Genomic DNA, 576,716 nt, shown 5'->3' with positions numbered 1-576,716 from the left:
TCTGTGCGACACAGAGTGAGACTGGCCCTTCAACAGTTCCTGTCGTGATGATTCCAGGTGTTCACACGAATATGAGCCGCTCTTAGCCGCCGCCTGTGCGTCCGCGGTTGCGTGTTTGTGATTGAATAAAGTGTCTCTTTCCTTTACAATAGACTGTCTTGTTGCAAAGTGCAGATATTTCTATCGGTGGCTAAGGTCGGTGTACTGAACAACACTAGATCGGTATGAATATCATTTGCAGACTAATAATTATAGATATTGCAAGTCATATGTTTCTAGGTTGGGTGATACCTCCAAGTACATGTAGCTAGAGCAAGCCATTAATAATTACTCTCTTCTGGTCAGCATTGTTAGGTGTTGCAGTGAAGATGGATAGACAGAACGGTTAGTCGATACCGACAAGCGCAGTCCGCTTAGTGGTTCGGTTACAAGAGTACAGAAAATATCAGGTCATAAAATTTATGACGTGTTTGAGGGAAGACTGTTCGATGCACAGAAAATAAAACAACCAACACACTGTTGCGTGTACACATTAAGGTAGACGCAAAAAAAAAATCTGCAATTACGCCTGTTACACCCTGTAGGCTGTATCTACAAAATGTGACTGCGGCAGACAGACCATGATGTGCCCTAATAATAAGAACTAGTAGTCTAAGGAATGATAGATTTCAGTCACATCACTCTGAACACCACTTACCAATATAAGTTCGCTTAAATTACAAAAACCAAACAAAGGGGCATCCATGATGATGATCAAAAACATCGTGCGATGCGTTGCTGGCACTCTAAAGTGTCCGCAAAATTTTATTATTGTGAAGTTTTGATTATATGTTCACACTTTCTGATATTATTGGGTGTTTTTGAATTTTATGTAAATCATCCTGCACTACTTTACCGTTCATCAACTTACTTAGCTTTTACGATTGAAACCTAAGACACTGTTTGTTCTCCTTTCGCACATCGAAAACAAAAATTTGCACATTAGGGGAGAAATTTCTAATAATATCAACAACGGTGCATATCACGATGACTTCATGCTTTTAAACTATAAGAAGCCCCTACAGTTGACGAATACGCAGTTTTCGTCAGACGAAGAAGAAGAAATACTCGAATGGAATTGCCAGGTTTCTTTCTGAAACAAATTGTCTCTGAGGCGAGATTCACTGCACGTCTATTAATTACAGCTGCAAATTTTCCTGGACCTCATTAGTAGAACCAACAGACAGCTCCCAAAGGAATCCTAAAGCTGGAGCCAGGCTATCTGTATTCTCAGACTTTTAAGACATTCATCAATTTATTTCAGTAATTAGAGAAAATGGTTATTTTTCTGCGCTGGAGCAGCTGTTGAAACATAGGCCGGCTCACGTACCAAAGTTGGCGTCCACCCAAATATTTTTGTTTTTGCCGCCCAAGCTACTCTTCTTTGCAAAGGCAAATAAACTTTCTACAAAAGTCTTTACGGCGCGAGACGTACTGTACTGGAGCTCTAAAAACAGATGGGACATATGAATACACTACTAAAAGTTATGGTACTTTCCGTAACTAAAAGTACGTTAAATTAGTGTCTATGGAAAATGTAATTCATAGCGAAAGAAAAATCAGTGCTTGCTGGAAATGTGTTGAAGGAGTACCTTATTTACCTCAAGTTGTTCAGAACCATGGCATAGGAAATCACTGTGCCACATAAGTTAGTGCACGACGTTAACGGCAATCAGTAATGGGCCATTTGAAACTAAACAACACTATGGTCTGTTCTCTGTTATTGTTTAAAGAAGTTGCAGGCGAACACTTTACATTGCAAGCATATAAGCCACAGCTTTCGAAAATAGAGAGTGTTACGCCATGAAGGAAACATCCAATATTTATCATAAATGGCTACTGATGGGTAATGATGTTCATCAACATCAGCATCGGATGCCCATTGCGGCTAGGAAGCAAACAGACTATTTTATAGCTCATATAGCACTTGTGTTTGCCGGTGGCACTAAAATTTGGCCGGAGACTGCAGATGACTTGAAATATCAAGACTTGGCTAAAGTAAACAGATTCTGGTAGATGTACAATGCAGTACTATTGCAGAGATGAAGACACCTGCACAGGATGAAGTGACTTGCACCACTTCTAGCGTGATGACCGGCATCAAATGTCTTGCGACTAAAAGATCATGACAACAATCTATGGGTAACAGGTCAACAACCCGACAGACCCTTTTGTATGTGCTGATTCCATTGATACGCTCTTGGACTCTTACTAGGGCGGCAGTCGGAAAGAAAACTGAACCCAGTAACTTAAGGTGTCCTAAGGAAACTGTTTCCAGTAGATAAAGGATGATCTAACTTCATTCGCCTATTGTAATTTCTCTCTCTGATAGTGATTAGTACAGTCTACTTGCATTTAAGACGGAGGTTGACTGGGCGTTTAAGACGAAGATAGACTGGACGATATTATATAACGAGGACATCGGCTTCAAAGGAATTTCATGCTGGGCTACTCAACAGCGTTCCTTAGTTCTGTTCTAAAGTTGAGGGAAGTTAACACCGGACTACATAGCTACCAATAAAACGAATAAGTCAATGTTCAATTCGAACTGGGATTACTATTTCATGGAGAAGGACATTTTGCATTTTATGTAGACATATTACATAGAACAAACAAAGAGTAGAAACACCCCATAAAGCACTAATTGTATTTAATTATTTTCTGCTGTGGCTATTTGTAGATCGTTGAACAGTTAATGTTTGTGATATAATTGTCCTGAACCCACCGCCCTAAACATTGAGAGAGCGACAACTTGCACAGTCGTAGCTCGAGAACGAATAAAGTTATGTTCAAATCAAAGGTTCAATTATTCTTTGCGTTTAATTCTCTGTCCGGTATGTCACACTACACCCTTTCTATTTCAATTAAGAGTTGGATCAAAGTTACCGACTACTTTCTTTTTGTTTCTGACGCGCTCGGTCGCAACAGATACTAACGCAAGTGATCAAGTGCTTTGTAAAAGCATCTGATTACCGTGTTTGTCCCACATTTGACGCTTAACTTCACTAGTAATATTTTAAATTCGGAATCTTTAAGAATCTCATTATATATTACAGAGTTCGTTGCGACAGAAAATACACCGCTACCACTGTTGTTCAGCCTGCCCCTGCGATATACACTGTTAGCTATGAAAATAGCAAATGAAGAAATTTTACTTATTACATATATATAGTATAGCAGGAAGAATACAAAATTATTACATGTATAAATTATTTAATATACGAGGGTTGGAACTTTAATAATGGCAACTATTTATTTACAGCTCTTACAAAATAGATACGTGTTTCAAAGTTTTACTGACCTTCAAAGTAGTCACCAGCATTGTGTATAATCCGTTGTCAGCGATGTTGAAGTCGTAGGATACTCTTAGCAGTGCCAGGTGTTGACAGTTTTCTTTTTTAGTCTCATTTTGTTCGTTTTATTTCGCTGCATCTGCTCGGGTGGGGGGGAGGGGGGGAGGGGGAGGAAGGAGGGGGGGTGGAGGGGGGGGGGGACGTCGCAAGACACCCGTGTCATTTCGTCGTTGATCCATTAACTCAGGTTTTTTTTTTATTACAGAGGCAGCTAACCCTCTGACCGAACACGCTAAGCTACCGTGCCGTCAACGGTTCGAGCGGCGCGGTCTATTGCCCGACGAATTTGTAGCAGTTCTGAAGCGAATGCCTTGAAATATTTCCTTCAGTTTAGAAATCGAGTTGAACTTACGAGGGCTTAAGCCAGGGGAGTGCAGTCAAACAAATCAGTAACAGCTTGCACTGTACGTGCTTGAGCATTGTCCTGCAAAATGATGGTCAGGTCCTGCAGAAAATGTCATCACTTCTATCTCTAATCTGGTGCAGGCTGTGTCCCAAAAATGAACAGTTAAGTTGATTTGAAAATGGATCTCGACCGAAACTAGTCATCGAATGAAAAATAAAATATTTTAACTTGGATTGGTTTTCCGTTCTATAAATTTTTAGGTATTTTGTGCGTATGCAAGGCGTGTAATTCACTACACAGAGCTGCCATCTCTGGTAGCAACAACGGCTATAAACCGGTAGCAGCTGTCGAGTGGAGGCGTATCAGTCTCTTAGCAACCCACGAACAGATGTTTGCAATGGGTGAGAGATGCGGAGAATGTTCTGGCCAGAGCAACAGTAGAACGCAGTCACTTTCCAGGCAAGTCTGAACAGTACGCGCAACATGCTACCTTACGGTATTTTGCTGCATGGTAACGTCCCGGATACTCTAAAGACAGGACACAGCCATAGGCCTTAACACCTCAGACTGCAACACCTGCTATCCAAATTGCGTGCTGTGCGAGCCACAGCTGATCAAGTTGTGAGCGCAGTAGCACCACTTATTACCATACCTTTGATGATATTATGGGTAGGAATGATTTACAGAGCAGCAGGCACGAATAACCAGTTCTTCGTCTGTCGTAGAATCATTAATTCGGTGGTAACTGCAATATATTTATTCAGCAGAAATCATATAGCCGAAGCAGACAGTTGCGTACGATAACTATGGGTGGCAGTAGTTGCCCAGCTCAGGATGTAGCAGGAAGGACGCAAAAAGGCGGCATCAGCAGTGTAAACGCCTCACTGTGTAAGCGATTACGTCAGGTCTGCAGATTTCAGGCGCACAGCGGCAGCTGATTCGCGGAGGGACAGTTCACACCTTTAGGAGCTCGCAGTGGTTTATTTGCACGGGGCGCCCCATAGCAGGTTAAGAAACAGAGACTTCTTCGAGGAGCACGTGATCGGTTGATGTAAACCTGCAGCAGGTCCCAGCTAGACGGTGCCAGTTGAGGCCCATTCTACGCTCGGCCCTTACACCAGCGGCTAGTGGAGTGACAGCTTGTTGTAGGTTAGACAGAATGTTCTCATTTGGTCGACAGCTGATGTGGAGGCGTTTCCAGTGTAAGCAGCAGTCGACGACAGATACTGCATGGCTAGAACGGAAATTATTTAAATGAGCTTAGATAGCAAGCATCAGGGCGCAGCGTAAGAATGCTCATTGCCACGCAAAAAAAAAACAAAAAATAAATAAATAAATAAATAAATAAATAAAAAAAGAATGAAGATATGAATTGGAAATTTGTGGTAAGGACTTATGGGACCAAACTGCTGTGGCCATCGGTCCCTAAGCTTACGCACTACTTAATCCAACTTAAACTAACTTATGCTAAGGACGACACACACACCCATGCCCGAGGGTGAACTGGAACCTCCGACGGAGGAAGCCGCACGGACCGAGACAAGACGTCTGACACCGCGCGGCTACCCGTCGCGGCTCATTGCAGTGGATGCTTTCGCCATGGCGGCTCAGAGCATTTCTGCCCCATTCATCAGAATTATGCAGGCAGCAAGCCAGCCCATCTGCCCACGGATTGTGAAGTCCGCTAGGAAAGTGTTTATCTACCAAAAGGAAAGTGTTGGTCAACCAACGATTACGAATGCAATCTGCCAACATTCGTCCTTTATTGGTACATGTAGAACCGGGACTCGTTTGAAAAGACGACGTGGTGCCACTCTTGTGTCCAGTGTACTCGCTGGGCTCACCACCACTATCGGTATCCCGCTCTCTTCTGCCGCACCAAAAGAAGGCACCACAATGATCATCGTGCTGACAGTCCATTGGTGCTGAAGACTTCTCCACACTGACCGTGTGGATACTTGTTACAAACAAGACCATTTCCTAATATAATTGCGAGTCGGTCGACATAAAGGTTGTCTGGGTTTGGTACCGCGTCATAATGTAAAACTACTGCTGCTATAGAAAAGCCAACGTTTCGTCCACGATTGCAGCGGCCTTCTTCTGGGTCTGTCATCCGCTCTTTGGCAATCCGTGCGCAGCGCCTTAGTGATGCTCAAAACATCACACCTGAGCTTAAAAGGTTACGCACAGCCTCAAGTCGATAAACACAGCCTTATCGACGAACACAAGCAAGAAAGATAAGCAGGAAATGGAAAAACAGCAGCCAACAGTACGCTTACCCTATGTGAAAAACGTTACTGACCGAATAGGCAAACACCTTCGCCGCGTTGGGGTGCGGCCTGTCTTCTATAGTGGTCGTAGGATCCAGGACGTGCTAGGCTCCACCAAGGACAAGGTGGATGCATTACACACTGCAGGCGTTTACAAGGTGGAATGCGAATGTGGAGAGGCCATACATCGGCGAGACTGGTAGGCCAATAGCAACGCGCATTCGGGAGCACGAGCGTTGTATTCGTCTAGGGCAACACAAAAAAATCCGCTGTGGCAGAACACCACCATGACTGCGGAAAAGAAATAAAATTCAGCGGAGCCTGTGTGTTGGCCAAGCAGCCAATAATGACGAAACGCAAAATCAGAATGGCAATCGAAATACTCAAACACCCTAACAACATGAACAGGGAGGATGGACTCAGGCTTGCCCCATCCTGGCTGCCAGCAATCAGAGCCCAACAGACCGCACTGTCAACACGAGGCACGGGCACTACCGGCGAGTAACTGCCGCCGCGCGGCCGACGTCCACCAGTTGGTAAACAGCAGCAAACTTCTCATTCGACGGTGGCCACCAATCATGGTACATAACACAAGAGGCAATGGACAACAGAGATCACGTTCTCCCTCCATCGCAATAACCTGTTAAAATAAAGTTCCTTCTCCTTCTTCCTTAATTGACCAATAAACTAACTACCTTTTTAAAATTATGACGTAATGGCATGCGCAGTGAACACCCACAACAAAATATAAAGGACACTGCATAGCTAGAACGCACCATTAAACCTAGAAGAAGTCCGCTGCAATTGTGGCCGAAACGTTGGCTTTTCTATAGCAGCAGTAGTTTTACATTATGACGTGGTGCCAAACCCAGAAAACTTTTATGTCGAAGACCATTTCCTCGTTCACAGTACATAGCGTGGCTGCACAATCCCGCATCGCTGACAGAACCATGTGTCCGTTCTCTATCGTGCTAAACATGCGGGGCCATTGAAATCCTGCACGGCGTTGAGTACGCCCATCCTGAACCCTATCAGAATGAAAGTCGAGGGACCCTCACTAGCGCTGGTTGCAATATCTCAGAACGGTACACTGCACTCTCAGTAAGACACCATCGGGCAACTTTAAAATTCTGGTACGGGCTTCTTACATGTCTTCCTAGGCGAGACAAACACAAAAAAAAAAAACGATAAAAATCCCAATGTCAGTTCAGAACGATAAACTTGCTGTGTTACCTTTATTATACACATAATGTAGATAGCATTACCTACTTACTGCTGCTCACTTGCATATTAAGGCAAGTAGGATACACCTAGCCAGTTTGATATGCGTTGCAAGCCGCCTTCTTGTTGATAAATTTATTAGGTTGGTGCGTAAGTTCATAGCGTTCCTCCATAACTTTAATAAACATAACGCGCTCCGAACATGGCTCGACAAGTTCTACGCCTCAAAACCGCGTGATTTCTACAGTCATGGAATCGAAAAGTACCCGCAGCGTTGGCAGACTGTTGTCAATAATGAAGGAGAATACTTTATTGATGACTAAAGTCTCTGTTACGTGTACATGTTGTATTTATTATACACATAACAGAGACTTTACTCATCAATAACGTATTCTCCCTAATTATTTACAACAGTCTGCCAACGCTGGGGTAACTTTCCGATTCCATGACTGTAGAAATCACTCGGTTTTGAGGCGTAGAACTCGTCGAGCCTTGTTTGGAGAGCATTCCCATCCGAAAAGGAAGTTCCTTTAAGGTCGTTCGATAGAGAGCGGAGAAGGTGAAATCTGAGGGTTCCAGGTCAGCTGAACAAGGTGGGTACGGAATTACTTCCCAACTCAACTCCTGTATAGTATTTTTTGTCAGCCCACCAGAACGCGAGGGGGGGGGGGGGGGGCGTTAGCGTGGAGTAGCATCACTTGACGCAGTTTCCTGGTCGTTATTCTAGGACTAAGTCTGCAAGACATCTCAGTTGTTGACAGTAGATGTCAGCAGCGATCGTTACACTCGGTGAAACAGTTGGTTGTACAGCACACCGTCACTTTTCCATCAGATGTAAAAAAATATTTTTTGTGGATGCGCGCATGTCTTTGTATGGAAAGTTGCTGCTGTGTTTGGACTCAACGATTGTTTTGTTTTCGTTACGTTAGCATAAAGACTCTACATCTCGCCACCAGTAACGATATAGGATACGAATGATCGGTGCTGTTCACGCACCAATTGATGACGAGCAAGCAGTGATGTCTTATGGCTACCGGCTAATTATTGTGATTTTAGAGCATCCGGTCTCCACACACCCGGTTGTTGAACTCTTCCCGTTGCATGCAGATTTCGCATGATCCTGGAATGATTACAATTCATGACATTTGCCAGTTCTCGAGTACACTGACTTGGCTGCTTCTGGATTAATACTTTTAAACGATCTTCATCAAACCCCAATGTCTTTCTGTTACCAATGTCAAAACGACGGTCCTTAAAATGAGAAACTCATTTTCTTTCCTTGCTCTATCCAAAGGCCCCCATACAACGCGCAAATGTTTCTGGCTGCGTCCGCTGCTGTCACTCCCCCATTGAACTCAAACAACACGGTATGTCGGACAAGTTCCGATTTCTCCACTTGGCACTCCATCTTCTGGAGTCCACAGCTTAACTTACCATCTCCAAATGACAATATGTAAACTTACATAGCAACAGTCAACTACAAATAAAAAAACTACAATCGATAAATAAACACATAGCAAACGAAATACCAACATAAAAAACAAAAACTTACGAACCTATGCATCAACCTAGTTTATTACCATCTGAATTTAGTACGTCATTGCTATTTAATTCAGGTTTCAGGTAATTTCCAGTTGCTAATATTACCCTGTCTCTAAGCTGTAGAGATGATGGCTTTTCACCTATGTACCTCTTAGCAAAACGGTACATAAAGACTCACACTGGTACGTAGCCGCCTCCATAAAGCTTCTCCGGCGGATTTAAAAGTAAACGCGTGGCACCTGCGGCATTCCCAGCAGGTGGTGGCAGCCCTGCCGGCCGTGCCGAACAGCGAGGCAGCGGCCCGCGGATCGGCAGCAGGACAGCCGTCGCATCCGAATTGTAAATGGGCGCCCAGCGCTGCTGAATTATTCCGCCCCCTCACTCTTCCAGTCCACAGCGTGCAGCCGCATTGTCTGCCGATGCCGCGCCACTTCTCTACCTGCTGGTCCGTCTGGACTGCTGTGAGGGATGCAGGAGGCTTTTATTCATATTGACACTCGAAACAGTCCTTTAAACTCATATGGTTCTTATATTTACAAAACACCCTTCCGCTTGAGATGAGTAAAACATACACCAGTGATTCTCCCTATCATGTACTCGAATCTGCATTTCCCATGTTGGCAGTCATGTGAAACGTCGTTTATCTGCCCTTCATTAATCCGGGTCGCTGCTCCATCCGCACATTTTTTCCTGTATTCTACCTGTACAGTATTCGATATTCTACAAGTAATAATGAGAACGACCGCCAGCAACAACCACTAATTTAAAATTCAGTCAACCCCCATACACCAATTCTGGCAAGGCGTCAGTTAACTGGTCGACAGTCAACAAACAATACTGTGTTTTCCTCGGATGCTGCGAATGTAAAATACGATCAAGGAGAAGGAAGGTGTATTGTCCGTGGCAAAAAACTAGATGCAAAAATGGTTCAAATGCCTCTGAGCACTATGGGACTTAACTTCTGAGGTCATCAGTCCCCTAGAACTTACAACTACTTAAACCTAACTAACCTAAGGACATCACACGCATCCATGCCCGAGGCAGGATTCGAACCTGTGACCGTAGCAGTCGCGCGGTTCCAGGCTGTAGCGCCTAGAACCGCTCGGCCACCCTGGCCGGCCTAGATGCACTGCATAGGATGGATAAAGGAACTTTATTGAACAATATTGCTGCTGAATTTGGTGCTTGAACTTCAACGGCGCCAGAACAGAGGAGTAATCTATCCAGTTCGCACACTGAGTAAAGAGTTCGCTGAAGCATTTTCACAAATTTATGGATGCTTATGTATAGCTGTTAATGACTTAAATGACTGGTGGAGAAATGGTAACGACAACGGCAACGGTTAGATTTATGATGAAATTATCGTCGTTTGTCAATAGTCGCATTGGTGACAATGGCTTAGCCGACGAAGTCAGCGCTCTATCTGAAGACATTGTGACACACAAATATGCAACATTACTACTGTGCATTATAATGGTTAATTGGGAGTTCCAGGCAGAAACAACTACGCTCGAAGTATTGTTGGTGACACGCTTGGCTCATCGTACTGTACATAAACGACATACGAATTCAGCTGAAAACAAATTTACTGATTAATTCAGTGTATAAAAATGGCTGTGTTTTTTGATTACACTGAGGTGACAAAAGTGACTGATGAACTGAAACAAGCTAAGGATAAAGAAGGTGACACCTCGTCCATACGTCGTGGGGTTGGGCTGTCATCCATGATTACAGATGTCGGACGTCATAGACTGGGCCGAGCGGGACACAGGACAGCCAACTGTGGCGGAACTAACATCAGACTTTGATGCTGAGCGAAGAACAAATGTGCCTGAACACACAGTGCACCAACCACTCACTTATAACGATGGTCCTCTGCAGCCGACGGCTATCCATGTGCCAATGTTAAAACCATGACATCGGCAGCTTCGACTGAAATGGGCACGTGATCATGGGCACTGGACGTTGGCGCAGTGGCGGAGCATTGTATGTTCTGATGAATTCAGCTACCATCTTCAGCATGGCGATGGGAGGGTGCAGATCCCTCGTCTGCCAGGGAACAGCTCCTTGACACCTGTACTGCGAGACGGAGACAAGTTGGCTCCATTATGTTCTGGGGACATTTGCGTAGGCATCCACGGGCCCAGTGGAGCCCGTGCAAGGCACCACGGCGGCCAAGGAGTATCGTACACCCCTTCGTGACAGTGATGTTTCCCGATGACAGTGGCATGTCACAAGGCCAGGAGAGTGATGGAGTGGTTCCAGGAAAGTTTCGAGTTCAAAATGTCCACATGTGTGTGGAATCTTATGGGACTTAACTGCTAAGGTCATCAGTCCCTAAGCTTACACACTACTTAGCCTAAATTATCCTAAGGACAAACACACACACCCATGCCCGAGGGAGGACTCGAACCTCCGCCGGGACCAGCCGCACAGGTGTCGAGTTCCATTTGACATGTTGGCCCCCAGCTCAGCAGATGTGAACCCGATCAAACACCACATCTGGGATGTGATTGAACGTGGCATCAGAGCTCATCTCCCCGCCCCCCTCCCCCTCCCCGGAATTTACGGGAATTATATGTGCAGATGTGGTACCAATTCCCTCCAGCAACCTACCAAGGCCTCATTGCTTGCATGCCACGACGCGTCGTCGCTGTTATACGTGCCAAAGGCTGGCACACGGACTGTTAGGTAGGTGGTCATAATGTTTGGATGATCTGTGGGAAGCAAGTAAAATGACGGAAAATCATTTTTATAATTAGAGTAAAGTAAGTTTGTTATGAGAAAAAAGGCATAACATATTCCACATCCATTTCGCTCGGCTGCTTGGCCACGACTGACCGTTAGTTGGCTGACTAAACTGGCTCCACAACATTGCAGGTGCGTTATAGTCCAAATGGCTCTGGGCGTCGGCCTGTAAGCATTTTTGTGTTTCATTTGTTACGCTGTAATCAAGTAAAGCTGACCTCAACTTGAAGGATGGTTTCAGCACTGCCGTGCTCTACTATGCATGGTGTTGCGGCACTCCTGCGTGCTCGTTGGAGCCCTCCACGATATTAGGCAGGTGTACCAGTTTCTTTAGCTCTGCAGTATATGTTATTCGTTATTTGATTTACAGATAATTTATTGGCGAGTAAATTTGTTTGAATGATTACTTATTCGTATGATTATCCAGATATAAATCTATTCGAATAATATCCATGTCTTTTCACCACTACGTCTTATGCTTCCTTTCTCTTTCTGCTCGATTTACCCGCAAAAGCCTACGATGTAGTTGGATCGAAGTTTTTCATTAACTACAAACAAAGATGACAATTATAGTCTGTTGTCACACTTCTCAATGATCTTTTTGATCAGTTGTGTTCAAAATATGTCCAAATGTCAGCGCGATTTTAGCAGCTGACTGAATGTGAGCATGAATTCTTCAGTCATTATTTCACAGAAATATGTAGTTCCACGACTAAAACAATTACCTTCAATAACATTCAATATTCGGTTATTACTTTAATTTCCGTTATAATGTGATAACACTTGGTGAATCTCAGATCTACAGTACACACCTTCTCCGCAGAAAACGGGGAAAGTCGAGAGCTAGAAAGAAATTCTAGTTCTAAATGCATTTGAACGCATTCCAGGTACATTAGTATCAGGTAGAGTCTATTTTTCTTACCCACGTGGGAAGAGCATGTGGCTGTTTCGTATCACTCCGTGAGTGAGCGCCGAGTGATACCGAGTGAGTGAACTGCCAGCCACGTGCTTCCGCGTGCGAAGCAAGTGACGTAGACGAACGCAGCTCAAGCGGATTCGCCACGCGGATGCACTGCTGTAGTCCACTGCTATCCCTTCCTTGGCCGTGGCGGCACACCTGTCAGTCATATGGCCGCTCTTCCGCCTACTGGAGGCATGAGCGTGACATATGACATGCACGTTTGGAGGTGGGGAAAATCAACCGTGTCATTCGACACGTCGCAGCTGGGAGAACCCGAAGTGCAAGTTCAGCAGCCTATTGATAAGGTTTTTCTCATCCTTAGTGAAATATCTGACCCTCCCTTCGCGAAGTGTGGGAGTTGTGTTTTTTTAAGTGTACGTGGTAATGTAGGTGATTGTAATATGTTTGTTTATGTTGGTGTGTGTGTGTGTGTGTGTGTGTGTGTGTGTGTAGTGTGGTGTGGTGTGGTGTGGTGTCATGTTTGTGCTGGATGGTGATGATGATGATGATGATGATGATGATGATGACGACGGAAGAGGCAGAGTGAAACTCAGTGCCAAGAAACAGGCTACTTCTTTAGAATAGCACCAAGGTGGGCTGCCGAGTTTAACGGTCCCCTGGAATTGATGGATCATCATCAATAGCACAAGAGTGCAGCAGGGAAGTGTGACAGGACCGCTACTATTTTCCATATACATAAATGATCTGGTGGACAGTGTGGGCAACAATCTGCGAGTGGTGATGCCTTGGTGTGTGGGAAGGTGTCGAAATTGAGTCACTGTAGGAGGATACAAGATGACAAACAAAATTTCTACTTGGTCTGATAAATAGCATCTGACTGTAAATATAGAAAAAATGTATGTTAATGCGGGTTGATTAAGTAAAACAACCCCATAATGTTCCGACAATCACATCGTTTAAATATTTGGGCATAACTTTACAAAGTGACATGTAATGGAACGAGCATGCGAGGATTGTGGTTGGGAAGGCGAATGATCGACTTCGGTTTATTGGAAGAATTTGGGGAAAGTGTGGTTCATCTGTAAAGCGGACCGCATGTAGGACGCTATTGAGACCTATTCTTGAATACTACTAGAGTGTTGGGAATGCGCACAAGGTCACATGAAAGGAAGACGTCGAAGCAACTCATTGCCAGTTGATAGATTTGTTAGCGGTAGGTTCGAACAACATGCAAGTGTTACAGAGATGCTTCGGGAACTCAAAGGGGAATCCCTGGAATGAAGGCGACATTTTTTACGAGGAACACTACTGAGAAAATTTAGAGAACTGGCACTGAAGCTGATTGCAGAACGATTCTGCTGCCTCCAACATACATTGCGCATAAGGGCCACGAAGATAAGATACGAAAAATTATGGCTCATATGGAGGCATATACAGGGTGATTTTTTCCGCCATGTACAAACTCTAAGGATCGATCGATGAAAGAATACGGAACAAAAAAGTCTAATGTCCGGAAATGCTTGGTTTCCGTGATAGAGACCATTTAGTAAATCGTAATTTGTTACAGAGACTGTGGTCTAGTAAGCGCTGTTCCATGCAGCCACCGTTAAGTATGCATGGTTACGTATTCGAATCGAGAGCTTGCTGACTTTTGTTTACTTACGGAAAGGCAAACTGCAATGGGTGGCGGGAACCAAGGTTGTATCAGGAGTCCTATCCCCCCCCCCCCCCAAAAAAAAACAACCACAGCATTCAATGTTTGCAACAGTGTTTCGCCATTTGTCTGAGATAGTATCGTTTCAGGAAGCAGGAAATCACGAAGGACGTACCAGAAATGCTCGGACAGCAGTCTTGGAGAGGAAAATGTGAATAACAGTGTGGAAGGCGTCCGTTGTGTCAGTAGCAGGCAGTTGGCCCGTCATTACAGGATAAGCCAGACGACCATGTGGAATATTCTCCATGACAATTGTTACTAACCGTATCACTTACAGCGTGTGCAGGGCTTACTAGCGACAGACTTTCCACTTCTGGAGCAATTTTGTCCGTTGTTTCTTCACCAGGCAACTACGATTATGGGATTTGTGTCATTCATCCTATTCACAGATGAGGCCACCTTTACGTGGAGTGGTATCTTCAACTTTCATAACAGTCGCCTGTGGGACAGTATGTAGAACATCCACATCCATGGTATGGTGACAGCGAATCATCAGCTTCTGTGCAAGGGGGGTCCCCGCAGCTGTCGAAGCACGCTCACTTGGTTGTCACAGCACTCGCCGATTCAGCTGCTAGTGTTAAAACAGGACGCACGCAGACGGCCACACCCGTTATTGTTTTTCCTAGCCATTTCCGGCAGGTACCGTCTCACCATACACACCGATTTAGGCAAATTACAGCCTGGCTTCCCATCTCCACCTTAGAAATAGTAAACACGAACAACTAAAACATGAAAACAGACTGAATACATTCTGACAAACACATGAAGCAAGTGACTTACTGTTGCGGGTGTCACAAGACCCTCCTTTTATAACAATTAAATGCTAAAAATAAGATGGATTCCAAATCACTTAAAGACGAACGCTTTGACAGAAAGTCAAAGTAAGTAAGCCACAATCTTTAATTTCGAATTTAGAAAATCTATTACAGTTAACGCTTCAGTCTTAGGGTGGCTGAGAAGGTGCATCTAACATAGTCTTAGGGTGGCTGAGAAGATGCGTCTAACAGTACTGCTTTCGGATTCTGTGGAGATCGGTGATTAGTGTTGTAGAGAACTGCAATGAGGCTGTCTTCGAAGACTGTAGATACCTAGCTAAGCTAATAAAGGCATGTGCCTTGGAGGTTTAGAAGTTCTGACCGCGTCTCTTACGAAGATACTTTACTTTCTTAGTCCTGTTATTATATTCTGTATATTTGTAGATGTATGATTCGAGAGTAATAATAATTTATACTCTCGCTGTTAACATCAGAAGTGTTGCGGTTTGTATTCCCGGTCTTTTAAGTCTCAACCGCATTGATGAGTCGCCGTCCACATTCTGTATTCTGCTATGAGAAAAACTATATATACCAAATATCCTTTCTATTCGAGGTAATTATTTAATCTTTAAGTTTTAAAAGTTCTGTATTGTTGCTACATTTTGTGTATGAAAGATAAAACAAGGCCATAGAGGTAGGCATAACACGAGGCCATAGAGGTAAGAAGGAGTTCAGATGTGAAATGGCAAAATTTCACAGCTAGAAACGAGCACTCCAGGAGCACTAATCTTACAGCAAATATTTTCCTTCGGAATACATTATGACCTGGAAATTTTGTTCGGTGGTCAGTTCCGGACGATTCGATAATGCACAAAGAAGTATCACTTTTTCGAAACCTTGTTATTGTCTCCCATTGCGACACTTAAGCTTGAAACTCGCTTAAAGCCATTCTCCGTAAAGGCGCAAAAGCGTGGCGCTCTTCTTGTCATCCTCGGGCTCGTCAACTCTTCAGACAATCTCAACACAGGCGTAGAAAAGGTCGCAGCTCAGACGTTCATATAAAGTGTAAAGTTAGTGATGTCACATTGGCAACAAATTTCACCACCATTCTGCCCAACGCCATCGCGGACGTGTCATACGATGGGAACGTGGTCACGCACCCACTTACCCATATTTCACCTCTTCTTCCCCTAAAGCCTCTGTGATGGAGGTCAGAACCACGACACCTGGAGTTTAAATCACAAAGTTTTCGTATGGGTGGCTGAGGAAAAAATTTCAGACATCGCTGTCAGGTTCTGCACGAAAAGCCCCACAGAAGGTGGCGTAAAGGGCGTCAATGAAATCACTACCCCTTTCCTTGGGACGTTGATTCCCACCTTTTGCGGCCGAAAATGACAGTTCCCAATGCGATAAACAATAGGACGATGTTCTCGACAGCATAAGGCACTGATAACACCCTCAAACGATGCAGCCCTTCTCTAAGGACATCGTGGGTCTGCAAATCCATGGAATACAGAGTAAGAACACTAGGGACCGTTCGAAACCATTCGCCGAAATTTTAACGTAATCTGAAGCAGCAAAATGTGTTTACGGTTTTCCAGCGCTCTTGCTTCGCGCCCTCCTGTGGCGTGATCATGGAAAGGTGAAACATTGAAATGGGCCTGAATAAAACGGCAAAGGGCAAAGATCCCACAGTTCTGCAACACTCTCAGTGCCACCCATGCACATTTTCTGATCAAAAATGTACTCGTCAGAGACTTCAACACCCATTCAGTTCAATGGTGCCTCAAGGCTACTCTAGTGCCCGAGGGCAGGAAACCCGTTCGACGCCAGTGGGGTTGCCTCCCCCAGACGCTAGAGCAGCAGTGAAGCCAGTATGACAGACCCATTTTTAACATGCCTGACGAAGGTGCATGGGTGGCACAGAAGGGTTACTGAACTGAGGGTGGGGTTGTTTTCCGTCTTTCCCTGAACGTTTTAGTACTTCCTACTTCTGATGATCAGTTTAATTATTTCTTCTGTTGCCTATGGCTTCTTCGCAGCTACCTTCCTTAAACCTATATTTGGCCCTACAACTCCTATGAATGCCCTTTGCAGAGATGGCTACTCCTCTTCAACCGGACTGCGTGCTATGGAATTCATTATCACAGCGCTTACGTCCATAGATAAACAAAGCAGGTTCCTGCTTGATATGCTGCTCTTTCCCTGGTCTAACAACAGAGGAACAAAATGAAACCATCTTGAACCGCAATTCGCTATCGATAATTTCTCATCTCACTCATCTTCGGTTTTGTGGTGGCGCTAGTCCTTACAGTGTGTGTGTGTGTGTATGTGTGTGTGTGTGTGTGTGTGTGTGTGTGGATGCACATGTTTTGCCTTTGAGCATACGCCCCACGCACCAAGTTTTTCAGTTTCCTTACATAGCGCTCTCTCGTCAAATAGGTGACTTGAACGTGTCATGGTGAGCACCTATCGAAATGTCGGAGATTCTCGAAGACATCCGCCGTCTGCATTCATAGAAGTTGTTTCAACAGGAGGATTATATGTCTGATTCCTGCTTATTACGGAAGATAAGTTGAATTACTAAGCTGCAAAACTGTATTGTGAATTGCATTACACATAATGCATTGTCTAAATTCATTTGCAAAAATGTAATTTTTTCTGAATTTTCGACCCTCTACTTCATGTTACTTATCTCTTTTTTATTTCTTTTTATTAAGAAGATCTTTTACAAGTTACCTGTTCACAAGATTTAATTTCTCACATTAAGTTACAGTCTATTTGTTCAGGTTTGGTATTTAAATCGTTCCTGTAGTAAAGTAAGCCCAAAGTGTAAAGGGTTTTCCATAATAGGCTATCCGAATAATAGGCTATCCGAATATCATATACAGTATTTCCAGGACGACCAATGATGATGCTTCGTGAATAAACGCGTACCACTTCCGGTGAAAAAAAAAAATTCAGTGTGCGTTACGCCGTTACGCTTGAGAAGAAAAAAAAGCAAATAATAATAATTGATTTTATATATGGTGCGTTGCACGTAGTTTCCGACGGAATCCATGCTTCACAGCCACTGCATATTGTATTTCTTGAAGGTAACCATGACTGATGGGTTACCATGCTAAGGGGTTTTAGTAACAAAATTTACATTCTAAGTTATTCAGGAAAAAAATTTTCGAATAATATGAACAAAAATATGCACTAGCTAGACGGGGTTCATATCCGGAATAACTGCAGGCCAGAACTAGACATCGATGTGCTTACCTTCAAACCACTTTCCGGTTGTAGCAGAAACATGCGTAGTTGCGGTATCTGGTTGAAACAGTAGAAATTTGTTGCCTAGGTCCTCATACATTCTAATCTGTTCTGGCTCCAGCATCTCAGCGTATATGTTACAGTTCATTGTAGTTTTCACCCATGTAATGTGTGATTTATCTTTAGCGCAGAAGGCTGCCCAGTTCGTAACACTTCCACCACTACATTTTGTGCTTATTGTCATCTGCTGCCAAAAATATTAAAATCTATCCAGCCAGCCGCGCTGGGGCGACTTGCCACGGTTCGCGCGACTGCCGACGCCGGAGGTTCGAGTCGTCCCTCGGGCATCAGTGTGTGTGTTGTGCTCATCGTACGTTAGTTTAAGTTAGATTAAGTGTGTGTAAGCTTAGGGACTGATGACCTCAGCAGTTTGGTCCCATAGGAACTTACCAAAAATTTCCAAAATTTATCCATCCCGCCCATTTAAACTGAACTACTTCTCATTAATGAAGATTACTTTATCCCATTCTGAAGTCCACGATATATGTCTCTTAGCAAACTAAAATCTATTGGGCTTATATTTGTGTATTAGGGCATGTTTCTGCAGTCGTTTCTTGAATTCAACATGTCTGTCATTTGACAAAATTTGTCGTATACGTCTGGCAGTTACTAACAATTGTAAATCAACAATGAGTTGAGAAGAATAACAGTTTTTGGCCCTTTCATTGCGCAAAAGGAACAATTTCGGTGCCTCAAATAATTTTCTACGTAGCCCATATTTAACGTTCAGCCACATCGTGCGCCCCCTCTAAAGAAATTATCAATCACTGTACCTGAGCGGTTCAACTTCTTCGCGATTTGACCACTAGAGAATCCCGTTTCCTTATATGCTCAGATTTTTGCTTTTTCATCTCATAATAACTGTTGTCCACATGCCGTTGTCAAAGTCGCGGTTGATGTACACAACACGTAGTGTCACAAATGGTGTCTGTTTCCTGTCTGCAATTAAAGGTACAGTCGTGCTCAAAAGTATCCGAACAACCTGAATTGCATTTCGCATGATTCGCATGCAACCCACATAACGCAGCTGTCTAGCAGGTCCTCTAATCGCTCCTCGGTACAGTCGTTTGACTATTGAAAATGGTTCCAACATTCGCCACTAGAAAACACTGTTCTATATCGCAATAACTCAAGATGTAGAGTAATACCAAGGTACTACAAATACCAGGGAACCCGGTATCACAGATAAGACTGTCCTTAAGGCTTGTAAGCTCACATTTATTACAATAAATGACATACCTGAAATGTTACCACTCTCATTATTACGTCAGATAGGTAATGCACGTAATAAGTTCGTCGTATTCATGATTTTCTCTTCAAAGTAACATGCCGTACTTATTGTTTAACACAAAATGACATTAAAAATTTAAGTTATTCACGAGCAGCTAGTTGAGAATATGTATGAATTTCAAATGACACGGCGAACCGTCTCGTTCTGCATATGGATTCAAACCCAGGACATGCAGACTAAACAAAGACTTCATGACTGACGGAAACTAACAGTCATTCCTGACTAGGCATACAGAGAGTGATATACTACGATTTTAGACAGAATCAGTTAGCAAATATCAACTTTAAATTACATAACGTAAACATTTTAACGGACGCGAATTCCTACCCAGCATCTATTGTCCTTCTTAACGAACTACAAGAGATGCTAAATATTGCTTCTTCACAAGTAACATACTTGAAATGCCGTGAGGTACAGCTTTGTGTTTGGCAGGGATTCGAACCTAGAACCTAATCGGATTGTTATCGAAGCACAATAAACTGTGACATATCGGATTTTCTCGGCAGTAGCTAGATGTTTTAACTGAAATGACGAGACGAAACATTAATTTTTTCCTTCCCAAAACTCCAACCTGGCACCTACCGCTGTTATATTCTAGAGAAAACGAACGTTAAATATAGGTTTGTTACACCAGCAGAGACATGTGAGCATGTTTGAACTAGAAATAATATGATGAAGAGTTTAGTGCTGACTGGGAATCGAACCCCTCACGTATCGTTGTCAGCTGCACATAAAGAGACGTCAGCTACCGAATTTTTCTCCACCAGCAGCTCGCAATAACATCCTTGAACTTACAGTGATCTCGCAAATAGTTCTGTGTCTCACTGGGCATCAAAAACGTCATATATCGTTAGTGTTGACGACGAATGAAATACATTAAAAATCAAAATTATTATCCACCAGCAGATAGGTGTTCTCATGCTAGAGCTCGATAATACATAATGAAAAATTTAGTGCCGGACCAGATCACGCGCAGTATGTGAAGATGTTGCGGAATCTGCAGTTTTGAACAAACAACAAATTGTAATCGAGCTGTATTATCACGAAGGGATCGAATTCCGCGTTAAGGGCGGTCTGAGTTGCATTCCCAGTTCAGAACAAATTTTATCGACGTACAGAAGCTCAAATAAAAGATGGAATAAGTGTCCTGTGACCCTACATAGCATTTGTTTCGTCTCTCGAAATAAGTAACTAGTATAAGAAAGATTACTGCTGATAGAGTTTCTACGTGACGCGATTCCTGACTTTATTGTGGTTCAGCCAAACAACTACTTGCTAGAGAAGGAATATCATGTTTAACGTGAATTTCAGACCACAATGCCATTATACCATCTTCACTTGGCGTAGCCAGAAGAGAGTAGAATGTGTCTCTCCTTATGAAAAATCATCAGCAGAAGTTGGAATCGAACCCAGACCATAAGTATATGAACCTATCTTCAATCCAATAGCCCACCAAATCCTCTTCTCTGTGACTCATCTTTCTATCATAATAACGTTGCGCCAGACTGGATGAGAATTCTGACACACAGACTCCCTGTAGTGGTTTGCAGCATGTTCAGTACATTCATTTACTTGGTTGACCGAATCGCCAAGAACAAGCTGCTTCGGCTACCCAGCGCATACATTTGACTCTATTTTGTAATCACCGAAATAACTGCCACCTACACAGAACTGCCAACAGTGTAGGATGCAGAAATTTAAATAGGAAGTGTTCCTTTCTATTTGAGCTACGCTATTGTGCTATCTGTTTGTTGAAAACGTCGTGCTGTGCAAAAGAAAAGCTGTAACTGTCTGTCTCTCAGAAGTTATCAGTCTAATGGAACTTTGAACGTAATTCCCTTCAGTTCTCGCCCCAAAATATTCTCATGTGGAAAAAGGGCTAACTTCTGCGACATTTTGCTCTTTTCAGGTTTAATAGACGGCCAGGCAGTAGATGCATCTCGAAACTTTTGTTTTATGTATGGGGAGGGCGCATCGTGCCGAAATATGTCAGAAAGGTATTTTCTACACTAACTGTCGTGTGGTAGTGGCACTTTATTCTTTATCAAACCTTGTTTGACAGCTTTAATTCAGAACAAGTTTTCGACATGCACGTAATCAATAAACTGCATGTGCATTGTCAAACTGTTATAGATATCATCATAAAACTCGCATATATCGTTGATGATTAATTTCTCTCTCATGTTTACTATTTTTTTAACAATACAAAAAGAAACCTTACGAAAATTATGCACTGTATTATGAGAAATGAAATAAAACTGCCCACGATAACCTTACGACGAAACTCTGCTTCAATAAAACTGAGAATCTGTACACAAGCGTGCCTCTATCGGCACGAATTAGTAAAATACTATTCACTTGGATTTCGATTGGGTCTGTGTTCGATTGGTATGCTGTGTCATTCTCAAGTGGTATGCAAATGAGGCGTTTCAAAGATAAAGTTATGTATTCCTAGAAACCCAAAATTTGCTTGTTAGCAGCGGAAAGTGGCGTTACCTGTTGGGCAGCATTGTAAGTTTTTGACCATTGCACTATGAGTCGAAAGTATTTTCTTGCGATTTCCTTATCGATGTTTGATCTGACTGCTTGTATCTCTTTCACAGAAGGGATAAGAACGTTACAGTCAGCAAGACTGGAACAGCAAACCATAACAGACGCTTTTTCACAGGTCAGCTCGTTACCACAGATCTAGGGAAGATGCATGTCTCTTCACATCCTTTTACGAGGCCAATAAAAGCTAGAACTCGTAAACCGCTATTTAAAGGACGAGATTAGTTGCGATTTTCACGTGCAACGACTTTCCTGGGCTGAAAACCGTAAATTTACAATCTTTTGTTACACCTCAAGCGATAATAACTCAGATTATTCAATGGAAATGACAGGAAAAATCAAGTGAACTTTGGGGCTTAATTCCGTGCACACCAGGAAGTAACTCGTCGATCACAGAGTTGCCAAACATACCTTGCCTTGTTACCAAATCTCAGTTACATTACCAGCAGGAAGAAGACGAACCGATGTGATCCTACAGTGGGCTGGGAAGTGACCATAGCTGGATTCTCAAAGACACGGCTGCTACGGCCTGGAAAACGTAATCCGTCTGATTCACATTTCTGTAACTAGTTTTAAGGACTGGAACGTAGTTACTAATAATACTCAGAACTGACTGAAAATTAAGCTTCATAAATCAGTAACTCTCATAGTTGTTTTCATATTTCGTAAGTGTACTCAAAACTAAGAAACTCATTGTTGGACGTTTTCGTGCCTCGCCGATAGTCGAGCACAACAAACGTATAAAAATACAAAAAGAATGTATGTGTGTGTGTGTGTGTGTGTGTGTTGTGTGTGTGTGTGTGTGTGTGTGTGTAAAGAGAGAGAGAGAGAGAGTAAAATATTGTTGTAAAGAAATTGAATCATGGTATGTAAAGAAATCTTTCTTTAAAATGACACTTTCCACATCATTACGAAATGTCGCATTCATAATATATGGAACAAGTACTAATCCAATCAAATCTAATCATATCATATTGCTGACTAGCCACGGAGAGACATGAACTACTGAAATTTTCGCCAATATCAGTAACGAAATCTGAACTTGAAAATAAAAGACGACAGTTTTTGTAATAAACCGGGACTCCTATCAAGACCCTTTCGTCCATGTTAACTAACCACGAAAGATGTCTGATATACCTCCGTTCACAAATAACAAAGTGTGCATGCATTTAAAGATGAGGTGCATGATGTGAAGTTCTGTGACGGAGATACGAACGCAACACATAATCGGATTGTTAACTAAGTAAAATCAAATGTTACGTATCAGTTTTTCTTACCATCTGCTAGGTGTTTCAGTCTAAAATAAGGATACAAATTTTTGTGCCTGAGCGACAATCGAACTGCACACATACTGTCCTTCTTTATCATCCTCGAATACAGCTTAAGTATCAATTGCTTACTCACCAACCGTAAGATGTGTGTGTGTATTACCAGAAATAACGACACCTATTGCGATTGTTGACACACCTGAACAGACATTAAAAATGAATGTTAATTTTCACTAGTAGGCCAGTGTTCACATGATAGGGCTTGAAATGATATTATGAATATTTTTGCACTGGATCAGGATTCGGATCCACATACTTACTTTTGGAGAAAACCTGGAGAACACTGCAGTCTTGGGAAAAGGAACGAAATGACTGAACTATACTGTTCCGAGGTATTCAGATCGTCGAAGGAGGAGATACGAATTCGAATCACAGTCCAGCACCAAATTTTTCAGCGTCTCTAGTTCAATCAAGTACAAGTAATATAAGAGTCCTGTTCCTTTAAATGGCTATCGGTTCATCAAGTAAAATAAAATTTTCTAATGTAATTAAGTTTACTGGCGACAGTAGTTTTGTTTACCGTGACTTTCGCCTATGTCATTTCCCTACGTAAACTGGCTCTGCCTACTTGGTAATGAAGGAACGTGATGTTTAATGCGGATTCTGGATTATAACGTCATTCTTTTGAGGTAACCAGAGGTAAAGGAAATCTGTTTGTGCCTCTTAAAAGTAAATGTCTGAGCCCATGCGTTGCACCTGTGATAGTTTGTTCCACCAGACCATTGTGGTCACATTTCCCAGCCCCAGGAGTGTGCTGTAACGGATGATGTGATTAGCTTACAAAATTAGTCACTGTGGAAAAAATGCGAGGCTATTAAATGGTTAAGTAGAAGCAAGCTTCTGATGCGAAGATTATGCTACTCTCATGTCAGCAGGATCTAAAGACTCTTTTAGGCATCATAGCCTCGATGTGAAGCAATTTTGAAACTTTCGCTAATTCAGCAAATTTCATAGTTCGAGAAAGTCCACTGTGAAGTGTGAAGTTACCAGATAATTCAGTTATTACCGTTATAATTAATATCATTTTCTTCATACCGCTGCTGGAACACATGTGCTTGAAGATTATTTATGAAACATCAGCAATTACTCGTAGATTACATTAAAACTAAAGTAACTGATGAAGACGTCACTTTTTTTTAACAAAAACGCGCTGACTTTCTTAATTTACTTGCGCCTATAAATGGCTGGCGAATACTGACAAACCAAAAGCCAACTGATCTTACTGCCTTTCGATATACGTCGCTGTCAGTTCTTCCATATGATTTGGTCGACGAGACCTGTTTCAAGTTGTGTATGTAATGTAGCGAAGACTGTTTCTCACCGAAAAATATGCAATTCACTCATTGGGCTCCATTAGTACACTGTAACAGTAATTTCTGTGTGTATGCAATGCATACGGAGTGTAGAATTTAGTGGTGCTCTCTCTTCTCTTCTGTATACAATATGCCTGACATAACGGGCCCTTTATCATGACAGACCCTGGGCAGAGCAACAGCATACTGACAACAGTATGATGTTGCATGCTGACAACCTCACTGTTCGTTTTAGCTGATATTGTAATCATTTAAATAAAACAACATGACCTTCCAGTGGGAGACATTTCGTCCCCCTCTTCCTTCTGTGAAACTTGTCAGTAAGCTTTTTGCCTTACAATAAGCGAAATGCGGCAGAGTACGGCCAGTGAACGATTCACAAACCACGATTTAGTGCCGTTAAGACGATTTCTTTAAACATTATCGTAGCTGAAGGAATTTAGTTTCTTCGTAAATCGTCTTATACAGCAACGTTCACAGATATCTAAAACAGGAAAAGCTTTTTATCCAGATACAAAGGTTATTAATCAAACTTCCCACATTTTGTGTCAGATTGATCTTTTCTTCTGATAGCACTGCGTAAGTATTTTGTGTAAGAGGTATCACAGGTAGTGTTGCTGTAGCTGTGGCAGTCATTGGTCGAAAACGAGTTTAACACCAATGGGTACAGTGCTGCTAAATATTGAAAATGATTATCAACCTAAGTCTGAGTTCATCCACAAACTGAGGCGTATTTGTAATACTGAAGCTAGACTGTGTATCATTGTCTTCCTTGAGTGGGCATTGGAAGACATTTACATACATGTATACAATACTATGAATACTTCGAATTATATTGTTAACGTTGCTCTCATCAACTAATTTTGTTTTGTTAATTCCTCTGGGACTTCAGTGTGCAATATGTGTTGTAGATACAGTCTTAGACAAAAAAAATTGACCGACGAGTCGTTCTCATAAGGTGGACAATACAGTCGTGCTCCCATAAGAATTCCGTGTCCAGCAACATGCTCGATCTGGCAACATTGTAGACTGTGGCACTTCTACCATTCCACTCCCTAACACCGCGCGGGAAAAACGAACACCTAAATCTTTCTGTTCGAGCTTGTTTTCTCTTATTTTATTTTGATGATCATTCCTACTTATGTAGGTTGGGCTCTTCGTGGCTAATCAGCAATATGATATGATTAGATTAGTACTTGTTCCATATACACTCCTGGAAATGGAAAAAAGAACACATTGACACCGGTGTGTCAGACCCACCATACTTGCTCCGGACACTGCGAGAGGGCTGTACAAGCAATGATCACACGCACGGCACAGCGGACACACCAGGAACCGCGGTGTTGGCCGTCGAATGGCGCTAGCTGCGCAGCATTTGTGCACCGCCGCCGTCAGTGTCAGCCAGTTTGCCGTGGCATACGGAGCTCCATCGCAGTCTTTAACACTGGTAGCATGCCGCGACAGCGTGGACGTGAACCGTATGTGCAGTTGACGGACTTTGAGCGAGGGCGTATAGTGGGCATGCGGGAGGCCGGGTGGACGTACCGCCGAATTGCTCAACACGTGGGGCGTGAGGTCTCCACAGTACATAGATGTTGTCGCCAGTGGTCGGCGGAAGGTGCACGTGCCCGTCGACCTGGGACCGGACCGCAGCGACGCACGGATGCACGCCAAGACCGTAGGATCCTACGCAGTGCCGTAGGGGACCGCACCGCCACTTCCCAGCAAATTAGGGACACTGTTACTCCTGGGGTATCGGCGAGGACCATTCACAACCGTCTCCATGAAGCTGGGCTACGGTCCCGCTCACCGTTAGGCCGTCTTCCGCTCACGCCCCAACATCGTGCAGCCCGCCTCCAGTGGTGTCGCGACAGGCGTGAATGGAGGGACGAATGGAGACGTGTCGTCTTCAGCGATGAGAGTCGCTTCTGCCTTGGTGCCAATGATGGTCGTATGCGTGTTTGGCGCCGTGCAGGTGAGCGCCACAATCAGGACTGCATACGACCGAGGCACACAGGGCCAACACCCGGCATCATGGTGTGGGGAGCGATCTCCTACACTGGCCGTACACCACTGGTGATCGTCGAGGGGACACTGAATAGTGCACGGTACATCAAAACCGTCATCGAACCCATCGTTCTACCATTCCTAGACCAGCAAGGGAACTTGCTGTTCCAACAGGACAATGCACGTCCGCATGTATCCCGTGCCACCCAACGTGCTCTAGAAGGTGTAAGTCAACTACCCTGGCCAGCAAGATCTCCGGATCTGTCCCCCATTGAGCATGTTTGGGACTGGATGAAGCGTCGTCTCACGCGGTCTGCACGTCCAGCACGAACGCTGGTCCAACTGAGGCGCCAGGTGGAAATGGCATGGCAAGCCGTTCCACAGGACTACATCCAGCATCTCTACGATCGTCTCCATGGGAGAATAGCAGCCTGCATTGCTGCGAAAGGTGGATATACACTGTACTAGTGCCGACATTGTGCATGCTCTGTTGCCTGTGTCTATGTGCCTGTGGTTCTGTCAGTGTGATCATGTGATGTATCTGACCCCAGGAATGTGTCAATAAAGTTTCCCCTTCCTGGGACAATGAATTCACGGTGTTCTTATTTCAATTTCCAGGAGTGTATTATGAATGCGACATTTCGTAATGATGTGGAAAGTGTCATTTTAAAGAAAGATTTCTTTACATACCATGATTCAATTTCTTTACAACAATATTTTACTCTCTCTCTCTCTCTCTCTCTCTCTTTCTTTTTTATTTCTCTCTCTCTCTCTCTCTCTCTCCCACACCCACACACACACACACACACACACACACACACACACATTCTTTTTGTATTTTTATATGTTTGTTGTGCTCGACTATCGGTGGGGCACGAAAACGTCCAACAATGAATTTCTTAGTTTTGAGTACACTTACGAAATATGAAAACAACTATGAGAGTTACTGATTTATGAAGGTTAATTTTCAGTCAGTTCTGAGTATTATTAGTAACTACGCTCCAGTCCCTAAAACTAGTTACAGAAATGTGAATCAGACGGATTGCGTTTTCCAGGCCGTAGCAGCCGCGTCTTTGAGAATCCAGCTATGGTCACTTCCCAGCCCACTGTAGGATCACATCGGTTCGTCTTCTTCCTGCTGGTAATGTAACTGAGATTTGGCAACAAGGCAAGGTATTTTTGGCAACTCTGTGATCGACGAGTTACGTCCTGGTGTGCACGGAATTAAGCCTCAAAGTTCACTTGATTTTTCCTGTCATTTCCATTGAATAATCTGAGTTATTATCGCTTGAGGTGTAACAAAAGATTGTAAATTTACGGTTTTCAGCCCAGAAAAGTCGTTGCACGTGAAAATCGCTACTAATCTCGTCCTTTAAATAGCGGTTTACGAGTTCCAGCTTTTATTGGCCTCGTAAAAGGATGTGAAGAGACATGCATCTTTCGTAGCTCTGTGGTAACGTGCTGACCTGTGAAAAAGCGTCTGTTATTTTTCGCTGTTCAAGTCTTGCTGACTGTAACGTTTTTATCCCTTCTGTGAAAGAGATACAAGCCAGTCAGATCAAACATCGATAAGGAAATCGCAAGAAAATACTTTCGGCTCATAGTGCAATGGTGAAAAACTTACAATGCTGCCCAACAGGTAACGCCACTTTCCGCTGCTAACAAGCAAATTTTGGGTTTCTAGGAATACATAACTTTATCTTTGAAATGCCACATTTGCATACCACTTGAGAATGACACAGCATAAATCTCGCGTCCGTCGGCCGTCGTAATTTAATATATTATTATTATTGTTATTATTATTTTTTGGTTGTTGCCGACTTACGTGGTGGGCCTTAATAAAAATGATATTTAAGTTGAACAATGTAATAAACTTTTCATATTACTTTCCTCGGCTAGTCAGTTCACTTTAAAGCAAGAAATCTTTAGTTATTAATTAAAATTGCGGCCCACACACGCGCGAGAGTATTTTTCTTACCTCCGTTAACCATTGTATTGTAGTCGGAGTCCTGGCTCTGGCTCTCAGCTATGGTACTGAAAATAAGAATCTTAAAGCTAAGTATTTCTGCAACTTCGTGCGGCTGTGGAGAAAAATTAATATTATGTTAATAGCTGGCGAGTTTTCCGCTTCCGCTAATTTTTCGTAAGTTAATATCGCCACGTAATGGCGTCGTTGGCTGCATCGGCCGCTGCGATTGTTGAGCTGTGAATTACTTGAATACAGGTTAATTCAAGGAAGGCGGACATGAAATCGGGATCACCTCTTACAAATTAAAAGTGCACAATAATATTAAATCAGTATATTATATGCTTAACTCATACAAATATGCTTACATTTGCCAGCACTCGCAAGATGTCCATCTGTCACCATGAAGACAAGTGAAGAAGTCAGGTCGACTAAAAAATTAACAAAAAAGCGTATCTTGTCGTCTCTTTAGATCATTCTGTCATAAATTATTTCTTTGCAATCTAAACCTACACAGAGAAATTATTATTTTACGACTACATGATAAAAATTTGGCACTGGGGACGCTATATTGCCCCCCGAAATGTTTGTGTCATAAAAAATGTTCGTGTTTTTTGACACAAATATTTCCACTTTCATGTCCACAGTGTCCACATGCAGATTTTTCTTTCACAGTTTACATATGTCACATTGTATGTTGTAATTACTGAGGTGCGTTGCACACAAAGTGTAATACAGATGAAGTTCACGGTATACAACCACGAGTTAGTCCGGAATATTTGAAGTCCCAGGGGTGTCAACTGTTCGCTCCCCATTTGGCGCAGCCGTAGGGAAACCTGGGGAAAACCTCGGCGGAGCGACAGACTAACTGCTTTGGTCACTTTCACTTAATTGTTTCTGGAATGTCATTGGAGTACAGGATGTGCATACAAATATTTTTGTTGCACTATGCAAAAAATGAGGTCATTAAAACAATTGATTGTGGTGTCGTTGATGATCTACGCCGCAACGTTTGGCTCGCGACGGCGTCGGTTGGTGTGTTCGCTGCTCGGTGGTCGCGGCGGCTGCGGAGAGGTCAACGCCAGTTTGACGCCAGCGTGTCTCTCGCCGTCGCAGAACGTCAGAATCAGCTGATCGGCTGCACCGTTGGCGATGCGCTTCTGTCTCGCCCGAGCGTGGCGGAGTGGGATGATATTCGCTCCCCGCTCTTGTTGGCAGGAGTTAGCTCTGCTACGCATCTCCGACGTAGTACATGAAACATACACACAACCAACGTAATATTTGTTTCCCGCTGCAGATGGTTACGCTAGTGGGAAAGAAGCATTTATTAGTGCGGCAGAAGTTGTTAAGTTTTCGCCAGTTTCCGAGTGTCAAGCTAGCACTGTCTTGCAGGATACATGACATGGATCTTCTCCCGTGAATGAAGTTTTCATGCGCCACTGTTTCCATTACACGTCGGTTTTTGTCTTGATAAAATTATTTATGTTTCCGCCGCACTCGCAGGCACTGGTGAGTGTCCCAATACGAGCTTAGCACAAACATTCGCCGTTTCTGCGGTCGCTGTTTTGCAACAGTCCACGCATCGCATTCCAATCTCGCATTATTGTGCTCACTGAAACTACAGTCTGTCCCAAAAATACTGACTGTGGGTTCACTTCACGTTAACAGTTCACATTTATAAGCAAATTCACAGTTTTTCGTGCGTAATATTGGCGTTTGGCGTCCTCACCGCTGTTGAACGTTCAATACTAGCACTTCACTGTCCATATCACAGTTTCACCTTCACAGTATTTCACACTGTTTAAAGTAACTGTTTCGATTAGTTCACAAACACTAATGTATTTCATTCAGTCTGAACTGGATTTTGGCTTGTGCTGGATTTTACCAGTCTCTCGCACTACTTGACTCTTTTCCTTTTCCATTTAGAGTCGTACTTGCCTTCAGATTTTTTGACTATACAATTGTATTTCCGTCTCATCTGAGGTCAGTCCCCATGTCATGTCTGCCCACTCATTGCGTACTTGCCCTCCAGAGCCAGGCTCGACTTTACAAAACCTTGCCTCTCGCATTATTGTACACATTTTATAATCTAGGCCTAGCGTGCAAGTTCCTAGATTAATGTTAGATTTGTGACTTTTGTTTGCACTACAAATTCGTGCAAATCTCTGCCTTAGCAGATGGCAATATATTTTAACACTGCTAAGCGGTAGTCGCGTTTACTGATTTGCTTTGTACCTTGTCCACAACACATGAGGTACCTTGGTTGATATACACCCTGCACTCACATTGTTAAGTAAATTATGATTGAGCATATTTCAAGATCGGTATAGACATAAATACATGGAACAACATATACATTATAATATTAAATTTTCATAAGTTTCATTACTACTACAGTTCAAAAATATTCATGACACTCTAATGAAAAATTCTGTCATCATTACATGCTATTGAAATTTTTTTTAATATTTTTTTTTAGCATTTTTCAACATGAAATTTTTAAAATATTCTTAAATCTACGTTCATTTTTATTTTCAAAATGCAATTGTTTAAAAATACTATTATTCCTTAACATCTACAAAATTGAATCGCACTAATCTTGTGTGCCTCATTGTCTTTAAATGTTACACTAAAATCTGAACATTTACTCACAAAAAAAAAAACACTATAAACTTAACCTATTATTCACATATGTAACAGTTGCTCTACTAAGCTAACTTCTTTAAGTCTTTGTAAGTATTTTTTTCTTATTTCCTTGGTAACTGCCTCCTTATTTGACCACGGAATGGTGTAGTTTGCGTGACAGAAAGTATCGTGAGGTACCACTTCGATGTTATAGGTGTAGCCCTCGATAACACATTCTCATAATCTGTAAGTAGCTCAGTCAATTCGTTTTGTTGTGCTTCAGTCAAATGTTCTGACTCCCTAACTTTCATGGCTATCAGTTTCCTTTTTTCCCTCTTTATCTTCAGTAATAAATTCTTTATAATATGCTTGTCTTGTACTTAAGTCCGAATATAAATTCATTACCTGTATTCCTTCGAATCTCGACTGAAAGTTCCGGCAATATTTACCGTGCACTTCCCGTGTCCTCAACAATGGCAAAATTACACGTCTATCCTCATTCATAAGGCTTACTTCCCCGCACAAGAGGTCGCTTTTTGCGTCCCTCTGGCGTAAAAATTCCATCCCCAGGATGCAAGCAACCCCTAATCCCTTAACTACTAGGAACGAGCTTTTCATTGCTTCATTTCCTACCGTAAACTCGACTTGCACCTGGTGCTTTATGATATGAGACTGTGCACCTATTGCACCTGTTACACGACAATTCTTCACTGGCAATACTGGTATTCTATTATTTTGACTCAAGTACTTGTAAAGATTTGCACTTATGACATTGGCTGACGCACCGGTATCGACTGTTATCTGTATTGGTGCTCCGTACATATCTGCTTGCAATATAGTCTGCACAACAGTTTTGTCGGTTCGGTTACACTTCTGCGGTATGTCTACAAGTTCCTTTTCTATTTTTGTTCCTTCATTGTATCTCAGCATACAAAGTTTATGGCTGTCATCCGTGGATGTGCCCTCACTACACCAACCTGCAGCCAACAACGGAGAGCGTATTGTGGCTGTCTTTAGTTTAACGGATGAGCATTAGTGGGTTGACAGTTGTCTGTCACTTCCACTAACCTCACATTGTGGTTCTGGTTGTTGTTGTTGCTACTGTTGGGTTGGCCGCCCTGCCTCCCCGCTGGTGTATTTTGATATTGTGGATGGCTCTGGTTTTGTGGTGGTCGGTTGTAACTCCCTGACATATTCTGTGACGGACCTGGGTTGGCGTTCCATTGTGCCGCTGTGTTTTGTTGCCACTGTGGTGTCGGTTCGTTACGACCACGCCACTGGTTTCGGTTGTTGCGCCATTGCGGATTGCCGTTACCATTATATCCATTGCTCCTGCGTCCATCATGATGTCTCTTTCGATTTTTACGATTATAACCGTTGCCGTTATAACCATTGCCATTGTTTGTGCCTTGATTCTGTTGCCGGTGCTCTTGCCTATTCCCGTTACCATTTGGTACTAAGTTACTACCGTTACTGTGGCTGCTATTGTAATCGGCTTTGTGTTGATTATAGCCTGCATGGTTCCACTTGTTTTCGGTTTTCATATCTTCGATCAATAGGTCAACAGAATCCACTATTTCCATGAATTGTTCTATATCGTATTCCGGCACATTGATGAAATATCTTTTAATTTCACTGGGCAACTTCATTTTTATTAATCTGATTATGTCACGATCGGACATTGGCTCGTCCCAGTACCTGGTTTTGTTTATATACTTTTCGAAATATTTGCGTAACGTTCCCATCTTAGGATTGTACATTTCTGGACTGTACAACTCCTTTCGTAGTCTTTCTTGGACGCTATCGGACCAGAATTTTTGCAAGAATGCACCTTCAAACTGTTGCATCGTTAGACATTTTTCGGACACGTCGGTGGCCCACAGTGCCGCGTCACCTTGAATAAAGGAGACCACGAACTGTATTCTTTGTCTTTCCGTCCATGTCCTGGGAAACACATTCCTGAAGCTCTTAATAAATACAACAGGGTGGACATTTCGTTTTTCGCTATTGAAGGGTTGGAATGTCCTGTGTTTTATTACATTGTCCTCTTTTTTGCACATCTGATTGCTACATTCTGGGACATTCATCACTTCGTGATGTGCGCTGCACGGTATCGCGTGTCGTTCGTGCTCATAATTCGCATTAGGTTGCGGTTGCGCACTCGCACCCTGCCTACCGTCAGCGTTATTATAGTAATCAGTACGCGGAGTCGGATTCATGATCTGTCCGCCACTGTTTAGTCGTGTGAAGTTAGCACCCCTTTTTCGAGAAATATACATTTTTTTCAGAGTTCTTGATAGATATGGCATAGTTCTAGAGTTCTTTGTACAAAATTTCAATAGTTCTGCAGAATTTAGCGAAGAAAACAACAATATTCGAAAAAATTTTCGTATCGAAAACGTTCTTTGGCAATTTCCGCAAAATGTAAATAAGTACAAGAGTTCTGAGCACAGTTCTGAACAGAGCTCCAAGAGTTCTTTCGAAAATCCCAGTAACGTTTTTTTGTGCAGCTAATAGTTTACGAGATAATTGCATTTTAATGAGAAAATCTTTTCACTTACTGTGAAGTTGGCACCTTTTTTTCAGAAAGATATATTTTTTTCAGAGTTCTTGATAGATATGGCATAGTTCTAGAGTTTTTTGTACAAAATTTCAATAGTTCTGCAGAATTTAGCGACGAAAACAACAATACTCGAAAAAATTTTCGCATCGAAAACGTTCTTTGGCAATTTCTGCAAAATGTAAATAAGTACAAGAGTTCAGAACACAGTTCTGAACAGAGCTCCAAGAGTTCTTTCGAAAATCCAAGTAACATTTTTTTGTGCAGCTAATAGTTTACGAGATAATTGCATTTTAATGAGAAAATCTTTTCGCTTACTGTGAAGTTGGCACTCTTTTTTTCACAAATGTATACTTTTTTCAGATTTCTTGATAGATATGCCATAGTTCTAGAGTTCTTTGTACAAAATTTCAATAGTTCTGCAAAATTTAGCGACGAAAACAATATTCGAAAAAATTTTCGTATCGAAGACATTCTTCGTCAATTTTCGCAAATTGTAAATAAGTACAACAGTTCTGAGCACAGTTCTGAACAGAACTCCAAGAGTTCTATCGAAAACCCTATTAACATTTTTTTGTGCAGCTAATAGTTTACGAGATAATTGCAATTTAAGGAGAAAATCTTTTCACTTACTGTGAAGTTGGTACCCTTTTTTTCAGAAATGTATACTTTTTTCAGATTTCTTGATAGATATGCCATAGTTCTAGAGTTCTTTGTACAAAATTTCAATAGTTCTGCAAAATTTAGCGACGTAAACAATATTCGAAAAAAATTTTCGTATCGAAAACATTCTTCGTCTATTTTCGCAAATTGTAAATAAGTACAACAGTTCTGAGCACAGTTCTGAACAGAACTCCAAGAGTTCTACCGAAAACCCAATTAACATTTTTTTGTGCAGCTAATAGTTTACGAAATAATTGCAATTTAAGGAGAAAATCTTTTCATTTACTGTGAAGTTGGCACCCTTTTCTTAAGAAATGTATATTTCTTTCACAGTTCTTGACAGGTATGCCATAGTTCTAGAGTTCTTTGTACAAAATTTCAATAGTTCTGCAGAATTTAGGGAAGAAAACAACAATACTCGAAAAAATTTTGCTATCGAAATCATTTTTTGTCAATTTTCGCAAAAATTAAACTGGTACAACAGTTCTGAGGACAGTTCTGAACAGAACCTCAAGAGCTCTATCGAAAATCCTAATAACATTTTTCTATGGCGATAATACACTCCTGGAAATTGAAATAAGAACACCGTGAATTCATTGTCCCAGGAAGGGGAAACTTTATTGACACATTCCTGGGGTCAGATACATCATATGATCACACTGACAGAACCACAGGCACATAGACACAGGCAACAGAGCATGCACAATGTCGGCACTAGTACAGTGTATATCCACCTTTCGCAGCAATGCAGGCTGCTATTCTCCCATGGAGACGATCGTAGAGATGCTGGATGTAGTCCTGTGGAACGGCTTGCCATGCCATTTCCACCTGGCGCCTCAGTTGGACCAGCGTTCGTGCTGGACGTGCAGACCGCGTGAGACGACGCTTCATCCAGTCCCAAACATGCTCAATGGGGGACAGATCCGGAGATCTTGCTGGCCAGGGTAGTTGACTTACACCTTCTAGAGCACGTTGGGTGGCACGGGATACATGCGGACGTGCATTGTCCTGTTGGAACAGCAAGTTCCCTTGCCGGTCTAGGAATGGTAGAACGATGGGTTCGATGACGGTTTGGATGTACCGTGCACTATTCAGTGTCCCCTCGACGATCACCAGTGGTGTACGGCCAGTGTAGGAGATCGCTCCCCACACCATGATGCCGGGTGTTGGCCCTGTGTGCCTCGGTCGTATGCAGTCCTGATTGTGGCGCTCACCTGCACGGCGCCAAACACGCATACGACCATCATTGGCACCAAGGCAGAAGCGACTCTCATCGCTGAAGACGACACGTCTCCATTCGTCCCTCCATTCACGCCTGTCGCGACACCACTGGAGGCGGGCTCCACGATGTTGGGGCGTGAGCGGAAGACGGCCTAACGGTGAGCGGGACCGTAGCCCAGCTTCATGGAGACGGTTGCGAATGGTCCTCGCCGATACCCCAGGAGCAACAGTGTCCCTAATTTGCTGGGAAGTGGCGGTGCGGTCCCCTACGGCACTGCGTAGGATCCTACGGTCTTGGCGTGCATCCGGGCGGCCCTGCGGTCCGGTCCCAGGTCGACGGGCACGTGCACCTTCCGCCGACCACTGGCGACAACATCGATGTACTGTGGAGACCTCACGCCCCACGTGTTGAGCAATTCGGCGGTACGTCCACCCGGCCTCCCGCATGCCCACTATACGCCCTCGCTCAAAGTCCGTCAACTGCACATACGGCTCACGTCCACGCTGTCGCGGCTTGCTACCAGTGTTAAAGACTGCGATGGAGCTCCGTATGCCACGGCAAACTGGCTGACACTGACGGCGGCGGTGCACAAATGCTGCGCAGCTAGCGCCATTCGACGGCCAACACCGCGGTTCCTGGTGTGTCCGCTGTGCCGTGCGTGTGATCATTGCTTGTACAGCCCTCTCGCAGTGTCCGGAGCAAGTATGGTGGGTCTGACACACCGGTGTCAATGTGTTCTTTTTTCCATTTCCAGGAGTGTAGTTTGTGATAAATTGATTTAATGTGGGACACACTTTCTCTACAGAAAATATAAATATATTCGTACAACAGTTCTGATGACAGTTCTGGACACCACGTGAAGAGTTCTATCGAAATTCCTAGTAGAATTTTTTAGTGCAGGTAATAGTTTAAGAGGTAATCGCAACTTAATTAAGAACCCCATAAGAGCTCCTACTGTGAAGCTGGCACCCTTTTTTTCAGAAATATACATTTTTTTCAGAGTTCTTGATAGATAAGTCATAGTTATAGAGTTCTCGGTACAAAATTTCAATAGTTACGCAGAATTTAGCGAAGAAAACAACATTGTATAACAAAGCTGATTCAGGAACCCTTTCCTTTTGATACAATTCTTCCTGTTGCCACAATAAATCACTTGTGCATAGATTCCAACTGTACTGATCATTACAAAAATACAACCATTGACCAGCGGCGCACATTTCTTGCAGAGTTGTACAAAGCATTCGGCTTATCCGCTGTGAAAATACTACACTTCACGCTATTTTAAAATTTACGGTGGATGGCTTCCGTTTATCTACAATGTCAGCATCTATCGAATTATCTTCATGCAAACGTGATGCCTGGATCACTCACTTCCCCTTTTAGGTACGGAGGAAACTAGAGTTCAGTCTTGTGGAAGTCAAAAAAGGAAATGTGGGCAGCCCTTCTTTTACTGATAGCAAACTCTAGAGAAATCTCCACACTTGTTTTTCTTCATCATGCCAACAAAAGAAAAACTCTCCCTTCATAGCTCTATTATCATTCCAGTACTAGTAAACCAGTTGTCCGCTTTCACATTTCGACCTGACTGATATATAGGTTTACACAGTCACAGAACAACATCAAATTGTTTATTGCTCAGTTGGTAAATCCTTCTGGTTGCAACACAGCGTATATTTCCAAATTGTACAGGTAAAATACTTAAGAATCCACACTTAAGAATCCATACTCGTTTGTTTTGATTGATACATATTGGCGAAAACTGTACCTTCCACAGAATCCTTCCAGCTTCTTGCCTACTGTAACATTTTCTCCAAGGGTGTAAGATTTGTGGTAGTTGCGTACAAACACAGTAAATATTTCCCGAATAGCTGTTAGCTTGTCTAATTGTCTCCTTTCATCACGAATAGCGCGACTGTAAAATCTAAGGCTCTCCAGAATAAATTTGAAACGTTTCATGTTCGTTTGCGAGGTGAAATTTTTCAATGCCATCACCATCAGTTCCACACAGATCTTCCAGGCTTTATCTGTTACTTTTGTTAACAACAATTAAAAACAAGAGACTGATGAAGGCTTTCAATTCAATATCATCTATTGATTTTACCCCTCTCTCACGCTGAAATGAGGCTTTGATGCTCTCAAAATTCTGATTGGAATACAAAACTACAATAGACAAATATCGTTATCTATGAGGTAATTACAGCATCACAAATGCTGCTTTGGCTGCACCTATTGGTACAGGTAAATTTCGAATAATATTATGCTCTTCGAACAATATGCTTCGAATTTCTTCAACATTATCTAGTACTTCCCACTTAAAATAATAAAATTCCTATAAAATAACGCAACCAGGCGCAGTGTATTAATCTGATATTTGACGTTCAGACAGCGGACACTGACTATTAAACAGTTCAAACAGAATTTAAGTGCAGTTTACATTTTGGATTAGCTTTGTACTACTTACTACGTTGATAAACAAATAAACTAATCGCTGAAATGAAATACGAAAGGGCACAGTGGATAAAAACGAGCAATCGGCTCATATCTCATCAAGAGAGCATTAGCGTCGATACTGAATCATACATACAACAATGAAAGGCACACATGAAGTGTATATTTTTAGAATCAGGAAGAACCAGATGAATTTTATCACGTAAAACAGTAATTGTTTTGAACTCTCATGACATCCAGGACCCACTAACAGCTAAAAATATGCCCAGGACCCTCATGGATGAAAGTTATATTGCAACATCACCAGCCGCTAGGATACATAAAAACATGTGCTGTGTGTAACGAATAAATTTGAAATTGATGTCGTTAATATTGTTGCAAACATTTGTTCTAGTTAGAAAGGAAGTGTGGAAGTTTGATGAGTTACACTACAGCGAGAGTTAAAAGTCTTTACAATGTATAGAAATGTAAGTATATTTACTGAATATATCGTACAAACGAACTAAGTAGTATGCTTAAATCCTAATTCAATACATGACTGATAGAGGTGTTATAATGTTGAGGGGATACAGTATTAAAGTTAATAAGAAGTTCGAAATTTGTAAATAAGAACCTCGTTTATTTGGTCCTCAATAATCCGGATTTCCGGTTTATCCGGATTCATATTTTGTGTCCCTTGGTATTTTTCTCTTTTTTTCTTATAACACGAAGATGTGTAGTCGGTGAGGTACATAGGCTGCTTATCACCAGGCCGGTAATTTAGTCTAGTACTGAGTGATAAGGAACTCGGAGTGTGTGAATGACATTGTTTCTCAAGTATTGTACATTAATATAACGGTGTATTGATGCCCATCAAGTAAGGTGCATAGTAACCACGCCAACAGCACTCCACCACAGCTCATTGTACCTCTGGTGCGATTCTCGACAGGTGTGACACCATCTGGTTAGTGGCGCGTGTGAATGTATCTGCTCTCTCAGCCATCTGTTTGTTTTGCACTGACGAGCCTTCTCTCCTTGAATCATCTAAGCGTGCACATCCCACGCTTCCACCTACAGTTACTACAGTCAGTCTTAAGAAGGTGTACTGGCATTTGTATAGTGCTGAACATTTAGACTTTTTGAATTTAGTAGAATATACATCCGGTTTTCGATTTTCGGTTTTCCAAAATAAAAGTGAGAATTTACGATCGTACTCATAGCTGTACTTCCAGCAGTACTTCATCTCCTGCGTTCCCAATTTCGTAGAAGTTGTCCTACGAAAATTGCAGAAGAAGCACTCCTGGACGAAAGGATATTGTGACGATATTCTTTGGTCACAGCCTGGGGTTAGAGACCCGGTCCGGCACACAGTTTTTATCTGCCAGTAAGTTTCACATCGGCGCACACCCACTGCAGAGTGAACACACAATCAATTTCATAATCTACTGGCACCATAAAAATGTTATGAGGGTTTTTAAAAGAACTCTTTCGGTGCTATCCAGAACTGGCAGCAAAAGGGTTGTGCCAATTTATTATAATGTAGACCAAGTGGGTCTCTCGAAAATGCTATTATCTCATTAACTGTTATCCCCACAAAAAATGTTATTACAGTTGTCGGTAGAACTCTTAGGGTCGTATTAAGAAATGCCGTCAGATCTTTTGTACGAATTTATTACTTTTACATGACAAAAGTGAGTCCCACATTAATTATCTCATATAATGTCATCGTCACAAATAATGTTATTATAGTTTTTGGTAGAACTCTATGGGTGATATTCAGAACTGTCATCAGAACTATTCTACGAATTTTGCTGTATTAGATAAAGTGAGTATCAGATTAAAACAATTATTGTATAAACTATTATCGCCACAAAAATGTTCTTATCATTTTCAATGCAACTCTTCCGGTGCTATCCAGAACTGCCAACAGAACTGTTATACAAATTTATTTTTTCCAAACTGACAAATAATTTTTTACCATACCAAAATTTTGCCGTGTTATTGTTTTCTTCCCGAAATTCTGTCGAACTATTCGTGTTTTGAGCAGGGAAATCTAGAACTATTGCATATATATCAAGAACTGTGAAAAAAATTTATATTTATCGTAAAAGGGGTTCAAACTTCACGGGAAATGCTCATAAGCATTCCTTAATAATGGCAGTTACTACGTAAACAATTACCTGCACAGAATATGTTACTAGTTTTTTCGATAGAACTCTTACAATGCTATCCAGAGCTGGCATCAGAGCATACGAACAGACATAATTTTTTTTTTTTGAGTAAGAGTGCCCCACAATTAATCAATTACCATACAAACTATTACAACCACAAAAAATGTTATTATGATTATAGATAGAAGTCTTGACGTGTTAACCAGAACTGTTCATCAAAACTGTTGAACGAATTTACTTTTTCTGTGGAGAAAGTGGGTCTAACATCAAAGCAGTTACCGTATAAACTATCATCGCCACAAAAAGATGTTATTAGGATTTTCGATAGAGCTCTTGGTGTTCTGTTCAGAACTGTTGTACGAATTTACTTTTTGCGAAAATTGACAAAGAATGTATTCGATACGAAAAATTTTTCGAGTATTGTTGTTTTTTTCACTAAATTATGCAGGACTATTCAAATTTTGTACAAATAACTCTAGAACTATTACATTTCTATCAAGAACTCTAAAAATATATATATATTTCTGAAGAAAAGGATTCCAACTTCACAGTAAGTGAAGAGGTTCCCTAATTAAATTGCAATTATATCGTAACGTGTTAGCTGCACAAAAAATTGTAATTAGGATATTCTATAGAACTATTGGGGTTCTGTTCAGAACTGCCCTCAGAACTGTTGTCCGAATTTACTTTTTGCGAAAATTAATAACGAATGTTTGCTATACGAAATTTTTTTCGAGTATTGTTGTTTTCTTCGTTAAATTCTGCAGAACTATTGAAATTTTGCACAAAGAACTCTATAACTATGCCATATCTATCAACAACTCTGAAAATAATATACATTTCTGAAAAAAAGGGTGCCAACTTCACAGTAAGTGAAAAGATTTTCTCCTTAAATTGCAATTATCTCGTAAACTATTAGCTGCAGAAAAAAATGTTACTTGGGTTTTCGATAGAACTCTTGGAGTTCTGTTCAGAACTGTGCTCAGAACTGTTGTACTTATTTACAATTTGCGAAAATTGACGAAGAATGTTTTCGATACGAAAATTTTTTCGAATATTGTTTTCGTCGCTAAATTCTGCAGAACTATTGAAATTTTGTACAAAGAACTCTAGAACTATGGCATATCTATCAAGAAATCTGAAAAAAGTATACATTTCTGAAAAAAAGGGTGCCAGCTTCACAGTAGGAGCTCTTATGGAATTCTTAATTAAGTTGCAATTACCTCTTAAACTATTACCTGCACAAAAAAATTTCACTAGGATTTTCGATAGAACTCTTCACGTGGTGTCCAGAACTGTCATCAGAACGAATATATTTATATTTTCCGTAAAGAAAGTGTGTCCCATATTAAATCAATTTATCTCAAACCATTATCGCCATAGAAAAATGTTGTTGGGATTTTCGATAGAGCTCTTGGGGTTCAGAACTGTGCTCAGAACTGTTGTACAAGTTTAATTTTTACGAAAATTGACAAAAAATGTTTCGATACGAAAATTTTTTCGAATTTTGTTGTTTTCTTCGCTAAATTCTGCAGAACTATTGAAATTTTGTACAAAGAACTCCAGAACTATGCCATATCTATCAAGAACTCTGAAAAAAATATATATTTCTAAAAAAAAGGTTGCCAACTTCACAGTAAGTGAAAAGATTTTCTCATTAAAATGCAATTATCTCGTAAACTATTAGCTGCACAAAAAAAAATGTTACTTGGATTTTCGAAAGAACTCTTGGAGCTCTGTTCAGAACTGTGCTCAGAACTCTTGTACTTATTTACATTTTGCGGAAATTGCCAAAGAACGTTTCGATACGAAAATTTTTTCGAATTTTGTTGTTTTCTTCGCTAAATTCTGCAGAACTATTGAAATTTTGTACAAAGAACTCTAGAACTATGCCATATCTATCAAGAACTCTGAAAAAAATGTATATTTCTCGAAAAAGGGGTGCTAACTTCACACGACTCCACTGTTTACATTGCTTTCCAACGCAGACAGTCTCCGCGCGACCTCCTGTTGCCAATTTGGCAACTCCGCTCTCACACGGGACTTAATCTGTGTTAATTCGACATGTAGTGCGGCAGCGCTAGCGTCAATATTTATATTCGCGTCCGCAGTCGCTTGTTTTACAGCTGTTTTTACGTCGCTTGCAATCTTTGCAGATATCTCGTGATCCTTTACTTCTAGCCATTCATTTAATTCTTTTTCTACTTTTTGAGCTTGCACTTCCAAATATGCGTCAATACTTTTCCGTGCATCTATCTCCACATTATCTACGCGGTTGGTTAAAGTCTGGACATTATCTTCAAGCCTAGCCTGCGATATCTGTAATTTTTGCATCTTGCCGGCTAAGCTTTGCACAAGATCGGGGATTTCTTTGCAAGCGTCCCGCATCTCGGCAAGTTCGCTTTGGATACTATCTAGTTTCGCTTCATTGCGCTGCTCTTGCTCACGTAGCATCTGAGCCAGTTTCTCGTCTCTTTTTCCCTCTGTTCTAACATCCTTTCTTTTTCCCTTTCTTTCTGTTCTCTTTGTTGCTCATGCTCATGGAGCATCTGAGCCAGTTTCTGATCTCTTTCCCTATCTCTTTCTTCTAACCTGCGCAAAAATTCTGCAAATGGGTCTGCAATCGGTGAGCATACTGGTGCCCCGCTTAATCTAGCACTCGATTGGCCCCCCTGCCCAGGCAGTGGAGTTGTTACTCTATTCCCATTCTGCTGTGGAGCGTCATTCACCGATCACAGATCCTCGCCCCCCACTCCGGAAATTATGTTATCCGAGGCGGTGGCTTGGGATTCGTTTACGTATTGCAAATGATCCTCACTTTCCATATTAACAGAATTTTGTTCTTCTGGTACGGATGCTTTAGGTTGTCCTATCTTACCCATACTAAATTCACTTTAAGCCACTGACGAATCTTTAACACTGATACACACACGATTAATTATCCCCTCCAAAAATAAACACATAAATACACAAAACACCGAAGGTATCTCATGTGCACATGGGTTCGATATTCCGCACAGAGCTACGCAGGATGCTTGCACAATAGGCCTTACCTTACTTATTTTTCTTTCTCGCAATCCTCTTTCTTTTCTACACTTTTTCCTCTCCAGATCTCCTCAGGGTGTGGTTTTGTTGTTGTACATGTAAAACAATTCATACAAGCATTAATATTTTACAACAATTGAAATGAAATGAAATGAAGTCCCATGCTTCTTTACAGAGCGTAGGGGGACGATGCGGGAGACCCGCACCGCCTTACTAGGCAAGGTCCTAATGGAGGTGGTTTGCCATTGCCTTCCTCCGACCGTAATGGGGATGAATGATGATGATGAAGACGACACAACAACACCCAGTCATCTCGAGGCAGGAAAAATCTCTGACCCCGCCGGGAATCGAACCCGAGACCCCTTGCACGGGAAGCGAGAACGCTACCGCGAGACCACGAGGGGCGGACAACAATTAGACACATACATAATTACATTCATTACAATAGAATCATATTAATCGGGCCCCAAAGTTGCGGCGCCAATCTCGCGTCCGTCGGCCGTCGTAATTTAATATATTATTATTATTGTTATTATTATTTTTTGATTGTTGCCGACTTACGTGGTGGGCCTTAATAAAAATTATATTTAAGTTGAACAATGTAATAAACTTTTCATATTACTTTCCTCGGCTAGTCAGTTCACTTTAAAGCAAGAAATCTTTAGTTATTAATTAAAATTGCGGCCCACACACGCGCAGGAGTATTTTTCTTACCTCCGTTGACCATTGTATTGTAGTCGGAGTCCTGGCTCTGGCTCTCAGCTATGGTACTGAAAATAAGAATCTTAAAGCTAAGTATTTCTGCAACTTCGTGCGGCTGTGGAGAAAAATTAATATTATGTTAATAGCTGGCGAGTTTTCCGCTTCCGCTAATTTTTCGTAAGTTAATATCGCCACGTAATGGCGTCGTTGGCTGCATCGGCCGCTGCGATTGTTGAGCTGTGAATTACTTGAATGCAGTTTAATTCAAGGAAGGCGGACATGAAATCGGGATCACCTCTTACAAATTAAAAGTGCACAATAATATTAAATCAGTATATTATATGCTTAACTCATACAAATATGCTTACATTTGCCAGCACTCGCAAGATGTCCATCTGTCACCATGAAGACAAGTGAAGAATTCAGGTCGACTAAAAAATTAACAAAAAAGCGTATCTTGTCGTCTCTTTAGATCATTCTGTCATAAATTATTTCTTTGCAATCTAAACCTACACAGAGAAATTATTATTTTACGACTACATGATAAAAATTTGGCACTGGGGACGCTATAGAATACATAACTTTATCTTTGAAATGCCACATTTGCATACCACTTGAGAATGACACAGCATACCAATCAATCACAGACCCAATCGAAATCCAACTGAATAGTATTTTACTAATTCTTGCCGATAGAGGCACGCTTGCGTACAGATTCTGTTTTATTGAAGCAGAGTTTCGTCGTAAGGTTATCGTGGGCAGTTTTATTTCATTTCTCATAATACAGTGCATAATTTTTATAAGGTTTCTTTTAGTGTTGTTAAAACAATAATAAATATGAGAGAGAAATTAATCATCAACGATTTATGTGAATTCTCTGATGTTATCTATAAAAGTGTGACAATGCACATGCAGTTTATTGATTACGTGCATGTCGAAAACTTGTTCTCAATTAAAGCTGTCAAACAAGGTTTGATGAAGAATAAAGTGCCACTACCACACGACAGTTAGTGTAGAAAATACCTTTCTGACATATTTTGGCATGATGCGCCCTCCCCATACATAAAACAAAAGTTTCGAGATGCATCTACTGCCTGGCCGTCTATTAAACCTGAAAAGAACAAAATGTCGCAGAAGTTAGCCCTTTTTCCACATGAGAATATTTTGGGTTGAGAAGTGAAGGGAATTATGTTCGAAGTTCCATTAGACTGACAACTTCTGAGAGACAGACAGTTACAGCTTTTCTTTCGCACTGCACTACGTTTTCAACAAACAGATAACACAATAGAGTAGCTCAAATGGAAAGGAACACTTCCTATTTAAATTTCTGCATCCTACACTGTTGGCAGTTCTGTGTAGGTGGCAGTTACGTGATTTTATTTCGGTGGTTACAAAATAGAGTCGAATGTATGCTATGGGTAGCCGAGGCATCTACTTCATGCCGATTTTTTTTTCTTTTTTCTTTTTTTTCTATTTTTAAGGGCCTCCTTCCTCCCCTACAGCCCGTCCTTCCGCTCGCCATTTGTGCTTTCTTTGGCTAGCTTCTGTGCTATGTTTGGTCCATAGGAGATAGTTGACCGACGAAGTAAATGTATACAAGTAAACAAAATCCCTTCTTTTGGGGTTGTGGAAAGAAAATAGGTCCGCTACATTCTTTCATCATTGTGCGGGAGCGAGTTTTTATAGGAGAGTCAGGCGTACTTCAGTCTGCTGGCGTCTCATGTTTGCGTCAGCAACCAATTAGTGCTGCTACACGAGGGCAAAAGGTAAAAGAAATAGCCACATTGTTGGCGTAAAATGAATGAGAAACTTGATAGATAATTTCATAAAGAAAAAAAAGGAATCTCGAGATTGAACAAAATATCGTTTGATCGTTCTTCAGCTCTGTCGGTAAGACAATGTTCGGTTCAAGAAATTTGCATAATTTTCTTTGTATTTCTTTTGTCGTTCGAGCTTTTGATGTTCTGTCATCAGGTACATTCAATAATCTGCTTCAGTCCTCGTCATTGCCGTTGCGATGTAATGGACTGTCAGTCCTTTGAGCCAATTGGCTGACTTTCTTTTAGTGTTAGGATATGGCACGTCATCAGGCAGAAGGACGTGTGTTGGTGTAATCGTGTTAGGTGACGCGCGGAGAGCACATGTGCTAGTTTTTGACTGAAGAGATTCCACACGTATTTCACATCGTCACAAACGAAGCGATGTTCTTCAGTGTCGACGACATTGCAGCTGGAACAGTTTGGTGTGTGTGCCAGACGTATCGCGTGCAATTTAGAGTTGTTGGGGATTTTTCTATTGACTGCGAGGTACCACGTCGATCGCACATTGGATGGTAGATGGGGGTCAGATATGTTTTCCCATATGTTTTTCCAGTTACAATGTCGAAACTTGTTTTCTATTCGATAGCGCAATTTTCCTTCCAGCAAGGTGTTGTAAACCTCCTTAACCTGATATATGTCTTTCTCCGGTATTCTATGGCATAAATAGCTGTATTCCACAAGAAAATGTTTATAGTGGTACAGCTCGTGGGAGATGTGATGCACATCGATTGGTGGATCTCTGCTGACTGGGATGATTTCATGTAAGAGATGAGCCACTAAGGTCCGCGGTGATCGTTGCCACTGTTTATAAGTTTTGCTAACGTATAGCGTTTGCGCTTTAAGGTAGATGTCTGTCAGATGTAGCCCTCCATTGCGTGTCGGTAGCGTCAAGGTATCATATGAAACCTTAAATATCTGACCTCTGCTGACAAAATAACGAAGCGCTGCTTGCATTTGGTGTGCTATGGTTCGTGGCAGAGGCAGCACTTGAGCAACATAGTTGACTTTGGAAGTTATATAGGTATTGGCTAGTTGCACTTTTTGTATTGCATTTAAATTACGCAAGCTGTGTTGTTTTATTCTTGCCCATAATGTGGCAAGTAATTTTCTATAATTGAGAGCGGCTGTGCGGCGAATATTACTCGTATATTCTATTCCAAGGCATTTTATTTTTTCCACAGTGTTGACACGTCCAGCGGCTCTGATCTCTATATCCCGACCAAGATTCATAATACCAGATTTATTGCGGTTGAGTTTAGCTCCTGACGCCAGTTCGTAGGTCGCCACAACTTCAAGTACTGTTTCCACCTCGCTTTCGTCAGTCACAAGTACCCCTACATTGTCCGCGTAGGCTTGACATATGATCTTCTGTCCGTGTATATGTAGTCCACGGAGTTGCCGAGTCAGGGATACTAAGAGAGGTTCAAGCGCAATCGCGAAAAGCGTCATGGACATGGGGCAACATTGTCTTACTGAACTCTGAATATTGATCGGGTGACTGAGTTGTCCGTTGACACTGATTCTTGACGTGCTATTCGTCAGTATGTTTTTCACGGAGACTATAATTTTCTGTGGGAAGTGCATGGATGTCATACACCGGAACAGGTACGAATGATTAACTTTATAAAAAGCTTTTTCAAAGTCAAGCGACATTAGAGTACAGCGAATGTTGCAGGCTTCCGATATCGCTATAATGTCTCTGTAGCCGCATAAGGTCTGAAATATCGTTCTATCCTTTCCCACACTTGTCTGGTAAGCTCCTGTCACTGTGTGAATAACTGAATTGAACCTTTGCATCATGATACGGGCGAAGATTTTATAATCACTATTGAGAAGTGTTATGGGTCGAAGATTCTCCACGGTTTTGCCTCCTGGTGTTTTGGGGACTAAGACCACTGTAACTTCACAGAATTCCTTCGGAAGGTCAGTGTCGGCATTTAGTATTTCATTGGAGATGAGTGTCAATTTAGCAATTATCTGTTCGCGAAAAGTGTGATAAAATTCAGCGGGTAGCCCATCTGGTCCAGGTGATTTATTCTTTGGACTCATCGAGATTGCATCTTCGATGTCTTCGTCCATTATTCTTGCTGCGAGCACATCAGCTTCTTCTGGAGTGAGTCGCTCTGTTGTCCTAGCAGTGAGAGCTTGCTGCGCTGTTTCATCTGTCTGTGTATTGGCCAGCAATTCACTAAAGTGTCGATGGATCTCGCCTCGAATTGCAGCTTGATCTGTCAAGAGTCTCCCGTCTGAAGTTTTGAGTTCCGTCAGAATTTTCCGTTTTTGTCTTTTGTTCTCTTGGAGGATGTGGTACATCGATGTTGTTTCTTCTCGTCTACCGTTCTGCAAACGCGTTCGTATTTTACAGCCTTCGAGATGGTGTCTCTGCAGGGTGAGCAATTTTGCTTTTATTCTGTTGATTTGCCCATAATTTGTTATGACCGTAGCATCCCGAACGCACAAGTCTCTCAGACAGCTGAAGTAAAAGTCTTATGTCCGCTTCCGCCAGGCGACTTTTTCACGGGAGTAAGTTTTCATTGTCTTTATTATTGCGGGCTTCACGCAGTTTAGTCACCAATTCAGCGCCGTACCGTACAAGTGGAACTTCCTTCCACATTCTGCCCAAGTGGTGTGGAAGGCGGCGTGACATCCGGGATCCGAAAGATGAGCACCCTTTAGCTTCCACTGACCTCTCGCCCTGTAAGTTCCTTATTTCTCTAAATTTATCGTACATATGTACGCGATATGATCAGAGAAAATAGTGGGCCATTGCTCGAACTGTAAAACGTGTCTCCTTAAATTGGATGTTGCGTAAATCCTGTCGATACGACTGGCAGAATGGCTGGTGATATTGGTGAAACCTAGCTTATCACCGTGTTTTAGTTCCCAAGTATCAAACAGATGGAAATCTCTGACGATGTTCTCCAGCTCCAGAGATTTGTTAAAATTTGGCATCTGATCTTTCGGACTCAGCACACAATTAAAGTCACCCGCAAATATTATTTGTTCAAATCGCACCGCGAAAAGGGGGGCGAAGTCCTCCTTGAAAAATTCGGCCCTGCGGCGCTTGTTTCCTGTTCCTGACGGGGCATATATGTTGATAAACCTGGTGTTGTTTATCGTGACAGCGAGACCTCTACTGTTCGGCAGTTTCGCCACGTCTGTAAGTGAGATCCCCTCTTTAGTCATAATCGCTGTGCCGAGGCTATTGTCATTGCCAGGATTGATGACGGCCTTGTAGCCAGTGATGTCGTCCAAACGGATAGCCGTTACTTCTTGCAGCATTAAGATGTCAACATCAGCGGCGTACAGAAAATCTTTGAGATTTCTCAGATTGAGGGTGCTGCTAATTTTATTTATATTCAAGGTCGCAATTCTGTACGCCTGCAAGGACGTCATGTCGACTATACCGTGTCAGGTGGGATACTGTTTGCCAGGTGAAGTGGATGTTTGCTCTACTTAGAAGAAGTCGGCATCATCATCTGCTGCACGAGCGTCTTTGATGAAGGTTTGTTGCCGGGTGGACACATCTTGTCGACGGTCGGGTGCTGTCCGTCCTGAATGTTGTGGTATGTCAGCCATCTCTGCATCATGGCTTTGCTCCTCCATGTCATCCGCCCAGTCTCGCGTGCACGTAACTTCCCGCGTGTCCGTTTTTGGTACAGGTGGAGGGTTCTTCGGACTAGCTGTACCGTCTGGAATGAGGATTCCACGGTCGGGTTCAGTGTCCTCATTTAGGGTCTTCTTCTTTGTTGTTCGATCTTCCAGAGGAGTTGCCTGTGTCGCCTCCGCCAGTTCTTGGCCTATCTGTTTCGCCTTTTCATGCAGGATTGGCGCGATTTCTGCTGCTCCTTGACGGGCTATTCTACGTTTCTTCTGTTTCTTTGGTGAAACAGTTGGAGACTGCTGGTCATTATCCTCCGACGTTGCAACCGTGTCCTCTTTGTGCAGCCCGACTTCTTCAAGTGGTTTGCACATACCTTCTTCTGCCGTCTTAGCCTGGTCTGGTTCTGCACGCCTGTCAGTTTCCTCGTCTTGTGAGTGTGCTGGACCTGTAGCTGCTGTGCGGCTTGCATCCATGGCTACGTTACCATCGGGAACGTCTGCATAAGCAACTACCGCCTTGTCGAAACACATGTCTGGGGCGACGTCACTGCGAATTGCGGCGGCGTACGTCACGGGTAGCGTGGCCGTCTGACTAGGCGGGTCTCGCTCCCCAGTCGGCAGTTGCGTCACACGACGTTGAACACACAGCGCGCGGACGTGTTTGGTCGAACCACAACCCGAGCAGGTTCTCGGCTGGCCATCGTAAATGATGATCGCTCGATATCCACCAATCCAGAGATACGATGGGATATGTTTCAGCATGTCAATCTTAACTTGCCTGATTCCATTTAATACTGTATACTTGTGCAAGCTAGACCATTTTTCGGCGACATTGCTGATAATGGCGCCATAGTCTCTCAGTTTGTTGTTAATCTCCTCGGGCGTTATTTCAAAGCGGAGCTCAAAGATTAGAACCGTTCTTATTCCCATTCCGGCACGCGAAACCGTGACCTGCCCTATTTGTCCGTCTGAATGTTTGAACTTTGCCACCCCACCACATGCTTCTACAATTTGGTCGCACTTGTCAGAACTGGATAACTTAAGGAACACAGTCGGACTGACAATCGACAGGTGAATTCCAATCAATTCATCCACTTTGATCTGAAAATTTTCTTCGATAATTGCCTCAACTTCGTAAGATTTCGGTCGGGCGTAGTTCGGATCGAAAATCAACTTCAGTATCGCGTCGCGTTGTCTGTCCCATTATGTCATAGTAGAAAAGTGATAGTGGACTATGACTAACGCAGAAAGCGCGCACTCACCACACAGCGCCGGCCGCTCGCAGCGACGATGTAAACACCGCAACAGCCACTCCGCACGTCCGCACAGCACGGACGCCGGCGGCGGCATATTCGGCGATTCGGTCAACCAAGTAAATGAATGTACTGAACATGATGCAAAACCACTACAGGGAGCCTGTGTGTCAGAATTCTCATCCAGTCTGGCGCAACGTTGTTATGATAGAAAGATGAGTCACAGAGAAGAGGATTTGGTGGTCTATTGGATAGATAGATGCCAGCACGGTAGCTCAGCGTGTTCGGTCGGAGGGTTCAACCGCCCTCTGTAGCAAAAAACTGAGTTATCGATTAACAACGAACTTCAAATGGATGTCTTACGACGTCCGCCCCGAGCAGATGCAACGAACAAAAGCCAACAAAATGAGATTAAAAAGAAATTGGATTGAAGATAGGTTCATATACTTATGGTCTGGGTTCGATTAATGTTTCGTCTCGTCATTTCAGTTAAAGCATCTAGCTACTGCCGAGAAAATCCGATATGTCACAGTTTATTGTGCTTCGATAACAATCCGATTAAGTTCTAGGTTCGAATCCCCGCCGAACACAAAGCTGTACCTCACGGCATTTCAAGTACGTTACTTGTGAAGAAGCAATATTTAGCATCTCTCGTAGTTCGTTAAGAAGGGAAAGCTGGGTAGGAATTCGCGTACGTTAAAAATGTCTACGTTATGTAATTTAAAGTTTTTATTTGCTAACTGATACTGACTAAAATCGAGATATATCACTCTCTGTATGCCTAGTCAGGAATGACTGTTAGTTTCCGTCAGTCACGAAGTCTTCGCTTAGTCTGCATGTCCTGGGTTTGAATCCATATGTGTGTGCTGTCCTTAGGTTAGTTAGGTTTAAGTAGTTCTAAGTTCTAGGGGACTGATGACCATAGATGTTAAGTCCCATAGTGCTCAGAGCCATTTGAACCATTTGAACCATTTTGAATCCATATGCAGAACGAGACGGTTCGCCGTGTCATTTGATGTTCATACATATTCTCAACTAGCTGCTCGTGAATAACTTAAATTTTTAATGTCATTTTGTGTTAAATAATAAGTACGGTATGTTACTTTGAAGAGGAAATCATGAATATGACGAACTTATTACGTGCGTTACCTATCTGATATAATAATGAGAGTGGCAATATTTCAGGTATGTAATTTATTGTAATAAATGGGAGCTTACAAGCTTTAAGGACAATCTTATCTGTGATAAGGGGTTCTCTGATATTTGTAGTACCTTGGTATTACTTTACATCTTGAGTTATTACGATACAGATCAGTGTTTTCTAGTGGTAACTTGTTGGAACCATTTTCAATAGTCAAACGACTGTACCGAGGAGCGATTAGAGGACCTGCTAGACAGCTGCGTTATGTGCGTTGCATGCTAATCGGGCGAAATGCAATTCAAGTCGTTCGGATACTTTTGAGCACGACTGTACATAATTAGATGACAATTCTGCTGGAACTGGCAGCGCTTGTGGCAAACTACAGTGGCTATCAAATTGTTGGTATCGCAACCATGGGTCTTGATGTTAGCCAGGACGTGATGTAGCTCTTCTTGGCATCGTAAATTTAACCAAAAGTGGTAAACAATGAAACCATGGTCGATAGACCACTTTACGTTCCATCCGAGGCTAATTTACATGGTCGCAAGCTCTTCGTACCTCAATTTATGTCACAATAGCTGACCAAGACTGTCTCTGACCACTCAGTAACACGGTCAGAACTCGACTAACTCGCCACAAAGGTATCAAAGCCTTGCTCGTCAAGTCCACCTTTTCCAGTCTCGTCGAACTACTTCCGTAGTGGCGGGGCTTTGCTACAGGTTTTATATTTAGCTTCCCTACTTATGGACCAGTAAAATATACAGAGTTTTTACAAATTATTACACTCACAGACTATTACACATAAAACCAGAGGTGCAGTTGCAACATAATTTCTTAAAACGCCAAAATAATTAACATGATTATTACATACATTGAAGCGCCAAAGAAACTGGTATAGACATGCATATTCAAATACAGAGATATGAAACAGGCAGAATACTGCGCTGCGGTCGGCAACGCCTATATAAGACAGCAAGTGTCTGGCGCAGTTATTGGATCGGTTCCTGGTGTTACAGTGGCGGGTTATGAAGATGTAAATGAGTTTGAACGTAGTGCTATAGTCGGTGCACGAGCAATGGAACACAGCATCAACGAGGCAGTGATGAAGTGGGGATTTTTCCGGACGACCATTTCACGAGTGTATCTTGAAAATTAGAAATCCGGTAAAACATCAAATCTCCGACATCGCTCCGGTAGGAAAAAGATCCTGCAAGTACGGGACCAACGACGACTGCAAAGAAGCGTTCAACGTGACAGAAGTGTAAGCCTTCCGCAAATCGCTGCAGAGTTCAATGCTGGGCCATCAACAGGGGTCAGCGCGCGGACCTTTCAACGAAACATCATCGATATGGGCTTCCGGAGCCGAATGCCCAGTCGTGCGCCCTTGATGACTTCACAACACAAATCTTTACACCTCGCCTGGCCCGTGAACACCGACATTTGACTGTTTGTGACTGGAAACATGTTGCCTGGTCGGACGAGTCTCGTTTCAAATTGTATCAAGCGGATGGACGTGTATGGGTATGGAGACAACTTCATGAATCTATGGACCCCGCATGTCATCAGGGGCTGTTCAAGCTGGTGGAGGCTCTGTAATGATATGGGGCGTGTGCAGTTGGAGTGATATTGGACCGCTGGTACGTCTAGATACGACTCTGACAGGTGACACGTACGTAAGCATCCTGTCTGATCACCTGCATCCATTCATGTCCGTTGTGCATTCCGATGGACTTGGGCAACTCCAGCAGGACACTGTGACACCCCACACATCCAGAATTGCTACAGAGTGGCTCCAGGAGCACTCTTCTGACTTTAAACACTTCCGCTGGCCACCAAACTCGCCAGACACGAACGTTATTGAGGATATCTGGGATGCCTTGCAACGTGCTGTTCTGGAGAGATCTCCACCCCTTCGTACCCTTACGGATTTATGGACAGCTCTGCAGGATTCATGGTGTCAATTCCCTCCAGCGCTACTTTAAACTTTAGTCGAGTCCTTGCCACTTCGTGTTTCGGCTTTTTTGAGTGCTCTCGGTGTCCTTACACAATATTAGGCAGGTGTACCAGTTTCTTTGGCTCTTCAGTGTATTTACACAGCCAATGATCTTGACTATGCCGATACACTAGAGTACAATGTCAGCAGAGACCTTGCACGGATTATGCATTAACCTATCGATTATTGGTGTTACACCATCACCTGTACTGATCTCGGCCTCAGCGTGAAACCGTGTTCCTTGGACGGTATACGCCGGTGGAGTTTTGATTTTGTGATAGTGGTTCTTCAGTGATAGACTTCCGACCAAACAATAATTTCAGAGTTACTGCTTAGCGTTAGCGAACGACAACCTCAGATATTTACAATTTCTTTTGTATCAAAAAAATCAGGGAGATTACAAATTGTGCGTTCACACCGTATGGAGTTGCGTCTCTGAAGACATTGTTTGCGAATGAGTTAATTTTCTACTTTTTGTAGTAAAGTACTATTTATAAGTACTACATAGGAATCTTTCTTGCGTCTGGATTCACTCTTGTCGTTACAATACTGGCGGTGTGAGAAGAGAACCAGGGAAGTGTTATTCGACTGGTAGGGTTTTTACCGAAATACTCGTTATTTCGCCGTAGCTTGTAAAACGAATTAATGCCTTACGGTGAAGCCGTGTCACTAGATAAGTGATCCTCACATTCAGCTCTTATCCCTGCTCTTTTGAACGACCGTACACGAACTTGAAGTGACTTTCAGACTAATTTGCAGCACTCGCGTGACGAATCATTCCGCGTCTTACAGGAGGAGGTGCAATACCGGTCAAGGGGTACATCTTTGGGACGGGAGTTGGTGATAGGCATTCCGTAACCAAGCGGTCTGACTCGATTAAGACCAAATCCACATGCCTGGTGTGAACTGATGCCCTTTAAACTGGCGACCCCTACACGACACAAAAAAACAGAATCTCAATGCAGTTGACCGGAGAAGACGGGGATTTGGTCCCCTTGTAAATGAGAGAACCGCCGAAATTGATGTAAACTGGTAATGTCTGAGCCGTAGATAAATCCAGAAGAAAGTATCTTACGGTAATACGATGTATCAAAGTTTTTTTAAATTATTATTACAATAGATACTTAACGGGCAAACTGAAACTGACCGGGATGTTGCGCTACAAACACTAATCTCAACAATATGCAGCGGTTTATCAAAGTCTTCACGAGGATTTGCATGGAGGAATGTATTCGGTGAGTTCACATACCCGAACGCACTGAACCGACCCTTATCTAAAGAAATGAAAACATGGGGGGTCGAGATGCCTCGATAGCTTTCCATTCAGAAACCACGGTGAGAACTAAACACGCACTGTTGGTCTGGAACATTTAACTCATGTGCAGCAGGAAACATGTCGGAATAAATGCCCAGATCCTATTTGATAACGTTCTGACATGACGATCCTTCAATTCCCACTTGCTCTGTAAACCGGGGTTGCGATTTTGCTGGAATTTTTTGCAAAACTGTCTCACACCTGAGCAATATTTTCTGGTGTTCATAGTCGTATCGGAAAGATATATAATAGCGTCTTTTACAATAATGTCTTTTATGGTAACATCATTGTCATGAACTGTCTAAAACCTTTTCGGAGAAATATTATTTGGTAAAGCTGTAGAACCAAGTTGAGTACTGAAACCAGAAATAATCATGAAATGAAAACTATTTATTGCTTTTTTTACATGATTTTGTGATAAGGAAAATACGGATAGATAACTCTGAGGACAATTACACTGCCGCAGGTTTAAAGACACTGACCAGTCCATGCCCAGTGCAAGCTGGTGCTTCTTCAACAAAGCCGTTAAATCCTAATCATGGTTACTGTCAATGAATTGTCGTGACAGTAAAAATAAAAAGTTAATAAGAAAGTAAAGGAAACTACCTTACCTGCCATCGGAATAGATAACTTTCCTAAGAGATGTGACTATCTATAAATGTTTGTCAAGCCTGTTCTTGTTAAAATTAGAACTTTTGTCGAGACGTATGAGCCGTAAAGTCAGTGAGGTGAAAACGGTAATTTACCTTCCCTTGTAAGCCGTTAATTACAGTGCCACCTGTCTCGCAACCTTAGGAAATATGCCTACATTTCAGAGCACTGTTACGAAACTTGCTTACGGATTGAAACTATGTGCTGGTCCAGATCTCCAAACGGAACCTTCCCTTTCGTGGCCAGTTTTCTTCCTAAATTAGCTATCCTGGTACGTTTCACAACAAGCACCAGAGCTTCATTTCTGCCAGTACTTCTCGACTACTTTTCAGACTTATTCAGAATACGGTTACGGTTATTCTGTCCTTGTGGGTGACTATCGGAAGGCAGGCCTAACTTCAAGTACTTGCTGTAAATAGACAAACTCTTTATGGTGTTTTGCCACTATGTTATCAGGTACCCAGTGTATGTTGCCCTACCTCGGGTGTTCAAAACAACTGCAAGACGTTTGGCATAGCCTTTAGAATCTTGTAGCGTCCTAGACGTATTGGATTCTGTAGACGCTCCTCAAATCCGGAAGAAAAAATAATCACAGTAGTTTCTGGAAAATGCAGCGCCCTGGGGGAACGACATAATTCATTAATGGATTCAAAAGCTTAGAGATAGTATTACTTCTATGAAACTTCCTGGCAGATTAAAACTGTGTGCCCGACCGAGACTCGAACTCGGGACCTTTGCCTTTCGCGGGCAAGTTCTCTACCATCTGAGCTACCGAAGCACGACTCACGGCCGGTACTCACAGCTTTACTTCTGCCAGTATCTCGTCTCCTACCTTCCAAACTTTACAGAAGCTCCCCTGCGAATCTTGGACAACTAGCACTCCTGAAAGAAAGGATATTGCGGAGACATGGCTTAGCCACAGCCTGAGGGATGTTTGCAGAATGTTCTCATTCTGGAAACATCCACCAGAATATTACTTCTGTCTATGTCTTCTATGCTGCATTCTGATAGTATCACATTTCAATGTTTCCCATAGCGTAACACCGCAGCCATCGGAGTTTGCCCCAAGATACATTTCTCGAATAGGCAACGTCGTAGAAGCCGTGGTATTCCGACACGGCCAGTTACTGGTGTAACAGATTCCATGATTCACTATCCAAAACCGAATTTTCTGCCTCTAGAATTGTAACTCTCTATCAGTTCAGCCTCAAATTGCTACGTGTTCTGTATCACACAACGGTAACAACTACGACCCCATTTTCATCGATGTGTTGCGGACATGTAACACCTTTTCGACATTAGTTATTTCACAGATATTCCGCCACTTTCGTAAGGCGCTACAGGAAACAGCTGACAATATCAGAACTCCCTCGCGGTTTCTATGGCACTCCTAAGAGCCATCACAACATGAAGTCCTAAGACAAAAGTTACGAAGAACAACATCTTCTGCCACTCTCTGCTCATGTAATCTGTCCAATAATTGGTCTGTAGCTTCGCCGTTGTTGTGTTCTTGTTGTACCCCGTCACATTCCCTGTACATTGTCTACAGGAATTCGTTTTTGTGATAGAGCGTTGGACTCCATGTTCTGACGTGTTACACAGTCATCATCTCACACACCGAAATATCTATAAAGGTTCCCGAAGATTAGACAGAAATACGTGTTTATATTGGCTTTGTGTTCGCCATGTAACTATTGATGAATTTCTAAGTGTCTAAAAAAGTATTCATTTTTTCGTGTGTAACGAAATGAAAGCAAGTGCAAACATTCTTAATTAAGATGGGGTATTTCACTTTAAAAAGAGTGCAGATCGAATGATGTATTTCTTTTTCATTCAAAACATCCAAAAAATAAAGATTTTTTAGAGACAGAGAAAGTACACTCCTGGAAATTGAAATAAGAACACCGTGAATTCATTGTCCCAGGAAGGGGAAACTTTATTAACACATTCCTGGGGTCAGATACATCACATGATCACACTGACAGAACCACAGGCACATAGACACAAGCAACAGAGCATGCACAATGTCGGCACTAGTACAGTGTATATCCACCTTTCGCAGCAATGCAGGCTGCTATTCTCCCATGGAGGCGATCGTAGAGATGCTGGATGTAGTCCTGTGGAACGGCTTGCCATGCCATTTCCACCTGGCGCCTCAGTTGGACCAGCGTTCGTGCTGGACGTGCAGACCGCGTGAGACGACGCTTCATCCAGTCCCAAACATGCTCAATGGGGGACAGATCCGGAGATCTTGCTGGACAGGGTAGTTGACTTACACCTTCTAGAGCACGTTGGGTGGCACGGGATACATGCGGACGTGCATTGTCCTGTTGGAACAGCAAGTTCCCTTGCCGGTCTAGGAATGATAGAACGATGGGTTCGATGACGGTTTGGATGTACCGTGCACTATTCAGTGTCCCCTCGACGATCACCAGTGGTGTACGGCCAGTGTAGGAGATCGCTCCCCACACCATGATGCCGGGTGTTGGCCCTGTGTGCCTCGGTCGTATGCAGTCCTGATTGTGGCGCTCACCTGCACGGCGCCAAACACGCATACGACCATCATTGGCACCAAGGCAGAAGCGACTCTCATCGCTGAAGACGACACGTCTCCATTCGTCCCTCCATTCACGCCTGTCGCGACACCACTGGAGGCGGGCTGCACGATGTTGGGGCGTGAGCGGAAGACGGCCTAACTGTGTGCGGGACCGTAGCCCAGCTTCATGGAGACGGTTGTGAATGGTCCTCGCCGATACCCCAGGATCAACAGTGTCCCTAATTTGCTGGAAAGTGGCGGTGCGGTCCCCTACGGCACTGCGTAGGATCCTACGGTCTTGGCGTGCATCCGTGCGACGCTGCGGTCCGGTCCCAGGTCGACGGGCACGTGCACCTTCCGCCGACCACTGGCGACAACATCGATGTACTGTGGAGACCTCACGCCCCACGTGTTGAGCAATTCGGCGGTACGTCCACCCGGCCTCCCGCATGCCCACTATACGCCCTCGCTCAAAGTCCGTCAACTGCACATACGGTTCACGTCCACGCTGTTGCGGCATGCTACCAGTGTTAAAGACTGCGATGGAGCTCCGTATGCCACGGCAAACTGGCTGACACTGACGGCAGCGGTGCACAAATGCTGCGCAGCTAGCGCCATTCGACGGCCAACACCGCGGTTCCTGGTGTGTCCGCTGTGCCGTGCGTGTGATCATTGCTTGTACAGCCCTCTCGCAGTGTCCGGAGCAAGTATGGTGGGTCTGACACACCGGTGTCAATGTGTTCTTTTTTCCATTTCCAGGAGTGTATATGAGGACATTGAAAGGATAATACAGGACGGAAAGGGAGATGAAAATCTAATAGTCATGGGGGACTAGAATGTAGTTGTAAGGAAAGGACTGTAAGAAAAGGTTACAGGAGAATGTGGAACTGGGACAAGGAATGAGAGAGGAGAAAGACTGATTGAGTTCTGTAATAAATTTCAGCTAGTAATAGCGAATAATCTGTTCAAAAATCACAAGAGGAGGAGGTATACTTGGAAAAGACCAGGTGATTCTGGAAGATTTCAGTTAGATTACATCAGGTCAAACAGAGATTCCGAAATCAGATACTGGATTGTAAGGCGTACCCAGGAGCGCACACTGACTCAGATCACAACGTAGCAGTGATGAAGAGTGGGCTGAAGTTTAAGACATTAGTCAGGAAGAATCAATACGCAAAGAAGTGGGATGGAGAAGTACTAAGGGATGACGAGACACTCTTGAAGTTCGCTAATGCCATAGAAGAGTGATAAGGAATAGCTCGGTAGGCAGTACATTTGAAGAGGAATGGACGTCTCTAAAAAGAGCAATCACAGAAATTGGAAAGAAAAACATAGGTACAAAGAAGGTAACTGTGAAGAAACCATGGGTAACAGAAGAAAAACGTTTGCTGATAGATGAGAGAAGGAAGTACAAAAATTTTCAGGGAAATTCAGTACTACAGAAATATAAGTCGCTGAGCAATGAAATAAACAGGGAGTGTAGAGAAGCTAAGACGAAGTGGCTGCATGAAAAATGTGAAAAAATCTAAATAGAAATGATTGTCGGAAGGACTGACTCAGCATATAGTAGAGTCAAAACAACCTTCGGTTACATTAAAAGCAAGGGAGGTAGCATTAAAGACTGCAACGGGAGTTTCACTGTTAAATACAGAGGAGAGAGCGGATAGGTGGAAAGAGTACATCGAAGCAGCAACAAAACGATTATTCACGTTGTTGTGTAGAATGTATGAGTTTGGTGACATACTTTCTGACTTTCGGAAAAAAATATCATCCACACAAATTGAAGGCTGCAAGAGCTGATAAGTGCGAAAATTACATCGAGAATTAACAAGCTCTTGCATTCAAGTTGCTGTCAATAATAATATACAGGATAACGGAAAAGAAAATTGAGGATGTGTTAGATGACGATTAGTTTGAATTTAGAAAAGGTAAGGGCACTAGAGACGGAATTCTGACGTTGTGGTTGATAATGGAAGAACGACTAAAGAAAAGTCAAGACACGTCCATAGGACTTGTCGACCTGGAAAAAGCATTTTGAAATGTGAAATGGTGCAAGATGTTTGAAATTCTGAGAAAAATAGGGGTAAGCTACAGGGAGAGAGGGGTAACATACAATACGTACAAGAGCCAAGATGGAATAATAAGAGTGGACGACCAAGAGGAGGAGGAGATCAGTGTTTAACGTCCCGTCGACATCGTGGTTATTACATACGGAGTACAAGCTCGAGTTAGGGAAGGAACCATCCCGGTATTTGCCTGAAGCGGTTTATGGAAATCACGGAAAACCTAAATCTGGATGGTCGGAAGCCGGTCTCAACCATCGTCCTCCCGAATGCGAGTACAGTGTGCTAACCACTGTCCCACCTCGCTCTGTGACGACCAAGAGCTAGGTGTTCGCATTAAAAAGTGTGTAAGACACCAACACTGTTCAACCTGTACATCGAAGAAGCAATGATGGAAATAAAAGAAAGTTTCAGGAATGGAATTAAAACTCAAGGGGAAAGATATCAGTGATACAGTTCGTTGATGAACTGGTATCCTGAATGAAAGTATAGAAGAATCACTTGATATGCTGAATGGAATGAACAATCTAATGAGTACAGAATATGGACTGAGAGTAAATCGAAGAAAGACAAAAGTAATGAGTAGTAGCAGAAATGAGAACAGAAAGAAACTTAACATTAGGATTGATGGCCAAGAAATAGATGGAGTTAAGGAATTCTACTACCTATGCAGCAAAGTAACCAATGACGGACGGAGCAAGAAGGGCATAAAAAACAGACTAGCACTGGCAAAAAGTGCATTCCTGGCCAAGAGAAGTCTACTATTATCAAAAATAGGTCTTAATTTAAGGAAGAAATTTCTGAGAATATACGTGTGGACTGTGTGAAAATCGGAACAGAAGAGAATCGAAGCGTTGGAGATGTGGTGCTACTGTCGAATATTGAAAATTAGGTGGAGTGATAAGGTGAGGTATGAGGAGGTTCTGCGCAGAATCGCACAGGGTAGGAATATGTGGGAAACACTGACAAGGAGAAGGGGCAAATGATAAGATCATCTGTTAAGACATCATAGAATAACTTCCATGGGACTAGCGGGAGTTGTAGAGAGCTAAAACTGTAGAAGTAGACAGAGACTGGTATATGTCCAGCAAATAATTGAGGACGTATGTTGCAAGTGCTACTCTGAGATGAAGAGGTTGGCACAGGAGAGGAATTCGTGGGAGGTCGCATCAAACCACTCAGAAAAAAAAGTGCTGCGTGGCCGTCCGGAGGCCGGTCATCCTACGACCATACGTTCCCGTGACTACCGCTGCTAGCAGTCATGTACAGTGGCTAAGCCTTTCTGCAGTATCGCAGAAGGAACATCCAGCTTCTCGTACCTTATTATACGACTTCGTCCAAACCCACTGAGGTGCAGACAATGGCGTCTTTATCGGAGAAGAAAGGAATATGTGGAAGGCACTGAGAAGGAGAAGGGGCTGTACGCAGCTGTAGAAGACAAAAACTGTAGAGGAAGACAGAGATTGGAATACATTCAACAAATAAATGAGGACGTAGGTTACAAGTGCTACTCTGAGATGAAGAATTTCGCACAGGATAGGAATTCGTAGCAGGCCGCGTCAAACCAGTGAGAAGACCGATGAGCTAAAAAAAGAAGCTCGGACAGAAGTCTGCTGTTTTGGCAGTGAAAATCCTAACGGATGACGCAAAATGTTGGTGGAGATCGAGATTAGAAATCACGTTTCTTCAATTGCTTATAGGTTCCAAATCGGAACCAGTAACAATATACGCCAGAACTGCTAAAAGTGACATTCTCGGAAAGATCTCGATCACTGTGTCTTAATAGGTATTATAAGTAGTATACACGTGAAATATGCTACCGATTGTTGTAACATTAGAACCAGGGCGGCGAGGCAACAATATCGCTACGGGTTTCCTCGGAAACAGCAGCTCAACAGAGCCACGGTGGCTATATAAGGAGGCTCTCTGTGCATGAAATTCAGTCTAGTTCAGCAGCGGGTGAGGGCAACACGGGGTGACGGCAGCTGCGAGTTTTCACCTGAGTGTAGCCAAGTCTGTGACTACAGGTTGTTCGGCGACTACGCGACTACAGGTCTTGGCGTCTGCGACTCTTCACATCTGCGAGTTCCACGCCTGCACGATACGCGCTGGCGATTGTACGCCTCTGTGGTTCACTATATCTGTGCGGGACTACTCTTCTGTGACACCTACATGTGTGTGAAAGTAGGTCTGGGACTCTTCACCACTTGTGCGTACAGGACTGTGATTCGGACGAATTTGGGACTCCACATCTAAGACTGCAGCGTTTTTGTACGCTACTCGTCTGTGAACGAAGCCGTCGACGACTCCACGCTGCGCGTCTGAGAATCTTTCCAACAGTACGCGGTCTGCGAGTCTGTGCTGTGCCTCCACAAGTCTACGCATCTGCTACTCTTAAGTAGTTACGCGTCCGTGAATCTACGTTATGCATCTACACTAAACGTCCACGAGCCTGCACTGTGTGTCCTCGAGCTTACGCGATGCTTCGGTCAGGAGAAGAACACTGCAAGGGCAATGGCAAACGCCTTATAGCCGCGATGCCAGCCCTGTTGCTACCACGTGTAATACCCAGAAGACCTTGCGCTGGACCTTCTAGGCCATGCGTTGCCTTGCTGGACCGCTCGTCGGTCTTTCGCAGGAGGGTCTTTACGGTTAGTGCTTCAGACTGTCGGGGCTGAGCGTTGGCGAGTGAGCACAAAGTGTAGTCTCGTGTACGTGTACGTGTAGCGTATGCTGCTTAGCGTAGATTCTTGGCCGTGCAATGTAGAGTCGCTGACGCTTAGACTCTTGGATGCCTACTATAGACTCGCAGAGCGCGGACTCATTGCGAAGATTCTCAGATGCGCAGGTTAGTGTCTCCGACAACTCGAGTCGCAGATGTAACAAACAGTACAGACACGTAGGAGGGTCAGGTATGTAGTCCTAAATACGTGAGTCACAACCCTGCGTGCAAAAAATTGTGTGTCCCAGATGTACTGCCCCCATACATGTAGGAATCACAGAAGAGTAGTTCCAGACGTGCTGAACCACAGAAGCGTATAGCTGCCAATGTGTAGTCGAGCACGCGTGTGATTCGCAGATGTAAGAGCCGCAGACGTGAGTGGCAGAGGCATATTCGTCGGCAGGTCTGTAGTGTCACGAACTTATCTGCACTCACGTGAAAAACTCTTGCTGTGTAAAGCTGCCGTGCTGCCCTCTCATGCTGGAACGAACCGGACTGTTTTCCATGGACAGTGTGACACTACGCTGCGGGCCGGTGATGGTCTGCTACGTGTCGGCCACTCTACGCAGAGAGGGACTCTACCGACTCTTCGCGCCTGTGTCACGCATGACGCCTCTACATGACAGATGCTTAGCGTCGCCGCCCCATCCAGTGCGTCCAGCTGACTACGGACCCTCAGTTCCGACCAGGGTTTTCGGGAGGTTTTCCTTGGTTGTAAGGCAAATGCCGGAACTGCTTACCCCCCTCCCATCGATACAGAGATAAATCATGTACAGAAGAAATTGCAAAATAAATACTATAACCTTACTTTGCCTTGTTTTTTACTGAATTTTGACATGACAGTCCCATTACTGCGCCTGTGATTACGTTGAGTGGCTATCCGACAGCATTGCATGAAGCTGTGGTACACGAAGTGAGATCCGTCGACGCCACAATAGGGGAGCAAACAGCTTTCGAAAGACACACATACAAATCGCACGAGAGCTAGAGAGAGAGAGAGAGAGAGAGAGAAATGCAGCAAAACTACTATGTCTTAGTTTTCTTTTATGTAATCATAAAATTGATTGCCACTTACTATCTTCCTCGCCAACGTAACGTCAGCGTAGCATTGAGAGACGTACGACTCTGCTTTCTTAACGATCAGTGATAACTGTTTCGTAATACTCCACTGTTCAGAGCGTATAGAAGATTCAAGTGTAACGTATCGATGACAATCTCTGACAGTCCGGTTTTTACTGGTGACGAGACTCCGCACCAGAAAAAACTTTGCGTTGTGTCTTAATGTACAGACGATAGCAAGCGTTTTCAGTATCAAAACGTGTTATGCTGACGGTACGTGCAGATTCCCACTGGAGCTAAGCAAACGTGTGTCTCCATTGTGAACATAGTAAACTATGTTCCCGGTGGAGCCGGTAAGCCCTATTCAGTCTTCGTAAACCAATTAATTTGGAAACGTGTGTCTCCAGTGTGAACATAGTAAACTATGTTCCCGGTGGAGCCGGTAAGCCTTATTCAGACTTCGTAAACCAATTAATTTGGATGCTTCGAAAAATCGCAATCTGTCCATTTAGCTTAGTGTTCACCGTAACAGAGATCGCTAACGCATGCTTCTGTGATGGCGCTCGACTCGGGCCAAGCTGTTATGTTAGAATCCTGTTAGAATATTTTCACAGCTAATATTTGGCCGGCGGAGAGGAGAGGTGGCGGCGTAAAGTTCCCGAATCACCAACTTTTGCGCCAGTGTCCTGGATTAAATTCCAAAACTCTCCGCAGTTTCTGATGAAGTGAGGGCATGTGGCACTGTTGTGATCAGTCCGTCGTAAGGGACATAAAGAGTCGGAGGCCCCCTTAATGCTCTTCGGGAGGAGTAGGCTCCGTGACGGCGTGGAGTTTGACACTCTCTCCCTTCCCTTCGTCGTTAACAACACAAACCCAACACCGCATTGTATAAGTACCCATCACAGTCATGCGTGGAGTTTGACCCTCTCTCCCTTCCCTTCGTCGTTAACAACACAAACCCAACATCGCACTGTATAAGTACCCATCACAGTCATCAACGCTGTAGAGATGCACACCTGGCACTTCATAACAGGTCAGAGGAAGGCATTGGCAAACCTCCACCATTAGAAGCTTGTCCACGACGGCGATGCTACATCTACTCCCCTACATTCATTGTCTCAGTACAATACTCTATATTATGTATTATGTACGCATCTTACATTTACTCATAACAACTAAAAGAAAAAAAAACACTTACTGCGACATGTGTAACATAGTCAGAGGCCAGCTACAGTGTGCAGTACCAAGACGACAAAATGAGCTCACTATCGTGAGCCACTGCTGTTCAGTTACAGAATCCGTTGCTCTTATAGAGTAAAAAATTTACCATGCGAAACAAGAAAATGACACTATCTTGAATCGAATAAGAGCGTAGTATTATTGACCGTTGCATTTCAACTAAGCCGCGTACCGAACCTGGAAGTTTCTCAACCAGTTTAGAAGAATATTATGCTGGTTCTCGATCAGCACGATATAAAACTAATACGAAAGCTTGTTCAACAGTTTACATATCTACCCACGTCGACATACCACAATACGTCTTGCGGTACGTGGTGGAGGGTACTTTTTGCACCACTGCCACTGCCTCTCCCCTCTCCATTTCTCTGTTCCATTGACAAAACGTACGTGAAAGAAATGATCGTCGGTAAAGCTCCGCACTGCAGCGCGGTATGGGATCTGTATCAGTTAAGAAGTTTGAACGGTTTTGACAAGGGCGAGTTTGGAATCGTTTTGAATATATCGAAGTGCGTGTTCGGTAGGGCAGAAATTACATTCTTGGGATACTTTATTTCCTCTGAGAGCTCACGCTCGCTGCCAGAAAAGATAGAGGCTATCCCCAGCATAGCTCGATCAGAAATGGCCATGGAATTGCGCCGGTTCTTAGGGGTCCTCAACTTTTATCGTTGCCACTTGCCCCATGCAGCAGGGATCTAAAAACTCTAACGGCGAAGCGAAGCATCTACATCTACATCATATTCCGCAAGCCACCTAATGGTCTGTAGCAGAGGGTACTTTTTGTACCACTAACTGAGCCCTCCAACCCTGTTCCACTCGCGAATAGCGTTTGGGAAGAATGACAGTCGGTAAGCCTCTGTATTGGCTCTAATTTCTCGAATTTTCTCCTTTTGCGAGACGTATATAGGGGAAAGTAATACGTTGTCTGACCCTTCCCGGAAAGTGCTCTCTCGAAATTTCAATAGTAAGTCCCTCTGTGAAGTACAACGCCTCTCTCGTAACGTCTGCCAATGGAGTTCGTTAAGCATCTGCGTAACGCTCTCGTGCCGACTAAACGATCCTGTGACGAAACCTGCCGCTCTTCGCTGGATATTCTCTATCACTTCTATCAGTCCTATCTGACAGGTAACACAGATACATAAACAATACTCAAGAATGTGTCGAATAAGCGCCTTATAAGCCACTTCTTTCGTGGATGAGTTACATTTCCTTAAGATTCTTCCTATGAATCTGAGTATGGCATCTGCTTGTCCCACTATTTGTTTTATGTGGTCATAGTTGAGGCGGTACTACTAGCACTTCCTGCTTTGGTCGCTCCTCTCGCGCTTGTTGTTGACGCGAGCCACTGTCGTTGACGCGAGCCAATCAGTAAACTGCGCCCTGCTACAATAACATGTTAACGATGCTTGGCAGCCTCTCGCCCTTTTCTCCTTGAAGCTGATGCCAAGGCAGCAACAATACAGGCGTTTGGTAGAGAATTGTTAGCCTTCCACGCCTCTATAAAATACGGGTGTACCACTCAAACCTCCTTGATTTCCAAAACCCAGCAAAAAAATCACAGTAGATACGACAATGAAAAATGTACCACATTGTAGAGCATCGCAAAGAATTTATTTATTCATCATCAATACACCTCTACATGTAAACCATCTGTAGCACAAAGAATATCGAGTCTATATTCAATTTCTTGCCAAGTTCTTTGTAACATTATTTCCTCTGTTATTGTTGCAATACCATTAGTGGTACGATTTCGCAACGTAGGAATATCGTCCACTTTGGTCGCATACAGTCGGTTCTTCACGAAGTGGTGGCCAGGCAATGGGTCCACCGCGTCAGATCCAACTACAGGGAAATTTCCTATCCAGGAACTTGGGAAAGCTATTGACCAATGTGGCGGAGCTCCATCTTGTTGAAAAATAATGTTGTGTTGGAAGTCTTGTATCTGAGGGCACACAAACTGCTCCAACATGTACAGATACACTGACCCATTCAATGTTTGTTCCGCAAAGAAGAACGGTCCAAAACTCCTGTCATGCATTAGCCCACACCACACATTTAGTTTAGGGCTATCACGAATATGTTCAATGACAATGTGGGGATTTTGCGACGCCCAAATCCGAACATTATGCCTATTAACCCTTCCTGATAGATGAAAGGTTGCCTCATCTGAGAATAAACATCTTTCCAGGAAGCTGGCATCCTCATCAATACGCTGCAGCTTATCCGCAGCAAATTGTTGTCGGCGTGGTTTGTCGTTCAGCGTCAGATGTTGCAGAATTTGCACTTTGTAAGCACACATACGAAGACGCTGGTGAACTACACGATGCAGTGTTGATCGACGTGCGATCGTGCTCAAAAGTATCCGAACGCCCCGATTTGCATTTCGCCTGATTCGCATGCAACCCTCATAACGGAGCTGTCTAGCAGGTTCTCTAATCGCTCCTCGGTACAGTCGTTTGACTATTGAAAATGGTTCCAACAAATAACCACTAGAAAACACTACTCTGTATCGCAATAACTCAAGATGTAAAGTAGTAACACGATACTACAAATATTATGGAACACCTTATCACAGATAAGACTGTCCTTAAGGCTTGTAAGCTCACATTTATTACAATAAATGGCGTACCTGAAATGTTACCACTGTCATTATTATATCAGATAGGTAACGCACGTAATAAGTTCGTCATATTCATGATTTCCTCTTCAAAGTAGCGTACAGTACTTATTATTTAACACAAAACGACATAAAAAAATGGTTCAAATGGCTCTGAGCACTATGGGACTTAACATCTGTGCTCATCAGTCCCCTAGAACTTAGAACTACTTAAACCTAACTAACCTAAGGACATCACACACATCCATGCCCGAAGCGGGATTCGAACCTGCGACCGTAGCAGTCGCGCGGCTCCGGACTGAGCGCCTAGAACCAAAACGACATCAAGAATTTAAGTTTTTCACGAGCTGCTAGTTGAGAATATGTATGAACTTCAAATGACACGACGAACAGTCTCGTTCTGCATATGGACTCAAACCCAGGTCATGCAGACTAAGCAAAGATTACGTGACTGACAGGAAACTAACAGTCATTCCTGACTACGCATACAGAGAGAGATATACCTCGATTTTAGACATTATCAGTTAGGAAATATCAACTTTAAATTACATCACGTAAGCATTATTAACGGACTCGAATTCCTACCCAGCATCAGTTGTCCCCGTTAACGAACTACGAAAGATGTTAAATATTGCTTCTTCACCAGTATGTTACATGAAACGCCGTGAGGTAAAGCTTTGTGTTGGACATGGATTCGAACCCACAACATAATCGGATTGTTATCGAAGCACAATCAACTGTGACATATAGGATTTTCCCGACAATAGCAAGATGTTTTAACTGAAATGACGAGATGAAACATTAATTTTTTCCTGCCCAGGACTCCAACCCAGTACCTATCGCTGTCATATTCTAGAGAAAACGAACGTTAAATATGGGTTTGTTACACCAGCAACAACATGTCAACATGTTTGAACTAGAAATAATATGACGAAGAGTTCAGTGCTGACTGGTAACCGAACCCCACACATATCGTTGTTGACTACACACAAAGAGACGTCAGCTACCGAATTTTTCTCCACCAGCAGCACGGAATAACATCCTTGAACATACAGTGACCTCGCAAATAGTTCTGTGTCTCACTGGGAGTCAAAAACATCAGATACCCTTAGTGTAGACAACGAATGAAAAGACACTAAAAATCAAAATTATTATCCACCAGCAGATAGGTGTTATCATACCAGAGCTTGATAATACATAATGAAAACTTTATTACTGGGCCAGGATTCGAACCCATTCAGGCGCAATATGTGGATATGTTGAGGAATCTGCAGTGTTTAACAAACAACAAATTGTAGTCGAGCTGTATTGTCACGAAGGGATCAAATTCCGTGTTAAGGGCGGTCTGAGTTGCATTCCCAGTTCAGAGCCAATTTTATCGACATACAGAAGCTCAAATAAAAGATGGAATAAGTGTCCTGTGACCCTACAAAGCGTTTGTTTCGTCACTAGAAATATATAAGTAGTATAAAAAGGTTACTGGTGATAGAATTTCTACATGTCGCCACTCCAGACTTTATTTTGGTTCAACCTAACGTCTACTTGGTAGAGAAGGCATATCTTGTTTAATGTGAATTTCAGACCACAATGCCGTTATAACTTCTTCACTTGGCGTAGCCAGAAGAGGATAGAATCTGTCTCTCCCCATCAAAAATCATCAACAGAAGTTCGAATCGAACCCAGACCATGAGTATTTCAACCTTCCAGCAACCCAACAGTCCACCAGACACGCATCTCTGTGGCTCATTTTTCTATGGTAACGCCGTTGCGTCACACTGGATGACAATTCTGACACACAGGCTCCTTGTAGTGGTTTGCAGTATGTTCAGTACATTCATTAACTTGCTTGACCGAATCGCCATGAACTAGCTGCCTCGGCTACCCAGTGCATACATTCGACTCTATTTTTTAATCACCGAATTAAAATGTCGTAACTGCCACCTACACAGAACTGCCAACAGTGTAGGATGCAAGAATGTAAATAGGAAGCGTTCCTTTCCACTTGAGCTACTCTATTGCGCTATCTGTTTGTTGAAAACGTCGTGCAGTGCAAAAGAAAAGCTGTAACTCTCTATCTCTCACAAGACTACATCCCTCCATATGCTTTATCTCACAACACTGTGGAATGAGGAAGATCTGTAGGATTTGTTGTTGACTTCTTGACCAAGCGTAGCTACTGTTCAGCTAGTAGTGTATCGGTAAGTATAATGCACTGTAGACAACACATCGCGAGTTCAAATACATCCACTGCTACAATTTTTAAAAGGCAATTCTGCTGTCTGCTGAAGTTGTCAGTCTAATGGAACTTTGAACATAATTCCCTTCACTTCTCAACTCAAAATATTCGCATGTGGAAAAAGGGCTAAATACTGCGACATTTTGTTCTTTTCAGGTTTAATAGACAGCCAGGCAGCAGATGCATCTCGTAACTATCGTATTATGTTTGGGGAGAGCGCATCGTGCCAAAATACGTCAGAAAAGTATTTTTTACATTAGCTGTCGTGTGGTAGTGGCATTTTATTCTTCTTCAAACCTTGAGAATTCGCATATATCGTTTACGATTAATTTCTCTCTCATATTTACTATTGTTTAAACAACACTAAAAGAAACCCTACGAAAATTTTGCACTGTAATATGAGAAAGGAAATAAAACTACCCACAATAACCTTACGATGAAAGTCTGTTTTAATAAAGCTGAGTGTCTGTACACAAGCGTGCCTCTATCGAACCGAATTAGTAAAATACTACTCACTTTGATTTCGATTGGGTCTGTGTTTAATTGGTATGCTGTGTCATACTCAAGAGGTATTTCCAAGTGAGACGACTTTCTAGGGCTGAAAACCGTAAATGTACAGACTTTCGTTACAGCTCAAGCGATAATAACTCAGATTATTCAATGGAAGTGACAGGAAAAATCAAGTGAACTTTGAGGCTAATTCCGTGCACACCAGGAAGTAACTCGTCGATCACAGAGTTGCCAAACGTACCTTGCCTTGTTGCCAAATCTCAGTTACAGTCCCAGCAGGAAAAGACGAACCGATGTGTTCCTACAGAGGGCTGGGAAGTAACCATAGCTGCCATCTCAAAGACGCGGCTGCACGGCCCGGAATGCGTTTGATTTGCATTTTCGTAACTAGGTTTAGCGACTGGAGCGTAGTTACTAATAATAATCAGAACTGACTGTAAACTAAGAATCATAAATCAGTAACTCTCATAGTTGTTTATATATTCCATTCGTAAGTGTACTCAAAACTAAGATATTCATTCATGGACGTTTTCGTGCCTGAGCGATAGCCGAGCACAACAAGCAAGAAAAAGAGAGAGAGAGAGAGGAAAGAAAGAGAGAGAGAAGGAGACAAATATAAAAAAGAATGTGTGAGAGAGAGAGAGTAAATATTGTTGTAAAGAAATTGCATCATGGTATGTAAAGAAGTCTTTCATTAAGATGACATGTTCCAAATTATTACGATATTTCGTAATTCATGATCTATGGAAAAAATATTAATGGAATCAAATCAAATCTAATCTTATCATATTACCGACTAGCCATGAAGAGTCATGAAGTACCGAAATATTCGCCAATATCGGTAACCAAATCTAAACTTGAAAATAAAAGACCACGGTTTTTGTAGTGAACAGGGACTCCTTCCGTCTCTGTTAACTAACCACGAAAGATGTCCGATATACCTCCATTCAGAAGTAACAAAGTGCGCATGCATTTAAAGACGGAGCGCATGATGTGAAGTTCTGTGACGGAGATACGTTACCAACACGTAATCGGATTGTTAACTAAGTAAAATCAAATGTTATGTATCGGTTTTTCTTACCAGCTGCTAGGTGTTTGAATCTGAAATAAGGATACAAATTTTAGTGCCTGAGCGACAATCGAACTGCACACCTACCGTCCTTCTTTATCATCCACGAATATGGCTTAAGTATCAATTGGTTACTCACCAACAGTAAGATGTGTGCGTGTCTGACCAGAAATAACGACACCTATTGCGAATGTTGGCAACACTTGAACAGACATTAAAAATGCATATTAATTTTCACTAGCAGGCCGGTATGCACGTGATAGGGCTTGAAATGAAATTATGAATATTTTTGTACTAAATCAGTATTCGGACCCACATACTTACCTTTGGAGTAGACCTAGAGGAGACTGCAGTCTTGAGGAAAGGAACGAAATGACTGAACTATACTGTTCCGAGAGATTCAGATCCTCGAGAGAGGAGATACGAATTCAAATCACAGTCCAGCACCAAATTTTTCTATGTATGCAGTTCAATCAAGTACAAGTAATATAAGAGTCCTGTTCCTTTGAATGGCTATCGGTTCCTAAAATAAAATAAAATTTCCTAACGTAAGTAAGTTTACTGGCGACAGTATTACTGTTTACCATTTCTTCCGCCTATGTCGTTTCCCAACGTAAACTGGCTCTGCCCAGTTGGTAATGAAGGAACGTGATGTTTAATGTGGATTATGTATTATAACGTCTTCCTCTTGAGGTTACCAGAAGTAAAGTAAATCTGTTTGTGCCTCTTAACAGTAAATGCCTGAACCCACGCATTGCACCTGAGATAGTTCGTTCCACCAGACCATTGTGGCCACATTTCCCAGCCCCAGGAGTGTGCTGTAACGGATGATATGCTTAGCTTACAAAATTAGTCACGGTGGAAAACATGCGAGTCTATTAAATGGTTAAGTAGAAGCAATCTTCTGACGCAGAGATTATGCTATTCTCATGTCAGCAGGATGTAAAGACTCTTCTAGGCATCATATCCTCGATGTGAAGCCATTTTGAAATTTTCACTAATTCAGCAAATTACTTAGTTCGTGAAAATCCACTGTGATGTGCGAAGTTACAGGATAATGCGAATATTACCGTCATTATTACTATCATTTTCTTCATACCGCTCCTGGAACACATGTACTTGAACATCATTTAATGCCTTTTGGTCATTATAGAAGTAGTTACCAGGAACAGGTTCTTTTCCTGTCTACGGAATTCTATTCATAGCTCTGTGCACTTTGGGATTTAACTTCTGAAGTCATCAGTCCCATAGAACTTAGACCAACGCAAACATAACTAACATAAGGACGTCAGACACATCCATGCCCAAGGCAGGATTCAAACCTTCGACCATATCGGTCGCGTGGTTCCAGTCTGAAGCGCCTAAAACCGCTCGGCCTCTTCGACTGGCTATTCTTTTCATGTTAATATCAAATATCAGCAATTACTCGTAGATTACATAAAAACTGAAGTAATTGCTAAAGACGTCACTTGATAACACAAACGCACTGTCTTTCTTCATTTATTTGCGCCTAGAAATGGCTGTCGAATACTGCCAAACCAAAAGGCAAGGGATCTTACTGCCTTCCGATATACGTCGCTGTCAGTCCTTCCATATGATTTGGTAGACGTGACCTGTTTCAAGTTGTGTATGACAGAGAATGTTGTAGAAAATCTATTATTTTCCTTTGTAATAAACAGAAAGATTTTCATTCTAAACTACCGAAGTTCAAAATTTTCGCAATATCAGGTCAAATTTAATATTCGCTTCTATAATGTGGGAAAGTATTTCACAGTTGCAAAACCCGCATCCTTTCCACTGACCTTACTCTTAGTCGCTGACCATAAATTCTAGCTCAGAATGACACCAGTTTAAGTAACCTAATGTACCGAAGACTGTTTGCCTGTGCTTTTTCTCACCGGAAAATACGCAATTGACCCATTGGGCTCCATAAGTACACTGTAACAGTAATTTCTGTGTGTATGCAATGCATACGGATTGTAAAATTTAGTGGTGCTCTCTCTTCCGCTTCTACATACAATATGCCTGATCCAGACGGGCCTTTTATCATCACAGGCCCTGGGCAGTGCAACATTATACTGACAACTGTAATGTGAAACTTCCTGGCAGATTGAAACTGTGTGCCGGACCGAGACTCGAACTCGGGACCTTTGCCTTTCGCGGGCAAGTGCTCTGCCAACCTTTTTTTTTTTTTTTTAATCTCATTCTGTTCGCTTTTGTTCGTTGCGTCTGCTCGGGGCGGACGCTGTAAGACATCCTTTTAAGTTCGTTGATGACCGATTAACTCAGTTTTTTTGTTACAGAGGTCACATAAACCTCTGACCGAACACGCCGAGCTACCGTGCCGGCTACCAACTGAGCTACCCAAGCACGACTCACGCACCGTCCTCACAGCTTTACTCTGCCAGTATCTCGTCTCCTACCTTCCAAAACTTTACAGAAGATCTCCTGCGAACCCTGCAGAACTAGCACTCCTGAAAGAAAGGCTATTGCGGAGACATGGCTTAGCCACAGCCTGGGGGATGTTTCCAGAATGAGATTTTCACTCTGCAGCGGAGTGTGCGCTGATATGATACTTCCTGGCACATTAAAACTGAGTGCCGGACCGGACTCGAACTCGGGACCTTTGCCTTTCAAGGGCAAGTGCTCTACCAGCTGAGCTACCCAAGCACGACAGTAATGTCCTTTTACTGACAACCTCACTGTTCGTTTTACGTGATTTTGTTATCATCTAAATAAAACAAAATGACCATCCTGTGGGAGACATTTCGTCCCCCTTTTCCTTCTGTGAAATTTGTCAGTAAGCTTTTTGCCTTCCAACCAGCGAAATGCGGCAGAGTACGGTTGGTAAACGATTCACAAACCACGTTTTAGTCCCGTTAAGACGATTTCTTTAAACATTGGCTTAGCCGAAGGAATTTAGTTTCTTCTTAAATCGTCCTATGCAGCTACGTTCACAGATATCTCAAATAGGAAAAGCTCTTTATCCAGATACGAAGGTTGTAAAACAAACTTCCCACAGATTGTGTCAGGTTGATCTTTTCGTCTGATAGCACTGCGTAAGTATTTTGTCTAAGAGGTATCACAAGCAGTGTTCATGTATCTGTGGGAACCGTTGGTTGAAAACGAGTTTAACACCAATGGGTGAAAAATGCCGAGTTGCACTGTGGTCCGAAAGCCACGTTAAAATGTAGGTTCCTCTATTAAGTGTCTAGGCAAGTCAACTCAAAGGTCGGAGGAAAGCTACGGCATACCACCTCCAACAGGTCTGTGCCTATTAAAGCTCTGTGGTGTTCAAACCAATCTTCTAACTGATGACTACTTTACTTTACTATGGGTTCCAAAGTTAATGATCTTCAGGTTATTAACATTTTTGTGTTTTCATGCTGTAGCTTTGATACCAGTAAACGTGAGTAACTGACCGAGCTCTGTCACTGTTCGAGTTGTCAAGGTGGAAGTCGTCGATGCTGTCGACCCCTGTTACAATCTTGTTCATGGCTATGTTTCAGTCGAATACCACTTTGTGTCTTTCTGTGTATTTCAAAATATACTTTTATACGCTTGGTACACATCCACATTGATATATGATAGAGCTGTATTTAGCAACATGAATCAGATATGTTTTCCAAGCAGTATATCAGACAACACGTCAGAACAGCGAGATTTCGTTTGTGTGTTGCGCATGGCGCAAGAAATATTTGTGTTTTGCTTGCTTTTGTCACCTTAAATCCAAATGAATATTTTAAATATCACTTTTGAACAGCGTTCACTTCTCTATTAATTAATGTATGGGCCTCAAAACAAGTAATTTGCCTGAGTAGTTATAGAGCATGTTCTGAAAGGTATTGACACAATGTTTTGCGTCCATTTACCTTAGGGAATCAAAGAAACTAACCAAACGCATTACACTGCGTTTACTCTCTGTGCCTTTACTAACACATATGAATCCATGACAAAAATAAATTATCTGAAGAATCTTCTGTGAGAGGAAAAATAACAGGATATGACGCGTTAATTATAGCACACTAGATCAGGAACAATGAAATTAATTCTGTGCCACATTGATGAATTGCATACTAGTGAAACAAAATATTCATCAAATAAAAACGGTTTTTTACCTCCGTTGCTATCGAGTTTGAGACACAAATCGTAGACAGATTTTATGGATCACCACTAAACAACATTAAAGCATTTTACACTGTCAAAAGTGAGGAGTGGAGCAGACATTGTCAGCAGAAGGGGAGGCAGCGCAGTGCATCAGCCCCCGCCAGTAGGCAGCAAACGAGTCCCAGAGAATTAAGACGCATATGGTGTTCAGAGGCAGCTGGTCGGCCAAGAAATCTCTCCCTCAAATATTGTTTAACCAAACTGTTATTACCAATGTGACAGAAAGCGAAATATATTATAGATTCGCTTGAATTAAACTCATAGCTTCAGCACCGAGAGGAAAGGGCCAGTGACAGTTTTGTTGACGTGTGCTCTCTGTTGCCAGATGTCGTATTACCTAGTCCCGTGTTTTACCTCAAGACTACGGTTGTAGTCAAGACTGATGTACTCAGACTGCAGTCAAGACTTCCTCTGGGAAGTGCAGCAGTCTTCAATGGTGCCAGACCGAGCACATTCCCGGACATGGGTCCCCTTCTGTTCTTGATATATGTGAATGACCTCCCATCTTGTCTGAAACAAGAAGCTAAACTGACACTGTTCGAGTCTCGGTCCAGCCCACAATTTTAATCTGCCAGGAAGTTTCACATTACTGTTGTCAGTATAATGTTGCACTGCCCAGGGCCTGTGATGATAAAAGGCCCGTCTGGATCAGGCATATTGTATATAGAAGTGGGAGAGAGAGCACCACTAAATTTTACAATCCGTATGCATTGCATATACACAGAAATTACTGTTACAGTGTACTTATGGAGCCCAATGGGTTAATTGCGTATTTTCCGGTGAGAAAAAGCACCGGCAAACAGTCTTCGCTACATTAGGTTACTTAAACTGGTGTCACTCTGAGCTAGAATTTATGGTCAGCGACTAAGTGTAAGGTCAATGGGTCGGATGCGGGTTTTGCAACTGTGAAATACTTTCCCACATTAAATAAGCGAATATTAAATTTGAACTGATATTGCGACAATTTTGAACTTCAGTAGTTTTGAATGACAATCTTTATGTTTATTGCAAAGGAAAATAATTGATTTTCTACAACATTCTCTGTCATACACAACTTGAAACATGTCACGTCGACCAAATCGGATGGACGAACTGACAGCCTTTTGGTTTGGCAGTATTCGACAGTCATTTCTAGGCGCAAGTAAATGAAGACAGACAGTGCGTTTGTGTTAATAAGTGACGTCTTTAGCAATTACTTCAGTTTTTATGTAATCTACGAGTAATTGCTGATATTTGATATTAACATGAAAAGAATAGCCGGCCAAAGTGGCCGAGCGGTTTTAGGCGCTTCAGACTGGAACCACGCGAGCGCTACTGTCGAATCCTGCCTCGGGCATGGATGTGTGTGACGTCCTTAGGTTAGTTAGGTTTAAGTTCTATGGGACTGATGACTTCAGAAGTTAAGTTCCAAAGTGCTCAGAGCCATAAATAGAATTCCGTAGACAGGAAAAGAACCTGTTCCTGGTAACTACTTCTATAATGACCAAAAGGCATTAAATGATGTTCAAGCACATGTGTTCCAGGAGCGGTATGAAGAAAATGATAGTAATAATGACGGTAATATTCGCATTATCCTGTAACTTCGCACATCACAGTGAATTTTCACGAACTAAGTAATTTGCTGAATTAGTGAAAATTTCAAAATGGCTTCACATCGAGGATATGATGCCTAGAAGAGTCTTTACATCCTGCTGACATGAGAATAGCATAATCTCTGCGTCAGAAGATTGCTTCTACTTAACCATTTAATAGACTCGCATGTTTTCCACCGTGACTAATTTTGTAAGCTAAGCATATCATCCGTTACAGCACACTCCTGGGGCTGGGAAATGTGGCCACAATGGTCTGGTGGAACGAACTATCTCAGGTGCAATGCGTGGGTTCAGGCATTTACTTTTAAGAGGCACAAACAGATTTACTTTACCTCTGGTAACCACAAGAGAAAGACGTTATAATTCATAATCCACATTAAACATCACGTTCCTTCATTACCAACTGGGCAGAGCCAGTTTACGTTGGGAAACGACATAGGCGGAAGAAATGGTAAACAGTAATACTGTCTCCAGTAAACTTACTTACGTTAGGAAATTTTATTTTATTTTAGGAACCAATAGCCAGTCAAAGGAACAGGACTCTTATATTACTTGTACTTGATTGAACTGCATACATAGAAAAATTTGGTGCTGGACTGTGATTTGAATTCGTATCTCCTCTCTCGAGGATCTGAATCTCTCGGAACAGTATAGTTCAGTCATTTCGTTCCTTTCCTCAAGACTGCAGTCTCCTCTAGGTCTACTCCAAAGGTAAGTATGTGGGTCGGAATACTGATTTAGTATAAAAATATTCATAATTTCATTTCAAGCCCTATCACGTGCATACCGGCCTGCTAGTGAAAATTAATATGTATTTTTAATGTCTGTTCAAGTGTTGGCAACATTCGCAATAGGTGTCGTTATTTCTAGTCAGACACGCACACATCTTACTGTTGGTGAGTAACCAATTGATACTTAAGCCATATTCGTGGATGATAAAGAAGGACGGTAGGTGTGCAGTTCGATTGTCGCTCAGGCACTAAAATTTGTATCCTTATTTCAGATTCAAACACCTAGCAGCTGGTAAGAAAAACCGATACATAACATTTGATTTTACTTAGTTAACAATCCGATTACGTGTTGGTAACGTATCTCCGTCACAGAACTTCACATCATGCGCTCCGTCTTTAAATGCATGCGCACTTTGTTACTTCTGAATGGAGGTATATCGGACATCTTTCGTGGTTAGTTAATAGAGACGAAAGGAGTCCCTGTTCATTACAAAAACCGTGGTCTTTTATTTTCAAGTTTAGATTTGGTTACCGATATTGGCGAATATTTCGGTACTTCATGACTCTTCATGGCTAGTCGGTAATATGATAAGATTAGATTTGATTTGATTCCATTAATATTTGTTCCATAGATCATTAATTAGGAAATATCGTAATAATGTGGAACATGTCATTTTAATGAAAGACTTCTTTACATACCATGATGCAATTTCTTTACAATTATATTTACTCTCTCTCTCTCACACATTCTTTTTTATATTTGTCTCCTTCTCTCTCTCTTTCTTTCCTCTCTCTCTCTCTGTCTTTCTCTCTGACACACACACACACATTGTTTTTTATTTTTCTTGCTTGTTGTGCTCGGCTATCGCTCAGGCACGAAAACGTCCATGAATGAATATCTTAGTTTTGAGTACTCTTACGAAAGGAATATATAAACAACTATGAGAGTTACTGATTTATAATGCTTAGTTTACAGTCAGTTCTGACAATTATTAGTAACTGCACTCCAGTCGCTAAACCTAGTTACAGAAATGCAAATCAGACGCATTCCAGGCCATGCCAGCCGCGTCTTTGAGATGGCAGCTATCGTCACTTCCCAGCCCTCTGTAGGAACACATCGGTTCGTCTTTTCCTACTGGTACTGTAACTGAGATTTGGCAACAAGGCAAGGTATGTTTGGCAACTCTGTGATCGACGAGTTACTTCCTGGTGTGCACGGAATTAAGCCTCAAAGTTCACTTGATTTTTCCTGTCATTTCCATTGAATAATCTGAGTTATTATCGCTTGAGGTGTAACAAAAGTCTGTACATTTACGGTTTGCAGCCCAGGAAAGTCGTTGCGTGTGGAAATCACAACTAATCTTGTCCTTTAAATAGCGAATTACGATTTCTAGTCACTATAGGCCTCGTAATAGGAATCTCAAATGTATATCTCTTCGCAAGCTCTGTGGTAACATGCTGCTCTCTAAAAAAGCGTCTGTCCTGGGTCACGGTTCCAGTGTCGCTGACTGTTACGTTTTTATACCTTCTGTGAAAGAGGTACAAGCAGTCAGATCAAACATCGATAAGGAAAACGCAAGAAAATACTTTCGGCTCGTAGAGCAATGGTGAAAAACAATGCTGCACAACAGGTAATGCCTCTTTCCGTTACTGACAAGCAAATTTTGGGTTTCTAGGAATACATAACTTTATTCATGAAATGCTATATTTGCATGCCTCTTGAGTATGACACAGAATACCAATTACACAGACTCACTCGAAATCAAAGTGAGTAGTATTTTACTAATTCGGTTCGATAGAGGCACGCTTGTGTACAATTGGCTCTGAGCACTATGGGATTTAACAACTATGGTCATCAGTCCCCTAGAACTTAGAACTACTTAAACCTAACTAACCTAAGGACATCACACAACACCCAGTCATCACGAGGCAGAGAAAGTCCCTGACCCCGCCTGGAATCGAACCCGGGAACCCGGGCGTGGGAAGCAAGAACGCTACAGCACGACCGGGAGCTGCGGACACGCTTGTGTACAGACACTCAGCTTTATTAAAACAGACTTTCGTCGTAAGGTTATTGTGGGTAGTTTTATTTTACTTCTTATAATACAGTGCACAATTTTCGTAGGGTTTCTTTTAGTGTTTTTTAAACAATAGTAAATATGAGAGAGAAATTAATCGTCAACGATATATGCGAATTCTCTGACGTTAGGTATAACAGTCTGACAATGCACATGCAGTTTATTGATTACATGCATGTAGAAAACTTGTTCTGAATTAAATCTGTCAAACAAGGTTTGAAGAAGAATAAAATGCCGCAACTACACGACAGCTGATGTACAACATACTTATCTGACCTATTTTGGCACGATGTGCTCTCCCCAAACATAATACAAGAGTTACGAGATGCATCTGCTGCCTGGCTGTCTATTAAACTTGAAAAGAACAAAATGTCGCAGTATTTACCTCTTTTTCCACATGCGAATATTTTGAGTTAAGAAGTGAAGGGAATTATGTTCAAAGTTCCATTAGATGATAACTTCAGCAGACAGCAGAATTGCCTTTTAAAAAATGTAGCAGTGAATGTATTTGAACTCTCGACGTGTTGCCTACAGTGCATCATAGACAGTACAGCTTTTCTTTTACACTGCATGACGCTTTCAAGAAACAGATTGCGCAATAGAGTTGCTCAAATGGAAAGAAACACTTCCTATTTAAATTTTTGCATCCTACACTGTTGGCAGTTCTGTGTAAGTGGCAGTTACGTGATTTAGTTTCGGTGATTAAAAAATAGAGTCGAATGTATGCACTGGGTAGCCGAGGTAGCTAGTTCATGACGATTCGGTCAAGCAAGTTAATGAATGTACTGAACATGCTGCAAACCTCCACAGGGAGCCTGTGTGTCAGAATTGTCATCCAGTGTGACGCAACGGCGTTACCATAGAAAAATGAGCCACAGAGATGCGTGTCTGGTGGACTGTTGGGTTGCTGGGAGGTTGAAATAGTCATGGTCTGGATTAGATTCGAACTTCTGTCGATGATTTTTGATGGGGAGAGACAGATTCTATTCTCTTCTGGCTACGCCAGGTGAAGAAGGTATAATGGCATTGTGGTCTGAAATTCACCTTAAACGTGATATTCCTTCCCTACCAAGTAGACGTTAGGTTGAACCACAATAAAGTCTGGAGTGGCGACATGTAGAAACTCTATCACCAGTAACCTTTTTATACTACTTATATATTTCTAGTGACGAAACAAACGCTTTGTAGGGTCACAGGACACTTATTCCATCTTTTATTTGAGCTTCTGTATGTCGATAAAATTGGCTCTGAACTGGGAATGCAACTCAGACCGCCCTTAACACGGAATTTGATCCCTTCGTGTCAATACAACTCGACTACAATTTGTTGTTTGTTGAAAATTGCAGATTTCTCAACATATCCACATATTGCGCCTGAATGGGTTCGAATCCTGGCCCGGCACTAAATTTTTCATTATGTATTATCTAGCTCTGGCATGAGAACACCTATCTGCTGGTGGATAATAATTTTGATTTTTAGTGTATTTTCATTCGTTGTCAACACTTACGGTATCTGACGTTTTTGACTCCCAACGAGACACAGAACTATTTGCGAGGTCACTGTATGTTCAAGGATGTTATTCCGTGCTGCTGGTGGAGAAAAATTCGGTAGCTGACGTCTCTTTATGTGTAGTCAACAACGATATGTGTGGGGTTCGGTTACCAGTCAGCATTGAACTCTTCGTCATATTATTTCTAGTTCAAACATGCTCGCATGCCGCTGCTGGTGTAACAAAAACATATTTAACGTTCGTTTTCTGTAGAATGTAACAGCGATAGGTACCGGGTTGGAGTCCTGGGCAGGAAAAAATTAATGTTTCGTCTCGTCATTTCAGTTAAAACATCTTGCTATTGCCGAGAAAATCCTATATGTCACAGTTGATTGTGCTTCGATAACAATCCGATTATGTTCTGGGTTCGAATCCATGTCCAACACAAAGCTTTACCTCACGGCATTTCAAGTAAGTTACTTGTGAAGAAGCTATATTTAACATCTCTCGTAGTTCGTTAACTGGGATAATTGATGCTGGGTAGGAATTCGCGTCCATTAAAAATGTTTACGTCACGTAATTTAAAGTTGATATTTCCTAACTGATACTGTCTAAAATCGAGGTATATAGCTCTCTGTATGCGTAGTCAGGAATGGCTGTTAGTTTCCGTCAGTCACGAAATCTTTGCTTAGTCTGTATAACCTGGGTTTGAGTCCATATGCAGAACGTGCGGTTCGTCGTGTCATTTGAAGTTCATACATATTCTCAACTAGCAGCTCGTGAAAATCTTAAATTTATGCTGTCATTTTGTGTTAAATAATAAGTACGGTATGTTACTTTGAAGAGAAAATCATGAAAATGACGAACTTATTACGTGCCTTACCTATTAAATATAATAATGACAGTGGTAACATTTCAGGTACATCATTTATTGTAATAAATGTGAGCTTACAAGGATTAAGGACTACAAGCATTAAGGACAGTCTTATCTGTGATAATGTGTTCCATAACATTTGTAGTAACGTGTTACTACTTTACATCTTGAGTTACTGCGATACAGAGTAGTGTTTTCTAGTGGCGATTTGTTGGAACCATTTTCAATAGTCAAACGACTGTACCGAGGAGCGATTAGAGAACCTGCTAGACAGCTGCGTCATGAGGGTTGTATGCGAATCAGGCGAAATGCAATTTAGGTCGTTCGTGTACTTTTGAGTACGACTGTACATACGCACACACTAACACCGGACAGAATCGACTGCCTTTATCCTGATTTCCATCCTTTACCACCTGAATCGTTGGTATATGTCTATGTACTAGACTACTGACATTAAACGCGATGCTGTTTGAGTGCGTTTGTTAGTGTACTGGCTCTCAAAGTATTGCATAAACACTGTGCACACTTATTCCGCCGACAAAGTAAATTTTCCCACCAATATACATGCCTTATACTGATGTCCACTACTGTAGTGTGTAAAAGTTCTGTTCACATACCATCTAACGAATTAGAAATCACAATTTATGTAAAAATGGCGCTTAGTCACTTTAGCATGGAAACCCTTCAATTATTTACGGAGAGAAGGAGATTTCAGTCGTGTGAGAAAAGTGCGCCAGAGTGATGAAGCTTTCATAAAACAGGAACTTCGTAAGCTTCCCTGACAACCATTCCCGTATAGGAGGAACAATAATTTAGCACGCTGAACAGCTAATGTGAACGGCAACATAACTTTCTTCGGACAGGCTGCGGAAATGCAGCGCGCGGTGGATGTGACGTGCAGGCCCCACCGCTGCGGGTAAATGAAAGCTGTCAGAGCGGCGTGTCGCTGTAAATCAAACACGTGCGGCGCTGGCTGCTGTTCGGAGAGACCGTACGGACGTGTGGCCACCACGGAGGGAAGTTTGGCTGTTATGAAAGTTGCGAACAATTTGCGCCGCACAAGACCACTATACCTCGCAGAAAACTATACACAAGCGGAGCCGATAAACTAAAACGAATTGCTGTAAGGAACACTGCACCCGCCATGGGCTAAACATACTACTACATCTATAGGCCACAAACTACCTTTCGGTGCGTGGTGAAGGGTACGTTACGTACTTCTCCCCTATCCTTAACTGCTGGCCGCTGTGGCCGAGCGGTTCTAGGGGCTTCAGTCCGGAACAACGCTGCTGCTACGGTCGCAGCATGGATGCCTCGGGCATGGATGTGTGTGATGTCCTTAGGTTAGTTAGGTTTAAGTAGTTCTAAATCTAGGGGACTGATGACCTCAGATGTTAAGTCCCATAGTACTTAGAGCCATTTGAACCTATCCTTAACCATATCTGCATCTACATCTACATCTACTGAAATTAAGTGCCTGGGCCGGCCGGTGTGGCCTAGTGGTTCTAGGCGCTACAGTCTGGAACTGGGCGACCGCTACGGTCGCAGGTTCGAATCCTGCCTCGGGCATGGATGTGTGTGATGGTTCAAATGGCTCTGAGCACTATGGGACTTAACATCTATGGTCATCAGTCCCCTAGAACTTAGAACTACTTAAACCTAACTAACCTAAGGACATCACACAACACCCGGTCATTACGAGGCAGAGAAAATCCCTGACCCCGCCGGGAATCGAACCCGGGAACCCGGGCGCGGGAAGCGAGAACGCTACCGCACGACCAAGAGCTGCGGACGATGTGTGTGATGTCCTTAGGTTAGTTATGTTTAAGTAGTTCTAAGTTCTAGGGGACTGATGACCTCCGATGTTAAGTCCCATAGTTCTCAGAGCCATTTGAAAAAAGTGCCTGGCAGAGGGTTCATTAAACCAACTTTCAGCTATTTGTATACCGTTCCAGTCTTGAACTGGGTGAGGGGAAAAAGAGCTGTTAAATCTGTCAGTGCATGCTCTTATTTGTCTTATTTTATTATGATGGTCATTCTGCTCTTTGTAGGTAGGCACCAACAAAATATTATCATGCTGTGGGGTGGAAATTCGTGACTGCAGTTTCATGAGCAGATGCTGCCGCAAGGAAAAACGCTTTTGTTTTAATGATTAATAACACAGTTCACTCCACATATCGGTGGCGCTCACTCCCCTATTTCGCTATCGTACTAAACTACCTGCCTCTTTGAAGTTTTTCGATGTCCTTCGTAGATCCTATCTCATGCCCATTCCACACCGCACAGCAGTATTCTAGAAGAGGGCGGACAACATGCTGTGAGTATTCTCTTTAGTAGACCTGTTGCATTTTCCAGATGTTCTGCCAATAAAGCGTATTCTTTGATTTGCTTTCCCAACAGTGTTATCTATGTGATCCTTCCAATATAAGTTATTCGTAATTATGTCCATTATAATTATCCGGGCTGTTATGCCGTGGTCGGTTGATGAATTTTGTCTCAATTCCCAAAGTTTCGTCTCCGACTGCTGGAGACATCTACAAAGGGGTCCGTAGCTCAATGGAAGGTCCAACACACCCACTGGCTCGCTACTGAATGCCACTAAATTCCGCGTCCGCGCGCTCCCGCCCCGCGGCGTGACGTCACGTGTTTTGAAAACGTCAGTGCAATTGGGCGCTGTCCGTCGCCGTCGATCGCCGTTGCCATCACCCCGTAGTGGACGGGTGGTACACATCTTCTTTAACACCGGCACCCATATACCGTTTAATTTCACGCCCTCCCACTTCCGGTTGAAATTATATTGGTGTTTAGAGATTTCGATTGCCTCCCTGTAAAGCCTTTCGTAATATCCGCTTGTGGCCGCTAGTACTTGCGTCTCCTCGAAACGAATACTGTGGTTCCCTGGCTGGAAAGCATGCTCCTCAACAGCTGATTGTTCCGTTTCTCCTCTTCTACAATTTCCCTTGTGCTCTTCCATGCGCTTAGAAACAGTTCCTTTAGTGGTACCCACATAAACATCACCACAGCTGCATGGGATCCTATACACTACAGCTTTTTCCAGTGGTTTGCGAGCGTCCTTGGCAGGCTTAAGGTATTCCTGTATCTTCCTGGTGGGCTTGTAAATTACGGTAATATTCCGCTTCGTCAAGATCCTCCCTATTCTTTCCGTTACATTTTTAACAAACGGCAGGAAAACCTGTACGTCAGTATGATTTCTGCGTGGCTACCTCAACGCACGTTTTATTTCGGCGGACGAATATTCGTCCTTCATTAGGCATTGTGGAGATTTTCCATCTAAGCGTCGAGCAACTCAGGTTCACAAATATTTCTAGCTCTGTCCGCTAACGTCTTGATAACACCCCGCTTCTGTTGTGGGTGGTGATTCGAATCCCGGTGCAAATAACGGTCCGTGTGCGTGGGTTTGCGGTATACTGAGTGGCCCAAACTACCATTTTCGTTTCTAAAAACAAGCACATCGAGGAAATGTAACTTGCCATCTACCTCCTCCTCCATTGTAAACTGAATTCTCGAGTTTATACTGTTCAGATGTTCGTGGAACCGACTTAGTTCCTCCCTACCATGTCTCGACAGCACAAACGTGTCATCCACGTATCGGAACCATACATTTGGTTTTTTGCTGGCAGTACCTAAGGCCTGTTCTTATGAGCAAACGGATGGCGTGGCTATGGGAAGCCCCGTAAGTCCCGTAATTGCAAACTTCTTTATGGAGAAATTCGAAGAACAGGTATGCAGATATTGATAGTGTGTGCGAAAGAACTTTACTTTCAAAAATTCATACAAACGAATAGGTGCAACTTATTCGCTTCAAACCTTAACCTGTCAATAAAGTATCGCTGGAAGCTTCTTTTACCTATAGACTCAATACTTTTGTTACAGGCGGCCGTCGCCAGAGAGCACCAACGTAGTGAATGGAAACAACACTGCAACAGAGAAGTCAGTGTGCCCTTCAGTTACAAAAAAGGAGTCAGTAACAGATAATCAAGGAGCATTTCACATACATAGTCACTAGGAGCATCACCAACAGTGTCTACAATTATGTCTGCAAAGAACAGTTTGTAGAAAAGGGCTACATTTGCAAAGCTAAACTCTTGGTTGTTCTCCCGTGTCGAAACAAAACGGTCGCGTGGGAGCGGAATTCTAGCGAAGATCACAGAAACCAACACGTCGAGAGCTTCAGATTCCGCAAATAACCGTTTCCGAAAATGTTGCGTAATCGCTTGCGCACGAAGCCGTGCAAACTGCAGTCGTCCAGGCACTCATTCCAGAAGATCATGCCCCACAATCTAACTTCCGCATTGAGATGTTGGCAAGAACGGTCAGTGACAAAGACTTATCAAGAAGGTTAATTTTTAGTGACGACGTAACGTTTCACACTGATTCTAAAGTTAGGCAGCAAAATGTGTTGTTGGTGCAGAAAAAAGCGCCCATTTCTCAATCGAACATAAATGAGATTCGCATCGTCGAAGAAGAAAATATACGGCCCCTTCTTTTTCGTGGTGAAAACTGTCACTTACGTTTGCTACCTCGACATCCGTTCCTTGTGGCTTCTGCCGCACCTTTAAGAAGATTTAGTCATGGTGCACCAACTCACTTCCACTTGGCTGTACAGGAACACATAAACGCACATCTGCCTGGACGATGGCTCGGCCATACAGGTGCAGGTGGTGTGTGATGCAAATCGCCTCCACAGTCACCAGACGTAGCTCACTGAGATTTTTTTAAGATGTGTTTGTCCCTGCCCTGCTACAATACTGGCCACTACTACGGAAGCTAACCGCAGCGGCGGTAGAGTGTATGACCACCGACATGTCCTCGAGGTTTGGGAAGAGTATGAATATCGTCTCGGCGTTTGCCGTATGGATCGAGGAGAATATAACGAGTCCCTGGAAATTAAAAAAAAAAAAATTCAGAGATACTCTGTTAACAAGGTTGAAACGAATAAGTTGTACCGTTTAATTGGTATGAAGTTTTGAAAATGTAGTATTCTTTCATGCTCACCCTGCATATATTTCGGACAGTAATTATCCTATAACAGCAACTTGCGTGCACCCGAAGTTGGTTTTATATCTGATGATTTCTCTACGTTGAAAATGGAGTGCTGTGTACTATTTGTTTGGAAGACGACAATCCGATCACCAAGCTTATGTGATATTCTGTGCCTGCACTGCGAAACTGTCTTATACGTCTTCCGAAGTTAAGGGCATTGCATCAACCTGGCAACCGATATATACTGTCTTCTGTGACTCTGAACCGTTCACCTACCTACTCGTATTTACGTTTCTTTATGAAACTTATTTTGTAAACGAACCTATGAAGGAGCAATACAATTCATAATTCGAGACGAAATTACAATATGAGACAGTCGAAAGAGGACAGAGTCGCAAACCTTTCCGGTCAAACTTATAAGATTTAAACTGGCTACTTTCAAATAAGAACTATTGATCGGAAATAATATTTAATTTTTTATAGACGTGAACAACTCACATTTTACAACAAAAACTGATAACCACTGGTAAAAATCACTGTCGAATTTCAATGCATGTATGAGAACCGCAGATAAAATTTTATCGAAGTCTCGCAAATATCACAGATGCTAGCTGCACAGTTAAGCAGGCGGGTAGGGTAGTTTATTTTCAGTTTCTGCTGGAATTTTATACACGAAAGACTTTGTGTAAGCCTGTAAGAAAGTAATCCATTTGGGTCAGATCAGGCGATCCTTCGAATAAAATGATGAGGCTGTGTATGACCTAGGTGTTTACAGAAACTGGGATCATAGTGGATTGAATATGTGCTTTGGAAACCACATCCTCTCCCTGACAGCAAACGATATCTTCCCTAACAACTGTGACGGCGTATTTGTAATGATCACCTGGTAATAATGCGCATGTTTCAATCGAGGTGGCAACAGTAAGTTGGTAGGAAGCTTGAAGAGAAGGATGGATTACAGCAATAAAGTCACTTGGAGCTGATGTCAACAGAGAAGGCGAAAGGCCTGCAGGAAACATAACATGAAATAAAAAGCTAAATGGACGGGATGACAGATTAATACACTCCTGGAAATTGAAATAAGAACACCGTGAATTCATTGTCCCAGGAAGGGGAAACTTTATTGACACATTCCTGGGGTCAGATACATCACATGATCACACTGACAGAACCACAGGCACATAGACACAGGCAACAGAGCATGCAGAATGTCGGCACTAGTACAGTGTATATCCACCTTTCGCAGCAATGTGGGCTGCTATTCTCCCATGGAGACGATCGTAGAGATGCTGGATGTAGTCCTGTGGAACGGCTTGCCATGCCATTTCCACCTGGCGCCTCAGTTGGACCAGCGTTCGTGCTGGACGTGCAGACCGCATGAGACGACGCTTCATCCAGTCCCAAACATGCTCAATGGGGGACAGATCCGGAGATCTTGCTGGCCAGGGTAGTTGACTTACACCTTCTAGAGCACGTTGGGTGGCACGGGATACATGCGGACGTGCATTGTCCTGTTGGAACAGCAAGTTCCCTTGCCGGTCTAGGAATGGTAGAACGATGGGTTCGATGACGGTTTGGATGTACCGTGCACTATTCAGTGTCCCCTCGACGATCACCAGTGGTGTACGGCCAGTGTAGGAGATCGCTCCCCACACCATGATGCCGGGTGTTGGCCCTGTGTGCCTCGGTCGTATGCAGTCCTGATTGTGGCGCTCACCTGCACGGCGCCAAACACGCATACGACCATCATTGGCACCAAGGCAGAAGCGACTCTCATCGCTGAAGACGACACGTCTCCATTCGTCCCTCCATTCACGCCTGTCGCGACACCACTGGAGGCGGGCTGCACGATGTTGGGGCGTGAGCGGAAGACGGCCTAACGGTGTGCGGGACCGTAGCCCAGCTTCATGGAGACGGTTGCGAATGGTCCTCGCCGATACCCCAGGAGCAACAGTGTCCCTAATTTGCTGGGAAGTGGCGGTGCGGTCCCCTACGGCACTGCGTAGGATCCTACGGTCTTGGCGTGCATCCGTGCGTCGCTGCGGTCAGGTCCCAGGTCGACGGGCACGTGCACCTTCCGCCGACCACTGGCGACAACATCGATGTACTGTGGAGACCTCACGCCCCACGTGTTGAGCAATTCGGTGGTACGTCCACCCGGCCTCCCGCATGCCCACTATACGCCCTCGCTCAAAGTCCGTCAACTGCACATACGGTTCACGTCCACGCTGTCGCGGCATGCTACCAGTGTTAAAGACTGCGATGGAGCTCCGTATGCCACGGCAAACTGGCTGACACTGACGGCGGCGGTGCACAAATGCTGCGCAGCTAGCGCCATTCGACGGCCAACACCGCGGTTCCTGGTGTGTCCGCTGTGCCGTGAGTGTGATCATTGCTTGTATAGCCCTCTCGCAGTGTCCGGAGGAAGTATGGTGGGTCTGACACACCGGTGTCAATGTGTTCTTTTTTCCATTTCCAGGAGTGTATATAACTCTAAGATGTTGTTGGGGTGATCTCTGTTTGTATGTTCGAAAGCCAGAACCGCTTGATTGTAAGACGTTCATTCTAATTACTAGTTTAGATAGAATAGTGCTGTCATCTTCAAACTGAACGTATACGCGAAGTGTAATGCCAATCTGAAGATGAAAGCACGATTCTGTCGAAACTAGTAATAGGAATAGACGTCTTAAAATGAAGCGGTATTGACTTTCACAGAAAATACACACATAGAAATGTCAAAATACGCTTCGGAGAGAAAAGCCGTTAACATTGTTGTTGTCGTTGTGGTCTTCAGTTCGAAGACTGATTTTATGCAGCTCTCCATGCTAGTCTATCTTGTGCAAGTCTCTTCATCTCCGAATAACTACTTGGACTTACGTCCTTCTGAATCTGCTTACTGTATTCGTATCTTGATCTGCCTCTACGATTTTTACCCAAACACTTCTCTCCAATACTAAACCGGTGATATCTTGAGGTCTGAGAATGTGTCTTGTCACCCGATTCCTACTTCTAGTCAGGTTGTGCCACAAAATATTTTCTGCCCATTTCTTTTTACTACCTCCTCAGTAGTTACGTGATGTACCCATCTAATCTTCGGCAGTCTACTGTAGCACCACATTTCAAAAACTACTATTCTTGTCTCAACTGTACATTGTCCATATTTCACTACCATATACGGCTACCCACCATATAAATACTTTCCGGAAGGGTTTCCTAGCACTTAAATTTATGTTCGATATTAACAAATTTCTCTTCTTCAGAAACGCTATTCATGTCATTATCAGTCTACCGTTTATATTCTCTCTCCTTCGGCCATCATCAGTAATTTTACAGCCCAAATAGCAAAACTATCTACTATTTCAAGTTTCTTGTTTCATTATCTAATTTCCTCAACACCAGAAGATTTAATTCGAGTATATTCCATTATCCTTTTTTTTGTTTTTATTGATGTTCATCTTGTATGAACCTTTCAAGACACCGTCTATTCCATCCAGCTGCTCTTCCACGTCCTTTGCTGTCTCTGACAGAATTACAATATCATCGGCAAACCTCAAATTTTTATTCCTTTTCCAACTTTAATTCCTTCTCCAAACGTTTCTTTGGTTTACTTTACTGTTTACTCAATACACAGTCTGATTAACTCACTCACTTCTCAATCGCTGCTTCCTTCTTTGCTTAGGACTGGTTTTCCATCTGACTGATATTCATATAGCTGCTTCTCTTTCCTCCATAGGTCTCTTTAATTTTCCTATAGGCAGCATCTATCTTTCCCATAGTGATATAAGCTTCTAAATCCTTACATTGAGAGTGTAAAAGAAAGTATGATACTCAATGTAGAGGAGTGAGCGGATAGGTGGAATGAGTGCACTGAGAAAGTCTGGAATGTGTATCAACTGTCTGTTGATATGACAGACGAACATAAGGGTGTCAGCCTGCAGGATACAGGGGACCTGGTATAAGAGTGAGACTTTGATATTTGGAAGACAGAAGGTGTACATAATATTCCTTCAGAATTTCAATACTCACTTTGTGAGGAAGAAAATAAACTAGCCAATTTAATTCGTGTAATCTAGGAGACTAGAGATAAATTCTTCTAATAACCATGTCGTCATGGTGCCCCAACACTAATTGCCTCCTCATTACCTAACGATTATATCTGATTTGAGCTGACATTTACATTTTCTTCCCTAGATACCTCTCCTGTGACATAATAATTTAAATTATGTGATTCACTCAGTGGAAGCCAAGTACCACAGTCGGTAATAACTAAATCATTAATATTGTCTTCAAAAATTGCATCAACTTCCTCAAAGGGTACGTCATCATCCCTGGTTTCATTATTGATATTCGATTTGCGTTGTGTTATATAGTATATCGATTAACGAAAATACATACTAAGCACGAAACTTAAACAGTTAAATAAATTTAACAGCGTTAGACATAGAAACCTTTTTAACTGATAGTGTAAATGGTTACTTATATTGTTCTATGTGAAGCTACATGCAAAAAACTGCACCTCCAGATTCTGTGTCATACTGCATATAATGCTGGGCTATGAGACAGATGCATTAGATTTCAGGTTGCTCAGTCGACTACAGCCTCACTGATACCCGGTCATGCTTCTGTGCGTAACATCACTACTGCTTATGTGCCATCAAAGCATGAGCCATACACCACTGACAAGTTCCACGCATATACTTAAGCCAAATCTGTTGCTTGCTAATATAAAACCGTGGACAATTTATAATATCTCTTGAGATTCCATGGTCACTCTTCATATCACACGATCACATCTGAAGAATGTATGTGCTGTTCAGTCAACACATTCATATCACGCAATGTCTGGGCCCAGTTCACAATATCTTCTAGTACTTCAAAGTCACTTCTCATACCTCACTGGTAAAGTCCATAAAAATATTTGGCATTCTGTTTAATGTTCATAGAACACCATACTTCGACTGTAAATAATCCCACTTATTAACGAGTATTGTGCCACATTCAAAAAATATTCTCTCTTCAAAGTCACAGCTCATAAGAACTTTTACAGTCACAATAACTTTCTGTCTTGAGGCATTTAACAACCACACGTAATAATAACTACTCACGAAAGCAGTTTCCCACGAGACTTAGTAGTCACAGTTCAAGAGCACCTTTTGTCACACTTGAGGATCTCTATTCAAAAGCAAGTTTCCCCATAAGGTATGACATGTGCAGCAGTCCTTGAACTTCTGAAACATGAAATTTTCTTACCGCGATACTTTACGACATCTGAATATGCAAACTCCGGAAGTTGTTCCTTTCGTGAACTCGCATGTGGAAGGCTCATTGGAAAAATTGTCAAAGTAAATCCTGTCAGTCTGCACTCTGTGCCTGGCTGATTGTTGGAAGAAAGGGCTGCTTAATAAGTATGGTCACTATAATTGCTACTACTCTCATAACAATAGCAATGAAGTTTTTGAGTTAAGAAAATCGATGTCACCTAATATATATTCTGAGTTATATGTAATAAAGAAATACTTACATCTACCGACATAGTAAAATCAATGCCAGTAAAATTCTATAAGTCAACGTCTGTCCACACTACTGAACGCCGTAAGTATTATACTTAAAATCACTATCTGTAATTATCTATTAAAAATTGCATCAAACGTTGCCAAAGCTACCAGACAGTTATAATTAAATTGACGATGTTCGAAGAGCTGCAGTGCTGGTTGCAGGTGTCATTGTACTTCTAACAGGCTATTCAGGAGTCACGTCCTCGAAGAAAAACGGACTGAAAATGAAGGAGCATTCGAAACCACACAACACAGTTACGTGGGCTGAGTGCAGTGGATGTCCTTGCACAACATGTGGCGGAGCAGAGCCCGATATGCGACAGATCTGTGCATTTATGGCACTATTCAGAGTAAAATATGCCTCGTCCATCCAAAGTATGTTCCACAGCCACATGTCATCCATTTTCAGTCATGCCAAAAAATGTAGGACGAAGTCACTGCATTGTAGCACATTCTGAATCGTGTAAGGATATCAGTGAAAAATACGCCACAAAATCTTTTCAACTTTTGACTAGGGGAGAGACAATTCATGTGACACAGCTCGAGCACTGTCTTCAGATTTTGAGGCATGTGCTTCAGGATCCTCTATAGCTACAGAAACTTCATCATCAACTGCCAAGGGAAAGAGCTGGCTCCCACCCCCTCCCACCTAATTCACCTTTTTCTCCAAACTAGTTGATAATAATTTTTAACCCATTTTATCGATAGCTATTCCTGTCGGCGATATTCTTACAATGTAACTCTGTTACTGTTATCGTTCTGATAAAACAACTTTACCAGCAATGCATGATCACTCTCTTCTATAGGCATTGTGTTTGATAAAGAAAGCTTCAGCTTCTTAACCATTGACACCAACAGTTACTTCGTAGATAATAGTCAAGAAAAATTAAATGAAAAAAGCTTCATGTACAGTAAATACTGTTAAAGCTAAGGTTAACATCAATCTGATTCATCAAAATATTAGGGGAATAAAAAACAAAGTACATGAGCTGGTAGTGTGTTTAGACTCAAAAATAAGAATAAGGTTGATGTACTTTGTCTGTCTGAACACCATGTAACTGTGGGGATGGAAAGTGTCAGTATAAATGGGTACAATTTAGCATCTTACACTTGCAGATCTAGCATGGATAAAGGAGGTATTGCCATTTACACAAAACAATGGTATCAGTACAAAACTGCAGAAGTAAGCAAATTTTGTGTCAATCAGCACTTTGAAGTTTGTGCATGTGAACTACAGGTAGATAATGTAACATTGATATTAGCGGCAGTGAATACGTCCCCATTAGGACGTTTGACTCCCTATTACGCTGTCTGTCAGACAAAAAGAAGTTATTAGCCTGTGGTGATTTCAATGTAAACTTTCTAAGCTCTTTTGATAGGAAAAGTGAACTAGACGTGTTATTGATGATATATAACTTAGAATCAGTGATCAATTTCCCTACATGTATAGCCCAAGACTGTAGCACTCTAATAGATAACGTATTTGCGCAACAAGAGGATGTAAAACTAACACATGGATTATCAGACCATGATGTACGACTGATTAACTTCCGAAGCTTATCAGGGTGTACAGTTCAGAAAACATTAAGTAAAAGTGTAAGGCTGGTCGACCTGGTATCTATAGAGCACTTCAGAGGAAGTTTAATAAATGGTAATGGGCAGATGTATGTAATGAGCCAAATGCCAACGCTAAATGCAACATATTTTTTGATAAATTTATATCCCTTTTTGAACATGTTGCCGTAAAAAAATTGCAAAATGTAACACCAAACAGTCTTCAAAGAAACCTTGGATCACTACAGGTATTAAAGTGTGATGTGTTGGCAGAAGAGCCAACACCGTGTTGCTAGAGGAGGCCGAAATGCACGCGTTTAAGCTCACGCAGACTGGCGTGAGTTCTGGAACAATTAAAGGAGTTGAGTCTAATAAGAAGAGAACGTAGCTCTTGGAATACTTAACTTTAATCCACATTTGGAGAACATCGCTCTTGATGATACAAAATTACAATCTCAATATAAACTGGTAATGGCGCCTTGCTAGGTCGTAGCAAATGACGTAGCTGAAGGCTATGCTAACTATCGTCTCGGCAAATGAGAGCGTATTTGTCATTGATCCATCTCTGGCAAAGTCTGCTGTACAACTGGGGCGAGTGCTAGGACGTCTCTCTAGACCTGCCGTGTGGCGGCGCTCGGTCTGCAATCACTGACAGTGGCGACACGCGGGTCCGACGTATACTAACGGACCGCGCCCGATTTAAAGGCTACCACCTAGCAAGTGTGGTGTCTGGCGGTGACACCACAAAGTGTCTTCAGAAAGGAAAAGAAAGTTGTATGAGGCAACAGAATTAGTGAACATCCAGAAGTAATTTTACACTATAAAAACTATTGTGTAATACTGAGAAAAGTTGTGAGAAAATAAAAAAAGTGTATATTAGATAGGAAATTAACAAATCAGGCAATAAAATCAAATCAGTATGGACTGTTGTTAGAAGAGGCACAGGAAAAGTAACCACTGAGATAGAGAGTATTACTATTAAAGGGCATGAGACCATCTTAACCAACGGTACAAAAGTAGCTAATGTATTTAACAACCATTTCTTAAGTGTAGGTGAAAAATTGGTGAAAACAGTTCAAAAGAAAAAGCCATGCAATACATGGTAGAGTCTGTTTTGAGAAATCTTAGTCAGATTAATTACCATCTGACAACCTCTTGTGAAATAAGTAAAATCATTAAATCTTAGAAAAATAATTTTCTGTTGGAGTTGATGACATCTCCAAAAAGATATTAAAACATTGTGGAGTAGTTACAGCGGATGTTCTGAGTCACATATGTAATGCATCACTAACTCAAGGTATTTTCCCAGACAGGTTAAAACATGCCATTATCAAGTCTCTCTACAAAAAAGGGGACACCACAGACATCATAATTACTGGCCAGTATTTTTGCTCGCAGCATTTTTCTTTGTAAATTACAATTTTGATTTAAAATATACTGTTCCACTGAGACAGCAATATACAATTTCACTGCCCGCATAATAGAGTCTTTAAATAGTAAAATGTCATCAAAAGGAATTTTCTGTGACTTATCTAAGGTGTTTGATTGTGTGAACCATGACATTATGTTACAGAAATTACAATTCAATGGTATAAATGGAACAGCATTGAGTGGTTTAAGTCATATCTACAGAACAGGAAGCAAAACGTTTCTTTATATGGTTTAAGTGATTTAAGGAAGTTTTCCACTTCATTTGCCTGGGGTGAAAGTGCATTAGATGTCCCACAGGGGTCGATCATGGGTCCCCTTCTGTTCTTGATATATGTGAATGACCTCCCACCTTGTCTGAAACAAGAAGCTAAACTGACACTGTTTGCTGATGATAGAAGCATCATTATAGTTTCACAGACATGATACGTGAATTGGAGTGGCAATCATTAAAACAAAGGCGTTTTTCGTTGCGATGGGATTTTCTCATGAAATTTCAATCACCAGTTTTCTCCCCCGATTGCGAAAACATTTTGTTGGCACCCACATACATAGGGAGAAATGATCATCATGATAAAATAAAAGAAATCTGGGCTCGCACAGAAAAATTCAAGTGCTCGTATTTTCCGTGTGCAGTTCGAGAGTGGAACAGTAGAGAGACAGCTTGATGGTGGTTCATTGAACCCTCTGCCAGGCACTTTATTGTGAATAGCAGAGTAATCACGTAGATGTAGATGTAGATGTGTTAATCCAGTGAATGAAACTCCAATAGAAAATGATGCAGATAATGTTTTTGGAAAAGTTATTGATTGGCTTTCTACGGATGGGCTAGCACTGGACTTTGAAAAAACACAGTTCATCCAATTTTCTAAAGCAAGCAGTAGAGTTCCCTCAATAAATATGACGTGTCAAAAGATGTAAGTAGCCAGGGTAGAGCAACTTTTTGGGTGTACATATAAATGAGATACTTAACTGGAAAATTCATATTTTGGATCTCTTAAAGTGACAAGGTTCAGCAACTTTTCAATCAGAATAATTGCTAATTTTGAGGATACATAAATTAGCTAGCTAACATACTTTGCATACTTTCATTCTGTGATGTCATATGGAATAATATTTTGGGGTAACTGAACAATTAGGAAAAAAGAACTCACTGCTCAAACGAAAGTGGTTAGAATAATGAGTTGGGCTCATAGTCACACGTCTTGTAGGTATCTCTTTAAAAGGTTAGGAATTCTTACAACAGCCTCACAGTACATTTACTCAGTAATGAAATTCGTTCTCAACAACAGGGACCAGCTTAAAAACAACAGTGTCATTCATGATTATAATAACAGAAGAAAGGAAGACTTACACTATCTTCTACTTAACCTATCTTTGGCACAGAAAGGGGTCACATATGCTGTGTAAAACTCTTTGACTAATTACCAGATGAAATAAAATGTCTGACAGTTTTAAATGTCTAACAGTTTTAAAAAGAAATCGAAATCATACCTCCTTGACAACTCCTTCTATAACATAGATGTATTTTTGAACAGGAATAAATAAATCTATAGGCATAATGTATGTATTTTGTGCCACTTAAGTGCATGGGGTAGGTAACAAAAATTTTAGTTTTTTTTTAAAGAAACCTTCATTCATGTGTGCATTTCTTATGCATTTGACACGTTTCCACATCATAGCGGTTACCATGAGACTGATCTATGGAACATGTAAGTAACTAACTAACAGAAGAAATCAACCCGTGTCGTCAAGTGATAAACAGCACACTGGCGTCAAAACAGGAAATATTTCATAAGTGACTACCTACAGCGCCATATTTCCCCTTGGTGGTAGAAAGTGGAACCTTCATTTTTTTCAGCGTGCTCTGTGAGTGCACTGTTAATGAACATACTTACGGTGTGTCAATGTCCTGCAACGCATGCAACCCACACTGCAGCACTCAGTACATGCGCAGGTATTTTTGACGATTATTTCTTATTTCACTACTAAACTACAAACATATAAGAAGTTACATGGCAACACCACAGAATACTAAACTAGACTACTTAATTAACACATCGTTTTATTTCTCACTTGTCCACATGAGGTTCAATTCTATCAATTCATCTCCACCAACATTTGTCAAGTTAATTTCGTTAATTCGCTTATCTTCCAAAAGTTCTTCACAGTGAGTAATATCACAAATATGAGAAGTCAGGATGACTAAGTCAACTTGTTTTTTAAGAAGAGAAAATTGTGGCACGACTTGACTAGAAGAAGGGATCGGTTGGTAGGACATGTTCTGAGGCATCAAGGGATCATCACTTTAGTATTGGAGGGCAGCGTGGAAGGTAAACATCGTAGAGGGAGGCCAAGAGATGAATACACTAAGCAGACTCAAAAGGATGTAGGTTGCAATAGGTACTGGCAGATGAAGAAGCTTGCACAGAATGGAGTAGCATGGAGAACTGCATCAAACCAGTCTCTGGACTGAAGACCACAACAACAACATGTATTATTTATCATTTCCATAGCGACTAGTTTTGTGGATAAAATGGCACAGTGTGATACATTTTTGAATACCTCATGGAGAGGGTGATTGTATTCTTGAATACAATGCGCATGGCTACATTTAAAAAACTTAACTTCTACCCCGTATCTCGTACACCTATGAGGATACATAAAACGTATACCCTCAGCAAGAACTGCTCAAGGGTGTTAAAAATCATTGGTTGAAACATTGTAAGGAAAGTGTAGCTCATCTATCAGCAAGACGCCGCAAGGGCCACTAGTGCGATCCATTGTTGAGTGCTGCTCGGGTGTTTAGGATTAAAGGAAGATATCAGAACACTTCAGAGGCATGCTGCTAGATTGGTTACCGGCAAGTTTGATCGATGCACAAATGTTAGGGAGTTACTACATGAACTCCAATGGAAATCCCAGAAAGGAAGGTAATGTTATTTTCAAGAAACACTACTTAGAAAATTTAAAGGACCGGCATTTGATACTAACTGCAGAACGATTCTTCTGCCGGCAACGTACACTTAGTGAAAAGACCGCGAAGACAAAATAAGACTTTGGTTTTATACGAAGGCAAACAGGCAGACATTTTCTCTCGCTCCATTTTCCAGTGGTGCAGGAAAGGAAGTTACTAGTCATACACTGTGTGCATGTAGTTGTAGATCAATGCTAAGATTCATCAAACACAAAGGTACACACTTTGAAAGTGACGACGGATTGCATTACCTGTTGAATGGATGGACAGTTTATTGAGAAACGACTGTAAAAATAGAGCGAACCAGACAAAAAACTAAAGTGATGAGAAGCTACTTAAATAATTTTGGCGACAATACAAAAATGGGGGACACTAGGCAAAATGACGGGCTTCTGTTACTCTGGAAGCAAAATAAAACAACAAAGATGTAAGAAGCAGCTTGAACATGTGAAGAGGATATTTTTTGTAAAAGAAGTCTTACATTAGCCTTATCGTGAAAATTAAATTTCTCAAAACATGTATGATTAACTTCCATAGAAGATTGCTGGACGTTTAAGTGGACAGATAAAAGAAAAAATGGTAAGTTTCTCTGCGGCGTGGATAAGAAAAAAAAATGTGTAAAACAGTTGTATGCGAATCCTCAATACAGTTCGAGAGAATAGTGAATCTATCAATACCCAGTCCCGCCCGTAGGTTTAAAAGAAATACGATTTATACGATTTCAAAAACGAGGCTCGGCAACGCTGTAACTGCGTGATGCGTGGCCAAGAATAGGTAGCATTAACTCTACACTGTGCTGCAGCTGTCCCATTAACTCAGTGAGACGGGGTATCGCCGTGGGGGAACAGACTCGGCATATTGATGTCTCGTTCGCACTAAACATTTTCTTTTTTCGTTTGAAGTACCAAATTGTATCCAATGTACACCTCCACAATGCATCTTGTGTATTTCTTTCTGTTACTGTTACCGTATTTTAAATATTAAGACATAACATGAGCTTCTTATAGACGTAAACGACCACTACGTTTTGCCTATGGGACAAACAAATCCAAAAGAAAATAATAGCGGATACAGTAACATCGTCTGTATCCAAGGAGGTACCAAACACAACAGGTAAGGTATACTAGATTGCACATTATGCTACGCACAGTAACTCCATTCTGTATGTTTGATGTCCACGTTTATTTTCACAAAATCGGTACGTACACGCACGAGCACCAGTATCTTTAGAGAAGATGTTCAAAGCGACCACCTTGGATTTGCAAATACTTCACCATACGCTGCATAATAATCAACTGCATCCAAGGGTTGAGCACTGTAAACGTGTACCTTTAAGTGACGTCACAAATAAAAATATAATTGATTATGGTCCGAGGAGCGTGTGGGCCAGAACATTGGACGTTGACGACCGATCAATGTCCCTGGAAACGCTTCATTTAAATAGCAACAAACATTTATTCCAAAGTTTGACGGTGCATCGTTGTGCCGCACACCAAGTGGAACGTTTTCTAATGCGTCAGGGAAAGTAAGGAAATGTACGATACCGGGACTCATTTGGCTTGTCTGGCAACAGGTTAGAGCCCAAAAGCATTTCTCCCATCATTCAAGTCCACAGGTTTATGCCAAATCGTGCTTGAAAGTCACTTTGGGGGGAGGGGGTGGATTGTGTTTCGACCAAAAATGGTTGTTGTGGAGGTTGAAAATACATTCACGAGTGAAGCTAGATTTGTCAGTGCATATGACGTTATTTATAAAATGTTCTTTATCTTCCACTTGGCACAAAAGCCATTCACAGAACTGTACTCGTCGAATGCGATCTTCTGGGTGCTGGTGTTGAGTTAACGTGTAATGATATGGATGCAGTTATTCATCGTTCCATACTTCAACAACCAGTCTTTGATATATCCGGAAATATATTGAAATATCACGGGTACTTCGCAGTGGTGTAACGATTTCAAGAATAGCGTCTTCCGTTTGTGGAGTACATCTAGTCCTTGGACGACCTCCGTCCATTACTTGTTGTTGTTGTGGTCTTCAGTCCTGAGACTCGTTTGATGCAGCTCTCCATGCTACTCTATCCTGTGCAAGCTTTTTCATCTCCCAGTACCTACTGCAACCTACATCCTTCTGAATCTGCTTAGTGTATTCATCTCTTGGTCTCCCTCTACGATTTTTACCCTCCACGCTGCCCTCCAATACTAAATTGGTGATCCCTTGATGCCTCAGAACATGTCCTACCAACCGATCCCTTCTTCTGGTCAAGTTGTGCCACAAACTTCTCTTCTCCCCAATCCTATTCAATACTTCCTCATTAGTTATGTGATCTACCCATCTAATCTTTAGCATTCTTCTGTAGCAAGCTTATGGACGAAGATTACCTCATTAGTTATGTGATCTACCCATCTAATCTTTAGCATTCTTCTGTAGCAAGCTTATGGACGAAGATTACCGGTCTCACGAAGGCGTTGCTCTCGGCGACGAAAAACATTGTTATCAGGATGGAGCCCTTGAAGGTACTGTGCGGTATATGCACGGCAAGCAGCAGCAGTTGTTAGGTTTCGGATGCACACAGAACCTAATGTATATACCGACATATTCACACTACATGAACTTGACAGGACCAGTTATGGTCGTACACTGCGCGTTTAGTAGACACACGCGTGCAGTTTAATGGATTCCACTGTCATGTGATAGGCTATTGTCACGTGACAAAGTGATGTCCTGCTTATAAACGACGAGAACTATGGAACGGACGTCTAAAAAATAAAAAATAAAACTGACGATGATTCGAACAACAGCTCCGTGGCTGATGTGGGTTTGATGTTCCAGTTGTATGCACAGTAACCTACGACGACTGGTACTTGTGGGGTGACATGCGTTCCTCTGTACATTCCGAGGCGCTGAGCGTTGTGACAGTGTTGCCAACATTTTCATACATGTGTTTTCAAGATGCACCGGATCTGATTATGGCAAATAAGCAATTGTCTTGAATCTGGATCAGTAATCGCACGCCGGCTTTCAATTGCAGAATTTTTCTTCGCCCTATTAGCAGTTGTCTTAAAATATTATTTTTATTTTAGAAAATATTATTTTTAACAATAAAACATTTTGAAGATTAAGCACAGCTTTATTCACATGCGGTAGCTGTGAGACCGGAAGTATGAGACTGCATGAACTTGTGATGGCTAGGCTCGGTAACAGTCTTTGTGAGACGGGGAGCAAAGTCTGATTTGTTGTGGGATCAGGCGGACAGCTGCACGCAATAAAGATCCGCCTAGTCGTCCAAACGGCCACTAAATCTGCCCTTATCTCAGGCAGTGCAGCTTCCGCTCTGCTGTGGTCATAAAAGACTCAGTGGAGTGCTTTCACCACCAAACAGGTTAAGTGATTTTCTTCCTACTGCTTCTGTAGATTCAGTCTTAATGGCGATGTACACTGGGACGGGCATATTACAGGCGTGAACAATATTTCCTTTTCATCCAAATCATCTGTGTGTTTATAGTCTAATTCTACTGATTTCCGCTTCCGGATGTAGGCCGCCTCGTGACCTCGCCACGAATTACGGTCCTCAGCAGTATGCATCCGCACTGGTCATGCATGCTTTCTAGTCATCTATCCATCTCACATTCAGAGCTTTATATATTGAAATACACAAAGAAACGTCCTTGTCTGCTACACGTTCAGACTACCATATCATTGTCATTAAGGCCACAAAGCCGTCTTTCCCTCAAGCCTGTTCCCTAATGTTTTCCTTCGTATTCCTTTGTCTCATACCAGTTCCCAATGTGCATCTCTCCATTACCGAGTAATTCACACTAACAAAAGGTTTTTGCATTTAAAACCCATGTCTCATTGCCCTAAGTCAAGAGGAATTCCACACGCTTGTCATATGTTTTATATACAGCGTCTTTCATGGGGAACAACGAATACCTTAGGAGGCTACATTCATTGAAATGAGTAGCAAAGGCGTCGACATAAATGGCACAAGAAAAATTACACTATTAAATGAAGAGGAGAGCGCGGACGGATGGAAATAGTACACTGAAAGCCTTTACTAAGGGGAGCAACTGCCTGATTACGTGATAGAAGAACAAATGGGAGTCGAAACGGTAAAAACACAAGATCCAGTATTAGAAACAGAATTTGACAAAGCTTTGGAAGATATGAGATCAGATATAGCGGAAGACACGGATAACACTCCTTCAGAATTTCTAAAATCGTTACGGTAAGTGACAACCAAACTAACATTCAAGTCGGTTTGTATAATATGTGAATCTGGAGACACACCATCAAACATCCGCACAATTTCGAAGATAAAAACGGCAAAATATGACCCGCACAATTCGGAAGACAGCTAGAGCATACAAGGGCGAGATCTATCGGGAAATCAGCTTACCTGCTCTTGCATCCAAGATGATACTAATGTACACAAGAATTGAAAAATTTGGGGACTATTGGATGAAAGTTAATTTAGGTTTAGGGAAGGGAAATGCAGCAGAGAGCCAGTTTGTTAATGGAAGGAATATTTACGAAAATGAAAAAACCTTCACAGGACCTGTCGACGTAAAAAGAAAAGCGTTCGACAATGTGAGACGGTGCAAGATATTTGAAATTTAGGACAAGAGGTGAAACCTATACGGAAAGACTTTTATGATATACTTTGTACAAGAACAGAAGGGAGATCAAAGACCAATAACGAAGTATTCGGATTGAAATTAGTGGAAGTCAGGGATATAGTCTTTCACACCTACTATTCAATTTATACATCGTTGAAGCAACGACTAAAATAAAGGAACGGCTCAATATTGGGATTGAAATTCATGGTGAAAAAATATGAGTAATGGGATTGGCTGATGGCTGTCTTCAGTGAATCTGAAAAATTATTGCAACATTTATTGGACGGAATGGACAGTTTGGAAAGCGCGCACTATGGATTGAGACTGAGGCGAAGAAAGACAAAAGTAACGAGGGGTAGCAGGGATGAGATTAGTGATGAATTTATCATCGAAATTGAGAACCTCGAAGTAAATGAAGCAAAGGTATAAGTTACCTTTGAAGCAAAACAACACTTATACACGAACCAAATATTACATAAAAAGCAGACAAGCACAGGCGAAGAAGGCATTCCTGACCGTGAGAAGCCTACTAACATCAAACATAGGCCTTAATTTGAGGAAGAAAGTTATGAGATTCTACGTTTTGAGCACAGCACTGTATAGTAGTGAAACATGGACTGTGGGAAAACCAGACAAGAAGAGAACTGACTGAAGCGTTTGTGATGAGTTGCTTCAAAAGGATGTTGAAAATTAGGTGGACATACGACAAGGAATTAGGAGGTTATCCACAGAATAGGGAGAGAATGTGGAAAACATTGACAAAAAGAAGCGGCAGTGTGATAGGAGACGTGTTAACACATCAAGAAATAACTTCCGGTAGTATAGGACGAAAATGTAGAGGGCAAAAATTGTAGGAGAAGACCGAGAAGAATTAATACCCTACTCCGATCTCCGGGAGGGGTCAGCCACCAACGAAAGATTAACGTTCTGTGAGGCGGACAGTGGAATGTCAGAAGTTTGAAAGTGATAGGGGAGCTACAAAATATGAAAAGGGAAATGCGAAGGCTCATTCTAGATATAGTGGGGATCAGTGGAGTGAAATGGGACGAAGATAAGGTTGTGTGATAAAACGAATATAGAGTAATATCAACAGCAGCGGAAAATGGTATAACAGGGGAAGGATTCGGTATGATTAGGAAAGTAGGGCAGAAAATGAGTTATTGTTACAAGTTCAGTGACAAGGTTGTTTTCATCAGAATCGACAGAAAAAACCGTCACCAATATGAACAGGTCTACATGCAAACGTCACAAGCAGAAAATGAAGAAATAGAGAAAGTATTTGACGATACTGGAAGGATAACTCATTACGTAAAAGGCGAAAAAAATTTTAATAATCTTGGGAGACTGGTATGAGGTTGTAAGGGAAGAAGTAGAAGGAACACTTACGGTAAAATATGGCCTTGGTAATAAAAATAAGAAAAAAGAGAAAGTCCATGTGGAGTTTGCTGGTCTCCCATCTGGCGCCTCCCCAGGTGGCGAGTAGGGGAATGCTCACCATATATGGTGGGCACCGGGGAAATAAAATACCCGGGTTGGACGAAAACTAGCAACTGCTGCCTTGTAGTATGATATTGGCTTATCAAAGGCTAAAGGAAGAAAACCTTGAGTAAAAATTACCTGGTCCTCCGGTTGGGGGTTGTGCAGTGGGCCAGCTCCTCACTCATATAAAAACAAACATGCTAAAAATCTAATAATATGCCTCGGAAAAATTGGAACTTTGGACGACGAACTGGCGATGAGAAACGGAAAATGATGTTTGGATGCTGGAATGTGCAAGGTACTTCCATGAAAATAAATTTACTACCTGCAGAACTTGACATGTTCAACATGGATGTTGTCGTACTCTCTGAAACAAAGAAGAAAGGTCAAGGAGAAGAAGAACTGGATAATTATGTACATATCGGGAGTGGGGTATCAAAAGCAGTAAGAGCCAAAGCAGGAGTCTCCATTATGATAAAGAAATCATGGAAAAAAAGAATCACAAATTGGACATTCATCAATGAACGTATTATAACTGTTGAAATGACATTATTTGCTAGGGAAGTTGTGATTATTGGCGTATATGCACCCACGAACGACACAAAATATAAGGAGAAACGTACATTCTGGGCAACCCTCAGGGAGACTATTGAAAAAATCCCAAGAAGAAAGAAACTGATTATCATGGGAGATATGAATGGAAGGGTAGGAATTAGAGAATCCTGTAGAATAGTAGGAAAACATGGAGAGGACGAATATAATGACAATGGGGAACGATTGATTGCAATTTGTGAACAATTTGATCTAAAAATTACCAACACATTTTTCAAAACTAAGGGTATTCATAAATATACTTGGCAACAGAACACTAATGAACTTCGTTCTATAATAGATTATATTACCACTAGGCAAACAAGTAGTTTCAAGGCAGTAGACATCAGGTCTTATAAGGGAGCCCAGAGTAGATCAGACCACTATTTAGTAAAAATGAAGTCTTTTTGGCCATGGAAAAATGCAAGGAATGACACAAGTGACATAAACAAAACGAACCAGACTGAGAAAGATGAAAATTTACCTTTTAATATTGACAGCCTACAAGACGAAAGTATCAGAATACATTTTTGCTGCCAGGATGGAAAGGAAGTACAGAGGAAATATATGACTATATAAAAACTAATGTCAAAATCATAGCAACAGAGGTGTTGGGTAAACAAAATAGCAGCCACAACCGTGCTGCAGAGTGGTGGTGAGAGGAAATAGAGTTCCTCGTTAGAGAAAAACGAAACGCGTTCCTTCAGTGGTTGACTGATATATCAGAAGAAACAAGATCAATATACAAGGAAGAGAAGAATGAAGTGATAAAGAAAATAAGGATGGCAAAAAATGAAGCATGGGAAAGAACATGTGCCAAGGTGAATAGCAAATTAGGATTTGGGAGAACAAAAGAAGCATGGTCAGTATTAAAAGGGCTTCGACAGGATACAAAAACCAAAACCAATCTCCAACTGATAACACAAAAGAAATGGAAGAGTATTTCCAAAAATTATTAAATGAGGACAGAGAAGAATATCTAGAAGAAGGAACAGTGGAAGAAAAAGGACATGAAGATGATGAGAAACAGATTTTAGAAAGTGAAGTACTTCGGGCGTTGAGAACAGGTAAGAACTAGTAAAACACCGGGACCAGGCAATATCAATCTGGAGTGTCTGAAATATGGTGGTGACAAAATTATGAAACTGATGACACAGCTCTTCAACAAAATGATACACGGAGATTCAATACCCAACGAGATGAAGCTAGGTTACATTAATAACATATTTAAGAAAGGGGATCGCAAAATTTGTTCAAACTATCGAGAAATTTATGTTACAAACACATTAATGAGAGTTTTTGCGAAAGTAATTAAATACAAACTGGAAAACAAATTTTAGAACCCAAGAGGAACAATGTGGATTCACGGCTGGGAGATCATTTGTAGCCCATATTTTCACATTACGACAGATTTTGGAGAAACATAGTGAAAAATCAAAAAATATAGGATTAATTTTCATAGATCTAGAAAAAGCGTATGATACTGTTTCAAGAAAATTACTTTGGAGAGCACTACATATGACAAATATGAACCCTTCCTTGATTAAAATAATACAACAGATGTATAAAAATAACATTTGCCAAATGAAGGTTGGTAATAAACTTTCACAGAAATTTAGAACAAGCAAAGGCCTTTTAAGGGCTGTCTCATATCACCATCATTATTTAAAACCTATATAGATATTAGCCTTAGAACTTGGTCTCGTAAATGTAATAGTATGGGATTGGAAATACAAGATGGAGTATATCTACATCATTTATTGTTTGCTGACGATCAAGTAGTCGTAGCACAAGATGGCGAGGATGCTAACTACAGGGTGGTCCATTGATCGTGACCGGGCCAAATATCTCACTAAATAAGCGTCAAATGAAAAAACTACAAAGGACGAAACTTGTCTAGCTTGAAGGGAGAAACCAGATAGCGCTATGGTTGGCCCGCTAGATAGCGCTGCCATAGGTCAAACGGATATGAACTGCGTTTTTTTAAAAGTAGGAACCCCCAATTTTTATTACGTATTCGTGTAGTACGTAAAGAAATATGAATGTTTTAGTTGGACCACTTTTTTCGTTTTGTGATAGATGGCGCTGTAATAGTCACAAACGTATAAGTACGTGATATCACGTAACATTCCGCCAGTGCGGACTGTGTTTGCTTCGTGATACATTACATGTGTTAAAATGGACCGTTTACCAATTGCAGAAAAGGTCGATATCGTGTTGATGTATGGCTATTGTGATCAAAATCCCCAACGGGCGTGTGCTATGTATGCTGTCGGTATCCTGAACGATATCATCCAAGTTTCCGGACCGTTCGCCGGATAGTTACGTTATTTAAGGAAATAGGAAGTGTTCAGTCACATGTGAAACGTCAACCACGACCTGCAACATATGATGATGCCCAAGTAGGTGTTTTAGCTGCAGTCGCGGCTAATACGCACATCAGTAGCAGACAAATTGCTCGAGAATCGGGAATCTCAAAAACGTCAGTGTTAAGAATGCTACATCAACATCGATTGCACCCGTACTATATTTCTATGCACCAGGAATTGTTGCATGGCAACGATTATGAACGTCGTGTACAGTTCTGCCACTGGGCACAAGAGAAATTACAGGACGATGACAGATTTTTTGCACGCGCTCTATTTAGCGACGAAGCGTCATTCACCAACAGCGGTAACGTAAACCGGCATAATACGCACTATTGGGCAACGGAAAATCCACGATGGCAACGACAAGTGGAACATCAGCGACCTTGGCGGGTTAATGTATGGTGCGGCATTATGAGAGGAAGGATAATTGACCCCCATTTTATCGATGTCAATCTAAATGGTGCAATGTATGCTGATTTCCTACGTAATGTTCTACCGATGTTACTACAAGATGTTTCACTGCATGACAGAATGGCGATGTACATCCAACATGATGGATGTCCGGCACATAGCTCGCGTGCGGTTGAAGCGGTATTGAATAGCATATTTCATGACAGGTGGATGGGTCGTCGAAGCACCATACCTTGGCCCGCACGTTCAGTGGATCTGACATCCCCGGATTTCTTTCTGTGGGGAAAGTTGAAGGATATTTACTATCGTAATCCACCGACAACGCCTGACATCATGCGTCAAGGCATTGTCAATGCATGTGCGAACATTACGGAAGGCGAACTACTCGCTGTTGAGAGGAATGTCGTTACACGTATTGCCAAATGCACTGAGTTTGACGGGCGTCATTTTGAGCATTTATTGCATTAATGTGGTATTTACAGGTAATTATGCTGTAACAGCATAGGTTCTCAGAAATGATAAGTTCACAAAGGTACATGTATCACATTGGAACTATCGGAATAAAATGTTCAAACGTGCCTACGTTCTGTATTTTAATTTAAAAAACCTATCTGTTACCAACCGTTCGTCTGAAATTGTGTGCAATATGTTTGTGACTATTACAGCGCCACCTGTCACAAAGCTAAAAAAGTAGTCTACCTAAAACATTCATATTTCTTTACGTACTACACGAATATGTAATAAAAAATGGGGTTCGTATTTTAAAAAACGCAGTTGATAACCGTTTGACCAATGGCAGCGCCATCTAGCGGGCCAACCATAGCGCCATCTGGTTTCCCCCTTCAAGCTAGACAAGCTTCGTTATTTGTAGTTTTTTAGTTTGGCGCTTATTTCGTGAGATATTTGACCTGGTCACGATCAATGGACCACCCTGCATATGTGCAATCAACTAGCAGTAGCATACAAAACTTGTGGTTTGAAGATTAATTACCAAAAACCAGAACACTTGGCTAATGGTTCAGATGACCTATACATTGAAGGAAAGAAAATCAAAAAGATAAACGCTTTCTGCTATTTGGGATCCACTTTAGAAATCGAGGGAAAATCAGAGTCCGAAATCAATAAAAGAATTAGTAGCGGACGGAAGGTCATTGGGATGCTTAACTCAGTCTTATGGAGCAGGAATATAATGAGCAGAACTAAAAAATTAATATACAAATCCATATTAGAAGTGTGCTTCTGTAAGGAACGGAGACCTGGACAATTAATCTGAAGCACATTAAAAAATTACAAGCTCTAGAGATGGACTTCTGGAGACGATCGGCAAGAATTTCCAGGAAAGAAAAGATAAGGAACACAGAAATAATAAGAAGAATGGAAATAAAAGAAAGAATATATGGCGCAATTGATAGGAAGAAATTACAGTGGTACGGGCATGTACCACGAATGGAGAAATCCAGAATACCAAAATTGATACTGGATTGGGAACGGGAGGGGAGAAGAAGAAGAGGACGACCTATGACCACCTGGCTCCAAATCGTACAGCACACGATGAGTGGAATGGGCGCAAAGGAAGAGGACACACAAGATCGAAACACCTAGAGGAATGTTTTGAAAATATATTTTAAGAACGTTTATTCTTTGTATTGTAATTTACGAGTAAATGTATTATGTTGGAGATAAGCCTCTGTAATGACGAAACGCTCAAAATAAAAAAAATAAAAGAAATTCAGTACTGACAGCGAATAACCTATTCAAGAAACACAAGGGGAGGAGATACACGTGGAAGAGGCCCGAATACACGGGAAAATTCCAGCTCTCACCCCCAGGGGGCTCAAACGTTTTTTGTGAGTACGTGCTTGGGTACCATGGGGCCCCAGGTTTTGCGACATTACTTCCTTTCCGTGCTGCAAGACTATACTTCTAGTACCCCTTCCCCCTCTGCCTCTCCATCGGATGGTTTTCTTGGTGGAGACCCTAAGTGCACCAGTTTTATTATCTGGGACTCGACTTTCCACTTTCAGCGTTTTATACAACTTTTCATTAAATAAACATATCGTCCCCATTCTTGGGATTGACCTGCCACCAATTTGCAAAATTCTCCAAAAGTGTGGATCGTGAGGGAAGTCGCCCAGTGACGTGTCTGCTTCACCTTTGGCTTTTACATTTTTGTACCTTTCCCTTTAATAAGGTAATACACCCAAAACTCAGCACCGTAGCCATCCCATTGTGAGGGGGTGTCGTCAAGTACCTACATGTTGGTGCCCCATGTCCACGCACGGACCGCACCGTTTGTGCTTGAGCTGAAAACTCCGAATGTATGCCAAGAACTATGTGCCCATCATGACTGAAGCATGGGGCTCGGAGCAATGGATTTATGACCAGGCAGAGGTTGCCTGTAGAGGACAAAAACTGTAGAGGAAGACAGAGATAGGAGTACATCCAGCAAATAATTGAGGATTTAGGTTGTAAGTGCTACTCTGAGATGAAGAGGTTGGCACACGAGAGGATGTCGTGTCGGGTCGGATCAAGCAAGTCAGAAGACTGATGACTCAAAAAGAAAGCCGTTGCTGAAGGTGAGTGGCGCCCTTCGGCGGAGCCCCCATTCCGAGTGGGTGGCATTTTGCTGGATCAGCTGCAAATGAAGTGGATGAAGGTATCTCCTGCTGGTGGCCATATGGCCCCAGCATACTCTACAGAAGGAAATTCTCATGTAATGAAGAGAGCAACGACCTTGAAATGTTCCCTTCCCTGAATACACCATGGGAGGAACATAGGGATAAGTGCCAAGGAAGGAGATACTCTCTCAATAGAGTGTTTGCGCAGTCACAGGCGATGTTCACTTGTAACAAGCTAGAAGACATGCTGGTGACTATCACTCCCCATAATAGTCTAAGAACAGTGCAGAATATCATTTTCCTCCACAGCCTGCTCTTGCAATTTGATGATCGGCTAATGCCATCTTGCAGCTTTGCGATGTACACTTCGTCTGTCGTGTACATAGGAAGCCAAAGGACAATAGCGTCGCTATCAGAGTCTTCATCTTGGCCTTTGAGGGCGATTCATTGCATGAAAAGTTAAAGGTGACGTTAGACCGATGTGTTGTGAAATCATATCTCCGCCCCTCCCCCCCCCCCCCCCCCCCATCCCAATATGGTGCTTAAAGTGTGCTTGAAATTTGGGCATATGTCTTTGCTTTGCATTGCTAGCCCCATCTGCAAACGAGTACTGCATGTGAACGCTCCTTCTGCCTCTCCCCATATGTGTCACCTGTGGAAAGCACCATTCTCCCTGCTCACTAGGATGCATTGTTTTCCAGAGAGAAGAAAAAAAATACAAGAGTGTAAGACTCTGGACGAACTAACTCATCAAGAAACCAAGAAGAAGTATGAGCAGTTGCACCTAGCATGTACAACAGTATCATAAGCTACAGATACGACATCGCATCTTTGGTGATGCTACTGGCTCCTGTTACGTACACTTCCTACAGTGGGCCCTACGGGCTACGCAATCAAGCCTGCTCCCTGATGGTTGGGGGCTCTCCTCTTGCTGCTTCTCCCACACCTACTTTGGCTTCTCTCCACTAGGAAAATTGCCTCCCCCGCTCCCAGCCAGAGACAAATCACCTCCCACCAGGAAGTGGTCCCTTGGGACACTTCCTTACAAGGTTTCAGCTGGTCTACAACTGGACACTAGCCAGTGGCTGAATGAGGCAGAGGCTGCTGGTCGCAGGGATTCATCATTTTTTTCCTGAAACTGGTCCAGAGAAGCTCTCGCTATCATTCAAATACTCTTAGGAGAGGAAAGATACAAAGAAGTCCTCCAAGAAGAAGGAGATTCCGGTTGCCCCCACGCCTCCCTGTTCCACTCTTGTGGCTGAGGCAGAGATTTCAGAGGCCCCTGAAGCGCAGTTCGCATCACACAATGGAATCTGGAACCTGTGTATATTGGTGCCATAAACCGTTACAGGCCATAAACCAGTGGCAGCAGGTGACCCTAGGGCAAAGCCTGCCGCCATTCATAGCCTCACAGAACATCGATAATATTAGCCTTCATTGGAAGTGTAACGGTTTTTTCCACCACCTTTCTGAGCTCCGACACCTTTTTAGAACTTCTCCTGCTTTCTGCATTGTCCTTTAGGAGACTTGGTTTACTGTGGATAGTATAATAATCGTGCTACCTATGACAGGATGTTGGGTGGAGTTTGCATATTTGTTCTAGACACTCTGTATAGCGAACGTGTGCCTATTAAATACCTGTGGAGGCTGTGGCTGTTAAGGTAAGGGCATTTCAGGATATTAGCATCTGCAGTGTTTGCCTCCTGCTCGATGATGAAGTGTCTCAGAACCAGATTGCGGCTGCGGAAGCGACTGATGTAGGAGCCCAAACAGCCGCAAAACAGTGGGAAAAGGAGGTTGACTGGTCCGTCATCTTATGTAAGCGTGGTTCACAAGATCGACACAAACTAGAACTACAGATTAAGAATATTAAAATACCATACAATCGGGGAATCGGCAAAAATGCCTGAAAGACAACGTGACAGAGTGCATGAGATTAAAGAGATATAAGACAAAAATGAAACTAAAACAGTGTGTACTGATGGTGTATAAAATACATCAAAAAACTGAGCAGCATGACAACGAGAGGTGAGATGTGGTAGGAGAATGCAGTAAACTTTTAGGATCGCTACCCTGGTATAAACTCGTCCTTACGGAGCAAAAACATTTTAGTATAAAAAGCTTAGTTAGGCTTAAAATGACATGCGCAAAAGGGATAACAATGTACACATATAAGGCAGCACTTCGCATCCACACAATATCGAGGGTAATAAAAATAAGCGAGGAGTAAAGGAGCTACGCGCTAGGACAGAGGAAAGCGGATGTGTCACGCATGGGTTCCATGTAGTTGGGGTACAATAGGATTAATCCAACGACAGAGTCTTCGAAACGGAATAATGTAAACTAATTACGTACATGGGAGTGTCACTTTTATGATACAAAATGTAATAATACATAACCATAAGTGTATGGAGAACTGCCTAAAAGTCAACCTAATGGTGCATGTGCTACCAAAAGGATAAAATATAAAACTGTAACAAAATTAGAGGATGTGTGTATATTGAATCGGGGACCTAGAAACGACAGAGAGGCTTCGTCCCCGCCGTAGCCCCCAGTGGTCAACAACCCCACAACAGGCCACAGCAGTCCACCCACCTCACCGCGGCCCCTCAGCGAACCCAGGGTTATTGTACGGTTCGGCTCCCAGTGGACTCCACCACAAGTAGCCTCTGTCTGTACGTATGGTGAGGGGTTGGTTGTTCTCCAGTTTCTACGGACTAACAGTTAATCTCTAGCTCGTGTGTGACGCATCTGTGATATTCACCAGGCCGGTACATGAGCATGTTGCTGAGCTAACTCCTGAGAGATGGCCTTATTTGATTTCACGGAGATAAGGTGTTTTGTCAGCAACATTGCATTTTTCTTATTCTAATGCTGCAGTGATGTACGCTACTGAGACCGTTGCTAGTTAATGGTTGTATGTGGGTTTCTTTGTTGTATGAGAAGCGTCTGTTAAATAGTTCCACCTCATCAGCGATTCTCTGTCTTGGTATGAAATCGGAAGGAACATTTCGGCGTTTTATCTGAAATAGATGCGTTAGTTCATAGTTTAAGTCTTTCAACTTTGTGGGTGCCTGTTATTTCGTCTCCCAAGACCTTTATACTATACATAATGTGCATGAAAGCAAAGTCGAAAGTGGAGCTATTGAGGTTTTCAACTAATCGTATGTGAGGAAGGTACGCATTTTTATTCCAGTTGCCTTTCTTGGAGTGCAGTGCTCGAATTTATTTACTCACAGCTGCTCTCATAAGCTACTGTAAATATTTTGGGAAGTGAGCATTAGTGCTGTTAAAACACTATTTGACATAATGAGGTATAATCTTATTCTATAAACATACCTTGCTGAACTTTATGCTGGTGTTTAACTCAATTAATTTCTTTCGCATGTTGAAGAGATGATAACATGTTCTGGCTGCCCCACAGAGCAATTTGGTACAAAATATTTGATCAGGTTAACATCCGCAACTGAGAAACATATTTATAGACTAAAAGTCCTCTTCAGTTGCTAGTAATTTTCTTAATTTATTCTACGACCGGTTTCGAAGCTTAAAGCTTCATCTTCAGGTACTACCATCTACGAACAAGAGGAGGGGATACTAATGTACAAGTACTATGGGGCTGACATACTAAAATGAAAGCTACAGTTGTAGCAAATGGTTTATTCACATAACTACGAAAACATGAACGTGTGGCAGTCGGGCCAGTCAGTGTTTGTGGATCACATCCATGTCAAACAAACGCGTAGGACTGGAACAAAAATTCTAACTTTGGGGAGCGTTCTGGACAGAAATGAACTCAATGATAACGTAAATAAATAAGTAAGTCATAATCACCTCCAGCGTGAACTCAGGGAAGTATTGTATGTATTCCAAGCCCTATAACTTGACTTACACTATTTTCAATGTACCTCTGCACTGTCGTGACCCTTATTTATAACTAGCTTGTAGTATCTATAGTTTGCAAAATCTGCTCAATAATTTGGAGAAGATTCAGTTGCGTGGTAATGGATTTCTGTGCGTAGCTGCACTGCTTAGCAGGGTTACTCAAACGAAAAAAATTCTACAGCGAATGCGATGCTAAAGTTGGTCCGACATATGTTCAAGTAGACGGAGGTCTTAAGACCCAATAAATTAATGGGGCTGTGGGAAAACCTGGAAAGAAAAGAAACAAAGCCTTTGAGATGTGGTGATACAGAAGAATGCTGAAAATGAAATGAAGTGACTGGACAATAACAAAGAAATTCTCCACTGAATCGGAAAACAATGTGGGAAACATTGGCTATAAGGAAGGACAAGATGATCAGAAATGTGTTAAGGCATCAGAGAATAATTTCTGCGCACTAGGGGAACTCTAGAGGGCAAAAGCTGTAGGGAAAGACAAAGATGGGGGTATATGCAAGGAGTAATCAGGAACATTGGGTCCAATTGCCATTTTGAGAGGAAGAGATGGGGCAGGAAAGGCATTCGCAGTGGACTGCCTAAAACCAATCTAAAGGCTGATGAGTGGAAAAAAAGAATTGTGATGATTGGTACCTTAATATGTACCCACTTCAGTGTTGAGTCCAACAGTCTTCTCGCAAACACTTCACTTAATATACTACCCAATATTTTCTGCACGGTCGTAAGTGCAGCACCGCAGAGTACACCTGTCGGTATGGGCTATCCGTTTTGCGTCGTCTCGTCCACACTTGAATACGTGTCCTGCTGCCCAGGAGAAAATAAACGTTAGTACCTGTCTTGTGACACGCGCACTTGGGGGTATGAACCGACGTAAAAAACATACTAGTTGTAATAGCTCTAATCATTAATCCTCAAATGAACTAAAGGCTGATGTAATGTTGTTCAGTACGCTGTCCTCTGTCATCGTTAGAAACATGTGCACCTGTACTCCTAACACCCTTTTTACATATGAAACACAAAATATGTCTGATCAGATAAGGTTATCCATCTGGAATTGACAACAGTTTACTTTCGATAACGTCGAGCGGTTCCAAGTCGCTTACCTCCATTTATCGACGTTAGCATGGTTGCAGATATCGTCTTTCTCATTGGGTGTCAAACTCTACAAGATTCGGGCAATTGTTGTGATTAGTGGCACTCTCACTGTTCCCATTTGTGTGTTGTTCAGATCTTCCATGTTGATACTCATCCCTGTAACCGAGGCTACTAGCACAAGTTTGAGCGATGGCTTCTTCGAATTCTCGTCGTGGAAAACATTTTCATCGCTAGTATTTAGCGGACAAGGATTAACGTTTCTGATCACTAATGTTTGTGACAGTGTTCTATGTTAAAACTGTAAGCATGCCTGCAGTGTCTCCTGGGGCGAAACCATGTGACACTGTAAATGATGAATTTTTTGAGTAGCTTTAATTATTACGTTATGTTTACAGTGTTAATTCAACATTTGAAACTGTAGCAATAAAATGTTTTGACATTTAGGGTAATGGGATGAAATGAATAGTGGAAGAGAAAAGGAAAAATACAAATTAGTAAATAACAGAACACAAGCATTTCTAAGCAACTCGTGCGAAGTCTTTCAATTTCCATATTGATGAACTTTCTACAGTCGTGTAATTCACAGGTCGAGGTTCATTGTGGCTCGGTATTCTAGAAATCAGATTCCCTGCAAAGCGGTGCCTCATTTCACTGACTGCTACAGCTTTCTTCCCACTCAGCTCTTGACGCGCTGTTCTGCTGCGTCTTGATGTTGATGGGAATCCGTCAGTTTGCTGCTGTCAAACAGTTTGTTGGCTGGACTGGTTACTGACATTCGACACAATTTTTTAAAGGCTGTTCTAACGTTTATAAAGATTTCTGAATAATTTGATGTCTTTACTTATTTTTTCATGATGGTCCCGTGGATAATCTAGAAATCAATCATAGGTTGAAGATGGAGTGCAATGCATGCAGAGAATTGCTTAACGTATGGTGCCGTGATTGTAGTTACTTCAAAACGGTTCGGTACGGTTCTCTAGGTCTGGATGTTTGTTTGCTAGTTTGTGAAACGGGTGCGACACTTCTCACGAAACCCTGTGCTCTAGAGTCTCTAGATCACTGCACGCGTCAGGGGAATCTGTCCAGATCAGATGTGTGCCTGTTAGTCTGTCATTGGGAAGTGTCATCCTGTTAACAATCTTGTACAACGTACTGCAGACTTCTGGTGGTAACAAACGCGCTTGTCATTTTGTCGTTCGATGTTCCGCCGGCACTACGGAAATTTTGACTATACTATTCCCCGACCTCGGGGAAGACCAGTTTAGATTCCGTAGAAACATTGGAACACGTGAGGCAATACTGACCTTACGACTTATCTTAGAAGAAAGATTAAGGAAAAGCAAACCTACGTCTCTAGCTTTTGTAGACTTAGACAAAGCTTTTGACAATGTTGACTGGAATACTCTCTTTCAAATTCTAAAGGTGGCAGGGGTAAAATACAGGGAGCGAAAGGCTATTTACAATTTGTACAGAAACCAGATGGCAGTTATAAGAATCGAGGGGCATGAAAGGGAAGCAGTGGTTGGGAAGGGAGTGAGACAGGGTTGTAGCCTCTCCACGATGTTATACAATCTGTATATTGAGCAAGCAGTAAAGGAAACAAAATAAAAATTCAGAGTAGGTATTAAAATCCATGGAGAAGAAATAAAAACTTTGAGGTTCGCTGATGACATTGTAATTCAGTCAGAGACAGCAAAGGAATTGGAAGAGCAGTTGAACGGAATTGACAGTGTCTTGAAAGAAGGGTATAACATGAACATCAACATAAGCAAAACGAAGATAATGGAATATAGTCGAATTAAGTCGGGTGATGCTGAGGGAATTAGATTAGGAAATGAGACACTTAAAGTAGTAAAGGAGTTTTGCTATTTGGGGACAAAATAATTGATAATAGTAAGGTAGAGAGGATATAAAATGTAGACTGGTAATGGCAAGAAAAGCGTTTCTGAAGAAGAGAAATTTGTTAACATCGAGTATAGATTTAAGTGCCAGGAAGTCATTTCTGAAAGTATTTGTATGGAGTGTAGCTATGTATGGAAGTGAAACATGGGCGAGAAATAGTTTGGACAAGAAGAGAATAGAAACTTTCGAAATGTGGCTCTAAAGAAGAATGCTGAAGATTAGATGGGTAGATCACATAACTAATGAGGAGGTATTGAATAGAATTGGGGAGAAGAAGAGTCTGTGGCACAACTTGACAAGGAGAAGGGACCGGTTGGTAGGACATGTTCTGAGGCATCAAGGGATCACAAATTTAGCCTTGGAGGGCAGCGTGGTGAGTAAAAATCGTAGAGGGAGACCAAGAGATGAATACACTAAGCAGATTCAGAAGGATGTAGGTTACAGTAAGCACTGGGAGATGAAGAAGCTTGCACAGGATAGGGTAGCATGGAGAGCTGCATCAAACCAGTCTCAGAACTGAAGACCACAACATCAACATTCTTGTGTGGGCTGCCTATGATGGCATCATGTAGTTCTTCTCCCTGGGAGTGAAGGCGCTTCCTGTTATGTAGTATGTAGTAGCGTGTAGCATTTTTGCATGTAGCAGAATGTGGATGGACTCTTTGTGCGGTGCATGGGCGCTGTTGTGGACTCTGCTCTGTATTTATCGAGCAAGACTGTCAGATTGACTAAGTTGTTTTCTATGATTTTGAATAAGCTGTGTATTAGGAGATCAGTTCGTAAAGTCTATCAGGCCGAGGCATCCCTCTTCTGGCTGTAGAGTGCATACGGTGCGTCCGACCTTATATACGTCTCCATCCCACAGTAGCCAAGAGAATGCTTGCGTTTTAGCTCGTCCCAGTTCTTTGGACAGATTTAGAATTAGGACAATGTACCAATATGTTGACAGTAAAAATCTGTTTGTTTATTAACTTCTGTCAGTGTCAGGTTTCCCGTTAAGTTTGTTATAGTTAGTGCTCTAGTAAAATATAGTGCTGTTCACCAGTTGTAAGCTGTCATGTATTGAATATTGGATCGGACCGGTACCCCTAGGATTTTATGTTTCCCTTTTATTACTTACCAAGGCCGCCTGAACTGTCAGTGTTTGTCCATATTGGTATGAGCGCAAGTTTTCGTAGGGTCTATCTCTGCACCCGATGCTCTTTCGTATAGATTTTAATCTTGCTTCAATTTTTACAAATCTTGGAAATGTTTAATAAATATCCATACATCGTCTGTCTAAGCAACAGACTGTGCGAAGTTTCGAGTAGTAATGGGTCGAGCGACAGGGCATCTTTGTTTTACGAGCACGTTTACGGAAATATGTATGTTACTTCAACCGTTTTCGTCCACTCGAGAATGTGAATTTGTTAGTAGATTAAAGACTGCAGTCCTAAATTTATTCCCGCATATCCAAGAGCGTCCATGACTGTCTTGAGGTATTCATGGCTGACTCTGCCGAATGCCTCGTCCGTCGTTGAGCTCGGCGACTCCTTTGATGCTATCTGAGGAGTAGACTGTATGCTGGATGCGGGTTTCACACTCTCTCTGCTGTCTCTTTCATCAACGCAGTTACGACAATCACAGTTATGGCCCTAAAACTCCACACACACTCATCACAGTAAAGAACACTTAATACCCGCCCTTAAAAATGTTAGATTTCACGAAGGAAAGGTGCCATTGTACGCAAAGAAAGAAATACTTTCCAAGCAGATGGCTGAAGTTTGCCTTAAGAGTGTCCAATGTAAAATGTCATGCAACTATTTATTTTAGTAAGTCGAGTGGCCTCAACATACCATTCATTGTATTCGACGACGACATCAGTATCGCATAAGGAGCCACAATTTCCAAGCTACTTATACGTAATGCTGCCAATACCTCACTCATGATAACACTTTGTCAGTGAGACATGAGAACATTTCCTAAATTCGCCGTTTCAGTAGTATTCCTTGGCTTGAAAGCCAATGATGGGCAGTTTTTTTTCTACCGAAGTAAACTGTTTGGTAGTAAGAGAGTTTAACATAATTTCCGTCAACTGCCAGTCAGTTTGCAAATACTGTATGAAAGACACAAAATATCAGCTCGAGATTTTCGGCAAATGATACTACGCAGAGCGCCACGAAATTTCGTTAATGGCTTATATCCTTTAATCTTGTTTCAATTTTTTGGGAGAACGGCATACATTTTAAACGTTCTAAAGCTGTTGAAAAGACGAGTTCTTTGCGACAGCCCTTGTTAATGAAGACGTTAGGCTGTTTAGATGATTTTAGAGATTTTAACTACCTTTTCTGTAGTCTGGGTGGCAGCTTCTCTTGGAGGCATCTGCTTTTCCCACCCACCCTCCCTTCACACGTTTGGTGCTAACAGTTTAGAAACCACGACAAATCTTTTCAGATTTTTTGTGACTTTCAGAACCGTGTTCACAAAGCACGTGTAACGCAGCAGTACTCCTGCAGTATGTTTAACAAATTCCAAGCATTTACCAAAGGGATTGTATTTTTTCATCTTATGCCAATATCTCTGCTTCTCCTTTTACTGAAATTACATCCAATAAGCCTGTAATTACCGTATGTTTTATTTACAACCTCATCTTAAGCCATGTTAAAACTGTGCCAAGCGAAGAGATTTCGTGCAACATGTTGACTGTATGGCGGCTGCGTTCATCGAGAGCTGATACACCGCGGTTTCCGTGCGCATTGATCTTGCGTGTCACCACACGAGATGAGCTGCGGTTGCGGCAGGCAGGTGTTTGGTTATTGTTTCGGGCCAGAGGCTATATTGGATTCGTGATGGACACTTCTTTCTGCTCGCAGCGGCGCTCGTGTGGTTACCTGCTGCCATACACTCACGCACACACACCCACACACACCGCACACGTCCACACACACACACACACACACACACACACACACACACACACATGCTCGCACGCGTTATTAGTTAGATTTACAGTCAAATTTTCCTGAGAACGAGGCAGTATATTACTTCTTCCCTAAGTGCGAGACGACTATGACAGAAAGTCGGGCTCATGCAGAGGTTTATCTACTGTACAAGTACAATAGTTTTCACCTCACACCATACCTCACTGAAGTATTCGTGTAGATGAAAACTACTATTAGAAATAATTGGAAAATATAGTGCTACTGGCGTCTTCGTAGTTCAGTCATTTGTAAAATAACGGAAATTACTATAACAGAGTTAATTTAAGAATTCCTGGTGAAAGAAAAGTAACTGTCACAGGGGCTTCGAGATTCTATCACAGCGGCTTATAGTACAGAGAAAGAGAATATCTGAAACTTCTTGCCAGAATAAAACTGTGTGCCACACCTGAAATTTAACACAGAATCTTGCATTTCACGAGGAATGCTGTCAGCAAGCCGCTGCAGTGTGGGAGATTCAGGGGAGCTTCAGCAATTCATTCCAAAATTATTCACGCTTAATTCGTTTGAGGAATTAGCAATACGTGTGATACATGTGCAGTAATTGGTGTAGGATAGTTTTTCGGGGAGTGTGGGGTATGGGGTGCTGAAGAAGCTAATGCCGCCTACCGAAGCCGAAAACGGACAACCACGAATGGTTGGGCAGAAGGGGGGGGGGGCGCTACTTTCATCTCTCAGTGGTGGCACTACAAATGTGCTGACTTGTTTGACATGGCATGGCGTGACAGTCTTAGTAACGGTCACGGTACACACAGATACTGTGTTATATGGCATCTTTTCCCAGAGCTGCCACATAGCATATTTTACGATATACAGTATATACTCATACCGTTTGGTCTATGTAGTCGGTCTCTTACGCTACACCATAACTGCAGACAGCGTTAAGTACTACCCGTGTCTCCCAGCTAACTGTTTCTTGACATCGATTCTTTTGTTATGGTAGGGGCCTTGATATTTTTCTGCAGCCTTGAAAGATTCCAAGATGGCAAGGACAATAAAGAAGATTATTTAAAGGGACTAAGAGAGATCATATTCGTGTTCATAACTGGGAGCTGATTTTCAGTGCAGGTAGTCGAAAGTGGAGTTCACGTCGCCCACCCCACTTTCTGGGCGGTACAGAGGGCCAACTATCTGCCAGAAACCAATATTGTTCGAGAAAGTGGGAAGAATCCTTTTAGAAAAGATGAAAATCTAAACCAGGTACAACCTTTCAGAGATGGTGCAGCATGAGAACCACCGTTTGCCCTGGCGGACATACCATGGAAGAACGTTCATTTTAAATCCCTCTAACGGGCTTTCTGATTGGTTTACAGTGTTTATTTGTGTAGAGCATGCACATCCTCGTGTGTGTACACGTGTAAGCCTTTCAATTTGTCAGCTTCATAAGCAAGCCATTGACTGGAAGAGGTTTTCTGGTTTCCTCCCCACAACACGACAATACTGGTTAATAATGGCTAGATCTGCAAGAGTTTATTTAACTTACTTACAAAATTATTAATGTACAGAACTGGCATTGTCTGAAGCAATTAACTGACAAGATTCCTACTGTGGCACAAACAGCCATGCTTCAGTGTGTTGCGTTAGAGACAATTTGCCACTTGTGGGATGGCGTTCGAAAAGTAAAAACGTGGTGCCAATGGAGACTTGCTGCCATACAGAAGGATATCTTCACTTTACTACTAACTACAAAGTACGAGCTGGACTCAAAGTTACGTGTCGTTACTGCTGATGCCTTCCACCTTCATGCTGCATGAATGTGGCAAGAATGGGCAGGAATTGCAGCCACCAATTTGGTAGGGGACAATGTTAGTTAAGTCCTTTAAGGAGCTATAATACACTACCCATTCTTGCAGTCATTGAACATATCCATCATTTATTCTCTTTATTATACTTTCACCGTGCTCACCCCACCTGTGCCAAGCTATATAGCCCGTTGTACATTTGTAAATGTTCATTTGCTTATCTCAGTGAGTAATTCGTATGTTGGTACTTTATGATAATAAACCTGTTTGTTATAGTGACCGCTTGGTGCTCTTTTAAACAGATGATCCCTCCTTTCATTAACATATCCATGCATGGTGTGATACCCATATTTTAATGCTTGACTAGGCCATCCTTGTTAATTATCGTTCAATGAGAAGTTTCGGTTTGTGTGACATCGTCATTTCCTTAAAATCTGCATGATCTTACAGGGAGCTTCACCTCTCTGTAAGTCACCAGAAATCGAACTATAGCGTCTAAGGGCTTTGCTACTTACATACCACTCTTCTACTATCAATGGTTTGCTTTGATATAAATAAAGATCAAACTACATTTTAATGGAAGCAGAGGGGTTTTGAGGCATCTACTAGACACGTAAACTAACTTGTATGTGATATCTACCCTCCAAACATATAAATTTTCAAAATAATACGTTTACAATCGGTAATACACTTGAAATACAGATTGTAAATGGGTGTGGATCCTAAATGCATCAAGGAAGCTTTTGACAAACATGATAATCAATGTCTGAAAATTGGAACAAGAAACTACAGAAACATCAACAGGTTTTTAGTTTGAAATTCTTCTTTCGTGTAATCAGCACATTCGTGACGACACGTTGGAGAATGACTTATCTGAGATCAGGTGTCCGTACAGTAGATGGAGCTTTGTTTGTAGTCAACCAATTCAAGATGACTATACATTTATGCTGGTGAAATAAAATGTATCAGTCTCCAAAATTAATTAAGTAATCTTATGAATATGGCTTCATTACTGTGTTGTCGTTTATGCCTGGAAGCTTGATTAACATTAAAAATAGGCGCAATCCACAGAAACCCACTAAGGTTTTCGAGAAGTTTCCCTTGGACAGCAGGCAAATTCCGGAAGTGGAGATCCTCTTCCAACTATTCCCACTCCGGAACCCTTCTATCCCACTTCCGGTCTACTGGGTTATAGGGATAAAAAAATCCTACAGCAGACCCCCTCCACAACTTTCGTAAAAAAGGGCTGTCCTAAAGAATTGGTGAGCTGCTTTGCAGTTTGCCTACCTCCGTCATTCACCATGGAACTGAAAATCAGATTACAATGTGTACCTCTGAACGGACAAAGTGTAGCCGTTGAACTTCTTTGAAGTAGCAAAACGTGAGGCCAATAAAATGAACAGCACTACAGTCATGCAGCTTTCTTTTGTATTTTATGCCGTAAAATCAAGATTTGATCGCTTGACCATAACCTGACTAGCCAGGATTAAGAAACATTTGTCAGTAACGGTTGCCTTTGTTTGCAATTTTCCTTGATCTTCATAATCGTGAGCTTGTATTCTGTGAAAAGCATTCGTAGCCATAAAATTACATTTAGAGACGATAATTCTTCACGCCCTATTGAATGAGACACACCGAGACCCAATTCTGCCGGGAAGATATACCTCACCATACCTCCAAAGTATTTCCCACAGACATATCTTGACATTACCAGCCAAAGACTATAGAATGCTCAGCGTATTATAACTCGGATAGAAACAGTATTTGAAACAGCTTAGCGATTGAGAACTCGTGTAAAATCAATAATTTAAAAGGTTTTCATTTAACTAAAGGTTTTCAACTTCCTTTGTCGTCTACACTACTTTATTTAGTACTTTATCTGCCCACTTAACTTTTAAAATTCCCCGATAACACCGCAGTCCAGACGATTCCAATTTTTTCTTCATTGGCTTTAGAATGGTCCGCACTTCGCATCCATACAGTGCTGTTCCCGAGACACTCTCAGTAAAGCCTTCATCTTTTCATATCGGCACCTGATATCAATGTAGCTTTTATAGATTTCTTCGTCCATACTAATCTACTCCTGCTATCTTCAGTCCTTAACAGTCTGACCATCCACATCCTCTTGTTGGCGAAAGTTGATTTATTAATTTTTTGAAGTAAGTTAGTACTTTGGGGGGGCTTGTCACATTTACACAGCTCTTGCCACGCTGAGATAGTGCACACTGCAGCGAATGATAGTGACGGTCGATTTTAAATAACCAGGTTTTATTAATAATAATACTCATCGTTATTGTTGGTCATCTTTGTTGTGTGTTGATGGCTCGATACCCATTTCCTTTCTTTGATTTAACTTTTTATGATCGTCTTGAGGGTGATTTGATTATTACTTCAAAAATTATGTGAAAAATTCTGGACTTCCTGCAGAATTACACATATATATTCAGTCATTATACTTCACAATACAGATCAATAAAACACACATAACACGTTCTCCATCCTCGCTCTTCAAACTCGTACAACCAATGAAATTACTGCATATATCGATCTATTTATGCAAAATAATTTTTGGAACGAACATTTCATAAATAAAATACAAATAATTCCTTATGTTTTTTTGAAAAGTCCGTAATCATCGTTGTAATTACATTAAGCATTTATAAAGGTAGACATTTTAACATATTCCAATAGCTATGTAGTAATGGACTTCCGATTTTTAGGTTTTCAGTACGGTATCATTCATTTCATATGAGCCAAGATCGGTTAGTACATTTATCACCAGTTTTATAACAACACTAGATGTAACAAGTGGGTCACTTTTGACCCACGAGTGTTTTTCGAGGGCCCTGCTCCTCTCCATAATTATGGCAGGACAAAACGCTCCCGTGACTTCTCGTCATTTGTGGGGTTGTATAATTCACCAAAATTCTATTCCCGTAGCCTACCAAGAGGTATGAAAAATTTACCTGTTATACCACTAGTACCATGTGGCATTTTAACACAATTTGATATTAGTAACACCGATTTTCATATACTAAATGGTTTCTGGGCGTGTCTCGACGTTATTCTTGAGATGTTGGCGTATTTTATGACACTTCGGGCAAAAGAAAAACCTGAAATACGCAGGATTCGGTGGTCTGGTGATACTTTTTATCTGTGCGGCTTTCAGTTTTCTACGGTTGGTTGGTTGGTTTGGGGAAGGAGACCAGACAGCGAGGTCATCGGTCTCATCGGATTAGGGAAGGAAGTCGGCCGTGCCATTTGAAAGGAACCATCCCGGCATTTGCCTGGAGCGATTTAGGGAAATCACGGAAAACGTAAATCAGGATGGCCGGACGCGGGATTGAACCGTCGTCCTCCCGAATGCGAGTCCAGTGTCTAACCACTGCGCCACCTCGCTCGGTAGTTTTCTACGGACTGGCGACATGCAGATCTATGAAGTGACACCGGGAAGCCACGGCGTAACATATTATACAGTGAGAAGCCCAGCCCTCTCCTACGCCGCTTTATGGGGCACTGCTAATAGTTCTCTTACACGACAGCATATGTAAGGCGCGTCGCCCTAACGGAAGCTTTATGTCAGTATATCTTTGTCTCTGGTCAAATCGAGCAAGTTGAGGTAGTTCTAACGTCAGCGACGTGAATTTCCAGTTTATTTTCGCAAGTTCACGGCAATGAAGCTATGATGGCCTTACGGAGGCTGAGATTCTCTTCAATCTGCAGAACATTTCACTGACGCAGTTGAGTGATGAATACGGTAGTGAAACAAATGTGGAGGAAGACGACGATTTTGTTCCAATGAAAACTGCCGATTCAGAAGCATAAAATGAACAGCAAGCACAATGTCAGCATGAACTATTTTACCAAAGTTTTTGAACCGATGAACGCGCGGCTCACTGTACGGCTTTCTTTCTTCTATTCTTTAGGTGTAGTATATACAGATTCTAACTGAGGGAGTGGACGTCCCTCCAAACTACGGGCCAAGCGTGTGTGCAACGCAGGTCGGGGTCTTCGACGAGGACAGGGACGGTGGGGTGGAGGGGTTATCGGTCAGCTGGCTGAAGGAGTCGGTAAGTCACTGATATATATATAAATCTTTATTCAACCTCCTCTGGCGGAGGTGGTGCTGGAGCCAATATATATTTAACATTAAAACCATACATGGTGTTTACAGCTCTGGAGGGCATTACCCTTCCATAAAAACACAACATAGCGGAAAACCAATCCTTAACTCCAAGAGGATTTAAGCTTGGAAATTTTTTATGATTTCCCTCAGACGTTCCACCACTGACTGAAACGCAATATCACTGAGCATCCAATATAAACATATGAGTCATACTGCATCACGGGCGGTCTTTTGCCATCATTCCTTTTCTCTCACTAGTTACTAAGAAATTTGACATACGATTCAATATTCAGTTGACAATGGCGATGGTCTAGATGCTGTGGACGACTCACGAGACGGCAACGGCTTGGCGGTCGGTGCACTTGACGGCGGTGTGTGGTGGACGTGGTCGTGGTACATCTGGTGCCTGACGTGGTGCAGCAGCTCATTGTGGAGTAGAAAGAGGAAACGCTATGCGGCGTCCTCTCCCTAGCGAGATGGAGAGTTCCAGTGGCATCAAGTGGACACGGATTGAGCCAGGTGACACAGCAGGTAGGCGTAGCAACCGGAATGTGTGGCGGGAGAAACAGGTGCAGACCACTCGTCGCTCTCTGCGTCGCAGCTATATACTGGCGACCCGATCCTGAAATTAATAAAAAAGTGCACCGAAGAAAACACTCACAGCCCAGTTGTTAATAGTGATTGGCCACTAAGCCTGGAAGAACTAGATGCTTTCACTGGATTACTCTACGCTAAAGGAACATATTTGCAGAAATATACAGTCATCTTAGGTTTGAGTCTGTGTCATCTAGAAGACGGCGTAAAGAAACAGGTAAATTTTGCCTTGGTTCAGAGATATCGAATGTATTTACTGACAACTGCTACAAGCCAGATGAGAACATGACTGTTGACGACGAACTGTATTCTTTCAAGTGCAGTTGCTCATTCATGCAATACATGACAAATAAACCTGATAAGTATGGGATAAAATTATGGATTTTGTGTGATGCTGACAAGGCTGAATGGGATTCACTTACCGTGGCAAACATGGGACTAGTGATCCAAGCAAGGTTCTTGGTCATCATGTTGTTATCAAACTGGCACAGCCATTCCTCAATCGTGCTCGTAATATCACAACTGACAGCTTCTCAACTTCCGTCAGACTGGCGGCTGAGCCGAAACAGAAAGGAACAAGTTTAGATGCCACTCTCCGAAGAGCACTCAAAGACGTCCCTCCTGCGGCGCGAAGTGGAGATGACGCATCATAGCAACATACTTGCACAAGTAAATTATCTTCTCACCGTTTACCAAGGGAAACAGAGGAAAAGTCCTTATTCTGAGTAACATGTATGCTGTAACTTAGATGAATGCGAATACTGAGAAGAAACATCCAGAACCTGTGAGTTTTATAACGAAGCTTAGGCGCTCTGCAACTTCTATGTACCTATTTTATTTGTTTGACAAACCCTGTTTTCAGGGCTATATTTTATATGATTAATGTAACTATGCAGATGTTTGCCTAAACGATAAGGACATATCACTTCATGTTATAATACTACCGTCTTCTGAAGAAGATAGATTTGTATCTATTGAAACCTAGGTAAAGATTACTTTATCCTTTGCAACTGGTCGGCTGTTCTTAGTCTGTTTTATAACGAAACTAAGGGTGGACTCGATGTAGTTGACCAAATGGCTAGACACTACAGTGTCTGAACTCTCATTCCCCGTTGGCCCGTGCATGTCTTTTGCAATACTCTTCACCTTTCCATGATCAATGCTCACACATTTTTTAAGTTACTTACCTCTAAGGATATTTCACGCTGAGACTTTACCCTCAGGGTATCAGATGAGCTTACTGCCCCCTATAAACTGCAGAGAGGAACCAATCTCTCCTCGCACGCACTCGATACCGGCACTGGCCAATGTGAAAATAGAAAGCGTTGTGAAATTCAGGTTTTCTGCAAACGACAAAAGGGAAGTAAAACATCAAACGTATGCTTCAAGTGCAACAAGTATGTGTGCAAAAGCTGCCAAGCAAAAACTCTTGTCGAATGCCTGAACTGTGAAATAATCCCAGCCTAGACAATTCTGTCAACTCTTTGTTCCTAAATATTTCCAAATATTGATAATTATAGGCTGTAGTTGTCTCTTCTCATCGCTTAGTTCCTTGACTGAAGTAAGCAAGAAGGCACGCAGAGCATTCTAGTCACCTGCTGCGTTTTAGAATCTTTCACAAATCCTATGAACTTACCTTATTTGTTTGTAAAAGTAAAAATACTATTACTACTCACATAGGCAGTATGTTTTAACTCTGTTTCAATTTTTTTATAAAGAAAAACATTGTTACATTGTTTTACTTACTTGTTTTAACGATGATAGATGAAAGAATATGGAATTTCTTCTGTAAAATTTAAAATAAAAAAAGTTTATTTCTGAAAATTTATGTTTGACAGTGTACTATTCATTTTAGAGACGAAATTACCCTTTGTTTGCACTTTAGAGTCTTCCTGAGCGTATGGTCAACATGGCGACACTCGAAAAATCACCCATATACGAATGAAACGATGGTTTCCTTCTGTGGGTCAAAAATGACCCAAATGTTACTACCAGGGGTACGGCGAAGACAGGTACTTCTAGTGTTAAACGATCGTGTGTAGTCTTGCTTCCCAAACATAAAAATTCTTCCACTCCTACTGTGTCTTGTATAGCGTTAAGGATGCCGTCATTCCCGATCCTACTAAACAAATGAACCGATGATCAAACGTTCAACTTTTCCATTTACGTAAGCAATCATGTTTCAGTTCTAACGTCCTTCTGCGGCGTGGACAGAAATGTGAGTAAGGAAGAATAGCCAGCTTCGTCCTGAACACACAACAAACTAACGACTGCTGCTTCTGTACTTCTAGAAGACGAGGTAGTTTCCTATTTTCCTTCACAGGTCAATTATCAAATAAGGAACACTTAAACACGGACATAAACAAAACAAGCAAAATTACAGTATTCGTAAACAGTGTTCTCTATTTCGTCGTTGTAACAGGCCGAAGCGAAGTTGTGATTAAAATGGCAAAACCCTCGTGAACAACTGACTTCCATCCAAGGATAACCTAAAATGACATGTGCACAAAACAGATATAAACTAAATCGATTTTAAATTATACACGATTATCGCAGCTCTCAACAAGTTACTACACGTTATTTTTAATTTAAAATACGAGCTACTTACGCTGAATTTCGTAGAGATTGTCAATATTTTTTGAAAACGATCAAAGCGTCTCTTTCTGTTAACTAGTCTACATAGTTCACATGAGGAATGAATGATCTTACTTTGCAGACGTTATGTATATGACGTAATCTACATATCTTAAAACTGAAATTCACTTAGTCAGTGTTGTAAGTGGAAGATATCATATAACTTTCTTTTCCTGTAACTGTGAAAGTCACAAAAGTGATTTTAAACAGTCAGACTGAATTAGGGCAACTGGATGTTTTACAGTTTTGGTGAGACTGTAGGTCAAGAGTTGAACATAATTTGTACGCGCCATACTCGTTACACATGCTTTCTTTTTTGTGTAATTTTTTAAAGAATGTCTTTTAATAGCTGCTCATGCTTACTGAAGAGACAGTAGACCTTATCGGGGCACGACCAGAGACATTCAGTGTCGAATATTAGTGGTAGAAAATTTTGCTTCAAATTGTACTTAAATGCACGAAACCATTCACGCAGCAACGTTATCGTTCCCTGATCTTGTTATGTACGTATTAACCCTCTGGACGTATTAAATTACTTTAATACTAAAGCACGTAAAACTAGAGCTATTCTTTACTGCAATATGAGCTGCAGAATTTAGAAATTTCCCCTGAATGGAAGACAAACGATGATTTCTTCCGTACTGGCGGTTAAAGTTCTCGTGCGGTGAATAATTTTACCTTAGCTTCGAATTAGTTCCCAAGCTCTTCGCATTACTAACAAGGATAAATGGCGAAGTTGAGCCTTTCACAGGAAACAACGGAGGGAGAGAACGAAGACTATTCATTCCACTGTTCAGCTTCCGCGTCTAAAGTTTGCTCATTAACTTATTTTACTGGACTGCTGGAAATGTAAGCTATAGAATATTTGAGGAATTCTCGAACAGTAAACGTCAATATTATTTTGTATTGTGGTGCTATCCTTCAAAATATGAAGTATATCTTTTTCACTCGGAATTGCCAAGCCATTATTCCAGTAAGGCGTCGTTGGATCAAAACTTATTACGGTAAACGTGATTTAATATTTCGATAAACCTGCAGCCAAACGCTAAGTAACGGGCCTCATGTAACGAAGTAAAGAGATTCTTTACTGCCCCGAACTACAAATAATAAATACCAGCTTTCAACTAAGAGACTAATGGGTTAAAAGTGGAAATCAAACTACGTAGATTACGCATTGTCTGTAAGACTCAACGTTCCGTATTACTTTAAAAATTATACTCGGAGTCACTTTCGCATGAACAGTTGTAATCACTTCGCTGTCTTTGAAATGGTACAAGCAACGTTTGACCTATAACAGACATGTTTAGTACTTCTTGTAGTGCAGATCTTTCCATTTACAAAATCCCGTAACAGAATCCTGTGTTTTCTTTATGAGGGAAATCATTGTCCTCAGAATAGCTTCATCAGTTGTAATAAATCCAGAATAATGCGAGCAACTTCGCTTTGACTTAAATACATTAAACGCAAGTGAAAAATAGACTCTGATGGAAAGCCGAACCAGACAAGCAGTCACTACACTTTCATCTTTGTCCCAACCGAGTTTCTGCTGATCCATCTCTACAGGCCACGCTGACGAAAGTATGTTAGGCGGTGATCTTCCTTCCGAGGTGACTGCAACCTAACAGGTTGCTACAACTGACATCACCAAATGCTTTGATTTTGGAAAACGTGGGAAGCAACTTACTATCTCGACTCCTACTGACTGGAAACAATCTCAGCAGCAACCACTTTATCATCCTTGAGACGCCTCCTTCAGGCAGCTGCATATGTAATGTTTCAGGTGTTAGGAATGGATGCCTCCGACAGCCTGGCCTTTACGTTCACCTGGTATGTACCCATCGATCACTACTGGGGTAAGGCTGGTCGATTAATTGTTTGTCACAGTCCTTCAACAACCGTAGATTAAGCTTTCTGAACTAGCGTAAAAGATGCATACAAGGAGATACCTAAGGAATGAATTCAGTCTCGCTTTAATAGAACAGACCGATGTTTTAAGATGATGGTCGCAGCACGTTGTTGCTATACAGTATAGTGAAATACCACAAGCCATGTGCAAGGTGACCCAGTTGTCTTGACTACCACAAATAGTTTGTTTGTAGAAGAAAAAGAAGTCAATTAAACGTTGTTTAGCTACCAGGGGCACAACAACCAGCATGACTGCTTTTCTCGTAACTTTGTCCGTTACGACGATATGAACAGCAGTACGATTTTTTATAATCGCTGGTAAATCCGTTTCCGCGTCACAAGACTTGTTACAGCGCGTGTCACAGTGTACCATTAACGTAAACATGACGTTATTAAAACGTAACGCAACACTGACTTTGACTCCCTGTACTATAACACATTGTAGGTCTAATCGACAGTAAATAATACGCCGACGGAACAAAGAAATTGTAACACCAAGGAGTAATTGTGGGACAGAAACGAAAATTTTTAGGCGTGTTTGGTGACGTCATTCGGATTTCGCACCAGTTGCATAACACTGGCGCTAGTAGCGCAACTGTGAGGACGCAAATCACGTTTGCTTTAGACACACGCTGTAACGGTCTGAGCGTTAGTTACCGTTGAGACTGGAATTGGTGAGTTAATGTTAGTTAAGAACGTCTTTAAGACAACAAAGATGCCATTATCAGCACCTCACTGAGTTCGAACGAGGTCGTGTAATAGGGCTACGAGAATCTGGATGTTCCTTCTCGATATTGCAGAAAGGCTTGGCAGGAATGTAGCCACTGTACATTCTTGCTGGCGTCGGTGATCACGAGAACGTGGGTTCACAAGAAGACCACGTGGCACTATCGAAAGGGAGGACCACCGTGTTCGGCGTATGGCTTTGGGGCATCGTACTACATCTGCAGCAGCAATCTGAGCAGCGGTTGGCACCACAGTGACTAAACGGACTGTTACAAATCGTTTACTTCAAGGACGTCTCCGAGCGCCGGCCGTGGTGGCCGAGTGGTTCTAGGCACTTCAGTCTGGAACCGCGCGACTGCTACGGTCGCAGGTTCGAATTCTGCCTCGGAGATGGATGTGTGTGATGTCCTTCGGTTAGTTAGGCTTAAGTAGTTCTAAGTTCTAGGGGACTGATGACCTCAGATGTTAAAGTCCCATAGTGCTCAGAGCCATTTGAACCATTTTGAACCATCTCCGAGCCAGACGCCCTGTGGTGTGCATTCCATTGACCCCAAGCCATCGCTATTTGCGACTTCACTGGTATCAAGCGAGAGAGCATTAGATGGCAGGGTGGAGGTCTCTTGTATTTTCTGATGAAAGCTGGTTGTGCCTCAATACAAGATATGGCGTATGTTGGTTAGGAGGAGGCCAGTTGAGGGCCTGTAATCAGCCTATCTGTGTGCTAGACACACAGGATCCACATCTGGAGTTGTGGTCTGCAATGCAATTTTGTATGACAGCAGGAGCATTCTCGTAGCTATCCCACGCACCTTGCCTGCAAAACTGTATGCCAATGTTGTGCTGACATTCAAGAACGTCGTTCCAGGGAGGGGTTTTCCAACGGTATAACATTTGCCGAAAAACCGCTTTTGGTTGGTTGGTTGATTGGTTGGTTGATTTGGAGGATGGGCTCAAACAGCGAGGTCATCCGTCCAATCGGATTACGGAAGGATGGGGAAGGGAGTCGGCCGTGCCCCTTCAAATGAACCATCCCGGCATTTGCGTGGAGCGATTTAGGGAAATCATGGAAAACTTGTATCAGGATGACCGGACGCGGGTTTGAACCGTCGTTCTCCCGGATGCGAATCTAGTGTGCTAAACACTGCACCACCTCGCTCTGTGTACCGCTGTTGTAACCCAACAAGCTCTACAGAGTGTCGACATGTTACCTTGGCCTGCTCGATCATCAGATCTGTCTTCAATCGAGAAAGTTTGGGACTTCATCGGACGACAACACAACCAGCATTGATCGTCCCTGTACTGACCGAGCAAGCGTAAAACAAGTGTAACAGGCGTGGAACTCTTTCACACAAACGGAAATCCGGCACCTTTACTACACAATGCACGTACATTTGTACGTTTGCATTCACCATTGTGACGGCTACACTGGTTGTTTATATACCAGCATTTCGCATTAGTAATGTCTTAACTCGAGCTTACATTAACCTGCGATCTTGCAATGCTAATCACTTAAATACGTTACCTACACAAATTTATTGCCGAAATTTCTTTACCCTACATTAATTATGTTTTGGTGTTGCAGTTTTTGCCGTCTATGTAGAAACAACGAAAATACATATCGTTTTTTTCATGCATTAACAGCATTTCTACCGTTTCTTCATCGGTGGACTTGTGTCACACAAACCTTAAACTAAAGACGCTTGGCTGTGCGACCAATGTACTTTTTCCTTGTGTTTCTGTTTATTAGGTAGACGAGTTACGTTACTCCGGATGCTTACAATGTGTGCTAATGAGGGAGAGTAATAATATGCAGAGCCGTGATATGCAATGGAAGTTCTATCCCGATGCGGGTGTGAGCGTAGTACAAGGTACGCATAAAAAAAGTAGCTCAGGAACTAGTTCTGTTGATAGTAAACGCCCTTGGTCTAGTAAAGAAGACGAATGTATTAATTAGAATTTGTTGTTAAGTCCACCCTTAATGCTCAAGCTAACATCGATCAGTATACAATTCCTAGACCAGAGGAAATGTTGAAAAAATTGGCTGTGCCCATAATTTTTCTAAAATAGATCTTGATGACGACTATTCTCAATACCTGTAGCGATCACAAAAATAATTTTTGTGATTAATACGTCATTCAGCTTGTATCGTAATAACAGAATGCCATTTGGTGCAGGAAACCTCACAATATTTCAGAGATACCTTGAGGAAAGCATCGATGATATTCCTAAGTGTTATTTAGATGACTTATTTATTTAGATTACTTCCAAATCACAGGAGCCTCGTGGAAACAGCATCTGTAAAACCTACCGGTATTGGTTGAACAACTTCATGCCCGCGTTCCGTGTTGTTTCGACGTGTATGGTTTCTTTGAGCCAAGTGTAAAGTACCAAGCGCATATATGAAATAAAGAAGAGTTCACGCACAGACAGGATCATGAGGACACAGTCAATAACTTACCAGCTCCTAAGAATCTTAGAAAACTGCAATCGTTCCTGGGCAAAGTTAGTTATTACACGATATTTATTTCCAACGTAGTCCTAAGTCCATACTCTTTTAATCAGTAGCCCTGAAAAAGAGGTAAATTCATGTGGTCAGAGGAGTCCAGAAAGTTTTCTTACGACATAAAATGTGTATTAACTCTGTCCCTTTTCAGTAACGTTTAACGCCTGGTAAATGCTTGAATTACGGGGTGGGTGTTGTGTTGTCCTACAAACACGCCGTTAGCGTCTAAAATATTAAATGCAGCACAGCAAAATTACAAGTAGAGAAAGAGGCAGTGGCTGTCATATTCAACGGCAGGGAGAGTCATGTATTTAAGGTACAACGTTTGGCCTGATCACTGATCTCAAATCCCTCATTTAGCCACTCGGTCCCTATTCGAAACTTCCCGATAAGATAGCACAGTTGTTGCAGTAGTCGGCGTTGTTACTTGGTAATTATAACTGTGAGATTCAATGTGGGCCTATCATGTGGCAGGCAAATGCAGACGCAGTTTCCAGAGCGACGTGCGGCACAGATGCAGAATTTGACATGCACGAGATGCTGTGTTTTGCCTTAGACGCTAATCAGTGACACACCCTCGACGAATTCTCGATTACGGCGTGTGAAGCAGCAACAGCAACAGGCCACGTTGTCTGCTGTACTTTGGGATTGGCTGGAGCATCTGCCTAGGAACACAGGTCCGGTATGGCGCACGTTATTTCGTTGTCCCGGCTTCAGGAGACTGATGGTGTCTTATTGTTAGGCTTGGTGGTACTTCCGTCCACGCTCCGCCATCACATGCTCAAACTGATCCACATCCAACACTGGAGGATACGCAGAATGGGATAGACGCCACGTGTATTGCTCCAGTGTTGACACCACCACAGAACGCACAGTCCGGAACTGCGGGGCATATGACCCCATCAGTCAGCTCTGGTGCAACGTTCCAACAGCATTCCAGCCCTTACTGCTGCCCTCACCATCCAGGGCAAAGAGTACATACTGATTTCGCTACATCATTCCGAGGAAGAATATGGTTGCTAGTTGTCGACGCTCTCTCTAATTTCCCATATGTGGCACCACTGCTGCAGTTACCATCCGTGAGCAGCTACCATATTTCTTGTAGAGGAGTATATTTACTCTGATTTCCGAAAGCAGCCCTCAATCCATGGCATCTGCGTATCAGGATGTTTGTAAATGCAATACCATTGAGCACCTAGCCGCGACCCCAGTGCCATCTAGCTTCCATTTCTGAAGGCAAAGCAGGTAGATGGTCAGGACCTTGTGACGTCCCTTCCCTCCTGCTTCACTCGCAGGGAGGAGACGCGACTCGTAACGATGTTCGTCCCCGTCGGTATGACGTGGAACAGCACCTGTAACTATCGTAAGAACACTACTCCTCGCGTGGAGCTCTGTGGTGCAGGGTTGGGTTGTTTGGGGAAGGAGACCAGACAGCGAGGTCATCGGTCTCATCGCATTAGGGAAGGATGGGGAAGGAAATCAGCCGTGCCCTTTCAAAGGAACCATCCCGGCATTTGCCTGGAGCGATTTAGGGAAATCACGGAAAACCTAAATCAGGATGGCCGGAAGCGGGACTGAACCGTCCTCCCGAATGCGAGTCCAGTGTCTAACCACTGCGCCACTTCGCTCGGTTCCTCGCATGGTTTAGAAATATTCTGTTATCTGTCCGTAACAGTCTTCTCAGCTTGTGCGAACTGGAAAACTGCAATCTTTTATTTTAATTTTTATGCCCGGTTAGTTCCGTGATGAAATAAAATCTAGATTCTTAATTTCATCATTACGGTCGGTTTTCACATCATACATAGCGAGGGTGAAATTTTGCTGTCTACTATTCCGCTGCTATGCCGTTGCTACCTCAAGTTAGTAACAACGGTCCGACGTAACTCCAGAGATAACTTATGTTGGAGTATATGATTTTTTAATACGCCGTAATACTGGTTTAAACGAATCACTTTTCACTGTCCATTATTCATGTACTCACTTACTCACTTAAAAAGTTTAAAGAGTCAATCAACTTGCATTAATACACACTGTATTGTCCGTTTAATGAGACAGGCCACACGTAAGATTTATCTTTTGACTCATATTTTATTGTTTGTCCCTACAACACACGCACACCGATATATCATTCAAGATCAACTTCTGTTCAGTTCAGTAATCGTGACGCTGACGAGAACTTTTAACTAATCGGCGTACTTGTCTTTCTTCGTGTCTTCGTTTTATTGTGTCCTACTCAGGACTACGAATTGTTTTTCTGTCGTTGATCCATTGCTCTCAAGGTTTGTAACTGTTCATCAGTACGAAGGCTAAGTCCGACAAACCAATATCACTCAATTGAAGTCTAACACTCGTCTTACGATATCGTCACGTTGAGAACGGTCAAGATTAACTTTAATCAGTCGAATGACAGAGCAATACTTCAGTGTCTACCTCAGGAATTATCAAACTTCCAAAACTGAAACAATTTAATAGCGTTTGCGTCCAGACAACTATCGCAAAAGTACTCTAGAGCGACTCAAGAGCAACTAACTAACTGAACATTTCCATATCCGAGTTGCATTTTAGTCGCATTGAATTTCCTTTTCGATGCGGCTACAGCACTCTTCCATGGTAAATGTTATCTTTGATTGAATTACTTTCTTGGATTTAACCTTCGTTCATGTTATTTTGAATTTATTCTATAGTTGTTTGATAAAGCATCTATGATAATCCTTTCCTTTTATCTCCCCTTTTTGTATGCTATTCTCAGTATTTGAATGATATAGGTGTTAATCAAAATATTACCAGTGTAGATTTTATCGTAAATAGTTGCCGTCACTGTTAAGATGACTCACTACCCTACTTTAAGTTTCCACTAAGTTCGTTAATTGGGGTTCTCTGTCCTTGGAGCGTTGCCGGCCGGAGTGGCCGTGCGATTCTAGGCGCTGCAGTCTGGAACCGAGCGACCGCTCCGGTCGCAGGTTCGAATCCTGCCTCGGGCATGGATGTGTGTGATATCCTTAGGTTAGTTAGGTTTAATTAGTTCTAAGTTCTAGGCGACTGATGACCTCAGAAGTTAAGTCGCATAGTGCTCAGAGCCATTTGAACCATTTTGAACCTGGGGCGTTACAACCTTCAAAACACAGATGGACGAAATAATGATGATAGCCGATTTTGAGGAAGCATTTACCTTCCTCATAACCTACTGGTTCATCCTCGTAAACGTAGTCGGGCCGAATTTCACATGAGTGCAGACTTCGCACCCACTTCGACACCAGTTGCACCTGGCCCAGCGAACTAACCATCTATGCTCACAGCTTTACTGTCATGTGGGTTCCTACGTAAGGGCTTGCACTTTTGGCAGGAACCTCAGGTGGACCGTAGGCTTCATAGACGGCAGTAGGAGGTCACAAATGTTTGGGGATGCGTCTGGCCAGGAGCCTATAGTCAGGCATAGAAATCAGATCTGTAGTGCCCCCTCCCCTTCAGCAGCCTACTGGACATGAGATGCAACCACGCCCAGGACAAGACTTTCCTACAGCGTGTCCGCCACCATTACAACTTCCACCCTCATTTCAGATGCCAAAAGAGGCTCGACAAAGACCAACGATTGGAGCCAATGGAGACGTTGATCATCCCTGGATTGAGGTACCCACGGAGGGTGAACCGTTTTCCCCATCTGACCTGCGGCTGACACTCACTCTACTGCAGGCAGTACCAAGCAGCGCCCTAGATATCGTCTACAGGCCAGCAGACATTTCCGACATATGATCTGTCCGATCACGACGAGGAAGCGCCATGGGAACGTTTGGCGGAGATTCCAGCACCACTGTGACCCCTTGGTCTCAAAGTTGATACAGACTGGACAATTTCTGGCTCTGCGTGCCGATTAATGGAATGAGTCCTTTAGTGTCCGACAGCGATACGGATTCCTGCACAGCCTGTTGTATGTCCCTTCAGCGACACGAGAGCGTCTGTAAAAACCGAGGCTCCGCCAGTCCTCCCTCTTCTGTGAAACCTTCGGTACACGTGATTGATAGTAATTGACTTTGGGTCTGTTTGCATTTATCGATTCGGCTCGCTCACTGGACTGTTAGCACACGCTTACGACGGCTTTCGCTACGCTCTCGATATTGCTTCTTGTTACCTGTTCAGTTTATGAAGTGTGGCGGCGTAAGTCACAGGAATCGCCTGTTATTTCAGCCTGTGTTTGCTCGACCGCATGTGTGAGTGATCACAAATTGTTTTCTTCGTACGAGTAGTAGGACAGAAAATCCGTTTTGAAGGCGTAAAATAAAACTGTTATGACTCTTTTTCAGAATTCGTCTCTTGACTGCAGTTTGCGTAATGGAAAATAGACCGTCTTAATGTCGCTAAACTGTCCTAATATACAAATATTGAGAGCTGCTGTCAATACGTGTGAGTTGGAATCCTAATATACTGCAGATCTGTGACACGCTTTATATCTTAATTTTCTACAAGTTGCTAGTTGTTCATATTAAATTATAATTGTGTATGTTTGTAGACGCACTATTACTGATAGTGATATTTTACATAACAAGAAACAGCAATCAGACCAAAACATTCCCTCCAAGATTTTTGCGTGTTACATTCAGTCTTCCTCTCTTGTGTCAATCTCTTCGTCTCAGTGTAGCACCTGCACTCAACTGCCTCAATTATTTGGTCTATATGTTCTTCCTGTACAGTTTTTGCTTTCTACGGCTCCCTCTAGTACAATCAAAATTATTCCCTAATGTCTTAACTCATGTCATGTTGTCTACATCTGCGTCTACATGACTGCTATGCAGAGGGTTCTTCAAACCACCTTCTATTTCTCTAACGTTCCACAAACCAACAGCACGTGGTAAAAAATGAACACTTAAATCTTCCTGTATGAGCTGTGATTTCTCTTATTTTATTACGATGATCATATGTGCCTATGTCGGCTTGCGACAATAAAATATTATCGCATTCAGAGGAGAAAAATAGTGACTGAAATTTTGTGATAAGGTCTCACCTCACATAAAAACGCTTTTGTTTTAATTATTATGATTGCCATTACATGTCACGTATCATCTCCGTGGCGCTCTCTCCCCTATTTCGCTACAACACCAAACTGCCCTTCTTCGCACTTTTTCGATGTCCTCCGTCAATCCTATCCGGTAAGGATCCCATACCGAACTACAGAACTGTAGCAGAGGACGAACATGGCAGTGTGGGCAGTCTCATTATTAGACCTGTTGCATCTGCTAATTGTTCGGCCTATAAAAAGCAGTCTTTGGTATGTCTTCTCCCACAAAGTTATCTGTGTCATCGTTCCACTTTAAGTTGTTCGTAATTCTAATTCCTAGGTATGTTTTTGAATCATACAACCTTCAGACATGTGTGATTTTTCGTGTAACAGAAATTTAATGGATTCCTTTTCGTAATCAAGCGAATGACCTCACAATTTCCTTATTCAGAGACAGTTGCCACTTTTCACATCATGCAGATATCGTCTCTAAATCATTTTGCTATCGGTTTTGATCTTCTGATAACTTTACTAGACGGCAAATGACAGAATCATCTGCAGATAATTTGAGAACGCTGCTCTTATTGCTTCCTAAATCGTTTATATAGATTAGGAACAACAGAGGGACTATAACATTTTCTTGGGGAACCCCGGATATCGCCAGATATCGCTTCTGTGTTACTCGATGATTTTCCATAGATGACTAAGTACTATGACCTTTCTGACAGGATATCACAAATCCAGCCGCACAACTGAAGCGATAATCCATAGGCGCGCAGTTTCATTAGAAGATCATTCTGATGAACGGTGTCAAAAACATGCAATGAATCTAAGCTCCCCTGTCGATACTGTTCTTTACAGCGTGTGCATAAAGAGCTAGTTGTATTTCACAAGAACGGTATTTTCTGAATCCTTGCTGATATGTGTCAACAGACCGTTACCTTCGTGGTTATTCATAATGTTCGAACACATTATATGTTCCAGACTCCTACTGCAAGCCGACGTCGGTGGTATGGGTTTGTCAATCATTGGATTACTCCAGTTTCCTTTCTTTCGTATTCATGTGACCTATGCAACTGTCCAATATTGGTATGGATATTCCGTCGACCTAGCGGTTGTATGGTGGGTATTCAAGGAGTACTGCAATATACCTTTTTCTGAAAGCAGGATGATTTTATTCAGAGTGCTAATACATTATATTATTCCCAACTCTTTTGGGTACAAAACCCTATCTTTAGTCATAATCTTCGTTCAACAACGATGCCCTTACGCCACCTTGTATTGTATTGAACTGGGGACCTAGAAACGACGGAGTGGCTTCGTCTCCGCCGTAGCCCTCAGTGGTTCACAACCCCACAACCGGCTACAGCAGTCCACTCACCTCACCGCCGTCCCACACCGAACCCAGGGTTATTGTGCAGTTCGGCCCCCAGTGGACTACCCCCCCTTCCCCCCCCCCCCAACCCCCCACCCCCGGGAACGTCTCATACTAGACGGGTGTAGCCCTAGATGTTTGCATGGTAATTATGGTGTACGCGTACGTGGGGAGAGTGTTTGCCCAGCAATCGCCGACAGAAGTTAACTGAGACGGAATAAAGGAAACCAAATCGCATTCTCCGAGACAGACGGAAAACCGCCTTAAAAACCATCCACAGACTGGCCGTCACATCGGACCTCGACACCAATCCGCCGGGCGGATTCGTGCTGGGGAGCGATACGCCTTCCCGCCCGGAAAGCAGTGCGTTAGACCGCACGGCTAACCGGGCGGGCTTACTCCACCTTACTAGGAGGATCTTTACGCCCTCTACTGGTCCTCATCGGAGCCAACGTCTAGCTCCATCAATAACCTCCCCATCATTCGCGTACTGCTTCCCACGGAGTTTATTGGACCAAGCAGATGTAAGAGCCGAGATCCGGTTTGCACACCTTTGAGTATTCCAGGTAGTGGACAAGCGTGTGAACAATATCAACAAAGACGTCCAGTTGAGCAGCGACGTTTGTGACTGTGATCCGTCGATCATCTCGAATGAGAGTGTCCGCTCGTTCCAAGATTTCAGAGGTGCGGCCGGCCGGCACGTTGCTTATCGGAGTAGTTTGCGCAGCCTTGTTCCGATAGTGACAGACGCCTCGCCGAACAGCTCATCGTGCTGTTATTCACTGCTAGGTCTCCGTGGACAATCTTCAAGCGACTATGAACATTTCCGATGCACTGGTTTTCCGCCAAAAGAAACTTAACGACAGCTCTCTGCATGGAATGCAACTCCATTACAGACGTCAATTTGAAGGCTATGTTCAGCGCGACCACTTATGGGAACTTCGTGAATTTATAAGGCCTGAAGCGGGAATATTCCACGATGCCCACAGAAAATTTCACAGTTACATTTCTTATTGAACGCTCTTCATATATGATTGGTAAGTCTGGGGCTACTGCACCAGCATTTCCTGAAACGAACCGAATTGGTATGCTATATGGACCAGAAGACTTGCTTTTATTAAGTGATTTAAGCTGCTTCGCTTCACCGATGATATCCGCTTCTTAGTTTCTCACGTCGGAACTGTTCTTGATTCGAATTCTAGAATATTTACTCCGTTTTATTTGGTGAAGGAATTTCGGTTAACAGGTTTTGGTAACTCAGCTTTAGTGGCGCTGTCATAGGTAATATGATCAGTGGTATCGCGCAATGAAATTATTGACTGTGTCTCACCGCCGGCACACTTTACATATGACCACAATCTTTCTGGATTTTCTGTAAGATTTCAGGACAGAGTTTTATTGTAGACACTTCAGAATGCTTCTCGCTAAGTTTACAGCTTCAGTAAAACGTTAGAGAATTTGTTTTCTTTTAAATCTGGCATGCATTTTTCTCTGCTTCTGCAACAGTATTGTGAACTCTATTGTGTGCCGTAGGGAATAAGTACCACCTTTTATTAATTTATTTGGTACAAATGTCTCAGTTGGCGCCGATACTGCTGGTCGGTTCATTGGTTCGGAGGAGGGGATCAAACAGCGAAGTCATCGGTCCCATCGTATTATGGAAGAATGGGGAAGGAAGTCGGCCTTGCCTTTTCAAAGGAACCATACCGGCGTTTGCCTGAAGCGATTTAGGGAAATCACGGGAAACCTAGATTAGGATGGCCGGTCACGAATTTGTACCTCCGTCCTCGCGAATGCAAATCCAGTGTGCTTAACCGCTGCGCCACCTCGCTCGATGCCGTTATTGTTTCTTTAAATTTCAGCCACTTCTGGTCTACAATTTCTCAGTTGAGTCACTTTTTGTACTTTGTTTTCATTTCTTTCTTCTCCTATTCTGAGGAGACCGTCATCATTTCTTACCAGTCCACTTCACTTTTTTTTCGGTTTTTCCACAATCCATGGTGGATTTTCAATGGGGTGATGCCTATCAGGCCTATATTCTCAGAAATTTCTTGCTCATATTAAGGTCGAACTTTGATACACTTAGAAGATGCGGCCGGCCTTAGTGGCCGTGCGATTCTAGGCGCTGCAGTCTGGAGCCGGGCGACCGCTACGGTCGCAGGTTCGAATCCTGCCTCGGGCATGGATGTGTGTGATGTCCTTAGGTCAGTTAGGTTTAATTAGTTCTAAGCTCTAGGCGACTGATGACCTCAGAAGTTAAGTCGCATAGTGCTCAGAGCCATTTGAACCATTTTTTAGAAGATGCGACAAATCCACTAAAGAGACAGCCTACATTACACTTGTCCGCCCTCTGCTGGAATATTGAAGCGCTTTATGGGATCCTTACCAGATAGGATTGACGGAGGACATCGAAAAAGTCTGCGCGGGATTAGCCGAGCGGTCTAGGTTGCTGCAGTCATGGACTGTGCGGCTGATCCCGGCGGAGTTTCGAGTCCTAACTCGGGCATGGGTGTGTGTGTTTGTCCTTAGGATAATTTAGGTTAAATAGTGTGTAAGCTTAGGGACTGATGACCTTAGCAGTTAAGTCCCATAAGATTTCACACACATTTCTCATCGAAAAAGTGCAAAGAAGGGCAGCTCGTTTCGTGTTATCGCGCAATAGGGGTGAGAGTGTCACTGATATGATAAGCGAGTCGGGGTGGCAGTCACTGAAACGAAGGCGGTTTTTTTGCTGCGAGATCTATTTACGAAATTTCGAACACCAACTTTCTATTCCGAATGCGAAAATACTTTGTTGACACCCTCCTACGTAGCGAGAAATGATCATCATAATAAATAAAATAAGAGAAATCAGAGCTCGAACGGAAAGATTTAGGTGTTCCTTTTTCCAACGTACCATTCGAGAGTGGATGGTAGAGAAGTAGTATGAAAATGGTTCGATGAACCCTTTGCCAGGCACTTAAGTGTGAATCGCAGAGTAACCATGTAGATGTAGATGTAGATGTATTTTCTTTTGACGAAGAACGTTCTCTTTTCCGATGCTTATCAGCTTCTTAAATGCAAATTACTGTTTCCAAGATGGTAGAATTCCTTCGTCTATTACCTGGTTCCCAGTTCTGATGTTAAGTTTATTATTAATCTCACTTAAGCTACTCTTCGTTACTTTCGTCATCCTCTGGTTTACTCTCAATGCATAATCTGTGCTCCAGACACTCTCAAAGAGTGCAGTCAGTTTTATTACTGATATCTTTTTAGCCCAGATTTTAATCTCACTTCAGGGCCTTATTCCCTCATTGCCACTGATATTGGAGTAAATTTCTGCAGTAACGGTGTTCCATTGTATCCAACGCCATAACCTCTCTATCGAACAACGTATCCATCCTCTGTTGTCGACTGCGCAAGCGCTGAAGAGCTCTAAGTAGGCTAATATCGTACTTCACAATAATTATTCCGCGGTAATGAATATTTGAATGCGGAGATAATCTCTAATTGGTTGAAAATAATCCCTTCCGTTACGTTGGAAACCGGTAATGTGTGAGTGCGTGCCGTATTGAAAACGTGTATCAGCAATAGCCGGAAAGGGTCATTTAATTAGAGGACAGCGCGAGCAGCGTAATGAGTGAAGGGAGCGAGTGAACCGCGGTTCGGACGACCGCTCGTTAATGGAGCCGGCGGAGCGCGCAGCGGCGCCCACCGTTTTGCGGAGGTGTGGCGCCGTGCAGCGCGGCCGGGGTGGCCGGCCGTCCACGCCTCGCCGACCCGATGCACCACGCATTTACCCGTGACGGGGCCAGGAATGGACCGCCGTAGGAGGCTGGCGGGGTAGCTTTCCGCTGGTCGTGAAAACTGGAGTAGCGGTCACGTTAACGAACATTCGATTGGTACAATACACTGCACCAGCTGCCCGTAACGAGCACACAGGTCGAAAAATTATTCACCCTCCGGAGACATCAGACTAAAACACTGTTAACACCCACTCTAGCTTCGCTAATGGCCACAGCTTAGCGAGGAATAGAGTCAGCTGTTAATTCCTACCTCTCAGTGATGCCCTCTCTGTTCTTGTTGTTGTGGTCTTCAGTCCTGAGACTGGTTTGATGCAGCTCTCCATGCTACTCTATCCTGTGCAAGCTTCTTCAACTCCCAGTACGTACCGCAACCTACATCCTTCTGAATCTGCTTAATGTATTCATCTCTTGATCTCCCTCTACGATTTTTACCCTCCACGCTGCCCTCCAATACTAAATTGGTGATCCCTTGATGCCTCAGAACATGTCCTACCAACCGATCCCTTCTTCTAGTCAAGTTGTGCCACAAACTCTTATTCTCCCCAATTCTATTCAGTACCTCCTCATTAGTTATGTGGTCTACCCATCTAATCTTCAGCATTCTTCTGTAGCACCACATTTCGAAAGCTTCTATTCTCTTCTTGTCCAAACTATTTATCGTCCATGTTTCACTTCCATACATGGCTACACTCCATACAAATACTTTCAGAAACGACTTCCTGACACTTAAATCTATACTTGATGTAAACAAATTTCTCTTCTTCAGAAAGGCTTTCCTTGCCATTGCCAGTCTACATTTTATATCCTCTCTACTTCGACCATCTTCAGTTATTTTGCTCCCCAAATAGCAAAACTCCTTTACTACTTTAAGTGTCTCATTTCCCAATCTAATTCCCTCAGCATCACCCGATTTAATTCGACTACATTCCATTATCCTCGTTTTGCTTTTGTTGATGTTCATCTTATATCCTCCTTTCAAGACAATGTCCATTCCGTTCAACTGCTCTTCCAAGTCCTTTGCCGTCTCTAACAGAATTACAATGTCGTCGGCGAACCTCAACGTTTTTATTTCTTCTCCATGGACTTTAATACCTACACCGAATTTTTCTTTTGTTTCCTTTACTGCTTGCTCAATATACAGATTGAATAACATCGGGGACAGGCTACAACCCTGTCTCACTCCCTTCCCAACCGCTGCTTCCCTTTCATGCCCCTCGACTCTTATAACTGCCATCTGGTTTCTGTACAAATTGTAAATAGCCTTTCGCTTCCTGTTATTTACCCCTGCCACATTCAGAATTTGAACAAGAGTATTCCAATCAACATTGTCAAAAGCTTTCTCTAACTCTACAAATGCTAGAAACGTAGGTTTGTCTTTCCTTAATCTTTCTTCTAAGATAAGTCGTAGGGTCAGTATTGCCTCACGCGTTCCCATATTTCTACGGAATCCAAACTGATCTTCCCCAAGGTCGGCTTCTACCAGTTTTTCCATTCGTCTGTAAATAATTTGCGTTAGTATTTTGCAGCTGTGACTTATTAAACTGATAGTTCGGTAATTTTCACATATGTCAACACCTGCTTTCTTTGGGATTGGAATTATTATATTCTTCTTGAAGTGCCGGCAGCGATGGTCTCGCGGTTCTGGGCGCGCAGTCCGGAACCGTGCGACTGCTACGGTCGCAGGTTCGAATCCTGCCTCGGGCATGGATGTGTGTGATGTCCTTAGGTTCTAGGGCACTGATGACCACAGCTTTTAAGTCCCATAGTGCTCAGAGCCATTTGAACCATTTTTTTCTTCTTGAAGTCTGAGGGTATTTCGCCTGTATAGACCTTCTATATACTCTTTCCACCTTTCTGCTTTCCCTTCTTTGCTTAGAACTGGGTTTCCATCTGAGCTCTTGATATTCATACAAGTGGTTCTCTTTTCTGTAGTAAAAGATAATTCCAAAGTTGATACAAAGAATCAAGACAAAGAGGAATTAAAGATATTAGCTGTCAGTGGGAATTGGTTTACACCAGTCGGGCGAGTTGAAAATTTGTGCCGGACTGACATTCGAACCCGTGTTTCCTGCTTACTAGGCAGATGTGTTGAGCACTACTTCATGCGGACACGTTGGTTACCACAACCACATGGACTGCCTTAGCATGCCTCCCATCAGATCGAAATTCTCAGCTTATACCATACACTACTGATGTAGTGCCCCTGCTCATTAGGCTCTTCATCTGCATCTACATCTACGCGATTACTCTGCTATTTACAATAAAGTGCCTGGCAGAAGGTTCGTTGAACCATCTTTATGCTCTCTTTCTACTGTTCCACTCTCGAACGGCGCACGGGAAAAACGAGCACTTAAATTTTTCTGTGCGAGCCCTGATTTCTCTTATTTTATCGTGATGACGATTTTTCCCTATGTAAGTGGGTGCCAACAGACTATTTTAGCAATCGGAGGAGAAAAATGGTGAAAATTTCATGAGAAGAACCCGTCGCAACGAAAAACGCCTGTGTTTTAATGAGTTTCGTATCGTTATTGTGGCACTATCTCCCCTCTTTCGCAGAATTTCGCCGATTCCTGTAGGAGCTCGAACTTGGCGCGGATCTGCACTGCTGAGGGTCATCGCCGTAATTATAGTCATGTCTGAAAGAATACACATCACATATGTGAAATAAAGAACAGTTTATTCGCAGTACAAGTTTCCAAGTAAGTTAGTTTCAATGCAACTGAAAGATCACTCGGGATAACTTGAGAATAAAAGAAACAAAGCAGTTTGGCGTGCTACCAATTCAGAGGGAAGCCATATCACGAGTGGCATCCATGGGGGCGGTGCCGCGTGCAGTAGCGTGGACCAGTATGAAGAGAGTGCGGTATACAGTAGAGCGTCCTGGCAGGTCTCAGCCAGTTTCGATTGAGCAGCTACGGGTGTCGCCGGCTCCTTGTACGGAAATTAGTGAGCAACTGACTACCTGCTGCTATTTTTTTCCTGTTGTTATTTCACCTCCGCGCCCCATATGGGCGTGGTGGGGTCGTGTGGGGTATCAGCTCTTCAACCAATTGGGAAAAAAAAATTAAATCGGACGAAAAACCAAGAGACAGAAAGGTGAGATACAATGAATTTAAAACATTTTAGAGGCGAAAATAAAATGGATGTATTCAAATATACAAGAGATAAGACTTCTTGCACTTGTAGCTGAAAACAATAATAATGATAAATAAGACTAAACACATTTGAAACACACTTCAAAACATTTACAACATGATTCTGAAATAATAATGTTTTAAAAAAACACTTTCCTGTCACTAAAATCTGGAAGAACCTACCCTGGGATTGGGGTTCTACTGTTGAAAGGGAAACGGTTCGCCAGCGAGGAGGGTAGGAATGTGGTGGCATCAGGATGGAGGACTGGTGGATAGTATCGATGGGGTAAAACGAGCAGTTGCTGTTGGGACAAAGGAGGGGGTGGAGTAGAGGGGATAATGGAGAGGCTAATAGTTGTTGGGAAAAGGGGTTGAGGGAAGAAAGGCAGACAGGGAGAAAGGGAGGGGTGTAAGGAAATGTGAGAAGGGGAGGGAGAGGTAGCCCCAAAGAGGTGGAACAGGTGGTAGGATCGGTAAATGTCAGGGCGAAGTGCATGATCTGGTAAGGGGGAAATGGTTAGAGATTGTTTGGGATAGTATTTGGAAGGTGCTTTGATGAAATGTCGGTGGGATGTGTTGGTAAAGGCATATGAGGATGCGAACGAAGAGGGGAAACTATAGTATTATAACAGTAGAATTTGCCGATGGTATAGATTGTTCGGAGGTGTCCAGTATCTGTGAGGCGAGGCGTCCATTTGTTAAGTGGATAAAGGATCCTTTTGGCGGGGGTGGAGCATGGTGGTGCGTTGGAGGAAGGAAAACAGATCTACCTGATAGAGGCTGTGCTCAGCTTAAAGTACCTTCTTGGCGGAAGTACGTCCGCGACCACGTGACCTCTGGGCGGTGCTTGTTTCCTCGATAGCAGCGCTGCCGATTTCCTGGTCCGCGCACTGCTAGGTTCAAATCAAATGGTTCAAATGGCTCTAAGTACTATGGCACTTAAGATCGGTGGTAATCAGTCCCCTAGACTTAGAACTACTTAATCCTAACCAACCTAAGTACATCTTACACATCCATGCCCGAGGCAGGATTCGAACCTGCGAACGTAGCAGCATCACCGTTCCGGACGGATCGCCACAGCGGCCGGCGCACTTCTCGGAAGCGTGGCTGGTGCCTCGCGGTGGTGCCTGCAACAAACGGTGAATCAACAGACTGTTTGTATACAGTATAGTGTCCTTAAAATGCGACGGCCTAGTATTAGTAAATAGTCTCCGTAAGAGAGATACTTGTTGTGACGGGTAGGAAAAGCAGCAGGACAATGGCTAGGTAGTCATACAACTTCAACAAAGGTCTTCTGATATGCCGTCTGCAGCTACCAAATTGCTGGTATCTTGATTGACTCATTTCACCTGTAGTTTCAAATAGTCCCAGACGTTGTCTATCTGGAAACTTTTTACCTCTTGTTTCACCGCCTCAGTTGCACATCCATTTTTGTGATGACTTGCTACGTCAATATTTGATCATCTTCAGATCTAGAAATGAAACAAAGTAAAAAACAAAGTATCTACTTTCAATTCCTTTACAGTATGTAGGATACTATTACAACTAACTACTGTATTTACCAGTGCACACTGGTATGCAAAACTTAAGCACAAAAATAACTGTTCCGTCATATTTCACTGCCGAGTAACACATCTCGATGAAACTTACACCATACACAGAAAAAGCTGCTGCAGTACAGGGTGTTACAAAAAGGTACGGCCAAACTTTCAGGGAACATTCCTCATAGACAAAGAAAGAAAATATGCTATGTAGACATGTGTCCGGAAACGCTTACTTTCCATGTTAGAGCTCTTTTTATTACTTCTCTTCAAATCACATTAATCATGGAATGGAAAGACACAGCAACAGAACGTACCAGCATGACTTCAAACACTTTGTTACAGGAAATGTTCAAAATGTCCTCCGTTAGCGAGGATACATGCATCCACCCTCCGTCGCATGGTATCCCTGATGCGCTGATTCAGCACTGGAGAATGGTGTATTGTATCACAGCCGTCCACAATACGATCGCGAAGAGTCTACATTTGCTACCGGGGTTGCGTAGACAAGAGCTTTCAAATGCCCCCATAAATGAAAGTCAAGAGGGTTGAGTTCAGGAGAGCGTGGCGTCCATGGAATTGGTCCGCCTCTACCAATCCATCAGTCACTGAATCTGTTGTTGAGAAGCGTACGAACACTTCGACTGAAATGTGCAGGAGCTCCATCGTGCATGAACCACATGTTGTGTCGTACTTGTAAAGGCACATGTTCTAGCAACACAGGTAGAGTATCCCGTATGAAATCATGATAATGTGCTCCATTGAGCGTAGGTGGAAGAACATGGGGCCCAATCAAGACATCACCAACAATGACTGCCCAAACGTTCACAGAAAATCTGTGTTGATGACTTGATTGCACAATTGCGTGCGGATCGTCGTCAGCACTCACATGTTGATTGTGAAAATTTACAATCTGATCACGTTGGAAAGAAGCCTCATCCGTAAAGAGAACATACTGACGAAACTAAAATGAGCTCCAACATGGAAATTGAGCGTTTCCGGACACATGTCCACATAATATCTTTTCTTTATTTGTGTGTGAGGAATGTTTCCTGAAAGTTTGGCAGTACCTTTTTGTAACACCCTGTATAGAGCAGAAGGCAACTGAAAGGTAGACCAACAGAAATTTATACGTTCGTATTAAAATATTGTAAGATGGCGTAAGTGTGTCGACTTGTGGTGTCTGGAGTTCCCGTGGCACTTCTCAATAGTGCACGAGTGTCGCATGCGAAGGGCGATACGGGAGACGGGCATAGGAATCACATCGGCGATTGAGTCTCCTGGCAGCGCCGTGCAAGTCAATAAAGCCCTCGCACAATGACGATTGCCAACTTGGAAAGGATGTCTGGAGCTGGCTACATCTTAGCTGGGCTTAGTTGTGCTGAAGAGAATGAGCATACTACTTGCGTGGGTAAATCTTAATAGTGATCGTGCGAGATCGGTTGCCTGATCATTTACGTGTCGACAGGAATTGATATTTAGAAATCAGATGCCAACTATTGTCTTAGAATATATATATTTATGCATTCGTTTCATTTTTTATTATAAACCAAAGTGATTGATAGTAGGGTGCCCTGTGCAATTTGCATGTCTCTCTTTATTAACTCGGTGACTGTTTTTAATAGATTATGAACGTTTCTGGGGTGAGTGCAAATGTGCAGCACATTGAACTTGCTACAGAGCAACAGCAAACGCTCCGGCGAAACAGGTCTGTGATGGATGGACGGGAACGCAGACTGGAAACAAACTCCAGCCTTGCAGTGGTCCACTCTGAATTTCTCTAACCCGGTTGCGAGGTGAAGGACACTGGTGGGAGAACGTGCAGTTGGCATTAAGATGTGTGACGTCAGATCACAGCACTGACATGAATGCTTTTTGGTAGTAGAGGAGAGTTTCATGTCATTAGAGGCTGAAAAAGACAGGTTATTTTTGGCGGGATTCTCTGTTACGTGAAATCCTTGTCATTGGACCGCAGTGGTTCGTAACGTTGCGATTGGTGACTGGAACCTTTTGACGGCAAGGAATAGGGGGCTGGGGCATAAGTGATCGTCGCAGGTAAGGAGATCGCGGCAGGGCGCAGGCAAGTCTATAGTGAACTCCAGTTAGGACGCCGTCGTCGACTCCTGGTCGACTTGGCTTCGCGGTCTGCTAGAGGCTGCCACAGCTTGGAGTCCTGGAAAGGTACTGACGACTCCATCTTCGCGAGGTGGTGAGCACATCTATTGCATATATCTCGTCTTAGCACAGTCATACTTACGGTGAGCACAAATGCCAGCACCAAGAGAGTAGTTCAATTTAAGTTATAGGCTATAATTTAAGTTCTAGGTTTTTAATCTGTGTCCTGGAAGATATTAGCAATCAGCTCAAAATCATAACCAACAAACTATTCCAGTAGAGAGAGTTACTCAGAGTGGAATTTTACGCAAATTTCCCGCTATACGAGCTCTGCCTAGGGCCGTAATTTTTGCACTCTCCATTTCACTCATCATCATCATCATCATCATTTAAGACTGATTATGCCTTTCAGCGTTCAGACTGGAGCATAGCCCCCCTTATACAGTTCCTCCATGATCCCCTATTCAGTGCTAACATTGGTGCCTCTCCTGATGTTAAACCTATTACTTCAAAATCATTCTTAACCGAATCCAGGTACCTTCTCCTCGGTCTGCCCCGACTCCTCCTACCCTCTACTGCTGAATCCATGAGTCTCTTGGGTAACCTTGCTTCTCCCATGCGTGTAACATGACCCCACCATCTAAGCCTGTTCGCCCTGACTGCTACATCTATAGAGTTCATTCCCAGTTTTTCTTTGATTTCCTCATTGTGGACACCCTCCTGCCATTGTTCCCATCTACTAGTACCTGCAATCATCCTAGCTACTTTCATATCCGTAACCTCAACCTTGTTGATAAGGTAACCTGAATCCACCCAGCTTTCGCTCCCGTACAACAAAGTTGGTCGAAAGATTGAACGGTGCACAGATAACTTAGTCTTGGTACTGACTTCCTTCTTGCAGAAGAGAGTAGATCGTAGCTGAGCGCTCACCGCATTAGCTTTGCTACACCTCGCTTCCAGTTCTTTCACTATGTTGCCATCCTGTGAGAATATGCATCCTAAGTACTTGAAACCATCCACCTGTTCTAACTTTGTTCCTCCTATTTGGCACTCAATCCGTTTATATTTCTTTCCCACTGACATTACTTTCATTTTGGAGATGCTAATCTTCATACCATAGTCCTTACATTTCCGATCTAGCTCTGAAATATTACTTTGCAAACTTTCAATCGAATCTGCCATCACAGCTAAGTCATCCGCATATGCAAGACTGCTTATTTTGTGTTCACATATCTTAATCTCACCCAGCCAGTCTATTGTTTTCAACATATGATCCATAAATAATATGAACAACAGTGGAGACAGGTTGCAGCCTTGTCTTACCCCTGAAACTACTCTGAACCATGAACTCAATTTACCGTCAACTCTAACTGCTGCCTGACTATCCATCTAAAGACCTTTAATTGCTTGCAAAAGTTTGCTCCTATTCCATAATCTTGTAGAACAGACAATAACTTCCTCCTAGGAACCCGGTCATATGCCTTTTCTAGATCTATAAAGCATAGATACAATTCCCTGTTCCACTCATAACACTTCTCCATTATTTGCCATAAGCTAAAGATCTGGTCCTGACAACCTCTAAGAGGCCTAAACCCACACTGATTTTCATCCAATTGGTCCTCAACTAATACTCGCACTTTCCTTTCAACAATACCTGAGAAGATTTTACCCACAACGCTGATTAAAGAGATACCTCTGTAGTTGTTACAATCTTTTCTGTTTCCATGTTTAAAGATTGGTGTGATTACTGCTTTTGTCCAGTCTGATGGAACCTGTCCCGACTCCCAGGCCATTTCAATTATCCTGTGTAGCCATTTAAGACCTGACATTCCACTGTATTTAATGAGTTCCGACTTAATTTCATCCACCCCAGCCGCTTTATTGCACTGCAATCTATTGACCATTTTTTCCACTTCCTCAAATGTGATCCTATTTCCATCATCATTCCTATCCCATTCTACCTCGAAATCTGAAACATTACTGATCGCATTTTCACCTACATTGAGCAACTCTTCAAAATATTCCCTACATCTGCCCAAGGCATCCACAGGATTCACCAGCAGTTTTCCTGACCTGTCCAAAATACTTGTCATTTCCTTCTTACCTCCCTTTCGAAGACTGCTAATTACACTCCAGAATGGTTTTCCAGCAGCTTGACCCATAGTCTCCAACTTGTTTCCAAAGTCTTCCCACGATTTCTTCTTGGATGCTGCAATTATCTGTTTGGCTTTGTTTCTTTCTTCAACATAACTTTCTCTGCCTACCTGGGTTTTGGTATGTAGCCATTTTTGATACGCCTTCTTTTTCCTTTTACAGGCTGCCTTGACTGTATCATTCCACCAAGCTGTTTGCTTCATCCTACTTTTACACACTACTGTTCCAAGACATTCTTTAGCCACTTCTAGTACTGTGTCCCTGTACCTTGTCCATTCCTTTTCCAATGACTGTAATTGACTACATTCAACTAACTGGTACCTTTCTGAGATCGCTGTTATGTACTTGTGCCTGATTTCCTTATCCTGAAGTTTCTCCATTCTTATCCTCCTACATATGGCCCTGACCTCCTGCAATTTCGGCCTCACAATCACAATTTCACTGCAGATTAAATAATGATCAGTGTCATCAAAGAATCCCCTGAATACACGTGTGTTCCTCACAGCCTTCCTGAATTCCTGATCTGTTCTTATATAGTCAATGACAGATCTGGTTCCCCTGCCTTCCCAAGTATACCGGTGAATGTTCTTATGTTTAAAAAAGGAGTTTGTGATTACTAAGCCCATACTGGCACAGAAATCCAAGAGTTGTTTCCCGTTCCTGTTGGCCTCCATATGCTCTCCAAATTTACCCATAACCTTTTCATACCCTTCTGTTCGATTTCCAACCCTGTCGTTAAAATCACCCATGAGCAGAACACTGTCCTTGTCCTTTACTCTAACAACTACATCACTGAGCGCCTCATAAAAACTATCCATCTTATCTTGATCTGTCCCTTCACAATGCGAATATACTGACACAATCCTAATTTTCTTGCTAGACACTGTCAAATCTATCCACATCAGTAGTTCGTTTACATACCTTATTGCAACTACGTTGGGTTCCATTTCTTTCCTGATGTAAAGCCCTACACCCCATTGTGCTATTCCTGCTTTGACTCCTGACAGGTAGACCTTGTATTCTCCCACTTACTCTTCTTTCTCACCCCTTACCCGAAAGTCACTAACAGCTAAAACGTCCAGCCCCATCTTACTTGCAGCCTCTGCCAGCTCTATCTTCTTCCCAGAGTAGCCCCCATTGATATTAATAGCTCCCCATCTCATTACCATTTGTTTGCCAAGTCGTATCTTAGGAGTCCCTGGTTTGTCAGTTAGAGATGGGACTCCGTCACCTCCAAAGGTCCGAGGCATTTTGCTCTGATTGTTGCCAGCATCATATTTAAAGTACCAGGGAAGCAGGTTGCTAGCCTTACTTGCCCCGAGTCCCATTGGGTTTTACCCCTAACGGCTGAGGGACTAACCGGTGGATTTGGTAGTCTTTGCCGTATGAGCACAAAGGTAACCCCGACTCAGAATATGTCTGAGATGCCCAGCCTTATTCCAAAGTAACTGGTATCCCGACTGTCGGGACCACTTACTTGGCCACTCATACGTTGCCCGTGGTTCATGAACTAGGACATGACTACAGGAACCCACACCATGAACCACATCCATTTCACTTTGTATAGAAAAATTTAGAGATTAGTTCTTAAAGAGGCTGTCTGCCCACAGTTAGTGTTAGAGACTTAAAGACAATTCTACGATGGGCGGTTTTGCAGAAATTGGTGATCCTTCAAGGATCGAATTTACGTTCCTCAGGAAAGTAATCAGTTTAATGAATCTCATTGTTATCGTAATTTGTAGGCACTTATAATTTCAGATGTATACATTTTATACATGTATGATGACTAACCTGTAATACAACAGATGGTAGCGCGTTATTGAGGTTCAGGCTGGCGCCATTTACTAATTTGTATTTTCTTTCCCGTATGTCTTAATAAAGCTTTTGTGGGTTCTGTCCTGAATCTGACGACACGGCGGCGTTGCAAACAATCGTTGAAATTATAGAGAGGAAGTATTATGTTGAGGACATTTGTGTAGGTTGTGAGAGGATGTTTCTGTAAACGGTAGGAGATGTGTGTTAATTTATGTATCGTGTGTTAGGTTAATTAAAAGTTGAATGTTAACATGGAGCAACGTATGTCACTAGTTGGAGCAGAACAGTCTTTAAATTGATAGTATGATGGGGCCACGTGGGGCTATGTATTCTTGCCAGTCCGAAGAAAAACATACTGTTTATCCTGCAGAGAAATGTTAACGTTGCAAATAACAGCCAATTAGCAAGCGATGTCAGTTTGGTGAGTGAGAGCACGAGAGGGAACAGAAGACGTTGCAGCACAACACGTCGAGGCCGTGGTAATCAGAGGTAATCGGGAGGAGAGACGAGGATCGAACCTAGGTGCAATAGATATGAACTCAATACATTCCAGAGTAGTTTCTCCAGATAGAAGTAGAGTGTCAGGGAACGGTGAATTTCAGGCAGTAGGCAGGCAGCTATGTTGGAGGGGTAAGGTGCTGGTACCCAAACGAAACAATCTAGTACATAATACGAACTTATTAAACAAACTCGATATGTTACAAACTACATCCGTGATTAAACATTTTTGCATGACGTATGAGTCGCAGGAATCAATCCTTAACAAAATGTAACTACACTCCTGGAAATTGAAATAAGAACACCGTGAATTCATTGTCCCAGGAAAGGGAAACTTTATTGACACATTCCTGGGGTCAGATACATCACATGATCACACTGACAGAACCACAGGCACATAGACACAGGCAACAGAGCATGCACAATGTCGGCACTAGTACAGTGTATATCCACCTTTCGCAGCAATGCAGGCTGCTATTCTCCCATGGAGACGATCGTAGAGATGCTGGATGTAGTCCTGTGGAACGGCTTGCCATGCCATTTCCACCTGGCGCCTCAGTTGGACCAGCGTTCGTGCTGGACGTGCAGACCGCGTGAGACGACGCTTCATCCAGTCCCAAACATGCTCAATGGGGGACAGATCCGGAGATCTTGCTGGCCAGGGTAGTTGACTTACACCTTCTAGAGCACGTTGGGTGGCACGGGATACATGCGGACGTGCATTGTCCTGTTGGCACAGCAAGTTCCCTTACCGGTCTAGGAATGGTAGAACGATGGGTTCGATGACGGTTTGGATATACCGTGCACTATTCAGTGTCCCCTCGACGATAACCAGTGGTGTACGGGCCAGTGTAGGAGATCGCTCCCCACACCGTGATGCCGGGTGTTGACCCTGTGTGCCTCGGTCGTATGCAGTCCTGATTGTGGCGCTCACCTGCAAGGCGCCAAACACGCATACGACCATCATTGGCACCAAGGCAGAAGCGACTCTCATCGCTGAAGACGACACGTCTCCATTCGTCCCTCCATTCACGCCTGTCGCGACACCACTGGAGGCGGGCTGCACGATGTTGGGGCGTGAGCGGAAGACGGCCTAACGGTGTGCGGGACCGTAGCCCAGCTTCATGGAGACGGTTGCGAATGGTCCTCGCCGATACCCCAGGAGCAACAGTGTCCCTAATTTGCTGGGAAGTGGCGGTGCGGTCCCCTACGGCACTGCGTAGGGTCTTGGCGTGCATCCGTGCGTCGCTGCGGTCCGGTCCCAGGTCGACGGGCACGTGCACCTTCCGCCGACCACTGGCGACAACATCGATGTACTGTGGAGACCTCACGCCCCACGTGTTGAGCAATTCGGCGGTACGTCCACCCGGCCTCCCGCATGCCCACTATACGCCCTCGCTCAAAGTCCGTCAACTGCACATACGGTTCACGTCCACGCTGTCGCGGCATGCTACCAGTGTTAAAAGACTGCAATGGAGCTCCGTATGCCACGGCAAACTGGCTGACACTGACGGCGGCGGTGCACAAACGCTGCGCAGCTAGCGCCATTCGACGGCCAACACCGCGGTTCCTGGTGTGTCCGCTGTGCCGTGCGTGTGATCATTGCTTGTACAGCCCTCTCGCAGTGTCCGGAGCAAGTATGGTGGGTCTGACACACCGGTGTCAATGTGTTCTTTTTTCCATTTCCAGGAGTGTATATTTATTAGGTCATCAAGCAATGATTACACAAACTTTAGAGATCAACAGTAGTGGCTGCTTTAAACTTTATACCAAGACAGATAACCAGTTAAATTCAAATAGAATAAAATAATTTGTCAAATAAATGAAAGAATCATTAAGTGAAATTAAATCAATCTAAATTTTTTTAAATGATTCAGGACTACACACTTAGAAGCTGCTCCAAAATGTAAATCAGGCATGTAGTCAAAGAAGTTGAAATCATTGTAACCAATAGAGAAAAATTTACTAGTTGAATACACGAAATATCTTAACGAATAATATGAAGACGCTCTATGCAAGTACGATTTAACAGCAACAACAGATGCTTCAGACCTTGCATATCACAAAAAGATCTTATTAAGTGTGTCGGGGAACTTAGACAAGACAATTATTCAAAGAATCTGAAATTACTTAAATTTTACAGTGCTCGGCCCACGAGACAATTTCAGGTTACAGATCAGTAGACACAATCACAAGCCACTCAGTTCTAACTGGCGAGTTAATGGCTCAATTTACTATTTAACACAGACACGTGCTAAACCTGTGGAAGGTTCCATCCAGGCATATCAAGTGGGCACGCCAAAATGCGCCATGTCTCAACAGTGATTGATCTTGCGCCCAGAACACAACTAAACAGTTTGCTGATAGAGAGATTAAAATAGTGGACCAAGAAATATATCTTTTGTGATACAGGCTAGCGCTCTGTGGAATTAATGTTTACGATCTTTCGGATTAACGCCACTTAAATAATCAAACATCAACCCCAAGGCATTAGGCTGCCCTAGTGCATTTAAAAAAACTTGGCCATAACTGAAATACAGAATACAACAATTACGAAACCATTCAAAACACAATGGTAGACATTTGGAAAACCAAAAGGAATAGTTCAACACATAACTATCTAGCACCGAAGGCTTTGTTTGAGGTACAGGGACTTAACAAGTCTTTAACGTGCTACCTTGTTTGATCATGATCCATACCAAAACATTGGACTAAAAGATATAATACAGATAGTCAGATTCAATAGCGCGACCCATGCGCCATTACACACTATAATATTGAAACCATAACCGGCACTCAGTGTACCTACAACAGAAATAGACAGAACATTAATTTTCAGTAGAACAGTAGCCAAATCCGAATGCACACAATGAAAATAATTATGTGTGAACTGCCACTGATATATATCTGCCCAAATGATTTTGAAGCAGCATCACCACAAGACAAACAAGACAATTTTACATGTTAACTGCTCTCTCCAGTTAATAGAAAATTAATATATCACAATAATTAAAAAATACAAATCTAAATGCACATGGTAAAATGAATTATGTGTGAACTACCACTGATGTACATCATCCCACATGGGAAAGACAATTTTAAACATTAACTTCTCTTTCTAGTTAACAGGAACACTATGTATCTTGATAATTGTAAAATACAAATCCGAAAGCTCATCGGACAGAATTACAAAAAAGCGCGACCTGCCGATTCATTAATTTGGATCACACTACATAAAATTTGAGCAGGCTTGCGGTAATTTAAAAGATACGGCTAACGGCCTAAATGCTCTCAGCCTACAGTGTGTATGGTGAGAGAAGAGCTCTGACAGTTGATGAAGTCTTGGTGCACGTGCGTCGCGCATCCACAACGGCCAATCAGATCGTGAGCTTTTTTACGTTACCATGGCAACGCCCCAGTGTTGCCCTAGTGCTGGGGGACCGCTACTGGCTCGCCGCCGCCCGTCTGTGCCGAATACTGGAAACTACGCTGCCAGCTGTCAGAGCTCTTCTTCGACGTACGAAGCTCACAGCTAAATGAACACAACTCAAGTGTCTCAGCAATAGAAATACCAAAGTCTTAATGACCAGACGCCGGGATGCTCACCATAAAGTGCAGTCTCTACGATTACAAACGGCTGTTCAACGTGACTGCCACGGCATGGCAACCGCTTATTCCAGTATCTGCCGCCTCCTTATTGTTTTACTTGGCCGATATCAGCTGCGCCGCGCTCCTAACCAACACACTACAACGCACCTCCATACTGTCTGCAGAAGTAAACATAACTCAACTCTGCACTTTTTAATGATAGGTTGAGGTACAACGTGTATCTCGGTCTTACTGTCTTGGTGTAAGGGTAAATTTGTTCTATTCTGCAATGATGTCATTCCAGTGATGTCATTGGAGTGCACGTTGAAGGTGTGGCGGTGGGACTTGAAGTCCCATACCACCCTCCGACGTGCAAGTTCAAGGTAGCAGGCAATAGGTATCATAGCTACATAGGTACTGATATTAGTGGTGGTATGATCAACTCTGCACATGCTGCGTCAGCCTCTATCTCTGCGTTTTCGGCAGCTCAAGGCCTTCTAAACTCGGCAAACCCCAGACCAAAATCAGGAAATGGCACTCGATTGCTGGAACCTTGCAGCTTCGGACGTCACGAACCTGACACCAATAGCAGGAACAGAGGAATACATATGTTGTTAACATTTAAGGATCAATAGGAAGAAATTAATTTGAAGCTGGGGAAGAAAATAGGGGAAGAGTGTGAAAAATATATCCAACAGCAAGGAAAAGGTAGGAGGATAGTCAGTGTGCAAGAAGTATCAAATAATTCATACAACTGTGTGACACTGGGCAGGTGCCAGGATGAAAAGTTAAATGAAATAAGCTTCGGTTTTGGCAACAGGGCAAACTCAAATGTCTTACAGAGGCAAGCAGATGTGGAAATGGTAGAGGTGAGCAAGCAGATGAATATAACATCGGAAGTACCATTTGATTCCAAGCATTTTCTGCAGGTTCGAAATTTCCAAATGTACATGGCGGGGGAATTTCCATCTTTTCCCAGTTTGATGTATCACTACCACCGTCTTGGCCATTACTGTACAAACTTTATTTTATAACGGTTATTTAGAAGGGGTGGCAGCGGAAAAGATCCACGAAATTGCTGCAACATGTCACTCTTATGGAGAGTTTTGTGACGTATTTCTGCAAAGCTACCGGTCTAGAGACACACAAGAGCGAATAAAGCACGAAATTTTCTCTGTAAAAGATTATGTTGTATCAGGATTCAAGAGCCCAGTAAAATTCTTGGGAAGATAATGAATCATTGCTAAATAGAACTCCTGCCACAGTACCAAGTTTCAGCTGGGAGATGCAATGTGCACATAAATGCTTTCCGTAACACACTGCATGAACTAGAGTTTGTGTTCAGTGTACAGTGCAGCTGCAAAGGTAGGTGTGATTACGAAAGACACATTGGCAGACATACACATCGGCTGAGGCAAGACAATTATGATACGAGGGGTTTTCGATAGTTAAAATCAGAGCTGTACGATTGGTGAGGAAGAACTCTCCAGTGAAGTTTTGTGAGCTCCTCTCCGGTTAGCAGACTTGTGTGACGCCTTGCATTGTCATGGGAAAGGAGACGTTCGTTTGCATTTTTGAGATGAAGAACATGCTTAAGTCGTCACTTCAATTTCCTGAGCGTAGCCCAATACACTTTAGCGTCGATCATGGCACCATGTCGAAGGATATCAAACAGAATAACTCCTTCAGAGTCCCAGAGGGCCATCACCATGACTCTACCGGGTGAGGGTGCTACTTTTGACATTTTCTTTGGAGGAGAGGTGGTGTGGCTTCACTCCTTAGCGATATATGTAATGCTTCGCTGGCACAGGGAATTTTTCCAGACAGATTGAAATACCCAATTGTCACACCTCTTCATAAGAATGGGGACAACAGCGACTTAAATAATTATAGACCAATCTCATTTCTGACTTCATTTTCTAAAATATTCGAAAAAGTTATGTATTCAAGAGTAGTCTCACATTTAAGTGAAAATAATTTCCTCAGCATGTCGCAGTTCGGATTCCGGAAGGATTACTCGACTGAGAATGCTATCTACACATTTACCAATCAAATAGTACAAGCCCTAAATAACAAATGATTGCCAGTTGATATTTTTTGTGATCTCTCCAAGGCCTTTGACTGAGTGGATCATGTCACATTCTTATAAAAACTCAAGTTTTATGGAATTGAAGGCTATACACACAGCTGGTTTGAATCATACTTAATGAACAGAAAGCAAAAAGTTGTGCAGAATAGCACAAATAATATTGAGAGGGTGGTAAATTCTAGTGAATGGGAAATCAAAGGGAGTCCCACAGGGTTCAATTTTAGGTCCTCTGCTGTTCCTTATTCATGTGCATGACCCCCCCCCCCCCCCACACTTAATGTTCGGCAAGCAGAACTAGTACTTTTTGTAGGTGACACGAGTGTTACTATAAAACCCATTCCAGAAAAAGCAGCTGAAGATATTGTTAAGGATGTCTTTCGAAGAATTATTAAGTGGTTCTCAGAAAATGAACTCCCCCTTAATTTTGAAAAATCTCACTATATCCAGTTCTGTACAGCGAATAGAGTCATACTGACAATTGATGTAGCATATGAACAGGTCTCAAGTTAATAGGGTAGATTTCTCCAAAATTTTGGGTGTTCACATTGATGACAACTTGAACTGGAAGAAGCATATTACTGAGCTTCTCAAACAACTAAGTTCAGCTTCTTTCGCTCATCGTGTAATCGCTGGTCTTGATAGTAAACAGATCAGTCTCCTAACGTACTTTGCATATTTCCACTTAATAATGTCTTATGGAATAGTTTTCTGGGGTAACTCACCACGTAGGCATAAAGTATTGATTGCATAAAAGAGAGCAGTGAGAATAATTAGTAGCGTTCACCCAAGGACGTCATGTAGCCACCTTTTCAAGGAGTTAGGTATTTTAACTGCACCATCAGAGTGCATATATTTGCTAATGAAATTCATTACAAATAATCCATCTCAATTCGCGAAGAACAGTGATGTTCACATGTACAACACTAGAGGTAAAAATGACCTTTCCTATCTGTTATTGAAGCTGTCAGTTGCTCAAAAAGGAATACATTATTTAGTAACAAAAATCTTTAATCATTTTCCCAACAGCATAAGGTGTCTGGTAGGTGGCAGGTCATGTTTTAAACCTAGCTTAAAATCATTTCTTTTCGATAACTCCATCTACTCCATGGATGAGTTTTTGTTTCAGAAATGATAAAAAGGATTGTACCCCCAAATGTAGTTGCACGTGTATATTAATATTAGCACTATATATATATATATATATATATATATATATATATATATATATATATATATATATATGTAATCTTGCAATCTGACTTGTTCCATATCATATCGATAAAATAATCGGGACAATGATCTACGTAACATGACATATCTAAAACTAAACTAAATCCATGAATTGCTGTTTTGTTTCCAGTTCAAAGAGATGAACCCATGATTCATCTCCGGTGACGATGTTTAACAAAAATTGTCATGATCAGCCTCTTAATACGCAAAAAATTCCACGCAGATGGTGATTCGTTGCCCTTTACGATCTCCTGTTAGGCGACGATAAACCCAACGGGCACACACCTTTGAGTACCCTGACTAGTGGACGAGTGTGTCAACACCGCCCACAGAGACGTCCAGTTGGACAGTGAGGCGTTTCACTGTGATCTATTGATCACCTCGAATGAGAGTGGCCATGGGTGCGAACACTGCAGGAGTCACAGCTGTGTCCGGCAGGCCAGCACTCGGGAGATCGGACAGCTTTGCACGAGCTTCTTGTTGCGATTATGTCAGACGTCTCACCCAACGACTCAGTGTGCTTTTGTTTGCTGCGAGGTCTGCGCAGACATTCTGCAAGTGCCTATGAATATCTACGATGCTCTGGCTTTTCGCCAAAAGAAACTCAATGACAGCTCTCTGCTTGGAACGCACCTCCGATACAGACACCATTTTGAAGGTGAGTGTAGCGCCGCCACCTTTCGGAACTTCATGAAACTATAGGGAATGAAGGGGGAATATTCCAAAATGTCCCACAATAAATAACTCAGTTTTTTTCAACCGAAAAAAATGTGTTGCGTTACTTATTAAACACCCCTTACAACTGGAGCAGAGATTCAAGAAATGGATAGCGTCAGTCGGTTACACCGCTAGGAGAAGGCTTCGGGGACAATCACGGGCCAAATAGCGGAGATTGTAATGGAGGAAGGAGAAACAATAACGGATATCGCAGCGGAGGTTGGAACAACCAGCGAAATTATAACAGTAGACCACAAAACTGCAGATCGTGCGCTCTGGAAAGTTATCAACGTGGACAACTTTTCAAGCTAATAGCAGAGGTGATGTGCTGGGCTAAAACAGAGTCAAGATCGTAGTAATATGGGGCGTGAACCCACAACCCGATCAACGTAATTACAGCCCTCTACGAAACTGAAGTTAGGATAGCTAGACGGATTCAAAAATAATACCTGTGTTATCAATCGTGCCCTGCTTCATAAACTTAATATGGTAAAATGACATTTCGGAAGTCTTACTTGATGAAAAGGAATCAAATACGAAAAGGGATTTACGGCCAGTACTAAAAGTAGCTGTAGGCATCGTGGAATTACACGGAATATTGGATAGTGGAAGCCAAATTTCGCCAATTGCAGAAGCGTCATTTAACAAATATAAAGAAAATCATATTTGGCTGGAGCTGCCACTGAGAAAAAATGGAATTAAGGTTGCTGTAAAAAAAAGTAGCGATGTTCGTAAGGCTTGTATTAATGTTTCAAGAACAAATGTTGATATGAAACGTCGTGGTAGTTCCGAAATTGCAACTGATCTCATCATAATAGTGGACCCTCTGCGTGATTACAATGCATTAATGAACTTGGGATATGACGGATTTATCGTGCAGAAAGGAGAAAAGTTGCAATTGCAATTCGAGGAGTAAGCAATTCAGGCAGAGAGTCTGGGAAGCTGTTTGCGGCTATATGTGGACCATCTACTTATGGGGAGAAAGATGACGATGATGATTCGAGGACAGAGGAAGAAAAAATGAAAAGAGAAATTGATGTTGCCATCTATGAATGTGTAAATCAATCACGAAGGTAGGAGCAGAAGAGAGAAAAGAATTGTGCACAATTCTGCAAGGAAACCGTGATGTATTCCCATCGAAAACTTTCAGTACGCCTTCAGAATAGAAGAACACCACAAATTCATTGTAACTCTGTACGCTTTCGTGCTAGCCTACTGCTCAAAGTTGCATTTTGTTTCGTATAATACCTTTTCATGCATAGTTGAGAAGAGAGATGGTTTGGTTCGTCTGGTATTGGACTCCAGACAAATCGCAAGACATGAACGTCGGAACACTAAGACCTGAAAAGCTTGAAGAACTGTTACAGAGGCTTCATGGGGTTAAGGTTTTATCGTCAGTCGACACTTGTTCAAGCTTCTGGAAAATCGAGAAACGCCCTTCCTGTCGGAAGTAAATGGTGTTCCTAGTTTCAGACCACTGGTACCAATTTCACCGGTTACCCTTTGGCCTGAAAATATCTTTGGCTGCATTCATTTCCAGATTGCATATTTCTTGATGGAACAGCAGGATAAGATAGCACACAGATGCTACGTAGATGACCCATTAAATCACTAAGGGAATTTGGAACGAACATAAGACAGCTTTGAACACATTGCTCAATGTATTGAAGGATCACGGAGTAACTATCAACCTGGAAAAGTCTTATTTCGGCGCACAGAAAGATGAATTTTTGGGACATATAGTAATGGTAGAAGGGACAAAACCAAACCCAGCGAAATTAGAAGCCTTTACACAGCTTCCGACACCACAACCCCAGAAGGACTGAAGAGCATTCCTTGGCGTCGTTCATTTACACAAGAAATTTAGAAGGGTCGACACGCCACGAGTCTGTGCGCTGACAGGCAAAAAGATGCCGTACGTCTGGAATGAAATAGGAGACAATGAGTCCAAAGAACTGAAGAGGGCATTAATAAATGCACCATTGTTCGCACATCCTGACCTGACGGTCGATTTTTCCATGGTCACGGATAGCGCAAAATAGGGAGTCAGGATCATGATCTTGCAAAACAATGAGGAGGGAAGAGCGGTCAAATGTAAGACAATTGCTTTTGGTAGTAGAGTGCTGACGAAAATGAAAAATGAGGAAAATTACTCTGTTACCGAGCTCGAGCCATGGTTTGCGGTTCAAAAAGTTTTGTTACTTCCTCTTTGGATGGAAGGCAAGGGTGTACATGGACCACAAAACATTAGAAATTCTTCTCACGGCAAAACTCACCCATGATAGGTTAACCCGATGGGTACTCTGTTTGCAAGAATTTGACTTCTCCGTTACATATATGCTTGGGAAAATGAATGTTATTTCCGACGCACTGTCACGTCCACCGGTAGAAAAGACACGAATTAGCAGAGGACGCTGAAAGACTACTAGTTCAGCTTACACTATCTGAGGAATGTGGTATTCGAAAACGTTATAACGGTAAACTGTGTAGTAGTAACATTACAAGACATAACTAGGGAACAGTACAAGGACCCAGCTCTCTGAAGGCTGAAGGAAAGATGGCTGTTCTACCTGGTACGGAAGGGAACCTTGTTTCACAGGAGTATTACAGATACGCTGTGTGGAGGGTGTTCTTCCGGAGGTATGATGGTACATCTCCAGTCTTATACATTCTACACATAAACGTGAACAGTCGTTTTGTTGCCACTTCTCTCACTTTTTTCGATGGAATGTTATGTATCTCTTTTGCCTTATTTGATCTTCAGTCTTTGAAAGCTCGTATTTTAAATTATGATTAATTAAGAATCTCCTACCTCTTCCCTGTCGACTCCTGTTTCTTCTGTCACTTGATCAGAGAAGTCGTCGTCCTCTTAGAAGTCTTCCGTGTATTCTTCCCACCTATCAACTCTTTCCTTTTCAAATAACTGTGTTGCCACACTTACTAAGTTATTGTCGGAAGGACTGATTCAGCATAACAGTGTTACTACTCTTATGCTGAGTTAGTCCTTTCGACAATAACTACTTTTTCGATTCGTACACTTTTCATACAGCCATTTCGCCTTAGCTTCCCTGCACTTCCTATTTATTTCATTCCTAGGTTACTTGTATTTCTGTGTACCTCAATTTCACAGAACGTTTTTGTACTACTTCCTCCGTCGATCAGCTGAAGTATTTTTACCGTTATCCACAGTTTCTTCACAGTTACCTTCCTTGATCTATGTTTTGCTTTACAGCTTTTGTGACAGCCCTTTTGGGAGGTGTTCATTCCTGTTCAGCTGAAATGCGTATTTTGCTATTCATTATCGCTGAATATACAGGCTCGGAGAACTTCAAGCCTACCTCTTCTTTCCTTATGACTTCCGTATCCCACTTTCTTGTGCATTGATTCTTCCCGACCTGTCTTTTGGGCTTCAGTCTACTCTTCATCATTACTAAATTGTGATCTGATTCTATATCTGTTCTTGGGTATGATTTAAATCCAATATCTGATTCGGAATCTCTGTATGACCATGATTTAATCTAACTGGAACGTACCCTATCTCTCGGTCTTTTCCAAGTAGACTTCCTCCTCTTGTGATTCTTAAACGTGGTCCTGGCTGCCTCTAATGGTAAATTATAGAGAACTCAATCTTTCTCCTCTCTCATTCCTACTACCCAGCCCATATTCTCCCGTAACCTTTTCTTCCACTACTTCCTATGCAATTGTATTTCAGTCTCCCATGACTATTAGATTTTCATGTCCCATTACGCGCTGAATTACCCTTTCAATATCCTCATACAGTCGTACTTTCTCTAACTCTTCATGTCTTGCTCGCGACTTTGGTATGTATACTTGAACTATTGTTGTCGGTTTTGGTTTGCTGTCGTTTCCAATGGGAACAACCCTATCATTAAACATGAAACTTCCTGAAGATTAAAACTGTGTGCCGGACCGAGACTCGCACTCGGGACCTTTGCCTTTCGCGGACAAGTGCTCTACCGACTTAGCTACCCAAGCACGACTCACGACCCGTCCTCACAGCTTTCATTCTGCCAGTACCCCGTCACCTACCTTCCCATCTCCACAGAAGATTATTTTAAAATCCCTCAACTGATCGAAAATCTAATTTGAATTATTATTCTGAATTTTTATTGAACCAAGTCTTTGCTAGTTGTACTTTAAGCTTACCAAAAACGAAGAGTATAACAGCAGATGCGACGGCAGTCTCCGTTGATCTCCTGGGTCTGTCTGCCTCAGCTCTGGAAGTTCACGGTGACCTGGAAGAAAACTTACTCTGCCGGAGAGAAACACCGGATCCTGTATGTAATGCTATGATAGATACATTAAATATTTCTAAAATGACCTAGCTGTTAACGTAGATTCAATGAAATCGATGAAATTAAGCATTCATTGGCCTAACCGTATAAGCAGGTTTCCTACAGGAATTCAGCAATAGCATCACACAGAGTCTCCGACAATATCTCATATCCTCATAAGCTATTATATGGAAAAGGAAGTAAAGGCAGTTTGGATCTTTAAATATCTTGAAATGTATTCAGCAAATCTTACAGCTGTTTTCTTGAATGACTTCTTACAATACAGTCTCTTTCTTTACACGAAACGCTATCCTTAGTGGCGGCCAGTAATGGCTTTATCTACTCAGATTCCTAAAACGCCTGTACTAGTATTAGCAAGAGTTCTTGGCCCATCACTGCAGTCACTCACATCGATGAGCCGTGGTAAAAATTGCTGTTTTGAAGAGGGCGCCGCAGCACGTAGTGTGAAGCAGTCGCCCTCCGTTTCTGACGGTGGCGCCGCTGTGGCAGTCGCAGCTTTGGTGTCTCCCTCTGGTGGGAAAGGGGAAAGGTTGCTTGTTAACGTGCATTTAAGGGGCGCTATGAGCTCGTCAGTGGGTTGGTCAGTCCGAGTGAGGCTGGGTCAGTCTCGCGTCACCAGTTGCTGGTCTGTCTGTCTGTCTCTCATTTGCATTTGTGCGGCATAACAGGACTCAGCTAGTGGTCTCCCGGTTGGGGCTGTGTTCCCGCATCTGAGTCTGTGCGTTAGGCCGCCAGTCTACTCGATTTGCTTGGGCAACGGTTATTGGCGGTTGGATCGGTCGGTTGGTCGGTCACACACTGAGACACACGATGACTGGTCCGCCTTGAGCGTCGGCGCAGGTAAGGTCCCCACATGAGTCCAGTGGGCCGCGCCGTATAGAAAGGGGTAGTGGCTTTGCGGTTGACACGAGAGCAACAGGAGTCAAACCACGACATCGGGCTGGCCGGGGCGAGTTGCGGTGCCGTGAGACGGGAGATCGGCGCGCCTTCCTGCGTCCGTTGAAGCGGCTGGCAGCGGACGGTTCGGGAGAGCGTTGGGGCTGCTGCGCCAAGTCTTCGCCAGAAATCGCAGTTTATTAGAAGTTAAGTGATTGGAGATATGTTGTTTCATTTACTTGTTAAATTCTATTTGTTTTCTTGGTGAGGTCACCAGCCGCTTTGTTTGGGGTCGTCCCACCATTCTTCTCCGTTTGCCCACCCGCAGGAAGGTGGTTATTTATGAATTGGGTGGTACGTTTTCCCTTGTGGAGTTGGGGCGGATTAGAGCAATCTGCGGTTCGGGTTGTTCAGTAATCACTCTGTCAATCTGCCATACCTTAATAGCTGTCTCCGTCATGTTTGTCGGATTCGGTGTTAACGAATTTATTGCTTAAATTGTAAAGGCCGAATTCCTGAAATATGTTTTTATCTTGCCTGTCATCTTGCGACGTGGTATATGTGTAATGTAGACATGTAAAACTGCATGTCATGGATTTTACTTAAATGGTCATTTTAGTATATAAAGTTGCCACCCTTCCATCGTAAGAGTTCTTTTAAAAACAAGTTGCACTTTCGGTGGGAAATAATTTTTTAATGCGAGTGCTTTGTACCATTTCCATCCCTCTTACGGGGTGCATAGTTTATGTGTTTGTGTGAGTTTTTAGTTTAAAGTAATCTGGTATGTTGCAGATTTGCACCAGTGTAATCTTTCATTGGTTGTTGTGAGTGGTCGTGACTACGGCCGTGTTAAAAGGGAGCAGCAAGGTTCTCAGCCCGAAAGCTTATACTATACAAAAAAATTGTTATTTCTGCCTCTGAATAAATTGTAACTTGATATGTACAGGGTGCTTTTCTGAATAAATTTTAAACCTTTTTTTAAGGAAAGGGTTGTTAGATATAAAATTTCCATCCGTCGAAATTTAATTTGTTTCCATCAGTTACTTCCTGGCAACTACTTCTACGCTCACATAGCGTGGTTAAATGTGTTAATGTTCTTCATGAATCGCTAGGAGATAAAGTAAATTCTTAAGAAAAGGTTTTGAAAGTAAATTCACGGTTCAATCGACTTTTCCGCAGAGTACTACAACGCATACAGTCTCGCTGTCGATAGCGCTAAGTTGAAAAAGGTTGGGAAAGACTGACTTAGGCAAGGTTCTTTAGTTTCGCTCTTTGTGCTTCAACTGCGAATTATACAGTTACGATGAAGTCTTCGAAAATCATTACAACGTTACATCACTTCCCTTTAGATGGCAGAGCTATCTTTTCTTAATGGGTGTAGCACCACGTCAGAGAGCTGCCATTCTACTGGATACATCAAATACTTAGATTAAAACCAGTGGTTCATCTCTCTCGAAGAACATATACTGGAAGCAGTGAAGCAAACTGCAGCCGACATGTGCCTACACAATGATCTCTATTGTAGCTTATTTGAAAGGATACAGGAAAACATCATCACAAATCGTGAAAAAAATATCCTGTGGGACTCGAATGACGGCGCTGGCTGCTAAGTACAGCGGTAGTGTTGATCAGGTCAAACATTCCCGCGAGCGTACACAGCACAGCAGGCCAGGCCAGAACAGGCCGGCTTTAGAGAGGAACTGCGTCCTCCGTCTATTGGCTGGTGACGTATCGACGGACAGCCGGCCTGCTGGAAATAGCCAGCACCAGGCTTCGATCCGTGACTGCATTATTCCGTCAGCCTGATAGGAAATTAAACTCGTGCTGCAGCACTAAGTCATGGAGCTGGGAGTAGTTCGCGTTTCTAACTACCAATACAAGGAACAAAAGTCTTGTCACCAGCTGCTGCAAACGATCTTTTCAAATGAGAGCCTAGGAGAGGTAAAGGTAATCCGCAACACTCTCACGCCCATATAATATCAAACTGCCCTCGAAGGAAAAACAGTCAACGTAAGGTTGCTTCACTATTATGTATTAAACCAGAACCTATTCCCTTTTGCGTGTGTCTATGTGTGTGTGTGTGTGTGTGTGTGTGTGTGTGTGTGTGTGTGTGTGTTTTACATACTAATGCTTCCCAAGGAATGTGCGCTGTATGTCTACTTTCTGATGACGTTGCAGAAGAATAAACAGGAATCGATATTGAAGAAATAGGGGATCCAGTATTAGAATTAGAATTTAAAAGAGCTTTGTAAGACTTAAAATCGAATAAAGCGGAAGGGATACATAACTTTCCATCAGAATTTCCAAAATCATAGGGGAAAGTGGTAACAAAACTATACAAATTGATGAGTCAGTGTGTAACTCTGGCGGTATACCACCTGACTTTGGGAAAAACATGAGCCACACCATTCCGAAGATTGCAATAGACTATAATTATCGCACAGTCAGCTTAACAGCTTGTGCATCCAAGTTCCTGACACGAATAATATACAGAAGAATGGAAAAGAAAATTGAGGATGTGTTAAATGACTACCAGTTTGGTTTTAAGAAACGTAAAGGCACCAGAGTGGCTGATAATGGAAGCAAGACTAGAGAAAAAGCAAAACACGACCATAGAAATTGTCGCCCTGGAAAAAGCGTTCGACAATACAGAACTGGAAAGCTGTTTGAAATTATGAGAAAGATAGAGGTAAGCTACAGGGAAAGAAGGATAACATACATTAAGTGCAAGAGTCGAGACGACCAAGAACTAAGCGCTCAGACTAAAATCGGTGTAAGAATCAAATGTAGTCTTCCACCGTCATCGTTCAGTCTGTATATCGAAGCAACAATGATGGAAATAAAAGAAATTGTGCGAGGGTGGTGAAATTCAAGGTGAAAGTATATCAATAATAAAATTGATGTCATTGCTGCGCTCAGTCAAATTGAAGAAGTATTACAGGATCTGCTGAATGGAATGAACAGTCTAATTAGTATAGAATGTGTATTGAGAGTAAATCAAAGGAAGACGAAAGTAATGAGAAGTAGCAGAAATTAGAACAGCGAGAAACTTAACATCAGGATTGGTGATCAGGAAACAGATGAAGTTAAGGAATTCTGGTATCTATGCAGCAAAATAACCCATGACGTACGGAGTGAAGAGGACATAAAAATCAGACTAGCACTAGAAAAAGTAGCATTCCTGCCTAAGATAAGTCTACTAGTATTGAAGATAGGGCTTAATTTCAGGAAGAAATTTATGAGAATGTATGTTTGGAGCACCGCATTGAATGGTAATGAAATATGGACCGTGGAAAAACCGGTACAGAAAAGAATCGAAGCGTTTGAGATGTGGTGCTACAGACGAATTAGGTGGACTGATAAGGTAAGGAATGTAGTTGTTCTCTGCAGAATCGGTGACAAAAGGAATATACGGAAAAACTGATAAGGAGAAGGAACAGGATGGAAGGATATGTGTTAAAACATCAGGGAATAGCTTCCATGGTACTAGAGAGTTGTAGGGGGCAAAACTATAGAGGAATATAGAGTTTGGGACTGATGTCTCGAAAAAAAAAAAGGATGGTCTCTAAGACGTGTATCTGAAGAGCTATTAGCGCTTGTTCACGTTCGCTACTGTACTCGTCCACGGTACTGGATGGAGCTGTAGAGGGGAAAAAACTGTACAGGAAGACAGAGATTGGTATACATACAGCACATAATTAGGGACGTAGGTTGCAAGGGAAGTGAAGAGGTTGGCACAGTAGAGGAACTCGTGGCGGACCGCATCAAACCAGCCAGAAGTCATGAAAAAAAATCTGTACTGCAGCCTGTCCTTTTTCTCTAACACACGTACAAAATGTGAAGAGAATAAGTGCAACAGCTATTACATGATCGTTTATTGAAACATACGGTTTCGCAACTTACAGCTGCATCATAAAGGGGATACCTAACCTATTCATATAAAATCTAGACCAGGGTTAAATCAAACATTCTCAGTTAAATCAAAGTTGGATCGCCGATTTAACCTGATCTGGATTTTATATCAACTGATTATGTTCTGAGGCTGCAGCTACAAGCTGCGAAATCGGGCTGTTCAGTAAAGGGTCATTTAATAGTTGCAGTTCTTGATTTATCGAGATGTATTTTCGCAGCTGTGGCTGCTCAGAGTATAGAAGTGCTTTGTAAATGTGAAGAGGTTGTTCCTACTTTTGGTTGTATGCCCTTTGCGTTTTGTAGAAAATTTTGGTCTTCTCTGTTCGCTATAGAACATGTAACAGTAATGATAAACATTTCAAGACAGAATTATCGTAATGGGTACTTTATTTGAAGGAACTTTAGTGCTATTACTCATAGAAGTTGCGAATTACCACTACAGACGACAATTATTTTGAATCAGAACCTTCCTCTCTTTGCCATAACTGAAACTCAACATTCGTGAGAGCAATGCTAACTGCGGACCCATTAGTTTTGGAGCGTGAAGTATAGTGAATGATGGTACGTGGGAAAAGCATGTAACATTTGAGTGTGCATAACGCTATGAAGTCTGAGCGTCGCGAAAATTTCGCAATATTGTGTTACAACATGTAGGTATACCGGGGAAAAGTAACTCATGGCCATTTGTGGTTCTCTTGAATCTTATTTGTGAAAAACGTAAATATTTTATTTCTTGTTCTTGTATGTATCCGAACAACTCAAACTTTTACTCAGTTTAAATGTTAGGTCTTTGTCTTCGATAGTATATTAATTTTGTATTTATACTCTTATTACCCCCCCCCCCCCCCCCCCCATGAACCATGGACCTTGCCGTTGGTGGGGAGGCTTGCGTGCCTCAGCGATACAGATAGCCGTACCGTAGGTGCAACCACAACGGAGGGGTATCTGTTGAGAGGCCAGACAAACGTGTGGTTCCTGAAGAGGGGCAGCAGCCTTTTCAGTAGTTGCAAGGGCAACAGTCTGGATGATTGACTGATCTGGCCTTGTAACAATAACCAAAACGGCCTTGCTGTGCTGGTACTGCGAACGGCTGAAAGCAAGGGGGAACTACAGCCGTAATTTTTCCCGAGGGCATGCAGCTTTACTGTATGATTACATGATGATGGCGTCCTCTTGGGTAAAATATTCCGGAGGTAAAATAGTCCCCCATTCGGATCTCCGGGCGGGGACTACTCAAGAGCATGTCGTTATCAGGAGAAAGAAAACTGGTGTTCTACGGATCGGAGCGTGGAATGTCAGATCCCTTAATCGGGAAGGTAGGTTAGAAAATTTAAAAAGGGAAATGGATAGGTTGAAGTTAGATATAGTGGGAGTTAGTGAAGTTCGGTGGCAGGAGGAACAAGACTTCTGGTCAGGTGACTACAGGGTTATAAACACAAAATCAAATAGGGGGAATGCAGGAGTAGGTTTAATAATGAACAGGAAAATAGGAATGCGGGTAAGCTACTACAAACAGCATAGTGAACGCATTATTGTGGCCAAGATAGATACGAAGCCCACACCTACTACAGTAGTACAAGTTTATATGCCAACTAGCTCTGCAGATGACGAAGAAATTGAAGAAATGTATGATGAAATAAAAGAAATTATTCAGATTGTGAAGGGAGACGAAAATTTAATAGTCATGGGTGACTGTAATTCGAGTGTAGGAAAAGGGAGAGAAGGAAACATAGTAGGTGAATATGGATTGGGGGACAGAAATGAAAGAGGAAGCCGCCTGGTAGAATTTTGCACAGAGCACAATATAATCATAACTAACACTTGGTTTAAGAATCATGAAAGAAGGTTGTCTACATGGAAGAACCCTGGAGATACTAAAAGGTATCAGATAGATTATATAATGGTAAGACAGATATTTAGGAACCAGGTTTTAAATTGTAAGACATTTCCAGGGGCAGATGTGGACTCTGACCACAATCTATTGGTTATGACCTGTAGATTAAAACTGAAGAAACTGCAAAAAGGTGGGAATTTAAGGAGATGGGACCTGGATAAACTAAAAGAACCTGAGGTTGTACAGAGATTCAGGGAGAGCATAAGGGAGCAATTGACAGGAATGGGGGAAATAAATACAGTAGAAGAAGAATGGGTAGCTTTGAGGGATGAAGTAGTGAAGGCAGCAGAGGATCAAGTAGGTAAAATGACGAGGGCTAGTAGAAATCCTTGGGTAACAGAAGAAATATTGAATTTAATTGATGAAAGGAGAAAATATAAAAATGCAGTAAGTGAAACAGGCAAAAAGGAATACAAACGTCTCAAAAATGAGATCGACAGGAAGTGCAAAATGGCTAAGCAGGGATGGCTAGAGGACAAATGTAAGGATGTAGAGGCCTATCTCACTAGGGGTAAGATAGATACCGCCTACAGGAAAATTAAAGATACCTTTGGAGATAAGAGAACGACTTGTATGAATATCAAGAGCTCAGATGGAAACCCAGTGCTAAGCAAAGAAGGGAAAGCAGAAAGGTGGAAGGAGTATATAGAGGGTCTATGCAAGGGCGATGTACTTGAGGGCAATATTATGGAAATGGAAGAGGATGTAGATGAAGATGAAATGGGAGATACGATACTGCGTGAAGAGTTTGACAGAGCACTGAAAGACCTGAGTCGAAACAAGGCCCCCGGAGTAGACAATATTCCATTGGAACTACTGACGGCCGTGGGAGAGCCAGTCCTGACAAAACTCTACCATCTGGTGAGCAAGATGTATGAAACAGGCGAAATACCCTCAGACTTCAAGAAGAATATAATAATTCCAATCCCAAAGAAAGCAGGTGTTGACAGATGTGAAAATTACCGAACTATCAGCTTAATAAGTCACAGCTGCAAAATACTAACACGAATTCTTTACAGACGAATGGAAAAACTAGTAGAAGCCAACCTCGGGGAAGATCAGTTTGGATTCCGTAGAAACACTGGAACACGTGAGGCAATACTGACCTTACGACTTATCTTAGAAGAAAGATTAAGGAAAGGCAAACCTACGTTTCTAGCATTTGTAGACTTAGAGAAAGCTTTTGACAATGTTGACTGGAATACTCTCTTTCAAATTCTAAAGGTGGCAGGGGTAAAATACAGGGAGCGAAAGGCTATTTACAATTTGTACAGAAACCAGATGGCAGTTATAAGAGTCGAGGGACATGAAAGGGAAGCAGTGGTTGGGAAGGGAGTAAGACAGGGTTGTAGCCTCTCCCCGATGTTGTTCAATCTGTATATTGAGCAAGCAGTAAAGGAAACAAAAGAAAAATTCGGAGTAGGTATTAAAATTCATGGAGAAGAAATAAAAACTTTGAGGTTCGCCGATGACATTGTAATTCTGTCAGAGACAGCAAAGGACTTGGAAGAGCAGTTGAATGGAATGGACAGTGTCTTGAAAGGAGGATATAAGATGAACATCAACAAAAGCAAAACAAGGATAATGGAATGTAGTCTAATGAAGTCGGGTGATGCTGAGGGAATTAGATTAGGAAATGAGGCACTTAAAGTAGTAAAGGAGTTTTGCTATTTGGGGAGCAAAATAACTGATGATGGTCGAAGTAGAGAGGATATAAAATGTAGACTGGCAATGGCAAGGAAAGCGTTTCTGAAGAAGAGAAATTTGTTAACATCCAGTATTGATTTAAGTGTCAGGAAGTCATTTCTGAAAGTATTCGTATGGAGTGTAGCCATGTATGGAAGTGAAACATGGACGATAAATAGTTTAGACAAGAAGAGAATAGAAGCTTTCGAAATGTGGTGCTACAGAAGAATGCTGAAGATTAGATGGGTAGATCATGTAACTAATGAGGAAGTATTGAATAGGATTGGGGAGAAGAGAAGTTTGTGGCACAACTTGACCAGAAGAAGGGATCGGTTGGTAGGGCATGTTCTGAGGCATCAAGGGATCACCAATTTAGTATTGGAGGGCAGCGTGGAGGGTAAAAATCGTAGAGGGAGACCACGAGATGAATACACTAAGCAGATTCAGAAGGATGTAGGTTGCAGTAGGTACTGGGAGATGAAAAAGCTTGCACAGGATAGAGTAGCATGGAGAGCTGCATCAAACCAGTCTCAGGACTGAAGACCACAACAACAACAACTCTTATTACTCATAAAAATGGAAGTAAAGCAGCGAAAAGTAACTCTCCATAGTCTATTCGACACACCACTGTAACAACAAAACGAAAATCCGGTCTTCAGGCATCACTCAATAAAAAAATGGCTCAAATGATTCTGAGAATTATGGGACTTAACTTCTAAGGTCATCAGTCCCCTAGAACTTAGAACTACTTAAACCTAACTAACGTAAGGACATCACACACATCCATGCCCGAGGCAGGATTCGAACCTGCGCCTAGAACCGCTCGACCACCCCGGCCGGCATAGCAACTCTCAAAAGCCTATTGTCTTCACATATTTAGGAAACCCAACAACATAGTGAAACAACAAAAGAATTGGGACATTGCTATCTGTACAGGAGAGAAGTACGATGACGGAACACATTAGTCCACTGGTCATGAAAGGGGTTATGCACACACCAATTAACAATATTTTAATACTCTCAGATGAACAGTCTATCTTACAAGCTAGCAATACTACCACTCCGATTCGCGTGCAACTATCTCCTCAAACAGTACAATGTGCCTTTCTCGACGTGAGATATCAGTGCTCCATAACTCCAACTAATTCATTAAATTATTCAACTTATTACGTTTCCACCCTATGCAGGCAGTCAGTTCAAACGACTTGTGGCGTTTATTTTCTGGAGAATTTTGCATCCCTAAAGTTACCGATGAGACAATTCACCGTGAAGTGTCTGTCGTATTTTTTCTCGGGTAACCACTTCACAGCATTTACATCTGCAGTTCAGAGCTACCGTACACAATTTATAAGTATAAATAAACATTTTGGCGTATTACGGCGAACTAATAATGTTTTGTACTAGTATATGTTATTACACTACAACACTTCGTGCGGGACGCTTGAAGAAGTTCCATAACCTAAATTTCGCGTTTGCGCTGTATTTCTAGTGCTTGATACAGCCCCATTATATGCCTATATTAAAATAATGGAGCGTCTTCATTTCCTTACTCTTTATAGTAAAATGGTGACCATACGAATGTGTCTGTTTTGAGCTATATACTGTCTTCTGCGATGTGCTGTACGCAAACAATGTTCTGTCTTACCTGAGTAAATAACATCGGTATTCAAGAATAGAAATATGGAGCATAGTATCGTGAAATTGACGGACGCAATAAAATTTTCAAAACTTGGTGTGGATAATTTAAATAAAATCGGTGACGAAACGTTTTGTTTCAGTTGTTAGTTAACTAGTTTATTATGGATGTCGTCGATTAACGATAAATTTTATCTCTGGAATTTGTGTCTTTTTAGTTTCTGGTTTGTTGTCTACACGTTTTTTGAAACAATGCCTTATGCTACTGACAACAGCTTATTCATTACTCTACGGAGATTTCTTTTGTCTGTGAAGTTTCGCTGCTGAATATCCCCTATTGAGAATAATATCAAGAACTTCACTTTGCCTAAGTCATAGTAACAAACTTCCGGCGTGAGAATAAAGGGCATTTCTTTGTTGACGCTGCTCTCCGCCAGAAATTTAGCTGATTGGTTGCCAGAATGTCACAATCACTGCGAACGAGGTGCTATTTGGATCAGCAGGCAAAGGGGAGTGTCTTCTGTTTCGTTCCGCGCCCTTGTTAGCTGCCAATGTTTCCTCGTAGCATTCAGTTGGTTCCCTTTGTCAGAAAAGAAATCGACTGCGTGTTCCAAGGTTCTTCCTCGAAGGAGCCACATGATTTCTTTATTGTGTTGTCTTGTGGCCGCTTTGATGCGGACCGCCACGAATTCCTCTCCCCCGCCGACCTCTACACCTCACAGTAGGCTATGTTCCAATCTATGTCTTCCACTACAGCCTACAGTTTCTACCCTCTGCAGCTTTCTGAAGTACCAGTGAAGTTATTGCTTGATGTCTTAACACATGCCCAAGTAACATGTCCTGTGTTCCCATCAACGTTTTTTACATGTTCCTCTCCTCCCCGATTTTGTGGAGATTGTCCTCATGTAATATCAGTGTATCAGACATTTGCTGCGCGGGTTAGCCGTGTGGTCTAAAGCGTCTTGTCACGGTTCGTGCGGCTACCCCCCGTCGGAGGTTCGAGTCCTCCCTTGGGCATGTGTGTGTGTGTGTGTGTGTGTGTGTTGTCCTTAGCGTAAGTTACTTTAAGTTAGATTAAGTAGTGTGTAAGCCTAGGGACCGATGACCTTAGTAGTTTGGTCCCATAGAACTTACCACAAAATTAAAAAAAGAGAAAAAAACTTTCCCATTTTTCTGTGTTAGTCTGCTTTTTATATGGGGAAGAGTGTTTTACCTGGAGGCCAGTGTACCTAGGAACGCATGATATTTCCTGGTCGGTGTTTCAATCTACTGACTGATTTTAGAATCACATGAAGAAACACGCCTTAGATACCGCCATAAGTAGTTCAGGCATTTTATACCTTTTTGCTGTTGTTATGGGACATGAAGCTGTTCTCGCGTCCGTCGGTCGTCGTAATTTAATGTATATATTATTATTGTTATTATTATTTTTTTTGATTGTTGCCGACTTACGTGGTGGGCCTTAATAAAAATGATATTTAAGTTGAGCAATGTAATAAACTTTTCATATAAATTTCCTCGGCTAGTCAGTTGACGTTAAAGCAAAAGATCTTTAGTTATTAATTACAATTGCGGCCCACACACGCGCGAGAGTATTTTCTTACCTCCGTTAACCATTGTATTGTAGTCAGAGTCCTGGCTCTGGGTCTCGGCTATGCTACTGAAAATAAGAATCTTAAAGCTAAGTATTTCTGCAACTTCGTGCGGCTGTGGAGAAAAATTAATATTATGCTAATAGCGGGCGAGCTTTCCGCTTCCGCTAATTTTTCATAAGTTAATATCGCCACGTAATGGCGTCGTTGGCTGCATCGGCCGCTGCGATTGTTGAGCTGTAAATTACTTGAATGCAGGTTAATTCAAGGAAGGCGGACATGAAATCGGGATCACCTCTTACAAATTAAAAGTGCACAATAAATTTGAATCAGTATATTATATGCTTAACTCATACAAATATGCTTACATTCGTCAGCACACGCAAGATGTCCCTCTAGACACATTCAAGACAAAAGAGGAAGTAAGGTCGACTAAAAAATTAACAAAAGAGTGTAACTGGGCTTCTCTTTAGATCATTCTGTCATAAATTATTTCTTTGCAATTTAAACCTACACAGAGAAATTATTATTTTACGGCTACATGAAAAAAAAAAAAAATCTCTTACAAATTATGAATGTCTTCTTTATAAATATTGTCTTTTCGTAATATGGCACTGGGGACGCTATATTGCCCCCCGAAATGTTTATGTCATAAAAAATGTTCGTGTTTTTTGACATAAATATTTCCACTTTCATGTCCACAGTATCCACACGCAGAGTTTTCTTTCATAGTCTATATATGTCACATCGTATGTTGTAATTACTGAGGTGTGTTGTCCACAAAGTGTAATACAGATGAGGTTCAAGGTATACAACCACGAGTTAGTCCGGAATATTTGAAGTCCCAGGGGTGTCAACTGTTCGCTCCCCATTTGGCGCGGCCGTAGGGAAACCTGGGGAAAACCTCGGCGGAGCGACAGACTAACTGCTTTGGTCACTTTCACTTAATTGTTTCTGGAATGTCATTGGAGTACAGGATGTGCATACAAATATTTTTGTTGCACTATGCAAAAAATGAGGTCATTATAACAATTGATTGCGGTGTCGTTGATGATCTACGCCGCGACGTTTGGCTCGCGACGGCGTCGGTTGGTGTGTTCGGTGCTCGGCGTTCGCGGCGGCTGCGGAGAGGTCAACGCCCGCTCGACGCCAGCGTGTGTCTCGCCGTCGCGGAACGTCAGAATCAGCTGATCGGCTGTACCGTTGGCGATGCGCTTCTGTCTCGGCCGGGCGTGGCGGAGTGGGATGATATCCGCCCCCCGCTCTTGTTGGCAGGAGTCAGCTCTGCTACGCATCTCCGACGTAGTACATGAAACACACACACAACCAACGTAATATTTGTTTCCCGCTGCAGATGGTTACGCTAGTGGGAAAGGAGCATTTATTAGTGCGGCAGTTGTTGTTAAGTTTTCGCCAGTTTCCGAGTGTCAAGCTAGCACTGTCTTGCAGAAAACATGACATGGACCTTCTCCCGTGAATGCAGTTTTGATGCAATACTGTTTCCATTACACGTCAGTTTTTGTCTTGATAAAATTATTTATGTTTTCGCCGCACTCGCAGGCACTGGTGAGTGTCCCAATACGAGCTTAGCACAAACATTCGCCGTTTCTGCGGTCGCTGTTTTGCAACAGTCCACGCATCGCATTCCAATCTCGCATTATTGTGCTCACTGAAACTACAGTCTGTCCCAAAAATATTGACTGTGGGTTCACTTCACGTTAACAGTTCACATTTATAGGCAAATTCACAGTTTTTCGTGCGTAATATTGGCGTTTGGCGTCCTCACCGCTGTTGAACGTTCAATACTAGCACTTCACTGTCCATATCACAGTTTCACCTTCACAGTTTTTCACACTGCTTAAAGTAACTGTTTCGATTAGTTCACAAACACTAATGTATTTCATTCAGTCTGAACTGGATTTTGGCTAGTGCTGGATTTTACCAGTCTCTCGCACTAATTATCTCTTTTTATTTTCCACTTAGAGTCGTACTTGCCTTCAGATTTTTTGACTATACAATTGTATTTCCGTCTCATCTGAGGTAAGTCCCCATGTCATGTCTGCCCACTCATTGTGTACTTGCTCTCCAGAGCCAGGCTCGACTTTACAAAACCTTGCCTCTCGCATTATTGTACACATTTTATAATCTAGGCCTAGCGTGCAAGTTCCTAGATTAATGTTAGATTTGTGATTTTTGTTTGCACTACAAATTCGTGCAAATCTCTGCCTTAGCAGATGGCAATATATTTTAACAGTGCTTAGCGGTAGTCGCGTTTATTGATTTGCTTTGTACCTTGTCCACAACACATGAGGTACCTTGGGTGATGTACACCCTGCACTCACATTGTTAAGTAAATTATGCTTGAGCATATTTCAAGATCGGTATAGACATAAATACATGAAACGACTTATACACTATAATATTGAATTTCATAAGTTGCATTACTACTACAGTTCAAAAATATTCATGACACACTAATGAAAAATTCTTTCATCATTACATGCTATTGAATTTTTTAAAATATTTTTAAAGCATTTTTCAACATGAAATTTTTTAACATATTCTTAAACCTACGTTCATTTTTTTCTTCAAAATGCAATTGCTTAAAAATACTATTATTCCTTAACATCTACAAAATTGAATCGCACTAATCTTGTGTGCCTCATTGTCTTTAAATATTACACTAAAATCGGAACATTTACACACAGAAAAAATACGCTATAAACTTAACCTACTACACACAAATGTAAACGTTGCTCTACTGAGAGAACTTCTTTAAGTCTTTGTAAGTATTTTTTCTTATTTCCTTGGTAACTGCCTCCTTATTTGACCACGGAATGGTGTAGTTTGCGTGACAGAAAGTATCGTGAGGTACCACTTCGATGTTATACGTGTAGCCTTCGATAACACCGGGTTTTTCCGAAAACACATTCTCATAATCTGTAAGTAGCTGAGTCAATTCGTTTTGTTGTGCTTCAGTCAAATGTTCTGGCTCCCTAACTTTCATGGCTATCAGTTTCCTTTTTTCCTCTTTGTCTTCAGTAATAAAATCTTTAAAATATACTTGTCTTGTACTTAAGTCAGAATATAAATTCATTACCTGTATTCCTTCGAATCTCGTTTGAAAGCTCCGGCAATATTTACCGTGCACTTCCCGTGTCCTCAACAACGGCAAAATTACACGTCTATCCTCATTCATAAGGCTTACTTCCCCGCACAAGAGGTCGATTTTTGCGTCCCTCTGGCGTAAAAATTCCATGCCCAGGATGCAAGCAACACCTAATCCCTTAACTACTAGGAACGAGCTTTTCATTGCTTCATTTCCTACCGTAAACTCGACTTGCACCTGGTGCTTTATGATATGAGATTGTGCACCTATTGCACCTGTAACACGACAATTCTTCACTGGCAATACTGGTATTCTATTATTTTGACTCAAGTACTTGTAAAAATTTGCGCTCATGACATTGGTTGACGCATCGGTATCGACTATTATGTGTATTGGTGCTCCATACATATCTGCTTGCAATATAGCCTGCACAACACTTTTGTCGGTTCGGTTACATGTCTGCGGTATGTCTACAAGTTCCTTTTCTATTTTTGTTCCTTCATTGTATCTCAGCATACAAAGTTTATGGCTGTCATCTGTGAATGTGCCCTCACTACACCATTCTGCAGCCAACAACGGAGAGCGTATTGTGGCTGTCTTTAGTTTAACGGATGAGCATTAGTGGGTTGACAGTTGTCTGTCACTTCCACTAACCTCACATTGTGGTTCTGGTTGTTGTTGTTGCTACTGTTGGGTTGGCCGCCCTGCCTCCCCGATGGTGTATTTTGATATTGTGTATGGCTCTGGTTTTGCGGTGGTCGGTTGTAACTTCCTGACATGTTCTGTGACGGACCTGGGTTGGCGTTCCATTGTGGCGCTGTGTTTTGTTGCCACTGTGGTGTCGGTTCGTTACGACCACGCCACTGGTTTCGGTTGTTCCGCCATTGCGGATTGCCGTTACCATTATGTCCATTACTCATGCGTCCATCATGATGTCTCTTTCGATTTTCACGATTATAACCGTTGCCGTTATAACCATTGCCATTGTTTGTGCCTCGATTCTGTTGCCGGTGCTCTTGCCTATTCCCGTTACCATTTGGTACTAAGTTACTACCATTACTGTGGCTGCTATTGTAATCGGCTTTTTGTTGATTACAGCCTGCATGGTTCCACTTGTTTTCGGTTTTCATATCTTCGATCAATAGGTCAACAGAATCCACTATTTCCATGAATTGTTCTATATCGTATTCCGGCACATTGATGAAATATCTTTTAATTTCACTGGGCAACTTCATTTTTATTAATCTGATTATGTCACGATCGGACATTGGCTCGTCCCAGTACCTGGTTTTGTTTATATACTTTTCGAAATATTTGCGTAACGTTCCCATCTTAGGATTGTACATTTCTGGACTGTACAACTCCTTTCGTAGTCTTTCTTGGACGCTATCGGACCAGAATTTTTGCAAGAATGCACCTTCAAACTGTTGCATCGTTAGACATTTTTCGGACACGTCGGTGGCCCACAGTGCCGCGTCACCTTGAATAAAGGAGACCACGAACTGTATTCTTTGTCTTTCCGTCCATGTCCTGGGAAACACATTCCTGAAGCTCTTAATAAATACAACAGGGTGGACATTTCGTTTTTCGCTATTGAAAGGTTGGAATGTCCTGTGTTTTATTACATTGTCCTCTTTTTTGCATGTCTGATTGCTACATTCTGGGACATTCATCACTTCGTGATGTGCGCTGCACGGTATCGCATGTTGTTCGTGCTCATAATTCGCATTAGGTTGCGGTTGCGCACTCGCACCCTGGCTACCGTCAGCGTTATTATAGTAATCAGTGCGCGGAGTCTGATTCATGATCTGTCCGCCACTGTTTACATTGCTTTCCAACGCAGACAGTCTCCGCGCGACCTCCTGTTGCCAATTTGGCAACTCCGCAGTCACACGGGACTTAATCTGTGTTAATTCGGCATGTAGTGCGGAAGCGCTGGCGTCAATATTTACACTCGCGGCCGCAGTCGCTTGTTCTACAGCTGTTTTTACGTCGCTTTCAATCTTTGCAGATATCTCGCGATCCTTTACTTCTAGCCATTCATTTAATTCTTTTTCTACTTTTTGAGCTTGCACTTCCAAATATGCGTCAATACTTTTCCGTGCATCTATCTCCACATTATCCATGCGGTTGGTTAAAGTCTGGACATTGTCTTCAAGCCTAGCCTGCGATATCTGTAATTTTTGCATCTCTCCGGCTAAGCTTTGCACAAGATCGGGGATCTCTTTGCACGCATCCCGCATCTCGGCTAGTTCGCTTTGGATCCTATCTAGTTTCGCTTCATTGCGCTGCTCTTGCTCACGTAGCATCTGAGCCAGTTTCTGATCTCTTTCCCTATCTCTTTCTTCTAACCTGCGCAGAAATTCTGCAAATGGGTCTGCAATCGGTGAGCATACTGGTGCCCCGCTTAATCTAGCACTCGATTGGCCCCCCTGCCCAGGCAGTGGAGTTGTTACTCTATTCCCATTCTGCTGTGGAGCGTCATTCACCGTCCACAGATCCTCGCCCCCCGCTCCGGAAATTATGTTATCCGAGGCGGTGGCTTGGGACTCGTTTACATATTGCAAATGATCCTCACTTTCCATATTAACAGAATTTTGTTCGTCTGGTACGGATGCTTTAGGTTGTCCTATCTTACCCATACTAAATTCACTTTAAGCCACTGACGAATCTTTAACACTGATACACACACGATTAATTATCCCCTCCAAAAATAAACACATAAATACACAAAACGAATAATTATCCCTCCAAAAATAAACACATAAATACACAAAACACCGAAGGTATCTCATGTGCACATGGGTTCGATATTCCGCACAGAGCTACACAGGATGCTTGCACAATAGGCCTTACCTTACTTATTTTTCTTTCTCGCAATCCTTTTTCTTTTCTGCACTTTTTCCTCTCCAGATCTCCTCAGGGTGTGGTTTTGTTGTTGTACATGTAAAAGAATTCATACAAGCATTAATATTTTACAACAATTAGACACATACATAATTACATTCATTACAATAGAATCATATTAATCGGCCCCACGTTGGGCGCCAATCTCGCGTCCGTCGGTCGTCGTAATTTAATGTATATATTATTATTGTTATTATTATTTTTTTTGATTGTTGCCGACTTACGTGGTGGGCCTTAATAAAAATGATATTTAAGTTGAGCAATGTAATAAACTTTTCATATAAATTTCCTCGGCTAGTCAGTTGACGTTAAAGCAAAAGATCTTTAGTTATTAATTACAATTGCGGCCCACACACGCGCGAGAGTATTTTCTTACCTCCGTTAACCATTGTATTGTAGTCAGAGTCCTGGCTCTGGGTCTCGGCTATGCTACTGAAAATAAGAATCTTAAAGCTAAGTATTTCTGCAACTTCGTGCGGCTGTGGAGAAAAATTAATATTATGCTAATAGCGGGCGAGTTTTCGGCTTCCGCTAATTTTTCATAAGTTAATATCGCCACGTAATGGCGTCGTTGGCTGCATCGGCCGCTGCGATTGTTGAGCTGTAAATTACTTGAATGCAGGTTAATTCAAGGAAGGCGGACATGAAATCGGGATCACCTCTTACAAATTAAAAGTGCACAATAAATTTGAATCAGTATATTATATGCTTAACTCATACAAATATGCTTACATTCGTCAGCACACGCAAGATGTCCCTCTAGACACATTCAAGACAAAAGAGGAAGTAAGGTCGACTAAAAAATTAACAAAAGAGTGTAACTGGGCTTCTCTTTAGATCATTCTGTCATAAATTATTTCTTTGCAATCTAAACCTACACAGAGAAATTATTATTTTACGGCTACATGAAAAAAAAATCTCTTACAAATTATGAATGTCTTCTTTATAAATATTGTCTTTTCGTAATATGGCACTGGGGACGCTATACTGTGTTTTGTGCAGCAATTATACACAGAGTTCTAAAACTACCACAGGCTACCGTAGACAATAATACGTAAGCGTGCTATATTACCTCACTAAATAACATCTGTATTAAAGAACAGAAATATGGAGCATAATGTTATGAGAATGCCTGCCGCAATAAAATTTTCAAAACATGCCGTGGATAGAAGGAATAATATCGGCGACGGAATGCTTTGTTTCAGTTGTTAGTTAACACGTTTATTATGGATGTCGTCGGCTAATGATACAGTTTATCATTCGTGTTTATGTCTTTTTTGTTTGTTATTTACACGTTGTCTCAAACAACGTCTTATAGTACTGACAACAGCTTACTCATTATTATACGGAGATTTCTTTTGTCTGTGAAACTTCGCTGAAGAATTTCCTATGGGTTTTCTTAGTATCCTTGGGCAGGAACGATCGTAATAGCGTTACCTGTACATTAGGTGTGCTGCGTTCCTGTCGGGTATTACCTTATTTCGATCGCTTTGTTTGCGTATGCGATCAGTGTCTTACTAGATTACCTAGAAACCGGAAGCAGTGAACCGTCTAGAAACTAATTGAGGCTATATAAGGGACGGCGTGACTTAAGGAACTTTTTGTTCTACATGGTTGTCCTCATGCCTGTTGCTTACAAATAAACATTTGTAGGAAAACAGAAATTGTCAATGTTTAATTCAGATTTTATTCGTAAGTTTTTTATTTTCAATGTGAAGCGTAAGGCTTTAATAATAGTAATAATAACGATAGATATTCATCATATAGCTTCCTCTAAGGTGAAATTAAAGAAAAACATCTTAAACAAAAACGTATCAGACATCGCTTTAATATTTCGTCGAGCTTCTATGAAACATGCTTCTGTTATTCATCATACATCAACAATAACAGGAAACTACTGCCTTTGATCATCACAAAGTACTTTCTATTGAGTACAAAATAACAATAACTATAACAATCTTTTATATTTGTGCAGGTAAGCTGTACTCGTATCGAAAGTAGTTGCTTTGGTTACATAAAGATGCAGGAGTTACGCTATCAACTAACTTTTATTACTTATAAAATGTAATTCATATTTTGTAACGACATAAACACACTATGATATAATACAGAATGATGTGCGGTTGTAATTATGCGCAAAACAAACAAACAAAGAACAAAGAGAAATCGTCGGCTGCCAGTTTCACTCTCAGACATTGTTCGTTTCTTTCCTTACCAGTGCTATACCAGTACTGCCGGTTATCCTATCAATTACTAAGTCATTTGTGTACCATACCAAATTTACCAACCAGTAGTTTTGGTAGAGCACAACTCTGTTTTTACATATTAGAGTACTATTATAGTATATTAAAGCTATTTGGAATATATTGCTTTCTTCTGTTAAGGATTTTATGGTGACGAGAATTCTGTATATTTTTAATACTAGTTAGTGGCTAGATGTGTGTGGGCGGTTACGACATACTTAGTCGCTCTTGTACCGTGGATTGCATTATATTTGCAAATGAACTGATTTTATTTGATATCTTAACAATTTTCCGTATAATGAAATCGAAAATTTTTGTTACCTGGGAACAGCTTATATTTCAGAATGTTTAACGTGTAACTGGTTTCGATATTACTTCTTCAGAATTTCACTTACTGATTAACGATGTGTAACACAATAATACAGGGTTATTACAAATGATTGAAGCGATTTCATAAATTCACTGTAGCTCCATTCATTGACATATGGTCACGACACTCTACAGATACGTAGAAAAACTCATAAAGTTTTGTTCGGCTGAAGCCGCACTTCAGTTTTCTGCCGCCAGAGCGCTCGAGAGCGCAGTGAGACAAAATGGCGACAGGAGCCGAGAAAGCGTACGTCATGCTTGAAATGCACTCACAAAAGTCAGTCATAACAGTGCAACGACACTTCAGGACGAAATTCAACAAAGATCCACCAACTGCTAACTCCATTCGGCGATGGTATGCGCAGTTTAATGCTTCTGGATGCCTCTGTAAGGGGAAATCAACGGGTCGGCCTGCAGTGAGCGAAGAAACGGTTGAACGCGTGCGGGCAAGCTTCACGCGTAGTCCGCGGAAGTCGACGAATAAAGCAAGCAGGGAGCTAAACGTACCACACCCCACGGTTTGGAAAATCTTACGGAAAAGGCTAAAGCAGAAGCCTTACCGTTTACAATTGCTACAAGCCCTGACACCCGATGACAAAGTCAAACGCTTTGAATTTTCGGCGCGGTTGCAACAGCTCATGGAAGAGGATGCGTTCAGTGTGAAACTTGTTTTCAGTGATGAAGCAACATTTTTTCTTAATGGTGAAGTGAACAGACACAATGTGCGAATCTAGGCGGTAGAGAATCCTCACGCATTCGTGCAGCAAATTAGCAATTCACCAAAAGTTAACGTGTTTTGTGCAGTCTCACGGTTTAAAGTTTACGGCCCCTTTTTCTTCTGCAAAAAAAAAGTTACAGGACACGTGTATCTGGACATGCTGGAAAATTGGCTCATGCCACAACTGGAGACCGACAGCGCCGACTTCATCTTTCAACAGGATGGTGCTCCACCGCACTTCCATCATGATGTTCGGCATTTCTTAAACAGGAGATTGGAAAACCGATGGATCGGTCGTTGTGGAGATCATAATCAGCAATTCATGTCGTGGCCTCCACGCTCTCCCGACTTAACCCCATGCGATTCCTTTCTGTGGGGTTATGTGAAAGATTCAGTGTTTAAACCTCCTCTACCAAGAAACGTGCTAGAACTGCGAGCACGCATCAACGATGCTTTCGAACTCATTGATGGGGACATGCTGTGCCGAGTGTGGGAGGAACTTGATTATCGGCTTGATGTCTGCCGAATCACTAAAGGGGCACATATCGAACTTTTGTGAGTGCCTAAAAAAACTTTTTGAGTTTTTGTATGTGTGTGCAAAGCATTGTGAAAATATCTCAAATAATAAAGTTATTGTAGAGCTGTGAAATCGCTTCAATCATTTGTAATAACCCTGTACTGTAACACATATACTATTACACACAATATTGCCGAGTATTTTTCAATTGAAACATTTTTTAATTTGTGCAGAATATTTGTTCCTAGGTACACACCTTGAAGTACTTTGGAATTGCTTTTTAAATTTCTAAAAACCATACTTTTCAATGTAATTTTTATACGAGAGTATGGTGAAAGGATCCGAGATTTTTTTACGTGAAAACACTCTAAAGCTTTTTAATTAAGACAAACTTTATTAACATTCTACGGATTTATACTTTATGCCTTTATACGTATTTCTCAACATTATCATCCCGGCGACGAACATATTTCTCCCAATGAGACACCAGTTTGTTGACACCGTTACTGTAGAATGTTTGACCTTATTGACGGAGCCACAGCCTAGCCTCTGCACGCACCACGTCATCACTACGAAAGTTTTGGAAACAGATGAATATGGGACGGCACTAAGTTGGGATTTAATGGAGGATGATCGGTGGCAGTGAACCAAAGGCGTCGGACTATTGTCGAGGTCGCAGCGCTCGTGTGTGGTTTGACATTGACATGCTGAGCTCCATGTGTGGACGGACTGTTCGAATTCGAAACTCGATTACAGCACGCTTTATCTCATGCACATAATTACCTTACGTAATGCCATGTTACTTGTTACAATTCGGAACCCTTTGGCGGCAGAGGGCTGCTAATATGTGTACATGTAGAATAACGATGTAGAATGTTAATATCGTTTGTTTATTTAAAAAAAGTTTTAAGAGTTTTCACATTAAAATCTTCGGTGGCATTACTTTTCAGCAGGTCTTCGTAATTTCCGAAAAAGACTGCAGCACAGATAAAGTGAATGCTATTATCTCAAAGCGGAATAAGAAAATATATTAAACTTCTGTTATAAGTTTAGCGCAAACCTCATTCCGTCTGATCCTTATTACCACAGTCTTTGTTCGGTTTACTAAGAATCCATCATACTTACCCGCTCGTCCGCTCCATTCAAAAGGTGCACAAATTCTTCCACATTTTCACTGACGGACCTTCTGTGACGTGTACAACACCAGCTACATCTTCCAAAGCGACGAAATTTTATACATTTAATATTAGAAAAGAAAGAGTCAGTTTGTGATCTACATTGACGCTCTATGGAGCCCATAACTACTGCGGAGCGCTATACTTTTACAGGAAACAGTGGGAACTTCCGTTAGACTGTATGATGATAAGCCTGGTTCTCTTAATGGCAGGTTGAAACTTTTAAAGTATTTAAGTGATGGATGTAACACGTTTTGAAAAAAAAGGGTAGAAACGAATATCATGCATTATTGAAAGCTGAGAATTTCATTGTTGCTTTGTGCAGGAGACTCATTTTATTAACTGATAAATAAATCTGAAGGTCTTCGTAGGAGCTCTGTAGAATGCAAATGCTCCGACATTCGGCAATGACTTTTTTTGAAGAAACCGTCGATAAAATTCATGTTGCTACAAGAGAATGGTAGTCATCGCAGATGAAACATCACGCAGTATTCTGAATATCATTCTGGATTAATGAAGCTGAGTGGGTGTGGTAAACGCACACTCTTCTACAAAAACATCTGAAGAGTTTGGAGCAGCTGAAGCATAAGCATTTCTAACGTCGTTACATGGCTAGTGGAGCCGTGGATCAGCAATTATCCCATGAGGGAAAACCGAAAACAAAACAGTTAGTTCGTGAAGCTAAAAGTACATCGAGGAAATCGAAAAAAGATTTGTCGGAGGTGGAGGCTGAATTTTGGGTCATTGATTAGCACAAACCTTCAAAAGGAGATAAATTCTGCCGCAGGGTTATTGTATCGTTTGTGCGGCGTTTGAAGTAATACCGACAAAGCTTTGGTCGTATATGTGTGTGCTTTCTCCTCGACTTCTCACCTTCTTACATACAGGTTGTTCTCATAGCGGAGGTGAAAATAGCTCCAGTACCAAGCTATTCTTCAACTAGGCAGACCTCTACAAACTAGCTGAGAAGGAAAATGAATCATCGAAATGAAACCTTATCTCTGCCGTAAACGAGTTTTATGCAGGTTGAAATGAAAAAAAAATTCAGGTAAGCTGAAAGAAAGATTAATTCGGCTTCGAAAAGAGTGGATTGCAATTTTCGTCTGGCCATCCATATGTAACTATTGCTTGATTTCTTTAAACACTTACGTGAATGCTGGGGTGGTTGGTTTGAAGAGGACGGTGCCTGTTTCTTTATTTCTTTCCAGTTTTCATCATATTTACCCACGAACTTATTTTCCAACTCTAGTGATTTCAGGAGTGTGGACGAGGTGCTGAAACCTAATTCTCCTGTGTTCTTCTTAGCTGAAGGCAATGGATTGAATTCGACAAGAATTATTCTAAAAATTAGACGTAATTCATCTAGTGGGTTTTTTTCATGAAATTTGTCTGTTCACTCCCGGATCTAAGAGCAACGAATAAAAAGTTAATCTTCCCCAGCAGACATCGCGCTAACACCTTGTAGTACCGACTATAGCTTTTCACAACGGGCTCAGTTCGGCGAGGAGGAGAGTCCACATCTTCCATCATGTTTGCTATGTCCAGCTGAAGCCTCTGCTATAGAGATAAGAAATTGCGTGGGTGTTGATTGCTACGTTTCAGCAGCGGTTCCAAATGGTCCCGGAAATTTTGTATGGGATTAATAATTTAATCGTCCAATGGAGGTGCTATGTGGTACCTGAGTATTCGTCACAACAAGAACCCATGCGTGCAGCCCTGTGGACACGGCTATTGCCAACTTGGGAGACGTAGAGGAAACGGCGTCACTTGGTCACGAAGAATGTTGAAATAATTATCCTGCGTTCATGGTAACCTGAATGAGTGGGCCCAAGTGATGGTACGAAAGACATCCCAAACATCACAGAATAATATGGGGCTTAACTGCACCCTTCACATGCTGCGGATTAAACTCTTTGAGCTGCTGGTACACACTTTGCGCCTTGCTTCGTTTGACAGGGTACAAGGTGCCGACTGTGTTTTAATGTGTGGTAGCATGGACTGATCTGCTGGCAAACTAGTGAAAAATGGGACTTGAATACATTTAACTACTAAACCCTATTGTCTGTCTATCACATCCACTGATGAAAGTGTGTACCCCGTAAGTGCAATGACCAAACTTGGTTAATTAAAATAGGAGGAATTTCTGCTCTGAAACCAAGTAAAACAATTTATTTACCTTGATGCATCAGAAAGAAGCACTACAGTACGGTCTTATGGACACGAACCCAATTTTTAAAGACGTATCTCATATATGTTTTTTAATCCGTTGCCTGATGCATTTGAAAAGGGGCTGGAAGGGTTGAAATAATAGAATTTAAACCTTTTGATTTATTACAGTTACCTTTTACATGTAGGAAGTTTAGTAGCATAACAAATAATGTTTTTAAATGTTACTGCCCCTTACGAAATGCTGGCTTGACAACGTAGTAGACGAAGTGATCAGTATGGTTGGGTGCCTTTATACGAACAAAGTGAGAGATTTAATAAGCTTGTTCTTGATCCAACATGCTGCACAGCAATAAGCATTGCTGAGGACAAAGTGCGAGAGAGAAAGTTGTTATCAGTCATTCACAGAAATTCGCTGTGCTGATAAACTTGAAACTTTGCTAACCGATTTGCGTGGGACAAGAGTAGAGCGAGAGAAAAAAATGGATGCTAATTGCTGTCTTTGAAACAAGAGAACGAACATGACGTTCATCCTCAAATAGGGCGATGTAAACAATTTGCGATGCACGTGGAAAAGACTTCAGCCATTCGGAAAGAGTTTGGTCAAAGAACTGGGACTACTAACCAGCTATGATCATGAACTAACGGTACGTCAGCAAGCAGTTGCATTGCGTCGCAGCATAATTACTTAATGATACAGCTGCAAAACGTGTCCACACTGTCTAATGATCTCCAACGCGTCCCAGTAGCTCGTATCATCTTCAACTGCCTCTTTCACTCGACTAGCCCGCGCGAGGACGCCGGTTTTGGGGCATCTTCCAGCCAATCACAGCTCTAGCTTTAGGGTGCAAGACGACGGCCCAGTCGGCTCCCCTCCAAGACGCTCCCCTTCGATTCCTTGTTCGTCCATTTTAACAGACGCACTCTCTCGAAAGCTCTCGGAACTTCTACCGCAAACTTCCAGCAACAAATGGAAACACACGCCCACGAGTTCGGAAACAGATCTGAAGATGATCATTATAGACCGAAACCGGTATGATACGTGTTACAAACCGGACACAATGGGAAGGACCAGGCCCCTTTGCTTTTTTTCTTTTATCACTCGTCTATTACATCAGAGAAATACACATTTTAAGACAAAATTTAACTACATGAAATATTGCTTCCAGTAAAGGTTAACATAAGCAGTGACAAAACTTATGTGTCTTAAAGGTTTCTGCTGGCAACAAATTTTAAGGAGGCAGTGTAAGGTTTATATCAATTTAGCTCAAACACGTAGCTAGTGATTCAATCACGACACAGGTACTTCAACAATTTCGGTAACAAATAAATAGCGTGAATTTGTACTCACAGTAACCAACTAATCAACAGCCTTGCCATTGAATAAGTAGTAGGCCATTTGGAACGAATTAGCAACACCCCGCAACTATGGGAGTTAATACCAACAGCCTTTAAATGTCTTGCTCCCCATTAAATAAACAAACTTACAGTAATTAAATGAATAACAAATCAAACACACTACGCTCCACTCAAATTCTTCAGTGGAAGCCAAGCCAAAATGAAGATTGCATTAATTGACTAGCACTGAAGTAGCACTAAAGCTCATCTCTGTGTTCCCAGAAACACATGGGGCTAACTTATACAAGATTTTGAAGTGAGCACATCAGCAAAACCGGTAGTGGAGCTAACTCGTGGCACTGAAAATTAAGGTACTAGACCGGGGCACAAGGTGGTATACAATGAGGTTGCCTTAGTGCTATACCCGCCCCAAAATATTAATTCAAATGGCCAATTCAAAATTAAGTGCACATAAACCAGCATTAATTAACGAGGAGTGACACCAGATCGCTCTAAGGGATGACAACACTTAATTGAAAAGACAAATGCCGGAAGCGGCTGTAACATCAAACACCTTCTCCGAGTTTTAACCAGGATTCACTTCCCGCCATACAAGTAAACATTTAACCAAGCACAAGGAAGGAACACCAAAGATTATACAGGACAGGGAACCCCAACTATTTAAATTTAAAAGAATTAGCTCTCCCCAAAGGCAGTGTAAACGCGAAGGCCACACTTAAGAGGCCACTAAAATTGGTTACAAAAGGTCTTATACATTTGCTCCTTTTCTTTAAATAAACACAAGGCTGCTTAACTTCTGCTGGACGTCCGGTATGGCTCGTGTAGGATACACCAGGCAGCAACCCAAGCTAGGCGGTCGCAAGGCACGGCGAGCAAAATCGGAGAGCAGACAGGCAGGCAGCCAACACGTATCCTCCATGCTGAACCGGCGGACTGCATACAACCAACTCCACATATACCTCGCGGCGTCTCAGCAGGTAGCCCGAGCAAATGTCAACTGCCACTCGCCCCGCGGATGCGGAAAACAACAAGGCAAGCAAAGATAAGAAACATCGAAGGATCGGTAATGGACATCCAAGAGACTGGCGCGCCAGTAACGAGCGCCACGGCTCACGGTAGTCTGATGACAGAAAATTCGTGACCATAGACGTGAAATAAAGGAAATTTATTCTATATTCGTGTCACTGTTCAATTCGCGACCACGTGGCAGCTTGTGAAAGATCGTTCCACCTACGTGCCCCGAGTCACGTAGGTTAAGACAGAGAGGGCTGATGTCCTCTGACACCATTTCTCTCCTTCTTCGTTTCGTTCTCACTACCATCCCACCTGCTATTTGTTCTGTGCATTCCAAAGGCTCGGCTCTCCGTTTCTAAGCTTGGAGAGAGCAGAAAATACGCCTTAGCGCACAGTCGAACTAACAGAGTGGATTTCATGCAAAACAGGGAGACTTCATGAAACAGAGGCTGCTGATCATAAAGGGAAAGTCAGGATTAAAACATAACACATACCCCACAGATCTCTTCTCACAACCATTGGTCCGAGTAGAAAATCATAAATATGGCATGAGAAATTGGTAAAAGACCGTTATTTAGTGAATAGGCTGTACACTAGTAAAAGATCTACTCAAATGAACGGATGTATTTCTAAGGGGCAAAATTGCGAACCGTTGGACCGCACTACACGTCTCCTGTAAACTATTGTCATTTTCGGAGTTGTTCGGCCTTTAGCGATGCACACGACTACAAAAGTACATTGTACACAGTTCCCATCCCGTTTTTCCACTTCAAAACTGGCTGAGATGGTCTTGCAATGACTGCCAGAGGCAATTCCAGTCGAGTTTGAAACCGATCACATTCGTCCCTATTCTCTATCAGCTACGATCTCCTATCAGGCACTGTTCTTACACCTCGTCAGATAGCTGAGAGTGATAAATCATTCTTTGTAAAGACGTTTCACCATTCGCATTGATACAGCAACGTATTGGTGTGTTTCATTAACGGTGTGATCATGGGCAAGTCGGAATTCGATGGGTCCCTCCTATCATTCTGCCACGTCTCCATGTCGACCATCTCAATGCACTGACTGCATATATCCAGCTGTCTCATACACACCATTTCATGGCCACTGTTTACGTCAGCAGTGGAGAATCACATGACTGTCTGACGTCACATCCTTAGCTAATGGGGGGGGGATTCCGTGCACGACAGACAACAGGCCGTTAGGCACTGAGAACAGACAAGAACGGGGTTAATTCTTCAGTAGAGAAATGCACAGACTGCTTCAAATGCTTTTAAGCGAATATTTGTGCCGCGCGGGATTAGCCGAGCGGTCTGAGGCGCTGCAGTCATGGAATGTGCGGCTGGTCCCGGCGGTGGTTCGAGTCCTCCCTCGGGCATGGGTGTGTGTGTTAGTCCTTAGGATTATTTCGATTAAGTAGTGTGTAAGCTTAGGGACTGATGACCTTAGCAGTTAAGTCCCATAAGATTTCACACACATTTTTCGAATATTTGTAGGAGGCGACTTTAACTCTGTCCTGTCTGAACAGTACCAGATCAGAGCCAACATAAGCCGCAAAATACAAGTCCTGAAGAACAAACTGCACCTAGCAGACACGTGGCAACAGCTCCACCCACGTGACACGAGTTCGCCTGCTACTACTCACCTACGACGGGCCAGAATTGACCGCCTCTACATGCGGTACAGCGGTTAAGACTAGACAGTCGACAGCCAAACGTTACTAGTCAGCTTTTCAGACCACTTTACGTAATTATGCCGCTTGCACCTTCCCAGCACAGTACAATACCGCGTTAAGGGAGGCTGAAACCTATACATCCGAAATCTCCAAGCCGCTACCGTACGCTGTATCATTGTGCGTTCGTGGGAACAGAGCCTGCAGAAAAAAAACCTATGGTAGCACTCTGATGTATAAGATTAAACTTACGACAATCTCTCATCAACTACAGCACAAAAAAATCGTTTTGGCAAATATGCACCTCAGAAATCTGAGTGCAATACCTGCGAAAACGAACAAAATGCCACTCCAGATCAGTTTATTGGGAAACCATTCGTTATGAGAGGCGGTAGCTGCCCATGGACCACCAGTGCTCTCACATTAATCATGTCTATTGTATCATGTCTATACACATTTACTAAGTATCGTTAGATTTCATTTGACACAGTTTGTCCGACACTTTGGAATTCTGTGACACACATGTTTATACATACTTTCTTATTAGACTCCATTTGAAACGCTCACCTTTTGTCTGTTCTAGGACATCGAACCCATTAGGAAATTACCGGGAAAATCCAAAAGTTAGTTCAACACGAACATAACGTGGCTCGTACACTGGAAGTGATTAAAAGCAGGCATCACATTCGGAACGACACTGGTACTTGCGATCAACGATCCTAGGTATGTTCGAGGTACTACATTAGTCAACGACAGTAGTAATTTTTAAGCCGTTTTGCAACTTCACCTTCGTACACGCTTCCACGTGATACACACAGATCACAAGAGTACGGTGTCATCGCTTACGATTTCAACTTTAGAGATAAATGTCATTGTTTCTTACCAAATACGCTTGTGCAATTCCGAAGAGACTATAAACGTAAAATATTATTTTTTTGGTTGCCAGAAAAAAGAGTGAATGAAGACTGGACTCTAATATACTGAGTTCAATGAAGAACACTCGGATCAGTGAGGACACGGATGCAGAAGGAAATGTATTACGTGATTTTTAGAACAGCCATCGAGGCATTCACCTCAACCGATGTAGGGAAACCACACGAAAACTACACATGGTTCACATGAAATGGATTTGAACAATAGACCTCCAGATTGTGAATTCAGTGCGTTATCCATTGCGCCACCTAGCTCGGATACTGTTCAAAATGAACACACAGTCCGACAGTTTATGATTTTCTCTTTTCGTCTACTTCTTTAAATCTTACATCTAATGGCTGGTACAATATTTAACTCAATTGCGATACTTGCTAAATTTGAAAATAACTGGATATTGGAGGTGGTCGTCTTTTGCATATGAACGGAAGTGTCACGATCTTTTAACAGCGTATTGACAGCGCAATCAAGAAAGAAAAGTACTAAAACATTTCAGAAGCTATTCAGTGTTGTGTCGTTTATTAAGAAGTAACAAAAGAATGACGACAAATCATTATGAAGAACGTAAGAGCCTTTGTTTGCGAATTTCGATGGAATAACTTTCTCGAAGAGCACTTCCAGATAGAAACAAGGGCATTACTAAACCATCTCTTTAGCTGAAAGTTGGAACCACTGATCTACCATGGATACTGTCCGAAATTTATTCAGAATTTTATTCAGTACAGGGTTACTTCAACTGTTGTGCCATTGTCAAGTGACATACACTACCTGAAACACCCACTTTATGGACCGAGATGATACGTGTTGCTATTTTGGCGATTATAAAATCGATTCTAATTTACTTGATAGCAAGAGATCACTTATCTATATGAAGTTGCGTGCCTTCTGGTCTGGATCCATGCACTGATTCGCTTAGGAAGAGTATCATCTCCAGATGCAAGCTGACTAACAATGTTGTATCTGGTCCTCTATATGTTGGGCACTGGCACTGGGACTGTCGTAGCGGCCCCTTATCAGTTAGAGGACCCGCACAACAGACAAGCAAGGTGGGCTGTCGGCCTTCCTTCAAGAGCTCGCCAGTGGACGTAAACATCAACAGACTTTCCACATAAACACGGCACTACTTCGTGAAAAGCCATGTGACAGAGATCCACCAATGGAACTAATGTGACTACGTGAAGCACTCTGCCGAATCGATGCTATGAGTACGCCAGCAGAGTAAAACTGGCAGTCTGTACCTACAGCTATGACAGCTCTGGCCAATACCTATTTCGGCTCTAGTCTAGTAGACACTCGCCATAGCCATCAGTAGAAAGTTGTATCTTGGTGAGCGTAACGCCATTTTGTAATTGTGTAGTGCAGTATATCGGTTATTATTTCTTTTCATTGTCTTGTATTCTTATCTGGATTTTCCCACGACAAGAATTGTTGGGTTTCATGTCGTTCTTGCGTTTGGAAATTAGTGCACGCCAAGAAGTGGTTTTCATTTGAATGAAGTGTGTTCAGACTTGATTGTTAGTTCTTTCCTGCCGACCAAAGGACACTACACAGGCGTCCCACACATGTTGTATCAGGGACAGATTTGCGGATCTTGCTGGTCACAGGGATACTTGAACATTACACAGACAGTTCATAGAGACATGGCATGTGTGGACGAGCATTGTACTGTTGAAAATGGCATCATGACTCTGAGATACGAGGTAACAAATGAGGCCGCAAGATGTATGTAACGTATCATTGTGCTGTCAGAATTCTCTCGTTCACTGCCAGCCGTGACTTGAAGTCATACCCAATGGCTACCCACACCATGACGCCAGGAGTAACACCGCTGTGGTTACCCAAAACATTAGAAGAGTGGGTGCTATCTTCTATGATCCCCACGAAACTCGACGATCGTCATCTGGGGTAATGCAGAACTCTGATTCACAGCTGCATACAGTAAGACGTCAGTCATCAACAGTCCGTGCTTCATATTCATGGCAACACTCCAAACGCAGACGTTTGTGTTGTGGTGGGAAGGCGATTACCTAATCCGCCTGCTGCTAGTCTCCGACTAATGGTGCAGATGATACCAACATTGCAGGCAGTGGAGGGGCTAGGATGTGCTTAGTGCAGATGCAGGGATCCTCTTTTGTGGTGACCAGACGTGGTCGACCGGAACCTTCACAATGAGTGTCCCTGTCGTCACGTTCCCAAGTCGTTCAACACAGAGTAGCTGTCACATCTAAATGCCTCACAAATGTGGATACTGCAGGACTCCATCAGCCGGCCAAACAGGGAAGCCCATATGAAACTCTGTCAGGTGCTGACAACGTTGTCTCACACATTCCAGTTCCTTCAAGCGATCACACAACATCTGACGCTGTTAATGCACCCTATATAGCATTCTAGGCCTGGTAACACACGATCAACACTAATATACTCTGGTGGGTATTCTTTCACAGACAATTGCAATTCTAATCATTTACGTGTAAGACGTTACACTGACATCCGACCTTAACTTCATTCACTTTTATTCCAGGCAATGTATATAGATGCGCATCAAAGACATTTCAGTTTGGACACCTAAATATGTCACATTGCTATGATGCAACAGCCGAATCAGGTCTATATTGAACAATAATACATTTTTAAATTTCTGACGACAGCCCCAGGGGAACATTGGTTCTAACCGTGAATAAGTTACTATCGGCTGTGGAATCCAACGCAAAGCAAATGTTTAGATCTTCCGACGGCCCTAGGGGAATTGTTGGTTCTAACTGTGAATAAATTATTATCGGCTGTGGAACCTGAAGCAAAGCAGATGATTAGATCTTTAGCATCAAAACTTCCTGGCAGATCATAACTGTGGCCCTGAACGAGACTCAAACCTGGACCTTTCTACAGCAAGTGCTGTACAAAGGGAGCTGTCCAAGAGCGATTCTCATTCTACCCTTACAGCTTTACTTCTGCCGGTAAATCTTCTCCTACCTTCCATACTGTATGGAACTCCTCATGAACATCTTGCGCTACTAGGGCATTGTGTCCACCATTTACAGCTGACACTGTGCTGACTTGAAACTTCCTGGGAGATGGAAACTGTGTTACGGATTTTTTTAACTACATCGACACTGAGACGTGGTACTTTTTTGGAATTAAGGTAAACGTGGAAGTTGGAACACACCAATGTAACTTTCTTTTCCCACATCCTGTTTATTTAACAATATATAACCATAATTTTTTACCTTAAACCTTAAGATGAACAAACTTTTGCTAAAGAAATCAAAACAGCAAACAATATGACAATTATTACAAGACGGCCGGACCTGCAGTCCGCTCGTTATCAGGTGAAACAGCGGTGTTTACTACCACGCTGGACACAGTCTCTCTTATTAAATGCCCTTCTGCAACACATCAAAACTATATAAGCACCACTGATGACAAGAATGATTCAACTACTCAAAACAAATGACGTAACTTTTATTTGAGAGCTGCATGTCGAAAGGTTCGGGGGTTAAGATGCGCACTTGTGCTTAAGGATTAAACAGATTAGGAAACATTATGACAACGATAAGGCTTACTTCAAAGAAACCAACTTCTTAATTTTAATCTACAACCAAGGTGCGATTGGATCCCAACTCGTCCCTTTGATAATATTATTTTCACTAAATTCCTGGTGACAGTTGGCTGTTAATACATTCAAAGTTAAAATGGATGCCATTTATTAAGACTGCTCAGAAGGAACGTCTTAAAACATTACTTGTAAACACTTATTACAAGAGAAATCACTCCGTGGAAACACAAGATTCAGCTAAAATAGACCAATAGTGACCCGGTCTTTCAAACACAGCAACGCACAGCTTAGTACAACAGGTTGTTCAGATTATAGCTAATGACTGGAAAATGTAATTACAATCAATGAACTGAACCGGTTAACATCTAAATCTAACCACAAGGTCCCTCTTTTGTTTAACGGCAACCTGTGCCTTAGTACAATTGTTCCGGCTGTTTTTACACCAGGAGCTGATTCATTAGAACATTAATTATCGGGTACAAACCAGGAAGGAAAGGCAATATAATCGTGGGACAAATTTTCAAACAACAACTAGTGTCTTAGTACAATACTACGGTCTACATTTACGATCAAAGAGCCGACTGAGTAAAACTCTGAGGGTCGGGTACAAATAAGAAAATAATGAGAGCAGGTACACAAAGCCACAAATCACCACGAGGATGCAGAATGTTACTTCCCTTAATCAGCAAGCAGTTTCATGGATCCACGGTGGGTCGCAGCGGTTACTGAGTGGTGCCGATGAAAGCCAGGTAGAAGAGGGCAGCCAGGCCACGAGCGGTCGTTCGACACGAATGTTGCCAACAAACGGACGGGATGTCGGCCTGCTGCTTGTAGTAGACGCTGACCCCGGTGAAGTACTCCGGTATCTTCGCTCTGCGCAGTCCCTTCCTGCGCAGCTCGTGGTTTCGGCCGCTCGGACCTCGTGACCATCTCTTGTCGCGCCAGCATCGTCAAACATATATAAATAATAATACCATTATTTATATATGCTACACGATGTGTTTAGCATTTGACGATGCCACTGCGTTTCCACAATATTAGAGTGTGTTTTTGTGTAACAGATCTGAAGACTGTCATTGTAGGCAAAACCGGTAGTCTGATGAGATAAAAAATTTATAACCATATACGTGGAGTAAAGGAAATTTATTCTTTTTTCGGGTCACTGTTCAATTCGCGACGATATCTTAGCTTTTGGACCTATAGATACAACGACTGAAGTGACGCTTTAGTTCGTACACGTGTACCCAGGAGCACAGAAGTAAAAATCGCTGTGCAACCATCCAAATTTAGATTTTGTGTGATTTACATAGATTTTTTAAGGCAAATACGTTTCATTCGGAAGGGACACACCAAGTTTTTTCCACTCCTCTCAGTCCAAGTTGTGCTCTATCTGTAATGTCCTCAAAGTCGACAAGACGTTGAACGCCAATCTCCCTTCTGTTACGGCACGAAATAGTAAGTGGTAATAAATTAGAAATTTTAACTAAAACTCATTTGCACTGCCACATGCCTTCGACATGTTATGATTCGCTGAGTGAGACATATGCTCACAGCGGAAAGAAGACTACTACAGAAAACCAAAGGAAGAGAGACAATCACATTAGTTAGCTCTTAAGACATGGTACAAGAAACTCCGTCTCTTACACAAGAATATGTAGTGAGGACCTGATACTGAAGTTAACAGCCTGTTAAATGAATATCGGAGAATAAGTAGGCCACATGTGGTTATTATGAAATGAGTTTCGCGTCATAGCCTCGCACTAGCTCCCTTTAAATACTGCAGTTTTCCAGCTCTCGGCAGTTCATCATTGGGATGGATGGCATTTACAATAATGATACTCAATTCTATAATTAATATACTGTAGTGAATCTACGTCCTAGATGCTCCAGCATAGTCTATGAAGCAGCCTCAGATGTACTCGACATGATGGTCTTCATCTGATGAACTTCGCGCTCCTCACCGCCTGCAGTTCACTGATGGAGAAACTGACAGTTTTCTGACAACAACACCACATCGTATAGTACTGCCAGCGTCGAACACATACTGCAGAAGCCAGCAAGAGGTCCTCTTGGGATCCACATTCATGTTCAGGGTGATGAAACCTACCATTCCAGTAGGGATGGGATCAACTGACCACACGAGTACCAGCATCAGGTACACCGCTGATGAGTCATCATGGGTCATCACAGAATTTGGAGTGGGACCGAGGACATTCCAACAGCCAGCGCGACACCCAAATTTCATGTTTGGCACGGAAGCCGCCTCCCAGCCGGCAGCCTGCCTTAGCGCTGAGGCCCTTAACATCGCCTGGGCGTGAAGAGGCTGGGGTGGGGAAACAGACGTCAGCTAGAATTCCACACACTGCTGAATGAAGCATCAGTCGATGCTGATGTGGGAGAGCAACTAATTGTAAACACAGTGAATAAATGATTCAGCTCTAATAAAGTTTTACTAACGTCAAAGATGTTCCACAAGTTCCGAGCAGCCATCCTGACCTCACACAGGAGAATCTCCGCTGGCCCCCTGTACTTCGTTCCTTTACGTCGGGAGACCGAATACACACGCGGCGAAGGAATTATCATAGAAAATAAAACGGACATGCTAACCGATTGTTATTATGGAAGGAGTGGTTTGAACATAAATCATCCATAAGATTGATTCAAGAACAAATGATTCAATACACATTTAGAAATTGAAGTTACATTATTGAAGGATATAATAACATAGTTTCAGGGGGGATGTAATGGATTTTGATCCATAAAATCGATTTTTCAAAAATATTATATTCTTGATCAGTTTAATCTAGGCTGTGTGTGAATTTTATCGTGATAGCAGCTTTAGAAATGCTTTAAATTATTATACCGATTAACTCTGTACTAGCGGCCACCCTCACCTTTTCCGACATTTGGGAAACTGCTTGCTTCAGCGGAATTTTTGTCAGTGTGAAGGCTCTTTTCTTTCGATATCTTTGGCTGATTTCTACATATCTGGCTGACATCTATATCATTGGCTGAAAACTTTCTTGCATGTGGTTTATTCACGTTCTGACGATATTAACACATATTAGTAGGTGGAAGGTTGAATTAGCAAACCTTTACGTGGAAGTCAAGATTTATGCATAATGGGAGGTGGAAAAACTGTTTAGGAAACGGAGGTTTCATGGAAATCGGTTTACCAACAAAAAAGAGAAAGCAGCTCGAAATGAAGAATATAAGCTCTCAGCTTCAGCATTGAAACTTGGGACAGGAGAATTGTTTGTTGTTGTTGTGGTCTTCAGTCCTGAGACTGGTTTGATCCAGCTCTCCATGCTACTCTATCCTGTGCAAGCTTCTTCATCTCCCAGTACTTACTGCAACCTACATCCTACCGAATCTACTCAGTGTATTCATGTCTTGGTCTCACCCTACGATTTTTACCCTCCACGCTGCACTCCAATGCTAAATTTGTGATCCCCTGATGCCTCAGAACATGTCCTGCCAACCGCTCCTTTCTTCTTGTCAAGTTGTGCCACAAACTCCTCTTCTCCCCAATTCTGTTCAATACCTCCTCATTAGTTATGTGATCTACCCATCTAATCTTCAGCATTCTTCTGTAGCACCACATTTCGAAAGCTTCTATTCTATTCTTGTCCAAACTATTTATCGTCCGTTTCAATTCCATACATGGCTACACCCCATACAAATACTTTCAGAAATGACTTCCTGACACTTAAATCAATACCCGATTAGCAAATTTCTCTTTTTCAGAAACGCTTTCCTTGCTATTGCCAGTCTACATTTTATATCGTGTTTACTTCCACCATCATCAGTTATCTTGCTCCCCAAATAGCAAAACTCCTTTACTACTCTAAGTGTCTCATTTCCTAATCTAATTCCCTCAGCATCACCCGACTTAATTCGACTACATCCCATTATCATCGATTTGCTTTTGTTGATGTTCATCTTATACTTTCCTTTCAAGACACGGTCCATTTCTTTCAACTGCTGTTCCCGGACCTTTGCTGTCTCTGACAGAATTACAATGTCATCAGCGAACCTCAAAGGTTTTATTCTTCTCCATGGATTTTAATACCTACTCCGAAATTTTCTTTTGTTTTCTTTACTGCTTGCTCAATATACAGATTGAATAACATCGGGGAGAGGCTACAACCCTGTCTCACTCCCTTCCCAACCACTGCTTCCCTTTCGTGCCCCTCGACTCTTATAACCGCCATCTCGTTGCTGTACAAATTGTAAATAGCCTTTCGCTCCCTGCATTTTACCCCTGTCACCATTAGAATTTGAAAGAGAGTATTTCAGTCAACATTGTCAAAAGCTTTCTCTAAGTCTACAAATGCTAGAAACGTAGGTTTGCCTTTCCTTAATCTTTCTTCTAAGATAAATCGTAAGGTCAGTATTGCCTCACGTTTTCCAACATTTCTACGGAATCCAAACTGATCTTCCCCGAGGTCGGCTTCTACCAGTTTTTCCATTCGTCTGTAAAGAATTCGCGTTAGTATTTTGCAGTTGTGACTTATTAAACTGATAGTTCGGTAATTTTCGCATCCTTTCTTTGGGATTGGAATTATTATATTCTTCTTGAGGTCTGAGGGTATTTCGCCTGTCTCATACATCTTGCTCACCTGACGGTAGAATTTTGTCAGGACTGGCTCTCCCAAGGCCGTCAGTAGCTCTAATGGAATGTTGTCTACTCCCGGGGCCTTGTTTCGACACAGGTCTTTCAGCGCTCTGTCAAACTCTTCACGCAGTATCGTATCTCCCATTTCATCTTCATCTACATCCCCTTCCATTTTCATAATATTGTCCTCAAGTACATCGCCCTTGTATAGACCCTCTATATACTCCTTCCACCTTTCTGCTTTCCCTTCTTTGCATAGAACTGGGTTTCCATCTGAGCTCTTGATATTCATACAAGTAGCTCTCTTTTCTCCAAAGGTCTTCTTAATTTTCCTGTAGGCAGTATCTATCTTACCCCTAGTGAGATGAGCCTCTACATCCTTACATTTGTCCTCTAGCCATCCCTGCTTAGCCATTTTGCACTTCCTGTCGATCTCATTTATGAGACGTTTGTATTCCTTTTTGCTTGCTTCATTTACTGCATTTTTATATTTTCTCCTATCATCAATTAAATTCAATATTTCTTCTGTTACCCAAGGATTTCTACTAGCCCTCGTCTTTCTACCGACTTGATCCTTTGCTGCCTTCACTACTTCATCCCTCAGAGCTATCCATTCTTCTTCTACTGTAGTTCTTTCCCCCATTCCTGTCAGTTGTTCTTTTATGTTCTCCCTGAAACTCTGTACAACCACTGGTTTAGTCAGTTTATCCAGGTCCCATCTCTTTAAATTCCCACCTTTTTGCAGTTTCTTCGGTTTTAATCTACAGTTCATAACCAGTAGATTGTGGTCAGAGTCCAGTATCTCCAGGATTCGTCCATGTATACAACCTTCTTTTATGATTCTTGAACCAAGTGTTAGGTATGATTAAGTTATGCTCTGTGCAAAATTCTACCAGACGGCTCCTCTTTCATTTCTTACCCCCAATCCATATTCACCTACTATGTTTCCTTCCATCCGTTTTCCTACTCCCGAATTCCAGTCACCCATGACTATTAAATTTTCGTCTCCCTTCACTACCTGAATAATTTCTTTTATCTCAGCATACATTTCATCAATTTCTTTATCATCTGCAGAGCTAGTTGGCATATAAACTTGTAATACTGTAGTAGGTGTGGGCTTTGTGTCTATCTTGGCCACAATAATGCGTTCACTATGCTGTTTGTAGTAGCTAACCCGCACTCCTATTTTTTTATTCATTATTAAACCTACTCCTGCATTACCCCTATTTGATTTTGTATTTATAACCCTGTAATCACCTGACCAAAAGTCTTGTTCCTCCTGCCACCGAACTTCACTAATTCACACTATATCTAACTTTAACCTATCAATTTCCCTTTTTAAATTTTCTAACTTACCTGCCCGATTAAGGGATCTGACATTCCACGCTTCGATCTGTAGAACGCATTTTCGTTCTCCTGATAACGACGTCCTCTTGAGTAGTCCCCACCCAGAGATCCGAATGGGGGACTATTTTACCTCCGGAATATTTTATCCAAGAGGTCGCTATCATCATTTAACCATACAGTAAAGCTGCATGCCCTTGGGAAAAATTACGGCTGTAGTTTCCCCTTGCTTTCAGCCGTTCGCAGTACCAGCACAGCAAGGCCGTTTTGGTTAGTGTTACAAGGCCAGATCAGTCAATCATCCAGACTGTTGCCCCTGCAACTACCAAAAAGGCTGCTCCCCCTCTTCAGGAACCACACGTTTGTCTGGCCTCTCAACAGCCCTCCGTTGTGGTTGCACGTACGGTACGGCCATCTGTATCGCTGAGGCACGCAAGCCTCCCCACCAATGGCAAGGTCAGTGGTTCATGAGGGGGAGGGGGGGGGAGAGTTGTACAGGTGTATAAAAATGATGTTGATATAGATTCCACTGGATTCAGACTTATTGATTTAGAGCTTCCCTGTCAGTTTTCATATTCATGTGTTAGCTGTAAAATACGGAAAGCATGATTGTTGTTGAAGGAAGAGTTGGAATAACTTGTGATTTTAAATTAATTGTTAATTAATGTGGCTATGAATTTTCATTTTCCTCCTCCAAAAAAACTGACACTGGTACCTTTGAAAGCAATTTTAGGTTAACATATGCTCTGAGATGCCTTTGACGGGGCAGGTAAGGAGGTAATTTATTGTGTGGTTTTCTGAACATGCCTCCACCTTGTGCAAGGTTTGAAAAAATAAATAAAGAAATGTCTGATGCTGTATGCGATACTGCCAAAGTTTTTGTGAAGAAAGCAGTGGAGGAACTGGTGGAAATAAACCAAAAAGAAATAGATCCTTGGGTAGATATTCATGACAGTGAATCTCCTACAAATGTTGCTGATCTGTGTGTGTCTGTAGATGGGACCTGAATGAAAAGGGGTCAAACATCTCTGTATGACGTTGCATCTGTTATTTGTATTGACCCAAGTAAAGTTTTAGATGTAGAAATTATGGCTAAATACTGTCACCAGTGGGCAACAAGGAAAGTGTCCAACAATGAAGACAGTGAGAAACTGTGGCAAGAAAACCATGCAGTAGCATGCTCTAAAAATTATAGTGGTTCAAGTGGGGGCATGGAGGCTGCTGCAGTTGTGAAGATGTTCTCCAGATTTGAGGATCAGTATGGTGTTAGATATACTAAATACCTTGGTGGTGGAGATCCTCTTCGTTCAAAGCTATGAGAGATAAAAATCCATACAATACAAAAATGGAAAAGTTTGAATGTATTGGCCACATCCAAAAGAGGCTTGGTGGTAGGCGTCGTCGCTTGCTGAAAGAGAAGAAAGGTGAAGTACTTGAGGATGGAAAACCACTAGGAGGAAATGACAGGCTTACTCTGAAAGAAACTGATTCTCTTCAGTTATTTTACGGAAGAGCTATCAGGGAGAACACACATAATTTACAGGCCATGAGGCATGCTGTGTGGGCAGTATTTTTTTCGCAAAGTATCCACTGACCAAACACCATCGCACAATCTGTGTCCGAAAGACGATTGGTGTAAGTTCAACAACAGAAATGAGACCTATTCACGTAGACGCTCATTACCAGAACCTGTTATATGCAATCAAGTCCACATTCAGGTTTCTTGCAAACCCTTATTTATTGAGGAAGTGTCCTCAGGAAAGACACAAAAGGCTAATGAAAGCCTTAATAATTTAATTTGGATTAGAAGCTCAAAAAGGACGTTCTGTAGACTTGCAATACTCAGAATAGGTGTCTATGATGCAGTTTTATGTTACAATAGCGGAAATAATGCAGAATTGAAGTGCTGAAGAGAGCTGATATAGATCCTGGTGTGTTTACAAGAAAAGCATTTCACACCATCGACGAGAGCAGGGTCAAGAAGGCTTACACACATTGTTTGTATCAAAGGTGTTACAATCGCGTTGAGACCTGCTCTTCGTTGTATCGAGTTGGGACCTGCCCTTGGTTGTACTTTTGTTGTTATAAACGTATTTTCTGTCTCGGTATCGTACGTTAACTTTCCCATCAAACCAGTCTTGAATGCAATTCTTTTTATAACTTCCTCAGACAGTTAGCGGGTGATGCTATTGTATATAGGAATGCAGGAAAGCTAGAAAATTTAGTGAAATGCAAGAAGACATGTAGAAGACTGGCTTTGGGGACACTACTGGCAGTTGTTGCAGAATGTATAAGTGGCAATCAAAAGGTTTCAGTTTCAGAGCGTTGCAACAGCGTGTATGCAATAAGCACCGACGTTTAGGCAGCGGATTAGTGCGGCATTAGTGTGGTGAATGCGGACTATGGCGGCGTCGCTATCAAATGCGTCCGAACGGGACCAACGTGCTGTTATTCTTCTGTTGACTGCTCAAGGACAAAAACTGGTATACTTCTATCGGAGACTGAAGAATATGTACAGACCAGCATTCCTGCCGATAACCACCGTTGTGGACAAGGGGTGCTGCTGTTTCATAACGCCCCTCCCCGTACCGCATATGTCGTAAAGAAGAATTTGCCCCAAATCAAGTGGGAGAATTAGAGCGCCCGCCACATACACACGGCAAAAACGTTTTGCATCATCCCGGTTCCCAGAACTCCTGAAGATAGATGTTGACTGTGGATATTGTATCACGGACACAAGCTGCTGGAAAACCATTCTGGAGTGTAATTAGCAGTCATCGAAAGGGAGGTAAGAAGGAAATGACAAGTATTTTGGACAGGTCAGGAAAACTGCTTGTGAATCTTGTGGATGCCTTGGGCAGATGGAGGGAATATTTTGAAGAGTTGCTCAATGTAGGTGAAAATACGATCAGCAATGTTTCAGATTTCGAGGTAGAATGGGATAGGAATGATGATGGAAATAGGATCACATTTGAGGAAGTGGAGAAAATGGTCAATAGATTGCAGTGCAATAATGCAGCTGGGGTGGATGAAATTAAGTCGGAACTCATTAAATACAGTGGAATGTCAGGTCTTAAATGGCTACACAGGATAATTGAAATGGCCTGGGAGTCGGGACAGGTTCCTTCAGACTGGACAAAAGCAGTAATCACACCAATCTTTAAACATGGAAACAGAAAAGATTGTAACAAGTACAGAGGTATCTCTTTAATCAGCGTTGTGGGTAAAATCTTCTCAGGTATTGTTGAAAGGAAAGTGCGAGTATTAGTTGAGGACCAATTGGATGAAAATCAATGTGGGTTTAGGCCTCTTAGAGGTTGTCAGGACCAGATCTTTAGCTTACGGCAAATAATGCAGAAGTGTTATGAGTGGAACAGGGAATTGTATCTATGCTTTATAGATCTAGAAAAGGCATATGACCGTGTTCCTAGGAGGAAGTTATTGTCTGTTCTACGAGATTATGGAATAGGAGGCAAACTTTTGCAAGCAATTAAAGGTCTTTAGATGGATAGTCAGGCAGCAGTTAGAGTTGACGGTAAATTGAGTTCATGGTTCAGAGTAGTTTCAGGGGTAAGACAAGGCGGCAACCTGTCTCCACTGCTGTTCATATTATTTATGGATCATGTGTTGAAAACAACAGACTGGCTGGGTGAGATATATGAACACAAAATAAGCAGTCTTGCATATGCGCATGACTTAGTTGTGATGGCAGATTCGATTGAAAGCTTGCAAAGTAATATTTTACAGCTAGATCAGAAATGTAAGGACTATGGTATGAAGATTAGCATCTCCAAAGCGAAAGTAATGTCAGTGGGACAGAAATATAAACGGATTGAGTGCCAAATAGGAGGAACAAAGTTAGAACAGGTGGACGGTTTCAAGTACTTAGGATGCATATTCTCACAGGATGGCAACATAGTGAAAGAACTGGAAGCGAGGTGTAGCAAAGCAAATGCAGTGAGCGCTCAGCTACGATCTACTCTCTTCTGCAAGAAGGAAGTCAGTATCAAGACTAAGTTATCTGTGCACTGTTCAATCTATCGACCAACTTTGTTGTATGGGAGCGAAAGCTGGGTGGATTCAGGTTACCTTATCAACAAGGTTGAGGTTACGGATATGAAAGTAGCTAGGATGATTGCAGGTACTAGTAGATGGGAAATAGCAGTCAGGGCGAAACTCATAGGTTCAGCAGTAGAGGGTAAGAGGAGTCGGTGCAGACCAAGGAGAAGGTACCTGGATTCGGTCTAGAATGATTTTGAAGTAATAGGTTTAACATGAGAAGAGGCACCAATGTTAGCACTGAATAGGGGATCATGGAGGAATTTTATAAGGGGGCTATGCTCCAGACTGAACGCTGAAAGGCATAATCAGTTTTAAATGATGATGATGATGATGATGATGATGATGACACAATCCCTTTGACTGTTCAGAGCCGGCCCGTGTGGCCAAGCGGTTCTAGGCGCTATAGTCTGGACCCGCGCGACCGCTACGGTCGCAGATTCGAATCCTGCCTCGGGCATGGTGTCCGACAGCCAATCAGTTCCAGTCATTCCACCAGGAAGGAGGTACACAGCTCGTATTGTCTGTAGTTCAACCATACCTAGACCGTCAATACGGCGGTTCCATCGCGTCCGCATTGTCATTTTGTGCCAGGAAGGGCTCTCAACAAGGGAAGTATCCAGGCTTCTCAGAGTGAACCAAAGCGATGTTGTTCGGACATGGAGGAGGTACAAAGAGACAGGAAGTGTCGATGACATGGCTCGCTCAGGCCGCAGTGTATGACGGCTGCCTACGGACTATGGCTCGGAGGAACCCTGACAGCAACGCCACCATGTTGAATAATGCTTTTCGTGCAGCCATAGGACGTCGTGTTACGACTCAAACTGTGCATAATAGGCTGCATGATGCGCTACTTTACCGCCAACGTCCATGGCGAGGTCCATCTTTGTAACCACCACACAATTCAGCGCGGTACAGACGAGTCCAACAACATGACGAATGGATCACTCAGGATTGGCATAACGTTCTCTTCACCGATGAGTGTCGCATGTGCCTTCAACCAGACAATCGTCGGAGACATGTTTAGAGGCAACCCGGTCAGGCTGAACGCCTTAGACACACTGTCCAGCGAGTCCAGCATTGTGGAAGTTCCCTGATGTTTGGGGGTGGCATTGTGTGGGGCCGCTGGTGATCATGCAAGGCGCCGTGATGGCTGTACGATACGTGAATGCCATCCTTCAACTGATAGTGCAACCGTACTGACAGCATATTGACTACAATTAAAAGTTAGAAGCTTGCAATTGGTCACACTGCAAGCTCCCAACTTTTAATTGTAATCATGGCTTTAAACAAAATGATAAAGGTAATGTTAATCAGAACACTGGGAGGAGTTGTGGTCTACATAACAATAGATTTATTCATTCTTAACATCACAAGACAAAAAAAAAGGATAAGGAAATTGTACACAAACATTGTTTCATTGGACAAACGCTTTCAGTGATATGCTATCGATGGTGAACAAAGTGATCAGTTCTGGATGAATACGGGACACCAACCAGATCTAATCGCTTTACCTGACTTCATACATGTGAATCAGTGGTGTGGCCCAAAAACTACACTACTGTCAAGCATCTATACTATTCCATAAAGAAAAATATGGTTCCAAAGAACAGGGGGCTGAGAAACACCTGTTGTAGCCCTACGTCGTAGCAGGAAATATTTTACCCTTCTGGTGGGCAGGGCAGCACACCACGATGTGCTTGGCAACTGGAGTTATGGACGACAGCAATCTGTAATTAATGGCATGTGCCCAAACAAAGAGAAAATTCTAATACCCGGTCTCGCATTCGGCTAATTCGGATCACAGGTGCTTCCCTATGAGCCTCTGAAACTCTGCTGGATTCCAGTGTGCAGGTGGACCTTTTTGCTGGTCTGCCAAACCAGTTTGACTCTGTGTCACGACTATGCTGGAGCACGTCATTCGAAGCTGGGAGACTGCCCAGATTTCACCATCCAGTGACTTCAAAAATTAATTGGCAGAAAAGGAAAAAGCAGCAGCATCACCTCCCGCCATCGCCATCTGAGATGACCCTCGTCCCCAGACATGTAAGAACCTCCATTCAGCAGTAGGTCACACGGGACCTTGTAGTCAGAAGCCGCGGCGAAAGTGCTCGTGTACCACCAGGGCACCAGCTCTTTGTTGACAGCACGTGGGGCGAAAGCTCATCTGCACCTGCCTCCATTCATGTAGCCCAATGATGTCATGGCGTCCAGCTGCCCTGCGGTCGCTATGTGTGTTACCGCCATCTGCTGTGCCACCCCCGGCTCACAGGGCTGGCGGACGACCTTAACTGCTGCTTCAGTCCTTGGTGTCCCGTCTGCTCAGTTGCTATGGCCGCTCCGGTGTTAGCGACGTCTCCAACTGCCTGATACATCGCCATCCACTCGGCTCCTGTAGTCTGCACATTGCTTACATGAGGACTTAGTGCCGTGTTTTACAAATATGTTTACAACATAAATACAGTGAAAATTACAACGAAATTGTAAAGGAGTTCTTTACATTATTACTCCAAGAATAAAAACAATAAAACGACTTACAGGGCTCTTTTGAGAAAATAAAATCTTATTCTATTCTACAATTATTCAATGGTCTTATTACAGCAATAATTTTAAATGATTAATTTTCTGTATCTAAATCCTTTTAATCTTAAGTAGTGGTGAAGTGTTGTAATGTATGCTAGTGGAGTGCTAATTTCCGAATACCTCTATGCAACTCAAAGTACTAAGACAGCTTAGACTGCACATTCACTTCAGTCACCCTCTTACCATATAACTCTACTACTTATTCCTGCAACCCAACTACTATAAAAGATATATAAACCACTGAAGGTACTAGACTTCCCATTATTTTGTCGTTATGGTGGCACTAACGTTGGTGTATGGCATGAATCTCGATGAGTGCTGAGTCACCAGTCTGCTCGCTGTCCTATGTGGTAAAAATAATTCTTCTGCGAAATTCTCTTGTTGCTGAAACTGACACAAAAATTTCTCACGTTGGTGTACAAATTTTCCACTCCAGCTACTGCAACAAACATAAAATAATAACAAGGTATTATCGACATTTGACTGCAAAGCTACATTTCTTCCGTTCTTCTCCTTCTCACAAATTGATGGTGTGCCTCGCTCACTTGCAAAAACATACCGAAGTAACTCAAACATTCCGTGCTCACGCCACATAGTGCAAGCTATCGCCCAAGATCTACCATGAGGTGCTCGTGAACTACTCGCGAAAGCCCACACGATTATCATCGCACAATAGTGTGGAAAACCACACGCGAAAACCACAAGTGAACAACTACAGTGAACAACAATGCTATAGCTCACCTGTGTAACCACACTCGAATAAAATATCCCATTCGCGAGAAACATCGCACCAAAGGCGACAACCACAGAAAAAAATAACACTACAAATACATCGGTTCGCTGGTGATGACAATAATCAGCCCATAACGGAGACACATTGCACTGGGCAGTGGTCACAAACCACGGCGAAACACACAATAAAGTCAACATGTTGTTGTTGTTGTGGTCTTCAGTCCTGAGACTGGTTTGATGCAGCTCTCCATGCTACTCTATCCTGTGCAAGCTTCTTCATCTCCCAGTACCTACTGCAACCTACATCATTCTGAAACTGCTTAGTGTATTCATCTCTTGGTCTCCCTCTACGATTTTTACCCTCCACGGTGCCCTCCAATGCTAAATTTGTGATCCCTTGATGCCTCAAAACATGTCCTACCAACCGATCCCTTCCTCTAGTCAAGTTGTGCCACAAACTTCTCTTCTCCCCAATCCTACTCAATACCTCCTCATTAGTTACGTGATCTACCCACCTTATCTTCAGCATTCTTCTGTAGCACCACATTTCGAAAGCTTCTATTCTCTTCTTGTCCAAACTAGTTATCGTCCATGTTTCACTTCCATACATGGCTACACTCCATACAAATACTTTCAGAAACGACTTCCTGACACTTAAATCTATACTCGATGTTAACAAATTTCTCTTCTTGAGAAACGCTTTCCTTGCCATTGCCAGTCTACATTTTATATCCTCTCTACTTCGACCATCATCAGTTATTTTACTCCCCAAATAGCAAAACTCCTTTACTACTTTAAGTGTCTCATTTCCTAATCTAATTCCCTCAGCATCACCCGACTTAATTTGACTACATTCCATTATCCTCGGTTTGCGTTTGTTGATGTTCATCTTATATCCTCCTTTCAAGACACTGTCCATTCCGTTCAACTGCTCTTCCAAGTCCTTTGCTGTCTCTGACAGACTTACAATGTCATCGGCGAACCTCAAAGTTTTTACTTCTTCTCCATGAATTTTAATACCTACTCCGAATTTTTCTTTTGTTTCCTTTACTGCTTGCTCAATATACAGATTGAATAACATCGGGGAGGGGCTACAACCCTGTCTCACTCCTTTCCCAACCACTGCTTCCCTTTCATACTACTTGACTCTTATAACTGCCATCTGGTTTCTGTACAAATTGTAAATAGCCTTTCGCTCCCTGTATTTTACCCCTGCCACCTTCAGAATTTGAAAGAGAGTATTCCAGTTAACATTGTCAAAAGCTTTCTCTAAGTCTACAAATGCTAGAACCGTAGGTTTGCCTTTTCTTAATCTTTCTTCCAAGATAAGTCGTAAGGTTAGTATTGCCTCACGTGTTCCAACATTTCTACGGAATCCAAACTGATCTTCCCCGAGGTCCGCTTCTACCAGTTTTTCCATTCTTCTGTAAAGAATTCGCGTTAGTATTTTGCAGCTGTGACTTATTAAACTGATAGTTCGGTAATTTTCACATCTGTCAACACCTGCTTTCTTTGGGATTGGAATTATTATATTCTTCTTGAAGTCTGAGGGCATTTCGCCTGTCTCATACATCGTGCTCACCAGATGGTAGAGTTTTGTCATGACTGGCTCTCCCGAGGCCATCAGTAGTTCTAATGGAATGTTGTCTACTCCCGGGGCCTTGTTTCTACTCAGGTCTTTCAGTGCTCTGTCAAACTCTTCACGCAGTATCTTATTTCCCATTTCGTCTTCATCTACATCCTCTTCCATTTCTATAATATTGTCCTCAAGTACATCGCCCTTGTATAAACCCTCTATATACTCCTTCCACCTTTCTGCCTTCCCTTCTTTGCTTAGAACCGGGTTGCCATCTGAGCTCTTGATATTCATAAAAGTGGTTCTCTTCTCTCCAAAGGTCTCTTTAATTTTCCTGTAGGCAGTATCTATTTTACCCCTAGTGAGATAAGCCTCTACATCCTTACATTTGTCCTCTAGCCATCCCTGCATAGCCATTTTGCACTTCCTGTCGATATCATTTTTGAGACGTTTGTATTCCTTTTTGCCTACTTCATTTACTGCATTTTTATATTTTCTCCTTTCATCAATTAAATTCAATATTTCTTCTGTTACCCAAGGATTTCTATTAGTCCTCGTCTTTTTACCTACTTGATCGTCTGCTGCCATCACTACTTCATCCCTCAGAGCTACCCATTCTTCTTCTACTGTATTTCTTTCCCCCATTCCTGTCAATTGTTCTCTTATGCTCTCCCTGAAACTCTCTACAACCTCTGGTTGTTTCAGTTTATCCAGGTCCCATCTCCTTAAATTCCCACCTTTTTGCAGTTTCTTCAGTTTCAATCTGCAGTTCATAACCAATAGATTGTGGTCAGAATCCACATCTGCCTCAGGAAATGTCTTACAATTTAAAACCTGGTTCCTAAATCTCTGTATTACCATTATATAATCTATCTGATACCTTTTAGTATCTCCAGGATTCGTCCATGTATACAACCTTCTTTTATGATTCTTGAACCAAGTGTTAGGTATGATTAAGTTATGCTCTGTGCAAAATTCTACAAGGCGGCTTCCTCTTTCATTCCTGCCCCCCAATCCATATTCACCTACTATGTTTCCTTCTCTCCCTTTTCCTACTGATGAATTCCAGTCACCCATGACTATTAAATTTTCGTCTCCCTTCACTAACTGAATAATTTCTTTTATCTCGTCATACATTTCATCTATTTCTTCATCATCTGCAGAGCTAGTTGGCATATAAACTTGTACTACTGTAGTAGGCATGGGCTTTGTGTCTATCTTGGCCACAATAATGCGTTCACTATGCTGTTTGTAGTAGCTAACCCGCACTCCTATTTTTTTATTCATTATTAAACCTAATCCTGCATTACCCCCATTTGATTTTGTATTTATAACCCTGTAATCACCTGACCAAAAGTCTTGTTCGTCCTGCCACCGAACTTCACTAATTGCCACTATATCTAACTTTAACCTATCCATTTCCCTTTTTAAATTTTCTAACCTATCTGCCCGATTAAGGGATCTGACATTCCACGCTCCGATCCGTAGAACACCAATTTTCTTTCTCCTGCTAACGACGTCCTCCTGAGTAGTCCCCGCCCGGAGATCCGAATGGGGGACTATTTTACCTCCGGAATATTTTACCCGAGAGGACGCCATCATCATTTAATCATACAGTAAAGCTGCATGTCCTCGGGAAAAATTACGGCTGTAGTTTCCCCTTGCTTTCAGCCGTTCGCAGTACCAGCACAGCAAGGCCGTTTTGGATAATGTTACAAGGCCAGATCAGTCAATCATCCAGACTGTTGCCCCTGCAACTACTGAAAAGGCTGCTGCCCCTCTTCAGCAACCATATGTTTGTCTGGCCTCTCAACAGATACTCCTCCGTTGTGGTTGCACCTACGGTACGGCCATCTGTATCGCTGAGGCACACAAGCCCCCCCACCAACGGCAAGGTCCATGGTTCATAACTGTAATTAGTCTGCTCTGGGATGACCAACTGTACATCTATAAACTTGTTGCATGTTACGAGGAAATACTTGTACATTGAAATACTAACATTGACCAGCTCTTACAACTAGCGGTAATAGGAGAAGTTGCTATGTTAATTACCAGGGTGAATCACAAAAAAATCTAAAGAAACGATTGTTGTCTTTAAAACTATTCCAACTAAACAAAACTTCTGCTACTATCCTTATGTTCGGTTGTCACCGACCATTAAACTATCTGTGGCTTCCAGCAACGTTTCTTCAAGATCGTCGTACCTACGCGTAATACCGTTGATGAGGCTAGGTCAGATTTCAGTTGCAGATGCATTTTGTGCCTCTTCTACATATTCAACTGGTCACTGACGTTGGTTGTTATTTCCACGCGCTCTTCGTCCTGGGTTAGGTCCCCGAATCTCAGTTTCCTCAAGCTGACCTCCACTTCCGTTTCCTCCGTTGTTCATATGCGCACATCTTCCTTTATCATTGAAAGCGGATCCATGGTTTCGCCACCGTTGTTTTGAGGTCCGTAGCTTTCATTACTCCTTCCATTACAGCCTGTGTTGCGTAGTACGTAACTATTGCGGTTCACATTCCAGTTTCTTCGTTGCTCATCTTCATTACTCCCGAAATTCCCCGAAGGTGAATGGTTTCCGTAAGGCGTTTCATTTCGTACATTTTCATTCCTATTATTATACACTCCTGGAAATTGAAATAAGAACACCGTGAATTCATTGTCCCAGGAAGGGGAAACTTTATTGACACATTCCTGGGGTCAGATACATCACATGATCACACTGACAGAACCACAGGCACATAGACACAGGCAACAGAGCATGCACAATGTCGGCACTAGTACAGTGTATATCCACCTTTCGCAGCAATGCAGGCTGCTACTCTCCCATGGAAAGGATCGTAGAGATGCTGGATGTAGTCCTGTGGAACGGCTTGCCATGCCATTTCCACCTGGCGCCTCAGTTGGACCAGCGTTCGTGCTGGACGTGCAGACCGCGTGAGACGACGCTTCATCCAGTCCCAAACATGCTCAATGGGGGACAGATCCGGAGATCTTGCTGGCCAGGGTAGTTGACTTACACCTTCTAGAGCACGTTGGGTGGCACGGGATACATGCGGACGTGCATTGTCCTGTTGGAACAGCAAGTTCCCTTGCCGGTCTAGAAATGGTAGAACGATGGGTTCGATGACGGTTTGGATGTACCGTGCACTATTCAGTGTCCCCTCGACGATCACCAGTGGTGTACGGCCAGTGTAGGAGATCGCTCCCCACACCATGATGCCGGGTGTTGGCCCTGTGTGCCTCGGTCGTATGCAGTCCTGATTGTGGCGCTCACCTGCACGGCGCCAAACACGCATACGACCATCATTGGCACCAAGGCAGAAGCGACTCTCATCGCTGAAGACGACACGTCTCCATTCGTCCCTCCATTCACGCCTGTCGCGACACCACTGGAGGCGGGCTGCACGATGTTGGGGCGTGAGCGGAAGACGGCCTAATGGTGTGCGGGACCGTAGCCCAGCTTCATGGAGACGGTTGCGAATGGTCCTCGCCGATACCCTAGGAGCAACAGTGTCCCTAATTTGCTGGGAAGTGGCGGTGCGGTCCCCTACGGCACTGCGTGGGATCCTACGGTCTTGGCGTGCATCCGTGCATCTCTGCGGTCTGGTCCCAGGTCGACGGGCACGTGCACCTTCCGCCGACCACTGGCGACAACATCGATGTACTATGGAGACCTCACGCCCCACGTGTTGAGCAATTCGGCGGTACGTCCACCCGGCCTCCCGCATGCCCACTATACGCCCTCGCTCAAAGTCCGTCAACTGCACATCCGGTTCACGTCCACGCTGTCGCGGCATGCTACCAGTGTTAAAGACTGCGATGGAGCTCCGTATGCCACGGCAAACTGGCTGACACTGACGGCGGCGGTGCACAAATGCTGCGCAGCTAGCGCCATTCGACGGCCAACACCGCGGTTCCTGGTGTGTCCGCTGTGCTGTGCGTGTGATCATTGCTTGTACAGCCCTCTCGCAGTGTCCGGAGCAAGTATGGTGGGTCTGACACACCGGTGTCAATGTGTTCTTTTTTCCATTTCCAGGAGTGTAACTGTTATGTTGTGGACGTGACATAGGGCCGAGGACTTATCTGTCAGAGTTACTTCTGTGTTCTCTGATATTCTCTGCTCGGAATGCGTACTCTAATTCGTAAAGAGTGTTACCGAAAGTACTGAGCTCCACATTACACCTGCCACCTAATACTTGTTGATATGCTGACGGAGGTAAAGAGGGGTAAAATTGTGATATCCAAGTGCGTGGGCGAATAAAATTACACTTACCTCAGAAAATTTCGAATTTTCGGACTTGAAAGAAGTGTTGAAAATGAAATGGCGTTTAGTCTACAGCTTCCGTCCTACGGAAAATATCAATCCTTTGGATGTCCTCGTTCGACGTCCCCTCATCTGCGCTGCCCCCACGGCTTCGACAAAATGCGACGTTCATCTCACCATGTCCTCTACTCGCTGCTAACGGTATGCAGTTTCCCGTCCCTTCCGAATTTATTTTTGGTTCTATTGCGTTCGTGCTTGGCCGCATTTGAAATTGTTTCCTTAGCGCCCCCTCCAATTTCTTCTCCATACGCAAGTTGATAGCTTCCTATTGGGATTTGAACGAAAGGAGAATCCGAACCTCTTCCGTCAGCTCACTGGATTTGCAGTTGTTGCGTCCGATCCATTCCCTAATTTGCGCAGTTAAGACTCTAATTTGTCCATAGCCGCTGTCGCATGAAGGTCCATGGCTTCACGTATTTTCGTGTCGATGCGCTGCTCCGCGTCATTTTGCCGCTTTTCTATACTTTCGACCTTCTTGTTCAAATTGATCACTGCCTCTCGTCCTTGCTATTCTGTGCGTTTACTCGTTTTCGATGCTTCAGCTGATACACGTCTTGCGAAACTTGCTACTGTCTTGGCGCTCTCTGCCGTCTTCTTAGCATCATGTGCAATCTTTAAACCTTTCATTGCTTTGGTGTTTTCTTTACGTAGGTTTCCCCGAAGTTGATTTGCCCAAGACTTGTGTTCCTGCAGCATCTGATTTACCTGAGCACCGATATTTTAATTCTTTGTTCACGTGTCGTTATTATCCCGTATTAACTCATTAATTTTCTCCTCCATTCCTCTAGTCTTAATCTTTTCCTCCATTCCTTTTAGTTTGTCAAGTTTCTTCTCCATTCCCATTAAAAATTCCACCAGGTTGAAGTCCTTTTCCTTTTCCTCAGTATAGTGATCAACCGAACTCATACTTGATTTCTGCGGTGTTGCATACGCATCATTGCGTTCTCATAGCGCCCTGTCTCCTCTGTCCGGATTTCTAATACGAACCTCTGCTTCGATATGTTGTGGCACGCTTACAACTTATATCACATGCGATCTGACACTGCCAATCCCCTCAAGAAAAGCCATATCGCTTTCGTCTCCCAGATTTACTTGTTGCACCACATCGTTGCTAATATCGTTCAACAGCAACGTCTCCCTACGTTCAAATTGTCCCTCTACAGTTTCATTGCGCTCTTACTCCATGATGCACACTTTACTTTCCAGCTCCCAGTCTACTTGTCCTCTTGCCCTACTTCTCGTTATGATTGAAATTTTCTATCCACAACAAACTTTAATTATCTGTGCAACGTGTGGACAACCGTATTATCTAACTCACAAGATATATGCAGTACAATACAATGACCCAAAAAAAATTAGCAAAGCCGTATGCAGTGAGACTACGACAATAGTACACTAGATCCAGAATCAACAAAGAATCACATACAACAAAATACAATAGTAAACTCCACAAAAATAATACGATAATGCCGTTAGCAACGACGGGAAAACGGTCGACAAATGACGCACAAATCACTGACACAAATGCACTATAAATAATACAAATAAACACATCACCACCACAATCAGAGAACTAAGTGTCTACAGCATACCACTGAATTTTAACTAACATAATGTGCACATGTTTGGAATGACGCAAAATGACAGCATCACAGAAGTGCCAAGGGCCTAGATCCTGGCAGCGGTTCGCCAATTGCAAGCTTCCAACTTTTAATTGCAATCATGACTTTAATAAAAATGGCAAAGGTAATATTAACATCACAAGACATAAAAAAGTGCTAAAGAAATGGCGCACAAACATTTTTTATTGGACAAGCTCTTTCAATGATATGCAGTTGATGGTGAACAAAGTGATCAGCTGGGGATCAATACACGACACCAACCAGAACTAATCACTTTACCTGACTTCATACATGTGAATCCGTGGTATGGCCCAAAAACTACCCTACTATCAAGAATCTATACTCTACTATTCCATAAAGAAAAATGTGGTTCCTAAGAATGGGGTACTGAGAAGCATGTATTGCAGCCCTACGCCATAGCAGTTAATACTTTACCCTCCTGATGGGCAGGGCGTCACACCACAATGCGCTCGGCGACTGGAGTCATGGACGGCAGCAACCTGTTACTAACAGCGCGCACCCAAAAAATGTAGGTACTTCCCTATGAGGCTCTGAAGCCCTGATGGATTCCAGTGTGTAGGTGGACCCGTTTGCTGCGCCACGACTATGCATGACGGAATATGTAAAATGTTTAAATGGCCGACTCAAGACTAATAAGTACACCCATGCATCACTCTTTGTGTGGATTATGCTAGAAGCAGTATCTCTCATGGTTCAGATGGTGACTGGGACAGGTTCTAAGTGGCACACTAGCAAAGGACACAAGTCTCACCATTTAGGTAAAGACCTGCAGTTCTTTACTAGCGAAGCGCCAGTACAGGAGTGTTCTTCTCTTTCTCTCAGCTTTCCTCGCCCACTTACATGCTTAGATGTCACCCACTCTAGCCCAAGCCAATTATGAGCTGAAGTGCTGCATTCGAAGCTGGGAGACTGCCCCTTGCTCTGCAGATCTGACCAACCGGCGACTTTAAAAATTACCTAGGAGAAAAGGAAAAAGATTCAGCTTCGCACCTCTTTCCCGCGCGTTTACACTGTGTCTTTGCTAAGAGCATGACCTGGATTGAACCACAGCCTTCCACAAAAAGAATGTTATCTCCCCAGTTGCGTCCACTTCGAACTTTCCAAAGAACGGCCATAAAGTCGCTAAAAGCCTCATGCCTCCACAAATATGTTTTGTGGCAGAGTCTGGATGTGTGGCTGCTACTGACCTGTCCCACAGAAATTCGCAGAAACACACAGTCGTCTCATTGGCTTCCTGTCTAACAAGGGCCCATCCTATGCTTTACTGCCAATCATCAAGGCTCTGCCCGTAGCAGCAGCGACTCCTCAGCGGCAGCCGACCAACTGGCGCCATCCAACGTGTCTGCACAATGAGACCGAGGAAATGGGCAGTCCGCAACGTTTTCACCCTGGTTCCATAGAAAAAACGTTCCCCCCGGCTTTTAGCTGTCGTATCCTGTTACTGCAGACGTTTAAATCAGCACCCCTTTTCCTTTGAACGTAGATAAAGCTTATTGCTATTCCTTCACTAGAGCACACAAGCAAAATCGTTAACTACTGCCATCCATTTCAGCATATGAATGAAGTCAGATCGTTTCCATTATAGCAACCAAGTAATAAAGATCATCTTCCCTAAGAACATTAAGAAGCGTAACACCATATCAGAAGTGAGAGTGCCCTGCAATCTCTCAACTGTCAACAATCTGTAAGCTTAATCCAAAATAAGTTAGGAAACTCATAACCTCTCTTTTGCTAGTCGGTCTACTGGATTACTATATAACTGACCATGACGGCGTATGCCTAATTAAATTTTACAGAGAGTAAGGCCATTGCTACCTAAGGAAAATAATACCGTTTGGGAGGAGAGTGTACAACAGATACTTCTAAAGCAGAAATCTATTTTAAACCTATCTAAATACTGATGACAATTTTGAAATGAACGAAGAATCTATATTGAACGTATCTAAATACTGATGAGAATTTTGAAATGGACGGAATATAGTCTAACCGCTCATGAACCACACAGGGGGAAAAAGGTACCTCATAATATTTAATACAAAAAAATACTGATTAGCTAAAATAAGGGATAATTAAATGGTCACCAACCCACTAGGGAAATGAGTCTCTAGAATCTTAAGAAAGATAATAACAAAGAAATTTAAGCAAATAATCACTGGCGTGGCATCAGAGGGTTGTCACGCTTTCCACTACACAACAGTTCACGCGAAAATAAATGAATCAGGAAGCACTGAGTTTGCAGTTACTTATCCTGAAACACTAAATTTTGGAAGTTACATTACTGGTTAAATAAATGTAACTAAAGCTTTGTTATGTAAAAAAAAAAAAAAATACTCTCAGTAACCTCAGTGTAACGTAATGCAAAAATTAGAAAAAAAGCAAGTAATTTACTTTTGATTATTGGAAGATTGAATGGAAGCAAATGAGCAACTGATTTTACTTTTAATTTAACAACAATAAAATACATAACATGCCAGCAGAAGTCGCTCGCTAAGCTAAATACAAAATAAATGAAACTGTACACTCTTAATTTGTGCTTTACTTTTAGTTATTAGTTTAGTCGGTGAAATTTTATGTCATTTTAATTGAATATAGTTAATACTCAAAATTGCGAGATAGTTAAATCTGTGTTAAGCAATGCAAGAATGATCGGTTACTGAAGGAGAAAATTTCGACTGTGACTGGTCATTAGCAATCACAAAAAAACTGGCAGTAGATAGTAATCAATTTTCATATTTTTACGACACTTGGTGACTGCATGGAAAGGAAAGGGACCCTGCTTGGTAATAATGTCTAGGAACAGTGACAACACAGGTGCCCTACAAGTTTTAACTATTTCAGGTTATTATTCAAGTTAGACATACTTTGTGAAAGAAATGTTACTGGGTAAAGCCTCTACAAGGTTAATTATATTTTGTCACCTAACATTCTGATGATGCTGTAGCTGTGCGGACGACGAAGAATGTAGCCGACTACAACGCTGACAAGGGAACCTCCCCATCGCACCCCCCTCAGATTTACTTATAAGTTGGCACAGTTTATAGGCCTTGAAAAACTAAACACAGATCAATGGAGAAAACAGGAAGAAGTTGTGTGGAACTATGAAAAAAATTAGTAAAATATACAAACTGAGTTGTCCATGCGAAGATATGCAACATTAAGGAGTATGGAACTCGAGGAGCGCCGTGGTCCCGTGGTTAGCGTTAGTAGCTGCGAAATGAGAGGTCCTAGGTTCAAGTCTTCCCTCGACTGAAAATTTTAGTATCTTTATTTTCGCAAAGTTATGATCTGTCCGTTCGTTCATTGACGTCTCTGTTCACTGTAATAAGTTTAGTGTCTGTGTTTTGCGACCGTACCGCAAAACCGTGCGATTAGTAGACGAAAGGACGTGCCTCTCCAATGGGAACCGAAAACATTTGATCGCAAGGTTATAGGTCAACCGATTCCTCCACAGGAAAACACGTCTGATATATTCTATACGACACTGGTGACGGCATGTGCGTCACATGACAGGAATATGTTGCCTACCCACCTAACTTGTACACTTGGCGAATGGGTAAAAAGATTCTTCTACCTTGCCCGATTTAGGTTTTCTTGTGGATGTGATAATCACTCCCAACAATTGATGAAAGTATAAGCGTTTGTTACATAAACTGAAAATAAAAAGTTAAACTTTTCACCCGAGGGTGGGTTTGAACCAAGGACCTCTCGTTCCCCAGTTGCTCACACTAACCACGGGACCACGGCGCTCCTGAGCTCACAGGAGCCTTGATGTTGCCTATCATGAGCATGGACTACTCAGTTGGTATATTTTGCTTATTTTTTCATAGTTCCACACAACTTCTTCATGTTTTCTCGATTGATCTGTGTTCAGTTTTTCAAGGCCTATCCACTGTGCCAACTTATAACTAAATCTGAGGGGGTGCGATGGGGAGGTTCCCTTGTGAGCTGCCACTGTAGCTGCTGCTGCTGGCTGAAACACAGGATAATTACGTGACAGGCAATACAGAGAATAGCAGCTTCCTCCGCTTGTCCCCTCCTATGTGCTCTCAATACTCGTGGGTTAACAAATTAGGCGGGCCTACACTGGTGCGAGTATGGATGCACACCGCATCTGCGGGAGCGCCCAACAAACATTTTCGAAATCTTTCAAGACCCAAGCTGCTCTGTTTTCTCTCTGCTCCTAGAGCGACAGAGACTTTCCATACGCAAAGATAAACAACGCCATAGCTACTGCCATTTCGTCGTTTTTGTCGATACATTAAAATAAAGTTCCCATGGCTATTGCCCAGCAATTTACAATATTTACGTGACAATTACAATCAGTTATATACAGTCAGAAAAAATACACTATTACATTCATTGCATATTAACTAGAGTTTCTGTAACACAGATTACAGCTTCAGAATCAGAAGCACAGTACAAGTTATCAACGGTTATTAAACGCCGAAAACTTTTGAATGCCGCAGAAGGTATTTTATCTGCATTTTCGATCTTACAAACTTATTACACCTACTACGTGTATCTGGAGAAATGGCCCTGAAGTCAGAGAAATTCGAGCTCGAGCGAAGACTTACCGACTGCCATTCGTCCAGCACTTCACTCACGAATGTAACAGGAAAGGGAAGAATGGCACTAGCAAATGGTACTACTTCCCGAAGTACACTCCGTCGCCTCAAGGGGGCCTTTGGAGCACATATGTTGATTCAGATGTTATTATAGTTATTATAGTCTTATTTTTCTTGTTAGTGTCCTTTTATTTCCATTGACTCAATTGTCCTTTTGTATTCCAGTCTTTTTTTGAGTAATTATTAGCCCACATTTGTGGTGTTGTATCTTACATTAACTTTTTAGCAAAACGCTTTATTTAGTTTTTTTGTTCTGTCTGCTTAGAGTTTTATGTATCGCCTAGTGTATATCTGACTTTTATAGAGTGAGTAAAGTACTCAAACTTTTTGGCAGATTAAAAGTGTGTGCTCACCGGTAATGGAACACGGGTCGTGAGTCAAACACGGACATCTCAGTTGCATTACCCACACAAGGCAGAAATACATATCTGAGTTCTGACACGGTAAACAGTTTTAATCTTCTAGGTACAATGGAAGAGGCCTAGGCTGGGTGGCCTCTAGAGTGGCTGGGTTGACTTGAGGTGATGGGTTGATATCAGGACTTTATCCGGTGGTGACTCATGAAAACATATTTAACTGTCACATATTTTATTCCACGCAGTTTTGGGATTGCATCCGGATTACGTTGACCTATTGCCACGACATTTCCGCTGACAACCATTCAGCCACCTAAAGGAGAGTGCTTTGTACTGGAGATTGTTACAGCACATTGCTGATTTCTAGAAAAATTAGCGCGGAGACTCATGCGCAAAAGTAGCCGCTACATGAGCGACCTCTGTCGAGTTTCGTACCCTCTTCGAACATTGCTCCATCTTTGGCACACATTCCATTTGTAGTGAGCCCACACATGCGGACCTGTATCAGCAGGAGTCTAGCTGCCGCCATCCATCACAAACCATGGGCGTCCTTCAAACATTGCTGCAGCGAGCACATGTTATGCATGATGGAGGCAGCCTCTGCAAAGGAGCTGGAACATCTATAATCTGCGTTCAGAGCTAATGGATATTCAGCATAGAATTAAGCAGTCAATCGGTTGCACATCTACGGTAGGTGCATTGACCTAGGTTTCGACACCTACTAGGGGTGTGTTCATCAGAGTGAAATGATGCTAAATCTTATAAAATAATATATAGAAAATTATTACCAACATTTCGTTCTGATGAAGACATCTCGAGTAGGCGTCCAAACCTAGGTCAATGTACCTACCGTTTATGTGCAACCGGTTGGCTGTTTAATCCTATGCTAAAACTAGTATGTGGTTGCTGAGTAACACCAACGTTCAAAAATCTAATGGATATTCTACATATTAGACAGCACAGCTTTAAAGAGGAAAAAACGTGACCATCCAAAGAGTCAAGAGGAGAAGGAACGGTTCAAATGAAGAGCGTTCCTGACATATACCGGCATACTTCGTCTAAATTAGTCGGAATCTTAAGAAAACATCTTGTAAAAGTAATTTCCCGCCCACCTGCAAAGACTTGTGCTTTTTTCGGTTCGGCAAAGGACCATCTGGGATGCGGACAGAGTAACTCGCCAATGTGGCAAAGCCTTCATTGGTCAGATAACACTCTCAATCTGTGAAAAGTGCGTTGCACATGATCACCACATTCACCTTTCGCAACCCAATAAGTCAGCCATAACTGAGCACTGCATCACTACAGGACAGTCCACAGATTATTCTGATGGCGGCTTTCAGCTGGATGATGCCTGGAACCCGGTGATTTCTGTAATATCTTCAGAAAGAAAACATTTTGTGACTAATGAGACGTCTAACGAGAATTAATTTTATTAAATTGACATTTAAATTTTAGCTACGCGAACCCGCATTCCGACAGAGATCATGCATGTAGTATCACCACCACGCATGCTCCTGCGCCCCATTAATGGAGCAATGTCCGAAGAGGGCGTGAAACTCGACAGAGATTGCTCACGTAGCGGCCGTCTTTGCGGAGTGCGACTCCGTGCCAATTTCTGCTATAAAGTTAGCGATGTGCAGTGCAAAACACTCACTTGAAAATGACTGAATGGTTGTCAGTCGAAATATCGTGCCAAGAAGTCAACGTAATCCGGCTGTAGCCCCGAAACTTCATGGAATACTCTTTACGCCGGGAAGATTTAAAAAATCAGCCACCATATTTTATTAGAAAACGAGACACAGTACTCCTAGCATCGTTACATAGTAGCGACGCCCCCTCGGCGTCTCCTGACGGCGCAAAGCCAGTGGTGATGAGGCAACTGGCACCCAGTACCCCGTCATGATTCTTGCAGAAAAAGACAGCCCCCAGCGGTGGTGTCTGCGACTGCGAATGGAGGGATACAGGCACAAGGACTGGACAACAGCTGCCTGGATCAACAACCATCCTCCCCATTCCCCCTTCCCCCCCCCCCCACCCTCAGATCCCTCCACTCAGTCACTAACGGCTGCTCTCAGAGAAAGGCAAGGGTTTAGCTGCAGCTGAAATGAACCCGAAAGTGGCCCACCAGCTGGAAGGCGCCGAGTCCACGGGAGTGGACTTCGAATCAGAAGTCTGCTTGTCAGTGATGGAGCACAAGTCCCGTGGGCACAACTTGCAGAACAATGTCGCCTCATCGCTTGGCATTGACCTCTCCTCTTGGTTCATACTGTCAGACTGTGTTCCCTTGGGCTACAAGTTATGCGTATTGATATAGGTCCGGCGTCTACTTGTTATGCTGGGGCACTGCTTCCAGACGCATACGCCAAATAAAGCGACGGCGAGAAGGTGTGGCAATTGGCCTGTCGTAGCTGTGGTCTTCCCGCCTTTCTGCTGCATCGTCCGTACTGTGAGCGCTGGCCTCTGGCCCACTATGTGGAAGAGAAACTGGCGATATTGCTCGAGCCCCACAAGAAACGCAGGCTGGGGCGCGTACGTCACAGCACGTGACACTGCATCTCTTATGAGTCTCAGGAGGGGAGGGGGAGGGGGGGGAGCTAGTAACTTTTTCAGACCAGTTTAATAACTTTTAAGGCCAGGTTCTCATTCAAACGAGCAGAAGAAAAAAAGAGGCCTGCGAGTTTGATGTACGCAGACTGCGTGCGGTGTAGCCACTTAGGAGTTATCTGAAATAAAAAATGAATAACATCAGTCGATACTATATTAAATTAATGGGAGCTTGTACCTAATCACAATACAATAAGTTTAAATTTAATGATATGGTGCTGACTCGAACTTTGGGTTCGATTTTTGTTTTTTTCCTATTTTTTTATTCTTGGCTTTACGAAAAAATAGTTAATGTTAACGAACTTCATATATTTTATGTAGGTATAAGCTCCCAAGAAATGTGTTTACTTTTCGGCGGTCAAAGGTAGAAGTTAAGACGTTGAACAGTTTTTATTTTATGCTGCATGCAATTTTGAAAAATCTTCTCTCGAGAAAGACCTGTTTAAAGTTTAGGGAAAACTTTTATGTGTACTACTAGTTCAATTTGCATAAAATCTATATGTTATGATATATTTTTGATGTCGTTGAACACAGATTTGAAGTTAGATTTTCAAAATTCAAAGTGGCTAATCCATCATGGGGAACCAAGAATTATGTATTGATCAATTCTGACCAGAATTTGACCAAAGAAAATAAATGGTTTCGTTACTTACGTTTAGTCTGCAATTCCAGGCCCATGTATCCACCCTTCCTATAACTCGAATCGTACCAGAGAACAAATCTCTCGTTCTTCTTGGTGAGAAAAGCCGATCTGGTTTATCTGGAAATGCTGTGTACAGCAGCATTCACAAGTTGTCTGTCAGCGTTTTTGGCGTACATGCATTCTGCAATACAAATTATTTTGTTAATGTGCGTCATGGCGTGAGAAGTTTTCTGCCCGAGCCGGGTGTCTCCGGCTGAGAGCATCCCAGAGCGGCCGTGACACTGCTTCAAACACTAGGCTGTAGAAGGTTTCGTAACGCACGAATTAAAAAAAAAAAAAAAAAAAAAAAAAAACACCAACTTTCCGTCTCAACATTCTAGACATACTTACCTTTCAAAAAATGCAATAAAAATCGAATTTCGTCCATTTTGAATGAGAATCTGGCCTTAAGCACATGTTTAAATACATAGCAGTTCTCAATAATACACGACATTTAGTAGGTATTTCCGTTAATACGTTTTGGATAAATGGTAGCATCGGTCACAAATATAGAAATCCTTAATTCTGAAGGTCGATTTCGATCACTGTGTGACCATCTTCAGTGCTTGGAACAATTTTCTTTCTTAAACATTCATCAATAAAATTAATACATTGAATCGTAACTATTAGTCTGACTTTCAGGTTCTTAACCTTGAAGTATGCTGCACACGCCCAGCACATAATCTGCACACTCCCGCCTTTTCGTTGACATATTAATTACCCACGGACCCTGCACGGAGATGGGGGTTCGTGAGTATGGCGGACAAGGCGACTAGTTTGACGTCAGAAATTCGTAGTGGAACCCGTATCTTTCATGGGTCCCTTATTGCTGCGTTTGATGTAACCGTATTGCCGTCAGTTCTGTGCTTGTTAGCTTCAACGACCGGCTTGCCGTACCTATGGCGGAGCTACTAGTCTACTTAGCAGCGCCGGAAAGTAGGGGTGCCGCTGCAGTTTCAATAAAATATTGCAATCGATTAGGGAATGTGTCTTTTTGTTTTAAGCACTTGTAACAGACCTCTACATCGTGTGTTTGATGTGATATCGTTGTTGACCTTCCACTTATTACATTTGCACTGCGGGGGCTTGTATTTCAGGATACTGAAGTAATTGTTCATTACATACTCGTGTCTGATGAAGTAGGAAATTCGCGGAAGTAATATATTCACAGTATGAATCTAAACACGAGAGAGACCATGCACTCTCACTATGCGGATCACCTAAGAAAGAGGACACACAACACATCCAATAAAACGAAATATGTTTTTACATTACAATTAATGTTTCGATGGTTTTATTTCAATATTTGTGTGTATAAATCAGTTACGGGCCTTTCACATGGTGATTTCGGTCTTTCTTCCGTTAACCCCTCTTTTAAGCATGTTATCTGCGTTAATGATTGGTTAACGGACTTGTTGCAACGAAGAATTTTTTAAACCCAAACACATTGTTTTTGAACGCACAGATGATGCCATGGCGAACAGCTAACGAGTTGCCACGTTCGATCCATGCTGCTAACATGAGATGAAAAAAAAGGGTGAAGAGAACGAATTGCTGTTGTTCCATAATGAAGTTGGCGCCAGCTAATTAGCGACTGCTGTAAGGGCCAGAAGCTTTTAAAACTTTTGAATGTGATCACAAAGGACGCACTCCGCTTGCATTGCGGAAGCAGGGGTGGAATTTGAGTGGAAGTGGGATCAACTTCAGGGTTTGCTGAGTTATCCTTCTTAGATTACGGGACTGTACTGCTGTGATGATTAAACGGTAACGTAATCTGAAATAAGGCTACTGCGATTTTATCAATGACATGTGTGATGCGTTGAGAACTATATTATTTTATGAAAGTGGTGAAATAATCTTGGACATGCTTCTGAACATTATGTCTTCGCCATCCCCCTACCATTTCTCTTCAGCATTATACCCTTTGGAATAGTATACTAATTGCTTATAAATCTGAGGTAACTATGGCATTCCGCGCTCGACGTGAAGCTCCTTGTAGCTAAGATGGAAACCATATGATAGAATATATATTGCGCTGATTTTATGCGAGAAGTAAAACCTATGTTCAGGGCCGAGGTTCGGAGCTGGACACCGGCAATCAGTGAGCAGGTGCTTTGCAGTTGAGTCTCATGAACTAACTATATAGTGTAACTGCCTACGGCCTCCTCCTCAACAAACGAGTTTTTTCATTTATTCTGTCACTGCGAAATCTTATACAATTCGGCATGAAAAATTCGAAAGGTCAACTGATATCTGACAGAAAATTTAGAAAAATATCGAAATCTTGTATTGAAGGGCGTCGCAAGTACCCTTTTTTTACAGTTGACCGATTTCAGCCATCACTAGTGGAAAGAAAAGGAAAACTATAATAAAACATTATAATAGGTGATAACGGAATCTTGTGTAACTGCTGAAAAGTAGTATAGCTTACTGAGTCTTAAGTCGCTGCACTATGGGCTTAAATAAAATGCGAGCCATAGGTCTCTACAATGACCTGTGCATACGTAATGTTTACGTCTTCTTTCCATTAGGGCTGAAGATGACAAGCAATGGTGAAATCGATTGATTGTAAAAATGTGAAATTCTTAAATGATTATGCCAATAACGGACTTTCCTTTAAACGCCACGCGTTTTCTTTTTTCCCAGACTTTTGCAGTTACTGTGGAGAAGTGTAGTGATACCCTGCTCTGTATATTGTATCGTTGTCTACTCTTCTGGAAATCACTCTGCGCGTCATGTGTGTCAACGTAAATCAACGTTGTTATGACCCTCGATGTATAAAAGCCAGGTACGTTTAGAAAGAGTGTAGGATCACCACTGGAATATTCTCGGACTGAAACATCGATAACTGAAATTAAGTACATACATTAACCGAGAATCAATTTTCACTCTCCAGCGGAGGGTTCACTGATATGAACCTTCCTGACAGATTAACGGTACTCGTTTCTGGGATCTTTGTCCTTCACGGGCAAATGCTCAACTGACTGAGCTACCAATGCACGACTCACATCCTGTCCTCAGAGCACTACTTCCGCCAGTACATCATCTCCTACCTTCCAGATTTCAGAGACAAATGTCCCGGCTACGAACCCCTGTCTGGTATGTAGTTTTAATCTGTCAGGAAGTTTCCAGTACATGAATATTTATTATCATATCAGCTGTACAAACAATTCATCGACGCCGGCCGCTGTGACCGAGCTGTTCTAGGCGCTTCAATACGGAACCGCGCTGCTGCTACGGTCGCAGGTTCGAATCCTGCCACGGGCATGGAAGTGTGTGATGTCCTTAGGTTAGTTAGGTTTAAGTAGTTCTAAGTCTAGGGGACTGATGACCTCAGAAGTTAAGTCCCACAGTGCTTAGAGCCAGTTTCGAATTCATCGACATTTATTGTCGAATCAACCCGTTTACATCTATACCTACCAATCAAGTGCTTCCAAAACCCATGCATGTTGTTCTTAATATTTAGTACCTATTTCTACTACGATCCATATCTGACCAAACTGAAAGTCTCCCTGAAAATGACCAAATGAGAAGCAAAATCAAAAAGTCTGTTAAACTTGTCGGAAAAGAGGTTGCAACAATGAGGACGCCAAATCCCCTCCTTCCCTTTGAACACAGTTTTCAACTCTTTTATTACAGAAAAACGCTAAACTTCACTCTCTGGTGATCTGCATTCGCATTTTACGGACAGCAGCACAACGTGCGAGGACTGTACATTTTTCATGGTGAAAAAGATAGGTTAAAACGAAATGCAGTCTCGTCGCTAGACGTTCTGCTTCGGTTTACTATGTAACTTTAAAGTCAGCATACGTAGAGGGGACTTCGGCTTCGGCAGTACGTTTTGTTAAAGGAGGTACTCTCTCACTGGCCGAAGGGTGTCATAAAAGCCTGGAACCTAACATATCTTTCAATTTCTTGTTTGGCAGTTAACTCTGCCTGGCCGAGTTACTGTGAACCATTACCATATTACGCAACTGATCCAACCGTAATGTTGAGTTATGTGAATGATCATCCCTTGGAATGCTTACGCCCATTTCATGTTATTACCGCTCAAGTCGGCCAAATGGTATGCAGTAACCTCTGAGTCGAAAAGATTAATGACTCTGTAATCTGAAGTGTGGCAGTTGCGTTTCTCGTCTTTCGAGGTGGAGGCAACATACACTCATTGACAAAAATATTAACCCTGAAAGCTACGGTTGCAATTCTTTTTTTCTTTTTCTTTTTGTTTCTTTTATTATCAGTCATCTAAATGGTTTTATGTAAAAGTAAAGAGGGAAGATTAGGAAGAACAGGGTCACTAATGACGGGGTATGATTCGGTCCGCCACGACTTTCTCTCCTGATGCAACCGTTTCGTCTCAGAGCAGTACGTGCACTCAGCGCCCTCAGTTATTTGTTGGATGTATTCCAATCTGTTGCTTTACTCTCTACAGCTTCCTCAAGTACGGTGGAAGTTATTTCATGTCGTTTTAATGCTGTTCTATGATTCTGCCTTTCCGCTTATCATTTCATAGCGGTTCAGCTAATTTTCCAAATCCTTTTCTTGCACCACATCTCAAACGCTTCGATTCTCTTATTTTCAGGTTTTTCCACAGCTCCAGTTTTCCATGTAGTTTCCAATGCATATACAATATTTTAAATTGAATGTGCGGTGTTTTTTGATTGTTAACTGATAAAATTTCAGTAATTTTCTTTGTACTGTGACTGATTTCTATGTCAATTTTCTCTACAATCTGCTGAACTGTTTAACAGCGTTAGAGGTATTCCTTGTTACTGACCAATAAGATTCAGTTCCTACAGATATGCCCTGTACCTTCTTGAAAATTTTAGCTCATCCTGCAGGGTCTATAAATTTTTGAAATATGTTCCTGACGTGTACAGTTCTTGATTTTTATTCGAAGTTACCAGGTCTAGCCCCCTTTCCTTCACCGGTAGCGTTAAGTCCTCTCTGACTAGGCAGAGGAGCATCCCTCTCCACGTATATTTTTTTCCTTTCTGGCAAAAAATTTCATTTTTTAGTCGAGCACCTAGTTTTATGTTGATTTTATTGGAAGCGTATCAAAGCGCATCTTACCACTGCACGAAGTCTTCTGCTCTCTCTTTTAGGAACCCGTGGACTTGTTTTCTAAATCTAATGCCTAGCGCTTTTTTGTAACGTTCCTCGTAGAGATGAGTGCCAAGATGTATGTGATTGGTTATCCAGTGTAGGATCCTTTTCCTGACATTAAAACTTCTCCGGAATGTAACCCTTAACTTTCCAAAGTAGGATTCATTCGTATCACTTTGGTGTTATTTTTCACTGTTATAAACTCATCTGCTTAAGCATCGACTGTAAAATTGGCCTTCCAATCTTGTTGTCTCAATATGGCTATGCAGTGTGCGTATTAGTGGCTCTAAGGATATCATAAATTAAATATGGAGATCGGACAAACCTGTCTGACGTATCTTTGCACTGGAATTCCTTCCGTTGTAGCTAGAGCGGCAGACTTTTCGGTGTTCTTTTAAAAACTAAACTCCAAGATTTCTCTGTTCGAGAAAGACGTTACCTACAGTTCATTTGACACTTCTCTTGTGAACAGACACCATCTGCTGTAAACAGCCGGTCGAAGTGGCCGTGCGGTTAAAGGCGCTGCAGTCTGGAGCCGCAAGACGGCTACGGTCGCAGGTTCGAATCCTGCCTCGGGCATGGATGTGTGTGATGTCCTTAGGTTAGTTAGGTTTAACTAGCTCTAAGTTCTAGGGGACTAATGACCTCAGCAGTTGAGTCCCATAGTGCTCAGAGCCATTTGAACCATATTTTTTTTTTTTTTGCTGTAAACATGGTTCTGATGCAGACAGCCACGACGTACTTCCACACGCCATGGCGTCCAGACACAGACTAACTACGGTTATCGCTTTCCTAAATACTAAAACGAATTATGTACGGGAGAAAAAATACCTGTAGAAATCAGCTCCGGAGAATTGTTGGAACAAGCGAGACATTGTTCAAATTTGTGTGAAGTCTTATGGGACTTAACTGCTACGGTCATCAGTCCCTAAGCTTACACGCTACTTAACCTAAATTATCCTAAGGACAAACACACACACCCACGCCCGATGGAGTACTCGAAGCTCCGCCGGGCCCAGCCGCACAGTCCGTGACTGCAGCGCCCTAGACCGCGCGGCAAGCGAGACATTGTTGATACTACGACGTATCTTACAAGATACGATAAAGGAGAGCAAATCTATGTTCAGAGCATTTGTAGATATCGGGAAGTCTTTCGGTAACGTTGACTGAAACACAGTTATGTCGTAGCAAGGACAAAATAGAGAAAGCGAAAGGTTATCTACAACACAAATAGCGATATACAGTAAAAAGAGTCTAAGGACATGAAAAGGCAGCCGAAATTAAAAAGGGGGTTAGACAAGGTTGTAGGCCACCCTCAATGATATTCCATCTGTACTTAATGCAAGAGGTAAAGGAAAGAAAGCAGTAGTTAAGAAAGGAAATTAAAGTTTCGGAAGAAGAAATAAAATCTTTGCGGTCTGCAGGTGACATGTTACATAAGGTAAATACACTGCTGGACATTAGAATTGCTGCACAAAGAGGAAATGCGGATGATAAACGGGTATTCAAATATATTATACTAGAACTGACATGTGATTACGTTTTCACGCAATTTGGGTGCATAGATCCTGAGAAATCAGTACCCAGAACAACCACCTCTGGCTGTAATAATGGCCTTGCTACTCCTGGGCACTGAGTGAAACAAAGCTTGCAGGACGTGTACAGGTACAGTTGCCCATGCAGCTTCAACACGATACCACAGTTCATCAAGAGTAGTGACTAGCATATTGTGACGAGCCAGTTGCTCGGCCACCATTGACCAGACGTTTTCAATTGGTGAGAGATCTGGAGAATGTGCTGGCCAGGGCAGCAGTCGAACATTTTCTGTACTCAAAAAGACCCGTACAGGACCTGCAACATGCGGTCGTGCAATATCCTGCTGAAATGTACAGTTTCGCAAGGGTCGAATGAAGGGTAGAGCCACGGGTCGTAACACATCTGAAATATAACGTCCACTGTTCAAAATGCCGTCAATGGGAACAAGAGGTGGCCGAGACGTGTAACCAATGGTACCCCATACTATCACGCTGGGTGATACGCCAGTATGGCGATGACGAATACACGCGTTCACCGCGATGTCGCCAAACACGGATGCGACCATCATGAAGTTGTAAACAGAATCTGGATTCATCCGAAAAAATGAAGTTTTGCCATTCGTGCACCCAGGTTCGTCGTTGAGTACACCATCGCAGGCGCTCCTGTTTGTGATGCAGGTCAAGGGTAACCGTAGCCATGGTCTCCGAGCTGATAATTCATGCTGCTGCAAACGTCGTCGAACTGTTCGTGCAGATGGTTGTTATCTTGCAAACGTCCGTCTGATGACTCAGGGATTGAGACGTGGTTGCACCATCCATTACAGCCATGCGGATAAGATGACTGTCATCTCGACTGCTAGTGATGCAAGGCCGTTGGGATCCAGCACGGCGTTCCGTATTACCCTCCTGAAACCACCGATTCCATATTCTGCTTACAGCCGTTGGATCTCGACCAAAGCAAGCAGCAATGTCGCGATGCGATAAACCGCAATCACGATAGGCTACAATCCGACATTTATCAAAGTAGGAAACGTGAAGGTACGCATTTCTCCTCCTTACACGAGGCGTCACAACAACGTTTCACCAGGCAACGCCGGTCAACTGCTGTATGTGCATGAGAAATCGGTTGGAAACGTTCCTCCTGTCAGCACGTTGTAGGTGTCGCCACCGGCGCCTACCTTGTGTGAATGCTCTGAAAAGCTAATCATTTGCATACCACAGCATCTTCTTCCTGTCGGTTAAATTTCGCGTCTGTAGCACGTCATCTTCCTGGTGTAGCAATTTTAATGGCCAGTAGTGTATCAACAAAAGCAAAAAAAAAGTAACGTAATAATGTTGAATTAAATCAGTCGATGCTGAAAGAATATGATATTAAAATTGTATAGAAGTTTTGCTATTTAAACTAAACTCCTCCAGAACAGGCCATGAAGGCCCAATGGTACCGACCGGCCACCGTGTCATCCTCAGCACACAGACGTCACTGGATGCGGATATGGAGGGACATGTGGTCAGCACACCGCTCTCCCTGCCGCACGTCAGTTTACGAGACCAGAGCCGCTACTTCTCATTCAAGTAGCCCCTCAGTTTGCCTCACAAGGGCTGAGTGCACCCCGCTTGCCAACAGCTCTCGGCAGACCGAATGGTCACCTATCCAAGTGTTAGTCCAGCCCAACAGCTCTTAACTTCCGTGATCTGATGGGAACCGGTGTTACGACTGCGGCAAGGTCGCTAGCTAGTTTTGCTATTTGTGAAGTAAAATAACTGACGATAGCCAAAATAGACAGAATATAAAATGCAGATTGGCAATAGTAACAACAGAATTCCAAAAAAGAGATATTTAGTGACATTGAATAAAATTTTAGTTGTAAGGACCTTTAGAGTGTATGTGGAGTGTAACACTGCACAGAAGACACAGAAGCTTTTGAAATCTAGTGGTATGGAAGAATCTGATGACTGTTTGGGAAGACCGTATAATTAATAAAAATGTGAATATACGAGTATGATAAGAACATATACCATTGGTGATGTTGCAGCTCTCGAAGAAATTGCAATGAAATCCAGAACTTAAGCTGCTTACATGCGTTGATATATATCAACGGGGGCAGATGAAAATGTGTGCCCCGACCGGAACTCGAACCCGGGATCTTCTGCTTATATGACAGGCGCGCTATTCGACTGAGCCATTTTTTTAATTTGTTACCAGAATGACTTGGTACTATCATGATGCTTCAGAAAACCACAGTCAAATCATCATGTAATATAAGCGGCAAATGGGAGAAAAATTAATTACGATAACAGAATAATAAATAAAAGGAGAAAGGAAAGGAAAAACCGAGAGTGTAGCCGAAAAACTACCACCAAGCTCACATGATACGTATCAACAATTATTTTTAGATAGTTTTTAGTAATTTTTTAATTTTTAACTTTTTAATTTTGTGTTTGATATGTTTTTATAGTTTGAAATAGAATCTAAAAATAGAAGGAAAACGAATCAACATCACTTTCGAAATAGAAAACTAAGAAAAATCCCAAGTCGACTGCAAGGATTGTACGCACTCATGTGCAGCTATACTTCATCTATACACATTTTACAGTAGATGTGGAGCGATGCTGAATCAAAACACAAAACAAAACGAACAGGGAAACCAGAAGAGGACAAGCCGAAGCTAATCAGATGGGAAGTCCAATAGGCCGTCATCATGTACTGCATTCAGTTCATGTGATCTTACCACTCGCATTCTACAACATAATGGACGAAGTGTCCCAGCAACCTCATAACGGTATGGGCTTTCGACCGTGGAAAAAAGAAGAATCTGGGCGCAATATGATGTCCGTAGTGTACGCAGTCTCAGAAGATCAAATAAGGAAGGTCAATTGTGTCCTGATCCAGCAAAAGTTTGCCTTATGACCTCCACAAGTAAAGCGATGTCGTATCGTACCGGGAGACGTGCAACGACTACATAAATCCGTGTCACTAAGCCCAATACGGAAAAGTCGCTCGTTCGTTGGAATCAAGTTATTTACTACCTTATACCACGAGAACGCTACGCGCATCGGTAAAAATCGGAAGACTGATATTGAACCAAACTGTCGCCCAGGATGTTTGCGGCGATTGTCTTTCAACGAGGTTCGGGTAAGGGACTGCTTCCCCACGAGTCTTTAAGAATTTCACGGTGAGGACAGGTCTCCATGAGATGTCAGCCCCTACAGCTCACCGCGAGATAGAAGTCACGAATGTGTTTTAACTTATAATTTATGCGACCAACGTCAATAGGGGGTTCAAGACTAGCAGAACGGACGCAGAGAAATAAATGAGACGTGATTGTGCGAGTTTCTTGAGTCATCGTGAAAATAGTACGACGCACATTAGCATCTGCGACTTCCTTCGTATATCAGTCAGGTCCAGGTCGAGCCCCCAAAAGGAGCGAGGCTTCGTGATCACCTCGTACCGTAAGCGAAATACATGTCTTTTCCGTAAGAAACGACCAGACAATTGTAGTTTCTTCGCCATCATCGAGGTAAGCGCATAAACTTGGGCCACGTAATAAGCTTGGCATGAGACATATGTATCCATTAGTCGAACTCTCTGGAGCAGAGTAAGACAACGCCTTTCATGCTATAGTATCTCTCCCTGAATTTTTTCCGTAATAGACTTCCATTTGAGTGCCACCATTTTGAGTCGACAACGAGAGAGGAGCCAGCTAGGTGAGCGACGTTTAGCATCCACGGAGGGCGAAAAAATTTGACCGGTTGCCGTTCAAGACTGAGAGTCGTGGCCACAGCACAGTGATCCCTAAAGGAAGCTGGGATGACTTCAACGTTGAGAATACTATCGCTCAGGCAATCTGATAAGTAAAATCTGTCTAACCTGTTACTAGAACTCACAGTAAAAAAAATGGTTCAAATGGCTCTGAGCACTATGGGACTCAACTTCTAAGGTCATTAGTCCCCTAGAACTTAGAACTAGTTAAACCTAACTAATCTAAGGACATCACACACATCCATGCCCGAGGCAGGATTCGAACCTGCGACCGTAGCGGCCTCGCGGTTCCAGACTGCAGCACCTAGAACCGCAAGGCCGAACTCACAGTAAAGTGGGTAAGTTTAGCTAACGTCGGGTATTCACATATCCAGACGTCATTTAGGCGTAAGGAGCGGACCAATTCATGTAATTCACGAGAGAAATTAGAATTTGGAGATTGATCCGCAGGACGGAATACATAGTTAAAAGCAGCACCCACTAGAATACCCGGAGGACTCTTACGCAACAAACAACATCCTCTTTATAAAAACGTGAACGATCCCACTGCGCGACCAGTGCCAATAGGAGCATATAAAAGAATCACGGTAAGATTTAAAAGTTGACAGCCTGTACCCCTGTCAGAATCTAACGTTTCCACCTCAGCGATAGGAATGCCTTCGCGAAGAAATAAGGCGGTCCCCGTAGAATATTCGGGTGTTACATTAAAGATCATACGAAAACCAGGTACGGAGAAATTACTAAATCTCGTAGCACCTTCTGTAAGAAGACTATGTCCGCACATGAATCATAAATGAGCTAACGCATCGAAGCCAACCGCAGCACTGATTACACACGATTAACATTTAAGGAGAGGAACGTGTAGGCTTGGGTCAGTGATCACGGCTATAGAGGGATGTACGGAACGTATTGAACAGAATGAGGTAGACAGCTGAGCATCAAGGTCCATTGCCGAGTCTACAGAGGAATAAGACACCAGGGGACCAGAACCTCCATCATCGCAACTTTTTTTTTTGGATTTCTTACGTGCCACAGCAAGGTCAGGTTGTATACACTGTTTCTGTCGGTTACGTGGCATGATGGCCTCTGCAGACGGAGGTGTGGGAGGGGTCATAGGCACAGCCTCCTGCCCCTCAGAGCAAGGGTCATCTACTGCAGGTCCAGTCACGAAGGCGGAAGCGTTCTGTGGAACTACGAATGCAACATGTGATACTTGATCGCTAATTTTATTCTCCTCGATAGTTGGCGTAGTCGGCAAATTCAGGAAACCGTCGGCGGCTGAAGACGAAGGAGCAGGAAGACATTGTTTCGTCTCAGACTGTAACGGAGGACACAAAGACGAAGGAAGGGGGGGGGGGGGGGGTACTCCGCTCCCTATCCACACACATGCAGCTCAGAAGCAGCCACTTCGTGAGCAGGAGGGATGCTGGAGATCACTTCTGCGCCCCTCACCGTACGGCGGATGGGAGGTATCGTAGCATCGAGAGGAGCAGGGGACACAATCGATGCGGAGGAGGTTGGGGCGGAAGGCACAGCCAAATCCTCACCATCTTGAGTACGACGTCGCTTGTTTGTCACTGTTACGGGTTTTGTCCTGTGGGAAATAGGATTCTGAACCTGTCGCGGAGTAAAAGTGGAAATTCAGTTACATGATTATCAGAATTGACGTTTTGTTCATTATGATCTGAAGCAGAAGTAGGTCCGACGTCGGGAGTGGAAGGAACAAGATCAGCAACCGTCAATTTGCGACGCTGTATTAATGATTGCTTTAATACAAAAACCCTCCGCGGGCAATTAGACAGAACGTGACCAGTCTCATTACGTAGGAAGTAGGCTCCCTCTTGACCAGTACACATGACACGAACGCAATAACCACACACTAGTAAATGTGATCGAATATTGCAAAAATGGCTCTGAGCACTATGGGACTTAACATCTGAGATCATCAGTCCCCTAGAACTTAGAACTACTTAAACCAAACTAACCTAAGGACATCACACACATCCATGCCCGATGCAGGATTCGAACCTGCGATCGTAGCAGTTGCGCGGTTCCGGACTGAAGCGCCTAGAACCGCTCGGCCACATCGAATATTGCATTTGACATACAATTCTACGGAACGAATTCCACTGTAACACTGTAATCTGTGGTGAGTAGACCAACATTCATGACGGATGTTTTTCACGTTACCATAAGGAGTCAATATGTCCTTTAGAAAGTTGTCATCGACCTCCGGCGGGAGGTTGAACACTCGATCATTGGTATAGTCAATTTCAGCATCTGCGAGTGACACCACACTAACGGAATTATCGTGATGCTTGAACGGGACTTGAGAACCATGTCGCTACAATAATCTTTCAACGTGAAGGGTATCCATAAATTTCACGTAAAACACGTACTCGTCTGCGTCAAAATAAGTGGTGTGCACCTGATCAGAGTTCACATGACTTGTATCGACAAGTCAATCAAGAATTTCTAGAGACCCGGGCTGCACATGTCGCGTCGTTTTATCGAAAGTCAATCTCACAGTACATTTTCGTGGAATACATGTGAAAACCATGGTAGCCATAACGGAGCGGCCGACGCCGCTGCAAGGAGACGAACACAAACAGACAGTAAGGCGAACAGAACAACACTAACGAGGAGAACTTGACATAAGCGACGCTGCGGCAAGTGAAATAAACAAGAATCTCCCGCTCGGCGCGCGAAGCGGAACTTGCAATCGAGGACACAGAGGATAGTGCGACTGCAGGGACTTATCTCTGGCACGCTCCCCGTGAGACCCACATTCGCAACTTACTGTCCACATACTACATTTGTACTGTCCCTGCCCACTACACTCATTACTGGCGGCAGTCGATCTACCGATTCCCATAAGAGTTTGAGCAATGTGAGTGCATCCGCGCTGAAGAAGATCATTGGCCGGTAAGCCTTATCTATATGAAGATGGTAACTGTTCTTGATCTTCTTCAGTGCGGATGCACTCACGTTGCTCAAACTCTTACGGGAATCGGTAGATTGACTGCCGCGAGTAAAGAGTGTAGCGGGCAGGGGCACGACAAATATAGTTTGTGGACAGTAAGTTGAACATGTGGCTTTCACGGGGAGCGTGCCAGAGATAAGTCCCTGCATTCGCAATGTTCTCTGTGTCCTCGATGGCTCAGTACGATATAGCGTCTGCCATGTCAGCAGGAGATCCCGCGTTCGAGTCCCAGTCGGGGTACACATTTTCAACTGTCCCCGATAATATTTTTCAACGCCTGTAAGCAGCTAAAGGTCTGGATTTCATTGTAATTAATAAAGAGTTCTTGAATGTAACAGGGGAGAAAATTAATTTATGCCACAACTTGACAGAATAAAGGATGCAGTTCACAGGTCACATCTTGATACATCAAGAAAAGGTCATCTTGACAGTGGAGGGAACTGTGGGAGATAAAAGCTATTGGGTGAAGAAAAAGGCTTGACTGCAGTAAGCAGTTCAAATGGATGCAGGCTGCAGTAGTTACGCAGATATAAAGAGGCATGCACAGATTAGCCTAGCGTGGAAATTGCTTCAAACTACAACGACAACAACAGTAACAAGGAATGGCTCAAACTAGATGCAAATCCGTACGCAAATGGGGTTATAATTAAACTTCCGCTACTTGACTCAGTGTAGAGGGAAAAGTATTTACAGTGCGGGTATCCAATTTTCTAGGAATGATGTTCAGATAGTGCACTGCAGGATTTGCGTTTCAATAGTGTTAGTCTCATGAGTCGCACTCAGCCGCCAACACTGGTACGCTGATGTCGGGTTGAAACACAAGCATTAGCGTACATTATAGTTGCAGACAGAAAAAATGGGTCAACATGAGTCTGGACAAGGTGAGCAGGGCCCTACTCGTAAAGCTCTTTCATCAAAACAACAGCAATAGCGCTGCTGTTATTCGCGAATTTCAAAAATGGCTCTGAGCACTATGGGACTTAACATCTGAGGTACTCAGTCGCCTAGAACTTAGAACTACTTAAACCTGACTAACCTAAGGACATCACACACATCCATGCCCGAGGCATGATTCGAACCTGCGACCGTAGCAGTCGCGCGGTTCGGGACTGAAGCGCCTAGGCCGGCCGGAGTGGCCGTGCGGTTCTAGGCGCTACAGTCTGGAACCGAGCGACCGCTACGGTCGCAGGTTCGAATCCTGCCTTGGGAATGGATGCGTGTGATGTCCTTAGGTTGGGTAGGTTTAATTAGTTCTAAGTTCTAGGCGACTGATGACCTCAGAAGTTAAGTTGCATAGTGCTCAGAGCCATTTTGAAGCGCCTAGAACCTATCGGCCATCTAGGCCGGCCGCGAATTTCGACGCACTAAAGTAATACGGAGAGGTCCTCATTCCGCATCATGTGGAAGAACGTGATTCTGAAGTTCGAATTACTGCCGATTAAAGAACTGCTGCCGTGCGGGATTGGCCGAGCGGTCTAAGGCACTGCAGTCATGGACTGTGCGGCTGGTCCCGGCGGAGGTTCGAATCCTCCCTCGGGCATGGGTGTGTGTTTGTCCTTAGGATAATTTAGGTTAAGTAGTGTGTAAGCTTAGGGACTGATGACCTTAGCAGTTAAATCTCATAAGATTTCACACACATTTGAACATTTTTATTTTAAGAATTGCTCCTGGGAGATACCGACAGCTAACTGCACCACAAATTGTTGAAGAAGTGGCTGTTGCCGTGGCTGTGAATGCTGGACACAATTTGCGGACTACAAGCAGTGCATGAACTGTGTCGTGACAGCTGAACATCCCATGGTTCTCCATTCGGAAAAGTTTGCAACCAGTTGTGAATGGTGTCTCTAGTGCACTTTCAAGCTTTGTCGAATGTCAGACTGAGCAACCTTTGCAACCCGTAAATTAAAAATGGCACGCAGTTGACAAATGTTACCCTCTCCTGCTGAAACTGAAATATGTCTCTTTCAGTGGTTTATTCGATATTTCTCTTCCGCACGTCCTTTATTGTGCTAAGATCACTCGTTTTACGTGGGGCTCCTCTCAAGTAGCGAAAATTTAATTATAACCACCCTATGATAGGTAGAGGGCCAACGGCCTTGCCGCAGTGATAAAACCAGTTCCAGTCAGATCACCGAAGTTTAGCGCCGTCGGGCTGGGCTATCACTTGGATGGGTGACCATCCGGTCTGCCGAGCGCTGTTGGCAAGCGGGGTGCACTCAGCCCTTGTGAGGCAAACTGAGGAGCTGCTTGATTGAGAAGTAGCGGCTCCGGTCTCGTAAAATGACGCACGGCCGGGAGAACAGTGTGCTGACCACATGCCCCTCCATACCCGCATCCAGTAACGCCTGTGGGCTGTGGATGAGACGGCGGCCGGTCGGAACCGTTGGGCCTTCCAACTTCTGTTCGGACGGAGTTTAGTTTTAGTTCTATGATAGGTAAAACGTCTATCAGAGTGCATTAGTTATTTCACCCCATCACCGAGTTTTCAGGTCTAATAACATGTGTAACGTGGATACAATGCATCAAACGGTCAATGGGTACTGAGAAAAAAAAAAAAAAAAAAAAAAAACGGACAATGCCACACGCTTGCATGAAAAACGTTACAAGTATTTTGACAGCTGTTTGATCAGTTTCTGCAAATGTGGCAATGTCCCAATATTTTTCTGAATGAGACTATGGTGTGGCGAGTCTTTCACTGAGTGGCTGTAGCTTATTCTTAGTGATAGGGGTCTACAGTTCACCAATGGACCATACGAATTTGGAAGCACCTGGATATTGTCACCAATCCAAGAAGATACCCCACAAAAGGGGCCTGAATTCAATCGCCTAGTAATGGCTAAGCGTATTAATTGACAAACCCCGCAATGTTTGATATATCTGACTATGTAATCGCAGGGTAGAGGTAAATTGTGACTATCGGGATTGCTAAAAATTGCAGTCTGACAGCACCTTTAGCTCTTTCTAAAAATAACGTAAATACTTTCTCGCACAAAACGAATGCACCTGATCAATACTGACTTCAAATCAATCAACACACTTCAGTCATGTCCAGCTACTAATCACAGGCCGCTAAATGCTGTAAATCAGTGGAGTTATATCTTACTTCTTTTTACACAGATATGGCGCCATTGTTTCCCTAGCTGTCGCTCGTTAATGTTAAAATTCATTTCGAATTAGTATCCCAAAATTCTAGTCTGGCGCGTAGGAATATTACAACTCAAAACTTCATACGGGATAAGACGATACAAGACTCTATTAATTCAGTGTTATTTTCAAATAATGACAAGTAGCAGAAATGAGACTCTTAACATCATAATTGATGAAACTTCCTGGCAGATTAAAACTGTGTGCCCGACCGAGACTCGAACTCGGGACCTTTGCCTTTCGCGGGCAAGTGCTCTACCAACTGAGCTACCGAAGCACGACTCACGCCCGGTACTCACAGCTGCCAGTATCTCGTCTCCTACATTCCAAATTTTACAGAAGGTCTCCTGCGAACCTTGCAGAACTAGCACTCCTGAAAGAAAGGATATTGCGGAGACATGGCTTAGCCACAGCCTGGGGGATGTTTCCAGAATGAGATTTTCACTCTGCAGCGGAGTGTGCGCTGATATGAAACTTCCTGGCAGATTAAAACTTTGTGCCCGACCGAGACTCGAACTCGGGACCTTTGCCTTTCGCGGGCAAGTGCTGTACAAACTGTGTGCCCGACCGATACTCGAACTCGGGACCTTTGCCTTTCGCGGGCAAGTGCTCTACCACTTGGTCAAGAGCACTTGCCCGCGAAAGGCAAAGGTCCCGAGTTCGAGTCTCGGTCGGGCACACAGTTTTAATCTGCCAGGAAGTTTCATATCGGCGCACACTCCGCTGCAGAGTGAAAATCTCATTCTGGATCATAATTGATGATTGCGAAGCAGATTACTTTAATGAATTCTGATACCTAGGGAACAAAATAATCCATCATGGATGGGGCAAGGAGGACATATAAAGCACACTAGGACTGGCAAAAAGGGCATTCCTGGCCATGAGAAGTCTACTAGTATCAGACATAAGTCATATGTCCGCCCCAGGTAGCTGAGTGGTCAGCGCGACAGGATGTCAATCCTAAGGCCCGGGTTCGATTCCCGGCTGGATCAGAGCTTTTCTCCGCTCAGGGACTGGGTGTTGTGTTGTGCTAATCATCATTTCATCCCCATCGACGCGCAAGTCGCTGAATTGGCGTCAAATCGAAATACTGGTACCCGGCGAACTGTCTACCCGACGGGAGGCCCTAGTCCCTCGATATTATTATTATAGGTCTTAATATGAGGAAAAAATTTCTGAGTATGTTCGTATGCAGCAGAGAATTGTATGGCATTGAGACATGGACTGTGGGGAAATCGCAACAGAAGAGATATGGTGCTACGGACCAATGTTGGAGATAGGTGGACTGATAAGTTAAGGAATGAGGAGGTCTACTGCAGATTTGGCGAAGAAAGGAATATATGGAAAACGTTGTCAAGAAGAAGGGACGTATGTTAAGACATCAGGGAATAACTTCCATGGTACTCGAGTGGGTTGTACCGGGTAAAAACTATAAAGGAAAACAGAGATTGGGATACATTCAGCAAATAATTGAGGATGTAGGTTGCTCTTGAGATAGTTTGAGATGAAAGGATTGGCACGAGAGAGGATTCGTGGAGGTCCGGCATCAAACCGGTCAAAAGACTGACGAAACACACACACACACACACACACACACACACACACACAAACATGCGCACACAAAAAATCAAGTATTGTTTTTACAGGGATCGCAGTCCCGGGCTCCTTGACGGTCGTCTCATTGTCGCGTCTCCGCCGCTGAGGTCGCTGCTAACGGCTTGCTGAAGTCCACCGGTCACAGTAATGGTAGTGCAGATCGAGCAGTTACAACATTGTGGAACAGTTTCAACAAGCCATTTAATGCACAGGAAGTGCCTGTAGTTCGTCGGCCTCTCAGCAGTTGTATTATTCGCGTACTCAGATATCAAAACAAATCATGATTGTCGCTATAGGCGACCCGTCTGAAAGGAAACCAGAAGCGTCGTCAAGGATCTGCTTGACCAGGTCTGCACATGCCAAGAGGGAATCGTCGCACTGTCCACTAAGTAAACCGTAATCTCTTCACATCTGCACGTGCCACCTGTTAACAAGTAGTGCACTCACAACAACAGCCCGTTTCATCCTACACCATCGTTCAGGGACTGAGCAGACACAGTGAGAGTGGATTGGTGTTATCACAGTCGTTCGAATTTTGAGTGGTAGAATATCTGGGAAGCGTTGAAAGCTGACGAGTTGCACTATATCGTTTACAGTGCTGTAGCTCAGTTCTGTCCTACCTCAGACAACCATCTCCTGCGAATATGCCATTGCCGTGGGGATATTGTTAAGAGATTAAGGGAATTCTGATTCTACAGCGGTACATGAAAGGCACCTTGGGTTCTCATGTATTACCTGTACTAACATTCAACAGTACAACTTTCGTCCCCAAGCAGCTTGGGGAAAGGGGGATGCGACAGGGTTTGCAGCACCCAGTGTGAAGCTGCTCCCTTTCTTACATGTCTTGGGTCAGGGTAAAACCGGCGGCATCCTGAGACTTGGTGTCTTTCATCAGCCTAAGCATAAGGTCTCTTCTAGCGGACAAATGTCATCATTCTGTGAAGACCAGTAGTGTCCTCAGCACACGCATATACAGAGAACATACGATTGCTGCGATAAGAGCCACAGAAATTGGAACGCATAGAAAAGTTTTAAGAAGGTAATAGCTATCCACCATGAAGAGCAACAAGGCTTTGCATTTCAGACTATCTAAAGAACAAAAAGAGGTAAGGTTCAAGTAAATGATCTACGAACGCGTAGTTTGTCGAATGTTCTCTAAACATAAAGTCAAAGTTATTATTCCTCCGGCACCTCGGATAGCCATACGTTTTAGTTTTGTGAAGCATGACTAGGCTGTGGAAGACATATATAAGATTTTCTGACAGTTTAGAGTTTCATATATCGTTTATACTTTATCACTGTTGAATCATCGACGCCGCAACCACCTCCTGCAGCCCGATAAGCCTGCCTTGGCCGAGAGCTGTATTCAGGCAGGCCACGATATGGTTTCAGTAATACGCAGATATTAACGTATGTATTCTACTGGGAAGCTGTTTCCAGGAGAGCCACAGAAACGAGTTCGACGAATGGTTTAAATTATTGATTAAATGTAGACTCCGGCCCTGGAAATAGTCTGCTCTCTTAGACAACGGTATTGATTACCTACAGACCAGAGTTTGTGACCTTGTATCCTTTACCGGGGGGGGGGGGGGTGACGCTAGCATGCATCTCTACCTCTCGTATGGTCTTGAGTCCAAATACAGGTTTGATGCAGCTCTCCATGCTGCTCTATCCTGTACAAGCCTCTTCATCTCCGAGTAACTACTGCAACCTACATCCCTCTGAATCTGCTTACTGTATTCATCCCTGGTTCTCTGTCTACGATTTTTACCCCACCACGCTTCCCTACAGTACTAAATCGGTGATCCCTTGATGTCTCAGAATGTGTCCTACCAACCAATCCCTTCTTTTAGTCAGTTTCTCTTCTCCCCAATTCCATTCAGTACCTCCTCATCAGTTACATGATCGACCCATCTAATCTTCAGCATTCTTCTTCTGCAGCACCAAATTTTAAAAGCTTCTATTCTCTTCTTGTCTAAACTGTTTATTGTCCATGTTTCACTTCCATACATGGCTAAATTTCATACAAATACTTCCAGAAAGGACATCCTGACACTTAACCTGTACTCGATGCTAACAAATTACTCTTCCTCAGAAATGCTTTTCTTGCCATTGCCAGTCTACATTTTATATCCTTCCTACTTCGACCATCGTCTGTTATTTTGCTTCCCAAATAGCAAAACTCATTTACTACTTTAAGTGTCTTATTTCCTAACCAAATGCCTGAGCATCACCTGATTAAATTCTACTACATTCCATTATACTCGTTTTGCTTTTGTTGATGTTCATCTTATATCCTCCTTTCAAGACATCGTCCATTCCGTTCACCTGCTCTTCCAGGTACTTTGTTGTCTCTGACAGAATTACAATGTCGTTGGCAAACCTTAAGGTTTTTATTTCTTCTCCCTGGACTTTAATTCCTACTTCAAATTTTTCTTTTGATTCCCTTACTGCTTACTCAGTATACAGACTGAATAACATCGGGGAAATGCTACAACGCTGTCACACTCTTCTCAACCACTGCTTCTCTTTCGTGTCCCTGACTCTTACGACTTCCACCTGGGTTCGGTGCAAACTGTAAATAGCCTTTCGCTCCCTGTGTTTTACCCAAGCCACATTTAGAGTTTGAAAGAGAGTATTCCAGTCAACATTGTCAAAAACTTTCTCTAAGTCTACAAATACTATAAAATTAGGTTTGACTTCCCTTAACCTATCTTCGATGAGAAGTCGTAGGTTCACTATTGCCTCGTGGGTTCCTACTTTTCTCTGGAATCCAAACTGATCTTCCCTGAGGTCAGCTTCCACCAGCTTTTCATTCTTCTGCTAAGTATTCGTGTTAGTATTTTGCAGCAGTGATTAATTAGACTGATAGTTCGGTAATTTTCACACCTGTCAGCATCTGGCTTCTTTGGAATTGGGATTAGTATATTGTTCTTGAAGTATGAGGGTATTTCGTTTGTCTCATATATCTTGCACACCAGTTGGAAGAGTTTTGTCACGGCTGGTTCTATCAAGCCTACCAGTAGCTCTAACGGAATGTTGTTCACTCACGGGACCTTATTTCGATGTAAGTCCTTCAGTGCTTTGTCAAACTCTTCACGCAGTATCGTATTCCCATTCTCATTATCCTCTACATCCTCTTCCATCTCCATAATATTGCCTTCAAGTACATCTCTCTTGTATAGACGCTCTATATTGTAATACCGCAGCCATTTTCGCCAAGTCGCTGCGAGCAGCCTTGGAGGAGGAAGGGGCTGGACTCCACGGGGCGAGTCCCTGGGTTCAGTCATTCTGCAAGCACACAGCGGGAAGCGGGGCCGACGTCCTCGCCTCACTCAAGAAGGGACACGATGTGAAGGGTTTGTTTGACAACGAGAAGCGTGCCGAGAGATGAAGGACACCTGCAGCCATCAGGACGGAACGCCTAGTTGTATGCGTGAAAGCATCTGTGTTCTTCTGGCCTTGTGGCAGTCATTTCACCTGCCTTAGAAACCAGGGATGTGCCGACAATTCCAGCACTCTACTCGCGCAAGGAGGAGCGTGCAAAAAGAGCGGGGAATCGGCGCAGGGAGGCGTGTGAAAGAAATCAGCATTCTTAAGAAGATGTTTTTCTCGGCAGTGAGGACATTCCTTGTAAATGACGGACGCCAACAGATTTGTAGACGGAGCCCAAACATGAGTCTGTCGAGGGCTCATGCAGAGAGAGTAACCACTGCTCTCCCAACAGACTCGGAATGCAGGAAAACATCTTAAGAATGTGAAATCGTGAGAAAGATGCCGATTCACGAGCCACACGCCAGCCCACGCCAGACAGAAACTTTCCACCCTGCACAGAGAGGCATGGCGATGGAACGGTGATGTGTCATTGAGCTACATTGAAAATTTCGTCCACCAATGACAACGCCAAAAGGAATAAAGTTTCGAAGATGAGAGATGGATGAGAAACAAAAAGGGGAATAGTGGAGAGACCGCGGAAGCGAGAGGCCATCGCCAACATGCACCTTCCGATGCCGTGATAGCACAGCTTCGGCCACGCAACCGACAACGGGCAGAGAACGCGGAGGTCTTACCTGGGTCCCTCGGCAAAGCCGCGACTGCTGATGAGGGCAGCCGACCCGTGCAGCATAGCGCCGACGCGACGCGCCGCACCGACGCAGCGCCTGCCGCCGACACCAGTATACGACGAAACATAATGAATAATGGTGGGACGATTCGGCCCCTCCTACTTCCCCTTAATAATTGAGTCGTGTCAAATCGGCCCTGAGATTTATATTTTTGTTTTGTTTTGTCTAAACAGCACGAAAATAAATACATTTCTTTCATGCTTTGATCATATAAGCAATCTTTTACATTCATAAATAAACCCTTTAATTTTGTACACGAATTCACTACATTTTTGGCACCCAACGTGGGGAAATCTCATTAGTCGTCTGCTCGTCATTTCATGCTTGACAGCAGAGAGAGAGAGAGAGAGAGAGAGAGAGAGAGAGAGAGAGAGAGTAATTTCCTGAGTTGATCACTACATTTTTGGCGCCCAACATAGGGCGACCTCATGGGTAAGGTTCACGCTGTCTGATGTCACAAAATAATTTCCCGAACTGATCACAACGATATACTCCTTCCACCTTTCTGCTTTCCCTTCTTTGCTTAGGACTCGTTTCCCACATGTGCTCTTGATATTCGTACAGGTGGTTCTCTTTTTTTCAGAAGGTCTCTTTAATTTTCCTGTAGGCATTATCTGTCTTACCCCTGATGATATATGCTTCTACATTTTACTTTTGGCCTCTGGCCATTTCTCCTTAGCCATTTTGCACTTCCTGTCGATTTCACTTTTTAGTTGTTTGTATTCACTATCGGCCATTTCATTTATTGCACTTTTATAGTTTCTCATTTCATCAATCAAATTCAATATCTCTTGTGTTATCCAAGGGTTCCCACATGGCCTTGTCTTTTAACCTCTATGTTCCTCTGCTGTCTTCACTCTTTCATCTCTTGAAGCTATCCATTCGGCTTCTACTGTATTCCTTTTACCTGTTCTAGTCAACCATTGTATAGTGCTCCCTTTGAAGCTCTGAACAACCTCTGGTTCTTTCAACTTATCTAGGTCCAATCTTCTTAATTTCCTACCTTTTTCCAGTTTCTTCAGTTTTAATCTACAGTTCATAAAGTGTGGTCAGAGTCAACATCTGCCCCCGAAAATGTCTTACAATTTAAAATCTGATTTCTAAATCCCTGTGTAACCATTATATAATTAATCTGGAACCTTCCGGTGTCTCCAGGTCTCTTCCACATATACAACCTTCTCTCACTATTCTTAACTATGATTAATTTATGACCTGTGCAAAATCCTACCAGGCGGCTTCCTCTTTCATTCGTTTCCCCCAGTCCATATTCATCTACTACTTTTCCTTCTCTTCGTCGTGTGGCATTTCTTCCCAAGTCCGCTAAAAACAAACAAAAAACAAATCAAATTAAAACCACCTGCATTATATTCAGTATTAAACTCTGAAACTAATTCAGACGCCCCTTCAGCAAAATCAAAAGCGGCTCGCTATTGCCTTCAGTCTACGCACGCGGATTTGGCTCACCCTACGGTATATAAGGTGGGCGCAGAATTTACGGCTCGCTTCGAAGATATTTGGAATGGTTTACAGGCGCTGTATTAACAGAAGACAAAGTCTACGTACCACTGAATTCCCGCAGTTTTATTGATCACATATTAATGAAGTTTTTTTCAATAAAGCTGTTACGTCTACAGATTCTGAATTCTGTCCAAAATTAGCAATAAGCTACATTCTGTATAAATGAAGTTTTTAGCAACTATATAAATATGTTTTTGCTAAATCACATGTTGGACCACACTTGAATATGGTAACACACAACATGATGTTATCTCCCAGTTCGGCAAACGTCTACCGCGTTCAACCAAATTCTGTACCAACATTAAATCTAATGGTAAAACATTCTGAGTCGTTAGGCTGCCTCATATCCCTCTTCAAACTTTTTCAATGGAGCATTAAAGAAGTTTGAAGAGCAATATGACGCAACTTAACGACTCGGACTTTATCCTCAAGGACAACGGAACGAAAGCCTGCAAACTTAACTCTGTTGTTAGTGAATGTATTACTTTGTTCATAAATGCCCATGTCGATCCAGATCCCTAGACAATCCACAAGGACCAGTTTCAGGTCGTTGCCATCATCAGATTATTAAAAGTATTCTGATACGAGTATCAACGTCACATATTTGCACACGCAGTTATACAAGCACTCAAAGAATAGTCTTAATGATCTGGTGATGGCAATAAGCCGAAATCGTCACTGTGAATTGTATAGCAATGTGCAATCAAAACGGACATATGTGAATAAAGTGCCAAAAATTATTGCCGACTCGTTTATGTCTTGAATTGATGAATGCATTTCTACTGCATAATCAGAAATGAAGGAAAATTAAAGCCTTCCCAGTTATCTGTACACGGGTAAACCTTCTCGTAAAATGCATGCGTAATAACAGTCTACATGTGTTTCCCGCCGCCAGGCTCCAACGCTAGGTACATAAACAATTGCCTAGCGCACCTCAGGTATAAATCGTGCGTATCTGAACCAAAACCAGACAGAGCCCATGCAAATAACATCCGCTTTAGCCATGATTGATTGCTGCATAGCATAGATCCTGGCGTGAAACTGCCACTAGCTTTCCCAAAATGATCCTGCATTGATTTTCTGCTCGATCGTTGCTCGCTGTCAATTTATAAACCATAAATTAAAAGCCAGTAAAGTCATTATATCGTACCAAAAAGTTATATGGAGAGAAACGGAATGAGATTTCAGATGGTTCGTTGCATTCTGCTGGTCCAGTTCTCAATAGGCTTCCAATGAAAAGAAACAATGAAAATTACTGAATGATTAAAAAACTTGATTCTGAGGGTACTTTCACAACCTTACTAAAATGCCCCTTTTTTTTTTACTTTATTGTTATTTTGACACCTGAACAATCAGGTAGGCTGGCAGCAGCACAATACGCCGCTCTTCAGCCGAAGAGAGTACAATGAGATAAACAGAGAAGAGACATCACTTAGAAAAACGGCGGGAAAAAACAGTAGACAGATGAACATAAAAACACAAGAAGCCGTTCACACTCGATGACAATCCACACTACGAACTGTTGACACGACGCACAAACACTGAAGAATACGATGGCACTGGTGAACAATGGAGTGTGATGGTGAACACTGAACACTAAACATGACGGCACACACGATACACTGATGGCGGTGATCTCCGGCGCGCGAATGTCCACTGAGCGTGTGCGAGTCGTAAAATGCCCAGAAGCTCTTCTGCTTTATTTTCAGTGAATTCACGAAAAAAAATGAGTGCCGCTAGGAAATACCATAGCTACGTCAGGAAGCTTATTTGCGAATTGAATAATTCAATGTGTATTGAAGTTTTTTCTGGTGTGAAACCAACTGACACATTAAAACTGTGTGAACTGCCTGCTCGACTGGGATTAGAACCAAGGTACAGTGCGATGACTGAAGTCATGGGATAGCGATATTTATATACGCAGATGGCGGTAGTATCGCGTACATAAGGTATAAAAGTGCGGTGCATTGGCGAGCTGTCACTTGTAGTCAGGTGAGTCATGTGACGTGATTATGGCAGCACGACGGCAATTACCGGACTTTGAAGGCGCAGTGGAAGTTAGAGCTGATGCATGGGACATTCCATTTCGTAAACAGTTAGGAAATTCAATACTTCGCTATCCACAGTGTCGAGAGGGTGCCGGCGATACTAAATTTCAGGCATAACCTTTCACCACGGACAACTCAGTGGCCGACGGCCTTTATTAACGACCGAGTGCTGCGGCGATTGCATAGAGTTGTTAGTGCTAACAGACAAGTAACACTGCATAAAATAACCGTAGAAATCAATGTGAGACAGTCGACGGACGTATCCGTTAGGACAGCGTAGCGAAATTTTTCGTTAATGGGCTATGGCAGCAGATGACCGACGCGAGTGCCTTTACTAACAGCAAGATATCGCCTGCAGGACTTCTCCTGGGCTCGGAACCATGTCAGTTGGACCCTGGACGACTGAAAATCGTAGCCTGATTTCAGTTTGATCTGATTGCAGGTTTCGAATGTGGCCCAGGCCCCACGAAGCCATGGATCCAAATTGTTAACAAGGCTCTGTGTAAGCTGGTGGTGGCTATATAATGGTGTGGGCTGTGTTTACACGGAACCGACTCGGTCCTCTGGCCAAACTGATACGATCGTCGACTAGGAATGGTTACGAGCGGCCACTTGGAGACCATCTGCAGCCATTCATAGACTTCATGTTCCCAAACAACGATGGTATTTTTATGGATGATAACGCACAATGTCACCAAGCCACAGTTATTCGCGGTTGGTCTGAAAAAGATGCAGGACAATTCAAGCGATTCATTTGGTCACCCCGGTCACTCGACGAGAATCGCATCGAACATTTATTGGACATAATCGAGAGGTCAGTTCGTGCACAATTTTCTGCACCAGCAACACTTTCACCAAGGGCAAGAGACTGCTCTGAACCTCTGGTCGCTCCCACGTCCTCTGACAAGCACGTTGGCTGAATGAGGGTGACTTTTTGTGTTGGAAGTCTTCAGCCGCCGCTGTGCGTAAGAAGTTAAAAAGAAAGGGTTACAATGATTGAATAGCTCTTCATAAGTCACTAATTTCTACATGAAAGAACAAACAATCTTTGTTGCAAAACAGAATTTTTTATTTATTTATCCTCCAATGATACTGCCGTAATCAGAATTTGAAAGAAACATTGTGCGGTGACCAATAAGATAAGAGTAAATTATATCGAAATATGGTTAACGAAAGGTTCAGATGCCAATAAACTGTCTAATCCATTAAGAGCCTCAAACGCACTCAAACAAAATGCAAAAAAATGTATGAAAAACACCTAACTGTTATGGAACTGGTTAACTGCACGGGAAGCTGCGCCTAAAACGACCTGTAAGCCCCAGCGGGTATTTGCTCTTGTCAAATTTTTTATGAAGGTCTCTCGCGGCGTCCTATAAATCACATAACCTCTAGAATAGTCAAGAAGTATTCAAAAGGAAATAACCGGCTGGGCCCCATAAGAGATACGTATATCTGTATAAACAGGCAACAAATATGCGACGCTAAAACGGGATGAAGCCTACGTGGATGCACGACAGTGTAGACACTTAGGAAGCGCAGCTGCTCATGCTCCCAGCTATGCACCCAGTACTAGGTACAGAAATGTGCAAAGTAAGGGTGGCAACACTAAGAGCGTAACGGGAATTCCATTGTTAAATGCAGAGGAGAGAGCGGATAGGTGGAAAGAGTACACTGAAGGCCTCTATGAGAGGGAGGACTTGTCAAATAATGTGACAGAAGAAGAAATAGGGGTCGATATAGAAGAGACAGGGGATCTGGTATTAGAATATGATTTAAAAATGATTTGGAAGGCTTAAGACTTATAAGGCAGAAGGTATAGATGACATTCTGTTAGAATTTCTAAAATTAGTGGGGAGAAGTGGCAACAAAACAAGTATTCACATTGAGACTGGCAGAATACCATTAGATTTTCGTAAAAACATCACCCGCAAAATTCCACAGATTGCAAAATTTGACGGTGTGAGATTAATTCCACAATCAGTGTAACAGTTCGTGCATACAAGTTGCATGACAAGAATAATATACAGAAGAATGGAAAACTGAAGTATTGTGGAGTGACGATCTGTTTGGCTCTAGGAAAGGTAAAGGTACAAGAGTGGCAGTTCTGATGTTGCGGTTGATAATGAAAGCAAGACTAATGGAAAATCAGGAGTCCGCAGCTCGTGGTCGTGCGGTAGCGTTCTCGCTTCCCGCGCCCGGGTTCCCGGGTTCGATTCCCGCCGGGGTCAGGGATTTTCTCTGCCTCGTGATGACTGGGTGTTGTGTGCTGTCCTTAGGTTAGATAGGTTTAAGTAGTTCTAAGTTCAAGGGGACTGATGACCATAGATGTTAAGTCCCATAGTGCTCAGAGCCATTTTTTTTGAAAATCAAGACGCGTGTTCGAGAATGTCAAATGGTGGGAGATGTTCGAAATTATGAGGAAAGTTCGGATAAGTGTTAGGAATAGACGAGTAATATACAGCATGAACAAGAAACAGAAAGGAATAATAAGAGTACAAGATCAAAAAAGGAGTGCTTAGATTAAAAAGGGTGTAAGACAGGGATCTAGTCTTTCAACCCTATTATTCAATCTGGACATCAAAGAATCATCGAGGGAAATAAAAGTAAGATTCAAGAGTGGAATTAAAATCAAGGTTAAAGGACACCAACGATACGATTCGCTGATAACATTGTTTCCTCAGTTGAAATGAAGAAGAATTACATGATGTGCTGACTGAAATGGACAGTCTGATGGATACAGAATATAGACAGCGAGTAAATCGGGGAAGCACGGAAGTAAAGAAAAGTTGTAGAAATGGGAACAGCAAGAAATATAACATGAGGATTGGTGATCTCGAAGTAGATGAAGTTAAGGAATTCTGCTACATAGTGAGCAAACCACCCCATGACGGACGGAATAAGGAGGACATAAAAATCAGACTAGCACTGGCAAAAGAAGCGTTCCTGGTCAAACGAAGTCTGCTAGTATCAGACATAGGTCTTAATTTGGGGAAGGAATTTCTGAGAATGTGTATTTGGAGCACAGCGTTGTATGGTAGTGAAACATGGACTGCTGAAAAACTCGAACAGAAGAGAATTGAAGCATTTGAAATGTGGTGATGCAGAACAATGTTGAAAATTAGGTGGACTGATAAGGTAAGGAATGAGGATGTTCTCCGCAGAATCGGTGAGAAAAGGAATATATGGAAAACAATGACACGAAGATGGGGGACAGGATGATAGGTCTTCTGTTAAGACATCACGGAGTAACTTCCATGGTACTAGAGAAGCTGTAGAGGATAAAAGCTGTAGAGGAAGTCAGAGATTAGAATACATTCAGCAAATAATTGAGAACGTAGGGTGCAAGTGCTACTTTTAGATGAATAACTGGCATAGAAGAGGAATTCGTGGCGGGTCGCATCAAATCATTCGGAAACTGATCTCTCTCTTCCTATCTCTCTCTCTCTCTCTCTTTCTTTCTCTCTCTCTCTCTCTCTCACACACACACACACACACACACACACACACACACACACAAATAGAAGATAGTAAATCAGTTTCTTAATCATACGAGTGTGGATTTCGTATGCCACTGGCGCAACATGCTTGTTATCGTTCTTTCGGTAGTAGTTTCCACGCCAGGATTCCTATCTCAAACTAAGCCTTTGAGCTTCTCTACAATTCCAGAAAGTTTATATCTTGATAACGGGAACACACTGTAGGAGGAAGAGAGGGTAAGAGGATATTTCAGAGAGAGAAATGGGAGTTTGAGACGTTTATTTATTACAGAGAGAGGTCTTGGCTATGATCAAACAAAAAGTAAATACGGAATTGACCACTGACTGAGAAAATCCACATCGAACGTAAATCAGGATAGATAGAAAGGAATATTGTCTCCAACGTCGCGAATACAAGTCCAGCGTGAACTACTGCATTCGTTTACAATATTTTTGTTACTTAGGCTTTTTCATGTTGTGCAGAAAGAGCTGTGCCCTTTCAGCTCGGAACCATCATATTAAAAGATTTACAACTAACCAGTTATGTAGCGTCTAATGTGCGGATGATATACATTACTAGAACTGACAGAAGCGTACGCTTAAGTGAAGAATGTTAGAAAGAAGCTACTCAGATTAATATTTAAGGGCGAACTGACATGTTTGATATAATACGTTACATTTTTTCTATTAAAAAAATGCCTTTCCAAGATAAGTTCCTTTGATACCAACGCATATGACTTCATTAAGCGAATGTATTTTAGCCATGATCTGAAGGTACTTGCAGTAAAGAGAATCAGTTCATTCTGTAAAAAGACTCTCTCATTAACTTTCTGAGGTCATAATAAGAAAATAGTACCGAGTGCAGCTTGCCATCATGGTCTCGAGAAAAGTATCAATCGGAAGCAATTAAAACGGCAGCTCCTGTGGTTTTTGCAGCGCTATGGCTAATACGGATGCAGGTTGTAATATTTATAGCTAGCTGGCAGTGCGCTGAGAACTGTAAGGTGCACTGAACTTTCTCATCGCTTCTGTTCGACTCACTACACAAACAGGACAAAAGCTTTGTGTTATACGGTTATGGTCACAGTATGCAGCGTGTTTTCTTGGATAGAGAGAGAGAGAGAGATGTAGAAATAACTTCAGCAGCCGCGTTAACACCATAGGTACCGAGGCTACAAGTAGGCTCCAGGGAAATGTGCTGGGATCTATCCTCACCATGTTATACAGTAATGGCCTTGCAGAGAATATAAAATGCAACCTCAGACTTTCCGCAGATAACGACACTTTCTATAATGGAGTACTGTCTCAAAAGTTGCACAGATACACTATGTGATCAAAAGTATCCGAACACCTGGCTGAAAATGACTTACAAGTTTTTGGCGCCCTCCATCGGTTATGCTGGAATTCAATATGGTGTTGGCCCACCATTAGCCTTGATGATAGCTTCCATCGTCGCAGGCACACGTTCAATCAGGTGCTAGAAGGTTTCTTGGGGAATGGCAACCCGTTCTTCACGGAGTGCTGCACTGGGGAGAGGTATCGATGTCGGTCGGTGAGGCATGGACGAAGTCGGCGTGCCGGCCAGAGTGGCCGAGCGGTTCTAGGCTCTTCAGTCTGGAACCGCGCGACCGCTACGGTCGCAGGTTCGAATCCTGCCTCGGGCATGGATGTGTGTGATGTCCTTAGGTTAGTTAGGTTTAAGTAGTTCTAAGTTCTAGGGGTCTGATGACCTCAGAAGTTAAGTCCCATAGTGCTCAGAGCCATTTGAACCATTTTGAAGTCGGCGTTCCAAAACATCCCAAAGGTTAACCATAAAATAAACTAATACATGCCTTCTGAAGAAGGCTAGATTACCCTAGCTGAAACCTAGGTAATGACCAGTAACATTTCGCAACTGAGGCGGATTTTTGACATATTAATTTATCACAGTTGCTGACACGGCTGCAAAATGTTAAAAATTCTTACATCACAAAGGTGTTCTATAGGATTCAGGTCCGGACTCTGTGTAGGCCAGCCGGTTACAGCGATGTTATTGTAGTGTATCCACTCAGCCACAGGCGTACATGATGAACAGGTGTTCGATCATGTTGAAAGATGCAATTGCCACCTCCGAATTGCCCTTCAACAGTGGGAAGCAAGAAGGTGTGTAAAACATCCGTCTAGGCCTCCACACAACTTTTTTCCACTGTTCAGTCGTCCAATGTTTACGCTCTTTACACGAAGCGAGGCGTCATTTGGCATTTACCGGCGTGATGTGTGGGTTATGAGCAGCCGCTCGACCATGAAATCCATGTTTTTTCACCTCCTCCCTAACTGTTAAAGTACTTGATGTGGATACTGATGCAGTTTGGAATTCCTGTGTGATGGTGTGGATAGATGTCTGTCTATTACACATTAGGACCCTCTTCAACTGTCGGCAGTCTCTGTCACTCAACAGACGAGGCCGGCCTGTACGCTTTTGTGCTGTATTCATCCCTTCAAGCTTACACTTAACTATCACATCGTAATCAGTGGACCTGGCGATGTTTAGCCGTGTGTAAATCTCGTGTGCAGCCGAATGACACAAGTGAAATTCAATCACCTCATCACGTTTGAAGTCCGTGAGTTCTGCGGAGTTCCCCATTCTGCTCTCTCACGATGTCTAACGACTACTGAGGCAGCTGATATGGATCATCTAGCACTAGGTGGCAGCTCAATGCACCTAATATGAAAAACGTATGTTTTTGGTGTTGTCCGGATACTTCTGATCACATATTGTATTCAGTCGGAACTTGATAGAGGGTGCAAGTATTGACAACTTACTTTAAATCAGAAACGTGAAATTTTTGCACTTAAAAAAATAGTGTCTCATGACTACAGAATTAACGTCTTACAATTGGAATCGATCAACTCATGCAAATACTTGAGTATAACAATTTTCTGGGATATGAAACAGATAGACTATATATGTAGGTTCGGTAGTAGGTAAATCCGGTTACAGACTTTGATTCACTGATACTTTCTAGGGAAATGGAAGTTACATAGGAAAATGCTTAAAAATACTTGTATAACCAATCCTGGAATCTAAAGTTAAAATCTTCTTGGTTGTTAGGCCGGGTCATATTTCCTCTAAAATAATCGACGGTTCGACCCCTATACTGGGATCTTTTTCAGGATCTTCCGGTGTCCAACAGTAGCGGTATTGGCCATGGGAAGATTCTGAAGAGTTGGCAGTTGATGGTTGGAGTCCTGACACGTGTTTCAGATTATCTGCGTATCCATTAATGCTGGCAACTGATGTGATATATATGGGGATCATATCAACCCATACTGCATCAACAACAGCCTGAAGATGACGCAGTGAATTGTTGAAACTGATTGCAACAAAATAAAATAAAATAAAATCATAACGACGGCAGTAGGTGTTTCATTTTGTCAGAATAGTAAACGGCCGTCGTCCCAGAGACCTCCTGCCAAAAGGATGGACATACAAAAACTATTCTGAAGAAGATCTCAGCAGAGAGGTAGAAACGTCGATTATTTTAGAGGAAATATGACGCGGCCTAACAACCCAGAAGATATTAACTTTAGTGATAACGGCCACGAAAGCCAGAAGACTTACATACCATCCTGGAATGTTGCACAAATGTGTGATGGCCCATACCAGTCAGGACTGAGAGGGGACATTCTGTGCATATCAAGAAGGGCAGCATGAATGAAAACAGGTTTGTTTTCCCCCATGGCAGAGTGCCACAAAAGTAACGAAAAAACTGGTGTGGGCAGATGCTTGAAGATCTACATCTACATCTACATCTATACTCCGCGAGCCACCTTACGGTGTGTGGCGGAGGGTACTTATTGTACCACTATCTGATCCCCCCTTCCCTGTTCCATTCACGAATTGTGCGTGGGAAGAACGACTGCTTGTAAGTCTCCGTATTTGCTCTAATTTCTCGGATCTTTTCGTTGTGATCATTACGCGAGATATATGTGGGCGGTAGTAATATGTTGCCCATCTCTTCCCGGAATGTGCTCTCTCGTAATTTCGATAATAAACCTCTCCGTATTGCGTAACGCCTTTCTTGAAGTGTCCGCCACTGGAGCTTGTTCAGCATCTCCGTAACGCTCTCGCGCTGACTAAATGTCCCCATGACGAATCGCGCTGCTTTTCGCTGGATCATGTCTATCTCTTCTATTAATCCAACCTGGTAAGGGTCCCATACTGATGAGCAATACTCAAGAATCGGACGAACAAGCGTTTTGTAAGCTACTTCTTTCGTCGATGAGTCACATTTTCTTAGAATTCTTCCTATGAATCTCAACCTGGCGCCTGCTTTTCCCACTATTTGTTTTATGTGATCATTCCACTTCAGATCGCTCCGGACAGTACTCCTAAGTATTTTACGGTCGTTACCGCTTCCAATGATTTACCACCTATGGCATAATCGTACTGGAATGGATTTCTGCCCCTATGTATGCGCATTATATTACATTTATCTACGTTTAGGGAAAGCTGCCAGCTGTCGCACCATGCATTAATCCTCTGCAGGTCCTCCTGGAGTACGTACGAGTCTTCTGATGTTGCTACTTTCTTGTAGACAACCGTGTCATCTGCAAATAGCCTCACGGAGCTACCGATGTTGTCAACTAAGTCATTTATGTATATTGTAAACAATAAAGGTCCTATCACGCTTCCCTGCGGTACTCCCGAAATTACCTCTACATCTGCAGATTTTGAACCGTTAAGAATGACATGTTGTGTTCTTTCTTCTAGGAAATCCTGAATCCAATCACAAACCTGGTCCGATATTCCGTAAGCTCGTATTTTTTTCACTAAACGTAAGTGCGGAACCGTATCAAATGCCTTCCTGAAGTCCAGGAATACGGCATCAATCTGCTCGCCAGTGTCTACGGCACTGTGAATTTCTTGGGCAAATAGGGCGAGCTGAGTTTCACATGATCTCTGTTTGCGGAATCCATGTTGGTTATGATGAAGGAGATTTGTATTATCTAAGAACGTCATAATACGAGAACACAAAACATGTTCCATTATTCTACAACAGATTGACGTAAGCGAAATAGGCCTATAATTATTCGCATCTGATTTATGACCCTTCTTGAAAATGGGAACGACCTGCGCTTTCTTCCAGTCGCTAGGTACTTTACGTTCTTCCAGCGATCTACGATAAATTGCTGATAGAAAGGGGGCAAGTTCTTTAGCATAATCACTGTAGAATCTTAAGGGTATCTCGTCTGGTCCGGATGCTTTTCCGCTACTAAGTGATAGCAGTTGTTTTTCAATTCCGATATCGTTTATTTCAATATTTTCCATTTTGGCGTCCGTGCGACGGCTGAAGTCAGGGACCGTGTTACGATTTTCCGCAGTGAAACAGTTTCGGAACACTGAATTCAGTATTTCTGCCTTTCTTCGGTCGTCCTCTGCGAACTACCCCGAGAATGCATACTCACAAAGTTTAAAGAACCAGATTCAAGTGATTAAATGCAATAAAGCCTTCTAATACCGCTCGTGTAGGAGTCGCGAGATTAGACTAATTACAGCAATGACAGAGGCTTCTAAGTAATCAATCTCTTCCCACGCTGCACACGTAAATGCAACAGGATGATGCCCCTGCAGCTGCTACTAAGGGAAGTATCCGCACTTCACAGTGGTTTGCACAGGGTAAATGCAGATGTAAATAGTTTGGAAAGGGCCCGGTCGATATTCTGGCCAGCCCTTGTCCACTCATTCCTCACTTTGTCCCTCTTTGTCTGACGATCTAGTCGTTCCTTCCCTTCGTGTATTGACATTGCTGTCCATTTTCCATAGCGGCGTTGGAATCCTTGCACTGCCAGTAATTGGCGCAGAAGTGAAGTGCTATGGTGACTGCGAGTGCCGCCGTGCAGTGTCCTCGACCCGGTGACACGCTGCTGGACGAGCACTGTGCAGTGGAGTGCAGCTCGCTGGAGAGCTGTGGCAACACTGTTCGCCGCGCACCGACTACCGCCAACACTGACCATACAATCGTCTTTCGCACACACCCACACTGCCAGCTACCTGTGACGTTTTAAAAGGCATAGAACATTTTTTACTGTACTATACTAAAACATACAACAACACTTTACTCAAAATGCATGTTCCAGTAACATTAATGTGACCGCCGACGTCAGTATGCAATGAACACTCAGAGACGGCAGGCGGCAGCACTAGCAGTGGAGGGTATGTAAAGCGTGTTATAGCGAGCGGAAACAGTGCAATCGTCAGACGTTAAAGTAACCTGTGCCGTGCCACAGGGGAGTGTTATGGGACCATTTCTTTTCAGAATATGTATAAATGACCTAGTAGATAGTGTCGGAAGTTCCATGCGGCTTTTCGCGGATGATGCTGTAGTATTCAGAGAAGTTGCAGCATTAGAAAATTGCAGCGAAATGCAGGAAGATCTGCAGCGGGTAGGTACTTGGTGCAGGGAGTGGCAACTGACCCTTAACACAGGCAAATGTAATGTATTGCGAATACATAGAAAGAAGGATCCTTTATAATATGATTATATGATAGCGGAACAAACACTGGTAGCAGTTACTTCTGTAAAATATCTGAGAGTATGCGTACGGAACGATTTGAAGTGGAATGATTACATAAAATTAATTTTTGGTAAGGCGGGTGCCAGGTTGCGATTCATTGGGAGAGTCCTGAGAAACAAAGGAGGTGGCTTACAAAACACTCGTTTGACCTATACTTGAGTACTGCTCATCAGTGTGGAATCCGTACCAGGTCTGATTGACAGAGGAGATAGAGAAGATCCAAAGAAGAGCGACGCGTTTCGTCACATGGTTATTTGGTAAGCGTGATAGCGTTTCGGAGATGTTTAATAAACTCAAGTGGCAGACTCTGCAGGAGAGGCGCTCTGCATCGCGGTGTAGTTGCTCGCCAGGTTTCGAGAGGGTGCGTTTCTGGATGAGGTATCGAATATATTGCTTCCCCCTACTTATACCTCCCGAGGAGATCACGAATGTAAAATTAGAGAGATTAGAGCGCGCACGGAGGCTTTCAGACGTCGTTCTTCCCGCGAACCATACGCGACTGGAACAGGAAAGGGAGGTAATGGCAGTGGCACGTAAAGTGCCCTCCGCCACACACCGTTGGGTGGCTTGCGGAGTATAAATGTAGATGTAGATGTAGAATTCGGAAACGGAGCAATTTATCTGACGTCTAAAAGGGCAAAAGCATTGGCATTTTTTAAACGGCTAAATTTGTGAATTGTTCAAGTGCGTCGTTGTTGAAGTATACTGCCCATGGCAAAATGGCGCTGTCCAAAACTGGCGCCAGGGAATCTGTCGTGCAGAACGGGCCACATCTGACAGGGGTGAACGACGACTCCTTAGATGTATACGGGCGAATAGACGTGCAACTGTTGAACAACAGACCATGCAGATAAACCGTGGGGCTACCAGCAGTGTCTCCTCAACGACCGTTCTGCAAACGTTGCTGCTAAAGGCCTCCACAGCAGGTGCATGGTTCGTGCACCTACGGTTAGGTCAGGTTAGTGTTGTTTAACGTACCATCGACAACGAGGTCATTAGAGACGGAGCGCAAGCTCGGGTTAGGGAAGGATGGGGAAGGAAATCGGCCGTGCCCTTTCAAAGGAACCATCCCGGCATTTGCCTAAAACGATTTAGGGAAATCACGGCAAACCTAAGTCAGGATGGCTGGAGTCGGGAATGAACCGTCGTCCTCCCGAATGCGAGTCCAGCGTGCTAACCACTGCGCCACCTCGCTCGGTGTGCACCTACGCTGACTGCTGTTTATTGGCTACGAAATCCGTAATTTGCACGTTAATACCGCAACTGTGCGTCCATTTGAATGGTGATAGGTGGCCGTTTCAGATGAATCATGTGAAACGTATGAAAGCAAACACACTGCAACAATCGCCAGAAGGGTCCAGGCCAGAGGACAGAGGGTTATAATCCATGGGTCTTTTCATTGCATTCCCTGGGTGATCAAATCATTCTGGAAGCCACAATGAATCAACATAGATCTATCCCTGGGGACGATGTCCACTCCTGCATGTAGTTTGTTTTTCGTCGGCACGATGCCATCTACCAACAGAACAATGCAACTTGCCACTCAGGTCGCAGTGTACGTGCATTGTTCGAAAAGTACTAGGATGAGATTAGCCCTGGCCACTTAACTCCCCAGATTCGAACCCATTCGAGAATATGTGGGACCACCTCGATAGGGATGTACATGTCGTAGATGCTTAAACGAAAACCGTAGCACCGCTGACCACGGCACTGGAGCCAGAGTGGCTCCACACGCTGCCGGTACCTTTCATAGCTTCATTGAATCTCTTGCTGCACGTCTCTCAGCGGCCAATGCTGGAAGTGGTGGTTATTCAGGCTTTTGATATAGGGTCACATCAGTGTGACTCTATAGTGTACAGATGCAAAATAGGAAGAAACATGGTATTATTGACATGTAAGCTTTCTATACAGGCAAAGAAAGCAACACAACTAATGGATCAAACGAGAAGTTTCTGCTCGATTTAACAAGGATAAGTAATTACCACTTGTGTAGCCACGCCTGTTTAATTTTGCTACCTACTAGATCTTCCTGAGAAGAGCAACCAGAGATCTATTAAAATGAAATGGGCTAAAGAATGATCATTATTTTTACTAGCTCGTGTCCTCCTTTGTAAGGACTGGTTTCACTCTCTTACATACTTGACCCCTATTCTAAATAACGGCCATAAACTCGCTAAGAGCCTCGTACCTTCGCAAATATGTTTTGTAGCAGAGTCTGGACGCCTGGACGCCACTGCCCTGTCCCACAGAATTCCCAAAAACTCGCAGCCGTCTCATCCATTTTCTAACAAGGGCCCATACTCTGCTTTATTGCCGACCATCAGATCATACAATGAGCAGGTCAAAGCTCCTGCGACTCCTCTGCCATAGTCAGCCTAGCTGGACGTGGCTGCCGACTGACCGGCGCCATCGCGTATGTGTGCAGAATATATAAATCATAATGGCTGCCAAAGACTTCTAACTTAGAAGTTATTCTTATTCAGCCAACAGCCCTGCCAAAGAGGGTGGGAGCGCGGACAGAGGTTCAGGGCGCTCTCTTGTCCTTGAAGTGGAAAACTATCACTAAAGGTGGAAGAATCAACATTGATCAACGGCATGAGGATGCAAACGGCAATGGATACCACTGCCGTTACACGTTTAATATGTACCCATATGACAGAGAAATAGATGAGGATATTGAGCAGGTAATTCAGTACATGATGGGAAATGAAAATCTAATAGGCATGGGAGACTGGCATGCGGTTATAGGGGAATGAATTATAGGGGAATGAACAGAAAAAAGTTACGGGACAATATGGGATTGGTACTAGGAATGTGAGAAGTGAAAGTCTGACAGCATCCTGCAATAAATCTCAGCTAGTAATAGCGAATAATCTGTTCAAAAATCATAGGTGGAGATGGAATACTTAGAAAAGGCCGGGAATTACGATAAGATTTCAGTAAGAGTACGTCAAGGTCTGGCAGAGATTTCGAAATCAGAAATAAAGCGTACACAAGAGCAGATATAGACGCAGATGAAGAGTAGGCTACAGTTTAACAGACTAGTCAGGAATAATCAATACACAAATAAGTGGGATATAGAAGTACTAAGAAATGAAGAGATACACTTGAAGTTCTCCGATGTAGCAGATACTGCGATAAGGAGTAGCTCAGCAAGCAGCCTAGTTGAAGAGGAATGGACATGACTAAAATGGGCTATTACAGAAGCTCTAAAGAAAAGCATTGACACAAAGAAGTTAACTGCGAAGAAACCATGGGTCACAGAGCGAATACTTCAGTCGATCGATGAAATAAAGAAGTAGAAAAATGTTCAGTGCAGTTAAGCAATACAGAAAAGAAATAAACAGGAAGTGCAAGGAAGCTAATACGAAATGGATGTGTGAAAAAAAGGGGAGAAATCGAAAAGGGACCGATTGTCGGAAGGGTTGAGTCAGCGTACAGAAAAGTGAAATTAAATGAAAGGGTGGTAGCGTTAAGAGTGCAATGAGAATTCCATTGTAGAACGCACAGGAGAGAGCTGATAGGTGGAAAGAGTAGACTGAAGACTTCTATGAGGGGAGGACTACTCTGATGACATCATACAAGAAGAGAGGAGTCTATATATAAGGATGGGGGATTCAATACTAGAGTCTGGATATAAAAGAGCTCTGAGGGACTTAAGACCAAATAAGGCTAAACGGATAGATAACATTACATCAGAATTTCTAAAAACACTGGGGGACTTGGCAACAAAACGACTATTCACGATGATGTGTAGAATTTATGAGTCAGGCGAATAGCCTCTGACTTTCAGAAAAACATCATCCGCATAATTCCGATGACTGTAAGAACTGACAAGTGCGAGAATTATCGCACTATCAGCTTAACAGCTCATGCAACAATGCTCTTGACTAGAATAATAAACACAAAATTGAAAATTGAGGTTGTGTTAGATGGCGATCAGTTTGACTGTAACAAAGTAGAGGCACCAGAGAGGCATTTCTAGTGTTGCGGTTGATAACAGATGCAAATACGAAGAATAAACAAGAGTCATTCATAGGATTTGTCGACTTGGAAAAAAGATTCGACAGTGTAAAATGGTGCGAGATGTTCGAAATTTTGAGAGAAATAGGGGTAAGCTAAAGGATTTACGATATGTACAAGAGCTAACGATGTGTGATCTGTGATATGTACAAAAGTAAGAGGAATTCGAAGACCAAGAACGAAGTATTCTGATTAAAAAGGATGTAAGTCAGGAATGTAGTCTTTCGCCCCTACTGTTCAATCTATACATCGAAGAGGCAGTGACAAAAGAAAAGGTAACAGTTCACTAGTGCAATTAAAATTCATGGTGAAAGGTTATTAGATATCATTGATAAGATTTGCTGATGACATTGGTACCCTCAGTGAAAGTAAAGAAGAATTACAGGATCTGTTGAATGGAATGAACGGTCTAATGAATGCAGCAAATGTACTGAGAGTATGTCAAAGAAAGGCGAAAGTGGTGAGAAATAGCAGAAATGAGAACAGCGAGAATCTTAACATCAGGGTCACTGGTCACGAAGTAAATGAAGTTAAGTATGACGGACGGGACAAAGAAGACATAAAAAGCAGACTAGCACTGGCAAAAAGGGCATTCCTGGCCAATAAAATTCTGCTAGTATCAAACATATGCCTCAATTTGAGGAAGAAATTTCTGAGAACGAACGTTTCGAGCACAGTATTGGATGGAAGTGGAACATGGACTGTGGGAAAACCGGAACAGGAGACAATCGAAACATTTGAGACGTAGTGTTACAGACGAATGTTGAAAATTAGGTGGACTGATCAGATAAGGAATGATGAGTTTATCCGTATCATCGACGATGAAAGGAATACCTGGAAAACACTGACAAGTATAAGAGTCAGGATAGTTGGACATCTATTAAGACGACACGGTACTAGAGGGAACTGTAGAGAGTAAAACTTGTAGAGGAAGACGTATGTTGAAAGAGCTTCTCTGATGTGCATCACATAGTCTTGAAATTGCTTATGAATTCGTTAGTTCCTGGTGACCACGCGGACCTGGGATTATTCCCGTAGTTATTCGGCTGCTGCGCACTCGAGAGCATGACGCTCTATCCATCTGCCATGTTATGACCACCTAGAATTCTTCTACGGCTTTCGTGATTAGTCTCTCTAAAAGTTACTGTTATAAATTGATGGCGCTCCGAGTCAGGAATGCCTCGATTTACTGTGCACATTCATTCTTCTTAGGGAGGGGGGATAGAGAAGCCATGCAGCTGACATTGCAGAGAAGAAAATCTCTACGTGTTCCGAAGTTTATGCGGTATGGGACTCTTGTTGCAATCCAGAGCTTCACCAGTTACTGTTGTGTCCAGAACTAGTAATGTGATAGAAGCTCAGACCACAATTAATTAAATATCTGGCGGAAACGCCCAGACACTTCGCACCAGAGCTGCTTCGTTGAATTTCGGCCAGATGAATTTGTGAGCAGTAATCATTGAATTTTTCCAAGAGTATTGTTAGTGCATGGTGGTAGCGTTGGCCGTCAAACTACTTTCAATTCAAAGATTATTTGGAGATTTGCTAGAGGGTACACTACTGCATCTAACTATTGTATATTTCACAGTTTCTGTACTGTGCGAGCATTCTTCCCGTTACGGCTCTGACACCCAGTTTTGCTCTGCCAATGTTGTTACGCCGTTTCGTAGACATTCAGCAATGGGCTTACTGACGGTGCTTACAGTTCCCAGCACTTTGCAGTCGTGACAAAAATGGCTTCATCTGGCCTAGCAGATTTCCGAAACTCTCCTCTCCATCAAGTTCGCACTGGCCACTCGACACTAATACACTCCTGGAAATGGAAAAAAGAACACATTGACACCGGTGTGTCAGACCCACCATACTTGCTCCGGACACTGCGAGAGGGCTGTACAAGCAATGATCACACGCACGGCACAGCGGACACACCAGGAACCGCGGTGTTGGCCGTCGAATGGCGCTAGCTGCGCAGCATTTGTGCACCGCCGCCGTCAGTGTCAGCCAGTTTGCCGTGGCATACGGAGCTCCATCGCAGTCTTTAACACTGGTAGCATGCCGCGACAGCGTGGACGTGAACCGTATGTGCAGTTGACGGACTTTGAGCGACGGCGTATAGTGGGCATGCGGGAGGCGGGTGGACGTACCGCCGAATTGCTCAACATGTGGGGCGTGAGGTCTCCACAGTACATCGATGTTGTCGCCAGTGGTCGGCGGAAGGTGCACGTGCCCGTCGACCTGGGACCGGACCGCAGCGACGCACGGATGCACGCCAAGACCGTAGGATCCTACGCAGTGCCGTAGGGGACCGCACCGCCACTTGCCAGCAAATTAGGGACACTGTTGCTCCTGGGGTATCGGCGAGGACCATTCGCAACCGTCTCCATGAAGCTGGGCTACGGTCCCGCACACCGTTAGGCCGTCTTCCGCTCACGCCCCAACATCGTGCAGCCCGCCTCCAGTGGTGTCGCGACAGGCGTGAATGGAGGGACGAATGGAGACGTGTCGTCTTCAGCGATGAGAGTCGCTTCTACTTTGGTGCCAATGATGGTCGTATGCGTGTTTGGCGCCGTGCAGGTGAGCGCCACAATCAGGACTGCATACGACCGAAGCACACAGGGCCAACACCCGGCATCATGGTGTGGGGAGCGATCTCCTACACTGGCCGTACACCACTGGTGATCGTCGAGGGGACACTGAATAGTGCACGGTACATCCAAACCGTCATCGAACCCATCGTTCTACCATTCCTAGACCGGCAAGGGAACTTGCTGTTCCAACAGGACAATGCACGTCCGCATGTATCCCGTGCCACCCAACGTGGTCTAGAAGGTGTAAGTCAACTACCCTGGCCAGCAAGATCTCCGGATCTGTCCCCCATTGAGCATGTTTGGGACTGGATGAAGCGTCGTCTCACGCGGTCTGCACGTCCAGCACGAACGCTGGTCCAACTGAGGCGCCAGGTGGAAATGGCATGGCAAGCCGTTCCACAGGACTACATCCAGCATCTCTACGATCGTCTCCATGGGAGAATAGCAGCCTGCATTGCTGCGAAAGGTGGATATACACTGTACTAGTGCCGACATTGTGCATGCTCTGTTGCCTGTGTCTATGTGCCTGTGGTTCTGTCAGTGTGATCATGTGATGTATCTGACCCCAGGAATGTGTCAATAAAGTTTCCCCTTCCTGGGACAATGAATTCACGGTGTTCTTATTTCAATTTCCAGGAGTGTATATCTTGTTTTGCACACCACTAGTTACTGGTTTTATTAAATTTTCGGTGTATATATTTTAAAATGCAAGCTGGTTGGGTACCGTTGTTGGTTAGTGAAGGCAAGTGAGTCAGAAACGATTTTCATTCCTCCCCTTGATAAGATATCTGACTGCGTACGTCCCCCAGAGCTGATTGGCCAACAAAGAAAAAATCTCTTGCTGATCTAATCGTGTATTAACTTTATAAATCCTATTGCCGACTGTTTCAAAATACATATTAACTGTCACTGTATGTTTATTGTAAGATCCATCTCATTTGTGTATTTTGCTGTTAGTGGTTGCTGCTTGATTTTTCTTTATTTATTTCATACCTTCGTGAAAAATTCGAAGACATCAAAAAAGAATTTATTGTCGGAAAGACTGACTAAGTATATAGGAAAGCGGAATTAAAAACAAGGGTGATAATATTAAGACTACATCGGGAATTCCACTGTTAGATGCAGATGAGAGAGCGGATATGTGGAAAAAGTACATCGAAGGTCTCTATGTGGGGTAAGACTTGTCTGGTGACGTGAGAAACAGGAGTCGATAGGAAAGAAGCAATATTATTCAGAATTTAAAAAGGCTTTAAAAAAGTTACGATCAAATAAGACAGAAGGGATAGATAACATTCCCTCAGAATTTCGAAAATCATTGGCGGATTTGAGGAAGAAATTTCTGAGAATATACGTTTTGAGCACAGCACTGTATGGTAATGAAATATGGACTGTGAAAAGACCGGAACGAATGTGAACAGAAGCATTTGAGATGTGTTGATACAGAAAAATGTTGAAAATTAGGTGGACTGACAAGGTGATGAATGAAGACGTTTTCCGCAGAATCGGTGAGGAAAGGGGTATATGGTAAACACTGACAACAAGAAGGGGTAAGTTGTTTGGACACCTGTTATGACATAAGGGAATAGCTTCCATGGTACTAGAGGGAACTGTAGAAGATAATGGTTTTAGAGGAAGACAGAGATTTGAATATATTCAGCAAATAATTGGGGGCATAGGTTGTAGGTGTTTCTCTGAGATGAAGAGGTTGGCACAGGACAGGAATTTGTGGCGGGCCGCGTCAAACCAGTAAGATCACTGCCGACTCAGAATAATTCCAAACATGTTAACATAGGAAACGTGTCAGCCAACTGCAACTGAGAAATGTTTGGATGTACGGCGTTAGTTCCGTGGCTCAACTGGCGTGGAAAACGCGGAATCTCGGCCGGAGGGGTTGGCCGCGGCGGACGTCGACGACTGATGAACAGGCTCTGGCCGCTATCGGCGTAGTTGTTGGCTAATGGGCACCAGCGTACACAGCCGGTTCTTCTTCTGCGCACAGACGCTCAAATGACCCTCAAATTCCTCCTGAGGCCACTGATGGTGTCAGATGGCACAGTAGCTCAGGGGCCCTGTGGCTCTCTATTGACGGCGTTCTCAGCATCGACATTCACCGTTTAAATAAAAACGTGGACTGGTCCCCACCATCTATGCGGATCATTGAGCGCTTCTGAAAATAAAGTGAGGGAGTCCACGAACCAGTTGCCTGTTGCAACTCCGTCTGGTGGGCTAAAGGAGGATGAACGAGTCTAGCGTTAACAATTCTAGGACGTCGGAAAGCTCTACGAACTGCGCGCTGTTATATCCTGCCAATATTGCAGAAGTGTGTAGTATGCATCCCCCTGCTACTGCCTGCTCTTGCTAAAATGAACACTTTGCTTGCAGCTTCCTGTCCTGATCTTCTTCTTGTAGTTGCGATCGTAATTTGTCCCTCGCTTCATCACTATGATCATGATCAAGACACTAAGCAGTGATCTACGGCATGAGAATGCAGAAGGCAATGGAAGCCACTGCATTAAAGACACGTAATACGCGGACATGAGGCCTCTAATTGGAAAAGTGACGGGATGATCTCTCCATTGGAAAAATATTCCGAAACAGTCACCCATTCGAATCGCCGGCAGGGGACTGCCAAGGGGGAGCTGATCACGAGAAAAATATTGAATAAGCAACGAAAAGGTAACGTTCTACGAGTGGGAGTGTGGACTGTCAGAAGCTTGAACGTGTAAGGAAAGCCAGAAAATCTGAAAAGGGAAATGTAAAGGCTCAAACTAGATATAGTGGAGGTCAGTAAAGTGCAATGGAAAGAGATTGAAGGGTAATATCAACAGCAGCAGAGAATGGTATGACGGGGGTAGGATCCAGTATGAATAGGAGGGTAGGTCGGAGAGTGTGTTAGTGTGAACAGTTCAGTGATAGGTACGATACTGGAGTGTCTATGTTGTTCCGAATTATGCTGCAAAGTTCTTTCGGAAATGCATGAGCGGTCGCCTTATCCTAAGCTATCCGAACTTACGGCCAGTCCCAAAGTTCCATACGTCGTCAATCACGTCTTGACATCCTATTCTCGGACATCCATTGTGTATATTCCTGTACAGACGAGACATTGTACTTGAAAGCCGCTTGCCCGGTGTCGGCGGATAAATAAGATATCGCAGTGCCTGTGTTATTCCGAATTACGGTGCAAAGTTATTTTGGACATGCTTGACGTACCTTGATAAGTCAGTCTTGTGGAAGGAAATGCGGATCAAACGTAAACATCGCGAGTCACTTTCGTGGGAACGGAAGTCGTACCAAACTTTTTTTTTATGTGTTGAATATGGCTCTGTCCCATACGTGTATTAACAAAAGTGCGCGGTGGGAGAAAGGAAACGTAAGTTGATTGCCCAATAAATATAGTAGAGGTAATTTAAAAAAAAAATGACCAATTGCCGGACAACGAAAATCGTGGAAAACCGTCACTAAGTGAAGCACCTCTTCGATTCTAAGCGCAATATTGGGCCCATAACATACGAAGTTTGGATTAAATACAACGAACGAAGAGAAATGATGTGGGAAAGCACAGAGTGTAAAGTCGTATTATATCTACCACAATGCTTTCGAAACTATTGCAGACTACTAATTTTTAGAGCTGTAGGTATTTTCCTATTATAAATTCGTTCAGTGGACGTATTTCTTCTTGTAATTACATTTTTTGTTGACAATATGAGCATTTAGCAAATCGTGTTAATAATTCTTTCTGAAATCCACGAATATTACAATTTCTGTTAAAGTATTGTTTACGTGTAAAAATTATATTTATATTTTGAAATATTGTCTAAAATATTGTATAACAATATACAGGGTGTTACAAAAAGGTACGGCCAAACTTTCAGGAAACATTCCTCACACACAAAGAAAGAAAATATGTCATGTGGACATGTGTCCGGAAACGCTTACTTTCCATGTTAGAGCTCATTTTATTGCTTCTCTTCAAATCACATTAATCATGGAATGAAAACACACAGCAACAGAACGTACCAGCGTGACTTCAAACACTTTGTTACAGGAAGTGTTCAAAATGTCCTCCGTTAGCGAGGATACATGTATCCACCCTCCGTCGCATGGAATCTCTTATGCGCTGATGCAGCCCTTGAGGATGGCGTATTGTATCACAGCCGTCCACAATACGAGCACGAACAGTCTCTACATTTGGTACCGGGGTTGCGTAGACAAGAGCTTTCAAATGCCCCCATAAAAGAAAGTCAAGAGGGTTGAGGTCAGGAGAGCGCGGAGGCCATGGAATTGGTCCGCCTCTATCAATCCATCGGTCACCGAATCTGTTGTTGAGAAGCGTACGAACACTTCGACTGAAATGTGCAGGAGCTCCATCGTGCATGAACCACATGTTGTGTCGTACTTGTAAAGGCACATGTTCTAGCAGCACAGGTAGAGTATCCCGTATGAAATCATGATAACGTGCTCCATTAAGCGTAGGTGGAAGAACATGGGGCCCAATCAAGACATCACCAACAATGACTGCCCAAACGTTCACAGAAAATCTGTGTTGATGACGTGAGTGCACAATTGCGTGCGGATTCTCGTCAGCCCACACATTTTGATTGTGAAAATTTACAATTTGATCACGTTGGACTGAAGCCTCATCCGTAAAGAGAACATTTGCACTGCAAAGAGGATTGACACATTGTTGGATGAACCATTCGCAGAAGCGTACCCGTGGAGGCCAATCAGCTGCTGATAGTGCCTGCACACGCTGTACATGGTACGGAAACAACTGGTTCTCCCGTAACACTCTCCATACAGTGACGTGGTCAACGTTACCTTGCACAGCAGCAACTTCTCTGACGCTGACATTAGGGTTATCGTCAACTGCACGAAGAATTGCCTCGTCCATTGCAGGTGTCCTCGTCGTTCTAGGTCTTCCCCAGTCGCGAGTCATAGGCTGGAATGTTCCGTGTTCCCTAAGACGCCAATCAATTGCTTCGAACGTCTTCCTGTCGGAACACCTTCGTTCTGGAAATCTGTCTCGATACAAACGTACCGCGCCACGGCTATTGCCCCGTGCTAATCCATACATCAAATGGGCATCTGCCAACTCCGCATTTGTAAACATTGCACTGACTGCAAAACCACGTTCGTGATGAACGCTAACATGTTGATGCTACGTACTGATGTGCTTGATGCTAGTACTGTAGAGCAATGAGTCGCATGTCAACACAAGCACCGAAGTCAACATTACCTTCCTTCAATTTGGCCAACTGGCGGTGAATCGAGGAAGTACAGTACATAATGACGAAACTAAAATGAGCTCTAACATGGAAATTAAGCGTTTCCGGACACATGTCCGCATAACATCTTTTCTTTACTTGTGTGTGAAGAATGTTTCCTGAAAGATTGGCCGTACCTTTTTGTAACACCCTGTATATATAAGAAGGAAACAAGAATGAGATTAGTCTTCACTTCTATAGGAGCAGTATGAAGTGCAACAAATAAATGTGTAGCTGTATAACAGGTATCCGCATGCCGCCTGGCGATTGTCTCGCACATGCCGTTGGCCCGCTAGGCGTCGTCTCCAATGCCTTGGGCACGGATTCGTCGAACTAAATGTTACGCCAAAGGGTTAATCGTGCCTTTAATAGTAGTGTGACTAAAGAGGTGGGGCTGCTCGGATATTCCTCCACACAGAGGTACCAGAAAATTACTTTCCTGCGCTCGATTCACACGATATTGATACCATAAATCTACTTTACGACCTAACATTCAGATCTCGGCTATTCTCGTGGGAACGGCTTCTGCGTGTGCTGTAGTTGCTCGGAATTAGAAAGTTAACTCAGGTTTTATTTGGAAATTCAAGTCTTCTCATGGAGAACAAACAACAGCGAAAGAGAGCGCTCCTGATGAAGTTATTTCTCAGACTTATAACATCCCTGCCCCATTTAATCCCACTTGTTGCAGTTATTCTGAAGCATTGTTTTAAATTAAGATTTTTTTAACTTTTTAGAAATTCATGTTTCACTTATGGAGCAGTACGCGGATTAAAACAAGTAACGAAGGGAACCTAAAATCGGATTTCATAACACTTCAGTACCCCGATATAGACGTAAACTGTTCAAAGGACAAGACGAGATTGTTGTTATCGAAATTATGACGCTTTTTATGTGAAATTAAGTGTTATTGATCTACGTCACTAAGCAGCTTGAACGTAGGATCAGATAAAGCGTACCATTAAAATCTTGAACATGGTTGGGGAGAGCAACTACAGAATGCAGTTTTCGTGAGAAAAACATGAAAACAGCTTAATCAATTGCAAGACTAAGATTTATTAAAAACCACTTGACATAGGTTTCGACGTCTTCGAAAATGTAATTTTCTGAAGGATCAACGAGTAACACCTAAAACTCTTAACATTATATACATGTCAAAACATAGTTATAAAGTAGGAGAGAAAATAAATCACTAATCACTGACCTAAGAAGAACTTTTACGCTTACTGCTTGTATAATGTTGTGGAGGTACGTTAAATATCTAGCCCTAAGGCACAAGTAAAGATCAAATTTACCTCAATGATAATACAAGTACAAGATATAGTGCTGTCTGTCATTAGAAAGTGCTTCATGAATGCAACAAGTGAGCTGACGTTGCGCCGACGCCTCTGAAGTCGAGGGAAATTTAAGACGCGAGAGGGCAGTACATGCATTTGCGCGAGAAGTGCACGAGAGTACCGGGAAGATTAGCACTGAAGAGGCTACCAAACAACTAATTTATTAAAATATTAACTTAGAAAAAAAGACTTAGTGCCCGAATGATAGTATGAACCACACAAAATTGTAACAAAGGCGAATACATTTGCTTAATCGAGTCGCTTGTTTCTAACACAAGACAACTCACTTTTTTTATAAAATTTTCAGCAGGAAGAAAAAGAAAAGCATTCCATACCACTTGTTTTGCTATTTAATAGCAAATTTCTTTCTACTCTGTGAAACAATTCATTTTCTGGATTGTGTGAGATTAATATTACCTTGTGTGAAATGTATTTGTAAATGCTACGGTAACTTTTATCACCTGATCTTCTGCCACTATAACAATAAATATATTCCAAGGAGCTTATGTAAATTACCTGAAATTGGGAACCTATTAATTAATGAATCACAGTAATCAGAGCGCAACAAATGCAATTTAAAGTAAATATGTATCAGTCCTAAGCATACCGTTATACACAAAAAAACATTGTTACAATACACAGTCATATTGTGAAATAGATTTAAATCATAACAAAACAAATCAGTGTTTCCCAATGCTTTTTAGCCTAAAGCACTTAATATAATCAAAATTAACTTTATAACTCTGAAGATCTAAGAAAACTTCCCGAAAAATCATACAAAAAATGATTATAAAACTTGTTACTGGCAGATTGTTCAAAGAACAGTCTAAAATTTATACAAAAATGAATGAAAAACATGTTGTAAAAGATTAGTTGACGTAACTTTTTAGCTAGCTTCAACCACTTCTGCGGAAAGTCATGTCTTGTTTATATGAACAAGCCAAAATAGACACGAGGCCCAACCTAACACAGTAGTACAAGTTTATAAGCCAACTAAGCCCACATATGAAGAAATTGAATAAATACGAGTATATAACGAGGTAACAGAAATTATTCAGATAGTTAAGAGAGTCGAAAATTTAATTGCGATGGGGGATTTGAATTCGATAATAGGGAAAGGAGAGGAAGAAAAATAATAGGTGAATATGAATTGTTGGAAAGGAATGAAAGAGGATGCCGCCAGGTAGAATTTTGCCACAGCATAATTTAATCACAGTAAACACGTGGTTTAAGAACAATGAAAGAAGGCTGTGACGGGGAAGAGACGTGGAGATATCGAAAGTTTTCTGTTTGATTATATAATTTCTGAACACAGTTTATCGGTTATTAGCTGTAGATTGAAACTGAAAAGATAGGAGATGAAGGAGATAAGTTGAAATAACCAGAGATTACTGGGAGTTTCAGAGTAAGCATGAAGCAATGATTGACTAGAACAGGAGAAAGGAATACAGTAGAAGACGTATGGGTAGCTTTTAGAGATGAAATAGTGGAAGAGCTGAAGATCAAAAGTTAAAAAAAAAGTAGAAATCCTTGGATATCACAGGAGATATTGAATTTCATTGATAAAGGGGAAAATATTAAAAATGCAGCAAATGAACCAAGCAAAAGGGAATACAGTTGAGAGGAAGCGCAAAATGGATAATCAGGAATGGCTAGAAGACAAAGGTAGGATATAGCAGCAAAACCACCTACAGGAAATTGAAGAGGCCTTTGAAGATAAGCAGCTCTATGGACATCAAGAGCTCAGGCAGTAAACAATTACTAAGCAAAGAAGGCTACGCTTAAAGGTGGGAGGAGTGTTTGGAGGGTCTAACTCAAGAGAGAAGGCGACATTATAAAAAGGGAAGAGGACGCAGATGAAGGTGAGATGGGAGAAGAATTTCGAGAAAAAGGCTCTGGGAATAGACGGCGTTCCGACAATATTTGGGAGAGCGGTCGCTGAACATTGTTTGTCGGAAAATCACGCCATGGAGTATGACCGCACGAGGATTCTGGTACAGACGTCGAGATACTGGGACAGCGTTGTTAGAGAGGCCATCGAAATTCGCACCAATGACGACGTCATAAACCGTGACTATGGCTATAATCTTAGCAAGGCTTCGGAACCAGCGATCGGGTTAATCAAGAGTGAATCGAGTAAACGTATAGTTGTGACGACCACGGCGGACAGAGCCATCACACCGAAGTCATCTCAGACGCCGTCGCAATCTGTTCCACCGCGCGACCGTAGCGTGGGACGCGGACGGCGGAGGGAGCGCGCCGCGGGCGGAGGGTATTTAAATCGGCCGCCGCCGCGACCGAACCCAGTTCCCTCTGAGCAGCCATAGCGTACGGATCTCCATGCCGGCACGTTCACAGGAGCTCAGTCCGTCAGTTCACCTGATGATGGCGACATGTATGATCGCCGAAATATTGTGCCCGTTGGACACTATAGACCGGCAGCATACCCGTGGATATTTTGATTATATAGTTAAGTGTTAAGAAGTCATTTCTAAAGGTATTTGTTGGGTTATAGACATGTATGGAGTGATGGAAGTGGAACATGGGCGATAAACAGTTTAGACAAGAACAGAATATAAGCTTTTTGAAATATGGTGCTAAGAAAAATGCTAAAGACTGAATGGGTAGATCGCGTAACTAATGAGGAGTTGAAACTTCCTGGCAGATTGAAACTGTGTGCTGGATGGAGACTCGGACTTGGGACCTTTGCCTTTTGCGGGCACGTGCTCTACCATCTGAGCTACTCAAGCACGATTCAAGCCCCGTCATCACAGCTTTACTTCTGCCAGTACCTCGTCTCCTACCTTCCAAACTTCACAGAAGCTCTTCTGTGAACCTTGCAGAACTAGCACTCCTGAGAGAAAGGATATTGCGGTGACATGGCTTAGCCACATCCTGGGGGAAGTTTGGGAGGTAGGAGACGAGGTACTGGCAGAAGTAAAGCTGTGGGGACGGGGAGTGAGTCGTGCTTGGGTGGCTCAGATGGTAGAGCACTTGCCCGCGAAAGGCAATATTCCCGAGTTCGAGTCTCGGTCTGGCACACAGTTTTAACCTGCCAGGAAGTTTCATATCAGCGCACACTCCGCTGCAGAGTGAAAATCTCCTTCTAGTGGGACGGTGCTGAATAGAATTTGGGAGAAAAGAAATTTATAGCACAACTTGACTAAAAGAAGGGGTCGGTTGATATGACAAATTCTGAGACTTTAGGGGATCACCAGTTTAGTGATGGAGGGACGTGTGGAGGGTAAAAACCGTCAGGGAGACCAAGAGATGTATGCAGTAAGCAAATTCAGAAGGACGCAGGTTACAGTAGTCCTAAGGTAGCCTAATGCATGAGGCGCTTACTTTCGGTAAGCACAAACTTTAAACTCTTCATTATAATGCAGACTGAGGATATCGGAACGATTAGTGCTAATATGATTTTCAGTCATTGCTTTTATTCATTTAATTCGTTTCATTTGTATTGATACGGCACAGAGTAAGGCAGGGTCCAAGTTATAATATTTTTAACGGAGTGCAACCACCTTGACATAAGATAGGCTGGTTACGCCACGATTAGCGGCGGACCAGGAAGCACAGTGATGAAAGACAGACGCAGCAGGAAAACAGAAAAAGGACAGCAACTAAGCAAAGTAACACGCACGCTCGTTCGCGCGGTGGCATGCCGCAAGAAGCAATAGCCACGGCTAGGGAAAACATTCATAGACCAATTTAACTAGCTGCTAAGAGAGAATTAAAGCAAGGGTAGCAGAATAATGAGGCCACATGCGGTCATCGCTAGTAAACAGCACGTCAGAGCTCTTTAAATACCGGAGCCCCAGCTCCAAATGGGGGAGAACGGTTCAGGTCAATGGGAACTTGGAGTCCGTGTCGGCGACATTGCATTCCATGGCCATGTTCTTTTAGTAAGTCTTGTCTCAGATCAACCAGCTGAATAACTACCAGCAGCAGTGCAGTACCAGGTGCAGTACTCTCTGAGGGTTGGACGGAAGACGAAGACAAAGGTTCCTGGCGGACCACCGTCCGGTACGCCGAAGCGCATCTGGGTACAGGGCCTACCAGGTCGGCAGTACTGAGTTCAACGCCTGGCGCCTACACCACACCGCGGCTGGTGCGGTCCAGGGCAGAAGAGGCAAGGAGTGGGATCGAGTACACTCCCTCAGCCGTTAGCAGCTATCCATGCTGTACCAGGCTGGGCTAAACATCCGTATCGACACAAGAGGAAAGACGTCTCGCTAGGATGCAGGCGTAAGGACTGGCACAGCGTCCGACACAGAGAGTCTGTCCGTGACCAGGGCTGGAGGAAATTATGGCCGACAGTGCACCACCCATTGTAAAGACGTCACAATAAACGATTCACTGAACGATCATGTTTTCTTAGCACCACGAGCGCTTCCAGACGATCCCTTACATTGTTCAGAGGCGTCATCCGCTCGGCCCCTCTGTAGTATTACTTGTGACAAGGGAAGCCACAATGCTCAAACGACTCTGTTCTACCAGTGGTCCGTAAACTGTAGGTAGAAACATCAGTAACAAGGAAAATTCGAGATAGGCCTGAAGGCGTACTCACATGTCTAATAATTAACGCGCCGGCTCGTGAAATCAGGATATAACGTTTAGGGTCCCGGACTTGAACAAATTTTCAATTGTAAAGTCATGTTCGTTACGTTGCTGATTCAATACACCTGGATTATTTGCACTGATACTGTTTTGTTATTGTATCTTCACTTATGTTATCCTTGTCGGTCCCTACATATTATTTCAGCGAATTTAATGTACACTGATGAAAAAGAAATCGCACACCAATAAGTAAAATATGTAAGGTAATGGAATGTCAGGAATACATCTTTATTGGTAACATATTTAAGGGATTAACATTGCAATGTCACAGATTAATGTAAGTACGAGATAAGCCACAGCAAATGTAAAATGCCTGTACATTAACAACCGCAAGCATGTAAACGTACATTCACTGTGCTGTCCAGGCGCCGAATGTAGTTTGTGGAATGGAGTCCCATGACTGTTGCACTTGTTCGGTCAGTACAGATAGGGTTAATGCTGTTCGTGGATGACTGTGGAGTTGTCGTCCGATAGGTGCTCGATTGGAGACAGATCTGTTGATCGAGCAGGCCAAGGCAACATGTCGTCACACTGTACAGCATGTTAGGTTGCAATAGCTGCATATGGGCAAGCGTTATTCTGTTGGAAAACACCCTCTGGTATACTGTCAATGAATGGCAGCACAACAAGTCGAATCAACGGGCTGACGTACAAATTTGGATACAGGATAACCATGTGAGTGCTCCCTCTGTCATACGAAAAAGTACCCCAGACCATAAGTATAGGTGTAGGTCCAGTACGTCTAGCACGTGGACAGGTTGACTGCAGGGCCCCGACTGGCCTCCTTCTAACCAATACACGGCCGTCACTGGCACGATGACAGAACCAGCTTCGATCAGAAAACACAACAGACCTCCAATATGCCCTCCAATACAATGATGTATTGATGTGTTGCCTCTCTCTAAGAAACTATTGATCGAGAAATATGAGGCAGTGGTCCAGACATTCGAGGTCTTGAGAAGTAATGTAGGTGCCGATTTGGCTTTCCTGGTTTATGTTTCTCTTTTCCTTCAGTAGTTTGAGAGCAATACTGAGAAAATTGCTGAAACAATGCCACGGTTAATATTCTTCTCTATTGCTATCCAGTGTATGTTGTGCTCTATCATTGATAACCTTATCTCAGGCAGCAGGTTCGGTCTGTTTGGCTGCAGATATAGTCTGAAGTAAGTTTCGTATGCAGGTTCATAAATTAATTGCTCTGTTACATTCTTAATAGGATAACAACTGTTATATTATTCAAGGCTCCAAGGAAACTAATTTTTCTTCTTATTGCATTCGGAGCAATATTGTCCGATAAGAATAGCAGCGAATAAACGTAAATTGAAAAATCACCTAAAATCCTTTTATTACTAAATGCTGATTAGAAGGAGAAAATAAATACCGTAATACTATTGTACAGAAAAGGCTACACGACTGCTTCAAATTTCCAGTCGCGAATAAAATAAAAAATTCTGTTGTGATGTGAATCCGTTGAAGATTAATTTATTGCACTGAAAACTGGTTCTTTATGGTGAGTGTGGCTTCCGTCCTTAATTCATGGTGTGATTCCTATTTCAATTAGTGGGCGAGTGTATCGCAAATCTTAGAGCCACTTTCAAGAAAAGTTTTCTGAGAATGTCTATGTTATATGCTCGGGACAAGAACTAAAAACTAAACGTATTCTGTCTAGTTCACAATATAATCACGTCTTTACAACAACCTTTACCAGGAGGTGACCGGTAAGCACTCTAGAGTTGAAAGAAACTGCCGGAATGGGAGGCGCTGTTTGCTACTTCACGACGTTTGAGAGCCAGTGTGGTCAGTTACATCGCAGACATCACTGTGGTACGCGACGGGAAGAGATTTTGTGGGCATTCGTCCATCAGATGGAGCCAATGAGATCAGCGACTCTCTAAGCGCTCATACAGAGGAGAAGGAAGAGTTAGCTAGTTTTTCGTGTTTCATCCTTCTTGATACTACTCTCTACATGCCGTTTGCACTAAAAAAAGCTTACGTAAGGCACAAAAGTCATACTCTATGAAGGAAATATGCCAATATACACGAGAGAACAAGACCATAAGAGTCAGGCGGCAGAACCTACCCCTCCGTACGTAGTAGGTAACAGTATCAGGCGACTTCATTTTTCTTTTAGGAAAGGTAATGGAAAATACAACCAACCCCCTTTGAATCTTATTTGTTTTCACGATGTAGTAATGAACATTTAGAACGAAATCTATTTTCTTTAAATCATATATTCCTGGAGCTAAATGTTACAAGACACAACAACACATTGACATTGAAAATTTATAGGAAAATTCAGTGACTGACCCCAAACATCTATAAACAGGCAGTATACAGATCATTGCTACATGGGGCAACTAAAATGCCTTTAAGCTAAGAAAACATACAACAGAAAATAAACATAGCGAAATAGAATGCAGTTGTGAATGATTACACTGCTTCCATGGTTGACACAGTCCTTGACAAAGTGAAGAAAGACCTAGGCACAAACCACACCACAGAAAAAAGGACAAAAACAAATGTATATGTAGCATCCTATACATTGGCCATATATCACACGAGACTGCAAATATTTCCAAAAACAACAATGTAAAAACTGAGTTTGTTTTCCTACATCCAATAAACTACAACAAAAACTAATACATAACATAAAGTGTAATCAGCACCCATACTCAGACGTACAAAGCAAGATGGCAGGAATGATCCGTATCCTTCCTACGACTAAAAGGTGGAGATTTCAACACCACGTATACACAGCACATTAAAGACAACACACGCAACAGACACACAAAATTTAGCAATTTCCACACACATACTGTACACAATACCCCATTTGGAAAAGTAGACTAAAATGTCAAAGCATTCCGCCGACTAAAGAAATGGAATAAACTGAATCCGTGGGAACTGGGGATACGAAACGAAAATTAAAACACCTGCCGCCCCCTCTTTTGCATTTAATTTATTTACGCAGCCAGTTTCCGTGTTCCACTACACAATCGTGAGGCCCCTTGAGCAATGTGAATTGCGAGGAATGCAGCCTCGTGTGCAGTCACAACGCGAGCCAATATTAAATAACCAGTACCGTAATATTGGCTCCTGTTATGACTGCACACGAGATTGGATTCCTCCAAATTTACGTTGGTCAAGCGGCCTGAAGATGGTGCAACCAAACACAGAAACTGGTAGCATAAATAAATTAAATGCAAGAGACGTGGCTGCAGGTGTTTTAATTTTCATTTCATGCTGTAGAGCCAAAGCGCTGTAACCATCTGCTACAAGAACGGACACACAGGAGAAATATTCACATTACAGGAAATATGAAGATAAAACATTAAATGAAAAACTTGAAACTGAATTTCATCAAACGCAACGGGGGTTTACACAAAAAAAATAGTAACACATAGAAATAAGAACCACTGTAAACAGATCTAAGAAAATTATGATGCATATTATTAAGATAAATGCTCTCTGTAGAAAAGTCGATCACACTCTGTCGAAGATAAATAACATTATCTCTGCTGACTACATCTATAAACATCTTTGTAACTGAGTGTTTATGTAGGTTTGTAATCTCGATGTCTACTGTGCAGAGAAAATTGTGTGTGAAGTTTAGCATATGTGAGACTCTGTACAAATGGACCATAAGAAAACGGTAGCCTAAATACAAGTTCTTCCAAATTTCACCGATAGCTGTATATAAAAACCGACAATGAATTAAAAATTGTACGTTTTTTGATATATTGCAGTAGGGTCAACGAGAAAAATCAGAAACTGACACATCGAAAACATTTCCAAAAAATGGATTGTACACAGAGAAAAACGCAATTGAAAATGGGAATCATTTCCCGAAAGTGTAGAATATAAATAAAAGAACATCGTGACTGGTAGCAGAAAAGTTGTCCATAAACAGACTCATAGATGATTTTACTAACACAAATTTCTAGTGCTGACGTGCGCCATATTTTTCAGCGTCTGACCAGATTGTACAGGTTTCACATTCAGGCGATCGTGTAGTTACTTCATTACTATACTATACTATATATCTATATCTATATATATATATATATATATATATATATATATATATATATATATATATATGTGTGTGTGTGTGTGTGTGTGTGTGTGTGTCTGTGTGTTCCACGTGTCGTCCTAACCCACAGGAGCGATTTAAAACAGGCTTGGTATACATATCCTGTCAGCCAACAGTTGCTGTGAGGGTAGAAAGTACCTACCTTATTCAGGAGATCTGACGTCAGAAACACCGAGGTGCGTGAAAAACCGTCGCATCATTCTTTTCTACTAACTATATTCTCAACACATTTTGCAGACAGTAGCCAATACGCCGCTGAATATAGCTACACAAATATATCACTGTATGACCACAGTTCAAGAGACATATCTTCTCGAATGTATCATTATATGACACATAGATCCGGAAATATGGCGTCCTAAGCACTGACATGTACGAAAAAACTGCCGCACCATGCATGAAGTTTTAATACATTTATTCTTTACTACCAAATAAATCAGACAGTCGAGTCAAATGGAGAACATCCCTGACACCGAGCTGCGCTTTTGACAGCTTTTAACTGCGAAGCGCAAATATCTTACGTGAAAACAATAGCCGTCTGTGGAGCTATGGAGAGGTACTACCATACAGACATTTACAAAATCACGTTGTAGACATACGAAGCAGCTGCGCTCAGCGTACAGAAACTGCGCAGGATCATGTTTGTTAATTTGTGTACCGTGCTTATACATTTGTACACTATTTATGTTTCTTTGTAAGTATATTTCATTAGTTGTAAAGTGCTTTCACGAGTACATGGAAACGAAATTTTTTCGATGCTTCACTAGAAACACAGTTCGTTTTTTGTTTTCTTTAGTAACTGAAAAGTGGCAAAATGGATATCCGGCCAACGACGGGTTTGCCAGGTAGTTGTATTATACGAATATAGCTTAACAGAGGACCGAAAGACCGGGGAATCTGTAACTGAGGTAGTGAAAGAACGCTCCGCACGTCTCGTCTATCGCCATCGGCAGCGCTGGTGGTAAGTGGAAACCGGCTGCCACGTCGGTTTGTCGGAAACAGCGCGAGACGTGCTCTGAAAGAAAGAGGATGCAGCCTCTACCGCGACCAATGGCCAACACGTATCGATCCTGGTGTGTCTTCTGCTCCCTCCTCTGGTCTGGGGAGGAGTTCCGCTAAACAGGCAGGGTGCTGGTAGTTGAGAAGGACGCTACGAACGACCTACCATCAGATTTGTCACGGCCCCGTTTACCGTTAGACACACTCACATTGACTTTTTAGACTTCACTTAAATGCCTCGAGTTTGTACCCGTGGTCTAGGGGGCCTTTCCTATCATAAAAAATGCCGCCACGGTAGCTCAGCGTGTTCGGTCAGAGGGATAGTTGCCCTCTGTAATAAAAAAAAAACTGAGTTAATGGATCAACAACGAACTGAAACGGGTGTCTTTCGACGTCCGCCCAGAGCAGATACAACGAACAAAAACGAACAAAATGAGATTTAAAAAAAAGGGGTAGCGTCTTTGATTCATAACCAAAACGTCTTAGGTCCCGGGTTCGATCCCCGCCACTGTCTAAATTTTGATAAATAATCAGCATTAGCGGCCGAAGACTTCCGGCATAAGAAGTCAGCCTCATTCTGCCAACGGCCTTGTCAAAGAGGGCGGAGGAGCGGATAGAGGTTAGGGACACTCTCTTGTCCTAGGGGTGGGAAATTGCCCCTAAAGGCGGAAGAATCAGAAATGATCGACATGAGGATGCAGAAGGCAATGGAAACCACTGAATTAAAGACACGTAACGTGTATCCACAGAACATGTGGCCTGTAATTGAAGAAGTGTCATGATGATCTCTCCATTGGCAAAAGATTCCGGAATAGTCCCGCATTCGGATCTCCGGGAGGGGTCTGCCAAGGGGGAGGTCACCATGAGAAAAAGATTGAATAATCAACGAAAGGATAACGTTCTACGAGTCGGGGCGTGGAATGTCAGAAGCTTGAACGTGGTAGGGAAACTAGAAAATCTGAAAAGGGAAATGCAACGGCTCAATATAGATATAGTAGGGGTCAGTGAAGTGAAGTGGAAGGAAGACAAGGATTTCTGGTCAGATGAGTATCTGGTAATATCAACAGCAGCAGAAAATGGTATAACAGGTGTAGGATTCGTTACGAATAGGAAGGTAGGGCAGAGGGTGTGTTACTGTGAACAGTTCAGTGACCGGGTTGTTCTAATCAGAATCGACAGCAGACCAACACCGACAACGATAGTTCAGGTATACATGCCGACGTCGCAAGCTGAAGATGACCAGATAGAGAAAGTGTATAAGGATATTGAAAGGGTAATGCAGTGTGTAAAGTAATCTAATAGTCATGGGCGACTGGAATGCAGTTGTAGGGGAAGGAGTAGAAGAAAAGGTTACGGGAGAATATGGGCTTGGGACAAGGAATGAAAGAGGAGAAAGACTAATTGAGTTCTGTAACAAGTTTCAGCTAGTAATAGCGAATACCCTGTTCAAGAATCACAAGAGGAGGAGGTATACTTGGAAAAGGCCGGGAGATACGGGAAGATTTCAATTAGATTACATCATGGTCAGACAGAGATTCCGAAATCAGATACTGGATTGTAAGGCGTACCCAGGAGCAGATATAGACTCAGATCACAATATAGTAGTGATGAAGAGTAGGCTGAAGTTCAAGACATTAGTCAGGAAAAATCAATACGCAAAGAAGTGGGATACGGAAGTATTAAGAAACGACGAGATACGTTTGAAGTTCTCTAACGCTAAAGATACAGCAATAAGGAATAGCGCAGTAGGCAGTACAGTTGAAGAGGAATGGACATCTCTAAAAAGGGCCATCACAGAATTTGGGAAGGAAAACATAGGTACAAAGAAGATAGCTGTGAAGAAACCATGGGTAACAGAAGAAATACTTCAGTTGATTGATGAAAGGAAGAAGTACAAACATGTTCCGCGAAAATCAGGAATACAGAAATACAAGTCGCTGAGGAATGAAATAAATAGGAAGTGCAGGGAAGCTAAACGAAATGGCTGCAGGAAAAATGTGAAGACATCGAGAAAGATATGATTGTCGGAAGGACAGACTCAGCATACAGGAAAGTCAAAACAACCTTTGGTGACATTAAAAGCAACGGTGGTAACATTAAGAGTGCAACGGGAATTCCACTGTTAAATGCAGAGGAGAGAGCAGATAGGTGGAAAGAATACATTGAAAGCCTCTATGAGGATGAAGATTTGTCTGATGTGAGAGAAGAAACAGGAGTCGATTTAGAAGAGATAGGGGATCCAGTACTAGAATCGGAATTTAAAAGAGCTTTGGAGGACTTACGGTCAAATAAAGCAGAAGGGGGTAGATAACATTCCATCAGAATTTCTAAAATCATTGGGGGAAGTGGCAACAAAACGACTATTCACGTTGGTGTGTAGAATATATGAGTCTGGCGATATACCATCTGACTTTCGGAAAAGCATCATCCACACAATTCCGAAGACAGCAAGAGCTGACAAGTGCGAGAATTATCGCACAATCAGCTTAACAGCTCATGCATCGAAGCTGCTTACAAGAATAATATACAGAAGAATGGAAAAGAAAATTGAGAATGCGCTGGGTGAGGATCAGTTTGGCTTTAGGAAAAGCAAAGGGACGAGAGAGGCAATTCTGACGTTACGGCTAATAATGGAAGCAAGGCTAAAGGAAAATCAAGACACTTTCATAGGATTTGTCGACCTGGAAAAAGCGTTCGACAATATAAAATGGTGCAAGCTGTTCGAGATTCTGAAAAAAGTAGGGGTAAGCTATAGGGAGAGACGGGTCATATACAATATGTACAACAACCAAGAGGGAATAATAAGAGTGGACGATCAAGAACGAAGTGCTCGTATTAAGAAGGATGTAAGACAAGGCTGTAGCCTTTCGCCCCTACTCTTCAATCTGTACATCGAGGAAGCAGTGATGGAAATAAAAGAAAGGTTCAGGAGTGGAATTAAAATACAAGGTGAAAGGATATCAATGATACGATTCACTGATGACATTGCTATCCTGAGTGAAAGTGAAGAAGAATTAAATGATCTGCTGAACGGAATGAACAGTCTAATGAGCACACAGTATGGTTTGAGAGTAGATCGGAGAAAGACGAAGGTAATGAGAAGTGGTAGAAATGAGAACAGCGAGAAACTTAACATCAGGATAGATGGTCACGAAGTCAATGAAGTTAAGGAATTCTGCTACCTAGGCAGTAAAATAACCAATGACGGACGGAGCAAGGTGGACATCAAAAGCAGACTCGCTATGGCAAAAAAGCCATTTCTGGCCAAGAGAAGTCTACTAATATCAAATACCGGCCTTAATTTGAGGACGAAATTTCTGAGAATGTACGTCTGGAGTACATCATTGTATGGTAGTGAAACATGGACTGTGGGAAAACCGGAACAGAAGAAAATCGAAGCATTTGAGATGTGGTGCTATAGACGAATGTTGAAAATTAGGTGGACTGATAAGGTAAGGAATGAGGAGGTTCTACGCAGAATCGGAGAGGAAAGGAATATGTGGAAAACAGGATCATAGAACATCTGCTAAGACATGAGGGAATGACTTCCATAGTACTAGAGGGAGCTGTAGAGGGCAAAAACTGTAGAGGAAGACAGAGATTGGAATACGTCAAGCAAGTAATTGAGGACGTAGGTTGCAAGTGCTACTCTGAGATGAAGAGGTTAGCACAGGAAAGGAATTCGTGGCGGGCCGCGTCAAACCAGTCAGTAGACCGACGAAAAAAAAAAATGCCTCGAAACTCTTTCTTATAAGGCACTATTTCGCAATGGTCATTAATATTACGAGCGTTGTTGGGTAATTAGATTAGAGTAATAGTTTGCAGAGTAGACACCGGTTATGTTAAATGTGTCAACGACGAATGCAAATAGTTTCATTTAATAGTATATTCATGTTCTCAAAAAACATAACACCTTGGATGACTAGAGGTAGGACGTTCGTATTCACAGGACGTGTACATTAGTATGTTCTGCTGAAATGACTAGTATTTCAGTCACCTCGGTTCATCAAGAGTCGTCTTGCCTAGTAGCCATAGGGTCCGCCGTGGGTCCGGATAACTTTTTCCATGGGTGTTGGCATCGACGCGTGTAAGGCGCGAATGGCGTCCTGTAGAATAGCCATCCACGGTGCATTCACATGGTTCCAAAGTTGTGGTGGTTGGCAGTGGGTTACAGCGCTGCACCCGTCGTTTCACCATATACACACATTTTCGATTGGTGACAGGTCTGGTGATCTAATGCGCCAGAGTAAAAGGCTAGCATCTTGTAACACCAGAAAGGTACGTGTTCGTGCAGCAACATGTGGTTATGCGTTGTCTTGTGGAAAAATGGCGCCTGGGGTGTTGTGCAGAAAGGGTGCGACTACGGGTTCACGTAGATCACACTGGTCACAGAGCCCTGCACCAGCAGTGATTTGTGGTTATAGCCAATAGCATCCCACCCCGTAAGGCCTTGAGTTGGTGTTGTATGTCTTTGTGCGAATGCGGTCACGGTGACGCTGCTCCCCCTGTCTACGGCGAAACGAAATGCAGCCATAATGTTCGAACAGATGATGATGTTCAGATGTGTGTGAAATCTTATGGGACTTAACTGATAAGGTCATCAGTCCCTAAGCTTACACACTACTTAACGTAAATTATCCTCAGGACAAACACACACACCCATGCCCAAGGGAGGACTCGAACCTCCGCCGGGACCAGCCGCACAGTCCATGACTGCAGCACCTCAGACTGCTCGGCTAATCCCGCGCGGCAATTTTCGAACAAATAGAGCCTGTATTTGTCTGAAAACACTATCTAATGCCATTCCTGTCCCCATTGAGGTCATTCCAGACACCATTGCCGTCTAGTACGTTTCTGAACATTCGTCTATGATAGGCGAGAAAAGGACGGCGTGCACGTAATACATGCCGTAATAAACGGCGACGGATGGTCACTTCTGATACTGTACGATGTGTTACACTGGTCCACTCTTGCGCCGGAGCCGAGGTCGATGCAGATCTTTCCTGGAAATGCCATTCGGATGAGGCGTCGATCTTTTCTTCTCGCGTTGAGGGGGAGGGGTTAGGGTGGTCTTGGTGGTGCGGCCGGATCCATCTCGTCATTTTATATTGCCTTCCGTGAACCATTCTGCACACACACGTTGCACTGCCGAATAACTTCGTCCCACACAGACAGTAATGAATCACATTCTCTCATGCTAAGAATGCACCATCTTTCAAGCTCACTGATTTGACGGCACGGTTCACACATAGGCCTACGAGGCGTCCTGCTCGTCTGCTGAAGTCACACAGATCTATTAATTTCCATTTCTAGCAACAACGAGAACCGCAGGCATTTTTTACCAGTAGGTGGTGTTGTGCCTCGATATCGATGTCGACTTTCACCAGCGGGACGACATGGTTAAATTGCTAATCATGTTGGCAGAACAGACTATTGTACATTTCCTGTGAGTATGAATTTCATTGTAACGTGAGTCTGTACTCGTATATTCATGATAAGAAATTTCTTCGCACTTCTTGGCAACTTAACCTGTTCTCTGTAACAATAGGAATTAACTCAGTCACGTCACTATGTACAACCACGTTCTCGTTCGAGGACGATGCCTAGCTGTTTAATCAAGGACAGCGTCCAAGGTAAATCACTTTATAAACAAGGAAATCGCTGCTTCTAATATCATAAAATTTATGCGATTGAAGTGCGGCCACATGCTAGGTTGGGAGAAGTATGGAGAAGGAAATCGGCCATTTCCTCTTGAAATGAACCATCGTGGCATTTGTAAATTTTCCTAAACCACTAAACATCTTAATTTGGTTGGCAGGACTGGGCCACTCCATTGTGTCTAGTTACGAAATTCGGAATAAAAAACCTACAGCAGCATTAGAGAATCCACAGTAAGAAGAAGAATTAAGATACTCACAATAAGTACATCCAACAAGAATAAACGCGAAACTGGACAGTTTCTGCTTTACATGGACAATGAAAAGTACAACTAATTCTACGAAAATGTTACCACTTTTGTTGCGAGTTTTCTACTTAAAGACTATGGAAGAAGCTCACTGATAAATAATTAGAGGGTTGTTCATTTTAAAAGATGGCAGAATAGACAAAATTAATGTAAGACCAGGTACTGTTGGAAAAAAGAACTAACCATTTGAATTTTCACGAAAAAACGGACCATCGAAATACAGCGAATGGTTATTTATACAGTAATACAGTAAAGTTCAAAATGGTTCAAATGGCCCTGAGGACTATGGGACTTAACTGTTGAGGTCATTAGTCCCCTAGAACTTAGAACTACTTAAACCTAACTAACCTAAGGACATCACACACATCCATGACCGAGGTAGGATTCGAACCTGCGACCGTAGCGGTCGTGCGGATCCAGACTAGAACCGCTCGGCCACTGCAGTAAAGTAATAGAGTAAATTAATACAGTAAAGTAATAGAGCACGAGGAGTGTTGTTGGGAGCGAATATCTCCTTCGAAGTATACCTCACTGGTATCTGGATGAAAAGAAATGAGTTCTAGAAAAACGGGAAAAGAAAGGAGCATAAAGTATTAATACCTCCGCCATTCTTTCTGGGGTGTAAACACGCCGTTGTTGTCACTGGCCAGGACCTCAGTTGACTTTGTCCTGTTATACATGTTTTTCTTTTATATGCTCTACGTAAGCTGAATGGTATTGGCAGGTACCAACCAGTAACTGCGAAATTGAATACAAATCGGCTGGTGAAGTGGTACAAAGAGCACTACTTAAAACATTAAGCCGAACAGTGTGGAGTAAAGAGTGTAATGGCCCCTCACAAAAGCAGGCAAGTGTGAACTGTTAGACAATTGTGAATCATGTGATCGAAATGTTGTTCATTCTAGCTAATTTTTACGCATTTTTACGTACAGAATGCTCATCAGTTCTACGGATCCACTTTTTTAAGCTCCTCATCATCGTGGCAACATATCGGGGAATCAGTTGCTGACCCTCTAATCATGAAACGACGCGACGCATCATGTTTCGATTCATGAGGGTTTCGATTCATGAGGGTCAGCAATGAGGGCCAGCAACTGATAAAAAAAGGGGCCCCCGGGGTCCCAAGTTCACGATGGCGGCGGTCCCTTGCCGCTGAGAAAATTTGTCCTTTTAGGACAATTATCTGGGCAAGCACCCACGCCAGCAAAAGGTTGCCAGACACGTGTTGATAACAGGAGTTGTTTTAACCGGCTGTACTCGAATTTTAGTACATAAGGGGGGTGATTTGGAGTACAGCACATCATGTCCTCTGAACCGATAACGTCGACATCTACGAGCAGCAGCAGCAAGTGTGTGTGTGTGTAACCTTCTTTCAAGATGTATACTGTAATCTTCGACTGTCAAGGCTTCAAGACATGTGCGAATGAATTTGTTCCTAAGGACTTAGCATTCCAAATGCTGTGCGATGATGGAACAGTGTTTGCCCCTGGAAGTTACATTCTTCAATGTACAACACCGTATTACGAACTTGATATGGAATCAGCAAAATGGTTGGCAGAGAACCATCACCACTACAACATTAATTCAGTTGGAGTCTCGCTGGATAGTGCATTAAACTCCATCAAATCAGTGGTACCAACAAACTGCACTGTACTTGTTAAAGGTGCTGAAAAAGTGAAATGGGTAAGAGAGTTCTTACCTGACTGCCAAATAACTAATGTGGAGGAGAAAGGCTGCCCTTCACTACATGCTCTACGTAAGCTGAATGGTATTGGCAGGTACCAACCAGTAACTGCGAAATTGAATACAAATCTGCTGGTGAAGTGGTACAAAGAGCACTACTTAAAACATTAAGCCGAACAGTGTGGAGTAAAGAGTGTAATGGCCCCTCACAAAAGCAGGCAAGCGTGAACTGTTAGACAATTGTGAATCATGTGATCGAAATGTTGTTCATTCTAGCTAATTTTTACGCATTTTTACGTACAGAATGCTCATCAGTTCTACGGATCCACTTTTTTAAGCTCCTCATCATCGTGGCAACATATCGGGGAATCAGTTGCTGACCCTCTAATCATGAAACGACGCAACGCATCATGTTTCGATTCATGAGGGTTTCGATTCATGAGGGTCAGCAATGAGGGCCAGCAACTGATAAAAAAAAGGGGCCCCCGGGGTCCCAAGTTCACGATGGCGGCGGTCCCTTGCCGCTGAGAAAATTTGTCCTTTTGTTCTGCGGGGATATGGGGTGCAAATTTCTCGACCTCCGCTATCGGGTGGAGAAATGTAGGGTCCCCCTGAATAAGTCAGGCGTGCACTACACGCAGGAAGCTGCTACAAGGGTAGCGGAGTACGTGTGGAGTGCACATGTGGGTTTTTTAGGTTAGAGAATTCCCTCCCTAGGCCCGACAAGACGCCTCCTGAGACGCGGCAAGGTAGGAGTAGGCAAAATGCAACAGGGAATAACAATATTAATCTGCTAATAGTAAACTGCAGGAGCGTCTATAGAAAAGTCCAAAAACTGCTCTCATCAATAAACGGTCACAATGCCCACATAGTACTAGGGACAGAAAGTTGGCTGAAACCAGATGTAAACAGTAATGAAATTCTAAACTCAGATTGGAATGTATACCGCAGAGACAGGCTGGACAGTGAAGGGGGAGGCGTGTTTATAGCGATAAGAAGTGCAATAGTATCGAAGGAAATTGACGGAGATCCGAAATGTGAAATAATTTGGGTGAAGGCCACGGTTAAAGCGGGCTCAGACATGGTAATTGGATGTCTCTATAGGACCCCTGGCTCAGCAGCTGTTGTGGCTGAGCACCTGAAGGATAATTTGGAAAATATTTCGAGCAGATTTCCCCACCATGTTATAGTTCTGGGTGGAGATTTTAATTTGCCGGATATAGACTGGGAGACGCAAACGTTCATAACGGGTGGCAGGGACAAAGAATCCAGTGAAATTTTTTAAAGTGCTTTATCTGAAAACTACCTTGAGCAGTTAAACAGAGAAGCGACTTGTGGCGATAACATATTAGACCTTCTGGTGACAAACAGACTCGAACTATTTGAAACAGTTAACGCAGAACAGGGAATCATCGATCATAGAGCGGTTACTGCATCGATGATTTCAGCCGTAAATAGAAATATTAAAAGAGGTAGGAAAATTTTTCTGTTTAGCAAAAGTGACAAAAAGCAGATTTCAGAGTACTTGATGGCTCAACACAAAAGTTTTGTCTCAAGTACAGATAGTGTTGAGGATCAGTGGACAAAGTTCAAAACCATCGTACAATATGTGTTAGATGAGTATGTGCCAAGCAAGATCGTAAGAGATGGAAAAGAGCCACCATGGTACAACAACCGAGTTAGAAAACTGCTGCGGAAGCAAAGGGAACTTCACAGCAAACATAAACATAGCCAAAGCCTTGCAGACAAACAAAAATTACGCGAAGCGAAAGGTAGTGTGAGGAGGGCTATGTGTGAGGCGTTCAATGAATTCGAAAGTAAAGTTCTATGTACTGACTTGGCAGAAAATCCTAAGAAATTTTGGTCTTATGTCAAAGCGGTAGGTGGATCAAAACAGAATGTTCAGACACTCTGTGACCAAAATGTTAATGAAACAGGGGATGACAGACTAAAGGCCGAAATACTAAATGTCTTTTTCCAAAGCTGTTTCACAGAGGAAGACTGCACTGTAGTTCCTTCTCTAGATTGTCGCACAGATGACAAAATTGTAGATATCGAAATAGACGACAGAGGGCTAGAGAAACATTTAAAATCGCTCAAAAGAGAAAAGGCCGCTGGACCTGATGTTATACCAGTTCGATTTTGCACAGAGTACGCGAAGGAACTTACCCCCCTTCTTGCAGCGGTGTACCGTAGGTCTCTAGAAGAGCGTAGCGTTCCAAAGGATTGGAAAAGGGCACAGGTCATCCCCGTTTTCAGGAAGGGACGTCGAACAGATGTGCAGAACTATATACCTATATCTCTAACGTCGATCAGTTGTAGAATTTTGGAACACGTATTATGTTCGAGTATAATGACTTTCCTGGAGACTAGAAATCTACTCTGTAGGAATCAGCATGGGTTTCGAAAAAGACGATCGTGTGAAACCCAGCTCGCGCTATTTGTCCACGAGACTCAGAGGGCCATAGACACGGGTTCCCAGGTAGATGCCGTGTTTCTTGACTTCCGCAAGGCGTTCGATACAGTTCCCCACAGTTGTTTAATGAAGAAAGTATGAGCATATGGACTATCAGACCAATTGTGTGATTTGATTGAAGAGTTCCTAGATAACAGAACGCAGCATGTCATTCTCAAAGGAGAGAAGTCTTCCGAAGTAAGAGTGATTTCAGATGTCCCGCAGGGGAGTGTCGTAGGACCGTTGCTATTCACAATATACATAGTTGACCTTGTGGATGACATCTGAATTTCACTGAGGCTTTTTGCGGATGATGCTGTGGGATATCGAGAGATTGTAACAATGGAAAATTGTACTGAAATGCAGGAGGATCTGCAGCGAATTGACGCATGGTGCAGGGAATGGCAATTGAATCTCAATGTAGACAAGTGTAATGTGTTGCGAATACATAGAAAGAAAGATTCCTTATCATTTAGCTACAATATAGCAGGTCAGCAACTGGAAGCAGTTAATTCCATAAATTATCTGGGAGTACGCATTAGTAGTGATTTAAAATGGAATGATCATATAAAGTTGATCATCGCTAAAGCAGATGCCAGATTGAGATTCATTGGAAGAATCCTAAGGAAATGCAATCAGAAAACAAAGGAAGTAGGTTACAGTACGCTTGTTCGCCCACTGCTTGAATACTGCTCACCCGTGTGGGATCCGTACCAGACAGGGTTGATAGAAGAGATAGAGAAGATCCAACGGAGAGCAGCGCGCTTCGTTACAGATCATTTAGTAATCGCGAAAGCGTTACGGAGATGATAGATAAACTCCAGTGGAAGACTCTGCAGGAGAGACGCTCAGTAGCTCGGTACGGGCTTTTGTTGAAGTTTCGAGAAACTACCTTCACCGAGGAGTCAAGCAGTATATTGCTCCCTCCTACGTATATCTCGCGAAGAGACTATGAGAATAAAATCAGAGAGATCAGAGCCCACACAGAGGCATACCGACAATCCTTCATTCCACGAACAAAACGAGACTGGAATAGAAGGGAAAACCGACAGAGGTACTCAAGGTACCCTCCGCCACACACCGTCAGGTGGCTTGCGGAGTATGGATGTAGATGTAGATGTAAATATGAGAGTAAAACTGAGACGTATACGTCAGCTACGCTTAAATATTTCACTAAAACGCCTTCTACGAAACTTATATAGTTCCTGCAGTTGACCATAAATTTCTTTATTATTCACTTTGCAACAGATAAGCGAACTAATTGACAACACAACAAAACTGTAAGTATATAGTGGCTACTATGTGGGTGAAGTGTGTGTCCCTATGCGGGGGGGTCGGGGGGGGGGGGGGGGGAGTGGGGGGGAGTGGGGGGGGGGGGAGTGGGGGGGGGAGGAGAAAACATGTTTTGTATTAAGTGTCTACCTTCAATGTGGATAGTTAACTTTCTTTTATGAGAAGGAATTGTAGGTAGCATACGCGATGCATGAGAACTGCTTCATGGTTCTGTAAACAAGGTTGCCAGAAATAAGCAGTACCTACTGTCTCCTTGACTCATCACTTCATGGTTTAATAAAACACCTACAGAATCTAAATATAATTAGATTTCGTCATTTTAAAAATAAAAATGGCTCTACGCACTATGGGACTTAACATTCGAGGTGATCAGTCCTCTATACTTAGACCTACTTAAACCTAACTTACCTAAGGTCATCACACACATCCATGCCCGAGGCAGGATTCTAATCTGCGACCGTAGCAGCAGCGCGGTTCCGGACTGAAGCGCCTATAACCGCTCGGCCACAGCAGCCGGCTTAAAAATAAAAGTCATCACCTTCATCACCATCGTCCTCAAACATTAGGCCTTTTTTTGTTTTCCCTGTTACGGTACCCATCGCTTCCTCCTTTACTTCTTCTCCCAACTGGCTGAAATCATCTTATTCGAGTGGTAATCTTTGTCCACTCTTTCTTTCGAGAGGTTCATTCCAGTTTCTCCTATTTTATTATATTTTATTGAGGATGTTATATATATTCAGTCCGAATTTCTAAATCTGTCGGTTCTTATGCATCCCTTTACTGCTCTTCGAAACCTCATCTGTTTTGCTTGTATGCGACTTTCTGGACGTTTGTTAATAACCCAAGATTCACCTACGTAAACAAGTATTGGAACTGCCATTGTTTCATACAATTTCAATATTGTTTCTTTCCTCGCTTTATTTTTTAAGCACCTGTTTATTGTTCCACATATATTCCCAAACTTTGGTTATTTCTTTTCTATGTTTTCGTCAAACTCATATGTGACATCACAATCTAAATAGATAAAATGTTTGACCTGTTCTAGCATTCTCTTTCTGGTCACAAATTTTATCCGTACAGGAAATTTCCCATTGAAAGCCATTGATTTCGTCTTCTTTTCTGAAGTCATCCAAATGTATTCTTCACAAACCTTACCTAGTAAATGTGTTCCTCTTTATAGGTCATCTGCGTTATCCGCCAGCAGTGTGGCGTCGTTTGCACCTAAAACACAATTCAGGTGGGGATTAATGTTAATCCTAATAGCTCGTTAAGTGTTCAAAGAAATTTCTTTTTCACTCTAAGGTTTAGTTAGGCGTTAATGTCGATGTTCGTGGGGAGGGGAGGAGGATGGGGGCGTGGATTGGGGGGGGGGGGAGGTATTGGCTAATATATGATTACTTAGGGATAAAGGTTTCAGGAAGTTTCGGAAACTCTTCTACACTTTTTTTACTTTCGATATTTATGGTGTGTGTTCTTACTTTTTGTCTTCCTTAGCTGGACGAAGTCTGGCTAATGTAGTTATTTTTATTTTTATTTCAGTGAATCAGGATCATTCCAGAACTTACGTAATTAGGTACATATTTTCAGCGCTATTGTGTGATTCGCAATTACGAGGTTGGTATGAAAAAATCCGTCATTTGGGAAGCTAATAAAAACATTCTGAAGTGAGGTATAAAAAATCATTTTGAATACTAAGTAACAGTGCTGCTTGTTTAATAAAAATTACATCCCTCAGATAGTAGTCTTCCTACTGACGCAATGATGGAGCCTTTCCCAGAATAGTCAAATGAGGGAGTAATTTATGTTGCATCCTGTGTGAAAGATCTCAGGGAAATACCAAGGATTTTTCAGTGTCACGGCGGTTAATTTTGAAACGGTAACCGGCTCTGGCGATTTGTTTTGTTTTCCATCACAAATTCGGACTTGTTTCTCTACTTGCGGAAGAGATTCGAGTCCTGTAATTTTTGGTGATAATGTATTTTTTACATGTTGTCTTGCAAGGAATAGTGTATTTTCTTCCTGCCACCATTACTCGACACCGTAATAAGTTACAAAAGAAAAATAGTAGTGGAGTTTATAAATGCCTTTGGAGGGAAGAACATATTTGATATTGGCTTGCCAGAACTGTGTCCCTTATACTGAAGTCAGACTCTAGCTGTGGGCAAAGGGTGCACTGAAACTAAATGACACAATTACACTGGACCACACAAACAAACATTTCACAGGAATGCTAGAAACAGATTGTTGCTCCATTACAGATAGTCGCCTTAAAAGAGTACTTTATCTAGGGCCTAACCAGGGTGGAATTACGAGATGGTCTCACCTCATGAAAAAACATGTCAAATATTGGCGTGGCGGCGTCGATGATGTGACAGAGAAAGACTGCGCAACTCATTAATAACTAGACGCTGACAGCTTGTAGCTTGAAATAACAATCATTAATAGGTCAATTAAATGAAATTATTGTATGTTGTCACAACAGTTAGTAACCTCACTAAACTGTCCATCACTTCTGCTTTCGCTTCATTAAGCATTAAGTACATTTACAATGTTACTTATAATCCGTCTTGACTGAGTGCTTTAAGGCGGCCATATGCGCCCCAAAAGCTACAAATTTTTGCGTTGGCCTCTCACCCACCACCAACCACCTGGTTCTGGATACCAACTCTAGCCTTACACTGCCCAGGACAAGGACAAGCACCTGACAGTTTGTAGTACGTGGCTACGCACTACCAAAATCAGCGAGGGTCCGTTGTGTGCTGCGCTGTGCTCATGGCGCCAGGCCGGCGAGAATCTTAGTATTCCTCCCCCTAACGGTCACAACTGGCCCCCTTTTTCCGCACCAAGACTTCGAAGCGGCTTTTCTGCCCTCATTTTCAACATAGCTCTTAGTTTAAATGAATGTTTATTTTATTGTAAAACCAAAGACGGACCACAAACGTTTGTTAATCAGATAGTTAATTGCAGTCAATGATGGCCATTTTCAGATCAATGATGACCATTTTCAGACCTAAGTACATCCAGTGTACTACACAATTCGTGTCATTGAATACTGTCACATTATTCAGCCAAACAACCTTAATCACAAAATCATAAATTCTGAGTGCCATGGGCATCATTAAGCCTATATATTGACACTATGAGGACACGAAATATACTGTCAGGTAGTGTCATGCGGTGTCAATATGTCCATTGTATTCTAAATTTATGTTTTGCGATGAAGCTTGTGTAACTGGTTAACGTCGCTGAACACTGTGTGCGCAACGACACGAATTGTGTAGTATACTGGATTTACTCAGGTCTACTTCTGTGGTCCGTGAGTGAATTTATAATGAACTAAATATTATTTCCAAGGTCCCTCGGGAAGCGTATCGCGAATATATGGCAACTCGTTAAATAAATGTACTTAACATGTCTAATGGGATACCGCAATCGCAGGTTATACAGTGTTATAAATAATCCGTCTTGATTGCAAAAATGTTTATTCACATGATCGGTTTCGGCTCCTCTAGAACCATCTTCAGATCTGTAATTTCGGTTACAGGAGTAACCCGTCCACACACAGCTACATTCATTTTTTTTCTTTATTGAATTTCGATTCTCTCTGAAGGGGGCGGGCTGGCAGCAGCTTAGTATGCCGCTCTTCAGCCTACAGACTTTGTTTTAAAAAATGAGAAGATAATATACAATAAAAAACAGGCGACAAATCAGAGACAAAGGGGTAACATGGCGAAAAAAAATCGTGGTACTTCAAACATAGAACAAAGGGATGATGCTAATAAAATACATATGAAGCAGACAGGTAAAATAATAGACAATTAAAAAACACGGTGACAGTCTGGTTTCTGTTCGCAAAAGACAAAATTCACACCCAGCGACAGCATGATTTCTGTTCACAACACAGGAAAAGACGAAACAACACCGAACAGTCACTGGAACACTGCACTAAAATATGACATACCACAGCCGAGAGCGGGTGGGGGGAAACGGGGCAGATGAGGGGAAAATAAAAAAGGGGGAAGGTGAGGAAAAGCGAAGGGGGGAGGGGGGAAAGGAGCCAATGGAGGATGAGGACCCATAAGACGGGCGGGGGATGCTGGGCAGACGCAACAGGGAGTGGGGAAGGCAGAGAGGATGGGAAGACAAAAGGACTCGGGGGGGGGGGGGGTGGAGAAGGGAGGTAGGGAGAGGTTAGGTGGGGAGAAAGGATGGAAGGGGGAAAGAGGGAGCCCAGGGAAAGGATGGAGGAAAGGATGGGGGGTGAGGATCAGAGTTGATATGAGGGATAAATGGAGGGAGAGATGTCATGCTCCAGGAGGGGGAGTTGATGGAAGCCACCTTAGGAAAGGAGATGAAGGGTGTAGAGATGGAGGGTAGGGTAAACACAACGGTGAAGGCGTGGCAGGGGGTGGGGATGGGAGAGGAGTGGAGCAGCCAGGAGGTGAGTGGGATCAAGGCGGCAGGAGGTGGGGGGCAGATATCCAGGCAGGAATGGCATAACAGAGGATGGGACAGATGAAGGATTTGTAGTTGTGGAGGATGGTAGAGGGGTGCAACCCCCATGTCCGGCCAGAGAGGAGTTTGAGGAGTTGGAGACAGTTGTGGGCTTTGGATTGGATGGAGCGGAGATGAGGGATCCAGGAGAGGGGACGGTCAACGGTGAGACCAAGGTAGGTGAGGGTGGGTGTGAAGGTGAGGCGGACAGGACAGGTGCAGACGTTAAGGGAGAAATCCAGGTGCTAGAAGGAGCGAGTGGTATGACCTACGATGATTGCCTCTGAAGGATTGATTTTCAGGAGCCACTGGTTACACCAAGTGGCAAAAAGGTCAAGGTGATTCTGGGGCAACCTCCACATGCTGCGTCACGTTAAATTGGTTAGCAGAAGGCACGTCATTTATATTAATTATAAAATTCTTACCGACAGGTGGCATCTGGTACATTTGTTACATTAATTATGCACATACTGTATTAAGTAGATTTTTCTAATTTGCTTTTATCTCTAAAACTACTTAGTTAAAATCTATAGTTGTCAAGGTTAAAATCTGTACTTGTCAAAATTAAAATACACAATAAAATTGTCATTTTTTTTACAATCGAAAACAAAGGGCGATTTCTATATTCATGGCGCTGGTGTAGACTTGCCGCGAGCCGTTCAGTCGTCTGATGTCCATCGCCGTGGTTAAGAGGGCCGTGCAGGAGGGCTCCGTCAACGACGTTGGGCGCTCCACGCGCCTTCCAGTTGTTTCACCGTGCACCATCTCTCATCCTTCGGCTTGGACTTCTATACGCAACAGTGATCATTTCAGTAAGTCGTCATAAATACTAAAATAGGCCTTATGATTGAACCCGCTTTGCTCTTTGAGGATTAAATCTGGGTCTGTCTTATTGTGGGTGTATATTTCAGCTTCTTCCAAAATGTTAAGAAACGGTCCCTTATTAGTTCTATGTAGGATGTCTAAGTTTTGTTCAATGTTCGTGACTGAGTGACAGTGGAAAAATAACAGATAAGATTAAAAGACGCTTTCGTAAATCCGACGTTAAATTAGGTTCAAATGGCTCTGAGCACTATGGGACTCAACTTCTGAGGTCATTAGTCCCCTAGAACTTAGAACTAGTTAAACCTAAGGACATCACAAACATCCATGCCCGAGGCAGGATTCGAACCTGCGACCGTAGCGGTCCTGCGGTTCCAGACTGCAGCGCCTTTAACCGCACGGCCACTTCGGCCGGCCGTTAAATTAGGGTTCCGAACAAATAACACGCTAAAATTGAAGCTCCGGCACAAAATATGTAACAGTAGGAATAAATTTTAGGATTCAGGTGTATATAAGATCAAATGTGATGACTTCTGTAAACAATGCATAGGGCAAAATGGTAGGAATTTTGAAACTAGATTCAGGGAGCACACCTACTGTCAAAACAAAACAGCATTTGGAGCGCATATGGCCGCCTTAAAGCACTGACTCAAGACGGATTATAAGTAGCATTGTAAATGTACTTAATATTTAATGAAGCGAAAGCTGAAGTGAGGGACAGTTTAGTGAGGTTACTAACTGTTGCGACAACTTACAATAATTTCATTTAATTGACCTATTAATGATTGTTATTTCAAGGCTTATCACTTCTAATTAATTATTGTCCATGAACGGAATCGTTATATGCCACGCATTGATTCTTCCAATTGGTCATACCCACTAATTTGGGTATTTCACTAAGTATTCCTGTAGAGATGACAGCATTTCCAGTCTCTTGCAGCATTTCTGGAAGAGAAATGCCACAGTAGAATTTAGTGAATACATTTGACGTTAACATAGACCACGTGAAAGTGAAAGGGTGTTGAAAGTATTTAACATTTTTGACTATATTTAAAGGGGAAAAAAACGAAAAGAGTAAAATCATTCAAGAAGCGACAGAACAAAAACCTCTGAAGAACCTCAGTTGTGGATATGTGGATCTCCTTTATTTCTTTTATATTACATTTAAATTGCTAAATTGTGAACTTAGGAGTCAAGAAAGGAAAATGTACTTTCATTTTCGAAGTACCATTTTTATCAACTGAGAAAAAAAGTTTTTTTTAACGATAGTGATGCCATGAAAGCATGAACTGACTGAAAGAAATTGTTTATACAATGCGAGCTCTCGCGGATAGTACTCGTATTTGCATCCTGCGCCTAGGACCATGACCTGTCTGCCCATAAAATAAAAAAACTGTGTACAATTATTACTCCCCTGCTCCTCCTTTTCATAGGGCTATAACATACGATAGCTACTTTGGTTTTTATCAACTGGCCAGTCGCGAAATTAAAACCACAGTGAAAAGCACAGAGTCTCTAGTATGCCCCTCTATCACGTCACGTTGCATTGTTTAGTTTTAATTGCACAGCGAGAGTATGTAAATATGCCTAGAACATAGTGTCTCCTGTTGAGTGTGAAGTTCTGCGGACGGTTTTCTCCGGAATTCATACAGCCCACATAACGTAACCGTCAAGCGTTTCCTTCTAAATGACAGTTCTTCGCAACATACTGCAGATGCGACGAAGACGTTACTGCTGCGTTTTCGATGGGAAGTGTTTTATCACCGATCATACAGGCTGCACTTGACTCCTTTTTATTTTCATGTCTTCGCTCACGTGAACTGCTTGCTATGACATCATTCTGAAACAGACATTGAGCTGCAGACCAGCATAGGGAACTGACGGAAATGACATGAAGCTGCATTCTATGACAAGGGTTGTGGAAAGTTGGCACCACTCTGCGACAAATGTCTCATAATTCTTTTCAATTCGCCGCGCTTTTTATAATCCTGAGCTTGATTGTGACCAATCAATCTATTCCAAATCGACTGGTTCAGGTGAAAACTGCTCTGTTCGCCATAACCTAATTTCTACGTCATAAAAGGTGGTTCTGATGTAACAAAATGGACACTTTCACATCAATATATAAAATTGTTTGAAATAATACATGCATTTTCCTACAGATCTTATTAATTATGTCTACTTTATTATTTTTATACGTCTGCTTTATTATTTGCAGTGGCTTTATACGATTTCTGTGGGATAACTTTCATCATCTAATCTGGCAAAGCCTGATATGATATAGTTACTCATTTCTGAAACAACTCATGTACTTCAGTTGAAGCAGGAGTTTATAAATACATCGATTTTGAGTTGAAAGACTATGTATTAATTAATTAAACACCGACAAAATCGTATCAATTGCTGTCATAATAATTTGAGCTATTGTAGTACTTTGACTAGATAAAATTGAATTTCTTTTTCACAAACCATTGATCGAATGGAATCGTTCGATATACGTCACAACAGCACTATATTTGATTTAAATTTTCTTATTTTTCTTGTGATTCTTGTTTTTTATGTTTCTAAACCTTGCAAATCATTTCAACATCGAGTTCAATTAGCATATTATTATTATGATTTGCATGCGATCCTAACCGGCAATTTCTGAAGGACTCCCAATGTCTTTTGGATGCACTGAGTTATATTAACCATGAACGTAGATTAAAATTGGAGTATATTTCGATTTGTGTCATAAGACACGCCATAATGAGGACGTGCGTCTTGTTTAAGGCCATTGGGGTGACGTCACAGCTCGCTAGAATAAAGGCAACAGCTTCAGATGAAAGGGAGAACTATGCGCTTCGCACTACAGAAATTTTACTGACAGACATGTCACGATATGTAGCAGACGGCAGATGTGAGTGCTTTCAAGATGGCGCTATATCGTTCTGCCAAGGTTGAAGGTGGCGACATTGACTCACTGAGGATCCAAGGTGCATCTATTTTATATTATTGATTTTGTCTAGAAAAATAATAAACTAACGATATTCGAACTTTTTTCGTTATCTATAAAGTAAAAGAAAGAAAAACTGCTTCAATCAACATATGAAGACATGGATCTGAAACACTTGACAGCAGAACAACGTAACAGCACCCACGGGAGCTGTGCATTCGGTAATCCACGATATTAGTAGAAGTTCGAATCAAAGCCACTTAACAAGTAGACTGTTAAAAACTTCGTGGCGGATTAAAACTATGTGCCACACCAAGACTAGAACTCAGTACTTTTGCAAAGGTCCCAAGTTCAAGTCTTGTACCAACACACAGTTTTAATCTGCCAGGAAGTTCCGTATCAGAGAACACTCCGTTGCAGAGGAAAATTTCGCTCAGGAAACATCCCCCAGTCTGTGGATAGGCCGGAAGTTCTGTGAAGTTAGGAAGGTAGGAGAAGAGGTATTGGGGGAAGTTAAACTGTGTGTTTGGATAGCAGTTTATTCTGCCTTCGGCAGTGCTATGCTGAGGACACATGGCAGCTGTAACCACATGTCGTCGTTTCTACAACTACACAAAGCGACATCGTGATTTTTTTGGTCCAATTTCGCCTTTCCCAAAGTGATCGATGTGAAACGGTCCCTGTGTGACGAAGCCACCACCGACCGATATCATAGGGATCGATTAATTCCATTGTCAGTAGTACTGTCTGTGTGAAAACGCTTGACGACCCGGCGTGTGACAAAATTAACAAGAGCACACCGTGGACTACGTCTCTTTCACTCTGGTGGCAATGTAGGACCCGTCACCATCGACCGTGCTGGTCTCGGTGTCAGAACATTCAGAGTGTTCAACCCACCGTTTGAACGTACTGCAGACGTCGTGATCAAGGCCCTCAAACCCCACACTACGGTCATCGAACAGACTGCCGTAAAGTGGACATGGATCATGACATATTCTGTCCTCAATGGTGTTCGGCAAGTTCTCATCGAACTTTGGAGCCATGTACCCAGCAACCTCTGCTTTAAGGGAAGAGGGTCATCTATGGTCAGAAGGCATTCAACAGCGTGTTGTGCAGATTCCTCTTACGGACGTCCCAACCTCGACCACTACGACAGTCCTGCCAGTGATGTATGCAGCAGCACTCACCACGACGACAACAACTTCAAATCCGTCGCATGGCCACCTCGACCAGCACAATACCTCTCCCACCATCACTCGGACGTCGTGGTGGTCAGTAACGAGGGCGACGCACAATGGAAGGAGTGACTCCAGCCCACGGCCGCTTCACGCACTTATTGCGCCTACGGCGGCCTTCGAGTCGGGATATCGCACAAAATTCATAAACAATGATCACTACGTCGATCTAAACTTCGTTGCCAGTCACTCAGGAGAGCGGCGATTTTCCCTACTCATGACGGCGCTGGTTCTACACGGCTGTAAGACATACACATCACAATGTCAGTCAACGGACGTGCGTGACGGAAAGCTTTGCACGCCATTTGCCTTGGCGCCATCGAACACCAGGGATGCTTTCCCGTCGGATGCACGGGTTGAGAGCACAGTCTCGCCACATTTTTCACACGACCTGTATCCCCGCAGCGAAAAACATTTGGATAGAGCGCAGTCCCCTTGAAAAACGAGCTGGGACGTCAACCAGAGTTTCCGCCACCGTCCTGACCGGCATCCAATACAACTTCCATTCACACTGGTGAACAAGGGGTGGTGACATCCGCCGATATCTCCTTCCACCGCTTCTGATAATGGCATACCCACTCCCAGATACAACTTTGCAATGCTCAATACGCACATGGTCAGCACCAAACCCAAATTGAAACTCTTGCGTGACATGTTCAGGGCGTAAGAAGCAGACGTCGCCCTTCTACAAGAAGTGAGTCTTGCTACCATCTCGACTATTTAAAGGTGATAGTATTTTCCCTCAGCCAGCAGTTACATAGGGTGTGGTGTGTGGTGTGCCCCTCTTCATCTGGGAAGATACTCCCAGTCACAGACGTTGTTGTTCTCCCATCTGGACATGGCATGGCCCTCAGACGATTTGGTAACCAGGTCTTCAATTTATATGCCCCATCAGGCTCTTCACACCGATGTCAACGAACTCCGTCATACACACAAGAAATAGTGCCATAATTTGCCTGGCGATACGACTGTTACGTCGTAATAGGCGTTTATAGCTGTGTCCTCCATCCAAATGACGAGACTCCTGGCTACTCAACATTCGGCCTTACATACAGTGGTGGATGACTTTCATTTCGTTGACGTTTGGGAAATCATATACGACACTCCTGGCTACACTCGCTACAGACGCCATTCAGGAATCCGACTCGGTCGGATTTATGTTTCAGCAACTCTTCAGGAAGGTGTGTCCTCTGCGGAAATGTTGCCTCCGGCTCTTTTTGACCATCGTGCTTTCATCTGGCTCTACTCCTGCCTCCAAAATCAGTTTGGTGCGGTCAACGTACTTTGAAGCCCAGTACCTCTCCTCCTCATGACTTGCTTTGTCGACAATGCATTGCTGCTACATGAACGTCCTACAAGCAACGGATTCCTTGGTACCTCTCGGCCTTCTATGGTGGATCACTTGTGCGAAGTCAGCGATCAAGAACGAGCTTATCTAATGCGTCAGAGACGTGGCAGTATGGAACCGGGACACTATGCACTATTATAACACCGTTTTACGTGAACTTCATGTTCACTGTGAATGCCAACGTACCTGAGACAAACTTCTGTCCCTTCAATACAAAAAATTGCGAGGTGCGATCAAGCCGTCAAGACACAACCAACGAGGAGTTGCCATCCATGCTTCATGTCACGTCCGACCTCCATCGTCGATGACGTTTCCTCCTCTTTACCCTTACCACCCAGGATAGCAACCGTTTCAACACTCAAACAGCTCTAATCATTACCAGCGATTTTACGATGACGAACCGATGACGGCGACGGTTTCAAGTGATGTTCTCCATTCTTCACCACAACGTTAACAATTCGGAGGAGGCGTACTTGGTGATACCTCTCACAGCGAACGAGGTGGCAGACGCTATCGCCAAAGGCCCGAACAAGACGGCCTTCCGGTTGAATTGAACTGGACCTTCAGCACACTGATGCTTCCACGTGAATCCGAGATATTCCAGGGGTTGCTCAGTCCCTCCTTCTCCGTACCACCAGACTTTGTCAACGGCATTCTCATGCCGATGCCCGAACCGACTGGGGAACCTACATTATTCGCTGTGGATTATAAAATCTATGCGCATCTCCTGGCGGCGCATATGCGTGCAGTGTTACCTGCAGTATTTTTTACGGAACAAACATCGCGAGTTGGTGGGGTCACCCTCCAGGCGGCCTCACGTGAATGTCGGAACCTTATTGCGCTGGCTGCAACCTGCCACCTCCGTGCGGCACTGTTGTCGATAGATGTCAGCAGTGCCTTCGACAGGGTTTGCCAACCATTTTCTCCCCACGGTGGCAGAACGCACGGGGTTGCCCCCACCATTCATATTTGCCATTCGGCGCTTACTTTGCAATGCCAAGTCCATGGTCCGTCCCTGTCTAGTGTTCGTTTGGGTAGGAATGAATTCTGTCCAATATTTTGTACGCAATTGCCCTCGAGCCTCTCATCAAAGCCTCCTCCCTGTCTTAAGGGACAAATATTTCGCGGTCACACATTCATTTCATTCCTAAGCGCCTTTTATTTCCATATTCCTAAATTTCCCTAAACATTTTTGTACTTCAGAGGTTGAAAGTACCGCTACAGTTGTAAGGTTCCTTTAATTAGGACCACGGCCGGTTTCGGGCTCTTATACATCCATCTTGGTGCTGTGACTCCGAGCGCCGCGGAGTAACAGCACCAAGTTACACCACCTGAAGATGGGCGCATAAGAGCCTGAAACTGGTCGTGTCCCAACTAAAAGAACCTTACAACTAACTGTAGCAGTACTTTCAACCTCTGGTATAATGCTCACTTGGGGATGTTCCTCCGACAGGACTGTTTATATTTTTGTACTTCCTTCTTCCGTCGTCAACTGAAGTGTTTCTTCTGTTACCCATGGTTTCTTCGCAGTTACCTTCTTTGTACCAATGTTTTTCTATGCAACTTCTGTGATTGCCTTTTTAGGCAACACCTTCGTGGCGCCTAAATTGATAAAAAAAGTTCAAATGTGTGTGAATTGCTAAGAGACCAAAACGCTAAGGTCATCGGTCCCTAGACTTAAACACACTAGTTAAACTAACTTATGCTAAGAACAACACACAGACCCATGCCCGAGGGAGGACTCGAACCTCCGGCGGGAAGGGCCGCGCAATCCGTGACATGGCGCCCTCTTTCTTACGAAAGGTGATCTCGGTCGTATGTATGTTTGGGCCAGACATCTCATTATACATACACACCATGTTGAGACGCTGTCGGGTACCTTAACTATCCTCTACACAATGCATCTTCGAAATCCCCATTCCGGGCGCACCTGCAGCACCAATCATCGTGGCGCACATTAGTCGCTCTTACGTATGTACATGGCGCTCTTCTAACAATGAGACCATCGAGTGAAGAATTTTTGTAAGTTGTTGATGGACATCCCCTGGAACTTGTTGGAAACACGACGCTCTGACATACAATGGTCGACGGTGTGGAAGACTGTCCATGTACTTTTCTTTCCGTCTGACATTACTGGCTTGTCAACGACAAGTTTCCTAACAACCAACGACTACTCCTTATTGGTCTGGCTATGTCGCCACTTTGCACAAGTTTCCCATGCGAAGACACCGACGGACATCGCCTTTTATGCACTACGAAAGTGGAGGTCTGGTTCCTAATACCATATTGGCTTCCGCGCCCTGCCAGTAACAGCCCACCTCAGTCTCCTGCTTGTCTCACATACTTCTCAATTTTCCCCCAGTTAAGCACCACGCTATCACGTTCCGAGCTTAGGCGATCACCTACCTTTTCCGTGATCCCACACTCCAAACATGATTTTTGGTACCGAGTACCGTAAGCTCACATCACACTCTAGTGTTCCACACATATCGTCGAACGTTTGCCAACTATTTACCCAGCGTGATCAACAATCCCTCACCCCTTCCCCCCTAGTTGCGAGTACCCGACCTCCTACGTTCATGAAAGGTTTACGATCCTTCTGGAAGGGTCCGGCGTACCAACATGTCCAGGAGGGTAGAGACCTGAATGTGTGCAGAGAGAAATGCATGATTGCATGATTACTTTTTCTGAATTTAAATTTTATTTATGTTTTTGTCTGCACGTGATGTCACGGGCCACTATGTGGCTCTCTCTCCATCCTAGGAACGCCCTGATACGCTGACCCAATCCCACCTTGTAGATATATACTTAAATTATTTAAAAATGGTAATAAACATGAAAGAATAAAGTAGTCATAAATGCCAGTTACTTTGATCTAATTCGATTCTAGGCTTCGGGTTGCGGACCCCTGTCCTCTTCACCCTCCACCCCTCCCTACACTAGACTCAGTTTTCGTGATCAGGTAATAAAAAAGGAAAAAAAGGTCGGTAGAGCACTTTCCAGCGAAAGGCAAAGATCTCGAGTTGAGAATCGACCAGGCTCACAGCTTTAATCTGCCAGGAAGTCTCGTATCAGCGCACACCTTGCTGCAGAGTGAAAATTTCATTCTGGAGCCTGTTTGTTTTCACTTTGTCAGCAATAGATATGTTGTGTTTAACATTAACGTTACGATGGTTCAGAGACTTCAGTATCGATACTGAAACATTTTTAAACTCATAGCACTGATACTTGGTAAATATCGATGTTCATAGAATATCCATATTTCATATATATGAAGACGGTATATGTTCTTTCGGACATGTCCGAAAGAACAGATACCATCGGTGACCATGCAGCTCGTTAGAATGAATTTGCAATGAAATGAATACCCCTAGCTGCATACAGGCGTTGATATGTCAACGGGGACAATTGAAAATGTGTGCCCCCACCGGGACTCGAACCCTGGATCTCCTGCTCTTTCGGACATGTCCGAAAGAACAGATACCATCTTCATATATATATATATATATATATATATATATATATATATATATATATATGAATATGGAGAGCGATTTAGCGATTTGTGAGTCGTGTGTAAATTTACGGAAGAGAAAACACCATTCATGGTGAGTTAGACTTTTATATATATATATATATTAAGGCTCACCGGCCATTTGACCATCTTCTTCTGTGCGGATGCACAAACATTGCCAGAACTCTTACGGGAATCGGCAGTAAAGCCGCGAGTAATGAGTATAATGGGCAGGGGCACTATGAGTATAGTGCGGGGCAATAAGCTGCGAATGTGGGTCTCACGGGAGGCGTGCCAGAGATAAGTCCCTGCAGTCGCACTATTCCTCTGTGTCCTCGGTGGCTCAGCTGGATAGAGCGTCTGCCATGTAAGCAGGAGATCCCGGCTTCGAGTCCCGATCGGCGCACAGATTTTCAACTGTTCCCGTTGACTTATATCAACGCCTGTATGCAGCTAGGGGTATTCATTTCATTGTAAATCCATATTTCAGGCTATAGCGTCGACGCCCGCTGACATGCCTACAAGGCGCTATATCTCGTCCTGGTGCGGAAAGAGCGTCCTCCTCCTATGTAAGCAAAGTCAGCTACGCGTGAATAACAGCGAGGGCGGGTACCTTTAATCCGAGTAATGCGCAACTGTACGTGACGGAGAGCGATTTGTGAGTCGCGTGTAAATTTACGGAAGAGAAAACACCATTCATGGTGAGTTAGAGTTTATCCATAGAGACCCTGTCGCTGCCGCGCTACCGAAAGGAGCCGTGGCGCCTGGAAGTAAAATCTGGGGAGGCGAGCGCGCGGAGAAAGGCGCGAGTCTGTGTGTTGCGCCGCGACAGGCGGCGCGGCGCGGCGAACCTGTAACTCGGAGAGCAAATTGGATGAGCGCTGTGGCTGATGCCGCCAGCGCCACCCTGCTGGAAAATTAGACCATGAAAAATGTATGGCGCGCACCGCGCACCCCTGGCCCTTCTCGACGCCTCGGTTCGCCTTCCTTCGCAAGGGATGCGACAACGGGGGCTGCCTCGCTATCTCCCACCAGCTGTCTGCTCAGACGTTGGCATTAACGGTCACGTAGTTCAACTTGGGGTAAAATGTTAAGCTTTCAGGCACATTTAAAGGAGATGATGAGCTGCATTCGTGTCGACCACTCAGTGTAGAGAAAATGAAAACTAGGTAACGATTACAGTTTGTCTTTGTCCTTTGTGAACTGTTACCGATTTGTAATTACGGTAGTCAAGTGATGAGATTTCCACTTTGGGGCAGCTTGACATTTCGAAGACAGGAACGGACACATTCGTGGGAGAGCTGATGAAAAGCTCTTGATTAATCAGCTGTGTGTGGCTGTGTTCAAAATACAGTGCTGTTTCGACTAATGTCACACTTACCAATACTCTGTCAAAACTACGCCGGTAGACAAGGAGCATACAGACGATACGTCGCGGTATTTGAACACTGTAGCCCAGCTGTAAATGTGAGAGCACTGCACTGTCACAATACGCCTGGAATGCCTACTATAATACAGGGTGTATCAAAAAGACTCATCCAATAATAAAAAAGCGTAGCTATTACGTTCTTTGAGATATGTGCGTGAACAACGCACTGTTGGAAAGAGCAAACTCTTGAGTTTTACATGGTTCCCGCTAGGTAGCAGCAGTGTGTGCCGTTTGTAACGCCGGAAATGCATATCCTCCTATTTCCATCTATTGTACTATAATTTGTTTTCCTTATTTTTGTTACCTGAATATATGACATTTCTGTGTCTTTACATATTGTAATTGTTTTACTATTTGTATATATATATTTATGCATTTATGTCGATGTATAATTGGTTTGTTTCGTAAATATTATTTGTATTTTTACGCTGGGTCTTGCCTAGGGAAAACTGCTATCGAACGATTATATCGATAGGTCGTGTGAAGACTCAAAGTGTGTAGGATCTTTGGTAGTGTTAACTCTGCCGCGTGGAGCGCGGGCAGAGCGGGAGAGAGTCTGGCTGGAGTAGCGAGTAGAGCAGGTGTGTTGTGTGACGCTCCCGCGAGTTGCCGCGCTTTCGGGGTTTGGCAGCATGTAATTGCGCTCGACTCGCGATGATAGTTTCTGACATGGTGTCGCGGACGGGAAGCATTAGCTGGCGCACATCAAGAGCCCGTTTCGCCTGGTGACCGTGTCGAGAAGAAGGCGCGCCAACATCCAGCTTTTGCAACAGCGACGGCCGACAATGAGTGACTGTCGCCACCTCCTCGATCGACGGCTTCAAACCTTCAATCAACCAACAAGGAAGGCTAAAAGCACGTAAAGTTTCAGAACTGTATGGCAGACCTCAGCTTTTCAAATTGTTCCATTTGCCTCCCAAAATTACAGCAACTTAGCATGAACCTTTGTTGCTCATTGTCCCAATTGCATTGCCAAGCAGGGTCCCTTCCTTTTCCGAAATGAACCCGAGTGTCGTTGAAATTCAAACGCCAGCATAATTCCATTTCACTGCTTTAATTTCAAAGTTCAATTTAAGTATTCATAGCTGGCTACAATAGTTAGATTACACAAGCACAAATTAAGAGTGCGAGTTTTGTTACCGTATTTTAGCTTACCTGTGACTGCAGCTCAGCTTGGTACGTACTAAATTTTACTATTGTTAATTGTTCAGAATCGTTTAATTCAAGTTGAAAGTTAAATCTCTTCTTTCTAAATTGCGTAGATTCAAGTAACTTTAGAAATGATTGTTGAGGTAGTCCAAGACTAACTGTATTTCGATGTGCTTCAGAAAGAAAGCTCACTATTAACTTCAGTCACTAAATTAAATTTCGATTTTCCGGTTTCATTAATTCTTTTGCTAAATTAAGTGTAGCGAAATTTATTACTTCTGACAAACTTTCAGTTTTCACACTACACATGTCAACCTTCAGTTGCCACGCTTCTAGTGCTAATTATATGTGTAATAACGTTTCCTTTTCAGTTATTATAGTAATTGTCCATAGGACTGGCGACCGTAATTTCCTCCAAATCTCAAATATCTAATTACCGCTAGTTGATTGTTAACGTAACGGCCGCACATTTACTTTCTTTATTAACTTTATCCCTATTTCAAAATTAATTTCCACCAGTTTCACTTGCATTTTTCCTTTCGTTTAGATGTAACCCTTTCCTCCCTCTTTACCGACAGGTTAACTTCGGTGACGATTGCTTTTCCAAAATTTCCATTAGGTACACGCAGTTTAATTTTTCACTGTCATTAAGGTCGATAAGTGAGGGGGAGGCTACACGTTCCCACTTCCTTTCTAGTAAAAATGGTTTCGGGACAACAGAAAGCGTTTTGTGTTCAACGTTTTACGCAGTGCGTGTCAGTAATAACTGTTCAGCGTGGCATTCGTTCTAGATATGCTGTGGATACTCCTGGAGCACAGAGCGTTAGACGCCGGCAGGAACAACTCCGAGAAACAGGTTGTTTGTGTAAAGGAAAGTCACCGGGCCGTCCCCGAATTTCTGACACAGCCGTCGAACGCATCCGCCGTAGTTTCACAAGGAGTCCGCAGAAATCCGTTCGCCGTTCAACATGACCGCGATGTCCGTCTGGCGTGTGTTGCGTCGACATTTACACACAAAACTATACAAGATTCAGCTACCGCAAGCTGTTCGTGAAGGTGACAAACAACAACGTGTAGAGTTCTGTAATTTTGTTCTTGGCAAGACGGCGGGTGACAGTATTCTTCCACGCTTAGTATTCAGTGACGAGGCAACATTCCATTTAAATGGAAAGGTGAAACGCCATAATGTGACAAAATGGGGTACGGAACAACCATATTAAGCTGTACAACGTGAGAGGGCTCTCGAAAATTTAATGTGTTTTGTGCAGTTTTAAGGAAGAAGGAATATGGTCTATGTTTCGTTGCGGGGATCACTGTTACAGGAAGCACTCGATATGCTTGAGAAGTTTCTTTTTCCACAGTTGGAGACGGGGGACTGATTCGAATGACTTCATTTACCAACAGCATAGGGCACAGCCACAGTGGCATCGGGAAGTGCGGGAATTTTTAAATCAACGATGGATCTGTCGCACGAAATGATTCAGCCTTACATTACTGGCCTCCAAGATCACCGGACCTGACAGTAGGTGATTATTTCTTGTGGGGGTTTATAAAAGACTCTGTTTACGTGCCTACGTTAACAACAGCAATGAATGAAATTAAATATTTTCAACATTTCGCGGCCCTTAATTACCAACAGCCTCAGTTGCAATGTTTACCTAGATTTCAGTCGGGATAACCCAACCTTCTTCAGAATAAAAGTAACTGCCGTTTGTCCATAGTGAACATCGTCAAGCTAAAACTACAAATCCATAAATTATCGTCAGACTGTAAAAACTTTTCTGAAACGGCCTCGGCCCCACTTCGCGACCGCGATGCGGCAGCCACGAGTGGAACTGACCATGGCTTCATGAGTCCCGCCTAGGTGGCCTGCGCATAAACTGTGTGATAGTTACTTGTTGGGACAAGACTCGACCCTAAATCCTGACCTTGAATTTACTAGTAAAGTGAAATAAATTCCGGGCGGGAAGGAGCGCCTGGTCCCAGGCTCGAAACCGCTCGGCGGATTTGTGACGAGGTCCGGTGAACCGGCCAGTCTGTGGATGGTTTTTAGGCGGTGTTCCATCTGCCTCTGCGAATGCGGGCTGGTTCCCCTTATTCCGCCTCAGTTACACTGTCTGCGACTGCTGCGCAAACAAGTTCTCCACGTACGCGTACACCACCATTACTGTACCACATAGGGGTTACACTCGTCTGGTGTGAGACGTTCCCTGCGAGGCATACCGGGGGCCGAAACGCACAGTAACCCTGGGTTCGGTGTGGGGCGGCGGAGGGGTGAAGTGGACTGCGGCAGTCGTCGTAGGGTTGTAGACCACTGCTGCTGCGGTGGGGACAGAGCCTCTCCGTCGTTTCTAGGTCCCCGGTTAACATACAATACAATACAAAGTGAAATAAAAGGTACAGCTGAGGAAAAGGGCGTATATGTTATCCTGTGCAGAACGTACTTAGATCGACTGTCTTAACATTTATGAAGTATTAATTGGTCATGATATGGGGAAGACATCACGTGCTTACAATGTATGGCCTGCCTAGGAAAATTTTGTACCTAAGCATGAAGTATAATCACCCAAAAAGAACTTACGAGTGGGAAGGATAATATAAAGCCAACATCGTCATTATTATGACTAGGTCTAAAAAATTTTTGAGACGTAAATGTTAAGCACTTGCTTAGCTATGGTTACAACGCATGAACATCCTATTGACTTAGCACACAAATGGTCGTGATTGGACTTATGAACAAGTCTATATCTAATCTGTAACATCCGGCAATACGGGCCATATAAAATAGATGATCATTATCCAAGATTAGTATATTTGACCTGATTGAGCTTCATGCCGAAGTTATGGTTATGAGTTACAGAAAACACTAAAGTAGGGGATAACGTGGCGGCAATGGGGTACTCAGTTTGCCTTCATGGACGTGATCCACACACATACTGTAAAAACTGTGTGTGGAAGACTGCCATCATAATTCGGGCCTGGTGACCACTGCCATTGAACTTATGGAATGACAGAGGAATTATGTTTAAGGCTAAAGTGTGACTTGGCGAACATCTCTCCAGTCAACACATTTAAAACTATTGACCGACAGAGGTCAATTATGCTCAAAGCTGAAGTGTGACTTGGCGAACATCGCTCCGTTCAACACACTTAAAATAATTGACCGACAAAGGTCAAGATGTACTTAAAGAACCAGTCTAAACTATGGGAGGATAACGGGAAAAAGGTTAAATTATGATGTGATTTGGCGAGCAACGCTCCAAGGACACCTTTAAACGTCATCGAGTAAGATCAATTCAGATTGATCCGGATAGTCTGAACGAAAACTTCGTATTCAGTAGATTGTGGCTAGGTGACGTTACCCTCGCGTGATACTTATATGGATATGACTGTCATTAATTATGTTAATAAAAGTTTTGTATGACAAGGTGATGGCATCACTGCTATCATATGCACATAGTATTGGCCACAATCGGTCATATTGAAGGATTATGTGGTAGCACCAATATTCTGTAATGGGGTAGTGACTTGGTGATCGTCATTCCGGTTACTACACGTACATGCTATTGACCGACGAAATTATTATCCACTAACTAAATCAAGTGTTGAAACCGTTCTTAACTCTAGAAAGTGGATATCGAATATCGGTTAACCATTTGTGTGCATGTTCAACGTGCTCAATACGCCAAATATTAACCATTTACGCTGGAACCCTATATAATAATGAAATATTAGTTATGTAACTGAATATTCCTATTTAACTAATAGACACCTTCATAGATGGGTCTAAAAACTTTTTTACAGTGTCAAACAAATATATCTAGCTATTCAACCTAGGGGAGTACAGACATATGTTGGCAAGGGAAATTGCACACGTGGTTAGACATTTGCTGAACATTTAGTGCAATGGGCAATTGACATTAACAATGAATGAACTGAGATATCGCATGACAGCAGCTGTGGAAGCTGTAACTCAAGACATGTTCGCTGCAGTGTGGGAACAACTTGGGTGGAATACTGCATTGACATATGCTGCGCATCTCAAGGAGGGCATATTGAACACCTATGAAAAGTATGAAAAAAAGGTTTTTGAGTTTCCCGTTCGTCAAAAAACAAAATTCATTGTCTACGTTAATTAGTTTCAGAAATATAGACGTGCCAAATTCGATTATTCTTTTTGATACACCCTGTATATACACTGCCCAGTCACATTAATGTGGCAACCTGTCGGAAGACTGAGTAACCACCATTCTCAGAGTGAGAAATGTAGGAAGAGTGCCAATGAGGTACTGGATGGTACCGACAGGTCGTTTGAGGGTCCACGGCGCAAACAGTCCGTTCGAGGTTGTCCCACAGATTCACCATTGAGTTTAAATCTGGATAGTTTCATGGCCCTTGCAGTGCGGTTAACTAATCCTGGCGCTCTACGAACCACACAGACTGCGTTGTTCTGCAGGTAGACGCCGTTATGACGATGAGAAACAAACTGCATACAGGGGTGGATATGGTCCCCAACGATAGATGCATACTTGTATTGATCCACTGTACCTTCCAGAATGACGAGCTCATCCAGGGAACGCCACGAAGATATTTCCCACATCATAATGCTCCATCCTGGTTGCAGGTTATTTGCTTTCAGACGCTTCACGCCGTACACGCCAACGGCCATCTGTCCGGTGAAGCTTTAAAGTGATTCATCTCAAAAGGCCATCTGTCGCCACTCAATGGATGTCAAGTTACGGTATTGGCTTGCAAATAACAGCCTTCGTCGCCGACCAACAGCAGTCATCATGGGTACATAAACCAGGCGCCTGCTATGGAGGCCTGTACGCAGCAAAGTTCGCTGAACGGTCGTTGAAGAGACGCTGTTGGTAGCCCCTTGGTTCATCCGGGCAGTCAATTGCTCAACACTTGCACGTCTATTGGCCCGTACACGTCTCCTTGCCGTCGTTCACCGCTGTCATCACTGGCCCTTGGTGCACCACCGTTGCCTCGGTGCCATTTTGCCACGCACGGTATACTTTAACTACGCAGCGCGAGCACTGTTTAACAGCTTAGCCCTTTGGGAAATGCTTCCATCTTTGCTTGGCCTGAAAGCCAATGACCATGCCCTTTTAGACTTCAGATGAATCACTCAGTTTCCGCATTACTGCAACGATTTCACTGTTTTCCACGTCCCTCTGCCATGCTTTATATACTCCCCCCCCCGCCCCCCCCCCCGCCCCCCCCCCCCCCCCCCCCCCCGATTGCTAGTGTTGCCACCTGCCGTCTGTGAGTGGCCATTGCACCTTAACGTCGATCATAGGCGGTGGTCACATTACCGTGATGGCGCAGCGTGCATTAGAAATTGTTGCAGTCTCTGGAATGGATAGACTCTTCAAAAGAACATCAATAAAAAAAGAACAAGGCGATAGTGGGATGTAGTCCAACTACTAGTGAAGCCTGACATTGTCAGGGAGGATAGGGCGGTCTTGTCACGCCTGTGGACGTGCAGCATTTTCCTGTTATCCTTCAACCGGTACACATTTCATAAAGATGACTACTTCGTAGACCATGCAGGATCCTTCTGGTGGAAGCCAGGTTACATAACAGCTGACAATGTCTGAAACCGTCACATATACTGTTCTCACGATAATACATGCTATTTTATTCCAAGTAATGAGCGTCTGATCCAACTTTTACCCATGCAACTGGACGTCGCCCTGTATTACCTCCATCCTGCGATGGTTGTAGGTAGCAACCGAAATTAGCTACCGTACTTTAATTGTGAAACGAAAATTGCGGTCGTGGCGTTAAGTTTTTCCTTAAACAATTTTTTGTTTAATAGTTCAGCTGTGTCATGGGGTGCTGAGGAAGTTGCATTGGGTAGCAAAATGGCTGAAGAAGGCAGAAGTACCACCACTGTAAATTTAAATGTTAGAATGACTTTTGTGAAAGTTTTTGACTGGAAGTTAAACGTGGACGATAAACTGGAGATTCGAATCTGTTCTTGCAGAAGAATGTACAGTATAAGGGATATAAAATTGGAGGGAGGGGGGGGGGCAAGGATATATTAGCAGATTCTGCCTTTCAAAGGGCAGACATGTGGAGAGTTGCATGAAACTAGTCTAGAATGAGGACTACAACAATATTACAATCCTAGAAAAGGAGAACGGTTTTGGGAAAGGGGGATCATGTACACAGGGTGATTCCGTCACGATATTAAAAACTGTCAGGGATGACGGAGAAGGGTAAATGTATCAATTTGAGGTAGGGTAGGCAGGTTCGTAAACGACCGAGTCAAAAGTTACAATCGAATATCATTCTGACACATGCAACATAGTAGGGTAGGCAATCCCGACGAGCACTTGGGGTAGCAATCCAACTATTCCAATGCGGATGGCGTACAGAGTACTGACAAGAGCAACTCTGGTGTACAATGTCTGTACTGTAGTGGACTGCACTCTGTCTTTACGAGTTGAAGTACTAACGTCGATCAACCGTATACAAATGCAGTTGCATCCGGTGACGGAACTTGCAGACACGTTTATGAGCAAGCAGATGGAAGTAACAGAGAAGCGGAAACATTATACAGGAGTCGGCCGGTGTGACCGTGCGGTTCTAGGCGCTTCAGTCTGGAACCGCGTGACCGCTACGGTAACAGGTTCGAATCCTGCCTCGGGCATGGATGTGTGTGATGTCCTTAGGTTAGTTAGGTTTAGGTAGTTCTAAGTTCTAGGGGACTGATAACCACAGATGTTAAGTCCCATAGTGCTCAGAGCCATTTGAACCATTTGAACATTATACAGGACCAAATATCTGCGTAGAAAACAATGCCTTACAGTGGAATCTAACTTCCAACCTTACGTACTTTTCTTCGAAGAAGCCTATTTAACAAGAGACAGAATGCTAAATAATAGCAATCTTTATGTTTGGGTCGATGAAAGCCCCATGATACAGATGCCATCAGCACAAATTATCAGGCAACCAGCCATAGTCAATAATTACCTTCTAGGCCAGTTTCTTCTTCCTTCCAACTCAAAAGCACCTGTGTACACAGTGTTTATCAGAGACACGCTACCCAGGTTCCTATTCATTATTCGTCAATGGATGTGGTTCCAAGCTGAAGAGGGCCCGCCTCACTTTGCACTGATGGTTCGTGAATACTTGACTCAGACATTCTCTTAAAAGTACACAGGCAGAAGTGGTTCTGTTTCGTGGTCAGCACGTTCATCTGAACTCATCCCATTTGATTTCTCCTTGTGGGACCCTGTGAAAAGTCTTGTGTAAGAGACTCTTGTCAAGCCTGAAGAGTGAGACGCCCTTATGAACAACTGTTGTAAATGTAACAGCTCGTGAAACGTGTAGAGGCAAAGTCAATTCGTTATTAGTGTACAGAAGAATTAGAATTTGCGGCGTCTCTGACAAGTTGGGTACGCCGTTACTGGTTCACCAACAGAGGAAATTATCTGCGAATACTGGGGACTATTCAGCGGAAATTCTGTGTGTCATGACTATGTTTCGTACGTTGGAGCTCTTAATTTGAGCACTGCGCTAGTCTAAGGCGGAACTTCAGTAAATTGTCACTTATGTATCTTTCAACTAGGTCTTTTCCGCAATAAGGTGCTTTACCTCTAACTGATATACTTACCTGAGAGTTTGTGATGTCACCACCACCCCTTATTCAAAGGCACGACATAAAAAGACAGACATGACTAATGACATGACTAATGACATGACTAATGACATGACTAATGACATGACTAATGACATGACTAATGACATGACTAATGACATGACTAATGACATGACTAGCGACATGACTAGCGACATGACTAGCGACATGACTAGCGACATGACTAGCGACATGACTAGCGAAATGACTAGCGACATGACTAGCGACATGACTAGCGACATGACTTGCGACATGACTAGCGACATGACTAGCGACATGACTAGCGACATGACTAGCGACATGACTAATGACATGACTACCGACATGACTTCAATGACACACATACATCCTGATCAAACTTGTAGTTAAGTCAAAGATTTTTGGCAGAATTGAACGAAGTAGCATATAGGAAATAATGAGCCCATGGGAACCTATGACACATCCTAGTGCGTTTGAGTAATGTATCGGAGAGGGTGTTGTTTTGTAGGCACTAGGTCGCTATCGATTAATATGCGTTAAGTTATACAGTTGTCAACACAAGAATAATGAAGTGTATAGGATGACAGAAGCGATGTGCAAGTCTGCCCTGTCTAAGTCCATATCCAAGATGGATAAACAGAAAGTAAACAAATAATTCGAAAAGTATGGTAGCAGAATGTAGTCAGCGCGCTAATTCTGAAGTGACACATCCAGTAAACACTCGAAGCTAGCAGGCTGCTGCGAAAGCCGAACGACAAATGAAGTTCTCAATCAGGTCGCAGTTCCTTACCTGCACATAAGGTTCAGCGTGGCTCACAACACAGATCAGCAATTCACGCTTACGCTCGCTTGGATTGCTCGGTGCGTGTAGTTCCGCCGAAATCCGGTAGTGTCAACACAGCCGCTTTGGATTAAATGGGCAGTTGCAATAGACTTCCATGAAGCTCGTTCGAGAATCGCAGGCTCGAATTGCCCGGCCGTCTTCTATCGTTACCCGAGCGCCGCTCGGTCGCCCGGTGTTGGATCATGGCGCCTGAACTTCAGATGAAGGAAAGTGCCAAAGCGAAACTTGATTCGAAAGAAAATATCCTGAGTGCAAAAGACGATAGTCGTAACAATGTTTGGAGAGAGATTTCGTAGTGGTTGGTAAGGATGTTGGCTGCACGTACTTTGGCAAATGCTCTGCTTTCCTGTCTCACAGATCCGCCCCACACATCTGACGGCATGTCTGCGTAACAAAACGAAGTGTAAGTTATGAAGCATTACCAGTTTCATTGCCAGAGACCTTCGTCCAATTACGTTAAAATTATGTGTAGCATTTCAGGCTTTATGTCAGGGGCTTGTAAACGTCGGTTGAGAATTGGGATATGCAGATGTCACCAACAATTTCCGTTACCCTATGACTGTTGTACGAAAACACTGAAAGACGGGCCGATGAGATACAAGCGAGTATGACGCCCAGATCTATCGAGGTCACAGGCGCGAATACATGTGAACAGCGGATATATGAACCGATACATATCGGGAACTACATCGATGAAACATTGTTGAAACTGATAGGAGTAAATCCTCGGAATTTTAATGAGATTTGATTTCTCAGTGACCGAGGTGCTATTATGTGCAGGGCATTGCAATCCTTTCACCATTATGCATGCATTACACTTGTTTTAAATACAGCCCTGAAACACAGTTGGATGACGATTGTTTGATAAATGGGGTTACAGTGTGATTTATACCACGACTTATGCTACCAAAGGTACTGTTCGTTTCATGACCGCAACTGCTGACGTGAATTCTACACATACAACGAGAAATGGAGATCAGCTGGAAAGCTTGTTAAGAATCCTACAGCCTGAAGTTGGGCAGTGCGATAAAATCATAGAAATGATTCTGGAGAGAGGCGTTTCTGAAAAACATACTGGTTACGACAACGCAAATGAACTCGGGACGTTTTTGAAGCCATTAGTAGATACAACAGAAATGCTGGAAGGAAGGAAGTTTCCAACAGTTCAGTTCGTTTTGTTATGGGTCCACAAACCGAAAAGTCATTGTAATATGGAGCCCGAAGAGACAGAGGTACGTTTAAATTACTGTAGACGCGCTGCGTGTCCACCAAATGGAAATTGTGCTTAATCACTGAAAAACGCCGTTTCAGTATCACCGACATCTTGGCAGTACAGTAGGACTGTCGTATTATAGTCTATTAACTATATATGCTACGGTTGCTGAAAGATCTGTCTTTGTCTCACAGATGAGAAATCCGAAATTTGGATATTACCCAGAATAATAACCACTGACGAGAGAATAGGCAGTCTCAGTTGCAAAGTGGTTTTTTATTTACTAACTTTGTGACGTGTTTCACTCACAGGAGTATCATCAGACATCGGGTAAAATACTCGAGAACTACTGGCAAGAGTACTAACTTTGTGACGTGTTTCACTCACAGGAGTATCATCAGACATCGTGTAAAATACTCGAGAATTACTGGCAAGAGTACTCTTGCCAGTAGTGCTCGAGTATTTTACCCGATGTGTGATGATACTTTAGTACTCTTGCCAGTAGTGCTCGAGTGTTTTTACCCGGTGGATATGTCCTGTATATTATATTGGATGATGTGCCGTTTTTGGTGATTGCAGGACTTTCTGTACACTTGCCAATGGTCCTAGAGTGTTTTGACCCGATATCTCATGATACTCCTGTGAGAGTGCAAGGCGTCACAAATTAAATAAATAAAAGAAATAATTTTGCAACCGAGATTGCCTATTCCTTCTTGAACATCTCAAGAGGTTGCTGTATCGTGAGCCGAAAGATGGAGTGGTGTGATTTTAATAACCATTCTGTGCTCACCCTTTAGATTATTGAAAATTGTGTCTGCTTCTGACAGAGATGAGACGTTAAATACAATGCGTCAAAGGTGTAACGATAATATCTATTCGTGATACGGTAGAACAAATTTAAAACGTGGCAGTAATATCCTGCGATATCTGTAAATATTTATTTAGGGCCTTTAGGAGAAAGTCAGCTTCGCACAGCAACATTGTTACGACTGGGTTGTGGGTCATGTCTGCCGATAAGGCTGTCTCATTTGACCCGAATAAACAGTGGCGGTGACGAATATCCGCTTGAGAAGTGAAAGCATCACCGTAGTCTCTTTCCCAAGCAATCTAACTTGGCGAGAAGGAAGTTTTGTGTGCTGATTCCAAATGTGACTTGCGAAAGAAATTTCAGTGCGGAATGAAACTTTCTCGGCCAGACGAAGCAAACTTGATCCGAAACGAGTCGATTCATGGTAATTATACCAACAGGGAGACAATTTTGCTTCTGTTAGAGTTCTAATCTCTTAGGTGGTTAAGTTCATCTTGGAACCAATGTAGCAGATGGTGTCTCGGAGTGAACCAAAGCGATGTTCTTCGGACATGGAAGAGATACAGAGAGACAGGAACTGTCGATGACATGCCTCGCTCAGGCCACCAAAGGGCTACTACTGCAGTGGATGACCGTTATCTAAGGTTTATGGCTCGGAGGAACTGTGACAGCAATGCCATCATGTTGAATAATGCTCTTCGTGCAGCCACAGGACGTCGTGTTACGACTCAAACTGTGCGCAATAGGCTGCATGATGCGCAACTTCACTCCCGACGTCCATGGCGAGGTCCGTCATTGCAACCACGACCCCATGCAGTGCGGTACAGATGGGCCCAACAACATGCCGAATGGACCACTCAGGATTGGCATCACGTTCTCTTCACCGATTAGTGTCGCATTTACCTTCAGCCAGATAATCGTCGGAGACGTGTTTGGAAGCTACCCGTTCAGGCCGGACGCCTTGGACACACTGCCCAGCGAATGCAGCAAGGTGGAGGCTCCCTGCTGTTTTGGGGTGGCATTATGTGGGGCCGACGTACGCCGCTGGTGGTCCTGGAAGGCGCGATAACGGATGTACGATACGTGAATGACATCCTTCCACCGATAGGGCAACCATATTGGCGAGGCTTTCGACAATTTCCGCCCCCATCGTGTAAATCTTGTAAATGACTTTCTTCAGGGTAACGACATCGCTCGAATAGAGTGGCCCGAATGTTTTCCAGACATGAACCCTACCGAACATGCCTGTGATAGATTGAAATGAGCTGTTTATGGACGACGTGACCCTCCAACCACTCTGAGGGATCTACGCCGAACTGCCGTTGAGGAGTGGGACAATCTGGACCAACAGTGCCTTGATGAACTTCTGGATAGTGTGCCACGACGAATATAGGCATGCATCAATGCAAGAGGACGTGCTATTGTGTATTAGAGGTACCGGTGTGTACAGCAATCTGGACTACCAACTCTGAAGGTCTCGCTGTATGGTGGTACAACATGCAATGTGTGATTTTCATGAGCAATAAAAAGGGCGGAAATGATGTTTAAGTTGATCTCTATCCCAATTTTCCGTTCAAGTTCCGGAACTCTCGGAATCGAGATGATGCAAAACTTTTTATGTGTGTATTTCCTATGTTCGTCTGTGAAAATGGACTCAATAAACAAACTGAGCTATGAGTAATCGGAATCTAACCTCCATAGCTCTGTGTGCGTGTTGCGTGAGTGTCAGTTTCACTGTCATTTAAGCCCACAACAGATCGTTACATGAAAACCTTAAAACCAACATTTGAATAAGCTATGTGACTGCGTTTTTGAATATGAAAAACTGCAGGAACAAATTAAACTGTAACAATGAATACCGAAGCTATCTGACAGCGTATTTGAATAAGAATTTACAGGTATTACAGAATCTGATTTGTAAAACGGAATTTACTGGATTAAAGTACATCAAATATTATGGTGTGTCAGTGTCTCTGTTTTGGCCCTAAGTTTTGCACTCACCTCTTTAGATGACTGCCTTTCTCCAAGTGGTTTACAGCAATTCGCAGCAGGATGCAGCAGCAGCCGCTGAAGCTTATAGATACTAAGAATGAATTTAATAAAAAGGAGTTTGCTTACGTACTGTTAACTACTAAATAACTTGCGTTTGAAAACATCAGAAATCATCATGACCAATAATAGTTTGACACGTATCAATAATGGCGAAATGCTTGACAGTGACTTTATAACTATCAGTACTGGCTGACTGCTTGATTAAAAAAATTATTTCAATTTCAAAGTTACATTAACATTTAATAACCACAGCATACTTACTTGGAGGATAAGGAGGCTTCTTTAACTGATAAGCAAAACATGGGATAGTTACAAACGCGGACTAACAATCACGAGGCTAACCCTGCAACTGCGCTGTACGGTATGCTTGCGAATTTTATCTTGAATTCCATCTTCAAGCGTAATTAAGTCATCTAAATCTCTCCTGGCCATATAAATGAAATCAGGGCTTGAGTGTGGAAAGATCTGTCCGCACTGACATGAGGGAAGCGTGACACCTCTTGTCTCTGAGCTCTCGACTAACACTAATGACTTGTCACACAACAGTGCACAGAATCGCGCTGTCATGTTTCGCCCTCAGATTGTTACTATTGATATCTGGGTGCTTGTTTATTTCCAATCTTACACAATGCAAAGAGCAGCCTTAAGTGTAGTGCCGTCAGCTAGTGGGAGTGTGGCAGCAGCGACACCAGCTCGCAGACACACAGAGCCGCTGCTGAAACTGTCGCAATAACAGCAGCGCGTCAAGCGCGCCAGACTGGTTGGCGGCCTCCGCCCTCGGCGCCTCATTCGGCCACAGCCTGCCCACTCCGAGTTTTCTTGTTCGGATTAGCCATGCTCGTGCGCGGTGGGCTCCAGAGAGTATGAGCCAAAAAAAATGCTGTTTTTGCAGACATCCAGCTCACAATTGCGCCAGTCCGTGCCCGCCTCCCGCCATCTGGGAGCTTACCGTCTGCATTGACTTTCTCTAGACCTCGATACCGCTGCCGGATACCCAAGACATTGAAAGACACACAACTACATTCCCTCAGAAAGACAGAACACTATTAAAAGTAAAATCTCATCTGGTGGCGTGATCTGAAATCATTCAATGAGTTAATTAAATTTTAATTCCTACGTTGATGGGTATTGTTTTTAAACTATGCACTGAACAGCCATTACATTACGACCACTGCTCACTGTGAGATCGAGTTACACTCGGTGGCTTTGCGGCCTCATCGTGCAGTAAGTAAAGTATAAAAGTAGAGGAAAGACGAATGGAATAACATTCCGTCGGCAACACGGGCCGCAAATGGGGAAATCTTCGGAGATAAGGAATATAGACAAAGGGCGGATTGCTATGGTGAGCCTGGTGGAACGTGCATTTCAGAAACGACAGGACTGACACTGGCCTGCGCTCGGGGCTGACGCAGCAATCTTCGCCCGGCGTGAGTCTGCCTCTGGATTCAGCAGATTCCACTCCGGCTTACAAAGTCACCAGTCGCAGCGGAAGACACGGCGAGAAGAGGTATTCTGAGGAATAAACGGCAGTTGGGGTGGGCGACCCCTACACTTTATACTTGATGTATTTTCTGACGGCGATGGTATTTTATAGCAGGTAACTGCCTGTGTCACAGGGTCCGAACCAATATCTACATCTACGTAACTGCGGTGCAGTTCCACTTAAGTGCCTGGACGAGCACTCTTTGGCCCACCTTCGGGCCGGCCAGACTGGCCGAGTGGTTCTAGGCGCTACAGTCTGGAACCGTGCGACCGCTACGGTCGCAGGTTCGAATCCTGCCTCGTGCATGGATGTGTGTGATGTCCTTAGGTTAGTTAGGATTAAGTAGTTCTAAGTTCTAGGGGATTGATGACCTCAGAAGTTAAGTCCCATAGTGCTCAGAGCCATTTTGAACTCACCTACGGGTTAATTATCATTACAATCTCTAACAGTGTATGGGAAAAATAACATTTTTATCTTTCTGTAGGAGCTAAGATTCCTCTCATTTGTTATTATTATCATTTCTCCCTATGTATATTGGGGACAAAAAAAAAAAAAAATCGCATTAGGAGGAGAAAATTGGCGCCTAGAATTTCACGAAGAGATCTCACAACGGAAAATGTCCTTGTTTTAAAGATTGCCACACCACTTCGCCTATTATATCCGTAGCAGTCTCTCTCCTATTTCGTGAGAATATAAAACGAGCTGCGCCTCTTTGGACCTTTTAAATGTCGTCCGTCAATCCTATCTGGTAAGGATCCGAAACCGTACAGCAATATTTTGGCAGAGGACGTACAAGGGAAGTCTAGGCAGTTTCGTTAGTAGACCTGTTGCATCTAGTAAGAGTTCCGCCAGTAAAATGCAGTCTTTGACTGCCATCTGTATTATCTTTCGCCGCGCGGGATTAGCCGAGCGGTCTGAGGCACTGCAGTCATGGACTGTGCGGCTGGTCAAAAAATGGTTCAAATGGCTCGGAGCATTATGGGACTTAATATCTGTGGTCATCAGTCCCCTAGAACTTAGAACTACTTCAACCTAACTAACCTAAGGACATCACACACATCCATGCCCGAGGCACGATTCGAACCTGCGACCGTAGCGGTCGCGCGGTTCCAGACTGAAGCTCCTAGAACCGCTCGGCCACTACGGCCGGCTGCGGCTGGTCCTTGCGATGGTTCGAGTCCTCCCTCGGGCATGGGTGTGTGTGTTTGTCCTTAGGATAATTTAAGTAGTGTGTAAGCTTAGGGACTGATGACCATAGCAGTTACGTCCCATGAGATTTCACACACATTTGAACATTTTTTTGTATTATCTTTCCAGCTTTAGTTGTTCGTAATTGTAATTCCTAGCAATTTAGTGGAACTAACAGCCTTTATATTTGTGTGCTTTATCGTGTAATTGAAATTTAACGCATTTCGTTTCGTACTTGTGTCGGTGAGAGACTCTTTCCACTCTTCACACCATATAGATATCGTGTTGGGTTTGATCTTTTGATGACTTTACTAGACGGTAAATCACAGCATCATCCTCAAATAATGTTAGAAGGACGGCTGCTTATATCGTCTGCTAAATCGTTTATATAGATTAGAAACAGTAGACGTTCTGCAACACTTCCTTGGCCAACGTCAGATATCACACATGTTTTACTCCATGATTATAGTCACAAATCCAGCCTACAACTGATGCGATACTCTACAGGCATGCAATTTGGTTATGGTAGAAGTCTTTTATGAGGAACATTCTAAAAATCCTTCTGGAAATCTAGCACTATGGAATTAGTTTGGGACTCCTGTTGATAGCACTAATTAATTCGTGAGGATAAAGACCTAGTTCTGCTTCATAAAACGATATTTTCTGATTCCGTGCTATGAGTCAATTACCTTCGGGGTAATGCTCAATGTTCGAACACAGAATATGTTCCAAACTGCTACCGTAAATCGATGTCAGTGATATGAGTCTATAATTCATCGGATTACTACTATTTACTTTCTTGAGTATTGGTGTGACCTGTCCAACTTTCCAGTGTTTAACTACAGATCTTTCGTCGAGTGAGTGGTTGTATAGGATTGCTAAGTATGGAGCTATTGTAACAACGTGAAACCTAATTGGTATTCTAGTTGGATCGGAATCTACATGTACATATATACTCCGCAATCCACCATATGGTGCGTGGCGGAGGGTACCTCGTACCACAACTAGCATCTTCTCTCCCTGTTCCACTCCCAAACAGAACGAGGGAAAAATGACTGCCTATATGTCTCTGTTCGAGACCTAATCACTCTTATCTTATCTTTGTGGTCTTTCCGCGAAATATAAGTTGGCGGCAGTAAAACTGTACTGCAGTCAGCCTCAAATGCTGGTTTTCTAAATTTCCTCAGCAGCGATTCACGAAAAGAACGCCTCCTTTCCTCCAGAGGCTCCCACCCGAGTCCCTGAAGCATTTCCGTAACACTCGCGTGATGATGAAACCTACCAGTAACAAATCTAGCAGCCCGCCTCTGAATTGCTTCTATGTCCTCCCTCAATCCGACCTGAAAGGAATCCCGAACGCTCGAGCAGTACTCAAGAATAGGTCGTATTAGTATTTCGTAAGCGGTCTCCTTTGCAGATGAACCACATCTTCCCAAAATTCTACCAATGAACCGAACACGACTATCCGCCTTCCCCACAACTGCCATTACATGCTTGTCCCACTTCATATCGCTCTGCAATGTTACGCCCAAATATTTAATCGACGTGACTGTGTCAAGCGCTACACTACTATTGGAGTATTCAAACATTACGGGATTCATTTTCCTATTCATCTGCATTAATTTACATTTATCTATATTTAGAGTTAGCTGCCATTCTTTACACCAATCACAAATCCTGTCCAAGTCATCTTGTATCATCCTACAGTCACTCAACGACGACACCTTCCCGTACACCACAGCATCATCAGCAAACAGCCGCACATTGCTATCCACCCTATCCAAAAGATCATTTATGTAGATAGAAAACAACAGCGGATCTACCACACTTCCCTGGGGCACTCCAGATGATATCATCACCTCCGATGAACACTCACCATCGAGGACAACGTACTGGGTTCTATTACTTAAGAAGTCTTCGAGCCACTCACATATTTGGGAACCAATTCCATATGCTCGTACCTTAGTTAGGAGACTGCAGTGGGGCACCGAGTCAAATGCTTTCGGGAAGTCAGGGAATATGGCATTCGTCATGGTTCGCAAGATATCATGTGAAAAAAAGGGCGAGTTGCGTCTCGCAGGAGCGATGCTTTCTAAAGCCGTGCTGATGCATGGACAGCAACTTCCTGTCTCAAGGAAATTCATTATATTCGAACTGAGAATATGTTCGAGAATCCTGCAACAAACCGATGTTAAGGATATTGGTCTGTAATTTTGAGGATTCGTCCTTATGCCCTTCTTATAATAGGTGTCACCTGCGCTTTTTTCCAGTCGCTCGGGACTTTACGTTGGACAAGAGATTTGCGATAAATGCAAGCTACTTGCCTTTATTAAGTGATTTAAGGTTAGGTTAGGTTAGTGGTGTTTAACGTCCCGTCGACAACGTGGTCATTAGAGACGGAGCGCAAGCTCGGGTTAGGGAAGGATGGGGAAGGAAATCGGCCGTGCCCTTTCAACGGAACCATCCCGGCATTTGCCTGAAACGATTTAGGGAAATCACGGAAAACCTAAATCAGGATGGCCGGAGACGGGATTGAACCGTCGTCCTCCCGAATGCGAGTCCAGCGTGCTAACCACTGCGCCACCTCGCTCGGTCAAGTGATTTAAGCTTCTTCATTACACCGAGGATATCTACTTGTAAACTGGAAGCTGTTCTTCGTTTTTTTATGAGGAAGGTATTTTGGTAAACTGTTTTTAAAAAATGGTTCAAATGGCTCTGAGCACTATGGGACTCAACTGCTGTGGTCATAAGTCCCCTAGAACTTAGAACTACTTAAACCTAACTAACCTAAGGACAGCACACAACACCCAGCCATCACGAGGCAGAGAAAATCCCTGACCCCGCCGGGAATCGAACCCGGGAACCCGGGCGTGGGAAGCGAGAACGCTACCGCACGACCACGAGATGCGGGCAAACTGTTTTTAAGAGCTTCGCTTTAGTTATGACGCTTTCATCGGCTATATTAACATTGGTATTGCGCAGTGAAGGTATTGACTGTGTCTTGCACTGGGGTACTTTACATACGACCAGAACCTCTTTGGATTATCTGTCAGATCTCGAGACAGAGTTTCATTGTAGGATCTATTAAAAGCATCTTGCCTTGAAGTCCGCGATAAGTTTCCAATTTCAGTAAAACATTTCCAATTTTAGGGGTTTTGTGTTCTATTAAATTTGGTCTACTTTTTTTTGTTTGTGTAACAGAGTTCTGATCCATGGGGGATCAGTACAAACTTTTATTAATTTTTTCGGCGTGGATATCTTAATTTCAGCAGATACTGTTCCTTTGAAATCAAGCCACATTTGGTCTACCCTTCATACATATTTAGTTGGGATGGAGTGGTGACTCTCTCTCACGAAGGCGTGAAACGAATTTGTATCTGCAGTTTTAAATAGATACATTTTGCGTTCTGTTTTCGTCGATTTGGAACTGCGATTGTTAGTCTCGCTCCCACGTCCGCGTGGCCACTAATACCTTTATCCGTTATGATAATCCCTTTCTGCTCAAGATTATTTGTTTTTAAGAGGTCAAGTAAGTTTTCACAATCATTTACGCTTAGAATGGGCTCCTGAACTAATTGCTCATTGTAATTTTTGGAAAAAGCATTTAGTACAATTTATGAAGATGTTTTATGCCTACCACCGGCTTCGAAAACGTATTTTCACCAACATAGTAGACTGAAGTTACCACCAGTTGTATGAGTGCGATAAATATTTGAGATGATACTTAGGTTTTCTTTGAACTGTTCAGCAACTTAATCATCTGAGTCAGGAGGTCATTAAAAGGAACCAATTATTAATTCATCCTGATTGTCAGGTATAACACCTTTCCATACTAGCTCACAAGAACCATCTACTTCGGTTCCGCTACAAGATGAACTACTTCTAACAACAACGTACACCACGCCGCCAACTATATTTAATCTACTCTTTCTGACGTCATTAGGTTGTTAGTCCAAATTTTGGCTGAAGTTATCTCCTTCTTTATCTAGATTTCGGTACCTATTTGAGCTTAGTACTTGGTGTCAACGCTTGGAGCTGTGTTTCTTTCCCAACACAGCTACGACAATCTGCAACTATTGCGCTACGGTAGAATGAACACCAACGGAACGCATCCGGAACGCTGTTTGGCGCCAGCTCCGCGCTCACATACCACTATCCAGTTATTTTCAGGAATTGCGTGGCCTTTGCGGCGACATCTGGAGCCAGTTACCTCCGGAAACACACCAAGGACTTGTCAGATTCATGTCTCTCAGACAACCTAAGAAGAATATGAGGAAGAGAGATGAGAAATATACTGAAATGGATTGTTAGGCAGTCTAAGAAAATAAAAATATACGCACGTTGTTCGGAAAATTAATTTATATAAAATGTAGCAAATTCTTACCATTGTGATTCAGTAAACCGTTCCCATAGCTCGTGTGGTTATAATTTCTGTATGAATAAACCGTGACTTCACATCCACTGAAAAGTGACATATATTTAAATGAGCTCAGGAATCTGAAATTGTGGGTTTCGCCTCCTGAAATATTAATCACTGTTTCTGAAACACTCTCCATACGAACAACTCTATGCTCCGGGCACATCTGTGGTAATACATTTTACAAAAAGGACACTGCGTACAGCTGTAAGACAATCTTTAATGGAATACGATCTGTTTCACGCCCCATATCCACATACTCAGGTGCACGTAGTAATGTATATCATTAAAGACGTCGATGTAGGAAAGAAGAGGGACCCAACCGTCAATGGTAAAATGTTACTATTTGCCAAATGCAGATAGTTATGAAAGGGGCAGAATGGTGAGCACATCATCCTCCATAAAAGCAAGGGAGAACAAATGATCCAGCACATCCTAGTGGCAGACCCCGCGAATATCAACGACACACCAAACACAGTGGTTCTTCCTCACTGTTATGGAGGACGAAGTATGCACCGTTTGGTCGCGTTTCTAGCTGGCTGTCTGCATTTAGCGGGTAATGCCGTTTTACCTGTGAGAGCTGGGTCTCCATTCTTTCCTAGAAGGATGTCGTTAATGACTTAATATATTGTGTACACCAGAGGATGTGGCTACAGGCCACGAAGTCGGTCGTTTCCCATTGAAGATTATCATACAGCCGTATGTGGTGTTCTTTCCGCAATACTCTTCATACAGCTCACAGAAGTGACCCAAAATAATTATGGTTTTAGTCAATGGTGTTTGTATAAGCTACTGTCTATGGAGGTTTCATTACTGAGGCAAAAGTTATCGAAAGTGAATGATACGTGATCCACATATCATGCGAGCGGTATTGTCTCTCAACAAAGACTGCTATGACGTCAGAGTTTCGCCAGATCGAATTTCCGCATATTGCTCTGAGCGATGCAGGAATTTCTTTCACTGTCACTGCTATAAAAGTTTGGTGAACACTTACGCTGGAATCGTATTCGCCATCTGATCATAAGTATCTTGACAGTTCTACGTAAAGCGGAATTGATCACTATATGCCACTAGAGGCGGATCAGCCAGTATAAATGGAGATGGCGAGTGTCATCTCGTCAGTAAAGAAGCAGCACCGGCAAAGTGGGACGGCCAGGAGGGCTCTATGACTTCGGCCGTCGACTATTCACTGGATATCACTTTAGTAACGAATCCATCAGGGACATGACAACCCTTCTAAAGTTGCCCAGGTCGACTGTTTGTAATGTGGTTGTGAAGTGGAAAGGCGAAGGGAGAATTACAGTTAAACGAAAACTATCCAGACCTCATATACTAACGAATGGGGCCCGTCGATCAATACGGAGGGAGGCTGTAGAAAAATCGCATGACATCAGTGGAAGGAATCCGTCGTGAGTTCCAAAGTGCCACCAGAAATCCAATTGGTACAATGACTGTGCGCAGGGAGTTAAAGAGAGTGGGCTACAAGTGTCGAACAGCTTCTCATAAGCCGCACATTTCTGTTGTCATTCCTCAGCGAATCCTGAGATGATGTAAAGGAGAACCCCGTAGTGAATGGAAAAAAGGCAACAGAAGTGCTTTTGTCCCTTCTTAATTTCAATGGAGGGCAGATATTATGTTTGACAACACTTAGACAAAGAAAAAACCTACACTCGGCATAAATAAGGACATAAATTGATGAAACAATTTTCGTAACATGTATTATGTTTGTCTGTATACATTTTCCTCGGCAGAGAAAAGTTGGTGTTTTGAAATATGTCGACGTTACTTTTCCTATCGTTTCTCTTCTCAGCAATTTACCACACAAAATTTGTGAAGAACACTCGTTATTAATTTCAACTTGGCCCTTAATAAACTTTATTACTGATAGTTCCTCAGTCGTGGTAGTATTTCTCGAGATTCAATATCATGGACTGTATGGCTTAACCGTACTTTCATCCTTCTGTACAGGATGAGTAAAGCTACTTTCAGTTTGAAATAAAACACCACTTTAATACTCCAGGCATGCTGCAGTGGCTTTGTCAACAAATAGAATGAGTTATCTGCCATTTCACTAGCAGAAATCACATTGAAACCAGAAAAAAGTGCTGTACCGAAAATTTTTTACGTATTTTGTTACAGAATGACAGAAGTACCAGATGCCAGGGGTTTGCCAAGGAGATGTGGTAGTGCCTCTGCTATTCTTAATCTATATAAACGACACTCTCAGCCGCCATTTTATCATCAGAAGATCAAAATGAACAGCAACATTAATTAAACAGGATACCAGCTTGGTATTAAATGTGTAACTGATCCTAAACAATAAATAGTGTGAGGTCCTCAATATACATTTCGGTTGCACGATGTTGTTGTTGTTGTTGTTGTTGTGGTCGTCAGTCCTGAGACTGGTTTGATGCAGATCTCCATGCTACTCTATCCTGTGCAAGCTTCTTCATTTCCCAGTACTTACTGCAACCTACATCCTTCTGAATCTGCTTAGTGTATTCATCTCTTGGTCTCCCTCTACGATTTTTACCCTCCACGCTGCCCTCCAGTGCTAAATTTGTGATCCCTTGATACCTCAGAACATATCCTATCAACCGGTCCCTTCTTCTTGTCAAGTTGTGCCACAAACTCCTCTTCTCCCCAGTTCTATCCAGTACCTCCTCATTAGTTATGTGATCTACCCATCTAATCTTCAGCATTCTTCTGTAGCACCGCATTTCGAAAGCTTCTATTCTCTTCTTGTCCAAACTATTTATCGTCCATGTTTCACTTCCATACATGTCTACACTCCATACAAATACTTTCAGAAACGACTTCCTGACACTTAAATCTATAGTCGATGTTAACAAATTTCTCTTCTTCAGAAACGCTTTCCTTGCCATTGCCAGTCTACATTTTATATCCTCTCTACTTCGACCACCATCAGTTATTTTTCTCCCCAAATAGCAAAACTCCTTGCACGAAAAATAACACAAATTTAAGGGTAGTAAATTCAACTAAATACCTAGATATTGTAACTAGAAACAACTACAAATTGGAAACATAACGTAAAAAAATTTTGAGTGGAAGGTGAACCAAAGACTGCCCGCAATTAGAAGAGCACTTAAAAGCTGCAAAGGGACTGCCTACTCCATGATTGTGCGTTCTCTTCTGGAAGACTGCTGTGCTGTATGGGTGCCTTGCCAGATACAATTGCCGGGTAATAAAAAAAATCCACTAAATGGCATCCTCTTTTGTATTATCTCTAAATAGTGACGAGAATGTCCTGGATATGATGTGCGATTATAGGTGGCAATCATTAAAACAAAGAGGTTTTTAGCTGCGGCGAGATGGCTTTAAGAAATTTTTATCATCAACTTAATCATCAGAATGTGATAATATTTTTTGACTCCTACCTAATTAGGAAGAAATGAGCCTCGTAATAAAATAAAAGAAATCAGAACTTGTACAGAAAATTTAGATGAAATAATTTTGGGTGAGCTCATTTTTCCCGTGCGCTGTTTGAGTGCGGTCAGGTCTGGAAATCGTTCCGTGATCTTCTTGCCAAACGCTTGAGTTTGAACTGGAGACCAGTCATGTAGATGTAGGTATAGATTTGCCAGTCGTTACAACAGATTCTTATAAAATTGCGAATTAATACAGTTGATTTTACTCATGTGGCCGTTAGTCCGTGGTCTATGGCATATTCCAGGACCAAACGTTTGTTCCCCTAGTGTTGGAGACATCATCAGAGTCTCTGAAGACATTCTTAGCTAATTTTAGCTCAAATAATCAGTGCTTGTCTTTAGAGTCTCTGACAACGTCTCCAGCAATATGAAACTACATGCTTCCGGTAATGTCCCATATAACAAAAATTCTTATGTAATTAGGCTTCACATCACAGCGTTAGAGTAAACATGGTCTACAGAACAAACTAAATTACAATGCGCTTTAAATTGATGTAACCCAGAGAAACGGGTTTCAGACGTTAAGTCCACAGTAAACGAACGAAGTTGTTTGTCGAATACGCCCTTGTGTAGTAGCGGATTTCTCAAACAAGCCCAACGTACAAACAAAATTTGTCAGTTTAACCTCACTTTGAAGCAGACGCTCTTCGTGAGTGCTTTGAGAGAATGGCTGACTACAAATGCAGACAAAGCAGCTCTGGCATTGTCTTTGGCACTGTGTTTGACCCTAGAACACTAAAGGCGGGATAATGTTGCATTGTCGCTAAGCCATTGTAAGTTTTACTACTCTATATTTTATACAATGGAAGTCATAGTTCACAGTTTATACACTAGTGAGTTACAATTATAAGATTTGCAATGGTATATCACGTACAAAATGTTCTGTTTTACACCCTATATTGAAAATATCAGATAGGCGGGAACCACAAATCGGTACCAACTGCCGTAGTAAATTTTTCAAGTATTTAGTAATCTAGAATTAAAGAAGAAGAAGAAGAAGAAGAAGAAGAAGAAAACAAAACGCTTTCCAAGGAATGGCTTAAAATGAAAGAGAGATTTACTCACGAAACTCTGCTAAAGGAAATAATATTATCAGAACCCTATGATTACATCGACTTTCTTTGAACAGACAATGAAACCTTTAATAACTTGTCTAGGCCCTAGTAAAAGAACAGGATTATCTAATCACGGATATATGAAACATGCCCGTACACGTACCAACAAAGTTTGTGAATATAGCTTTATAATTTTTAAGTAGACGCTTTTTGTGTAATCTGTATTTTGACACTAGTGGGAATGGCTACAAATTCAAATAAAACATTTCTAACATTGATTTTGGCACTATGTTTAAAGACGAAGGAATAAACAAGACGTTGGTCCAGCGAATGGTTTAAAATGAGAGAGAAATATGCACATGAAAGCCCGTTAAAGGAAATGTTACATTCAGAACCTGATGATTGCAGCAACTTTCTGCGGATGGACAGTGAAACCTTCAATAACTTGTTAGAGCTACTTCACCCTCACATTGGAAAAGAAGACACAAGCATGCAAAACTTTATCCTCTTCTTCATGGTCCTCTAATGGCAGTTTATTAAAAACATCGCCAGTGGAAGAACCGGAGAACTTAGACTCTTTTGATTTCATTGCACTCCTGCTTGTATGTTACGTGTGGAATATTGATTTTCTTCTTGACCTCTTCCTGTGTAATACACTGAAGCGCCAAAGAAACTGGTATAGGCGTGTGTATTCAAATACAGAGATGTATGATCAGGTAGAACGCAGTGCTGCTGTCGGCAACGAATTAAAAAAAAGCTACGTCTGCTCTAGTTGTTAGATCTGTTACTGCTGGTAGAATGGCAGGTTATCAAGATTTGAGTTTGAACGTGGTGTTATAGTGGGCGCACAAGCGATAGGACACAGCCTCTCCGAGGTAGCGATTAAGTGGGGATTTTCCTGTACGACTATTTCACGAGTGTACCGTGAATATCCGGAATCCGGTGAACCATCAAAACTCCGACATCGTTGCGGCCAGGAAAAGAGCCTGCAAGAGCGGGACCAATGACGACAGCAGAAAATCGTTCAGTGTGACAGAAGTGCAGCCCTCCCGCAAATTGCTGCAGATTTTAGTGCTATGCCATCGACAAGTGTCAGCGTGTGAACCACTCAAGGAAACATCATCGATATGGGCTTTAGGAGCCGAAGGCCCATTCATGTACCCTTGATGACTGCACGACATAAAGCTTTACGTCTCGCCTGGGCCCGTCAACACCGACATTGGACTGTTGACGACTGGAAACATGTTGCCAGGTCGGACGAATCTCGTTTCAAGCTCTATCGAGTAGATGGGCGTGTACGGGTATGGAGACAACCTCATGAATTCATAGATTCTGTATGTCACAAGGGGCTGTTCAAGCTGGTGGAGGCTTTGTAATGGTGTGGGGCGCGTTCAGTTGGAGCGATATGGGACCCCTGATACGTCTAGATACGACTCTGACAGGTGACACGTACGTGAGCATCTTGTCTGATCGCCTGCACCCATTCATGTCCGTTGTGCATTCCGACGGACTTGGGCAGTTCGAGCAGGACAATGCGACACACACCTCCAGAACTGCTACAGAGTGTATCTCTGCCACTGGCCACCAAACTCCCCAGGCGTGAACATTATTGAGCATATCTGGGATGCTTTGCAGGGTGCTGTTCAGAAGAGGTCTCCCCCCCCTTCGTATGCTTACGGATTTATGGACAGCACTGCAAGGTTCATGGTGTCAGTTCCCTTCAGCACTGCTTCAGACGTTACTTGAGTCCACGCCACGTCGTGCTGCGGTAGTCGCGGGGGCCCTACACGATATTAGACAGGTGCACGAGTTTCTTTGGATCTTCAGCGTATATGGCTGGTAAACATACACCATCGCTGCCACTTTGATAAAGACCAGTGCTACTTCGTTTTATCTTTAATCATAGATTCCATAGTTGTGAAAACTCACAATACAATGAGATACATTGCAACAAAACTATTTTTCAAACTTATGCGCCGAAACGTCGACCAAACAACGTCCGCCTTTTTATCAAACATTTCGTCAATCAGAATTTCTCGCAAACGGTCAGACAAGACCTATGCTTGTGTGAATGGTCAGCTGCTAGGTAAATATACTTAAGTATGACTAATTGATCCTACACGGGGCCCTTTACGAGAGCCTATCTGATGGAGCAGCCGCGCGCTGCCGTTGTCTCCCAGTGGGAGAGAGAGTGAGCCGGGAAGCCGGGGTGGATTTGGCACGCCTTCCAGATCCCACGGCGCGTGGCCGTGGGCCTTGTGTGGGCTCTGCACAGCTCGAGAACGCGGCGCCTGCGCCTAGTGGGCTGTAAAAGCGCGTGCTGTGGGGCCTACAGCAGCCATTCCGCGTTGCAGCACCGCCTCTAACACTGGCGAATGGATCACCTGCGGAGATGTGCACTAGACTTTTAACTGAATGGTTCAGCAAACCGAGTAGCGGCAGACATCCGAACCTAACGAAGCCCGCATCCCACTTATCTTGACTTCCGAAAAGCATTTGAGCCAGCAACACACCAACGCTTCTAAAATCAGTATGGTCGATAGCAAATGTGTGATGCGACTGAAGATTTCTTGGTACACAGCATCATACTTTGGATGGACTACCATCAGTAGAGTGCCCTCGCAGTCTTTTGCGGCAGCGTGTCTGAATAATATCTTGTCGGATTCTTCACAGCTACGTTCCTTGTACCTATGTTTTCCTTCCCAACATCTGTGATGGCGCTTTTTAGAGATGTCCATTCCTCTTCAACTGTACTGCTTACTGCGCTATTCCTTATTGCTGTATCTATAGCGTTAGAGAACTTCAAACGTATCTCGTCATTCCTTAGTACTTTCGTATCCCACTTCTTTGCGTATTGATTCTTCCCGACTAATGTCTTGAACTTCAGCCTACTCTTCATCACCACTATATTGTAATCTCAGTCTATATCTGCTCCTGGGTACGCCTTACAATCCAGTATCTGATTTCGGAATCTCTGTCTGACAATGATGTAATCTAATTGAAATCTTCCCGTATCTCCCGGCCTTTTCCAAGTATACCTCCTCCTCTTGTGATTCTTGAACAGGGTATTCGCTATTACGCTGAAAATTGTTACAGAACTCAATTAGTCTTTGTCCTCTTTCATTCCTTGTCCCAAGCCCATATTCTCCTGTAACCTTTTCTTCTACTCCTTCCCCTACAACTGCATTCCAGTCGCCCATGACTATTAGATTTTCGTCCCCCTTTACATACTGCATTACCCTTTCAATATCCTCATACACTTTCTCTATCTGTTCATCTTCAGCTTGCGACGTCGCCATGCATGTCTGAACTATCGTTCTCGGTGTTGGTCTGCTGTCGATTCTGATTAGAACAACCCGGTCACTGAACTGTTCACAGTAACACACCCTCTGCCCTACCTTCCTATTCATAACGAATGCTATACATGTTATACCATTTTCTGCTGCTGTTGATATTACCCGATACTCATCTGACCAGAAATCCTTGTCTTCCTTCCACTTCACTTCACTGACCCCTACTATATCTAGATTGAGCCTTTGCATTTCCCTTTTCAGATTTTCTGGTTTCCCTACCACCTTCAAGCTTCTGACATTCCACGCCCCGACTCGTAGAACGTTATCCTTTCGTAGATTATTCAATCTTTTTCTAATGGTGACCTCCCCTTTGGCAGTCCCCTCCCGGAGATCAGAATGTGGGACTATTCCGGAATCTTTTGCCAATGGAGAGATCATCATGACACTTCTTCAATTACAGGCCACATGTCCTGTGGATACATGTTACGTGTCTTTAATGCAGTGGTTTCCATTGCCTTCTGCATCCTCATGTCGATCATTGCTGATTCTTCCGCCTTTAGGGGCAATTTCCCACCCCTAGGACAAGAGAGTGCCCCGAACCTCTATCCGCTCCTCCGCCCTCTTTGACAAGGCCGTTGGCAGAATGAGGCTGACTTCTTATGCCGGAAGTCTTCGGTCGCCAATGCTGATTATCTATCAAAATTTAGGCAGTGGCGGGGATCGAACCCGGGACCGAAGACGTTTTGATTATGAATCAAAGACGCTACCCCTAGAATTACACACTATTTAAACTATCTGAAACTAGCTTGCGGTAAGGACAACACACACACCCATACCCGAGGGAGGACTCGAACCTCCAGTAGGAGGCAGTTCGTGACATGGCGCCTCTAACCGCGCAGCCACTCCGCACGGAGCAGAGATGGCCGAAAAGACGCGTGCGCGGAAGGTGAGTTGGGCAGCTCATAGATGCTCCGGCCCACCGCGGGTGGCGTGAGAGGCCGGCGCCACGATTGGAACTGCGGCTCCCGTCTCCCTACGAGCGTTAAGCGTCCGTCATTGCTTCCTTTCGATAACCAAAGCCATCCTCCACGACCTACTCAGTGTGTACTCCTGATCTCTGTTAAAATTGTTGTTGACCATTCCAACTTTTGTAACGCAATCACAGTATGTTGATGCACGAGGCACGACTCTCGTGTTCTCAAACTGTATTTTGTGTCCGTTTTCCTGCAAATGCTCAGCTATGGCCTACTTGTCGAGCTCCCTTTATTTAATAAGTTTCTTGTGCTCGGTACAAAGCTCTGCAACTGTGCGAATTGTCTGGCCTATATAGATGCAGCCGCACTCACAAGGGAGACCATACTCACCGGGCACAAGAAGAGCTATGTCGTCTTCAACAGGGCGCAGCATATCTCGTATTTTGGATGTCGGAGGGCAGCAACGAAAGATGCTTAACGCTTGTAGGGAGGCGGGAGCAGCAGTTGCAAACGTGGCGCGAGCCTCTCGCTCCTCCTGACGTCACTCGGTCCCGCGGCGGGCCGGTGCAGCTATGAGCTGCCCAACTCACCTTCTGCGCACGGGTCGTTTCGGCCTTTCTGATTGGTGCCAGCGGCCATAATCGTTGCTATATAAGCGGAAAATCGTGCCAGATCCAGCAGTCAGCAGTCTTATTCCAGACGACGATGGCGGAGACAGCCACCGAAAGCTCGAGAATTTTATTCGAACTGACGCGTCTTGAAAACCGAGAAGACTTTATTCAGACATGTCGCCGCGAAAGACTCCGAGGACGCATATCTTTCCTCTACGGCCACGTCGTAATTCACAGTTTGAGACTGCTGGGAACACTGCACAGAAAGAAATCACATCTGCAGAGTTCTTTAGCATTTTTGCAACGCTGCCGGGACAAGGAGTTAATTCATCGCTTTGCTGTGGTTAGGCACAGCATCCGAACTGTTGCAGTGGACAGAATTTTGAAGAGGACAAGTCACGCCATAGGAGACGGAGGATACAGCGCAAAAGATACAAGCTTGATAATAACACTATAAACCTGTTTCAGTGTCATCAATTTTTGTCATCAGCTTCGTCGCCATTCGATTGGGAGTGGGTGGACGTAGCCACGGCAGGAAAACCGAGTGCTAGTTTGTGCAAGGCAATGTCTAAGCAACGATCTAGTTTAGCCGCTTAACTCACGGAGGAACTGACGTGGAGAACGATAAGGACCATAGAGTAGTTGTTAATCCTTCCAAACTGGATGAAGGCTGTGTGGCAGCGCTGAGTAAAGACCTAGTCTCTCTTTGTAGTTCTTACAGGCCGCTCGTCTTGCCCTGCACTGAGCTGTCCTGCTGTCGTACTGCTAAGACACTGCCACCTGAGTCTTTACACATTGTAATTAGGATGTGCCGCGACTAATTGTTAGCAGTGACAATTATTTATCGCCAATCCGACCTCTTTTTTTAAAAAAATAAGTATCGTCCGCTCACTATGAAATGTATTTTCTCTATTTAGATGCAGGCAAATCTTAATGAATGGGGCACTTCTTTGCCTTTCGCTCGCCTTAACATTGACGACGTTCTCTGAATAGTAACTTTTGACTAGAAGCGATGGGTGTACCTATAATCTTTTAACATTGTGAGTATATTTTAGACATTTCTTTATTAATTTTAATATCCGTAAAAGTGGTGATACTGTACCTTTCTTTTTACCACGCAAGTTCACGTGATGCGGCTTAAAGCCGCGAATCCGGTCGTGTTTTAACAATTTTACCAGCTGTGAGCGGAATTCTTCCTAACATCATGCCTTAATTTTTCGCCAGTCCGGCGACCGTCTGCCAGTTTTGGAGATTATTAGTGGAATAGAATAGTGCTTTTGTCATCTCTCGTAAGACGCAGCTGAGGACGTCAGACTAACCGCCAGCCATATACTGTCGAAAGCTAAGCCACCGAAATAAAAAATTATCCAGGAGGAACAAAAGGTTTACTCTTAGGCCATGAGAATGAAGATTTGGTTGTCTTGCCAGCCGACAAAGGTTCTGAACACTGAAGACTACCACTTGAAGATTCTGTATGTATTAGAAAATTACGCGTACCGGAAGCTTAGTCGCGATCCGACACAGGCCAGGCCATAGTCACGAATTCAGAGAGGTTATTAAAGGAATCTTGTTTACCAGATGAGTGGTGAAGAAATTAAAGACCTCCTAGGGTTTATGGACTGCCGAAGACACATAAATAACTCGTTCCTCTTAGGCCCATTGTTAGTCCAAATAAGCTCGCTCACCTGCGGACAGGCAAAACATCTTGCAAGACTATTAGGGCCAAAACTGGGACATTGTAAACCATGTTTTAAACTCACGGACATTTGTTGAAACACACAAGAAAATGAAAATAGTCAACAACGACGTAATGGTTAGTCTGAATGTGCACCTTTTACTAGGGTGCCGCACAAGACATGCTGGAAATTTGGCCCAAAAGTTTCATCTGTAATGATCAAGTCGTTACGTCATGTTCTAATGACAACGTACTTCTTGAACCGCGACAAATACTATGAAATGATGGTTGGCGCAGGAATGGGCTCAGCACTGTCTCCAGCAATCGCGAATTTCTTCATGGAGCTCTTTGAGAAGATGACACAGAACCCTGAGGTGTTGCGTCCGTCTTGCTTCCTAACGTACGTCGATGACACCTTCCTGACGTGGACTCACGGTGAAAATACACTGCAGCAGTTCGTGAATCACAGGAACGGTGTCCATACCAACATTAAATTTACCATCGACGTGGAGAAGGATGGCAAGGTACCGTTACTGGATGTTTCAGTTTAGCAGAAGACATTAGGCCGGCTTGGTCATTCAGTGTACAGGAAACTGACGCACGCTTGTCGACATTTGAACGCCAATTGTTTTCACCGCCCTGTACACACGAAAGCGGTCCTGAACACGTTAATACACAGAGCCACAAGTTATTTCTGACGACGACGACGACGACGACCTACAAGACTGAATTGCGTTTAGAGAGAATGAGCATAGCGGGTTCACGTGTGAACGCTTTCAGGTGTTACCTAGGAAAGACGCTTTGTCAATCTGTAGAAGAAGCCACGCCGACGGCTATCCTGCCATACTAATGGGAAATGAGCAGAAAGTTAGGATGTGTCCTCTCCACTGTCTTTTACCGTGACCTGTGGAAGGCTTCCGTGTCCTGCTTTTCCCTAAACCCAATAAATACCCTTCTGACGCCTCTTCCAATCGTCCCATCAGCCTCACCTCCGTGTTTAGTAAGGTTTTCAACTCCATCCTCTACCACTATATTCATCGCCACCTTAACCAGCACCACCTCCTTCCCCTAATTCAGTGTGGCTTCTGGCCCTCCTTCTCAACCAAAGGTCAGCTCCTTAACCTTCCTAATTTTCTCTCCTTCCAACTTTATCCCATTACTCCGCTATCTGTGATCCCCTCGACCTCGTGAACGCCTATGACTGTGTCTGGCATCCTGGGCTCCTCTTCAAACTCCAGACCTATGCTCTCCCTATCAATTACATCCCCTTCGTTGCTTCCTTCCTCTCCCATCGTCCCTCCTATGTCACTATCGACAATTCCAACTCCTGTTTCATATCAGCGCACACTCCGCTGCAGAGTGAAAATCTCATTCTGGAAACATCCCCCAGGCTGTGGCTAAGCCATGTCTCCGCTATATCCTTTCTTTCGGGAGTGCTAGTTCTGGAAGGTTCGCAGGAGAGCTTCTGTAAAGTTGGGAAGGTAGGAGGCGAGGTACTGGCAGAAGTAAAGCTGTGAGTACCGGGCGTGAGTCGTGCTTCGGTAGCTCAGATGGTAGAGCTCTTGCCCGCGAAAGGCAAAGGTCCCGAGTTCGAGTCTTGGTCGGGCACACAGTTTTAATCTGCCAGGAAGTTTCATATCAGCGCACCCTCCGCTGCAGAGTGAAAATCTCATTCCAACTCTTGTACTTTATGTCCCATCGTCGGCGTGCCCCAAGGCTCCATCCTTTACCCTGTCCTCTATCTCCTGTACACTGCTGCTATGCCCAAACCTCCCCTGCCTGTTCATCTCCTCCAACTTACTAATGACGCCGCCTTCCTGGTCCTTTATCCTACCATTCAATGACCCCAACATACCGCCGGCCGCGAAGGCCGAGAAGTTCTAGGCGCTTCAGTCCGGAATTTCACGACTACTACGGTCGCAGGTTCGAATCCTGCCTCGGGCATCGATGTATGTGATGTCCTTAGGCTAGTTAGGTTTCAGTAGTTCTAAGTTCTAGGGGACTGATGACCTCAGATGTTAAGTCCCACAGTGCTCGGAGCCATTTGAACCATTTGAACACAACATACCCTCCAAACCTACCTTGACCAGTTCACCACTTGGTGCAACCAGTGGTACCTTCGTATCAATCCCTCCAAGACCCAGGCAATCATCATAGGTCGCACCACCCATTCCTTCTGTCTCCATGATTTCTACTTAACCATTTATGGTCATCTTATCCACCTCACTCCTACCCTAAAATACCTTGGCCTCACCCTTGCCCGCTACCTCACCTGGACCCCTCATCTCCTTACAATCCAACACAAAGCCCACAACAGACTCTGCCTCCTGAAACTCCCATCCCGCCAGACATGGGGACTACATCATTCCACCATCCTTTCACACCTACAAATCCTTGATCCACCCCATCCTTTGTTATGCCAGTGTCACTTGGATTTCTGCCCATCCCAGATTCTATAAAGCCCTCCAAATACTAGAATGTCATGCACTCCACCTTCTGTATATGCCTTCCATCCCCCATGTGCGTCCTCCATGACCTCATCCCCTTCCCTCACCTTCTTCTTTTCCTTGAACACATCTGCAGCCTGTATATTATCTGCCAACTCAATCCCCCCACACAAACTGATGTCCCCCTTCCCTTCCACCCCAGTCCACTGCCACGCCTTTACCATTGTGTTCTGCACTCTCTTCATCTCTGCATCCTCCACCTCCTTTCCCAATGCAACTTCAAGCACTTACCCCTCCTGGATGATGAGCTTTGCCCTGACATCTACCTCTCCTGCCAACTCCAACCCCGCCTTTCTCCCCCCGTGCTTCTCAGTTCTCCCTCTCCCCTCTTCTTCCCTTCCAATGAGTGGTATGCTCCCTCCCTCTCCAATACCTCCCTTCTGCCCTTCTGTGTCTCTGCACTTCCTCCTGCCTTGTCTTCCCTCTTCGTCTCCTGCCCCATCTATCCCTGCCTCTTGGTGCACCTTTTGCCCCCTTTTTCCTCTTTCTCCCGCCCCCCCCCCCCCCCCCCAGGCCCCCTAACACATTTTCTCCCATCTTTTTCCTTCCTCTCTGACCTCCAGGTCACTACAAGCGGTTTTTATTCCTCATGAGTGCTCCGTCATTTCGAGTGGGATTTTTTTAATTGTCTCATTCTGTGTGATTTTTATACTGTGGTCGACTTCTAACTTGAGTTTGACTCCAGTGTATTTTAAGTGTGCAATCAATTGCCAGCTGTGTTCTTTTAACTTTATATCAACTTTTTAACTGTCTCTCCCCCCCCCCCCCCCCCGGGCATGTCCCCGTATTAGTGTATATTTTAACTCCCACTGTCTCCATTTCCTGTGGTTTTTATGTCCCCCTTTTATCCCCATTTCTATGCATGAGTTTCTATTTACATGGCTTTTTGTAAAGCCATTTGGCTGAAGAGCAGTGGACTATGCTGCTGCTGCCGCCAGACCACCCCTGCCCATATGAGGCAGCGCCATGAAATTACAATAAAGAAAAAAAAACTAACCAGCCCCAGCAGTCAATAGCTGTACTCCTGACGACGATGGCGGAGTCAGCCATCGAAAGCTCGAGAATTTTATTCGAACTGACGCGGCTTGAAAACCGAGAAGATTTTATTCAATCATGAATAGAAGTAGAAACATCTGCAGTCGTCGTGCATACCACAAAATTTAAGATTCTTTAGAGGTCTCCGAGTAATGGTCAATAACGAAAGAGGATAACTACAACATGCTGTAACGTTACAGTACATGATCGCGATGTAATGATTTAACAAGAAAATCATATGTCAACATCAAAAGAACATGATCGTAATTTGATTCTCCATAGTTCAGTATCTCACTCCTCATGGGGGTGGGGGGACGCTCACTCTGTTTTTGAATTGGACTGAGGGAAAGTTGGTGAAGATTGTCTACTGGTATAGTTGAAACTTTATGTTCCTGGAGTTAGTTTTCTGAAGGGGAAAAGCAACAAGTCCACAGTCCAAGAGCAACCTGCGCGTTTCTTTAGCGTCTACAGCAATGTAGAAGTACATTTTATACAGGGTGTTCCAAAACTATTCGACCAAAATAATACAGTATGTTGAGAACATCAGAAAAAAATGTGGTTGTGGTATATACGGACCCTGAGGGAAATTTCTGATGCTAGGTACGATTTACACAAAAGGTAATTTAACATGCTAATTACAGCAGCAGCGTTCACAGGAAATGCTTCTTGTGCCTTTATGCATACAGTACATCGTTGGATCATTGACTGACGTTTCCGTTCAAAGATTCTTCTCGTGTACACAACGGTGCCAGCAACAACGGCGGCTCTAGCGACGAGGTCATCTTCTGTTTCCACAAGGGTTTCATACACAAGCTCCTACATATGGCCCCTGAGGAAAAATTCAGACACGTGAGGTCATGTGAGCTGGGTGTCCAGGCCACAGGGCCATCTAGGCCGATCCATCGATACCCAGAATGGTCCTGAAATGAATCTCTTCACCAAGGCTGAAATGGCCTGGCGCCCTATCGTGCTGGAAAAATATCACTTGTCTAAATTCAGATGTCTGTCTTCCAGCAGTTCTGGCAGCACATGTTCCTGGAAGGCGCGATATCTCCGTCCATTGAGGCACAATGAAAGAATGTATGGTCCATTCAACCCATCACCGAGAATACTGGCCCACACATTAACACTGAATCGCTGTTTATGAGTACGAGGTTGAGTACATCGCGGATTCACATGTGTACAAAGATAAGAATGTGGATGCAGAAATAGCCTTCACGAGTTAACAAAGCCTCGCTGATGTGTAAGACCTCGGCCGGATACAAGGAGTGTAGAGCAGTCTATTGTAAGAACCATTTTGGGAACTAAACGCGTTGGGGAAAACCTTCAGGTGCTAGTGCTGCAAATCGCTGAGGATTGAATGGATGAAGATGCTAGTCTGACGACAAGGATGTGTGCAATACGTCGTGTACTTGTAGACAGAGTGTCTTCAACAAGCTGCAGTCTCTTGTCTTCCATTTCGGGTGTTCACGCGAAGAAGTGTGATACAGAAGTAGTGTGGAAGGAAATGATTCGCTTGAAGTTCTCTGTGGATATAGACACTGCTATAAGGAATAGCACAGTAGACAATTCAATTGAAGAGGAACGGACATCTCTAAAAAGGGAAATCAAGGAAGAAGGAAAGGAAAACGCAAATGCAAAAAAGATAACTGCAAGGAAACTATGGGTAACAGAAGAAATACTACTGTTGGTCGTTGAAAGATGGAAGTTGAAAAATTTTCAGGGGAATCAAATACAAATCACTTAGGAGTGAAGTAAATAGGACGTGTAGGGAAGCTAGGCCAAAATGGCTGCATTCAAATGTGAAGAAATAAAAAAAAAAAGACGATTGGAAGGACTGATTCAGCCTTAAGATCAAATAAGCCAGAAGGGACAGGTAAAAATCCACCAGAATTTATAAAACCATTGGGGAGAGTGGCAACAGAGCAACTAATCACGTTAGTGTGTACTATGTATGAAACTGGCCTTTCGGAAAAATGTCCTTCACACAATGTCGACGACTGCAAAATCAATAAGTGCGACAATTATCGCACAATCATCTTAACAGCTCACGCATCCAAGTTGCTGACAAGAATAATATACAGAAGAATGGTAAAGAAAGTTGAGCATGTGTTAGATGATGGTCAGTTTGGCTTTAGGGAAGGTAAAGGCAACAGAGAGGGAATTCTGGTGTTGTGGTTAATAACGGAAGGTAGACTAAAAAAAAAAATCACGTCACGTTCGTAGGATTTGTTGACCTGGAAAAAGCGTTCAACAATCTAAAATAGTCAAAGATATTCGAAATCCTGAGAAAAATAGGGGTATGCTATAGGGAAAGACGAGTAATAAAACATATATACAAGAACCGAGAAGAAACAATAAGAATGAAAGTCCAAGAATGAAGTGCTCGGATTAAGCTGGGTGTCTTTTGCCCATGCTGTTCAGCCTATGCATCGAAAAAGGAATGCCGGAAATAAAAGTTCAAGAATGGAATTAAATTTCAACGTGAAAGTATGTCAATGATAAGTTTTGCTGATGATATTGCTATCCTCAGTGAAAGTGAAGGAACATTACAGGATCTGATGGATGAAATGAACAATCTAGTGAGTGAAGAATATGGATTGAGAGTGAATCAAAGAAAGACAAAAGTGATAAGCAATATAAATGAGAACAGCGAGTAATTTAACGTCAGGTTTGGTGACCGCAGAGTAGATGAAGTATTAGGAATTCTGCTGCGTTAACAGCAAAATAACCCGTGTCAGGCGGAGCAAGGTGGACATAAAAAGCAGACTAGCACTGGCAGAAAGGGCGTTCCTGGCCAAAAGAAGTCTACTAGTATCAAACATAGTCTTTAATTTGAGGAAGAAACTTCTGAGACTCTACGTTTGACATGTTCCACACTCAGGAGGATCCCCTCTTTCTTGGGTCTGTGGAATGAATAATTAATCTAATCTAATCCATAGCATTGGTAGTAAAACATGGACTGTGGGAAAACCAGAACAGAAGAGAATAGAAGCATTTTCGGTGATGTGCTACAGACGAATGTTGGATATTAGATAGACTGATAACGTAATGAATCGGAGAAGAAAGGAATATATGGAAAACACTGACAAGGAGGAGGGACAGGATGGCAAGATATCTGATAAGACAACACGGAATCACTTCCATGCTTCTAGTGGGCGCTGCAGCATATAGAGGAAGACTGAGATCAGGAATACATCCAGCAAATAATTGAGGACGCAGGGTGCAAGTACTACTCTGAGATGAAGAGGTTGGCGCAGGAGAGGAAACAAAACGTCATACTTACGTGCTGTAGTGTCGCGGAATAGTCAAGAGTTGGGAACGTGGAATATTGTCAAAGTTTCGTTGCGTATGCCAAGAGCCAGAGGCAGTAGGTTAGGCAAGAGCTAAGAGGATTGCATATATATCGGAAAGTGTCGTCACGCAGGGGCAATGGCCTCGTTACACACAACAGGCGAGAGAGAATTGCTTAGCACGCGGGTTTGTGTTAGACGGAGACTTTCGTAGAGTGTAAGACATAGGTATAGCGTCAGCTGTACTGCGTTTCACAACTTCGCGTAAGTCTGTCATAACAACACGTAACTCTGTCGCAAGAACACCTAAGGGGCGAGTACGACAGATGAATCAGCAGTATAAGTGGAACGAAAGCGTTCATTACAAACGAGCATGACGTCAGGACGTCGCTCGTGCTTCCTTTAAATACGCCAACTTTGATAGCAACAAGGCACTCGCAGTTAGACTTGCAGTTAGATGTGTACTGGGTCGCTGCGTAGCGCTCAGCTCGGTGATCGACATGTTAATCTTTACTAAGGAGATGTTCCAGTAAGGGCGGCCCATCCAGCAGCAGACGTGAGGGGACAGTACCAGCTCTGGTCCTCTCTGCTGCCGCTGTCAATCATCAACCCAGGATTAGCAGACATCGCTGCAGACTCGCTCGCCGCCAATGCTGACCACATCAGTGAGCCGTCGTCCAGATCGTGCGGGGCCTAGGCCCTGTGCATCTGCCGTCACAACCGGGTGAGCCGACGATGCTGGGGGACTGCAGCCTGTTCCGCCCGTCCACCGCGGACGAGCCGACAGGAGGAGCAGGGAAGAAGACGGGGTGGGATAGAGTACACTCCGCACTACGAGAACGCCTCTCGTGCCGACAGCGTCGGGACTCCAACCCAGAGCCTCCACGCGCAGCAGCTTGCTGTCCGCAGCTGAGCTGGCCGCCCAGCCATGCGCGGCCGAAGTAAGGGCATTCCTGCGCTACGACACAGCACGCGGCGCTGCGCTCGCAAGACTGCGCGGCCCGGATCTGGTGTCATCACTATGAGTCAGCGAGGACTCGGGGAAGGTCGTCGATATCACCAAGCCAACTTGTACTAAAGGTGTTATGAATTAATAATGTTGTCTGGCGTTTCTGACGCGTCCACAGTAATTTCCTAGCATCCTGACAACAGGAGAGTTCACCGCTCGGCCATCCAGTCCACCGTAGGCGACTGGGACCACTGGGGCGCCTACAGTGCACAGAAAATGCCTGTTTCCCGTAGTAGGCGAAGAAGGCGTCCGAATGTTTGGAAAGCGCTGTCGGTACTCTCTCACTGCATTTCGTCCCCTCCCATTTACAGACCCATACACCAGTACATGACAACCATTTCAGCATATGTAAACCTCTCCACGTTCACTGTTGTTGTTACAAGGCGATAGTGATTGCGACTTAATCAGTGTATTTACAAAGACGTCACTGTTGTGGTGACGAGGCAGTGATGCCTGCGAATGAATCAGTCTATTTCCAAGCAGACCTCAGAGCCAACTAACCGTACACAGAGCAGTTTTGAATGTTTGTACACATTCCCAGTCAGCGACAGGAAAGCTTAGGTCAGCAACACTAACAGACTGTTCACCAAGTCCTATACGCTGCAAGTTAACATTGCTTTGTCCTATTCACTTGCCTACTTTCATTCTGCGACGTGTAACGTTGATGCTTGCTACGCTATATTTGTTGCCATTATGGTGTTAATGTTGTCAGTTCTTCATTACAGGTGTTTGTTTTCACGTGTCTACACAATTATTAGTTGATGTGGTTATGTTGTTCGGACTGCTCACCTGTACTTCTTGTGCCTTGGTAATACGCAACAATGTTCTGGTGTATTCTCCTTGAATGGTACAGTCCTTGACAAGCACATTCTCACTTAACCACGTACTCATGAAGGTTCAGACTGATATATTAAACATTGTGTAGTATACCATGAGACAAGATTTTATTTTAGGGTTGATTGGTTAACATATTTATTACATTACGCATAAATGGCTCTACATAACTTTTGATTCAATAAGAAATACGTATGCAACCTCAGTATATTGCTCTCTGTATGTTTTTACGTCTACTAGATACTCTACCTTTGTCCATCTTTACTGATAGCGCCTTTTGACGTGATACTTGCATATTCTGGATAAATTACGACACAGATAATTACATATATCTGGTTCTGTAACACACTATGGATTGAAACTTCCTGGCAGATTAAAACTGTGTGACCGACCGAGACTCGAACTCGGGACTTTTGCCTTTCGCTTCTGTAAAGTTTGGAAGGTAAGAGACGAGATACTGGCAGAAGTAAAGCTGTGAGTACCGGCCGTGAGTCGTGATCGGTGGCTCAGATGGTAGAGCACTTGCCTGCGAAAGGCAAAGGTCCCGAGTTCGAGTCTCGGTGGGGCACACAGTTTTAATCTGCCAGGAAGTTTCATATCAGCTCACACTCGGCTGCAGAGCGATAATCTCATTCCGGACACTATGGATTCTCACGTCGTAACTTTTGTCCTTATAAACACATTGATATCCCCCTCACGATAATCCTGCAATTACTACATAACAAGTGGATATGTTCTCTATTGCATGTCCGTTTTACTGGATGTTTTGTTGGTTGTAGGTCATATTTATCTCTGTTTTACACCGCATAAGGCCTACATGTCATATAGGTACACGTGTCTTTGGTTGTTCTGATTGAAATGAATGTCCTTTTGATTTCATAATACATCTAGCCACACGCCTATATACCAGCAGACTTCCCACTTTCATGATAGTGTTGGTTATGACCTTTACCATTTTTATTTTATTTTTTTTTATTTTTTTATTTTTATTTTTTTTGGGTCATCAGTCTCCTGACAGGTTTGATGCGGCCCGCCACGAATTCCTCTCCTGTGCCAGCAGCTATTTGCTGGACCTTTTCCATATGATATTTGATATTTTTGATATTTTCTGCTTAGTGGGCAATCGTTGTGGTATATTACATTAGCTTCACAGTTTGGTTCAGTAAAAATGCTTATATTAAATAGGTTGCACCTTATGAATCTGTGATTCTCAGATCACATTGAAGCAACTGTATATTCTTATTTTATTAGTTCTTATTAATATAGGGAATATGGGGATAAAGGTAGTTAATAAGGTGCTGACTTCCAGTAAATTGTTTTACGTTTTACTATTACATGATAGCATATAATATATATTTTACCTTCAGATTGCACTCATCAGTATGTGTCTGTGATTGATATGCCTCAGTTGATTCACAGTGAATTCAAATGGTTCGCCGGCCGCTGTGGCCGAGCGGTTCTCGGCGCTTCAGTCCGGAACCGCACTGCTGCTACGGTCGCAGGTTCGAATCCTGCCTCGGTCATGGTTGTGTGTGATGTCCTTCGGTTAGTTTCAAATTGGCTCTACGCACCATGGGACTTAACATCTGAGGTCATCAGTCCCCTAGAACTTAGAACTACTTAAACCTAACTAACCTAAGGACATCACACACGTCCATGCCGAGGCAGGATTCGAAACTGCGACCGTAGCAGCAGAGGGGTTCCCGACTGAAGCGCCTAGAACCGCTCAGCCACAGCGGCGGGCCACTGTGAATCGACATTGGCATTACGTACTGGTTGTTTGTAAGTACGACACAGTGGCTATCTACGCTCCGATTGTAGGTTCTCTCTTACTATTAGATGGTACACGTATTTTATTCTCTAGTTTATATTCAGGGTACTGTGCAACTGTTCTCTCATTTTACTCCTTAATTTATGTTTAACCTTCATGCCACTCCCTGTACATTTTTGTTTTTGTTGTATGTTTGCTGCATATCAACACTCTATACAATTTTACTCCTTAAATTTTATACCACTCTTTTGTCAGGTAGTATACACTTATTATTGTTGTCTTCACACAGTGACTGAAGATGCCGTAGTGTAACGCTGCAACAGGTAGCAAAAATAAAATAAACTTGGGAATTTAGGGGGCTGATGGTGTTTTGATTTGACATATTATACTGAACAGTGGAGGTCCCGCAAGCATGCTTTATTTTATTTTAGAGTTACAGAGACTCTCCTTATGTTCGGAAGGATGGTGTTTGCTCTGTCCGGCCATCCTACGGTCTACGGTACGCTAATGTACGTCCATCACACGCATGTGGACAGAACTACTCTCATCACTAACGACAACAGAGCGCCATTCCATACTTCAGTCGACTATCACAACACTGCAGTAGTGGTGTGGTGTGGTGTCAGCCGGGTGAGAGGCATCTTGGTCCTTCTGCAGGCAGGCGGCTCCCAATCGTCTCTGGTGATACAGCAGCTCCAATATGTGATCGGATATCGTCTCTGGCTGATGTTCGGTCAGCCTCCGCTGCTCGCAATGTGCGTCGATCTTGACGCTGAAGCTGTTAAACAGCCCTTGGTGATACACATTGTATTATGGTGTTGCATTTTTTCCCGGCAGTGCGTGTTTATCTCAAAGAAACAGTACAAATTTGAGTCAGAGTATTGTATGAAGTTTCAAGATTGCCGCTAGATCATGTTGATTATTGACCACAATATTTCGGCTGGCAATCGTCCAGCAATCTTCAGGCGAATGGCAGAGACTCACCTGAAGATGGCTGGACCGTTGCCAGCCGAAATACTGCGGCAAGAAGTCAATACGATACGGCTGCAATCCGAAACTTCACAGAATATTCACGACGATGGGGAAACTCCAAGAATCTCGTTCAGTCAAACATTGATAAGATTTGAAAATAGTGCGAAGACTGTTTGTGTAAAATGTTCGGATGCGTAAAAGCATCCTGTGACTATAATGAGTCACAACTGGATATAATCAACTAATTTACCTTAATGCAAGAATTTTAAGGGATATGAAAAGCAGTGATAACATAATCTCAGTCATGAATCATCCAGGTGATAGATTTCGGCTCATTGGTAGGATGCGATGGGAAATGCTTGCACGACATTCCTAGGAGCCATCCTACAATAAAGGTGAAGTAGGTGGCATACACACACCAAATAAGACTTTCATGTGATATTGAAAGTATACAAATAAAGGACTTCACTAAATGTCACAGGTTCGTTTTCAGCACAGGAGAGAGCTACCGAGTTGCCAAAGAACCTGAATGTCAGATGCTTGACAGACGCCAGCTATGACGTGAATATCTACTTACAACATTTTTTCCAGAGTCGTCTACTTACCGAATATCCATAGGACTTAATAGTTATTTATTTATTCCAATGAAAGCCATTTTCATTACAGCTACATTTTTTATTTTATTTAAATATTTATCTGAGAAAACAACGATAATACTACAACTCCACACACAGACCTTTTCAATCTTCTGGCTAATTTGATGCGGCCAGCAACTAATCCCTCTCCTTTGCCAACCTCTTCATCTGAGAGTAGCAGCACTTGCAACCTACGTCCTCAACAATTTGCTGTATTTACCTCCAGTCTTTGTCTTCCTGCACAGATTTTACCATCTACAGCTCCCTCTAGTACCGTGGAAGTTTTTCCACTGATGCATTGACAGATGTCCTACCATTCAGCCCCTTCTCCTTGTCAGTTTTTTCCATATATTCTTTTGCTCTCCGATTCTGTGTAGAACCTCCTAATTCCTTACTTTAGCACTCCACCTAATTTTCAACATTCGTCTGTAGCACAACATCTCAAATGCTTCTGTTCTCTTCTGTCCTGTTTTTTTCACAGTCACTGTTTCACTAACATACAATGCTGTGCTCCATATGTACATTCTCAGAAATTTCTCCCTCAAATGAAGGCCAATGTTTGATACTAGTAGACTCCTCTTAGCTAGGAATGTCCTATTTGCTAGTGCTTGTCTGCTTTTTATGTCCGTTGCTGGCTATTTTGCGTAGTTAGTAGAATTCGTTACCTTCCACTATTTCGTGATCATGAATCCCGATGTCAAGTTTCTTGCTATTCTCGTTTCCACCTCCACCAAACACTTGGTGTAAATGTAAGCAAGGTGAATTTCTGGCATCCTGCATGAATTTACACATAAACATTCTCTTCCTGTGGCAGTTATGGAGGCAATAGAACCTATTTACAGAGAGTTGGCAAATCCTGAGCTACTAAAGAAGTGTTTACATGGCAAGACCCAGAATATGAATGCACCCTTCAATAATGTTGTGTGGTGCCGTGTGCCTAAAATGTATTTGTTGGCCTTATAACTCTAAAGTTAGCAGTGTCTGATGCTGTAATAACTTTTAATGGTGGGAGCTATGAAAGACTTAATGTTCTGGAGAAGTTAAGCGTAAGATTTGGAAATAACACAACTAAAGGACTATGGGAACTGGATGAGCTCCGTGTACGTGAAGCAGAGCTAGCTGCTCAGCAAATGACAAAAGAAGCAAGAAAGAAAAGGAGGAAGCAAGCAATGGGCTGTTGTGACACTGAAGAAGACACAGACTATGTGCCAGGGCAATTCTAGTACATAAGACGCAGAAATGTAAGTCTGTATGAGAAATTGTAATAAAAAAGTTTTAAACCTCAGTATCTCTGAACTACGTTTTTTGTAATAAATGACCCATTTTCTAAAAAAGTACTGATGGTAGAGACATGAAATTGTCACAGAATACCAGGTGTGTGTTTCAACACATGTGGAACTAGAATAATGAAAATATCATGACTTGTTTTGTTTTTATGTTCATTTATTTACAAAATTCTGTCACAAAATTGAGTGTTTGAAAGAAAAAAAAGGATAACATGCCCCACAATACAATTTCGGTAATAATTCTAGTTCAGTGTATCTAGAAAGGTGCAGTCAATAATTATGGAAAGTTGTAAGTTGCTGTCTTAAAAGTTTCCGAGATAATAGTTCACAAAATTCGATAATTTAACATTGGCGGCATAGGACATACAATTTCCCCTTGAATCTTCCAAAGCTCTTTTAAATTCTGGTTGTAATAATCTCTTCTATATCTACTCCTGCTTCTTCTTGTGTCACGTCATAGGAGAAGTCTTCCTCCTCGTAGAGGTCTTCCATGTACGCTTTCCACATATCCGCTCTTTCCTCTGCATTTAACCGTGAAATTGTAATTGCACTCTTAAGGTTACCGCACTTGCTATCAAATTATATACGCTGAGTCCTTCAGACATTCATTTCTTTTTCGATTCCTTCACATTTATCATACAGCCATATCGTCTTAGCTTCATTGCTTTTCGTATTTATTTCATTCTTCAGCAGCCTTTGTTTCTGTATTACTGAATTTCCCTGGCGTTTTCGAACTTCGTTCTTTCATCGATCAACTAAGGTATTTCTTCTATTTCCCATAGTTTTATCAGAGTTATCTTCTTTGCACCTACGTTCTTCTTGCCAACTTTCATGATGGCCCTTTTTAGAGATGTTTACTCCTCTTCAACTTAAGTGACTAGTGAGCTATTCCTTATTGCTTTATCTATAGCTTTAGAGGACTTCAAGCGTAATTCTTCATTGCTTGGTGAAACGAAATGTGTGGCGAGGGCCTCCGGGCGGGTAGACTGATCGCCTGGTGCAAGACTTCTGAGGTGATGTCACTTTAGTGATTTGCTCGTCGATGAGGATGAAATGATGATGATGAAGACGACACAAACACCGAGTCCTTGAGTGGATGAAATCTCCAAACCACCGGGGAATCGAAACCAGGACAGCCGGCATGAGAAGCTGGCTCGCTGCCCACTCAGCTATGGCGGCGGACTCACTGCTTGGTACTTCCGTATCGCATTTCTTTGCCTATTGATTCTTCCTGGCTAATCTCTCTAACTAGAGCCTTTTCTTCATCACTACTACATTGTGATTTGAGTGTATATCTGCCTCTGGGTACGCCTTACAATGAAATATCCGATTTCGGAATCTCTGTCTGACCATGATGTAATCTAAGTGAAACCTTCCCATATCTTCCGGCGTTTTCCAAGTATACCTCCTCCTCTTGAGATTCTTGAACAGAGTTTTCGCTATTACTAGCTGAAATTTATTACATAAATCAGTTAATCTTTCTCCTCTCTTCTTCCAGCACCTAGTCCATATTCTCCCGTAACTCTTTCTCCTTCCCTTACAACCGCATTCCAGTCCCTCATGAGTATTAGTTTTACATCTCCCTTTATGAACTGCATTAACCGTTCAACATTCGGCATGTATACCTGAACTATTATTGTCAGTGTTGGTTTCCTGTCGATTCTGTGAAGCACCCTAACATTGAACTATTCATAGTAACACACTCTCTGCCGCACCTTCCTATTCATAACGAATCCTACTCCCGTTATACCATTTTCTGGTGATGTTGATAATACCCTATACTCATCTGACCAGAAATGATTATATTCTTTCCATATCACTGAACCTCACTATACCTAGATTGAGCCTGTGCATTTTACTTTTCGGATTCTTTTAGCTTCACTACCATGTTCAACCTTATGTCATTCCAAACCCCTTCTTGTGAAACATTATCGTTTCGTTGGTTACTCTCTCTTTCTCATGGTCACCTCCCCTTTGGCAGTCCCCTCCAGGAGATCCGAATGGTGGACTATTTTGTAATCTTTTGCCTATGTATGAAACGTCCCCTTATAAAAATTTGTGAATGACTGTGCTGGTAAACCTCTGACGTTATTTGATTTTCAAACAGGTGAGCAAAACTGAACGTACTCAAACATTTCTCTCTTTACTTATTCTGATCATCAGTAAACTGACACACAATATTTTTAGCGCAACGCAATCTGACTTCCAATAATCCCTACAAAAGAATGGCCCTGACTAACAATAACCTATACCTTTCATGAATCACTTACGTCACAAAAATCTTCGTTACTCAAACTACTGCAATACAGCGATCGCCAATACTGCCAGCTAAATAAAAGATTCTAACTACGGAATGCACTAACTACTGATAGGTACAGTCAGCAAATGAAAGATTTTGATAGAGAACAAACAATGTATTTACCTTAATAATGTTCAAAAGTCATCATATATATATATATATATATATATATATATATATATATATATATATATATATATATCAGTTCATGACATCTAGTCCTACAAATTTCCTTTTTCTGACGGATACACGTCCAGATCGTCCGGTCTCAAAATTCTGCCATCTCTCCGCCTACATCCACCACTGCTGGCGGCTCACCTCCAACTGCACAACGCTATGCGCTGTTCACATCCAACTGCCCAACAATACAATAGCGAATATTCCAACAATGCCAACCAGCCACAGACTGCACACAGTACAGACAGTGATTTTCATGCAGAGCGCTACGTGGCGTTACCAACATAAAAACCTAAACAGCCTACTTACAAATGGAGAGATCATCATTACACTTTTTAAATTACTAGCCGCATGTCCTGTGGATGCACATCATGTGTCTTTAATGCAGTGGTTTCCATTACCTATTGCATCCTCATGCCTTTGGTCATTACTGATCCTCGCGTTTAGTGGTAATTTTCCACATTAAGGGCAAGATAGTGCCCTGAACGTCTGCCCACTCCTCTGCCTTTTTTTAAAAGGCCGTTGGCAGAATGAGGGTGACTTCTTATGCCGGAAGTCTTAGGCTACCAATGCTGAATTTTATTCAAATTTTAAGCGATGGCAGGTTTCGAACCCGGGACCGAAATCGTTTTGATAACTCTCTGACCGACACGCTGAGCTACTGTGCCGGCGTCCCTAGTGCAATTGCCCCGGCTGTACGTAGCTTACATAAAGGTCTAAATACTTTTCCTTGGCTGCCCTGCAGTCTAAGTAACAACAGTACCGTTACATGTATCCGACTGTCAGAGGTATCAGAAGCTATTTCGCTAACGATATTTGACTAGCTCATTACTGTGAGGGTCCCTCCTAATCTTAAACTGATTCATTTATGCTTGATCATCCCTAAAGTTTGTAACACCATCACAGAATCGCCCTGTATATATGTCATCGTCAGAAATGAACCCTATCACTGTAAGAATAGAGTTGCACTGAATGAGAGCGAAGCTCCGTACATCGCAAGATAATGCGAATTACATGATCTCGTCCAATAATGCTGTGATATTACACTAAAAAAGCTCATTTCTAACGATGACATAGTTACATGTCAGAATATTGTAAAGTTGAAGCGAAATTTGTTGCAGCAGTCCATGATAATGTGAAATAATCTCTGCAGTCAACGGCGAATATGAAGTCCTTTAAAAAATTATCCATGACTGAACCTCAACCATGAGAAGTTAAACAGAAAAAAAGACTGTCTGAGGACACGCATACAACAGCTTTGGAAAGCTTTAGATCTCGTTAAGTGGGGTGCTACTGACAGAATAATGATTACCGTCTCTAGAAGTACAAGTGTTCCAAAAAGATTCAACTTATTTCTCAAGACTATGTTCCTACACGAATGAGCATATAAACTACGGGTAAAGGTTAATTTACGAAATTTCCACCCGATTTTACAGGGCTGTACCTTTTACTCGCAAGCACATTCAGCCATTACCTTTCACTAATGTTCACTACGCACTCCACAGGTTGTACTGTAAATATATGGACGATAGTCAAACTTGTCTCACATTTTTGCGAGTTTGTCTGGAGTTACCGGATTCACTATCATTGCTATGCGGCATCACAGTTCATCAAAATTGTCGGAAACGGAGGCACACACAGTTAAAAGTGGTTCACACCTCTCATAAAGGTGGATCGCTTCATCTTATAAAAAGAAAGTTGGGTAGCTGAGCGCGGACTGTGCACACACAACGTGACTGACATTTCTTCAGCCCTGAGTGTTGAGCTGCCTGAAGTTTCATGGAATATTAATACGAGTAGATTATTATTCCTACTCTCTGTCCCAAAGAGAAAACTGGCAATAGAATTTTAATTATTGAACTCCAGAACGAGCGATCAGGGACCATATTTTTCTAACACATTAAGTAATTTTCTCTCAGAGGGTACAGGACGCTGGACATTACAGGACGTCCCGACACGCGTTTGCGTGCTCTTTGGCAGAGGAGTTTAAGAAATGAAGTAGCTGCGTCATTAACATTTATTCCACTAACGGAGCTACTCCTGAGAATTCATTTACATGGAAAACACTTTAAAATACTACAGCTATGGTTGCATAAGAACAAAAAATACTAACGTACCAATCATTTGTCAGTAAAAAGACGAGTGGAATAAGAGAGCCGATGCACATTTACTCACACAAAGATTCGAAATCAAAATTCACTGTTTTATATTACTAATTGAAATATCAAAGCCAGATCGTGACAATTGTAACCAGCTAGAAGTATGTTACAGGAAGTGCTTCATAACCGATCAGAAACTCATTCAGATCCATCTGAATTTAAGTAAAAACTTACCTGAAATCCTTACTCGCAAAGATTTCGCACTGTTCCTAACGATGGAGTTGCATCGTTAAAGGGAAACCTAAATCGTAATCGATCTAATTCCCATCCAAAAAGTACTACTTACTTGATCACGGAGCGGCGACTGCTTACTGCGAATGCTTCCGTCCCCGTTCCTGATAACTTCTCCCTAAAACTTAAACTTCCTCACTTCTGCATTCAAAGAGCAACAAAACGTTTTAGGGGCATGCTGACCAATCCCCAGACTGCTTCTTTTAGAAAGAGCATGCGTTTCCTTCAGTCAGGAGAAAAAACGCCCGATTCTTTCGTCCTAAAATTTTCCATTCGATTCAGCGGCTAAAATTTTAAGACAACGTCTCAACGCTCGGATACCAAACGGCCAACCATGCTGCCCCACGCCTGGGAACGTTCGCCCGCGTTTGGAGACACGGTACCCCGTCGAACTAATGCCACTGCAGCTGGCTTCGAAAATAACGTTCAACTGTTTGCCTAGGCTGTTACTGAAAAGCTAAACCAAGAATCTACACCTGAATTACCCTAGTTACATGTATTTGTTATTACTCCCACATTAATTCAAAGTGAACGTGCGCCCGTGTTTGTAACAATGGTAAAAGGTAAATATTGTACTGACTGTCAATTGTAATATTAAGGGAAAACAACGACACACAAACTCAGGTTCCAAGCTTAATCCTCCTACCTAGCACGGAAAATATGAGCGTGGACAATACTAGTAAATTCAAGCAGAGGACATATATTCTGCTGAACTTGGTAAGGCAAAACCACCAAAATTATGTGAGAGAAGGAGTGACTGAGGCCTTTCAGGGCCTTTCACAACACCTCCCCCCTCCCCAAACCTCCCCACCCCCAAAAAAAATCACATACCATGAGATGAGGCAAATTTGGAGGCCATTTGTGGAATACGAGATCCGTAAGCCCCTTGCGGCCGATCCATCGTAAAGGCTGTTCACTGTTACCAATATCACGCCGCACAGTATCAGCCGAATTAGACTTGTTCGAGCCGAGAACTCGAAACACAGTATCATCATCTCGATCTGATGCACAGTGTGCAAGGGCCGAGCGAGCAAGCAGGTTGCGCGAGGCACCCCAAGATTCTATCTTCACTCATGTGGAGGATGTAGTACTCTGAAATAGGATGAATTTGACCTAGTGAGTGTTGTAAGTGTTCAGTAAAATGTCCAAGTGTGGCATATCTGTAATTATCGAGGTCGTGCTGGGCATTGTGTACAACAGTCCGCCGCTATCACACGGTCAGTGTGTCGCCAGCGCATTACCTGCCGGAGAATTCACACGACAGGTAGTGGTAGTAGTAGTAGTAGTAGTAGTAGTAGTAGCAGCAGCAGCAGCAGTAATTTTATTCATCCGTAGATCACTTTACAAGGATATTGGACATGTCATGGTATTAGAATTTTAGACCAAAAGCCGTAAATCATATATACAGGAATTCGCATACGAAGGCGTGCTGTAAAGTAATGTCACTGAATTTTTTATCCTGTTCTCAGAATCGGTTGAGGTATTACATGTCGCACATATCACTCGGTCGACTTTCCCGCTTTGCTCATGCAAGTTGCAACGCTCTTCCGCCAGAGGGCTCCGAATCGTAGCTTGTGACGTGGTAGTGTGTAACGAAACTTTGTCGGTATATGAGAGACACTCCGAAAACTGAAAACACGACTTCGAAGAGTTCGTCCACACACTCCTTCAGCAAGACAATGCCAGACCATACACGAGCGCTGCGATATCTGCAAAAAATCAGACGCCTTGGGCTCACTGTCATCGATCATCCTACATACAGTACCGACTTGGCACCAGCCTATTTTCGTCTGTTTCCAAAACTCCAAAACTTAAAGGACACCTTTGATGGAGTGATGCAAGCAGAGACGAGGTTGTGGCTCCCTCAACAAAGTCAAACATTCTATAATGACGGTATCAGCAAATTGGCTTCTCTTGCCAGAAATGTATTCGACACCACCATGACTATGTTGAGAAATAAAGCTGTAGAATGTTAATAAACCTTGTTTTATTTAAAAAATTATAAAAGTTTTCACAATAAAAATTACTTTTCTGTACAACCGTCGTATTAAAAGTCTAGTTTGACAAGGATGGAATAAGTAGTTGGTCGTGGCACTATGTTGGGAATCATCATGATATCTCCCTGAAACAATTTAGGGAAACCAAGGGAAACCTAATTCAGGACGGCTGAATAGAGATTAGAGCCTCAATCGTCTTGTATAGAAGGTCAGTCTGTTTTAAACAGAGAGACGTAATTCGATTTAAGCGTACTGTATGATAATATTCTGTTTATACGTTGTTCCAAAGAAGCTCTTTAATAATACCAGAAAGTTAATTCAAAACCTCTCCTTTCCCAGCACCACACAGTACCCATTCAGATCACGATCATGACGATGACGTTTGGTTTCCATTTTGTGTGCTGGACATGAAACATCAGGACCGCTTCATAATGAGCGAGATGTGGAGCTCAAAAAGAGGGTAAGACGATAGCACTATTCACTGAAGAACTTTGGTGTAAAGTTATCAAGAATAATAAAAAAGAAAGAAAAAAATTGTTGACCGAAAGTGTGTTGTGATATGCCAGAAGTGTTTTACGAGCTCACGAGGTGTAGTCATACACCTTTAATTTTCGCATCGAAGTTAACGTTTGGTTGTTAACAGGTAGGTATCTGCATTCTTAGTACACACTGTCATCCTCGCAGCACGGTACAATAGCATGCCTCCAGAGGATGCAAAAGCAGACGGCGCACTCAATTTCCACTTCATCAATGGGCTGCAACATCTGTCCCTGTCTGTCAATCAATTTGGAGCAGCGTGTACAATAGTGTATTACGTATAAAAAATTTTTGGTGTTTCATGTAACTAGTGCAATTTTTTTTCTAAGAGGATAAAACTGCTAGAGGGGCGCGGAGTAACCTATAGAAGTTGATTAATTTTAAGCTAACAAGAGCTATTTCTCTATCTAAAACTAAACTCCGCCCGAACAGGCCTGTACCGACCGGCCGCCGTGTTATCCTCAGTCCATAGACGTCTCTGGATGCGGACATGGAGGGGCATGTGATCAGCACACCGTTCTTCCGGCGGTATGCCAGATTTATATAAAAATCAATAAAAATATTACAATGACACGCAGCAAAAAGCTGTGTCAAAACTTTTACTTTCATTAAAAACTAAATAACTCTAAAAACTATCAATCCTCTGAAAAAAGAGTTACACCAGTTTTCAAGCTTCCTCTTCTTAAAAAAAAGTGCTACGCAACTGGTCATCGTTTTGACACCTCTAAATACAATTTATTTTCCGGTTACAAACGCTATAGTGTTCTCAGTAGAGTGCTTTTCTATGTGGCAGTTAAAGTACACCACCCTCCATAAATTTGGAAACAGTAAGTGGTTATGGAGAATGTAAAGGAAATACATTATAGAATTACATTTTATTGATATCTAAATGTTTATTAAGCTCAAACAATACATGGGAAATGCAGCTATCATATCTTAGCTTGCTGTTAACCCTATTAGGAAACACAGAACCCTCAATAACAATAAATGTAATTTCGTTACAAACTGCTCAAAATAGCCGCTCTTTGCTTTAATTACTACCTTGCATATTATTGGCACGCGATGGGTCAATATTACCAGGCTTTCAGTTGGAATTAGTCTCGATTCTTGCTGCAATGCCTACCGAAAGTCTGTCCCACTCATGATCTCTCGTTCCTGGATCTTCCTGTCCAACTCATATCACAGTAGCTCGATTGGGCTACATCAGGAGACTGGGGAGGCCATTGCATGTTTTCCAAAATTTTCTGAACTTCTAGAAATTTCACATATTTCTGACACAAGTGATATGTATGTTCCGGGTCGCTGTCTTGCTGCAAGACAAATCCTTTTCCAAACAGACTGAAAGTTATCTAAATAAATATAAATAAGACTGAAGTTCTTTTTCTGATAATAAGATCTGAGCTGTAATAATAAAAGAACTGTCGTAATGAAACTTGTACTTTCGTAATGTGAGAGCAAAGCTGCACTGTAATAATAATAAATTGTCGTAATACTTTCGTAATGTGAAGGCAAAGCTTCACTGTAATAATAACAAATTGTCGTAATGTAAAGGGGAGTGTTTCATACTGCAAAAGTTAACAAACTGACTGCAAGAATTTTGAACAGTATAAACTGCCTGTATAATGAACTTTGACATTAAACCTACGATAATTAGTTTTACAAAACTGATCACAGTTCCAAGAACTAAAAGTGATGCACAACACAACACTGCTCTCACAAGCTGCGACATCGTCGCGAAAAAACACAGTGACTCGTATATGTAATAAGTTTCTTTAATTTACGTCTATGATCACAATCTTTTTTGTTTAACAGATTATCGGTTTCGGTCTTTAATGACCATCATTTACATTTTTCCCATTTTTGCTGCAGATCTGATGATCGTCATTAAAGACCGAAACCGGTAATCTGTTAAACAAAAAAGATTGTGACCATAGACGTAAATTAAAGAAACTTACAACACTGCTCTGTCTTGCGCGCCGCTATGCTAAATCTGCAAATTACTATATGTACACAGAGACACTAGAGAGGTACAATGAGTTCGCTGTTAGTTGCAATTCGAAGTGTACTTAAAAAATCATGAGCGTTAAAAAATTGTAAGAGAAAGGTAAGTGAAAAATGAAATAAGGGCATAAAGGAAAACACTTAGTATTTTTGTTTTCTGCAAAAAAGTGCTCAAGGCTGATTTAAATTTAATGAACGTCTTAACATACATACAATACACTTCCCTATCTTTCAAATCTAGCAGCTCTCAGTGCAATAACCAAGATAGACCGACGGCGCAGCAATAATGAAAAAAAATTAACACCAATATAATATTTACTTCTGACATTCCACCTCTGGTGTACACTTAGTTCCATTAAACTTCCCCCCTTACAAATCAGTTTCCATTACACTCTTGATATAATCATGTCCATTAAACACATTGATAAATTTAGACTTTACATTTGAAACATTACATTACAATTGCTTCGTCACTCTAACACTGCTTAACATTATCTGCTCCTACGCCTCCACGCTTACCAAATATGATAACCTAACTTCTGCGATACAGCTTTACAACATTGCAGCTCGCTCACAATCGATTCAGATACCAAAATTATACACGACATCTATCAAGATGCAGACAAGATGCGTTGGCGTGTAGCTGGGGAATGACCTGATAGTCCTTTTTGTTCAATTTTCCCTCTACTTTACCAAATCTCCGAATTCTCACCAAAAGATCCCCAAACCATCACAGAACCCCTCCATGCTTCACAACTGGAATCACGCACTGAGGATTCAGGTGTTTATGGGCTAAACGGCGTATGAATTGACGGCCTTTGCTTCCAGATGTTTAGAACTTGAATTCATCAGTGAATAAGGGTCTTTCCCAGTCCTTTGCTATCCAATGCTGGTGTGGTAGTCCAGTGAAGCCTATTATTCTTGTTAACAGGGATACGTAACCCTCGAGGTTGCTCTCTGACAGACGTCGTTTCTCTGTTGACTCACTCACTGGAGTATCCCTAGTTGTGTTTAGTTCAGCAGTCAATTCACGGTACAGTATCGAATCTATTACGTTTACTGGTTACTACTTTCCCTGACGTTCGGCTGTTTTGCTTGTTGCTTCTGATTGAGGACGATAACCATCAGTTTGTATCTAGATGCCGGTGGGAGGTGTTGACAAATCTGCTGACACGAGATTAGAATATCACTCGACAGCGTAACTTCCATGCGATTAGAGCGAGGCTTTAACGCCCCTTCTCCTCCACACGGGTCAGGAACAACCATCATAGGACAGATACAGGAAATACAGGGTTATATGGTACGATAACACAAATGTTTGGAACAAAAGATATGCGATGAAATTTCGAGTAACATGTTATCACACTACCATAAGAAAGTACAAGTAAGTGACTGTGAAAACAGTTTGATGACCTGACAACGGCTGTAAAACTTTTAAGGAGAATAAGTTATGTACGAAGAGGAAAATAAACTGCAAAAACAATAAATAAACGTATTAAGCTTGAGAAGACGTTAATATCGCAGTGAAGGAATAGTCACCCTACCCTTATTAATTGAGGGAAGTGGAAGAGAAACAAAGATATCTTAGAGCATTTTGCAGAAATGAATGATGCAGTATGCCGTCGTAATTCATGAAGAGATTATGGATACGAGGAATTTCTGTGCCCTGAATGTGATACGAAAGCTAGAAAATATAAAAATAAAAACTCAATGGCTGCAACAGGTGCAGACAGAAACCTGGCACTCATGATAGTGGGGAAAAAGGGGTACCGAGATATACCGCTTGAGTTAAAGAACGCGTAACCACATTTCACGTGTTTTTTCGTTTTGTCATCAACATTGTCAGAGAGGAGCGGGCAGAGATTCAGGTGATACTTTTCATTTACAGTGAAAATATGTCCCTAAAAGGCTGAAGAATCAGCAGTGATAAACGGCATAAGTGTGCAGAAGGCCACGGAAGAATAAGAGGATTTATATCCACAGGACGTGTGGTCTGCAATGGAAAAAAGTGTTTTGATGATCTCTTCATTGGCGGAAGATTCCGGATTAGTGCCCATTCGAATGAACGGGAGTTTTTATGACGGGGGATGGGACCATGAAAAACATTGTATAATCAACTGATGGGTAACATTCTATTAGTCAAGACAAGGAATTTCTGCTCCCTGAATGTGATACGAAAGCTAGAAAATATAAAAATAAAAACTCAATGGCTCAATCTAGATACAGAAGGGGTCAGCGAAATTAATCGGAAAACAGAAATAGATTTATGGAGAGATAAATGTAGGGTAATATTAACATAAGAAGAAGATGGTGTAAAGGGAGCAGGTTTCCCTATGAGTAGGGAAGTAGGTCAGAAGGTGTGTTGCACTGAACAGTACGGGGTAATATAGGATTCTTCTCATCAAAATGCACAACAATCCAACTCCAACAATAATAATTCAGGTATACGTGACGGCATTACAAGCAGAAGTTGAAGAGGTACATTATGTGAGAAATTTTAACGTTTGACTATATATAAATGGAGATGGTGATATAACAACAACGTGGGATTGGAGCAGAAGATGGTGTTGTGAGAAAATATGGCCTCGATAGTAGCAGCAATATTTCTGCAGGAAGATACTGGACTGTAATGCGTACACAGGAGCAGACATGGACCAAGTTCACAATTAAGTAATAACGAAGAGTAGAATTTTGCGTTTTAGGTGAAGTGTCTTGATTAGAAATCAAAACTTCATGGAACCCCGGGCCAGAATCCTACCACTGCTTAAATTTTGAATGAAAATCATCAGTGCCGGCTGAAGGCTCCCGGCATAAGATGCCAACGGTCTGGTCAAAGAGTTCGGAGGAGCGTACAGAGTTTCGGTGCACCATCTGGCCTATGGGGTGAGACACAGCACCTAAACGATGGATGAATCAGCAACATTTTGCGAGTCAGATCGTAGAAAGTTAGAAGTTTGAACCAGTAGGAAAGCTATGAAATCCAAAAAGGGAAATAGAAAGATTCAGTCTACAGGGTATTAATAACTAAAGTTACAGTTCAAAATGCTGTAGAAACAGAACCACTCCTCAGAATGACCTCAAATTTGTACAACATATTATTGACGCAGCGGAAAATATCATGGAAAACAATTTAATGAAAACTTTACCAACAGATGACTCTATAATCCTGTTAACGTAAATGGGCTTGGTTACAAAGGACAGATGAATCTCAATACCACAGCTATGGTTTGAGTAGCACATTACACCATCCGTACTCTTCAACATGGACGACTGCACAAGTTCTGTTAGGACGTACCACATTGGATGGGAAAAACCGGTTGTTAATTGTCCTGAAATCAAAAACCACATAAAAAGCAAAATGACGTCGGTTTCAAACTATCCTGAGACTGGCGAAAGACATGTTCAATTGCTGTCCACCGTTTTCTGCCACAACTTGAAATCAAGGAACAGGATGTTACACAACAGAGCGCGGTGTCTCGGGGCTATGTTGAGAATGCGTTGCTCAAAGAGTGTCTTCAGTTCAGGCACGTTCGTAATCACAGCGCTGAACGCAACCTCTTTCAGATAACCGCACACCGAGAAGTCAAACTGGTTAAGATCAGGTGTTCTGGAATGCCAAGCTGTAGGGAAATGACAGCTGATAATTCTAGCATTCCCTAAATGCCCCTGCAGCACCTGTTTCCCTTGCTGTGAAATGAGCGGAGGAGCGCCATCTTGCATAAGAATGACCCTATCCACACGTTCATGCTGTTGAAGGGTTGGAATGACATTGGTGCGCAAAACATTCTCATAGCGCTTACCAGTAACGACACAGGTAACAGAACGCGCAGGACTCATCTCCTAGAAAAAATACCATCAACCCACACCACACAGTCACCTCTGCAGAGTGAAGTGCTACCGGCTGACGTGCGTGCGGATTTTCCGTTGTTCATATTCTGCAATTCTGCGTATTGACATTGGAGATGAAAATGGGTTTCGTCTACTCACAGAATGTTCCGTGTCCATTCATTGTCCACTTCCATGAGTGCAAGAAATTCGATAGTGAAAGTTTGTCTTACTGTAAGTTTGTCTTACTGTCAGGTCACCAGGCATCAACTCCTGAACATGGGTGACTTTGTATGGAAAGCAAGGCAGGATAATTCGTGGGATTTTATGCACTGTCCTCGCGGACATGTCCAACTTTCGGGCAATTCCTGTGCTCTGTATGTTTGCAAACCAGCACTCTACCCGTCCTGCAGCGCTGTGGGCACAACTTCAAGAGACATCGTATCAACTGCTTTTTTCTCTCTGACACATTGTCCTTCAAAAGAACCTGTCTTTTCGAATTTTGTAATCATTTTCTCCAGACCCTCAGAAGATATCGAATCACTGCCTTTTTTAATTCCCTGAGTGTCCATAACTTCCGTAGGGCTACCAGTCCATTCCACGTAAATACAGCCTACACCAACTGAAATCGGGACCATTTCAATCACCGTTCTTGTAAAAGAGCCTTACCAACAGCGCGCGATCGTTCATAGAGAAGACATGTCGGGCGTCAAAAAATGGACACGCTGTAGATACCCTGGACGTCAGTGAAATGGAATGGAAAGAAGATAAAGATTTCTATAGGGCGAATAGGGGGTAATATCAACAGCAGCAGAAAATGGTATAGCGGGAGTGGCATTCATTATGAATTGTGAAGTAGGCCACAGTGCGAGATATTGTGAGCTGTTCAGTGATGGGGTTGTTCTCATCAAATTCAACATCAAACAGACGCCGACAACGATAGTATATGCACTGAGGTCACAAGCGGGAGATGAAGAGATAGAGAACGTGTAATTTCTGAGGATACTGAATGGGCAATTCAGTATGCAAAGATGGATGAAAATCTAATAACCATGGAGAACTGGAAGATGATTGTAGGAAAAGGAATGGAAGAATGGGTTGTGGGAGAACATGGGCTTAGCAGTATGAATGAGAGAAAAAAAAGGCTAATTGAGTTCTACAACAAATTTCAGGTGATAATAGCGAAACCCTGTTCAAGAAACAAAAGAGGAGGTGGCATTATTAAACTGGGAACATAGAAACGACAGAGAGGCTTCGTCCCGCCGTAGCTCTCAGTGGTTCACAACCCCATAACAGGCCATAGCAGTCCAGCCACCCCACCGCCGCTCCACACCGAACCCAGGGTTATTTTGCGGATCGCCCCCCAGTGGACCCCCTCTGGGGAACGTTTGATACCAGATGAATGTAAACCCAAATGTCTGGATGGTAGAGTAATTATGGTGTACGCGTACATGGAGAAAGCGTTTGTGCAGCAAGAATAAGGGGAACCAGCCCGCATTCGTCGAGGCAGCTGGAAAACCGCCTTAAAAACCATCCACAGTCTGGCCGGCACACCGGACCTCGACACTAATCCGCCGAGCGGATTCGTGCGGGGGGCCGGCACGCCTTCCCGCTCGTTAGACCGCGCGGCTAGATGGGTGGGTTAGGAGGAGGCACACTTGGAGATTATCAGGAGACACGGAAAGATTCCAAATGGATTACATCATGGTCACAGAGAGATTCTGAAATCAGATATTAGATTGTAAGGCATGCCCAGGACCAGATACAGTCAGATCACAATTCAGTAACGATGAAGAGTAGACTGAGGTTTAAGGGAATCATATGGAAGAATCAGTTTGGAAGAAAGTGGGATACTGAAGTATTGAGGAACGCTGAGACGCGTTGGAAGTTCACTAAAGATATGGATATTGCGATAAGGAAAACCGGAATAGACAGTTCAGATGAAGAGTAGTGGATACCTACAAAAAGGGAAATCACAGATGTCGAAAAGATAAACGTTGGGACAAAGAAGGTAACTCTGAAGAAACCTAGGGTAGCAGAAGAAACATTTCAACTAATGGATGGAAGTAGTAAGTACAACTTGCTCTGGAAAAGACAGGAATACAGCAATGTAAAGCACTTAAGGCAGCAAAGGCTAAATGGTTGGAGGCAAAATGTGAAGAAATCGAAAAAGAAATGACAGTCGAAAAGACTGACTCAGCAGCCAGAGAAGTCAAAACAATCTTCTGCGAAATTAAAAGCAAGGGTAGTAACATCAAGAGTGCAACGGGAATTCCATTGTTAAACGAAAAGGAAAGAGCGGACGGGTAGATGGATACAAGGAAGGCTTCGATGAGGACGAAAAATTTCTGATGACGTGATAGAAGAAATTGGAGTCGATAAGGGAGACATATGGGTCCACTATTAGTCAGAATTTAAAATACTTGAGATCAAATGAAACAGAAGGGGTAGACAACATTCTATCGCAATTTCTAAAATCATTGGACGATATGATAACCGAACGACTGTTAAGGTTGGTGTGTAGAATCGACGAGACTGGCGATATATCGTGAGATTTCCGGAAAAATGTCATCCGCAGAATTCCGAAGATACCGAGTGCTAGATCTAGAGCACTGCTCATGCACCCAAGTTCCTGACAAGAACGACATACAGTAGACTGAGAAAGAAAACTGAAGCTCTAATATGTGATGATACTTTTGATTTAGGAAAGAAGATATCATATAGGCAAATCTGATGTTACATTACGTAATGAAAACAAGATATAAGAAAAATCTGGACTCGTTTGTAAGAACTGTAGACCTTGAAAACCCTGCGACAAATGAAAATGATTCAAAATTCTCAGAAAAAATGAATGTAAGCTCGTACAATATGTGTAAGAATATGAAGGAACAGTAAGAATGCAAGGCCAACAACGAAGGATCGGATTAAAAAGGTGTAACGCAGTAATCTGGTATTTTATCCATCTTCTTCAGCAACTGTAATTGCGTAGATCGGAATTATTAGCAACCAGTTGCATAAAAGAAATTTGACTTCCCATGGAAGACAATGGATTCGCCCTCTCCCATCGGCGTATTGGAATTATCAGACCACGCAGCACTCTGTCACTACGCCAACATCCAGTGCCGATGGCCACGTGCCCTTTTCAGTCGTAGCTGCTGCTGTCGAGGTGAAAGCCCTGGCACGTGCATAGGTCGTCGGCTGCGGAGGCCCATCATTAGGAGCGTTCGGTGCACTGTGTGTCCTGTCATACTTGTACTCTGCCTAGCATTAAAGTCTGATGTTATTCCCGCCACATTTCGCCGCCTGTCCCGATTTACCAGTCTGCCTACGGACGTCCGACATCTATAACGAGGGGTGGCCGCTCAACCCAACGACGCCTGGACGTGGTTTCACTTTCGTTTCGCCACCTGTTGAAGACACTCAACACACCACTCCTCGAACACCCGACAAGTCGAGCAGTTTGCAAAATGTTCGCGCCGAGCCTCCAGGCCATCACAGTGTGCCACTCGTCAGCGGGTGTGTGTGTGTGTTATAAGGTGGTAAACCGTTGGGGAAGTGGTTGGTGTAGTGAGATCGTGGGGGAGGGTGAGAGCGATGGGGGATATGTGATGTTTAGGAACAGGACTGGCTTATAATTGCTAAATTCTTACAACTGATAAGATGTAGCAATCGTTATAATTAATCACTACATGATAATACCGAGATCCTCCCACCTGCTAAAAATTGTAATTTATGGTGTGCAGCCTATTGATTATTACCGTAACGGAATGACTGTGGTTTACTAAATACACTCATGTTCAGAAAAAAAACAGAACACCTTGAACGACTAGACATAGGACGTTCATATTCACAGAACATGTACGTTAGTAAGTTCTGCAGAAATGATTAGTGTTTCAGTCACCTCGGTTCAGCTCGTGTCCTCTTGCCCAGTAGGCACAAGGTCCGACAAGGGCCCATTATAACTTATTCTATGCATGATGGCAACAACTTGTGTAAGGTACGAATGGCATGCTGTGGATTAGCCCTCGATGCTGAATTCACCTTGTTCCAAAGTTCATCTGTGGCTGTCGGCAGTTGGTCACAGCGCTGCAGCCGTCTTTTCACTATATCCCACATTTTCTACTGGTGACATATCCGGTGACCTTGCGGGCCAGGTCAAAAGTTGACATCCTGTCACACCATGAAGGCACGTGTTCGTGCAGCACTATATCGTCGTGCATTGTCTTGCTGAAATATGGCGTCTGGGGAGATGAAGGGTATGGGTGCGTGTCGCATGATGTCATTAACGTAGGTCACATTGATCACAGTGCGCTGGGCACGCACCATCTGTGATTTGTGACTGTACACAATAGCACCCCACACCACAAGGCCTTGAGCTGGTGTTGTATTTCTTGTGCGAATACAGTCACTGTGATGCTGCTCCCTTGTGTGCAGCGAACCAAAATGCGGCCTTCATTTTGAAACGAACAGAGTCTGTATTCGTTTTGTATTAGCACTAAACACGGGAGAGTGTGTCACGGATATAATAAGCGAGTTGGGGTGGCAATAATTAAAACAGTTTTTTGTTGCGGCGAGATCTTTTCACGAAATTTCATTCACCAATTTTCTCCTCTGAATGTGAATACATTTTACTGTACCGAACCTCCATAGGAAGAAATGATTACGGTTCAAAATCTGCAGATGTAGAGGTAATTTCGGGAGTACCGCAGGGAAGCGTGATAGGACCTTTATTGTTTACAATATACATAAATGACTTAGTTGACAATATCGGTAGCTCCGTGAGGCTATTTGCAGATGACACGGTTGTCTACAAGAAAGTAGCAACATCAGAAGACTCGTACGTACTCCAGGAGGACATGCAGAGGATTAATGCATGGTGCGACAGCTGGCAGCTTTCCCTAAACGTAGATAAATGTAATATAATGCGCATACATAGGGGCAGAAGTCCATTCCAGTACGATTATGCCATAGGTGGTAAATCATTGGAAGCGGTAACGACCGTATAATACTTAGGAGTTACTATCCGGAGCGATCTGAAGTGGAATGATCACATAAAACAAATAGTGGGAAAAGCAGGCGCCAGGTTGAGATTCATAGGAAGAATTCTAAGAAAATGTGACTCATCGACGAAAGAAGTAGCTTACAAAACGCTTGTTCTTCCGATTCTTGAGTATTGCTCATCAGTATGGGACCCTTACCAAGTTGGATTAATAGAAGAGATAGACATGATCCAGCGAAAAGCAGCGCGATTCGTCATGGGGACATTTAGTCAGCGCGAGAGCGTTACGGAGATGCTGAGCAAGCTCCAGTGGCGGACACTTCAAGAAAGGCGTTACGCAATACGGAGAGGTTTATTATCGAAATTACGAGAGAGCACATTCCGGGAAGAGATGGGCAACATATTACTACCGCCCACATATATCTCGCGTAATGATCACAACGAAAAGATCCGAGAAATTAGAGCAAATACGGAGACTTACAAGCAGTCGTTCTTCCCACGCACAATTCGTGAATGGAACAGGGAAGGGGGGATCAGATAGTGGTACAATAAGTACCCTCCGCCACACACCGTAAGGTGGCTCGCGGAGTATAGATGTAGATGTAGATGTAGATGTAATAGAAAAATAATCTGAAGGTGGTTCGAAGAACCCTCTGTCAGACACTTAAACGATTTGAAGAGTAGTGATGTAGATTCAGAAAGACGATGGTCGATTCTCAGGAATTTACATCTCCAAATATTCAGTGTTCGATAGCATTCTACTGGAAATGCCTGTTGTGCTTATTACAACAACGAAGTATTCAGCTTTCACACTCGATATGAATCAATATAAGAAACAGCGGAAGAATATACAACTTATAAACAATAACTTTGTCATAGTGAAAAAATACATAGTCATACATAGTCACCATTGTAACACTCGAAAAGGAAGCTTAGTAATGGCAGAAACGATCGGTATTTCCTGCGTTGGTTACTTGAGAAACTAGGTATTTCGTCTCCATGGGGAAATCGGAAAGGAATAATCACTATATTCCTTTGCAATCTTCTCGCGGAGATGAAATCGCTGGTTTATCAAGTAACCTACACAGGAAATAACAGTTGATTCTCTTCTAGATTACTCGAATGATACGTAGCAGTTCATTACTTATATGTCGGACTTAAAAAAATAGAAGTAGTTTTACTAAATGGAAACGTCATACCATATGTCTCTCCATTACTGTCAATACAAAGTCTAGTTCTACAATAAATTTGGTTATAAGAACTTCAGACGACTTAGGCTATCTTACCTCCGTTGACATATCCAGCCTTCTGGCAGTATTCTCAGGAATTTACTTCTCCAAACATTGAATGTTCGATAGCAAGCACTCATCGATAACGGATCGTTCGCTTTCTTTAATCTAAAATTTCACTTATTAATACCCCTGACATAATACACATTTTCGACTACAACAGAAAATTGCCTGAAATTTGTTGTCTCTTTTCACCCCAGTCATTTTATTCATATTTTCAGTCACATTTCATTATTTGGTTTCTTTTTGGCTTTTGTTATTCTTTTTGAGTTTATATCTATCGTTGCTAACAGTTGTTGATAGTCAGCACCTTATATTCGCTGTCAGGCAGTAGGTTATATGGGGTATACCTCCGTCAGCTGATCCAACCGAACCTGATATCAAACCAATGAAACACGTAGTTAGAGAGATTTTTTTTAAACCAATCTAATGAAACAGATGAATTATATTAATTGTCTACGGCGGCCTGGTGAAACATCGAAGGAAGCAGTAATTCTCGAGACCTACACATGTTCAACTTCTGGAATTATGGTATTGAGGGGCTGCTGGACATCACAATAGGACTGATTTCTTAATTGCTTAAGGGAAGTTGAATGCTCCCCACTACGTAGCAAGGGTGGGAAATAAGTTGTCATACATTCACTGCCAGGGTACCAAATGACATACTCCGGCAGGGTGCGGCAACGGCCCCACTACATCTCACGCCACAAACGTATTCAGGAATGTACAGGTTCTTGACTGGCTTGCTTAGCCTTCTGATTCATCACCCACACAGTTTGCTTGGGATGCGATGGGTAAAGCAATATTTTTATACCAGCCTACCGCCACAAATTTTCATGAAATGCGGCAGTGATTTTCAAGCATAGCATGAAATTCCTCAAGACGATCTTCGAAAGCTATGTTTTCTCATGTGACAAGGTATACAAGGGATTTTCGTAACCGTTGGGATCACACCTCGTTCGATATTGATTATGTACGACATGCACAATTGATATTGATTATCAGTTCCGAATCATTTACACCCGTTATCTCCACAGAGTTTGATAAATACAGGGTTGATATTTCACTTTGTAGTACTTCTCGTGCCTGTCATTGTATGAAGCCACAAAATCGGCATTACGGAAATAATTACTTCACTCTGTTCCAAGATATCAGCAGGTAAAAAGCTTTTTTTACAAAAATAAAATAAGAACATTTATGGCATATATTCACTAAAAAAACCCAAAAAAATGCCCCTCTGCCTCTCACTTTTCTGGTATTAATTTATCAGCAACATGAACCACAATTGTCATAATTTCAAAACTATTGTGATGAATGATTTACGCTGATCTGTAATTTCGCTACTAGATCACAATGTTCTGTATTCAGTTAACACCCAAAATTAACAAATATATGTAGCCTTTTTCAATATTAATATTTTGGGGCAGCTTGTACGAGGTGATCAGAAACAGACAAGCTTGTAAAGGTGTTCCAGATAGGTGGCACTGAGAAATAATTGTAAGGAAAAAATTCTACACGTAGCACAGCTGCGTGCACAAATTCAAGTGGCCCATCAGAGACGGTCTTCCCAAACGTGTTCTTGGTTTGGTTTCCAAAAAACGAACTAGAAAGCGACACAAAAGCTGGACGTCGGATGTAAGCAAGCATCGAACCCGAGCTGAAGCATATGCAGCCTCGTGCACTACTATCTACGCTACACTAACGACTGACACTAATTTGCGAGCTAACATCCCAAAGATGTTCGACCTCACATGTGGCTCCTCTTCGTCGAAATGTCTTGGCTCAAACTCATCTAGGGGTTGAACCGCACGTGTCGCGTTACACGCCCTAAATTAGACACTTCGACCCTTTCGTTAAATTGTCTGGCTGATGGCAAGTTTGCGATATAAAAGTTAACTAATATATCACAACAGTAATAATAACATCGGGAACTAAATTAACGGCCCATAAATGATGTAGGCCACACAGTTGAGATTTGGTTAGAATAATGTTGATTCAGAAAGCAAACTATTAGCGAAAGTGGTCGTATTTGGAGTTACTGTTACTCTCGAGCGCATATCAATTTGACATAGTTCGTTGATTCACAATCTCATCGCGGATTACCAGTCCAATACTCCACGTGGTGAACTATGCGAAAAGTTGGAGTTCACACCCGGCGCGCGGCTGCTGACCGCTCAGAGACTAAGTCCCGCGATACCACACAACGCGAAATTTTGTAAGTCGTTGCACTCCCTAGCTGCCTAAAGACCAACTGTGCGCTTTCGTGTCTCAATCTGAACTGTACCCTTTGCTGTATCCAGCGGAGATGTCCGGTTTCGCGTCTGCACCAGCACTTCCTCTGCCCATCCCCGGCCGCGTGTCCCGCGCCGAATCTCGTCGCTCAACTGACTAGAGCAGTTCCCTGTCCTGAAGCCGTCAATCTGGTTGGTTACAGCTTATTCTACATTATTTTACTTTCTAACATATTTAAATAATCGAAGCTTCAACACTTTCACGTTCTAAATTGAGTAACAATACTATCCATTACACAATAACGTTACATTCTTTTACATAGAACCAATACAGTTTCCTCCTTAGCTTTGAATGTCACGTCCAGCAGCCTTGCACCAAGGTACATTCTGATAAATAGATAAAGAACAAAAGTAACTATTATGCACTAAAATTTACAACAAATACTGTATTACATAATGATTCAATAAGGTGTCATGCTGTCATCGTTCAATGTGTTACGTGTGGAGGAAGTGATGGTTTGATGCTTAACTGAAAATACTGATAAATGAGGGGAAGATAGGCTACACCCTTATTTATGTTATTGTATGTTGAAATGGGAGATATAATACTGCGTGAAGAGTTTGACAGAGCACTGAAAGACCTGAGTCGAAACAAGGCCCCCGGAGTAGACAACCTTCCATTAAAACTACTGGCAGCCTTGGGGGAGTCACTCCTCACAAAACTCTACCATCTGGTGAGCAAGGTGTATGAAACAGGCGAAGTACCCTCAGACTTCAAGAAGAATATAATAATTCCAATCCGAAAGAAAGCAGGTGTTGACAAATGTGAAAATTACCGAACTATCAGTTTAATAAGTCACGGCTGCAAAATACTAACGCGGATTCTTTACAGACGAATGGAAAAACTAGTAGAAGCTGACCTTGGGGAAGATCAGTTTGGATTCCGTAGAAATGTTGGGACACGTGAGTCAATACTGACCCTACGACTTATCTTTGAAGCTAGATTAAGGAAAGGCAAACCTACGTTTCTAGCATTTGTAGAGTTAGAGAAAGCTTTTGACAATGTTGACTGGAATACTCTTTCAAATTCTAAAGGTGGCAGGGGTAAAATACAGGGAGCGAAAGGCTATTTATAATTTGTACAGAAACCAGATGGCATTTATAAGAGTCGAGGGACATGGAGGGGAAGCAGAGGTTGGGAAGGGAGTGAGACAGGGTTGTAATCTCTCTCCGATGTTATTCAAACTGTATATTGAGCAAGCAGTAAAGGAAACAAAACAAAATTCGGAGTAGGTATTAAAATCCATGGAGAAGAAATAAAAACTTTGAGGTTCGCCGATGACATTGTAATTCTGTCAGAGACAGCAAAGGGCTTGGAAGAGCAGTTGAATGAAATGGATAGTGTCTTGAAAGGAGGGTATAAGATGAACATCAACAAAAGCAAAACGAGGATAATGGAATGTAGTCGAATTAAGTCGGGTGATGCTGAGGGAATTAGATTAGGAAATGAGACACTTAAAGTAGTAAAGAAATTTTGCTATTTGGGGAGCAAAATAACTGATGATGGTTGAAGTAGAGAGGATATAAAACGCAATGGCAAGGAAAGCTTTTCTGAAGAAGAGAAATTTGTTAACATCGAATATAGATTTAAGTGTCAGGAAGTCGTTTCTGAAAGTATTTGTATGGAGTGTAGCCATGTATGGAAGTGAAACATGGACGATAAATAGTTTAGACAAGAAGAGAATAGGAGCTTTCGAAATGTGGTGCTACAGAAGAATGCTGAACATTAGATGGGTAGATCACATAACCAATGAGGAAGTATTGAATAGGATTGGGGAGATGAGAAGTTTGTGGCACAACTTGACTAGAAGAAGGGATCGGTTGGTAGGACATGTGTTGAGGCATCAAGGGATCACCAATTTAGTATTGGAGGATAAAAATCGTAGGGGGAGACCAAGAGATGAATACACTAACCAGATACAGAAGGATGTAGGTTGTAGTAGGTACTGGGAGATGAAGAAGCTTGTACAGGATAGAGTAGCATGGAGAGCTGCATCAAACCAGTCTCAGGACTGAAGACCACAACAACAACATGTTAAGATGGCGCTACTAATCATTCTCTTCATTTTTATTAATTCATTTAGTGAATATCAAATGTTATTTAGCAAAATATACTTGGGTGGCTTTTCTGTAAAATCTAAAACCACAGAAATTTTGTAATATCACTCTGGCGCCCAACTTTAAAGCTATGGATGAGGTACTGATCGGTTTTGTTGAAGCCATCAGTTCCTGTTTGACGAATCCCCCCTATTCCCAATACATTTAAGCTGATTTAAATCTTGTACTTAATTCCTGTCGGTGCTTCTTTTGCCCTATTAGAAAGTGCAGGTTCAGTTACACCATACAAACACAAACTGACAACATTAGATTCTGATTAATACAGGAAGGCATATCTCGTTTCCTCCCAAGAAGTTAAGAGCCATGCCTTCTCCGAAACAATTCCCGGTAATACATGGCACTATGTGTGATACGTATAAACAAACCGGTGTAATTAGTGCCTCTAGAATTCCTATGAATAGCATTCAGCTTGAAGTCGACGTGTGGCTGTGTTTTGTGTACGTAATTCCTGACACAAGAGCGTGCGGAGGAACTCTCAGGCGCACTGTGCTGAAGTGATTGCTGACGCTCCTGCCAGCATTGTGCTGCGGCTTATCGAGTCCGCAGAACTCAGAGCCTCTAACTGTTGGCCCGGATAATACGTCCGCAGCGGCTGTAGCTGAATTTTCCAGCTACTGCGAAATCCCTAAATAAGGGGATTGCCACGAGCGCAGGCAGCGCTGTGATCGCCAAAATTTCCATGAAAGGGAAACAACTGCTGCAGTCCCCAACTACGAAACACCGGCACTAGAAACTTGAGAAACCCGCTGTTGTTATGTGAGCATGTAGCTCTTCGTTTTATACACGGTGGGCAAATAAGTGGCCTGGACGAGTGGGTACTATTTGTGGCAACATCAACGGAGGAGGAAAAGACCTACAGTTACTTCCAACAGGATGGAGCAACTGCCCATATAGCCAGCCGATCCTTGGAGCGTATTTACAAAATCTTCACGCTTGACAGAGTTGTTAGCAGAGGCCAGTCTGGTTGCGGCCCTAGCTGGCTACCCACATCATCTGATCAGTGAAATTACTTTTTATGGGGATCCCTTAAGTCTAAGGTGTATCGCAACACCCCTCATTGTATTAAACCACACTTCGGATGAGACTGCAGCAATTCCAGTAGTCCATCCACATTCAGCAACTTGCTGACAAGAGCCCAAAAGTGCCAAGAGATGAATGGTGGTCACTTTCAACATCTGCTTAGTCAGTTTCGTCCTTTGTGTTTCTTTGTACCCTGGAACTCTATTCTCCTGGACACTTTTATTTTCCACACCGTATGCTTATCTTCACAACCAATTTCATAAGCTTCCACTTTTCTCTTCATCCATTTTTTCCGTGGGAAATGTTTCACTTTAGAACAATGCTGTGCTCTGCACTTAGCTTCAGGAACTTCTTTCTAATTTTCCTAGCAATTTGTAATTTATTTTTAGAAGTACTCTTTCACAAAACAGATCTTCCTTTTTTGGTTTAACATAAATGAAATTTGGTTCTTTCTTTGGTTACACGTATTAGTTAGCTTTTTAGGTAGAGGAGTTCCCCATTCATTCAATTTGAAGCTTCCCTTTTCTTCAACTTTTCATCACTTTCAACTTTGGTTTACTTACCCAACTTCTTAAAAATCTTCCTTACTTTTACTCATGAGCAATTTTTTCTGCTAAGAATAAAACACTGCTCTTTACCCTCTTGTACTTATATTCTGTTTCTGGCAATTTCTTATTCTCTTTCACGAATATGGTAAACATCACTGACGATAGACAGAAACTGCAACGCACTTTTATACCCTACTGTCTCTCTAAGTAAATCTTTCGAACACGATTTTTGTATCGTCAGTCCTGCAACTCGTCTGATGAACCAGCATCAACGTCCATTCATGTGCCAATTTCTTCCTCTCAGAATAGGATTTAAAATAATATCCTCAAATATTTGTTGGTGTACCCCAATCTCCGTCTTCACCTACAGTTTATACCCTCCAGTACAACGAAAGTAATTCCCACTGCTTGTTCTTATCAATGTTTTCCACACATTCCTGCCTCGTCTTGTCTGTGGAAAATGTCCTCATTACCTATTGTATGACACCACCTAATCCTTCTGTAGCACCACATCTCAAATTCTTCGATTTTCGTCTTTTCCTTTTTCACTATAGTCCATAATCTTTCCATGCAAAGTTGTAGTCCATAGGTATACTTCTCAAAAATTTCTTCCACAAACTAGGATCAATAGTATCACTAGTAGGCTTCCTCTGGCCTTGAATGTCCTCTTCACCTGTGTGAGTTTTCATTTCTTCCACCTTATGGCTCGTAAATTTAACGAGTTCGTCGCTACTCTCACTTCACTCTTCCTTTGGTTTACTCTTAATCCATTTTCTGTGCTCAGTACACTGTACATTTTGATCCGTAAGTTCTGGAACTCTTCCTCGCTTTGACTGATAGCGATGTTGTTAGCGAATAGTATCAACGATATTCTTTCACCTTGAATTTTAATCTCACTCCTGAAGGTCCCTTTTATTTCAGTCGTTACTTCTTATACAACCTACTCCTGTTTTATGTATAATTATTTGTAGGAATTGGTCAACTTTCATAAGCAGAATGTAATCACACTCGTGTTCAGAAAAAACAAAACATCTTGAACGACTAGAGATAGGGTGTTCATATTCATGGGACACGTACTTTAGTACGTTCTTCAGAAAAGATTAGCATTTGAACCATGTTGACGGCAGGTTGAAGGTCAACATCGATATCGCAGTGCAACACTACTTACAGGTCCGCTTGCTTAGCTGGGTGGTAACGTGTTTGCCTCCCATGCAAGCGGGCCCGGGTTCGATTCCCGGCCGGGTTGGAGATTTTCTCCGCTCTTGGATTGGGTGCTGTGTTGTCCTCATCATTTTATCCTCATTACCGGCACGCAAGTCGCCCAATGTAGCGTCGACTGGAATAACACTTTGCACTCGCCGGCTGAAATTCCCCGCATGGGGCCTCCCGGCCACCAATGCCACACGCTCATTTGCATTTTAACCACTTTCTGATAAAATGTGCCTATGGCTCTCGTTGTCGAACGAAATCGAAGGTAATGCATCAGTGTGACTTGAGCAGACGTGCGGAACGCCTCGCAGACGTTTGCGCGAACCGTACCGTCAAATCAGTGAGTTTGAAAGGGGGTGCAATTTTCGCATGAGAGAATAAGATGCATCCAACTGGGAAACTAATGCCCGTATGGGACGAAGTGTTTCGGCTGTGCAACGGATGTGTGCAGAATGGTTCACGGAAGGCTGTAAAACACGAGGAAATTGGTCAGATCGCACCATCCATACCACCCATTGAGGAGATCGATACCTCATCCGAATGGCACTGCAGCACAGATCTGCGTCCTGCTCGGCTCTGGCACAACAGTGGAACCGTGTTATCAAAAAATGGCTCTGAGCACTATGGGACTTAACATCTGAGGCCATCAGTCCCCTAGAACTTAGAACTACTTAAACCTAACTAACCTAAGGACATCACACACATCTATCCCCGAGGTAGGATTCGAACCTGCGACCGTAGCAGCAGTGTTACCACATCATAAACTATCAGTGGTGACAGTCCGTCGCAGTTTATTATAAAACGGTGTGGATTATGTGTGCGTCGTCCTTTTCTCCGCCTACTTCTTACGAATATGCAGAAACATGCTAGGTGGCAATGGTGTATGGAACGACTTCAGTAGAGACAGGAGGAGATGGCGACGGCGGTTGTCGCTAAAACAACCGGTTGTCGGTTAATCGGTTTTCTTCCACTTCAATTTAAATTGTCTGGTAAAACCGCCAAAAATAACTAGTTTCTGAAATAACAGATTTTCTATTTTTTATTCATATCATTTCCTGAAACGTAGAAATCGAACAAATAATGAAAAATTTTAACTCTCTTAGCTTCAAGATGCAGAATCAAAATACTAATTCAATACGCAAATAAAGTTAAACTTAGACCGTTCACAGTTCGCTGCTTTTCTTTGAAATTCATGAGTGGTTGAATACTACAAAAAATCACAAATATTCTCCTACTGACGCTAATTTTTTGAATCTCTGCTCAAAAAATCATATTTTAATCGTGGATTGTACCACTGTTTGGGCATCACGCATTATCACTCCCAAGGGTGAAAACTTAGGTTGAAGAACTCTGTTTCTCGTCAACATAAAAGTTTTCTGGGTATGCTACCGCGTCATATTGTATAAAACTATTTTACAATATGACGTGGTACCCATCCCAGAAAACTTTTATGTCGACTGGCTCTAGCCACGGAAGTCTGCGCAATTATACCAATTTTTCGTGTTAATTTGCCCAGTTTTCGAGGGCTAGAAGCAGATAAAGGCATTTTATGTAGATTCAGGCAGCAGAACAGCTGTTTTCTATTTTTATTGTATACTATGAATGAATTCTGTTAAGTTTTTATTTATTCCTGTTACTATAATATCCATCCCCTTTCATTATTTCTTAGAAATGGCTGGCAATTCGTTAACCTTTAAAGTAAATTGCTTCATTGCTACGCCACTTCGTAAAAATATTCCCAGGCTTGGATTGGTGCCATTCTGCAAGACAACGGATGTCCGGCGACCAAAGCGAGAAACTATCGTATAGACCAGGTGGGAGAAAGTCTTGCACATTGCACGTGCACGCATACATTAAGCCACCACACACGGCAACAGGGACATTACTAGTATCGTCTCAGCAATGCTGTACCAATTCCCGTTTTCTATAACAACGCAATATTTCAAATCAACGCAAATTTTACGTATAAAAATTACTCTTTCTTTAAAAAAAGGTTTATTTAAAAATGCAAGGTTGTAGCGCTGCTGTTATAGCAAACAGATATTTCGTTTTCTTTTTACTCATTTATTGATAAAAAATAGAGAAACCCCTGTTTTTAACCTAGAACAAACGAATACCGAAAAGTACCTGTTATTCAGAACTAAAACGTCGATATTAGTTTTAACTCGTCGGTTTTTCACATCCCCACGAACACAGTACACAAGTTTTTGAGATATATCGTGTCTAGCTGAACTCACATTGATGATTAGATACCGTAGAGCTTCAAAATTACGAAAATGTTGATTACGTTTCATCCGCTGTTCAAAATAGTCGCGAAAACTTATGAGATTAAGACTGGATGATTTAGTGGGTAAGTCGAAGTGGTGGTTTAGAACATTAACTTATGAATGCACCTCTGTGAACACAGCTGCTGCCGGGAGTAGGGGTCTCGAAAACGTACTCATCATTAAGATATGTAAAAAAGCCCAACTGAGAACGGTGGAATAAACATCCTGGTTCATGTTCGCGGTAATCTAAATTGTAACTGCTAGAGAAGATTTGGGGAGCAGAAGGTAGCAGGCCACAAAAAAAACTTTGGTGTAAAAGAAATGTGACAACTTTCATTTCAAATTTTATTTTAACCACTTCAAAAGTAATAGCAAAATAATTAAACCCTTAATCATTTACTCAAACTGAATCAGTCTGACCAGGCTGTCTTTAAAAATGAAATCAATAAATATGACAGACATTAACTTCATTTCTAGCATAATAATGATTTTAACAGTTTCATAATAGCAGTTCGGAAGCCAGTTCAACTTTCCCCTCCGCTTATGGTCCCAAGTGTTACATAATAGAAATAAACAGAGAAAAGAGTATACCGTTAAAGAGTCAAGCGATACAGATTATTAAAGCAACCAAACATGACTCTAAACCACCGCGACACTAAATAAATCGGCTAAAAACAGAATAATTTTCCAAAGAAAAAAGTAATTTCACTTAAGTTATCTGTTCTTTTCAATTATCTGTTCTAAGCAGGATGTGACTGACGATCAGAACAACAGTTCAGAACGTTAAGGTATTCAAACCATTCTAGTTCAGTAGCTGAAAAGTTAAAACCATTTAGAATGAAACTAATTAAAAACTATCTGATATCTAAGAACATAGAACTGTTTCAAAAAGCGCAACAGATAGCTTAAAGTATAGACAGTGGAAATTAAAATGTCCTGTGGTGCCTCTCCTGCTCCAAACCGGTCCTAATCCACTTAAAGAAATCTTAAAACAAATACATTTGGTAGAATCTGGCTCGGCTAAAGCATCAATCTTTAAATACATTATTATACGCCAATCCATCGGGAAAATGCGTTGCTTATCTTTATGAGTACAGCCGACTGACTTCTCGAACAGGCTTAGATTAGCTCGAAAAACCTGTGGTCATCTTCAACGGCCAGCATGCCGACCGGAACTTGATTCGCTTCGGTAGACCGCAGTGTTATCTCGTAAGTCTTCAAGAAATGATGGAAACATGGATATATATACTGTAGTTAGAAACAGTTAACGCTCTGAAGGTAGTAGTTAGCAAACTTTATCACCACATCTGACACACTCATGGGAACACCAGTCAAAATCATCAACACACGACTTGCAGCCATGTGATGTCATTATGACACCAATGAACACACGTTGACTCACAGAACAGCTATCTTAAATGTCTGGGGCGTAGGCATGTGTCTCACTGGTGGCCGGGACAGCAAGAGACCCCCCATAAACCAGTGGCACGGAGACATGTCTTCGAGGCGCCACCGCCACGACAAGTAGCAGACGTTTGAAGGCATGTTGTCCGGGTAAAACGTGCAGAGACTATCACAATCGCACTCGAGACAATACATTACCAAAATGGCTCATAAATGAGTCGTGGCACAAGAAACAGCTCCAAAACGTCACAGAATCGCCCCTTGCCAGACACACACTCGGTTAAATGCCTCATTGACGCACCGGCGCGCTCGATGACGAGAAAAATTTGGAAACTGGCGAAATTGAAATTTGTCGAAGGTCACTACTCGCGTCCAGTCAGCTGATGCCCAGTCTCTGTGTTCTCTGATACACTGAAGGCGCGCAGTTTTATGTCTCGTTGTGAGCAGCGACCTTTTATGGGGTATCTGACTTCGAAAGACCACTGCACACAGTTTTTTTCTCAAGATAGACTCGGAAGCTGGTGTTGAGACGGACCTATATTGGCTGACAGTGGCGATTCCTATCCAGTTTGAAACCGAGTTTCAATAAGTCGTGATGCTTATCTCCGGTCCCTGTCAGTTAGCATCATTTTACGAACACTGCTGTTACGACGTTTTACATGGCTGCGAGCAGTATACAATTCCCTAAGAAACTGGGCAACGTCATTCCCGGTGTGACTGCGATAGAACGAGTTTAGCTGTCTTGGCTTAAACACTCCAGATGTAGGTACTTAATAATTTTGTAATGTCAACCACCATCAGTATAGCTGTGGTCCAAAATGGATAATCCATGTAAATATAAATTACAAGGCATTTTAATTAAAAAGGTAGTAAGTATCCTGTTCTATGCATGATTTGTTTCATTGGAACTAGTCATTTTCCTCTCGCGTTACACATTCATATGTGAGCATGTTTACATGGTGACTACTTAGAAGCTTTTTATTTATTTTATTTTTTTATTTTTTTTTGTTTTTTTTTTTATCGGTACAGAAATTAGTAATTCCTGCGCAACACCTGTTACATATTAAAGTCTTACATATATAAATTATTGTACTGAATGAAAGTTGTCAAAGAGAAAGTTTTGAGTTTTATTTTAAATTTTCCGTTGCTGTCCGGCTTTGAAATTTTGTTTGCAGCATTGTGCACCCCTTTTTCTGCTAACGGCAGTCGTAATGTGGAATAATTGTAACTATCGATATCATTGTTCCTTTTAAACTGTAATGCTTTATTCACAAACTTTATAACCGAATAACTGTACTGTGAAGCTTTAGTTGCCTCATTCCTGCAACATAGCTCCACAAGATGATCTTGGGTGAGAACATATATCATATTACAGCATGTTATTCAGCAATGAAGACTTCCTTTCTTGTAGACGACATCTCTGTAGCAGACACAATCAAATCCTTTAATTTTTCGTTGATTCCAAACGCCACACTCAAATGTATTCATTTAATTAGTTTGCCTTCTGAACTTATTTCGAATTAAGAAATATAATTAATTGAAATAATAAATGAAAAGCACTAGTTTGCTTTTTTTCTTCAGTAGTACTTTTATTGTGTTAACCGGTTTTCGGCTTACAAGGCCATCTTCAGACATTTACTAAGTACTGTCACCAAAGAAGGTACAACGTTTGTAAACAACATTGTAAGTGAAGTTACACGTCTACATTGGATCAGAAACATGCAGCAAGTAACATCTTCGACAGTGTGGTGTTAATGCAATGTGAAAAGTAAAAAAAAAAAAAATTGTACAATAAATAAATAAAAATAAAAACGGAGAAGGCAGGAAAAAACTTTAACACAAAGTAGGAACAGCAAACCAACATAAAATTTTCTATTAATAAACAAAACTAACGAAATAAAATAAAATTAATGCTTGACAGGCCTACTTTAGGAGGTATAAAACATGGAGAATGATACACAAACCAATTAAAAGAAGAAAAAATTATCAATGTAACTACAGAATATATAAATTAATGCTATAATTAATCGAAATTTGCCCACCAACGTAGAAACGCAATAAGTCCATTACCACACAAATAATACGATCTTAGCCTAGTTAAGAAACAACAACGATAAAATAGGTTTCCTGTGCGTGATTAACGAGTCAATAATCAAATCTATTTCCCAAATTGTTTTTCCCATGGAAGAAAGCTTTTCGCTTCCCCACAATACATGTTCTTGGGTAGGACACGCCGTATTCACTCTCACGACGCGATGCACTGCTTTTTGGTAATATTTGACTTTAAAATTTTTTTACCGCTCAAGTAAACAACGGCAAAAGCGTGCACGCGCATATCTCGTTACGGCAGCGCGGCCGCCGGGCTCTACATTTATTCAGCCGCGTGAGAGCTGCGCTGCGAAAAAGATGAGCCGGCGGACATACGAGGTGTAGCGAGAGCGCTTATTCCGACTCTCTCAGATAAAGAGCAAGCGTTCTCGCAATAACTCACACATTTCCCAAGAGTTAATGAAGATAAAAACTTATCTAGATTGCAAATCTATGTAAAGTTTACCCAAGAAATCAGAGTAGTCTAATCTTACACAAACTGACTTTCACATTATGCACCTGCAGAATTTTACTGTGGGAGTTTCGTAAAACGAAGAAATCGACCAACTGAAATAACGCTGGCGTTTATTCTAAATGCAGTTTTGTGCTTATCTTTCACAGTTTCAAATGCCTCCAATGATGAATGGTGTGCTGCGGGGGCTAATTATTATATATATTCGTCAGAATGAAGAAATATTTGGCCAACGCTGCCATCCAGCTGGTGAAAAATGAAGGGGTCAGTGGGAGAAAGGGATTGCTTTAAGCTGTTGTTGTTGTTGTTGTTGTGGCCTTCAGTTTGCAGACTGGTTTGACGCAGCTACTGCAATCCACATCCTTTTCAACCTGTTTACTGTATACATCTCTTGGTCTTCCTCTACAATTTTTTCCTCCATGCTTTCCTCCTCTATTAAACTGGTGATCTCACGATATCTCAGAATGTGTCCTATAAACCGATCCCTTCTTGTAGTTACGCTACAAAATTTCTTTTCTCTTCAGTTCTACTCAGTACCTCATTGATTACATGGTGTACCCATCTAATCTTCAGCATTCTTCCGCAGCGCCACGTTTCAAAAGCTTCTATTCTCTTCTACCTTAAATTGTTTATCGTCCACGTTTCACTTCCATACAAGGTTACACCCCACACAAATACCGTAACTTCAGAAGCAACATCTTAACATTTAAATCTATATTTGATGTTAACAAATTTATATTCTTCGGAAACGTTTTTCTTGTCATTGCCCCTCTATATTTTACAGCCTTTCTGCTTCGGCTATCATCAGTTATTTTGCTGCCCAAATAACAAAATCATCTACTACTTCAAGTATCTCATTTCTTAATCTAATTCCCTCACCATTTTCTTATTCAATTGGACTACATAACATTACCCGCCTTTAACTTTTGTTGATGTTCATCTTATATCCTTCGTGCAAGACACTGCACATTCCGTTCAACTGTTCTTCCAAGACCTTTGCTGTCCTTGACACAATTACAGTTGAGTTAGTGCATGGTACATCTTTCTTTTTTTATATTCGGAGACAAGAAAATAAATAGAATAAGGCAGTACATGTTATATAGAACACACTGCTTTCTAGAGGTGGATGTGGAATTTTCAAAACTAGTCAAGTTCGTATTTTTAGGAAGCTTCAGAATGTTAACAAATTATTTAAAATACAGAGCCGAACGTTCGTTACAGTTACAAAATAACCTGTCGATACAGAACCGCAAGTTTGCTGTCTTTAGTAAAAATATACTAGCCTGCTAAGACTTTCTGTTACATATTTCATGAAACCTAATTGGTGGAACACTTTTCATGCTGAAGAGTGTCCTGTATCTGGAGAAAATGGATTGACTATCAAAAAATTTTCCTAAGTATAACATTTATACTAAACAACGATGATGAATTTGATTTAAAAGAAATAAATTCAAAGATCTTTAAAAGAACTTTATAGCCATTTTAAGAAACATTTCCTGAAAATTTTAGAAATATTGTCTTCTCCCCGTTTATTTGATGTCCGGAGAGGGAACTTCCCCTGGGCCATGCCGCACACAGCGCCAGGCCGGAGTCATCCCGTCTGCCGTGTCCATTCGCCGTCGCCAGTGCGCTGAGGGCAGCCACAGCTGCTGCTTGGCACAGCGTCCTGTCCCATCCCGAAGGAAGGTTAAACATGTCTTTTAAGATTTCGTAAAAATTCCTTTGCTCCAAATCACTTTGCTCATTAAGCAGTTTTTCCGGGCTTTTCATTTGGTAGGCGTAAATTCCAGTTCGTCTAGATAAAACTTATCGGAGCTTTGCGTAGCTCCTCCATTTCTTCACTTATTGTGTTAGTCTGACGACTCATTTTACATGAGCTTCCGCTGTCTGATTACTGTATCCACAAAGTTTCTCGCCTTGGATCACAAAATTTCGCCTAGTCTGCCCTATGGAATACCATCATCTTCAGTGCTGTGCACCCCGGAGTTACTGTACTTATTTTGCTTTCGTGGCTACTCTATGCCTTAACTCATGCGCCATTTGCTCTCCATTTTGGAAGGTCTCGGTGGCAATGTCTTGGTACGGATTTAGCAATTCTCTCAGGTACACACCGTTTGTGGGTAGAGGTTACAATCATTTATCTCCTTACACTCATTAGTCATACCAGTAAATTTATTTTTGGCTTTACTAAAGATACACATGACATTGCGTCCTCTATGGAACAGTCGTAGGTGCTTGTTTAATAATGTCCAGTTCTCTCTGTAAGTCTTCCTTGGGGGGCAGACTAAGAGCACATTGTGTAAACGTATGCTCTTGTATGCTGCATTCGGAGGCGTGAGCTCGCTCCTATAATGAAGTCGTAGAATACGTGGTATATCATTTCTACACACACCTACAGCGTGCCTTCCTCCACTTTTCAGGAGAATCTAATTAAAGAAATCAAACACGATCTAACAAAGAAGTTACACGTAGAATTATAGGTTAAATTAGAAGCAGTGCTGTTTGTATTTACTACGAGTGGAAAATCTAGATTAATTAGGATGAATCCAAGGAAAAAGAAATGTGAGAGAACAAATAAAGTTGCACGAAGAGAGTAAACCTGTGCTTACTATTTGCAGTGGTAGCGATGAAGTTAATGAACTCGTGAATAAAGCCTTGTCTCTTGAGTTGAAGTGTGCGTACAGCTCCCAGCAAAGTAACAACGTAAAAAATAGTGTGTGCTTTGCCAACGAAGTCAAAGTCGTAACAGTTCCAGCGAACGCCGTCCTGGCCGTATGAGATGTTCCGAATCTCTGCACTAGTGCACTTATTCAAGTTAAAAAATTATTAGGAACAATCTAACAAAAAAGTCCTTGAACACCTTTGAACTGCAGTATGGGCTAAAGTTCTCACTGATTTTTGATTGTTTTATTTGCAACGACAAGATTTTAATGCAAGATATAGGTTTAGCCATGGGAAATAGCCTATCAGTCATTTTACCAGAAGCTTTTGTGAAAGACTTTGAAAACAAATTTTTCAGCTCCTTTCTACAAATTAAAGGTCAGTCGACTTATACAGACTGTGCGTTGAAGACTCTACAGTGAGGTGACAAAAGTCACGGGATAGCGACATGCACATATAAAGATGGCAGTAGTATCGCGTACACATTACACAAGGTGTAAAAGGGCAGTGCTTTGGCGGAGCTGTCATTTGTTCTCACATGAGTCATGTGAAAAGGTTTCCGACGTGATTATGGTCGCTCGGCGGCAATTAACAGGCACTGAACGCGGAATGATAGTTGGACCTAGACGGATGGGACATTTCATTTCAGAAACCGTTAGGGAATTCAATTTTCCGAGATCCACAGTGTCAAGACTGTGCCTAGAACAGCACGTTTCCGGTATTAGCTCTCACCATGGTCAATGCGGTGGCACACGGCCTTTAGTTAACGACCAAGAGCAGCGGCGTTTGCGTAGAGCTTTCAGTTCTGTAGACAAGCAGCACTGCGTGAAATGACACCAGAAATCCGTTACGACAGTACGGCGAAATTTGGCGTTAATGGGTTATAGGAGCAGCCGACCTACGCGGATGCCTTCGTTAATAGTACGGCAATGCCTCCGCTGGGCTCGTGATCCCATCGGTTGGAACCTAAACTAGTGGAAAACCGTGGCCTGTCAGATAAGTCCCCATTTCAGTTTATGAGCTGATGGTAGGGTTTGAGTGTGGTGCAGCCCTCACGAAGTCACTGGCCCAAGTTGTCAACAAGGCTCTGTGGTGGCTCCATAATGATATGAGCTGTGTTTGCATGGAATGGACAGGGTCTTCTGATCCAACTGAACCTATTATTGGCTGGAAATGGTTATGTTCAGCTACCTGGAGACCGTTCGCAGCCATTCATGGACTTCATGTTCCCAAACAACGATGGACGACAACGCGCCATGTCACCAGGCCACAATTGTTCGCGATAGGTTTGAAGAACATTCTGGACAACTCGAGCGAATGATCTGGACATCTAGATAGTCGAACATTTATGGAACATAATCGATAGGTCACTTCACGCAAAAAATGTTGCAGTGGCAACATTTTCTCAATTATGGGTGACTATGGAGACAGCATGGCTCAGTATTTCTACAGGAGACTTTCACTGATCTGTTGAGTCCATGCCACGTCGAGCTCTGCGCTATGGCCGACAAAAGGAGGCCCGACACGATATTAGTGTATTTTGCTGTCCAAATTGAGGAAAGAACAACTACTACATGTACAAATGGCGAACATTTGAAAAGAGCACAAAAAATGCGAATCACATTAGAACTCGACGAGAGTCGAGGAATCATCTTATAGATTTGTTCGTAAGAAGGGTGGGAGGAAAGCCTGCTTTCAGTGTGTATAGAAGGGATTCATACTGACACAGCAGTGTAGGAGCGAACTAGCGCATCCCAACCCAGCTTAAAAGATCGTACGTTTACACACTGTGTAACAGAGCCCTTCGATTGCCTTTCAAGGAAGAAAAATTACAGATATAATTAGATATTATTAAAGAAGTAATGGATACGGGAGGCAAGATTTCATGCGCGTGTTTATTGTTGTTGCGGTCTTGAGTCCGAAGACTGGTTAGATGCAACTCTGCATGTTACTCTATCCTGAACGAGCCACTTCATCTCCGAATAACTACTCCAACCTGCATCTTTCTATATCTGCTTACTGTATTCACCTCTTGGTCTCCTTCTACAAGTTTTACCACCACACTTCCCTGTAATACTAATTCCATAGATGTCTCAGAATGTGTCCTATCAACAGAATCCTTCTTTTGGCTAAGTTGTGCCACATATTTCTTAACTCCCCAGTTCTATTCAGTTCTTCTTCATTAGTTACGTTACAGCTCCATCTAATCTTCAGCAGTGTTCTGTAGCACCACATTACGAAAGCTTCTTTTTATCTAAACTGTTTATCGTCCATGTTTCACTTCCATACATGGCTGCACTCCAGACAAATACATTCAGAAAAGGTTTCCTGTCGCTTAAGTCTATATTCGATGTCAACAAATTTCTCTTCTTCATAAATGCTTTCCTTGCCATTGCTAGTCTTCATTTTATATCCTCTCTGCTTTGGCCATCATCAGTTATTTTGCTGCCCAGATAACAAAACTTTTATTTTTTCTCCCTGAACTTTAATTCCTACTCTAAACTTTTCTTTGGTTTCCTTTACTGCTTGATCGATGTACATATTGAATAGTATCTGGGACAGACTACAACTCTGTCTCACTCCATTTTCAACCACTACTTCCCTTTCATGATTCTCGACTCTTATAACTTCGTATGATTTCTGTGTTTTACTCCTGCTAGTTTGAGAATTTCAAACAGAGTATTCATTGAAGGTTACCAAAAGCTTTCTCTCAGTTTACAAATGCTATTTATGTAGGTTTGTCTTAACTTGTCTTCTAAGGTAAGTCGTAGGGTAACTATTCCCTCGCGTGTTCCTACATTTTTTCCAGAATCCAAACTGATTTCCCCCGAGGTCTGCCTCTACCAGTTTTTCCATTCTTCTGTAAAGAATTCGTGTTAGTATTTTGCAACCATGATTTATCAAACTAATAGTTCAGTAATTTTTACACCTGGCAGCAAATGCTTTCCTTTGAACTGGAATTACTACATTCTCCTTGAAGTCTAAGGTATTTCGCCTGTCTCATATATCTTCCACACAAGATGGAAGAGTTTTGCCATGGCGTGCTCTCCCAAGGCTTTGAGTAGTTCTGACGGAATATCGTCTACTCCCGGGGTTTTGTTTCAACTTAGACCTTTCAGAGCTGTGTAGAACTTTTCTCCCATCTCATCTTCGTTTACGTCCACTTCTCTTTCTGTTATATTGCTTTCAAGCTCATCTCCCCAGCGTTCCCTTCTTTGCTTAGTACTGGTTTGCCATCAGAGCTCTTAATATTCATACAGCTGCATCTCTTTTTCCCCATAGGTCCCTTTAATTTTTCTGTACGCGGTATCTGTCTTCCCCCTTACGTTCCTGCTTAGCCATTTAGCTCTTCCTGTCAGTCTAATTTTTTAAGAGATTGTATTCTCGCCTGCTGCATTTATTGCGTTTTTAAATTTTCTCCTTTCATCAGTTTAATTCAATATCTCTTGTGTTATCCGAGGATCTCTATTACGCCTTGTTGTTTTACCTGCTTGATCCTATGCTGTCTTCACTATCTCATATCATAAATTTACCCATTCGTTTTTTACTGTATTACTTTCCCCTGTTCTAGTCAACCGTTGCCTAAAGCTCCGTCTGAAACTTTCAACAACCTCTGGTTCTTTCAAATTATCCATGTCCCATCTCTTAACTTCCAACCTTTTCCCAAGTTCTTCAGTTTTAATCTACCGTTCATAACCAATAAACTGTGGTCAGATTCCACATCATCCCCTAGGAATGTCTTACAATTTAAAAATCCGGTTTCTGAATCTCTGTCTAACCATTACATAATCAATCTGAAAGCTATCGGTGTCTCCAGGTATCTTCCACGTATACAACCTTCTTTTATGATTCTTAAACCAGGCGTTAGCGATGGTTAAATAATGCTCTTTGTAAAATTCTACCTGGCGGCTTCCTCATTTATTCCTTTCCCTGGGTCCACATTCACCTGCAATTTTTCCTTCTCTTTCTTTTCCTACTATCGAGTTCCAGTCCCCTATAACAATTAAAGTTTCGTCTCCGTTAACTGCCTGAATAATTTATTTTATCTCCTCATACATTTCTTCAATCCCTTCATCATCTGCGGAGCTAATTAGCAAGTCAAATTGTGATACTGTGGTAGCGTGGGCTTCGTGTTTGACTTGGTTACGATAATGCGTTCACTATGCTTTCATAGTAGGTTATCCACATTCCGATTTTCTTATTCATTATTAAACCCACTCCTGCAATTCCTCTATTTGACTTTGTATTTACAATTTTGTATTCATCTAACCAGAATTACTGTTCCTCCTGCCACCGAATTTCACTAGTTCCCATTATGTGTGACATCACCCTATCCAGTTCTCGTTTTAAATTTTCTAACCTACTTGCCCGATTAGGGGATCTAACATACCACGCTCCGATCCGTAGAACGCTAGTTATGTTTCTTCTGATGACGAAAACCTCGTGAGTAGTCCCCGCCAGGAGATCTAAATGGAGGATGATTTTACCTCCGGAATATTTTACCGAAGAGGATACCATCATTATTTAGCCATACAGTAGAGATGCATATCTTCCGGCAAAATTACGGCTGAAGTTTCCCCTTACTTTCAGCCATTCGCCGTACCGGCACAGCAAGGCCGATTTGGTTGATGTTACATGGTCAGTCAATCATCCAGACTGGCACCCCTGCATCTACTGAATAGACTGTTGCACCTCTTCAGGAACAGAACGTTTGTCTGGCCTCTCAACAGATACGCCTCCGTTCCGGTTGTACCTAGGGTACGGCTATCTGCATCGTTGAGGCACGCGAACCACTCTGACGACGCCAAGGTCCGTTGTTCAAGGGCTGGGGGGGGGGGGGGGGGGGGCACGGGTGGGAGGTTTACTAACCCAAAGACATATTTTCTGGTAAGAGTGGTGAGAGTAAAAAGATTAAAGCTTATGAAAAGTTTTTTGCTTTGTCACTCTAAGTTAAGCGATCTACGCATCTAATCTTCAGCATTCTTCTGTAACACCAAATTTAAAAAGTTTCAATTCTCTTCTTATCTAAACTGTTTATCGTGAATTTTCAGAAAGATTTTCTATCACTTAAATCTATATTTGCTGTTATCAGTTTTCGCTTCTTCAGAAACGCTTTTCTTGCTATTTATTTGCACAAACAGCGAACCTGTCGGGCTCATCTTCAGGCGGCTGTACACGTTTATGTTACTGTAAGTGCGTTGTTTACATTATTCATTGGCTTTTTGTTTTGAATAACTAACGTAAACACCAACAAACATAAACGTGAAAAACTGTCTGAAGATTATCCTGTCGATTCGAAACCGGTAACGGTGCTATTTTCGTAAATAAATAGCGCCATTAACAAACGCTGGCTGCTGTTTTCTTCTTTGAAAGGATGAAATTGTGTCTTGTACACAGCCACGGTCTCAAGCAATATAACAGGAAGAACATTTTTGTTTTACGTGCCATTAATACTGAATCACTGCGTCTTAATTATGATAATACAAGTACAGAAATAAAGATTTAGGATTTCAATTAGTAGAATTGTAGCCAACAAAAACCAGTTCACGTATACTTCAAAATTTGGAACTCCAGAGAGAAGCACAGCTTGGTACAAAGACAATGCCTCATCTGTTAGCACTTGTTTAAAAGTCTTTCTCCATGGTATGCCACCTGGATCAACTATCGCGTCATGCGACAGAGTACTGAGAACAAATTAGCGCTGGAACCGCATTGTGTGAAACGCACTTAGAACGTTTGCCGTTCCCACTCTTGAAATGTAAAAGACAATCTTGTCATCAGGCTCTAAATGCTACTAACAGCAGTTCAGACGGATAAGCTCGGTGCTAATTATCATAATAAGTCTAGGTGCATGTGGCTTGGGGCATTTGGTTGTTCAGTTAGGAAAGTTTGTTGACTGCTTCTCTTATTTTTGTATTCCCGACTGATAGTAAGATGTCCATAATTTGGATGAAGCTAAATTCATTCGAGAGAGGTACTGATTTTCGTAGTTTGTGTTTGTAGGATATTACATCTTTAATACCTATCTGCAACGTGCTTCCCTCGTATTTCCCCAACATGCACATATTTTCGTAACTTTGTGGAAAAAATGGGGCACCAAAGAGGGTTGAACACGGAACTCCCGCTTTGCTGTTCAACACCATGACCATACAACTACAACACTGTGATTCTTGCAGTTGGCTCGCTGTAACACATCTTCAGCTTGGACCACTTACTGTTGCAATTTTGCTTCTTTTTCACACTTCAATACACCTTATTTCAGTTTTCACGCTTGATCTGTTTTGATTTTTTGACGGACTATACACTGGACCATCTTACCACTGAGGGTGGTGCAATGGGGAGTTTCCCTTCTGAATAAATTTGTATCGATCTATTTTCGAAATAGATAATAGTGTGAATGTACGTATTTTGTTTCAATTCCGAATACGATTACAACGTTTTATGCGGAATCGTGACGTATCAAATGAAAGGAATGAAGATACCTTCAACCTCCCGTTGATGACGATGTCATTAGAGACAGGAAAAGTGTATTAAGGAAAACGGAGGAAAGACAACTGGCAGCGTCCATTTATTAACTAGACATTCGCCATTACCGATTTAGAGAAACCATCGTAGAATGAAATCTTGATGACTGCCCTTCATTACTGCAGCATCTCCCTTGGTCGCATGGGACGAAGCAAAACGTTTATGGCGGTTCTGAACAGTCGAGCGGGACAGAGGTCGCTAAGCAACGTGCGGAATTAGTCAGGTAAGAGGTACAAAATCAGCGAAAAGTGGGCAAATGTCCGGCGAATTTCGTACTACAATTTATAAATAATGCACTTCAAAATCAAGATTGCTTTATTATAACTTGGGCAAACCCCAATCAGTTTTCCTGAAACAACAACTAATAAATACCACAATTCTAAACATGGCTGACAGCAGGAAGGTTAAATAAACTTTCGCATGTTTTTCAAAACAATTTTTCAGTAGCTAATAATCAAACCTTGGTAATTAAAAATTTAAAATGTTAATCAAGAGATAAAATACTTTGATGTTACTAGTTAGTACACTAATGTACCAGTTCAAACAACTGTGGAAATTGTGGAGAAAATCTGCGTGATGATAAAAAAAGATGAAACGGATGAACGAATTACAGATCTTTAGCAGTCACTAAAAGCGGCAGTTAAATACAATTACATCGAATTTAATGGGGAACTGTTTCAACAACCAAATGGCCTTGCAAAGGGTAATCCTGTAGCGGACATACTAGTAAACATTTTTTTTAAATCACTAGAAGAAAAAAAATTAGTAGTTATATTTCTACTGAATTAACCATTGCGTCCAATTCAAGGTAAGTGGATATATTTTGATTATATACAATGGAACTAATGATGAAGTATATCAATTCTTTCAAGTGTCTAACCATGTTCATAAGAAAATTAGTTTCGCTTGCGAGTTGAAAAATAAAAAACCTTGAGCAAAATTTTCTGGATGTCGGTTTGACCACAGTAGATGACAGAACAACATTTGATGTTGTCCGTAAAATAACTAGCGAATCGTAATTTCCGATTCAACGCATCCTCAGTCCCATAAGATCGCTTTCTTTCATTCACGCTGTAGTCACGCCTTTATCACCAGCTAAACTAAGGAAAGAAATTACTTTAATTAAAACAGTAACCTGCAATAACGGCTAGAAACCCTCACAAATGGAAAACAGTTTTGAAGCGAAACCTAATAAGACCTACCGCTCCAGGTAACTGACATAATGTGGATAATGATATAGAAAAGTTATTTCAATGCCGTGCCTAAGTAGCCTGTCGTACAGGATTCAGGGTCTGTTGGCTAAGAATATGGATGCAAAGTTTCTTTCTCCACTAATAACAGTTTTCAAAAAAATTAATCCATAATTTAGAAACTTTAGTGAACCTTTACATAGCTCAGGAGTTGACAAAACTGCTTGCGGTGCGAGTCCGGTGTTTATAGCGGACAAATCGGTAGGCCCTTTAACATTAGCTACAAGGAACACCTTTAGGAGAGAAGGGTACCAATGTTTATAATTCCACTTACGCGAAGCATTTGTTAATATTGGGTCACAATCCAAAAGTAATAGACGACTTGACGGTCCTACATAAAGAGAAGAAAATGTGGAAGCTTGTAGTCTTGGAAGAACGTGGCATCTTTACACATTTGATCAGAAAAGATGGCCGCATTTGAAATGAAAAGCTACAGTTGAGAAACAAAAAGTTTCTTTAACCTGTCTACGCCGTTGTTCATAGCTGCGTGAGGTTTTGGTTAATGTTTCTTTTTACGTATATTTCGGAAACGTTATTTTTCCTTTACTTAGCGGACTCTGTATTTCCTTACCGATAGCAGGCCACACGATACCATATTCGGCTAAAATCCTGCTGCAGTGCATAGTTTTTTTGATCAGCACAAATTTTGTTGTTAACGCCTGTATTGATGCAGTTATTATTTTGAAATATTTGTACCATATTTATAACGTCCTTACTTTTACTCTATGTACAATTTGTACTATTTATCCACATGGCAATTTGGGGTGCGGTCGAAAGTAAAATCAACACATTAAAAAAAAAGAAGATTTTTTGAGACCTGAAGATAACAGCAAAGTCTCTCGAAACCGGTTGTTTCTGATAAAGAATTATTTATGCGCTCTCGACCGTTGAATGTTTTTGGTTTTTAAAACACTTATCTACATTAAACTGATAGGTTACTGCTTCAACAACTGTACTTAATAGGATGAGCATTTATCACGCGACCAGCGCACCACAAGTGGCGCTCTACGCTACTCTACTTGGCATCGTAGCTACTGTAGTTGCCACACGTATAGTTCAATGTGTATTCTTACAATGAGCTGTACCTGTGGAGTAATTCTTCCTGTTTTTACAGGGAGTCTAAATCTATAATACTTGCTGTTTGACTTGAACATTTTAGCTCATGATGTATGATTATATCAGCGTAGTGAAAGTTGTGTAAGTACCTTTTTTATTCCATGTACCTCAATTCACTGTTGTGTTTTCTGGTTATTTTAGATGTCTCTTTTGTAATATGTTTAAGACATTATAGGTGATTTCATTCCTTCTGAAGAAGATACCCGAGTGCCATTGAACCCTGAAGGAGTGTCACAATAAACTTGATGCAACCAATTGACTCTGTAAGTCATTTATTGAAAACTAATAAATTGTGGAAACGTAGAAAATAGGTATAACGGTCACTAATGATACTTTTGAAGAATAAAATGAAATAAAATAAAAAGCCAAATGAGAAGCTGGGAAAATATCTTAGTTTTCAGTCGGACAAGAATCGATAGTCGTAAACCAAAAGCAATGCCATATTGGTGACGTCAGAGCTACAATGACCAACAAATGTGAATTTTGTTTATAGCAGGAAACATGGGACAGTTTCCATATTATATCTGGTGGTGAGTAGTTACTTGTGAACTGGTGTAATTGAACATGCGAGTATTGATGTGTATTCTCAGCGTAAGCCCATAAGAAAACAAGAGTACATGGCAGTGAAGCAAGGAAGAACGTTCTGTAAACAAGTTCTGGAAGGGGAAAGATAAGGATTAAAATCAACCGTATCGTTTGAAAGAAACCATCCTGTGGTTTGCCTTAATCGTTTAAAACGTAGCTCTGGGCAGGGATCTGAACCTCCTTACTACCCCGCCCTGCTATATGAGTGGTGATGTGGCAGTCAGAACTGTTAGATTGTATCACCGGCGTGGGAAAAACACAGTGCTGTCTATAGCGTTAAGTTGGTTTATGATGCTGAAGTGAACTAGGATGGCATGCATAGCCGTCGTATCCATCCAAGGGGTGATGTTGGTGGGGAGGGGGAGAGAGACAAAGGGGTGGTGGAGACTGAGTCAGCCCAGCTGTGTGTCTCCCGCAGGCTCTGGTTCCTCAACTGTGAAAACAGATTTCACCAATCACTGCTCGAAAAAAGAACAGCGCACGCCAGAAAGGAAATGGCCCGCTATCGGTCGTCACTCCCACGCCATGTACCGGTGCAAGTGCTTGCAAAAAAGGGGAGGTGGGTTTTGGTAGCAGACGGAGCAGGTTGAGGTGGTCATTTCAGCATGAGCTATCAGTGCCGTCCCGCTCAGGGCACAGTGAGTCGGCAAGTAGGCGAAGACGCGGGTGAGTTGATTCCATTCTATAAAACTATATCACTACGCTGATAACTTTAGATGAAAGGTCGAATGGGTTGTTAGGAAAAATAGACCTCTTAATCAATGAATCATTTAATGTGAACCTACATGGTCAGTATCGTTACACTGAATTAAATTTGTTTACATTAAGAGTGGGGTTGTTGAAATGCTTTTACTTTTTCTGGGACTATCTTTTAACTAGGCAAAGTTTAATTGCTACTCTTCACTTTGTTTAGGCATGGACAAGTTCGACGTGGTTTGCAGACGTGTCAGGGACCATTTCGAATACTGAGGTCCACTCACTATTACCTACCAGATTAGACAAATAACGGCACTAGAGAATTCATTGCCACACACTGTTGATGTTCCAAAGCTAAGCCGCAAAACAGATAAGGTGTAAGCGAATTTACATGAATGAAAGTTAGCAAAGTGAGAGATTCATTATATTACTGAATTGTGCACGTCCCTCTTACTCCACCCTCATCGTGTCCTACTAACCTTCCGATGTTGATAGTGGCGGTCATGAAGGTAGAAAATGGCGGAGGTGGATGCAAGGTATGGTTTGCAAATCAATGTTCTCTGTACACTTTCAACATTTATTTACTGAGAGAAGCGACTCGTAGCGGGGGAAAGGCAATTCTCCAATTTTTGGTCTGCTAAAATTACTGGTGCCCTACGTACATCGTAAACTATTGACAATTATTTTACCATGTCCCTCTCTATGTGCGAAGCAACAGGTTTCTTCACTTTCTCCATAGAACAATAGATCTCTAACACAATGTTTTTCTGCACTAGGAAAGAGGAAAGGTAGTGCCCTCAATTAAGCATTCGCACATACGCAAATAATACCTCGCTAAGGTCTTTTAGATCCCTGAGCGTTTGAAATAGAAAGGACTCGTAGAACTATCAATACGGCCACTCGTAATATTCAAGCTCGCTATCCCCAAATTTGACGGATTACATAGGCCGTTACTCAAACTGTGAAAATATCGCTCTTTGTCACAGTTCCAAACAGTACAATTTCTTTCATATGAACATACCCGGCTCTAGTCCAAATAAAATTAAATAAGCAGCTCAGTCACAACACCCCTCCCCCAACAAAAAAATAAAATAAAAATTATTGAATTATTTAATCAAGCCATACGCCGAGTAACGCACTTGCCTATCTCGACTGCATTCGAATCAAGAACACACTCTCCATAATTGTGCACCCAGGACCCATAGTTCCATCACAGACAACGGGAATTCAATGTACCCACCATGTATACGTACAAATGCTTTCACATGCGAGTAAGCTCAGCTTAATTCTACGCGTCACACACAGATAACCTCAACGTATAACCTAAACCCGCAAGACTCATCTAAACTCGGATAAAGCACACTCCTTCGTCGTTGTTTGTCCAGCCAACACCACGAGACCTACTGGAAACAATGGATTTTCAAGGTACTCACCGTATAACCGTATCTGTCCATTCGAAAGAAACCACACGGAAATAATCTCAACCTATTTCTGCACTTCACTTGCATTTAATATCTTAAGACTAGGCTTTTGTATAAGACAAGGGCTCCTGGTTAAGTTGTTCCTATTGTTTTTCTCATTTAGCCGCAATGTTTCCTAAACAGGAATGCATTAGTGCGTAATTCACCCATAATATATACATAACCTCGTCGTCAGCAAAATTAGGGCGGCACACACTAAAATCAGCTGCCCACCCCCAGCCCCTGCGTCCGAGTGCAAAACATGGCGAGACCAGCGGAGGATGGACTTTCTGCCAACCACGACGTACCACACTTTCGGAACAGTACACATCTTTTCTATCCAAGGTAGAAAATTGGAGCTGGCAGTGGCTTTTGGTCGCACAGGCAGCATCTATGAAACTTTTGAACAGACGACGCATTCCATGCTTTTCAGCCAACCGACAGAAGAAAAAAAAATGAGTCACATAAATATAAGCACTGAGACAGTGAGAACACTTGAGGATTAGTCGCGGATGTGGACTGAAAAATAAAGTAAAACAGTTTGTCCATCGTTCTCCATAGCAAATTCGTATCACTGTACCGAATTACATTGGAATTATTTGCGCAAATTACGAACTACGAGTCTCTCTAAAATGGACTAAAGTGAAAGGGGAAAAGTGGTACCTGTTCAACATTTTCGATACAAATTATTTTAGAAGGACGACACATGCAGACGAAAATAGTATAAATATTCACCATGCTCCAGAAAGTTTGTAAAATGGTTTTACATAGGGACACTGCACTGCCTTTATGATAAGAAGAATATGAATTTCTTTTCGCGTTTTTAAGGCTCTCATATTTAACTTTTAGTGTTTCACTATTTTTAGTATTTTAGTTTTGCAAAAAAAAGTGAAGGGTTTAGAAGACAGGTAGGGCTGATATTCTGATACCACTATATTCTCCAGGAAAAATAAATTATGGATGTAAAAATCTACAAACATTGTTAACTTGGAAAGCAAAGATTATACACGAGAATCATCTTAGATAAAACGACCAAGAAATATGTAAATATTTAGGTATGCATGTAGGGCGGAAAATGTTTGCATATTCGTAAAAATAATAAATGCACAGTTGTTTATTGAGTGACTGTAGCTATGTCTATTTCTTAAATCTAATAAATTCATGTACTACGTTTGAGTCCTTACTCATTGCATATACATATTTTATTACTTTCTTTCTTTCGTTCTTCCTTGAGGCCTTTGTCCCGCTTCAATGCGGTGTCGGCTTTGTTATTACGGATTGGGCAGTGTTAATTGCAGAGGGTGGCCAGATGCCCTTCCTACTGCCACCCCCTGGGATGTAAGTAGTGTACCCCAACTGTCTGCGTTAAGTGTAAGCGATGAATAAATGCGAACGTCTGAAAATGTCTGTGAGGCGTGTAACTGAGGCGGAACGTGGGGAACAGCCCAGTATTGACCTAGCGGGATGTGGAAAACCGCCTAAAAACCACAGCCAGGCTGGCTGGTATACCGGCCCTCGTCGTTAATGCGCCAGGCGGATTCGATCCGGGGCTGGCGCCCCTACCCGAGTAGCATTAGCGCTCTCGGTCACCCTGGCGGGTATGTATTTTCTTGCTATAGTTACATAAGGTGTTGGAAAATTTTATGCGTCCTATCGTTATAGTTTCTTCTATCAGTTTTGGCTGTACTGTCGCTTAGTGTGTCTCAAGATATGTCGCAGTATAAACAAGAGTGTGGCTGTAGTTTTGTCGCTCGTTTCTCTCGAGTACTGGAGGTGAGTCAGGACGGCTAGTAAATGTCCCCAATGCTCGGACGAGGGTGGCAAAATAGAGATAATTTAGCAAGTCATATATGTGTAAGACATCAATGGAAGTAAAACGAGGGTAATAAATGTAAACGAATTGAATAAGGTTATGCCGATAGAATTAGATTGGGAAATGATATATTACTAGTAGTACTTGATAAGTATAGCCATTTGTGCCGCAAATTGACAGTGGCCGAAGTAGAGAAGATATAAAATGTACGCTGTCAATAGTAAGAAAAGTGTTTCGGGAAAAGACAAATGTATTAGCTTCGAATATAAAATTAAATGTTGAAAAGTCCTCTTGAGGGTATTTGTACTGAGTGTAGAGTAGCATGGAATTGAAATGCGGACTATAAATATTGCACACAAGAAGAGAATAGCAGCTTTCGAAATTTGGTGCTGTTGAAGAATGTTGAAGATCAGATGAGTAAATAGTATAACTAATGAGGAAGTCATGAAGTGAACTGGGGAAAAAAGAAATTTGTGGCGCAGCTCGGCTAAAAGAAGGTATCAGTGGATAGGAAGCATCCTGAGGCATCAAGGAGCCTTCCTTTGGTAACTGAAGGAAGTGTGGGAGACGAAAATTGTAGAGGGCCTCTAAGGTCTGATTACGGTAAGCAGGTTCAGGGTGATATAGTTTGAAGCATTTATGCAGAGAAGAAGAAGCTTTAACAGAACAGCGTGGAGAGCTGCAGTTAGCCAATCTTCGGACTGAAGTAGACAACAATATGAGCCTCGATTGTTCAACACGTTCTGGTCGGTCACCCATTATTCAATGTACAGAATGTAGCTAGGGTGCAGAAAAAAAGCTGTGACAAATATAGTGACTAATACATTAAGAGACTAAGTTGAGCTTGTCTGTACCAGTAGTTCACACCATTATGAAAAGCCACATGAGGAAGGTGAAACCTCTGTTATTTGAAGGATATCGTGTATACTTGAAGGCTGGATATGTTGGCTGAATATGCACTGTCAGAACTTAATAGTTTTGTTACCAATGACTCATGGTTAGGATAACATGAGGCTGGAAGGACATACTGTTCCGAACGTCATCGGCCTCCCCAAGTAATGCATAATACATGCCATTACATAGATGAAACTACAGTTGGAAAGGAAATGTAGTAATTCTAATTGCTGTAGGGCTTATGCTGTGTGGAGCTCTCTGCAACACGTCACTGGACGATGTGGCGCAATGGTGAAGCTCTGGACACATATTCGTGAATACGGAGGCGCAGATCCTCATGAGCTGCCTTGTTTCCCTTCATCGCTCAAGGAAAATTCCAGGGTCGTCTCGAAATACACAGTTGTCTGCTGTCCGATCATTTTCTCTATCTCTAAAGACCTCGTCGTCGACGGGTCGTAATGCACTTATCTTTCCTTTCTTCCTTTTTATTCTAATTGCATCTCATTGTAAAGTCATTCTAACTCGGCTTTGTAGAACCCATAAATACCTGACAGCGTTGTTATCGAATGATCGTTAATCGTGTCTTGTAATTAAAAAAAAAGTTTATAATTTCGGAAACACCAAATCTTGCTTTGTGGGCAGCATTGATATAGGGAACACAACGTAAGGAAAATGTTGTTTCTCTCTAACATCATGTCATATATGAGCCTAAGAAATATGTCTGTACAAAATGTATACATTCTTAACTATAAAACAGTCGAAATTATTATTCAGTTCCTCCTTTTCTAGCAGACTAATGAGCCGGTAGATAGATCAAAGTGGCCTTAGACAGAGAAAAGAAAAAAAAGATGAAGTCTAATCTGGTTTCTTAAGGATTTTTGGATGTCTCTCCATAAACTGCGTCTTCCAATTGTTGCTTTCCACATTTTTCTTTTTGTGTAATGAGTGTAGTGCATTATTCCACTCATCAAGTTTAAACGCCAAGTGGCGTGAATGGGAACCGATATTCCGCAATCTCTTAGTTTCATGTCAAAAATATGATTAAGGAATAATTTCTCTTGCTGTTGGTTGAATATATATTCATTCAAATTGCTGGAGGAGAAGCTAAGTTCCACGTGGAAAATGAGGTGGCTTCCTTCTTAGCAATAAGCTAATTAATGAAACAAGTGGTTAGAATCCCCAAAACAATCTTCTAGTCTTCAGTAATGTAACTGTTTTGTAAGTGCTTTTATTTTAAGCGTGTATCTTGAGGCACTGAATAGTTTGCCTGCTGTAGCAAAAGCATCTAATGTCAGGTGTATAGCTTTCGAATGCAATGATTGTAATGATTTTATGACATCTTAACATACACCTTACACCTGTAACAAAAGAACATACTTTTCACCAAGTTGTTAATATTACTGGCGTCGTATACTTGTTTTATGAAATACCCTTGTCTTATTATCAATTCTGTTATGTTGAAACGAAGTAAATTTATTATAGATCGCATGTTCGGGGAAAGTGTCCACTTGGATACTTTCTCACGCCTGGTGACTGGCCACTACGACCGACATTATGCAAAATATTGTCTGAATACGAATTTATGTAACCTTTACAATTCACAAACACATGCTTTCGAAGACTAAAATATAAAGTTTTATCAGAATGTAGCAACATATATTGTTTTAATACGAAGGCCTTTTTCTTCTTCAAGGTCCGATCGGTCGCGAAATTGGAATCACAGTGAAGATGTGCTGCACAGTGACTCTGATTTGCACGTCGATCGCATCACGTCCCACTTTTCAGTTCTGAGTGCACAGTGATGACGTAAAGGTGCCTAGAACAACAGAACCTCCGGCCTAGTGTGAAGTGCGTGCTGTTAGTCGATTACTTGGTGCTGAGACGTTTCGCCAGATTACATGCTGCCCACAGAACGCAACTGTCAAGAATGACAGCTAAGTGTGGCAGTGGTTTGAAGCAGGACTTACAGCTCGCGCAGAATACGGTGGCCGATGGGGAGTGACCAGTTTTCGTTAAAAGTGCTGGGCGAGTTCATCCGTTTGTTCAGAAGGGAAGGCAAACATGCGTAAGCCACCTTTCGGTTGGTCGGCGATGACAGAATCGACGCGCACGCCCTACTGTCTTTCTCAAACGATTTTACAGAATCTGTTCGGTAACACAATTTCAGTTTTGCTTGACTTGTAGCTAGGTTCATTATGATGTACCAATCACTTCGTCAATGATCGTAGTTATTGTGAAATTTATGTGAAACTAAGACGCTAAGCGAAATTCGAAAAAGTTTGCAATGAAAATAGGGGTCCCTATGATTTTGCGTATGGTGCACATTACATAACAGGCTACGTTGCTACGTATGAAAATTAGCTAACATATTTAATTTTTCTTTAGACTTGCTTGGAGGTCTCTATCTGTCACGAAACTCCAGAAAATTGGTCTGGCGTAGTGCATTCATTTGCAATCGCAGCCTGCCAGCGATAAAGCCAGAGTGAAATGTCCACAACATTCCTCAAATTGCAAAAACGGTTTGAGTTACCGAAATCAGATTTTGGTAAAAGAGGAGAGTATTTTACCATATGGGTATTATACAAATCTTCATTATCTACCGTATTATTTCACTAACTACGGACTTTTCCGATAAAAGAATGTGATTTTTAAGGGACATCAATAGCTGGTGAAACGAGAAATGCTATGGGTTTTGAAGCGACATAAGTAAAGTCATTACATGTTTATTTTGTTCAGAAGATGTGCATAAGATACTGACCTCACTTTTCCTCAGTTCCTCACTTATGAAACTTAATAAACCACTGTTTCAGAATTTTGTCGCAACTGCGACCGCACAACATTTTAGTGTCCTGAGACTGAGTAAAGTCCTCTGTGTTTTTAGAAAAGAAGCAAATTTTAACAAGGCAACTAGAGAAACGTGAAGGTTTTACTCAAAATTCCTCACTCGTGAGTCTTGTCTAAAAGTTACAAAAAGCGAAAATAAATCGCTGAACATTCGGCGCAAATCTCTTTAGGTACTAAGCAAAGAAGAAGTGACAATCGTTTTGGATCGTCACAATGCAAGTGCTGGCGTGGAGGAGCTTCGCGTAATATTCACCAAAAATGTGAGTGTAGGCTTCGGTTTAGAACGGCACTTCCCCTCCAGCTCTTGGCATTTCCCCCTACAGCGCTCTGACATGGAGAGGACGCCTACTCGGCATCGCCGAATTCGTCCAAATTTGTGGTACATGTGGGGCGTGGTGTGACAAGAAAGTGCCAAAAGTGGAAACTCCAGACGGCCAAGCGCTTAGGGAAGAAAAGGAATTTTGGTACGGATGATTCACTATGTGCATCTTATCAATTGTCCCCGTGAGGATGTATTCAGAAAGCAGTGTTTGGCTCAGCGGTAAGAGATCGGATTCGCATTAAAAGAGTGTCAGGTTCGACTCTCCAGTAATAAATGTTTTTATACTCCTTGGCAATCGTACACTACTGACATCACAATTAACCGCAAGATCATATAGGTTATTTTTTTAAATTCATATAAGCACAAAAAGTATAGGCATAGTATGAAATGCGGGATTGTAAACAATTACAAAGGGTCTATTGATTGGCGACTCCATGGAGTGTTGCGTGCTCCACGACCAAATAGTGGGTAGAATTGGAAGGAAAATCAGCATTGGCCGTATTTTGTTGTTTTATTGTCAACAAAATCGATTTTCAGTCACTTAGTGACCATCCTCAGTGCTGTAATATACAATTAAAATTGGTAGGCACTGGTATCAAGCTATAACCACAAGCTTAGAGCGCTCTAAGGGAAAACATGTATCAGGCTGGTTTAATATTTTCGGGATCAGGAGAAATGAATACAAAAAGATAACGGCCACTAACTGCTTCTATCATCACGACGAGGCATCAGTACGTGGATGATTATTTAGTTACAGTAAGCAGGAGAGTTCATGGGTAATGTCGTTTCACTCCCAATATAGTAGTTATGATTTTGACATTGATTCAACACGTAAAGAAGCAGCCCGAAGGGTAAAGAATTCCTGCAGGGGTTTTATGAGTCTAAAGTAGTAGGCTTAAGAGTGTAATATGAAATAGTCTGTGCACCAACTACGGACTCTCAAATCATATACTTTGAAGCAACTTCCTTTGTTCGTCCGACGTAATTTCTTGTATATCGAAGCTAAAATTCGCAGGAATTGCCTAGCTTTATATGAGATGCAACTTCACTTTTACGATAAGTACATTGAGTTTCTCCGCGTGTGCCTCTTCAGATCAAGGGACGTCGATGGTAATCTATAAACAGCTTTCATCTCTGTAATCGATGACACACAGATGAAATATGTAGAAGTCTTTGCTGCACTGCATATTTGGAAAAACATCAAGCCAAATCAGGACTGACAGTTCAAAGAAAATTCTTAAGTACATTCTCTTTGGAAAATACTAACACCGGGAACAAATTTTCGTAACATCCGATAATGATTATTAATAAACGTGATGTAATGATTTACCTCAAAGCAAGGTGGTTGCAAGAGAAAACATTTAACTCTGACATAATTAGTATTTTCCCTCTTAAAAGAACAAAAAAATTTATAATTTCAAATTTTCTATTTCAATTACCGAGCTCCTGTTACCATTCGGTTTTACGTCGATGGTTCATGATTATAATTAAAAACTGGCATAGCACATTATATGAAACTCAGTCTGTCGATGTTTGATGCTACTATCATCGCGACGTACTCTGTTACTCAAGTGATACACTCAGAGAGTCTGGCCTGGCACGAAATTATTCTAAGTTTGCGAAATAAACGATTCCAAGCCTTCATACGAGACAACTCTGTTTGGGTGTCGTCAGTCTTCTGACTGGCCCGCCACGAATTCCTCTCCTGTACCAAACTTTTCATCTCAGAGTAGGACTTGCTACCTTAGGTCCACAGTTATTGGCCACACACTTTCCAGTCTTTGTCTTCTTTTACAGTCGGTATCCTCTACAGCTCCATCCCGTACCATGGAAGTTACTCAGTGATGCTTTATTTCTTGTTGTCCTGTTTCTTCTTCTTGTCAGTGTTTTCCTGATATTACTTTCCTCTACGATCCTGCGGAAAATCTCTTCATCTCTTACTTTATCAGTCCTCCGAATTTTCAGCTTTCTTCTGAAGCACCATATCTCAGAATGCTTCAATTCTCTTCTCACAGTCCGTTTTACTACCATACAATGCTGTGCTCCAAACGTACATTCTAGGAAATTTGTTCTCCAAAGTAAGGCCCATATCTGAAACAAGCAGACTTCTCTCGGCCAGGAATGCACCAGTATTAGTCTGCTTTCTTATGAATTCCTTGCTCCGTCCATCATGGGTTATTTTGCAGCCTAGGTAGCAAAATTTCTGATTTTCGTCTACTTCGTGATCACCAGTTCTGATGTTAAGTTCATCGCTATTCTCAATTCTGCTTCTTCTCATTACTTGCTCTTTCTTCGATTTACTTTCAGTCCATATCCTCTCCTCATTCCACTGTTCATTTCATTCAGCACATCTTGTAATTCCTCTTCCCTTTCATTGACAATAGCAATGTCATCAGCGAATCTCATCATTGATATTCTTTCAGTTTGAATTAATCCGACTCTTGAAACTTTCTTTCATTTCCGTCACTGGTTCTTCACTGTATGGATTGAATAGTATGGGCGGAAGACTACATCCCTGTCTTGCTCACTTTTTAATTCCAGCACTTCATTCATCCAGTCTTGTTGTTGCCTCTTGTTTCTTGTGCATATTGTGTATTCCCCGTGTTTCCTAAAAGGTTACCCCTTTTTCTACTCCGTCTTTTGCTATACATTAGCGCTATGTATCTCAGAATTTAGAACTTCTAGCACACTCTTACATTGTGGAACGCTTTTTCCATACCGGTAGATCCCATGAACGTGCCTTGACTTTTCTTCAGTTTTCCTTCCATTATCAATGACAACGTCAGAACTGTCTCTCTGGTGGCTCTACTTTATCTGATGGTAAACTGATCTTCATCAAACAGATTCAATTCTCTTTTCCATCCTTCAGTATATTATTTTTGTCAGCAGCTTGGATGCATAAGGTCTTAATCTGATTGTGTGATAATCCTGGCACTTTTCCGGTCTTGCTACCTTCATAATTGTGTGGATGATGTTTTTCCGATAGTATGATGGTATATCGCCAGATTCCTACATTCTACAAAAAAATGGTTCAAATGGCTCTAAGCACTAAGGGACTTAACATCTGAGGTCATCAGTCCCCTAGACTTACTTACTTAAACCTAACGAACCTAAGAACATCACACAAATCCATGCCTGAGGCAGGATTCTAATCTGCGACCGTAGCAGCAGCGCGGTTCCGGACTGAAGCGCCTAGAACCGCTCGGCCACAACGGCCGTCTACATTCTACACACCAACGTGTATAGTCGTTTTGTTGCCACTTCCCCCAATGATTTTAAAAACTAATGTTCTGCCATTTTCAATTTAAACTCGTCTAAAGCTGTTTTACATTCATTTATATCACTGAATCCTCTACCTCTTCCCTGTCGCCTCCTGTTTCTTCATCCATCACTTCATCAGAAAAGTTCTCCCCGTCATACTGGTTTTCAAAGTATTATTTCCACCTATCCTTCGCATTCTCCTCCGAATGCGAAAATATTTTGTTGGCGCAGATCTACATAGGGAGAAACGATCACCATGACAAAATAAGGGAAATCAAACCTCGTACGGAAAGTTATAGGTGTTCGTTCTTTCCCCGCACAATACGAGATTGGAATAATAGAGAACTGTGAAGGTGGTTCGAAGAACCCCCTGCAAAGCACTTAAAAGTGATCTGCAGAGTATCCATGTGGATGCAGAAGTAGATGATCAGACCTCTCCACTGCATTTAATAGTGGAATTCTCATTGCACTCTTAATGTTACCACCCTTGCTTTTTTCATTTGACCGAAGATTGTTTTGACTTTTCTATATGCTGAGTAAGTTCTTCCCACAATCATTTCTTTTTCGATTTCTTCACATTTTCCATACAGCCATTTCGCATTAGCTTCCCTGAAGTTCATATTTATTTTATTCTTAAGTGACTTTTATTACCTCTGTTCTAGAATTTCCCTGGACATTTTCGCATTTCCTTCTCTCTTCAAACAACTGAAGTATTTCTTGTGCTACCTATGGTTTCTTCGCAGTTACCTTTCTTGTACCCATGTTTTTCCTTTCAACTTCGGTCATCGCCCTTTTTGGAGATGTCCATTCTTCTTCAACTGAACCGCCTACTTTCCTGTTCATTATTGCAGTACCTATATCCTCAGAAAATTTCAAGAGTATCTTTTCATTCCTTTGTACTTCCGTATCCCACATTTTTGAACATTGGTACTTCCTGACTAGTCTCTTAAACGTCAGCCTATTCTTCGTCATTACTAAATTGTGATCTGAGTCTGTAATTACTCCTGGGTAAGACTTACAATCCAATATCTGATTTCAGAATCTGTGCCTGATCATTAAGTAATCTAACTGGAATCCATCCGTATAATCCCGTGTTTTACAAATAAATCACTTCATCTAGTGATTCTTGCACAGAGTGTTCGCTATCACTAGCTGAAATTTATTGCAGAATTTAATTAGTCTTCCTCCTTTCTCTTTCCTACTGCTAAGCCCATATTATCCTTGAGTCACCAGTCTTGTGATTGATTTGATGCAGCCCGCAACGAATTCCTCTCCAGAGCCAACCCCTTCATCTCAGAGTAGGACTTGCAACTTAAGTTCTCAGTAATTTGCAGGATTTATTCCATTCTCGGTTTTCATCTGCGGGTTTTATCACCTACAGCTCCCTCTAGTAAAGTCGAAGTTACTCCCTAATGTCTTAACAAATGTCTTACCATCCTGTCCGTTCTTCTTATCAGCGTTTTCCACATATTCCTTCACTCACCGATTCTCCGGAGAACTTCCTCAACCTTACCCTATCAGCCCTCCTAGTTTTCAACATTCTTCTGTAACATCACATCCCAAACGATTCGATTCCATTTTTTTTTCTTGTTTCTCACAGTCCACGTTTCACTATCACACAGTGCTGTGTTCCAAAAGTACGTTCTTAGAAATTTCGTTTTCAAATTAAGACCTGCGTTTAATACTAGTAGATTTCTCTTGGCATGGTATGCCCTTTTTGCTATTCATATTCTGCTTTTTATGTCCTCCTTGCTTTGTCCGTACTAGATTATTTTGCTGCTTAGGTGGCAGAATTCTTTAACCTCATCTACTTCGTGAGCCCCAGTACTAAGTTTCTCGCTGTTCTCATTTCTGCTACTTCTTATTGAATTCGAATTTTTTCGATTTACTCTCAATCCATATTCTATACTTATTAAACTGTTCATTCCATTCAGGAGATCATGTAATTCTTCTTCACTTCCACTGAAGATAGATATATAATCGGCAAACATTATCATCGATATCCTTTCACCTTCAATTTTTATTTCCACTCTTGAATCTTTCTTTTATTTGTGTCTATCAGTGTATAGATTGAACAGTAGGGGCGAAATACTACATCCCCCTCTTACGCATTTTTAAACCTTGCACTTCGTTCTTGGTCTTCCATTTCTCATTGTACCTCTTGGTTCTGGTACATATTGTATGTTACCGTCTTTACCTATAGCTTACCTCTACCTTTAATTTATCACTAATCTCATTTCTGCTATCCCTCATTACTTTCGTCTTCCTTCGATTTAATCACATTTCACATTCTGTTCCCTTTAGACTGTTCATTCCATTTAAAACCTCTTGTAACCCTTTATCACTTTCAATGAGAAGAGCAATCTTACCCTGCATTTAGTTCCACTCGCGAAATTTTCTTTTATTTCCGTCATTGGTTCTTCGACGTACAGATTGAACATTAGGGGAGAAAGGCTACATCCCTGCCTTACATCCTTTTTAATCCGGGAACTTGGTTCTTGGTGTTTCACTATTATTGTTCCCCCATGTCTCCAGTACATATTGTTTATTAGATGCCTTTTCGTATGGCTTACCCATATTTTTCTCAGAATTTCGAACATCTTGCTCCATTTTATATTCTCAAACATTTTTTCCAAGTCGACAAATTCTATGAACATCTCTTGATTTTTCTTCAGTCTTTCTTCCATTATTAACTGCAACGTCACACTTACCTGTCTGGTGCCTTTACCTTTCCATTCTTCTATATATTATTCTTGTCAGCAGCTTGGATGCACGAGCTGTTGAGATAGTTCTCGCACTTCTCGGCTCTTGCAAACTTCGGAATTGTGTGGATGCCGTTTTTCCAAAAAGTGTGATGATATATTATACATTCTACAGTAAAACGTGAGTAGTACATTTGTTGTCATTTCCCCCAGTGACTTTAAAAATTGTGATTGAATGTTATTTATCCCTTGTGTCTTATTCGAGTAAGTCTGCCAAAGCTCTTTTGAATTCTGATTCAAATATTGGACCCCTATCTCTCCTATATTAACTCCTGTTTCTTCTCCTATCACGTCATTAGATAAATATTTCCCCTCATTTTGGCCTTCAATGTACTCTTTCCACCTATCTGCTCCTCTGCACTTTTCTGTGGAATTCCCATTGCCCTCTTAATGTTATCGCCTTTGCTTTTAATTTCACTTAGGGTTGTTTTGACTGATTTGCTGAGCCAGTCTTTCCGACTTCCATTTCTTTCTAGATTTCTTCACATGTTTCCTTCAGCCATTTCGCCTTAGTTTCCCTGCATTTCCTAGAGTTTTATTCTTAAGTGACTTGTATTTCTGTATTCTGGAATTCCCCTAAATGTTTTCATACTTCTTTCTTTCATCGATCAGCTGAAGAATTTCTTACGTTCCCCGTAGTTTCTTCGCTGCTACCTTCTTTCTACCTATGTTATTCGTTACATCATCTGTGAAGGCCCTTTTTAGAGATTTTCTATCCTCTTCAAAAGAACTACCAACTGAGCTATTTCTTATCGCAGTATAGCCTTAGATAACTTGAATTGTATCTCCTCATTTCATAGAAGTTCCGCTTACTGTTTTTTCTTGACTAGTCTCTTAAATTTTAGTCTATTCTTAATCACTACTAAATTGTGATCTGAGTCCATATCTGCTACTGGACACGCCTTGCAATCCAGTATCTAATTTCGGAACGTTTGCCTGACCATAATGTAATCCAACTTAAATTTTCCCACATCTCCCGGCCTTCTCGTTTTATGATTCTTGAGCAGAGTATTTGCTATTACTAGCTGAAATTTGTTTCAGGACTGAATTAATCTTTCCCTTTTCTTATTCCTACTACTAAGCCCATAATCCTCCCATAACACTTATTTCCACCCCTTCCCCTACAATCGAATTCCAGTCCCCCCTGACTATTAGATTTTTATCTCCTCTTACGTAGTGAATTACCCGTTCAATATCCTCATATACTATCTCTATTTCTTCTTCTTCGGTATGCGACGTCGGCGTGTATACGTGAACTATCGTTATCGGTGTTGGTTTGCATTCGATTCTGATGAGAACAACGCTCTCACTGAACTGTTCACAATAACTCACTCTCTGTCGTACCTTTCCATTCACAGCAAATCTGTTATACCATTTCCTGCTGCTGTTGATATTTCCTTATACTCAACTGACCAGAAACCTTTTCCTTCTTTCCGTTTTACTTTACTGACCCTCATTGTACCTCGGCTATGCATTAGCATGCGCCTTTTCAAAGTTTCTTGGCCGGCCGTGGTGGCCGAGCGGTTCTAGGCGCTACAGTCTGGAACCGCACGACCGCTACGGTCACAGGTTCGAATCCTGCCTCGGGCATGGATGTGTGTGATGTCCTTAGGTTAGTTAGGTTTAAGTAGTTCTAGGGGACTGATGACCTCAGAAGTTAAGTCCCATAGTGCTCAGAGCCATTTGAACCATTTGAAAGTTTCTTGTTTCCCTACCACTTTCAAACTTCCGGCATTCCACGGCCCGAGTTATAGAACTTTATCTTTTCGTTATGTATTCGATTTTCTTTCTCATGGTCACCTTCCCCTGGTTAGTACCCTGCCTGAAATCAGAATGGTGGCTACTCAGGAATCTTTTGCCATTGGAGAAATCATGACACTTTTTTAGTTACAGGTCACATGTTTGCTTTTACATACTGAATTATCCGACCTTTATTCCCATATACTTTATCTACCTCTTCATCTTACACTTGCGATGTCGGCATTTATAATTGAAATATCGTTGTCGGTGTTGGTTTGCCGTCGATTCTGATGACAACGACCAAATCACAGAACTGTTCACTGTAATTCACTGTCTACCTTACCTTCCTATTCATATCGATTCATACTCCTGTTATACCACTTTCTGCTGCTGCTGTTGATGTCACCTTATTGAGCCATAAATTCTTGGCTTCTTTCCATTTTACTTCACTGACCCCGACTATATCGGGAGTAATCCTCAACATTTCCTTTCTCAAATTTTCTAGCTTCCCTACAACTTCAAAGCTTCTGACATTCTAGACCCCGACTCGTATGACTGGGATTTAACTGCATTCGAAAGCGCCTGTTATACCGACATCCGCTCACTAAACGTCATTCTAACAGGGTAAGCAGTGCAGCAGACTGTTCATGGTTGCAGGAAATCGTGAGGTACTTCGAATACGGTGAATTTATGCCTACTTTACTAAAGGCAAGCATCTAACAATTTTCGCGTAAATGGTCTGAGAAACTAGGAAAAGCTCATCACTCCCCCGTGAGGGCTTACTGAAACGCGGTAGTTCGGTTCCTTGTAAACACCGTAATATGAATACTGAGACAGTGGTTTCAGTTTTGCATTGCTCCACTTTTTAAGTTCCATTCAGTGATGTGCTGCATAACATATTGCGGTAGGAGTGCAGTTCGGCTGGGGAATTTTCAAATGTGGACTCAGCCAACTGTAATTTAATTTTACTAAGAACAATGAACCATAAAATTACCAGAGGACATGCACAACACAAAACAAAACTAGAAGTTTGAGTTTAATTTTTCTAAATAACTTAACACCTAACATAATAATGTAAATATTCAGGAAAATAATCTTTCACTCCAAAATACAATATAGTCTTAAGGAGGCACTAGGGAGTATAACTTCCAATAAGAAAATCTTAACTATCAACGTAAATACTTCACTCCAAACTCCGCCGAATTAAGTGACTGACAAAACTCAGATTGTTGTGGCCAAGTGCCTGGAAGTGTGCATCTCGGAAAAGGCGAAGCTGATCGGCTGTTCTCCTGTTGCTGTCGTGAGCATCTATGGAAATTGGTTGAAGAATACTGAAACCACGAGTAAAAAAGTTGGACGTTCATACACCACAGAACGCAGGGATTGGAGCCCCGACCGCTCTCTAAGGCAGGACAGGCGGCGATCTGTGGCAGATCTGACGACAGGGTACAGTGCTGAAGCAGGCACAACTGTTTGGAGCACACCGTTCAGCGTACAGTGTTGAACATGGCTACGTGTTCCCTTGTTGAGCAAGACGTCAATTATGATTGTAGTGGACGCGGGATCATCGAGATTGGACTGCGGATCAATGGAATAGTGTCGGCTGGTCGGATTAATCCTGTTTATTGTTAAAGTAGGTCGATGGTCGTGCCCAATCAAGGAGAACGGCTGTTCGAAACATGCAGCGCGCCACGGACGCAGGTATTATGTTATGGGGGACATTCATCTGAGCTGCGAACGGCGTGAATATTATTTTTTTTTTTTTTTTTTTTTGGTCATCAGTCTACTGACTGGTTTGATGCGGCCCGCCACGAATTCCTTTCCTGTGCTAACCTCTTCATCTCAGAGTAGCACTTGCAACCTAGGTGCTCAATTATTTGCTTGTAATTCTGATCTCTGTCTTCCTCTACAGTTTTTGCCCTCTACAGCTCCCTCTAGTACCATGGAAGTCATTCCCTCATGTCTTAGCAGATGTCCTATCATCCTGTCCCTTCTCCTTATCAGTGTTTTCCACATATTCCTTTCCTCTCCGATTCTGCGTATAACTTCCTCATTCCTTACCTTATCAGCCCACCTAATTTTCAACATTCGTCTATAGCACCACATCTCAAATGCTTCGATTCTCTTCTGTTCCGGTTTTCCCACAGTCCATGTTTCACTACCATACAATGCTGTACTTCAGACGTACATCCTCAGAAATTTCTTCATCAAATTAAGGACGGTATTTGATATTAGTAGACTTCTCTTGGCCAGAAATGCCTTTTTTGCCATAGCGAGTCTGCTTTTGATGTCCTCCTTGCTCCGTCCGTCATTGGTTATTTTACTGCCTAGGTAGCAGAATTCCTTAACTTCATTGACTTCGTGACCATCAATCCTGATGTTAAGTTTCTCGCTGTTCTCATTTCTACTACTTCTCATTACCTTCGTCTTTCTCCGATTTACTCTCAGACCATACTGTGTACTCATTAGACTGTTCATTCCGTTCAGGAGATCATTTAATTCTTCTTCACTTTCACTCAGGATAGCAATGTCATCAGCGAATCGTATCATTGATATCCTTTCACCTTGTATTTTAATTCCACTCCTGAACCTTTCTTTTATTTCCATCATTGCTTCCTCGATGTACAGATTGAAGGGTAGGGGCGAAAGGCTACAGCCTTGTCTTACACCCTTCTTAATACGAGCACTTCGTTCTTGATCGTCCACTCTTATTATTCCCTCTTGGTTGTTATACATATTGTATATGACCCGTCTCTCCCTATAGCTTACCCCTACTTTATTCAGAATCTCGAACAGCTTGCACCATTTTATATTGTCGAACGCTTTTTCCAGGTCGACAAATCCTATGAAAGTGTCTTGATTTTTCTTTAGCCTTGCTTCCATTATTAGCCGTAACGTCAGAATTGCCTCTCTCGTCCCTTTACTTTTCCTAAAGCCAAACTGATCGTCACCTAGCGCATTCTCAATTTTCTTTTCCATTCTTCTCTATATTATTCTTGTAAGCAGCTTCGATGCATGAGCTGTTAAGCTGATTGTGCGATAATTCTCGCACTTGTCAGCTCTTGCTGTCTTCGGAATTGTGTGGATGATGCTTTTCCGAAAGTCAGATGGTATATCGCCAGACTCATATATTCTACACACCAACGTGAATAGTCGTTTTGTTGCCACTTCCCCCAATGATTTTAGAAATTCTGATGGAATGTTATCTATCCCTTCTGCCTTATTTGACCGTAAGTCCTCCAAAGCTCTTTCAAATTCCGATTCTAATACTGGATCCCCTATCTCTTCTAAATCGACTCCTGTTTCTTCTTCTATCACATCAGACAAATCTTCAGCCTCATAGAAGCTTTCAATGTATTCTTTCCACCTATCTGCTCTCTCCACTGCATTTAACAGTGGAATTCCCGTTGCACTTAATGTTACCACCGTTGCTTTTAATGCCACCAAAGGTTGTTTTGACTTTCCTGTATGCTGAGTCTGTCCTTCCGACAATCATATCTTTTTCGATGTCTTCACATTTTTCCTGCAGCCATTTCGTCTTAGCTTCCCTGCACTTCCTATTTATTTCATTCCTCAGCGACTTGTATTTCTGTATTCCTGATTTTCCCGGAACATGTTTGTACTTCCTCCTTTCATCAATCAACTGAAGTATTTCTTCTGTTACCCATGGTTTCTTCACAGCTACCTTCTTTGTACCTATGTTTTCCTTCCCAAGTTCTGTGATGGCCCTTTTTAGAGATGTTCATTCCTCTTGAACTGGACTGCCTACTGCGCTATTCCTTATTGCTGTATCTATAGCGTTAGAGAACTTCAAACGTATCTCGTCATTCCTTAGTACTTCCGTATCCCACTTCTTTGCGTATTGATTCTTCCTGACTAATGTCTTGAACTTCAGCCTACTCTTCATCACTACTATATTGTGATCTGAGTCTATATCTGGTCCTGGGTACGCCTTACAATCCAATATCTGATTTCGGAATCTCTGTCTGACCATGATGTAATCTAATTGAAATCTTCCCGTATCTCCCGGCCTTTTCCAAGTATACCTCCTCCTCTTGTGATTCTTGAACAGGGTATTCGCTATTACTAGCTGAAACTTGTTACAGAACTCAATTAGTCTTTCTCCTCTTTCATTCCTTGTCCCAAGCCCATATTCTCCTGTAACCTTTTCTTCTACTCCTTCCACTACAACTGCATTCCAGTCGCCCATGACTATCAGATTTTCGTCCCCCTTTACATACTGCATTACCCTTTCAATATCCTCATACACTTTCTCTATCTGTTCATCTTCAGCTTGCGACGTCGGCATGTATACCTGAACTATCGTTGTCGGTGTTGGTCTGCTGTCGATTCTGATTAGGACAACCCGGTCACTGAACTGTTCACAGTAACACACCCTCTGCCCTAACTTCCTATTCATAACGAGTCCTACACCTGTTATACCATTTTCTGCTGCTGTTGATATTACCCGATACTCATCTGACCAGAAATCCTTGTCTTCCTTCCACTTCACTTCACTGACCCCTACAATATCTAGATTGAGCCTTTGCATTTCCCTTTTCAGATTTTCTAGTTTCCCTACCACGTTCAAGCTTCTGACATTCCACGCCCCGATTCGTAGAACGTTATCCTTTCGTTGAATATTCAATCTTTTTCTCATGGTAACCTCCCCCTTGGCAGTCCCCTCCCGGAGATCCGAATGGGGGACTATTCCGAAATCTTTTGCCAATGGAGAGATCATCATGACACTTCATCAATTACAGGCCACATGTCCTGTGGATACACGTTACGTGTCTTTAATGCAGTGGTTTCCATTGCCTTCTGCATCCTCATGTCGTTGATCATTGCTGATTCTTCCGCCTTTAGGGGTAATTTCCCACCCGTAGGACAAGAGAGTGCCCTGAAGCTCTATCCGCGCCTCCGCCCTCTTTGACAACGCTGGAAGTCTTCGGCCGCCAATGATGATTATTTATCAAAATTTAGGCAGTGGCGGCGATCGAACCCGGGACCGAAAGCGTTTTGATTATGAATCAAAGACGCTACCACTAGACCACGGCTACATCCTTATTACAAACCACTTGATGTCTACCCGACGCTGATGGGATCTTCCAGTAGGATAATTGGCAGCGTCACAAGGTCAGGATTGCTTTGGAAAGCATGACAGTGAACTCACGTAGACGTCTTGGCCATAGGCTTATCTGAATCTGATGAAACCCAAATGGGACACTATTGGACGCCAGTTCCGTGCCCAAGAAACCAGCCGCCCATAAGTTCATGCAACAAACCTGTGGAAATCTATCAAGTACTTGCTGAATCCATGGCACGCTGAATCACTGCCGAATTGCTTTCCAGAGGTGGACCAACTGGCTTTTAAGCAGGTGATCATAATGTTTTGGCTCAACTGTGTGTGTAATCTACATAGAAAGGCAGCTTGAATCATAATCATTAAAATACAACTCCTCAGATAATTCATTCCCTTACGGTATTCAGTCCTCAATGTGTTTGATAAAAAAAGAAAAAGTGCACTTGGACAAAGCACTGCTCCTTTATATACACAAGGCGGAGAAAAATTGTCACGAAATTGTCAGTAGGAACCAAAATTACTAATGTTGTGTAGATCGACAACAAACTATTTTTAAACTACAGAAACTTGGCACCGCGCGCTCCGATTGGCTGTGGGATTGCCCTGTTGCCGTTCGTCGGTTGACGGACAGCCCTAAGGTTGTCTGTTCGCACATACAAATGTCCCTCAACTCGTCACTGCCCCAGAGTGATACTCACACGCGTCGAATGGGTCTTGCTGTTGGTCTCCACCTCACGTCAGAGGCATCCACACGTAAGCTTCGCTTCGGAGCAGCCGCGCGGGATTAGCCGAGCGGTCTGAGGCGCTGCAAAGAATGGTTCAAATGGCTCTGAGCACTATGGGACTTAACATCTGAGGTCATCAGTCCCCTAGAATTAGAACTACTTAAACCTAACTAACCTAAGTACATCACACACATCCATGCCCGAGGCAGGATTCGAACCTGCGACTGTAGCGGCCGCGAGGTTCCAGACTGAAGCTCCTAGAACCACTCGGCCACACCGGCCGGCTAATGCGGCTGGTCCGGGGGAGGTTCGAGTTCTCCCTCGGGCTTGGGTGTGTGTGTTTGTCTTTAGGATAATTTAGGTTAAGTAGTGTGTAAGCTTAGGGACTGATGAGCCCAGCAGTTAAGTCCCATAAGATTTCACACACATCATCTGAACGACACTTCGAGCGTTTGGACACGACATGGTGGTCACTCATTGGTTAGCCTGGGAGGTTTTGAGGGATGACGGCCAGCATCCATTTAGTCTCCACCCTGTCCAAGACCTAAACCCTGTGGAGGACTATGAACACAGGCTAGAGTTTTGCCGGTGGTTTCTGCGACGTGCTGCACGAGATCCCGGCTTTCCGTCATTGATTTATTTACTGGGCACCTTCCAGCGGGATGGCAACACTCAACATGTTCATTATTGGTCAAGGGAAATCCTTACGTCACGTACGTCCGCGGACACCAGGAACGATTATCGCTCAACATTTCGGCAGGAACTGTGGGTGACCATCTGACTGGGCCGGTCCGACTACCTCCTCGACTTATCAGGGCAAATTACCTTCTTTTTCCAAGAAACTCTACCCAGCCTGCTGCAAGATGTTCTCCTGGGAATATGGCTAAGCATGTGGTTGCAGCATGATGGAGCGCCCGCAAATAACAGTCGTCCTGTACGCGGATATTTAAATGAACTCTTCGACGGCAGGGTAAATGGAAGAGGTGCTTGTACGACATGGCCCACGCTATCACCAGACCTCACGCCACTGGACTTTTCCTGTGGGAATTCTTCAAGGTCCTAGTTCACCCACACGGACGGAAACCATCTACAAACGAAGAGGAATTAATTGATCACATTCAACATGCCGCCAATAACATCAGGACAATGCCAGGAATCTTTGAAAGAGTTCGGTAAAACAACGTTCGACGTTACCAAGGTTGTGTCGAGTCATAGGGTCGCCAGTTCGAGCATCTGCCTTAAGTAATCAATGCTCTAGCTACATAAAAGCACAATTTGTAAAAGACTTTCTATATGCGACGGGTTTGTTCCCTGTACGTCTCATCATGAAAATACAATGGATGTGTCGGGACCCCGGCGGATTCGACCCAGAATGGATGGCTGGCGCGCTACCACCGAGAGTGCGGGACGCCTTGGATACATCGCTATCTCCGGCAGACAAAGCATTCGCGGTCATGCGTTGTCCAGAGCATCCGGGAACAGGGCAATTCTGCGGCCAATCAGAGCATGTGAAGACAAGTTTCCGTGGTTTAAAAACTGTGCGTAATTTTGGTTCCTAGTGGCATCAGTGCATCAGTTATCCAGGGTTAAACTTTCTGGACACAATTTTTCTCCAACGTATATATATACACAAAACATTTAAACGTTAGATATGGTTTTCAGAGACAGCAAATGACTTGGAAGAGCAGTTGAACGGAATGGACAGTGTCTTGAAAGGAGGATATGAGATGAACATCAACAAAAGCAAAACGAGGATAATGGAATGTAGTCAAACTAAATCAGGTGATGCCGAGGGAATTAGATTAGGAAATGAGACACTTAAAGTAGTAAAGGAGTTTTGCTATTTAGGGAGCAAAATAACTGATGATGGTCGAAGTAGAGAGGATATAAAATGTAGACTGGCAATGGGAAGGAAAGCGTTTCTGAAGAAGAGAAATTTGTTAACATCGAGTATAGACTTAAGCGTCAGGAAGTCGTTTCTGAAAGTATTTGTATGGAGCGTAGCCATATATGGAAGTGAAACATGAACGATAACTAGTTTGGACAAGAAGAGAATAGAAGCTTTCGAAACGTGGTGCTACAGAACAATGCTGAAGATAAGGTGGGTAGATCACATAACTAATGAGGAGGTATTGAATAGAATTGGGGAGAAGAGAAGTTTGTGGCACAACTTGACTAGAAGATGGGATCGGTTGGTAGGACATGTTTTGAGGCATCAAGGGGTCACAAATTTAGCATTGGAGGGCACCGTGGAGGGTAAAAATCGTAGAGGGAGACCAAGAGATGAATACACTAAGCAGATTCAGAAGGATGTAGGTTGCAGTAGGTACTGGGAGATGAAGGAGCTTGCACAGGATAGAGTAGCATGGAGAGCTGCATCAAACCAGTCTCAGGACTGAAGACCACAACAACAACGTCGTTTTCAAAAAAGACAACTATAACAAACACAATTTAAAAAGAACATAATAAACAAAATTGACTTCACACATACACTCCCGGAAATTGAAATAAGAACACCGTGAATTCATTGTCCCAGGAAGGGGAAACTTTATTGACACATTCCTGGGGTCAGATACATCACATGATCACACTGACAGAACCACAGGCACATAGACACAGGCAACAGAGCATTCACAATGTCGGCACTAGTACAGTGTATATCCACCTTTCGCAGCAATGCAGGCTGCTATTCTCCCATGGAGACGATCGTAGAGATGCTGGATGTAGTCCTGTGGAACGGCTTGCCATGCCATTTCCACCTGGCGCCTCAGTTGGACCAGGGTTCGTGCTGGACGTGCAGACCGCGTGACACGACGCTTCATCCAGTCCCAAACATGCTCAATGGGGGACAGATCCGGAGATCTTGCTGGCCAGGGTAGTTGACTTACACCTTCTAGAGCACGTTGGGTGGCACGGGATACATGCGGACGTGCATTGTCCTGTTGGAACAGCAAGTTCCCTTGCCGGTCTAGGAATGGTAGAACGATGGGTTCGATGACGGTTTGGATGTACCGTGCACTATTCAGTGTCCCCTCGACGATCACCAGTGGTGTACGGCCAGTGTAGGAGATCGCTCCCCACACCATGATGCCGGGTGTTGGCCCTGTGTGCCTCGGTCGTATGCAGTCCTGATGGTGGCGCTCACCTGCACGGCGCCAAACACGCATACGACCATCATTGGCACCAAGGCAGAAGCGACTCTCATCGCTGAAGACGACACGTCTCCATTCGTCCCTCCATTCACGCCTGTCGCGACACCACTGGAGGCGGGCTGCACGATGTTGGGGCGTGAGCGGAAGACGGCCTAACGGTGTGCGGGACCGTAGCCCAGCTTCATGGAGACGGTTGCGAATGGTCCTCGCCGATACCCCAGGAGCAACAGTGTCCCTAATTTGCTGGGAAGTGGCGGTGCGGTCCCCTACGGCACTGCGTAGGATCCTACGGTCTTGGCGTGCATCCGTGCGTCGCTGCGGTCCGGTCCCAGGTCGACGGGCACGTGCACATTCCGCCGACCTCTGGCGACAACATCGATGTACTGTGTAGACCTCACGCCCCACGTGTTGAGCAATTCGGCGGTACTTCCATCCGGCCTCCCGCATGCCCACTATACGCCCTCGCTCAAAGTCCGTCAACTGCACATACGGTTCACGTCCACGCTGTCGCGGCATGCTACCAGTGTTAAAGACTGCGATGGAGCTCCGTATGCCACGGCAAACTGGCTGACACTGACGGCGGCGGTGCACAAATGCTGCGCAGCTAGCGCCATTCGACGGCCAACACCGCGGTTCCTGGTGTGTCCGCTGTGCCGTGCGTGTGATCATTGCTTGTACAGCCCTCTCGCAGTGTCCGGAGCAAGTATGGTGGGTCTGACACACCGGTGTCAATGTGTTCTTTTTTCCATTTCCAGGAGTGTATTTAACCCTTCGTGCAGCATTAGTACTACTAGCGCACTAGATTTTAGCACAGTCAAATGGTGTCAATCTCGCATCAATAACCCTCACATACACACGGAAGTGCCAAAGAAACTGGTACAGCCGGACGGTGTTACCGAGCGGTTCTAGGCGCTTCAGTCTGGAACCGCGCGACCGCTACGGTCGCAGGTGCTAATCCTGCCTAAGCATGGATGTTTGTGATGTCCTTAGGTTAGTTAGGTTTAAGTATTTCCAAGTTATAGGGAACTGGTGACCTCAGATGTTAAGTTCCATAGTGCTCAGAGCCATTTTTTGAATCTGGTACACCTGTCTTATTTCGTGTAGGACCTCTGGGAGCATCCATAAGTGCAGCAACGCGACGTGGCATGGGCTCGACTAATGTAGTGTTGGAGGGAACTGACACCATGACTCTTGCAGGGCTGTTCATAAATCTGTAAGAGTACGAGTGGGTGGAGATCTCTTTTGAACAGCATATTGCAAGGGATACAAGATATGATCAATAATCTTCATGTCTGGAGTGTTTTGTGGCCGCGGAGGTGTTTAAACTCAGAAGTGTGTTCCTGGATCCTCTCTGTAGCAATTCTGGCCGTGTGGGACGTCGCATTGTCCTTCTGGAATTGCCAAAGTCCGTCGGAATGCACAATGGACATGAGTGGATGCAAGTGATGAGACAGGATGCTTACCTACTTGTCACCTTTCAGAGTCGTATCTAGACGTATCAGGCGTTCCATATCATTCCAACTGCACACGCCCCACACCACTATAGAACCTCTACCAGCTTGAACAGTCCCCTGTTGACTTGCAGGATCCATGGATTCATGAGGTGTTCTTCATATCCGTACATGTCCATCCACTTGATACAATTCGAAACGATACTCGTTCGACCAGACAACACGTTTCCAGTCATTAACAGTCCAATGTCGGTGTTGACTGGCCCAGGAGAGGCGTAGAGCTCTGTACCGTGCGGTCATCAAGAGTACACGAATAGGCCTTTGGCTCCGAAAGCCCATATCGATGGTGATTCGTTGACTCATTCTCACGCCGACACTTGTTGATGGCCCAGCCTTGAAATCTGCAGCAATTTGCGGAAGGGTTGCACTTCTGTCACTTTGAACGATTCTCTTCAGTCGTAGTAGGTCCCGCTCTTGTAGGATCGTTTCCCGGCAGCAGTGATGTCGGAGATTTTATGTTTTACCGGATTCTTGATATTCACAGTACACTCGTGAAATGGTCGTATGGGAAAATCTCCACTTCATCGCTATCTCGAGATGCTGTGTCCCATCGCCCGTGAGCCGAATATAACACCACGTTCAAACTTGATAACCTGCCATTGTAGCAGCAGCAACCGATCTAATAACTGCGCCAGACACTTATATAGGCACTGCCTACCGCAGCGCTGTATTCTGCCCGTTTAAATATATCTGTATTTGAATATGCATGCCTATACCAGTTTCAATTGCGCTTCAGTGTATTACAGCATCCATCGTAGAATGACAGCGCTACCAGCGCAGAAAAATATTTAAAAGCAAGCAAATGGTGACAACCTTCATAATTTAAACTTCCAGTCGAACATGATATTGCTTTCATTACTTAAGATACAAAGCTATAACATAAGTAACAAATAAGAGCCAAACTTAATATTGATTTTAGACAGGAGGGAAACGGGGATCAATACTGGCATCCAAAACAAAGCCCTCATTTAAGAAGACAGGGATACTAAGATACTTACCTTAACAGTACACGAGCTCATGCTTGTAAGCAACACTAAATCAGTGTTATGAATGAGATAGAGATGATGGGAAAGGCATAACTAAAAGGACAACACCACAATAAACCGCAATGGCAATTTAAAACAACGTCACTCTTATGCCGATCAGCCACACCGTCTGCCAAACACGCAAAAACTAATCAACGACAGTGACTGCAAAACAACTCGAAAAACACATGAACCACACTTTATGTATGTGTCACATTGCTGCAGTAGCACAGAGTAATAAAGTGGAAAACGCACTAAACAGTCTCTACGGAAAGAGAACGCATGGTGAACCGTAACAAGCAGACGGTATCTGCACTGCAGCTATTGCTGACATGACTACCTATTTTCTTGCAACTGATGAGCACGATGATAACATGTCACTCATGAATCCTCACTTACCGGAACGTGACAGGCATAGCACCTACCTGAACACCGTAGCCTGACACGGCAGCCAGAAAATGGCAGGAAGACATTGCGGGCATGTTACTTGCAGCTCGCCGCATCTGTTCGGAAGTCGTACTGTGTACACAACACCGAGGGAGCGGCAGGCAAACAGCCTGAAATCGTTGCCTGTAGCTGTGCACTGCCTTGTCGCTCAGCGGTTGCATCTCCGTGAGTCAGTGTACTGTCTGGCTGCTCCCTGAACACACTGCAACAGACAGTATTTTCTCTTCATTGACCCCAAGCAGACTCGGCAAGACTACCAATGCCTGACAGTGCACATACTTCCTTTTAGCCACGAATAGCACCCACACCATACTCAGGGCAAGCCTCTCTGAAGCAGACAAAGGGAGTCTTGGAATAGCTCGAAAGCGTTGGGAGTACACAAATGCCAACACTGACCGAAAGGCCAGATCAACGAAATAGCACAAGTTACTTTTATGCACAGCCTTCCAGCGACCATAACTACGATTTCTAGGACAAGCACTTTCTAACTCCCAGCAGCCATGTACTCTCGATGTATTTGGCAAACCTTGTCTGCTGCTCCAGCCAGCTAACGCCTCGTATTGACAGCAGGCGTCATGCAGAGTAGGCAGTTCAAAACCCCAAAACCCAACTGCTTTATTGCCTCTACGCTGTTTCTTCAGACTTCAGGCGGCACTGTTGAGCTTCCGCAAATATTTCGTCACTTTTGCTGGAATTTTCCAACACCTTGTTCCAACATGGTTTCCTCATGCTGACCAGTGATCTCCCATCCTGCATCACACTTAGCCGTACAGACACCGCCACATCCCGGGCTAGTCCCGCTAATACCACAAAACCTCAGTCGTCGCGCTAATGCCCGGTCTCCAGCGACACACCACAGTGTTGCGTTCCGCTTCCCATGGCTAGCGCCACCACACCGCAGTGCACGCACATATGATGTCAAACACTCAGCAGAACAAACAGGAACTACACAAGGCGGCGCGATGGCACCAACCAGCATATTGCCTATTGATTTCTGTACAAGATGAATAATTGTGTAATTCTGAGCTCATTCATATAATTTTTGTAAAATTTCAGTGTCAGCAAATGGCCTGTAGCTGCTCTACTAAAACTAAAACCAGCTACCAGTAATTCAGATAAAACCATTTGTGCTCACAGTTGCTTATTATCGTTAGAATAACATAGATCGCTGTTGTTCCTAAATTATTATCCTAAGACCTTGATGCCAAATGAAGCACTCAACACCCTTCCGAAATTTTGTAAATTGCCACAGATTTTTTATATCATTCGATGTCAGAAATCCTACATTATAAAAATTTTGGTTTGTCAGTTTGCCTTCAGTTAACAAGTAATACATTTTTTGAGGGGAATGTAAACAACAGCACAAAATGGAAATTTGTTGCTATAGTGTATGTTATTTTAACAGACACCTTTTATTCAATGTAAGACTTGGTATATTAAGTATCAGACGTATAAAAGGTAAAAAATTTCTTTGATGTGAATGAGCTATTTCACGGTGCACTAGATGTTGTCGTTGATGCAAGAGTGGTTCATGTTCCGAGGATCGCCAGAAAGTGCAGGTTTCGACGAGCTTCCGATACAGCACCATGCCGAGGCTAGCTGTGGTCGTGCAGCGCAGCAAAACGCAGTTTCACGAAATCGGCCACATTTCCTATGTGCGTGCATTGCGGTGCGGTGGCGCTAGCGGCATCCGCGATAGCTGCGAGGTGTGGTACTCGTTTGGGCCGGCTTTCAGTCAGGGTTTACGGGCACAGCGCTGGATAGGGACACTACGGGTACGAGTTGATGTTGGCCATGGTCGTGGGTTTCGATAGCTCGACTGTAGTCTAAATAAGCTCTGCGGTTTGGTGTTGCTAAGAATGTTGTTGTTTTTATAGTCTAACGTCGTTGCTCGCTGTTTGAGGTTATTACATTGACCGTAGTCAGGCCACAGGGTTGCGTAATTTGTAGTCAAGAGTGGTAGGTATTCGGTGGTCTGTCGCTCTCTGTTGTACGTAGCTTCAGCGTACTCAGGAAGGTGGTCAACAGTACCTTAAAACGTGAAAGATGCCTCTAAAAATTTACTTGAAGTTATAAGATAGAAACACCGTTACAGCACACCGATGTGAAGAGGTTGCGTGGTGTTGCCGTTGTGGATTACTGTAAGGACCGGCTACGACAGCAATGAGTGTAGTTTCCAAAGGAGTAATATAACGCCTATCTGTCACCTTAAAGTGACGGAAACGACCGTTACCGAGTTAGTCGACACTTCACAAGAGTGTGGTACTCGTCGATTTTCTGTGTCTTCGTGTCGCTATCGGATTAATCAAAAATGGAGGAACTGGTGGGCTGCCGCCTTGGTATGGTTTTCAAAACGGTGAAACTTGGAATATGGAACTCTGACGCGTTCTTCCTATGGTGTCTTGTCTCACGGTCAGGCTGTTTCGTCCAGTGCACTGCGTTGTGAGATCATATTTTTTCTTTGGAAATGGTTTTGTTGAGTTGATTTTAAAAATTCTTACAGTGTTATTTTTTCGCCTTTTGTGGCAGTCGTTGTAGCGGAGTACGTTTTGTATGGAGTACGGCGCTTCGCTTGTGTAGAATGGTGAAGTGGAGCACCACAGTAGTTATTTTAATTAAGGATATTTGACCGTAAGTACTGTTATGGGTACGGTCGCACTGTATCACTTCGCTACTGCACAGCGCCCTAGAGTCAGTTGTGCCAAACCCTGTCTTGTGTTTGCCCCTGCTTGCGCCGCCACGTCCAGTTGTGGTTAGGTTTATCGGCATCTGTAGCTGATTTTATAATTCAGCGGGCGTACTGGCAGCCTGTGTGGCAGAACTTATTTGTATTTGGGCAGAGCAGTTACGAGCTTCGGCAGCCTTAATCCTTTTTGACGTATCGTAAGCTTTAAAACTTTTGTTGTTAAACCTTTAGCTCTGCTTCTGCCGCCATTTAAGTTGTGTGCCTGACAAAATTGAGCACTGGTATTTAAGTTGCCTGCGGTCCTTGAGGTCTGTGACACATAAACATATATCAGTGTTAAGTTGTTGTGTTGCTGGCGTTGGCATCGCACACCAGAGGCCGTAAGGGCCATATACGTGCTATTTAAAGGAAGGGCGGTTGAATAATATTTGTCTGTTTATTGAACTTTAAGCGATTATCTTTATGTTAAAGGAATCTTAAATTTTGTTGTTGTCTTCGTCATTGTTGGCGCCCGAAATTTAGCCAGTGCTAAAAGTCACTTGTAGGTAGAAAGTAGTAATCGAGGTGCGTGTTGCAGTCCCGGCCAGGGTGAAGTCTCACCAGCCGGTCGTGCGGGATGCCTCCCTGAGATTCCACCGAGATTCAGAATTCGCCAGGAGGACCGAGAGAGCGCCTTCCATCTTTCCATCATCCACTGGGCGTCGGGCGTCACCCATACTGGAGAGCTTGATCATTTTATTATTCAGGTTTAAAGAAGTAAAGGGATTTCATGTAATTCAGCCTCGACAGTTAATGCATAGTCCTCCTCACTCATCAAAATTGAGTTCAGCAATAAAGTTGCGACAAGTATAACACAAAATTTGTATCCATTTGTGACGTGTAGTTGATGAGTCTAGTGGTTGTGTGTCCCGGATGGCACCAGTTGTCAACTGCTGAGTATCATAAAAATGCTACGAGTTGTGATGCATGAGCTGCGTCCATCATTCCCATTCTTCTACACGACCCAATCCTAAATATTTTTTTCCCTTTGTAAATGAATTCCTTGTCTTCATGTATATAACTGTTTTAAAACAACTGATGGGAATATGACGACGAATACTTTGTTTTACTGGATGGGAAAGGGAGTTTACGCCGTGACGACAGGCTTAGACAGCGTCTGTCTCCGCAGTAACCAGCGGCGTTTTTGCTCTATACATCACTGCAGCGACATCTGCATTGCCATAGGTGCGTATCATGGCTGACGAAAACCCATCCGTCCCCATGGTAACCAGTGACCTCCTACTCCGTGCATCGATGTTTATATTTGCCTGTAGACCTACTACAATCTTTGACAAAACATGTACGGTGTTATAGTTTCACTAATTACACCATAGTTCTTATCTTAGCCGTTGCTTACGGCATTTATACTTTTTTCCTTATTTTTTATTATAAGTATTCTTTAAATGCATTTGTCAATTAAGATTGCTTTTTATGTCTTTACACACTTATTTTGCTATGCTTTACTTTATACACACGCTATTTTTCTTGTCTTGTCGATCACGCACAGCACAGTGGGTAGAGAGCTCTTCCGTCGCAGCTCTTGGCATTCGTTTGCTACTCGGCAGTTGAAGACTGGTTTCTCTCGCCGTATAAAATTGCTCTGTCCATCGTCTATGCGTGTTAGCAATGGGTATGCCACTTTTTGTAACTTAATTGCGTGTCGATTGCTGTATAAGATGAATAACAGTGTAATTCCTTACCTCCTTCATATATATTTTATAAAATTTTATTGTCGCCCACTGGTCAGAGACCGGTCACGAGTAATGAAATGAAACATAATTTGTAAACCAAGACTGATTATTTTCATTAAAAGCTTAGTACTCTAGCCTGCCGTGAAATACACGCAGTGCAGGAAACAAGCCTGTGAAGCGCAAGAAGACAACACTTGCTTCTTATCACTTCCATAAATCAATTTTTGAGTGGTTTCATATGACACAAAGAGGTATTGATAGAAGGGGAAATCTGTTGTTACCTTCTCCTGTAGAATTACAATGAGTAAACTTGAGGGTTTGCTGCAACCAGCGATTCCTTGGTCTGCTAATAGTGGTTCGATAAGACTTTCTGAAGGATGAAGATTCACAGTGAGTGTAATAGAAATTACACTGTTCCAGAGAATAAATGTAGCTGTACAGCTAATCATTCCTGGTATTCACTATACGTGAGTAATAACTTAACAGTTGCTTTTCTTGGATCTCCTCGACACTTCACTTAGATCAAGAGATATGGCCTCAAGCCGCTAAGGTACTGCCATTAGCGCCGTAAACTCTCAGCGGAATGCCAGCGAAGGGGGCAGAGAAAGTTTGCGCTAGTAAATTATCAAGGTAACACCTTTATGGAGGGAGGCCCATAAAGATTTGACTACTCTCGTAAACGAGTGATGAAGGAAATGAAGGCGAATAGCTGCGTCATCCATGCTGCTTAACTACACGCTCTTAGAGATCCACAAATAAATACTGATTGCTGTGGAAGACAACCAGACATATTTAACAAGTTACGGTGCTGCACTTGAGTTTGTTGTGAAATCTATTACAACTATCTCTTGATATTGCAATTCTTTAAGAATGATTGGCAACACATGTAAAACCATTTATGTTACGTGGCAAGGCTTCAACGTCTAGGTTCTTTCCAGTTCACAGTTTTTTTCTGTTGTGTGTAAGTAGAAAACAATGTGATTCTCTTGGAGATAGCACCCTTGTTAGATTTATATGCTTTGACATGCTTGGCTGCACCTTAGTAATGTTTCAATTTGGTGTAGCGCATGATTTGGGTCGGATGGGGTTTGCTCTGGAGCTTCTGCGAGTGTGGTCTTATTTTGGAATAATTTTTATCAACAGCCATACATCAGAACATAAATGTTCAAACGACATCAAGAGATGTCAGCCACAGTTTCTACATCTACATCTACATTGATACTCCGCAAGCCACCCAACGGTGTGTGGCGGAGGGCACTTTACGTGCCACTGTCATTACCTCCCTTTCCTGTTCCAGTCGCGTATGGTTCGCGGGAAGAACGACTGTCTGAAAGCCTCCGTGCGCGCTCTAATCTCTCTAATTTTACATTCGTGATCTCCTCGGGAAGTATAAGTAGGGGGAAGCAATATATTCGATACCTCATCCAGAAACGCACCCTCTCGAAACCTGGCGAGCAAGCTACACCGCGATGCAGAGCGCCTCTCTTGCAGAGTCTGCCACTTGAGTTTATTAAACATCTCCGTAACGCTATCACGGTTACCAAATAACCCAGTGACGAAACGCGCCGCTCTTCTTTGGATCTTCTCTATCTCCTCCGTCAACCCGACCTGGTACGGATCCCACACTGATGAGCAATACTCGAGTATAGGTCGAACGAGTGTTTTGTAAGCCACCTCCTTTGTTGATGGACTACATTTTCTAAGCACTCTCCCAATGAATCTCAACCTGGTACCCGCCTTACCAACAATTAGTTTTATATGATCATTCCACTTCAAATCGTTCCGTACGCATACTCCCAGATATTTTACAGAAGTAACTGCTACCAGTGTTTGTTCCGCTATCATATAATCACACAATAAAGGATCCTTCTTTCTATGTATTCGCAATACATTACATTTGTCTATGTTAAGGGTCAGTTGCCACTCCCTGCACCAATATAGAAATAAACAATGCTCCGCCCATCAGTAATTCTTTATTAAAATGGGCGCAGGAAAACAATAATACTACAGATAACTTATTCTTGGCAGACTGATATGTTCCTAAATAGCAATCTTATTCGGCCCAGGAGACAAACAGTGGGTACCACGAAGAAAGAGATATCACTGCGTCTGCCCATAATAGCTTTACAGGTGGGCACAAAAATTTGCACAACATAACAAAAATGAACGACTGCCACAGAAAAGAATTATAACCTACTAGCATAGAACTCCATCGACTCTTCACCTACTACTGCGGACAAAACAACTGCATAACGCTAGCTACAGTATGTGACATTACAGCCTTTATCACTGCGATTTTTAATATGTAAAAGTTTTTTTTTCTGTATTCGCGTCAGTGTGTGCGAACTTTTAACATATACCAATGAATGTTGTAACCAGATATCTTTGCCGCGCTCCCGAAAAGCGCAGAATATCACGATAGCTATAAACTGTTATACGCTGCTATCGATCAGTAAAAAAACGATGCACCTATGTTTCAAAATAACAATTGCCAATTTTTACTTCTGCAGGGAGCCGCGCCGCTCTCTTGTTCTTCTGTGAATGTGTTGCGAGTCGGACGCAAAAGTATTGTGCTCTATACTGATATAATCATTTTATTGTAAATTTAAGAGTTTAAGTGATTAAAAATATATGTAGCCACAAACAAGGGAAAATGTGTATCATGAAAATTCGCTCCACCGCCACAATGGGTGGCCATGTTAATGTAAGTTTCCGTTTCATAATATAATACTTGAAGCCTTGAAGTTTATTTAATTTCAAAGAAAATCTCTCAACCTTATTTTCATTAATTATACTTGTGATAATCTTTTCTGTTTAAAAGATTTATGCAGCTTATGATCCAGCGTGTGTTCTGTCGGAACAGGAGGCTGTCGTGACGACATCGTTATAGTATTTATTCCAAGTTCTTTCAGTTCCGTTTATATGTTCGTACAAATCCAATTAGTTGGTCCCTTAGGTTTCTTTCATGCAACTTCCGTCTGTTTTCTCCGCGCGATCTTCCTCCGAAAAAAAATTTCAGTTCATTTTTTTTAGTAATTTTCGATATCGCGAAGGAGAAAAGACAGCCGCCTCCTGCTCCGAACGGAACACCACGACTTTTCTAACGTCGGAGAGTACCGCACGAATTTTCCGCTAAAAGGTAATAGAATTTCTTAAAGCTGGATCAATTACACATGTTGCTGCTGTTCTCCGACAAATATGGTGTGATTAATAGTAATCTATTCTGTCACGACAAAAAGAACCAATTTTATTTTTACCAAAGCAACAAAGCTTTCAATTAAATTACTAGAAAAAAAAATAATACCAGAAGTACTAAGAAAGGTCAGCAGCACAAAACAGAGAAAATGTCGTACTGCGGCAAGATAAGCAACACAACTCGAAAAAGACATATTTTTGTCACCGAAATACCTCAAAGTGAAAGAAAAGTATAATGGAATCTACTTACAACAATACTTACTTGAGATTTAAGTGCAGCTTGTATCGTTTTAGTGTATGTTTTTTGAAGCTGATTTTTTTAGTATTGCATTTTTGAGTTGTCACTTTTCATGTCGGGGTGCGATTAGCCTAAACACAATGATTAAATCACGACCTCTGCATTATTACAATAATGCAATAAACGCTCAATCTCTGATGCACCAAGGCCCCACATTACGATAAGGAAATTTCACCTTACAACCTGTAACAGCGCCACCGTGTTTTAACGCACCATTACAGGCACCAACTGACTTCACTATATCTGATACCTACCGCGGTAATTTACTCTGCCAAAACCTTTCAGCTTCCCACTGATGGCCGCGAGTCACAAAGACACAGCACTTGGTACTCTGCAAAAAGCTTCCGTAACCTCTCCACCATTCTGGCTTTGACCAGCCGGCTTCTGAACACGGTCCACTCTGCCACTCGCGCTGTCATCGTTGACAGCTGCGACTCTGGAAACACACTGGCTGGCTCCGCGCGACTCACGTTCCAGTCCCTCCCACTCTTTCTCGATGTCAACAAATTGCGCCCCCAATAGCCTGCTGTGAGCTGCTGACTGGAGCATTCAGGACTAGATCGCTGACAAAAGACAACCTCGGCCATCCCGCCGTGTCTGGCGAAAGAGGACGTACCACAAAATTACAAATCGCGTTACGAGCAGCCACAATTCTGGCCTCCAGATGAAGTTGTTGGTTCCATTTCGCTAACACAGACTGCGTTCCACTCTGCCATGCCGATACACGAAGCCTCGGAACAGTGTTACTGCATCCAAACGTCCCCTCTGGGGTCAGCACAGTACCTTACGCACACAGGCGCACCCAGCTGGGCCACCGGCCGTAATGCATCATCTGCCAATATACGGAGACTTTTCAGTAAATTGAACTCATCGATTGTGTGGTAGTACGTGTGATCCAGCAGTGTGAAAATTATTACTACTAAAGGATAACCCCACTGCCCCACATTTAGTCTTTTATACAAAATCATTTTTTCTTTTAAATGAGGCTGATGTATGACAGATAACTTCAGTGTTTCTTCATTTTGACGTGAACAAGCGATTTCTCGAACGCTGTACAACTCATGAATGGATTTCACCTTAGTCCTCTCTCTCCATAATACAGCGACTGAAAATCGCAGTACAGTTCATACTCTCGTGCAGCTATTTTTTGTGCTAAAATCAACTGAATAGTTCTCTTCAGATATACCTTCAACTTTGTTATGTCTATTGAACGGGATAAGCTGCAGTCGTGTGAAACAGAAATATGTTTGGGCGGTGTTTTGAATTTCACTTACCACGACCATGTACTAATTTCTGGTGCAATATATTCAATTTTATTAAATTCCAATGGAATACTAGTCAGGCTTAGACCTATTCTCAAGATATCCTATAATCTAATCTGTTCATTATCGTACATTTGTATTTCTGGCTTTTCTAAAGACAAGTTTTGAGCACAATTTTAGATTTGGCCTCTGCTTTGTCTGAGGTAATTCTGGCCGGCTGCAAATCAATATATGTAAATTGCGAGAGTTTAACCTTCCTCTAAACCTCTGTAAACCCAGCGGGCTGCAGAAGTCGAAACGTCCACCTTCACAAACGAATTCTTGTAGTACATTTCTCGTTCTCCAACCAGCGTTATTCTGCGTAAGATTGCGTCATTTGGCATAAAAGAAGCATATCTTTTCATTAGTGTCGCAATTCCAGCATTGTGCACACGATCAACAACTTGGTTATTCAAATTATGCTGAATTTCCGAAAACAACCAAAGCGCGCAATTTAAGTAATTAACGTAATTAACTTTCTGCACTCCCTTTTCATCGAGGAGCCTTCTTTCAGTATTCAGACGACTTTTGCATGGCAGTAAGTAAATGTTTTTATTTTGTATCACATTTGAGATGGAATCGTTGTGAGCAAAAACGGGCGACCAAATGATTTATACTTATGACATTTGAGACAGATAATGGAGTCGTCAACTATGTTTTTTCTCTCGCATTGAATATGTTACTCGTCTTCCTCTTCCTCTTCTTCAATCACCAAAATGTCGAATAAGAGCTCACAACGAATGATGTCAGTATCTATAGCACTATGTATCCTAGCGATGTTAGCATTCGTCGATTTTGAGGAATCAACGTATTTTTCAGTTTCTTATTCTTCTTTGTCTTCTTCTACATCTTCTTTGTATTGTTCTTTTTCTCTTTTCAGGCACAGCACGGTGATTGAACAGTTATTTCTTCAGTATCGAAATCCACAAGAGTTCCATCTTGATCTTTAATTGATACACTTAATTATGAAACGTATCTTAACATTACTTGCATGTAAATGGGTGTGTTTGGTGGTTCCATAATCTTCTATCCAGGTGGTACTTCAAACCAGGACCGATGTGAAGTGTATGTGTGGGCAGCACTGCTCAGTGGGCCTTCAGAAACATTATAGTCGACGAATAGGACGTTAACGATATGAATATATATTTGATATTCCGCTGTTTTTATGGTTTCTTTTTCGATTACATTTAACTAAAATTAAAACCATCTTGAGCTGGGTTATAATATAAGTTAAAGTATAGTTTACTTTTCAATGTTTTATTGTAACTGATGTGCAATTTTCCATCGATTTTTCTCTTGTTCTGCATCATCTACATTCTCATTTTTGATTCTGTATGACTCTTTCTCACTGAACATGGTGGAAATAATGTAGTGGACTTCATAAAGCCCATGTTTCGAAGGAACTCTGTCCACAATTTTCTGATCGTTTATCTGATGATAAAAGTAGAAGATATTTTTATGTATTGCTTATCGAATCAACATTCGGTATACAATTGTTTATAATCGAGTTTTCACCAGATGGGCTAAACATTACACCATGCTCGATTTCATCAATTGTAATACTGTCAGTATGTGCTAAAAACTTGCAAATTTACCTAGAGTTCAGAAAATTTAAGTAAAGGTGGTCACACATCTGAGTTTTAGGTGACTAAAAATGGTTGTGCTTGCACTTGATTATATAGTTTTTGAAATATCTCGCCATTTTCCAAAAGCTAATAAATTAGCGAAATTACCAGAATAGTGCACAACATTACCCTTTTTCTTGTAAGATACCCAATGTGAACCAGGTTCACTTTCTGTCTGAAGATTAATAATCGCACTCTTATATATCTGTTAAGTGTTTTTGGGTAAAGAATCTCTTGTAAACAAACCACAAAAATCTGGCGTTTCCGATTTCTTAGAACAATATTCTAGGCCAACACTAGTACGCACTCTTGTTGGGAGATAGCTTTAGGAGATTTTTTTTTCATTTAATACAGGCCAATGCCGTTTCTCCTGTATAGACCCAAATACAGGCCGTTTCTTTCACGGAGTGCTATTACTTCTATTGTATATTATAGCTTTGCATCTCTGCTGACTGTTTACGAACTACTTTTGCATCACTACCATCCTTAACAAATACTTCTGTAATTCCAGCTAACCCACCTAGAGCTGATAATGGGTAATATTTCACCTGATCTGGGGAAGGGTATTACACGCTCTCTGTCGAGCAATTTTACTTTTGGAGCAGCTTGTGAATTAATTTTGTGATTGATTTTTCACATCTGTTATGAGACTACTGCCTGGATTAATACACTTCAGATTAGTTCCAGCTGATTTAATTATTCTGTTCGTTACATTTTATGCTTTCTCCTTTTTCTTCGTCTTTTTCATGCCCAAGCCTTTTTTTGAACTTCAGCTTTCATTGCACCTGTTAATGTTACAGGAGCTAATTTTTCACTGAGTTCAGTGTCTTTCGGTATCACTTGTCCGCATGCTCTTTCATCCAAAATTTGGGCCTGCTCGATATCTGTCTGACAAACCAGCCGGTTGCATTACATAAGCGATATCATATTCCTTACACACCAAATGTACTGTACTGACTCCCACGTCACCTATGTTTACTCGTTCCATCAACTTTGTTCCTGGACCACAATATGGGAGCTAGGTAAATGAAGTTATATGGGTAAGGTGTTGATAAAACGATTAAGGAGAGAGCCGCCTTGCTTCTTCTTCTTCTTCTTCTGCTTCTTCTTCTTCATTGCTCGAAATCCACCTTATGAGAGACGTAGTAGAATAAAGACTATGCTGCTATGCTGTTAATAATTACTTGCTGCAAGGCAAGTTCATGTTAGTGTTCATGAAGTTGCAATTCAAGACGCATGCACTTAAAGTTTCCATGAGTCATATCGCTGACGAAAGAGGGTTCAAACTACAAAACGACAAACAGATGATATATTTCCAAAAACACTAAGATGCATTATATCTGGTCCTTAAGATTGTGAGAAAACGGATATGTCTATTAAACGAATGTGACTATTAACCTTCTCCTTCATGGAAATCGTTTCAAGTTTAACTACTTATATATATGATCATATGAAGCATTTCTTTCCTATGAGCTCCCATTGTGGTGTAGACAACTCTTATCCGTGTGAAACACGAAGCAAAATTCCGAGACACGTAGATACATTGCAGATGTACTATGCTTTTCAAACAAGACGAAAATATCCAAGATGATATTTTCATTCTGCAGCGGAGTTTGCGCTAATGTAAAAGTTTCCGACAGATTAAAACAGTGTGCTACACTGAGACTTGAACTCGGGGCTGTCACATTTCGAAGGCATATGCCTAACCAACAGAGTTATCGAAGCACGACTAACGGTCCAATCTGAAAGCTTTATTTTCGCAGTACCTCATCTCCAACCTTGAAAACTTCACAGAAGTTCTCCTGCGAAACTTGCAAGTCCAGCACTCCTGGAACAAAGGATATTGTGGAGACATGGCCTAGTCGAAGCCTGGGGAATTTTTCCAGATGGGAAGGTAGGGGACGAAGTAGGTAGAGAACTTGCCGACAAGAGACAAAGGTCCTGCACTCAAATGTAGGTTCTCCACACCAGTTTTAATCTACTACGAAGTTTGGAGACATGCGTGATTTGAGGCGTGTATTCGGCGAACATGTCAACCCTGATATGACTTTCATTTCATTTGTATTAATGTACAGACGAGGATGTAGGGTTAATGCATATAAATTTCTAGTAAAGTGTTAATTTAAATATCGGCAGTAATCGTATTAATTTCGACAATTGTATTTTTATGTAACAACATCCAGTACATGTGAGCAGTGGTATAGCTTGAGATGTTTTCCTACAATCAGTTCAGATGATGATCAAGCATTGAGGTTGTCAACGTGTTTCTCAATTTCATGGGACGAAAGATCAGTGTTGAAAGTCAGGCGTTGAAATCTCGACGAGATATCGGCAGAAAACTGGATATTCTGCAAAAAAGAAAACGCAAATTGAAAATGACTGTCTACCGGAAAATGCATTCAAAACCTTTTCTCAACTGCTACAGGCATTAGGACGGGTGTTCCGACAGAAAGGAGACCGACTTGAAGAAGATTAAGCCAAAGAGAACACTGTATTTATGAACACAGAAGTGAGGGAAGATCATGAAGAAGGAGAAGAAAAAGATGATGCTGATGAATAGATTATAAATGGGGATGATGATGGAGGTGAAGAAGAATCTCTAAAGAAAATTATAGCAGAGAAAAGGCGTAAACTTGCGGCACCATCTGTTTAGTAGACCAACGGACAGAACAAATGATACTGCGTACGGCATCGAAATTGATCGGATAGCAAAAGTGTGAATGACTGGTAATTCAAAGGTAGCTGTTGAAGAAGATGGTTCACAATCTAAACTACTGGAGAATGAGGGGATTGTATAATCTATTGTTTAAAATTAAACTACCTAAAAGGACTTATTCAACACGAGATCTTCGAAATAACGATAAAATTCTCAAGGCTACCATTGTTCACAACCGTAACTATCTCTCCTACAGACCAATTAATTCCAACAGGAGCTGTAAACATACTCAGATCGTTCAGACTACATTGGGTAAAACTGGTGCATCATTATTGAGAGATGATAACACGTGTTGGTATGGAAGAGAACGAAAATGCACTTCATGTTCACTATTAGAAGACAGCCTCCACCCAATGGCCAGCACTTAGATTTCGTTCACTGAAATGATCTGAATGAATTCGTGGAGCAGTTAGTTTTCTTCCTAGCTAGTGACAGGCTATAATTCTGCTGCACAGCGGAATAACTATGTAGTGCAGATTTAAAATTTTTATTGCCGCTCGGAACGAGGTAGATTGATCTGGTATCCCAATTGTTATGTCAACACGGTATACCGTCTTTGCAGTAGACCTTGGTACCGGAACAGTGATAAATGCAAGCACAACTGTACTACTCAGCAAGGCACTGTGAGATAACACTATGTAACTCTGGTCGAGCATCGCTACAACGTAAAAAGTCACCATAAAATCCGAGCTAGACGGCTTCGACTCGTAACTGAAATTACCGCAGCATGGCAAGGAGCGCTGATAGGACCAATAAAGGGGGAAGGGGCAAATACGATCATGTACTCAGAGATACTGGTTCATTGGATCCATACAACATCCACGGTCTGCTGCTAATGCCTTGTGGGTCATTGCGAATGAGAAGACTGCTGAACAGCCAGCCGTTCTCCTCCACTGTGTTTTTTCGGATGATCTGCAAGCTCCCGTCTTCGCACAAACCAGTCGAGGTATGTAAGCGCAGCCTTCCGTCTGGCTCGTAAACACCTGCTACAGACTTGCTCTGTTGATCCTTTGATCCTCTCGGCCTGGTCAAATATTTAACAGAATTTCTGGATGCCGTGAATTCTCAGCTGCTTCCTTCGAAGACTTGACTTAAACGCAGTCAAATCTTCGAAGGAAGCAGCTGAGAATCACGGCATCCAGAAACATATTGCCCCAGAAGACAGTACCGATAATTTTTGAGAGGTGCATATGGGGCCTAATGATGGCATAATGAACTACCGAAACTGATAGTGAAAATAAAATAAAATAAGTTGTCAATTTACATGGCTGTTTGGCAAATTTCTTTGTTGAATAAATGCTACAGTCTTAGTTGATGCGTGGTGGATGGCCAGAGTCCCTCCGCATGACAATCGGCATCTTGGACCACCGTCGGCAGACTCCACCCAAGTGCAGGATGAGGTAAGGAGGGAGCTGAGGTGAGAGTCGAATGGGATCAGTGGAGTAGGACGGGCCACGTGTACTTCAGTCGCTATACACTCGGCTAAGGCCCTGACCTGCGGTAGCAGCCTCAGAAAGCTCTGACGAGGCGTCAGCATTCTTCCACGGCACCTGCACCTCGCGCCCAGCCAACATTTCAGCTATGAAGAAGCTAGAACCTTTGTAAGCTTTGCTTCACGATAAATGTATTTAAAAATAATGTTGTCTCACTGATACCTCCAGGTGTGCATGGGACCATTAATCCTCACATTTGACTCGACCTATTGACTAAAACCCAACCTCAGGGCTGGATCGTTAGTGACTACTGAAGAGGAACTTCGGAAAACAGTGATTATTGCTTGAAATTTGTGATGTCTGTTGAAAATAAACTGAATCTCGTTATTAAAAGGGTAGAATAAATTCAGAAAATACGTAACTGCTCCCCAACAGCGATCACTGACGGAGACCAATGTAATTGACACTCCGCTTGACGTAATATGACACGCAAGTCAATTCTTTTGGATAGGCGATCATAGGAAAGCCTGAACTCGCTGACAAAGAGATTTTGCAGATAATTTTAATTTAGGAGGGCTGAGAACTTTACACAGTCACGCCAGTCGTTACTCTGCGGCGTCCTGTAACCTGTGATGTTGTTGTTGTTGTTGTTGTCTTCAGTCCTGAGGCTGGTTTGATGCAGGTCTCCATGCTACTCTATCTTGTGCAAGCTTCATCATCTCCCAATACTTACTGCAACCTACATCCTTCTGAATCTGCTTAGTGTATTCATCTCTTGGTCTCCCTCTACGATTTTTACCCTCCACGCTGCCCTCCAATACTAAATTTGTGGTCCCTTGATGCCTCAGAACATGTCCTACCAACCGGTCCCTTCTTCTTGTCAAGTTGTGCCACAAACTCCTCTTATCCCCAATTCTATTCCATACCTCCTCATTAGTTATGTGATCTACCCATCTAATCTTCAGCATTCTTCTGTAGCACCACATTTTGAAAGCTTCTATTCTCTTTTTGCCCACACTATTTATCGTTCATGTTTCACTTCCATACATGGCTACACTCCATACAAATACTTTCAGAAACGACTTCCTGACACTTAAATCTATATTCGATGTTAACAAATTTTTCTTCTTCAGAAACGCTTTCCTTGCCATGGCCAGTCTACATTTTATATCCTCTCTACTTCGACCATCATCAGTTATTTTGCTCCCCAAATAGCAAAACTCCTTTACTACTTTAAGTGTCTCATTTCCTAATCTAATTCCTCAGCATCAGACGACTTAATTCGACTACATTCCATTATCCTCGTTTTGCTTTTGTTGATGTTCATCTTATATCCTCCTTTCAAGACACTGTCCATTCTGTTCAACTGCTCTTCCAAGTCCTTTGCTGTCTCTGGCAGAATTACAATGTCATCGGCGAACCTCAACGTTTTTATTTCTTCTCCATGGACTTTAATACCTACACCGAATTTTTCTTTTGTTTCCTTTACTGCTTGCTCAATATACAGATTGAATAACATCGGAGATAGGCTACAACCCTGTCTCACTTCCTTCCCAACCGCTGCTTCCCTTTCATGTCCCTCGACTCTTATAACTGCCATCTGGTTTCTGTACAAATTGTATATAGCCTTTCGCTCCCTGTATTTTACCCCTGCCAACTTTAGAATTTGAAAGAGAGTATTCCAGTCAACAGTGTCAATAGCTTTCTCTAAGTCCACAAATGCTAGAAATGTAGGTGTGCCTTTCCTTAATCTATGTTCTAAGATAAGTCGTAGGGTCAGTATTGCCTCACGTGTTCCTACGTTTCTGCGGAATCCAAACTGATCTTCACCGAGGTCGGCTTCTACGTTTTTCCATTCGTCTGTAAAGAATTCGCGTTAGTATTTTGCAGCTGTGACTTATTAAACTGATAGTTCGGTAATTTTCACATCTGTCAACACCTGCTTTCTTTGGGATTGTAATTATTATATTCTTCTTGAAGTCTGAGGGTATTTCGCCTGTCTCATACATCTTGCTCACGCAGTATCGTATCTCCCATTTTATCTTCATCTACATCCTCTTCCACTTCCATAATATTGTGCTCAAGTACATCGCCCTTGTATAGACCCTCTATATACTCCTTCTACCTTTCTACTTTCCCTTCTTTGCTTAGAACTGGGTTTACCATCTGAGCTCTTGATATTCATACAAGTGGCTCTCTTTTCTCCAAAGGTCTCTTTAATTTTCCTGTAGGCAGTATCTATCTTACCCCTAGTGAGATAAGCCTCTACATCCTTACATTTGTCCTCTAGCCATCCCTGCGTAGCCATTTTGCACTTCCTGTCGATCTAATTTTTGAGACGTTTGTATTCCCTTTTGCCTGCTGCATTTACTGCATTTTTTTATTTTCTCCTTTCATCAATAAAATTCAATATTTCTTCTGTTACCCAAGGATTTCTACTAGTCCTCGTCTTTTTACCTACTTGATCCTCTGCTGCCTTCACTACTTCATCCCTCAGACCTACCCATTCGTCTTCTACTGTATTTCTTTCCCCCATTCCTGTCAATTGTTTCCTTATGATCTCCCTGAAACTCTGTACAACCTCTGGTTTAGTCAGTTTATTCAGGTCCCATCTCCTTAAATTCCCACCTTTTTGCAGTTTCTTCAGTTTTAACCTACAGTTCATAACCAATAGATTGTGGTCAGAGTCCACATCTGCCCCTGGAAATGTCTTACAATTTAAAACCTGGTTCCTAAATCTCTGTCTTACCATTATATAATCTATCTGATACCTTCTAGTATCTCCAGGATTTTTCCATGTATACAACCTTCTTTTATGATTCTTGAACCAAGTGTTAGCTATGATTAATTTATGCTCTGTGCAAAATTCTACCAAACGGCCTCCTCTTTCATTTCTCTCCCCCAATCCATATTCACCCACTATGTTTACTTCTCTCCATTTTCCTACTCTCGAATTCCAGTCACCCATGACTATTAAATTTTCGTCTCCCTTCACTACCTGAATAATTTCTTTTAACTCATCATACATTTCATCTATTTCTTCATCATCTGCAGAGCTAGTTGGCATATAAACTTGTACTATTGTAGTAGGCATGGGCTTCGTGTCTATCTTGGCCACAATAATGCGTTCAGTATGCTGTTGGTAGTAGCTTACCCGCACTCCTATTTTTTTATCCATTATTAAACCTACTCCTGCATTACCCCTATTTGATTTTGTATTTATAACCCTGTATTCACCTGTCCAAAAGTCTTGTTCCTCCTGCCACCGAACTTCACTAATTCCCACTATATCAGACTTCAACCTATCCATTTCCCTTTTTAAATTTTCTAACCTACCTGCCCGATTAAGGGATCTGACATTCCACGCTCCGATCCGTAGATCGCCAGTTTTCTTTCTCCTGATAACGACGTCCTCCTGTGATATGCCATTTATATTAGCAACAGAAGATACAATTTAGAAGTTGCGAAAACGGTTGTGTAGGATTTGAAATCGACCTGAACAAATGTAGCTACAGCGGACCATTGGATACATCATTCACTTTCACTTTAATACTTTTAATACATGCATTAAAAAAACTGTTAACTGTATAAACTCTAAAGCAATCATGTATACAGAGTTTTTGCTTTTTGAAATAAGCCAGGTCTTATTCTGACGTGTCGCGTCCTTGAAATAAAACAGGCTGGGAGATTTTGAATCTTACTGTCTTGCTAAGTAATCACCTTTGCTTGTTGGAACAATTTTAATTTTGTTGTAACAAGTCGAAAATTTCTGTCTCAACAGGAAAATAAGTATATATGTGATAACTGTTTGTAGAAATAACTCATTGATGCTGCTCCTACTACTGCTGTTGCTGTCTGTGTGTAAACCCCTTTAAATAAAAAAAAAATGCAACTGTATCAAAATTTCTGAAATAATTAGAAGAATTAGCAACAAAACAACCATTCAATTGGTGATAAGAACGAGATACAGAAGAATGGAAAATAAAACTGAGATTTTATTAGATGACTACCGGCTCGGCCTTAGGAAACGTAAAGGCACCAGAGGGGCCTATTTGATGTTGCGGTTCGTAATAGAAGCAAGACTAAAGAAAAATCAAGACATGTTCATAAGCTTTGTCGACCTGGGAAAAGAGTTCGACAGAGTGAAATAGTGCAAGATATTCGAAATTCTGAGAAAAGTAGAGGTTAGCTACAGGGAAAGGAGAGTAACATACAATAAGAACAAGAATCAACACGAAACAATAAGAATGTAAGACCAAGAACAGAGTGCCAGGTTTAAAAAGGAGTAGGAGGGCAGTGTAGCCGTTCGCCCCTACTGTTCAATCTATGAATCGAAGAAGCAATGACGCAAATAAAAGAAAGATTCAAGAGTGGAATTAAAATTCATGGCGAAAGTATACCAATGACAGGATTCACTGATGGCATTGCTATCCCAATGAATGTGAAGAAGAATTAGAGGATTTGTTGAATGGGGAGGTCTGTCTAATGAGTACAGAATATGGACTGAGAGTAAATCGAATAAAGGCGAAAGTAACGAAAAGTAGCAGAAATGAGAACAGTGAGAAACATAACATCAGGACTGGCTATCAAGAAGCAGACGACGTTAAGAAACTATGATTCTTAGTCAGCAAAATAGCCCATCATGGACGGAGCAAGGAGGACATAAAAAAAAGTTTAGAGCTGCCAAAAAGGCATTCACATCTCAAATACTTCTAACCTTTTTTCATCCTCTAGTCTCAGCGTCCATGTTTCTGCCCCATATAGTGCCACACTCCAGACGAAACATTTGCCAAGCCATTTCCTTAGTCCTGTATCTAATTTGCCACATATGAGTCTTTATGTTGAATGCCTCCTTCGCTATGGCAATTCGAGTTTTCACCTCTTGGTGACGTCTCAAGTCTTCAGTTATTGTGCTTCCAAGATAGTTAAATGCACTTACTTGGGTACTGGTAGATTGTCCTATTTTAATGTTGGGCAGTCTGCGTATTGTACTGATGACCATACTCTTTGTTTTTGCTGTGTTTATTTGCATCCCACATTACACACAAGCTTCATTCAGATCTTTCAGCATGGTATTCACTGTCCACTCACTTTCAGCCACTAATACCATGTCATCAGTAAATCTTATACATTCTATTCTCTTTCCACTTCCACCAATATATATATATATATATATATATATATATATATATATATATATATATATATATATATATATATATATATACCTTGAAGAGATTATTGCGAAAATCTTATATGGGAAAAGACAATATGTATTGGTGGAAGTGGAAAGAGAATAGAATGTATAAGATTTACTGATGACATGGTATTAGTGGCTGAAAGTGAGTGGACAGTGAATACCATGCTGAAAGATTTGAATGAAGCTTGTGTGTAATGTGGGATGCAAATAAACACAGCAAAAACAAAGAGTATGGTCATCAGTACAATACGCAGACTGTCCAACATTAAAACAGGACAATATATATATCTTAATCCATATGAAAGTGGTTACTGTATTCAATATCTCGTCTGACTCTACAAATTTTATCCTCCAAATTTCCCACCATTACAATGCTGACGATTTCTTGACACCAGAGGATATTACCTTTTGGCTTATCTCTTCCTTTAGTCAAATTTTACATACATTTCTATCTTTTCCCGACTTAATTTAGTACTTCTTCATTAGTCATTTGATTTACCAACGTAATTTTCAGCATTCTTCTGTTTTACGACATTTCAAGGGCTTCTTTTCGCTTACCGTCCACATTTCACGTCCATACTAGCCTACACTCAAGACAAATCCCGCCAGAAAAGACTTGCTAACATTTATATTTACATTCGACGTTAACGAATGACGCAGTCTAAAGTCTAGATAAATTTTATGGAAGGACTGCGAACTAGCAGAGTTAATACATATACACATGAACTCCCTCAATATTCCAGAACCTTCGAGATTTAGGGTTTTCAGCTGATTCCGAATAGTTACTATATACGTACTGTTCACCTTCGCAAAAAACTGCCAATACTCATTCATTTTTGAAACGACAATTGAAAACAAATTCAGCACTTCGGCCTACGTTATGGTCTCACCGCCATTAGTAGGTTAAAGAGTGATAGACCTGGCGTAGTCTCTCAAGCATCACGTACTTCCATTTTGGTAGCCAATAACGTTTTGACTAACATCTGCAACTGTGCTCTTACATTCTCATTTATTGAACAGCGGGTTGTGTTATATTAGAAACTTCCTAATGTTGTTATGATTAGGTCTTTGAAATTATCTAATCCAAATTATTTCAGGACAGATCTAATGTATGTACATTAAAAAACACTTCTTAAAAGACGTCGTAATGTTCTGACAAAGAGGAATATTTAAATCATAAGGGGAAAGAACCAACGGAATGAATCTTCTTTCTACAGAAGACGTGTAACTACGTGAAACAGTAAGCACAACCTCGGGTGACAAGTTAGCCCATGAGCGGTGGAATTAAGTCTCAGCACCCGACGCGAAACTTCTGTCTGCTGTTATCTTTGCCACATCCTTCCAGACTCTGCTGACCTGCCACGAAGTTTAAATATACTTTTTCTGCTGTTAACGAGTTTGTCACTTTCCACGCAGGTAATGAGAAAAACTAGGGAGTTCTGCTGCACGTAATTTGTACAATACACTGGCTGCTGCTACTGCTACCTCCTTTTTCTGGCTAGCGTTAGCTGTTTATGCCCCTCATTCCTCGTATTTCTTACAAAATATTTTGTAATGCCACTTTTTCTTGAGAACAGAAAATTTCTTCACTAAGGAGAAAGAGTCATCAAAGAGTTGCGCATTCGTTGGACTGTATAATTCGTATACCTGTTCTAGTCAAGAATAAACTAGATAGGAATCGGACACCATTGTCTTACATCTAACAAAATTTTGCCACATGTTTTACGAGTATTATACATTCTAAATTAGAAAAAATTAAATCATCCTGGACACAGGTGTCAACAGTGTCCAACAATGAGGCGTATCAATCGTGTTCATTAGCAGAACACGTTGTGTAACAAATGACATGGCATTGTCACAAAACCATGTTCATACTTACGCACACTGTTTTATCAAAAATACAAAAACGCAAAAATTATGAGCATGATAACGATATACTCTGTAGTCTGCAGAGGTACGAAACAGCAGTTGTGGCATTCAGATTCAAAGTGAAATCATATCTCTTGAATTGAAACAATGACTTGAAAGTCTCTTAGGGTTTGCTGCCGGATCCTAAAATCAACTTGACTCGATATTTCGGCGATCCAACTGGTCGCCATCTTCAGGAAAATGCTGCTTCCGCTGAGAACTGACGCCAGGTCGCAAGACGTGGAATCCTGTATTATCTCGCATCAAAACTGAACGTTCTTCGGTGCGGCCTTGATTGCGATATATCGTTGCCAGCAGTGTTTCACTAAGGGCGGCGCCACCTCCCTGTTTTGGAAGGCAGAAACCGCGAGGGGTGGCGCATGCGCCGTGTACTGAACGGTGGCCTATATAGGACGTCGATTTGCAACCTGGCGTCAGTTCTCAGCGGGACTCATCAGCATAAGCAGCATTTTCCTGAAGATGGCGACTAGTTGGATCGGCGAAATATCGAATCAAGTTGATTTTAGGATCTGGCAGCAAACCCGAAGAGACTTTCAAGACTTATTACGCCGGGAAAGCCTACGTAATCATATGGAATAATAACTGCTTAAAACGAATTTTGAGCCAATGTTGTAATTAAGTAACGAACACAAAAGTCTATTTTGTCTTTTGCATAATGTATACGAAGCTCATTCAGAATGTGCAACAATTAAATTCTCACAGATATGCCAGTTAATTCCAGATGAAATGTCACTCAAAACCACTATCGTTTTTAGCAAGCTTTGACGGAAAAGCACTTTTTAACAAAATTATCTTGTTACCTTATTGTCTGGATTGAGGTCGCTTATTATACGCACATTAAAAAAAGTTTTCTATCACCTCGGTTCCGAGAGTTCCGGTAGCCATACAGAAAATTGGAATAGAGATCAACATGAACATCATTTCCGCCCTTTTTACGGCTCATGAAAACCACACATGTTGTACCATCATACAGCGCGACCTTAGAGGTGGTGGTCCAGACTGCTGTACACTCTGGTACCCCTAATACCCAGTAACGTGTCCTATTGCATTGATGCATGCCTGTAGTCGTCGTGACATACTATCCACAAGTTCATCAAGGCACTGTTGGTTCAGAATGTCCCTTTCCTCAACGGCGATTCGGCATAGATCCCTCAGAGTGGTCACGTCGTCCATAACCAGCCCTTTTCAATTTGTCTCAGGCGTTGATTTGATTTGATTTCATTCCAACAGGAAAGCTATAACAGCTTAGGTCTAACCCGCCATTGTCCGCACCGAAACTAGGTTTATTGTGCGGTATCGCTCCCTGTATATCTAGTAAAGCCAACCAGTGCCCTTAAATAGTGCAAGGAGTCCCTCTACCAGTTTTTTGATAGACACAATTTCTTCAGGTCTATTTGTCCCGAAGATTCTGTATCTTTTACTCTTCAATGCCATGCATGCATTTAGAGTTTAGGTGTGATGCAGTTTCTTCACCCTCGTCACAGATCCTACATTTAGGGTCCTCTCCCATTATACCCATTTTGTGTAGGTGTTCCTTGAAATTCCCATGGCCGGTCATCAGTCCAACCATGAGTTTGATCTCTTTCCTGTTCAATCCCAGGATTACAGAGCTTCTTTTAAAACGTGTCTTGGGCATCATTACCTTACCATGTTTTTGTTTATGGACCTTGGTCCAATATTCTACGCGCTGTTTGCTAAGCCAGTTCCGAAGTTCTAATTTGATCATAGCCTTGGTGATTGTCAAGACAGGTTCCGGTCCAAAAAATGGAGCTGTTGCCCCATCCTAGCCAATCTATCGGCTTGTTCATTGCCACAGATCCCTGAATGACCAGTGACCCACACTAGGTACACCCCATTGCTTCCCCCTAGCTCCACCAGAGCTCTGTGGCAATTTGCAACAATCTTATATCTTGTTGCAGGAGCTGCCAATGATTTCAGGGCTGCCTGGCTGTCTTAATAGATGTAAATGCAACGGTCATTGTGGCACCTACTTATATTCTCTTCCACACATGCCCTGATTCTAATAATTTTGGTTTGGAATACAGAAGCCAGTTTCCCTAGGGAGATACTGCTCTCCAGTCTTGGCTGATCCCCGTACAGCCCTGCCCCAACGCCTTGATCTGTTTTCGACCCATCAGTGAATCAAACGATGTCCCCCGTACGGTGTCGAACTGTTTTCTCCCACTGCTCCCTACTTCCAATTATTATGTTGTAAGGCTTGTCGAAGCAGTTCGGAGTTATTATATAGTCAGCGGGCATTTTCCCAGCCATACCTATATTTACCTCACTATTTTAGTGTGTGATTCTGGATATCCAAATGGGACCCAGTTTTGGCCAATTTGAAGTCTGCTGCCTCCATCTTAACCCAGAGGTGAAGTGAAGTTATATCCAGCATGGCTTCCATTCCAGCAGTTGGTGTGCTGCTAATTCCGTCTGTTATGGCTAAGCAGGCCAATCTCTGCACCTTAGCAAGCTCTTTAGCAGCAACCCGCTGTTCTACCTTCTTCCACCACACTACGGCCCCATAGGAAATCCTAAGGCTAACCACTGTGGTGTATATCCAGTGCATACCCCTGGGGCTTAGGCCCCAGTTTTTGCCACAAGCCCTCCTAGTAGTCACTAAAGTGCTTTTTGCCTTGGAGCAGATACTCTTCATATGAGGGGTCCAAGCTAGCTTCTCATCGAAGGTTACTCCTAGCTAGATATTTCACTGTCCCCTTCACAGGTAGAGCTTCATCGAACAGATTTAGATTCCAACTTGCAAGCTGAGTAAGTCTCTTCGAAAATGGCACCACAACAGTCTTCTTAGGATTAACTCTCAGATCCTGTTTAATGCACCATTTTTGCACAATGTCCAACCCTCCTTGTACTATATTCCTGACGGTGTCAGTGAATTTGTCAAGTATTACTATGACAAGGTCATCTGCGTATCCTTGGCAGAAGGATTTTCTGGAATATAGTTCCTCAATGTGTTCGTTCACCACTAGATTCCACAATAAAGGAGACAAAACTCCTCCTTGTGGGCAGCCTCTAGTGGTCTTAATTACCATCTTTTCATTCATCATGGTAGGCTCTACCTTCCTTACACTAAGCATGGCTGTGGTCCGCCTACATATAGTGGTTCCCAGATCATGCACCTCTGTTGCCCTTACCATGGAATCGAAGGTCGTGTTACTAAAGGCCCCCTCGATATCCAGGAAGATGCAGAGGGCTATTTCTTGGAAGTGAAGCGCCTTTCCCACCTTCCCGACGAGTTGGTAGAGAGCTCTTTCACATGATTTACCTGTTCGGTATGCGTGTTGGTTCAGGTGTAGAGGGATCCTACATAGCCTCCTCTCCCCAAATACATTAACCAGTTTTTCCAATGTTTTGAGAATGGAGGAGGGCAGACTGATTGGTCTCATGTCCTTGGCCTTGGTATGATCAATTCTCCCTGGCTTTGGAATGAAGACAACCTTCACTGCCCTCCAAACATTGGGAATGATTCCTATTGCTAAGCTAACCCTAAATAGCCTGCATAGGATTCTTATAAGCTTTCCTCCTGCCTGTTGCAGGAGAGCTGGAAAAATTCCATCTGGGACAGGTGACTTGAATGGCTGGAATGTTCCCACCGCCCACTAGATTTTATTGAAATTCATACACTCCTTGGCCGATTCCCAGTCCTCTCTTCGAGTGTCTGAGAACCGTTGTCTCTCTGGGATCACATACTGATCTGTGTTATCGGACAGAGCATATTGAGGAAAGTGAGTTTTGAGGAGCAATTCCAGGGTGTCATGCGCTGTCTTTGTACATTCCTCTTTCTCCTACCTCAACATACCTCATGGATTAGTTGGTACTCTAGTGAGAATCTTGTGAAGTCTGGCTTGTGCAGCCATGCCTTCCATTTCCTCACAGAATGCCTTCCAGGATGCTCCCTTTGCTTGTCTTATTGCAAGATTGTAACTGACAGGGGCCTCACGATATTTATCCCATTGTCCTTTGCGCCTCGCAATATTAAACAGTCTCCGTACTCGTTTTCTTTGCGTTTACAATATGTTATTCCACCAAGGAACACTCCTATTTGTGCACTTCCTGGTGATTGTGCATTTGTCCTGATATGAGGTCACTATGGCAGAGGTAACAGCCTCTGCCACTTCCTCAAATTCTACTGGCTTCCTTATCGTGGTTTTAATTTCCAATAAGCCTAAGTCAAGGACCCTCCTATATTTCTCCCAGTCTGTTTTCCTGGGATTTCTATAAGTTGTGGTCTGTCTGATTCCCATTTCAACCTTGAATTTAATGTACATGAGGTCCGGTGAGGATGGCTCCAACAACACATGCCATTGTTTGGCATAGCTACCCATCATCATGGAACCAAATGTTATCTCAATTACTTCTTCCCTTCTGCTATTCCTGAATGTAGTTTCATTGCCCCTATTCAAGACCATTGTTAGATAAGAGGAATTCAAGAAGGCATTCACCTCTACTGTTGGTGCCCTTGCTGCCCCACACTAGGTTGTGGGCATTGGCGTCACATCCCACCAGCAGTTGGTCACCTTGCTGATGGCAAGTCTCTACCAGTCTCCTCACCTCCGAGGGGGGGAACTGTCTTCGTAAGGGAGGTATGCTGAGGCCAAGACAATTTCGCTCGTGATATCTTCCTCAAAATGCTGCATTTTGATGGTCACTAAGTCCCTAGAACAGAAATCCGTCATTGGCATGAAAGAAATCTCGTTTCTAACATAGATGCATTTTCTGGAGTTTCTTAGATTTCTAGCATAGATCAGCTTACCTCCAGTGCCTCCGAGGTCCAATACACCCCTTTGTATAAACAGGGTTCTTGTATCAGGGCCACATCCACTTCTTGTCTCCGCAGGCAGCGGCTCAGGGCAGCAGAGGCCGCTTTACTGTGCTGCAGATTAATCAGCAGCATCTCCAGGCTCCGTCTTACTGCCACCTTTGAGGTCTTTGAGAACCCTGATGGTGACCTGCGAGAACCCTAAAAACAGTTTCAGGTCCTGCTTCCTCACCGCCTTCAGGGACTTCTCACCAAACTCCACCACCAGGTTTCGTCCTTCCGGAGCAACCTTCTGGTTAATCACTCTCCAGTCTTCTGCCGGAACTTTTGGGTTCTGGGCCCCTATTTTCCCGAACAGAGTCTTGGGAGAGCCTTCCGTAAGGATCTTCGGTACCCATAATGATATCTTTGTGATCTTAAGAAGCTCCGCGGCCATCTCGACCAGCAGCTTCGCATCTTACCACAGGGATATCATGGGCACCTTGTCCTTGAGCCATTCTACCGTGTGCACCCCCTCACAGACAAAAGTGAGCGCACCACGATCTAGATAGACCCTCCTGAAGTTGGGACCTGGGCCAGCGTCCCCCCCAATCTTTTCAAAGAGGGCCATCTGTACTAGTTCCTCCTGCTGTGAGGTAATGGCCACCAGTGGATAACCTTCCTGGGTAACTGCCATCCTAAAAACTGAGACTGCAGTACTATAGGTCTGTTTCCCTATTTCTTGCCTCGGTTTTTTCTGGATTCGCTTATCCAGAGAGGAGGGAGTCTTTGATTCCTCCCCTATCAGCTTACTACCTGTCTTTGACGTTGTGGGGGTCTGCGTGTCCCCTTCAATCTGAGATAGTTCTATCCTGGGGGTCTTGGGTTCTAGTTCCCTTACTTTCCTCCATTTGTGTTTAGGAAGCTATTCTTTTCCTTCCTTTTCCCTCTGTTCCCTGAGTAGCTTCCTCCTTCGGGCCCCAGACAGGCCTTTGATCTTAATCCAGTCCAGCTTCTCGGTTACAGTTCCCACTTCTGTCTCAGCTCTAGACCCTGATTCAGTAGTGGAAGTGCCTTCCATCGGTTCAGTCCCCGATGTTTGGGTATCTGTGGTCTCAATTTGCCCGATTCTTTTTCTTTTCTTGTAGTCGTTTCCATGTTGGTCCCACGAAATTTTGGGATCTAGAAGGTCCACACCACGAATACCCGACGCGGTGTAAGGCTAAATACTCAGGGAGGTGTCCCTAAGGCTCCGTTTGCGACACATCTTCCCATGTGGCACCCGCCCCTCAGCACGGATCGCATCACACCTTGGGTTGGATCAGGGAATAGGGTAGGACTACGACTGGATAGGGAAGAGGGGACGTTGTGGGACACTCTTAGTCGGCTGAGGCCTTTCCGACATTAGGTGCTGTACCTTCGGCATAGCCCTCAGCTTCCCACGGAATACGCCACCCGCACAGACAGTGCTTCGTCAAGGTGGTGTCCCCCGGAGAGGTATCCCAGGCATGTTCGATAGGGTTCGTGTCTGAAGAGCATGCTGGCCACTCTAGTCGAGCGATGTCGTTATCTTGAAGGAAGTCATTCATAAGATGTGCACATTGTGGGCTCAAATCGTCGTCCAGGTTTGTCAGATATCAGCAAAAACACCCTGTGAGTGCGTCAGCGTCTATAGAATACATGACAGAGGATAGGATTGGACCCTTATTCTAAGACAGCTGTACACAATTTCTTTATTCCTATTTTATTGTTAAAGATCCACATTAATTACATGGGTTGTGACATGACAATGTTAGGACAGTAGTCAAGATAATGCATTACGTCCTGTTTAGCCGAAATTATACTGAACACACAAATATCCAATTTAAATAGAAGTTTCTCTACAAATTGAAGTTGGTCAATATTACGACAAATCATCCGATTCGAGTTCAAAGTTCGGTACTATTCAGGATGACAATCAGGTCTATTGAGGATGGTTAGCTTTTGTGACAAGATGAAAAAAATATTACTCAAGGTTGCTCGAGTTCACAGTGGACGCAAGCTGGTGAACCAACAAGTTTACACCTGTGATAGCGTCATTTACCTTAGCTGCAATGAGCTGTTGGATGCAGGGCTGCTCTCGCCCTCTACAATTCCTAAAAAAAGCTAATAAAAATATTTACTGATTTTATCAGCAGCAACTGTCCTATGTTTCTCGTTAGGCGAGAAAACATGCACTCATCCCTAGTCTGGAAATATGGCGATATACACGTGCATAGATGGAGCAGCATGTATACGACAATGCCCTCCCAGTTCTTGAAAGAAAATTGACTATGTGGCTGTTTCTCCACTGCTGGAGCTCAACAACTCTTCAGCTAATTTCTAGCTGAATGTCAGCCAAAGTGAATGCAGTGTTCACACAAAATTCCCCTTTTGGAGTCATGCAGAGCATGATGCACCCTGTTCTACACTTGACGCTGCTTCAGAGGAGAGTCCTCGAAGTTTTAAGGCTTCTGTCTTTTGCAGCAAACTGTCCCCCACCTGTGTCCTTATGTTTTTCACATCACGGGTTTTTCAGACCAAGGGGAGCATTCCTTTCATCTTGTGGAAACTACCTCTGCCAAAGGGCCTATCTTTAAACTGCGTCCAAATTTCGCCCCTTTCTACTCATTACGAGTTTATTCCAGCCAATTGGACATTTTGTGCCCGATCCTGACGCCTTAAAGTTGCATGAGCATGAAATGGTGGTCGGCAGAGAGAAAGATTGCAGAAGGTTTGAGTGTATTGTGCATGCTTGGTTGCCTTTGTTCCATTATGCATGTACCCATGGCGAGTGCACCATGGGCATTTCACCTAATCAGCTGCATCACTGGTCTGTTTGTATCCATCTGGAAATTCCCCAACACAGTTTTCTAAAGAATTTCTCCTTAGTAACCAGCGCTGGCCCCCTACCTACTCTCCTCGATGTATAGCCCAGTGCATTTGTTGTCCCTTTCGCCACAGGTCACCAACCCCTTTTTAAAAGCGTTCCATTATTCTTGGGCCATGACGGCGCATCTCGCATCCACCCCCAAACAAAAATGATTCCTCCAGTAGCTTTTTTCACCTTTTGCTCATTGACATGCAGGATTTGGTTTGGTGTGTTAATATTGTAGAATCGAGTGTCATCCCTTTGCATTACATACTGTACATTTTAATAGGCAAATCTCCACATTATTGCCCAAGTAGATCAAGTGACATACTCACCTACTTGCTATGACGTATAAAATCTCTCATGTAAGGTGTGAAATTGACATTCAGTCTATCTGCTACCTTGCATATCCTCCTCCTTCCATGTTCAATTTTGCGCTGGGTCAATCAACAGTTGAGAAATTGTTTTAAATAAGTGCAAAATGGTTTTCAACTGCTGACTGTAGCAGTTGTTATATATTTATATTGACCAACTTTCTGTTTCCATATGGGGTAACCGAAAAGTTGTTCCTTCAATCTCCTTTTCGTTATTTTTCCACTGCAATTGATTTTCTGTATACTATTGATTTGAGCACTAAAGTAATGTTTTTCCAAAATTTTACATGTTTTTACTAATTTTCTGATTTAATTCAATTGTTTCAAAAAATATGAAGCCTATTCTTTCTATTTTATAGTTGTATATGTTTTAATTCTAAATTTAAAGAAATTAGAGATTCCCTATAAATTTTTACCACTCATAATTTTTTTAGACTGATTTTGTGTCACCAATACTTATGTCATATGATGATGGGGATGTACTGAAGTTGAGGAACCCTTCATTTAAAATTATCCTCCCATTTTTTTTAATACTTGTATGTGATTCTCAACCTTAGTTTAGCTTGTCAATTATAATTGAAGAAAGTTTCATTTCTTACAATAATTTCTTAATTTGTGTTATATTTAAAAGCACCCTTCTCATAACTTTACAAGCACAATTCCATCACCAACATATTTATATTCTAAAAAACTAGAAACCCGCCTCGATTACGTAAAAAGCACCTAGTGTTAACCTAGGTTTCGGCGTAGATAACTACACCTTCTTCAGAACACTAAAACCCACAAGTTCCTAAGAAAACCTTTGTCAATGATTAAACGAACACCACAGCTATACATTTATAAACGAATAAAAGGGAAGAACACAAACAGTACATGTGTACAAAGTCTAAACCACTACTTAACTTAATGGTGTAACCTCCACCTCACACCGGCCTATGTTTGATAGGCCATGACCCGCCATAAACGGTGTGAGGTGGAGGTTACACCAGTAAGTAGTGGTTTACACTTTGTACACATGTACTGTTTGTGTTTTTCCCTTTTATTCGTTTATAAATGTGTAGCTGTGGTGTTCTTTTAATCATTGACAAAGGTCTTCTTAGTTGTGGGTTTTATTGTTCTGAAGAAGGTGTAGTTATCTACAACGAAACCTATGTTAACACTAGGTGCTTTTTACGCAATTGAGGCGGGTTTCTAGTTCTTTAATAAATTAACTAACGATTGCTGATGCGCTGCGATGTTGAAGGTTCTTATATTTATATTCCCCCCAAAATCTTAAACTTATGCATTATAATTTTACAGAAGAATTAAATTATTCCTTGACTTTTACAAACAAATTAAATTCCTAATCTTAGTAAGTACCTTGTAAATATTAAATTAACATCATGAAATTGTAAATACCCTTTTCTCTACATAACCTATATTTTTACAAACACATTACATATATATTTTAACAAACACATTATATACTGGGATATTAGCCTCCAAGAAAATATCAAAATTTAGTTTTCTTAACTTAGATGTGTTGTAAAATATGAAATACAAGAAAATATTATTGATCTGTCAAGATTAAAAACTGAAAAGTATTAACAAAAATCTGTCTCTTGCACAAAACCCTTCAAAAATTAAATATTTTGGAACAACAACAAACTTCATGTGTTAATAAAAATTTTCTTACTTCAGTTTTATCTGATACTAGTTTGTCACAGACAATCCTTTCTCATATATCTTGAATGTGGTTGATTAAAGTTGTCATTCTCCATTTCATGCACCTCAACGTGTCTCTTGTGAGCATGAAATGGTGGTCGGCAGAGAGAAAGATTGCAGAAGGTTTTAGTGTATTGTGCATGCTTGGTTGCCTTTGTTCCATTCTGCATGTACCCATGGCGAAATTATATTACAGATGCATTATTAGCAGCATACACTTATATTCTTTGTCCAGGCTTCAATCTTTATGTCAATCCATCGTTGTTTAATTCGTCCCGTTTTCTACACGAATAGTCTTCTCCCATCTATTGGTGTGACATTTGAAAGTGTTGTTATCTTCCATAAGGAATATTGGACATTTGTATTGGATTTTTTGTTGGTAGGTAGATGCAATAATGGTCTTGTATGTGAAGGGATTTAGAAAGGTTTCTTGATTTCTTCTGGTCCAGGCTCTTCTTTCTTCCTAATCTTCTGCATTTAATCTTTTTTTCTTGTTGCATCTTGCTATCTTTCCACTTGTGCCTTCATTCTTCTCTGGACTGGGAATTGAGATTTAAGGCCTGCTTATCCTCATTATTTTGTAGTCCATTCTTATGATATTTCCTTTCAAATCGTTGTGTATCCTTTATCGTATCAGGGTGTCCATCAGGATAGATTGGACAGCTTTCCATCGTTCTCTTGCTTACTTCCATGAGTGTTCAGGGAATGTTTCGCAGTTGCCGGATTCCATATGATATGACGATAGTATCAGCCATTCTGTATCTTGATTTACAGAAATGCGCCTCTTGTTCTTCTGGTGAATTTAAACATTCGTTCTCCCTTGAGTAACATGTCCGCCTCCATTCTGGTTAGGTGAACATTCATCGTATCTATTTATTCTGCTCTAAAAAGCTTGCAGCCGAAGCGTTAAGGATCTAGCAATTTAGCAAAACTGTTGTTTCACATGAATAAAGATCGCATCATGCTACATGTTGACCATATCCAGGATTCGTTGAAGATCCCTACTTTTGCCCAGAAGTGTTATCCTGCTGAACTGTTGCTTCCACCAAGGCATTTCCTTTCATCATCTCGAAAGTTGACGTACCTAGCACCCACATTCAAAGTTCCTTCCTCTCACGCATTACCGTTCTACTCAATTCTGCTGTCGATCTGACCTCAATGATGATGCATCGTTCTTGATGACATCATGTATAATACAACACAGTGCACACTTAACTCCATCTTACATATCTTACGTCCCAACATTTCTCTAATTTATATGGCATTACTACCTATCTTATCATAACTCTTTCTCCCTTATGATACATTGCAAGCTTTAGAAACACGAAACTACTAAGAGACATTACAAAAATTCCATATTTGAAATATACATAAGATTCTCCTTACAACTTTACATCTTTTTTATTAGATGAACATCCATCGCCATTTATATGCACATTTTTTTCTATTAATATGAATGTTATGGTTTCCTCATCTTCAGCACGATGGATAGTAAGAGGAAAATTGATGGTGATGAAGGTTAGTGTATTAGTAGGTCTTTTTTTTAACTGCAGGTACATCATATTATAAAAACTCCGCACCTTGACTCCGACTCCAGGGTCTTTTTCTCTGCAATCTCTTCTTTTCAGCATAAACTGTAACGAAACTTCAAAATGCAATATTTCTCTATTTCTTGTTTCCTTTTTTTAAAACCCTCTGTCCCTCTGTCTGCATCCTTCCAAGAAATAACATGTTTCTCACCCTCCTTAATAATTCAATTCTCTCTTGTCATTCTTATCTCCTAACAATCTTTTACATCTATTTCCCTCAGATTTCCTTTTTATTAAAACTTGTGGTACCTTCCACAAATCATAAACCCTTCTCATTTTCCCCCAAACTATCCCCTCAACTAAATGTTCCCTGTCCATAACGGAACAAACCAAAAATGAATATTTCCTTCTTACCTAATTCTTTACTTCTTTCCTAATTCTTTGTTTCTTTCATCCACAAAAATCAACTTCTTTCTAGTTTACATTACATTTTAAGAGAGAATCTTTCTCCTTGCTTTCTACTCTTTCCCCATAACACATTTCGTCTGGAGAAGAGTTACTTTAGTTCATACCTTGTTGTTCTTCCTTCACAAGTATCCTTTTGAAATACTGAGAAAGTTAACTAATTTACTTTATTGAGATAAGTGAAAATTATTTTTTTTTGTATGTATTTTCTTAGCTTCCCTACTTTTTGACTTCTGGATTTTGCTCTTATTGGATCTGGATATTTGATACAACTATTTTTTTTGTGGCGTTAATATTAGCTGGTTTATCTTTTATACAATTTAAATTAACTCAAATCGTGCAGGCCCAATGAGTTTCATGTTTTGGGTTAACCAATTCGACTGCATTATTATGGACCACTTTGCTTACTTCAATAGGGCCTTGATATACTGAAAAGAACTTATTGTTTTGATGTTTTTTCTCGCTAGAGAGATGGTGGGTTTTCACAAGTACTTTTTGTCCTGGTGAAAATAATCGTGATGATGCCGTTTGGTCCGCTCGGCTCTTTCTATTTAACGCCACAGCCTTCAAATTGCTCAGTACCAATTTTACTATATGTTAATGCTGTTCTGGGGGTAAGTTAATTATTTCCCAGATTTTATCCAGTGGCGGCTTATTTTTCAGAATGTTATTGGAGGTAATAACTTACTGCTATGTGGCATTTCGTTTACCACATCCAGGAAGTCAGACTAATGTCTGTCCCACGTATTATGCCGTTTGCTACAATACAAACGACAGAGGGTTCCTAAATCCCTCATCGCTCGTTTAGCTGGGTTGGCGCTTGGCATATATTTGGAAATATAAACAGGTTTGATTTTATGCCGTTGCAGGGTGTTTTTCCATTGTGCTGAATGGTATTGTGGTCCATAGTCTGACAGCGTTTTATCAACGCGACCAACATGTCGAAGGAAATTTTGTGTCAGTGCATTGCTTATACTGCACCCAGTTGCTTTCTTCAAGATAGTAAACGTCACGTATTTTGACGTTAATTCTAGGACCACGAAAATGAATATATGACCTCGCTGTGTACGGAACATTGGTGGTCTCGCTTGAAAAGTTACATGTTTAGCCCTCTGGCATTTCTTACGTTTAGCCAGAACCTGTCTCAGTCTTCGCTCCATGTTTGCGAAGTGACAAGGCATCTTTAATTTTAAAAATGCATTTCTTAGAACCAGAATGACTGTTTCTCAATTGAGTATTCCTAATATACTTATTTATCAGATCCCATGGTACCAGTGCGACCCATAAACTTGTATCTGTATTACGTCTGTAGAATAAGACATTGCCCTTTATGAGATAGAATTGTCTAATGGCCCGCGAGTCAAGATTTTTCCACTTAGCTTTAACCATGGGGAGATCTGGGTCTTTGTTTTGCCCCAACCTAACTGTTTTAAAGTATTGGTGACGTAATTTTGAAATGGTACATTTTTCAAGTAATACATGGCTACTTGCTCTTCTTGTGGATTACTCGCTCTGCTTTCATTAACTCCTTTTGGCAATCTGGAGAGGATATCAGCTATGATGCTTCATGGTTCAGGCACTTAGGTGATTCGAAAATCATATTCCTGCAACGTTAACATCCACCGACCTAATCTTCCTGGCAATAGTTTTGCACTTAACATAAATTCTCGTGCATTATGGTCAGTAGACACATTGGTTTCTCGATCAAACAGGAACTATCCGAATCTACGAAACACCCATACTACTGCCAAGGCTTCTAACTCTGTGATCGAGTAATTCTTTCCAAATTTGCTTAGTATTCGACTAGCGAAAGCTATCGTCTTTTTTATCCACTGTCCGTCTTCCTCATGCTGTTGAAAGAGTACCACACCTAATCCTGTTTTAGCACTGTAGGTCGCTATACAGAATTCCTTCGTCAAATGGGGATACGCTGAATTTGATGCCTTTACCAGTGACGTTTTTAGTTGTTGAACCTCCTGTTCTGCTTGGGCATGCCTCACCGAGGGCATCTTTTTACTAGTTAACGTACATAAACGTGGGGTAGCAAGGGATTCTATCGAAATGAACCATATGTAGAAGATAATGAGTCCCAGGAAGCCACGAAACGTCTTTCTGTTGTATGGAGTGCCTATATTCAGTATCGCTTGCAGTTTTCTAGGGTTAGGTTCAATTCCCTGCTCAATAATAATATGGCCTAAAAACTCAACCTTTTTGTTCCCAAAACTGGACTTTATTATGTTCACAGTTATTCCATATTCTTTTAATGTCCTTAGCAGCTTACTGAGCAACTCATTATGAAGTTTCCATGATGGTTCGGTTACTAAAATGTCATCGACATAACAGGTGAGACGCTGTTGGAGATCTTTGTCCAATACAGTTCCTAAATCTGTTATAAAGGCAGCAGAGGATATGTTCAGTTCGAAAGGGAGCCTATTGAACTGATAACTTCGTCCAAATGCGATAAAAGTCATATACTTTCTACATTCAGGTGTCAGTTCTGTTTGCTAAAAACTAGACCCCAAGTAAAGGGAAGAGAAAATTTTGACCCCAAAGAACTTTTGTAAAAGCTCCTCCAATTTTTCTGGGCGATCGGTCTCAGGAATAATAACGGAATTTATCTGTCGCGCGTCAATGACCAATCTAATTCCTTCTTATCCACAATTTGCAATGGACTGTTGTATGTTGAGGTTGAAGTTTCAATGATGTCATCGTCTAGCATCTTGTTTAATTCTAAAAATACTTCTCTTCGGCAACACAGTGGAACAGTGTAAGGCGGTACTCTAAATAGCTTGTGGTCTCTAACCTTGAATTAGTACTGAAAATTTTTAATGGCACCGCTTTTGCCGTAATACTCCTTCTAATTCGGCGTTTTCTGTCTGGAATTTCCCTTATTTATCTCAACTTACTGTCTATTTCTTGATGAAATTGACATTTATTCAATCTGCCACCTTATAGAATGCCTCGCCCGTATGCTGCCGATGTGGCTGCACTATCGGTTGGAGGATGGCATTCACGTATCGTACAGCCCTTACAGTGCTTTCCATAACCACCAGCGCCGTACATCGGACCCATATAATGCCACCCCAAAACAGCAAGGAACCTCCACCTTGCTACACTCTCTGGACAGTATGTCTAAGACGTTCAGCCTGACTGGGCTACCTTGAAACAAGTCTCCAACGATTGTCTGGTTGAAGGCATATGCGACACTCTTCGGTGAAGATAACGTGATGCCAATCCTGAGCGGTCCATCTTTCGGCATGTTGTTGGGCCCATCTGTACCGCGCTACATGATGTCGTGGTTGCAAAGATGGACCTCGCCACGGACATCGGGTATGAAGTTGCGCATCATGCAGCCTATTGCGCAAAGTTTGAGTCGTAACACGACGTCCTGCGGCTGCACGAAAAGCATTATTCAACGGGGTGGCGCTGCTGTCAGAGTTCCTTCGAGCCATAATCCATACGTAGCAGTCATCCACTGTAGCGGTAGTCAGTCCTTGGGCGGCCTGAGCGAGGCACGTCATCGACAGTTCTTGTCTCTCTGTATCTCCTCCATGTCTGAAAAACATCGCTTTGGTTCACTCCGAGCGGCCTGGACACTTCCCTTTTTGAGAGCCCTTACTGGCACAAAGTAACAAAGCGGATGCGATCGAACCGCGGTATTGACTATCTAGGCATGGTTGAACTGCAGACACCCGAACCTTGCACCTCCTTCCTGGTGGAATGACGAACTTCTCGGCTGTCTGACCCCCTCCGGCTAATAGGCGCTGCTCATGCACGGTTGTTTACATCTTTGAGCGGGTTTAGTGACATCTCTGAATAGTCAAAGGGACTGTGTCTGTGATACAATATCCACAGTCAACGTCTATCTCCAAGAGTTCTGGGGGAGGGGTGATGCAGAACATTTTTTGATGCGTGTAATTCACCGTGCAACAGTATATTTCTTATGTTGGTACGCAATACACACTCTCTCTGTAAAACTATTGGTGGATGCAGGAGGTGTTATCTATTTAAAAGAACAGACTCAATACAATATATTTTGGTGATAAAACTTTAAGAGATTTCAAGAACCAATTAAAAGACGTGGGCATGCGTTAAATACAAATGTATGATGTTCAAAGTTGCCAGATGGCAACGAAGAATGATGAGTGATCAAAGTGATGGACCCAATGACAAAATTGCTGTGACAAACCTCATCGTAACGTTACTCGTATGAAGATAAATGGTGATACAATGAAATATATGTACTGCATGATATAGAGCGGGATGTGAAAATAAATTTAAGTTCTCCCTGTGAGGCCCAACATAACCACTCCTTGTAAAATCGCTACAAAATCTAGAATGAAACCGTAGACAGTACACGTAACAGCGTCTCACTGGATGTAACAGATATTGTACATTTTGCGAAATGATTTCCCAAGAACCCTCATTGACTATATACATTTTCCGCAAGACATGCTCCAGATCTTCTCATTAGAGCAGAAGATAAAAGTGTAAAGTAAATAAATAACAGTAGCTTCACCCTCTAGAACCCCTCGCAACAAACATCCGACAGTGTTCACTGCTATTCAGACTGTCGCTAACTACCTGTCGCCGCGCAGGGTAGCCGCGCGGTCTAGGGGCGCCATGTCACGGTCCGTGTGGCTTCCCCCGTCGGAGGTTCGAGTACTCCCTCGGGCATGGGTGTGTGTGTGTTGTCCAAAGCGCAAGTTAGTTTAAGTCAGATTAAATAGTGTGTAGGCTTAGGGACCGATGATCTCAGTTGTTTGGTCCCGTAAGACCTTACCACAAATTTCCAAATTAACTACCTGTCTCCCATCCTTCACCAATGCGCAGTAACAAGATTACGTTTTTGTTCGTTTACAAGCTTTCTCAAATGTTTATAGAAATGTTCCAAATATTTTTTCTAGTATTTACATTACAATTAAGTATTAAAATGAAATGGTGCTACTTTCATCATCTAATATAATGAAGAAAAAAATTACTGTTTGCACAGATTACGCAGTGAGTTGGATAGTTTTACAAGCGAATCACAGGCGACTCTCGACTTCTCATAGGCGCATATACTAAGATGTTAAAAGCAAATCTTACAATAAATTCAGAGAGAAAGGTAGTTCACGTACCACAACTTAGAACTAACTGTGTCAGTACATGCGGAATGGGTATTGCAAGAAACCGAATTTTTCGGTACAAGGATTATACATCATCGACCATTATATTCACTACATTTGCTGAAATCACTGTCTCACGTGCATGTCAGTGACCGTGTACTGTATGTTTGGCGCTTTTTTCCATACACTACATTCTAGAAACACGTCAAAAGTCAGCAATAATTATCGAACTTCGAAAATGTGGTTAACGACTTGATTGTCCTGTAATATGTTAGGAATTAATGTAGTTTTCACAAGTAGCTGGTGAAGAAACACAGCAAAGCAACGTGTCATAGACTTGACAAAAATCGCACGCATATATCGATTCTTATAGTTACTTAAAAATTCTTATACTTATAAGAAGTTACTTATAGATTCTTATAAATACTATTACTCGATGATGTAACTCAATAACAGTACACAAAACTCTCAACGGGCATTCAGAGACTTAATTATATTTATTGGCATTGATCAAAATTCTTGACAGTTATGAAGAAGTACGAAAGTTTTCATGGAAGGAAATAGTGTATAATTCCTAATAACTTACAGTAGGTATTACGACTCTTTTCGATACTCGTTAGTTCGTTCTGCACCACAAGTTCACAAAGATTTGTATTGATGTGACTAGACTCCACATTTTCACTTGGTGGGATCAGTCTAACATTTTGATTTAGTGCTGAGACTGGTGCGATCTCTTACGCTCAGAGGTGACAACTCTTACGACTGATGGTATACCCTAAGTAGCCTTCAGAGTATTCTTCAGAGTAGAAAGTACAATCAGTCTGTGAGAGATTCACTTGTACGTGGAGGCGGATTTCGTAATATATTTCATGAAAAATGACCTGAAACGGTTGTCATATGTAGAAAATATAGTATCTCTGACACCACTGAACCAATGACATTGCCTGAGTCTCAGATCGATTGTAAGTAGTAGTGCGGGGGGAGGGGGGGGGGGGGCAGTTGAAGCTGCCGTTGCGCTCTGTTATAGGTAGGATGTAAAACTTAAAGCTTAAAGCTAGTGGCCAGCTGTGAGGATTAAGCATAATATAGTTTTTATAAAATGAAGTGATGAAAGATATTTTTTGTGCTCAGACAGAGCCAGTAAATGTTAGGTCGTAGTTATTTCTATAAAAGTGTGAAATGTGTATTATGAATTTGTAAGGCTGTAAGATTATCAAGAACTGGAGTGATACTGATCGTTAACAAATGTTAGAAGAGCAATGAATTGATACTCTAACTCAAAGGGAAAGAAACTGGAACAAATTGGTAAGGTAATGAAATTTTGTATATTTAGTTTTAAGTATGCAGCGACGTAATTTGTGAACTTCGCTGAATTTTACAGTACTGACCATAGAATGTCGGAACCATGTATTTTCCATTAAATTTAATGTGTAGGTTTCTTAGGTATACCTGATCTGTGTTTTGTAATCCTGATACAGAGAAGTTAAATTCTGGAATCTATTTTGTCAAACGGTGTCAGACTTTTTCTCGTGTAACAATCCAAGCATTTATTAATTATGACAGTGAGAACTGTTGAGAAGTTCACTGGTTTGACGTTAATGCAAAATGTTCAACAGATTTTGTGAAGGTGAAGCTTTATTTTCAACACAATTTTCAAACTGAGGCATTTAGTCGTGGTATATCCCCTTATCAGTACATCCTCCTCTTCCATCTGATGTTTATCTAAATGCAATGAATATTTTTCTAAAAAAAATCAGTTTTCAATCACAATCAGAAAAATATTAATGTGTCAGAATCAGAAAAGTATTAATTTTGTAACAGCTTCAATGCAGGCAGCATTGCACAGCGCTGAGCCAATATCCAATATTTTCACTGAATACTCATTAGGTTATTCATTTATCAACCAATCTACTGATATTATATGTATGTAGCTATTTACGGCCGGCATTGCACTTCACTGTGCCAACATTGAATATTTCTATGCCTACTGTGGAGAGAACAGAATACTAAGATTACATCCGTTGCGACTCTAGAGGTAAGGAAAATTTATTTCATTGTTTATTTGCACAGGGAATTTCATCAGTTTATTGTACACAGCTATAGAGCTCGGTGCTCAAGAAACTGAGTAAATTTCAGAGGGGTTGATTTCATTATGGAAATTGTGTGTTGGTTTTGCAGATTAAGTTATTTGATGAGCAAGACACCACACAGTAAATTTGCGTAACACAAACATTAAGCATTACATATTAACAAAGAAACACCTACACATTTTTAAAGAGCGTTACAAGTCTACCGACTGACCACATCACACCAGCGTGCCAGGAATTCTAGATATAGTGATGGTGGAACTATCAGTGAAAAGTGAAATGGAAAATAAATGTGACGATAAGCTATTTTACTTTACGTTCATTATGTTCTGCTCATTCTTCAGGGATCATTTCTTCAGTAAGAGGCATACTTACTGGTTTGGCCAATTTATTGCGTAATATTATGGACTTTACCTAACTGGAGTTGGCTCATCTTGAAGTCTGTTGTATACGAGGGTTCTCTAAATTATCTCTGTAGTGTTTTGCGAAAAGAAGATTTTCTTCCCTCCATTAATTCCCTTTTGAGTTTTAAAAATTTTCAGATGTGTGTGAATTTCTGAGGTCATCGGTCCCTTGACTTACACACTACTTAAACTAACTTATACTAAGAACAACACAGACATCCATGCCCGAGGGAGGACTTGAACCTCCGGCGGGAGGGGCCGCGCAGTCCGTGACATGGCGCCTCTAACCGCGCAGCCACTCAACGTGGCCCTTTTGAGTTCACGGAATATTTCGGCAATAATCGCATCTTGATAGAATCAACCAGTAGCTTGTAAAACTAATGTAAAACCTCTTGAGTGTGATTCTACTGTTACTAATATACGTGTCGCATAGGGAATACGCAGACAGAGAAAAGAAATAAGGATTGGTGCAGAATCATATAGACAATCGTTTTTCCCTCACCCCTTTTGTAAGTGGAGCAGGGAGCGTATCCTCTGTCATTCACCGTATGGTAGGGATCCCAAACATTCTAACACTACAAAAAATGGGTTGTAAAAGTGTCCTGTATGTGCATCATTCATGGGTGAGCGAAACTTTTCTACAATTTTCCCAAGAAGCCGAAGTCGGCCACTAGTCTTCCTTACAACCATCTTTAAGTGCTCGTTCCATTTCATGTTTCTTGTCAACGTTACGCACTAATGTTGTATCGGCGTAACTGTGACAAGGTTATCACAAATGACGCATTGCAAAATTGATTTTCCTACTCATCTGCGTTAACTTATGCTTTTCCACATTAAGGGGAAACTGCCATTCATCACTCCCAATAGAAATGCTATCGTAGTCAGTTTGTACCTTAACGCAGTCATTTAAAGCTAACACTTCCCTGTACACTACAGGGTGATCGCCAATAAGTGCTTGTGCCTAACGGGCCTCCCGGCCAATGACGCCAAACGCTCATTTCCATTACCCTATCCGCCATATCGTTTATGTATACTGAGAGCAAGAGCGGTCCTATCACTCTTCCCTGGGGCACACCTCCGATGACCACTCGACATCCAGGACAATGTACCGGGATCAGTTGCTTGAAAAGTTTTCCAGCGCCTCCCGTATCAGGGAATCAAATCTATGTGCTCCGATTCTGTGTCAAACACTCCCCATTATACCTGAACTACGAGGGGACTTGAAAAAGTAAGTTACACATTATTATGGGAGCTCAAGTAACTTCTAATGAATGCTGCATACAGTACGAAGTGACACAAATACATGACAATATTTTTCTACATAAAGTCTGTGTAAACAACGGTCGAACTTCCTTCCAATCGTTCCATCACCGACGATAAAAATCCGCTCCTTGATCACAGAGCTATTCGGGAACCGCAGCGTAAACATCATCATCGTTGGAAAAATCTCTTTCCCCAGACGCTCTCCCGGCTTTCCTGAGACGGCAATCACATGATGCAGGATGTGGAGTCGGCTGCTGTGGCCGAGCGGTTCTAGGCGCTTCAGTCCGGAACCGCGCGACTGCTACGGTCGCAGGTTCGAATCCTGCCTCAGGGAAGGATGTGTGTGATGTCCTTAGGTTATTTAGGTTTAAGTAGTTCTAAGTTCTAGGGGAGTGACGACCACAGATGTTGAGTCCCATAGTGCTCAGAGCCATTTGAGACAGGATGTGGACTTAACAGTCAGCATCACCGGCGTCTGTGCGACCAGCTCCAACTTTGGCATCATCTCGCTACGACTGGAAAGGACGTTTCATTTGCCTCGTATTCGGCCAGAATTTCAAGGGGAATGTATGTGCAATTTAAACGTTTTGCCTACAAAAATCATACTGACGCACAGAGTGCTACTTTACGTTCCATTTGTTGCACCACTTCAATCTCGCACCATAATGGACCTGTTATACGTTCGCAGAAGAACTGAGTCTGCGGAAACACAGGACATTGCCTTCTGGCAATGCACCATTTTTTTTACGCAATAGTTTTACCGTGGGACGAAATGTTACAATTAACTGTCTGAAGTCGCTACATAGTTGTGTACTTCGTAATTCTGGAAGGAACACACAATGTTTGTCTTTTTTTCTAAAAAAAGATATTAGAGATCAGCATCTGCTTGTGATGCAAGTACTGGACCCGCTCAGTAACTAGAAGATATGCACCGACTGTGTCTGTGCATAAAGACGACAACTTGCACCATTATAAAACAGACGAAGTGTGCGCCGAGACACACAGTTTGATGCCGTTAATGAGGGCTGTGCGTGTAAGAGACAGCTCACGCCGGGCGTCTAAGTTCCATGGAAATTGTTACCACAACATTAATGAGTGAGTGAAGCTGTTCTAAGTGACAGTAACTGGCGAAGTCCTGTAACAAGGGAGTAATATTTTGTGGTAGCTGGCGTTAGCATAAAGCGAAGTTTGAACACTAGCAGAAATTGCAGGAAATACACATGCTAGCGCAGGGAATGTGATAAAAGTATATATTTACTGCGTCAAATCAGATACTGTTAGAGAGGAATGGGATTAAATTTCAGGCCTCTTATGTTCCCTTAAAAATAATGCTCTACTCTAGGTGTGTGGTTATCATCCAGAACGACCGAAAATGTTACAGCGAAATAAGCAAACAAAATGTAAGGAAAATTCAGATTGCGACCAGTTTCTCTACTTAATAGGCTGCGGCGAAGTCATCTGCTGTTTGTGTGTGAAAAAGGAATATATAGGACCAACATTATATCACAGGATGTACAGGACACCATGTAGGATCGGAATGTTGCCTACTAACATGAAATGTGCGTAATGATGAGTGCAGCTACACTTTTCATTTCTCACTTATCAGTTATTCCGTCAGCGTTAAGTGGAATACTGGAAGGACTACTGGAAGCGCCCCCTTGTGTGTGAGCTATTTTTGTGGATGGAAAATTAGTCTCATGATCTTAATTAGATGAATATGCTGGCTATGCATTGCTATTGTAGAAATTCGTGGTGCACTAGCACGCTCTTCGGTCGCTGGTACAACGATCGACAAGATGCAGATGAAATACTTGGCATACGTAAGCCAACAAATTTATTGAACATAAATAACGACTTAAAGGACTTGACAGACACACGTGCTGAACTGGAAGATTATATTTTGAGTAATGCACGCAGGAGATGATAGGTGAGAAGTCAGTTTATCTTATACTTACGATTGCTATAAATATCAACAACGATACCAATTTCCTTCATGATTACACTAAATTTCTGAGGACAAAAAAGTGACTAAGCCGCTTAGATAACATTAACTCATAATACGCTGCTTCATTACAATAAAGATTTACACTATGGTGACGAAAGTCATTGGATACCTTCTAATACCGTGTTGGAACTTCGCCGGCCGAGCGGTTCTAGGCGCTTCAGTCCGGAATCGCGCTGCTGCTACGGTCGCAGGTCCTAATCCTGCTTCGGGCATGGTTGTGTGTGATGTACTTAGGTTAGTTATGTTCAAGTAGTTCTACGTCTAGGGGACTGATGACCTCAGATGTTAAGTCCCATAGTGTTTGGAGCCATTTGAAACATTTTGTTGGATCTCCTTTTGCAGGCATAGTGCAGCATCTCGGTGTGGCATGGATTCAGCAAGTCGCTAAAGGTCCCATGCAGAAATATTGAGTCCTGCTGCCTCCATAGCCATCCATAATTGCGAAAGTGCCATCGATGTTGAATTTTGTGCACGAACCGACGTCTCGATTGTTTCCCATAAAAGTTCGATAGGATTCATGTCGGACGATCTGGGTGACCAAATAATTCTCATGAATTGCCTGGTTACATGGCCCGTTCTCGTCCGTAACAGTACCATAGTTTTTTGGAAACATGAAGCCCATGAATGGCTTAAAATGGTCACAGTTTCTTCAGTTGTATCAGAGGACACAGTCAATTCCATGTTAACACAGCCCACTCCATTATGTAGCCTCCACCAGCCTACACTGTGCTTTGTTCTATCCACTAGAATTGAAACACTAGAAAGGATCTGCTCATGGGGGTAAGGAGATTTGTATGTCTCAATGATCTAAACTCCTATGCTGGTGGGAGCTACATTTGGTAGGGTTACCTATGCCAGACTGATCAGCAGGTAAGGAAACAAGTGACGAGTAGTCCCCCCATAGGTGGTTCCCTTCTCGGGAGCGTGTGGATCGCAACCACATGGGCCCTTTGCTATGTCTGACTTTGCTTCTACTTACTTTTGCCGCATTTCTTCTGTTTTCTTTCCTGTCGGCCTCTCGTGGCCAACTTTCGCCTTTTCGATCCCGACGCTATTAAGTTGCGAGTTTTTTGTGGATAAAACCTAGTCAGCTTATTAAAATTTCTTTATTTATTACGACGTTTAGACTACTGGTATCATTAGTTATCAAAAAGCTTAGAACTTGTAAGGTTCTGTGCCATTACTAAAAATCACGCCAGACATTGTTTTTAATTTTGACACGTAGCCTCCTCTTATAAGTTCAAAGATTTTTTATACCTGATGCTAGCAATAGCCAAAACGTCGTAATAAATAAAGAAATTTTAATAAACTGACAAGACGCTTTTATTAACGAAATATTCGCAATTCATTTCCTGTATTAAACTGTTAATTTGCTATTCATTCTCTAATCTTACTTTCCACGGCCGGGAGGAAGGCTTCCTCAAGCGTAATGTTGCCAGCTTTTCTAGGGAAGCATACCCTTAAGACAAAGTCTGGTCCTGTAAGTTGGGTAACCATCTTCATACGCACAAGCCTCAAAATAACCCTCGGATAAAAACTGGCAGTCATGGACGACGACCAGACAAGGAAAAGATTAAGACTTACGGAATAAATAAAAGACATACTCAATGTTGCCACATGTTATGGGTCCGGGGACAAATAAGACAGAGCTTAACAAAATAATCAAAGATTATAATATGAATATAGCATATGAATATAGCAATGACTATATAAAGCAAAATGATGTTGAAAGGTAACAAGTATCTAGAAGATTACCTCTTATTATACAGTGGACTAGCACCAGAGCAAAGAGCACCTAGTGGAGTGGCAGTATTGGTAGTCGGAAAACGGTTAGAAACACTGGCAGTCTACACTAGTAAATGAAAGAACCATTTCACAAACTGCGACATGGAGACTGAAATATGTCAGAGGATGTCCATCAGTTATAGGAACCTACCCACCAGAGATCTGACTAACAATCCTAAGAGAGTTTGGTCTTAAATGAATCAGTAAGCGATTCGAAATCATCTACCCAGTCACTGAGAGACCATAATGGCGCCTATACGAAGAATGTCAGAGAGAAGGGCGAAATACGGGATTCGCTCATCCGAAACTATGAGGAAGATAGTAACACCGCCCCTCGTTTCAATCACCGTACGAATTTCTAAATGGCAATTGTTGAGATAAGTGATCGCGGAACAGAGGAACAACCATTATCACTTTGTAGTGGAAAGACATCAGAACCAGATGGAGTACCCGTAATATTCGACACAGGTTATGCGAAAGAACTTGCTCCATTCCTGGAGTTCATCGTAAGTCGCTGGAGCAACGAAGTGATGCCTTGTGGCTGGGAAAAGCGTTTTCAAGAAGCGTCATAGCAGAGACGCACATAATTATAGGATTATATTGTTGACGTCGATCTGTTGTACAATTATGGAACATGTTTTATGTTCAATGTTGTGACTTTTTTTTAGAACGAAAATCTCATCCGTGAAAATCAATGTGGATTATGCAAAGAGAAATTTTGCGAAACTCAGCTCGCTCTGTTCCTCCATGAGATCCACAGCGTCGTAGATAACGGTGCTAAGGATGAGCCGTGTTCCTTGACTTCAGGAAGGCATTTGACAACGTTCCGCACTGCCTTTTAGTGAAAAAACACGAGCTTTTCGAGTATCGGATCAGATTTGCAACTGGATTCGAGACTTCCTTGCACATACAACTCAACACATCGCCAGTGGAACAAACTTGACAGCTGTACAGATAATTTCAGGAGTATCAGATTTTCGACCGGATTAGAGACTTCCTTGCAGATACAACCCAACACGTCGCTCTTAATAGAACAAACTCGGCAGCTGTAAAGATAATTTCGGGAGTACGCCAGGAAGGATGATATGACAGTAGTTGTTTACACTGCATATAAATGACCTAGTAAAGTGCGTCGGAAGCTCTTTGCGGCTGTTGGCAGATGATGCGGTTGTCTATAAAAAGGTAGCAGCTCCAGAAGACAGCAATGATTTCCTGAATGACCTGCGGAGGAGTGATGAATGCAGGCCTATGGCAGTTGACCCTGAACGTAAATCAATACAACGTATTGCGCTTTCATGAGAAAAGAAATCCACTTCTGTACAACTACGCTATTGATAACAAATTACTGTAAACAGAATGTGTGGTGAAATGTCCGAGAGTATTCATCTGGATCACATAAAACAAATAGTAGGGAAACCTGATACTAGACAGATTTGTGGGAAGAATTTTAAGGAAAATATAACTCATCCACAAAAGAAGTGACTTGCAAGGTGGTTGTTTGATCGATTCTTTGGCATTGTTCATCAGTCTGGAATCCTCGCCAGGTGGGACCGATAGAAGACAGAAAATCCAATGAGGAGCGGTGCATTTCGTCGCCAGGTGTTTTAGTCCACGTGAGAGCGTTACAGAGGTGGCACACGTTACAAGATACGTGTTGTGACTTACGGAGGAATTTATGATTGGAATTTCAGGAGAGTACTGTCCGGAAAGAGTCGGGCAACATATTACTTCCTCTCATATACGTTTCGCGTAATGAGCACAAGAAGATTCGAGAAATGAGAGCACAAACAAAGGCTTACCAACCATAATTCTTCCGACGCGCCATGCGCGAATGGAACAGGGCAGAGGGGTTCAGTTAGTGGTACTAGAATTAAAACAGTCATTCACGAAAACAGAAAATAGAAGGGCACCTGAATTAGATGAAATTAACTCAGAACTGATTACACGTGGTGGAATATTTCTAGACTTCAGAATGCTCCAACGCTATAGCGTGTGTGGGATACAGGTGAAATACCAGAATAAGGTGAAATACCAGAATAATGCAGATGGGCTGAAACCATCTCATTCTTTAAAAAAGGGAGACAAAAGTAACACAGATAACTACAAGGAAACGGGTCTCATGAATACTACTTGCAAGACTGATAGCCAAATTGTCGGTTTTATGAAACATCTCTAATTCAGTTTTCTGTAAAGGAAGATCATCTGTTGACGACCATTTCACACTGAAACAAATTCTATAAAAAATTCAGTCTGGAGGCACACTTTGCATTTATCGACTACGATAAAGCAACTGATCAGCTCCACAGAAAAAAGTCCTGGTCAGTAATGGAGAAAAAGGTTTCCTCTGGCACTTGATAAAAGTATGCGAAAATTTATATAACAACACTAACATAGGAGGAGATACTGGCAAAGAGCTGACACTAGAATCAGAGATAAAGCGGTAATACGGCAAGGATATAGTACATCACCTACATCCAACGACATGGTCAGGGCATAGATGAAGGACGGAATACCACACGGTGTGATACTTGGGACACGTCAGTCACTATATCCGACACTTTTGTCGACGACGAGGAAGGACAAAGAAAACAAATTTCTAATAGCGGTAGACAGTTTAAACAATGTAAGTCTAAATGATAACCTGAAGACATCAACACAAAAACAATGGCCTTTTTAGAAAAATTCCAGATAAGGACTAAAAAATGGTTCAAATGGCTCTGAGCACTATGGGACTCAACTGCTGAGGTCATTAATCCCCTAGAAGTTAGAACTAGTTGAACCTAACTAGCCTAAGGACATCACAAACATCCATGCCCGAGGCAGGATTCGAACCTGCGACCGTAGCGGTCTTGCGGTTCCAGACTGCAGCGCCTTTAACCGCACGGCCACTTCGGCCGGCGATAAGGACTAAGAGAATGATCAGTAACACAATAACGGAATAACTTTTGAGGGGCAGAAAGACATAAGTAAGGAAATATTTACAAACATACATGTGACATGACAAAAGAGCATGGATGGGTAGAACGAGAAGAGAGACCCAAATGAAATTTTGTAAAGTCATCATACTAGCCACAGTGCTGTATGGAGCAGAAAGCTGGGTATTAAGATCAAAGAACCGATGATAAGTTGAAACTTTGGAAATGAAAGTCCTTAGATCAGTACAAGGCTGCACAAGAGGAGAAAAAAAAAGAGAAATGAAGAATTAAGAAAAGAACTGGCGGCACAGCCATTAGGTGAAAAAGTAATCCAACGAAAGCAGTATTGAGAAGGGTATGTATTAGCTTTGTAACCTCAGAGAAGCATTCTACAAGCGATGGAACACAGTTCTACTGGAAGAAGGAGTGTGGGACGGCCAAGGGAGAGACTGTGAGGCCGGAACAGGCCTTTAGAGCTAATCCTACATTACATAAGACTTCGTACGTAGGACATCCACAACTGAGAGGCATGTCCTCAAATTTAGAGAGATCCGCTTCAACTGGAAGCGCTTCCAGACCCCCGGTGTGGCCCTCCACAGAGTAGTGTTGGCATTCCTACCGAGCGGCTACCCGACGATTGATTGTTTCCGCCTGAAAGAAATGACTGGAACTCTTGCACTGACTGTTCCGATCGAATGTTAAGTATTACCAAATACTGTAATTTCTTGCACCTAAAGATGGGATTTTAAAATCTCGAAACATGTTGCGGTTTAAATAAATATTAGCACAACTCCCTCAGATCTCTTTAAATTAATTATTGTATACACACATTCATACCAGGGGATTCACGATTCTTTTGTGAGCACATGCGTGGCGAGACTGGGATCTCAAGTCATTGCTGGAGTATGATGTTATGCCAGTCTCTCAGTGACCAATGACCTAATATTTTCAGTGGTTGAGAAGAATGACGCTGCATAGCAGGCTGTCAGGACAGCACGGGCTATGTGCAGTCATACGGTATCTTGTTGAAAGATAATGTTAAGAAGACCTCGAAGATAGGGCACAGTTCCAGCCTTGACGTATTTGGAATGTAAAAGCTGGAGTCGAAATTACGAACTATGCGAATTATATGTTATCGCGTTGTGTAGCCATTTCCATAGTCATCGGCACTCCTTACCGTCTCTGATGTGCTAGGCCCATATGAAGATGACGAATTTGACCTACCAACTCCCACTCATTCCCCCTTCCTCCCAGGGGGCTGACAGTTCGTTCGTACGTTCATGGCGAGGATGGGTTCTTAACCGCTGCTATACTTCTTCCTTTCCTGTGGTGCAGTTTTTATATTTTTTTCCACAATTGTTCTCTGGGATACATTCACTGCTCATAACGTAGTTCGCTTGTAGGACTTAGATTATAGTTTTCCCAATTTACTATTTTATTGTACAGTACATATTTCGGTTATGTTTAGTCCCTAATCTGAGTTTGACCTCAACTTTCTCTAAATGTTTTACAGAAGTGCTTGCCATGCGTGGAGGATCGTCCGATGCACAGAATGTTAGCGAGAACATGTGGGGGTCGACAAATTGTGACCCGCTGACCCAGCAGGAATTGCACAGTTGATGCCCGAGCTGTGTCACACTCTCCACACATGGCGACGGGTTAGGCACCAGTCAACCTGAGGGTAGAGGACCTCAGGACACTGTCCGTCAGGCGAGGTGTCCACTGCTCTTGTCTTGATAGCGTCCGTGGAGAGAACCCGGTATTCGGAAAAGGCGGTATTATGGCAGATATTGGGCGTCTTGAAAGGACTGAAGTTACCAGCCAATAGACCGCGATACACTGAGAATCGGTAGGATCTTAGAAATTTCGCTCATTGGTCACGCCCTCAGAGTAAAACAAAATCAAGCGATATGCGCTCATGCCTCTACGTGCCTAGTCTATACCCAAACAGATGAAGGGGTGCCGTCTCTCTGCTAAACCAATGTTCTTTGTGCCTAGTATTGGAAACGTATTTGGTGAGCTCTCTTCCATACGAAACGATTCCATCTTAATTAAGGAAGCAAACTCTAACGAGTCCCGGACGTTACACTCTTTTAAACAACTTGGCAATGTATCTGTTACCACTCCACACCGTAACATGGTACAGGGTTTAATTTTTCACGGGCACCGAACGCTGCAGTTTCATAAAGAACCACACGAATACTTGGAAAAGTGGGAGATCCGCTTTGTATGTCCTGTGTGTCCAGGCCCACCAGAGAAGAAGGCTGACACTGGAGCATTCATCCTCACTTTTGAGCGGGATTCGTGTCCAGAAAAAGTCAAAACCATGGTTTATTATTGCGATGTGGGGATTTCCCACATTCAACTATGTGCTTTAAATGTTAGCGTTCCATGCGCTTCTCATTTAGTGACGGTCGCACGTTCGAATCCTGCCTCGGACATGGATGTGTGTGATGTCCTTAGCTTAGTTAGGTTTAAGTAGTTCTAAGTTCTACGGGACTGATGACTTAAGAAGTTAAGTCCCATAGTGCTCAGAGCCATTCTCATTTAGTGGTTCCTGCAGCACCAACCTCTGAAACCACTCTCCTCACCCCGTCAGCAGAGTTCTCCTGGGTCTGTCGGAAACAGGGCTCCATTTCGAAAACCAATCGCCAGAAATCTACAGACTACCAAATCGACACCAGCCAGTCGTTGAAGTAGACTTGGACTGTGTGCGTTCCAGGGCTACCCGCTCCTAGTCTTATCATCATACTGTTGACACGAGTCCATCTCGTTACCACTCATCCTTCAATCATGCCACTACAGCTAACTGTTTGTGTCATCTGTCGATATGATTTTTCCATGTCTATCATGCCAACGATTCCACCTTTCTCGCCGGCCGCGGTGGCCGAGCGGTTCTAGGCGCTTCAGTCCGGAACCGCGCGATTGCTACGGTCGCAGGTTCGAATCCTGCCTCGGGCATGGATGTGTGTCATGTCCTTAGGTTAGTTAGGTTTAAGTAGTTCTTAGTTGTAGAGGACTGATGACCTCAGATGTTAAGTCCCATAGTGCTCAGAGCCGTTTGAACCATTTGAACCACCTTTCTCAAAGCCCAACAGATGGCGGTAAGTGGTACGTGCACGACCCCTGTGCATGCTGCGTTGCGATTTCTACCTGGGAAGATTCAGTAAAGTTAGAGACAAACAATGGTCATCAAGAGGTCACATCATTCTTCATATTTATGAATGGAATTTTCTCGTAGTGAGAATGCTAAAGTCAAGTTCACATAAAGATGAACTTTCAGTTAACACATGATACAGCCGTAGAATAACTGTAGTAAGGGTTTTGCCACCATTTAGTCACGGTAATTATGGAATTGAAGGTTAAGGATTTTTAAATAATAATTTTGTGTCATTAGTGTAATGTCAAGCTGTGCACTTACTTTGCGAAATTACATCAGAAACAGGAACAGAAAGAAACTTCCTGGCAGATTAATACTGTATGCCGGACCGAGACTCGAACTCGGGACTTTTGCCTTTCGGGGGCAAGTGCTCTACCAACTGAGCTACCCAAGCACGACTCACGCCCCGTCCTCACAGCCTTACTTCTGCCAGTACCTCGTCTCCTACCTTCCAAACTTTACAGAAGCTCTCCTGCGAACCAAGCAGAACTAGCAATCCTGAAAGAAAGGATATTGCGAAAACATGACTTAGCCACAGCCTGGGGGATTTTTCCAGAATGAGATTTTCACTCTGCAGCGGAGTGTGCGCTGATATGCGCACACTCTGCTGAAGAGCGAAAATCTCATTCTAGGAACAGAAAGAACTCCCAAAAACGTGTTCGTAAACATTTCCTCAAATTTCCATTTATATCATTAAGTCTTCGAAATTGGTTAACGATGTTATAACTCGTAATAAGATTCCAAATGAGTGCAGAACTATTCTTATGTACAAAAAATAAGGTAAGAAAGATCCTTACTAGTCCAGAGGGATGAATCTACCCATTTCATTTCTTAAACTCATAATAAAAATTAGAGGAAATTCAACGGTTGTCGGAGAGCTGCACGGCCTTAGATCAGGCAGGTCATGCGCGAATGCATTCATTCCTGGACAGGTTCTAGAGGAGTCCGTTGAATACAACGGACTAACTTATCTTTTTTTATTTATTTACAGAAGGCTTTCGATAGGATTCAATTAAAAGATGCGGTAAACTTGCTATGGAATCGCAGCATTCCTTACAAAATTTTAAAAACAACTGAATGCATTTATTTCAACAAGTACACCCAGGTGAAAATTGATTTCAGCGTAACCACGTTAACAACAATATTAGGCATGGTGACTGCTTGAGTCCGCTATTTTTGAATACAGTCACGGATGAGGCGATAAAACTAGGTGTTGGATGGTAGTCGTTACAGAATAGGAGCTGAGGAAGTACAAATCATTTCTTATGCTGATGATGCCGTTCTGTTAGCAGACAGTAAAGAGGACGTGCAGGAACTTTTACATACGAGTATATTCACCGTGCCAGCCTGAACACTAGATACAGTCATATTCAGTCAAAAAACCAAATTTATGACCATTTGTGTGGAACAAATTAGTTGCGAACTGGAAGTAGATGGAAACATTATTTAAGAGGTAAAGACATGTAAATACCTTTGTATTGAACTGTTGAGTACTGGAAGGGTCGAAAAGGAGGTTAAAGAACATTAGCAAAAGCACACAACGTGGCAGGATATTTAAATGATACAGTTTGAAAAAAAAACTCATAGGAAATGTTACAAAGAGAAGAATATACAAAACAATAACCCGTTTTGACACACAGAGCTGAGGCAAAGCCTGAAACGTACAAAACTAGGGAGCTATTGGAAACCACGGAAATGAAAATACTGTGGAGGCTTGCACGGAAGACATTAAGAGATAGAGAACTGAAAGCACTACAAAAAGATTTAACGTGGGCTCCATTAATGAAAGAGTGCATAAGAGAATGCCTGAAAGGAACGAACCCACAAGCAAGATGGATGAACTGAAAATTGTGAAAGTCGTATGAGGTAAATCACCAGCTGCCGAAAGAAATATAGGCCGTCCAAGGAAAAGATGAAGTGACAGTTTGAAGACAGACTGACGGTTACTGAAGGAAACAGGTTTTATTCTAGGGAGAAAGGAGGAAGAAGAAGGAAAAGAAAAAGAGGTCTTAGTAATTCGTACTGTCTTCTGCAATACTCGTTTGCAGTCGATGGTGAAAAAATTTATGTACAGACTGAGTAGATTCCTTCAATACCGTTGCACATATTGCAACAATACTGACTGAGATCTTTCTTTTACTTAGTTCGTTTTCGAAACTCATAAAGAATACGCTGAAGATACTGGTAATGAAATCTAAGAATAGTTCAGTGAGGAATTTGTCGCTGTTTGCTTTTTGTTACAACGTGAGAATAGTGGATGTACCAGCATTATCACTGTGCTTATAGCTGACGGTTTGTTATCAGAATTCTATGTAGGACAGACGACCAGATATGGAAGAAACTTCGGGAAATATCTGTACACCATGTTGTAAACGTATGAGACAATTTTTAATTCAAATGTCAAACATGCGAGCAAATTGTGTTTATCGACACCGATGTGTGGATGCTTCATTATCGGGGTTCTCATTAATATTCGTTGTGTCGTAAATACATGCCATGTGTGTACTTGCTGGCAGTTAATCTTGATTTTGGCGGGTGGTGAGCATAACCGCTGAAATTTAGTATTTGTTTTGCGTTAGTGTGTAGTGTTTTACTGTTATATGGGTATTTACGGCGTATTAAAATTAATACGAAAAGGGATTCCAATTATCGCCACATTATTAAAGGAGCATACAACAAGTAATAGATGCAATATATTTCTTTAATTACATACAATTGTTAATGTACACAACGTTTCTTCTGCAGCACATGCCCTGAAAAGTAACTTTTTGGCTATAAATTACGTAACCGTCTTTCCTTTTTAGTATGTATGACATTAACTCCGAAACTTTTCTTGTACGGCATTTAATGCACGGAAGCGTAGAATGAAATTATGAGCAGAATAGTATTGCAGTTCTTACTCCCAAGATGCTATCTTTTCACTATCATGATGTTAATACTTTTCACAAGTAGTGACGTAATAAAGTATATCGATAATTCCTGCAACAGTATGTTTGTTACCTCACTTCTACGTGTACAGAACATACACTACATGGTCAAAAGTGTCCGGATACTTATTAGTGGACATTAATATGGGGTGTGCCCACTCTTCGCCTCTCTGACTGCTCCTTTATAACCGACTGAACTCTGCTGAGGACGCTTTCAATGCGGTATCTGAACATCTGTGGTGGGAGCCCATTCTTCCACAAGAGCCGAAACCAAAGGACGTAGCGATGACGGACTCTGGGGTTTGGAGTGAAGTTGACGTTCCAACTCGTGTGAAAAGTGTTAAATTGGTTCAGTACGGGGCTCTGGGCATATGAGTCCATTTCAGGAGCATCAACGTCCACAAGCCATTACCTCACAGGTGCTGCTTTATGGCAGGGTGCAGCGTCATGCTGCCACAGTCATCGCCTCTGAACTGTTCCTCTACTATATGCAGTTAGACCATTATACTCCATTCTTTTTAACCCCGAACACACAGCCATTGCGCTAGGTGGACTGCTGGTACCACTTAGGAACTCTCGAGTGATTCCTTCCGCTGACTTCATGCTACTTTTTGCGATCACTCTTCGCAAAACTCGACGCTCCCTGGTCGTCAGTAGATCATGAGGTATGCCTATTCTTTGTTTAGCTGTGTTTTTTCCTTCGCGTTTGCACGTCACAGTCACAGCACCAACAGTCGACTTGGGCAACATTGGAAGGATCCATTATTGATCCGATACTCAGGTGACAGGCAATGACAAGTCCACGTTCGAAGTCACTGAACTATGTGATCAAAAGTATCTGGACAACTGGCTGAAAATGACATGTTCATGGCACCCTCCATCGGTAATTCTGGAATTCAATATGGTGTTTGCCCACCCTTAGTCTTGATCACAGCTTCCACTCTAGCAGACATATGTTCAGTCAGGGGCTGGAAGGTTTCTAGGGGAATGGCAGCCCATTCTACACGGAGTGCTGCACCGAGGAGAGGTATCGGTGTCGGTCGGTGAGGCCTGGCACGAAGTCGGCGTTCCAAAACATCCCAAAGGTGTACCATAGGATTCACGTCAGGGCTCTGTGCAGGCCAGCTTATTACAGTTATGTTATTGTCGTGTAACCACTCCGCTACAGGCTGTGCACTATGGACAGGTGTTCGATCGTGGTGAAAGATTGAATCGTCATCCCAGAATTGCTGTTCAACAGTGGGAAGCAAGAAGGTGCTTAAAACATCAATGTACGCCTGTGCTGTGATAGAACCAAGCTAAACAACAAGGGGTGCAAGGCCCCTCCACGAAAAACACGACCACACCATAACACCACCGCCTGCGAATTTTACTTTTGACACTACACACATTGGCAGATGACGTTCACCGGGCATTCGCCATTCCCACATCCTGACATCGGATCGCTACATTGTGTACCGTGAGTTGTCACTCCACACAACGTTTTCACGCTGTTCAATCGTCCAAAGTTTACGCTCCTTACACCAAGCGAGGCGTCGTTTGGCATTTACGGGCGTGATGTGTGGCATATGAGCAGCCGCTCGACCACGAAATCCAAGTTTTCTCACCTCCCACCTAACTGTCATAGTACTTGCAGTGGATCCTGAAGCTGTTTGGAATTCTTGTGTGACGTTCTGGATGGATGTCTGCCTATTACACATTACGACACTCTTCAACTGTCGGCGGCTTCTGTCAGTCAACAGACGAGGTCGGCCTATACGCTTTTGTGCTGTACGTCTCCCTTCTCGTTTCCACTTCACCATCACATCGGAAAAAGTGGACCTAGAGATGTTTACGAGTGTGTAAATCTGGAGTATAGACGAGTGACGGAAGTGACACCCAGTCACCTGACCACGTTCGAAGTCCGTGAGTTCCGCGGAGCTCCCATTCCGCTCTCTCACGATGTCCAATGACTACTGAAGTCGCTGAGATGGAGTACCTGGCAGTAGGTGACAGTACAATGCACTTAATATGAAAAATGCATGTTTTTGGGGATGTCCGGATACTTTTGATCGCATAGTGTATTATGCTGTTACTGATGCTGTACTGACAACAGAACACTGGCAGCCGCCTTTTATTTGGCGGGTCCGCTTCTCGTAACATCTAGCTGTCGATTCGGCATTACCCAGGAGTGTCAAGATGGTTTTAATCATATGATACACAGAATTCCCCAATCGTTTGGAGTCAAAATTATACAGCCTTTAATATTTTGAATTGGGAAACAATGATACAATATGAATATTTCATGCGTTCCATGGTCTTGAATGAACCGTGTGCATGAGTCAGATGTTTGTAAACTTATGCTACATGGCGAACAACTGCCGGCCCTTCGTTTGAGAACAATTCACAGTGGCTCAGTTAATTACTGTTTTTATTTCATGGCGTTGTCGAAAACAGAGCGTTACTCTTTACACGAGTTTGCAGATATGCATTTAATGTTGGGTGCAGCTTGGATCATTGCCTGGAAATACGAACGAATATAGAGGAAATAGTTTCACAATTACCACAACTCTGACTGACAGGATCTTATCGCCGCACATAGGATATTTCGAGAAAGGGATTGTTTGAGCCAAAGAAACGTTGAAAAGGATATCAAGACGCATTTGGAGTGTGTGAGAGCATATTTAAGAATAAATAGCGGTAAATGTGCCCGTTAAATACAGTTTTGGGAGTACTGGTGGTGTATCATTGACACCGTTATTATAATAACGTGCAAGTAATGGTGACAAATAAGTTTGCACCTGAGTTTCACAGCACTGTGTATAGAAGCATAAATGATGACTATTTATAGTTCGGAGGATGTGAGATCTTCCGAAGTGCTAGCAATATCGTTCTACTTCTAGGTTTACCTTCGGTGAGGCAGGACCTTTCTGGCTCCAATAGGTTCAGGGTGAAGTATACGGTGTGACAAAGAGGTATGACAAAACTTTTAGGAAAAATTCCACACACGTACATGGATGTTGCCTCTCTCCACTGTTGTACCTTGAAGAAGTTTTTGCGAAAGGCTTAGATGGGAAAAGAGGAGTATGTATTGGTGGAAAGAGAATAGAATGTATAAGATTTGCTGATGACATGGTATTAGTGGCAGAAAGTGAGCAGATAGCGAATAACATGCTGAAAGATCTGAATGTAGCTTGTGTGGAATATGGGATGCAAATAAACACAGCAAAAACAAAGAGTATGGTCATCAGTACAAGACGCAGACTGTCAACATTAAAATAGGACAAGCTTCCAATAGCCAAGTAAGTGCATTTAAATATCTTGTAAGCACAAAAACTGTAGACTAGATGTCACCAGGAGGCGAAAACTCGAATTTCCATAGCGATGGAGGCATTCAATAGAAAGAGAAGACAGTTATGTGCCAAATTAGATAATTTCTAAGGAAAAAGCTTGGCAAATGTTTTGTCTGGAGCGGGGCACTATATGAGGCAGGAACATGAACGCTGAAACGAAAGGATGAAAAAAGGTTAGAAGTATTTGAGATGTGGATGTGGAGGAGAACGTAGAGAATGAGCTGGATGGAAAGAGTGAGTAATGGAAGAGTATTGGAAATGGTTGGTGAGAGATGATGTCTGCTGAAGGTTTTAAGAGAAAGGAAAAAGAACTGGTTGGGACATTCATTGAGAAGGGAGTGCAGATGTTTTGGAAGGACTGGTTTGTGGGAGAAGACTGAGAGGAAGAAAGAGATAAAAGATGATAGGCGACATAAAGGGAAGAAGAAATTATGCGGACCGGAAGAGGATGGCAGAAGACCGGACAGCGTGGAAAACTACCATGTGAAAACCTGCCTTTTGGCAGAACACTAATGATTAGATAGAAGTGGAGCAGAAACGCTTTTTCTTAAATTGTGAACTCAGTTTTTACAACTCTTCAAGACATCAATCAGCTGGTTTTAAACGGAGTCTCATCTGTGAACATTAAATTTCTCTAAAGTGAGGTTTGACTCGTCGTTGAACGAACCATCCATAGAAGTGTACCGCTGCGGGAGAGTCATCTGCTGATAGTGCTGGGAAACGCTTCACATTGTACAGTTACAGCAGGTTCTCATACACCACTCCCAAGGAGTAGTGTGGTGAATATTATACAGGCAGTAGGGTTGGCGTCAACTACACCAGATTCCTCTGCAATTAGCCGGCCGAAGTGGCCGTGCGGTTACAGGCGCTGCAGTCTGGAACCGCAAGACCGCTACGGTCGCAGGTTCGAATCCTGCCTCGGGCATGGATGTTTGTGATGTCCTTAGGTTAGTTAGGTTTAACTAGTTCTAAGTTCTAGGGGACTACTGACCTCAGCAGTTGAGTCCCATAGTGCTCAGAGCCATTTGAACCATTTTTTTTCCTCTGCAGTTAAAGTGTCGTCGTCCTTCTAGGGCTCACACCAAGTCGCGAGTCGTAAGCTTAAACGTTCCACGCTCCCTAAGACGAGGATCAAATGCTTCAAACCACCTATCGGGGCACTGTAGTTCTGGAAATCTTTCCCGATACAAACGTCGAGCGGCAAGGCCATTACCTTCTGCTATTCCGCATAGCAAATGGGCCTCTGCAAGCTCCCCATTTGAGCACACTTCCACTGCACGGTATCAGAAATCCAACCCGTGATGAACACACAAAACTTGATGCTATCTGCTTGCACAGATCGAGGTGAACACTAAACAGTTTCCACTGCCCTCTTGATGATTGTAGAGCAATGAATTTAATCATATACCAATATTACCTTCATTCTATTGGAACAACAAATCCTGAACACGCACCTAGCAACGAACCCGTTGAGTGCGAGGTCGCAAAAGTACAACGATCTTGTCTCTCGACGCCCCATATATTGTCTCTCTTGCAACCACAATATGGACTGATAATGGCAACAGGGGCGGGACTGAAGCTATCAATTGGTGAGTACAGCATGAGGCTACAAAGCGCAGTTGAACTGCTTAGTGGAATTATTCGTCGACTAAGTAGTTCGACTACTCTCCGTAGCCTCACGCTAGTCAACGAATAAGTCGCTACAGTGCCAGTGGTGCTGACACAAAGCAGATTAATAGCAACGATAAACGAAGCAAACATTGCATTACATCTACAACAAGCGTTGCCGATGTTGACATTTCAGCAGAAAAGAACACAAGGATTTTCACAGGGTGAGAAAGAAGTGGGAGACAAAACGTTAGCGTTTCTACAAGATGAATCAGTGGGATTTGTCATATACGACTGACTGTGCGGCCAGTGTACATGAGGGATACAATAACGACGATACTTGTTTCACAAGTGAAAGTGATATTAAAACAGGTGTCGAGCTATGCAATTCATCATCCTGGTCGGACAGAGAGCCACAAAAAAAAAAAAAAAAAAAAAAAAAAAAAATTATGGACAGATTTCAAGTAAAGTCCGCAGTAATATGACCCTGTAGTAGACAAGAAAAACTACAGATATTCAACGGAGGACAAGGCGCGCTTGTTACAAAAACTTATTTTTGCGCCTTTCGAGGGTGCTCGATGCAGTTTACAGAATGTGTATGATAGTGACCTACTACATCAAATTGCGCGCGACATGGATTACAGTGATTTCAAGGGAAACAGTGGATGATTTCCTAACTTCAAACAGTGCAGCAGAGTGGAATACGTAAAATAAGGAATTTTTTAAACAAAGCGTCAACTTGACGATGCACAGCAAACTGAAGAATCGGCCCGAAAATCTGTAGAGGAGATAAACTTACCTCAACGCATTTGCATACAATTATGCCAATTGTTAATCTGGATGGTAAATTGGCTGTAAAGTTATTTATTGTGCTGCGAGAAGGTGGAGGTGCTCTGACCCCAACGATTCTTTCTCGTGTGCGTGATCTTGAAAGGGCAGTAGGAAATATTTACGTCAGAACAAGCTAGAGTGGGAAATTGGGCTAAGAGAACTATAAACTTAGTATGAGTGCTCCTTTTGGCCAATAGCTGCTTTTGTTTGATTCCTGGTCTGCTTATAAAAATGATATCCTCTAGAGCAAACTTTACCTCCTGAAAGGTATGTGATATTGCAGTTCGTGTCATCTGGAACCAGTGAACAAATTGACGCTCTGGATGTTTGTTTTTTCCATGCCTATAAAACATCTTATCACACTATCCGCAACTACCCCTTGAAGAATAGCTAGTTTCACGACAAGCTTCATTACAGTCTGTTTCGAATGTGGCAGCATATCATCACATTGCATCAGTTCTCATCACCCGTTTACACCAATATGATTCTATATACATTCTTAGGATATCTGGCGTCCCGCACGGTGTTTAACTCCGAAGGGGTTCGCTTTTGATCTTGATGGTGCAAAGCTTTGAGATCACTGTGGAGCGCTGTTTATCATTCGGTGCTCATGGTGCAAGTTAATGATTTGTTTTGAACGTTTCTTGAATGTCGAAGATGTCGATTTTGTGAAATCTAATACGTACGTAAGATTGCTTTCTACACCTCGTGGACAGTCACATTTTGTCGTCTTCCTGATGCACATGGTGAGTCATAAGCACCTAATTTTTTGCTGTCATAATTGGTAAGACAACACATTCAAATGATTACTAAAGATTGAACTTGCGATTTCGCACTCAAGGTATTGCTTGTAAGAATTAGAACTTACTGTTTACGCCAACCAAGTATTATCAGGAGGGTACCTGGATCATTTCATGAAAGGAAAAGTTCTTGAAATTCTGCTACGTTCAATTTCTGTGTTTCCTACGGTCAAACTGATAATGAAGAGAGATAAAAAATGAGGTCTAACATGAAAATAGTTTCCAGACCCGTATCCTTATAACACATTTTAGTCTTCTATGTCTGACGACATGTCTGATGACGTGATAGAAAAGAAACCGGAATCGATACGGAAAATAGATACGGGATACATTTTTAAGAGGCAGAATTTGAAAGAGCTTTGGACGACTGAAGATCAAATGAGGTGGATTGTATTTTGCAAGAAGTTTGATGTTCGGTAAAAAGTTTCCACTGTTTAATTTTCCTATTTTCTCCCTACGCGCCCCGAAAAGCTGTATTATTAGATTCTAGTGTTATCCTCACATTAAGCTGAAGCACCTATTTTCATTCTTTCTCACTTTTCCTTAGTTATGTATACATACCGGCATCAACTGTGTTTTTCTTGCCTTCGGACGTGCATACATTTTCGTGTCACACTATACTTTTGGTTAACCACCTCCAGTCTATAATTACCTGCCTCCAAGTAGATGGATTTTGTCAAAGAAAGAGGTTTGAAGTTTCATCATTTACATCCAACTGATAATCTGCGCGATCATTTGAATGGCCTGTGATATTAACAAACCTAATTACAGTAATGGCGATCTTGCTACCATCTTCTTTTTCGCCTTGATAATTGCTGTTATAGCTTTTCACTTCGAAACAGCATTCACTCGAACTCCTGTAACCGTTGTACTAAACTGAGTAGACGGCCCGTTATTACACCATTACTTCTTATTGGATAATTGACGGTGTTGCCGAATAAAGACATGACAAAAAGTAAATGTTCATAAAAATGTGCTTTATTCAGTCTTCAGTACACTAAGCATCAAGAATGGATAATTTTCTGCCTGAATGTGAAATTTCGTATACATTTTCATTGATGTCATTGTTTTGCAATATCTTATCTGTGCCGCACTTTCGTGTGGTCCGAGGAACGTGTAGCAATCAAAATGGTTTGAGAGGCGGCAAGGACAAGCACTGATTACATACTCTGCACTAAACTCAATTTAGCGTTGACTGATTGTACGAAACCGCGTTGATCTGACCATTCCTGTGTATTTGTCTGTACCGTTTATCGTGTACATGTTTCTGTGTTTGTATTTGTATATATCTTAGTTTTAATAAAATAAAAATCTTTTACCTTCTGCGGGCCGCTAAAATACAGGCCGCCCCGAATTGTAGACTTTAACGTTGCAAGCCTTCAAAGGCTTGTGTTTCTGAAGTCTACTCGGTCTGAAACGCCCCGGTACTAAAGCGACTCACTGACCAGGTGTCCTTCCACACAAAGGCCTCTGTGACTAGGCCTGGCCCACAAAGGCGGCTGCGCTTCTGGCTTTGGATTATGAGTTAAACGAATATTCTCAAAATATGTAATCGTAACATTTACCAGTTCTTTCTGTATTAAATAATTTGTCTTTTTTTCAACTTTTAGTTCAGCAATGAAATGCCAGTTGGATCTGTATCAAGAATTGCATACTTTAAACAACTCATATGCACGTTGACTGCAACAGGCAACGATGTTATCAACACGTTACTAAAAGAAATTAACACATTCATACAAATTAAAATGAAAAAGTCTTCATAAACCAGGTAGTTTTAATTTATTGAGAGAGAACTATGCAAAGATTTATTTGTGAACAGAGCTACAAAATGATTAAGTTTGCGTACCAGGTAATAATAATGACATATTAACTTTCAGTATAAAACAGTTCCCTTGCAAATATGATTTATTTGCAATTTTGGTAATAATATTTTTAGTCATTTCTTTACGAACATGGAAAATTGCCAAATCATTCAACATTTTTTTGTGATTGTTGACCGCAAAAGTTTTTTCAGTCGTCCAAGTGCTGGAAATGGTTGCGGAAAGGTACAGGAAGTAACAGGTATAGCAAATATCTTGCGAATAAACTTCACAAATTCTGTGAGCATTTCACTTGTGGAATCACTATTTTCTTCACTTAAATTTGTAATGCCTGACAAAGCTGGTCACTTCCTCTTTCTTCGTTCTGCACACATCTAGAAACATGTCCGTATGCAAAGTTAGCTTGTCTTTATCAATGTCTGCCGCGTAGAACTGCAGGGTTCGGTCAGCACCAGTCTGACCGACAGCAAGAGCTTCAAGTTGTGAAATAAGTTCCGGAACCTTTGAGTCAAATCTACGGTTTAACGAATCCACAGCCACTGCAATTACTTCAAAAAATATTCGTCTGCACATTTCCTCCGGCTTTTGCTACGTATGAGGACCACTACCTTCAACCGCGCGACCGCTACGGTCGCACGTTCGAATCCTGCCTCGGGCATGGATGTGTGTGATGTTCTTTAGTTTAAGTAGTTCTAAGTTCTAGGGGACTGATGACCTCAGAAGTTAAGTCCCATAGTGCTCAGAGCCATTTTGAACCACTACCTTCGTCGTAGCGTTTTCGCATCTTCCTTTTTCTAGGCACAATTGGTATTTCAATGTTAAGTTCCTCCGCTTTCCTAATGCTTTCATTCCACAACTCAAAAAATTTATCCCCTTGTGAAGCTAAACTTGAAGATAACGTTTCAACCAATGTTTTGATTTCAGAGTACGATCATTTCTTCTGAAAAGAAGGATGAAGTTGCTCAATCCTGCCGAAAACTGAGATCAACATTTTCAGGGAAATAAGAAATCTGAATTGACGCAGGTTTGGAAAATAACCAGTAGACTCCCACCGACTTAACTTTTTTCATCTGATAGAGCTTCCAGTAATTTCAGGAGAACGTCATAATTACTTCTCAGCGACACAGTACTTCGTAGGACGGAATGGTCGCTAAGTCAATGTGTGAACGTTATTTGGAACAACACCTTCGTTGTCTGCTTGTAGCGATTGAAACACCGTTAGCCTCTTTGCCGAATGTCTTACAAATGTTATTAATTCACGAAGAATCGCCAGAAAGTCTTATACATAACTCATACCTTGCCCCACATTCTGTAATACAAATTTAAAATTATGCACCGAACAATGAACAAATACAGCTCTTGGCTCCAACTTTGTAATCCTGTTAAATCTCCACTGACATTGGTCACGCCATCATAACATTGATTACAGCTCTTATGTTGAGGGGTAGCCGTCTTATGACATCTTGGATGACTTCAGTGTCCTAAGACTTTTTAAAGCCACTTCATAGAAGTCCATAAAAACTTTTTCAATTTGAAGATTTTCATCGATATATCTGTAACATTTCGATAGCTGTTCCTTCACTGATATGTCAGAAGTCTCATATACAATAAGAGAAAAATATAGTGCCTCATTAATAGATTTCACAATCTTATACTATAAATCGCTGGATAGTAACGGTACAATTTCATATCGTGATAAACCCATTTTTATGAAGTTCGCTTCAGCCAAGCTCTCATGTCAGGAGCATCCTCTGCTCTAAGCAGCAGAAACTCATCAGTATTTGATGCTCTTCATCGGTGTGACCACAAATTGCTTTTCCTTACTGTCTTAGATACTTGAGGGACGTTATGTTTAAAATCGCCTTGCGTGCATTCTTCATATCTTCTAATTTATGTGTTGAGTAAGAGATGGCATTTTCGTGGTTGCCAGGGCAGTCATGGGCGAACGGTGAAGTATACAGTTTTCATGAACTCTGAAACGTCAGTTGCCTTTTGCCACTGGGAAAATCCACATCGAGCAAATGAATTACACAAATCCCCGTCTGGAGAAGTTGCAGTAGCCGTCGGAAGCACTATACAGGAATTAAAAGCGTTTTTACACATACTGCAGAACGCTTTGTCCAATTCTTTGTTGTAATAAATCCAAGGAAATGTTGTTTTCCATCCTTCATGGTATGACCTACCTGATAGTTTTTTGACACTTCTTGCTGATCCTCTACAGGAACTGGCAAAAAACACATTCCCGGCTTCCTTATTTTTTGGTGAACAGGCTTTGCACTCCAGTAGTTAAAACTTCCGGGCTAAGAGGCCGTGGTCCAATAGTCGAAATACTTCTCCATGACGTTTCGTTGCCAGCTGCGGGCAACATCATCTGAGGTGAGTCTACGACTGGCTGCTAGGACGTGGAGGTCCTGTTTATATAGAGCGCGTAGAGGGCGCCACCACTCGTCACGTGTTGTCAACACTAAAACTATCTCTGGCTGGCGTCATTACTCTCGATCGAAGGTAATCGATTGTCACATCTTTGGTACAGAGTCGATCGCCATATCTTATCTAACTTCAAGCCTTCTTCTTTCCTGTTAAAATTATTGTGGTGTTTAAAAATCTCTACAGCCTCTCTATACATACGTGCATAATAATGCGTTGTCTGAGCTAGCACGCTCGTCTCACAAGTGACTTTTGGGAAAATATCATCCAAAAAATTCCGAACATAGGATCGAGGATTATCGTACTTTTATCTCAGGCGTTCATGCAGCCAAACTGCTGACAAGAATGGTATACAGAAGAAAGAAAAGTAAAATTGAGGATCTGTTAGGCGACGATTTGTTGGTTTTAGGAAAGATAAAACCACCAGAGAGGCAGTTCTGACGTTGCGGTTGATATGACAAGCACGACTAAAGAAAATTTGGGACGCATTCATAATTTTTCGACCAAGAACAAGTGTTCACCAATGTAAATTGGTGCAAGGTACTCGAAAGTGTGAGAAAAATCGGGGTAATCTATACGGAAAGAAAGGGAGAGACGTGTAGTATACAATACGTACAAGAGCCAAGAGGGAACAATAAGAGTGAGAACCCAAGAACGAAAAGCTCGGATTAAAAAAGGTGTAAGACAAGGAAGTAGTCTTTCTCCCCTACTGTTCAATCTATACATTACAGAAACAATTTCGGAAACAAAAGAAAGGTTCAAGAGTGGGATTACAATTCAAGGTGAAAGGACACGAGTGATATTATTCGCTGACGACATTGCTATCCTCAGTGAAATTGAAGAATAATTACGGGATCTGTTGACTGGAATAAACGGTCTAACGAATACAGAACGTGTATTGGGAGTAAATGGAAGAAAACTGAAAGTAGTTCAAATGGTTCTGAGTATTATGTAGAGGGTTATCTCACTAGGGGTAAGACAGATACTGCCTACGGGAAAATTAAAGAGACCTTTGGAGAACAGAGAACCACTTGTATGAATATTAAGAGCTCAGATGGAAGCCAAGTTCTAAGCAAAGAAGGGAAGGCAGAAAGGTGGAGGGAGTATATAGAGGGCCTATACAATAGTAATGTACTTGAGGACAATATTATGGAAATGGAATAGGATGTAGATGAAGATGAAATGGGAGATACGATACTGCGTGAAGAGTTTGAGAGTGCACTGAAAGACCTGAGTCGAAACAAGGCCTCAGAAGTAGACAACATTCCATTAGAACTACTGACGGCCTTGGGAGAGCCAGTCCTGACAAAACTCTACCATCTGGTGAGCAAGATGTATGAGACAGGCGAAATACCCTCAGACTTCAAGAAGAATATAATAATTCCGATCCCAAAGAAAGCAGGTGCTGACAGATATGAAAATTACCCAACAATCAGTTTAATAAGTCACGGATGCAAAATACTAACGCGTATTCTCTACAGACGAATGGAAAAACTGGTAGAACCTGACCTCGAGGAAGATCAGTTTGGATTCCGTAGAAATGTTGGAACGCGTGAGGCAATACTGACCATACGATTTATCTTAGAAGCTAGATTAAGGAAAGGCAAACCTACGTTTCTAGCATTTGTAGACTTGGAGAAAGCTTTTGACAATGTTGACTGGAATACTCTCTTTGAAATTCTGAAGGTGGCAGGGGTAAAATATGGGGAGTGAAAGGCTATTTACAATTTGTACAGAAACCAGATGGCAGTTATAAGAGTGGAGGGTCACGAAAGGGAAGCAGTGGTTGGGAAGGGAGTGACAAGGGGTTGTAGCCTCCCCCCCCCCCCACCCCCCCCCCCCCCCCCCCATGTTATTCGATCTGTATATTGAACAAGCAGTGAAGGAAACAAAAGAAAAATTCGGAGTAGGTATTAAAATCCATGGAGAAGAAATAAAAACTTTGAGCTTCGCCGATGACATTGTAATTCTGTCAGAGACAGCAAAGGACTTGGAAGAGCAGTTGAACGGAAAGGACAGTGTCATGAAAGGAGGGTATAATATGAACATCAACAAAAACAAAACGAGGATAATGGAATGTAGTCGAATTAAGTCGGGTGATGCTGAGGGAATTAGATTAGGAAATGATGCACTTAAAGTAGTAAAGGAGTTTTGCTATTTGGGGAGCAAAATAACTGATGATGGTCGAAGTAGAGAGGATATAAAATGTAGACTGGCAATGGCAAGGAAAGCGTTTCTGAAGAAGAGAAATTTGTTAATATCGAGTATTGATTTAAGTGTCAGGAAGTCGTTTCTGAAAGTATTTGTATGGAGCGTAGCCATGTATGGAAGTGAAACATGGACGATAACTAGTTTGAACAAGAAAAGAATAGAAGCTTTCGAAATGTGGCGCTACAGAAGAATGCTGGATATTAGATGGGTAGATCATATAACTAATGAGGAGGTATTGAATAGGATTGGGGAGAAGAGAAGTTTGTGGCACAACTTGACTAGAAGAAGGGATCGATTGGTAGGACATGTTCTGAGGCATCAAGGGATCTCCAATTTAGTATTGGAGGGCAGCGTAGAGGGTAAAAATCGTAGAGGGAGACCAAGAGATGAATACACTAAACAGATTCAGAAGGATGTAGGTTGCAGTAGGTACTGGGAGATGAAGAAGCTTGCACAGGATAGAGTAGCATGGAGAGCTGCATCAAACCAGTCTCAGGACTGAAGACCACAACAACAACAACATTATGGGTCTTAACTTCTGAGGTCATCAGTCTTCTAGAACTTAGAACTACTTAAACCTAACTAACCTAAGGACATCACACACATCCATGCCCAAGGCAGGATTCGAACCTACGACCGTAGCGGTCGCACGGTTCCAGACTGTAGCGCCTAGAACCGCTCGGTCACTACGGCCGGCCTGAAAGTAGTGAGACGTATGAGAAATTCGAATACGGAGAACATTAGAAATAGTAATGACGAAGTTAAGGAATTGTGCTACATAGACAGAATGACAACCTATGACGCACAGAACAAGGCCACTAGTATCAAACATACGTCTTAATCAGAGAAAGAAATTTCTGAGAATGAACGTTTGGAGCACAGCATTGTACGCTAACGAAAGAAGAGAATCGAAGCATTAGAGATGTGATGCTACAGAAGAATGTTGAAAAGATGGTAGACTGATAAGGTAAGGAACGAAGATGTTCCCCGCAGAACCAGGAGTATATGGAAACCACACATAAGAAGAAGGGACAGGAAGACATCTGTTAAGACGTCAGGGAATAACTTCCATAGTACTAGAGGGAGGAGTATAGTGTAAAAACTTTAGGGCAGGAGGGAGCTGCAAAGTGTAAAAGTTATAGTGGAAGACAGATATTGGAATACATCCAACAAGTAATTGAGGACGCACGTTGAAAGTGCACGAATTACTTTCAGTTACTTTCTACGTAGCTCATTAAGTGATGGCAAGTGATTTGATATTGTGTACTGAACGACAAGTGTTGCACTGGGAGACATACTGTGAGCATCTGATTCAATGTGCAACTCCTGTGAAGGTTTTAACGCCAGGTGACGAACGTTTCTATTTATGAATTAGATTGATATAATATTCTGCGTAGCAAACAGATAGCATAAGTAGACTTCGTATAAGAAAAGGAAAACTGCAGCAAAGAATACTTAAAGAGAAATAACTAGTATGGGCCACACCAGTACTGCAGTAACCTTCTACAGGACATTTTCATTCGGAAATGGGACCTCATTCAAGCATGATAATGGGTGTATCAAAGTCCATATGCCACATTCGGCTTATATTACCAGCAATGATTATGGACTAGAGGGTTGCAACTGTACAGATGAACAAATAACACGTTATTTCCTGCGGACAGCTATGTTTTGTTCACTGTAGATGTGCTTCCACTACTGTTCGCGTGAAAAGGTGGTCTCGATATGACTGTTCGTAATCCCATATTAATGTACCTACATGCTGCAGGTATTTGGACTGGATGGCTAGATTCTCTCCCAAGTCTATTGACATCGCCTGTGTTAAATGTGGTCGTTGGTGTATGAAGAGCATCTGTTTGGTAATGTCATAGCTGCGTATCTCCTTGCAGAACAGATAACGTCGATATTTCAGAGTACGCAGAATAGTTTTATGGACTATTTCAGTGCATCTATTGTGTCTGGTGGTTTTCGCGTTTGGCAACTGCTAAGACCTTAAGATATTACTGTACTGTGTAAGATGTGTATGTCGATCAAAATGAAATATTCTGTTACTACCCCTGATAAATACCTACGCCAGACACTGTGATACCTTCAGTTGGCCACTGCGTTATATTTAAAATGATACAAAATTAGAGAAGCTAATAAGTACAGGTCTTTGTGAACTGGTTGAGGACATAACATCTGCCCTGAAACGTAACGCAATGAGGTCGTAGAGCGTCGAATTTATAGGCTGCTCTAGCTCATCCCTTCAACGGCCAACGTTAGTTTCGTTCTGACGAAGTGCAAGCTGAACTTCTCGCTATGCCGGGATGAGCCTGACAGCATTCAAGGCGTTGGATGGCGTAACCCTACGCGTGATAAAAACTCACGCTTACTGCCTAGCGGATGGTATTGGCCCGTATATAATGAAAACTATAGAGGGTCGTTTCTGAGCAAGGTTCCTACTCTCAGTTTATTCCTCACGGATGCCGCTAAGTGTTTTGTCTGTGTCTTTTTATTATAGTTTACATATACGGCGTGATTCGAAATGTAGCGTTTGGATGTAACATAAGTTTGAAGATCGGATCATTTTCTGATGTCACACTTGACAGTAGAACACGCAGCGGACACCAGGAAGTCTGCCCTGCCTCGTGTACAGTTTTGTTTAGTTATGTCATGTTCCGTAGATCATTTTCACGATTATTTTGTCGATATGATATGGAGAAAGTCAGAATACAAATGAATAGTGCTAATATTAATATTACTGAAATTTTTAGTTCTACACATGCAACTACATTTAGAGGTACAGATTTTGTTATTTATATATAAGAGACCTGCGCTGTACAGGAGCTAATGGCATGGGCAACGCTTCGAGTACTCGTCGTCTACTTCTACTCTAAATGACGAAGAACGTTCCCTTCAAAGTCGAAACTGCAGCACGTTTATGGAATACCGGAGTCAGCCTTCCTGGTTGTGAACGTACCGATTTCTCGCAGCATTGTTATAGTCGGATTGTTCCTGCCTTCAATGGAAGTCCATGGTTTTATACTGAAATTAGTAAATCGCGTCGGATAAGGAGTGTTGCACCGGACCGATGCTGATGTAAAACGAGCTCAGGAAAAATACATTTTCATTCTATCTGGGTCGAGTGCTGCTTAGTTTGAAAAAGTGAATGTCTTTTAAAAACCAAAAGAAACTAGATATGTTGTTTCTTTACCGAGAACGTAGCTTCATTGCGAAGAGGACAGTTTAGTTGTAAGCACTAACGTGTTCCAGCAGTTCCCAATAAGGATGACAATTCGATGAATATAAAAAACTTTATTATTTGAAAGGCACTGGAATACTGACAGAGCGTAAGAAACAAGCCTGCAAGTAGCATAGCGAACGAGATAGTTGTTCTGGCAGTTGTTGCTCATAATCCACGTATTAGCTCCAGAGAAATTACGACGGTCTTGTAATAGCCGGAGTCATTTCAACGTTATCACATTTTGTATGCAAGCATCTTCACGTGTCGCTTTATTAGCAGATCAAACAATAGGACCGCAGAAGGTGGATGGGATTATGTTGTTCGATTCTGAAATGACAGCAGGACAGTACGCTGTTTCATCAGACGATTTTCTTTACCGATGAAACTACCTTCACAAATCATGCAAAGCTTAATGTAAGAAGTAAGCTATATTGGGCTGCTGGGAATCAGCACTGGCTGAGGCAAGTTGGCTATCAGAGGCAATGGACTGTGAACTTGAGACATGGCAGTGATATGTGCAATCAATGACCTCGCTCATTGTTTTCGTAAGCATAAGAATGGACCGGAGAAAGAGGCTGGAACAAAACGTGTATGAGTACGGTCGTTTACTGAACAGGGTTTGGTGAAAATCGCATAGTGATCAGAGTTGGAGATCGCGACATAATTTCATTTTAATTAGGCACTGAAATCAGAATTAGTGGTATCATGCGAAGGCGCGAAGCGACCATTGTTGCGTTAGTGAGGCGACAGAGCGCCCAAAGGCGCTACGTACTCTAGTGTGTTTCAGAGCACGTTTACGGAAAGTTTCCGGAGCACCAGTGAAGGATACGAAAGGCACAAGCTGAAAGTTAGACGCAAAGGACAGACACCGGCTTTGGTAACAAGCAGATGGACGAGTCCATCGAATAGACGACCAAGAAAAGGAAGATAGTCTGTTAGAGAAAAACCTTTTGTAAGAATAAGAAAGCAAAAATTATTTCAGAGACTGTCGTTAAGCTGTGTAGTGGATCACTGTTCCTACAGATTGTCAAAGATGGCCGTCTGGTCGCCAGTGAGGTGTTAGTGTAGTTTGCGTATTGCAGAGACCGTGTGTTTTAGTACCGACAGATTCCGAAACTATCCTGGCGGCTTTAGTCCCGCATAGCAGAGCAGCAAAATAATTGTATCATTACTTGTGAGTAACTAATTCGGTAGGGAAGAATTGTCAGACGGAATTAGTTCCAGTCTCGCAAGCTCCTAAATTCTGGTGCGTGCGTGCTATTGGGAACTTTGCACAATGCTTGTAAGGTATGCACATTATCTTCATTTGAGGAAGAAGGTCCACGGTAATATATTTGATTTTACCGGATTAGTTTATTCTTTCTTTAATTGTGTACCGATCTCTTTCAGAGTGTTGTAGTAATCATGCAAGATTCAATTAGGTGCATTGTGGGAGCAAAGTACAACCATAACTGAGCCATGGGAAAGGAAAGATACATTTACCAAGACCAGAATAAGGAGCATCTGAATGTAGGTCTATGTTGTAATTAAGTCATACATTCCTGTTAGATCACCGCTCACCGCCCCACCCGGGTTGAAGTATTACGTAGCAGAACTGACTGTTTGGGTTGTTCTTCGTTCTGCTGTATTCCGAATGTACTTAAAACTTTGACTTAAATTAAATGGGAAGGTTTGTGCATTGCACTATTTATTCTAATTAACGTCAAACTGGTAAACCACATTAATTTCATTATCGAAAGCGAGTCAAACATGTTTCATACTTTTGGCGCCGGATTACTACAGACGATTTTTGTTTGTACTTCTTTGGAAAAGACCTTAACAACTAAACGATTTGCACAGTTCCTTACTGAAATGCTAGCGGCTCTCCTACAGCAAGTACCAACATGATGGATGCCAGGCTCACTACCCGCTCTTCGCTACGAAAGACCTCACCCAGCTCTTTCCTGGTCTCTAGATAGGATTTGAAGGCATTATCAGTTGGTCTTGGCGTTCACCTGATTTGACTTCACGGGACCTCTTTTTGTGTTTCCTTGGGTACGTTCGAAGACGACGTCCACGCACAAGTTCCGACAACCCAAGAACATTTAACACATCGCATTATTGCAGCATGTGCAATAACATACAACGAATCTTTTCAGTCTGTCCAGAGGTGCATCCATCAGTGATTTCAAATGTGTATTGCAGTAGACGATGGGAATTTTGAACACTGGATGAAAACAGAATCTTAAGGTAGTTCTTATGACCACATCATTTTGTGATTTCCTTTTTGTTGCTATTCCTAATCTAATTTTGTAATGTAAGTGTCTATCTCGGCGCCAGAGTCATGTTACCATTTAACAATCTTTTTATCTCATTTCCTGTTTTACAAACCCATTCAATATTTGACGTGTATCTACATATCTTTCAAGCCTCCGGCAAAAAAAAAGCACAGAACTATTACTGTAGGCAACTGATGATTCATCCTTAGGTGCCACGACTTTCGCCTTACAGTCGATCTGTCGGTCCAGCCACAAGTAGAAAGTGTGATTAGTCCGGGCTATAAATGAAAATTTTCCCACCAATCTGTTTTTACGAACGAATCTGTGGTCGGGGCATTCACAGTTTCAAAATGATTCAAATGGCTCTGAGCACTATGCGACTTAACTTCTGAGGTCATCAGTCGCCTAGAACTTAGAACTAATTAAACCTAACCAACCTAAGGACATCACACACATCCATGCCCGAGGCAGGATTCGAACCTGCGACCCTAGCGGTCACACATCCATGCCCGAGGCAGGATTCGAACCTGCGACCCTAGCGGTCGCCCGGCTCCAGACTGTAGCGCCTAGAACCGTACGGCCACTCTAGCCGGCCATCCACAACTGTGGCAGTACATTTTGTAGCAAGAAGTCCTCTAACAGCTGCATTTTGAACCAATTATATTAAGGAATTACCAATTTCGTGGCATGTAGGCACAACATTATGTGCATATAAAAATTAGAACATGGTGAATAACTTGAAGAATAAAAAGGCCTAATTATACACTGACGAGCCAGTACATTAGACCCCTGTCCACGTTGAAGTCAGATGCCGCTTGATGGCATTGCGGGTACGTGACGCTGTAACAAAAGTATTTAAGCGAGGCAGACACGGACGGGGGATCACCTTAGCGAAGATAAGGGCTGCAAATGGAAAATACATTGAGATAAGCGATATTGACAAAGGGCAGATTATTATTACGCAGAGCCTGTGGAAGACGAAAACCGCGAAGCTTATTCAATGATCACGTACTACTGTTGTGAGCATCTACGGAGGGAGGTAGAAGGACAAGAAACTCCCACTAGGTGCTAAATGGTTGGACATCCACGATTCTTCACAGAAAGTAGTGTTCGGAGGCTTGTCTGCTCTTTAAAGTAGGATAGATGGTGATCTGTGGCGTATCTGCCGAAAGAACAAAATGCTGGTGAATGCAGAAGTATTTCGGAGAACACCGTTCGTAGTACACTGTTGAACATGGAGCTCCCCAGCAGATCACCCCTACGTGTTCCCGTTTCGACCCAACGACATTGTCAATTACGATTGCAATGGACATGAGATCACTGGGATTCGACCGTCCATTAACGCAAATGTGTCGGCTCTTCGGGTGAATCACATTTTTGCTGCACTATGTCGCTGGTCGTCTCTACAAACGCTGTCATCGAGGTGAAGGACGGCTCGAAACGTGCTGAGCGCAACGCCATGGACGCAGGCTGGTGGGTGCAGTACTGTGCGCTTGCATCGAACCTGTGGTAGTAATCGAAGACACGTTAACAGATGGGAACCACATGCATCCCTTCATGCTTTATTTTTCTTGTTTGTATGTCCATACTTTTCAATGGAGGTCTGGGGGACCACGGCCGTTCACTATTGTAAGAAAATGAAGCGCCTACATCCTTCCTTATCTTATTTATTGTATGACTAACAGTTTCGGCGCTTCAGTGCGTCACATTCAGGCCTGAAGATGGCGCACTGAAACGCCGAAACTGGTATCTACACAATAAATAAGATCATAAGGACAGTTGTACACGTTTCACTTTCTTACTTCATGCTTTATATCTTCCTCGACAGCAATGTCATCTTTCACCAGTACAATTGTCCGAGTCTTAGAGGAACATTATTCTGAACTCAAGTCTCGGCCTCCAAATTATCCTGATGTAAATTCTATAGAAACCAACTGTTTCGCTATCGAGTGCCATTTGCTATCGGGCGCCATCACCGCGTACATAAACCAGCGGCCCTTTATTTAGACGAAATACATGACCTGTGCGTGGACATCTAATGCCACATCCTCCACGAACCTACCAACAAACTGTCGGATCCTTGATATGCAGAATCAGTCATATATTTTGTTCCAATGACGGACGAACAAGCTATTAAGCACGTGTTCATATCGATATGGCTCATCAGTGTATGTAGATGTTTTCCCTCTCCCAAGTTTTATTCATTTAGTATTCGCTCTAAAGATTAAGAATATTGGGCTTTTTTTATAATTTTTCGCCATGTCGTTTACCATTTTTCAACTTTTATATGCACAGGACGTTGTGGCTACATGCCACGAAACCGGCAGTGCCTTAATATAATTGGTTCAAATTACAGTTGTTTTCGGATCTCTTCCTACAAACTTTTCCATTTTTGTAACTAGTTCTCTTACTGCACCAACCATGAGCTCTCCATCAGCCTGCAGCTGCATTTCTATATAACAACTTGGTTTTCTGCATCAGGCGGTAATCGTTTTCATGTTCAAAACATATACTAAATTCTATATACTGTAATTACTACGCTGATCAGTTCGCTTCTCTTAGAGCTATAAAAGCAGCAGAAATTACTATAGCTCTACCTGAAATAGTGAATTTGGTACTGATATCTTTGTAATAAACATAGCTCTGAGAAGAGACTATAGGTAATTTAGTGACAATGTTTCCACAAGTTATTTTCGTGAAGAATTATGATATTTCAAACGGTAAAGGAAAGAGATTAGCTGAATCACCATGTACGTTACAAGTTTATACGAGGGCGTGCTGAAACGTAATGCTTCCGAATTTTTGTATGTGAAAACTCTGTTCACTTTTTAAATAAAAGAAACGTTGTTCACATTCTTCGTCTTTATTCTTCGTGTCCACATATTTGAAGCCCTGTGTTGCTAGACGGCACCGAATTATTGGCTGTAACACGGTGCCGTGTAACGTAACTGTGTCGGTGCGCCAGAAATAGCGTATTGTAATTTGAAGACCTCGTCCAGACATGGAGAATCCTCCCTTTCAACAGGACAATGCGAGACCACACTGGAGCGCTGAGAGATCTGCAGCAATATAACGACTTAGCTTCACTGCCATCGATGATCCTTCATACAGCGCCGACTTGGTCCCATCCTATTTTCATCTGTTTCCAAAACGTAAAGAACTGATAGTAATAAAGCGGTGCACGCCGATGTGGGAGGTTGTGGCTTTGTCAACAAAGTCAAAAGTTCTACAGTGTCGGTATAAACAAACTGGTGTCATAAAAAACTTATTATAGCCAAGACAGCACTAATAATAAATATTAATTAATGCGATCTATTGGCTATAAAAAGTTTTTCAACTTAAATATAAAGCGCTCTTTCCATTTTCTCAATGCGAAAAATTTCAGTGAAACTGGCCTCTCGTTGGGAGAAATGTGCTCGTCACCATGGTGACCGTACTGAGAAAGAAATGTGTCAACACGAAGAATAAGGAAGTAGAACGTTAATAACGTTTGATTTACTTAAAAAGGCCTTAAGAGTTTTTACATAAAAAATTTAGAGGCATTACTTTTCAGCACCACCTAGTAATTCGGGCGTAAAAAAGGGTTCAAATGGCTCTAAGCACTACGGGACTTAACATCTGAGGTCATTAGTCCCCTAGAACTTATAACTACTTAAACCTAACTAACCTAAGGACATCACACACATCCATGGCCGAGGCAGGATTCGAACCTGACCGTAGCAGCAGCGCGGTTCCGGACTGAAGCGCCTAGAACCGCTCGGCCACAGGGAAATGCCACAGGAAAAAGTCCGGTGGCATGAGGTCTGGTGATAGTGGGGGCCATGTGGTACAAGCCCCTCTGCCAATTACCCGGCAGTCTAAGAGTTCATTTAAATATCCGCGTACAACACGACTGTTATTTGCGAGTGCCCCATCATGCTGCAACCAGATGCGTAGCCATATTCCCAGGTGAACATCTTCCAGAGTTTCTTGGAAAATGTCCACAGCGGCCGGCTAATTTCGCCTAGACGGACTCGTCATGGTAAAAGAAAATGTAGAAAATTGTTTCCAGTGCACCGATTTTAGAGGAGCCATCTTGTAGGCACACAGTAATACATACATTTCGTACCTCGAATTGCACTCTTTCCGTTTTTTTTTCCCAGCTCTTACTTTTCCCGGTGGTCTATTCATCTGATCAGAAAATATCACTTTTGCAGCTGCTTGTACTGATAACCCGGATTCTCTAACACAGTCATTTGTCTGCAGTTCCTAAAAGTGTCTTCTTGATACTGAAGACAATACTGCTTTGTGGAACATGATAATAGTGCTATAATCAAACGAAGAGAAACGGTACGTAACTTACTTTTAATCAATTAGGAGAGCTACCAGAAAGAATAACCTTTTGCGGACAGTGAAGAAGACGTAAAAGATGAAGAACCTCTTCTGCTGAAAGATGAAATGTAAGTATACAAGTTTGTTTCAAATAACCACATTTTGCTAAGATAGAAGGAAAAATACCTGCTAGTCTGAGGCAAATAAAACGTCTCTCTGATTATTGTAAACGCACAGAGGGAACAGTTCTGCAACAAGAATGCAACGCACGTACGCCACTGTCGAACTGTACCAACAGCAAGCGCTGGAGCCGAGCAGGGCAGCTGTCGGTTGCCGCTGCTTCTTGAGTAAGCATCGACTGTGTAGCGTGACCTGGGGACTGGAATGCATCTTCGATAAGCCTTGCTGCTTGGAAAGGGGAGGACACAGAAATTTAATAACAAGAAGTTCCGGCGAAGGGCTGAACTTCCTGAACTGAAAATTCTGACACCGGATTAACTGTGCTGGTGTATTTTGCTCCCTTATTGTCGAGGTCCTGAGGTTAAGAAAGGGAACTTCACAAACGGAGAATTGACACCTTGTAGATAGTAATAAGCTGCTGATAAAGTGTACTAATTTATTACGTGGATCGGTTAGGTCGCGGACCATCATGCGGTAGCGGTACACATTATATCCGACACCAAAAGTTGGCACTGGTGCAAGAATGATAACATTCAAGCAGTTTAACTTCAATACAGCCTGTGAAAATCTGCTTGCAGAGAATCGTAAAGTGTTTGCTTGACTCTTATCCTCCTTTTTCCAATGCTGTTGAATCCACCTTAGTCTTATACAGCTCATTTATCATAACACGAAGCAATCCTTATAGGTAAATGCCCAATGCAACAAACTAGAAATACAATGACATATCTCACACTGTTGTAACGAAGAATGTGTAAAACTTTCGTAGTTTCTTCAGACTTCAGTTCCTGTATCATTACGAACTGTGATCTTTCCAGTCGAAATGAATCAGGTTCTTGAACCGTTCACCCTATCATCATTATTAAATGGCCCATTCTCAAGCATAACCTGCTACGTGCGCACGAACATTTTGTTGTGGCGTTCTTTAGCAAGATTCTGAATAAGAAGCGTCTTAAAGACAAAGGTACTAAATTCGGAAAGTTGCACTGTAAAAACTGCGCTGAAATATGTGTTTCAAAGCGACGGAATGACTAATAGGCAGGCAGCCTATGATTTCTGGCTTTAGCCTTGTATCGTAGGTCATACAAATAGAAGTAGCTTTAGAAAACCTGCTTGAAGTGTTTTTAACTACAGCCCATTAACCTTCCCTGAGAACTTCGATTACTCTGAATGCCCCTGTTTATCCTCTGAAACAAACCGTTTTCCTTCTGATGAATGGAAATATTCGTCGCGCTGCGCGTACAGCTTTTCATTTACAGAAGATTGCTGCTCCGTTCAAAAGAGCCTTCAGTTATGAAAATAACAGCACGTCACACGAAAGTGCTCCTTCTAAAGCAAGGGGGAAAACTGAAGCTAGTTTACCGTGGAAAATTAGGGCAGTCACAATGTGGCCTGGGTTAGGAGATTGCTAACCTGCCTGGGTAAACTGAATACCCAACGAAAGACGTTTTGCGGCCTTAAATTATGGATGCGTTCTGTTTCTGCATGAGACTAAAACATCTTCTCATTTTAGCAGAAACAGGTATAATTTTAGCTGAAACAGGTATTGGGCCATGTAGTTCACCATCATTGTCGGACATGGAGACACAAATCCCGTCTCCAGCGAAAAGTAGTAAAGGACAATAATTGTTCAAGGTGTGTACGTGGACGATCATCAGCAGTATCCTGAAAAACAACAACGAACAGATTTCGAATAAAAACTGCGGTTATTCGAGGGAGGAAAAGGCGAATTTGTTATAAAACCTGGTGTCTGCTTGTGTCAAGGATGCTCAAATTGCGCTCAACTTAGGTTACAGTGATTTCAAGGGAAGTAGTGGATGAATGCATAACTTCAACAGCGCCGCAGAATTGGAAGCTGTCAGATAAAGAAATTTCAAACAAAGCATGAACTTGTTGATGCACAGAAAACTGCGGCAAACCGCGGAATCAGCCCGGAGATTTGTAGATGACATAAACAAACTCAACCCAGTAAGGAATTTGTTTTAACTTCTACCACTCGGGATTTGTAGGGGAAATGCATATGAAAGGAATACTGGAAATCAGGGGTACCAAGAGTGTTGTATCAAGAACAAATAACACAAATACCTTAAAGCATCTTTATACTATTATGACGACGGTTAATCTGAATGGTAAATTGGCATATTTATTGGGCGGCGAGAAGTTGGAGATCCTCTGCCCGCTACGGTTCTTTTTCGTGTGCGTGATCTTGCAAGGGCAGTATGGAGTATTTACGTCACAGCAAGCAAGAGTGGGGAAGTGGACGTAAAAGAAGTACGTCTATGGTATGAGCACTGCTTTTGACCAAGAGCATGTCAAATTAATTTGCTTTTGCTTGATTCTAGATCTTCGCATAAAAATTATACTCCTTTAGAGAAAACTATCCCTCCTAGTCATACGACCTGGAACAACTGGACAAATTCAGCTTCTGTATGCCTGTTTTCTCCATGCCGATAACACGTATTGTAACTACGCCTTAAAGGATAGCCGTTTTGAAGATCTCCACGACAGACTGTTTGGCATTTGGTTGCATGCCATCACATTCCACCATTTCTCATCACCACGTTGCACCAATATGAGTCTAGATGCATTCTTTACGAGTGGACACCTACCTGAACGTCGCACTCGGTTCGTAACTCCCAACGAGTTCGCCTTAGACCTTGATGGTACGAACCTTTCTGATCACTGCGGCGCGCCATTTTTCGTTAAGTGTTCATGATACATATTAATGGTTTGTTTTGAACATTTCGCGAATGTTGACAATGTACATTTTGTACATAAATCCCATAGATTGTTGTTCTCCGGGCCTCCAGGACATTCCTCATGCACATGATGAGTCAATAGTAGCAAATATTTTTTCTGTCATAATTGTTAAGACAACAAAAGAGCCTTACTAAAGATTGAACTTGCGACTTCGGGCTCAAGGGGATTCTGGTCAGTTGTGCTAAATTCTAGCAGGAAAATTGGTTTTGGGATCCGTACTCTTATGTGAATACAATTTAGTTGCGCGATAAAAATAAAGGCAGGTCAAATATATATACACTAACAGAGTGAATTGAGGTAAATTCACGCTGCAGACAAGGCTGCCAAACACGTATTTCAGAAAAGAGTGATGGTAAAATTATAAATCTAAACGACGCATAGCGAAGGAGCTTGGAGTAAGAGAAGCTGGGCCCAGAAATAGCCTTAAGGAGGTGTGGGGCCATTTCAAGTCAAATTTTATCTAAATTTTTTTACCTAGGGGCTATGAACTATTTAGAAATAAGCTATAAATTAATAGACCCTATTATTTCGTTAAGATGAACGTTCACAAAATTTTTTATTAAACGTGCATTACAGCTTAAATTTTACGGACATACGATATTATACTTATCTTACCTAACTTCTGTGTCTGATGATGTTTAATGTAACATCTGTTTCACCAAGCTCTTTGATGTAACATGTATGTAAATCAAGACACAAAGGAATGAATGATACTAGCTGCCAGTGGGCATTGATTTAAATCAATGCAGGAAGTTGAAACTTTCTACTGGACTGGGATTCCAACCCGGATCTCCTCCTTACTAGACAGGTGCTTTTAACCACTGCGCCATCCGGACACAGTGGTCAGCGCAGCGGCGCGGCGTACCCTGGCACGCCTCCCGTCAAATCCAAATTCTCATGTTATCCACACATTACTGACGTAGTTGCCCTTGCCCATTATACTTGTTACGACGTTTTCCGTGTGCACATCCACAACGAAGTGATCAATTGGTCGGCCTCACCTTAATGATATACATGGGGTATCTTTCCTTTGGGACATGTATACTCGCATGGATCAGTTATTTGGTTTCTAATGGAAATAATAAAGTAATTTTGTGTAAACTTTGTGTCGAAGACCCATATTTGATCCATACCTATTTACCAGGGCAGGGTCTTATTCCAAGTGCTGCAGTGTTTCTGTGTATACTGTTTTATTGAACGAGAAAGTGATCATTTTCTATAACAAAGTTTAATAACTTTGTGAAGTAGTAAGTTTCATAATTATTCAATGAGAATTGGTTTTGAAGTACTCTATGAATTTATTTTAAATTTCTTTCTTTTTTCCATGAAAGATAGCTTACGCTTCACCAAAGTAAAATTGCAAGGAGTTGATCTAAAGTACTATGTTTAGTTCTCGTTCTTATTGAAATCCCTGTACAGTATTAAAATTACATGAATAGAACTGGAATTATTCAGGACAGTTACTGGTTAGTAAAACTGAAGAGCCAGGATTAGGAATAATTGTTGTACAGGTATGCAATAGTGTTTATATATTCCTTATATGTAGTTAAGAAGCAGTTTTGTTGTTTCTTAAATAAAACGTTCAGTCTTGATCCTATGCTACTGATAGATTAGTTTCTGGGACCCTATGCTACATGTTGAACCAGCATTGCTTTCAACACTACAATGACAGTACAAACGAAGTGCAACTATCAGTTTTATAACGCTTCTGTGCTATGATAAGTAACTGGCTGCAACTGTCGAGACTGTAACAAATCTATGGCGCTAGGTCCCATTTGAGCCATATAGTGTAAAGAGAGAAATGTTCCCAGAGAATATATATTGTAATCAGAACAGAGAACATAATTATCAGATGACCATTTCAATGACAGTATTTCTGCAATAGTGAAGCTGAAAAAAAGAATCTGACATCCAGATTGGTAGTTCTCCCCCATTAATAATCATTTATCTGGAATGATCATTAGCTTTCTGCTTTAATATACACGTAGTAATGTTACTGAGAACCACTTGTTGCCAAAACGTTTTAATACTCGTTGCGCGTTAGTCACGCTAAACCGTTGTTGTACTGCGTGGTAAAGTCTACGACTATCTATCACCCTATAACCTGAAATAGAATTCCACTATCACGTAAAGTAAATAACACTAATTAACTTTCTTTATGAACATTTAGAGTACTGTGTACAACTTTGCCTAATCACGTTGGCGACTGTTCTTTTGTATGTAAATGCATTTTATTTATATGTAACAGAATCTTAGTTCGAATCCCGTTTGCTCTGCTGCCACTTCTTTCAAAAGAAAATTTTTATAAAAACAAAATGTTGGCCGATACCTTATTCAAAATGCAAGGTTACGATCAAATTAAGATTCCTTCACAGGAGTAACGTTTTCTGAGCATTTCTAATTTACAAATATCCGCTAGAATAAACGATGATTAACTGAAGCCCTCAGCTGCCGACAGGTGTTGTTGATATACCTCGATGTGGATAGCTAAAACTGTGTACCCTGACCGGGACTCGAACCCGAGATCACGTGCTTACATGGCAGACACTCTATCCATCTGAGCCACCGAGGACACAGATAAATAGCGCGACTGCAGGGACTTATCCCTTGCACGCTTCCCGTGAGACTCATATTCCCAACTGTCCACGATTTTACATTTGTAATGTACCTTATAGACATTTGCCCATCCACTCATTACGCACGCACACTTTGGCGATTCCCGTAAGAGTTTGGGCAACCTGTGCGCATTCACACAGACGAAGGTCAATGGATGGGTAGCCTGTAACTACACTCCTGGAAATTGAAATAAGAACACCGTGAATTCATTGTCCCAGGAAGGGGAAACTTTATTGACACATTCCTGGGGTCAGATACATCACATGATCACACTGACAGAACCACAGGCACATAGACACAGGCAACAGAGCATGCACAATGTCGGCACTACTACAGTGTATATCCACCTTTCGCAGCAATGCAGGCTGCTATTCTCCCATGGAGACGATCGTAGAGATGCTGGATGTAGTCCTGTGGAACGGCTTGCCATGCCATTTCCACCAGGCGCCTCAGTTGGACCAGCGTTCGTGCTGGACGTGCAGACCGCGTGAGACGACGCTTCATCCAGTCTCAAACATGCTCATTGGGGGACAGATCCGGAGATCTTGCTGGCCAGGGTAGTTGAATTACACCTTCTAGAGCACGTTGGGTGGCACGGGATACATGCGGACGTGCATTGTCCTGTTGGAACAGCAAGTTCCCTTGCCGGTCTAGGAAAGATAGAACGATGGGTTCAATGACGGTTTGGATGTACCGTGCACTATTCAGTGTCCCTTCGACGATCACCAGTGGTGTACGGCCAGTGTAGGAGATCGCTCCCCACACCATGATGCCGGGTGTTGGCCCTGTGTGCCTCGGTCGTATGCAGTCCTGATTGTGGCGCTCACCTGCACGGCGCCAAACACGCATACGACCATCATTGGCACCAAGGCAGAAGCGACTCTCATCGCTGAAGACGACACGTCTTCATTCGTCCCTCCATTCACGCCTGTCGCGACACCACTGGAGGCGGGCTGCACGATGTTGGGGCGTGAGCGGAAGACAGCCTAACGGTGTGCGGGATCGTAGCCCAGCTTCATGGAGACGGTTGCGAATGGTCCTCGCCGATACCCCAGGAGCAACAGTGTCCCTAATTTGCTGGGAAGTGGCGGTGCAGTCCCCTACGGCACTGCGTAGGATCCTACGGTCTTGGGCGTGCAACTGTGCGTCGCTGCGGTCCGGTCCCAGGTCGACGGGCACGTGTACCTTCCGCCGACCACTGGCGACAACATCGATGTACTGTGGAGACCTCACGCCCCACGTGTTGAGCAATTCGGCGGTACGTCCACCCGGCCTCCCGCATGCCCACTATACGCCCTCGCTCAAAGTCCGTCAACTGCACATAGGGTTCACGTCCACGCTGTCGGGGCATGCTACCAGTGTTAAAGACTGCGATGGAGCTCCGTATGCCACGGCAAACTGGCTGACACTGACGGCGGCGGTGCACAAATGCTGCGGACCTACGCTATTCGACGGCCAACACCGCGGTTCCTGGTGTGTCCGCTGTGCCGTGCGTCTGATCATTGCTTGTACAGCCCTCTCGCAGTGTCCGGAGCAAGTATGGTGGGTCTGACACACCGGTGTCAATGTGTTCTTTTTTCCATTTCCAGGAGTGTATAAATTTATAGTTAAAGGCTACCCAGCCATTGACCTTCGTCTGTGCGAATGGGTAGCCTGTAACTATAAATTTATAGTTAAAGCCTACCCAGCCATTGACCTTCGTCTGTGCGAATGCGCACAGGTTGCCCAAACTCTTACGGGAATCGCCAAAGTGTGCGTGCGTAATGAGTGGATGGGCAAATGTCTATAAGGTACATTACATATGTAAAATTGTGGACAGTTGGGAATGTGAGTCTCACGGGAAGCCTGCAGGGGATAAGCCTCTGCAGTCGCGCTATTCATCTGTGTCCTCGGTGGCTCAGACGGGTAGAGCGTCTGCCATGTAAGCAGGAGATCCCGGGTTCGAATCCTGGTCGGGGCACACATTTTCAGCTGTCCACATCTAGGTATGTCAACAACGCCTGTCGGCAGCTGAGGGCTTCAGTTAATCACCGTTTATTCCAGGGAAAAGTGCACGGTCATCTACAGTATCTCTTCTTTCGAGAACAGTTACTGTCTTTGAATATCCGCTAGTGCGGTCGTGTTGTAACCCCTTTCTGGAAGTTAAAATATTATAGAGCCATGACGATTTTCTCGCAAAATGTCGATATCACTAGTCTTATGATCTATGACTAACATGTTGCCGTTGGAGCGCAGCGCCATCGGGTGTGGTGGTTCCGAGCGTGGTGGACGCTTTGGTCGGCAGTATGAGCTGAGAAACGAAGCTGTAACGAGCTTTCCATGAGGTTGGTTGGTTGGTTGGTTTGGGGAAGGAGACCAGACAGCGTGGTCATCGGTCTCATCGGATTAGGGAAGGATGGGGAAGGAAGTCGGCCGTGCCCTTTCAGAGGAACCATCCCGGCATTTGCCTGGAGTGATTTAGGGAAATCACGGAAAACCTAAATCAGGACGGCCGGACGCGGGATTGAACCGTCGTCCTCCCGAATGCGTGTCCAGTGTCTAACCACTGCGCCACCTCGCTCTTTCCATGAGGCCTCTTAGCCGTAGTGGTGGCCGGCTACCAGTAATGGGGTCATGTTATAACTTGTAAATTACTCACTACCGACTTAGCTTGTGCTGTGGTTTATCGGATGGGCACCAAGCTGTCAGGTCAGTATTCACTGTCATTTTGGTGTTCGTGTGTGTGTGTGTGTGTGTGTGTGTGTGTGTGTGTGTGTGTGTGGTTTGAGGTTTTCGGGCGCTAAACAGCGTGGTCATCAGCGCCCAAACGCATAGAAACAGGAACACATGCGGTGAAGGGACGAAGACGGACAGCGAACAAGGAGAACGGCTAAAAGACACAGGCATGACGCAGTTCCAAATCCTCACATACAGAGGTAAAACAAGAGGAAAAGAAACGCACTAAAAAAGGAAAGGAAACACAAGGAAAAGAGAACACAAATCGAAGTGAAACAAGTAGGTAATCGTGACTGGCGGACCTCTTACCTAAAACCTGGGTGAGCCAGTCACCCAGCAGCACATAAAAATCCTCTCCCTAAAATTCGAGGCAACAAATTGGACAGGACACAAAACCGTAAGACCTTAACCACAGTCGATGTGTCGTCTTGCAAAATAGAGGGCAAACCCGGTGGCAAGGAAACCACCGCCCTCAGGTCAGAGAACAAAGGACAGTCAAGTAAAATGTGGCGGACAGTTATCTGGACGCCACAAGCACTGCAGATTGGGGGGGTACTCCCGCCGGAGTAAAAACCCATGCGTTAATGGACTGTGCCCGATGCGGAGGCGAGTGAGGAGAACCTCATCCCGCCTGCACGACTGGTAGGACGTACGCTATGGCCGCGTGGTGGCCTTGACCAAACACAGCTTATTTTCACCAACTGCCAGCCACTCCTCTTCCCATTGACGCATAACACGAAAACGCAAAAGGGAGGTAACAGCATGGAGGGGGACGGCACATTCAACATCTTGAGGGAGGGAACATGCATCTTTGGCAGCCACATCCGCCAGTTCGTTTCCCCTAATACCCACGTGCCCCGGCACCCAGCAGAAGGAAACCTCCTTCCTCTGCCGTTGCAGGTGGAGTAGGCCATCATGGATGTTCTGGACGACCGTATCCGCTGGGTACAAGTGTTGCATGGTCTGAAGGGCACTGAGGGAGTCACAACAGATGAGAAACTTAAGACTGGGAACACATCTCATCTGCTCCAATGGCCGCAAGATTGCAAACAATTCGGCATCAAAGATGGTAAATGCCGCAGGAAGCCGTAACTTGACGACTCGATCAGGGAAAACAACAGAACAACCAACAGAGTCCCCCTGTTTAGAGCCATCCGTAAATACTGGTACGTGTTCGGGATGCTGATTTAAAATATCGTAAAATAAGGAGGTAAAAACAAACGCAGGAGTGCAGCTTCTCCGGTACTCTGACAAGTCTAAAAGGACGCTGGGCCTCTGGCGCGACCAGGGAGGCAGGCGGGTAAAACGCTGGAGTTGGGGTGCCACACGCTCCACACCAAGGGACTCAAGCAAATGCTTGGCACGAATCCCAAATGGTCTCGTTGCCTTTGGACGATTGGAAAAGAGACGTTCCATAGGCGGTCGGGCAACAGTAGGGTACGCAGGGGAGGTAGGACAGGCAAGGAATTGACACACCCGTCGCACCATGAGGAGTTTCCGCCGGATGGCGAGCGGCGGTTCCCCTGCCTCAGCATACAGGCTGGGGATGGGATTGGTACGGAAGGCACCAGTGGCGAGCCTGATACCCTCATGGTGTACTACGTCAAGAATCTTCAGATACGAAGGCTTCGCTGACCCATACACGGTGCATGCATAGTCAAGACGCGACCGGACCAAAGCCCTATAAAACTGCAGCAGACGCGTCCGATCTGCTCCCCAGGACCGATGGATCAGACACTTCAAAATATTCAACGCCTTCAGGGCCCGCACCTTGAGGTCTTTAAGGTGCGGCAACCACGACAACTTGGAATCAAAAGTGAGGCCCAGGAACCTCACAGTGTCTCTAAAAGGAAGAATGGTGTCCCTCAGACGCAATTCAGGGGAGGTAAAAGCACGCCGAGAACGATTAAAATGAACACACACACATTTGTCTGCAGAAAAGGTAAAACCCGTCTTCGCAGTCCATGCCTCTAATCGCTTTATCGTAAGCTGCAGCTGCCGACTAGCAGTGACAAGACTGGAGGAAGAACAGAAAACAGCAAAATCGTCCTCAAACAAGGAGCACTGGACAGGACTCCGGATAGTGGACGTGATACTGTTAATGGCGATGGCAAAGAGGGTGACACTTAACACGCTTCCCTGAGGAACACCATTCTCCTGCACGTACAAATCAGATAGCACATTACCAACCCGATATCGAAAGAGGCGGCGGGAAAGAAAGGACCGAATGAAGATGGGGAGATGGCCACGAAAGCCCCACTGATGGAGTTGATTGAGGATAAGATTGCGCCAAGTAGTGTCATACGCCTTATTAATGTCAAAGAATACACCTAGATAATGCTGGTTACGTAGGAAGGCCTGCTGGATGGCCGCCTCAACCAGGGTCAAGTTGTCTATAGTTGAACGACATCTCCGAAAGCCACACTGAGAGTGGCTAAGGAGCTGCCTGGTCTCGAGCAGCCAAACCAGGCGACGGTTGACCATGCGTTCCAGTGTCTTCCCGACACAGTTCGTCAAAGCAATACTCCAATAACTACTGGGATGCATTCGATACTTCCCCGGTTTGAGGAGGAAAATCAAAATCGCCTCCCTCCACGAGTCAGGGAACGTGCCGGATGACCATATCATATTAAAACAATTCAGGAGAACTCCCTTGGATGGCAGCAAAAAGTGCTGCAGCATGCTGTACAGGATTTGATCATCACCTGGCGCAGTATCATGAGCCACAGACAGCGCCAAATCCAGTTCCCACATTGTGAAGGGGCAGTTGTAGGGTTCAGAATTTGGAGACCGGAAGTCCAAGTGATCCCTCTCGATGGCAGTGCGGTAGGGACAGAAATCTGGATCACAGTTAATAGTGGCAAGAGATTCGGGAAAACACATGGCCAGTGTCTGGGCGGCGCCGTGAGGAGACATCCCTGATGCAGCAATGCCATGACAGGTAGTTGGCTGCATTTCCCGGAAATCCTCCTGATCGCTTCCCATACTTTCGTAGAACTAGTGGAGCGGGGGATGGAGTTCAAGAACGATTGCCATGACCGTCGTTTGCTCTCTTTAATCACTCGCCGCGCATTGGTCCTTGCCACCCGAAAGGCCGCAAGATTGTCAGCTGAGGGACGGCACTTGAAGCGGCGCAGAGCTGCACGGCGGGCTCGGTTGGCTGAGCGGCACTCAATGGTCCACCAAGGGACAGGACGCCTCTTGGGATGACTTGAGGACCGTGGGATCGACAATTCAGCAGCATTGGAGATCACGGCTGTAACGTGGTCGACCCATTCGTGGACGCTGACACGGTGTTCCAAAACAGCTAAATGGCTGACAAGTGTCCAGTCAGCTCTGCACAGGTGCCACCTGGGCGGCACTGGTAATGCCACAGTCTCATCCAGGAGGCGGATCCAAGGGGGAAGTGGTCACTAGAATGGAGGTCAGCGGCAACCTCCCACAGAGCAGAATCCGCGAGTGCTGGAGAGCAAAAGGAAAGGTCAATAGCTGACGACGATCCAGAAGCAGTACAGAAGTGAGTGGGAGCACCAGAGTTGAGGATGCACAGTTCTTCGGAAGCCATGAGGCTTTGCAGAATGCGATCCCTGGGGCAAGTAATCGTAGAGCCCCATAAGACATTATGAGCATTGAAGTCCTCCAGAGGGAGAAATGGGCAGGGGAGTTGGCTAATAAGGTCTGTGAGAGCCTCAGAGTCTATTGCATCCTGAGGCGGTAAGTAAACGGAACAGATTGTGAGCCTCCGCCCCACAAGAAGGTCAACTGCAACTGCTTGCAAGTCCGTAACGAAAGGGAGATCAGATAAGTGGTGCATGTCACGGACAAAAACCGCAACACCACCCTTTGCCCTTTCCCCCATCAGATCATCTTTTCGATACACGGTATAGCCCCGTAAAGAAGAGCATGAGTGGCCCGAAAATGTGTCTCTTGGAGACATAAGCACAAGGGGCGCTCTCGTACAAGGAGTTGTAATTCGGCCACATGCTTCCTGAACCCATTCAGGTTCCACTGTAATATGGGAGCCAGTGATCAGGGTGGCTGAATTTTCACCCTGCCTCTGTGCTTTGGAGGAGAGCCCGTACTGGCCGGAGATTTATTCCTGGGGCGAGAATATCGCCCCCGGTCGACATCAGTGTCCATCAGCTCCAATGGCGACCCAAGGGAGATGTCAGACAGAACGATGGCATCGTCATCGGACTGATCCTGACTAGTCTCCTCAGGTGGCAAAACCTTCACCTTCGGCGTCTTCGTCTTGGGGGGCTTAGAATGCAAAACCTTGTCAACAGTTGCTTTACTCGCCTGGGCAGAAGGTGCCACATGGGGAGGGGCAGGAAGTACCCCAATGTCAGCAACCACGGCCTTGTCCGATGTTGTGGGGAGAGCTGCAGGTTGCAAAACAACCGCAGCAGCACAAGTGCACTGGCAAACGCAGGTATTAGTGCTGACACTAGCAACCTCCGTTTGTGTAGCAACAGTGGCCAACTGTACCGGTTTCTGCAGAGCAGAAGCGAAAGATGTTGTAAACACAGGAGGCTGCATGGCCTTATAGAGCTTCTTGGCCTCACCATAGGGGATGCGCTTAGATGTTTTGATCTCCTGTATCTTCCGTTCCTCGAAATAGATGGGGCAGACCCGGCTCCAGACAGGGTGACTCCCAGAGCAATTCACGCACTTCACAGGCGATGAACAATCGGCTCCTTCATGGGCAGGCTGACCACATTTACCACAAGTGGCTATCCCATTGCACCCCAACGTAGTATGCCCAAAGCGCTGACATTTAAAACAGCGCATTGGGTTGGGAAAATATTGCCGTACTGTCAAACGTAAGAAACCCCCTTTAACATGCTCAGGGAGTCTCGGGCAATTGAACGTGAGAATAAAAGAATCGGATTTGACTAGGTCCCCATCGACTCGTTTCATAATATGCTGCACGTCGACAATACCTTCGTCAGCCCACTCAGATTTCAACTCGTCCTTGGCGATTCCACCAAGTCTCTACATGTCACAACACCCTTACTATAGTTCAAAGAGGAGTGGAGCTCGGTCTCGATAGCGTACTCTCCGAGACAGGTTGCTTTCCGAAGAGAAGTGATTTGATGGGAACTAGAAGTTTCAACTAACAGAGTCGCATTGCGCAGTCGCTTCACTGATTTCAGTGTTCCTGCAATTACCTCAAGACCCTTGTGGATGTAAAAGGGAGAAACTCTCTCAAAGCTACCTTCCTTCCGTTTGACAATCAAAAACACATTGTGGTTATCAGCATGTGCTCTGTTACGACAGTCTGATAAATCTCTAGTAACACCAGGCGCTGGAGGACTCGCAGCACGAAGTCGCTTTTTCGATAGGGTGTGTTTTCCTACCAGTGGCCCACCCAATCCACTAGTAGGGGGAAATGTAGAGGTCGAAGGGTCTATTGTGGTCCCACGAGCAGCTAGGGAACTAAAGGTCCGCTCAGACAGAGCCCCGCGTGCCTGAGTAAGCCTTATACAACTGGGGTGCGGCAGGTGCCCCAGAGGTTGCCCGCTTGCGACTGTTCCACTCCAACAGCCATGCATCTTATAGGCGCGCAGCACACCGTAAGATTGAGGGTTTTTTGTAGAGGTTTACCTTCCTCGCAATCCAGGCGGTCAAGCCAAGATTACCATTCCCCACAGCACACAACATTCCACCGCCGCGCCATGCGGTGGTCGCTGAAGCATGTCCGGGGGTTACGGTGACAGGAGACTGGCGGCGCTGACCAGTCCCCAGCTCAGGACCCCGGGATCGCCAAGCCCGTACTCAGCAAAAGAATGCTGAGCCCCTCGCGGGGTCATTTTGGTCTGTCTTCCTTCGGCTTATTGGGGACGGACGCACATGTCTCCATAGTATCCGAAAGGCTACGAGATTCAAAGATCTGCTTGACATTTAGACTGATTCATTGGATGATATCCTATTATAAATTGTTTTATGTGTTAACCTTATGTATCCGTGGTGCTTGTGAACCTTTTAGCCAGTGCAAAGCGCCGTGTTCCGGAAGAAAACTTATTGGAACATTGGCGGTGTGCATTAATGTATTACTTGTTCTTGTCCGCCTCCTATTAATTCTTCTGATTTTTAAAGTAAGTTACTGGTCATGTAGTTTTCAATTGGAGGTGCAGTGGAATGTTTAGTATTAGCAGTTACCGCAGATTTTGAATTGTTGTTGTTAGAGCGTGACGGTTTTGCTGTTTTGCTGGCCTATTTATAATTTGATTTGTTGTTCTCGTTTCTTTGAAGCTAATGCTAAAGGCCTATGCTGTAAGAAATTATATAACGCCTCTGATCTATTTAAGTGGATTAGATAAATTTTAGTATCTTCCAGGACGCATTTGTTCTCTCTGAAGCGCTATGGACTAACCTGTGTACGGATGAGCGTTGAATGTCATGCGAGTGTCCTTGTGGCTGCTTTAATGATTATCTAAAAAGAGAAAAAACGACTATTTTATTGCTGGAATTATTTTTTTAAAATATTTGTAGCTTGTTTCTTAAATCTTTTGGTTGTCAGGGTTTTTGGTAAGACCACAGATTAATTTTACCCTAAGAGTTATTTATTTGATGCATCGCCGTAGAATTCTAATTAAAATTATTTGTGCTGCAGGGAACTGTCGTTAATAATCTCTTGTACTGCATTGCTGGTACATATCTCACAGAATCAGGCACAACTTACTCAGAGCCCACCGGCGTGCTTCGCCGGCTGTTTACGTCATTTGGAGTGCATACACTCGGCAGTTCTCTCCACTGTGCCTTTCACGCTGTTTCCTCCAACCGCGGTCGCACTACTTAATGTTCCTGTTAAGTTTGTTGGCTTGTGGCCTTCACCTTAAGCAAATTTTTTTATTTACTTTGGGATCCCAACATATACATTAATCTATTGTAACTTAATCATTGTTGTGTTGTTGAAAAATGTGCTAAATCTTCAGTTGATGTGTGTTTCAGTGCTCAAAATTATCTTCCGTAGATACTGATGTTAAATTATTTTTCATTGTTTTCAGTATGGTTTTAGTTTTATTTTATCAGTCAAGCGTAAATCATATTTTATTCTCACTATTTGGTAAACAAGGCCCTTCTGATCTGACCTGGGGGTGAAGTTTAGATTTACGTCCGCCTTTATTACGAAGTTATCCTTATTTAATTCTGCGCCTTATATAGGATGTGTCTCTCCTTAAAGAATATTTAGTCGACTTGGTTTAAAGTTAACTTTACATTTTCTGTAAACTATTTACATTGGCTTTGAATTTTAAATGCTCACTTTGCTTGGGCTTTTAATTAATTGGAAAAAAGGAGCCTAACTGGCTGCTGTGTGAGTGAAACTGTGTAAAATAAATTTGCGTTCTACAATGAATGAAATGTGTACATTCCGACTGGTCCAACTCTTTCCGATTTTCCTATCTGACTAAATTAAGAAGCCGTAATTATCACATTAGCATTATTATAATTCTTGAAATTTGCAATGGAATCTTTAGTAAATAATATTTCCGTACACTGTTTGAAACAAAACGCCTGCAATTTAATTTCTTGACTTGCCTTTATGGAACAGGAACTTTTCATTTTACGTAAAAAATTATTTATATGATAAAATGAAAATATTCTCGTATATTTTCCGGATATTATACTGAAGTGTGCTTTTGCCTCGCATTTATAGATAATCGGCTACACAATTTCGTTCACGAACTGTCGGTTTTTAGAGCGAGAACAATGAATAAGAGCAGAACATGTCACTCTTGTACTGCCTGTGATGGTAAAAGTCTGGTCCGTTTAGACACACAAGCGGTATCTCATGCCGATCTCAGCAAAATGAACGGACTGGAACCACAAATATTTTACTAAAAACTTCGTTAATATTTACATATTACGGATTTTGATATAACTGGAGTTAGATAAACTGCATCAAAGAAAATATTTGTGGAATACTACTGCATGTATTGACATTAACACGCATACAAGTATACAGCTCCGGTGACGGAAATTATTTTTCGGAGCTGTTGTATTGATGGCCTCCAGAAGAATGGCAGTAATTGGTTGGACGATGTGACAGCGGATTACACCACAAAGCCGCCCGCGCATTTACAACAACAACATTAATCTACCCAACTCGTATCGATGCCGTTACGGGAATAAATGGCCCTGATGCTCTCGTTCCTCGTGCTCCATCAACACAATTCTTCAGTCAATGTTTTTACGTGATGTGGGAACGGATATAGTGAAAATGTTATTCCCAAAGATTCGTGACAATATCTAAATCCAGCGGAAATCTTTTTCGGGATGAAATCGGAATGATCAGAAGCCAATCGAAGACGTTATCTTTTGAGGGTAATAAAATACGTCATTGAAAATTGTACTGTTTATCATCATCTCTCCTCTACTATTTAAAGGGTACGTCACCATCCATTCGTTTCTACATTCCAATATTTAGGTCTCTTAGCCTCAAAATTTCCTTTCCTGTGTTTATAATGATTGGCAATCCTGTCAGCTTGTCAGTGTTTATATTTGTCACTCCGTTGGAATCAAACCACTAGGACTATTTGACGACTTTAAATTTAATTCCAGTGTACTTTTTCATTTCTGTCTATATATTAGTTAAAATTTTTGGATACCTATCGTTCCACCTCCTCTACCTCCCATTTAATCATCACACTGTAGGTATGTTTGTACTCATCAGTTTTATTCATACATACCCGAAGCTCACATTCTGGAGAACAGAGCGGTTTACGAGCTGATTGGTCACGCGTGAATAATCGAGAAACTTTTAGCACCAAACGTAGACCTGAAAAAAACCTACTTCAAAGTCCACCAGAATTATTCTAAGTTCTACATACATCTGAAAGAACCGAATAAATATCATGAAGGTATGCAACGTATTCAATATAAGCACAACAGTGTGTGGTGACTGACAAAAACATGTTAACAAAGGTCTGAAACTAGAATGTGCTTTGTCATCTTGATATATGCAAGGAGCTCTTAAGAAATAGACAGAAATTGAAAATATGGGTATTAAGTGAAATTTTCCTATGCTCTGTCTTGTTCTCTTGTTCCTTCCAACATGAACATATATATCTCATGATATGAAAAAATCAACGGAGAAGTTTCAAAATAATCATCTGATATGAAGATCTACCTGAAAACTGGTGGCAACACTGCATCTTTGGTAGTGAAAAATAGTTCTGTTAAAGGATATATGCGACCTTGGACATGTCAGGAGACCGAAATAATAAAAAGGAAGGACTGTAATACTAAGGCTATCGATTTAAATACTATACTTTTCGCTATAGCCAATATAATCGTCTTGAGAAATTCAGCAACTGTATTGATAACTGTATTGAAATCTAAAGAGGTCTTATCCTCTTAAAATAATATATCCAGTCTGTGACTGCCTTGACTACAAAAGCCTGCTGCGTTAAAATTTTCGAAAATGATATAGATTTTATTTGATGTTGGTGCATGTGTAATCAGTTATCATGAGAGTATAGCAGGGCAAAACAAGCTTTTGCAATGGAAAATTTTCGTAAAGAACACTTATTTTCCGAAAATATTTTTATGTCCGTCCTTGTAATGAACGGTTAAAAGGACAGTGGCTGTTCAATATGTTCAAATGTGTGTGAATTCCTCAGGGACCAAACTGCTGAGGTCATCGGTCCCTAGACCTACACACTACTTAAACTAACTTATGCTAAGAACAACACACACACCTATGCCCGAGGGAGAACCCCAAACTCAGGCGGGAGGGGCCGCGCAGTTAGTGACAGGGCGCCTCTAACCTCGCAGCCGCTCCGCGTGGCTGTTCAATATGAAATGAAAATTAAAACACATTTAGAACCCCTGTAGCCGTTACTAGCCAGTATAATATAAGCAATGCCCGTGGATCTCTGGTTTACACGACACTATCCCATCGTTCATCAGCTGACGCCAATAACATCAAATACACGCAGGTTCAGCAACCGGCCCACCGTACTGAGACTCAGGTGGCCCAGCTTACGCCTACACTATACGAACAGGCCACAGAACGGGCGCGGACGCAAGAAGAAAATGCACTTTCTAAAACCTAGAAACACCAGTAATTTTCAAGGCTGATAACACTCATCAACGCCAGGGAAGGGACGGTATGGAAGAACAGACCTTATAAGTCCGAACCAGTAATAAGCGGCAATAAGTAGTAGCCCCGGCTTAGCACACTTTAACTATAGGCAAGGACGGAATGACAGCAACGTGGTGACGCATAATGGCTCACAACCATACATCACTTAGACATAGGTCAATAAGGAACGTTAATAGCCGTGAGAAAATAATTGTTACCAATACCGTGTCCATATTTCGCTCTTATATATTTTATTTTTGAGTCATCAGTCTTCTGACTGGTTTGGTGAGGCCCACCACAAAGTCTTCCCCTGTGCTATCTTCTTCATATCAGAGTAACACTTGCAATATACATTCTCAATTATTTCCTGGATGTATTCCAACCTCGGGTCTTACTCTACAGTTTTTGCCCCCTACAGCTCCCTCTAGTATCATGGAAGTCATTCCCTGGTGTCTTAACAGATGTCCTATCATCCTGTGCCTTCTCCTTGTCAGTGTTTTCCACATAGCCCTTTCCTCTCCGATTCTGCGCAGAACATCCTCACTTTTTACCTTATCAGTCCACCAAATTTTCAACATTTGTCTGTAGCGCCACATCCCAGATGCTTAGATCCTCTTCTGTTCCGGTGTTTCCACAGTCCATGTTTCACTCCGTACGATTCTGTGCTCCATTCGTACGTACTCAGAAATTTCATCTTCATGTTAAAGCCTATATTTGATACTAGCAGACTTCTCTTGCCCAGGAATGCGTTTTTTGGCAGTGCTAGTCTGCAATTGAACTCCTTGCTCTGTCACAGGTGATTTTGCTGCCTAGGTAGCCGAATTCCTTAGCTCCTCCTGTGGGTTCGGGGTTTAGAATAGGCCCACGGTTTTCCTGCATGTCGTAAGAGGCGACTAAAAGGAGTCCCTCGCCCTCAAGGGGATAGTTTGCGCCTGCGTCCGGAGACGGACGGTTCAACGACTTACATTTGTGGTCATTTTGGTTTTTCGCTTATTCTGGTTTCTTCCTTCCTTTGTTTCCTTTCTTTGTCCTTCTCCCTCTCTCACTGTCTTCCTTACTTGCCTCCTTGTCCTCGCCTTCTTGTCCTCGCCTTCTTGTCCTCGCCTTCTTGACCTCGTCTTCAGTCCTCGCCTTCTTGTTCTCGCCTTCTTGTCCTCGCCTTCTTGTCCTCGCCTTCTTGTCCTCGCCTTCTTGTCCTCGCCTTCTTGTCCACCCTATGGTCTCTGCCTCGGCGTTTGAAACAGGCTGTCCTTTCTCTCCCTTTTTTTTCCTATTCTTCTTTCCTCCCTGTGCGTGCTTGAAGGCTGATTTTTCGTCCTCTCTCCCGACTTCTGCCCAAAAACGGAAACTTGACCAGCCACCAGTGACAAAAGTACTGCCGCCTGCCCCAAATTTCCTCGTAGTTTCTAGATCTGAGGGCGGAAAGGATTTTTCATCTGTCAACCCTTTCGTTATCCAGAAGGGCGTAGATCTCATAGCCGGGCCTGTCAAGTCTTGTACCAGGATGCGAAACGGTACCTTGTTGTTGGAAACTGAGAGCGCCTTTCAGGCACAAAAGTTTCTTCAGGCCACGCTCCTGTACACGTTCCCTGTCCGGGTGGAGGCTCACCGCACTTTGAATACGTCGCGTGGTGTGGTATATACTAGATCACTCGACGGATTGACTGACGAGGAGATTCAGTCTTCCCTCGCTGAGCAGGGCGTGACGGCTGTCCATAGGGTCATGAAAAAGGTCGATAATGACCTTGTACCGACCCGGACACTTTCCTTGACCTTCAATAGTGTTCAGCTGCCGTCGCGCATCAACGCCGGCTATGAGGTTGTTTCTGTTCGCCCCTATGTCCCGACGCCTACGCGCTGCTACGAGAGTTAGCGTTTTAACCATACCCGCCAGTCTTCTTCTAATGCGGCTAAATGCGTCACTTGTGGCAGGGACGCCCATGAGGGTGACTGTCCACCTCCGTCTCCTCGTTGCGTGAACTGTCAGGGTGACCATGTAGCGTCCTCACGCGACTGTCCCATCTACAAGGATGAACGCTGTATACAGGAAATTCGCGTCAAAGAGAAAGTGTCCACCTCGGCTGCTCGCAAGCTTTTTGCTAGTAGGAAGCCCACGCTGCTCCCAGCGGGGAAATACAGTACCGTCCTCGCCTCTCCTCGGCCTACCAGGGAGGTATCGACGCAGACATGCGATCTGACCTTTAGCGCTAGTGTCGCCCGTTCGGCCAGTGCTAAGATCGCTCGGTCAACGTCTCCTCTTCCTCCCGTCACCCCTAAGACACAAGCACCTTCATCAGCGTGTGTCAAGACTAAGACCCATAAGTCAGATGCACAGGCCTTCAAGAAGGAACCGTCCCGTGAAGGCTTCATACGTACCCCGACCTCCCAGCCATCGACCAGTACTTCGACTAAACGACCTTCCAAGAAGACTCATAGGCAGAAAAGTTCTTCTCCGCCACGGCGCGTTTCTTCTCCTGCGCCACCTAGCAGTTGCCGCCCCAGGCCGTCATCCGTTTCGCCTGGCCGCACCGCTGGTAGCCGAACATCTGGCCGTTCACCGGCGGAGGAGGCTCCCCCTCCCGACCATCTTAACATGGTGGACGACGAACCTATTGAAAAAATGGAAGATGCCTCTCCGCCTATTGATAGCGGCAGCAGTGCTCGCTCGAAGCCAGGCCCTCAGCGGCCTTCGAGGTGACCCCCTTCTTGCTTCTCCTTTTTCTTTTTCTTCTCACGATGGCAGTTCTTCTTTGGAATATTCGCGGCATTCGCTCCAACAGAGAGGACTTAAAGTTGCTGCTCCGCTTGCACTGTCCGCTCGTCGTAGCTCTCCAGGAAACGAAGCTACGCCCATGCGATCATATTGACTTGGTCCACTATACCTCTGTGCGTTTTGACCTACTCCCTGTGGCAGGTATTCCGGCTCATGGAGGGGTTATGTTGCTGGTCCGGGATGATATCTACTACGATCCCATCACATTGCACACCGATCTGCAGGCAGTTGCCGTCTGAATTACTCTCCCCATTTTCACATTTTCCGTTTGTACTGTTTACACTCCATCGTCGTCTGCCGTTACTAGGGCAGACATGATGCAAATTATTGCTCAGCTACCTGCACCATTTTTATTGACTGGAGACTTCAATGCCCACCATCCACTTTGGGGCTCTCCAGCATCCTGCCCGAGAGGCTCCCTGTTAGCAGACCTTTTCAACCACTTCATTTTTGTCTCCCTCAATACTGGCGCCCCTGCTTTTCTTTCGGACACAACTCACACCTATTCCCATTTAGACCTCTCTATATGTACTACCCAACTTGCACGTCGGCTTGAGTGGCACGCTCTTTCCGATACGTATTCGAGCGACCACTTCCCATGTGTTATCCATCTCCTGCATCATACCCCATCTCCACGCTCAACTAGTTGGAACATCTCCAAAGCAGACTGGGGGCTCTTCTCTTCCAGGGCGACCTTTCAGGATCAAACCTTCACAAGCTGCGATCGTCAGGTCGCTCACCTCACGGAAGTCATTCTCACTGCTGCTGAATATTCCATCCCTCACCCTACTTCTTCTCCACGTCGCGTACCGGTCCCCTGGTGGACCGCAGCATGTAGAGACTCTTTACGTGCTCCTCGACGTGCTTTACGCAACTTTAAATGCCACCCTACAGTGGCGAATTGTATCAATTATAAACGATTACGTGCACAGTGTCGTCGTATTATTAAAGAAAGCAAGAAAGCCAGCTGGGCTGCTTTCACAAGCACCTTCAACAGTTTTACTCCTTCTTCTGTTGTCTGGGGTAGCCTGCGCCGGCTATCTGGCACTAAGGTCCACTCACCAGTTTCTGGCTTGACGGTCGCGAATGACGTCCTTGTGGCCCCTGAGGATGTTTCCAATGCCTTCGGCCGCTTTTTCGCAGAGGTTTCGAGCTCCGCTCATTACCACCCTGCCTTCCTCCCCCGAAAACAGGCAGAGGAGGCTAGGCCACCTAACTTCCGCTCCTCGAATCGTGAAAGTTATAATGCCCCATTCATCATGCGGGAACTCGAAAACGCACTTGCCCGGTCACGGTCCTCCGCTCCAGGGCCTGATTCTATTCATATTCACATGCTGAAGAACCTTTCTCCTGCGGGTAAAGGTTTCCTTCTTCGTACTTACAATCGCATCTGGATTGAGGGACATGTTGCCGCATGCTGGCGCGAGTCTATTGTTGTCCCGATTCCTAAGCCGGGGAAGGACAAGCACTTGCCATCAAGTTCTCGACCCATTTCCCTTACCAGCTGTATCTGTAAGGTGATGGAACGAATGGTTGACGCTCGTTTGGTTTGGCTGCTCGAATCTCGACGCCTACTTACCAATGTACAATGTGGCTTTCGTAGGCGCCGCTCTACTGTTGACCATCTGGTTACCTTGTCGACCTTCATTATGAATAACTTCTTGTGGAAGCGCCAGACAGTGGCTGTGTTCTTTGATTTGGGGAAAGCTTACGACACCAGTTGGAGGGCGGGCATTCTCCGCACCATGCATACATGGGGCCTTCGCGGTCGCCTCCTTCTTTTTATTCGTGCATTTTTAATGTATCGAAAGTTCAGGGTACGTGTGGGTTCTGTCCTGTCCGACGCCTTTCGCCAGGAGAATGGGGTGCCACAGGCTCAGTTTTAAGTGTCGCTCTCTTCGCCATAGCGATCAATCTAATAATGGATTGCCTCCCAGCCGATGTATCAGGCTCCCTTTTTGTGGACGATTTTACCATCTACTGCAGCGCGCAGCGTACATGTTTCCTGGAGCGCTGTCTTCAGCGTTGTCTTGACCGTCTTTACTCCTGGAGTGTCGCCAATGGCTTTCGTTTTTCTGCCGAGAAGACGTCTGTATTAACTTCTGGCGCTACAAAGAGTTTCTCCAACCGTCCTTACATCTCGGTCCCGTTGTTCTCCCATTCGTGGAGACAACAAAGTTTTTTAGTCTTACATTTGACAGTAAACTTAGCTGGTCTCCACATGTGTCTTACTTGGCTGCCCGTTGTACCCGTTTCCTAAATGTCCTCCGTGTTCTCAGCGGTACGTCGTGGGGAGCGGATCGAACCGTCCTACTTCGCCTATATCGGTCGATCGTCCGCTCAAAGCTGGATTATAGGTGCTTTGTATACTCCTCTGCACGGCAGTCAATCTTACGCCGCCTCAACTCTATGCAACATCGGGGGTTACGTCTTGCGATCGGAGCGTTCTACACTAGTCCCGTCGAGTCTTCATGCTGAAGCCGGTGAATTGCCAATAACCTACTGGCGCGATATACTGCTTTGTCGATATGCCTGTCAGCTACTGTCAACGCCCGACCAACCGTCTTATCGTTCATTTTTTGACGACTCTCTCGACCGTCAATACGGGTCGTATGTATCTGCCCTGCTACCCCCAGGAGTTCGCTTTCGGCGCTTCCTTCAGCAACTTGATTTTCCACTCCCTGCAACCTTTAGAGTGGGCGAGAGCCAAACGCCACCTAGGCTCCAGGCTCAGGTTCGCGTTCACCTTGACCTCAGCTCGCTCCTAAAGGAGGTTACCCCAGCTTCGGTATACCGCTAGCGGTTTGTCTAACTTCGTTCGAAGTTCATTAATACGATGGCTCTAAGACCAATGACGGGTGTTCTTTTATTGTCGGGGCACACAGTTTCAAATACCGGCTCCATGGCCATTGTTCGGTGTTCACAGCTGAGCTATTTGCCCTCTATGAGGCTGTTCTTTACATCCGCCGCCACCGAAATTCTGTTTATGTCATCTGCTCTGATTCCCTGAGCGCCATCCAGAGCCTCAGTGATCCGTATCCGGTTCACCCTTTCGTGCACCGGATCCAACCCTCTCTTCAGCAGCTGGCGGACGACGGTTCTCCGGTTACCTTTATGTGGGTTACTGGCCATGTCGGTATCCATGGGAACGAAGCTGCAGATGCCGCGGCCAAGGCTGCGGTCCTCCAGCCTCGGACAGCTTCAAATTGTGTCCCTTCATCAGATTGTAGCAGGGTCATTTGTCGGCGCATTTTATCGCTGTGGCATGCCGATTGGGCTGCACTTACGGACAACAAGCTTCGGGCCTTGAAACCTCTTCCCGCGGCTTGGACGTCCTCCTCACGCCCTTCTCGGCAGGAGGAGGTAGTTTTGGCCCGGTTACGAATTGGACACTGCCTGTTCAGCCACCTCCATCTGCTGACGGCTGCGCCGGCGCCGTTCTGCCCATAGGGGCAATTGCTGACGGTACGCCACATTTTAACGTCCTGTCCGAATTTTAGTACACTGCGCATTGATCTTGGCCTGCTATGTACTCTGGATGAAATTTTAGTGGATGACCCAGGAGCAGCTGATCGCGTTCTTCATTTTATCCACTTGATCAACCTGTCTAAGGTCATTTGATTATGCTATATCCTTTTAATCCCTTGCCTGTTAATGTGCCTTTTATAGTGTTGTCCTTTTTAGTTGCTGTTTTAACATTGTGCCTCGCAGTGCATTCATAATTTAGCCTGGGCGCTAATGACCACTGTAGTTGTGCGCCCAAAAACCACAAAAAAAAAAAAATTCCTTAGCTTCATCTACTTTGTGACCATCAGTCCTGATATTAAGTTCCTCACTGCATCATTTCTGCTACATCTCATTACTTTCGTCTTTCTTCGGTTTCGCCCGCATCTCATGGTCGTGCAGTAGCGTTCTCGCTTCCCACGCCCGGGTTCCCGGGTTCGATTCCCGACGGGGTCAGGGGCTTTCTTTGCCTCGTGATGGCTGGATGTTGTGTGCTGTCCTTAGGTTAGTTAGGTTTAAGTAGTTCTAAGTTCTAGGGGACTGATGGCCATAGATGTTAAGTCCCATAGTGCTCAGAGCCATTTCAACCATTTATTTCTTCGGTTTACTCTCAATCCAATTGCTGTACTCATTACATTGTTCATTCCATTCGGTAGTTCATGCAATTTTTCTTCACTTCCACTCAGGATAGAAATGTCACCAGCGAAGCGTATCACTGACTTCCTGTCACCTTGAATTTCAAATCCACTACCGAATCTTTCTTTTATTTCCATCATTGCTTCTTCGATGTACAGATTGAACAGATGGGGCGAGAGACTACATCTCTGTCTTACATCGTTTTTAATTCGAGCACTTCGTTCTTGGTCGTCTACTCTTATTATTCCCGATTGTACATATTGTATATTACCTGCCTTTCCCTATAGCTTACGCCAGGTTTTTGGAACATCTTGCACCATTTTACATTGTCGAACGCTTTTTTCCAGGTCGACAGATGAGATGAATGTGTCTTCATTCTTCTTTAGTCTTGCTTCCACTACCAACTGCATCGATAGAACTGCCTCTCTCTTGTCTTTACCTTTCCTAAAGCCAAACTGGTCGTCATCTAACACATCCTCAATTTTCTTTTCCATTCTTCTGTATATTATTCTTGTCAAAACTTGGATGCACAAACTGTTAAGCTGATGCTTGCAGTCTTCGGAATTATGCAGGTGATATTTTTCCGAAAATCAGATGGTATGTCGCCAGCCTCACACATCCTACACACCAACATGAATAGTTATGTTGCCACTTTCCCCAATGATTTTAGAAATTCTGATGGAATGTTATCTATCCCTTCTGGTTCATTTGCTCTTAAGCCCTCCAAATCTGTCTTAAATTCTGATTCTAATAGTGGATCCCCTATCTCTTCTAAATCGATTCCTGTTTCTTATTTTATGACATCAGACATATCTTCCCCCGTAAAGAGGCCTTCAATGTACTCTTTCCACCTATCCACTCTGTCTTCTGCATTTAACAGTGGAATTCCCGTAGCACTCCTAATGTTACCACTCTAGGTTTTAATTTCACCAAATGTTATTTTGACTTTCCCTTATGCTGAGTCAGTCCTTCTGACAATCTTTTTTTTCGATATTTTCACATTTTTCATATTGCTATTTTGTCTCGCCTTCCCTGCACTTCCTAGTTTTTTTCATGCCTCAGCGCCCTGTATTTCTGTATTCCTGAAATTCCCTGAACATTTTTGTACTTCCTTCTTTCATTGATCAACTGAATCATTTCTTCTGTAACCCATAGTTTCTTCCCGGTTATCTTCTTTGTAGCAATGTTTTTCTTTCCAACTTCTAGAGATGTTCATTCCTCCTCAAGCGTACTGCCTGGTCAGTTATTCATTATTACTATTTTATAACCTTACAGAACTTAAAGTGTATCTCGTCATTCCTTAGAGTTTCTGCATCCCATTTCTTTGCGTGTTGATTCTTCCTGACTAATTTCTTAAACTTCAGTCTACTCTTCAACACTACTACATTGTGACATGAGCCCATATCTGCTCCTGGGTAGGCTTTATAATCAAGGATCTGGTTTCTGAATCTCTGTCTGACCAGGATGTAATCTGAAACCTTCCCGTATCATCCAGCCTTTTCTAAGTATACCTCCTCCTCTTGTGATTCTTGAACAGAGTATACGCTATTACTAGTTGAAATTACAGAAGTCATTTAGTCTTTCTCCTCTCTCATTCGTTGTCCCAAGCCCATATTCTCCTGTAACCATATCTTCTTCTCCTTCCCCTACAACTGCGTTCCTGTCCCCCATGACTATCAGATTTTCATCTCTTTTCACGGACTGTATTATCCGTTCAATATCCTGATATACTTTCTCTATTTGTTCATCTTCAGCTTCCGACTTCGGCATGTATTCCTGAACTATCGTTGTCGGTGTTGGTTTGCGTCTATTCTTATAGAAACTACCCTATCACTGACATGTTCACAGTAACACATTTCTTCCTATTCATTACGAATCCCGTTATATCATTTCATGCTACTGTTGATATTACCCTATACTCATCAAACCAGAAATCCTTGTCTTCTTTCCACTTCACTAATCCCTCCTATGTCTAGATTGGCCCATTGCATTTTCCTTTTCAGATTTTCCAGCTTGCCTACAGCGTTCAAACTCCTGACATTTCACGCCCCGACTCGTAGGACGTTATCCTTTTGTTGGTTAATCAACGTTTTTCTCAACGTCACCACCCTCTTGGCAGACTCTCGCGGAAATACTAGCTAGGGACTATTCCATTCCGGAATCTTTTGTCAGTGGATGTATCATTGACACTTCAATAACAGGCCACATGTCCTGTGGATACACGTTATGTGTCTTTAATGCAGTGTTTTCCATTGCCTTCTGCATCCTCGTGGCGTTAATCATTGCTGCTTCTTTCAACTTTAGGGGCAATTTCCCATCGCAAGGACAACAGAGTGCCCTGAAGCGCTGTCCACTCCTTCACGCTCTTTGGCAGAATGAGGATGACTTCTTATGCCGGAAGTCTTCGGCTGCCAATGCTGATCGTTAATCAAAATTTAAGCGGTAGCGTTTTTCCAACCCAGCCATCGACTTCACTGTCCCGTGTTTACTATGGTTACAGTAACTACGGAATATATTACATGAAAATTCAAGAATCTTGAATCAGATACCATTTGCAGCAGTTAACATTTCTGATCATCCTTCCGTGTTTGTTATTCTTAAACGCGTGAACTACTTGAATCCCAACTTCCTTCATAACTTATTACGTACTTTCTCTAGAATTCTTTAGTGTGCTTCCTTTTTATATTGGTCTTGCACTTTTGGCCTTCCAACATTTATCCCTGTTTTAATATTCATAATATTCAATAAAAATTCTCGTGAAACAATATGATTTCTGTACTCGACTCTCGCCTTCTACACGGTAAAATTTTTAAAAACGCATGCGCAGTCTGCCAGAGGAACAACCATTGTCAACACGACAATACCCTACGATTAGTGAGCGCCTCACAGTCACAACGGTCTGTATGAAACCCTTACAATTTTCACAGTAATACTCATTTCCGCACTATTCTCTTCACTACCTGTACCTAAAATTACATTACAATCTTTACTGAACTGAAATATTTTTGCCCCACTCATATAGAGGAAAACTTCTGTTTCTTTTCTTTATTTTCTTCCATTCGCGTTGCGTGTTCGTACGTACGGAAGAGGTATCGTCAGAGAGAGGGAGGGAGGGGGAGAGAGAGAGAGAGAGAGAGAGAGAGAGAGAGAGAGAGAGAGAGGAGGGGGGGATGGGGCGAGCTGTGGCGTAGGGGGTGGCATTCCTCTGCTATATGACGCCAATAACAAAATAACTGGGTTAAGAGATGGCCCAGGAAATGAGATGAGGCATGGAAGGAAATGAAATGTGCCGAGTGTGTCTCTCGGCTCGATAACAAAGTACACAGGGCCGGGAATAGCCTATGTCACTGCTCTCGCTGACCCACATAACTCAGAGCTTGATAACTCACTCTCCCGTGTGAAGGGCAACTTGCTTATGCTTCCAAAAATACCTCAGCAAGAGCCAGTTTTAGCGGTAAGGGATTCATATGCTTGCGGACAGGAATACATAACAGCAGAGTAAAAAGTGCCATGTTTTCTAAGTCACAATCTTTAATGGCGTGTGTAACGTATTTGACAAGTTAGAACATGGAAAACACGCAACACAAGGCATAAATTCATTTGTTATATGACCGTCAATTACAAATGAAAAAAATTTAAGTAACGTATGAATCTGTTGTCAATTACGGCCCACGTTGTTATAGAATACAGCCAAGTGGCAGAAAGATGCCAATGAAATTTTCTGTAGGAGATACATTTATACTACTTCTGCTATTCTACACTGATGTAGACAACATTGATTCCAAGTAGAGACATTATGCAGTTGCTTAACCAAATATTACAAAATGTTTAATATGTCAGTGCTCCGAAACAGTTAAGGAGATCTTTTTTTTTTTTTTTTTTTTTTTTTTTTGCAACCTACGCCCTCAATTATTTGCTTGACGTATTCCAATCTCTGTCTTCCTATACAGTTTTTGCCCTCTACAGCTCCCTCTAGTACCATGGAAGTCATTCCCTCATGTCTTAGCAGATGTCCTATCATCCTGTCCCTTCTCCTTATCAGTGTTTTCCACATAATCCTTTCCTCTCCGATTCTGCGTAGAACCTCCTCATTCCTTACCTTATCAGTCCACCTAATTTTCAACATTCGTCTATAGCACCACATCTCAAATGCTTCGATTCTCTTCTGTTCCGGTTTTCCCACAGTCCATGTTTCACTACCATACAATGCTGTACTCCAGACGTACATCCTCAGAAATTTCTTCCTCAAATTAAGGCCGGTATTTGATATTAGTAGACATCTCTTGGCCATAAATGCCTTTTGTGGCATAGCGAGTCTGCTTTTGATGTCCCCCTTGCTCCGTCCGTCATTGGTTATTTTACTGCCTAGCAGAATTCCTTAACTTCATTGACTTCGTGACCATCAATCCTGATGTTAAGTTTCTCGCTGTTCTCATTTCTACTACTTCTCATTACCTTCGTTTCTCTCAGATTTACTCTCAAACCATACTGTGTACTCATTAGACTGTTCATTCCGTTCAGCAGATCATTTAATTCTTCTTCACTTTCACTCAGGATAGCAATGTCATCAGCGAATCGTATCATTGATATCCTTTCACCTTGTATTTTAATTCCACCCCTGAACGTTTCTTTTATTTCCATCATTGCTTCCTCGATGTACAGATTGAAGAGTAGGGGCGAAAGCCTACAGCCTTGTCTTACACCCTTCTTAATACGAGCACTTCGTTCTTGATCGTCCACTCTCATTACTCCCTCTTGGTCGTTGTACATATTGTATATGATCCGTCTCTCCCTATAGCTTACCCCTACTTTTTTCAGAATCTCGAACAGCTTGCACCATTTTATATTGTCGAACGCTTTTTCCTGGTCGACAAATCCTACGAAAGTGTCTCGATTTTTCTTTATCCTTGCTTCCATTACTAGCTGTAACGTCAGAATTGCCTCTCACGTCCCTTTACTTTTCCTAAAGCCAAACTGATCGTCACCTAGCGCATTCTCAATATTCTTTTCCATTCTTCTGTATATTATTCTTGTAAGCAGCTTCGATGCATGAGCTGTTAAGCTGATTGTGCGACAATTCTCGCACTTGTCAGCTCTTGCCGTCTTCGGAACTGTGTGGATGATGCTTTTCCGAAAGTCACATGGTATATCGCCAGACTCATATATTCTACACACCAACGTGAATAGTCGTTTTTTGCCACTTCCCCCAATGATTTTAGAAATTCTGATGGAATGTTATCTATGCCTTCCGCCTTATTTAACCGTAAGTCCTCCAAAGCTCTTTTAAATTCCGATTCTAATACTGGATCCCCTTTCTCTTCTAAATCGACTCCTGTTTCTTCTTCTATCATATCAGACAAATCTCCACCCTCATAGAGGCTTTCAATGTATTCTTTCCACCTATCTGCTCTCTCCTCTGCATTTAACAGTGGAATTCCCGTTGCACTCTTAATGTTTCCACCGTTGCTTTTAATGTCACCAAAGGTTGTTTTGACTTTCCAGTATGCTGAGTCTGTTCTTCCGACAATCAGATCTTTTTCTATGTCTTCACGTTTTTCCTGCAGCCATTTCGTCTTAGCTTCCCTGCACTTCCTATTTATTTCATTTCTCAGCGACTTGTATTTCTGTATTCCTGATTTTCCCGGAACATGTTTGTACTTCCTCCTTTCATCAATCAACTAAAGTGTTTCTTCTGTTACCCATGGTTTCTTCGCAGCTACCTTCTTTGTACCTATGTTTTCCTTCCCAACTTTTGTGATGGCCCTTTTTAGAGATGTCCATTCCTCTTCTACTGTACTGCCTACTGCGCTATTCCTTATTGCTGTATTTATCGCGTTAGAGAACTTCAAACGTATCTCGTCATTCCTTAGTACTTCTGTATCCAACTTCTTTGCGTATTGATTCTTCCTGACTAATGTCTTGAACTTCAGCCTACTCTTCATCACTACTATATTGTGGTCTGAGTCTATATCTGCTCCTGGGTATGCCTTACAATCCAGTATCTGATTTCGGAATCTCTGTCTGACCATGATGTAATCTAATTGAAATCTTCCCGTATCTCCTGGCCTTTTCCGAGTATACCTCCACCTCTTGTGATTCTTGAACAGGGTATTCGCTATTACTAGCTGAAACTTGTTACAGAACTCAATTAGACTTTGTCCTCTTTCATTCCTTGTCCCAAGCCCATATTCTCCTGTAACCTTTTCTTCTACTCCTTCCCCTACAACTGCATTCCAGACGCCCATGACTATTAGATTTTCGTCCCCCTTTACATACTGCATTACCCTTTCAATATCCTCATACACTTTCTCTATCTGTTCATCTTCAGCTTGCGACGTCGTCATGTATACCTGAAGTATCGTTGTCGGTGTTGGTCTGCTGTCGATTCTGATTAGAACAATCCGGTCACTGAACTGTTCACAGTAACACACTCTCTGCCCTACCTTCCTATTCATAACGAATCCTACACCTGTTACACCATTTTCTGCTGCTGTTGATATTACTCGATACTCATCTGACTAGAAATCCGTGTCTTCCTTCCACTTCACTTCACTGACCCCTACTATATCTAGATTGAGCCTTTGCATTTCCCTTTTCAGATTTTCTAGTTTCCCTACCACGTTCAAGCTTCTGACATTCCACGCCCCGACTTGTAGAACGTTATCCTTTCGTAGATTATTCAATCTTTTTCTCATGGTAACCTCCCTCTTGGCAGATCCCTCCCGGAGATCCGAAGGGGGGACTATTCCGGAATCTTTTGCCAATGGAGCGATCATCATGACACTTCTTCAATAACAGGCTACATGTCCTGTGGATACACGTTACGTGTCTTTAATGCAGTGGTTTCCATTGCCTTCTGCATCCTCATTGCTGATTCTTCCGCCCTTAGGGGCAATTTCCCACCCCTAGGACAAGAGAGTGCCCTGAACCTCTATCCGCTCCTCTGCCCTCTTTGACAAGGCCGTTGGCAGAATGAGGCTGACTTCTTATGACGGAAGTCTTCGGCCGCCAATGCTGATTATTTATCAAAATTTAGGCAGTGCCGGGGATCGAACCCGGGACCGAAGACGCTTTGATTATGAATCAAAGACGCTACCCCTAGACCACGGGTAGCATAAAGAGATCAGACAATACACTAACGCCGGCGCATAGCATGCTCATCTTGAATAGCAACAAAGGGACCGCCGACCGAATATGCGACCATACGATCATTGCCGGTGTGCAATTGGCTCAACGAATTTTTGACTAATAGAATCTAGTACACTGGTGTGTTTCAAACTTAAGAACGAAACTAACTTTCGCATGATGTGTCAATGGTAAGTAAGATATATCGATGAAACTTGGCACATATACAGAAAGAACTGTCACAGTATGGTGCAGAAGGTTACTGAAAGAAATACGCAATGCCACGACCGGAAGTGACATTTTTATTCAGAGACGATAATTACAATGAAGTCACCGGGATTTGTGATGAGCCACTGGACATTACTAAAGCATGGTCTTAATTCTTAAAAGGGTTTGTGATCACACGGCCTCAAAGCGTGCTCTGCAACTTGCTCCCATGCTGGCCACGATGTTAGCACGGAGTTCTTGTGGGAGGGCGTTCCATTCCTCCACCGGCGCGGTTGAAAACTGTTGGATGGTCGTTTGAGCATGTGGACGTGTTACAGTACGTCTCCCGAACGTGTCCCACACTTTCTGGATGGAATTTAACTCTGGACATCGGGCAGGCCAGTACGTTAACTGAATATCCTCCGGTTTAAGGCCTCCACCACCTACGCAGTTCGACGTGGTCGCACATTGTCTTCCATAAACATGAAGTTAGGGCCGAATGCTCCCCTGAAAAGACGCAAATACGGAAACGATTTATCAAATAACGTCAGACAATGACCTGACGATGCTTTTTTGTACAGGAAAGCAACCTTGGTAAATGATCATAAGGAAATACAAAATTACTTTCAGAAAATATTCACTTGGCGTAAAGGATGACAGCTCTCTTTGAAGAGGACTAGATAACGCCACTGAGAAACAGAAGAAACCCGATAGTACCCGTCTACGTGATTAGTGGTGAATATCTGGAGCACGTCACACTGTGAAATAATCTATATGGAATAGTACAAAGTCATAAAATCAGTCTTTGGGAAGACGATCGAAAACTTGAATTTGTTGGTAAATTTACTGGAAATTTTGGAACATCTGTGAAGAAATCACACATAAGACGTTTGTGCTCCAACGTTCGCTGTCTTTACCAGGTAGAAATTACAACGAACAGCTAATAAATTCGTAGATGTGCTGCTGCAGTCTTAACAGGTCTGTATATCTCATACAAAAGTGAAATACAGACGCTGGGGAACTTAAAAATGCGTTCTTAAAAAAGGTGGCTTTAGAGCTAAAAAAACTAAACTCCGCCCGAACAGGCCATGAAGGCCCAACGGTACCGATCGGCTGCCGTGTCATCCCCAGCGCACAGGCGTCACTGGATACGGATATGGAGGGGAATGTGGTCAGCACACCGTTTTTCCACCAATATGTCAGTTTACGAGACTGGAGCCTGTACTTCTCAATCAAGCAACTTCTCAGTTTTCCTCACAAGGGATTAGTGCAGCCCACTTGCCAACAGCGCTCGGCAGACTGGATGGTCACCCATCCACGTGCTAGCCCAGGCCGACAGCGCTTAACATCGGTGATTTGACGGAAACCGGTGTTCTGCGGCAAGGCCGTTGGCACAGGATGTGACTTTATCTAATGAGAACCTAGCACTGGTTTTCCAGGAAGACTGTGATCCAATGTTGCTGGCATCATCTGACGTCTCACCTTCAGATAATAAGACAGATAAGGGCCCAAATAGAAGCGTACAGAATTTTCCCGCTCAATACACGGAGAGAATGAAACAGAAAACAGCTAATACCGACATTACCTTCTGTCGAACAATGTAACGTATCTTACGTAGTATATAGATGTTTTTGTACAGAGTTTAGACAAAAGTATGGGAACACCGCCATAAATGCACGCTTGGTCGCAAATGGAGATACGAGCCAAGCCCGCAAGTTGCACTGTTAGCGCAGACAGGAAAAGCGGAAAAGTATCATCCGCTGTCACAACAAGGACGAAAATATATATCGCCTGATTGTGATAAACGGCCATTGAAGACGATTGTGACGAAAAATGAGAGGACGATAGTTGCAAAAGTCACTGCAGAGCTGAATGCCACACATGCTAACCCTTTCTGTACCAAAACAATACAAAGGGTGCCCCACAAGTTGGGTATCGCAGAGCGAGCTCTAAATCCAAAGCCACACATCAGTAATGGAAAAACCCGTAACAGAAAGTCATTAAACATGGAGTACAGAGGGATCATTGAATATGGTACACTATCCAGTCAACATTGTAATGACACTTTGCTCCTTACCCAAGTGCTTGTTTCCAGGGGTGCAGTCTGCCCTGACACCACTGTTATCGAATACAACGTGCGACCATTCTTCAAACGAAAGGATATTCGGCGAATGGAATGGTCTGCCCGTTGTCCTGAATCAAACCTTACGCTGACTTCAAACCTTACGCCGACCTCGTTCCTACTAAACACATGTGAAATGCGTAGAGGAGCCGGCCGGTGTGGCCAAGCGGTTAAAGGCGCTACAGTCTGGAACCGCGCGACCGCTACGGTCGCAGGTTCGAATCCTGCCTCGGGCATGGATGTGTGTGATGTCCTTAGGTTAGTTAGGTTTAAGTAGTTCTAAGTTCTAGGGGACTGATGACCTTAGAAGTTAAGTCCCATAGTGCTCAGAGCCATTTGAACCATTTTTTGCGTAGAGGAGACGTAATGCAGCACTCCCATACGCAACACCAGTTGCATTCAGTTGCCGTAACCCACGCTGGTGGAGTCATTTGTTTGGATGAAGCTTTTTGCACAGTGTGTTCAACTTTCGATCGGGATTATGTGCCAAGAATGAGACATGCCGGTGGTTGGGCGATGATTTAGGCAGACATACCATGGCATTCTATGATCGCAATGGGTTAAATGCAAGGTCACATTACAACAAGGGATTATGCGGGCTTTTTCGGTAATCTGATCTATCCCGTGGTAGAATGATTGATACCCGTCGTGATGCTGCGAACAAGCTGACAGGGCCCCTGTTGACATGGCTCGCACCATCCAGGGCTGGTTTTGAGAGCACGGTGACGAATTATCGAATCTCTGCTGCCTACCATAGTAATCAGATCTGAATATTATTGCGCCTTTGTGATCTTCTTTGGATTTGGGGGGGGGGGGGGGGGTGCATAATCGCTATCCTCCTCCATCATCTTTATCTGAACTTGCCAAGATTTTGCAGAAAATGGTATAAGATACCCTTGAAAACCATACAATATCTGTATTTATCCATTCCGAGAGGACTGGTAGTTGTTTTGCCTGTCAACGGATTTCCTGCATCGCCTTAGGCATGGTAAGGTATAGCGTTTTTGGCGTTTCTACATTCTTGGCAAACCCTGTAATTATTCGACATTTCTCAAGACACGAAGCGGAGTGAAATACCTATTTTAAGAGTTCTTGGAGTGAATAGAGTGAAGACCTAAAATTTCTTTAATTTCGTGATGTCGTGATTGATACTGCGGTTGCAATCTGTAAACAAGACTTGCTGTTTTTCATACAGTTTGAAGTACATACATAAATGTTCAGTAGAGCAGAGACAAACTGAGGACAGTAAGTGCAATTTGTCTCTTAGACTTGCAAGTCGTATAGTATTTGTGGTCATGAATACGGCTCTGGTACATCAGTGGTTAGCGATAGACGGGCGCACGCTCTTGCGGTTTTGTCACGCGTACCTGCATGTACTTGTTAAGCTATACTATGTTCACGGTTGGCGTTTCACCTTGAAACTGAAGCTGAGTGTGCCCAGCTGGGTTACGAGGAGGTTCTAGCTTGAGAAAGACGTTTCGGAATAGCGGCTGGTTGCTTTAGTAGAGTGTGTGTGTGCGTGTGCAAGTTTTTCGACGTAATTCTGATTTGACGGTCTTACCAGGAGTTATTTTGTCCTTAAGACCATTTGACGAATGGTTGTTTATTTTACATGATGACAGAAATATTAACCATCTTAGTGGCTGAGGTCGCTAGGGCATACTTACGTAGTTGCACTCGAATCGGCGGTAGCTGTTCGAAATTATTATTTTCCAGTGTTTGCATTCGGGTAGTAACGCATAGGGAGATATGGTAGCATGTGCCCATGTACGAGGGCGTACAAAGAAAAAAAGATGGAATCAACATTGCTGTGGGTGGAGCTTGTGTAGTATACACATTTCTGCCAGTTCAGTGCAGCCTATGTTGTCGAACTGGCTTGTTCTCTTCATCTGCAGCGATTGTTTTGCTAGCTCTGTTTTCTTCTTGTTTCGTTTTTGTTTTACGACGGCAAGTTTAGGTGAACTACGTGCAGCGGTGAAATTTTGTTTTCTTCTCGGTACAAATGCTGCTGAATCTGTTTAAATGTTGGAAACAGCTTACCAAGATGACACTATGGGAAAAACTAAAGTGTATAGATGGTTTGCTCGATTTAAAAATGGTGACATGTCGATTGATGACAAACCTCGTTCTGGACGTCCATCAACTACCCTAATCGACGAAAATACTGAGCTCACAAACCGTCGACAGACAATTGATAAAGTATCAAAGAATAGTGGGTTATCTTATCTTATATTACATTACATATAAAATGCCTAATATATTTGCTGACAGAGTAATACTGTACATAAATTCAGTTGCAGAGGCTCGAGTTCTGTTTACAAATGACCACTGTTACAAAAAATGGTTCAAATGGCTCTGAGCAATATGGGACTCAACTTCTGAGGTCATCAGTCCCCTAGAACTTAGAACTACTTAAACCTAACTAACCTAAGGACGTCACACACATCCATGCCCGAGGCAGGATTCGAACCTGCGACCGAGCGAGGTGGCGCAGTGGTTAGCGCACTGGACTCGCATTCGGAAGGACGACGGTTCAATCCCGCGTCCGGCCATCCTGATTTAGGTTTTCCGTGATTTCCCTAGATCACTTCAGGCAAATGCCGGGATGGTTCCTTGGAAAGGGCACGGCCGATTTCCTTCCCCATCCTTCCCTAATCCGAGCTTGTGCTCCGTCTCTAATGACCTCGTTGTCGACGGGACGTTAAACACTAATCTCCTCCTCCTCCTCCTCCTAGAACCTGCGACCGGAGCGGTCGCGCGGTTCCAAACTGTAGCGCCTAGAACCGCTGGGCCACTCCTCCCGGTAGCACTGTGGGGAAAGGAGAGCAAATATGGGCTAAAAAAACATCAATAAAAAGTGAAACTTCCGCTTAACATTATGTAAGATTAAGTGATTAGGAAAACTGGAAAGCAGAGGGCGCTTTATACATATGTGTCGGCACTGTGTCTTGCTGGTGTTAAGTAACGTGAATTTACGGTAAAGGAAACTGACAATCTCTTATAGGAGACCAGTTATAAGTGCAATAATTTTAGAGGTGGACATTAGTATTAAATTATCTGTAAAACTTTGATGTATCAGAGTGGTACTGCATATAAATGTAGTGTGCAGAGGATAACTGTTCTATTACAAAAAATTCTATTACAAAAAATTTCTTTAGTTACACAAAAGGTGCAGGACAGAGTAAAATGGATAAAATTACATCACAACATAAGATAAAAAAGGAGGATTACCTGTTTAACTGTACGGAGGCTTACTAAAAAAATAAAACTTTTTTGGAACTGTAAGAACATGTGCTGAAAAAACCACCAAAAATGAAACCCTGTGATATAAAATATAAGTAAACCAATATCAAAGAGGGGGTATTTCGAGGAAAACGGCACATTCGCCGATATTAGCGGAGATCAGTAAACACTTACGTCACTGTGAGCAGCGGTGGAAAGCCACCAAGTTGCTTACCCGCAACTTGCAACTGATGGTTAAAAATGTTACTGTCTCTGTTAGCAAGATGTATATGAATTTCATGTTCTTCTAATAAATCCAGTTGCCAGCCTTTATTTCCTTAAGCAAAATTAAAGTTTCTTCTAATTCACTGGGTCTGAAATAAGCAAATGTCCAGAAAAAGATGATTTATGAACATTTCCTCCTTTCTTACCCGACAGGTACTCCTTACAGCTGGCTTTAATAGCTCCACCTCTGTTACATACAATAGCTAGGAAAATCTTTTCAAACGATTGTTTATAATGTTTATAATGTCAGTTTATAATGTGCATACTAAATTTTCTTCAGACTGTTGTTGGTAGCGAAGTTTATTTCCTATTCTTTAGTCAAAAGCCTGCCGACCCTGTAGGACATATTACCTAAAAATGGTATCGAATGAACCTTTTTCCCCTTCTTTACCCTTCAGTTTGCTGTCATCTAGTGTTGAAAATTTTTTATTTGTCCCTTTGTTACTAAGTATCTGGTCGACTACGTCTAGATTATAACCATTATTGCTAGCAATAGTCTTAATCAAATTAATTTCTTTCTGAAAATCACATGGGGAAATTGGAGTTGTTCAACCAAATGGCTCCAAGCACTCTGGGACTTAACATCTGCGGTCATCAGTCCCCTAGACTTAGAACTGCTTAAATCTAACCAACCTAAGGACATCACACACATCCATGCCCGAGGCAGGATTCGAACCTGCGACCGTAGCTGCAGCGTAGTTCTGGATTGAAGCGCCTGGAACCGCTCGGCCACAGTGGCCGGCTGGAGTTGTTAGAGCACGATTTATTGCTGAATGAGAAAACGAAACTTTATGAGCCTGTGGTTGGAAAGAATCTGATGGAAAAATATTACCAGAGTAGATAGCAGTGCCATTCTGTATGAGTAATTTCAGACGAAGGAAATTTAGGTCTCCTTCCTCATTTTGAACTTCCTTTGTGAATTTAATTTTTTCATGGAAGCCGTTAAAGGTGTTAAATAAGTCTGATTCTTGGTCAGTTGCATCCAATGAAAAAATTAGGTCGTCTGTACAGCGCGCACAAAACCATATTTTACTCTCTAGTTCTGACATGATATTGAAGAAGCCTTCTTCAAGGGAGTTAATGAAAACGCCAGCTACGATATCAGTTAAGGAGCTACCCATTGCAAGGCCAAAGTAATGTAACTGTGTTTGAGCACAACCTTTAACAGCGTCATGAGTTCTGTAATTTGATTCTCAGCTAACTTTTTATGCAGTAATAGGTTTTTTCAACGATTTTAAGTGTCAAGTCAGTAGGAACGTTAGTGTACAGACTTGTAATATCAAAGGACAGCAACCTAGTATGAGGAGTGCATTTGAGCGTTTTCGTTTTACTAATGAGATTTTGCCTATTTGTAACACAAAAATTACTGTCCAAAGTAAAGTATTCCTTGAGTTTACCTTATAAGTGCCTAACTCACTTGTGGTGAGCACTCCCTATACTATTTACGATCGGGTGGATCGGATGCTGGTTCTTGTGAAGTTTAAAATAGAACGTGAGGCCTTAGATTTATGTTCACTAACCATTTTTTTTAATATTTCCCGAACAATTTTTCCGAATTTCTTTTTTGCAGGCTAACGGGAGGGTCTGAAGTAATTTCGGTGATGCCATTTTCCTCAAACGTTGTATCGTTTTATCTACATACTTAATTTTATATTCAACGACAACTGTACTGCCTTTATCGGCTTTAGTACTGAAAGCTTCATTATTTTTCAATTTAATACTAATAAACACTATATTTTCTTTAGTGCAAATACTACTCATAGCTGCCGTTTCTCTTTATATGATGTTACATTCATGAGTTATGCTAACTCGTTGGACCTTATTTACTTTATCACTGTCTACACCTAATTCTGACGTCAACCACAAAATCGTATATTACGTACATTCAGAAAGCGTAGAGACTGCATTATACTTTAAACCTTTTTGTAAAATTAGGCATTCTTCATCCGAAATGATAATTTGAGTTTTATCATAATTTACTGTAATTTTATCACTATCGTTATCCTGTTCTTCAGTTTTGACAATTTATTTTCGTGCCTGATTTCAATTTCACATTTACATTTATACAACCAACGGTTGATACCGTTATAAATAACATCAATTTGAAAATTAAAATCTTCTTTAAAAGCTTTATTTATCACAATATTTAAATTTTAGCTTTCTACATTCAGCCTGTCTTTCTCCGTAACAGCTCTATTGTTCTGTCAGCTTACACCTGTTGAATTAATGTCTCTTTGACTGAAGGCGTTTTCTCACACTGTTTAACGTTAATGAAAGCTTTCACATAGTCTGTCATCAGGTTAAAATTTTTACATTGCTTATTAAAATCAATGGCCATACCTGTTAGTAAGATTTTAGAACTAATTTCCATGTAGTAATCAGACGTTAGTCCTAGCTAGGCGCACGTAACAAGGCTGGAACGTATTTTATTTTAATTTTGACTAGAGCATAACTGCTCTAATTTCTGACCATGTTACGATTCTTCAAAATTACATTCTGATGAAGATACTCTTGGTAGGTGTCGAAACCTAGGTCAATTACAGAACAGTTATTTCCAACCGGTTGGCTGTAAAATTCCTATGTTAAAAAAAAATAATTTCCGTGTACTTGGTGATAGTCTTTGGTACTTGGGCTGGCGCACATTTCAATCTCTTAAGCACGGCTGCGATTCAGCAACTGTATAAATTTTAACGGTGTGAAAAAAATCAGCCAACAAGCTGCAAACCAAAGGTTTATATAGTCCTTGATCTTGCTTTCAACATTTCTAAAAATATCTTCTACAGAAGGATTTGGCCCTAAAAGTATGTGTAAAGGATTACAAACTATTTTTCCATACATAAGAAAATACTGATAATAGAAAAATATTTGTGAGCTAAGTGTATTCACATGTTACTTCACATTCTGGTAAAATACATCAGCTGAAGCCGAGTGGCACTTGTCATATATAAAATTGTTGTAAAAACCAGAAACATATGCACACGGCTTAACGTACGTCAGAATAAACACGCAAATGTATTAGCCCACTGGTAAGGCCCTTGCCTACATAAAATTATAACAGGAGTCAAAAGAATAAAATATCTGCAAAACAGCCGGCCGGTGTGGCCGTGCGGTTAAAGGCGCTTCAGTCTGGAACCGCGTGACCGCTACGGTAGCAGGTTCGAATCCTGCCTCGGGCATGGATGTGTGTGATGTCCTTAGGTTAGTTAGGTTTAATTAGTTCTAAGTTCTAGGCGACTGATGACCTCAGAAGTTAAGTCGCATAATGCTCAGAGCCATTTTATCTGCATAACATAAGTATTCAACTTACCAGAGACAATGGCCGAGCGATCAGAGGTTCAGGCTCAAACCAATAAGGAGAAATTGGGATGCTGAGGGCGCTAAATACATGCGCATAACAACTACTCCTTACTTGCGTTAAGTAATAACATTTTACAGTAAAGTAAGAATGAAAATTTCTTCTAAAAGACTAAAAATAATGCAATAACTTTACAGTCATATATTATGTATAAAATCTCTAAAACATTTGCTGAGAGAGTAACACTGTAAATTCAATTGCAGAAGCTAGAGTTGTATTTACAAAGAACCACTGTTACAAATGCATGGAGAAAGAAGAGCAAGTATGAGCTGAAACAATATCATTAAAAAGCGAAACTTTCGCTTAACATTACGGAAGATTAAGCGATAAGGAAAAACTTGAAAGCAGTGAGCGCTATATACATATGCGTAAGCACTGCGTCTTGCTTGTCTTAAGTAGCTTGAATTTACATTAAAGGAAACTGACAATCTCTTATAGAGAGCCAGTTATAAATGCAATAATTTTAGTTATACATTAAACATAAAGTTATCTGTAAAACATTTATGTAGCAGCGTGGTACTCCATATAAATTTAGTGTGCATAGGTTAACAGTTATAATACCAAGAATTACTTCTCTTACAAAAAGGCGTAGGAAAGAATAAAATAGAAAAATTACATCACGACTTAAAGAATGAGGATCTTCTGTTTAACTGTGCGGACGCTTACAAAATAAACAAAAACACAATTTCTTCGGAGTACCAACTGTAAGAACATGTACTGAAAAAGCCACGAAAAAGGAAACTGTCATATGAAATGTAAGTAACCCAACAGTATAGAGGAAGTATTTTGAGGGAAATGGCACATTCGCTGATATTAACGAAGATCAGTAAACATGTATTATGTGACTGTGAGTAGTGGTTTAAGGCCATCAAGAAAGTCCTTAACGTGAGTTAGAACTGATCACTGAAAATGTTATAGTCTCTATTAGCAAGACGTTCATAAATTTACGTGCAGTACCACTCTGCTACATAGATGTTTAATAGAACATTTTATATTTAATGTATACCTCTAAAATTGTTGCATTTATAACTCATCTTGTACAAGACTGTCATTATGCTTTAACGTAAAATTATATTACTTAACACCAGCAAGGTGCAGTGCTTATGCGTATCTATATAGCATCCATTGCTTTCCTAATTTTTCCTTATCGCTTAAGCTTTCGTAATGTTGAGCGGAAATTTCCCTTTCTAGTGAATTTGTTTTAGCTCATATTTGCTCTTCTTTCCCCATGCATTTGGAAGAGTGGTCTTCTGTAAATAGAACTCTAGCTTCTGCAACTGAATTTACTTGCTGTAATACTCTGTCAGCAAATGTGTTAGAGATTTTATGCATGAAGTATACCTGTAAATTTATTGCAATTTTAGTAGCCTTGTAGAAGAAATATTCATTCTCACATTAATGTAAAATGTTACTTAACACCAGTAAGGAGTAGTTGTAATGTGCATACATTTAGCGCCCTCTGCATTCCAGTTCTTCCCAAGCTTGAGAAGCTTGTAAGCCAATGCAATCGAGAGCTACTGCATGTTACGTCTTATTGGTTGACAGCCCTGACGCTGACTACGAGCGCTTTTTGCTTGCTGTGTTCCGAGATAAGTAATTTAGCTAGTAATTTGTTTTTGCTGTATATTCTACCATATTTAGGTACATTTGTGTCTCAGAGACTTTATAAATTGAAGGTTTCAATTTTTATTTGCGTCTGAACAGGAAAAGCGGTTTCTGTTTAGAGCAAACGTTTGTTTACATTCTTAACCGACGTTAATACGCGTGATTATCAATTAAGTCAGTGTATAGTACTCAGTATTTACGTTTATTAGTGTCATTTAGACTAGACACATTGAAGGTAGCAGTTCGTATAGTTTTATTAGGTCATTTTCGAGTGTTCATAAACGTTTGTTTACATTATAAATACGAGGGATAATCAGTAGGTGTAGCTTACGGTAGGCTACTGTTAAATTCTTTAATAATATTCACTAGACAGCCCTAGCAGTTTACTGTAGATCACTGTTTATTTTTCTTTAGTATACAATAGATAGCCCGTAGAAGGAAATAAGCACCAGCTCTAGCTTCTACCATACATTTTTATTGTTTTTCATTGTTGACTGTCCTTTCTCCCAACTAGAGTGTAGCTGTCAACTTTGTGTGGCAGTAGGTTTCTTAAGTTTCTTATACTAAATCACATATTAGCTAGATGGATAGGGACTGCGTCTGTTGTGTGCGGATGCAGGAGGAGTTGGCCACAGTCCAAACGCAGGTGGAAGCATTTTTGGCCACAGTCAACAGGCTCCAGAGTGCCATCCTGAGGTGTCGTGAGCCGGCCGCGGTGCCGTGCGGTTCTGGCGCTGCAGTCCGGAACCGCGGAACTGCTACGGTCGCAGGTTCGAATCCTGCCTCGGGCATGGGTGTGTGTGATGTCCTTAGGTTAGTTAGGTTTAAGTAGTTCTAAGCTCTAGGGGACTTATGACCTAAGATGTTGAGTCCCATAGTGCTCAGAGCCATTTGAACCATTTTTTTTTTTTTTTAGGTGTCTTGGGATGGGGTGCCTGGGGCAGCCTCCGCTCTACTAGATGTGCAGGGGAGGATGTCACAGCTCTCTGAGCCAGCCTCAGGTGCGACTGAGCCGGCAGACCCACTCTCACCTCAATGTGAGTGGCAGACTGTGTCGAGGTCTCGAGCCTCAAGGCGAAGGCTGCATGGGGGACACAAACTGTTACCAAATCCCATAATGCACTTTGCTAATAGATTCAATGTGCTGTCTGATTTGGGGGGGGGGGGGGGGGACGTTGAGCGAGATCAGAATGCACCTTCTGCCAGGATAGTGGCCGCTCCTTCAGCAAGGACCTCATGCCCGTGGGGATAGGGGTTTGTTAGATATTGGGAGCTCCAATGTTAAGCGGGTCGGGTAGCCCTTCAGGAACATAGCGGCTAGAGCGGTATGCTTGCTGGGGTGGGGGGGGGGGGGAGGGGATGCCTTTTCCGGGATGTGGAAGAAGCTCTTCCGGCGGCTACCGACCGTGTGGGGTGCAGCCAGCGGCAGACTGTTGCACATGTCAGCACCAACGATACCAGTCATCAGAGTTCCGAAGAAATTATTGGGTCCTTTCGACGGCTGGCTAAATTGACGAAGGCGACTTCCATCTCTCGAGGAGTGGAAGCCAAGCTGACGATTTGCAGCATTGTACCAAGGGTGGACTAGGGTCCTCTGGTTTGGAGTGGAGTGGAGAATCTAAACCTGAGGCTACGACGACTCTGTGACGAAAATGGTTGTAGATTACTCGACCTACGCTATGCGGTGGAAGGTTGTAGAACGCCCCTCGATAGATCAGAGGTAAACTACACACACATGGGTAGCACAGTACTTGTTGTGTGCACATGTTTTTTTTTTTATTTTTTTTTTTATATTAGGTTCCTACCCACGGGAAACAAACCGTTGGCCAGAAAACATACCAGTTCGTGACACTGACGTGGGTGTGACAACCGTAAAAATTGTTAGTTCGCCTGAACAGGTCATTCCAAAGGATTTAAGTATGCTAAATCTCATGTTAGTAAATTGTCGAAGTGTGTGTAGCAAGATGTCCGAGTTACTCTGTGAAGTAAACAGTATTAGTGCCAATACTATATTAGGTACCGAAAGCTGGTTGAAACCAGACATAGATAGCAATGAAATTTTGAACTCGGGTTGGACAATGATTAGGAAGGATAGGTTCAAAATGGCTCTGAGCACTATGGGACTCAACAGCTAAGGTCATAAGTCCCCTAGAACTTAGAACTACTTAAACCTAACTAATCTAAGGACATCACACACATCCATGCCCGAGGCAGGATTCGAACCTGCGACCATAGCAGTCACGCGGTTCCAGACTGAAGCGCCTAGAACCGCTCGGCCACCATGGGAAAGATAGGACTGATGCTATGGGAGGTGGTGTGTTCATTGCAGTTAAAGGCTATTTAATCGCAGTTGAGATCGATACTGGGTCGGACTGTGAAATAGTCTGGATAAAGCTGTCAATCAGACAAGGGGCGACCATCGTATTAGGATGCTTTCATAGACCACCAGCATCCGCAACTAACGTCGCAGAACGTTTCAGGGAAAAGTCTTGAGTACATAGGAAATAAATATCCAAATTATCCGTTAGTTATATATGGAGACTTTAATCTGGCGTCCATTGACTGGGAAAATCACATGTTTATCGCAGGGGGCAGAAGCAAAGACTCGCGTGGAGTTATTCTAGGAGCGCTCTGAACATATAACGTTGAGCAACTGCTTTGAAAACCAACTTTAGATCTAAACATATTATATATTTTGGCGACAAACAGACGTGATCTTTTTGAGGAAATTAATCTAGAAGAATGTATTACCGACGATAATGTCGTTGCTTCTATGTCTGTGAAAGTGGGGAAAAAATCGGGATAGGCTTTTCTTGTTTGGGAAGTAAATAAAAGTATCATTAATGAACATCTTCATAGTAATCTCCAAGCATTCATCGCGGGACACAAAGATATTGAGGATCTTTGGTCGGAATTTCAAGGTACTGTCCACCACGTGCTAGAGAAATGTGCCTAACAAAAATATAGGGGAGGGAGAGGATCCACCTTGCTTCATCAAACATATTAGGAAGTTGCTGAGAAAGCAGAGAATTTTGCACACTCCTTTTAAACGCAGTCACAATCCCGCTGACAAGCAGAAATTATGCGAGGTGAAAGCAGCTGTCAAAAGGTCTAAGAGAGATTCTTTTAACGAATTTGAAAGCAATATTTTATCTGCAGATTCTAAAAATAACCTCAAAAACTTTTGGCCGTATGTAAAATCTGTGAAAGCTACAGATAATTCAATACCTTCTCTTGCTGATAGTAGGGATAGTGTAACCGGTGATGATAAACAGAAGGCTGAAATTCTGAACCTAGCTTTCAAAAACTCGATTACGGTAGAGGTCTGCAGCACCATTCCCCCTTTCAGTTATCGAACAAACGCAAGGATGACTGACATAGTGTTTGTTGTATCTGGGATTGTAAAACAGTTAAGATCCTTAGACGCCAGTAAGGCATCTGGCAGAGACGGTATGCCTGTAAGATTTTATGTTGACTAAGCTACAAATATTGCACTATTCTTATCCATCATCTATCAGAAATCATTGGAACAGCAGAAAGTTCCAAGGGACTGGAAAAAGGCCCAGGTCATAGCAAACTATAAAAAAGGGTAGAAAATCGGATGCACATAATTATCGGCCAATTTCATTGACTTCGATTTGTTTTAGAATCATGAAACATATTTTGTGTTCAGATATAATGACCTAGACTCTGAGAAGTTCATCTGCAGAAACTAGCACGGTTTTAGGAAACAGCGGTCAGGCGAGACACAGCTGGGCCTCTGTGCGTGATATACAACAGGCTATAGATACCGGCTCCCAGGTGGATGCCATGTTTCTCGACTTTCGAACTGCGTTCGATTTAGTTCCACACTGTCGTTTGCTCCAATATGTGCGTTTACGATCTATCCGATGACATATGCTGTTGGATAGGAAGTTTTATAACAGACAGAGCAGTATGCCATCCTGAATGGGGAGACTTCAACAGAAACAAGAGTAACATCAGGCGTGACCGAAGGCAGCGTAATAGGTCCGCTGCTTTATACGATTTAAATAAACGATCTGGTTGATGGTAGTGACAGCGGCATTAGACTGTTTGCCGATGATGGTGTAGTCTACAGGACAGTAGTATCACACGAAAGTTGTGAACAAATTAATGAGGTTTGCAGAAAATAAATGCGTGGTGTAATGTCTGGCAGTTGCCTCTCAATATTAGTAAGTGTAATCTACTGCGTATAACAAAGCGAAAATTCCGTTTATGTAACAGTACAAAATAAATGCCCAGTCTTTGGAAGCGGTAACATCCGTCAGGTATCTGGGTGTGACTATTCAAAATGATCTCAAATGGAACGATCAAAACACAAGTAACGAGTAAGGCGAACTCCAGATAGCGGTTTATTGGTAGAATCCTGAAGCGATGCAGTCCTTCAACAAAGGAAATTGCTTACAATGCTTTACTTCATCCAGTCTTAGACTACTGTTCATCTGTATGAGACCCTTACCAGTTGGGACTGATTCAAGAAATTGAGAAGGTCCAAAGAAGAGCGGCAAGATTCGTGAATGGTACATTTAGCCATCGCGAGAGCGTTACAGATCTCATAGAAAGTTTGAAGTGGGACACACTTGTAGATAGACGACGCGCTAAACGGAAGAGGCTGCTCAATAAATCCCAAAATCCGATCTTCGCAGAGGATGTAGAGCATATATTATTACCAGCAACTTTCATATCGCGCAATGATCACCATTCAAAGATAAGGAAATTAGAGCTCGTACTGAGGCGTTCAAACAGTCGTTTTTCCCTCGCGCGATCCGCGAGTGGAACAGAGAAGGGGGGAATGTGATTTTGGCGCGAATAGTGCCCTTAAACACACACCGCTTGACGGCTAGCTCAGTTTTTATGTAGATGTAGATATCGGTTTGAGCCTATACCTCTGAACTATTGGCCTCTGTCTCTGGTAAGGTGAATACTTATCTTATGCAAATATTTTATTCTTTTGACTCCTGTTACAATTTTGTGTAGACAATAGCATTAGCAGTGGGCGAATACATTTGAGTGTTTATTCTGACGCACGCAGAATGTAATCAGGCTCCTGTCTTAAGCCATGGCATGCGACGTTTCTGGTTTCTATAACAATTTTATGACAAATGCCGCTCGGTGTCAGCTAATGTATTTTATAACCATGTGGTGTAATAAGCGAGTACACTTACCTCACTAACATTTTCTATTGTTAGTAAATTGTTATGTATGTCAAAATAATTTGTACCCTTTTACTTTCTTTTTTGGGCCCCACTTGTTTTGAAGAGGTTGGCTGCTTTTTTCAACTCCTTCAAGTTTTGGTTTTGTATACAGGTATAGCTGCGGAGCTGGCATAGACGCCGTTAATTGTTTCTTGTTAAATTAGCGATCTAGCCATTATTAGATACAATACACTTACTGTTGTGTAATTCCGTTTGAAAATTCTGTTTTGAGACTGGTATGGAATGAAACTACCTACTGAGGGCTGGAAAGCAGAATGTTTGTGTTATTGGGTGTTGTGGACATGAGGATATTAACATGTCTGTTGCTGTGAGTTTTTTTGTACATTTTAAAACTTTGTGTATTTGAATGATATCTATATCGATGTTCAGTGATATCCTTATGTGGATTTTTCACCGCTATCCATGCAGAACTGTATGTTTGGTGTTACGAGTTTAGTGTTCTCGGAATGTGTTCAGTTTTTTATACCAGTCCACAGACACAGAACATCACTCGCGTATCTGTACCAACATTTGACATTATAGCTGACAGGTTAGTTATGTAGGAACTGTTTTCCGAAATGGTCCATGAAGATTTATACTAAAAGACGACTGAGGGGAGAAACCATTTCCAAGCAATACAGCTGTCTGTGCAGAGAGTTTCCAAGTAGAAAATAATTTTGTTGCAGATATGTCTGGGTGGCCAGTCTTACGTCTTCTTCTTGTACAGGGCTTGTAGAATTTTGTACCGCAAGGAAACGAAGGTAGCGGATGTCGATATGTGTGGCTGGTATCCTCTTTTTTATACAATACAAATGCACCTGCATATTATAATGGTCCTTTAATAGTCCTCTTGCATACAATATCGGTAATCTTGCTATTACAAACTTTAATCTTACTGCTGGCCCAGCTATAGTTACTAATCAGGTCGCTATGTACTGTCATAGCCTGTTACGAAGTAATCCCGCAAGTGTATGACAGACGCAAAACTGGCCCTTCAGCCAGCGGCGGCGGCCTAAATACTTGCTGTCGAGTGGGCGTTGGCAGTCTGTTGCTTGTCAGTGTGTCTCTGGTCTCTCTCATGATAGGTGCGCTTGATGCAATGTTACAATCGATCGTCGAGCTACATCTTTGTCTACTGCTGTGCTGGCGACAGCTTATGCCAGCACATTCCTCCCCCCCCCCCCCCCCCTCCTCCCCATGAAATGATGCGCCGTTGTCGTGTAGGGAGAATGCAACCAATAAAGGGGGGGGGGGGGGCAGGACGCTGGATGTAGAGAGGTATGGGAGCCGTGAGTATGCAGGGTGGCGTACTCCCGACCATACCCTGCCATCTGGTTTGCGAAGCAACAAGAACATCCCACGAAAACTGCTGCCAGGCCACTCGTCCAGGCCTGAGGGCGTTTCCTGGGTCGATGACGGCGACGGCGATAGCGATGGGTCAACGTCTATCAGGACGGCGAGCGGCAACGGCGGGTCCTAGGGCGCATCGTCCATCCGCTCCTCCTAGGGTTCCCTGGCGACACCAGTGGGCGGCTGCGAAGTCCGCGTGCTCTACATCTACATGGATACTCTGCAAATCACATTTAAGTGCCTGGCAGAGGTTTCATCGAACCACCTTCACAATTCTCTACTGTTTCAATCTCGTATAGTGCGCAGAAAGAATGAACACCTATATATTTCCGTACGAGCTCTGATTTCCCTTACGTTATCGTGGTGATCGTTCCGCGCTATGTAGGTCGGTGTCAACAAAATATTTTCGCATTCGGAGGAGAAAGTTGGTGATGGGAATTTCGTGAGATGATTCCGTCACAACGAAATACGCCTTTCTTTTAATGATTTCCAGCCCAAACCCTGTATGATTTCTGTGACACTCTCTCCCATATTTCGCGATAATACAAAATGTGCTGCCTTTCTTTGAGCTTTTTCGATGTACTCCGTCAGTCCTGCCTGGTAAGGATCCCACACCGCGTAGCAGTATTCTAAAATAGGATTGACAAGCGTAGTGTAGGCAGTCTCCTTAGTAGGTCTCTTACATTTTCTAAGTCTCCTGCCAATAAAACGGTCTTTGGTTAGCGTTCCCCACAAAATTTTCTATGTGTTCTTTCCAATTTAAATTGTTCGTAATTGTAATACCTAGGTATTTAGTTTAATTTACGGCTTTTAGATTAGACTGATCTATCGTGTAACCGAAGTTTAACGAGTTTCTTTTAGTACTCATGTGGATGACCTCACACTTTTCGTTATTTAGTGTCAACTGCCACTTTTCGTACCATTCAGATATTTTTTATAAATCGTTTTGCAGTTTGTTTTCATCTTCTGATGAATTTATTATTCGACAGCGTCATCTGCAAACAACCGAAGACGGCTGCTCAGATTGTCTCCAAAATCGATTATATAGATTAGGAACAGCAAAGGGCCTATAACACTATCATGGGGAACCCCAGAAATCACTTCTGTTTTACTCGATGACTTTCCGTCAATTACTAAAACTGTGACGTCTCTGACAGGAAATCGCAAATCCAGTCACTTAACTGAGACGATATTCCATAAGCACGCAATTTTATTACAAGCTGCTTGTGTGGTACAGTGTCAAAAGCCTTCCGGTGTGAATAAAGAGCTAGTTGTGTTTCACAGGAATTATGTTTTCTACACCATGTTGACTGTGTGTCAATAGACCGTTTCCTTCGAGGTAATTCATTACGTTCGAACACAATAGATGTTCCAAAATCCTGCTACACATCGACATTAACGATATGGGCCTGTAATTTAGTGGATTACTCCTATTACCTTTCTTGAATATTGGTGTGACCTGTACAACTTTCCAGTCTTCGGGTACGGATCTTTCTTCGAACGAACGGTTGGATATGATTGTCAAGTATGGAGCTAATGCATCAGCATACTCCGAAAAGAACCTAGTTGGTATACAGTCTGGACAAGAAGACTTGCTTTTATTAAGTGATTTAAGTTGCTTCACTACTCCGAGGATATTTACTTCTGCGTTACTCATGTTGGCAGCTGTTCTCGAATCGAATTCTGGAATATTTACTCCGTCTTCGTTTGTGAAGGCATTTCGGAAGGCTGTGTTAATAACTCTGCTTTGGCAGCACTGTCTTCGATAGTATCTCCATTGTTGCCGCACAGAGAAGGCATTGATTGTTTCTTGCCACTAACATACTTCACATACGACCAGAATCTCCTTGGATTTTCTGCTAGGTTTCAAGACAGTTTCGTTGTGGAAACTGTTATAGGCGTCTCGCATTGCAGTCCGCGCTAAGTTCCGAGCTTCTGTGAAGGATCGCCAACCTACGGAATTTTGCGTCTGTTTAAATTTGGCATGTTTGTTTCATTGTTTCTGCAATAGTGTTGCAACCCGTTTTGTGTACCAAGGAGGATCAGCTCCATCGTTTGTTAGTTTATTTGGTATAAACCTCTCAATTGCTGCCGATACTATTTCTTGGAATTCAAGCCACATCTGGTCTACACTTACGTTATTAATTTGGAATGAGTGGAGATTGTCTCTTAGGAAGGCGTCAAGTGAATTTTTATTTGCTTTTTTGAGTAGGTATATTTTTCGCTTATTTTTCAAGGATTTGGGGATCAAATATTCAGTCTCGCTACGACAACCCCGTGTTCACTAATCCCTACATCGGTTTTGATGCTGGTTATTAACTCAGGATTATTTATTGCTAAGAGGTCAAGTGTGTTTTCACAACCGTTTACTATTCGCGTGGGCTCATGAACTAACTGCTCGAAATAATTTTCAGAGAATGCGTTTAGCACAATTTCGGATGATATTTTATGCGTACCTCCGGAATTAAACATTTATTTTCGACAACATATCGAGGGTAAATTAAAGTCACCACCAACTATTATCGTATGAGTCTGGTACGTGTTTAAAATCAAACTCAAGTTTTCTTTGAACCTTTCAGCAACTGCATCATCTGAACTGGGAGGTCGGTAAAAGGACCCAATTATTATTTTATTCCGGTTGCCAACAATGACCTCTGCCCATGCTAACTCACAGGAAGTATCTACTTCAATTTCGTCCCGTTAGGCTGTGAATCTGTGGGAAGAAAAGAAGCACAATCACGGGGCAAATGACAAGCACGAATTTAGTTGTGGTGGCGGCGCTGCTAACCATAGGGACCTACAATCAAATACATAAGAGTTAATGCGTTCCTAGATCGCGCCTCTTTCCCAGTGCCCACGGTTGCCATAAACCCTGAAAAGAACTAGACTGCGCGGCGGAAAGCGATACTTGCGGACCACTGGCGGCTCCGGATGCTGCGGTGGGTGGAGCGAGTGTAGCAGCGCCCGATGGCGGCGGCCATGCAGAAGTTCCACCGGTGGTGGTCCGTCTCGTGGGTGGGAGCGATAAGAGGCGAGAAAGAGTTTAGCACCTTTTTCCGTGTGGGTGGTGCGAAGCTTGGCCATCTATTGCTTAAAAGTACATACGAAGCGTTCTGCTTCTCCGTTGGACTGGGGGTGAAACGGAGCACTAGGATGGTGAATGCCATTTCGTTCACAAAACTGTTCAAAATCACTGTAAGTGAACTGTGGTCCGTTGTCCGACACAAGTAATTCCGACAAACCTTCAATGCAAAATATGGAGGACAATGCTTGATTAATGTTACGTGACGTAATAAGAGCCATAGGTACCGCACACGGAAACTTGCTAAGAGAGTCTATTTCTATGAGCCACCGAGTGTTCCATAATAGTCCTGCAGGGTCAATGTGCAACCGTTGTCATGGTGAGTGAGTCTGAAGCCAAGCTGAGAATGTCTGTGGTGGAGCGAATTGGTTTTCCGGCCATGCGCGACACTGTGACGTCATCCAATCATTGTGAGTGTCCATGCCCTGCTAAGTACAGTGCCAGCGCGCTATCTGTTTTCGTGCGAACAATTCCCCAATGTTCTTGGTGGAGCAATCGTAACATATCATTTTGCATCACTTTGGGAATAAGCACACACGACTGTCCACTGTCGTTTTGAATTAGAATCACACCCAGTTGAACTGAAAGGCTATGCTGGCGTGAGAAATATTGGCACAAACATGAGTTCTGGATACTGTTAAATGAGCGAGGCCGAGGCGTGCAAATGTAATGCAACAAAATGTTGAGATCTGGCTCTGCTTCCTTGGCCTGTGCGATTTTTCTGTTGTGCAAGGGAAAAGATTCCAGCAATTTAGAGTCCTGCTTATCGATTTGGCAACAAGACGAGGCAGATGCATCAAAATCAGTCTGGGCCAATCGGAAGGCGAGATAGGGCGTCTGCGTTGCCATGCTTTGCCATATGTCTGTACACAATTTCATACTGATAGTGTGAACGCAACATAGCCCAACGTTACAATTTTTGAGCATAGGTATGGTTACACCGTACACAATAGCGAGAGCCTCTTCTTCTATTTGAGAATAATTATACTGAATTTAAGTTAACAACTTAGAGGCAAAAGCGATAGGTCTGTCTTGTGCACCAATTCTGTCGCAAGCACAGCACCGATTCCGTAAGAGAAAGCGTCTACTTGCAAAATCACTGCTTTGGAAGGATCAAAATGAACTAAACATCTATCACTGAGCAAGGCATCTATGAGTTACTGAAATGCGTCGTGGCATTCTTTGATCCACACGAAAGACAGATTTTTCTGACGCAAGCGATGCAATGGGCCCACGATCTGTGAAGCGTTCAGAATGAAACGAATGTAGTAAGTCAACTTGCTCAGCACTGACTGCAGTTCAGATACACTGCGAGGAACAGACAGGTCATGGATTGCAAGCAAATAAGATTGGAGGGGTTGCACATCCTGACTGTTTATTACGTGACCTAAGTACTGTAGTTCAGTTTGAAGAAAATCACACTTTTCGAGACGACGCTTGAGTCCTGCTTCTGACAACACTCGAAGAAGAGTACCAAATTGGCAATGTGTTCCAAGTAACGTTGAAAAATGGCAGGTGCGGAAAGCAAATAGTCGAACAGTCCCAAGTGTGTATTTACAACAAACACTTTCTGTGATTCGTCATCCAATGGGATTTGCAAATAGGCATCACGCAAATCTATCTTAGAAAGGTAACGTCCTTGCACCAAGCCTGAACAAGAGTTACTACGGGCGAAGTAACGGGTAAGTGTTAGCTATTTTCTGTAAGTTGACTGTAGACTTGAAGCCAACACAAATGCGAATGTGACGAGAAGGCTTAGGCAACAGAAGGAGAGGACTGGCCCATGGACTAGCCTGAATGGGAGCATATACACCATTATCTTCTAATTCTCTCAGTTCACTGGCTACTTTGTGTCTCAAAGCAATTATAACGGGGCGGGCCCGGAAAATCTTAGGCTGTGCACGTAACATGCACTACAAAGTTATTAGCTTTTCCCATTACTTCTGAAAATAGTTCAGGAAATTCTGTAAGCAAGCTAGCAACACTGTGTTTTGCTGCAAAACCTAAATTGTCTCGGATGCTAAGCCCAAGGCAATCAAAGGCATCTAGACGGAATATGTTCTCACTGTATCTTGATTTCAACAAAGTAAAATTCACTGTCCTAGTGTCAGATTTGTAAGTGTCAGGCGAACTACACTGTCCAAACACTGGAAGTTCCTGTCCGTTGTAACTAGTGAGGCGCTTGCTAGATTTAGAAAGGCGTGGTGAATCTAACTGTTCGTACGTGGCACGATTAAGCAAAGTTACAGATGCACCTGTGTCTAGCTGTAAGTTCACACGACCGTAAGCAGTTCGTAATGAGACAAATAGTTTGTTAGAACGTCGTTCCACAGCACTAGGGCGAGGAGGCACAACCTTAATGTTACTTTTGTCAGAGCCTGTTGTAGGTATTGAAAACACAGCATCCACAACATGTGCACGAGCCTGTTTTTTCTGCGAGCTGGCAAAATTGGCGTTTTTGTGCCGTTGCAAACAAACGACTTCGATTCTATATTCCGAAATAATCGTCGTAAAGGAGTGTGACTATAATATAACTTAAATGTTTATTTGACACTACAATAGTGAAGCCTTAGTCACAGTAAATAAAATTTTTCTTTAAAAAATGGGGGGCTCATTACCGGTTACAACGAACTGCGTCGTCATTTTCAAATGTAAAACATCTGTTGGAGATTATATAATGGGAATCATGACCATACATGTGATAAAAATTACGAGAAATAATGAGACCAGGCAACCGAGGCAATTGTGGCAGAACGATTGTAGAGACTTGGTTGTGCCACCATTGCCTGGTCTCATTATTTTTCGTAGTTGTTGTCAGATGTATGGTCACAATTTCCATTACATTCTCTAACTGATGTTTTAGATTTGAAAATGACGACGTAGTTCGCTGAAACCGGCAATGTGACCCCTTTTTTTAAAAGAAAAATTTTATTTACTTTGACTATGGCTTCGCTGTTGTAGTGTCAAACAAACACTTAAGCCAGTTTTTCCGCATGTGTAACACGTTGCTTTTCTTGATAGGTGATTCTTTCTTTTATGGGCAGCAAAACATCTAGGGCAAGACTTCCCTAAATTCACAGGCCTATTTACATGTCTACCTAGCTAGCGCCGCTGTGTACGCGCTCGTTGTTGGGGGTGCTTAGGACGGTCGCGAACAAGGAGCGACTTGACCCGACAAATCGGCGCCTGGTCAGACTTATTAGCCGCTATGCCGCCCGAATCATACTGCTCTAAGATTTATTTTGTAAAAAAAAATCTTTATTTCTTACTCTTTTATTGCACATAATAACCCACTACCTTGTAGAATTAGTGGGTCCTAAAATCATTACAATGATTTTTGCAGCTAGTTTACAATGAACTACAAATAGTGTTAATTTCAATGGGCAAGGTACATTACTATTGATATTTCTCTAATTTCTTTAGTGGTATACTTAAAAACTAGCCTCTACACTACAGATGTGCCAGTCGGGTATAAACCTACTTGCACGGCCTTGCTCACCGAGCTAACCCTTATGAGCGTGCCCCTAGCACTGGGCAGGCCCAAGATTTCTTGACTATTAGCTGCAGGTTCCTATTGTTCATTTTCCTACATCTAAGTCCTACTTACAAGAGAGAACCTAATCTACGTCAAATCCGGTGCATTGTCTGATTCGGTGTCATTGTACTCCACTCCCCCAAGTCCTGGACGTGGCTGATTTCGACTGCAACGGCAGTCGGCCTAGCCACGCCCATGCGGTGTACGATTGGGGTACTGCGATACATTTTATTATCTGTCGTTAATCACGGTTGTCCCTCATATACTCTAGGTGAAGCTTTTGTGATATCTCGTTGGCCAGGCCATTCAGTACTTGAAATGTATCGTCATGTCGTAACAGGGTAAATGAGTCGTGGTTCGGTAGTTGCTGTTTCAGCGCAGCTGGTACCACATGGTCGGGAGTACCCATCGGTGGATCAGTAGTAAGTTGATTTATAACATACCTCTCCCAACTAAGTGCCCAAAGTTCCTTCGGGAATGTTTCCTTTAACTCCCTATATTGTTGCAGCCATCGTTACCTTTCCCACCAGATGACACTGCACTGGTAGTGCCTCCTTACTCTTCTGATAGACTGACGCATATGCTAAAGTTCGGTGGACCATGGTGACGGAGAGGCCGCTATGGCCCTCCTCCTGTTTGGTACAGCTGCCTTCACTGTTCTGGTAATCGCCCTCACCAGCTCATCGGCGTACCGATCCACATTTATGTTTTGGTCACCTTCTGGTAATGCAGGAACGTCGTAATCCCTTGCTAGGTGCTCCCAGTCAGTTCTGTTGTAATTCAATTGCACTTCGCACCCCCTGTCCCAGTGGAACTCTCTGTCGCCTATCGTAAATATGATCACATTGTGTTCCTTGTGATGGCCTTATCTACTACTTTCCAGTCTCACGATCCTTACGGTGCCTTGTCCCCCTCCCGCTGTATAGGTGGGAGGATTACAAGGCTTGTTGGCCACCACAAGCTGCAAAGCCGCAATTGCTTCTTCGATTTGCCTCCGTTTGCGTCTCTTGTGCCACTGAACCATATGGGGATTTTGGATTTATGTCAGCAGTCACAATCAATTTTCGACCCCATAGCGCAGTGATTACCCGAGTAAGATGGTTCAGATGCTGCCCAATGTCGTCTCCACACTGAATGTACATACTGACGAGAGATGGTACTCCCGCGGGAGATTGTTTCTCCACGACGTTGCTGCGAGTGACGGCTGCGAGGGAACTGCTAATTGCAAAGCTTTGTTCGTTATTATTACCGCCGCTCTCGGCTCATCTCCACTACTGACTAACTGCCATTTCATCATGAGTCTGCTGTTACGTGTGTTTAGCTGTTCAATAGTTGTTGGAGTCATTATGGAAAGTAGGTCTGTAAATGACTTTCTAGCCAGTTCTTTCGCCAGTCGAACGCAATGTGCCCATTTGCCGATATTGGTTGTACATAAATTTCGTCTAGTTCAAATTCTTCACCTCTTCTGTCGAATACTTTCTTGAGCAGAATTCGCAGGGCCCCGAAGAGGGTGGAGACATTCATTAACTTAAGCTGTATTCTGTCTAAGATAAGCAATGCTCAGCGAAGTGATGGATCAGAGTACTTTAAGATCTGTTTCCGTATTCTACTATCTGGGGTAGTGAATACTATTGCATCTCGGATCATTAAATCATTATAAAAGATGCCACATCTACACTTCAATTTACACTTCCTAGTCACGGCCTTCAATTCTGTGTACCACCGGTCGTACCTCCGTTCTGGCTTTTCTGCAAGCTACATAACTGATGTATAGCTTCACCTACTTGGACGTACTGATCATAGTATTGAGTTAATGCAGCGATTACTTGGTCATAGCTGAGTTCGTCGGGAGACGCGGCTGGGAACGGTTTAGGTATTAACTGAACACTGGGAACCTCGCAATTGAAAAGAAGTATTGCAACTTTACAGTACATTGAACACAATGAACTTGACAAAGTGCTTGTGACTGAGTCTGACATTCAATCCAATTATCTTCAGTATTGTGAAATTACCAGAACGTTGGTATCCTGGTCAGCGGCACTTGGGCTGGTTGGTTGGTCAGTTGTGGTTGTTCAGCCGACGCCGCTTGTGCAGCCAGTGGTTGTTGTACCTTCGTGAGTAGGGTTGTGATTAGTTGGTTCTGAAACTGAAAAGCTTGTGTAAGATCCATCACGTCGGCCATCTGCGGCAGAGGCGCTGGGGCAGGGGGTGGAGTGGCCGGGGAATTAATGGTTTACACACATACGTTACAGCAAAAAGCAAGCAAAGCCTCTGAAAAGAGAAATTTGATTTGCTCTGCGGCTTCCCTCCTGGAATACATGCAAAAACAGAACAACAAATTAGCAATAGACACTTGAACATGATCACCCCTGCCAGCTAAAACACAAAAGAAGCAAGGAAAATCTTCGGTCAAGTTGGTTTACTTAGATCACCGTTGAATTATCCCCGTCCCCACTATAGAATTCTCGTCGCCACAATAGACTCTTGTATCGCAAGGCATCAAGGAAGAGGGTGTTTTAATGGGTGGCTGGTACCCTTTTTCTACAACAAAAATACACACGTGGATTAATATGGTTCTTTATTACGTGAACTTTTGCTTAACTTGAATAGAGTCCATGCGTTGTGGTACTAGCTCATCACTAATAGTCCTCTTGCAGACAGTATCGGTAATCTTGCTATTACAAACTTTAGTCTCACTGCTGGTCCCGCTATAGTCACCAGTCTGGTCGCTTTGTACTGCCATAGCCTTTTGTGAAATAATCCCGCTTTGCGAGTCAATGACAGAAGCCAAACTGGAATGAGTGAGTCAGCCCTTCAGCCAGCGTCGGCGACGTAAATATTTGCTGTCGAGTGGACGTTGCGGCATGTTACTTGTCGGAGTGTCTCTGGCCTCTCTTGATAGTTTCGCTTGATCCAGCGCCTACTATCGATCTTTGCTGATGAGTGTGGTGCTGACAGATTACGCAGGCACAGGGTTGATGCCTGCTCAGCATAGTAGTTCTCTCAGCATACTGAGACATTCTTTGACTGGTGTCCTTATAAATAAGCTGATAACTTAGAAGACACTAGTTTTGCACTAGTCGGAACAAGGAGGTTTTCAATTTTGTTAATGAGGTCTGCTGAATTTGTAACTTCGAACTTACATTTAAATTATTTCTTGGTTTTGATACAGAAGTGGAATTCTTAAGTAATTTTGTAGTTTGATGCAGTATAGGTTGGCTCAAGAGAGCAATACAAAGGTACTTCATGTAGCCAACAATGGAAGAAAACAGTCTAAACAAACATTTACGTAAAATTTCTAGCTAGTTCTAAGTGTTCAAATACAGAAATGTATATCTCCACTTTTAAGCTTCATATGATACGATCAACCAATCACATACACACAGACCATCAAAATGAGACATACTGCTATATAAATCGAAAACATAACAGAATTTCGTGTCTCTTACCTTTCTTACCTCAAAAACTTCAACATTACAACAATATAACTTGTAATTATACAATATCGTGTATTTTAATCATGTGCTGTGTTTAATATTGCCCATTTCATAAACTGTAATTTACAATGTAACACAAGTTTGGTGCACAAGATAAGTGAATAGCGATAAGTTAGTGTTACCAACCAATGTGAGGACTATAAACTTCAGCATTATAACCACACAACGTGTAATACTGTAATGTTGTATAGTATAATTATTAAATGCATTTAATTTTGTCAATTGTGTATGTACAATTTACAACGCTAAAAACCAAGTCTGGTGGACAACATTGCGTGCAAGTTATAAACATAATGTTTGGTTACGTAAGAACAAGTTTTCCTTCCTGGCACTAATCAATTGTTACCTGAATGTGGTCTGGTATACCGAAAAATAGTTACAAATAAACAAATATCAATAGAACAAAACAGTTTACTCATTATTCAACAATAAATATGGAATTATTCTACCAAGAAGTGACGAAAGAATCCATAAATAACATTAATAATGCTGATACAGTACGTTTATCCGTCTTATACAGCAGATTACTATAGCGAGTGATCTAGTCAAGAATTAAGTCAGCTGCAGCAAAAGAAGCAATTAAGTTCTGGGTTTCTATATGGATAAAGGAAGGAGTTAAAAAGTAATATCACTTGTATTACACACTCAAGCGAGTTCGAAGTTTTTGATAGCGAAATACATGAAAAAGTGTGTAGCATAATCCAGGAGACATGCCTACGCGAAAAAAACAAAATAAACGAGCTATGTGATCGCACTGAAAGCATAACCACAAAATCTAAAGAAAACTTCTCAAAACGGGTAGTAAATAAACCTGAAACAGTTCTTTCCATGAAGGAATTCGAAGTGTCAGTTAAGGCTTCAAATATACCACTCTACATAACTTCCTACAAAACAAATTTATTAACAACTGATATTGAATGCAGTGTAAATAAAGACATTGCTATCAAATACGTTGTTAGTCACGCAATACTAAAACGACTTGAGTTAAATGTACACTCCTACAGTACATACTATGGACCAGAACACACGGAAGAACTTAAAGAAGAAAATTATTCAATAGAACGTTCTTATGAAAACAAATAAAAATAGTAATTTGGTTCTCATTTACAAAAGTGACTGAGAAATTGAAACAACTCCTCAAACCCAATTCCTGCCTTATCCTCACCAAAGACCCCACCAAAACGTTTAACAAAGAAATTAAAAACTTAAAGAAGACCTCAAAAAGGTTATTATCTGAACATGACGATAAGTATTTGAGCAACATGAACCCAACATCTAAGCTGTGAGGATTTCCTAAACTACACAAGAAATGCCAACGTTCACGAACTCTTATGCCAATCTCCGCTGCAACAAGCTATAAAATTAGCAAAGAATTAAATTTCTGTATATAATCAAAGACAGAATTTAAATAACTTTGAAATTATAAATTTAGTGAAGCTCGTCAGACAAATTAAAGACAACCATATTCCACATAGTGCAAAACCAGCATCTTTTAATGTTAGCAGCTTATTTGCAAACATACCAGTGAAACAAAATGTCGATATTCTGACAGAAGTACTGTACAGAGCAAGTATCAACCCTGTACAAGTAGATGACCTGAGAATGGCCGTCCAGACGTGTCTGCAAGAATATTATTTTCCGTTCGAAGGTACTGTATGCATACAGCTACATTACTGGGCTTCGCTACGGGGTCTTTTAATAGGAATCTTCATGGACCTTTCGAGAAACATAACGAAACTCTCAGTGATAATATCAAATGTTGGTACAGATATGCAGTTGAAGCACTGTCTCTGTGGAATGCTACCAAAAGACAAGTAAACAGATTCTTAGACCATCTAAAATTGTTATAGAAAAACATACAGTTCACCATAAAGACTTTGAAAAATCCATTGTCTTAAATCTTAAAATAGATATCAGTAAAAATGCATTCATTTTTAAAATTTCCATAAAACCCACAACAACAGAAATGGTAATACCCCATGTCCACAATACCCAATGACACACAAACATGCTGCCTTCTATTCGTGATACATAGTCTTATATCCACACCAACACCAAACAGGATTTTCAAACAGAATTAGACATCATTAAACGTATTGCATCTAACGATGGCTTTATCTTTGGCTTAAATGACAACATTCTACACAAGAAACAAAGAAGAAAAATGCTTCCCTACATATATGTCCCTCTACAGTTATAGTCATATCCAAAACCAACTGGTGTACTTTCCCTCATTGAGGAAAGCTGTCTGATAAATTAGCCAAAACCCTCAAATGCTGCAGTCATAAAACTTTATTTTGTATAAGAGGCACTACAGCTCATACCTTATCGAACAGCAAGGACAAAACAGATTTACTTGGTAACAGCAGTGTTTACAAAATCACTTGCAGTGACTACAACAATCAAAGAGGTAGGGTTGTAACTCTAGGCTGATTGAATACGAACACAGATGGATATTACATAATTCGGAATCCACCTTTACCAAACATGTGCTGAAGAAAGGACATAGATCTGAAGTCTACATAGAAGTTCTTCTGTACATGTAGCCAACAAAGGAAGAGTAGAATGACTTTAGGAAAATATTTACCTCAAAATCCCCAGCTGCTTCTAAACGATTAATTGCAGCTGAGCACATTTCCACTATTAAGGTTCACATGACGCAATCTACCAGCTACTAACACACAGACTGTCGCAATTACACATAATGCTACACAAACTGAAAGCAAAACAGAATTCCGTATTTCTTACCTTGCTCTTCTGACAAATTTCAGTTATAACAATATAAGTAGTAACACTATAATATCGTGTATTTAATTATATGTAGTGTTTAATATTGTCCTTAGTGTAAACTGCAATTTAGAATTAAGTTAGATAATTCTCGACCTTTGTCACGACTTCACAAACTTCAGCATTATAACCATACAGCATGTAACACTTTAATACTGTGTAGTTTAATTATTTAATGCGTTTAATTTTATCCACTCCGTAAAATGTAATTTACAACGTTAAAACATTTTCGGTGTACATCATCCTGTGCAAATGTTTACTTATGAACTAATGTTCCTTGCGGACGCTGCTCAGTTTGCCCAAGAATCCGAAAACTATTGAGAAACAAATAAAAATCAGTGGAAGAGTTTACTGGTTATTCAACATTAAATTTCAATTTATTGTGATTCTCGTTTATTTTCGTAGCTATCAACTCCCTTATTCTGTATTTTGAA

The sequence above is a fragment of the Schistocerca americana genome, chromosome 3 (genome assembly GCF_021461395.2).
Source record: "Schistocerca americana isolate TAMUIC-IGC-003095 chromosome 3, iqSchAmer2.1, whole genome shotgun sequence".
Taxonomy (NCBI): domain Eukaryota; kingdom Metazoa; phylum Arthropoda; class Insecta; order Orthoptera; family Acrididae; genus Schistocerca; species Schistocerca americana.
Note: the sequence above shows the minus strand (reverse complement) of the source record.